Genomic DNA, 445,044 nt, shown 5'->3' with positions numbered 1-445,044 from the left:
CCAACTAACAGTCATTTATGTTAAGAGATATTTCCTCAGCCGGGTGCGGTGGCTCACGCCTATAATCCCAGCACTTTGGGAGACTGAGGCAGGTGGATCACGAGGTCAAGAGATCAAGACCATCCTGGTCAACAAGGTGAAACCCCGTCTCTACTAAAAATACAAAAATTAGCTGGGCATGGTGGTGTGCGCCTGTAGTCCCAGCTACTCAGGAGGCTGAGGCAGGAGAATTGCTTGAACCCAGGAGGCAGAGGTTTCGGTGAGCCGAGATCGTACCATTGCACTCCAGTCTGGGTAACAACAGTGAAACCCCGTCTCAAAAAAAAAAAAAGAAAAGAGACAGAGATATTTCCTTATCTGTAGCAATCACATTGTTTCCTATAGGTTTTAGGAATGTGAGCTAAAAAAACATGGCTTTTTAAAAAATAAGATGGGGTTTCACCATGTTGGTCAGGCTGGTCTTGAACTCCCAACCTCAGGTGATCTGCCCACCTTGGCCTTCGAAGTGCTTGGATTACAGGCGTGAGCCACCACGCCCGGCCAGGTTTATTTTTTGAAATGCTTATAAGTTATTAGCTTCGGGGGGATCCTCAGTTCCCCGACCTTTCTTTTCATCTCTTCCTGTTTCACTGGCTCCCTAGAGTCTGAATGATTAGGACTTTCTATCTTTTCCCCTTTTCCACAGCTGGAATGCCATACACTGGCCTGACATTTTGTTTCCCAGCACTTTGGTAGGCCGAGGCGGGTGGATCACGAGGTCAAGAGATCGAGACCATCCTGGTCAACATGGTGAAATCCCGTCTGTACTAAAAATACAAAAAATTAGCTGGGCACGGTGGCGCCTGTAATCACAGCTACTCAGGAGGCTGAGGCAGGAGAATTGCCTAAACCCAGGAGGTGGAGGTTGCAGTGAGCCGAGATCGTGCCATTGCACTCCAGCCTGGGTAAACAAGAGCGAAACTCCACCTCAAAATTAATAAATAAATAAACCTTTTGGGACTGAATTATAAACTTTACCTAATATAAACCAAAAATAAAATTCTAAGCCTTCGAATGTCTTAATGGACCACACCTCTCGGCCAGGGCATTCCCTTGAAATGCTAACCTGAGGCCGGGCGCGGTGGCTCACGCCTATAATCCCAGCACTTTGGGAGGCCGAGGCGGGTGGATCACCAGGTCAAGAGATCGAGACCATCTTGGTCAACGAGGTGAAACCCCGTCTCTACTAAAAATGCAAAAATCAGCTGGGCATGGTGGTGCGTGCCTGTAATCCCAGCTACTCGGGAGGCTGAGGCAGGAGAATTGCTTGAACCCAGAAGGCGGAGGTTGCAGTGAGCCGAGATCGTGCCATTGCACTCCAGTCTGGGTAACAACAGCGAAACTCCGTCTCAAAAAAAAAGAAATGCTAACCTGAAAAACTATTTCAGGCCACAATGGAAAGCGGGTGGGGGTCGGACAGACTTACACCTTGTTTCCTTTAGGAAGTACTGACATTTTTTTTTTTTTTTTGAGACGGAGTCTCTCTCTGTTGTCCAGACTGGAGTACAATGGTGCCATCTTGGCTCACTACAACCTCTGGCTCCTAGGTTCAAGAAATTCGCCTGCCTCAGCCTCCTGAGTAGCTAGGAATACAGGCCTGTGCCAACACTCCTGGCTAATTTTTGTATTTTTTTCTTTTTAGTAGAGACAGGGTTTCACCATATTGGCCAGGTTGATCTCCAACTCCTGAGCTCAAGTAGTCCGCCCACCTCAGCCTCCCAAAGTGCTGGGATTACAGGCGTGAGCCACCACGCCTGGCCTCTTTTCATTTTTAAAATTTTCATTATTGGCCAGGCGTGGTGGCTCACGCCTGTAATCCCAGCACTTTGGAGGCCAAGGCAGGCAGATCACCTGAGGTTGGGAGTTCAAGACCAGCCTGACCAACCAACATGGTGAAACCCCGTCTTAAAAAATAATAATAGCCCGGGCGTGGTGGCTCACACTTGTAATCTCAGCACTTTGGGAGGCTGAGGTGGGCGGATCGTGACCAGCCTGACCAATATTGTGAAACCCCATCTTGAAAATAATAATAATAATAAAACAATTTTCTTTTTTTTTTTTTGAGATGGAGTTTCACTCTTGTTACTCAGGCTGGAGTGCAATGGCACGATCTCGGCTCACGGCACCCTCCGCCTGGTGGGTTCAGGCAATTTTCTTGCCTCAGCCTCCTGAGGGATTACAGGCATACGCCACCATGTCCAGCTAATTTTTTGTATTTTTAGTAGAAACGGGGTTTCACCATGTTGATCAGGATGGTCTTGATCTCTTGACCTCGCGATCCACTCACCTCGGACTCCCAAAGTGCTGGGATTACAGGCTTGAGCCACCGTGCCTGGCCTTTTTTTTTTTTTTTTTTTTCATTTTTACCAGGCTAGTCTCAAACTCCTAAATTCAAGCAATCCACCCGCTTCAGCCTCCCAAAGTGCTGAGATTATAGACGTGTGCCACCGCACCTAACTTTACATTTCTTTCTTTTCTTTTTTTTTTTTTTTTGAGGCGACATTTCGCTCTTATTACCCAGGCTGGAGTGCAATGGCATAATCTCGGCTCACCGCAACCTCCACCTCCTGGGTTCAGGCAATTCTCCTGCCTCAGCTTCCTGAGTAGCTGGGATTACAGGCACGCGCCACCATGTCCAGCTAATTTTTTGTATTTTTAGTAGAGACGGGGTTTCACCATGTTGACCAGGATGGTCTCGATCTCTTGACCTCGTGATCCACCCGCCTCGGCCTCCCAAAGTGCTGGGATTACAGGCTTGAGCCACCGCGCCCGGCCTCTTTCTTTTCTTTTTAATTGAGACGGAGTTTCTCTCTTGTTACCCAGGCTGGAGCGATCTCGGCTCACCGCAACCTCCACCTCCTGGGTTCAGGCAATTCTGCCTCAGCCTCCTGAGTAGCTGGGATTACAGGCACGCGCCACCATGCCCAGCCAATTTTTTTTTGTATTTTTAGTAGAGACGGGGTTTCACCATGTCGACCAGGATGGTCTCGATGTCTTGACCTCATGATCCACCCACCTCAGCCTCCCAAAGTGCTGGGATTAGAGGCGTGAGCCACTGCACCCGGCTCTTTTCTTCTTTCTTTCTTTCTTTCCCTCTTTCTTTCTCCTTCCTTCCTTCTTCTTTCCTTCTTTCTTCCTTCCTTTGCTTCTTTCTTTCTTGTTTTTTTTTTTTTTTTGAGACAGAGTCTCAGTCTGTCACTCAGACTGGAATGCAGTGGCACAATCTTGGCTCACTGCAACCTCTGCCTCCTGGGCTCAAGTGATCCTCCCACCTCAGTCTCCTGAGTAGCTGGAACTACAAGTGCATGTACCATGCTTAGCTAATTTGTAAATATTTTGTAGAGACGAGGTCCCATTATATTGTTGGGGCTGGTCTCAAACTCCTGGGCTCAAGGGATCCTCCCACCTCAGCCTCCTTAAGCTCTGGGATGACAGACGGGAACCACTGTGTCCAGCCCTTTTTTTTTTTTTTTTAAGCTTTTGAAATATAGCAAGTAAATTGCTTCAAAATTAGATATATGAGTTGCAGTATATTTCTATGAGACAGGCTGTTCTAAACCTTTCAGGAGCAAAGTGCTGGGAATTGTAGAAACTGGAGTTGAACAGAATTTGTCCTTACTAGATGAGGGGTCATGGGAACATGACGGTAAGAAACATGACATAAGGCAAAAGACGGGAGTTTCCTTTATTTATTTATTTTTTGTGTGTGATGGAGTTTCACTCTATAGCTAGGCTGGAGTGCAGTGGCACAATCTTGGCTCACTGTAACCTTCGCCTCCCGGGTTCAAGAGATTTTCCTGCCTCAACCTCCCGAGTAGCTGGGACTACAGGCACACACCACCACTCCCAGCTAATTTTTGTATTTTTAGTAGAGATGGGTTTTCACCGTGTTGGCCAGGATGGTCTCCATCTCTTGACCTTGTGATCTGCCTGCCTTGGCCTCCCAAAGTGCTGGCATTACAGGCATGAGCCTCCGTGTCCGGCCAGGAGTTTCCTTTTTGACAAAAAAGCCCTTTGCTTACGCTCGACTCATGCGATGAGTATGAAAGAGGCAGGATGTGACCTTAATTCAACAAACATCCACTGAACACCTGCAAGGAAGGACACTGCTAGGATGGGGTAATAATGCGTTACACCTGGCCTCTGGCCACTAGGAGGTCACCACTTGGCATATTCTTTGCTGCAGAGCATATGCCTGACTCATGGTCAAGACTCATGTTTACTGAACAGATTAACATCCATGTCTAAAAACTTTGGAAGAGCTGTAAAGCTGCAACACTAAAGACCCAGAGTGAAGCCCATTAAAGTTCCCATTATGAGACGATTTGAAGAGTGGAGGAATGTCTAGTAAATCAGAAGGTGGTAACAAGGAGTAGCAGTAAGAAACATCTTTGGGCCAGGTGTGGTGGTTCACACTTATAATCCTAGCACTTTGCTGTGGGTTGAAGTGGGCAGATCACTTGAGTCAAGGAGTTTGAAACCAGCCTGGCCAACATGGTGAAACCCGTCTCTACTAAAAGTACAAAAATTAGCCAGGCCAATTTTTTGGTGGTGCCTGTAATCTCAACACTTTGAGAGGCCAAGTTGGGCAGATAACTTGAGGTCAGGAGTTTGAGACCAGCCTGGCCAATTAAACTACAAAAATTAGCCGGGCATGGTGGCTCACGCCTATAATCCCAGCACTTTGGGAGGCTGAGGTGGGTGGATCACAAGGTCAAGAGATCAAGACCATCCTGGTCAACATGGTGAAACCCCGTCTCTACTAAAAATACAAAAATTAGCTGGGCATGGTGGTATGGGCCTGTAGTCCCAGCTACTCGGGAGGCTGAGGCAGGAGAATGCTTGAACCCAGGAGGCAGAAGTTGCGGTGAGCCGAGATCGTGCCATTGCACTCCAGTCTGGGTAACAAGAGCGAAACTCCGTCTCAAAAAATAATAATTAATTAATTAATTAACCAAGTATGGTGATGTGCACCTGTAATCCCAGCTACTCGGGAGGCAGAGGCACGACAACTGGTTGAGGCTGGGGTGATGGAGCTTGCAGCGAACCAAGATCACGCCAGTGCACTCCAGCCTGGGCGACTTGGTGAAACTCTGTCTAAAAAACAAAACAAAACAAAAAAAACCTTCTTTGTTCTGTAAATTATCACATAGATGGGATGTAGGAAGTCCTGGACACTCCAGATTCATCTAGGTGGCACAGGAAGAATGGAGAAATTCAAGACTAACTTTTGGGGTCTTTTTTTTTTTTTTTTTGAGACGGAGTTTCGCTCTTGTTACCCAGGCTGGAGTGCAATGGCGCGATCTCGGCTCACCGCTACCTCCGCCTCCTGGGTTCAGGCAATTCTCCTGCCTCAGCCTCCCGAGTAGCTGGGATTACAGGCATGCGCCACCATGCCCAGCTAATTTTTGTATTTTTAGTAGAGACGGGGTTTCACCATGTTGACCAGGATAGTCCGATCTCTTGATCTCATGATTCACCCGCCTTGGCCACCCAAAGTGCTGGGATTACAGGCGTGAGCCACCGCGCCCGGCATAACTTTGGGATCTTAACTGTCTCAACATGTTCTTCTAATGAACATTGCCTACTCCAGGGAAGACTGACAAATATGCCCCAAATATAAATGAAAGAGTTGCCGGGCTCTGTGGCTCATGCCTGTAATCCTAGCTCGTAGGGAGGCAGAGGCGGGAGGATAGCTTGAGCCCAGGAGTTGGAGACCTACCTGGGCAATATAGCAAGACCCCGTTCTCCACAAAAAGGAAAAAAAAAAAAAAAGGAAAAAAATAAAATAAAATAAATGAAGCAGTCTAAAAAAAAACTATATAAAATAGAAAACTTTTATGTATGAAAAAAGTTTTTTTTTTTTTTTTTGAGACGAAGTTTCGCTCTTGTTACTCAGGCTGGAGGGCAATGGCGCAATCTCGGCTCACCTCAAGCTTCGCCTCCTGGGTTCAGGCAATTCTCCCGCCTCAGCCTCCGGAGTAGCTGGGATTACAGGCACGCACCACCGTGCCCAGCTAATTTTTTTTTGTATTTTTAGTAGAGACGGGGTTTCACCATGTTGATCAGGATGGTCTCGATCTCTTGACCTGGCGATCCACCCGCCTCGGCCTCCCAAAGTGCTGAGATTACAGGCTTGAGCCACCGCGCCCGGCCAGAAGTTTTTACTTCTTTCTACAGAGACCAGGGATGTCTTTTATGCTCAGATGAATTCTTTATAATTGAAGAAGAAATGCCGAACATCTGAAAACGTCTTTGATCTCTTACATTTTTCTAAAAGCAGCACCCTCCCTTTTCCTTCTGCAATTTTGCAAAGTACTTCCATACACATTGTCCACCAGGAAGGCATCTCGTTATGTCTGATTCCATCAGAAAGCTGGGAACAGTGTCATTCCAATTCTCCCAGGCTTTGAGAACTATGCACCCATGTGGGAGTGAAATATACAAGCAGATCTCTCTCTGAACTCTGGGGCTCCTGGAGAGTGGTGTCATTGTGGTCACATGTTGTTTATTCTGAGCTCCTAGCCAGCCAGCTTCAATAAGCAATAACTCATTTACTGAAACATGTGAACAGTCCCAGCACCAAAGCAGCCAAATGGAAAGCCGCCTCGACCACATGCTCCAGAAGGTGTAATAAAGTCATGATTCTCCCTTTTGGCTTGGCAAAGGCAGTTGGGAAGATGCCCTCATGCTGACTTGGGAGCCCTCCTGGCTTCTGGGTTCTAGGTGGCTGCCACTGCTGTCTAGGCTAGCACTGCTAGAATCTTGGACTCCAGTAGAAACATACAGGAAATCACATTGCCAAACTTTTTTCCTTATAAAGACAGACGATCTATCCAGGAATTACCATCCTCTCAGTTCTCAAAGGGAGGGGCCATTGGTTAAGCCAGCAGGATACTGGGGAAAGGAATTTTAAAAGTTTATGGGCCGGGCGCGGTGGCTCAAGCCTGTAATCCCAGCACTTTGGGAGGCCGAGGCGGGTGGATCATGAGGTCAAGAGATCGAGACCATCCTGGTCAACATGGTGAAACCCCGTCTCAACTAAAAATACAAAAAACTAGCTGGGCATGGTGGCGCGTGCCTGTAGTCCCAGCTACTCAGGAACCTGAGGCAGGAGAATTGCCTGAACCCAGGAGGTGGAGGTTGCGGTGAGCCAAGATCGCGCCATTGCACTCTAGCCTGGGTAACACGAGCAAAACTCCGTGTCAAAAAAAAAAAGAGTTAGGTTTGTGCCCACCCAGGGACGCCTCCTCTAACTTTAGGACCGGGTGCGGTGGTTCATGTCTGTAATGCACTTTGGGAGGCTGAGGCGAGCAGATCATGAGGTTAAGAGATCGAGACCAACATAGTGAAACCTCATCCCTACTAAAATACAAAAATTAGCTGGACATGGTGGTGCACGCCTATAGTCCCAGCTATTCAAGAGGCTGAGGCAGGAGAATTGCTCAAACCTGGGAGGCGGAGGTTGCAGTGATCTGAGATCACGCCACTGCACTCCAGCCTGGTACCTGGCGACAGAGCAAGACTCTGTCTCAAGAAAAAAAAAGGAAACCTGAGATATGGAGGCCCCATCATCCTATTGGTCATTATCATCCCTCCACATGTTCTAAACAGAACAGTCTCTCTTCCTCAAACTTGTCCCCTTTATACGCCTGGCTTGGTAACGGGCATGCTGTCTTTTCAGTGGTTCTTTGGTTCCTTCTTCGCCTTTTAAAGTGCAGTGGTGCGATCTCAACTCACTGCTACCTCCACCTCCTGGGGTTCAAGTGATCTTCCCATCTCAACTCCCCAAGTAGCTCGAGCTACAGTAGTGTTCTGACCCACCCAGCTAATTTTTTGTATTTTTTTCTTTGAGACAGAGTTTCACTTTTGTTGCCCAGGCTGGAGTGCAAGGGTGCGATCTTGGCTCACTACAAACTCTGCCTCCCAGGTTTTCACAGTGTTGCCCAGGCTGGTGTCAAACTCCTGAGGTCGGGCTATCTGCCTACCTTAGCCTCCCAAAGTGCTGGGATTACAGGCATGAGCCACTATGCCTGGACTAGTAGCTATCTTTTTAAGGAATAGAATGGGAAGGCAGGTTTGCCCTAACCAATTCCCAGCTTGACTTTTCTCTTTGGCTTAGTGATTTTGGGGTCCCCCGATTTATTTTCCTTTCACCAGGCTTATGTTGTAGTGGGGCAAGCATCCCAAATGCAAGAAAACAGACAAATGTTGTGAATTAGGTCGGTACTTTAAGGAAACAAACAGAGAGTTAAGGCAGACTTACAGAGGACTCAGTGGAAAACCTGATCCTGCCTTTCTCCCCACCCTACACATAGCTCCCCCATTTGTTCTTTCCTGGCGTGTTAGGTTTTCTTCTGGTTAAAATATCTTTTGTCTCACTACTCCTACCTTGCCTACCTTGTCAATTCAAATACTACTCCCCTCAGAAAACTTTTTTTTTTTTTGAGACAGGGTCCCACTTTGTCACCTGGTCAACCAGGCTGGAGTGCAGTGGCACAATCTCAGCTCACTGCAACCTCTGCCTCCTGGGTTTAAGCAATCCTCATGCCTCAGCCTCCTGAGTAGCTGGGATTACAGATGCGCACCACCACGCCCAGTTAATTTGTGTATTTTTAGTAGAGACAGGGTTTTGCCATGTTGGGCCAGGCTGGTCTTGAACTCCTGGTGATAGGTGATCCTCCCACCTCACCCTCCTAAAAGTGCTGGGATTGGGCCGGGCGCAGTGGCTCACACCTGTAATCCCAGCACTTTGGGAGGCCGAGGCGGGTGGATCACCTGAGGTCAGGCGTTCGAGACCATCCTGACCAAGATGGAGAAACCCCATCTCTACAAATAAAAAAAATTAAAAGAAAAAAAAGTGCTTATAAGCATAAGCCACGGTGCCCAGCCCTATATTCACCCCTCTGGTGTAAGGTGCTGTGGAGAAGAGACAAAGTGGTCACTACAGATCTTTTCCCTCCAGGAACCCGCAGTCTTCTTAGAGATTTTATGCATATATGCAGATAATGATAATACAGAGTGAGGTGAGGGCCATAAGAAAGGAAGTGTGAAGAGACCATTGCTGAGGAGGAAAGATCAGAAAAGGGTTTCCTAGCCGGGTGCAGTGGCTCACCCCTGTAATTCCAGCACTTTGGGAGGTTGAGGCAGGTGGATCAATTGAGCTCAGGAGTTCGAGACCAGCCTGGCTAACATGCTGAAACCCTGTCTCTACTAAAAACAAAATACAAAAATTAGCTGGGCGTGGTGGCGCGGCCCTGTAGTCCCAGCTACTGGCGGGGAGTGGGGCAGCTGTGGTGGGAGGATTGCTTGAGCCTAGGAGGTGGAGGTTGCAGTCAGCTGTGGCCGTGACTGCACCACTGTACTCCAGCTTGTGCAACAGAGTGAAACCCTGTCTCAAACAAAACAAAATCTAAAACCCAAACTCAAGACTTTAAAATAGTTTGAAAAAGAAAAAAAGGACTGTAGAAATAGAAATTGCTTTTGTGCGGTGGCTTATACCTGTAATCCCAGCACTGTGGGAGGCCGAGGCAGATCAAGAGATCAGGAGTTCGAGACCAGCCTGACCAACATGGTGAAACCCCGTCTCTACTAAAATACAAAAAATTAGCTGGGTGTGGTGGCGCACGCCTGTAGTCCCAGCTACTCAGGAGGCTGAGAGAGGAGAATTGCTTGAACCTGGGAGGTGGAGGCTGCAGTGAGCCAAGATCGTGCCACTGCACTCCAGCCTGGGCAATAGTGAGACTCCATTTCAAAAAGAAAAAAAAAAAGAAAAAGAAATTGCTTTTACTCAAATGTGGTGGTATGTGCCTATAGTCCCAGCTACTCAGGAGGCTGAGGCAGGAGGATCACTTGAGCCCAGGAGTTGGAGTCTGGCCTGGGCAATGTGGGAGACTTAAAAAGAAAAAAACCTTACTTTTTTTTTGCTCTACATGTTCAGAGAAACTTTTCTAGTAACAAACTATAGAAATGATCCCTGAAAGTATAGTCTTAAAACCTTACTTTTTAATCATAATTACAGCAAACACCACTCTGGAAATCTGCCCACACGGATGGCTAAGAATAGAGCTGGCTTTTCCAACCCTGTGATACAGGCAAGTGTAAAGGCTGCTCATCTATTTAAATAGCAGAATTTGAGGTTGTGGCCTTGATTTTCTTTATCTTCCTTTCACTATCTATGAGCACAAGATGAAACAAGTATGTTGAAGCTTGGACTTTTACACTGATTTCTACAGAACCCGGTGGTTCAGAGCCAGAATACCTCGGCTGCCGGCTCTACTTCCTTGTTTCCCTTGACAAATTACTGCACCACCCTGCCTTAATTTCCTCATGGGGTTGTTAAGTACAATACATGTGAAACAGCCCTGAAAATAATGCCTGGTACAAAGCAAACAATCATTATCAAAAGTTGTAGTAATCCACTGTGCTTCCTGGTACAGGGCACGCCAGAGTTCCTGGGAGCTAATGTTGATTGCTGGTGTTCCGTGTGGTTGTTGTTTACAAAGAAATTACCACAGAGGGAACATGGAGATGGGAAAGGACCTTGTGCCATGAGCAGAATGAAGAGGTGTCTGAAGAAGCAACAACGCGAGGTTAGGCAGGAACATCTGGCAGCTCTCAGAGAGGTTTAGCAGTACTTACTCAAGTGCAAGAAGTGACTGTGAGGTGCACTAAAAAGTGAAAGGCAGCCGAGCATGGTGGCTCATGCCTGTAATCCCGGCACTTTGGGAGGCCAAGGCAGGCAGATCCCCTGAGGTCAGGAGTTCGAGACCAGCCTGGCCAACATGGAGAAACCCCGTCCTTACTAACAATACAAAATTAGCCAGGTGTTGTTGTGGGCTCCTGTAGTCCCAGCTACTCGGGAGGTTGATGCAGGAGAATCGCTTGAACCCGGGAGGCTGAGGTTGAGGTGAGCTGAGATCACACCATTGCACTCCAGCCTGAGCAACAAGAGTGAAACTCTGTCTCAAAAAAAAAAAAAAAAAAAAAAAAAAGTGAAAGGCAGAGAAAGCCCTGCTCTCCTTAGTCGTCTTGGCCTTCATCTTTTTTTTTTTTTTTTTTTTTTTTGGAGACATAGTCTCACTCTGTTGCCCAGACTGGAGTGCAGTGGCATGACCTTGGCTCACTGCAATCTCCGCCTCAAGGGTTCAAGCAATTCTCCTGCCTCAGCTTCCTGAGTAGCTGGGATTATAGGCACCCACCACCATGCTCAGCTAATTTTTTTGTATTTTTAGTAGAGATGGGGTTTCACCATGTTGGCCAGGCTGGTTTTGAACTCCTGACCTCAAGTGATCTGCCCACCTCAGCCCCTCAAAGGATTACAGGTATGAGCCACACGCCTGGCCGGCCTTCATCTTTCCAACTAATGAAAAGAAGCTGGGTGCTCGCTTCAGTAGCACATACTCCAAAACTGGAGCCATATACAGAAGATTAGCATGGCTTGGCTCCTGCGCAAGAATGACACTCAAATTCGTTAAGTGTTCTGTATTAAACAAACAAAAAGGCCAGGCACAGTGGCTCATGCCTGTAATCCCAGCATTTTGGGAGGCCGAGGTGGGTGACTCACCTGAGGTCAGGAATTTGAGACCAACCTGGCCAATTTGGGAAAACCCTGTCTCTACTAAAAGTCCAAAAATTAGCTGGGCATGGTGGTGGCATACCTCTGTAATCCCAGCTCCTCTGGGGGCTGAGGCAGGAAAATCACTTGAACCTAGGAGGCAGAGGTTGTAGTGAGCTGAGATCGCACCACTGCACTCCAGCCTGGGCAACAAGAGCAAAACTTAGTCTCAAAAAAACAAGTTAGGCCAGGCGCGGTGGCTCAAGCCTGTAATCCCAGCACTTTGGGAGGCCAAGGCGGGTGGATCACGAGGTCAAGAGATAGAGACCATCCTGGTCAACATGGTGAAACCCCGTCTCTACTAAAAAAAAAAAAAAAAAAAAAAATTAGCTGGGCATGGTGGCACGTGCCTGTAATCCCAGCTACTCAGGAGGCTGAGGCAGAATTGCCTGGACCCAGGAGGTGGAGGTTGCGGTGAGCCGAGATCGCACCATTGCACTCTAGCCTGGGTAACAAGAGCGAAACTCCGTCTCAAAAAAAAAAACAAAAAACAAGTTGAGGAAAACATGGCTCTCCAGGGACGTGAGGAGTCAGGATTCCGCACTGCTGCCAAGAGGAGTGATCTTGGGCTTTTTGTTTCCTCCACACAACATGGTGAGGAGCCAAAGGAAGACTGTGATCTAAGTCATTCCTGACCTTCAGGGAAAGGCGGGACCATCCCTGTTTTCAAATCCCTAACTGCCTCACTCCCCTAAAGCATTTTTTCCCCAACGGAAACAGACTGGAACATAATTAAGCAATGTTGATCACTGCTTCAGTCAAAAGTGGTCTGAAGGGAAAAGCTGCTCATGTTTTGTCCCCCAAGGGGGACAGATGGCCTCAAAGGAAAATGCCACATTTGGATTAGATTTGTGGTGGTGGTGGGAGGAGTGACCTGCCAAGGGCTCCTTGAATGAACAAAACTGTTCCTCAAAGGGCTTTGCGTGGAGGTCATCAAAGCAAGTTGCACAGAAAGATCCGCCTCCCTGGGAACTCTCAGAGATGGCTGACTGTTCACTTACACAGGTAGCTCAGGGGTCCCACTTGAAGTCAGTTGCCCAGAATAAGCCAGAGCCTGCCTGCCCCTCAAAAATTCAGGAGTGTGGTTTCCAATGCAAATAAAGGCTAAATTGTAGAAACAGTGCTGGAGTGTGTTCAAGCCCTCCCTCTGTCCTCTGAGTCATTTGGAAATGGTTAACAAACAGGTTGGACACCTGGGTTGATTACCCCTGAAGGGGATTTCCACACAAACCCTATACTGTAAAATCATCCTCTTGCCTTTCCAAAGCAATTCAGTTCCACCTTCTAGACCAAAGTGTGCCTTAAAGATTCCAAATGTCCTAAATCAGATCCCAGCCTTCCTAAATTAGAGCAGCAACTGCTGCTGACACAAAGAAACAAGGAGCCAAGCAACTTTGTGCTTAAAAAAAAAAAAAGTTTATTTTAAATTAAGAGGAACAGATGTCCAATGTTTCAAAAAGCCACAAAGTTGTGGATTTGGCTGACAAACCCTCTAAGCTGCATTTTATTTCTGTTCCCATAGAGTCAGCCAGCCACTTGCCACTGACTCACTTCTCTCTGGGCCACAGTTTGGGCCAATATCCTGACTACAGAATTAGAATCCAGATATCAAGTGAACCCAGGGTGCTTGGGTGGAGAGCAGGTGTTGAAAGCCATTTAAAACCACCCCTCTCCGGCTTTAATTTAGGAGTATCAACACCCACACAGCAAACTGCAAGGCTAGTGGGTCAAAGAGAATGAGCAAGCAGTTGGCACCTGCCAATCCCAGCACCACGCAATTCTAAAGGTAATGAGTAAGCAGCTGTCTCTACTAAACATCCAAAAATTAGCTGGATTGTATAATCCTTCTTAAGAGTACTGGTTAAATATGCAAATACATGTAGGTTATTTGCTGCAATTCAAAGCCTCACCCCCAGTGCAAACGCATTACCTCAGTTGAACTCTTGGCCTTGCTGGGAAGGGACAGGATGCGTAGCTCCTGTCCACAAGACACAAATGACTCAATTGCTTCTAAAGTACATGATGTGCTTTCTTTTCTTGTTGTCTTTGAGAATAAAGAAATAACTTTGGACACAAGGGTTTTTGTGTGTAGTATCTCCTTTATATTTTGTAAATACTGGAGAAGCTTCAAGCTTCAATAAATGTTAGAGATACAATGTAACCTGGTTTTCAAAAACTCCTGCTTAAATTTTTTGTAGCACCTCGAAAAATTGTGAATAAAATGAAGATGTTCTATTTTTTTTAACAGACATGAGACTCCCTTGTCTATTGAGGGGAAGACCTTGCACGCCATTAAAACAATTTTTTCATGTTTTATTACTCTCTCTATATATATAAAATAAAGATGGGGTTTCACCATGTTGGCCAGGCTGGTCTCAAACTCCTGACCTCAGGTGATCCGTGCACCTCAGCCTCTCAAAGTGCTGGGATTACAGGTGTGAGCCATCTCGCCCAGCTTTTTCATGGTTTAAAACCTATTCGCCCAGCAAATCTCACTGGGTTTTCTAGACGGACCTTCTTGTAACAAGTATGAAAAGCTGATACTCCCTTTTTTCCTCTTTGCTTTTCAGATTTTTTGGTATTTATATACATATATATATATATATACACATACATATATATATATATATATACATATATATATATATATATATGTATATATATATATATATATATATAGAGAGAGAGAGAGAGAGAGAGAGAGACAGGGTCTAATTGTGTCACCGAGGCTGGAGTGCAGTGACACAATCATGGCTCACTATAGCCTCAACTTCCCTGGGCTCAGGTGATCCTCCCACCTCAGCCTGGGACTACAGGCACATGCCGTCATGCTTGGCTTTTAAATATTTTGTAGAGAGGTCTCATTATATTGTCCAGGCTGGTCTCTAACTTCTGGGCTCAGGAGTGATTTCCCTGCCTTGGCCTCTCAAAGTGCTAGTATTATAGGAATGAGCAACTGTGATGATCAATATTCTTTATAATGAAAAAAAATCAGAAAATATCAATATTTTCAGATGGGAAAGTTAAACTTTTTTTGGTTTTCTTTTTTTTAAAATTTTTATTTTATTTATTTACTTATTTTTTAAAAGGACGGGGTTTCACCATGTTGGTCAGGCTGGTCTTGAACTCCCAACCTCAGGTGATCCGCCCACCTTGGCCTCCAAAGTGCTTGGATTACAGCTGTGAGCCACCACGCCTGGCCTGGCTTTAACTTCTTTAGTACAACTTTTTTTCACTTAACAAAAGTTTGACAGAGTATCTAAAATACAAGGGCACATATAGTAAGAAAGCATTTAAAAATATATCTTTGTTTCTGGAGGAGTGAATGCAATGTTGTGAAATTCTTCCATGTATATCAGATGCTCAGTTTTTTTTTTCTTTTTTCGTGAGACAGTCTTGCTCTGTTGCCAAGGCTGGAGTGCAGTGGTGCGATCTTGGCTCACTGCAACCTCTACTTCCTGGATTCAAGTGATTCTTCTGTCTCCTAAGTAGCAGGCATGTGCCACCAAGCCTAGGTAATTTTTGTATTTTTAGTAGAGATGGAGTTTCACCATGCTGGTCACAAACTCCTGACCTCAGGTGATCCGCTCACCTCAGCCTCCCAAAATGTTGGGATTATGGGCAGGAGCCACTGCGCCTGGCCTGTCTTTGATTGGGAATACCCAGCATGGTGACTCACGCCTATAATCCCAGCACTCTGGCAGGCCAAGGCAGGATCACTTGAGCCTAGGAGTTAAAGATTGGCCTGAGCGAAATATTGAGACCCTGTCTCTACAAAAAATTTAAAAATTAGCCAGGTATGGTGGTTTATGCTGGTCGTTACCAGGGAGACCAAGGTGAGAGAATTGCTTGAGCCTGGGAGATCAAGGCTGTAGAGAGCCGTGACTGTGCCACTGCACTCTGGCCTGGGTGACATGGCGAATACTCATCCCCCCTCCAAAAAAGTAACTTTTATTGCTGTACTTTTTATTTTCTTGTAGACAGGGCTCTTGCTATATTGCCCAGGATGGTATTGAACTCCTGGGCTCAAGGAATCCTCCTGCCTTGGCCTCTCAAAGTATTGGGATTATAAGTGTGAACCACCGCACCCAGCCTATATTTCAGTACTTTATATGTTAACAGATTTATTCTTTAGACAAACTGTCCTTCTATCTCTTCTATTTTTATAGATGAAAGAAACCTAGGCTCTTTTAAACTTTCTCAGGTCATGAACAATGTGGGAGAAACCCAAACCTTCATTAACATAGACTATTACACATGGGGGAAAACAGGTTTTGAAATAATATATGGAAAGGCTTTTTGACACCAAAAGGTTGGGCATCTCTATGAGTGTCTTACACATGGTTCAGGCTAAACAATCCATCTCAGTATATGAGCGCAACTAGTTATTTAGCTAGTGCATAATCTGTACTCAAATGAGTCACTGTTGAATGACTGGTGAAATGACAAAAGAACCTTATGCTGTCCTACTAAGGCTAGATAGCACAGAGCACTTTGGTGGCAGAGGCTGAGCTTGTGCAGGAGTTTCAGTAATTAACTAGTGCATCTAAGAAACTTCATGCTAGCATTCATAGGGAATGGAGAGGTGGCCACTATGTGAATGAAACTAAAAACCTTCCTTCCCAGACTCATACTTCAGATTACTCATACACAGAGAATATAGAAAACTATGGGAAAACCGGACATTGCACATTTTCATGTGACATTGTCTTTTTTTTTGAGATGGAGTCTCGCTCTGTCGCTCAGGCTGGAGTGCAGTAATGCAATCTTGGCTCACTGCAACCTCCACCTCCAGGGTTCAAGCGAGATTCTCCTGCGAACAGCTGGGACTACAGGCGCATACCACCATGCCCAGCTAATTTTTTTGTGTTTTTAGTAGAGACGGGGTTTCACCATGTTGTCCAGGCTGGTGGTCTCAAACTCCTGACCTCAGGTGATCTACCTGCCTTGGCCTACTAAAGTGTTGAGATAGGCCGGGTGTGGGGGCTCACGCCTGTAATCCAAGCATGTTGGAGGCCAAGGTAGGCAGATCACCTGAGGTCGGGAGTTCGAGACCAGCCTGACCAACATGGTGAAACCCCGTCTTTAAAAAAATAAATAAAGTGTTGAGATTACAGACGTGAGCAACTGTGCCTGGCCAACATTGTCTGTTGTAAGAGAGCTGTTCCTCAGCAATTCAGGGTATAAACTGCTGATGTGTTGCATTGCTTGACAGTCACCAAGTTGGAAAATGATAAAACCCTGCAGATATGTAAGGCACAAAATGAGAGATAGATACAAAGTAGAGATAGAATCCATCTGAGGCCCTCTTTTTATTTACAGTGATAACAAACCATCCACTTGCGAATTCTCTGGTCTCCCGTCAATTGGAATTAAGTAGGTACTGTGTATCTTTGGGTTCATGTAGTTGTCTCCACTTTGGTAGATACAAGAAAGGAAGACACGAACAGCTGAAAAAGAAGGTTATCACACCACTCCAGATGGAATCCAGCAGGAACCTCTGAGCATGCCACACCTGAACACTTACAAGAGGAAAGAAGGAAAGCTGCTCTTCATTTATTTTGAAAGCAAATTCATTGGAAAGACAGTGCAGAAACAGTCATCACAAGTCAGATGTATCAACTAGAACTTCAGCTTAGGAAACAAAGATTTTTGTGTCTTTTTAATAATACACCACCCTGAAATGAATTTGTCAATGAATCCCAAAGATTTGGTACAAATAGTACAATTCATATTTCCTTTCCTCTTTCCTTTCTTTAAACACCAACTAAAATACAGGTGAAAGAGATGAAACGCATTTCCCCATAAAATTCTCCCTCCATATGCTGCATTTATAGCATGAAAGACTCAAAGTGCCACTAGACAGATGGACCAGAGTTTCTGATCATAAACCATGATGCGGTAATGTTTGAATGAGAACATTGAATATGGATGGTCAGATGAAAGATACCAAAATGTCAGACAGCCCATCGACTGCTGTTGCCATGAGATTCAACAGTCAACATCAGTCTGATAAGCTACCTGACAAGGTGGTACAGCCATGGAGATGTCACGATGATGGTAGGCAAAACAAGCAGACATTCAGGCAGGATTAAAAAAAAAAGGCATTTCTGGCCTGTTGAGATCAAACCCCAATTCTATTCTATTCTGACACAAGGCTCAGTATCAATTTTCCTAAAGAAAAAAAATAAAACTGTTTATTTTCCTCTCAAGCAAAACAAACAAGTTCAACCAAAAACATCCCAATGGAAAAAAAATCATATTAAGAATAAAACACTTACAGAAAGGCAAGAAAACTGGGTTACATATACATTTGTGTCTGCTGAAACCAGAGTACATGCTAGAAAACACAGATATGAGTGTGTGTGTGTTTTAAGAAATGCATAGTATCTATCTCCATATCCTTTCATGTGCATGAGATATCTCTCCTCTCCTGTGTTCACAAACCAAGAAATCCCCAGGTAGGCCAATCCCAGAGATAACACTTAGCAGTATGTAGCAGCCCAGTTTCAGCATATCAAAACCTATTTTGGGGCTCTCTCATGCAAATAAATGAAGGCTTAAGAAATTCTTGATGCAGGTGGATTAGGCAAGACTGCCATTCAGCTGGTGTAAGCTAAAAGTAAAAAATAAAAAACGCTCGAGAAAACGGACACAATTTTGGAATGATCAAAGATGTCTTTATAAAGTTTTTTCAAGACTTCATTCTAAATATACAGAATAAAAAATGGTGTCAGCTCACTTGTAAGACACCAACCAGATTTTCCTTATACTGTCTCGAAATTTAAAGATCCATTTCCCCAGAGGGTGTGCAATGCATCATAAAATGGCCCTCTTTTGAGGGTGGGAGAGGGTTGGGCAGTATGGAATACTAAATTGAAACATGATAAACATGCAAGACTGTTATCCAGTCTAGGTAACTTATATACATTTTGATGACTTAGGAAAACAAAGCAATCATTTGTGACAAGCCTAAAAAGCTTGACATATTTCACATACTTAGGAACTTTTTCTGTGTGGTGGGAATTCTCCAATTGTATCTTGCGGGCCTTTTCAAAGTAACAAACAGAAGGCCAGTCTCTGTTGCAAAGTTTGCTGCTGCACATCACAGCCCACGCTAAGAAAACACAAGGTGGATTGGATTGAGGGTGGATACCTTACCTTAGGACACAAAGGAAAAAGTATGTCAGTGCAAAGTATGGACTAAATTGCTTTCAGGAAAAAAGTTTTAAAAATTGATGGAGGTTGGAAAAGGGAATTTTGCTTCCTGGCTTGGAGTCCTCCCAATTTAAGGCAGAACCCATCCACTCCAATTTCTGCAGTTTAAAACTTTCTCTGCTTATTTTGTTTTCTCCTCTGAGTTCAACCGCTGCTGGATTCGTTTGGCGTAACTTTGTGCCATGGAGTTAATAATGGATAGAATGAAGTAACACACCATCACAACTACCAACTTTTCAAACATCCAGGACAGCCAGTTTTCTCCCTGTTGAAATAAATGCAGAACAATGTGATGAAAAAGGCTTCATTAGTTCAGTAGTAAAAAGGGGATCATCTACTATGCGTTAAGGAAAATAATGAAAACTTGAAGTATGCAACTTACAAAGCCTAAACAATTAAAAATGAATAGTAAGCAACCTCAGCTATTCCAAAATCTCCATTCCTCTCCTTTTTACATCCAACTATCAAGATTTCACTTTGTCAGATGGAAAAATCAGTGTTGAATCATATAGTTTAGAATGGGGTGAGTGTGAGGTCTCTTCTACTTGGACCTAAGAATAAAGTGTTTTTTTTTTTTGGAGACGGAGTTTCGCTCTTGTTACCCAGGCTGGAGTGCAATGGCATAATCATGGCTCACTGCAACCTCTGCCTCCTAGGTTCAGGCAATTCTCCTGCCTCAGCCTCCTGAGTAGCTGGGATTACAGGCACATGCCACCATGCCCAGCTAATTTTTTGTCTTTTCAGTAGAGACAGGGTTTCACCATGTTGACTCGATCTCTTGACTTCGTGATCCACCCGCCTCAGCCTCCCAAAGTGCTGGGATTACAGGCGTGAGCCACGGCGCATGGCTGAGAATAAAGTCTTTGATTAAACTCAACTCTGAAGTTGTCATGCAGATACTTGTGAATAGTGTCAAGACAGTTAAATATTTTTGTTGCAGTAGAGGGAGCTGTTTTGAAAACATAAATGTATCTGTTTCTGATGTTATGTTTGGTCGACTGAGGGCAGATGAGAGCCACATGAAAAGTGCAAGGCCATTAAAAAAAATTTTGCTTCCGGCGGGGTGCAGTATCACACCTGTAATCCCAGCACTTTGGGCAGCAGAGGCGGGCTGGTCACCTGAAGTCAGGAGTTCAAGACCAACCTGGCTAACATGGTGAAACCCCGTTTCTACTAAAATACAAAAAATTACCCAGGCGTGGTACATGCCTGTCTAGCTACTTGGGAGGAGAATCACTTGAACCGGGGAGGCAGAGGTTGCAGTAAACAGAGATCACGCCATTGCACTCCAGCATGGGCAACAAGAGGGAAACTCCATCTCAAACAAACAAAAAACCTGTGCTTCCCGGGAGTTTCCCATTTCAGGTTATTGCTTACTCATCAGGTTATTGCTGACTTCTAGTCATTTCCCTTTGCCTCAAAATCATTTACAAAAAAGACAGTCTTAGTTTGTGGTTTTTTTTTGAGACGGAGTCTCACTTTGTCACCTAGGCTGGAGTGCAACAGCATGGTTTTGGCTCACTGCAACCTCTGCCTCCAGGGTTCAAGCGATTTTGCTGCCTCAGCCTCCCCAGTAGCTGGGACTACAGGTGCGTGCCACTGCAACCAGCTGATTTTTGATTTTTAGTAGAGACAGGGTTTCACTATGCTGGCCAGACTGGTCTTGAACTCCTGATCTCATGATCTGCCCGCCTTGGACTCCCAAAGTGCTGGGATTACAGGCGTGAGTCACCGTGCCTGGCCCAACAGTCTTAGTTTAAGTTTTACAGTTTAGCTATGATAAGAGCCTTGGTTTATTAAATAAATGATCATTTTCCCACAGGTGAAAAGAAAAATAGAATCAAAAACAAAGGGAGATATTCAAGTCACCTCAGTAAGTCTAACACTTTGTTATGCTGTAAATTTTAACTTTTTAGTCTACTTGGGAAGTCTATCTAATACATCATTTAAGATTAAGGCAACAATTCATTCTGTACAACAGAACCATTATTTTCCACTGGCTCCACCCTTGTTTTGGGGACACTTTCTGGTTTAAGACAAAGACATATTTCCCAGTAAAGCATACATAGAGACAGAAGCTCAACTTCTGTCAAGGAACACTGGCAAACCAACCTCACTTATTTGCCTAAAAATGTGAGAGCTATGAATATAATTTCAGCCTGAAACTTCCCAGAGGGGAGAAGAAGAAACCGGAATCAAGTCTCACCTGTGGTGTGCCCATTTCACTTTTGTGGTGAAGCTTCTGCCGTTGAGCCTCCAGATACTCCTGAAATGGCTTCTGCAGAGATGGACCTATGCCGGGGACAGCACTGGGAGCAGGGTACAGTAGCCCAAGGAAAAAGATACATTGGGGAAGGAAAGCAGGAAAAACATTAAAGAAAATGCACTTACCACCTGGATTCAAAAGGCAGGGAATTGGATAGGAAGAGGAATAAAATATAAACATCAGAGAACTGCTGAAATTCTGTGAGCTCTTTATGGTAAAAAAAAAAATATATATATATATATATATTCCTTCTAACAACTCCTTGAAAAGCAAGATCTCTCTCAGCAACATGTCTGGGAGAAACTAAGAGCTGTAAATCAGGAACAGCTTCTAGCAGAAGAGTTAGTCCTCAGAGTAAGGCCAGCTCAGCTGATACTGTACTCTGGTGTGGCACAAAGAATAAAATGAATGACTTCTGAGAAGTCCCACATTTATCACCACCAGTTCCTGTAAGAACTGGTTTGAACCGATTAATAAGGAAATGACTTATGCTTGTGTCATCCCTAGTTAAAAAAGAAACTGCCCGCCCTCTCTCTGACTTGTCCCCTCATCTCAGAAGGGGGCGGTCCTTTCTCAATCTAAGTCCTTATTAGGACAATCTGTGCGTCATCCTTATCCAAAAAGAATGCATTAGCAAACTTGGGAGGCACCTCCCACTAGTCAGAAGTCAGTGATTAACAAAGGAACAAAGAAGGAACTATGAACTTTGAATCATTTCATGGTTTATGGTACATGGTTTGCACAGAACTCCAGTGCATTAGTAACAACTTTTCCTAAAATGATTGGGATAGTGATCTTTGATAAATTTATGTACTCGGAGCTCCTTCTCACCCAGAATACAGGGAGGCAGTGCTGTTAAACCGGTTTGGCAGCTGGAGCTAACAGGCTCCTGTTTTAGACACGCTTGCAGGTGTTTTTAAAAAATGGTAGTTTGGGGCAACTTAGAAAAATCAAATATCTCTATTTTCTGTACCTTTTAGTTTCTTATCTGTCACATAGAGGTAAGAGGTAAATAAATTCAAACTATTTCTTAGAGTCAAAGAGATTCCAATATGTATTTGCAACAGTGCCTAATGCTCACCCTATTAAGTATACTGACTCTCAAATTCACTTGACTTCTTTTTTTTTTTTTGAGACAGAGTCTCGCTCTGTTGCCCAGGCTGGAGTGCAATGGTGCAATCTCAGCTCACTGCAACCTCCGCCTCCTAGGTTCAAGCGATTCTCCTGCCTTAGCCTCCTGAGTAGCTGGGATTACAGGCACCTGCCACAGCACTTAGCTAATTTTTGTATTTTTGTAGAGATGGGGTTTCACCATGTTGGCCAGGCTGGTGTTGAACTCCTGACCTCAAGTAATCCACCTCCCAAAGTGCTGGGATTATAGGCGTGAACCACTGAGCCCGGCCACACCTCACTTCTTTTGTGAGCCACTGCGCCCAGCCCTGACTTTTAAGTGGCCTTACATTAGGGAGGTAGACTAGTAATCTTTCCTTATGTTATAGGTGGGAGTGCAAATAGCTCATCCATTTAGACTAGAAATAAATGACATGAACGTAAAAAAAATGCCAGCAAAATATATGCACAAAAAGACTGACTTTGAAAACTGCAAATTTATAAGAACTTTCCTTTTCATAAATCAATTTTTTTACTTTAACAGTACTCTGATCGGGCTTGATGGCTCATGCTTGTAATCCCAGCACTTTGGGAGGCTGAGGTGTGCAGATCACCTGAGGTCAGGAGTTTGAGACCAGCCTGACCAGCATGGAAAAACTCCACCTCTACCAAAAATACAAAATTAGGCAGGTGCGGTGGTGCAGGCCTGTAATCCCAGCCACTGTGGAGGCTGAGGCAGGAGAATCCCTTGAACCCGGAAGGCAGAGGTTTCGGTGAGCCAAGATCACGCCATTACACTACAGCCTGGGTAACAGGAGTGAAACTCCAGCTCAAACAAAAACAAAAACCAAAAACAGTACTCTAAGTTGTTTTTTTAAACTACTAGGGATAGCCACAGTCAATCCATTTTTTAAGAGAAAATTCAGAACCAAGACCCAAATGTTAGAAAGATTATAATGTTTTCGTTGTTGCTTAGGGAAATGAGGGACTAGAAACAATCATTCTAGATTCTCTTCAAAATGATTTGAAAAGGTAACTAATTTGCCATTGTAAGTCCATTAAGAGATATACTTTATGGACCCATAAGAACAGTTTTCTTTCTTTTTTTTTTTTTTAAGACAGGGGTTTCACCATGTTGGTCAGGCTGGTCTTGAACTTCCGACCTCAGGTGATCTGCCCGCCTTGGCCTCCAAAGTGCTTGGATTACAGCCGTGAGCCACTATGCCCGGCCGTACCCATAATAATTAAAGAGATAGGGCTGGGTGAGGTGGCTCATGCCTATAATCCCAGCACTTTGGGAGGCTGAGGTGGGGGGGTCATCCTGGTCAACGAGGTGAAACCCCGTCTCTACTGAAAATAGAAAAAATTAGCTGGGCATAGTGGCACACGCCTGTAGTCCCAGCTACTCGGGAGGCTGAGGCAGGAGAATTGCTTGAACCCAGGAGGCGGAGGTTGCAGTGAACCGGGATCGTGCCATTGCACTCCAGCCTGGGTAACAAGAGTGAAACTTCGTCTCAAAAAAAAAAAAATAATAATACTTAAAGAGATATACTTTAGCTGATAGATACACTTTAGCTCCTAGAGTACATCACATGATGTGTATTCACATGATGTATGACTTATCTTGGGGATAATGCTGAGATTAATATACCAATTTGCTATGTTTTATAAACTTTGGGGAGTTTTTAGTGAGGTGGGGGATGTCTCTATGTAGGTTTCCATGAAAGACTAGGAAAACAGTTAAAAACAGAGGTGAAGTTTTATTATTTTTCTTTTTATATTTTGTAGAGATGGGGGTCTCGCTATATTGCCCAGGCTGGTCTCAAATTCCTGACCTCAAAAAGATCCTCCTACCTTGGTTTACCAAACTGTCATCAAAATTTTAGTTACTTCTGTTTTTCATCTCTCTACCTCTACAAACAATGGCTTAGGTTACTAATGCCTCAGCTTCAACAAAGTACTTTTATGCTATAATTTTCTTAATTATCACTAAATCTATTTTAGTAATGAACTCGATGAAAATAGAAATTACAGCTCATTCCTTTTTTTTTTTTTTTTTTGAGACAAAGTTTTACTCTTGTTGGAGTGCAATGGCATGATCTCAGCTCACAGCAACTTCAGCCTCCCGGGTTCAAGCAATTCTTCTGCCTCAGCCTCCCTAGTAGCTGGGATTAGAGGCATGGACCACCACACCTGGCTAATTTTGGACATTTAGTATAGAGGGGGTTTCATCATGTTGGTCAGCCTCGTCTCGAACCCTCGACCTCAGGTGATTCGTTCACCTTGGCCTTCCAAAGTGCTAGGATTACAGGTGTGAGCCCCCACACCTGGCCACAGCTCTCACTTTTTTTTTTTTCCCAAGATGGGGTTTCACCATGTTGGTCAGGCTCCCGACCTCAGGTGATCTGCCGGCCTTGGCCTCCAAAGTGCTTGGATTACAGGAGTGAGCCACCATGCCCGGCCAGCTCTCACTCTCAACATACATTTAAGGCAAACAATAATGCTAGCTCTAAATCTCATCCATCAAGTTATTTTCAAGCAGCAGACCAGAAGCAAGACTCCATTCTGACATTTAAGATTAATTTAGGCCAGGCGCGGTGGCTCACGCCTATAACCCCAGCACTTTGGGAGGCAGAGGCAGGTGGATCACGAGGTCGAGAGATCGAGACCAACCTGGTCAACAAGGTGAAACCCCGTCTCTACTAAAAATACAAAAATTAGCTGGGCATGGTGGTGCATGCCTGTAGTCCCAGCTACTCGGGAGGCTGAGGCAGGAGAATTGCTTGAACCCAGGAGGCGGAGGTTGCAGTGAGCCGAGATCGTGCCATTGCACTCCAGCCTGGGTAACAAGAGCAAAACTCTGTCTCAAAAAAAAAAAAAAAAAAAAAAAAATTAATTTAAAGTGCACATATGGGGTGGGGGTAATAACTTGCAACACAGTTCAAAGGTTTTCTATAGTTGGTTTAGGAAATACCCTAAATGCCATTCTCCCTAAGCCATTAAATTCAGAGCAACCCTGTGTACCTTGCTAAAGACTCCATAGTAAGTGAGTGAAGTCCTCCAACTTGCCCTTAGGCTCTGATTAAATTCAAATAGTTACAGGCTGGATAAGGTGGTCATGCTTGTAATCTTAGCACTTTGGGAGGCTGAAGCGGATGGATCATGAGGTCAGGAGTTTGAGATCAGCCTGGCCAACACAGTGAAAGCCTGTCTCTACTAAAAATACAAAAATTAGCTGGCCACGGTGGCGCATGCCTGTAGTGCAGTTACTTGGGAGCCTGAGGCAGGAGAACCGGGGAGGTGGAGGTTGTGGTGAGCTGAGATCATGCCACTGCACTCCAGCCTGGGCAACAGAGCAAGAATCCATCTTAAAAAAAAAGGGAGGGGGGTGGGAAAAAAAAAAAGAATTTCAGCCAGGCACAGTGGCTTGCGCCTGTAATCCCAGCACTTTGGAAGGCAGAGGTGGGTGGATCATCCCTGAAGTCAGAAGTTTGAGACCAGCCTGGCCAACATGGTGAAACCCCGTCTCTACTAAAATCACAAAAAAATTGGCAGGGCGTGGTGGTTTAACCCTGTAATCCCAGCACTTTGGGAGGCCAAGGCCTCCACTTTGGGATCACTTGAGGTCCGGAGTTCAAGAGCAGCCTGGCCAACGTGGTGAAACCCTGTCTCTACTAAAACTACAAAAATTAGCCAGGCATGGTGGCAGTCACCTATAATCCAAGCTATTTGGGAGGCTGAGGCAGGATAATCACTTAAACCCAGGAGGCGGAAGTTGCAGTGAGCCGAGATCATGCTTCTTCACTCCAGCCTGGGCAACAGAGTGAGACTCCATCTCCAAAAAAAAATTAGCCAGGCATGGTGGTGGGTGCCTGTAGTCCCACCTACCTGGGAGGCTGAGGCATGAGAATTGCTTGAACAGGGGAGGTGGAGGTTGCAGTGAGCCACTCACTGCACTCCATCCTATGTGACAAAAAAAAAAAAAGTCTATCTCATTTGCTTTTCCTTGCTGTGGACCTTCAACACAGTGGATAGAAAATTCTTAGTGTGTAGTTTCTTCATAGTTGTATTCCTGGCACAAACATAACAGCAAATATAAGATAAAAAAAAAAAATTTGGGCCGGGTACAGTGGCTCACGCCTATAATCCCAGCACTTTGGGAGGCCAAGGCAGGTGGATCACGAGGTCAACAGATTGAGACCATCCTGGTCAACAAGGTGAAACCCTGTCTCTACTAAAAATACAAAAATTAGCTGGGCATGGTGGTGCGCGCTTGTAGTCCCAGCTACTCGGGAGGCTGAGGCAGGAGAATTGCTTGAACCCAGAAGGCGGAGGTTGCGGTGAGCCGAGATCGTGCCACTGCACTGCAGTCCAGTCTGGGTAACAAGAGCGAAACTCTGTCTCAAAAAAAAAGAAAAAAAAAATTTTTTTTTCCACTGGGAGTGGTGCATGCTAATCTGGAGGCTGAGCAGGAGGCTCTCTTGAGCCCAGGAGTTGCGACGGAGGCTGTAGTGAGCTATAATCAGGCCTGTGAATAGCCACGGCATTCCAGCCTGCGTAAAATAGTGAGATCCTGTCTCTGAAACAGACAAACACATTTCCAACAAATGATGCGAATGGCAATTTTTACACTTTTGTTATTAACTTCTGTTAAAAAAAAAAAAACACCAAACATCAGGTAGGCAAATACAAGATTTTTTTTTTTTCTAATTAAAGAAAAAAACACAAACTTGAAACCTACTCAGAGCTCAAAATTGGTTTCATGGGTACAGTATTTTCCCATGCTTACATACCTATGAATCTGTTAAACAGACCTAAGACAACCTTCTTGGCAAGCTTAAATACTGTAAAAAGCAAAGCAAAACAAAACAAAACAAAATCCATTCAAAAGAACATTTGGGCAAAATTGTGCCAAAAGCCCTAGCCAATTTGCAAACAAAATCTATCATTTTTCTATGGTTTTTAATATATATGTTATTCTGTTTCTGGAAATTACTTATCTGACAAGAAATCTGTATTTTAGTCTGGTTGTGATTGAGATGGGTCATGCCTGCAAGCCCAGCACTTTGGGAGGCTCAGGCAGGAGGACCACTTGAGGCCAGGAGTTCAAGACCAGACTGGGCAACATAGTGAGACCCCTGTCTCTACAACAACTTAAAAAAGTAGCTGAGTGTGATGGCAAAGGCCTGTAGTCATATCTCTTTGAGAGGCTGAGATGGGAGGATCCTGTGAGCCTAGGAATACAAGGTTAAAGTAAGCTAGGATTGAACCACTGCACTCTAGCCTGGGATGGAAAAGCAAGGGCCTGTCTCTCTCTCAATACATCAATAGACTATATATGTATAATAAATAAATAAGATCTGAAATCTGGCCAGGCAGGGTAGAGTGGTTCATGCCAGTAATCCCAGCAGTTTGTGAGACTGAGGTGGGAGGACTGCTATAGTCTAAGAGTTGAAGACCAGCTTCGGTAACATAATGAGACCCTCATTTTCACACACACACAAAATTAACCAGGTGCACACCTGTAGTCCTAGTTACTCAAGAGGCTAAGGGGGGGAGGACAGCTTGAGTCCAGGAGGTTGAAGCTGTAGTGATATAAAATTATACCACTACACTCCAGCCTGGGCTACAAGGGAGAATCTGTCTCTTAAAAAACAAACAAAAAAGATTGATTCACCTTGTTGTTTTTATGAGGGTATATTTAAAGTCTAAGCAGTTGAAACCGCTAAGCCTAAGAATATTTACCAGCATTAATAAAGTAAATTTTTTATTTAATATAGGCTCTGCTTCTTTCTCAACCACTTTTTTGAGAATCTTAACATTAATGTGAGCATACAGGTTATATTTACCCTGCTGAAAAACATTCTGTCTGACATAAATTCTAGTAAGGAGGCTGTAGCCTTTTTACAAAAAGTAATAAGCCTTTTGTCTTAAAAAAAAGTCTGGGCACAACTTTTTTTTTTTTTTTTTTTTAACCTTTATTCCATTGTGCTTGGTTAATATCCCTCTGATAATCAATCAGAAAGTATAAAAACAATCTCTTGGCTGGGCGCAGTGGCTCATGCCTGTAATCCCAGCACTTTGGGAGGCTGAGGAAGGTGGATCACGAGGTCAAGAGATCGAGACTATCCTGGTCAACAAGGTGAAACCCTGTCTCTACTAAAAATACAAAAAATTAGCTGGGCATGGTGGTGCATGCCTGTAGTCCCAGCTACTCGGGAGGCTGAGGCAGGAGAATTGCTTGAACCCAGAAGGTGGAGGTTGCGGTGAGCCGAGATCATGCCATTGCACTTCAGTCTGGGTAACAACAGCGAAACTCTGTCTCAAAAAACAAAAACAAAAACAAAAAACTCAGGGTGCCAGATCCCTGAAAGCTTATAAATGAAAAAAAAAAAGAAAAAAAAAAAAAAGTTTTCAGGAGAAGATTCAGGTCAGGATACTATAAAAAAAAAGAAAAGGGTGCTGGGCTTGGTGACTCACCGTAATCCCAGCACTTTGGGAAGCTGAGGTGGGAAGATGGCTTGAGCCCCATGAGTTCAAGACCAGCCTGGGGAATATAGCACTAAGACCTCATCTCTACAAAAAATTTAAAATTTGGTCGGGTGAGGTGGCTCATGCCTGTAATCCCAGCACTTTGGGAGGCTGAGGAGGGTGGATCACTTGAGGTTGGAAGTTCGAGACCAGCCTGGCCAACATGGAGAAACCCTGTCTCTAGTAAAAAATACAAAATCAGCCGGTGGTGGATGCCTGTAATCCCAGCTACTCAGAAGGCTGAGACAGGAGAATCATTTGAACGCAGGAGGCGGAGGTTGCAGTGAGCCGAGATCGCACCAATGCACTCTAGCCTGGTCAACAAGAGCAAAACTCTGTCTCAAAAAAATAAATAAATAAAATTTGGCTGGGCAGGCTGGCATGTGCCAGGAGGTGGGAGGATTGCTTGAGCCTGGGAGGCAGAGGTTGCTCTAGTGTGGGCAACAGAGGTAGCTCCTGTCCCCTGCCTCCTCCCCTCCAAAACATCTGATAGCTCAACTTCAGAAGACTAAAAACCTGTGCCCAGAGTAATAAAATTTCATTATGTTCTAAATGAATTTAGAATTTTCTTGACTGAATCAGGACTACTGTACATACATCAATACATCACATTTATCCTCTGACCCCAGATAATTCTATCAATTGAGATTTGGCCCAGGAGCACAGGAGTAGATACCTATATAGAAAATGGTCCTGTTCTAACTGAAGCTAGCACTTCTGCTGGAGAGACTGAATTTTACATTTAAGGCACTAGTAGGATACATTTTCAGGAATGAAATTAAAGCCCTTTCCTACCCTATTCTCATTACAAGCTGATCTGTCATGTATACAAAAGAGGCAAACAGCGTGTGGGAGAAGTTGAGCAACAGGACAGCCTAGCAATTCCCTTTCTCAGTAACAGTCTTATAAATAATTCCCCATCTTCAGAAATGTGCACATTTTAGTCAAATGTTATAGAGTTAAAAATTTTCCTTCCTACCCACTAGGCAGTGATCTAAACAGGCTTAACGGTTAGTATTTTAATGAGTTGTCATTTCCTGTCTGATAAAGGTTCTCACAGTATTTAACCACCAGTTTCCCCAGGGACCAACCAATACTAGAACTCTATTCATAGTGACTCAGAATGGACCTCAGACTCTTGCCCTTATTCAAAAATGACAGATTACCCTCCACATGAAACTGTCTTTTCCTAGTAAGGTAGACTGCTCAGAAAAGGGTGGGGGAGTTTATCATGCAATCTTTCTGAAGAAGCCAAAGGCCATCGTGCTGACTCATTAATATTTATAGCCTTTCAGCCTCTTATTAATATGGGAATGAATGAATAGGTGCTAACTGAAAATCAACTCGTATTTAACCTAGTAAAAACAGGATCTAGTAATCCTGTGTGACTGGAATGAAAGTGTTATTATCGTTACTATTTAACTGAAGAGCATATGTGAATCTTTTGTTTCATTCTGTTTTGTTTTTGGAGATGGAGTCTGTAGCTATCACCCAGGCTGGGATGCAGTGGCGAAATTCCGGCTTCAAGCGATTCTCCTGCCTCAGCCCCCTGAGTAGCTGGGATTATAGGCGTGTGCCACTACACCCGGCTAGTTTTTGTATTTTTAGTAGAGATGGGGCTTCACCATGTTGGCCAGGCTGGTCTCAAACTCCTGACCTCAGGTGATCCAGCTGCCTTGACCTCCCAAAGTGCTGGGATTACAGGGATGAGCCACCATGCCGGGCTGAGTATACAAATCTTTGAAGCTGATACTATAAGAAAAAACTGGTAACTGATGTATTCTACTTGCTTTGGATCTGAAATGTGGTAGCCCCCTAATCATGTTTCTTTACATCCAGGATCTTGGAAGGGCACCCCAACATAAAATATATCCAGGATGAAAATCACACACTATACTAGACAATCTAGGGCTTTCTCATATACACAATTTTGGGCCAACAGTCTCTGGCACCTTCTAAAATTCATTGTGATTTAACACCAGGATTTGGGATTAAAACATCTTGAATTTCATTCACATCTGTGCCCTTTCAAATGATTAAAACCTCTTTTGTTCTTCAGTTAGCCCACTGAGGGAGGAGTGGTATTATGAACACAAGATACCATGGTTTCTTCCTGGCTGTGTAGAAGGAAGACCATACTTTATCCAAGTGTATTTTATCAGGTATAATGTTGCTACTGCCTTACAGCACATTTTATCACAAAAGAACTTCCAATTGCCCTTGCTTTTGGAGATTTAGAGTTGTTTTCTGTAAGAATCAGATTGGAGGTTAGACCTCCTTATAATTAGCAGCTTACTCTTTGAAATATATCACTAAAGAGAAGCTCTAGAAAACAAAACCTCGTTTCAGAATGCAGACTTGATCAGTGGGAGCCAAGTGGCCATTTATGTTGATGAATGTGACCAGAGCTAAAGGAGTGGTCTGTAAGAACTAGGTAAAACTGATTGGTTGCTAAAACAAAACTCTGTTAAAAATCAACTAATTTCATTTACAAAAAATGACAGACTGGTGGGAACTTTTATTTTTTTAAAAAGAGGTTGTGTCTCTTGCCTCTGCCTCCCAAGTAGCTGGAACTACAGGCAGATGCCACTGCACCTGGCCCCAGGGGCAGCTTTTTTTTTGGAACAGGATCTTGCTCTGTTGCTCATGAAAGAGTACAATGGCACAAACATGGCTCACTGCAGCCAGCCTTGACCTCCTGGGCTCAAGCAGTCTTCCTGCCTCAACTTTCCGAGTAGCTGGGGTCACAGTTGCTAATTTTTAAATTTTTTTGTAGAGATGGGGTCTTCCCATGTTGCTCAGGCTGGCCTCAAACTCCTGGGCTTAGGCAATCCTGCCTGAGCCTCCCAAAGTCCTGGGATTGCAGGTATGAGTGGGTCTGGTGGCAGCTTTTAAAAGTAACAGATCTGCACTGGCTTGAAGACTCACTTGAGTTCCAAAACTTAAAAATCAGGCCAGGTGTGGTGACTCACGCCTGGAGGCCAAGGTGGATGGATCACCTGAGGTCAGGAGTTCCAGACCAGCCTGGCCAACATGGTGAAACTCCATCTCTACTAAAAATATAAAAAAATTAGCTGGGTGTGGTGGCAGGCACCGGTAATCCCAGCTACTTGGGAAGCTGAGGCAGAAGAAATTGCTTGCATCCAGGTGGTAGAGGTTGCAGTGAGCCAAGATTGAGCACTGCACTCCAGCCTAGGTAAGAGTGAGGCTCCATCTCAAAAAATAAAAAAAAAAAAAAAAAAATCAGTAACTAGGATCTATATACCACAAAGTCAAGAATAAACAATAGTTAGCAGAATTTAAAGTTTAACGTGAGATGCACTGAGGATTATTGTTCTTGAGATCATTGAAAGGGGCATTATGGTGAGAGGATTAAAAAAAGTGACAGTAGCCAGGCATGGCGGCTCATGCCTATAATCCCAGCACTCTGAGAGGCTGAGGCGGGTAGATTACGATGTCTGTAGTTTGAGACCAGACTGGCCAACATGGTGAAACCCCGTCTCTACTAAAAATATAAAAATTAGCCAGGTGTGGCATGTGCCTGTAGTCCTAGCTACTAGGGAGGCTGAGACACAAGAATTGCTTGAACCTGGTAGATAAGAGGTTGCAGTGAGCTGAGATTGCATCACTGCACTCCAGCCTGGGCGACAGAGTGAGACTTTGTCTCAAAAAAGGTAAAAATAAATGAGTATGAATCCTCCCTAAAGAAAAAAGAAAAAAAAAAAAGTGATAGTATTGGCAGGACACAGTTGCTCATGCCTATAATCTCAGCATTTGGGGAGGCTGAGGCAGGATTGCTTGAGCCTAGGAGTTCAAAGTCAGCCTGAGCAACACAGCGAGACCCTGTCTCAACAAAGAAAAAAATGTGACAGTATTGACTGAAATTCAATCTCACTTAAAAAGAAGTCATGATCTCTGTCCTCAAGGAACTTGGCCTAGCTGCGCACAGGTGGATGCACGTGTGCACAGGAGAATGGACATGGAAAGAATTCATGCCACCTCCGTACCAAATTCACACAGCAGCTGTTTGAAACTGGTGCTCTAGTCTAAATCTCCAATTTCAGCAAATGACTTCACTGGCTTCCAGAGTGACCCCTCAGCGCCCCTCTTCTCTGCCTCAATGTGTCTTGGACTTGAGGGGGAGGAGATCTTGAAAAAAGAAAAGAAAAAAATATACCTTGGAATCTTCACTCCAGTTATTTTCAAGAAAGAACTGGTTCACGAGGATAATCGATCCACTCTAGATTGATCCTATCTCAATCATCTCTAATTTATATGAAATGCATATTTATGTAAAGCATCTGGCACAGTGGGTGCTTAATGAATGTTAGTTTCCTTCCCACATCCTTCCCTCTCTTCATGTGTATTTTCTATCTCTAGCATTTTACTAAAGTTTTTCCCTCACCCTAAAATACACACTGGTCCCTCCTATTTAATGAATGAATGAATTCATCTGGTCAACAAATATTTATAGAACAATTAAAATACATCAGGCATGACTTTGGCCTGACCTTTCCTCTAGCCCACAATTCCACGTAATCCAATATCATTGGGTTTTAATTGTCATCATGCTACTAAAATACACCATTATGGTCAATAGTAACTTCCAAATACAATGCGCCCATTTCTCATCTAGCAGTCTAACTCCAGAACTCCTGTTTTACCTTTATGCGATCTGTCAATAGCCATAACAAAAATATAGAAAGGTTAAGTGTCAAAAGAGAAGGATATATAAACTACCACGTACATGAAGAGAAAGGGGTTTTCCCAAATTGCAGAAAGAGATTATGTTAGACTGTATAACTGAGTCTTGGCAGCTGGGAAAGACTCAGTTAAGCCTTAAATTTTATCCTTTTGTCAGATAATACAAAATGTTGGTGTTCCATACTTCCATAACTTTTTCTGATTATTTTCAATGGTCAAAGTCAAAGTGAATCAAATACATGGACCATTTTCTACTTTAAAATGAAAGGACAGATTTTATTTCTGTAGAAGAAAAAGTCCAGGCCCACATAGCTCATTCTGACCACTTTCCATAGAGTGAGGAATAAGAAACAACATTCAGATTCAAGCACTTAATTACTCACTGGTTAAAATGATCTCTCTTGCCACAGGCAAGCCTGACTCTGAGGTCAAACATCAAGTTAACTCAGAAATAGGAGACAGCAAAGAAGAGCATGGAACATTCTGTATCTGGTAAAAAGTCCCTGCTGCAGCCAACACCATCCCCCAGCCCTCAAGTTCACTGACTGAATTATGGAAACTTTTCTTGTGTGGTAAAACTGGGGACTCTGTCTTCCAATAAGATGCTGGCAACATGACAATGAGCCAATGTTCTGCATATGGTTTGCTGAAAGTCATATGCTTAATGTTATTTTCTGGGAATTCTTATCCTCTATTTGGTGGGAATATGGGAACATGTCATTTTAATCATAACTTTAAAAGTTAGAATTGGTTATGCTCTTTAAGAAATATGTACCGGTCTCTCCCATTGGAAAGTCTAAAATTAAATAAAAATTAGTATTAAATGGTAATTAAAAAAAAAAAAAAGCTGGGCATGGTGGCTCACACCTGTAATCTAAACACTTTGGGAGGCTGAGGTGGGCAGATCACCTGAGGTCAGGAGTTTGAGATCAGCCTGGCCAACATGGTAAAACCCTGTCTCTACTAAAAACACAAAACTTAACTGGGTATGGTGGTGTGCATCTGTAATCCCAGCTACCTGGGAGGCTGAGGTTGTAGTGAGCCGAGATCACACCACTATACTCCAGCATGGGTAACAGACTCCATCTCAAAACAAAACAAAACAAAACAACCAGGCCTAGTGGCTTACACCTGTAATCCCAGTACTTTGGAAGGCTGAGGTGGGACGGATCACAAGGTCAGGAGTCTGAGATCAGCCTGGCCAAGATGGTGAAACCCCATCTCCACTAAAAATACAAAAATTAGCCGATGTGGTGGTAGGCGCCTATAATCCCAGCTACTCAAGAAGAGAATCACTTGAGGCAGGAGAATCACTTGAATCTTGGAGGTAGAGTTTGCAGTAAACTGAGATTGTACCACTGCACTACAGCCTGGGCAACAAAGCAAGAATCCATCTCAAAAAAAAAAAAAAAGGGGGGCCGGGCCTGGTGGCTCATGCCTGTAATCCCAGCACTTAGAAAGGCTGAGGGTGGCAGATCATGAAATCAAGAGACAGAGACCATCCTGGCCAACATGGTGAAATCCTGTCTCTACTAAAAATACAAAAAATTAGCTGGGCGTGGTGGCTCACACCTGTAGTCCCAGCTACTCGGGAGGCTGAGGGGGCAGAATTACTTGAACTGGGGAGGCAGAGGTTGCAGTGAACTAAGATTGACCACTGCACTCCCTCCAGCTTGGTGACAGAGCAAGACTTCCTCTAAAAAAAAAAAAAAAAAGATAACAAACATAATGCCTTTTGAGGTAGAAAGTTCCCTAGTTCTGGGCCGGGCGCGGTGGCTCACGAGGTCAAGAGATCGAGACCATCCTGGTCAATGTGGTGAAACCCCGTCTCTACTAAAATACAAAAATTAGCTGGGCATGGTGGCGCACACCTGTAATCCCAGCTACTCGGGAGGCTGAGGCAGGAGAATTGCTTGAACCCAGGAGACGGAGGTTGTGGTGAGCGGAGATCATGCCATTGCACTCCAGCCTGGGTAACAAGAGTGAAACTCCATCTCAAAAAAACAAAGTTCCCTAGTTCTTTGGTTCTGTCACCTGACTTTGGGTCTCACCATGTTGCCCAGGCTGGTCTTGAATTCCTGAGTTCAAGAGATCCATCTGTTTTGGCTCCCAAAGTGCTGGAATTACTGGTATGAGCCACCATGACCAGCCAAAATGATTTTTTTTTTTTTGAGATGGAATCTTGCTCTGTCATCCAGGCTGGAGTGCAGTGGCACAATCTTGGCTCACTGCAACCTCAGCCTCCTGGATTCAAGCAATTCTACCTTAGCCTCCTGAGTAGCTGGGACTACAGGCACCCACCACCACCCTTGGCTAACTTTTATAGTTTTAGTAGAGATGGGGTTTCACCATGTTGGCCAGGCCAGTCTTGAACTCCTGACCTCAGGTGATCCGCCTGCCACGGCCTCCAAAAGTGCTGGGATTACAGATGTGAGTCATCGTGCCTGGCCCCAGCCAAAAGATTTCTGATACCCTTTTAACGAAGTTAATAAAACTAAATACCTATCATACAGGGCTGCAATTAGAAGTAAACTTACAATAAATATTACAAAATATATAAAGTGCCTACTATATTAAAAAAATTTCTTTAAGAATTATTTGTGGCCAGGTGTAGTGGCTCACGCCTGTAATCCCAGCACTTTGGGAGGCCAAGGTGGGTGGGTCACCTGAGGTCAAGAGTTCTAGACCAACCTGACCAACATGGAGAAACCCTGTCTCCACGAAAAATACAAAAATTGGCCAGGCGTGGTGGTGCATGCCTGTAATTCCAGCTAATGGGGAGACTGAGGCAGGAGAATCATTTGAACCTGGGAGGTGGAGGTTGCAGTCTACTGAGATTGTGCCATTGCACTCCAGCCTGGGCAACAAGAGCAAGCCTCCATTTCAAAAAAAAAAAAAAAAAATTATTTGTATAATCTTTGATAAAAGCATTTTACTGATTGAGGAGTAAAGTAAGATGGATACTTTCTTTAAGGAGAGGTAGGCTTTCCCTAAATCTTGCCTGAGGGTACACAATATAGTCACCTAGAAGTCTAATTTTTCATCCATAGTCATAGTAACTTTTGAAAAATGACACTTTGAAAACAAAGGCGACATCAAACTTGAGACAAAAGGCATTTTAAAAATCTGCATGTTTTGGAATGTTAACTCATTGATATGAGTATGTTTCAACTAAGCTGTAAAAATATTTGGTTACAAGACATTTCACATTTTGACTGGAGTAGGAAAGTTTATCAGTGGCCACCTGAACTGGAGAAAAGTTACCCAGAGAAACAAGTTTGCAAGAACAGCAACTAGAAGTTAAATAACTGTTCTGTGGCAGAGTTCATAGTCAAATTTAGCTTTGTTTGTCCAAAAGTCTGTGCTCTTTTCATTATACCACTCCCAAGCTGTCTTTACTCATGGGATTCATGTTTTCTTTCTTTCTTTTTTGAAACAGAGTCTTACTCTGTTGCCCAGGCTGGAGTGTAGTGGCGTGATCTTGGCTCACTGCAAGCTCCGCCTCCTGGGTTCAGGCGATTCTCCTGCCTCAGCTTCCTGAGTAGCTGGGATTACAGGCACAAGCCACCAGGCCCAGCTAATTTTTTATATTTTTAGTAGAGACGGGGTTTCACCATGTTGGCCAGGATGGTCTCGATCTTTTGACCTCACGATCCACCCACCTCAGCCTCCCAAAGTGCTGGAATTACAGGCTTGAGCTACCATGCCTGGCCTTAATTTTATTTTAAATTTGAACTGCTGCTGACTTTTTTCATGCTTGTCTTTTGATTTTGTTGTCTACCACAAGTTATCACTCCTTTATTTGTGACTGCAAAGTTTTAAATGTCCTTCAAAAGACTGCATTCTGAATTTTACTAATTTAGTTTGATGATTTGCTATACCATTCAGGTCTGTTTTTTTTTTTTTTGGAGACAGAGTCTCACTCTGTCACTGAGGCCAGAGTGTAGTGGCACAATCTCTGTGAAGAAAGTGCTGTGAAGAAAGGCCCCTGGTAAAGATGGTATTAGGTCAAATCAGGGAAGCCTTTCTGAGAATGCAATGGCTAAAATGTAATGGACATTATTTAGGCCAGTGATTCTCAATGAGGATGGTAGGTTTGCTCCCCATGTGACATTTGGCAATGTCTGGAGACATTTGTGATTGTCATGACTGGGAAGTACTAGTAGTATGCACTGAGTAGAGAAGAAAGATGGTGCTACATCTCTTATAATGCACAGGACAGTTCCCCAGAACAAATAATTATCTGATCTAAAAAAAAGTCAATAGTGCCAAGGCTGAGATATCTTGAACTTGGTGAAGAGAAAAGTACAAGCAAAGACTGGTGGTGGAAGACTCAAATATGGACAAAGTGGTTTCAGAAGAGAAAACTAGAGGGGACACAGGGAAGGGCGGCTTATAAACCCTGTTAAGGAGTTTTGACTTTAAGAATGAAGGGAAAAACAAGTAAGTGAAGGGTTTAAAGAAGAGGAGGAGAAAGGGAGTTAAGACAGTGGTGATAATATGTCCAGATTAAAATTTCAAAAAGGTTACTGACTGCAATATGGTGAACAGACTGGAAGGGAGTGAAACTGGATATGGGTAGATGAAACAGGTAGCTAAGTAATTTAACTTCCTAGAAACTCCAAAGGCTGGGGAAACAGAAGGTACTAGTGGTGAGGATGTAGGAGTAGCTGAAAACTTCTTTCTATAAATGTTCTGTATAAAAAAAGAACAAAGAATGCATGGTGTTTATATGTACTGCACTCTGCAGTCTCAAGATAGAGTAGTAGTCTCTAAGCATAAATGAAATGTTTTCCTTACATTTAAAAAATAAGGGAAGGCCAGGTACAATGGCTCAGGCCTGTAATCCCAACATTTTAGGGAGGCTGAGGTAGGAGGACTACTTGAAATGAGGAATTTGAGAACAGCCTGGACAGCAAAGCGAGATCCCTGTCTCTAAAAAAACAAATAAATGAATAAAAAATAAAGGACAAGAATATTTTTTGTCTTTAAATGCGATATATGGTGCCATATAAAATACTTTATTTGTAAGGATTCAGGCAGCAAAAAACTAGAGTAAATTTAATTTTAAATATAAATTTTAGTGTATAAGTTATAATCCACGCTTATAAACTCAGGAATTAATGAAACTAATGACTGGCTCCACTAAGTATGTTCTCGAAAATATATGTTTTCCTTAGAGTAAAGTTAAACTAGCAAATATTAATAACTATTTTATTACAAAACACAGAAAAGAATAAATATACATATGATAAAAAAAAAACCAATAGTCACAAACTTGACACAGAGTAGCATTTTTTTTTAAATAGCAAAAATTTTCATAAATGTTTGTTCTGGAAGTGGCTGCTAAGATAAAGATTTACATTAAAACTAAAGAAAAGGCCCTTAAACGTGACACTTTTCCACTGTGGGGCAGTTGTACTACCGAATGAAAAAAAAAAATCTCTCCCATATGCTAATAAATTAAAAACTGAACAACTTTTGGTTTTATTGCAATTTAATATCTGATAGTGTTCATATTCCAGCTGAAAGTTAATCTGATTAATCAAACAAAGTGTATCTTTACTGTTTTATTAAACTGAACTCTACAATTTTTTAAGAATATCATTTAAATTTTATGTTAACTGGTCTTATTCACTTCTTAAAACTAAACCCAAAAATAAAATCTTTGGATAGTGTTTTTTTTTTTTTTTTTTTGACCTAATACACTTAAAAGTTTAGCCTTTTAAAATGGCCTAATTTGGCCGGGAGTGGTGGCTCACACCTGTAATCACAGCACTTTGGGAGGCCGAGGCAGGTGAATCACAAGGTCAGGAGTTCAAGACCACCCTGACCAACACGGCTAAACCCTATCTCTACTAAAAATACAAAAAATTAGCTGGGCATGGTGGCATATGCCTGTAATGCCAGCTACTTGGGAAGCTAAGGCAGGAGAACTGCTTGAACCTCAGAGGTGGAGGTTGCAGTGAGCTGAGATCATGCCATTACACTCCAGCCTCGGTGACAGAGCAAGACTCCATCTCAAAAAAAAAAATTACTTAATTTTTCTCTACTGAAATAATAGAGACCTGACATATTTTGTCAATATTATGCCATCTAACATGACTTACTTATGAAACACTAATTTTTTTTTTTTTGAGATGGAGTCTCACTCTGTCACCCAGGCTGGAGTGCAATGGCACAATCTTGGCTCACTGCAACTTCTGCCTCCCAGGTTCAAGCGATTCTCCTGCCTCATCCTCCTGAGTAGCTGGGACTACAGGCTCCTGCCACCACGGCTGGCTATGTTTTATAAAAAATACTATAATTTTATGTAAGATTTATATTTACATTAAATGCAACTGTGTATCTGGCATCCAGTTTGGCCAAAAATCACAGCATTGTACTAAAGCATCATTAAACTGTAATGATACACATATATCTTTTTTTTTTTTAAGACGGGGTTTCACCATGTTGGTCAGGCTGGTTTTGAACTCCTGACCTCAGGTGATCCGCCCGCCTTGGCCTCCAAAGGGCTCGGATTACAGGTGTGAGCCACCATGCCCAGCCACACATTTTATATGTATTTCTTTTATATAAAGAAAATTTATTTCTTTGGTGGGGCTACCCATTCAAACCCCAAAGCTTCTTTTAGACCCAGAATTACATGACTTGATACACGTTCGGCTTACAATTGAACAGGGATAATGTGAGCTTCATCCTTCCCTACTGTAGAACGAGAAAGTCGTCTTCATTTACTAATAACAGCAAGTTATTTTTGCTTCTCAAAAAATAAGGAGCTATGTCAAAAATTATATTTCAATTCAGTCTTGTACACATTTACTCCCAAACAGTAATTATATTAATATTAATCCTTAAAGAATTACTTACCCAATGAAAGCCACCATTTGCTCCACTATGTGCTTGCTGAATGTTATTATAACAAAAATTTTCTGTAAAGAAAACATCAGTTAAAATAAATTATTTAGTCATCAAAAAACCAACATAAATTCACAATTTTGGTAATTGTCTAAAGAGGTAAGATTGTGCCCCTAATTGCAATTTTTAAATTTCTTTGAAAATAAAAGATAACGTTTAATTCAAACGTTACCTACTTTTTTTTTTGAGATGGAGTCTCACTGTGTCACCCAGGGTGGAGTGCAGTGGCACAATCTCGGCTCACTGTAATCTCTGTTTTCCAGGGTTAAACGATTTTCCTACATCAGTCTTCCAAGTGGCTGGGTCAAGCGATTCTCCTACCTCAGCCTCCCGAGTAGCTGGGATTACAGATGTACACCACCATGCCTGGCTAATTTTTGTATTTTTTAGTAGAGACGGGGTTTCACCATAGTGGTCAGGCTGGTCTTGAACTCCTGACCTCATGATCCGCCCACCTTGGCCTCCCAAAGCGCTGAGATTATAGTCATGAGCCACTGTGCTCAGACCCCTACTTTGTATTTTAAAGATGTTTTTTCTTAAGCACAGCCTTAGTCTTACTAGGACTACATGACTATGTAAAACTATAGTCTTACATAACTATATTAGAGGGAAAATGTGGGTCATAGAACCCAAGACTGGGAGGGGATAGTGGACATTCATATATTCTAAGAATTTTGGAATTGCATATACAATTAAAATCATGGGCTCCCACATAGTCCCCACCAGTGAAATCAAAGCTGATTACCTCAAGGATAGGGGTCTGGGCTAAATATAATCCAGAAGATCAGGAAAAGACTGTATTTCTTTCATGAAAGGTTCTAATAAGAAGTACCAGGCTGGGCACAGTGGCTCACTCCTGTAACCCCAGCACTTTGGGAGGCTGAGGCAGACTGATTACAAGGTCAGGAGTCCGAGACCAGCCTGGTCAACATCGTGAAACCCCATCTCTACTAAAAATACAAAAATTAGCTGGGAATGTGGCACATGCCTGTAATCCCAGCTACTCAGGAAGCTGAGGCAGAAGAACTGTTTGAACCTGAGAGGCAGAGGTTGTGGTAAGCTGAGATTGCACCACTGCACTCTAGCCTGGGTGACAAGAGCAAGACTCTGTCAGGAAGGAAGGAGGGATGGCGGGAAGGAGGGAGGGAGGAAGGAAGGAAGGAAATAAGGAAAAAAGGAAGGAATGAAGGAAGGAAGGAACCATGAGGCTGGGCATGGTGGCTCATGCCTGTAATCCCAGCACTTTGGGAGATCAAGGGCAAAGGACTGTTTGAGCCCAGGAGTTTACGACTAGCCTGGTAGCCTGGGCAACATAGTGAGACCTTACAAGTAAAGTGAGACCTCACAAGTAAAGAAAATGTGAGGCCTTTAGGGGATAATGGGTAGCAAATATTTTCAACTCAGTTCAACAAATGTTAACATGAAGTTATTTTTATGGATACTATAAGAAATTGTTAATGGTTTTCAGAGAACACAAATCTGAGAACACTTCTTCAAAGCCTGGAAGAAGCTTACTCATTTTTCTACATATACTAAGAAGATGATAAGTACTACATATATATAATATAAATGCCATTAGCGGTAAAACAAAACAACATATGTTACAGAAATTCAGAGAAAGGAAAGGTCACATTTAGTTACATAATTATAGATTTCGGAAGGTGATATTTAAATTTAGCTTTAAATATGAATATATCTGGATTGTCTCTCCAAATTACTGATAAACTCATTGCTCTATTAAATACTGTCTGTTAAGCAATTACTTTAGCCTATGTAACTGAAGGGTAGGGGAAAAAAATAAGTAACAGTAGTCTTCTTTTTATCCACTCACTATGAATCTCAGGAAACTGGACAGGTTAGACTAATGTACATTATTTCTGGCAAGAAGACTAATAAGGCAATGGTATACAATTGGTGTGTAAATATTATGAAGCTAGCAAGGCAATTATTACAGGTAATTTTGGAAGAAAAGCAAGGGGTCTATACAAAAAAACAGTTATTTAGAGCTATACATCTTTTACTAATCAACAGAGCTAATGGTTTTGCCTTTCAGTGATTTCATCACCATGAGCTTTCCCTACCATCATTTCTTAACAATCAAAATAAGCCAATCCCTAAACAATTGCTCAATTTCTTTTTTTTTTTTTTTGAGACAGAGTTTCGCTCTTGTTACCCAGGCTGGAGTGCAATGGCGCAATCTCAACTCACCGCAACCTCCGCCTCCTGGGTTCAAGCAATTCTCCTGCTTCAGCCTCCCAAGTAGCTGGGACTACAGGCGCGCACCACCATGCCCAGCTAATTTTTGTATTTTTACTAGAGACGGGGTTTCACCTTGTTGACCAGGATGGTCTCGATCTCTTGACCTTGTGATCCACCCGCCTCGGCCTCCCAAAGTGCTGGGATTATAGGCGTGAGCCACCACACCCGGCCGCTCAATTTCAATGAAAACAGCAAAACAGGATTTTCTTTTTTGTATGTAACCGATTGAAAAGTCACTGTTCTGTGTAAGACATAAAATGTGTCACACATTTAAGAACATACGTCTCAGTCTTTCAGGCTGGAGGTCTGAGTGGGGATTCTACAAAATAAACAAAAGGCACAGACCACCTAAGAGTCCTCTTAACCACATGCATAGAATAAACAAAGGAAAAGGTAGAGGAACAGGAAAAAAGATATGGGAAGAAGGAACTAATTGTGCTAGAATGAATAAAGACAGAACCATCTAAAAAGAAGTCTTTCATTGGAAAGAAGAATCTTAGATTTAGTTATTAAATATTGAGTGCCTACAATCTACAGACGCTATTCTAGGCATTATAATACATCAGTGAACCAACAAACAAAAATCTCTATTCTCCTGGGAGTTTACAAAACTGTGTGTATGCTGGTGGGTGTGAAGGTAGAGGGATAATAAATGATACTGATGTATTTTAAGGGTACAATAAGTAAGTTATATGGTACATGAAATAACATAAATGAGTAGTATGTCACCTTTCTTCATTATTTGGGACAAAGGCAATGTCTCTAATGATACTACTTTAAATTTTTTTTTAAATTCCTGAAATCCTTGCTCATATAGCTGGGATTACAGGCATGTGCCATCACATGTGGCTAATTTTGTATTTTTTAGTAGAAACGGGTTTCTCCATTTTGGTCAGGCTGGTTTTGAACTCCTGACCTCAGGTGATCTGCCTGCCTTGGCCTCCCAAAGTGCTGGGATTACAGGTGTGAGCCACTGTTCCCAGCCCTAACACAAATTTTTAAATATTACAATGCTAGTTACTATAGTTAAGATTTAATGCCATACAGGATTTTTTCAAACAATAAACTATGGTGAATAATACAATTATTTTCAATGTATCTGAAAATATATTTTTATTTGATCTTTAGAATTGTTTCTAGAAGAGAGCTATCATTTAACTTTTTGGAGTTTTGGAGTCCTTAATACCTAAGGAACAATAACAGATTATCGTATTTCATTTCATAACAAGAACTTTGCTAGTAATTCATAAATTTTAGGTGTCCCTCTTTATACATATTATGCCATAAGTACCCTGTCTGTAGTGGTAAGATATGCAACTTATCAGACCTTTCATTTCAGAAAGATTCAAAACTAGTATATTTTTAAACATACTCAGATTGTTTCAATTTATGATAAGTTTTTTTGAGATGGAATCTCGCTCTGTTGCCCAGGCTAGAGTGCAGTGGCACGATCTCAGCTCACTGCAACCTCCGCCTCCCCGGTTCAACTGATTCTTCTGCCTCAGCCTCCAGAGTAGCTGGGCTACAGGTGCACACCACCATGCCTGGCTATTTTTGTATTTTAAGTAGAGACAGGGTTCACCATATTGGCCAGGCTGGTCTCGAACTCCTGACCTCATGATTGGCCTGCCTTGGCCTTCCAAAGTGCTGGGTTTACAGACGTGAGCCACTGCGCCCAGCCAATGATTAAACTTTTTATGGAATTTAAAGCATTTAGTGTGCGATATGGCTTAATTCTTATACTCCAGCATAGAGGAATTACTAAACCCATTCTGTAACTCTCAGAGATAGGGAGGTTAATAAGTAATAGTTGCTTAAAGAGTAAGTAAGAGCTGGAATTTGAACCCAACTCTTTTGACTTCAAGTTCAGTGTTCTTTCCATTCTTTGGCATTGCCTTAACTTTAATGTATTGATATGATTAAGGAAACGGAATTGTTTAATGACTGCTATTTATCAGGACCTGTGCAAGGTAATTTGCATTGGTTATCTCATGGCAGACAATCCTGAGAGGTAGTTATTATCCACATTTCATAGTTGAGGGAACTGTATTAGAGAAGGCAAAATACTTGCGTAAGGCCATAGAATTCAAACCAAGCTCTGTAAAGATAAAGCTGATTCCCTGTATCTATGTGGAAGCAAAAAAAGAAAAAGAAAAAGAAAGAAAGAAAGAAAGAAAGAAAGAAAGAAAGAAAGAAAGAAAGAAAGAAAGAAAGAAAGCTAAAACCCATTTATGTTTCTGAAAGGAAAGAATCTGAGTTCCTTCACTAAACTAAGACAGTGGGATATGTTTGCTATGTTCTATTGTATCATAATGACATACTTTGTAAAGGCATGTCACTTGATGTACATCCAGATGTAGCTTAGGGTAACAAACATTTCTCATTCCATGAGTAAACAATGTTAGTAATATAAACATTTTAACCATTCTGAAATAATAGGGGGAAAGTCACACACACCCACTGATTTTTCTCTACCCTAATAGTAAACCTGTCTCCTCATCAGCTTTTCTTTCTTCCCTTTTCCCTCAGCTTAAAATTAGACAATCTTCTTCAATAAATATTGCTATTTTTCAGGCATGGTGGCTCACGCCTATAGTCCCAGCACTTTGGGAGGCTGAGGCGGGCGGATCACCTGAGGTCAAGAGTTCAAGACCAACTTGACCAACATGGAGAAACCCCATCTCTACTGAAAATACAAAAATTGGCCAGGTGTGGTGGGGCATACATGTAATCCTAGCTACTCAAGAGGCTGAGGCAGGAGAATCGCTTGAACCCGGGAGGCGGAGGTTGTGGTAAGCCAAGACTGTGCCATTGCACTCCAGCCTGGGCAGTAAGAGCGAAAATTCCAACAACAAAACAAAACAAAACACAACACCCAAAACCTGTGTTCACTGACTGTATAAAATACTTAATCTAAATTGGAGGAAATACATTCCTTGAAGGAGGAAAAACATCCTTGAAATTCTGAGTGGTCATTATGGCAGGAGAGTAGAGGACAGACTCAATAAATAACCCAAATGCCAAAATCTAAGATTACAAACTGGACAGGTAGAAGCAGCTGAAGTTTTCCTGTTTCATTTTTTCCTTCAAAGAACCGGAAGTAGAGAGGTGTTACCTAGAAATTCTGGGGATAGACACACTTGTAATTATCATGGAATCATACAAGGGTAGAGAACTTCACTACTCTTTCCTCTCTTTTGGTTAATACCTCTCTTTGTTACAAACTACACTGATTTAAAATAAATTATTTCCAGGTTAATTTTTATTTCATTCTAGTGAGATTTGCCCGTAGAAGGAAATAATTCCTATTACAGTTCTAGAAGCACATATCCATTTCCCTTCATTTAAATTCTTAGCCTTTCTCTCCTCTCTATTCATACATGCGTGCATGCACACATACACACCCTCTGTCCTAACGATTTTGTTAAGAGTGGCTTTGAGGAGTAGCAGATTCTGACTTCTCTGACCACAACCCACATCTCCTCGCCTCTTCAGAGACCCTCTTCTTCCCCATTCTCCTCCCACACTAACATCTGGCTGTTTTTCAGTAAAGGATATGGGTGCCAAGAGAGAAACTGCTTCACATACTCTATATATATAGAGTATGTGAAAGAAAGTAAGAATTGGTGAAAGGCAATATTCTCTCAGTTTGTGGTTGGTAATAAAAATGATGTGCATCTTCCTGCACACAAACACTATTTTTGTTTGGTAAAAGTCCTGGATAAATAGTTTCACAGGGAAAAAAATAAAGAGAGAAAGGAAGGAAAGAAGGAAAAAAGGGAAGGAGAGAGGAAGAAGAAAAGAAAGAAAACGAGGGAGATCACTAACCTCCAAATGACATTCTATGCTTTATTATCTAAGTAAGCTACCAACCAAAAGAAACAGAAACAATAACTTAACAATTCACTCAGGAATGAGCATGTTTCATTGTCTTATAATGGGTTTATCATCATTAGGCAGCGAATCAGGGGGTATAATTACCTGAATATGCATTTTAATTATTGCTTTTCCAATTAGGGTTGCACCAAAGAAGGTCCAAAAAGGTACTAGAAAGTGTCCACATGTTATTCCAGCCAGATCAAATAGAGGATTTGGAATCTATAGAGAGAAAAGAAGGACTTCCATATTATAATCCAAAGAACAATTTAATTTTATCACCTATTGATATGTGATATTCTGCTTTCAGCCTGCTTCCACTGCAAAGTGACATATGGGTTCCTTGATCAGTACTGGATTGTTCAAAAGGAGGTTAGGCAAGTATTCTAATGTGTCTAGAAGCTGGGTCTCATATTCATCTTAGTGTTCAATCTGAAAACCAAGGTGTCCTTTTGCTTATATTACTCATGGCTGTGTGTGTGTGTGTGTGTGTGTGTGTGTACACACACATGCATGCAGTGCGCTTGCCCATCACATGAGAACTGGATGGATAAAATGAGTGGATTCTTGACTATTTGATGGCTGTTTTCTTTTTTTCTTTTGAGACGGAGTCTTGTTGTGTTGCCAGGTTGGAGTGAAGTGGCATGATCTCACTGCAATCTCTGCCTCCTGGGTTCAAGTGATTCTCTTGCCTCAGCCTCCTCAGTATCTGGGACTATAGATGCGTGCCACCATGCCTGGCTAATTTTTTTTTTTTTGTATTTTAGTAAAGATGGGGTTTCACCGTGTTGGCCAGGATGGTCTCAAACTCTTGACCTTGTGATCTGCCCCCCTTGGCCTCCCAAAGTGCTGGGTTTAGACAGGCCTGAGTCACTGTGCCTGGCCTTTGGTGGCTGTTTTTTTTTTTTGAGATGGAGTTTTTGCTCTTGTTACCCAGGCTGGAGTGCAATGGCGCGATCTTGGCTCACTGCCATCTCCGCCTCCTGGGTTCAGGCAATTCTCCTGCCTCAGCCTCCTGAGTAGCTGGGATTACAGGCACACGCCACTATGCCCAGCTAATTTTTTTGTATTTTTAGTAGAGATGGGGTTTCACCATGTTGACCTGGATGGTCTCGATCTGTTGACCTAGTGATCCACCTGCCTCGGCCTCCCTAAGAGCTGGGATTACAGGCTTGAGCCACTGTGCCCCGCCTGGTCGCTGTTTTATATGGTGAGGTATGAGTGAAAAAAAGAGCCTTAAGATTTTATCAGTAGTTAGGGTTCTAAAATCTTTAGACTGAAATGTGAATATTATCTGGTAAGCACTCATATCATTAGCAAATATTCTAACGAATTCCCAAATACATTTATGGGTAGATGTGCCGTTATTAACATAAAATATTAATAATTTGTATTTTATTTTATGAGATACCAAGGCTGAGGGCCGTGTGATAAAATTTAGAAAAAAGGTCAGTGTGAAAAATGAGAGCACACAGATTCAGATGTTTTGAATACTCAGTTCCAGACAAAGAAGTGATTTACAACAAATACCTTTTCCAAACATTTCCACAATTTAAGAATGCTAAAAGACATTTCATGTAAAAATGCAAAGGAACCACAAGCTGTTTTTGAGCACTTCCCCTATTCTTCTCCTACAGAAAGTACTCTGACCTTGTGGCTGATGGCTGAACCATTCATAAGTTAATTAATTTATATAATTTCATTTTGAACTCTGAAAGAAAAGTCTAGTTATTTAAAAAATTCTTGCTGGCTGGGTGCGGTGGCTCATACCTGTAATGCCAGCACTTTGGGAGGCTGAGGCAGGCAGAACACGAGGTCAAGAGATCGAGACCATCCTGGACAACATGGTGAAACCCTGTCTCTACTAAAAATACAAAAATTAGCTGGGTGTGGTGGTGGGCGCCTGTAATCCCAGCTACTTGAGAAGCTGAGGCAGGAGAATCGCTTGAACCCAGGAGGCGGAGGTTGCAGTGAGCTGAGATCGCGCCACTGCACTGCAGCCTGGGCGACAGAGTGACTTTGCCTCAAAAAAAAAAAAAAAAAAAGAAAAAAAAAAATTGTCACATATGATCTTTAAAAAAAGACATTAATAAATTAGAATTCAAGTATTCTTCAGTGGGTGAGGTGGCTCACGCCTATAATCCCAGCACTCTGGGAGGCCAAGGCGGGTAGACCACCTGAGGTCAGGACTTCTAGACCAGCCTGACCAACATAGAGAAACCTTGTCTCTACTAGAAATACAAAAAATTAGCCAGGAGTGGTGGTGCATGCCTGTAGTCCCAGTTACTCAGGAGGCTGAGGCACAAGAATTGCTTGAACCCAGGAGGCAGAGGTTGCAGTGCACTGTGATCGCACCATTGCACTCCAGCCTGGGCAACGAGAGTGAAACTGTCTCAAAAAGAAAAAAAAGAATTCAAATATTCCTTTGTTAGTAACATTTGAAGTCAATAAGTCATTTTTGTTTTTCTCATCCAAATTCAAACGTTTTATGATTATTTCATCTCTTACAACCAGGTAATAACAATATCGTTTACACAGTATTACATCTGCCATTTCCTTTTTTTTTGAGACAGAGTTTTGCTCATTGCCCAGGCTAGAGTGTAGTGGCAGGATCTTGGCTCACTGCAACCTCCAGCTTCCAGGTTCAAGTGATTCTCCTGCCTCAGCCTCCTGAGTAGTTGGGATTACAGGGTGTGTGCGCCACCAGGCCCAGCTAACTTTTGTGTTTTTAGTAGAGATAGGGTTTCAGAATTTTGGTCAGGCTGGTCTCAAACTCCTGACCTCATGATCCACCTGCCTTGGCTTCCCAAAGTTCTGGGATTACAGGTGTGAGCCACCATGCCCAGCCATACATATGCCATTTCTTATATTTGTTCATGTTACTCTCACAACTCAATGAGTTTAAACTTTTTTTCCCCCTTTTATCATAAGTTTCCAACTCATGCTGAAATGAAAATGAATTTAAAGTATTTAAGATATGTAGGCTGGGAGTGGTGGCTCACGCCTGTAATCCCAGGATTTTGGGAGGCTAAGGCAGGTGGATCATGTGAGGTCAGGAGTTTGAGACCAGCCTGGCCAACATGGTGAAACCCTGTCTCTACTAAAATTACAAAAATTAGCTGGGTGTAGTGGCACAAGACTGTAATCCCAGCTACTGGGGAGGCTGAGGCAGAAAAATTGCTTAAACCTGGGAGGAAGAGGATGCAGTGGGCCAAGATTGCACCACTGCACTCCAGCCTGGGCAACAGAGCAAGATTCTATCTCTAAAAAAAAAAAAAAAAAATGTTTAAGATATGTAAGTCATAGTAGCCATGGGCTAACATCACTTTAGACAGGTTTTAAATGAATTCTTCCTTGTAACTAATAATTCTCATTTAGTAAGTAGAATGGGCCAGGTGCAGTGGCTCATGCCTATAATCCCAGAACTTTGGGAGGCCCAAGAGTTTGAGACCAGCCTGGGCAACATGGTGAGACCCTATCTCCACTAAAAATAGAAAAATTAGCCTGGTGTGGGTGCGGGGGGGTGGGGTGGGGAGCAGGCCAGTAGTCCCAGCTACTAGGGAAGCTGAGGCAGGAGAATTGCTTGAAACCAGGAGATGGAGATTGCAGTGAACCAAGATCATGCTATTGCACTCCAGCCTGGGCAACTCCATTCCAAAAAAAAAAAAAGTTGAATGATTTACAAAATTACATACCCAATAAAAGTGATAGCATTTTTGTTCATTCAACTGAATCAAAATACAACACTACTATTTAGTAAAATTTCTGTTTTAATATAATTCACTTACTGAAGCACAGGCCAAAATTCCAAAAAATCCAACCTTCTGTACTAGGTTTTGAACTGCCAGTTTGGCCCGGGAGGCAAAGTCCTGTAAAAAGGCAAATTTAAACACATTAATGAAAAGTTGGAAAAGAAGGAAAGATGGTTCTTTCTAGAGGTTATTAAAGATCTTACAATCTGATGACATTAATGAGTAGGATGAACGATGAAAAAAAATTACAGTAGATTGTTCACTGGAGCACATGCAAGTAAAATACTGATAGACTATTACATCCTTAAAGTTAAACACCACATTTTAAGAATAAACCAAAACACTGTAACTTTAAATTTAGTATTCTCACTGGATATTCTAGGGATAAACAAAATATTGTAAACTAACCATGAACCAATTTGTCATTTTGGAAACACTGGCCTACAACATCTATCTTTTCCTCTCTTCTATAATTTGCCAGACTTCATATCTAGTTAATAGCAGGGTAGACAGCATAGGATTTTTCAAGATGGCCAATGTAGACATCTCTGCTGATCACTAGCCAGAAGTCGGAAAAAACAGTTATGTGGCAATAACTAAGGATTCATTATCCCAGAAGCAAAAGAACATCCTACATTTGCACAGCTTGTGCTAGTTTTCTAAAGTGTTCTCACCATGATTTTATTTGAGCCTTCAACAATCCTGGGGTGTAGGTAGAGTAGATATTATTATACCCAGTCTATAGGCCACAAAACTGCAGCCCAGAAAGGGCAAGTGCTCAAGATCATGTCACTTAGGGACAAAGACAGGACATGATTCAATATTCAGACTGTGAAATCAGTGCTTTTTATTTCACTATGTTACCTCCTCCCATGCTAAAACATGCATTCAGCTGGCTAGTTTATTTCCATAATTTTCTTTCAGCATGCTGATGCTACAAATATTTGACGCTAATTCTTTTCTGGTTTTGAAATGGTATATATTCGAATCCAAATTCCAATGAAAATAATTCATAAGATAAAAAAACGAGCTAATGTGTAAATGCTTTATTTTTAATTTTTGGTATGTGTGTAAATGCTTTATTAATAAGTCTTCACATCATAGAACCTCTGTCACTCTCTTTAGCCAAGTTTCTTTTTCTTTCTTTTTTTTTTGTGATACAGAGTTTCACTCTTGTTGCCCAGGCTGGAGTGCAATGGCATGATCTTAGCTCACCGCAACCTCTGCCTTCTGGGTTCAAGCAATTCTCCTGCCTCAGCCTCCCAAAGTGTAGGGATTACAGCTGTGAGCCACCGTGCCTGGCCTTTAGTTCAACTTCCTGAAAGACAATACAGAGAATCTAGAAGCTGGAAAGATCCATCATAGAGAGTAGAAACAAAGTTTAAAGCCAGAAAAGCAAACTGGCTGAAAAATATACTTTCCCAATTGGCACAAAATGTGTGTATGTATCCCCATTTACAAAAACGTTTTGACGAATAGTATTGTGTAGAATAGCCTTACCAAGTTACCACAATAGTTAATACTGAAATTAAAGCAAACAAACAAAAAACCTAACTCTACTTGTTGAAGATGATGAGAAAGTCAAATAAACTAAACCAATAAACTATATTTAAAAAGATATTAGGCCTGGCGCGGTGGCTCGCGCCTATAATCCCAGCACTTTGGGAACCGAGGCGGGTGGATCACGAGGTCAACAGATCGAGGCCATCCTAGTCAACATGGTGAAACCCCGTCTCTACTAAAAATACAAAAATTAGCTGGGCATGGTGGTGTGCGCCCGTAGTCCCAGCTACTCGGGAGGCTGAGGCAGGAGAATTGCTTGAACCCAGGAGGTTGCGGTGAGCCGAGATCGTGCCATTGCACTCCAGTCTGGGTAACAACAGCGAAACTCCGTCTTTTAAATAAAATAAAATAAAATAAAATAAAATAAAATAAAAAGATATTATCAGTCAATATAAACACTTCCAAATACATAGGCCCTCAAAGTTAATCATTAGCTCAATTCTACAACAAAATTTTACAATGTTTTTTTTTTGAGATAGAGTCTTGCTCTGTTGCCAGGCGCCAAGCTGGAGTGCAGTGGCGCGCTCGGGTCACCACAACCCTGCCTACCAGATTCAAGCAATTCTCCTGCCTCAGCCTCCCGAGTAGCTGGGACTACAGGCGTGTGCCGCCACGCCCAGCTAATTTTTGTATTTTTTTTTAGTAGAGACGGGGTTTCACCATGTTGGCCAGGATGCTCTCGACCTGTTGACCTCGTGATCCACCCGCCTCAGCCTCCTAAAGTGCTGGGATTACAGGAGTGAGCCACTGCGCCCGGCCACAATTTTATAGTTTATTTATAACGACTGAACTACTGCAGCAAAGGCAAAGGGTATTTTCTATTTTTATTTAGATTTCTAGCTAAATAAAGGTTAGAAATCTGTATTTTTTTGGCCAGGCGCGGTGGCTCACACCTGTAATCCAAGCACTTTGGGAGCCTGAGGCGGGTGGATCACAAGGTCAAGAGATAGAGATTGGTCAACATGGTGAAACCCCGTCCTTACTAAACATACAAAAAAATTAGCTGGGCATGGTGGTGCGTGCCTGTAATCCCAGCTACTCGGGAGGCTGAGGCAGAAGAATTGCCTGAACCCAGGAGGCGGAGGTTGCGGTGAGCCGAGATCGCGCCATTGCACTCCAGCCTGGGTAACAAGAGCGAAACTCCGTCTCAAAAAAAGAAAAAGAAAAAAAAAAAAGAAATCTGTATTTTTTTCTTAGCATCTATTGCATTAAGTGTGAATACTGAGTTTTATTGATTTAAAACCAGTTAAGAACATATAATCAAATTAGTTTTCCTAAATAGCTTATTAAAACAAATATTTGTATTTTGTTTATTATATTTTATTATTTACTGCTCCTCCTTTTCACTAAGCCTATCCTTCTGCAAAATCCATTTATTTTTAATAATTTACACAATTAGTCCCCAAATTACTAAGTTTACAATCGATTTGAAGCACTAAATGAAAACTGGTAAAGAGAAATGTTTTAATTGTCTAGTATCAACAGGTACTATTAAATTATAAACTAGTTGTGAAACGTTAATTACTATAGCACAAAAATTAAATATATAAAATCAGAAAAATGCCTTCCTTTACAGCCCTTAAAATTTTTATAGCAAGTCCACTTTTAATGAGAGGGAAGACTATATTCAATTACTAAGAAAAGGTAAACAACAAAAAAAGCATATAAGTTTTATTTTAAAGACAACACAATTTTTATAAATTTTCCAAGTCAGATATACTTGGGAATATTTTTTTAAATCAGTGTTAATGTCATCTTTACTAGAAACAATTATAAAAAATTAGTTTTTCTACATTAAATGGTATAGACAAGATCAACAGGTATTATATTTAGGAGGTCTGGTGTACTATTTTCATTTACATTAATTTCCTTTTAAGACTGCCAAAGAGCATTATCTTAATTTTAAGGCTTTAGAATTTTCTATTTATTTAAGCCAAGTGACTAAGATTGTGCCATCATTTCAAACTGACAGCATTTTTCTTCTCTATAGATACATATACACACATACAAACTTACACAGGAAAAGAGATATAATTATACTAACTGGTTTATGTTAAGACAAAATGATTAAACATTATGCAGATCACCTAATAATACACAAAGATATTTAAGACTACAGAAGATCAAGAAAATATGGTTTAAAAAACACCTTGAAAAAGAGGTCAAAACACAGTGATCATTAGTAACAAAGAGGAATAACAAGTAAGGAGCCACTTTTCCCTTTTAGGGAAGAGTATCTTTGCTTAACAGCAGTTAGGCCAGAACTAAAAACAGGCTTCTTGTTCTTTCAGATGCCTGGGTGCTCCTCATTAGTTATCCTTAAGGGAGCTTCAATAATCTTCATTTGAGCAAAAAGAGTTAATCTAATCAACATGTGAAGCCGAAACTTCCTTTTACATTTTTTATTTTTTAAATTTGAAGCTGGCATGTATTATAAGGAAAACAAGTAAACTGCCTTTTTAACAGAGAGCTTTACTTTTTAAAAAGAGTGAAAGTCATCTATTGAAAAAGTATTTCACAAATTTTATTATGTATTTAACACGCACAGTGACCATGCTAGTTTCAGTTCCCATAATTTTTTTCCAGGTCTTTCGAAATATTCTCAGAATTTATATTACATTACATAGCAAATAATCTGCAAACATTTACTGAAATTATATTAATATCAAGTCTACACAGTTGTTTTCATTACAAGAAGATAAACATTAGCATAATAAGCAGTTTGATGGAGTATTTCCTTGATTTTTTTCCTTGCCAGTGTAATGAAAACAAACCCAGGAAAGCACTCTATTGGTATTTTACAATAGTAAAATAAATGATGTTTAGATTTCATAAACACAAACATATTTTATTGTTTCCTATTTTTTGCAGTTTTAGTAGAGACAGGTTTCACCATGTTGCCCAGGCTGGTGTCAAACTGCCGCCTTGGACTCCCAACCTGCTGGAATTGTTGGTGGATATTAGAGTCCTGGGCTCAATGATCCTCCTGCCTCAGCCTACTGAGTAGCTTAGGACCACAGGCACAAGGTACCACACCTGGATAATTTTTAAAATTTTTGTAGAGACATGTCTTTTTTTTTTTTTTTTTTTGAGACGGAGTTTCGCTCTTGTTACCCAGGCTGGAGTGCAATGGCACGATCTCAGCTCACTGCAACCTCCGCCTCCTGGGTTCAAGCAATTCTCCTGCCTCAGCTTCCCGAGTAGCTGGGACTACAGGCGCGCACCACCATGCCCAGCTAATTTTTGTATTTTTAGTAGAGACGGGGTTTCACCTTGTTGACCAGGATGATCTCAATCTCTTGACCTCGTGATCCACCCGTCTCGCCCTCCCAAAGTGCTGGGATTATAGGCGTGAGCCACCGTGCCCGGCCGTGAAGTATATTTTTAAGTCACACATTATTTGTTATTGAATTATAACATAATAAAGTCATGGGATAAAGACTGTGGTTAGAAAATAAATTCTAGAATTACCAAAAAAGTAGGGATATTGTTGAAACAAAGTGATTGTAAAAGTAAGAAAGTAGTTAATAAATTTTAAATTACTACCCATAAGATTTTGTATAACAAAATGCACACTCATTTAAGAACAAAAAGAGATCAGAACTGAGTTGTGTAACTACTCCTGAAAATGAAACATTTTAACATCCAGCTGATGGTTTACGCAGTTAGATAAAGCCAACTGTAAAATCAGAGATGATCACTGGTATTTCTATATATATACATCAGAAATTATGGTAAAACTCTATATAATACTGCAAGTAGAATATATCGTATGAACACATTTCATAAAAGCAAAGACATTTTATTCTGAAAATAACTTAGAAATTTAGAAGTTTTAAGACACTATATATAAAACATGCAATATAAACATAAGATCTCATATCTATTAAAATCAATGTAGGCATACCTAAAAACTACCAGAAGCAAAGAAGGATTTGACTGTTCTTTGAAACAGTAAGAAACATTTATTTTGGCAACTAGCTAAATTTATTACATACTGAAAAACTAGATGTAACTAAAAATCTGAAAACAAAATTCAGTTTGGGTTCCTGTTTATATTTTCTTTTTTTTTTTTTTTTGAGACAGAGTTTTGCTCTTGTTACCCAGGCTGGAGTGCACTACGCCATCTCGGCTCACTGCAACCTCCGCCTCCTGGGTTCAGGCAATTCTCCTGCCTCAGCCTCCTGAGTAGCTGGGATTACAGGCACGCGCCACCATGCCCAGCTAATTTTTTGTAATTTTAGTAGAGATGGGGTTTCACCATGTTGACCAGGATGGTCTCGATCTCTTGACCTCGTGATCCACCTGCCTCGGCCTCCCAAAGTGCTGGGATTAAAGGCGTGAGCCACTGCGCCCGGCGTTCCTGTTTATACTCTTATGTTTATATATATTATCTAGGGCAGTTTCATTAAATTAAAATGTGGTGTAAAAATTTAGTTGGTAACAAATTACATCTTGCTTTTTAATGAACAGAATAAAATGGTGAGACCTCAAAAGCAATGGAAGTAAATACTGTTTCATGAAACATTTATTCTAGTTACACACAAATCGGCTCTGGGTTGCTAAGTACAGTGCATTTTGTATTGCTGGCTACAGTTTAAAAAAAGAAGCAAAAAAGTCATTGATCTAGAGGCAACTGTGCCTGTAGTAGGTCTCATGATACTTTCTCCAAATTACTCCTTTCAAAAATTATGTGAGAACTGATCAATACAATTTTTTTTCACTTATACACACAGGAAACATGTAATACACTGTGAACACCACATATTTCAGAGTGTTGTGCCAAAATGGGAAGCTATCAACCATTTCTGGGTCAAGATCAGGATTAAATGGATTTCTTGACATATAGATGCATTTCTGTTACTGAATTTAGGTGGGCAGGGTGCAGGAGAGAATAGTACAAGTATTTTTTTAAACTAAGGCATAACATACACAGTAAAGCATACAAATCTAAATATACATCTTAATGGAAATTTACAACATACCCATGTAACCACCACTGAGATACAGATATAGAACATTACCACAACTCCAAAAATGCTCCTGGTGGCACTCCTAGTAATTACTCCCCCCAAAATAACCACTAACATTGGCTTCTATTACCACAGACTTAGCTTTTCCTATTTTTGAACTTTATTCTTAAAATTTATCATATTTTATTTTATTTTTTTGAGATGGAGTTTTGCTCTTGTTGCCCAGGCTGGAGTTCAATGGCATAATCTTGGTTCGCTGCAACCTCCTCCTCCCAGGGTCAAGTGATTCCCCTGCCTCAGCCTCCCAAGTAGCTGGGACTACAGACCTGTGCCACCATGTCCAGCTAATTTTTGTATTTTTTTAATAGAGACAGGGTTTCACCATGTTGGTCAGGCTGGTCTCGAACTCCTGACCCCAGGTGATCTGCCTTCCTCGACCTCTCAAAATCCTGCGGTTACAGGCGTGAACCACCGTACCTGGCCTGAACTTTATATAAAGAAATCATACACTATGTCCTCTTTTATGTCTGGCTTCTTTAGCTTAACATTATATGATGTCCAGGTCATTTATTCATGCTGTTGCATGTAGCAGTAATCAATTTGTTGCTGATGCTGCATATTATTCCCCTGTATAGCTATATCACAATTAATTTATTCTATTGTTGGTGGACATTAGAGTTGCTTCCAGTTTTGAGCTATTATTTAAAAAATCTTTCTTTTTTCTTTTTTAAGCTATCTCCCACAGTAAGAAAATTTTGAGTTACTATAAATAATGCTATGAACATTCTTGTACACGTCTTTTGGTATAACTTTCTGGTGAGTAAAGACTTACAAATGGAATTGCTGGATCATACAGTATGTGTATGTTTAACTGTAGTAGACAGTGCCAGTTTCCAAAAGTGACTGTAAATCAAATTATTCTTTTTTTTTTTTTTTTTTTTTTTAGAGATGGGTTTTTTTTTTTGGGGGGGTGGGGAGGAAGGCAGGAAGGGAGGGAAGAAGGACGGTAGGGAGGAAGGAAGGGATGAAGGAAGGAAGGAAGGGAGGAAGCTGGGAGGGAGGGAGGGAGGGAAGGGAAGGAAGGAAATCAAGCAATGAGAGAGACATTGCGGACCTGGATCTAGAGGTTTACAAGTTGATTTCTTTTTTTTTGAGAGAAGGAAAGAAAAAAAAAAAAGTAAAGGAGAGGAAGAAAGAGGAAGAAAAAGAGGGAGAGTAAATGGAAATATTGCTTTATTTTGAAAAAAATTGGGTATTAATAATGGCCAATCAATGTTTCATTTAAACTTATGGGTAGGTGTGATGTGGTATTGACAAGAATGTATATTTTGTGTATTTGAAGTGGAGAGCTCTATAATTATTTATTAAGTTTACTTGTTCCAGATTTGAGTTCGAGTCTTTGATATCCTTATTAATTTTCTGTCTCATTGAATCTAAGTCTCCTATCTGGGTGTTAGGATCGTTAGCTCTTGTTGTTGCATTGATCCTTTTACCACTGTATCTTTGTTGCTTTAAAATCTATTTTATCCGATACGAGAATTGCAACTCCTGCTTTTTATTTATTTATTGTTTATTTTTGCTCTCCATTTGGTTGGTAAATCTTTCTCCATCCGTTTGTTTTGAGTCTTTGTGTATCCTTGCATGTGAAACGGGTCTGGATGTAACATGCCATTGGGTTTTGGCTGTGTCTCTTGATTGGGGGATTTAGTCAATTTATATTTAGGGTTACTGCCATTTGATGTTGACTGGCTGTTTTATCCATTCGTTGGTATAAATTCTTCTTTATGTTCGTGCTCTTTAATTTTTGGTGTATTTTTAGAAAGGCTAATACTGGTTGTTTCTTTCTGTGTGTAATGCCTCTTTCAGAAGCTCTTGTAAAGCAGACCTGGTGGTAATAAAATCTCTGAGTTCTTGCTTGTTCATAAAAGATTTTATTTTTCCTTCAGTTGTGAAGCTTAGTTTGGCTGGATATGAAATTCTGGGCTGAAGGTTCTGTTCTTTGAGGATGTTGAATATTGGCCCCCACTCTCTTCTGGCTTGTAGAGTTTCTGCCGAGAGATCTGCTGTAAGTCTGATAGGCTTGCCTTTGTGGGTAACATGACCTTTCTCTCTGGCTGCCCTTAGTATTTTCTCCTTCGTTTCAACCCTGGTGAATCTAACGATTATGTGCCTTGGGGTTGCTCTTCTTGAGGAATATCTTTGTGGTGTTCTCTGTATTACCTGGGGTTGAATGTTGACCTGCTTTGCTAGTTTAGGAAAATTTTCCTGAATAATACCCTGAAGGGTATTTTCCAGCTTGGATTCATTCTCTCCGTCGCATTCAGGTACACCTGTCAAACGTAAATTTGGTCTTTTCACATAGTCCCACATTTCTTGGAGACTTTGCTCATTCCTTTTTATCCTTTTTTCTCTAATCTTTTCTTCACGTTTTATTTCATTAAGTTGGACTTTGACCTCTGATATCTCTTCTTCTGCTTGAACAATTCGAGTGTTTAAACGTGTGCATACTTCTCGGAGTTCCTGTATTGTATTCTTCAGTTCCATTAATTCACTCATACTCCTCTCTAAGTTGTCTATTCTCAATAGGATTTCATCAAACCTTTTTTCAAAGTTCCTAGTTTCTTTACGTTGGGCTACAACATGTTCTTTTAACTCACCGAAGTTTGTTATTATCCATTCCTTGAAGAGTGATTCTGTCATCAGGATGCGCTCGTTCTCCATCAAGCCTTGTTCCATTGTTGATGTGGAACTGTGATCATCTTTAGAGGGAGAGGCGTTCTGACTTTGAGTATTCTCAGCTTTTTTACGCTGGTTTCTTCCCGTCATTGTAAATTTATCCTCCTGTCGTCTTTGAAATTACCAACTTTCAGATTAGGTCTCTTGAGTGGGCGTCCGGGTTGTTAGTTCCCAGGGCCAGAGCAGCGGCGTTAAAACTGATGGTGCTTTTCTGCCCAGGAGTCTCCTGTCGGGCTTCCTTCTTGTGTCCGTAGTAGGCGACTTTGCCTTCCCAGGGCTCCAAACCGCGGTCAGAAGGGGAACCCGTCCCGTTTACTCTGCGCCGAGCGCTGCCGCGGCGAGGTGCCATCACTGCCGCTGTGCCGGGCTCTGGTATTGTGCTGGGGGCCCGTGCGGGTCCTCCAAATGTGTTTACTCTGCTCCGAGAGCTGCCGCGCCGAGGTGCGGGCGGAACCGCTGCGCGGCCACGAGAGTCACGCTGGCGACCCGTGTGTTTCCTCCACTGGGGGATCTTCTGCTCCGTGAGCAACCAGACTTTGTCTGAAAGTGTGGCGTCCTCTAGTTCTCCGCGCCTTCCCTGAGAGCTGCAATCTCGGGATGTTAGCGATCGGCCATCTTGGATCGTTCAACACCAAATCAAATTATTCTTAATATTGCTTCCATTCAGCCAACTGATTAACAACTCTCAATTGAAAAAAAATCTAAACAATTTTCCTTTTGTACAGATGGTTCTAAAGAGTGTGTTTGTGGGAATTAGCATGAGGACTGAATAATTTCAAGCAAGAAAACAAAGAATGAATAGCTTTAAATATTTTAAATGCTAAGTTTTAGAAAAACAACTTATAACATTTCAAAGTTTCTTCCAATTTCCTTAAAAATAAGACAGAAAGGAAAACAGAGATAACTGCTTAGAAAAAAGTGTACTTTTGCTCACACACAAGTTGGGAAGACAAAACCTTTTTCAGGAATTAGAATTCTTATTTAATAGCAATTAAATTTAACTGAATACCTGATGACTAGTATGTGCAAGGTAATAAAGAATCCAAAGATGAGAACATAGTGATTCTTTCATACATTCGTTCAGTATATGTTTAACTACATACCAGTGTTTGCTACATGCCAAATATTATTGTAGGAGCTGAGAATACAACACTAAATCACACTGATAACAATCTGGAACCTCATGGAGTTTGTATTCTAGCAGGAGGAAGCAAAAACTAAATAGGGGCTAAAAGAGGTGGCTCACGCCTGTAATCTCAGTACTTTGGAAGGCCTAGGCGGGGGGATCACCTGAGGTCAGGAGTTTGAGACCAGCCTGGCCAACATGGTGAAATCCCATCTCTACTAAAAATAAAAGATCAGTCAGGTATGGTGGCATGTGCCTGTAGTCCCAGCTACTTAGGAGGCTGAGGCAGGAGAATTGCTTGAACCAGAGTCAGAGGTTGCAGTGAGCAGAGATCGTGTCACTGCACTCCAGCCTGGGTGACAGAGTGAGACTCCATCTCAAAAAAACAAAACAAAACAAAAACTAAGTAAGACAGTCAGGGAAGGCCTAAGAGAAAAGGTGATCCAAAACATCAAAATTCTCAAGGAGGTGAGAGAGTAGGTCATGCTGACAATCTATGGGAAGAGAGTTCCAGCAAGTTTTTTCCCCTTGGGAAATAAATAATCTAGGGTATCTGTATGGAAGCAGAGGGTGAAGTAAAAAGGGAAGATGAAAGAAGGATGAATGAAACCTACAAAGCAAGGGAAGAGCAAAAACATGAAAGATAAAAAGTGCCATAAAAAGAAACAATAGCTGAAAACCACCAGCAATTCTATGGTTTCCCGTGATACAAAAATGACACAGCGTTGGTAACATTAAATCTTTTAGCATCTCTGAATCACAGTTCATCTTTTCTGTAAAATAATAATAATATCTATCACTATAAACAAACTCATTATGGGACAAAATTGTTTAGAATGAAGTTATGCTGCTAGTAAATGTCAAGACAAAACACCTGATACCCAATGAAGTAAAATATCATGCCTGACTTATTTTATCTCCTCAGTCAGACCTTATGATGAGCACAATTACTAGTGCAATCTTACAATAAAAATAAGAAATTTTTGTTTTGTTTTACATTTATCATTTTAAACACACACACACACACACAAACATTTTTTGAGATGGAGTCTCTCTCTGTCACCCAGGCTGGAGTGCAGTGGCGCTATCTTGGCTCACTGCAACCTCCACCTCCCAGGTCAAGTGATTCTCAGGTTCAAGGGACTACAGGTGCATGCCACCACACCTGGCTAATTTTTTGTATTTTTAATAGAGACGGGGTTTCACTTCACCATGTTAACCAGGCTGGTCTTGATCTCCTGACCTCATGATCCACCCACCTTGGCCTCCCAAAGTGCTGGGGTTACAGGCATCAGCCACTATGCCTGGCCTTATTTTTATAATTTTTAAAATTTAAAAATTATAATCATAATGTAGAGAGAAGGTTTCACCGTGTTGCCCAGGCTGGTCTTGAAAACTCCTGAGCTCAAGTGATCATTTGGGAGGGTTGGCCTCCCAGAGTGTTGGATTAGAGGCATGAGCCACTGTGCCTGATCATTGTTTTTAATTTAAAAAACAAAAAAGAAACATGTTCATATCAAAGAAGTAAGGGGGCTGTAAAATGGAATGGAGAGAAAGAAGAAAAATATATCAAGAATAAAAAATTGGCCGAGCGTGGTGGCCCACGCATGTAGCACTTTGGAAGGCCGAGGCGGGCAGATCACAAGGTCAGGAGTTTGAGATCAGCCTGACTAACATGGTGAAACCCTGTCTCTACTAAAAATACAAACATTAGCTGGGTGTGGTAGCCCTTGCCTGTAATCCCAGCTACTCAGGAGGCTGACGTAGGAGAATTGCTTGAACCCAGGAGGTTGAGGTTGCAGTGAGCCGAGATTGCGCCACTGCACTCCTACCTGGGAGACAGAGAGAGACTCTGTCTCAAAAAACAAAAAAAAAAACAAAAAAGAATAAAAAAAATTATTGGCCAGGTTCAGTGGCTCATGCCTGTAATCCCAGTACTTTGGGAGGCTGAGACAGGTGGATCACTTGAGGTCAGGAACTCAAGACCAGCCTGACCAACATGGAGAAACCCCTTCTCTACTAAAAATAGAAAATTTAGCCAGTGTGGTGGCTCACGCCTGCAATCCCAGCACTTTGGGAGGCCGAGGCGGGTGGATCACGAGGTCAAGAGATCGAGACCATCCTGGTCAACACGGTGAAACCCCGTCTCTACTAAAAACACAAAAAATTAGCTGGGCACGGTGGCGCATGCCTGTAATCCCAGCTACTCAGGAGGCTGAGGCAGGAGAATTGCCTGAACCCAGGAGGCGGAGGTTGCGGTGAGCCGAGATCTCGCCATTGCACTCCAGCCTGGGTAACAAGAGTGAAACTCCGTCTCAAAAAAAAGAAAGAAAAAAAAAATAGGAAACTTAGCCAGATATGGTGGCACATGCCTATAATCCCACCTACTCAGGAGGCTGAGGCAGGGAGAATCACTTGAACCTGGGGGGCAGAGGTTGTGAGCCAAGATCATGCCACTGCACTCTAGCCTGGGCAACAGAGTGAGACTCCATCTCAAAAAAAGGAAAAAAAAATAGAGAGGCCCGGGGTGTCTCAGTATGTTGCCCAGACTGGTCTTGAACTCCTAGGCTCAAGTGATCCTCCCACCTGAGCCTCCCAAAGTGCTGGGATTACAGGCATGAGCCACCATGCCCAGCCACTCATCTGATAATTATTTAGATCAAACTGAAATTAAAAAAAAAAAAGTAGATGATAATCTGTTATGTGTAAAACATGACAATAATACTAGTCAGTGGCAAAAAAAAAGAAAAAAGTCAAAATAGTTAAGATAACTTGACTTAAATATCCAAAGCTATGAAAACTAAGTCTGTATGGAATTCACAAAACTGTCAGAGACAGGAAACTTAAGAGACTGAAAACAAAGGATAAGATAAATGGGAACTCCTCTCTATTATGGGAAATGTCAACAGTGACATCCTTTTCTGAGGTAGAACCAATCTTTTTTGTTTTGTTTTGTTTTATTTTGACAAAGGGTCTTACTCTGCTGTCCAGCTGGAGTACAGTGATGCCATCATAGCTCACTGCAGCCTTGACCTCTCAGGCTCAAATGATCCTCCTTCCTCAGCCTCCCAAGTAACTGGGACTATATGTGAAAGCCACCATGCCTGATAAATTTTTTAATGTTTTCTTTTTAGAGATGGGATCTCACTGTGATGCCCAGTTTGGCCTCAAACTACTGGGCTTAGTCAAGCAATCCTCCTACCTCAGTATCCCAAAGTGTTGGGATTATAAGCATGAGCCACCAAAACCGGCCAACAGAACCAATCTTAACAAATTTATAAATGGCCCTGGAAAAAGAAATGGGGAGTTTAAGTTTCAAATCTACAGTTGGTGGGCAGATCACTTGAGGTCAGGAGTTTGAGACTAGGCTGGCCAACATGGTGAAACCCCGTTTCTACTAAAAATACAAAATTAGTTAGGCATGGTGGCACGTGCCTGTCATCCCAGGGAGGCTGAGGCAGGAGAATCACTTGAACCAGGAGGTAGAGAAGTGAACACTCCAGCCTGGGTGACACAGTGAGACTCCATCTCAAAAAAAAAAAAAAAAAAAAAAAAAGGGAACTGTGAGCAATCTTAAATTGTTTATTAAAAATGTCAGCAAAATGCATTGCTAAACAGGCCCATGATTTTAGAAATATGAAAAATGAGTACAGTTATGTGGCAACTGCCTCTGGAAAATCATGTGCAGTTGTGATTTTCATCATGTGCAGTTATGATTTCATGTTAGGAAAAATATAAATGAATTAGATAAAGATCCACGGAAAAAACTGAGATTTGGGGGCTGTTGGATGTAAAAAGTAAACAATTACATTCTCTAGAAAGGCTGAAGAGGATGGCAGGGCGCCGTGGCTCATGTCTGTAATCCCAGCACTTTGGGAGGCTGAGGTGGGCAGATCACCTAAGGTCAGGAGATGGAAACCATCCTGGCTAAGAGGGTGTAATCTCATCCCTACTAAAAATACAAAAAATTAGCCAGGACTGGTGGCATGTGCCTGTAGTCCCAGCTACTTGGGAGGCTGAGACAGGAGAATTGCTTGAGCCTGGGAGGCGGGGGTTGCAGTGAGCGGAGATCAAGCCACTGCACTCCAGCCTGGGTGACAGAGTAAGACTCTGTCTCAAAAAAAAAAAAAAGGCAGGCTGAAGAGGGAGCTAAGTGAAATCTATGAAGCTATAAAAAATATGAGAAAAAATGAGAAGTGTTTGACAAATTTTACAATATTAGAATAATTGACTACAAACTTTGACTTTTTTTTTCTTTTTTTGAGACAGAGCCCTGCTATCTTGCCCAGGCTGGGGTGCAGTGGCGTGACCTTGGGTCACTGCAACCTCTGCCCCCTGGGTTCAAGCGATTCTCCTGCCTCAGCCTCCGAGTAGCAGGGATTACAGGCATGTGCCACTACTGCCTGGCTGGTTTTCGCATTTTTAGTAGAGACAGGGTTTCACCATGTTGGTCAGGCTGGTCTCGAACTCCTGACCTCAAGTGATCTGCCCACCTCAGCCTCCCAAAGTGCTGGGATTAGAGGCGTGAGCTACCATGCATGGCCAAACTTAGTAACTTAGAGGTAAATTCAAAACAAAATGGAAGCACTGCTGTACATAATAAGCTATAAACTTACTGAGTCTTTACTACAAGTACAAATTTCTAAAAATACAAATTTTTAGAAATTTAGATAAGTTCATAGATGCAGACCTATGTCACGGAATGGGGCAAAGAAGTCTAAAGTATAGGCCAGGTGCAATGGCTCATTCCTATAATCCCAGCATGATTGGAGGCCGAGATGGGTGGATCACGAGGTCAAGGGTTCGAGATCGGTCTGGCCAATATAGTGAAATTCCATTTCTAATAATAGAAAAATTAGCTGGGCATGGTGGTGCATGCCTGTTGACCCAGCTACTCAGAAGGGTGAGGCAGGAGAATCGCTTGAACTTGGGAGGCAGAGGTTGTGGTGAGCTGAGATCCTGCCATTGCACTCCAGGCTGGGCAATAGAGTGAGAATCTGTCTCAAAAAAAAAAAGAAGTCTAAATTATAACCCTACTTTTGAGGGGAGTACTGAATGAATTATCATGCCCATTTCCTTAGATTTCTTCATAGGGCCTTAGTTTAAAAGCATGATAGTCTGATAGTTATTTTGAAGTTGTAACACCCAAGATAGCCAAAATGGAAAGGAGACTCTATTGAAGGAAATCTCCTTAAATACTAAACAAGAAAGAACTGCAGATGGGGGCGGGTCAGGGTGGTTCACACCTGTAATCCCAGCACTTTGGGAGTGCTGAGGCAGGTACGTCACCTGAGGTCAAGAGATCCAGATCAGCCTGGCTAACATGGTGAAACCTCTTCTCTACTAAAAACACACAAAAAATTTGTTGGACATGGTGGCGTGTGCCTGTATTCCCAGCTATTTGGGAGGCTGAGGCAGAATTGCTTGAATCTGGGAGATGGAGGCTGCAGTAAGCTGAGATCAATCGCACCATTGCACTCCAGCCTAGGTGACAGGAGACTCCATTTCAAAAAACAAAAAACAAAAAAACCCCAAAAAACCAAAAAAGAAGAAAAGAACTGCAGATTGATCATGACAAACCAAACATTTTGGCTAATTAGAAAGAAAGGCATCTTTGCAATAGGACATGAGCATAATAGCTATTCTGCTGTCCAAGTCTTCCTTTAAACTCTGTGGGCCAGTACCCATTAAAGCAGTCAGCGGTTATAACAGGGTGGGTTTGTATTTAGCATGTTACTGATTTACAAGCTCATAAGCAAAAATAAAGAAGTGTAAGTAGTCTGTTGGTTCAAGTTTCAATAAAAGGGGCCTTTTTTTTTTTTATGAGACGTAATCTCACTGTGTTGCTCAGGCTGGAGTACAGTGGCACCATCTCAGCTCACTGCAACCTCTGCCCCCCAGGTTCAAGTGATTCTTCTGACTCAGCCTCCCAAGTAAATGGGACTACAGGCACATGCCACCACGCCTAGTGAATTTGTGTATTTTTAGTACAGACAGGGTTTCACCATATTGGCCTAGCTGACCTCGAACTCCTGACCTTGTGATCTGCCAGCCTTGGCCTCCCAAAGTGCTTGGATTACGGGTGTGAGCCACCGAGGCTGGCCAAAAGGGGCCTTTCTAAAGGCATTTTACAAAAGGTGTTTTAAACACAAACCTGAAACAAAGCAAAACAAAACTTGAGTCTAACAAAGGCAACCTAATGCTTACCCAGTGCTTTTTCCCCCATATCTGCAAACAGGTGTGAAAGTGAAAAGAACAAAGCAGACGTAACACAAAGCTAGCGTGCTTCCTTGCTTGCTTTCTCCCTGCCTCCTTTCTTCCCTCCCTCCCTTCCTTCCTTTTTCTTTCTTTCTTTCTTTTGTAGTCTCGCTCTGTTGCCCAGGCTGGAGTGCAGTGACGTGATCTCAGCTCACTGCAACTTCTGTCTCTGGGTTCAAGTGATTCTCTTACCTCACACTCAGCCTCCCAAGTAGCCTGGACTACAGGCGCTCCTCAGCACGCCCAGCTAATTTTTTTGTAGTTTTAGTAGAATCGCAGTTTTGACATATTGACCAGGCTAGTCTGGAACTCTTGACCTCAGGTGTTCTGCCTATTTTGGCCTCCCAAAGTGCTGGGATTACAGGTGTGAGCCACCATGCCCACTATTTATAACTTTTTTTTTTTTTTTGAGATGGAGTCTCGCTCTGTCGCCCAGGCTGGAGTGCAGTGGCGTGAGCTCGGCTCACTGCAACCTCAAGCAAATGCCTGGTAATTTTTGTATTTTTAGTAGAGACAGGGTTTCATCAGATTGGCCAGGCTTGTCTCGAACTCCTGACCTTGTGATCCACCTGCCTCAGCTTCCCAAAGTGTTGGGATTACAGGTGTGTGCCACTGTGCCTGGCCCAAACTATTTTCTACTCCAATGTGCAAAGCAACCAAACAAGAAAAACCTTAAATATTTATTCTGTCCTTGCTAATAATTAGGCTGTATTAACCTCTTATTTTCATTTCAAAATCATCTGGTTTCATTGAGAATCACTTTGTCATCAAAACAACTTTTTTTTTTAAATTTTAGTTTGATGACTGAGAGGTAGACAGCATGGCTAGAACATATACAATTTTAAACTTCATTATTCTATATTTTTTCCTGTGAGGAATAACTAGCTTCAACATCTTCTAGAATGTTTTTCCTATTTTGCTACAAAAGTGCAAGCAGAATAAAAGTAATTTTTAGGAGGTTGGGTTTAAAAGTTTTCACTAAATTTATTTTATTTTTGAGACGAAGTCTCACTCTGTCGCCAGGCTGGAGTGCAGTGGCAGAATCTTGGCTCACTGCAATCTCCACCTCCTGAGTAGCTGGGATTACAGGCACACACCACCATGCCTGGCTAATTTTTTGTATTTTGGTAGAGATGGGGTTTCACCATGTTGCCCAGAATGGTCTCAATCTCCTGACCTCGTGATCTGCCTGCCTCAGCCTCCCAAAGTACTAGGATTAAGGGCATGAGCCACCACTCCCGGCCAAATTTATTTTTCAAATGAGTAAGTCTAGCTAAAGGTGACAAGGATAAATACAGAAATGCACATGTAAAAAGAAATGAATTTGGGAATGTATGGTGAGAAGACAAGTTTCTCACTGGCCATTCATTTACAGGCTTGCAACACATTGCAACTATCTTTCCTATTTGATAATTAGATAATTTCCTATTTGACAGTTTGTTGATAATTGGGAATAAGTTAAAGAAACAGAAGAAACCGAAAGGGAGAAAGTTTAAAGTCTGTGAGTGAGGTGGCAAAACAGTTCAAAGTAAAGTAAATGCTTCCCGAGAAAGCAAATAAAAGGAGGCATGAAGAATTCCACTGTAAATCAAGTTAAGTGTGCTTAGATATCACAACTACATTACTCTAAGTGCTACCTTTTCTTGATGAACAAACTGCAAGTAACCTTTAGTCCCCAAACCTAACTAACTGTGCAAATTGTCTAAATATCCTGTAACAGAATTGATCAAGGCCACTTAAAACTGCTTAATTTTGATGGTACCTTGTGATAAAATCAGAGCCAACTGTGAAAGACTATCTATCAGGCCCGCCTTTTCAAAAACTAAACGTTATTGGGTGTGGTTGGTTGATTCTGAAAGGAGAAACTACCGTAATAACTGGTAGCTTTGACAACGCCTTTAATGATAAAGAAATGTGTTTTACATGCGTCTCTCATGTTCACTATGGTAAAGTTTATCAGTTTAACTCTTTGCAAACAAGCAAGAGATCCTGCAAACAGAAAGCTTTTCTGTGGAACTCCTGAAGCAACACAAACCATAACAGTTACTGCAAAGCTTAATGCAAACCCTCTAGAGTCCACGTTGACAAATTCTTTAACAAGCCCTGTGGTTACAGGGAAGCTGGTTTCACTCTGACTCACTCCTGCTCAAACAGTTTACTGGAAATGAAGGGGAGGGGGAATTTTCAGAGAAGTCATGTGATGGCCAGACAAACCACAACCAGTAAAGGTTCAACAGAGTCAAAAACAGGTCCCAGCAACAACTGACACCCAGAGTGTTCAAATGATATTAAAGTGTATGAAAATGTGTCCTGTTTGGTTTCAGATAATCTGTACCATAAACTCTTTCATGAATCTGTATATGTAAAGGAAAAACTTCACAACAGGAAAAACCGGCAGGCATTGACATGGTGTAGGCAACTGCAACTGCAAACACTTGATAGGAAAATGTGCTTAAAAGAGAATAGCCTTAGTGGAATGTCAAAGCACTTTCGTGAGTATATCTTATCAGCTGCTTTCCATAGTCTTTAAACTCAAATGATCAAACACATACTCTATCATTATCAAAAGAATCCTTCACTTTGGCTGGTCTGAGTGCAGTGGTATTTACAACTAATTGATTACAACCAGTTACAGATTTCTTTGTTCCTTCTCTACTCCCACTGCTTCACTTGACTAGCCTTAAAAAAAAAAATTCAAAACAAAACAATAAAATAAAAAGAATCCTATACTTTGAAATGGATGTTCACTAGATAAATGTCTATTTTATTGTTCTGCATTAAAAAAAGGCATTGGCCATAAGAATGAAAACTACCTGATAAACTTTTTTTTTTGTTTTGTATTTTCACTAGTAAAATAATGTAAATAACTGGAAATGTCTGAATAGGGCAAAGATCCTATTAAGCTAAAAAATACGTTTTTTTTCAGCCTTAAAGAAATTTAATACAAATTAGTAAGGTAAAAGATACTAGCATTAAAAATTAATTTGGGGATTTAGCTTCAATATACAGAGTAGGTAGCAATTATTAATTACTTTAATTACTGTAGTCCTAAATATAACCTAAAAATGTTCCCTTAAAATAAGATTAAATGCAGAAACTATAAAATAGCCTTGGGGGAAATATTCAACCTAAAATGGTCTGCAGACTCATGAATGATGCTCAATAGAAAGACAAGCTAATCAATATAAAAATAGGGGAAAAAACTGACATTCTGTTTTTGTTTTTGTTTTTTTTTTTGAGGTGGAATTCACTCTGTTGCCCAGGGTGGAGTGCAGTGGTGCCATCTAAGCTCACTGCAACCTCCGCCTCTTGGGTTCAAGTGGTTCTCGTGCCTCAGCCTCCTGACTAGGTGGGATTACATGTGCCTGCCAACATGTCCAGCTAATTTTTGTATTTTTAGTAGATACAAGTTTTCACCATGTTGGCCATGGTCTCGAACCCTTGACTGCAAATGATCCACCTGCCTTGGCCTCCCAAAGTGCTAGGATTACAGGCATGAGCCACCATGCCTGGCCCCAATATTCTTTGAAAAGGCAAAGTTTTAAGACTTTTATATTTCTGACTAAATTTTAAAGTTCCTATTCTGATAGCAATAAGCAGCAGCAAATCTCACATAGTCAGCAACCTAACACTAAGAAAGAATCCAAGTAGCAGGTCATTAAAACAGATGGCATTTAGGAAAGTAAACTTATTCAAAACATATTCTTGTAAGTAAATATGTACAACAACATTTCTACTCTATTGTGTAAGGTTTAAATACAAAAATACCACAACCACTCCTAGACTCCTATTCTCCATTACTTTAGCAATACTGGCTGCCCTAAGTTTTCAGGATACATCATGCAAATAAGTTCTTTTATTTTAAAAATTCTTTTATTCCTAATGTATCTTTAAATTTTCTTTTTGATTAAACAGCTTATAAAATAAACAAATTATCACAAGAATCTTCATTTGTTTCTAAAGTACAGAATTTTACAAAAGTTATTTTACTCAATGTGAATTAAAATTTGCAAGTCATTTAACTTGGTGTCTATTATATTATCTTCAGATGACAACTGCTCTCAGATGACTATTAAAGATGCAAAACAGCTAAATCTTCCTTTGTAAAATCACAGGTGTTCAACTGCATTTTACACTTTGCAGCAAAATAAGGCTGAATATTAATGGATGCTGAATATTAATGAATATTAATATAATGTAATGCTATACTTTTTCTTCATTGCTATTTCATCATCTATTCAAAGTATCTACTGAATGAGTAGTAATATGTGCAAGAGTAGGCAGGCATTGTTGAAAATAAACACATTTTTAAGGCCTCTTGTTAAGGAGTTTACAGACTCTGGCAAGATAAGAAAAGTCCATAAATAGTTTCAAAAGAAGGTAGAATGTGTTAAGTGACACTAGAAAGACATAGCTGGGATGTAATATTCAGAGACAATCTGAGAATAGTGAAGGGGGTGAGGTAGGGGTAGGAAGGGAATAAAAAAATACTTCACAAAGAAGTACATAAATTGAAAGGTAAGAAAACTGAAAAAGTAGACATGCAGATGGGAAGAAATGACACACTAAGCAAAGTTATGAAAAAGAACAATACCCCATAGTGGTGGAGGAAAAAGTTAAATTATTCCAAATGATCAGACCAGTAATATTTAAACTCAAAAACTTCAAAGTTCTTTAATTAAAAGAAATCTCTCTTTCTCTCTCTCTCTCTTCTCTCTCTCTTCTCTCTCTCTCTCTCTCACACACACACACACACAATTTTTGATGGTCAACGGGTATTCTAGCAGTTCCTTTTATTTTTTTTTTTTAGAAGGAGTTTCGTTCCTGTTGCCCAGGCTGGAGTGCAATAGCGTGATCTCGGCTCACTGAAACCTCCGCCTCCTGGATTCAAGCAATTTTCCTGCCTCAACCTCCTGAGTTGCTGGGATTACAGGCATGTGCCACTTTGTCCAGCTAATCTTTGTATTTTTACAAAATTTACAAAATACAGGGTTTCTCCATGTTGGTCAGGCTGCTCTTGAACTCCCAACCTCAGGTGATTACCTGCATTGGCCTTCCAAAGTGCTGGGATTACAGGCATGAGCCACCATGCCCAGCCTATTCTAGTAGTTTCTTAAAGTTCAACTTGAAAATCATCAATGCAGAGGATAAAAAACTGTCACAGGGAAATTAGAATGAGTTGTAGGTTGGGGCCAAGTAAAGAAGAAAACTGGGTTAAATAGTTTAGACTTCACTGCAGCCATCAGATTTTTGAGTAGCAACGTTCCATAAGTAGAGATATTTTTCAGAAAATTATTTTTGTTACTTTGTGTGGGACAAGATTGGGAGGAAAAAACTAGTGAAGAATAGACCTACTAGGAAGCCACTGGCAATATTCAGGTAAGGGCTGATAAAGGCCTGAACCAGTAGTGGGAAGGTAGAAGAGAGGGCATATAAGATACTATGGAGATAGAATCAACAGGCCTTAAATAATTAATTAATTACTGGATATGGGAGGAAAGGAGGAAGTCAGATGACTCAGATTTTGACCCAAAGCAATTGTAAGGATGCTGATAGCATTAACAGAAAACAGGAACAAAGAAGGAAAAGAAGATCATAAAGAGAATAATTAAACCTTGCATAAAATAGTCCACAAAGCACATAAACAACTATTCTAGACCTAACTTTTATAAATGATGCTAAAATTGCTCAAGGTCGGAGGAAGCTACATTCAGTCATGTCTACCTCTCACAGGCATCTAGTGAAAACATGATAGAAAGCCAAGAGCAAAAGCAAGTCAGCTTAGTGGAAAACTACTACCTAATCTCAACACTATACTCACAAAAATAAAGCAGGTATCAGAAGAAATCAGAATACAAATAAATGCTTTAATTGTCTTTTTTTTTCCTCCTTAAAACATTCATAGTACGACATCCAACCATTAGTCAAGACTGGAATTTAAGCAAATAAAATTGTTTCCTAACAACAATTTCTTAGTAAAATCACATACACCCTTTAACCTAGTTAGAGAGTACATGGCAAAACAATGAGAGCCAAAGGGTTTTTTTTTAATATACTTTTTTGGCTGATAAACTTATTCTACTGAAGAGCTTTACCTTCAAGAATAAAAAAACCTATTTTCTAACTCATTCTCATGCAATCTAAAAATTTTAATTTCCACTCATAGTTACTGATTGATTTTACTTAATTTGCTGTTTCAGCTACAGTTGATCCAACTTTTCCACATTGTATTGCTTCTATCAAATAGGAGGTTTTACCATATACATGTTATCTATGAGGGGATCTCAGCAACAAAGTCAGATACACTTTAAATCTTCGCTAAACTGATTACTGTAAGGATTTGTAAATCATAACCAATAAGACACGACTAAAAAGATGCCAGTAAAGTTATAGCTTGGCAAATAAATAAGAACCTAGTATCTTTTTTATTTACCATTTCTAACTATTTACAAAAATATAATAGGAAAAAAGGCCGGGCGCGGTGGCTCAAGCCTGTAATCCCAGCACTTTGGGAGGCTGAGGAGGGTGGATCACGAGGTCAAGAGATCGAGACCATCCTGGTCAACATGGTGAAACCCCGTCTCTACTAAAAATACAAAAAATTAGCTGGGCATAGTGGCGCGTGCCTGTAATCCCAGTACTCAGGAGGCTGAGGCAGGAGAATTGCCTGAACCCAGGAGGTGGAGGTTGCGGTGAGCTGAGATCGCGCCACTGCACTCCAGCCTGGGTGACAAGAGCGAAACTCTGTCTGAAAAAAAAAAAAAAAGGAAAAAAGATCCAAATTAGAACAATAAAATTAACAACAAAACGAACACATTAAAATCACTTGGAAAATAGTGTTGGAACAATATACAATTAGTTACTTACCTAAGGAAAAAAGACTCCTACATCATATCACATGTAAAGATATTTTCACAAAGACTTAAACATAACATAATAAAACCACAAACGTACTGAAAGAAAATATAGGCCAGGCACAGTGGCTCACGCCTGTAATCCCAGCACTTTGGGAGGCCGAAGCTGGCAGATTGCTTAAGGTTGCAAGTTCAAAACCAGCCTGGCTAACATGGTAAAACCCTATCTCTACTGAAAATACAAAAATTAGACCAGGTGAGGTGGCTCACGCCTATAATCTCAGCACTTTGGGAGGCTGAGGTGGGTGGATCATCTGAGGTAGGTAGTTCGAGATCAGCCTGACCAACATGGAGAAACCCCATCTCTACTAAAAATACTAAATTTGCTGGCATGGTGGCGAATGCCTATAATCCCAGCTACTCAGGGCTGAGCCGGAGAACCGTTTGGACCCAGGAGGTGGAGGTTACAGTAAGCTGAGATTGTGCCACTGCACTCCAGCATAGGTGACAGAGTGAGACTGGATCTCAAAAAACCAAAAAGGAAAGAAAACATACCTAGCAAATGACATGGAAAAACTACTAGGAATAAGGAAAAATATTGGCAGCATATGACTAAGAGCATCTTCTTGAATATGTAAACCAGTAAGAAAATGAAAACTACACTATAAAAAATAGATATATGCACCAGTTAGATGAACATTTTATTTTCTTCTTTTTTTATTTGTATTTTCAGCATTTCCTTATAATAAACATACTTTGTAATAAGAAAAAAACTTGTTACAGCAAAGATGTGAAAAATATTTGATAGTGTGGAAAAATGTTCACATTTTTATATTCAAATCAAGTCACAAAACAACAAACAAAATAGAACTTCACTCTTAGATATATAAATACGTTTAGAGAAAAGACTGAAGGGCACTCACCAATTTTCTACGATAAGATGTATCACTTCGAAATTAAAAAAAATTTATAATAGTATCAGTATCACATGTCTATGATATTATGAAAAAGAAATTTGTGACTAAAATTTATGGTATGATTCTAGTTTTTATAAAAAGTTATATATGCAAAGAAAGTCTTCTCCCTACACTGGGGAGAAGCTATGTGAGTTTTCACTTTTTACTTTATAATACTTCTGGAATGTAAGAATCTTATTGCTGAAAGCATTTGTATAAGTAAAAAACATGCAGACCTGTAAAAAATAGAGAGGCAAAGGGCCCAAGACGAATTCATTATTGAAAGCATTAAAAATCTTCTCTTTGCTAAGTCATAGCAAGAAACTTTCCTTTGAACAAGAAGTAAAACATCAGTACTCTCTCAGATAATTTATAACATGGAAAACTAGCAACAGTCTCTTTCCACCTGTTCTCCCTCACCCCTTCAACTGCAAAACAACTATAAACAAATAAATGAAAATTAAAAATCTGATACAACTTGTCTGAAACTGGGAAAAGGTATTTAAGGAAAATTATACCCATGTCTACTGAAATCTAAAATAAGACACAAAATTGATGGAAAACTGGTGAAAAAAAAAATCACAAAAAAGAATAAAGAGAAGAAAAATGAGGCTGGGCACAGTGGCTCATGCCTGTAACCCCAGCACTTTGGAGGTCGAGTTGGGTGAATCACCTGAGGTCAGCAGTTTGAGACCAGCCTGGCCAACACGGTGAAACCCCATCTCTACTAAAAATAGAAAAAATTAGCCAGGTGTGGTGGCTCACACCTGTAATCCCAGCACTTCAGGAGGCTGAGGTGGGCGGATCACGAGGTCAGGAGTTTGAAATTACCCAGGCCAACATAGTGAAACCCCGTCTCTACTAAAAAAATATAAAAAATTAGTTGAGGGTGGTGGTGGGTGCCTGTAATCCCAGCTACTGGGGAGGCTGAGGCAAGAAAATCACTTGAACCCAGGAGGTGGATGTTGCAGTGAGCTGAGATTGTGCCACTGCACTCCAGCCTGGGTGACAGTGCTAGACCCAGTCTCAAAAAAAAGAAAAAAAGAAAAATCAAATCAAAGCAAATATAGAAGAAAAAAACTAGATCTTCACTTTTTATTGCATTAACCTAGATGAAAATATTGCTACATTATGCTATGGTAAGCACAGCACTACTACCACGCCTGGCTAATGTTTTGTATTTTTGGTACAGACAGGGTATCACCATGTCGGTCAGGCTGGTCTTGAACTCCTGACCTCAAGTTATCTGCCTGCCTTTGTCTTCCAATGCGCTGGAATTACAGGCATGGGTCACTGCACCCGGCAAGAGTATATGATTTCTGACAAGGAACATGAAACAGTATGTGCACATTTTGCTTACTTGATTTTTCAATAAAAATAAGCAAATATGAAATTAGGGACTAAGAAATATATAGTTTATCCTAAAATAGTGATTATAATTATTGGCTTTACAAGATTAAAATAGCCAAACCTCATAACCAACATAAATACTATGTGCAGTCTAGTTTCCACAACTCAAAGAAAAAGTGGAATTAGAGAAGATTCCCACAAAAAGTAATCAGGGACATAAGAGATCAAAGAAAAAGGTCATTAACACAATAGTAGAGAGATAAAGATTGAGAAATGGTCGAAGACTTCAAGAGCTCAAATTATGTGGCTAAGATAAAGAATTCATCAAATTCTAGAATTGAGCTTTTAGATGGGAATAAACTTATAAAATTCATTATTTAAAATTCTAAAATCAGGCTGCGCATGGTGGCTCACGCCTACAATCCCAGCACTTTGGGAGGCGGCGAGTGGATCACCTGAGGTGAGTGGGTCACCCTTGGTGGCGCATGCCTGTAATCCCAGCTACTCAGGAGCCTGAGGCAGAAGAATCACTTGAACCCAGGAGGCAGAAGTTGTGGTGAGCCGAGACTGCAGCACTGCACTCAAGCCTGGGCAACAAGAGGGCAACTCCATCTCAAAAAAAAAAAAATCTAAAATCGAAACCCTGCAAAGAATGAAATAAGTACTCTAGTCTGATATTCTAGCCCACGTAGGGAGTGCTATGAATGGAATCCTTGAGAGATATCACACAGAGACAAAGCACTCATTGTACTCTGTGAGCAATATGAATGACTTTTCTTAGTTTAAACCACTAAATATTGGGGTGATTTGTTACTAGTAATAGAGAACTGGAATACTCCTTGTCCTAAAAATAACCCCCAAAACATAGAAAACAGAAACGAGAACTCAATCTTTCATGAAGTTAGCATTCATAAATGAAGACAGGACAAATAGAAGAAAAGATTATATCTGAGAACATACAGGGGAGGGACACGGAAGAGAAGCAAAACGATTTGTCCCACAGAACTCCAGAAGAGCTCTTCAGCAGAATTGCCAGAAAAGGCTGGCTTAGGGCTGAAAAACAAGGATGTTGCATAAGAATTAGACTCCTAGGTCCCATCCCTACTTAGTACAGCAAGGCAACTCACTTACTCATATCAGTAGGAGACATAGTCTCTAGACAAAAGTGAATGTTTTGGGCTCAGGACATAATTGTGCTTGTGTTACTGCTGGTATTCACAGATGAAACATAAAGTGAGTTAAGCCACAGTCCACATACTAAATTGAGATCTCTAACCACTCTTCCCCAGCCTAGCTTTAGTATGTCAGCAGCAAGGCTGACACAGACGTTCCTTGACTTACAATAGGTGACATCTCATAACCCCATCATAGTTGAATATATCATAAATCAAAAAAAGCATTGAATACATCTAACCTACCAAACATCATAGCTTAGCCTAGCCTACCTTAGACATGCTTAGAAGACTTATATTAGCCTATAGTTGGGCAAAATTACAGTATACTGCAGAGTATAAATGTATAACCTCATGATCACCTGGCTGACTGAGAGTGTGGCTCACTGCTGTTACTTGGCATTGTGTGAGTGTATGGTACCACATATCGCTAGCTTGGGAAAAGATCAAAATCCAAAATTCAGCCTATGGCTTCTACTGAATGTGTATCACTTTCATACATACCATTGTAAATGTGAAAAATCGTAAGTCAAACCATTGTAAGTCAGGGACTGTCTGTATTGCCTAGGCAAGAAATTGAAGAATTCATCATAGAGAAACTGAACTATCCCAAGAAAAGATCAATAGACACTGATATATGGAGGTTCTCAGTAAATATTAAGCCTGGATGCCACTTGACTGTATAATAGGGAACCCTCACCATCACTATACCTGGCCTCTACACAAATAGCTTCCATTTAGCTTTTAAGGACCTAATTCTTTTTGTGGAGCCAGAGTCTCACTCTGTTGCTCAGGCTAGAGTGCAGTGACATGATCTAGACTCACTGAAACCTGTCTCCCAGGCTCAAGCAATTCTCCTACCTCAGCCAAGTAGCTGGGATTACAGGTGCGCGCCACCATGCCCAGCTAATTTTTGTATTTTTAGTAGAGATAGGGTTTCAACATGTTGGCCAGGCTGGTCTCGAACTCCTGACCTCAGGTGATCTGCCTGCCTCAGCCTTCGAAAGTGCTGGAATTACAGGCATGAGCCACCTCACACAGCTATTACCTGCCTTATTCTTATATAAACAGACAAATAAGCATTATCAGGCTTTGAGAAAAGCCCTGAACTCCAAATTGAACAAACAGAAAAGCCTGAAAAATACACACAAATTGCTTTTCAAAAATAAATATGTAATAGGGCCGGGCGCGGTGGCTCAAGCCTGTATGTAATCCCAGCACTTTGGGAGGCGAAGGCGGGTGGATCACGAGGTCAAGAGATCGAGACCATCCTGGTCAACATGGTGAAACCCCGTCTCTACTAAAAATACAAAAAATTAGCTGGGCATGGTGGCGCATGCCTGTAATCCCAGCTACTCAGGAGGCTGAGGCAGAAGAATTGCCTGAACCCAGGAGGCGGAGGTTGCGGTGAGCCGAGATCGCGGCATTGCACTCCAGCCTGGGTAACAAGAGCGAAACTCCGTCTCAAAAAAAAAAAAAAAAAAGAAAGAAATTGATATAATGGCTGGGTGTGGTGGCTCACGTCTGTAATCCAAGCACTTTGGAGGCCAAGGCAGGCAGATCACCTGAGGTTGGGAGTTCAAGACCAGCCTGACTAACATGGTGAAACCCTGTCTTAAAAAAAATAATAACAAAATAAAAAAAAGAAATTGATATAATTTTACATGTGTTACCAAGTGGAAAGTGGTATCAAGAGGTGTTTTTACAGAGCTGTTGGAGGGGAGAGAAGGCAAGCCAGACATTTAAAGAGACAATGCTAATTTGAAAATGTTAATTCCAAGAAAATAAGCTTTAAAAAACAAAGGAGAAATAATCATAGTACGTTAGTTGACTTAAGAGAGAACAACTCTCATATCCATTTGGAATCCAAGTAATAGCATAAAAATTTATATCTGCAAGCCACCTTATACTTATTCCATTTCAACTTGCCGATTTCACATAGATGAAAAAAGAATTTTAGGAGTGTTAAACGACATACATTAGTTAGTGCCATCACTCAAAGAACTATCAGTTATCACAAGTCTCACCCATCTACTACTGTGGACAGACTGGTTTCAGTAATCAGAATATACCAGTAATTGCTAGCATTCTGAGTTTTGGTTCTACCTATAAGTATGTGAAATTTGGGAAGTAACAACTAGATGTACAGTTTTCTATAAAGCTAGAAGAATGGTACCTTTCCAAACTCCTTCAGAGTTAACACAAGGGTCCTATTAGATACTGGATTTTTAAAATGCTAAAAATATTTTTTAAAGTTTATATTTGTAATAATTACTAATATTAATGTAAACATTATGTCATGAGAAGCATAATATTTGGTTGGTGGATAAAGCAAAGCAGATACCAGGGCAACGTGCCTCTTTCCATGCAGGGCAGATGCTCATGGCTCATTTGTTTTATATTTGGCTATTCTAAATTCATATTTGAAAGTTTTGTATTTAATTAAAAACTATAACCATACTTGGTTGAATTCTACTTCATAATGCCCTCTTTTTTTTTTGAGGTGGGGTCTTGCTCTGTTGTCCAGGGTAGAGTGCAGTAGTGCAAATGCAGCCTCGACCTTCTGGGCTCAAGCAATGCTCCTGTGTTAGCCTTCCAAGTAGCAGAGACTACAGAAATGCACCACCCAACGCAGCTAATTTTTTGTTTTTTTGTAGAGGTGAGATCTTGCCATGTTGCCCAGGATGGTCTTGAATTTCTGGCCTCAAGCAATCCTCCTGCCTCAGCCTCCCAAATTCTAGGTAATAATGCATTTTTTAAAAGCCTATCTGACTTGAAGATGAAGACTTAGGAATTTTCCCGAGAACAAAACACTCTGTAGAGATAACTGAGATAGAGGCTGATATACAGATTGTGATTAGGTTAAAAAAAAAGTCTCAGCCAATCATGTTATCACTTGCCTAGGCCTAGTATTTAGTACTTTTCTTTCCTGAAAGTTTAACTTGCCCATCTTGAGATTAACTTGCCCATTGTCTAGAATACTCCAGAGTAAAAAGTCACTAATCTGACTGAGGCAAAGGCAAGTCTGAACAGCTGAATAGTCTGAATTGTTAAATTTTATTCAAAAAGAAAGTTTAGTCAGTTGTGGTGGCTCAATCCTGTAATCCCAGCACTTTGGGAGGCCAAAGCGGGAGGACTGCTTGAGCCCTGGAGTTTGAGGCCAGCCTGGGCAACATAGCAAGACCCTGTCGCTACAAAAAATAGAAATTAGCTGATCTTAGTGGTACATACCTGTAGTTTGAGCTACTTGTGAGGTTGAGGCTGGAGGATAATAACTTTTTTTTTTTTTTAGAGGGAGTTTTGCTCTTGTTGTCTAGGCTGGAGTGCAATGACTGGCATAATCTTGGCTCACTGCAACCTCTGCCTCCCGAGTTCAAGTAATTCTCCTGTCTCAGCCTCCCGAGTGGCTGGGAATACAGGCATGCACCACCACACCTGAGTAATTTTTGTCTTTTTAGTAGTGACTAGGTTTCACCATGTTGGGCAGGCTGGTCTCGAACTCCTCACCTTAGATGATCCGCCTGCCTCAGCATTCCAAAGTGCTGGGATTACAGGCATTAGGCACCGCACCTGGCCAACTTTTTGTTTTTTGATAGTCCCACTCTGTTGCCCAGGCTGGAGTGCAGTGGCATGATCATGTCTCACTGCAATCTTTGCCTCCCAGGCTCAAATGATCCTCTCACCTCAGCCTCCCAAGTAGCTGGGACTACAAGCATGCGCCCCTGGGCCCAGCTAAGCTTTTAAAAATGTTTTTTGTAGAGACAAGGTCTCACTATTGCCCAGGCTGATCTCAAACTCCTGGGCTCAATTGATCTGCCCACCTCAGGCTCTCAAAGTGCTGGGATTACAGGCATGAGCTACCATGCCCCGCTGGAGCCTAAGAATTTGAGGCTGAAGTAAGATAAAACTGTATCACTGCACTCCAGGTTGGATGACAGAGTGAGACCCTGAATCAAAACAACAACAACAACAACAACAAAAAGGAAGAAACAAGCAAAGAAAGAAAAAAAAGCTTCTACTATTACTATTGTCAAATATACTACTACACATTGCTTACTAGTTGAAAGTTTTAGTAACTACTTGAGAATTAGATATAATTCATGTATTCCCCTAGCAAACATTTCAGCAGCTCTGCACACTATGTGGAGTACAGAATGAAGTTGCTTTCAAGGGAGGAAAGGGCCACTATAGAATAGACATATAATGCCTTTTTTTTTTTTTTGGAGACGGGGTCTGTTGCTTAGGCCAGAGCACAGTGGCATGATCCTAGCTCACTTGCAGCCTCAAAGTCCTGGACTTATGCAGTCTTCCTGTCTTGGGTTCTTAAACAATTCAGAAGTTCTATTATTTTGGACTCAGGGCCTGGTCCATCTATTTGTCTCCCTTACTTATTCAGCAGTCAGCTTAGTAATACCTCCAAGCAAATAATGGAAAAAGTAAGTTTCAGCTCCTTAACATCATTGGCAACAGTAATTTATCCTGGTTTCTGACAAGGTGTTTTAGTCTAGTAAGAGTTGTCTTACTGCATTTTTCAATAATTTCTATTTTAAATCAAGATTATATTTTTATATTTTGACCTTTCTAAATATTCTATCTCAAGTCATATTTCTTTTTTTTTTTCCTTTAGTAATTTTCTTCTTCAGAGTAACTATTAACAATTTTACCTTAATAGCCTCTTTAGGAATAAGTAAAGTGTTCTATTTTCTACCCCCATCGTTCTTACTTGTGCAGACTCTGCATGTTCCAGCATCTCTTCAAATTCCTGATACTCTTCATCATCTGGCTCAGCACCTGAGAGGCGAGCTGCTCTGGCCATGAAATATGGAGGCAACTCTCCAATTGCTGTACCAATACCCTAGGTGAAAAACCAAAATACTTACAATGAGGTTCTGTTTTCAACACAATGACACTTAATAGATCAAACCTATACTCTTCTGTAACACCAGAAGCATTTTGAGATGCAACATATTGAGGGAAAGCATACGCGACACAATCAAAATAATAAGAGTTTGAATCCTGGCTCTAATTCTGACCTATCTGATGCTTTATGTGTATTATCTAATACACATAAAACCCTTAAGACAAGTTAGGCACAGTGGCACGCACCTGTAGTCATAGATACTCAGGATTCTGAGACAGGAAGATCACCTGAGCACGGGAGTTTGAGGCTAGCCTGGGCAACATTGTGAGATTTCTGTCTATTAAAAAAAAAAATATTGAGACAATATCTGGCGCATTGTAGACATTAAGTAAATTTTAGTTTTCTAGAATCACTACTTAGAGTCTGTTAATTTTGTCACTTGCTGCCTCCTTTTTGAGATTCAAATTATCTTGTAGTAAGAATTCACCAGTGGCGGGGTATGGTGGCTTATGCCTGCAATCCCCACACTTTGGGAGGCCGAGGTGGGTGGAACACAAGATCAAGAGATTGAGATCATCCTGGCCAACATGGTGAAACTCCGTCTCTACTAAAAGTACAAATATTAGCTGGGCATGGTGGTGTGCACCTGTAGTCCCAGATACTCAGGAGGCTGAGGCAGGAGAATCGTTTGAACTCAGGATGAGGAGGTTGCAGTGAGCCGAGACCATGCCACTGTACTCCTGCCTGGTGATAGTGAGACTACATCTCCAGAAAAAAAAAAATTCACCAGTATAATAAATGTTAGATAAAAATTCTCTAGGAAATCTTCTAGAATTTCAGTAGTTGCTTTAATTTAAATACAACGTTTCTTCTGCTAAAACCTTTAACCAATTGTGGTCAGGAAGCCCTTTGAAAACTAAACATTAGGATGAATAAGTTTTTTTCTTTTTTTGACCTGTAGTCTCGCTCTGTTGCCCAGGCTGGAGTGCAGTGGCGTGATCTCAGTTCACTGCAACCTCCGCTTCCCGGGTTCAATCTCCTGCCTCAGCGTCCCGAGTAGCTGGGACTACAGGCGCCCGCCACCAAGCCACAATCATAGCTCACTGCAGCCTCAACCTCCCAGGCACAAGTGATCCTCCCACCTCAGCTTCCTGAATAGCTCGAACTATAGGCCTATGCTACCGTGCTCAACTAGTATTTTTCTTTTCCTTGAGACAGACTCTCACTTTGTTAACCAGGCTGGAGTGCAGTGGTGTGATCTCGGCTCACTGGAACCTCTGCTGTCTGGGTTCAAGCGATTCTCCTGCCTCAGCTTCCCCAGTAGCTGGGATTACAGGCACCTACCACTGCGCTTGGCTAATTTTTGTATTTTTTTTAGTAGAGGTGGGTTCCACCATCTTGGTCAGGCTGGTCTCGAACTCCTGACTTCTGATCCACCCACACTAACCTCCCAAAGTGCTGGGATTACAGGAGTGAGCCACTGCGCCTGGCTGTTCAGCTAGTTTAAAAAAAAAAATTTGTGGAGACCAGGTCTTGCTATGTTGCCAGGGCTGGTCTCGAACTCTTGGGCTCAAGTGATCCTCCCGCCTTGGGCTCTCAAAGTGCTGGGATTGTAGGTGTGAGCCATTGTGCCCGGCCAGGATTCCTGTTTTCTCTCTCTTTTTTTTTTTTAAAAAAAAAAAAAAAAGATGAGGTCGGCCAGGTGCAGTGGCTCATGCCTGTAATCCCACCACTTTGGGAGGCCGAGGTGGGCAGATCACCTGAGGTCAGGAGTTCAAGACCAGCCTGATCAACATAAAGAAACCCCGTCTCTACTAACAATACAAAATTTGCCAGGCATGGTGGCGCATGCCTGTAGTCCCAGCTATTCGGGAGGCTGAGGCTGGAAAATCGCTTGAACCCGGAAGGCAGAGGTTGCAGTGAGCCAAGATAGCATTACTGCATTCCAGCCTGGGCGACAGAGCAAGACTCTGTCAAAAAAAAAAAAATTGGTATAATAAAGATCAACTATCTATCCTTTTCTGATATAAACTATATCTCAGGGTAGCTAAATTACTGACAAGGAAAAGTTTTCCTTGCGGTTGCTAATGCCTGTCATCCCAGCATTTTGGGAGGCCGAGACAGGTAGATCACAAGGTTAGGAGTTCAAGACTGCCTGGCCAACATGGTGAAATCCCATCTCTACTAAAAATACAAAAATTAGTGGGGCCTGGTGGCATGTGCCTGTAATCCCAACTACTCAGGAGGCTTAGGCAGGAGAATCACTTGAACCCAGGAAGGCGGAGGTTGCAGTGAGCCAAGATCGCGCCAAGATCGCCCCACTGCACTCCAGCCTGGGCAACAGAGCAAGACTCCATCTCAACAACAACAACAAAAAGTATTATTTCAGGCCTGGTATAGTGGCTCATGCCTATAATACCAGGAGTTCAAGACCGGCCTGGGCAACAGAGGAAAACCCTCCATCTACAAAAAATTAGCTTGGCATGGTAGCTTGTGTTTTTAGTCCCAGCTATTCATGAGGCTGAGGTGGGAGGATTGATTGAGCCTGGGAGGTCAAGGCTGCAGTGAGCTGTGACTGTGCCACTGCACTCCAGCCTGGTGACAGAGTGAGACCCTGTCTCCCGTTAATAAGTAAAAAAATAAAGTAAAATAAAAGTGTAACTGGGATACTAATATTTTATAACGTCTAATAAAATAATGGACTTATATAATTAAAAAAATCATCCATGGTGCTAATATCACAAAAAGGAAGGACAAATAAACATTGTATCTCATGACAGAAATATACAAGGCTATGAAGTATACTCCTATTTACAAAAAAACACAATTTATCAACTCAAAGGAAACAGAAGGAACAGAACAACATGTTTGAATTACACTAATTAGAATTTAATCAGTAAAATTCAGACCGTTAGAAACTATTTGACAATTTCTTTAGCTTAAATTTGAGAAGAAATAAATATAATCAGAAAAATTTGAACACTAATTGGATAACGAATTTTAAGAGACTAATAAAATTTCTTTTAGGTGTGATAATGGTTTTTAGGCCCCAAGGCTGATATATTTACAGATGATGTGTGACATGCTATCTGGGATCTTCTTCAAGATAATTGAGAAGAGAATGAGAAAGGGTATACAATATTAACTATTAGTTAATATTAGCTGAAGTTGAGTGAAAGTATATGAAATTCATTTTACAATTCTCCGCACTTTTGAAAAATTTTCCACAGAAAAAAGTAGGACAGAAGTGTAACATTTTACTCAAAACATGAACATGAACTTCTACTAAGTTCAAATGCAAATTTCAAATGAAATCACTTGAACACAGGAGGCAGAGGTTGCAGTGAGCTAAGATCATGCCACTGCACTCCAGCCTGGGCGACAGAGTGAGACTATGTCTCAAAAAAAAAAAAAAAAAAAAAAATTGTTTCTTTATGGAACTCTTTCCTGAATTTCAGATGACAGCAAATTCTAGTGCTATACCATAGATTTCACCCTCACAGCACTAATCACAGTTTGTATTTATATATACATTTTTCCATAATTTTTACCCCCGCCCCCTGTAGAATATAATGCTCAATAAGGGTAGAGACTTTTAAGTTCTGTTCACCCTGAGCCCCTGGTGCTTAGATGCTTAATAACTATTTGTGGAATTCAAAAATGAAAAGATAATTTGAGAAATCTTGCACTGGTGAAAGAGCTAAATTGTAGAAGTTCAAAAAGATGCCAAACACATTATAAGAGGTGCCTTACTGATAAAAAAAAAAATCTGGCCGGGCCCAGTGGCGCATGCCTGTAATCCCAACACTTTGGAAGGCCAAGGCAGGCAGATCACGAGGTCAAGAGATTGAGACCATCCTGGCCAACATGGTGAAACCCCGTCTCGACTAAAAATACAAAAAATTAGCCGAGCATGGTGGTGCCTGCCTGTAGTCCCAGCTACTCGGGAGGCTGAGGCAGGAGAACTGCTTGAAACTGGAAAACAGAAATTGCAGTGAGTCAGGATCGTGCCAATGCACTCCAGCCTGGCGACAGAGTGAGACTCAGTCTCAAAAGAAAAACTAATAATTTGTTTTAAGTGCTCCAAAGAACTATGTGAACAAGGTGAAACTCAGAGTGAGCTTCTTTAAAACAACTACGTATATTAATTATTTTGCTGATTCAATATAATAATAGTGAAGTTTGTAAAGATGCAATCCTGCCACTTTGACCTTCAGAGTAGCTGAGACTACAGGCTAGGCACATGCCATTTCCAGCTAATTAAGAAAATTTTTTGTAGAGATGGGTATCACTATATTGTAGAGGCTGGTGTCTTCGATGCATTTTGAATTAATTCTTATATATGTTATAAGGTAAGGGTCCAACTTCATTCATTTGCATGTGGATATTCAGTTTTCCTAGCACCATTTTTTTTTTCTTTGAGACAGAGTCTTGCTTTGTTACCCAGGCTGGAGTGCAATGACACAATCTCAGCTCACTGCAACCTCCACCTCCTGGGTTCAAGCCATTCTCCTGCCTCAGCATCCCAAGTAGCTGCAATTACAGATGCCCACCACCATGCCCAGCTAATTTTTGTATTTTTAGTAGAGACAGGGTTTCGTCATGTTGGCCAGGCTGGTCTCAAACTCCTGACCTCAGATGATCCACCTGCCTTGGCCTCCCAAAGTGCTGGGAATACAGGCGTGAGCCACTATACCCGGTCCCTAGCACCATTTGTTGAAGACTGTGCTTGTAAATGTTGAGAACAATATTAACAAATTTAAACATAACTTGGTGTGTGCTATATTTCTGATATGACAAGACAGTTACAAAGAAGGAAAGAAGAGCACACATTTGACCTATTATCAGTACACTCCTATACTACGTCTAAAACTTTTAAAAAAATTAATTAATTTATTTCTTTGAGATGGAGTCTCGGTCTGTTGCACAGGCTGAAGTACAGAGGTGCAATCTTGGCTCATTGCAACCCATGCCTCCCAGGTTCAAGTGATTCTCCTGCCTCAGGCTCCCAAGTCGCTGAGAATACAGGTGTGAGCCACCATGCCCAGCTAATTTTTTGTATTTTTAGTAGAGATGGGGTTTCACCATGTTGGCCATGCTGGTCTCAAACCCCTGACCTCAAGTGATCCACCCACCTCGGTCTCCCAAAGTGCCAGGATTACAGGAGTTAGTAGCCACGATGCCCAGCCCTACGTGCAAAACTTAATGCTGATTACTGTGATGCTAATACATTTAAGGTATATTTTATCTTTTTAGGATTCTAAATATTATTTGGGGAAGAAAGCCACCATACCAGCCAAGTTAACTAATTGAAAGCATGTATGAAGCCAGACCTAATAAGCCTACAGACAATATACACTACAGAAATTTGTAAGAAGCAGTTATCACGGCCAGCTGAGACAGCAGTTTTCATTTGTTGGCCTTAACAAATGTAAATAATTTTTGAAAGAACAAAAGTATAATATTAAGAAAAAAAGGACAAAATGATATACAAAGCTCCTCTTCTAGTATGTTCCAAGTACCTTCTGTTATTCGAACATTTTTTTCATCAAAAGACTAATGCTGTCAAATTTATAAAGCATATGCAACTAGTATAATAAATTTGTTTCCAGAGTTTATAAAAGAGCAACAGGAAACAAGACAATTTTTCCTGTCTTTCATATTCAACAAATTCAATGCTATGGTATTTCCTTTATAAATCTGTTAAAGCAAAACATAATTGCTAACACTTACTGTGTTTCAAAACTCTGCTGCTTCTGAGGGTATAGTATTCACGCTAATTTTAGTGAGTTAAGATTTGTAAATGATATGTTCCATCATAATCTTTCCTAAGAAATTGTTAGTGGGAAAAAAATTACAGGAACATAACAAATCCAAATGAGTTAAAAAAATAACTCAAATGGCAACAGAAGTCTTTAACCTCAATAATGGATTATTCCTCAATAATGGATACCTGTATAAATTTGGGCATATAGCAAAAAGGAAAAAAAATTTGTGTGGATTAGAATCCACCCACCACTGAACATGCTGTCTAAAAAATTCTGTAAAATAAACTTAAGAAAACCATAAAAAGAATAACTGGAACAACTGAAAGTAAAATTGCCATATACAATCATACAGCCTGATACTTTAACTATATTAAGGTTTGGTTTATATTAAGAAATATTTGACCTTACTTTAGTTAGCATATAATAACTCAGAAATGAAATGAGTCCTCTAAGAACACAGTATTTTGTTGTTTTTGAGATGGAGTCAGGCTCTGTTGCCCAGGCTAGAGGGCAGTGGTGGGTCTCGGCTCACTGCAAACCCCTACCTACTGGGTTCAAATGATTCTCAACACAGTATTTTGTTGTTGAGATGGAGTCTTGCTCCGTTGCCCAGGCTGGAGGGCAGTGATGGGTCTCAGCTCACTGCAAACCCCTACCTCCTGGGTTCAAATGATTCTTAAATGATTACAAGTCCATGCCACCACGGCTGGCTAATTTGTGTATTTTTTGTAGAGGTGGGGTTTCAACATGTTGACCAGGCTGGTCTCAAACTCCTGGCCTCCAGTGATCTGCCTGCCTTGGCCACTCAAAGTGCTGAGATTACAGGGATAAGCCACCATACCTAGCCAGAACACAGAATTTTAATCTAAAAGTAAACATGCACTCGCTTCAGCAGCACAGATACTAAAAAATTGGAATGATACAGAGAACATTAGTATGGCCCCTGCACAAGGATGACACGCAAATTCGTGAAGGGTACAATAAAGAAAAAAAAAAAGGAAGACATATGACATTTACCAATCTAATATTTACATATAACTATATATTACCAATCTAATACTTATATTTTATATAACTCTTAGATAAGTTCTAAGAGTTTATCAGGTATAGATACACTGGAAGAAGGCCAGGCGTGATGACTCTTGTTTATAATCTCAGCATTTTGGGAGGCTGAGGGGGATGGGGGTCAATTGAGGTCAGGTGTTCGAGACCAGCCTGGCCAGCATGGTGAAACCCCATCTCTACTAAAAACACAAAAAAATTAGCCGGGCGTGGTGGTGCATGCCTGTACTCCCAGCTACTTGGGAGGCTGAGGCAGGAGAATGGCTTGAACCTGGGAGGTGGAGGTTGCAATGAGTCAAGATCATCCACTGCACTCCAGCCTGGGCAACAGAGCAAGACTCCATCTCAAAGAAAGAAAATGAAAAGAAATACTGGAACAAATTTTATAATGTAGTATACAGTTGATCCTTGAACAACATGGATCTGAACTGAGCCAGAGCAAGTTACTAAGTTTTGGGGAAGTCAGAAGTTATATGTGGATTTCCTACTGCACAGGGGGGCTGGCACCCCTAACCCATACATTGTTGAAGGCTCAACTGTAGTTCCATCATCTGTACTCCCTTTCCCTGCTGTAGTCTACTTGGTCTCAGTTGCTTTCTGATACATACGGTCCATGCCTTTCTTCTCAAGATCATTCATGAATAGGAGATGCTCTAAAAGGTTTCTTTTGCCTTGGAAGTAGGTAGCTGGTTACTTACTGAATCATTTACTGATAAGGAATATGTTTAGATTCCATTTCAATAAAGTACAACACACTATCAAGATGATGAGGTTATTTTTAAACAAGTATGAAAATGCATATCTTACCCACATGCAGGCTTCAATCCTAACTTTTGAGATGATACTCCACAAAGAAATGGTTCCTTCAGGGCCCTCTTCATCTGGACAAATAATCTGATCAGGATAGGGTGGTTCAGGGAAATTAACTGAATTGCATTCATAAGCAGCTAATGTAACTGAGGCTATATGTGGACCCTATAAAACAAATACAAGAAACTTCTGATGAGAACTATTAAAAGATTATCAATACACATGCTATTTTAATAGTATATTAATTACTGTATTTTATAAGAGAAAATCTTAGCTTTCGATAACGAAATAATTGTAAATAATTTCAAGATGCAGTTAGTAATATGAAGAAAATAATCTTTTCCAGAATCTCTTCCTGGTTGACTTGAAAAAAAAATCATATTTATTGAGGTATAATTTACACATAATGAATTACTTGTTTGAGGTCTACATTTCAATTAGCTTTGACAAATACATTCAGTCATATGACCACACCAATCAAGATATAGAATATTTCTATTACTGCAAAAATGATCCCTTGGCTAGGAATGGCAGCTCATGCCTGTAATCCCAGCACTTCGGGAGGCTGAGGAAGGAGGACTGCTTGAAGCCAGGAGTTCAAGACCAGACTGGGCTACAAAGCAAGATCTCATCTCTACAAAAAATTTAAAAATTAGCCATGCACTGTGACATGTGCCTGTAGTCCCAGCTACTTGGGAGGCAGAGGCAGAAGGATCGCTTGAGTCTAGGTGTTGGAGGCTTTAGTGAGCTGTGATTGTGCCATTGCACTCCAATCTGGAAAATGGAACAAGGCCCCATTCCTTACCAAAAAAAAAATCCCTTGGGTTCCTCTGTGGCCAATTCCCTCCCTCAAGTTCTAGTCCCTGGCAACCACTGATCTAATTACCTGCTTGACTTTTATTTATCTATATTTCTCATTTGTTAGAATATTATTCCTTTTATTAACAAAACTTCCGGAGCCACTGTTCTTTTAGGCACAATTTGAGAATATCACTTTATGTCCTTACTTAGAAATAGCTGGTGAAGTACCACCTCACGTAACCTTTCACAGTGAGATCATAAAGCAAAAATATAACTGTGACACCAGTATCAATGAATTTTACACAATGGTTCCCAACACCACAAGATGAGGTGTCTGCATATTACGGATTTGGTTGAAACGTAGGTTCCTGGGTCCCTTAAGCATAGGTTGACAGATGCCCTCTAGCATACAGTTACTGGTAATCATCAGCTATATGAAGAGAAATACTTTAGTTGTAGAATAAAATTACTTACACACGAGATTTTATTACTAACTATATTGTGCATTTCTGAATATTTCTGAATCTGAAGGTTTCTATTAAAGATTTCTCTGGCCAGGCATGGTGGCTCATGCCTGTAATCCAAGCACTTTGGAGGCCAAGGCGGGTGGATCACCTGAGGTCAGGAGTTCAAGACCAGCCTGACCAACATGGGGAAACGTCTTATTAAAAAAAAAAAAAAAAAAAAATTTCTCCAATAGTTTTTCATAAATGAGTTAGCCCCAAAGAAAAGTAAGTGGGCTATGTATATAAGAAAGCATTTTGAGAAAACATGATGAAAGAATTTGTAGTTCAAAGTACCTAAAATCTAGTGATAAAAATAAAATGAAAACATTCTACTATCAAGACAAAATTTTGTTTTATGTTAATATAAAATACAAAATTGTTCACACATCTGTGATGTTTCTCTCTAAACAGAATAGGCATTTTCTGTTAATAACTAAAAAATGAAATCCTTAGCAATGAATCAGTTAATTATTAGTTTTTTCTGGATCAAAAAACCTATGTGAAATTTTGGTCTTTCTTCCTCTTTTGGGGAACTTTTAATTCTTGGAAATGAGGAAATATTAAAGTTTTTAAATAATTATAGAAGATTTTGAAGAGAATGCTTTGATTACTTAGGTTTTTGAAAACTTATCATTAATAATGAAATCTATAATTGCTTCTTTAAACACTATGTGCACACAAGAGATTTCACAGTTAGGGGGAAAAAGAATTATTTTGTGATACTACGAAAAAGCCCCAAAGTGTGTGATATTCAGAATGACTGTATAATTCATGAAACATTCCTCCCCATACAATTACAGCTATCAGATGCAATTAAGAAAAAAAAAAAAAGAAACCACCTTTAACTTTTACCTTTACTGTTAGAAAATACAAGAGACTTATGAATGCCAGTAAGTGAAAAAGAAGAAAATTTAAGAATTTGTCCATGCCGTCCCCATGTAACTGTCCTCTTTGGCTATAGGTACAGTCTACAGGTAAACTTAGAAATGAATTTCAAGTGAACAAAAATAAAACTTCCCTGGGTGCTAAAATAATGAGATTTCTGGGATATACAGGAAAGAAAAGCTATACTTACATTCCAGAAAGGTAAAAAATGTATTCTAACAGATTACATACATTATCTAATAAAACAAAAGTTCTTCATAGTTTTTAGTGATTCTGAAAAGGGAAATTTTCAACAATCTGATTTGAGAATTCTTTTTTCTAAAGAAGTCTGTTCATTCACTCAATTGAACTGACATATATTTTCCATAACCACACTAATAAGTCATGATTACTTAGCTTTTGAGGCAGATGTGGTGGTTCCCAGACAAAATGAACATTAACAACTGTTTCTTGTCCTTTGTTCATTCTCAAGAGCCTGTCTCAGCATATACCTTGACATTTTAGTTTATATTATACTAAGTGATAGGAAACCTCACAAGTTCTATTCAACATTATAGCTAAATAGTTACATATAATTCAAACTACTTTTAAAGTATATTTTCTAAAAAGTACAAGTCACATTACAATGTAGCAAATATGAATCACATTTTTAACCACACTAAACAAAGAAACAAAAGGGTAAAGACTCAAACAGTTACAGTATTATTTCAAAAGCCTAACTGGATAAAACCCACCACAGGGTATAAAATCTATACATTTACTGAGCAGCAGGTTCCAGCTCTCATGGGAGCATGGGTTAGGGATCCTGGTGTATGAGTGAAGGTTTTCTGCCTCACGGCCGGATGAAGTAATGAATACTAGACTTTAATATCTTTTTTTATTTTTATTTTATTTATGTATTATTATTTAATTTAAAAATAGAGTTGGGGTTTCACCATGTTGGCCAAGCTGGTCTCGAACTCCTGGCCTTGTGATCCACCCACCTCAGCCTCCCAAAGTGCTGGCATTACAGGTGTGAGCCACTGTGCCCAGCCTAGACTTTTATTTCTATAGCAAACAATTAGAAAACTGGACAAAATATGTGGAACAATTCTTTTTAGACACTGTACTACAGGGCTTTGATTACTGAGAGAGGGGATAAAAATGAAGAAACCATACATTGACTCTGGCTTCTTGTCTGTAGACACATTCCACGTCTGCCAAAAATTCCAGGGTCAAAAGAGGAAGAGCCCAAACAAAGCATGTTGTTCCTGCTGAGTTGAAAATGAGATTGTGGTTCAGGAGTTCAGGATTCAGGGAGGCTGAGGCTGAGGCAGTCAGAATTTATGAGTCAGTATACCAGAAAAGAGAAAGCTACAGAGAGAGAAAGAACTCTAGAAATCTGAACAGGGGTCTTCTACAGACTATGGCACACAAAGCTGCATTGCATGTTAAGGTGAGACCACAAGTCCAGGCAAAGAACTACTGGGAAAAAAATAATTACTGGGGATTTGTAAACTGACCAATTTCCAGAGTTCACACAGGCCTGGGAAAAATTTGTGATCAACAAGCTAGAGTAGAGAGATTCAGCATTCAACCCAGAAAGGTCAGGCCTTCGTAGGTAAGAACTTTCCTTCTGGTCCTAGAGTGAAAGCTACTCTAGTCTGACCCTAACAGGATTTATAACAAGACTTAAAAGATCGCTGGGCACGGTGGCTCACGCCTGTAATCCCAGCACTTTAGGAGGCCGAGGCGGGTGGATCACGAGGTCAAGAGAATGAGACCATCCTGGCCAACATGGTGAAACCCGTCTCTACTAAATACAAAAAAAATTAGCTGGGCATGGTGGCGCATGCCTGTAATCCCAGCTACTTGGGAGGCTGAGACAGGAGAGTAGTTTGAACCCAGGAGGCAGAGGTTGCGGTGAGTCAAGAATGCGCCATTGCACTCCAGCCTGGGCAACAAGAGCGAAACTCCGTCTCAAAAAAAAAAAACAACCAAACTAAATACCAAAGATCAAGCTGAGGCTGATGCCCTTTTCAGCCTCAGCCTGCACCCAGCTGAACTAAAAAAAAAAAAGAAAGATCAAGCTGATCCATATGTAACTTAATTGTCTCCCCTCAACCTGCCTACACATCAATGTTCTATAGAGGAAGACAACAAAATCCATACAACCAACAATTTATTTTTTATTTATTTTTTTATTTTGAGACTGAGTTTCGCTCTTGTTACCCAGGCTGGAGTGCAATGGCGCAATCTCGGCTCACCGCAATCTCCGCCTCCTGGGTTCAGGCAATTCTCCTGCCTCAGCCTCCTGAGTAGCTGGGATTACAGGCACGCGCCACCATGCCCAGCTAATTTTTTGTATTTCTAGTAGAGACGGGGTTTCACCATGTTGACCAGGATGGTCTCGATCTCTTGACCTCATGATCCACCTGCCTCAGCTTCCCAAAGTGCTGGGATTACAGGCTTGAGCCACCGCACCCGGCCTACAACCAACAATTTAACACTATATATCTAGCATTCAATTAAAAATTACTAGCACTCAATATAACATTAGTAGACATGTGAAGAAGCAAAATATAACTCAGAACCCAAAGAAATACTGCCTAATATTGCTCCAGATTTGATGAAAAAATATCAACCCACAGATTGAAGAAACAACAAATCCAGTCAGGATGAACACAAGAAAATAAAACACATAGGCTGGGCACGGTGGCTTACTCCTGTAATCCCAGCACTTTGGGAAGCTGAGGCAGACGGATCACGAGGTCAGGAGATTGAGACCATCCTGGCCAACATGGTGAAACCCCATCTCTACTAAAAATTGCAGTGAGCTGAGATTGTGCCACTGCACTCCAGCCTGGGCGACAGAGTAAGACTCCATCTTTTTTTTTTGGAGATGGAGTCTTGCCCTGTCGCCCAGGCTGGAGTGCAGTGGCACAATCTTGGCTCATTGCAAACTCTGCCTCCTGGGTTCAAGCGATTCTCCTGCCTCAACCTCCCCAATAGCTGGGATTACAGGCGCCTGGCACCACGCCCACTAATTTTTGTATTTTTAATAGAGACAGAGTTTCACTGTATTGGCCAGGCTGTTCTCAAACTCCAGACCTCAAGTGATCTGCCTGTCTGGGCCTCTCAAAGTGCTGAGATTATAAGCATGAGTCACTGTGCCCGGCTGAGACTCCATCTTTAAAAAAGAAGAAAAAAAAAAAAAAAAAAAAAGAAGAAAAGAAAACATATACTCAAACTGCTAAAAATCATCACAGTCATATCATATTGAAATTGCTGTAACTCAGTAAGAGACAAAATCTTAAAAACAATGAGAGGAGATAAAAAACAACACATCTACAGGGGAAAAAAGGTCAGACTTTTCATCAGAAATGATGTAAACCAAAAGATATCAGAATTACTTCTTTAAAGTGTTGAAGAAAAAAAAAGACTGAATCTGAGACGTAGGGAAAATATATTTTAAAAATACATATTTCAAAACAGTACTGTGGGTTTATGACATATGAGGAAGCAAAATGTATGAGAAGTAAAATGTATGACAACTAAAGCATAAATAATAAATTATGGGAGGAGGAAAATGAAGAACACTATTATAAGGTTGTTATATTATAGACAAAATGAGAAAATAATACTTGACTGTTCACTTTGTAAGTTAAGGGAGCATACTGCAAACCTTAGGACCAACCACTAAATTTTTTTTCTTTTTTTTTTGAGAAAGGGTCCCATCGTGTTCCCCAGGCTGGAGGGCAGTCGTGCAATCACAGCTCACTGGAGCCTTGACTGCCCAGGCTCATGTGATTCTTTCTACCTCACCCTCCTGAGTCGCCGGGACCACAGGCATGTATCACTACACCACTAAAAATTTTAAAAGAAGTATAACAAACAAGCAAATAAATTCAGTATCAAAAAATAAAAAAATAAAATTAAAAAAGCTCAGTCCAAAAGAAGGCAGAGAAAAAATAAAAAATAAAAAAATAGATATGACAAAGAGTTTGAAGGTAGACTTAAACCCAATCATATTAATAACTACATTAACTGCAAATGGACCAAACATATGAATTCAGGCAGGGACTGTCAGACAGTATATGCTGTCTATAAGAAATCCACTTTAAATATTAAGACCCAGAAAAGAAAGAGTAAAGAGAAGAGAAAAAAAAAAAAAAAGAGAAAAGAAAAACCATTTAAAAAATCCGTAAGAAGGATAAAGTAGCTAAATTAATATTAGACAAAGTAGATTTAAGGACAGAGAATATTAACAGAGATTCACAGGAACATTTCATAATGACAAAAGGGCTAATTCTCAGGAAGTCAGACCAATTCTTAATGTGTATACACACCCAATAACAGAGTGTGAAACGACATATAGCAAAAACGGACAGAACTAAACAGAGAAATAAACACATCCCCAATTATAGCTGGAAATTTTGATTTCACTTTATTTATTTTGAGACTGAGTCTCACTCTGTTGTCCAGGCTGGAATGCAATGATATGATTGATCTCAGCTCACTGCAACCTCTGCCTCCCAGGTTCAAGCGATTCTCCTGCCCCAGCCTCCTGAGAGGCTGTGGTTACAGGCACCTGCTATCATGCCCAGCTAATTTTTGTATTTTTGGTAGAGACGTGGCTTCACCATGTTGATTAGCTGGTCTCAAACTCCTGACCTCAGGTGATCCACCTGCCTCAGCCTCGCAAAGCACTGTGATTACAGGTGTAAGCCACTGTGTCCAACTTGTTTGTTTTATGAGACAGGGTCTTGCTCTGTCACCCAGTCTGGACTGCAGTGGCATGATTATGGCTCACTGCAGTCTGACCCCCTCAGGCTCAGGCGATCTTCCTGTCTCAGCCTCCTGAGTAGCTGGGACCACAGGTGCAAGATGCCACACCCAACTTTTTTTTTTTTTTTTTGAGACAGGGTCTCTCATTCCATTACCCAAACTTGTAATGCAGTGGCAAGATCTTGGCTCACTGCAGCCTCAACCACTTGAATTCAAATGATCCTCCCACCTCAGCCTCCTGGGTAGCTGGGACTACAGGTGTGTACCACCATGTCTGGCTAAGTTTTTGTACTTTCTGTAGAGATGGGGTTTTGCCTGTTGGTCTCTAACTCCTGAGCTCAAGTGATCTACTCACCACAGTCTCTCAAAGTGCTGGGATTACAGATGTAAGCCAGAGTGCCCAGCCCAGCTAATTTTTTTTTTTTTTTTTTTTGGTAGAGACAGGTCTCCCTATGTTGCTTAAACTCTTGGGCTCATGGGGTTCTCCCACCGAGGCCTCCCAAAATGCTGGGATCACTAGTGTGAGCTGCCACACCTGGCTCCAGCTAATTTTTCTATGTTTTAATAGATACAGGATCTGTCTATGTTGTTCAGGCTAGTCTCAAACTTGGTTCAAGGAATCCTCCTGCCTTGACCTCCCAAAGCACTGGGATTAGAAGTAAGCCACCACGCCTGGCACATACATTGCTGAAAACTTCAACATTTATATTTCATTAATTGATAGAACAACTACATTGATAATTGTATGGGCACAGAAGACTTGAATAATATAGAAAATCCCACATTGATAGAACAACTACATTGATAATTGTATGGGCACAGAAGACTTAAATAATATAGAAAATCCCACCCAATAAGGGCCAAATATATATTCAAGTACACAAGGAACATTTGTGAAGACAGACCATATGCTGTGCTATAAAATGAGTTTGAATGCATTTAAAGGATGTGACTTGTGGCAAGGTAAACATCAATATAGGGAGTATTTCTTAAAGTGGCAAATAGGCCAGGCAGGGTGGCTCACGGCGGTATTCTCAGCACTTTGGAAGGCTGAGGCAGGAAAATCACTGGAGCCCAGGAGTTTGAGACCAGCCTGGGCAACATGGCAAGACCCTATTTCTTAAAAAAAAAAAAAAAAAAAAAAAAGCTGGGTCTGGTGGTGTGCATCTGTAATCCCTGTTATTTGGGAGGCTGAAATGAATGAAAGGACTGCTTGAGTCTGGGAGGTCAAAGTTGCTGTGAGCTGAGATTGTGTCACTGCACTCCAGTCTGGGCGACAGAATGAGACTGTCTTAAAAAATAAAAAAGTTGCAAATAAAGGTCTTTTTTGGTAACTCAGGATAGTTATTCTAGATGAAGTCAAATCAACAAGATAGCTCTGTTATTTATGACTTATTGGACATCTGGATTTGCTTCATTTCAAAGTTCCATATATCTACTCTGATGAGCAGTATTACATTATATTTTCCAAAGATTGGTAATGGAATAATTTTGCCTGGTCCAGGATAAAAGATGTAGTGTTTGGCTAGGCAAGAGTATGTCTGGGTGACAGCAAATCGTTCTTAGATCAAAGGGTAAGATTTCTAATAAGAGCAGATGTAGGTATTTGTGGAAAAAGATATTTTATCTTTTTAAAACTCTTTTTAGCTTAAAAAGTTACATTTCCATGATTTACATTCTTTCGTGAGTTTTAGTGATCAGAAAAAACCGAGCTGAGATAATTCTATGTAATCAATTATTACTCTAGCTTCAGGAATAATAATATACTACTAGTTCAGGAATAATAATATACTACTAGTTCTTCTAATTAAGAGAAACTTAGAATTAAAAAAAAAAAATTGTCAGCTGGGCACAGTGGCTCACACCTGTAATCCCAGCACTTTGGGAGGCCGAGGCGGGTGGATCACGAGGTCAAGAGATTGAGACCATCCTGGCCAACATGGTGAAACCCCATCTCTACTAAAAATACAAAAACTAGCTGGGCGTGGTGGCACACGCCTGTAATCCCAGCTACTTGGGAGGCTGAGGCAGGAGAACTGCTTGAACCCAGGAGGTGAAGGTTGCAGTGAGCCCAGATTGTGCCACTGTACTCCAGCCTGGCGCCTGGTAACAGAATGAGACACTGTCTCAAAAAAAAAAAAAATTGTCCTAGAGGGGCAAAATTATATAAAACCATATATATATCTCTCTCCATCCTCATCTGGTAGTGAAGAGCTTTAAGTAGTTTTCTGACAATAATGTAGTATCTGTGTAAACCCAGAGAAATAAATCCTTGTACCACAAACACTAATTAGGGTCACAGTAAGAAAGGGGTGAATAATATATTCATACTTTAATTTGTGAAAAAATCATATTAGTAAAATGATAAACAAGTATACACGCTGATGCTTACTTTTAAGTAAGTAAACAATTTTCTGGATTTTGAATTTTTCAAGTTCTTTGGATTTATACTATAGCAGCTCATGATTTACTATAATTATACCTTCTTCATACACTTTGTAGCATTTAAAGGACTGAAAAGGTTATATTCATGTCTATGTTTTATCAAGAAAAACAGTATACCATCCAAAAGACCACAGACAGAATACTGTTGGGTTTACTTTAGGGTCCTTTCTTACAGAGACATCTTTTAAAAACGAAAGACCTAAAAATGGTCGTATTAGTTAATTATTAGCCTAATTTAGGCAAGTATATTTATCAACCAAGATGAAGAATACAACACATTGAGAGTACAGTATGTGTGTTGTGTGTGTGTATGAGTATTTTTAAGGAAGACAAGCAGACAAAAGAGACAGACATTCTTCCACTCTAGACGGCTCCCTTAGAACTGATAAAACATTCCTAAAGACTAGAGTTGTTTGCACAACATCTGTAATGTCAATTCATAGCCTAATCCATCATCTATACACAGAAGTCAAGTGAGATCCCAAAGGCAAAATTTCCAATTAGTTTTGTCTGGAAAGTTTAGGGCAAAGGTAATAAAATCAAGAATCCTGTTCTGATTCACTGGGAAAACATTTATTTGTCACACTTCTTCACTAAGGAACAAAAGCAGTCAGTGGTTAGTCTGGAATGTGATTCATTAGGAATATCTGGGTGATAAATAAACAAAAAAAGATGACAAATGGTTGTTTGTATGACTTGCAAAACCTTTGTTTTCTTTCAGAGGACTTCAGAAACCCTTTTGCAAACACAGGAATTCTTCTCAGAATTTTTTTAATCATTGTTTTTCTCATTTGAGTCAGAAAACACAGTTATAGTCTACAGCAAATAATTCTAGAAGGCTAGAGTATAAAATGTCGATTCCCAATGGGCACTGACAAGTTTAACCAGTGTTTATATTCTTTTTGTGAAGAAGGTCCCAAGTTATGCCTCTGGTCTCTCTTCACAAAATGCAGTCCAGGCTGGGAACAGTGTCTCATGCCTATAATCTTAACACTTAGAGAGGCCGAGGCAGGAGGATCACTTGAGCCCAGGAGTTCAAGACCAGCCTGAACAACACAGTGAGATCCCATCTCTACTAAGAAAAAATATTAGCCCAGTGTGGTGGCATATCCCTGTAGTCCCAGTTACTTGGGAGGCTGAGATGGGATGATCACTCGAGTCCAGTAGTTCAAGGTTGCAATGAGCTATGATCATGCCACTGCACTCCAGCCTGAGCAACAGAACAAGACCCTGTCTCAAAACAAAAAACAAAAAACAAAACCAAAAACCAAAGAAACACACTGTGAAAAAGCAGTAACCTGGGCATGCATTAATGTAGATTTCAGTTTTCTAAATCTGTTGGTAAATTACTGTCAGTAACTTCTACTTCCTCTCCTTTGTTTAACACAAAACCTAATAATGCCTGTTACCCAGGTCATAGGTAGAAATATGAGATTATACTAAAAAAGTACAAGTATAAAATTGCTGGCCAAAACAAAATAAATATAAACTGTATAGTATCAGTTCATGCTCCAAGTTATAAATTCTGCCTTTGAAACTATTTTTATTATATTGAATTAATCCATGTTAAAAGGCATGTTTGCTTGGGCATGGTGGCTCATGCTTATAATCCCAGTACTTTGGGAGGCCCAGGTGGGTGGATCACTCTAGGTCAGGCGTTCAAGACCAGCCTGGCCAACATGGTGAAACCCTGTGTCTATTAAAAATACAAAAACTTAGCCAGGTGTGGTGGCGTGTAATCCCAACTATTCAGGAGGCTGAGGCAGGAGAATCGCTTGAACCCAAGAGATGGAGGTTGCAGGGAGTCCAGGTCGCGTCATTGTACTCCAGCCTGGGCGACAGAGTGAGTCACCATCTCTCTCTCTCACACACACACACACAAAGCATTTTCACCTTTGTTCTCTAGACCCAAGCAACTTTTGATCATACAGTTGACTTAAGTTTCAGGTGAAATGGGCTATTTATTTATGAGACAGCTGTTAAAAAAAAAAGTGGGGCTAGTATAAATTGTTTAAAATGTATGTCTGACAACAAACTTAAGCTAAACTAAATCTTCTTGGCTTCAATTTACACACACATTAATAAACTTAAGGGCAGGAAATTACCCAGTCTGTGCATACCCCCTCTGCTTGGCAAAAACCCAGCCGAATGTCCTGAAGACCTTGGTTTCTTCTTTTGATGTGGTGATGCTCAGCAGAGTTAATATATGAGTCATTCCTTAGGGAATGATGGGGAGAAGAGCTTTCATGCCCTCATCAAACAAAAGGCAAATAAATTTTTTTCTAAGAAGGGTCTGTTGGTCTTCCTGAAACAGCACTGAGTCACTGCATACTTACAGCCATAGTTATGAGGGTCTGGTAGCAAGTCATACCAGAGCCTTAACTTCTGGCAATTCCTTCCTTTTTTTGTCTTAAAAGGAGGATAGACAAGTGAACAATAAAGCAATATTCAGAAGTCAAGCTGAATTGATAGGGAAGAAGCTGGTTAACATTTTTTTAAAGAATGATTCCACTTCATGGTATTAACAACTACTACAATATTTCACTTACTGAAACTATATCACTATTTTATTTCAACCCATATCAATGTAGTTTTCCAAATAACATTTACTTTCAGCAACAGTCAACAGTTAAAAAGTATCAGAATGTCTATACCTAAGGAAAAAACAGCTTTTTAAAAAGTGTAAAATAAATTCCTTGACATCTACAGGTAAAAAAGAAAAAGAAGTGTAGCACTTTTTCCTTAGGGTGCCATATACAGACAGTGTCATGAGTATGAGATGGCAGATTTTTAAAATGTATATATTTTTTGTTTTTCTTTGTGCATTGACCTGTACTTAGAGATAAATGTACAATTTTAACACAATTTTTAGTAATGAAATAATCCCAAACTTTAAAGCAGAAACAGGCTGCTGAGTCTTACATAGGGGCACATATCTCACAACTTTATTTATATTTAATTTATAACAAAGAGTCAGGTATTTTTTTCTATAAAAATGGTTCTATTAAACAAATGGCTGACATATCATTCAAAGGATAATACCTTGATGTTACAGCTTCTAATAAAACCTGATCTATTCTACAATATAAATGAGTAGTTCCCCGACTTTTCTACTTTCAAGTGAAAGTAGAACTCTAACACTTAAAACATGAGAAAATCCCTCCTACTTAAATCTTCAATTGTGAGGAAATCCAATGGTTAAAATATATGGCAAACAGAAAAATCATAAAATATACTCAGCCTTCTACTCAGAGCCAAATATTTGGGTATCTTTTAAAATTATAAAATGATTGTTGATAGATTTTCTTTTCTTTACAGTTCTTTGTCTAGAAGTTGGGCTTGATTGAAAGGGGTACAGGGCTTTGTGAAACCTTTTGCCAGGAAACTGCTCCACCTAGTGTCAAAAGCTGTACATACATCACATTATATAAAAGAATAAACTGTAGCTGATGGACTTCTCTCCTTGTTATTATTAAGAACAGCCCTTCCCAGCACTTTGGGAGGCCGAGGTGGGTGGATCACGAGGTCAAGAGATCGAGACCATCCTGGCCAACATGGTGAAACCCCGTCAGTAAAGATACAAAAAAATTAGCTGGGCGTGGTGGCGCGTGCCTGTAGTCCCAGCTACTGGAGAGGCTGAGGCAGGAGAATTGCTTGAACCCGGGAGGCGGAGGTTGCAGTAAGCCAAGGTTGCGCCACTGCACTCCAGCCTGGCGCCTGGTGACGGAGTGAGACTCTGTCTCAAAAAAAAAAAGAAAAAAAAGAACAGCCTTTATAAATCCTGAATGTTACATAGAGTTTACAAATGGCTCTTTAATCGTCTTGTCTTATACCTTGATGAATCATAATAATGTACATGCATGTAGGGAGCATGTCCAGAATACATTTCTCATACTCAAGTACCAAAGTTCCTATTTTTGTTAACCTGGTTATTTACAGAATTATGAATCACATTTCTCTGTTAGTGGGAAATAATTACAAGGTGGCTGCTGAAATAACCCAATCACTTCTCCTAATTGTGTACAACCTAACTTTTTTTTTTCTTGAGACGGAGTCTCACTCTGTTGCACAGGCTAGAGTGCAGTGGCGCAATCACAGCCTCCTTGGTCCAAGCGATTCTCTAACCTCAGCCTCAAGCTCCACCTGAATAGCTGGGAGTACAGGAGCATGCCACCACACCTGGCTAATTAAAAAAATATATTTTTGTAGAGACCAGGTCCCACTAGGTTGCCCAGGTTGGTGTGGTCTTGAACTTCTGGCCTCAAGTGATCCTCCTGCCTTGGCCTCCCAAAGTGCTGGGAATGCAGGTGTGAGCCACTGAACCTGGCCTAAACATTTCAGAAATAAATTTTATTGGGCATAATTGAGGCTTACAATATGATGTTATAGTATACATGTAGACAACAAAATGATTATACTGTAGTAAAGCAAATTAATCATAAAGCATATCCATCATCTTACATAGCTACTTTTAAAAAAATAACAGCTAAAACTCTACCTTACAAAGATCCCTAATCCATTATAATTTTACAACTATGGTACCTTAGATCTTTAGACCTGTTCATCCTACATATGACATCTAAACTTCATCTGCAAGTTACCTATTCCTCAAAATGTTGCAATGTTGTAAAATCCGGTATTTAAGAGGAATTGAGCATACCAATGGTTACATGAAACTGGAAACAAATCTCGCTGTCATCAGACAGCTCGTTTAGAAAAAATTCTTCTGCTTCTCTTCATAAAAAGTGGTTTCTTTCCTCTTAATGGTTTTTTAAATACAACTCAAACCTATGCACAACTATATTGTTTTCTAAAGCATCATGTTAATCAAGGAGAGACAGATGATAGTATTTATTTGGCAAATGTATGAACCAAATACACAGACACCATATAAGAATCCTTAGAAGACAGCTAGCTCTCATTAAGGTTTCCAGGCACAATATGTCTCTTCTGGTATACTATTGCCATTCAATGAGTTAGAACAGGGGTTAAAAAGCTATAAACTGCAGACCAAATCCAGCCTGCTGTTTTTATAAATAAAGTTTTACTGAAAAACAGCCATATTCATTCATTTATGTACTGTCTATGACTGCTTTCTCATTACAATGACAGATCTGAGTAGTTGCACAGAGACTGAATAGCCCATGATGTGTAAATAGCTACGGATCTGCCCTTTACAGAAAAAGTGAGGCTTGGCACAGTGGCTCAAGCCTGTAATATCAGCACTTTAGGAGGCTGGGGCGAGAGGATTGCTTGAGCCCAGGAGTTTGAGACCAGCCCGGGCAACATGGAGAGACCCCATTTCTACCCCTAAAAAAAAAATATCTGGGCGTAATGGTGCACACCTATAGTCCCAGCTACTTGGAAGGCTGAGGTGGGAGGATATCTTGAGCCCAGGAGATTAAGACTATAGTGGGCCATATTTGTGCCACTGCACTCCAGCCTTGTCTCAAATAAGAAAAGGAGAGAAAAGAAAAGGAAAAAGAGAAAGTATGCCCTCTAGCCCTGGGTTAGACTTTTTTTTTAGATGGAGTTTTGCTCTTGTCACCCAGACTGGAGTGCAGTGGTACAACCTCCGCCTCCTGGGTTCAGGCGATTCCTCTGCCTCAGCCTCTCAAGTAGCTGGGATTACAGGCATGTACCACTATATCTGGCTAATTTTTGCAATCTTTTTTTTTTTTTTTGAGACGGAATTTTGCTCTCGTTGCCCAGGCTGAAGTGCAATGGCACAATCTCCACTCACTGCAACCTTCGCCTCCTGGGTTCAAGTGATTATCTTGCCTCAGCCTCCCAAGTAGCTAGGATTACAGGCATGCGCCACAACGCTCAGCTCATTTTTGTATTTTTAGTAGAGATGGGGTTTCACCATGTTGGCCAGGCTGGTCTCAAACTCCTGACCTCAGGTGATTCACCAGCCTCGGCCTCCCAAAATACTGGGATCACAAGCGTGAGTCACCACGCCCGGTCTAGAGCATTATTAAGGTAGAAATTTTGACTCATAAAATCAGGGTGCATAGAGATGAACCAAAGTGGTCAACTGCAGCTATGTTCTCTTTATGCAGACATTAACTTGCTATTCTTACTCTGGATAGAATTTCCACCATATTAGAGAGTAAATAAGCATTCCTGGATTGCTTATGTATTGGATCTTCTGAAAGGAAACCTGAATGGTTGCTAGGACTAAAATAAATCTGTCAATGGATTCTGGGGAACTAATATGCAAAAAGAGTGCTTAAAAGGTGCTATCTTGGAAAAATCTGCCAGCCACAGAAGTTTTTTGCACCTAATCTACACATAAACTCAAATAAGATAAATGAATGAAATTTGTAACTTGCACTACTTGCCAGGCAAAATTTGTTCAAGGTAGATATCAAATAAATGAACAAAAAATATACCTGCATAATAACTAAAAACAGAGGAAGTGCAGTTTACAAATGCTATTAATTTCTAATTTATTTAATATTCTTTATCTCAAAGTACAATATACCTCACTATGAAGATAAACCAGAGACATAAGCATATTAGTATATGCTGGAAAAGAAAGATTTCAAAAATCACTCATTGTGGGCCAGGCTCAGTGGCTCAAGCCTATAATCCCAGCACTTTGGAAGGCTGAGATGGGCGGATTACGAGGTCAGGAGTTTGAGACCAGTCTAGCCAACATGGCGAAACCCCATCTTTACTAAAAATACAAAAAATTAGCTCGGCATAGTGACATGTGCCTGTAAGCCCAGCTTCTGCAGAGGCTGAGGCAGGAGAATCACTTGAACCTGGGAGGTAGAGGTTGCAGCAAGCAGAGATTGTGCCATTGTACTCCAGCCTGGGCGACAGGGCAAGAATCTGTCTCAAAAAAAAAAAAGAAAAACCTTTTTTTTAAAATTACTCATTGTGGGCCAGTCCTGGTGGCTCTCATTTGTAATCCCAGCACTTTGGGAGGCCGAGGCAGGTGGATCATCTGAGGTCAGAAGTTCAAGCCCAGCCTGGCCAACATGGTGAAACCTCGTTTGCCTCTACTAAAAATACAAAAATTAGCTGGGTGTGGTGGCTCATGCCTGTAATTCCCGCTACTTGGGAGGCTGAGGCAGGAGAATCACTTGAACCCAGGGGGTGGAGGTTGCAGTGAGATCACACCACTGCACTCCAGCCTGGGCAACAAGATCGAGAAACTACATTAAAAAAAAAAAATTACTGTGTGCCTTTTTTTGTCTAAAATTAAGTAAACTGAATGCAAAGAGCATAATAAAATGCTCTTTGCAGAATAAGAAGTAGATGCACTTTTATTTGCTGGAGAAATAAAGAGATGTACTAATATTTAAAACTATTACGCAAATTAGGAAAAGCTTTATATAGTTTAGGTCATTTTGCATCAATGGCTACAAATAAGACTTAGATGTTAGGAATAGACTATTTTGCCAAAGAAGAAGTCCAATTACTCTGTCTGTCTTTCCTCTTATAGGCTTTGCAAAGATTCTGTTTTACATTACATTACAGTAGAGGTAACATAAAACAGAACAATTGTATTTTCCTCCAGACAAGTTTGCCTCTAGTGGGTAGATGGGCTGGGCCACTTACAGTTCTAAGCAGATAACAAGATTATTTAAACTTGAGGTCCAGCACAGTGGCTCATGCCTGTAACTACAGCACTTTGGGAGGCTGAGGTGGGCGGATCACCCGAGGTCAGGAATTCGAGACCAGCCTGCCAACATGGTGAAACCCCTTCTCTACTAAAAATACAAAAACTAGCCAGGCATGCTAGTGCATGCTTGTAATCCCAGCTACTTGGGAGACTGAGGCCTGAGAATCACTTGAACCCGGGAGGTGGAGGTTCCAGTGAGCTGAGATTGCACCATTACACTCCAGCTTGGGTGACAAAGCGAGACTCTGTCTTAAAAAAAAAAAAAGAAAAAACAGTAAGATTATTTAAATTTGAGCTTCAGTATCTATGAAGGTTGATTTAGATCTAGTTCATCATTTCTTTTAAAGTGTGGTCCTTTAGATTTCCAATTCAAAGTCTGCAGGTTTATCAGGGCCTATCCTTGGCCAGTCTCTCTTCTTTGGGTTTCCTGTGTAACTTAGATATTGGTCTTGTAATTCTTTTACTCTCTTTTAACTGTATGATACCTTTAAACATATATTTAAAAATTTACCTACTCTTTTAAGAAACGTTCGTATTAGAGAGTTGGTCCAAATTGCCTAGTCATCATTTGTTGTAAATGAAATATCAGTGGTTTTCAATCATGCTATGACATAACACTATACTGAAATCAGTTGTAGGAAATGTTCTGTATAATTTGTTAAGACTAACTAAAGCATGTAAGTTGAAAATTATTACATTTCAAAAATAAATCAGGGTAAGAATAGCAATATTGCTAATTATAATAGTGGCAATGATTTACCGAATATATTTACTAGGTACTGAGCTGAATATTGTACAAGTTACTTCATTAGTTCTCAAAACAGTCTTAAGAGATGGGTGCTATTATTATCACTCCCATTTACAGTTGAATGACTGAGGTTTAAAAGTTAAGAAATTTGATGGGCCAGGCAAGGTGACTCACGCCTGTAATTCCAGCACTTTGGGAGGCTGAGGTGGGCAGATCATGAGGTCAGGAATTTGAGACCAGCCTGGCCAACATAGTGAAACCCTATGTCTACTAAAAATACAAAAATTAGCTGGGCATGGTGGCAAGTGCCTGTAGTCCCAGCTACTTGGGAGGCTGAGGCAGGAGAATTGCTTGAACCTGGGAGGTGGAGGTTGAAGTGAGCCAAGACTGATCGTGCCACTGCACTTCAGCTTGGGCAACAGAGTGAGACTTTGCCTCAAAAAAAAAAAGAAACTTGCCAAATATCACACATCTAGTAATACTGTACTAGACATTCAAACCTAGTTGGTTTACTCTGAAGAGGCCCTATTTCCTATCACAGGAATGAAAGATTTTACTCTCATAACAAAATTGGTTTCAATCACTTGCATATTATTGAATATCAAAGATTGGACTTAAAGTTAGTATGTTTGTTATTACATCTGACACTGGGCATACCATAGGAGTTCCGACCTGCATGTAAATATGTATATCACAATGAAAGAAGAAAAGTCTGACTCTTAATTTTTTAGATAGAGGGTCTCGTTCTATACACCCCCACACCTAGCTAATTAATTTTTTTTTTTTTCAAAGAAATGGGGTCTTGGCTGGGCGCTGGGGCTCACATCTGTAATCCTAGCACTTTGGGAGGCCAAAGTGGGTGGATCACTTGAGGTCAGGAGTTCAAGACCAGCCTGGCTAACGTGGTAAAACCTGTCTCAAGTAAAAATACAAAAATTAGCCGGGCAGAAGTGACTCAAGCCTGTAATCCCAGCTACTTGGGAAGCTAAAGCAGGAGAATCACTTGAGCCTGGGAGGCAGAGGCTGTGGTGAGCCGAGATCGTGTCACTGCACTCCAGCCTGGATGACAGAATAAGACTCCATCTCAAAAAAACAAAACAACAGCCAGGCGTGGTGGCTCACGCCTGTAATCCAAGCACTTTGGAGGCCAAGACGGGCAGATCACCTGAAGTCGGGAGTTCAAGACCAGCCTGACCAACATGGTGAAACCCCGACTTTTTATATTTAAAAAAATAAAAACCAAAACAACAACGACAACAACAACAACAACAACAAATGGGGTCTTGCTATGTTGCCCAGGCTGGTCTTAAATTCCTCTCACCTCAAGTGATCCCCCTGCCTCCATCTCCCAATGTACTGGGATTACAGGTATAAGCTGGCCAGAAAGGCAATTAACTACAGAACTAGCTAATGAATGAATGTGAGAAACTATTAAGAAACGTCACTTTAGGCTGGGTGCAGTGGCCCACGCCTGTAATCCCAGTACTTTAGGAGGCTGAGGAGGGCAAATTACAAGGTCAGGAGTTTGGGACCAGTCTGGCCAACATGGTAAAACCCCATCTCTACTAAAAATACAAAAAAAAAAAAAAGAAAAAATTAGCAGGGCGTAGTGGCAGGTGCCTGTAATCCCAGCTACTAAGGAGGCTGAGGCAGGAGAATTGCTTCAACCTGGGAGGCAGAGGTTGCAGTGAGCTGAGATTGCGCCACTGCACTCCAGCCTGGGCAACAGGCATTCGGTCTCAAAAAAAAAAAAAGCAACATCATTTTTACTTACATGTGTAAACTGGTTTTAGGTAGGCAGACATACAGGTAAATAATAGAACATGTCTCCTTGTTTCGTAGTGCCATTTGATGGTTTGGTTTTTGGGTGAAGTTGCTCTACACACATATATTTATCCAGACTAGAAAATGCAAATATAATACTATATTGGCTGTATTAGCAATGCCACCTAGTGGCAGCCAAATATAGATATGTTACTAAAAAGTTCTAGAAGAATGGTTCTTAACATTTCAGTCTTTGGAGAATCTGAAGAATACTACAGGTTCTTTGTTGCTAGAAAAAAAAGCTTATTTACAATGATACATAACAAATATAGTGCTCTGGGAAATTAACAGGCCTCCTGAAATCCACTTTTTTTTTTTTTTGAGATGGAGTCTCACTCTGTTACCCAGGGCTGACCTAGTGATCCACCTGCCTTGGCCTCCCAAAGTCCTGGGATTACAGTTGTGAGTCACTGTGCCCAGCCTTAACCTACTTTTTAACTATTAAAATTAATAGAACAAACCAAATAACCTAGTAGGCCAACCATCTCTCCTTAAGCCAAGGGCAGATAGAATTTATTTACTTTCCCTTCATCTCCTCCTTTCTGGCTAGCAACCACTATTCTTGCATAAACAGTATTTTAACTTGTCCCTTTGGGTTAGGTACTTGGTCTCTGCAAATTACTTGATTTACACTTTACTAACTTTTACTTATAACATTTAAAGAAGTGATGAGGACTTCCAAGACATCTTAATTTCAAGTTACAACCTTTCAATTTTATCCACCTGGCCAACACGGCAAAATCCCGTGTCTGCTAAAAATACAAAAATTAGCTGAGTGTGGTGGTGCATGCCTATAATTCTAGCTGCTTGAGAGGCTGAGGCACTAGAATAGCTTGAACCCAGGAGGTGGTGGCTGAAGTGAGCCAAGATCGCACCATCGCACTCCAGCCTGGGTGTCAGAGTGAGACGCTGTCTCAATAAATAAATAAAAATATAAAGATAAATGCAATTGTTTACTAATAAGCTTAAGACAAATTCTCCATTTTAAAGCCAAACACACAGGTATGTAATGTTTTAAGAAATTCAGTAAGTCTTTTAGATGACTATTTAGTATAAAACCAATTATAATTTACTAAATGATACTTAAAAAAAAAATACCTTCCAGACTCTAGGAATCATTCACTCTAAATACAAATTTCAAAAAACCTAATTCAAAAATTTTGCCTATTCAGAAACAAATTTCTTATTTCACTTTCAAGCTATGATTTCCAGTAAAGAGATTCATAATGAAGAATGAATTACATTTTTTATCTCTGTTAAAATTGGTTTTTCACCACAAATTATTGTCAAAAGGAGGCCCATATTTCTCACCAGACTACTCTCCCAACATAATCATTTATTCTCTTTATTAAGGGTTAGTTATATGGGTATATGGCAGAGGTGCCTGTTTCCTCAGCACATAGCAGAACATGAGAAGGTCATATTTCCCTAAGTGAGGGTTATATTAAGACTGGAAAATGAAAGTAGGTGTAATTAGGACATCCTAAACACAACTGCATTTCCCACATATAAAAGAAAAGAAATGGTCACCAATAAGCATAAAACTCTGTTGATCACTAATCAACAAGAAAATGGTAAATGCTTAAAAAAACTAACCAGAGATTATTTGCAATTGTTACTATTAAGTAAAAACATGGATCAAATTTTGAAACCTTTGACTTTGCTTTGCTTCTAGTTTCTCTGCCAAAGTTCACAAGTAAATAGTTTATGCTTATTAATTAAAGTGTTTACACTAGTTACACTACTGGTTACTGACTGGAGGACTAAGTGAGATAATTCACTTAAAGTGATGATCACAGAGCCTACCACCTAGTAAGCATTCAAAAAATGTTTGCTGTCTATCAGTCAGGATAGGCTAGATTATGATGTTATAACAAACAACCCAAAGATCTCAAGCAATATCTATCACTTCTGCTCACATTTCATTGATCAAAGCAAATAATATGGCTGGAGTTCAGTAAGGTCAGGATACAAAATCTTCCCACAGGAATAAATACCACAGACTTGGTACTCCCTCAACTTGGTAAATAATATCTGCAAAAAATCTACAGCTAACATTATATTTAAGGGTAAGAAACTAGAGGCTTTCCCATTAAGGTTGGGAACAAGGCAGGATAGCCCTTTCATGACTCCTCTTCAACATTACAGTGAAAACCTAACCAATGCAACAAGACAAGAAAGGAAATAACCGGTATACGGATTGGGAAGGTAGAAAGAAAACTGTCTTTGTTCACAGATGACATAATTATCTATGTAGAAAATCCTAGGGAATCATCAAAAAAAGTCTTACTATTAAGCAATTACAGCAAGGTTGAAGAATAAAAGGTTAGTAAACAACCTTAAACAAGCCAAGTTTTTTCTATATTTAGTAATTAATACTTATTATCTATCAGTAGAACTTTTGGGTATTTACTCCAATGAATTGAAAACTCATTCCACAAAAAATTTGCACACAAATGTTTATAGCAGTTTTTTAAAAAAATAATTGCCAAACATGGGAACAAACAAGATATCCTTCATTAAATGAATGGATAAATGAACTGTGGTGGTACATCACACAGTGGAATATTACTAAATAATGATGAAAAGCAATGAGGTATCAAGCTGGAAAAAGACAAGGAAAAACCTTAAATGTGTATTGCAAAGTGAAAGAGGTCCGCCAGAAAAGGATTATACCCCATAATTCCAACTATAGTGCCTTCTAGAAAAGGCGAAATTATAGAAACAGTAAAAAGATCAGTGGTTGCAAAAGACTTGGGGGCAGGTGAGGAAGTGGAAAAAACAGGTGAAGCACAGTAAGAGACAGTAAAACTATTCTGTATGATACTATAGGTATATGCATGACATTATGCATTTGTCAAAACCCATAGATCTGTACAACACACAAAGGGTAAATCCCATAAACTATGGGTTTTAGTTAATGTATCAATATTGGTTCCTCAATTGTAACAAATAAATTACACTAATGCAAGATGTTAATAATAGGGAAAACTGAGTGGTGGGGAAAGGTGTATGGCAGTGGTCCCCAACTTTTTGGCACCAGGAACCAGTTTTGTGGAAGACAATTTTTCCACATACCTGAAGTGGGGGATGGTTTTGGGATGAAACTATTCCACCTCAGATTATCAGGCATTAGATTCTCATGAGCATGCAACCAAGATCCCTTGTATATAGTTCACAATAAGGTTCGAGATCCTATGAGAATCTGATGCTGCGAATGATGTAGCAGGAGCTGGAACTCAGGCAGTAATTCGAGTGGCTGCAAATACAGATGAAGCTTCACTTGCTTGCTAGTGTACTGCTCACCTTCTGCTGTGCAGCCTGGTTCCTAACAGGCCATGGACCAGTACCGGTCTGTAGCCTGGGGATAAGGGAGCCCTGGTGTATTGGAACCCTTTCTCTTTTCTGCTCAATTTTTCTGTAAACCTAACACTACACTAAACAATAAAGCCTATTATTATTATTTTTGTTTTTGAGACAAGGTCTCACTCTGTTACCCAGGCTAAAGTGCAGTAGTATAAAAGCTCACTGTGACTTGACCTTCTAGGCTCAAGCAATCCTCCCTTCTTAGCCTCCCAAGGAGCTAGGACCACAGGCACATGCCACCACACCCAGCTAATTTATTTATCTTTTATTTATTTATGTGTTTTATAGAAACGGCATCTTGCTAGGTCTGGTCTTGAGCCCCTGGTCTTAAGTGATCCTCCTGCCTTGGCCTCCCAAAGCACTGAGAGTATAGAAATGAGCCACTGTGCCCAGCTCTAATAATTTTTTTGTTTGTTTTATATGTGTTCTCAGTCCCTTATAAATTTCTCTTCTCTTTCCATTTAACCACGGGCACCAGCAACCTACCTGAATAAAGTAAAGATCTCATTTAACTTGCAGCATAATTACAGTATACCTTTAAATTTTTCTTTTCACATACTTATAAATATGAATAAGTGAACATATAACTGTTTTCTATATAGTTAATCGCATCAAAATCTACTCAGTTTCCCAAATAAAAAACCAATAATTACACAGAAAAATGTTCCATGATCTCATTTATACAGAGAAATGAAAGGAGATGTAGATCAAAGGATACAAAGTAGGAAACATTCGGGCGGAACAAGTCAAAAGATCTAATGTACTGTTATATATATTGTGAGGATTATAGTTAATAATAATGTATTGCATTCAGTTTTTGCTAAACTAGATTATAGCTGTTCTTGCCACAGGGAGTAAAAATGGGCAACTATGTGAGATAAAGAATATGTTAATTTTTTTCCACAATAGTAACCATTTTATACTATATGTATCTTTGTATCTAAGAACATCATGTTATATGCCTTAAATACACATAAAATATATTAAAAACTAAAACAAAAAGAAATCCAAGAGTTATCTTTGATTTCTTCTTCCTCTATATCAAGGTACCACACTCTTGGTTGTACTTCTAAAATTTCTCTCTAATTTGTCCTTTTTCACCCTAAGTGCTATTGCCATTCCAGGCAATCTTTTAAAACATCAATCTATACCATCTTTTGTCTTCACTTTGCTTGACTTCTCTCTACAAGTTCTTTTAGCTATCCGTTCTTCCTATTACCTCCTGGGAAGCTAGTGTGTCTCATAAGGATTAACCTAACTGCTCCTCTTCTCTCCCACCTTCAATCTATCTCCCACACTACAGCCAGGATTATATATTCATAAATTGCAGATCCGGCTGTTTTACATATACTTAATTTTAGGGCATTTAAAATAATTTTTTTTTTTTTTTTGAGACAAGCGCTCACTTTGTCACCCATGCTGAAGTGCATGGTGCAATCATAGCTCACTGTAGTCTCTATCTCCTGGGCTCAAGCGATCCTCTCACTTCAGCCTTCCAAGTAGCTGAGACTAACAGGTCCCACACTACCACACCCAGCTAATTTTTGTATTTTTTTGTAGAGATGTATTGCCCAGGCTGGACTCGAACTCCTAGGCTCATGTGATCTGCCTGCCTTGGCTTCTCAAAATGTTGGAATTATAGGCTTGAGCCATAATTTGAATCTCTTCAGACATTTAGCATAATCTGCTATGTGGGTTGCTTTTCAGATGCTTCCAATTAATTAAATGCTGCAAATGAGTTTCTTAAGCTAGTTTTCCCAAGGAATATGAGGACAGAGACTAACAGGATACAGAAAAGTATCCTGTAACCTGTAATTCCTTCTTTTCCTCTCTCCCTCAACCTCTACTAATAAATGTAGTATTATCTACTACGAATGCAGTTGTTAGAAAACAGTGATATGGGTTACTTCCCTAGGATTTATGTCCCTGTTTTGAGTTAAATCAGCAAGCAAACATGAACATGACTCTAACGTTCCAAGTTTTAAACTCCCATAAACATGGAGAAATGATATATGGTAGTGATGAATTTTATTCAGCAATGAGTATTACTCGATACCCTTTCACCTGTTTTTCCCTAATGAAGATCAAACTGCTTTCAAATATGGAATTGTTCTCAATTTATTATCTAGGAACAGGAACAGAGTGAACAAGCAAGGCACATGGGGCACAAAATTTAATGGGGTACTTACTCATCTACTCTGTATCTATCTGCATGACCCTAGCAGTACCTATTTATATTTTGTGCCCTTAGTGTCCAACTCAACCTCTCCCTAGTTCTAGCTCTGACATTATTCTAATATATTTTTGAATGTTCAAAGGAAAACTGATCTTCATTTTCTCTTATTTCAACTAGTAAAAGAATATTTTTCAGAAGGGGCACTTTTTATACTTTGCTTGAAAGGGCTCAAGAAAGCATTTAGTTCTACATGTTAATACTCCACCAGTGACATTCAGTAAGAATACCAAAATAAGTATGCAAGTGTGTATATGATGTTAGAGGATATAAAGGAAGACATCATTTCTCACATAGAATTTTGTACATTTAAGTTGACTTCATCTACTAAAATAACAATTGCGTAAGCAATTACATCTAGAAGGAAAAAAAAATTCCAGGTAAACCAATTTAAATAAACAACCTTATTTGCTTAACTGGGGTTTTCTCTTGACTTTTAAAATCCTAAACCTCAACGGAAAAACAAAACAGAATTCCAAGTCCAATTTAAAGCAATGATTGGAGGATCAGAATGCTTACAAAACACAAAAGCAATTAAAACAAATCTTAGAGTTTTAACTTCTGAAGTAAAAGCACCAAAAAAGATAGGAAATCCCATTTTTGCTTATTAAAAGAAAGTTATTCTTACCAGATAAAGCAGAAAGGTGTGCAGCCCTGTTCCAAGCCCAACAGAAGACAAAATTCCTAAGCCTATCCAGTAGGCATACAGAAGAAATTGTTTCTCTATACGTTGCACATACTGAAAAAAAGGGATGAGGTGAAAACATGAATTCTTTATACAGAAATGTGGTATTTAGAAACTGTCATCAAAATTAAATAAACCAACTACAATAAGTTTCAAATAGGAAAAAAATAATAAGATAAAAAACCCACTGAAGAGGCCTAATTTCTTTAATATACAATGGCAAAGATGACAAAAAAATTCATCTAACCAGAATAAAGGACTTGTTTCTAAACCTTTAATAAAAGTCTTTTTTCTAAACATTTAAAGTCCTGCTCTTTACAAGACACAGGAAAAAGCAAATTACAAATAAGATAATTTTGAGGATAATTTTAGATATATTTAAAATAAATACATTTAGAACTATAAAAACTTCTCTGTGATTGGCAGTAAACTGTTTTAAAATACCATTCTAGAACCATTTCCTGTTAAAATATATTAATGTTTGCTATTTTAACAAAATAGGTTAACAAAGCATCCTCTATTCCCATCAGTAATATTGTACTTGTGGACTATAAGCAAATGAACCTGTCTTTTTCTTTTTTATTGTTTTAAATTTTATTAATTTTTTTAGAGATGGGGTCTCACTATGTTGCCCAGGCTGGAGTGCAGTGGCTATTCACAGGCCTGATCCCACTACTGATCAGCATGGGAGTTTTGACCTGCTCCGTTTTCAACCTGGGCTGGTTCACCAGTCCTTAGGCAACCTGGAGGTTGCCCCTGCTCCCGGGACATCACCATACTGATGCCGAACTTAGTGCGGACACCTGATCAGCATAGTGCACTACAGCCCAGAACTCCTGGGCTCAAGAGATCCTCCCACCTCAGCCTTTGGAGTAGCTGGGACTACAGTCACGTGCCACTGTCCCTGGCAAATCTGTCTTTTTATACAAATAAAACTTAATCATCAACTTCAGATGAGAGGCCTATCTATCTGGATGGATCATAAAAGTATGTTAGAGAAAACAAGAAAACTTTAGAAGTGATTAACGAATTCATGCTACTGTAACTGAAAACCTTCAAGAAAGTCACATTTAAATCTTTGGAGGTAGGTCCAGGCAGAGTGGCCTGTAATCCCAGCATTTTTGGAGGCCAAGGCAGGGAGATCACCTGAGGTCAGGAGTTTGAGACCAGCCTGGCCAACATGGTGAAACCCCTTCTTTACTAAAAATACAAAAACATTAGCTGGGTGTGGTAGCACATGCCTGTAGTCCCAGCTACTTGGGAGGCTGAGGCAGGAGAATCACTTGAACACAGGAGGCAGAGGGTGCAGTGAGCTGAGATTGCACCACTTCACTTCAGTCTGGGTGAAAGAGTGAGACTCCGTCTTAAAAAAAAATTTTGAAGGTAAAATGAATCACATATACCAAATATAAATGCTCAGCAGCCATAAAACATCACAAGAATATTTTTAGTGTATGCCCTTAAAAGTAAAACATTTGACATACTAGCTACGAGATAATGTTGAGGGTAGAAATTCTATAAAACCCACATCTGTCCCATTTGAAACTGGGATTAGAGAACTAGGGAATGTGCAAGACTAGAAACAGAATTGCTCAACCTCTCACCTGTTGATGTGCTCCTTCAACATAATACGTAGCTGTAAGCACAGCAAGCAGCAGTAAAAAAGACACCACAATGCTTTGACGATGCCATAATCTTAAAAACAAATTAAAAAAAAAATAAAGAAATATCCCACAGTCTCACTTTTAGGGTTCATCATTCTCAAAACAATTTCTTGTTGAAGCAGTTAGGTTATCCAGCTCAGCTGGGCTGAGCTATTTTCCTTAAACATCATAGCCTCTTGGAGGAGCAGAAGGGGGTCAAGAGAAGATACACAGGCATAGAACCCAAGTTCTTATCATAAACCCCATTGTACCCTTCCCTTACCCAAAGCCTGATCTTATTAAACCTCAACTTGTAATATGGAGAAGCATTATAATAGAAAGAGCACTGGCCTTCAAGTCAGAGGACCTGGGTCAGAAACCCTTCATGTTGCACTTTGGGCCAGACACTTAACCAATCTGATTCTGTTTGTTGTTTTTAAAATCTTTATTTACTTACTATTATTATTAGTTTTTCTTTTCAGAGTCAGGGTCATGCTCTGTCACCCAGGCTGGAGTGCAGTGGTGTGATCTCAGCTCACTGCAACTTCCACCTCCTGAGTTTAAGTGATTCTCCTGACTCTGGCCCCTGAGTAGCTGGAATTACAGGCATATACCACCATGACCAGCTACCTTTTTATTTTTTTGAGACAGAGTCTTGCTCTGTCACCCAGGCTGGAGTGTAGCGTTATGATCTCAGTTTACCTCCGCCTCCCGGGTTCAAGCGATTCTCCTGCCTCAGCCTCCCGAGTAGCTGGGATTACAGGCGCCCACCACCACGCCCGGCTAATTTTTGTATTTTTACTGGAGATGGGGTTTCACCGTGTTGGCCAGGCTGGTCTCAACCAGCTTGCCTCTGCCTCCCAAAGTGCTGGGATATAGGTGAGAGCCACTGTACCTGGCCAAATACATGGCTAATTTTTGTGTATATATATATTTGAGACAGAGTCTTAATCTGTCACCCCAGGCTTGAGTGCAGTGGTGCAATCTCAGCTCACTGCAACCTCCACCTCCTGGATTCAAGTGGTTCTCCTGTCTCAGCCTCCTGAGTAGCTGGGACTACAGGCACACATCACCACGCCCAGCGAATTTTTGTATTTTTAGTAGAGAGGGGGTTTTATGATGTTGGCCAGGATGTCTTGATCTCCTGACCTCGTGATCCACTGGCCTTGGCCTCCCAAAGTGCTGGGATTACAGGCTTGAGCCACTGTGCCTGGTCTAAAATGTTTATAATGATAAATTTGTTTTAGCTTCTTTATGGAGATGCCTAAGGATCAAAATCAGCTGAAAATGTTACAAAGTACTTGATAAACTCTTAGTACAATAAAAATGTAAGATAATAGTACAGGTAACTTGGAAGTTCGTGACAGAAGATAAAGCATGTAAAAGTTCAACTTGTTCTTTATGGTACTTGAAACAGGACTTACAAGTACTAAATTTAAAGATAGAACACATTTCCATGGCAGAGTGCTTTTTCATTGGCTCAAACTATTAGTAAAACTGCCACGTATGCTGAACCTTGTCCTGCTACAGAATCAGTGTATCTAAAGTACACAGGCCTGATTTCTCCTTATGGTAAAATCAGGAGAGAAAATATAAATCATATTTTTCAGTGTTCTCCATTGCAGATTCGACATGAAAACACAGTGGACAACTGTGATAATCTAGTAAGCAACAGCAAATAGCAATATGTTTCCCTAATCTATTTTTCTTCAACCTAAACAAAGGAGAATAAATATATTTGCATGATAATATTCTAAATGTAATTAATCCATTTTGATGGAGCAGAGGGCAGAAAGTAAGAAATTATTGAGGATTTTTAAAATTAAGAAGTGAAGTTTATTTAAAAAGTAGTAGGAGAAGACTCTTTACTTTGAGGTCCATTCCTTCAAGATTACAAGGGTTTCCAGAGAAAAATACTGCAAGGTAATGAGTGGCTGTCTCCACAGGACAATATTCTGCCTTTCTTCCCGCTCCTTCCTCTTCTTTTCATTCATTGAAGAGGGGTCTGAAAAACAACAGTGCAGAGATTAAAACAGAATTTCTAACATTTATGTTTACTCTCTTCAATCACTTTACATAAAAAGAGTTTTGCTTATCTCCCAAGTAACAACTAACAGTAAGTCTAGAGTCTTGTGAAAACGGCAACTAATACCTGTGGAGGTCAAGGCAGGCAGATCACTTGAGGTGTCAGGAGTTCAAGACCAGCCTGGCCAACATGGTGAAACCCCGTCTCTACTAATAATACAAAAATTAGCTGGGCATGGTGGTACACACCTGTAATCCCAGCTACTTTGGAGGCTGAAGCACAAGAACCCCTTGAACCGAGAGGCAGAGAATGGAGATTGCACCACTGCACTCCAGTTTAGGTGATAGAGAAAGACTGTCTCAAAAAAAAAAAAAAAAAAAAAAAAAAGGGCACCTAGTCCAAACTCAACATCGAAAGATGAATGACAGTAGTTCCCCCTTATCCACAGTTTCAGTAACCCACGGTCAACTATAATATGAAAATATTAAATGAAAAATTCTGATAAGTAATTCATAAGTTTTATTGTTTTAAATTTAATTTTTATTTTTTTAAGAGAGAGGGTCTCCATTCTGTTGCCCAGGCTGGAATGCAGTGGCATGATCACAGCTCACTTTAAACTACAACTCCTGGGCTCAAGTGATCCTCCCACCTCAGCCTCCCAAGTAGCTAGGACTACAGGTATGCACCACTGCACACCTTTTTGTTTTTTATAGAGATGGAGTCTCACTACGTTGCCTAGGCTTAACTGAAACTCCTGGCATCAAATGATTCTCCTACTTTGGCCTCCCAAAGTGCTGGAATTATAGGCATGAGCTACTGCAGCCAAGGCCCTAAGTTTTATGTCATATGCTGTTCTGAGTAGTGTGATAAAATCTCGCCAGTTCTGCGCCATCCAGCCCAAGACCTGTTTTAGTACATCTACACTGTATATGTTACCCCATTACTATATACAGAACAACATAGTGTTTTTCCATATATCCACTGGGGGTAATGGAATGTATCCTCATGGATAAGGGGGGACTACTATATTATAGTTGCTATTTCTTAGTCAGTGTTACCTAGAGAACAATTGAGACAAAAAGAGAAAATGCTTACTCTTTGCCAACTCCCTGCTTTGACAAACATCAGAACCTTTTGTAGAGGGTGTCCTAAAGAAATGGTACTGAAAATCCAGTAGATCAATTTGGGATAGAGTTATAGATTTTGGGGAAATTACTGAAATAAGTCTAAATTGGTCCACCTTCTATGAAGGTCATTCTATCAACCTAGTGTCATATTACAGAACAAAGTGGTTTAGATCTCAAAATACTGAGGCAAGCCAGTTGTTTCCAATCATGGCTCTCCCTTCTACTAATCATGTGATCTTGGGCAAGTTAGTTAATACTTTTGTGCCTCAGTTTTCTCTTCTGTAAAATGGGGATAACAATAGTACATACTTTTCAGGGTCATTGTAAGGATTAAATGAGTTCATATATGTAAAGTTCTCAGAAGAGTTTAACACTTAGTAAGTGTCCAATAATAGCTATAATTGTCATCATCTATTGAAATTACAAAATGCTTTTGTTTGTTTTTTTTTTGCAACAGGTTTCATTCTGTCGCCCAGGCTGGAGTGCAGTGGCAGCATGATCTCAGCTCACTGCAACCTCCACCTCCCTCGTTAAAGCGGTTCTCCTGCCTCAGCCTCCCAAGTAGCTGAGATCACAGGTGTCTGCCACCACACCTGGCTAGTTTTTTTTTTTTTTTTTTTTGTATTTTTAGTAGCGATGGGGCTTCATCATGTTGGCTACGCTGGTTTCAAACCCCTGACCTCAAGTGATCTGCCCACCTTGGCCTCCCAAAGTGCTGGGATTACAGGTGTGAGCCACTGTACCTGAGACAAAATGCATATACACTGTAAACCGGTAATTCCTTTTCTAGGAATGATTAGGTATAAGGTGAAATGACTTGCACAACTTTATTCACTGAAGCATTATTTGTACTAACAAAAAATAATAACTTTAATATTACCAATAGAGGACAGAACAGTGATTAAAGTATAGCACACTCATATAATGGAATGAATAATAATAAGCAGCCATAATAAAGAATACTTTTTTTTTTGAGACAGGTTCTCCCTCTGTTGCCCAGGCTGGAGTGCAGTAGCATGATCATAGTTCATTGCAGACTTGTGGGCTCACACAATCTTCTTACCTCAGTCTTTTGAGTAGCTAGCTAGAACTACAGGTGCATATGATCACGACCAGCAAATTTTTAAAATTTTTTTTGTAGAAATCAGGTTTCTCTGTGTTGCCCTGGCTAGTCTCAAACTCCCGGGCTCAAGCAATCCTGTCTTGGCCTCCCCAAATAGTTGGGATCAAAGGCATGAATTACGACACCCAGCCTAAGAATAAGTTTTTCCTGTACAATTATAGCACAATCTCGAAAATATTAAATAAAAAACACACTGTACAAAAGAGTAAGTATGACATGCTAACGTTAATTTTAAATTCCAATGGGGTGAGCAGTAGAGGAAGAATATACAAATGTATGTGCTTGCTAAAAGGAAAGAAAAAAATAGCACACAAAAGCTCCTAATGGGAAGACACTATGATGAATGCCATGCCCATCTCCAAATCCTAAAACATTTGGTGAAATTGCCAAGTTTAATGACAATCAAAGTAACCCGAAAGACAGATCACTGCTGGAAAATGTCCTCTGCAAGGCAATATGGTAATCAAAACAAACAAATGATAACTACTATTTCAGATAGCTTGCACTTCCTCTAAAAGAAGAGAATTTCTGTGATAATATCACACTAGAGTATTACTTGTAATCTGTTTGAGATGTCAAACAACTCAGAAACTAAAAAAAACAGTATGATTACTAGAAAAGAAAAACTTTTTTTTCATTTTCCTTTAAGGGCATGAAGAAAGTTTCTACTTAAATCATTCATATTAATAAAAGTCATCATTTTCAGGACAACTCTATAAACAAGAGTCAAATATACTGAAATTTACCACAAATTCCAATTTGGTTAAAATAAAAGTTTATCTCAAGCTATAATTTTAAAATCAATTTAAAAATAATATTCACATTCTAAGTTTTTTGATAACTGATAAAGAACAGTGCAATAAATTTATAATCTACTTCTAGCGTTACAAAATAGCACAATAAAATTGAACATGGGGCAAAGCCAAATAAACACTGACCATACCATAAGATTAACAAGTAATAATCTTGTACTTAGAACACTGCTTAATTGTGGCCAGGTTGCTTCTGCCATCACTATGAAAAATCACCTTACAGGCCCTGACCCATAATTTAATTTACTAAGAAGATATTAATATAAGATTAAAAATATAAGAAGTAATACTTCTCTATTTTATTCCAATGAAAAGTATATAATTTAAACCCGTAGCTTTCCTCCCTCCAAACCATCAAAATTTACCTGTGAAATTTCCATTATGTTGTTCCTTGTTCATTGCTACACGCCTCTGGTCACAATTTTTTCCATTCTCTGCCATTTCATAGATCAGTAAATCTTGAGGAGCTAATACAGCAAAATAAAATCCAGCAATACATTACAAACTTCTGCTGTGTAGCCATGATTGAATAAAACTGAATACAGGAATAACATCACAGTAATAACTGACACAATATGTGTTTATATGTTTTTCTTTTATAAACAAAATTTGAACAATTTGTATAGATATTCTAATACAAACAGTAAAAATATAAAAGCCATTTAGCTGTAAATATTTTCCTAGTAGTTATTTCAGAGATTTTCCAGATTAAAATTTGGAGGTAATTTGTCCACAGAAGGAGGATATTAAACACTAGCACCGCCAAATGTTAACACACTATAAAGTCTAACATCCTTCTAATTTACAATTTAATATCATAGCACTATGTACTCAAAATTAATCTTATCATTTCTTTTTTCTTTTCTTTCTTTTTTTTTTTTTTTGAGAGGGAGTCTCATTCTGTTGCTCAGGCTGGAGTGTAGTGGTACAACCTTGGCTCACTGCAACCTCCGCCTCCCAAGTAGCTGGAATTACAGGTGTATGCCACCACGGCCAGCTGATTTTTGTATTTTTAGTAGAGACAGGTTTTCACCATATTGCCCAGGCTGGTCTCAAACTCCTGACCTTGTGATCCACCTGCCTCGGCCTCCCAAAATGCTGGGATTACAGGCATGAGCCACTGTGCCCAGCCCATTTTTATTTTTTTACCATTTCTTTCATATTCCCTTCACATTAGTCAGATAAAAATAGAATATACTAAGAAAGATGTTGCAAATGTTGATACATAAATCTAAGATCACAGACCAGTTTTATTTAGAAAACAACTCTACTGAATAAAATGATATGGGCAAAGAAAATACAAATTTGAAATGTTTAAGATAGTTAAATGTACTTCATACTACACTTATCAGTGCTTTTACTTCAAGTCACTGTAATACAACATATAAACTGTGCTGACATAATTGTCCTACACAAACACCAGATTGCCTGTGACTGTATCACTCTTCAGGTGTTATTAAAGCAAAACTTTCTACTCAAAAAGCACATCACTTCAATAAAGGCTAAAATGCTGAGTCCTTAATACAATATTGAAACTTGCCCAGACTCATAAAAAGACAACTCGGGCCAGGTGTGGTGGCACATGCCTATAATCCCAGCGCTTTGGGAGACCAAGGTGGGATGATTGCTTGAGGTCAGGAGTTTGAGGCCAGGCTGGGCTACACAGTGACATCCCATCTCTACATAAGATAAATAAATTAGCCAAGAGTGGTGGCCCATGCCTGTAGTTCTGTTGCTCAGGAGGCTGAGGTGGGAGGATTGCTTGGGGTCAGGGGTTCAGTCAAGGATACAGTGAGCTATGATTATGCCACTGCACTACAGCCTGGGCAAGAGGGAGACCCTGCTTAAAAAAAAAAAAAAGGCTGGGCATGGTGGCTCATGCGTGTAATCCCAGCACTTTGGGAGGCCGAGGCAGGTGGATCACCTGAGGTTGGGAGTTCGAGACCAGCCTGACCAACAAGAAGAAACCCCATCTCCACTAAAAGTACAAAATAGCCAGGCGTGGTACACATGCCTGTAATCCCAGCTATTTGGAAGGCTGAGGCAGGAGAATCACTTGAACCTGAGAGGCGGAGGTCGCGGCGAACCGAGATCGGGCCACTGAACTCCAGCCTCAAGACAAAGCAAGACTTTGTCTCAAAAAAAAAAAAGAGAAATACAAGAAATTTCCTATTAAATATATATTCTTAAAGAAAATAAAAATAAATACAATCCACAGGAGAAAGTAATTACAAATCACATATGTTTCATAAGAAGCTTGTATCTATATTTTTTGAGACAGAGTTTCATTTTTGTTGCCCAGGCTGGAGTACAACGGCATGATCTTGGCTCACTGCAACCTGTGCCTTCTGGGTTCAAGTGATTCTCCTGCCTCAGCCTCCTGAGTTGCTGGGATTACAGGCATGCACCACCATGCCCAGCTAATTTTGTATTTTTAGTAGAAACAGCGTTTCTCCATGTTGTTCAGGCTGGTCTCAAATTCCTGACCTCAGGTGATCTGCCTGCCTTGGCCTTCCAAAGTGCTGAGATTACAGGTGTGAGCCACTGCACCCGGCCAGAAGCTTGTATCTAGACTGTAAACTCTTACAACTCAGTAATAAAAAGCAAATAATCCAATTAATAAACAGAGGAACTGCACAGATACTTCTCCAAAGATATACAAATTGCTAATAAGCACATAAAAAGATGTCTAACATCTTTAGCTCTCAAGGAAGTGCAAATTAAACCACAATGAGATACAATCTCATACCTATTATGATAGTTTTATAACTATCCTAATAAATAGATTAAAAACTATCCTAATAAATAGTAAGTGCTGGTGAGGATGTGGAGAAATCAGAACCCTCATACACTGCTGGTGGGAAAGCAAAATAGTCCAGTGGCTTTGGAAAACAATCTGTCAGTTCCTCAAAAGAGAAAATATAAGCTGGAGTACAGTAGTGTGGTCTCAGCTCACTGTAACCTTCGCTTCCCGAGTTCAAGCGATTCTCCTGCCTCAACCTCCCTAGTAGCTGGGATTACAGGTGCCTGCCACTGCACCTGGCTAATTTTTTGTATTTTTAGTAGAGATGGGGTTTCACCATGTTGGTCAGGCTGTTGTTGAACTCCTGACCTCGTGATCCACCCCTTGGCCTCTCAAAGTGCCGGGATTATAGGTGTGAGCCATGGCACCTGGCCTGTAACCCAAATGTCAACTGATGAATGGATATAGGAAATATGGTATATGTTATATATAACAATGAAGTACTACTCAGCCATAAAAAGAAATGTAGTAGTAATAAATGCTACTGCATCAATGGACTTTGAAGATATGCTAAGTGAAAGGAGTCAGTCACAAAAGACTGCATGTTATGATTCCAATTTATATGAAATGCCCAGAATATGCATATCCATAATAACGAAAGTAAAGTAGCAGATTAGCTGGAGAAAAATGGGGAGTGGCTGCCAATAACTTGTCAGTTTCTTTCTGGGTTGATGATAATGTTCTCAAATTGTTTTGATAGTTGCACAGATGTGAATATACTGTTTAAATGGGTGAATTATATGGTACGTGAACTATGTTTCAATAAAGCTGTTTAAGAACAGTCACCAGCAGGAACTATCAAAACTTGCAAATATTCATACAAATATATTCATAGGAAACATACATTATGAACATATATAATATATTCATAGAAAAAGAATGGTATACTGTTCTACAAATCTCATTCATTCATTCATTCATTCATTCATGCTACCCAGGCTGGTCTCAAACTCCTGGCCTCAAGCAATCCTCCTGTCCCAGTTTCCCAAAGTGGTGGGATTACAGGCATAAGCCACTATCCAGGTTTCTCTATATTTAATAGAGGACCCAAGAGTATTAGGAGTATTCTCATGGCTAAGTGGCTCAAATTTTTCTATTTTATGAGCAAATTCAGTGACAGTTTAGAATTAAAAGTCAGATATAGGAGTTAGGGGGTTATATTATTAAGAAAGAAAACTCATGAAATCACTTTATACGGTGCTTATATAAGGTTTGTTTACCTATTCGCTCAACAAATATTAACTGAACACTCTGTATGTGCCAAAAGTCATGCTACAATTATATTTAGCTGATCAGAATATGATATGGTCATGGGTTGGTCCAATCTTCCTATAGTTTATCTGATGCTAATTTATCCCTTGACTAAACTCTATTGTAACTATTTTCAAAATGTATGCCTCATAAAGGAAAACAAGTGAAAGACTTTAAATCATTGCTGAATAAGCAAATAAACATATCAAGAAATCAAATATAGGTTTCTATTAGTATAGACAGCCTTAAGTAGATAATCATAAAATTTAAAATCTGAAAAATCTGGATTTGATCCCAGATTTGCCCCTAACTAGTTGTATGATCTTAAGCAAAGTTTCACTTTCTTTAGGCTTTGATATTTTTCAGATTCACAAAATGAGGACAATAATTGCCACTTTCAATCAAATGACTGATGTGTAGATGAAAAAAATCTATGCATGCATATATACGTTGTTGATATACATGCATGTGTGACTACAAATGCCAATACATCAAAAGGGTAGGAGGTAGTAAACCTACAAAATGCCTAAACTAGAAAAACAACTTCACAGCACATGCCTCATTGTTACCATATCAGTGATGCCACTGTTGTTCATTCAGCTCTCATTTATAAAGTTCTGGGGTCTCCCATGGGCACTGAGGATACAAATATGAATAGGATAAAGAGATCCCTGATCTCAAGAGGATCACAGTCTGGTAAAGAAGCCAAATGAACACAAATCAATTATAACAGAATGGGATGAAATAGGTATTTTAATAAAATTAGATGAAAAGACAATGTTTTAGTCAAGTGTTAAGAATCTAACAGAATTGGGTTTACTCACGCTTCACAAGTAACTACTCTATGAACTTAGAGAAGTTTGTAAATCTCTCTATACATCAGTTTTCCTTAATTTGTAAAATAGAGATAACATAACATGACACACATCAGAGGGTTGAGGATTAAACAAGGTAATGTATGTAAAATGCTAACATATTGCCTCACCTTTCATATGACCTCAATAAATACTAGCTATGATGAAGACCATCAAGAAGAAAGTACTATGAGAGCTCAGAGGACAACTTATCAGACGAGTTCATAGAAGGTGAAAGTTTGACTCTGCAAACTTAAGTCATACTTGTGGGAAGATTCTGCCAAAAGACAATGTTGCCCAAGCAATTACAAAACAACAACAGAAACCAAAGATGCTAGAGCTTCACAATAGGTTTACAAAATGGAAGTCTATTTCACAAATCTGAATTTTATTAATTAAAAAAATCAACTGAGGATGTTTGAAATTGAACCATAAAAAAAAAGTTAATGATTTTCCACCTGCCAGTCATTTAACTTGAAGCTATACTTAAGTTCTGCAAATACTTAAAACTACGTGGGTTTGGCCAGGCACGGTGGCTCAGCCTGTAATCCCAGCACTTTGGGAGGCTGAGGTAGGTGAATCATCTGAGGTCAGAAGTTTGAGGCCAGCCTGGCCAACATGGTGAAACCCTGTCTCTATTAAAAATACATAAATTAGCTGGGTATGGTGTCTCGTGCCTGTAATCCCAGCTACTCAGGAGGCTGAGGCAGGAGAATGGCTTGAACCCAGGAGAGGCAGAAGTTGCAGCGAGCCGAGATCATGCCACTGTGCTCCAGCCTGGGCAACAGAGCAGGACTCCATCACAAAAACAAAAACAAAACAAGCAAACAAACAACCTATGTGAGAACATATTCAGCCAAATCCTATAGGCAATATCTTTTAAAGATATTTAAATATTTAAGGATATCTAAATACATAACAAATATTTACATATAAGATATTTAAGGATATTTAAGATATTTTAAAGCCAGCCATTCATCTATATCACAGTAAGCAAAATTTATTTAATTTGTAATGAAAAGATAAACAGGACACAAAAGGGTTTGCATTACAAGTAACTTTCTAAAACCTTTCCCCTACAAAACACTGACAATTGAATTCATTTGCCCCTATTTACTCTTTCCCATAGGGTCATCTTCAAAAGATAAAGAGTTTTACCCAAAACATTTTGGGTCTATGAGTTCATACTCATAACAATGGGATTGCACAATTATTTGAAGGTTTTGTTTTTAAGCCATTGCATCAGTGATTTTCATTTGAGCAAATAATGTGTTCTTAAACAATGTGCTAAAAAAGAACAGCATACTGACATTTCCTTCCCCAAAATTCTCCCTAGAAAACACAAAATAATAGTCTGAAATTTTGTTTTATAATAAATTACCCAGGGAACAAAGTTATTTTCATCAGTCTACTTTTTCACAAACAAAATAAATTTGTAGTTTAAAAAACAACTTTTCATTCCCAAAAGAAGGAACTATAGCATAAAGCCAAACAAGAAAGCCACTGAGTTTCTAAACAGTTAAGCTTATAAAAGCATCAACCCTCCCCAACTTTTTTTTTTTTTTTTTTTGCATTTTGACCATTTAGGATGGTTAAAACTATCCTAAGTATGAAACAACCAAACTAGAAAAACCACGCACTAGTGTTCTAAATAGTTAAGCTTATAAAAGCTTCAAAGCTTTTCTGCATTTTGACCATTTTGTAAAGGATTTTATATTTTTCCTTGCCTTTCAAAATTCCCTTGAAAACATCCTCAATTACTTTGCCTTTTCTTCCCCCAATCATACATACTGTAAAACTTTGTAAAACTGCAATGCCTCTGGAATCACCTGCATTCTTATGATCTAAGTAGCTGAACATAACTCAAGAAAATCATACAGTTACACAGGCAGTTCAAATTCTTTTTTTTTTTTTGAGATAGAGTCTCGCTTTGTTGCCCAGGCAGGAGTGCAGTGGCACAAGCTCGGCTCACTGCAACCTCTACCTCCTGGGTTCAAGTGATTCTTCTGCCTTAGCCTCCGGAGTAGCTGGGACTACAGGCATGTGCCACTACACCTGGCTAATTGTTGCATTTTTAGTAGAGACGAGGTTTCATCATATCGGCCAGGCTGATCTCGAACTCCTGACCTTGTGATCCACCTGCCTTGGCCTCCCGAAGTGCCGGGATTACAGGCATGAGCCACCTTTCCCAGCCTCAAATTCTTAATTCAACAAATATATATCAACTGACTACTATGTGCCAGTTATTATTATTATTATTATTAAGACAGAGTCTCGCTGTGGTCACTCAAACTGGAGTGCAGCGGCTCACTGCAACTTCCACCTCCTGGGTTCAAGCGATTCTCCTGCCTCAGCCTCCCAAGTAGCTGGGACTACAGATGCCTGCCACCATGCCCAACTAATTTTTGTATTTTTAGTAGAGATGGGTTTTCACTATGCTGGCCAGACTGGTCTTGAACTCCTGATCTGCCTGTCTTGGCCTCCCAAAGTACTGGGATTCCAGGCATGGGCCACTGCGCACAGCCTGTTTTCATTTTTAAGACAGTCTCACTCTTAATTCCGCAGACTGGAATGCAATAGCACAATATTGGCTCACTGCACCCTTCGCCTCCTGGGTTCAAATGATCCTCCTGTCTCAGCATCCCAAGTAGCTGGGACTACAGGTGTGCACCACCATGATAGGCTAATTTTTATATTTTTTGTAGAGATATAGTTTCGCCATGTTGGTCAGGCTGGTCTCAAACTCCTAGGCTCAAGTGATCTGCCCATCTCAGCCTCCCAAAGTGCTGGGATTACAGGTGTGAGCTTCTTCACCCTGTCCAATTATTAAGATGCCAAATCTCAAAACTAAAATTGATGACTCCTATTAATAAACATTTTTTTTTATTCTGACAACTATTTCATTCTTTGTTCTCACTCCCAAAACATTTTACCCTCCTTTCTCCTCTCTTATTTTCAACATTGACTTTTTTTTTGAGACAGGGTCTCACTCTGTCCCCCAGCCTGGAGTGCAATGATGTGATCATGGCTTACTGCACCCTCGACCACCTGGGCTCAGGTGATCCTCCCATCTCAGCCTCCCAAGCAGCTAGGACTACAGGTACATGCCACCATGTCCGGCTAATTTTTGTATTTTTTGTAGAGTCTGGGCCACCATGTTGCCCAGGCTGGTTTTGAACTCCTGGGCTCAAGTGATCTGCCCACCTCGGCCTACCAAAGTGCTGGGATTACAGGCATGAACCGTGTCCAGCCCTGTTTCATTTTTTTAAATAACAAAAGTAGTGAGAGAATTCACCAATCCCTCTACTACTAAGCCTACTAAAATATTCATACCTCCACCCATGTTAGCAATCGTTCTCTCTTTATGACACTGCAATGTCCGCAGTGTCCTCTACTTAACAAAGGCCATTACGTCAATATATGTATCATTCCCTTCCTCCTTCTCAGGGACTTTGGTCTTTCTGTTCTCACTGTGTACTCAATCTTTACCCCTTTATTCTCACCAGAAAATAAGTATTCAGTATTTCCCATTTTTCACTCCTTCTTCATAAACGGTTCTCAAAAGAGTTGCCTACATACACACAGTCTCCACTTACACATCACCAAATTTCTGCTCGATCCATTATGATATGACTTGTGCCCCGACAAGTAAAAATAAGTTGCTTTTGTCAAGATTGCCAATGACCTCCATTTGCCAAATCCAAAGGACACATCTTACTGAACCTCTTACCTTCACTGAACACAAGTATCCACTCCCTATTTCTTGAAATACTCTTGTTTTTCTATTTCTCGACAGCTCCCCCTGCTCTACTTCCTGGGGTTCTTCAAAGCCTGGTCCTAGATTCCTTTTTCTGTTCCCTTTATACATTTTCCCTAATGATGTCATCTATTCACTCAGCCTTAAATACCCTCTACTTACTGACAATTCTTTCTTTCAAAGGCAAAATAATGTTGCAATAGTGCTTAAAGAAAGTGCTTTATAAATATGCTGTAAGAATAATTAGAATCACAGAAGAAACCTTAGAGAGTATCAAGCCTATTCTACTACTTATTCACAGACAAACATCTCAGAGGTAAGTGACTTATATAATATCACAAAACAAGGTAGTGAGAAACCTGGAAGCAGGACCCAGATACAACGGTGATCTTAGGAGTACACTGACCTATTGGGAAGACAATTCCACCCTGCAAACTAAATTTAAAATTATTTTTCTGAGATTTTTGAAAGGGACAACCTCAATCTAGGAAAGTTAGGTAATATAAGAGCTGGCCCCAAAATGTGATTAGGAGTTAAAGACTCAATCTTTTCTCTTTTCTTTTCTTTTTTTTTTTTTTTTTGAGGCAGTCTTGCTCTGTTGCCCAGGCTGGAATGCAGTGGTGCAATCATGGCTCACGGCAACCTCTGCCTCCCAGGTTCAAGACATTCTCCTGTCTCAGCCTTCCCAGTAGCTGGGATTACAGACACCAGCCACCATGCTTGGTAAATTATTTGTATTTTTAGTAGAGACAGGGTTTCACCATGTTGGCCAGGCTAGTCTTGAACTCCTGACCTCAGGCAATCTGCTTGCTAGCCTCAGCCTCCTAAGTGTTGGGATTATGGGCATAAGCCACTGTGCCTGGCCTAAGACTCAAATCTAATCAAATTGGGAGTACAGGTTGCTGTAAGTTTTTGTTTTTATCAGAAAGAAGTGGTACAGAATGCTGTAAGTTTTTTATGTTACACTGGGGGGCATTATTAGGCTGGGCTCATAACCATAAAATTTTAACTAAACTACCTGAAAAAAAGTAATTTAAGAGGATTGGTTTTATGATAAAAGAAAAGTTCAACAAGACTAAACGGCAAATCTATCTCTAGCACAGTGCAGCAGAAGTTACTAAGGCTATGTCTTCTATCTACCAGGGCACAAAGCATTATGATTATCAAGGCCTTTGATCATCTTGCCTTCCACCTTTGAGTTCATGCTCCCAAATAATATTTTGATTATAATCTGGCTTCTCATGCAGATTAGCTATAAGAGAATATGCTTGTAATGGGCTGAACTGTGCCCCCACCAAATTCATATGGTGAAGTCCTAACACTCACGTGACTATAATTTGGAGATACTACCTTTAAGAAGGTAATTAAGGTTAAATGAAGTAATAAGGCTGGTACCCTAATAGGGACTCAGTCCTTATTGGAAGAAGCACCAGACTCTTCTACCTAGACACACAGGAAAGACTATGTAAGGACACAGAGAGAAGGTAGCTGTCTGTAAGCCAGGAAGAGAGTCCTTACCAGAAATCAACCCTGCTTGATCGAGGCACCTTGATCTTGGACTTCCAGCCTACAAAACTGGGAGAAAAAATTTTCTGTTGTTTAAGCCATCCAGCCTCTGGTATTCTGTTATGACACCCTAGCAGAGCAATACAAAGATGATTAGTATAAATAAGGGTATCCAGATTGCAGAATAGTTTAGTTTATTTTGTTTTGCTTTGTTTTGTTTTTGTAGAGACAGATTCTGTTACCCAGAGTGATCTTCTGGGTAACAAGTGATCCTCCTGTCTCGGTCTCTCAAAATGCTGGGATTACAGGTGTGAGCCACCTTGCCTATCTAGACTACCTTTCATCCAGAAAAACCTGATGTATTTTATTGCATATGTCTTCAAACTGCAACAGTGACTAATCCAGCATTAACATACCCTGTTTATCTTACTCATTATATGACCCATTTTATAGGGAAAAAGGGAAACTTGGTGCTTGAAAGCTGCCAATAGGTCCTGACTACAAGTTACATGACTTCAGATTAAGTAATCGGCATTTGAGCATATTTGTAAAATATCTGCATCCTTATTATTATTTTTTGAGATGGAGATTTGCTCTTGTTACCCAGGCTGGAGTGCAATGGTGTGATCTTGGCTCACTGCAACCTCCGCCTCAAGCCTCCCAAGTAGTTGGAATTACAGGTGCATGGCACCATGCCAGACTAATTTTTGTATTTTTAGTAGAGACAGGGTTTCACCATGTTAGCCAGCCTGGTCTTAAACTCTTGACCTCAGGTGATCTGCCTGCCTTGACCTCTTAAAGTGCTGGGATTACAGGAGTAATCCACAGTGCCCAGCCCCATTCCTATTTTTATGTCATCCTTAAATGTGTTTGTTTTGCTTTGGGGAACTCTCAGGAATTTAGCTCCTCTACTTTAATTTTTTTTTTAGAAGGAATTTTGTCTTGTTGCCCAGGCTAGAGTGCAATAGCGCAATCTCAGCTCACTGCAACCTCTCCTCCTGGGTTCAAATGATTCTCTAGTCTCAGCCTCCCAAGTAGCTGGGATTACAAGCATGTGCCATCATGCCCTGATAATTTTTTGTATTTAGTAGAGAAGGGGTTTCACCATGTTGGTCAAGCTGGTCTAGAACTCCTGACCTCAAGTGATCCACCTGCCTCAGCCTCCCAAAGTGCTTGGATTACAGGTGAGAACCACCACACCTGGCCAAGATAAATTATATAAAAGTGCACTACACAGTGACTTGCACATAGCAGTCACTTAATGTTAGTTTCTCCCTGCTCTTTAAATGCAGTATCATACCCATCAATCTACATGCCTCTTGAATGTCACACTTTTCCAAAAAACCATGGTAAATATTGCCCTGAGTATTCACTTAAAGGTACCTGCTTTCCATATTAGTATGCTATACAAAAGCCTATGTAACTGGTTTCCATACCCTACATAACAGAAACAGCCACAGATTTAGAACAATCTTAGTTTATGTTGTATAACAATGAATAATTCTTCATCATCTAAACATCTTAAAATGTACTACAAGGACAACCTTTTTTTTTTTTGAGACAGAGTTTCGCTCTTGTTACCCAGGCTGGAGTGCAATGGCGCGATCTCGGCTCACTGCAACCTCCGCCTCCTGGGTTCAGGCAATTCTCCTGCCTCAGCCTCCTGAGTAGCTGGGATTATAGGCATGCGCCACCATGCCCAGCTAATTTTTTTGTATTTTTAGTAGAGATGGGGTTTCACCATTTTGACCAGGATGGTCTCGATCTTGACTTCGTGATCCACCTGCCTCGGCCTCCCAAAGTGCTGGGATTACAGGCTTGAGCCACCGCACCCGGCCCTACAAGGACAATCTGCCAAAAATTATTATGACGTAAAAGGGTTCTAGTCTATCCACATAGCTAAAGTAAGATGAAATAATCATTTTTAGAGAGAGCCACTTTTCAAAATTCAATAAAGTAGCAATAATTTTTGAAATCTGTGATGATACAATGTCAGTAAGATTCCTAGATGTAGGAGTAAATCAAAGTATTACTAGTCTGTTTAAAATACTGAAATATCCTCAAACAGAAATCTGACACATATTCTTGACCTTCAATGGTATCTACTTTGCGCTGAGTGCATGTATGTTAGTTTTCTTTGTAAAAATGAGGTTGCTGAAAGAAATATTATAGGTCCGTGGATGGGGTTGAGAAGACAGAAACCGGGTAGAAACATAACTCAAATATCAAATAATTTTCATTGTAAACACTTATCTAGATACAAGAAATACATTAAAGGAGTGTAACAGACCTTAAATACAGCTGAGGCATTTAAAACTGAGTTAACATTAAATGTGGGGTTATTTGTTTCCTGCAGAAGTGCTTAGAAAGCACTGCAAAAATAGCTCACAAAGGTTCTTTGTAGGCTGTATATCCAGTGCTAAGACTATAATACTCCATTCATCTTAAACATTAGCCACACTTGTAATACAAAAACAATGTGCAAGTAAATTACTGAGAGTTCCCCAAAGCAAAACAAAAACCATTTATGGATGACATGATAAAAGCATCTCCCCAAGTAATATGAGAGTTACTGGAAAAGTTAACAAAGTAGAAAAGGAAAAGAAATTGAGAGCAACAAAGCCATTGATTTTTATTTTCTTGGCAACATCATTCCAAAATAAAACATATTTCTTTTTGTTAAAAAAAATCATCTATCCAAATGAATTCTACTTTCTCAAAAAAAAAAAAAAATTATGTCAGTGTGCTCAATAAAACACATTGTTCTCACAAGGCACAAAAAGACAGCCAAAAAGTATTACACTTCTCAGTAATGTTTCTTGCTTTCAGAAGTATCTATTTTTTAAAATTTGTTTTGTGACAGGTCTTCCTGTGTCACACAGGCCAGAGTGCAGTAGCACAATCACAGCTCACCACATCCTGGAACTCTTTGGGCTCAAGCAATGCTTCAGCCTCAACCTCCAGAAGTATCTATTTTTAATTGGATTAGACTACTCCAAATTAGCTGTAGATTTCCCTAAAACTGTTAAGATTAAGGAATTGTGATTTACGCTTAGAAACAAAATAAATAATCTGAGTAATGTATCTTGACAAATGAGGCTTTGATACAGTTTTCCACTTGTGCAGGGGTATAAAGCCAAAGATAATTGAAATAAAATGCACAGGCTGGGCATGGTGGCTCACACCTGTAATCCCAGCACTTTGGGAGGCCGAGGCGGGTGGATCGCCAGGTCAGGTGTTTGAGACCAGCCTGGCTAACATGGTAAAACCCCGTCTCTATTTAAAATACAAAAATTGGCTGGGTGAGGTGGTGGGTGCCTGTAATCCCAGCTACTCGGGAGACTGAGGCAGGAGAATTGCTTGAATCTGGGAGGTGGAGGTTGCAGTGAGCCAAGATCATGCCATTGCACTCCAGTGTGGGTGAAAGAGTGAGACTCTGTCTCAAAAAAAAAAAAAGCACAATATCAGAGTAACTACCATATCATCTGACACTCTAAATCAGATAACAGTATCTATCACGTGGTTATGCCAGTTAAATAACATGTACTCTGAAAATTCATAACGATGTGAATGGGAATATATGAAAAAAATGTATTGACTCTTTTTCAACTTTTTTTTTTTTTTTTTTTTTTTGAGATGGAGTCTTGCTCTGTCGCCCAGGCTGGAGTGCAGTGGTGCTACCTCGGCTCATTGCAACCTCCGCCACCCACGTTCAAGTGATTCTCCTTCCTCAGCCTCCCCAGTAGCTGAGATTACAGGCGCCTGCCACTGTGCCTGGCTAATTTGTGTATTTTTAGTAGATACGGGGTTTCACCATGTTGGCCAGGCTCTTCTTGAACTCTTGATCTTGTGATCCACCTACCTTGGCCTCCCAAAGTGCTGGGACTACAAGTGTGAGTCACCGTGCCCAGCAAATTTTTTCCAACTTTCTAAGGTCTTTGGGAGGACTGGGCATGATGGTTCACATCCATAATAATCCCACCATTTTGAGAGGCTGAGGCAGGAGGATACTTTGAGGCCAAGAAGTCCAGACCAGCCTGGGAAACACAGTGATACCCCATCTCTTAAAACAAAAAGCAATTAGCCAGGTATGGTGGTATGTGCCTGTAGTCCCAGCTACTTGGGAGGCTGAAGCCAGAGGACTGTCTGAGTCCAAGAGTTTGAGCCTGCAGTGAGCTATGATTGTGCCACTGCACCCCAACTTGGGTGACAGAATAAGACTGTGTTGAAAGAAAAGAAAGGAGTGAAGGCAAGGAGGGAACGAAGAAAGGAACGAAGTCAGTCAGTCTTGGGGAACTGACAAATCATAACCCCAAATTAGGATACAATTTAAAAGCATTCAGAATCTCCATAAAATCTCTCAATAATGGATCAGCAGGTTATGAGGGTATGTGTTTCTGGTCTAAAATGTTCCTTAACGTGGCCGGGTGTGGGGGTTCACACCTGTAATCTCAGCACTTTGGAAGGCTGAGGCAGGTGGATCACAAGGTCAGGAGTTTAAGACCAGCCTGGCCAAGATGGTGAAAACCTGTCTCTACTAAAAATACAAAAAATTAGCCAGGCATGGTGGTGGGTGCCTGTAATCCCAGTTACTTGGTACTCAGGAGGCTGAGGCAGAGAATTGCTTGAACCTGGGAGGCACAGGTTGCAGTGAGTCGAGATCTCACCACTGCACTCTAGCCTGGGCAACAGAGTGAGACTCATCTCAAAAAAAAATTCCTCAACTTAAATCTAGCAATGTATAAAATGCATTCAACTCATCGCAGGTTTCTATTTGTTGAAAAATTAGAAACTGCACTGGGTCTAATTTTTTTCCTCCTTTTAAAACAAAATCTTGCTCTGTCACCTAGACTGGAGTACAGTAGTGCCATTTTGGCTCACTGAAACCTCTACCTCCCAGGTTCAAGGGATTCTCCTGTCTCAGCCTCCATCCAGAGTAGCTGGGATTACAGGCACATGCCACTGTACCCAGCTAATTTTTGTATCTTTAGTAGAGACAGGCTTTCTCTATGTTGGCTAGGCTGGTATCAAACCCCTGACCTCAGGTGATCCACTGCCTTGGCCTCCAAGTGCTGGGATTATAGGCGTGGCCACTGAGCCAGAGGTGGGAGGTAGGAGGATTGTTTGAGGCTAAGAGTTCGAGACTAGCCTAGCCAACGCTGTGGAACCCTCTCTACTAAAAATACAAAAATTAACTGTGACTGGTGGTGCAGGCCTATAGTCCCAGGTCCTTGGGAAGCTGAGGAATGAGAATCACTTGAGCCTGGGAGGAAGAGGTTGCAGTGAGCTGAGGCGGTACCACTGCACTCCAGCCAGGGTGATAAAGCAAGAGTGTGACCATTTTCTATTAATCTATTTCTAAATGTTCATGCAGTTTTTCATAACCAATGCAATCTTAGCAAAACATTTTCATCAAAAAGATGGGGGCCTAAGAATAAGGTTAAGAATTAAGATAATGAGGGCTGGGTGTGGTGGCTCATTCCTGTAATCTCAGCACTTTGGGAGGCCAAGGTGGGCGATCACAAGGTCAGGAGTTCAAGACCAACCTGGCCAACATAGTGAAACCCTGTCTCTACTAAAAATACAAAAATTAGCCAGGTGTGGTGGCTCATACCTATAGTCCCAGCTACTCAGGAGGCTGAGGCAGGAGAATCGCTTGAACCTGGGAGGAGGAGGTTGCAGTGAGCCGAGCCTGAGCCATTGCATTCCAGTGTGGGTGACAGAGTGAGACTCTGTCTCAAAAAAAAAAAAAAAAAAAAGTAATACCAGACTAGAGTTGGGAGATTTGGTTAACTGTGAGACCTTGGCATGCCTGATTCTCTTTCCTCATTCAATTATTGTGCAGCACATGGAGTAAATGAATGCCATAATTTCCTTTCTAATAGTAAAAAAATTCCAACTAGCACTAGGGTACAGTTTTGGATGTAGGTAATGACAACTACTTATGTATACTGATTTATAGTTTAAAAATAAGTTAACAAACATAATGCTAACAACCATCTTTAAGGGACAGTTATTTTTATCCTTGTTTTTTACAAATGAGAGATCAAGTGCTCCAAGGGCTCCAAATAGCAACTCTGCAGCACATAAATGTCAGAGTAGTTCAACCTCACTTTCCCAAGTCCAAATTCAATAGTTCTTCTACTGCACATAACAGTCTAGTGAGAGGATTTTCAGTGGTCACAAAGGAATTTCAGAGTCACACACATATGCACATAAGATGAAAAAATAGTCCCAGAAGTTTGGCTTGTCCTAGTGTTCTCAAATGCTCCCCATTACTAGAATTAACAGAACACCCATCCCTATTGATTCTTAATAGTTAAACTGACCAGTATCTATGAAACTCCCTACTTTACTGTCCCCAAATACCTGGGGCATTTACACTTGTATAACTGGGGTGAAAATACTCTCACTGGACTGTGATGTACAGTAGAATAGAAGAACTATTGAATTTGGACTTGGAAAAGTCTGACCGAACACCTGCTCTGACATTTATATCCTCTATTCTTTCTATTCTAAAGTAACAGCCCTGTAGGAACACTGAACTTTATCATGAGCCGCACTTAACGATTAAGCCAACAAACAAGTCTAAAAAAATTGCTAAGAATGGACATTATAAATGACATTCTCTGATAAGCCAGAAATTATGTCAACCTTTAGTACCAAAAAAAAAAAAAAAAAAAGAAAGAAAGAAAGAAAGAAAGGAAGAAAGCAAGCAAGCAAGAAAGAAAACGTTTCTAGGTAGTTAGAAGTTAATGCACACAGTCCTAAATAACATAGCTCAAAATAAAGGAAATTTTTAAATGCTCAGAACTACCAGAACAAAGTGAATTTAGCAAGGTCACAAGATAAAAGATCAAAACAAATACTTCCTACTATACACTTAGAATAAAAATTGGACTATTACATACTTGAAATAATTTTTTAAAATTTCAGATTCAATAACATTTGAAAATATATTTAGAGACAAATTTAACAAAATACAAGTAACTCTACTCTAAAAAAGAAATAAAGAAAATAAATTATACAGAACCTAAATAAATGATTAGCATATTTTGTTGATTATTTGGAAGACTCAACATTGTTACTATGTCAATTTACCCTGATATGGTTTGGCTCTCTGTCCCCACCTAAATTGTAATCCCGATCCGGGGAGGGAGGTGATTGGATCAGAGGGGTGGTTTCCCCCATGCTTTTCTCATGATAATGAGTGAGTTCTCAGGAGATCTGATGGTGATGTATTTGACAGTTCCTCCTTCACATACTCCTCTCTCTTCTGCCTTGTGAAGAAGGTTCCTGCTTCCCCTTCCACCATGATTGTAACTTTCCCGAGGCCTTCTCAGCCATACAGAACTGTGAGTCAATTAAACCACTTTCCTTTATAAATTACCCAGTCTCAGGCAGCATCTTTATAGCAGTTTGAAAATGGACTAATACAGCCCCCAAAGTGATGTATGGCCTTAATGAAGATTAATCAAATTCAAACAAGCTTTATAAAAAAAGCAATTCAGGCTGGGCGTGGTGGTTCACACCTGTAATCCCAGCACTTTGGGAGGCCTAGGTGGGTAGATCACTTGAGGTCAGGAGCTTGAGATCAGCCAGGCCAATATGGTGAAATCCCATCTCTACTAAAAATACAAAAATTAGCCAGGTGTGGTGGTGCACATCTGTAATCCCAGGTACTTGGGAGGCTAAAACAGGAGAATCACCTGAACCCGGGAGGCAGAGGTTGCATTGAGCCAAGATCACGCTACTGCACTCCATTCTAGCCTAGGTGACAGAGCGAGACTCCATCTCAAAAAAAAAAGCAATTCAAATTTTTATACAAATGCAAAAAAATTTAAAGTAGCCAAAACAATTTGGATACAAGAACAAGACTGAAGGATTTGCACTAACTGATTTCAACATTACTAAATAGTAATCATGACAGTGTGGTATTGGTAAAAGGATAGTCAGAAATGGATGGAAAAGAAGAGAATACAGAAATAGACCAGGCACAGTGGTTCATGCTTGCAATCCCAGCACTTTGGTAGGCCAAGGTGAGAGGATCACTTGAGTCCAGGAGATCATGACCAGCCTGGGCAACATGACAAGACCCCATCCCTACCAAAAAATTTCAAAAATTACTCCTGTGTGGTGGCATGCATCACGTGGTATCTGTGGTCCTGAATCCTGCGTGGGTGACAGAGATCCCGGCTCAAAGTCCGCCCCACCCCCACACAAAAAAAGCAAGAACAACTTTCACGTTAAAATTTTATATATATATATCTCTATCTGAAAAAGTAAAAAACCTTGTTCCCCACTCTCCCTGCTAGATGTAACCACTTTTATTAAGTCTGTGTATCCGACCTTTCTTTTTTCAAACATTCCTTCTGTTATAGTTTGTGTCTCCTCTAAAACTCATGTTAAAGTTTAACCCCTGGGCATGGTGGCTCACGCCTATAATCCCAACATTTTGGGAGGTCTAGGCTGGGGCAGTGGCTCATGCCTGTAATCCCAGCACTTTGGGAGGCTGAGGCGGGCGGATCACCTGAGGTCAGGAGTTTGAGACCAGCCTGACCAACATGGAAAAATCCCTGGTCTCTACTAAAAATACAAAATTAGCCGAACCTGACCAACATGGAAAAACCCCTGGTCTCTACTAAAAACAAAATTAGCTGAGCCTGACCAACATGGAAAAACCCCTGGTCTCTACTAAAAATACAAAATTAGCCGGGCGTGGTGGCGCATCCCTGTAATTCCAGCTACTCAGGAGGCTGAGGCAGGAAAATCACTTGAACCTGGGAGGCAGAGGTTGTGGTTAGCCGAGACTGCACTCCAGCCTGGTAACAAGAGTGAAACTCCGTCTCAAAAAAAAAAAAAATTAACCCCTTATGTGGCAGTATAGAGAGGCAGGCCTTTAAGAGGTGATTGGGTCATGGAGGCTCTGCCACTGGTTGCTTTCTAAGCAGAGAAGCAAAGAACCGAGCTTGCACACTCAGCTCCTTCTGTATGTGATATTCTTGGCACTCTGCAGAGTCCCACCAGCAAGAAGGCCCTCACCCAAAGTGGCCACTCGATCTTGAACTTTTCAGCCTCCACAACTATAAAAAATAAATTCCTTTTCTTTATACATTACCCAGTTTCAAGTGTTCTGGTATAAGCAACAGAAAACAGATTAAAACACCTTTTTTTTCCTCCCGTTTTGAGGTTGGAGTTCAGTGGCATGATCTTGGCTCACTGCAACCTCTGCCTCCCAGGTTCAAGTGATGCCCCTGCCTCTGCCTCCCGAGCAGCAGGGATTATAGGTGCCCACCACCACGTCCAGCTAATTTTTGTATTTTTAGTAGAGACGGGGGTTCACCATGTTGGCCAGGCTAGTCTTGAACTCTTGACTGCAAGTGATCTGCCCACCTTGGGCTCTCAAAGTGTTGGGATTACAGGTGTGAGCCACCATGCCCGGCCCCAAGACACCTTCTTAGTCTCCTTTGCCAGATCTTTCTTTTTTTTTTAAGAAAAACAAACAAACAAACAAACTAGAGACAGGGTTCACCATGTTGTCCATGTTGGTCTCAAACTCCTGGACTCAAGCAATCCACCCACCCCAGCCTTCCAAAATTCTGGGATTACAGGCGTGAGGCACTGTGCCCAACCCAGATCTTTCTTCTACCTGACCTCAGCCCTCTCCTCTTCCTATCTCCCCAAGTGACTCATCTGGTCCATGGTTTAGTTTAAAATAGTATCCCATATTTGAATTTCTGTTTTTAACCTCTAGATTTATGTATGTAAGTGAGTGACTTGGATGATTCTTAAGTATCTCAAAATTAACATGTCCTTTTCTCCCTACACCTACCCACCTTCTTGTAACAAACAAACCTGGTCTTCTCCAAACCTCCCTTCTCCCAGTACCTGGCACAACCACCTACCCAGTCACTAAATCCAGAAGCTTAGTCATCCCCGACTCTTCCCTTTTCCTTACCACTCATTTAATCTAAGACCAAGTCCTATACCAAATAAATATATTTGGTATCCACACACTGCTGTCTGTCTAGTTTGCTACCCTTCTAGTCCAGACCATCTTCATCTTCTACTTGAATTACTGCAGGGGACTCTCAACTTCTCTCTCCATTTCTATTCTTGCACCATTCACACAACAGCATCCTTCACACAACAGCAACAATGAACTTCTTATAAATCCTATTACTCCTCTACTTAAAGTTGTAGAACGATTTCCTACTGCATTCAAAATCAGATCCAGACAAATTCCCTTGGCCTACAAAGTTCTACATGACCTGGATCCTGCATATATTTCCCATATCATCCCATGTCAATGTATTCCAAGCCTATCATGCTTTGGCCTCCAAGAAGCATATATCCACCTTAACTCTCTCTTAGGCCCTCATCTGCTGCACTCCTAACAATTCTTGTTTCCCATTATTTTCCCCAGAACTTGGTGTAAGGCCTGGGATACAAGATGTTTGTTCACTGACTGGATAATGAACAGATAAGGTAACAGATGTCACTGGAAAATGATCTTTTGTGCTAAAATATATCATTAAACATCAAAAGTTTCAAGTGTCAAATTCTGTGTTATGGCTTACACAGAGAATGTAATCTGTTAATACCAAAAGGTTAACAGAATGGCCCAAAAGAATGCCTCATTAGGTTAAGAATCTCACATATGTTGTAAATATACACAAAATGAAATGTATACTCAGATATTTATTTACTGGAACTTCATTAATAATGAGCAAACAAAAATTAAGTAAGCAGCAACATAAGGATATGCTTTTAGAAAAGGGCTGGGAAAGAGTTCTTGGCAATAGCTTAGGGGGAGGCATGATGATAATGATCACAATCATGGTAAACTATATGCTACAGACACTGTTCTAAATGCTTTATTTAAACCTATTCATGTGATCCTAACAATCAAGGTATTGACTTCATTACTAGGAGGAAACTGAGACAGCAAGAAGTAACTAATTCAAGGGTTGCACAGTACTAGAGCTGGAATTTGAAAAAAAGCAGTCTAGCTTTATAGCTCGGCAGTCTAGCTTTATAGCTCTGGCTTTTAACACTGCCTACCTACTCCTTCCAGATAATCTACAAAGGACAAAGTTATCATCTAAAACTCAAGGACAAGAGAAAATACTCCCATGAACTAACAAAAAGATTAAGTAGTTCAAGAATACTAACAAACTCTTCAGGAACTATAGGTATACTAGCTGGGATACAATTACTCAATGGATTGCCCTTGCTTAATTTAAATATACCTTAAACTTGTATCACCTTTTATCTGACACAGAAAATTACCTCCTGTTCAAATTTCCTTGATTCTGCAAACCAAGGAGCATATTTCAAAATAAGCTTTGTATGAGAGTCTACATAATACCTAACCTCAGTCTAGCAAACTCTATCCAAAGTTGCTTTGCCATACAAAATAAGGAATTTGAGTGAATATGGTCTTAAAAATTTACTACTCCCCAAAATATTTGCAATGCTTTGTGAAAGCAGATTAACAATTTACAAAACCACAACAAAGTTATCACTTCCATTTGTCCGGTTTATTAGGATTCTCCAATCTAGAGTTCATTTTCACACCAAAATGGAATCCACACCAGGGGCTCTTGAGCAAAAATAGGAATGATAGTAGCATTTAGCACTATCATCTCTGAGAAAGACTAAAGAGACTAAAAAGTTTGTGAAATCAATGGAACCAAAAAAAGAGCACTCAACAATACAAAGAAGTAATTCTTCTACAATGACTATTTACTCAGAATAAAGTAACTAGAGAAATGGCTCTCTATATAATAAATAATTAACAGAACAAAATATTAAAATTACAAACAGCTTGGAGAGTTTGTTTTGAAGGAGTCTTGCTCTGTCACCAGGCTGGAGTGCAGTAGCACGATCTGCAACCTCCTCCTCCGGGGTTTAAGCAATTCTCTTGCCTCCGTCTCCCCAGTAGCTGGGACTACAGTTGCAAGCCGCCATGCCCAGCTAAGTTTTTGTATTTTTTTTTTTTTTTAAGTTTTTGTATTTTTATAAGTAGAGACGGGGTTTCACCGTGTTGCCCAGACTGGTTGCAAACCCCTGAGGCTCTGGCAATCCGCCCACCGTGGCCTCCCAAAGTGCTAGGATTACAGGTGTGAGCCACAGCGCCCGGCCATTTTGTTTGTTTGTTTGTTGAATGGAGTCTCCCTCTGTTGCCCAGGCTGGAGTGTTGTGGTGCAATCTCGGCTCACTGCAACTGGTTCAAGCGATTCTCGTGCCTCAGCCTTCCGAGGAGCTGGGATTACAGGGGTCCACCACCATGCCTGGCTAATTTTTTCTATTTTTTGTAGAGATGGGTTTCACCATGTTAGAAAGGCTGGTCTCAATTCCTGACCTCAGGTGATTTGCCTGCCTCAGCCTCCAAAAGTGCTGGATTACAGCGGTGAGCCACGTCCCCGGCCAGTTCTCTCCTACTCTTTAGCAACGACATTCACAGTAGACATGTACTACAAGGCTCCTCTGTCATTTCCACTGGCCAGAAAGAAGATAACTCATCACGTGATAGTCATGAAACATGAACTGAGACAAACTACTCTGAAGAATATAACTGATTTTCTTTCCTTAAGCTATTACACTTCAGATCTAGCCAAGCACAGTTTTCGCTATGCTACAATTTATAAGACTAAACTAGCTAAAGAGAAAAAAAGTTTGTAAATAAAATTTGTGTGTCTATGTGTGTTTGTGGATAGATCCCTTTAATAATTAAGAGTAATCATTTTCATGTGAACCAGGAAATATGACCAAACCATAATGAGATGCCTGGATACAATCTTGTTAGAACAAACACCTGAGACCTTACAGTTCATGTTCTAGCACTACCTAAGCCAGATGACCTCAGGCAAGCCAGTTACTAATTGCCGATCGTTTCTGACCCTTAATTTTCTCCTCTGTTAAATAAGAATCTACCTATACTTTCACAGAAGTTCCTTTTAATTCTAAATATTGGTTTCAATGAAATAATGAGGTTTCTTACTTAATGTAAGTAAGGTAGGACTACTTCTAACCCTAACTATACAAAAGCAAAAAAAAAATTTCAGCTTTGTCTGCACTTGGAAATTCTCAAGTGACAATACATGATGACCAAAAAGGATCAGATTTAAACTCCCAAATGCAAAACTATACTCATTTTCCAGGCATTTATTTATTAACCAAGGTGACTAATTCAATGCATCATAGTATCAAACTACTCTTTGCTAACTTTACTGTGTTCAAAAGTAGGGCAAAGATCATCGCAGAAAAGTATGTGATAATATTTTCAGATAATGATGCAAAGCAACAGTATTCTGCACTGACATAGCTCCAGTTCTAACAGTAAAGTGATATTATATTTTCACTTATGTAATAATTTCATGTTTACGATCTCATTTAATCTTTGTGACAGCCATATGAAAGAAAGTGAGCAGAATTTTTATCAACACAATCTAGACCAGCTCAGAATGTTAGGCAACCTGTCAGCCATTACTTAACAAGTATTAGAGCCCAGGCTTCAATACATCTTCTGATTTAAAGTTTAATAATCACCAAAATCCTAAAAAATGGTGATTCAAGCCAAAAGTGAGAAGTTGAAGTGAGCAAAACTGGATAATCAGTCCTTCAATTGAACATAAGGAATATAAGATCAGATTTGGCAGTTATATAATCAAGAAGCAAATTTGCCGAATGTTAAGCAAATTTACCGAACATTAAACTAATGATACATCTAACTATTATAACTCCATATCTCAAATCTTGTCACCTTGTTTGAAAGTCAAGTGTGAACAAATTTTCAAACTCAAAATAAGAACAACCTGTAAACTGACAAACTGATTAAACTAGCTATCGGTAAATTGCTAAAAGACATCAAAACAAGGCCAGGCGAAGTGGCTCACGCCTATAAACCCAGCACTTTGGGAGGCTGAGGCGGGTAGATCACGATGTCAAGAGATCAAGACCATCCTGGTCAACAAGGTGAAACCCCGTCTCTACTAAAAATACAAAAATTAGCTGGGCATGGTGGTGCGCGCCTGTAGTCCCAGCTACTCAGGAGGCTGAGGCAGAGAATTGCTTGAACCCAGAAGGCGGAGGTTGCGGTGAGCCGAGACCGTGCCATTGCACTCCAGTCTGGGTAACAAGAGCGAAACTCCGTCTCAAAAAAAAGGACATCAAAACAAGGCTCTATGTATATTTTCTTCTGGAAGGTGACTGACAGAAATTAAACTGTATTAATCAATTGTAATCAAGTAGGACATATCCCTCAAAGGAAAAAATAACCTTAAGTGCTTTAAGATAATGTAGGCAAAGTAGTAAAATATAAAATTTCTACTTGAGAGAGTCACTTCATACCTATACAAATCAGTCACATTTGCTAAGTACCACCATCTCTCTTCACAGTAAAAACATGCTACAATGCATACAATGATGCCTAGTAAGTACGTTTCTTCCTTTCATCATCTACGCTAAGAACACACAACTAAAATCAGAGCTAATGACAATATAATTAATAGGTAGTAGCAACTGGAATATTCAGTTCTCTATCATGACAACACTAGAAACACTTGTACAAGCTTCTCCAAATTATCAATGCAATCTGTCCACAAAATCTCTGACAAGCCCCAAAGGAGAAATGAAAGACGTTAAAATTAGGATAAGGAGCCATGCTGCCAAAACACATCAACCGTGGCCACTCTACGTGTATTACTAGATTTTTGCATGGAGTTGCAGGTAAATAAAAGATGGTTGTGTAAAATCTTCTGGAGGTCATAAGTAATCTAGCAGTGTGACGACACAGGGCCACATATGGTTTCTGGAATTTTAGAGATTAAGTCGACCTTTACGTTTTACTGCAATACCAACACTGTAATAAAATACAGGGGTCGGGGGTCAGGGATTTGGAAAGACAGACAACTCTTTTTTCATGAAAGCAGTGCAAGATCTGAGAAGTTCCTCTCCAAAGGTTCTGCGGAGCGAAGGCCCATTCCCTTGGCTACCCTGTACCACCAGCGCTTTAGATGGCATTTGCAAGCCTGGATTTCGTTTAGGGGCGAATACATCTAACATCATGCGCTAGAGTTTCGGGAGAGCAAAAACCAAACTGACAGATCCTGAGAAACAGCTCAGTCATCAGCAGGGAAGACCTTCTCCACTTACTACAAGGTCCCGGACATCCCGGGACTAGGAGGTTCTCCAAAGAAGCCTAGTAAGGCTTTCAAGTCGGCAGAGAGGAGAACGAACAGTCGAGAGTCCGGTGTCTGGGTTCGAAGTCCGGGTGACCAACCATGAGGTGTCCCAAATAACCTGGCTACCACCAGGGTGAGACATCCAGAGTCAGCAGCGTCCTATAACACTGCTGGAAGTCGGAATCACAGTGCCCCAGATCCGTAATTCCTAAGCAGGAGAGCTCCGGAAGAAGCCAAGCCCTGAGGACAGCCACAAGCTTCGGTCCCCATTTCCCCGAGTTAGTTTACCTACCCACTCCGACCCCGGCTTCTCCGGATCCTGGAAGCGGCTCCTGGACTGACTCTCACACCCGTCGCTGGGATCCGGCCAACCGGAAGCCGGTTACGTCACTTCCTGTCCTGTCCCCCGCTTTGCCCCCGGAGACCGCCTCCAGAAGAGAAAAGTTCCTCCCTCCTTTTGGCGAGCTCGGTTGATCCTCGCGGGATTTCAGTTCGGCTCTTAGTGCGGCCCTGTGGGTGTGGCAAGAGGAAGAATGACTGCTCGCTTTGTGATTCTTGTTCCGGAACTTGTTACCCAGGAACCCCGGAAGAGGTAGCTCGGGCGATAGAAACGTGTTCGCTGCCCAGAAGAAGGGAAGGCGCGAGTGAGGAAAGGAGGTACTGTAGGTAGGTCGGCTCCTTACAGGGCGAAGGAAACCAGTATCATCCATTCTCTCTACAGTTGGAACGTTTCTTTTCACCTCATTTTATTACCCACCTTCTTCATTTTCTCCTTTATAAACTGCCTTCCCCCCAGGGGCCGCTGAGCCCCTCTGTCCCTGTTCTGCGAACCGTCCTATGGAAGAAAGGAGCAGGCTGCTGGGGAGGGAAGGACTCAGAATTTATAGTTCCCAGCAGAGCCTACATGCAGGCAATAGCGATGCGCTCTCTCCGAAATTAATGACATAGCGAGCAGGCCTCACACTCTCAGCTGGGCACTTAGGAATTCCCCCAACGTTTCAAGCTGTCGAGCTCTGCGTGGAAAGAAAAGGTTTCTAAGAATATAATCGAAAATTTGGGTCTGGGCGCAGAGGCTCACGCCTGTAATTCCAGCACTTTGGGAAGCGGATGTGGGCGGATCACCTGAGGTCAGGGGTTCGAGACCAGCCTGTCCAACATGGCGAAAACCCATCTCTACTAACAATACAAAAATTAGCCGGGCGTGGTGGCGCGTGCCTGTAATCGCAGCTACTCGGGAGGCTGAGGCAGGAGAATCACTTGAATTCTGGAGGCGGAGGTTGCGGTGAGCCGAGATGGGGCCACTGCACTCCAGCCTAGAGGACAGAGTGAAACTTCATCTCAGCGAAAAAAAAAAAAAGAAAAGAAAATTTTGGTCCCTTTATCACACAAAGAGATTGCCTAGAGAGGTACTTAATCCTTACTAACATATCCCAAGCACTGTACTAGATTCTGGGAATATGCTATGCAGGGCAAGTGAGGCAGTGGCTTAAGGGTCAGAGAAGATTTGGGAATTTTTTTTTTAAGGTTGGAAACTGCATACCGGGTGCAGTGGCTTATGCCTGTAATCCCAGCACTTTGGGAGGCCGAGACAGGATTACTTGAGCCCAGAAGTTTGAGACCAGTGTGGGCCACATAGTGAGACCCCTGTCTCTTAAAAGAAGGAAGGAAAGAAATAGGATTAACAGGTGGAGTAATGGGATCAAGAGAACTACTGAGATGAGTTTACTCAGGCAGGGGAATTAGAAGGCACCAAGAGGAAGATTTTATAGGATGTACTTACTTTGTTGTGCTGTCATTGCCCAGAATTATTTATGAGACAAAGAATGGTTGTTTTACCTTAGCCTCAAGCACTGGGCTTATTGATACGCTTTATAGTAAGTGTACAGAAAAGAGACAGATGTTCTTTTAGAGGAATTAGATGATAAATCTGATCAGGTTAATATGAGATTAGAACATCCTAAAGAACAAAAATAGGTGTTAATTTTAGCATTTTTTTTTTTTTTGAGATGGCTTTTGCTCTGTTGCTCAGGCTAGAGTGCAGTGGCATAAAATCTCGGCTCACTGCAACCTCCACCTTCCCAGTCAGGCTGTTCTCCTGCCTCATCCTCCCAAGTAGCTGGGATTACAGGTGCTCACCACTGCACCTGGCTAATTTTTATATTTTTAGTAGAGACGGGCTGTCACCATTTTGGCCAGGCTGGTCTCGAACTCCTGACCTCATGATCCACCTGCCTCAGCCTCCCAAAGTGCTAGGAAAACAGGCGCCTGGCCAGTTTTAGCATTATTATGATTAGACACTCCATTGAGATATGGGACATAAGCATTAAATAAACTTGGTAATTTTTGGAACTTTTGATGTTCTCTGTTTTTGATCTTACTGGTGTATGTTTTTTTGTTTTTTTGGAGACAGGGTCTTTCCTCATTGCCCAGCCTGGAGTGCAGTGGCACAATCATGACTCACTGCAACCTCCACCTCCCAGCCGGAGGTGTCCTCCCACCTCAGCCCCTTGAGTAGCTGGGAGTATGGTCATGTGCCAACACATCTGGCTAATTATTTGAATTTTTTTACAGAGACAAAGTCTCACTGTGTTGCCCAGTTTGGTCTCAAACTGGGCTCCAGAGATGCTGTTGCCTCTACCTCAAGCAACTCTTTGAGGTGAGGAGTTCCAGACCAGTCTGGACAACATAGCAAGACCAAGTCCATAAAAAAAAATTTAAAAAACAATTAGCAGGGCGTTGTGGTATGTGTCTGTAGTCCCAGCTACTTGGAAGGCTGAGGTGGGAGAACGGCTTGAGCCCAGGAGTTTGATGCTGTAGAGAGCTGTGATGAGGCCATTGCACTCTAGCCTGGGTGACAGAGGGAGACCCCTTCTCTTCATTTTTTTATTATTTTTTTAAGAGATGGGGTTTCACCATATTGGCCAGGCTGGTCTTGAACTCCTGACCTCGTGATCCACCCACCTCAGCCTCCCAAAGTGCTGGGATCGGACGTGAGCCACCGCACCCGGCTGACCCCTTCTCTTTAAAAAGAAAAAAAGAAAAAAGGCAGCTTCTCTGTTTGAGCCTCATGTTTCTCATCTTTAAAATTTGGCTGATATATCTTCCTTTTTATTCATAGCAACAATAAATGAGGTAATGGATAATATAAAGGATTTAGTATGTTATCCAGCACATAATACCTTCTCTATGTAGAACAGTTCCTTCTCCAGATAGTACCTGAATCTACTATATGGGATATTTGGTTACTTTGCAACCTCGAGATTATTTCAGAGAATCCTAATTGTTAATATAGAGAGGTTAATATCCCTTTTTAGAAATAATTGAATATTTGTTCAGTTTGGAGTCTGGTTGTTAGATTATCAAAGAAAAGTCCTGCTAATATGTAAGCATTAAATAGAAACTTGGCCAGGCGTGGTGGCTCATGCCTGTAAATCCCAGCACTTTGGGAGGCTGAGGAGGGTGGATCACTTGAAGTCAGTTGTTCGAGACCAGCCTGGCCAACATTGTGAAAACCCGTCTTTACTAAAAATACAGAAATTAGCTGTGTGTAATGGCGTGTGCATGTAATCTCAGCTATTTGGGAAGCTGAAGCAGGAGAATCACTTGAACCTGGAGACAGAGATTGCAGTGAGCTGAGATGGCACCACTGCACCTCCAGCCTGGGTGATAGAGTGAGATGCCATCTCGAAAAAAAAAGAAACAAAGGAAAATGGCTGGGTGCAGTGGCTGGCTCACGCCTGTAACCCCAGCACTTTGGGAGGCCGAGGTGGGTGGATCACAAGGTCAGGAGATCGAGACCATCCTGGCTAACACAATGAAACCCTGTCTCCACTAAAAAAAAATTAGACGGGTGTGGTAGTCCCACCTGTAGTTCCAGCTACTCGGGAGGCTGAGGCTGGAGAATTGCTTGAACCCAGGAGGCGAAGGTTGCAGTGAGCCAAGATAACGCCACTGCACTCCAGCCTGGGCAAAAAAAGAAGTAGCAGGGCATGATGGCATGGACCTGTAATGCCAGCTACTTGGGAGGCTGAGGCAGGGGAATTGCTTGAACCAGGGAGGTAGAGGTTGCAGCGAGATCACGCCACTGCACGCCAGCTTGGGTGATGGAGTGAGACTGTCTCAAAAAACAAAAACAAAGACGGAGTGATAGATGTGCTATGAGATAATGTGGGTTTTCAAAACTTTTTCTATTAGGAACTCTCTCTCTTTGTTGCTTTGTCTTTTTTGGGGTTTGGGGTTTGGGGTCTGTAAAGGCACCAGAACCATAAAGTACTATGTCTGTGCAGCCCTGTCACCGTATTTAGGCACTTGAGCAGGAGAATACTGAAACTAGGTGCTCTACAGCTTACCCTATGTGACCCGCATACTTCTGGCCACTCCATGTCAGTCTCCTTTGATTCCTAATGTTCATTTCCTCAGGATTATGTTTTAGTTCTTTATTCTACATACTTGTCCAAGTAGCCTCATACTCTTTCATCTCTTCAATAACTTTATATGGTAAGGTCTCTCAAATCTGTATTTCCAGCCCAGATGTTTCTGACTTTAAACTGATATGTCCTAGGCCATTCTCTCCTTTAAGCTGATATATCCTTTTTTTCCCTCCTTCTTTCTAGGTATCTCTGAGATGTCTTTTGTTCAAAACAAAACTAATTCATTATCTTTTCCATTCAAACCTGGTATTTCACCAAAATTCTCTATTTGTTCAAATCTAAGTATCATTAACTTCTCCCTTTCTTTTATCACCAGACTTCCCATCAGTCACTAAATCTGACAGTTATGCCTTAGCCACTGTTTTTCTTTCCCATTCTCACTCCTGTTGTCTAAATGATCATCATCTCATCTGGACTGTTGGGAGAGGCATAATATAGTAATGTGAAGAACAAGGGTGGCTGGGTGTGGTGGCTCACGCTTGTAACCCCAGAACTTTGGGAGGCCGAGGTGGGTGGATCACAAGGTCAGGAGATCGAGACCATCCTGGCTAACACAATGAAACCCTGTCTCCACTAAAAAAAAAAAAATTAGATGGGTGTGGTAGCATGTGCCTGTAGTCCCAGCTACTCGGGAGGCTGAGGCTGGAGAATTGCTTGAACCCAGGAGGTGAAGGTTGCAGTGAGCCAAGATAACGCCACTGCACTCCAGCCTGGGCAACAAAGCGAGGCTACATCTCCAAATAAAAAAAAAAAGAACAAAGGCTTGGCAGGGTGTGGTGGCTTGGCTCATGCCTGTAATTCCAGCACTTTGGGAGGCTGAGGCAGGTGGATCCCTGAGGTCAGGAGTTTGAGACCAGCCTGGCCAACATGGTGAAAGGCCATCTCTACTAAAAATATAGAAAATTAGGCAGGCATGGTGGCAGGTGCCTATAATCTCGGCTGCTTGGGAGGTGGAGGCAGGAGAATGACTTGAACCTGTGAGGCGGAGGTTCCTGTGATGGAGCCATTGCACATAGCGTAGGCAGTAAGATCAAGACTCCATCTCAAAAAAAAAAGGGTGGGGGGTGGCGCTTTGGATTGAGATGGCCGCTTGTGAGCTGGGTGAATTTAGACAAGTTATTTTCCATATCTGAAAAATGGGGGTCATAATTATGTACAGATGCTTCTCAATTTAGGGTGGGGTTATATCCTGATAAACCCATCACAAATTGAAAATACTGTAAATTGAGAGCCAGGCACAGTGGTTCATGCCTGTAATTCCAGCTACCTGGGAGGCTGAGGTGACCAAAGTTCAAGACCATCCTGCAACATAATGAAACTCTTGTCTCAAAAAAATTTTTTTAATAAGCTGGGTATGGTGGTGTGTGCTTACAATTCCAGCTACTGGGGAGGTTGAGGTGGAAAGATTGCTTCAGCTCAGGAGTTTGAGGCTGCAGTGAGCTATGATCACACCACTGTACTCCAGCCTGTGCAAGAGTGAAACCCTTTCTTAGAAAAAGAAATAACAAAAGTTGGAAATTAATTTAATACATGTACCCTACCAAACATCGTAGCTTAGCCTAGCCTACCTTAAACATGCTCAGAACAATTTATTAGTGTCCATTAGGGCAAAATCATCTAATATAAGGCCTACAAGTGTTGAATATCTCATGTAATTCATTGAATACTGTACTGAAGGTGAAAAACAATGTTTGTGTGGGACTTAAAGTTTCTACTGAATGTGTATTGCTTTTGAACCATTATAAAGCCAAAAAACTTAAGTGAACCTACAGTAAGTCCATGACCAACTTTATTAACCTTGAAGTGCTGTTGGGAGCATTAAAAAAGACAATTCCTGTAGTGTTTACTAAGCGTATAGCAAAACTTCATAACTGTTAATTGTTATTAATTATAGCAGCCTCTGAAATGATCTCCCTGTATCTACTGCCAACATCCAGTTCATTCTTTACCTTGAAGGCCCAAGTATATTTTAGACCAGGGATCCCTGTGGCCTGTTAGGAACTGGGCTACATAGCAGGAGGTGAGCCGGGGACAAGTGAGTGAAGTTTCATCTGTATTTACAGCCGCTTCCCATTGCTCGAATTGCCTCCTGAGCGCCATCTCCTGTCAGATTAGCAGCAGCATTAGATTCTCATAGGAGTGTGAACCCTATTGTGAACTGCCTATGCAAGGGATCTAAGTTGTGCACTTATGAGAATCTAATGTTCTGTCACTGACGATCTGTCACTGCCTCCCGTCTCACCCCCAATGAGACTGTCGAACACCTTTTTATTACATTTACTACTCATCTATGAACAGCTGACAGTGGCCTGTATTCATCACTGTATCAGCTTAACAAGGTGCATGGCTGGCATATAGCATTTGTTTTATTGAACCTAACTTCTCTTGGTCTGAATTTCTTCATTTTTGATGTGGCAGTAATCCTCGCTTCTCAGTGTTATGTGGATCAGATAACACAATACATGTCAAAGTATTGTGGAAACTTTGAGCTATAGAAACACAGTTTTAAAACAATGAAAGAAATTCAAAATTAGAATTGGACCATTTCAAAACCATTGCCAAAGTATAAGCTTCATTAGAGAAAAGACTTTCTGCTTTATGCACTCCTGTATCACCTGGACCCTAGAACAGATTCAGTCAGTATTTGTGGAAGGGAAGCAGTATATCATAAAAGAACTTAGAAAGTAGAAAGTAGTCACAATTATATTTCAGATGCCTATTCTTACGGCTATGCTCTGGGCTTTGTTTCTCTTTATAATTGTTCATCTCCAAAATCAAAACCCCATGAACCTCTCTAAGTCTTAACAGCTTACTTTCATCACACCTGTTCTTCAACAGCATGTCTAGGTAAATAGCATCCATCACTTCGTTGTCCATAAATCAGTCTTTGATAATACAGGTTGCTTTTTCCTCAGGTAGGCCAAAAGAGAAAAAAATAATAAAACAGGTTGCATGGTCTGGCATGTCAAACATTCTCGCCCTCATCCTAAATTTCCTTGTACCATTGTGTCTTGGTGCTTGAGCCTGGCAAAATTTAAACCCGGGTACATCCAACTACCCATTCTAGTAGGAGGGGAAGGTGAAGGATGAGTGTGGATGGAGGTTAGTTTGTATGTTTGGAGGAAGCGATTAGTAGTTTTAGCCTTTTTTAGCTCCTAACTAGTACTGGAGAAAATCACAAATAGTATATTGCGATTAAAAAGTCATCATTAATCTTTTTCCTTTTTTAATTTAATTTTATTTTTTATTAAGTTATCATTAATCTTAATCATGCTTTCAACATTCCTCTGCCGTCCTACCATATTTTGCCACACCTTTTATTTCAGCCTTTCTCTTCATTTTAACTTCTGTCTGAGCTCCTTCCCTCGAGGGAATGCCTTCCTGCCTTCAAATCCAGGGACCTACCTGATTTAAAACTCAAGGAAGGGTGCCCCTTTCCAAGACCAAATTCCTTTGTAAAGGCCATCTCTATCTTGAGCATTTACCTACCTTTCCTCTGGCTCCATCCCATTAACATTTAAATATGCTCTTCCTTTCTTTTTAGGAGGAAAAAACCCTACTTTTCTCTGTGTTGCCTTGTATCCATTTCTTTTTCTTTTTGCTCTATCTCTTGACCCCACCTCAAACTAATTTCTACCCCCTCAAAGACAAAACCCCTTTTATGTTAAAATTAGTGGAAAGAATGTTAATATAATGTCCTAACTTTAACATAAAGAAGAATAAAAAGGAGATTCGTAAGTACTTCATTGGCTGTCATCTGTGCTGTGCCAATCATGCACTGCATGATTCCAAGGGCACCACTTTACATTACAAATATAGTGCATTGCAAATATAGTGGCCCCACGTTTAGAAATGCTTAGATAATACTCCACTCAAAAAAGAAACTGATGGTTGCTTGCAGCTTTACATAGAAGCACTGTGAATCCGCAGCCTCATTTGTAGACTGATACAGGTATTCGTGATGCAAATATTATGAACAGCTTTGCCGAAGTAGGAGGATTTTCTAAAATAATAAAGGATGACATTCCTTTGTTTTATGATAGTTACACTTCCAGAAAATTCAGTATGGACAGTTTCCGACTTAGGATTTTTCAACTTTACAATGGTATGAAAGCGATACCCATTCAGTAGAAACTGTACTTGGAGTTTTGCATTTTGGTCTTTTTCTGGCCTAGTGATAACGTGGTACAGTACACTTTTGTGATGCTGGGCAGCAGCAGTGAGCCACAGCTCGCAGTCACCCATGTGATCACGAGGGTAAACAACCCATCCTCTACATTATACTTTGTTGCCAGCTTTTTTGGATATTGTGTTTTGTGTTTTCACATTCCATCATGTCTACAAAATGTCCATCAGTGTCTTCTGTTCCTGGTGAAGAAGAGGAAGGCAATTACTCTTGAAATGAAACTCAAGATAATTGCCCAGCAAGAAGGCGACAAGCCAGTAATGGCTATTGCATGTGAGTTAGGACTTTTGCAATCCACAATTTCAACCATCTTAAAGGATAAGAAACGAATCAGTGATGCAGCGAAATCATCAGCATCAATTAAGTCACTGTCATCACAAAGAAAAGAGCTGGGCTGATTGATGATATGGAAAAATTACTTGTTATATGGATGGAAGACCAGCTATAGAAGCATATACCACTTAGCGTACTGTTGATCCAGGCTAAGGCAAGAAGTCTTTTTAATATGCTAAAAGACCATGCCAGTGATCCTACATATACACAAATGTTTAAAGCAAGTCATGGATGGTTCCAGCGCTTCAAAAGGCGTCATAATTTTCACAATGTGAAGGTCGGTGGTGAGGCAGCACATTAAGAAACAGCTACATAGAATAATTGTGGCTGAAGATCTTTGCAATTAGGAGCTTATTGAACTGGAGGAAGAAAGAAGTAAAGGAATTAAGGCAGTGGAAAATGAAACCCACGGCACCTAGAAAGTTCACAGCAAAGAAACTGGCAGAGGCATTTGCTGCTATCAACAGTGGCCTGCAGATGTTAGAAGAAATGGATGTCAATTATGAGAGATTTGCTACAGCTGACAGGCAGATATAGGATGCTCTTGCTTACTACAGAGAGATATATAATGAAAAGAAGAAACAAGCTGTACAGTTACAACTTGGTATCTTCCTGAAGAACAACACTGTGCTTGCTAAACCATCAACTAATGTTGATGTCCCAGTGCCTTCTACCACCTATTCTCGATGTTCATCAGAAGAGAGAGAAATTGAGGACCGTATTGCTACAGCATCCCCATCATCCAGCAATTCTATTTCAGTGCTTCAAATATTTTTCAGGACCACTGTGCTTTCAAGCTGTGTACAATAATGGTGAGTACCCAAACATTGTTTTCTGCTTTCAGTACAGTATTCAACAAATTACAGGAGCTACTTAACACTTTATTATAAAATAGCCTGTGTTAGATGATTTTCGTCTAGCTGTGGGCTGACATAAGTGTTCTGAGCACATTTAAGGTAGGCTAGGCTAAGTCATGTTCTATATGTCTATTAAATACATTGTTGGCTTACGATATATTCAGTTAATTGGGTTACTTGGGATGTAATCCCATGGTAAATTGAGGGGCACGTGTACATAGTAAAACTATGCAAAAAATATTTCGTGTTCTTATGTAAAATGATGTTGGGGAGTTTTCATCTCAGATATTAAGTTCTTGAGCTGCACTAATGTCCAATGGGACAACTCTTCATTTTGTAAGATTTTTAGCATCCTTGCTCAGGCTTAGTAAATGTCAGTAGCACACCTCACTCCAGGCCTGTTAATGTGACAGTGATGAGGGTAACTTCTTTGAAACCATCTCCATCGAGAACCACTGCATTGTGAAAACACCGATTAGCACTGTTTTCCAGGAAAGGGGTGAGTTACTTTTGGTTTCTTTAAATCTTTTAGGCATCTTGCTAAAACGGAACATTTCCATAAGACTAAGGGAAGACTAAGGAATAGTTTTTGAACTTGATGCAACTTTTATATCTAGATGTGAAATGATCTAAACTGCTTCATGTGGTTGCTTGAATTTTTTCTAGTACACTGGTGGTGGGGCAAGGGGTGTTGGAAAGAGGGTGCAGGCATAAGATCCAAGATATGTTTTGCCTTTTTTCTGGATGACCTCATTGGGTTAAGTGTATAGTCAAAATGTTTCTCTGATAAGCCTAAGTTGTTACTGCTGGATAGTGATAACTGCTTTCCTTTCCCTTAAGATGCCCTTCAAATCCTTGGTTATGGAATATTTGGCTCATCCCAGTGCACTCAGCTTGGCTGTTGGAGTTGCTTGTGGCATATGCCTGGGCTGGAGCCTCCGAGTACGCTTTGGGATGTTCCCCAAAAGCAGGATGAGCAAGATACACACAGAGACTGAAACTGAAGCAAGCATCTTGGGAGAAAGTGGGGAGTACAAGATGATTCTTGTGGTTCGAAATGACTTAAAGATGGGAAAAGGGAAAGTGGCTGCCCAATGCTCTCATGCTGCTGTTTCAGCCTACAAGCAGATTCAAAGAAGAAATCCTGAAGTGCTCAAACAGTGGGAATACTGTGGCCAGCCTAAGGTGGTGGTCAAAGCTCCTGATGAAGAAACCCTGATTGCATTATTGACCCATGCGAAAATGCTGGGATTGACTGTAAGTTTAATCCAAGATGCTGGACGTACTCAAATTGCACCAGGCTCTCAAACTGTCCTAGGAATTGGGCCAGGACCAGCAGACCTAATTGACAAAGTCACTGGTCACCTAAAACTTTACTAGGTGGACTTTGATATGATGACAGCCCCTCCATCACAAGTGATTGAAGCCTGTCAAATTCTGACAAAAGCTGAATTTCTTCTCCCAACTTAAAAATGTTCTTGAGATGAAAATAAAACCTATTCCCATGTTCTGTGCTTGGCAGTTAGAGTTGTCATCTTGAGCTTAAAAACAGTACTGTTGGTTAAGTGGTCTTGGTGGTTCAAGTGACAGGCTGAAACAGATATTTAAGATGAGAGAAACAGGTCATGAAAAAAATTGGATTATAAGGGAGGAAAGCGAGGTAGCCCTTCCCCGAGACTTTGCTGCTGTCCCGCTAGAGGTCGAGGTTCAAGGGTATTCCCACTAGAGGCAAGCTGCAGTTTGTTCCCCTGCTGTTGCTTCTTGGATGATTGATAGCCTACTTTATTAATAGATCATGGCCACCCTCAATGAAGTCCAATAGTTTATAACCTGTTTGCATTTTTGTCTCAAGGTTGAGGTTTTATAGCATTGATATACTGTACAGCGTTTCATGTTCACCTTCCCTGACCCATACTGGCTAAAGGTTATCAGCAGTCATTCTAAATCACTGCCTATTGAAATTTCTCACTTTCCCTTTCTTGTAACAGTGAAGCCACTGATCCTTGTGGAATAATCTTTTGGACCTTGCAGATGGAAATGGGTGGGCCCAGGTAAGAATTTATAGCAACTGTAAAGTGAATGTAGTTTGTCATCCCTGCTAGTTTTTTTCCTAGAACTTAAAGAATCAGACAATTAAGGGTGCCTTTTTCCCCCTTAATCTTTAGATACAGTTGTACAATCCTAATTTCAATGTTATAACAGTTACTCAGAATATGAGGCAGAGGGTTCCAAGTTCCCAAGCCACATTGTCATCTTGTTAGAGACTGTTTGTCTTTTCATTAGAGATGGGGTTTCACCATGTTGGTCAGGCTGGTCTCGAACTTCTAACCTCCTGATCCGCCTGCCTCAGCCTCCCAAAGTGCTGGGATTACAGGCGTGAGCCACTGCTCCCAGCCTGAAACTGTTTTTGTTTAAAGCCTTCTTTTAGGAGGATACTGACAGTAGTTTCTAAAATCAGTATATCCCTGAGAACTGTAATGATGCCAGGGAGAATTTTGGTAATGGGCCCATTTTATAGTGGCTCCAACTCTCTGTCATTAACTACAATATAAGCAGCATTATAGCACAATCTCAAGGTCTCAGGTCATTAGTGGAATACTGTGGGCGGAACACTAAAGACAGTCTTGAAAGTTCTAATATTTGATCCATTTTATACACTTCACACAGGCATATGACAGCATAGAAGAAATTATAACTGTGAATGATGCCACAGTAGCAACTATTTCTAAACAAACAGAATATTTACTGGCTCCAAAAGTGATGCAACAAAATGCAATGGTTAGGACTGAGTTGAACCCAATGCTAATTGCATGATTCTGGCTCAGGTGATTTCTGAGGTTTGCCTCAGATAGACTGATGGCTCCAAATTCAGACAGTGGCATTCCCAACAGGATGGCATGGGGTGGCTGAGTAACTGATAAATCATGGCATATCTACTAAGAGGAATACTATGAAAATTCTGGTAATTGTGGATATGTGCTTATTTTCTAGTTCATCTGTACTTAGTATTTTATAGGACTCATAATCTTATAGTTCTCAAAGTATACTCTGTAGAACCCATGGGGTCTCCACAGAGTCAAAAATGTTTTCATAATTCTATTATTTTCTTTTTCCCTGTGTTGATATTTGCACTAATGGTGCAAAAGCAGTGGTGGGGAAAACTGATGGCACCTCCCACAAATCAAAGCAGGGGTACCACTGTATTCTTCACCAACCTGCACTTTAACAGTTTCACTTAATGTCCTGAATGAAACTAAACAGAACAGGATGACACACTCTCATTCTGTCACCTAGACTGGAGTGTAGTGGTGTGATCTCGGTTTACTGCAACCTTTGCCTCCCAGCTTCAAGTGATTCTCCTGCCTCAGCCTCCCGAGTAGCTAGGATTACAGGCATGTGCCACCATGACCAGCTAATTTTGTATTTTCAGTAGAGACAGGGTTTCTCCATGTTGGTCAGGCTGGTCTTGAATTCCCGACCTTAGGTGATCCACCCGCCTTGGCTTTCCGAAGTGCTGGGATTATAGGTGTGAGCCACCGTGCCTGGTCACAGCTGGGTGTGCACCACCACACCTGTTTGATTTTTGTATTTTTAGTAGAGATGGGGTTTCACCATGTTAGGTCTCCCAAAGTGCTGGGATTACAGGCTGGGATTACCGCACCAGGTGGAACAGGGATTTTAAGTTTTTAAAAACTTATGTGGAGCTTATGATAGGTAATTTGCCTAAGAGAGTTGTAAAGCAATGCAAGACTTGGCAAGGGGCTATGTGTAACTATTGAGAATTAAGGGAGAGTGAAATGAACTTTAAGTACATTCTCAGTCATAAGCAAGAGCTGGATTCACACAATTTTTCAAAAGATCAACTTGGGCACCTTTATAATTCATTATGAGAAAAAGCATGTTAACTACATGTTTAAATATATTTTATTTCAAGTTAATATAACAGCCATGGTTTGTTCATTTAAGTGAAATGCTTAGATAAAAACCTCAAGTGTCACTTGGTTAAAATACTGGAGATAGATTAAATGTAACCCACTATAGTAGTGACTGGTTCTTTAGACTATTGCATATACCTTATTAATGAACTACAGGAATGCACATTGATAGAATTCACAATGTCTTCTCATTCCTCTTCCTTTCATGCTTCCCTGTAATGCCTTAGTATCCAATCTAAAACTATAAAAACTACTATTCTTTTGGTTTGAGTGGTAATTAAAACTTCAATTCTATGTTATTTCCACAGTCCAGTAATTTATTTTAAATTTGAGTAATTTCAAATTCCACAAACAAAACTGAAGAACAGCAATATTTTGTTTGAATTTCTCTCTTCTGTACACTCAGTGATCTAAAACACCACAATATCCAACATACAGAAACCTCAGGGAAGGGTTAGTAAACACACACAAGATTGGAATCATGGTGCTCTTTGCTCCTGAATGGAATGGTCCCACAGAAAAAGCACAGGATACAGCACAACATAAGGGCACCTGTTACATATGAAGTGAGCAAAACATACTAGCATTTTCTATATGCATAATGGGGAAACCTGCATAGGTTAGAGGGCCTTTTATGCTCATTTAAAAATCAGGCAAGTTGTCTGTAACATTTTTCAAATTATCTGGAGAGCACTGCAATCCAATGTAGGATATGCTGATTGATTAGTGTTGTCTTTGTTGGCACTGACAGTCTTGCCAGTATTTTTGCTTTAGCTTTTCTCTGAATAAAACAGATTTAAATGCATTTAGACAATACATATTTGTAAGCTGTTTACATACACTAAATTTAAGAGATTCAATATTAGAGTTTCTTTGTTTCTTTAAACACTACAGAGTGCAAATCGGGTTCTTCACAACAGACTGAATATTAAGCAGTTCTTTTAAAGAATGAGGGGGAAGAAAAAAACCCCAAGTGAATAAAACATTGAAACTATTCCCCTCCGAAAATAAATTCTAAAATGATGTGGAATGTGAAATAAGGTTTTAACATAGGTGATCCAAAGTTTATAGTTAGAAACAAAAAAGGAGTCCTTCATGAAATAAAGGTTACAAGAACACGTTGCCTGTTTCCCCCATTATAAACAGAAGTGGGTAGAGACGATGTTTCAGTACGAAAATAGGTGGCTACAGGATCAGCTTTTCATCTCACATGCTGTACCCGAAGCCAGGCTGTGGCTGTCCATACGGTGGTGCAGTATAACCATAACCAAAAGGTGCCTGGGGAGGGACGGCAACACTGGGTCCTGCTGTCAGCATCAACTGGGGCTGACCTAAAGTAGAAGAAAACAAACAGAGCAGAGGGCAGGGGCAAGGAGGCAGGACAAATTGTTAGCATTTAAAACACTGCAATCTCCTTCACTCTAGCAACATAATCTCAACCTCGAATTCAGATGAGTTGTATGGGGGTCACATTTGGCATTGTGACAAATTGTCACAATTTTGGCATGACAGGCTTACTCAAAGTTCCTACCTAAAAGGCCAATAAACAGCGCAGGGCCAAAGGCCAGAACTACTTATGCCTGAACACAACATGCCTGATGCTCTATGCTTGACACATACCTAACATGCACATTATATTTCATGACACAATAAAATCAGCACAAGAAAACTTAAGTTTATTAAATGAATTTTTTTTTCTTTTAAAGACAGAATCTTTCCCTCTTGCCCAGGATGGAGTGTAGTGGTGCAGTCTCAACTCACTGCAACCTCTGCCGCCTGGGTTCAAGCAATTCTCGTGCCTCAGCCTCTCAAGTAGCTGGGATTACAGGTATGCACCACTATGCCCAGCTAATTTTTGTATTTTTAATAGAAATGGGTTTTTTGCCACATTGGCCAGGCTGGTCTCAAACTCCTGGCCTAATTATCAGCCCACCTTGGCCTCCCAAAGTGCTAGGATTATAGGCATGAGCCACCATGCTTGGCTTATCTGACGTTTTTAACAAAACTGAACTTTTAGAGTTAGATTTTTGATTTTAACATGTCTAAATGGCAATGAAACAAATTATTTCTAGAAGTTTCAGTACTAATTTAGAGACAGCAATTAAAAATAAGACACATTCAGGATGGGCGCAGTGGCTCACACCTGTAATCCATCACTCTGGGAGGCCAAGGAGGGCGGACCAGCCTGGCCAATGTGGTGAAACCCTGTCTCTAACTAAAAAATACAAAAAAAAAAAAACCCCCATGACCAGGCATGGTGGCATGGGCCTGTAATCCCAGCTACTCAGGAGGCTGAAGCAGAAGAATCGCTTGAACCTGGGAGACGGAGGTTGCAGGAGCTGAGATTGCACCACTGCCCTCCAGCTTGGGTGACTCCAGGGGTAGGGGGGAGCACATTCAGATATTCTTTAGGTATGAAATACATTAGAACATACACCCTCTATCGAATAATATGTTGACACTCTTTCTTTCTTTCTTAAGAAGTTTAAATAGTTGTTGACCATATGCAGAAAACATGACCTGTAGAGGACCTGGCTTAGAGAGCAAAAAACAAGTAATATCTCTCTCTACCCCTACAAAGTAAGTATTCTTAACCTCCTACTACAGTGTAAAAACCTAGATCAAGATTTCTCCTAACACAAGGGACTTCACGTCTTTCCTTTTTGTGGATAACAACCAAAGCTGTCTGTAGCAAACAAATTATTTTTGGAAACCAGTTTTTAAAAAGTCATCCCTAATCTTGATACTGACATCTACTTGAAATTCCAACCCAATTTTTAACTACCCATGAAAATACCCTGAAGGCAAGCCAAATTCAGCAGTTAACCCCCATGTATTACACCCACCATTTCTTGTTCCTACTGTGTTGCCTATCTCTTTCGCCTGTAAGGATTTGAATTGTTTCCTATCTTAAATAACATGTCAAACATCTTGCTCCCATCTCTAAGAACCCACTTTACTTTTATCAAAACTATCCTGTCCTCTAAATTCCTAAGGCACCTTTTGAGTACAGTAAAAAGGAGATAAAACCATAATAAATATCTATATTATTATTTGTGTCAGTAGCCTGAGATATAATGGTCATATTTTTATGTTCCCTCACGTGGTTATTGTGCTTCTGTCTATACTGTTGAAAGTGACTGTTCAAGAATCTGTTCACCAGCTCTATAATGGAAAGGGGCAGTAATTCAGACATACAGGTTTAAGACATGAAATTATCTTAAATGTTCACTTGAGAATCTGAAGATCCTATCTCTCTGGAAAGTTCTCAAGTGGAAATTCTACCCAGCTCTCTGGCCCAGTTAGAATTTAAAATGAGGATGTATTCTTTATGTAAAGCATACTAAAGACAACCTTGGGATCTTCTGTTACCTTTTGCTCTTTTGAAAATAGAATTCATCAATATTTCTTTTTCAGTGATTTATGAGCAGGTAACGAATGAGGGACCAGATGACAGGAAAGATTCATGTTACAATCTTAAATGACTGTTTTTTGAGTTTTCTTGTATTTAAGATTATTTTAGTAAATAACATCAACACACCTGCTTTACAACTGTTCTCAGAAAAAAATAAGACAGTAGAAAGGAGTTATTTCTTAGCAAGACTTTTGCACTTAAGCTTGTTGTATTCTATCTTGAGATACAGTCTCTAAAGAATTAAATACTTGTCTAATGAATTTTTGAGGTTACAGAGAGAGATTACCATAAACAATGGGTTGTGTCTCTGTAGCTTGTTCTTCTTCTTTTCTCAGTGATTCTGAAGCATCTAATTTATCCACCTGGAGAAAAACACATCATGTTAATTAGCACCCCAAAAGTATTATAAACCTAGGTTTATGGCAGAAAGTGGAAAAGCCTTAGTATGTTAAATTCTGTCAAAATAAAACAGACTAAAAAGAACATTCTCAGGCCCCCTCAAATTCAATGGCAATGTTCATACTTCAGTCAAGGTGGTTTTCAGCACTGTCATTATAAACCCTCAGGAAGGAGGGATTTATAAATGCCATAAAAGCTCACGCCAGACTAAAACTGGGCATGCTAGGATGCAGCCTGAGGGAGGGAGAAAATGAGAAGGAAACACTTTTCAAATGAAGTTTAAAACTGATCAGAGATAATAATGAACTCATGGTCTGGCAATACTTCCCTCCCCAAAGGAAATGGTATTCAAAAAAGTGAAATGAGCCTAGTGATTGGACAAGTACTTGTGCAGAATAAGCTATTTTTTTTTGCCAATTGTGTACAGCTTCTGCTGATACTGGTTATAGCTGAACCTGAAGTTTGATTCAAGTGGCTCCATATTCAATCTTTTTTTATAAAGAAAGGCTGCAAGTTTTAATACTATGTGGGCTCTGTTATCTAAGAAGTAATCAGGAAAGCCTGACTTTGTCCCAAAAAGGTTTGCTTTTAATTAAGCCAAATAAGTAAATGGCTATTATATGCTAGCTACCCTAAATCAAAGTGGATAGTGTCAGACAGAAGTAACTCTGTAGAGCAGTCCAAATGCATTAGTGAAAGAAGGAATTAGAATGCCTAGATCCTTCCACTAACTGTTGTGTGACCTTGGCAAACCATTGCACTGGCCCTCAAATTTCCTTCTCTATATAATGAGAAGGTTGAACAAAATGATCTGCAGTGTTTCTTCTAGGGCTTACATGACTTGATTCTGTAATTCCGTAATGACTTAGAAGTGACATTACAACCCTGGGATTAGGGAAATCTTCAATATTCAAATTCCATTGTCTTTTACACTATATTTGTCTTTGAATATTTAAAAGCCGGTCTCTCAACCAAAGCCTTATATTTGGTTTATCATTGTACCTAAGTAAAACTAAATTTCAAATCTCAATGTCATCTATTAGTGGTGTTTTTCAAGGTCATAAATGTGCTGAATGAGATGGGGGGAATGCTTTATGAATGTTCACTGCATATTCTTCAAAAAGGCAAATAGTGAAAAATCACTCAAAAAAAAGGTTGAGGACTTTAGTGGAAAAGTTTGTAAAAACCAGTTCCTAAAAAGATTAAGGCAATACCTTATTTCTATTCGAAACTGTTAAAAAAAGTATCTTTCAGTCTTCACGTAGGCCATAACAAGGCACTGTTTTATATTTAATTGTTTCATATTAAATATCATAAATACGAGTCTGATCCATCTTTGTTAAGGAACTGAAGGTTTGAGAAAAGTAAGCCTAAGTAGGCTATAGGCTCCTTCAGATGAAATGTGGTTTTTCTAGCCTAGGAAGATGGATTAATTTACTTTTGTACACTATTATCCTATTCTGTAGTCTAAATGATCTGTTACAAATTATCCTAATATTAAATTAAAGACTATTATGTAGTATAAGTACCATATGACATAAATACCCATTTTTTGGCATCCAAACTTACAACAAAAATTATTAGTTATAAAACTTAAAGCACAGCTCTGTGCCATCAAGGGTCAGATGGGGCTTTGCTAACTAACCAGTATTCAAGAATGAGCTACAGAAGTTATAAAGAAAAATACATGGATGCCTGTACATTAGTAACTTCAAAGGAAAAGAAGAAAAATAAAACAACCAAAAAGCCACCACTGTGTAATACATTTCCAGACTTTCAAGGAAAATAATCTGAAGTGAACATGTGTTTAAAAGTTAAGGTCTGAATCAGATGTTGAACACAGAAGTCCTATTAGAAAACACATGGAAGACTTAGAAGAGCTAGCAATATCACAGTGCCCCAGCATAGATGTAGAAAGTTTGGGGATGGGGGAAAATTCTAAAGGAATAGCATCAAGCTCAGCAATAAATTTTGATTCTTCTATATAATGGGACAGCCTCTGGCACCGGGACATTCAATTTTTGTTTCCACTGATCCAATTTAGATTGCTCAAAAAAAAAAAAAAAAGCAGAGAAGGCTTTTAAGAACACAAGCTTTTGTTAAAAGCTGTAACAAAAGTTTCTGATCCTTGGATTTAAAAAGAAAAACTACAGGTAAGCATGTCAATGAATTCAGTTCCATCTGCACTACTGAAAATTCACTAAAATGTAAAAGGCTTTTCCACAAAGACTGCAATATGCTGCAGAGGAAAAGTAACATGCAGTCAGTTATTTTGGTGTATGTGTGCATGAAAAAAAGGCAAAAGTACTGAAGCAAGAAGTGAGATCTGAAGATGACTTGCTATACAGGCTCTCAAGAAACACACACAGCCCACAGCAATGCTATAAGAGTTTCAAAAATAGTATGATGTAATTGCAATGACTGTTGTACATGCTTCATTTAAAACAATGCATAACACTGCAGTTCAATTACCTGTTTTTCACACACACGCTTTCTAACTGCCTTGCTTACTAGCTGCTGAAGGGTCTCACACACAATGCATTTTACTCAGGTTTGCCCTAAGTTCCAGTGGTGACTCCAGTTTGGTTCAACATAATCCCAAGGCATTGTCCCCCACCCAAATCTTTTAAATTTGTTTCAATTCTCCTTTACCTTCCCACCCTTTTCTAACCATAATTTGATAACAGATATAAGAAGTTTGTTTCATTTATACTGGGATGGAGACAAGCCAATGAAGGAAGCAGCAACCAAAAGGTGCCTGAATTTGACCTCCTTGGGCAAGCCAACTGATAAACAGGAGAGCAAATTTTAGCTAGCTTCAGAAGTATGCCTTAATACAGAAAATAGAAGTTAATACTTTGTTAGAAATAATTCATGTTGCTTAGCAACAATTATAGCAAGCTTGACTCTCGTGATTAAAAAGGTTTTGATTCTTCTTAATGGACTAGCACCATAAGAACCGGACACCTGGAGAAACATGAGGAAAGTCTCTTCGGAAGCAGCTAGTATCTCTTGTGTCTACTTTCAGCAAAAAATTAGTAAGAATCAAGAGATCAGAAACTGGATCACAGTCCTTCAATACAAAAAAAAAAAAAAAATCCCCAAAAAGCCTTTTAGGGCATATATATACATATATAAATTCAACAACTGTCAGGCAAGCTCACAAAGTAAAACCAGAGGCTGTTTTAATTTACTTTAAGTATTATCATAGTCCTATTATGGTCCAGATACCCTGACAGGGAAGATAAATTTCCTGTTACTTTGGAATTAATATGGAAACTCACCATACTCAGTTTTTAATAATATATTTAAGAGAGACTGTGAACCAACTACTGATTAGCCTCCTGCCCTTCCTAAAGCCTATTAGCCGATTAGTAGCAAACATCTATTAATGTCCTACAGCTCTATTAAAGTTATGTTTCAAGGGACTTGCAGAGGCTTTAGTGAAAATTTATTGGGGGGAAAAAGCAGCAGCAGCAGTGTAGAAAAGGAAGGAAAAAAATCATGCAAATTCCTTAGACTTAGTCCTCCAGACTTAAAGATGGAAAAGAATCAACTTTCACCTTTTCCTTTATTGCATCAACCTGCAAAGGAATTCAGAAGGTGCAGCTTAGAAAAAAAATCAAATTCCATATTGAGCATAAAAAGGTAGAATCAGCAACAAAGGTTTAGGGAAGAAACATCTAACCACTAAAAAGGTATGAGAGAAGTGAAAATAAAGGGCATACTGGAAGCAAAATTTAGAATTGTAACTTCAAAGCTTACTGCAGAAAAATTTATGCTACAGTACGAAAGAAAGCAGCTTAATCGCTAGTAAAATTTACAGCACTTAGGTTAACAGCAGCTTAGAGACAGGTCTTACAAGTTGGCATTATGTTTAAGAAGCTATGCTCATCTATGGCTAAGATAAGGCAACATGTTTTTTCTTTTACGCTGGATACAGAAAATGTTAATTCTTTAAGAACTTTAAACAGACACAATGGTATCCTGAGGAAAAATTCAGTATAGTAGAGGTTGTTGGTATTGCTTTTTTCCCCTCTTAGGCAGGCTGAAGGGATCAGATGTGAGACTCTGATTTTAAGCATGTTTTTTGCTTGACGAAAAGGATCCTCTAAAACCATTTAAAAATGTTCTACAGAGAGAAAGCTAGTAAGTGCTGAAGATAGGGTGAGTAAAAAATATTCTAACATCAAAAAGGGACACTAAAATGAACAGTGAATTTTATAAAGACATTATACCCCCAGCTTGTTTAATGTGTTCACCTATTATATTTTTAAATCAGGGGTTAAACTATCAAAAAAAATTGTGAAGATTAACAGGACGTTAAGAATATACAAGCAGCTTCCCCAGGGGAAATAGGCATGGACATCATTAAAAGTCAAGAACCAACCAAATAAAAGGGAATCTAGAATACTAGTTATGAAATTTGAGTAAAAAACTGATTTTGAGAAAGATGCTATCCTGAAATAAAATGTATCAAATATTTCTTTTAAAAAAAACCCAAAATACCGATTTTCACCTTCATGAATACACTGTGGGTTAACAGCTACATTTGAGGTCCCTTTCCAATCAGTGTCTTTTGTCAGCTATTAAAAAAATTTTTCAAAAGAACAGGAATATTTTATGATTGACTAAATGACTGACTTCTAGAGAAAAAAACATTAAAAAAATTAACGTGCATGTAGAATTTTACATATCTGCAAGAAAACTAGTTCTGAATACACTTAGAAGAGTGATTACCTTTGTCAAGTATTCCTTCATGACCTGGATAAAATAGGGCATGGCAAAATCCATGATATTGTGCCTCCATGCAGTTTCTAGGACGACATCTGGCCTTAAAAGATCGTAACAGGTAAACAGGCAAGCTCCAAAGCACTCTCTTTTTTCTTCCTGCAAAAACCACTGCAGGAGTTCTTCAGCTAACTCGGTATCTTTAGATTCAGAAGCATACTGCATTGCATCCTATTCAAAGAAAATCGTGAAAGTCAAAAAACATTAGACCCAACATACTGAATTAGTAAACCAAGAAAAACAATAGAAACTTTCCAATATAAATCTGGTTTGCAAGGGGGGAAAAAAGCCTCCTAGTTATATCATTCAAATTAAAATTTCGAAAGAACAGATAAGCTAAAGGCCCTTTTTCCCCCAAACAAGTTTGGCCTTAACATAAGACAGCCCTTAAAAGTCAGTTCTCATATTCACAAAACCAATACTTTTATTTATAGAACATAATCTCTTGTAACACCCATTCTAGGCCCGGTTTAACAGCCCCAGCCCCACAACTTTATCAACCTTGTAAAGGCTGTCTTTCTTGCACAGTTCTACACTCTGTTTCCAGCGATTGTTGCCTTTGAAGAGGTAAGCAGCAATTCTCCTGAACTCAATGAGTTCATGTTTTTCCAAACGCTGAGCAAGCGAGATATTGTCAAAGTTGTCATAAGCATCTATTGATGTTCGCAGAGCCTTTAAAAAAAAAAAGAAGCATCCAAATGCCAGATCAGTATTTTGTTCAACATTATATTCTGTCCTTGATCAAAGACCTCCTTAGATGGTAACATGTAATATGACACTTAGATTCAAGCATCAAAAGGTAAGTTTCTTAATTCTATGACAATAAAGTCCTCAAAGGTAAAGATTTCCTAAAGATACCATTTTCTCCAAGATTTTCAGTATCAAGGACTAACAATGGCTATGAAATTGACAAGATTTCTAATTTGGAGGGTAAGATTTTTTTTTGAGAAGGAGTCTCACTCTCAGGCTGGAGTGCAGTGGGGCGAGCTTGGCTCATTGCAATCTCCGCCTCGCAGGTTCAAGCAATTCTCCTGCCTCAGCCTCAGCCTCCGGAGTAGCTGGGACTACAGGCATGCACCACCATGCCTGGCTGATTTTTTTGTATTTTTAATAAAGACCAGGTTTCACTGTGGTAGTCAGGCTGGCTTGAACCCCTGACCTCGTGATCCACGTGCCTTGGCCTCCCAAAGTGCTGGGATTACAGGCATGGAGGGCAAGATTTTATGCTCTAGAGAAACTTCTGATAAAACCCAGCATGGCAGCAGTACAGATCTGCATGCGTTGAGCCTCAAAGAAAATTGAGAGAAAAAAGAGCAAGTAGCTTAACCTTAACTCTACTTGACTTTTGCTTATATGAAATCCTTCAAAAGAGAAAGTTTATACAAACACTAATAAAACATTAGGCAAGAAAAGCAGTGAATAAATGCAGTTAATACCAAGTAAGTTTTATGAATTAAGTGATCAAAGACATTTTTGACTCTACCTATAATCTAGATGTTAGAGATAAAGTAATCATTTTTCAAAAGCAGTATTTTGAGCAAATATTTGAGCAAAAGCAGTATTTTGAGCAAAATTGCTCGGAAAAGCAATTTCTGAGCAAAATTCTGAAAACTTGGTACTTAATTAGAAGAAGGAAGATTTATCAATACTGAAACCTTACTAAACTTAGATCCTAGGGTATGCAAGCACCTACTGTTTACAATCCTAAATGATAATGGCTTTTTTAAAAAACGGGAAAACATAACTTTATGTGTCTTGAGAATACGTGCAAGAATCAAAAGGTTTTACCTGATAATCTTCTTCTGTAATAAAAAGGTTGTTGAGTGATTCATTCACAGATTTGTTGTTATGGTTCTGAACTGAACGTAAATATGGTTTCACCAGTGGTAGCTGTTTAACCTTTAAAATAAAGAGTTACAAATACAGCACATTTTTGAAGTCCCAGGGACAAAAGTTATCCAAATATGTCCTAATTCCTTGCTATGAAACTTTGGTTTAAAATTACTACTTTACCTTGCTGAAATAATTGACTGCACGAGTGTGATCCAGCCGTGGAGACAGCACCATCAGCAAATCATTTAACAACAGAGGCTTGAATTCTAAGTAGAACTGTATTGCTCTGTAGTATAGTTCCACATTGGCAACCTACAATGGGAAAATTCATACATAAGTCAGTTACTTCCTAATGAGCTTTCTCCTTCTGAATCCTTTATCTTCTGAAGAAAGTACACACCTTGGTAATGATATCTTTGAATTGCCCTTCTTTCCAGGCATCAGTTGGATGATTCATCATGGTAATTATGGCATTATCATATTCTTCATACTTGTCATACAAAAACACCAGTTCTGCCCAAAGATGAGCTTGTTCTGCAGCTCTTAGCACCTGCATAATAAGCAAGTCTTTAGATATAAGTCTAGCTAACAGCGTTAAAAAGAAATATTTTTAAGTATTAGTTTTAACTACACAGTTGCTTTACTGTGTTATAATGACTGGTTACCTTGGGAATATTCACTCTAGACCAGAACAGCTCCAGGTGCTCCCTCATTTTCTGAGGCTTAAATTTAGAGTACAGAATGGCTAATTCGGTAAACATTCCCATGTGAGCTCGCTCAAGTCCCAGTGCTGCTTCCAGCATCGTAATCAGCTCTTCAAAATATCCACGATCCTGAACAAGAGAAATGGGCAGTTAAAGGCAAGAATATCTGTGGTAAAAGATCTGAGTCATATAAAAGTCTCTAGTTAATTACCTGATAGTAGTTGATAAGTTCTTCTAATTCATCTGCATGTACAACAATATGAAGTCCGCACATCTGAGCAAGGCGGAATTCTTTCCCATCTACACAGGCGAAGCAGACCTAGAATAAACATTTCCTTTCTGTGAACTCAAATGTAAACATGGCTACTTACTTAAACTAATATTTAAAGAGCAGTTCTTTAATGCTTCCCTCAAACTTGGGTTTAGGTTACCTCTTTCCATGTTCGAGTACTGTTAGCTTTCCTAGCTCCATCAACAGCTGCCTGATATTCACCCAGGTGAACGAGGGTAGATGCCAAACGTCCAAAATTGGAAACATTATTGTACAACAGCTTAGCAGCATCATACATTTTTTCATCATAACAACGGTCACCAACCTGGGGAAATAAAAAGGTAATCCACATTCAATAAGACGTTAGTGTGAGCTTAATCCTCTTTACAAATTCACACCTTCACACTGAGAAATAATTTGTTTTCCTATAGATTTTTCCTTGGAATTCTTCAGTTATATTTTGATCCTATCAAGCTAATCAAGTAGGTCAACTATTTTTTCTTAAATCTGAAAAGGAAACCCACTTGTTGGATATGAGCGTTATTTGGTCCATTGATAAATTCTTCTAACTCTGCAAGGCGGTTTGTTTTAGCCAGCGCAAATATCAATTCTGTCTCCACGTAGGACTCTCGAGCCTTCTTACGGGCCATCTGCAGGTACTTCACCAGTTCTTCCCAGTTTCCTAAGTATAGAAAAAGAAAAAATATATCCAAACACTAACATCCTAGTTTATCTTTTCACCCAAGTAAATGAAAATGGCTATTAATTTCCTTTTCAAGGAAACATTATGGAGAATGACAAATGTAAACTGCAATATTTCACCTCTGTATTGTCACAGACCAAATGAATAAATGAATTCTCTTTTTCCTTAAAGTTATAAGATTAGAGCACTATCAGGATTTTATGAGACTTCAAAAACAGAAAATTCGTCTTCCCTACTTGTAAGTTTTATGAACTTACAAATTCACAAAACACAGCCTCTTTTTATCTGGACTAAGATGATGAAAACTACAAGTTTTCACAAAAAACCATGCAGTATCCAACTCTTCTACAATTTAGAATGGGTATCTTAACATTTAGCTTAATCATTTTATGAAGTCTCAGTACATAAGGTAAGAAGTCATACCACTAGTATTGGCAGCCTGAACAACTTCCATGTAGGAGGAAGGATCATCTGCTTTGATGTAAGAATCAATGGCTTCTTTCACCATTCCTTTCTGCAACTGGGCTTTTGCAAGTTGACTCCAGACCGCAGGTTCATTGCAACGTTCAGCAAACTCATATGCCCGATCCAAGTTTCCAATATGTTCAATTAAGACCTAAGTACCCAAGTTTGAAATTAGGGTCAGAGTAAAATCAATCTTACCCAGAGCAATTACACTGAAGCTGTTAGCATTTTATTGCTCTTCTATTGCCATAGCAACCAATTATGCCCACCCTCATAGGACAGTGCATATACTGAATGAATAGAAGGCATTACATTTAGTAATTTGATTTAGGTAATCTGAAGATTTACCTGAACTGCTGAAGTATTGACATCGAATTTCCGGAAAATGGCAAATGCTTCTTCAAACAGTTCATTACTGATGGCGATATTGGCAATATCTGGGGCATCATAATTATCCAAGCGATTAATATACTCCATAACACGTGTACGGTCAGCCTTAATTGCAGTGAGGATAAGGAGGTTTTGCAGATTCCTTTAAGAAAAAACGGAATATTTTAAATGCAATACTTTAAAAGTTTATCAGATATAAAAAATAACTACTGTGACTAATCGAGGGGTTTTTGTCTCAAGAGGTAGAGTGAGAGGAGGGGGGTATATTAGAAGAGGGAGAATTCGGGCAACTTTTTCTGATCTTTTTGTTCCTTCCCAAAACTGATGGACATAATTAAAGACTGATTATAAATAGCCAATGGATCCCTCTGAAAGCATACCTGTGTTCACTGAATACAGAGTTATCGAGGACAATTTTCTCCAGCAGTTCAATGAGTTCATTAGGAAGGTCTGCAGTCATGAAAGCCTTGACAGTTACTGACACTTCTTCAGGGTCTTGAGTCTCAGACAAAGCTGTTTGTACAACCTACAGAGCATATATGGGACATAAGTACTGAGAACCAGGTTGATTTTTAAGTAAGAGTAAGTTGGCCCCTCATTAGAAAACTTGAAATAGGCAAAGAAAAGAATGAAGTAGGAAAAGACATTTAAATTTACACACAAAGGTCTTTCTACACAAATCTATACAATATGTATAATTTTACTGTTGAAAAATGAATTATATAATTTCTATATTTTCCCTGATTAAAACTTTATCCAAATTAGCAATCATCATTATCACTTTAATGGCTACACATAATTCAAAATTCAACTACACCGATGTAGAATTATACTATCAGTAATTCTTCTGAATTTGGCTATTTGCATGGTTTTCTAGATGCTGCAATAATTTCTGCCCCCTTCCTCCCCACATCCCAAACCTTCCCCCAGGAAGCTTTGTAACTACTTGGGAATGTTCCTTAGAAATGCTTCCTAGGAAAGGAATGAAATATTAATAGCCTTCAACCTATTCTTTTCCAAAATGTTTTATTTATACTTAGGAGAAGATTAAGAATCATTATAACAACTCTCCAATTTTTAGAGCTTTTAAAATATGTTTTCAATTTTATTTAGCTATAAAACCACATCTCATTTGCAGTTCTATACGTATTAGTAAGATGTAACACTGACCCACATGGTTCTTTTGTATTTTCTCTTATCAATCCTTATCCTTTGCTGACTTATCTTTGTCTTGAAAGTTTCCAATCAATTTAGCCATTTCTTACAAGTTAATAATAGCAATCCTTAATGTTTAGTTTATTTTCCTTTTAAACTATGATGAACTAAGAGTTTTATATAATTAAGTCAAGTCTTTTGGGATGTATTTTATTTTTCTTAATGTGTATAATATAAACACATTTATACTTACATAAATTCACATTTATTTGTATATAATGAATGTAAATTGAATCTATAAATTTTAATTTTCTTCTACATTTTATTGCTTTCTTTCATAAATATGATCCATTAGAGTACATGATGAGGGAAAGTTTATCAGACATTAAAAAAACCACATTAAAAAATCCATTTGAGCATATCATGAGGGAAAAGTTTATCAGACAGCAGTTTATCAGAAAGGATTGCATTCATAGTTTAAAATGTGTAATTTTTACTGATGGCCATAAACACATTTGCCAATGTTACCTGGTCAATTAGGGGTCTCCTGTAAGGATTGCTTTCCAGCAGCACGCTGCCCCACAATTCTGGATCCTTTCGACGTACCAGGTAGCGAGACAGACTTTTGAAGAGGGAATTCTCATTGCAAACCTAAAGAAGATATGACAGATCAATTTCAAGGTAAAAAGTAAAAGACTTTTTTAGCATTTTAAAGGTTATTTCCTATCCTTTAAACTCTGCTTATTATTGATATTGGATTGATTTTTGGACTTTGATTCATGTACTAGTAATGCACTGTTTTAATTATCGAGGCTTTGGGCCAGGCATGGTGGCTCATGCCTGTAATTCCAGCACTTTGGGAGGCTGAGGTGGGTGGATCATGAGGTCAAGAGATTGAGACCATCCCCACCAACATGGTGAAACCCCATCTCTACTGGAAATACAAAAATTAACTGGGTGTGGTGGCATGCACCTGTAATCCCAGCTACTTGGGAGGCTGAGGCAGTAGAATCACTTCAATCTGGGACTTGGAGGTTGCAGGGAGCCGAGATCGTGCTGCTGCATTCTAGCCTGGCAACAGAGTGAAACTCGGTCTCAAAAAAAAAAAATTACGGAGGCTTTGTAATATATACTTCAACATCTGGTAGGAGTAGGCCACCTTTACAGTTTTCAGTGTTTTCCTAGCTGTTCTGTTTATTTTTCCACGTGTATATGCACATTTGTGTACATAAGTGAGCATATATATGTACATAAATGTATCTATTTTCTAGAAGCAAACACACAAGCTCAGATCTTGATTTCTTCTATCTTCAAAAAAAATTTTTTTAAAGAGAGTCTTGCTCTGTTGTACAGGTTGGAGTGCAGTGTTGTGAACATAGCTCACTGCAAACTTGACCCCCTGGGCTCAAGTGATCCTCCCACCTCAGCCTTCTGGGTATAGCTGGGAACCAAGTGCATGGCACCTCCCCCAGCTAATTAGGTAATTTTTTGTAGAGATAGGGGCTTGCTATGTATGTTGCCCAGGCTGATTTCAAACTCGTAGGCTCAAGTGATCCTCCTGCCTCAGCCTCCAAAAGTGCTGGGATTATAGGAGTGAGCCACTCACCTGGCCCAGATCTCACATGCCCCAGTAAAAGGTGCCTTAGAGAAATGACTGATTTTGTACCTTCCAGGGCTGCAGAAGGTACAAAATAAGCTTGGTGTATTGTGTGCCAGAAAATAAATTAGTGCTCAAAGAACAATGAACTCATGATACAAAGACATACTGAAGAGGTTCTCACCAGCCCAAACTGGCACAATTTGAACATCAAAATAAATAACAATGAATTATAGACCACTGAATAAAATCCATTAGTTCATTAATGCATGAGTGCTAAATGACAAATGTGGAGAAACTGCTGGAGTTGGAAAAAGTTTCATTTTGCAAACAACACATTAAAAATGGTTTCCACAAGAATCAATAGATGCTATATTAAAGGAAGGGCTAAGAGGATATTTGCATGGTCTTAAGTGTCTACTCACAGCCTGTTTAATATCTGTAAGGGGGTAATAATTATACAATGAAGAAATATTACAACTTGATAAAACCTGACAAAGGGGACAAATGAACATCGTGTTTTTCCAGATAAAATACCCATGGGAAAAACAAACCACCACTGAAGCAGTATTCTGGGTGCAAACATAATCTAAATCTAATCATCAGGAACCCTCAGAGGAACTCAAAGTGATACACATTCTATTTTTTAAAGAGACTTTACGTTTAAATGAAATATAGAGAACAGGCAAATCTACAGAGACAAGAGTATAGTCTGGTGGTTGCCTGGGGCTGGGAGGAGGGGGTATGTGGAAAAACTGCTTAATGAATACAGGGTTTCCTTTTGAAGTGATAAAAACTGGGAACTAGATAAAGGTGATTCTATAACATTGTGAATGTACTGAATGCCACTGAATTGTTCACTTTAAAATGGTTAATTTGATGTCGCCTTAAATTTTACCTATATAAAACAGTTACAAGTAGAAAAAGCAACTATTGTTTACAAAGATCTCAGTGTCATAAAAAACAAAAGACTGAAGAACCATTCCAGAGTAACGGAGACTAAAGAAACATGAAAACTACATGCCATATATGACCTTAGACTAGAAGGGAAAAAACTGCTACAAAGGGCATCATTGGTTAATTGACAAAACTAGAATATAACAGATTTTTAAAGGTATCCTATCAATGTCAAACTGACTGAAGCTGGTATCTTTAATGTAGTTAATGAAAGAGAAAATCCTTATTCTTAGGCCACACACTCTGAAGGGGTATAAAGCCATGATGCATTCAACTTATTCCCACATGGTTAAAAAATTCTATGTTTCTGTATACAGATATGTATGAATGGTGTCTGTGTGTGTGCCTGCGTGTAAATGTGAGAACACAAATGATAAAGCTAGTGGAGTTAAAACATTAACAGGTCAATCAAAATAAAGGGTATGTAGACTTTATCCACTATTTGGGCACTTTCAGATTCACAATTTCCAAATAAAGTTTTAAGAAAGCACCCACCATCCCCAAATGTCCCATATTATCTAAAATCACCCTGAAACTCTCATATAACAGGTTTTTAAAAATGCAGCCTTCTTTTTACATATTCAGCCAGCAGTACTCACATTAATAAGTTCCAGATCACACTGACCACGTTCATAAGCAACGCAGGCCAGATGTGGATCTCTCTTCTCACAATACTTTCCAACAACGCGACTGTCATAGTAGGGATTTTCACGAAGAAATCTCTCCGGGTTGTTATTACTGTCTATGTAGATTTTGGCTAAGGCATTGTGAGTAGCAGGCTCTTCACAGCCCTCATGAATTCTGGCCTCTAGCCAAGGCAGAAGTAGTTTCAATCTAGGAAAAAGGGAAAAAAACCTCACACACACATACTATATTATGTACTCTTGACATGCAAACTATGTGGATACCTTATGGTCTATAATGTGCTTTCAGATACTTTTTTTTCCCTTCCCCCTGAGTATTGCTGCATTGCCCAGGCTGAAGTGCAGTGGCTATTCAGTCACAATCACTGTGCACTACAGCCTTGGGTTCAAATGATCTTAGTACCTCAGTCTCCTGAGTAGCTGGCACTACAGGTATACGCCACTGTGCCTGGCTTTATATTAATTTTAATATACAACGATCCTATTACAAATTGGGAAATTAAGACTTGAAAGATGACTGAGTTGCCCAAGAAGAAAAAGAAGGCATATAAGACTATTTTCACTCTCCGAGATTTATCTGCTATATGATATACCTACCTGCTTATATCTGAATAAAAGTGTAGAGATTCACACAGTGTCCTTTCTTTATAACACACAAACTATCTTGACTTTGGAACATTTTGTTTATAGATAGGATGGGGATGTGATATTACATAGGCCAGATTATCTGAGAGTTCTTTCAGCTCTTAACACAATTAACATATAGCATTACCTGCAGCCAAACCCTAAATACATACTGGCAATAAAATCTGGTAGCTTTAGAAGCTCTGGATTTAGTAGTTGTAGCCATCAAGGAGCAGTTTTGCTATACTATGGCTTGTTTTGATAGTTCTGATGACCATCCCTCCTTTTATTTTTAATTTTATTTTTATTTTAAAGACAGGGTCTTATGTTGCTCAAGGTGGAGTGCAGTGGGGCTCAAGTGATCCTCTTGCCTCAGCCTCCCCAGAAGCTGGGACTACAGGCACATGTCACTACACCTGGCCCAAGCCTCTTTTACTGATGATTTAAACATTAACAGCAGCCAAAGAAAAAGCATTATTCTGTTATTTCGGCTATCAAATTCATATAGTTATTATAACACTCCCCTTAGGGAGAAGATACTTAATTTTAATAAATAGAGGGAAAAATCCAGCTCCTCTAAACGTGTGCAACCCAATATGTGCCATGTCAACTTAAAGAATAAAAATTAGCTAAGGCATGTGTAGACTAGTGACTTAGATGTGAACCTAGCTTTTCAGAATATAATTTGTCACTTAAAGACTAAATTATCGAACTGTAACTGCCATTTGCTTGGAATATGCAGTAAGATTCTTTTCAGGTAATAGATTTAAGACTCAACTGAACCTCTTTTTAAACGTTAAATTGTTATGACATAAAATCACTTGAAACTAGGCTCAAACCTTTAAGTCAGTATTAACTGTATATTACCCTTAAATGCAAAATTTTTCCATGTTTGAAACATTCTATTTGAAGCATTGATTGTGGGGAAAAAAAAAACATTCTAATATAAATTGTAAGAATATAATCAGTAGGTCACCTATACCAACTCAGGTTAAAATTAAATCCCACAGGCTTTCTTAATTTCTTCTCATATAAACAGCGGAACTTTCCACGAGCATATCACCTCATCAACCTCATTTATGAGGTACTTCCTAAACACTAGTTCCTCAGAATGTTCCAGCTAAAAAAAGACTTCACAGTCTGTGAGTTTTAGAAGCGCTTACACTATATTCTATTGGAAATATATATTATCATATTAAGGTACTATAAACTAAACGTCAGTTTAACTCAAGAGTTGCACAGGGAACTTTTGCCTCACTCTTGAACAAACACCACACTATTTGTTTTTTTTAATCAGCTTTCTCAGGTTGAAAATACCACATTATTTAATCAGTAAAGAATTAGTTGTTAAATATATTGTTATCACACCTAACTAAAAAGGAGACTTACTACATAGTTTATATTAAAAACATATAAAGTCAAACCACATAGCTGTAATTATAAACATGCCAAAAAAATGATCAACCAGGTTAACAGATTTCCTATGACAGCTATAATGTTTCAGAAAACAGACTTTTTTTCTGGCGCTATCAGCTAGTTTATCACCTCTACGTTTGGTGTCTTCAGGAAATTATTCTCCATGTTATTGAGTAGCTTTGGAACAAATGACTACCTGTATTTTTATTACCATGCTAAGAGAGACTAACTTATCGCCGTTAAAATGGTACTACACCTGTTTCTTTTTTCAACTTCAGCAACAAGTTCATCAGTGGAGAATTGACCTCTTACAACCAGAATCAAGTTTTTTATGACATCTTCAGAACAGTCAACATCAAGTAATCCTCCAATAACCACAGGAAGTCGGCTTGGATTCACCTGTGGTTAAAAAAAAAAGAAGAATGTCATTATGTTAATAAGAAAAGCAAAGAAGAATTAAAAAAAACATTTATGTGGTCTTGGGGTTGCTCTACTTGAGGAATATCTTTGTGGTGTTCTCTGTATTACCTGGAGTTGAGTATTGTCCTGCCTTACTAGGTTAGGAAAGTTTTCCTGAATAATATCCTGAAGAATATTTTCCAGCTTGGATTCATTCTTTTCATGGCATTCAGGTACACCTATCAAACGTAAATTAGGTCTTTTCACATAGTCCCATTTTTCTTGGAGACTTTGCTCATTCCTTTTTACTTTTTCTTCTCTAATCTTGTCTTCTCGTTTCACTTCATAAAGTTGGTCTTTGACCTCTGATATCCTTTCTTCTGCTTGATCAATTTGAGTGTTAAAACCTGTGCATACTTTGCGGCATTCTTGTATTCTTCAGTTCCATTAATTCACTTACATTCCTCTCTAAATTGTCTATTCTTGTTAGGATTTTGTCAAACTTTTTTTCAAGGTTCTTAGTTTCTTTCTTTTTTTTTTTGAGACAGAGTTTCGCTCTTGTTACCCAGGCTGGAGTGCAATGGCATGATCTCGGCTCACTGCAAGCTCTGCCTCCTGGGTTCAGCCAAGTCTCCTGCCTCAGCCTCCCGAGTAGCTGGGATTACAGGCACGCGCCACCATGCCCAGCTAATTTTTTGTATTTTCAGTAGAGACGGGGTTTCACCATGTTGACCAGGATGGTCTCGATCTCTTGACCTCGTGATCCACCCGCCTTGGCCTCCCAAAGTGCTGGGATTATAGGCTTGAGCCACGGCGCCCAGCCAGTTCTTAGTTTATTTACATTGGGCTACAACATGTTCTTTTAACTCACAGAAGTTTCTTATTATCCACCTTCTGAAGCCTAATTCTGTTACTGGAACGCGCTCGTTCTCCATCAGGCCTTGTTCCCTTGTTGATGAGGAACTGTGATCCTCTGTAGAGGGAGAGGCATTCTGATTTTGAGTATTCTCAGCCTTTTTATGCTGGTTTCTTCCCGTCATTGTAAATTTATCCACCTGTCGTCTTTGTAATTACCCACTTTCAAATTAGGTCTCCGAGTGGACATCCAACTTGTTAATTCCCAGCGCTGAAATCTGAGCAATCCACTGTGCTGGTTAAAACAGTGGCATCAAGATTCTCTGTGTTTTTCTGCCCGGGAGTCTCCCGTCTGGCTTCCCTCCTGAATCCTTTCTTCAATCAGCTGAATGGGCGACTCTGCCTTCATGGAGCTCCAAACATCAACCAAAAGTGGACCCAGTCCCGTTTACTCTGCACTGAGAACAGCCGCACCGGCCACAAGAGTCGCACTGGCGACCTGTGGGGCTCCTCCGCTGGGAATCTTCTGGTCGGTGAGCAACAAAAATTTGTCTGAAAGTGTGGCGTCCTCTCATTCTCTGCGCTTTCACTGGGAGCTACAAGCCTGAGCTGCTAGTGATCGGCCATCTTGGATCTCTCTCCTAGAACTTCTACACTGATACCTCAGGGCCTATCAGGTTAGTAGGGCCCTAGGCCACCCAACTTTTTCAACAATATCAGTTCTACTCCTCTATTTTACACACTTGGCATGCATATTTTTTTTCCCTTCCCTGAATCAGCTTGCTAGGAAAGCATGTAAAATTTTAATCCAAGGAAGGATTCTGCTTGGGAAAAAATTATTAAAAGTAGCTGGGCATGGTAGTATGCACCTGCAGTCCCAGATACTTGGGAGGCTAAGGCAGGAGAATTACTTGAGCCCAGGAGTTTAAAGTTAGAATGGGCTGATTGTGCCATTGTATTCCAGGATGGTGACAGAGCAAGACCCTGTCTCAAAACAAACAAAACTCACATTAAAAGCTGCAGACCACTCTTATTGAGCACAGAGTTTCAAAAGGATTTTCAGAATATGAGAAATAAAATCAATAGTAAGATTATACCTTTAAATTACCTACGTATTACTTACCTTCTGTACATATATCTCTATATACTTTTGAAGATTATTTCTATATAAATAAAGCACCAAATCATGGACAAAGTCAAATCGATCACACACAATGATAAGTGGTAGCTGATCTGTTAGTTTTGCTTCCTGAAAAAAAAAAAAACAAAAGGAAGTTTTAATTTTCTCCCTCTTTCAGGTATCAAATCTATGTAAAATATGAGACTCTGTTCTACACTGACAAGAGAGGCTCACACAAACATGGCTCTTCTGTTAAAGAAAGAAATGTCCTAATAGTTGAGTGTGTACATCCCAGTTTCAGTAAAATTTTACTAAGCAATATTTATTCACACAGCAAGATATCAGGTCTTTTTGGTCTTTCCCATATACAACCTTTACCAAAAAACAAGAGTAACAAATTAAGATACTTGAGCCAGCAGTGGCTCTCAGATGATAAATTTACCACACTGGGACTTTCATTAATAGTAACACTTCAACCGTATTTGAAATCAACTTTATAGTCACATTGTCAAAAATATGGCATAAATTGCTCACATTTGTTTCAAACTAATGATTTTCTATCCCTCCCCAAATCCAGTCTATATGATCAGCCTCTAATACTCTATTATAACAAAGCCTGCAAGGAGCAGCATAATGGTGATCACATGTGGCCATAAGAAAAAGGCCAAAAAAAACCCAGCATTTAAAGAAAAGACATCTTTAAATTGCCAACTGCTTTTACCATTACAGATACCAAACTACAATCCTACTTATAGATTGACACAGAAGATGTTATAGACAAGGTAAGTAAAACCTGTACTGGGCATTTACCTGATACATGTCCTGTTACATTCCACAGACATAAGGTACAGCACAAAAAACAACAGTTTCCATCAGGAATTCATTTATACACAGTGAAACATTCCTCAATAAATGATTCCTCTAACAGTCTATTAGGGAAATAGAATTAAGCAGGGTAGAACTTTCCCCAATGATAGCCACTAAGAACATTATTTTCAAGGTTAGAATAAAATGGCTCCTGAGCCTAGGGGATATTAGTTGTTCAATTATAAATAACACAAAGACTACTCTATGAAGTGTTCCAAAGAACACCAAAGTAAATCTTAATTTTAATTTAGCCATCCTAAATTAGAAAATAATGTCTGTAAAGCTGCAGATTTTCCACATTAAGGACGGTCTAAAGCAAGTATTGTTTAACACCATGGAAACTCTGCACTAATAGCTGTTTTGATCATTTCTAGAATCTGTCTGTATCGATATAAACATTTTAGTATGTCATGTTTTTCCTACTAAAAGAACATCAAAGTATGGATCAACACACTAGTCATCTTACACACATATAAAATATTGTGTACTTTATCACGTACAAATCTATTATTACTCTGTTTTCATGAATAGGTGTTTAAACTTCTGTGGCAAATAACTCCACTTGTGTGAAATACTAACTGTATTCCAAAAGAAAATTTCAGATTTAAAAAGTAGACAAAATCTAGGTTATTTTCTTGATTGCTAAAGTTTGCACATGATTTTATACATGGTAGAAATGTTATTAACACTTTTAAAATATTAAAAATTTTAATATTTACTAAATATTAAAGTATTAAAAAATTACTAAATGTTTAATTAACCCCCAGTTATAATGGTTAAAGATTTTAAGGTCAAATTTGAAATTACATTAACATAGTCAGAGGTTTTCTTTAACATATATTTGTTCATTTGACAAATATTTATGAATACCTAAGTATCAGACTCTGTTCTTAGGTACTGGAGATACAGCAGGGAACAAAGGAAGCAAAGTCCATTCTCTTAAGGAACTTACATTCTAGTGGACGGAGATGTCTCACAGTGGTGTTAAAAAGAAAAGCAAAATGGGGTAGGAATGGGTTCTATTTTACACAGGGCAACCTGAGACATCCTCTCTTACAACACTCAATCAGAAACCCAAAGAAGGTAAAGGAGGTCATGAGAAAGTAGTAGTGCAAGGCACAAGCAAAGGCTCTTGGGCAGACAGGGTTGGGGGAGTTCCAGGAATAGCAAGCAGGCCAGTGTGGTTGAAGCTAAACCAGGAAGGAAAGAAAGAAAGGTAGAAAATAAGATCAAAGGTAGCAAGGTGCAGATCATGGGTCTGATGAACAGTTACATGCTTTCTACAGAGAGCTTACAGTTTACAAACTTAGGGCATGAGCCAAATGATGCGAATGACACAATTTTACTCTGCTCACAGGGAACCTTAAAGGAGAAGTTATGTTCTATCAATCTCTTTATTCCTGGTGGCTAACACACAATTGGCACTCAAATAGTCAAGATCGGAGTCAGAGGATTTTTCTTATGACATAGAGTTTACATACAACACCAGTAAATTATCATGTAACTAGTACCTCTAAAATTAAGTTTAAGAACAGTGATAAGAGGCATTGTAACTATGTACTACAGGTTAACAAAGAATCTAATACGTTCATTCTCAACACTGGCATCAGAGGATGAATGATAGTTGCATCTCAGTACTGAGCTCCCATCTCAAATTATGTAAAAATAAGATACTAAAATCTACCTCTAATCCTGGCTGGCAGTAAATTCCTACAAAAAGTCAGGTACAACTCGAAATCAAAGAAATACTTGCCTAACAGAAATCCCGTTTAGGCTCACTCCACCTTTTTCCCAAGGCTTATCACTTATCAGTAATAGTTACTGCCTAAACATCTATAGCATACAGGTACTTGGTAAACAAACATAGCCTATGGTTGAAGAAACTGAGGCTGAGGTACATTCATTAACTTGCCTGAGGTAACAGCTAGACGTATACTGAATGAACAAACAATAGCTAAGTAGAATTTGAAACAGGTCTGACTGACACTAAAAGCTCATAATCCACATCCACATCCCTACTGTATCAGGCTTGCACCTAATTCACAAGATGGAGGGGAAATCTTCATCTGATGAGATCCCATGGGCTATACAAACCTAAGGCAGTATCATCATGGTACCCAGAGGATTCTTTATTTCTTTGCTAGAGGATTTATTTAAAACTCACAAATGTTATAATCAAATAATAGTTAATTTCATTTGCCTTTCATGCATATAACTCAAATATTAAAATCCAAAGCTAAGGAAGTTATGTTTAAGCATAAAAGCTGAGGACTCAATAAAAACAAAAAGAAATCATGTAAGAATCTGGTAGTATTAACACAGTAACAGAAAACCAAATACTCTATGTTCCTACTAGTAAGTGGGAGCTAAATGATGAGAACACATGGACACAAAGAGGAACAACACACACTGGGCCTACTGAAGGGTGGAAGGTGGGAGGAGGGAAATGATCAAGAAAAATAACTAATGGGTGGTAGGTTTAATACCTGGGTGACAAAACAATCTGTACAGCAAATCCCCATGACATAAGTTTACCTACGTAACAAACCTGCCCATGCACCCCTGAACTTAAAAGCTCAAAAACAACAAAAAAACCCAACACCCCCTGCCCCCAAAGAATCTAGTAGTAGTTTTTTTCTTTTTTAAGAAAACAATAATGATACTCAAAAGAAGGAAGTGAATCAGTAGTATGGGTACGTTAGCCAAGCATAGAGTATCAAATCTTTCTCATTTGGAGGGGTTTTTCAACACCGGAAAGTTTTGGTCTAAACATATCATACTAGCTAGGTTATCCAGAATATTCTTGATGGCCAAGACTTTATAAAGCTATACTTTTTTGAAAAGTGTATCTTTTAATCTAACATATACAGCAATTTCAACATTTTGACTACTCCATTACACTAAAACCCCTAAGGGTTTTGCTATTTAATCTAGAGCCCAGGTAGTAAATTCTTCAAAAGAACTATCTGCCAATGCAATCACAGGCACAAATGATGAGTTTGGGAGCAGAAAAAGCCCACTTTTTGTACTGTATTCTACAATAAACATTTTGGTTTCACTTGTAATTTAAAATTCTTCTAAAACAAAAAATACTTCAGAACTTTCTCTAAAGTCTCAGGAATCATTTTATATATATGTAATATATATATATATTGATTATATATAACAATCATTTTATATATATATTATACATATAAAACACACGTATACTAGACTGAGAGAGAGCAGTAATCTAAGTGTTCTTTAGTTTTCCTGGTCTTTTACAGATAGCTTTCAACTTTAAAGCTTTATTTCCCTCACAAAGTAACTGATAGTTACAAGAATAAAGCTAAAGCTAAGTTAAACATTAAACAAAATTAACTGCCCTTAGGGATCTTCTAGAGTTCAGAATCTCTCAATCATTACTCATCCCTGCATCACAGGTGGTCCTTACTTCTCTATAACTGATTTCATGTGTCACAAAGCTAAGCTTTTTTTTGTTTGATCTTACCTTTAATTTATGAATTACATATGAATAATAATATTTTCATTTCTAGAGTTGGGCAAACTTGATGAAAGGTAAACCTATATATTTCTTGACAACTGATCCCTTTGTCTACAATAGAGCCTCCTCAAAATGATATGAAGGGCAAGCTGATGTTAATATTCAAAAGCCTAAATGATTCTAAAACGACATTGAAAGTATAAATCACTTTTCAAAATTTTTCTGTCCAAAATTAAAGGAAATTCCTTTGAAATAGTGCTTTTTTTCCTTCTGTTAAAGAGATGGTCATTCTTACTCACCAATTTCCTTCTGTATTTCAAAGGAAACCACAGAGCATTATGTTTGGAAGAAATAATCCAACACAACTTAAAGAATGCTAAGAATTTCACATTTAGGGAAAAAATATTTATGAACTACAACCAAACCCCTGTAGAACTGCTGATCTGGAATCCAACTGGAAAACACGTTACTCAAAACCACTTACCTTAAGAAAATTCTTGACTCGCTCAGGATCATAGCAGTTGCTTTCTCTACAGATTCTTTCTACTTCTTTGATTTGCCCAGTCTTGCAAGCTGCCTGAATATATTTAAAGTGCACATCTGGGTCCTGACTAAAGTTAACAATGGATCCCAGAAAATAAAAGAGACCTTAAAAGAAACAAGTAATTACAATTAAGCATAGGCACATTTTTGAGAATGACTGAAAAATATTTATGCAATTAAAAAACTGTTATATTGAGTACTCCCAAATATAAACTGGTTGCTTAAAAAGCTCAATAAAAATACTAATTTTTCCATTGATCAGATCAGTAAAATGGATTTGCACTTTAATCCTAAAGAACGGACAATTCAACCCAATGTTTCCTTTTTTCTTTTTATTGAGACAGGACTCTGTTACCCAGGCTGGGGTACAGTGGCATGATCATAGCTCACTGCAGCCTCAAAGTCCTGGGCTCAAGCAATCCTCCTGCCTCAACCTCTTGAGTAGCTAGACAGGTACATGCCACGATGCTAGGCTAATTTTTAAGAAATTTGGTAAAGATGGGGTCTTGCTATGTCTTGAGTTTGTGGCCTCAAGCAATCCTCCTGCCTCAGCCTCTCAAAGCACTGGGATTATTAAAGGCATAAACCACTGTGCCCTTATCTGGAAAATTTTAAATGAAGACCCCAATACATGGTGTTTTTCAATATGTAGTTGATAGGAAACATACAAAATAATTTGGGAAGAATTTAGTGCAGTATTTTTCAGAAGGACTTTCTGCAATGATGAAAATTTTACCTTTGCCCTCCAATATAAAGCCACTAACCACATGTGGCTATTAAGCACTTGAAATGTGGCTAGAGTGACTGAGTAACTAAATATTAAATTTTATATTTTAATAACTTTAAATGGCAATAGCTACTACATATGGCTAGTGTCTACTGTACTAAACAGTGTAAATTTAGTGCAGAGTTAACATTTTTGAAACTGGGAAAATGAAGAAAACTAGTAGAATCTCTTACCCCTTCTCAATAGAGCACTACTACTAAAAAGAGGAGAGAAAGGTAACTGGGGACCAGAACTTAGTCACCCAACAGTGATTATGTTAGTACCCTGTACAGCAGTGGTTCTCAACTGAGGTGATTTTCCTCACAGGTGACATTTGACAATGTCTGAAGACATTTTTGGTTGTCACAACTGGAGCTGATGGGCTCAGTTTCTAGTGGGCAGAAACCAGGAATGCTGCTAAATATTCTACAAGTATGGGAATACCTCTCTACAATGATTGTTTAGCCTTAAATGTCTACTTAGTTCTAAGGTTGAGAAATCCTGCTAATGACAAACCACAAAATGCCCTTGGCTAGAATCACCTGCCATTATAAGACTCAGATATATAAGCATAAAATGTTATTAAACCTGATCATTAGTACAGATTGAGTATCCCTTATCCAAATGCTTGGGACCAGACATGTTTCAGATTTTTGAACTTTGGAATATTCACATTATGTTTACCTGATCAACATCTCTAATCTGAAAATCCAATTTCTGAAATGCTCCAACAAGCATTTCCTTTGAACTCAAAAAGTTTTGAACTTTGATGCATTTTGGATTTTCAGATTAGGGACACTCAACCTGTATTTTCACTTTTTACAATTTAAACATCACTACATATTTTTCTCTTAAAATTCTACCTTTAATTCATCTATAAAATATCCAAACAGATGGTCTTGTTCACTGCATATCCTTAGGATCCAATATAAAAGGGCCTTGATGACATTATTATTATTATTATTATTTTTCCCTGAAACAGAGTCTCACTCCGTCGCTAGGCTGGAATGCAGTGGCGCAATCTTGGCTCACTGCAACCTCCGACTCCCAGGTTCAAGCAACTCTCCTGCCTCAGCCTCCAGAGTAGCTGGGATTATAGGCACGTACCACCACGCCCAGCTAATTTTTATATTTTTAGTAGAGATGGGGTTTCACCATGTTGGCCAGGATGGTCTCGATCTCCTGACCTTGTGATCTGCCTACCTCGGCCTCCCAAAGTGCTGGGATTACAGGCATGAGACACCACGCCTGGCAACATTTACTGAATAACAAAACTTAAAAAATTAAAATGTCCCATAGAACCAAATTTTTAGAAAGACAAAATTTCCAATAGCCTGATCATAAGCATACCTCTTCTTGGCTATCTTAAGTACTTTTTACAAACTCAAAAACTCCTAATTACCTTCAAAACTCTTGAAAGATTCAAAAAGTTCAATCAGAGACTGAGTTGACAGTTGTTCATGATATTTAGAAGCCACCTGAACACAGATCTGCAGATTCTGACGAATATTGGCAGACAGCATGGCTCTGAGACATTCTAGAGAGTCTTCTACTGATAAGGAACCAAAGTAATTCACTAACCACTACAAGACAAAATAAATGAATGAATGAATAAATGAAACAATGTTGAAACTCATGGAGGTATGAAATTATTAATATTTAGTACTACAAACACATTTTCAGTGTGCCTATTAATCACAACTAACACCATCTATTAGGTAAGAAACTAAAATACCTCAGGGTTAAGAAGATGGGTGTGAACCACTGCACGTTTTATATCATATAAATCAGTGAAGTGTTCTAATGCACGCTGCAGTAAGCCAGCCTTTTCACACAGCTGAGCGATATGAGCCCGGTCATAATGCGTGAACATCTGATTGCCTAGAATAGCATCTGCAACCTGTAAAACCACAAATAAGGTAAGTTTATTGTCCATCCCATTTATATGAGTAATTCAATATCCATATTACATATTAAGGTTTAATAGTGAACTGATAAAAGAAAGTACAAAAGAATATATAATAGCTAAATTTTCTTGTATAAGGAGTAGGCATCTCAGTAGCTTTGAATAACAATCTGAGATGCTCTGCACAATTATTAAAGCAATATTGGAAACATGCCTAAAAAACATTAGAACACATACTTGAGGCGCATGCATAAGGTTCATCTCAAGTAACCGCGTCTGTAAAGGACCTTCAGATGGGCGATTATTCTTCAGTGCATCAAGCAAGAATGCGGTACATTGCTGAATTAGATTGTATTCCATAAAGACATCTACAATCTGCAAAAAAAGAGATAAAAGAAATTGTTTAAAGATACTATGGAAAGTATGTAGACAAAATTATGCACAAACTCTTTCTTTACCTGAGAATTTATTTGGACACTATAAATGCTTTAAGAACAAATTTTGTCTTCTAGAGAACATAGTTACTTTGAGTTCTGATAAAAACAACTAAAATATTTCAAGATATTACATACTAGCAGAATAGAATCAAACAGATAGACCTTTATTTTTACGAACTTTTGAAAAACAATAACATAAACAATATGAAGAACTCTGAATTGGAAGACTCACACTTCCGGTATGCATCTCTTCCCTCTCCCCACACTTAGGAGCAACCACTATCCTGTTTTATCACCCCCATGTATTTTTTTTTTTTTAATAACTATTTTTCTATTTATTTGAAGCACAGTAAAAAAAGAAAAATTGGTACACTTTGGAAATTCAGTGGCACAAGGTACACTGCCATAACTTGAAGGACATTATACAGTAAAAAAAGAAAAAATAAGGAAGTAAGAAAAAAAATTATCCTGTTTCAAACAACTGCATTACATAATTTTACCTGCCCAAACAGACCATTTACAAATATTAGGTCAATAAACTACTAACATCCATAAAAAGATAGCTTTCTTACTAAAATGTCAGAATTTAAAAGATTGGTATCTAAACAAAAGACAAAACAAACTGGAATGAAAGCCTAGATATCACATCTAAAATCGGGGTTTTTCTGTTTGGGCCTTCGTACTCTTCTCTCCCTCTACCATATCCTGCTGGAGTTCCAGGCCCCATTCCTCTAGGACCCTGTCCACCCACAGGCCCCGCACCTCCTTGCCCAAAGTGCTCAGTACGCATGTCACTTCCTATCATGGAACCACTCATGGTTGCTGGTGGAACTCCAGGATTAGCTTCATAACCTATGCCACCACCACCACCTAGAGGTGGAAATTTCTGGCCTCCTGAACCATAGGGATCTCCCATGTTCATTGCTCCTCCGCCACCCATTCTCATGTCTCTTTCTCTTGGATCCATGTAGCCCATTCGGCTATAACTTTCCTCTCTTTGGCGCCTCATTTGTTCTTTCATCTCACGCTGACGAATCATCATCTCTTCCTCTCTTCTATGTAGTTCCTCCTCTTGCCTCAATTGCATTTCTTTACGTTTCTGCATTTCTTGATTATGAAGTTCTTCCATGCGTCTTAATTCTTCCTGTTGTCTCATCAGATCTTGGTGCAAAAGATTTGCCTATGTTCATGATAGGCATCTTCCATTTCACTTTCCAATTTGTCTTTTGCATCCTTCATATTTTTTTCATTTGTTCTCTTTGCTGTTTTTCCATTTCATCCAACGACTTCCATCGCTGAGAATATTCGTACTCAAATGTGCCATGCTGGGCAAAACGAGGAGTTTCTCCTTTTGATACATCGGATTCTTCTGCGCAAGTTTTTCAGGAAGACCATCTTCATCAGCTAGCTGTTCAAGTGGTTCCACGATGACTGGACGAGGAGTTGTTGTCAGCAAGAAAACATCTTCACTGCATCGTTCAAATGCCTTTCTTGCTGCTGGTTTAGAAGCAAATTCAACAATGCCTTTCCCTGTAGATCTTCCACGATCATCCACTATTACAACAGCCCTTTCAATAGGACCAAACTGGCTGAAGGCTTCTTCCAACAGTTCACTGGAAACGTAAGGTGAAAGATTATGAACAAAAAGGGCAGCAGCATGTGTGGCAAAGCGAACTCGAAGCTGTCTACCTCTCATGGGCGTATCATCGAGCTCAGCTTTGGCAATTTCAGCCAAAGCTCTGGATTCAGGCTTAATAAATCCGAATCCTTTGCCTTTGTTGATTAAATCTTTTCCAGGTTCTCCATATTTAACAAATAGTCTTCTGAATTCATCTTCCGTGATATCAGCAGGTAGATTCCCAACAAATAACCGACATCACTGTGTGTAAGTTTTCTCTCCAGGCCTCCTCAAGAGAGAGAAGTTGGCTTTAAAACCCCTCCGAGTCCGAGATTTTCTCCTTGCTGCGGCCGCTGGGCCCAACGGGCGGGGGGCCACTGGTAGTGCTGCTGGTGGTAGGGCGGGTGGTGCTGGTGGCCCCCGCGACGCTCACCGCCGCCTCGTTGCGGCGGCTTCAGGTGGCCTCCAGGAGTGCTTAGGCCCGGACCGCCACCTGGCTTTGGCCCACCAGGCATTTTGCCGCCTTTGGGACCGCCCGGGCCTGGGCCCTGCTTAGTCCCCGGACCTGGGCCCGGCCCGTCGCGGGAGGAGGCGGCGAGCCTCCTGCCTGAGGAGGCGTGGTAGGGACCCCAGTGCTTGGCGGGGTGGGTGGCGGCGTCCGGGGAGGGGCCGAGGTGACCGCGGTCAGCGGGGTCCGGGTCGGGCCTGGCCCGGACCCTGGCTGGGTCCCCGAGGTCAGCGGAGTGGTGGGCGGGGCCGAGCTGGAGGCTGGCGGCGCGCTGCCTACTCCGGGAGCAGGACCGGGTACCTGAGCAACAATGGGCTTGCAAGAGTCCTGCGGCGGTGGCAGCGGCTGCTGCTGCTGCTGTGGCGGTTGCTGCTGCTGTTGGTGTGGAGGCGGTGGTGGGATCGGAGGCTTGGGGCCGCTCTGGCCCGGGCCAGGACCCATGGGGCCGCGGTTCTGATTGAAGCCCATGCTGGGCGGCGGGGAACAGAAGTTGTGGAGGCCTCCGCGGCCGTCGCCTCCTCAGCGCCTGTGGAAACCACCACCACCACCGCCGTGACTCTGGAACCGATCCCGAGACATGTCTGTGGTCAAGGGGCGGTGGAGGCAGAAGTGAAGAAGACGCTCAGGAAACGTGGAGGCCACCTTGCTTCTCACAAAATGGCGGATGACACAGGCCGTATTTTTCATATTTTTAACATACACATCTCTAAATAAGTTGTTTTGTGTGTTTTAAAATTACATGCAGACGGTTTCAGACTGTCCATTCTTTTGTAACTTGCTTTTTTTTCTTGCAAGACATTTGAAGTTTATCCATATAGAATGACAAAGCTGTAATTTTTACAAACTGTAAGTTTTCTCTTTTTTTTCTTCTGGAGAGAGTCTCACTCTGTCACCCAGGGTGGAGTGCAATGGTACGACCACAGCTCACTGCAGCCTCGACCTCCTAGGTTGAAGCTCTCCATCCACTTCAGCCATCTGGTTGGGACCACAGGCATGTGCCACTATACCCAGCTGACGTTTTCTTTTTTTTTTTTTTTTTTGAGACGGAGTTTCACTCTTGTTACCCAGGCTGGAGTGCAATGGCGCGATCTTGGCTCACGGCAACCTCCTCCTCCTGGGTTCAGGCAATTCTCCTGCCTCAGCCTCCCGAGTAGCTGGGATTACAGTCATGCGCTACCATGCCCAGCTAATTTTTTTTTGTATTTTTAGTAGAGACGGGGTTTCACCATGTTGACCAGGATGGTCTCGATCTATTGACCTCGTGATCCACCCACCTCGGCCTCCCAAAGTGCTGAAATTACAGGCGTGAGCCACCGCGCCCGGCCGACTTTTACATTTTTTATAGCGACAAGGTCTCAGAATGTTGTCCAGACTGGTCTCGAACTCTTGGCCTCAAGCAATCATCCCAAAGTATGGGGATTACAGGCGTGAATCACCACGGCTGGTCCCCATTCTCCGTTTCAATCAGCTTCTACAAAATATATTTTAATGCCATTACCTGTGTGATGTCAGCAAGAGGTTCTTCATCTTGAACTAACATTTGAGCAAACTGCTGTCCCTGATCTGGACTGATTCGCATTACATTTCTCAGCAGAAATATCCAATCTGGAGTGTATCCAACCTATAAACAAAGAAAGACTTAGGTGCTGCTGCTATGTATCAATTTTATAGCATTTAAAGACTTTTTCTACTTCTTGCTAATATAGAACTACTGGTGAAAGCACAAATTCATTTTCAATTTAAGGTGCGCAATTAGACCTTGGTGATGATATATTTGAAAAAAGACCTGTCAGTTTTTATAATTGGCTTATCCATTTTCTTTTTTCTTTTTTTTTTTTTGGGACAGTGTCTTGCTTTGTCATGCAAGCTGGAGTGCAGAGGTGCAATCTCGGTTCACTGAAACCTCTGCCCCCTGGGATCAAGTGATCCTCCCACCTTCACCTCCTGAGTAGCTAGGACCACAGGCACACACCACCATGCCCGGCTTTTTTTTTTTTTTTTTTTTTTTTTTTTTTTGTATTTTTAATAAAGACAGGGTTTCACCATATTGCCCAGGCTGGTCATCTCAAAATCCTGAGCTCAAGTGATCTGCCGGCCTTGGCCTCCCAAAGTGCTGGGATTACAGGCGTAAGCCACCACACCTAGCCTGGCTTATCCATTTTCAATGAATGACTATTTGAAAAGTTTGTTCTAACATGTTAAATATGGCCCTGCTTTCTTAAATTCTGATAAGCCATGCAAGAGTAATTGTCTTCATTTAACAAGTATGAATTTGATATGAGGGGTAAGAGAATTTTTATACATTTTGAAGCAAATGAAAGAAAATTCACTATTAAAGTAAACAAGAGTTAATATAGGCTAATTTCTCTGTCAGTTTCAATAATTCATGCTGAGAATTTGTTTAACTGAACTCACTTTTTTAGCATATAAAACAATCTTCTGGACTTGACCTGTTTCTGCAAAGCACTGAATGACTTTATTTGGGACATTAGCCCTTAGGTACACACTAAGTGCCAATGTAGGGTCCACAGATTTCACAAGATCACCCAGTTCTTCAGAACATTCCAGCTGTCCAAGGGAAAAAAAGATTGTTTAGTGATCCATGAACTGTTTTAGAAATAAGCAGTTGACACTATGTCCACTATAAATAATAACTAGTATGAGAGGTACTTAGTTTTACAGAATATATTATAAATATTCAGGGGTTGTGGTTGGTGAACTCTTAATCTTGTAGTCACAGTAATGTCTCAGTTGAATTCTCCACAAATCCTACTTAAAGATAAAAAGATTGCATTTGGATACATACTATAAACTACCTTGTTAGGAATTTAAGTACTTTAAAGCAGAATCTTATACTTCTTGTACTTCTAACTATGAAGAATATTCAGGTATCAGACTCACATCACATGGCCCCGATTTTTCAAAAACAAAAAGCAACTTTTAATGTAATGCTATCAAATGAAAATTTGACACTGAAGAAGCCAGATGAGGTTTACCATAAAGACAGTTATTGAACTCAGAGTATAACCTATATCTCTGAAAGATCTAAGTTCCATCTGCTTGACTTAGATTTAAGCTTATAGGGCAGTAAGGACACTCTTTAAGAATTTTTAGGTAGTGGACAAGCAGATACTCTTGTCTGTGTTATTCAATCTGCCTTACTCATGCAGCTGCCCAATTTGGAAATTCATTTCCGTAGAGTTCTGGTTTACATATTAAAGTTGATTTTCTACTTTGGAGACTAGCTCTTATAAATGATATTTACTCCTGAAAATAAAAAATTGAACTGAACATGCTAATTAATAAATAGTTAATGTCTCTTTTATTAAACCAAAAATGGTCCCATATGACTGTTCACAGAAAAGGTTAATGATACCTAAAGAGCTTTCACCCTGTTACATAGGTCAAATCAATTACCTTGGCTGTACTCACCCTCCCTTATCTTTTTAAAAAATATTATGTATTTATTTCTTTGTTTTTTATTTATTTTATTTTATTTTTTTATGTATTTATTTAATAGGGTCTTGCTGTGTTGTCTAGGCTGGTCTTAAATTCCTGGCATCAAGTGATACTTTTGCCTCAGCCTCCTAAAGTAGTGGAATTACCGGTGTGAGCCACCAAACTCAGCCCTGCCTTATCTTAATCAATTAGGATGGACCTCAGATACTCGATAGTGTGGCTACTCCAGCAGAGACTCCTGTCCAAGCACCCCAAATCTAATGTACTATTCTCTAGTATCTTACAAAATTGTCAAATGCTGGGTCTAGAAACAAGGACTTAGAATTAATAATATAAAAACTGTACTAACATATACTAATGCTGAAAGAATAATAACTAAATGTTATTCACTATTCAGAGTACTTTAAGCAATACTATCTCAGTTTTTGACAATGGTAATTCCATACTACAACTTTGAGGAGAAAGGCCTTTTTTTTATGGTGGTGTGAAAAGAATTAACACTAATAGACAGTTGAAACTTGTTATCTTACAAACAAACAAAATCCTTTGTCTGTTTCTCAGTCACTATTCCACATAAAGAATAAGGTGCTCAGGAAAACGTACTACCATTATATGCTCTGTGTAAAGAGAAATATTGAATAAGTACTGAGTGAATATAAAAGGCATGGAGAAGACCTACTGTAAAGAAAGCTAGTTAACATTTAGAATAGGTTCATATTTAAATAAACTTCAAGAAATCAAGTTAAATATTTTTTCCATGTAACACTAACATTCTGTGAAATCACTGGGAGACAGTATCTTATTGCTATTAGATAGTTGTGCTGCCTTATTAAGATCCATTTTTTTTTTTTTTAAGATTGAGTCTCGCTCTATCGCCCAGGCTGGAGTGCAGTGGTGCAGTATCAGCTCACTGCAACCTCCACCTTTTGGGATCAAGTGATTCTCCTGCCTCAGCCTCCTAAGTAGCTGGGATTACAGGCACCCACCATGATGTCCGGCTAATTTTTATATTTTTAGTAAAGGCGAGGTTTCACCATGTTGGCCAGGCGAGTCTCAAACTCCTGACCTTAAGTGTTCCCCCAACCTCAGATCCCAAAGTTCTAGAATTATAGGCATGAGCCACCACGCCAAGCCAGATCCAACATTTTATATAACATTTTCCTTGTCTACCCAAACATGTTTACCAGCAGCAAATATGGTAAGTTTGATGATACTTTAGAAATTCTAAAAGAAAACATGAAACTTGTATGGGTAGAACTAATGTGCATCTAAAGTGTGGAATGTGGTAGATAAGAGTACATTCCTATGTCCAAATGAGTCACATATATTGACAAATATGATGGATACTGAGGTTAAGTATCTCATACTAAGCTTTCTAAAAGCAAAAGGATAGCAGTTGACTTCCAGGTTATTTTAAACACCAAGCAAGAATCCTGGACCATTTAAAAACTTAAACAAAAGAAAGATATCTAACCTCGATATCCATTAAATACATATGTATTTTCAAAAGGAAATAAGTGACCCAATCTTATACAATGTATGTTTTTGTTCTGTTTCTACAAGCAGTAATGGAGACATTTCTGGTGCAGACTAAATGATTTTAACTTGCTAACATCATATTTAATGCAATTAAAACAAGATTATGTCAACACAATTTAACGTACCTTATCTTCTTTTAACCATTTCTCCAAAAGCTGTTTTCGCCCTTGCTGAAGTACAGGCCTACAAAGCTCTAAGGATTCATATTTGTTGAGCTGTCCCTGGTCCAAAAGGATACCAAAATACTGAAGTAGAGGAGAAGTTTGACCTGGCTGGGCTGGAACACTCTGGAACCGACGGATAGTGTCTGGAGTACGAAGAATTCCCTTTAAGGAGGAGAAATGTTAAAAACTCTTCAAAAGTGATCCAAACATCACACTAATTGCCCTGTAGAGATCAATGTTAGGTCAGTCTTAAAGGAATGAGTCTATCTATTCACATCAAGCTATCAAGTTTCAAATCTTCACCATCTGGAGCAAATATTTAGTCACTATCTTTCATATCTCTGGTTCAATGTTATAAGATTATCCAGAATAAAAAATATATCAACTTAATTGCAATGTCAATGTGTAAGAGAATAATTATAATCCTAAAATAGTTATAGCTAGGTAGTATCCTAAGTTCATATTAAGTACAACTTTCATAATATTGGTCAGGAATGTAAGGTGTTAATTCAGTCCACCATAAACTAACATCAAAAGTGATGAGAATAAATTCAGACTAATTTTGATAGCTCTATTCACCATAAAATTGGACAGGATTTATTTCATGTCCAACTTATCAGTAACTATCATTTACGAAGTCAAACAGTATTATACCAAATAACTAAACATTATTACATCTATGTAAAGCAAAGGCTTGTTAGACCTACATATCCTTCTAACAATAATCTAATAAAAACTAATCAAATCCAGAGAAAATTAACCAAATCTAGAGGCAATGACAAGACATTCTACTAAAGGAAAATGTAACCCAAATGTAACCTAAAAACAGTTTCTCTGTAGAAAGCTGGTTCCTTTTCTAGCAATGTATGAAACAGAATATTAACACTAGATTAATGTCATTGACAACTTCATTTTCTTAACTCTTTACCTTTGGTGCATTAGCAGCCACCTTTGCTGCCTCTGAGTAATTTCCCTGGGCAAAAAGAGCATTAAATTTCCGGGCAAAAAGTTCTTCAGCACCAGCTAAGTTGTTACGTACAGCCATTCTCAGAGCCAAATCAGGATTTTGTAGAACATTGGTGATGTAAGGAATTATGTTTTCTTCTTCCACACACACTGACAAAACCTGCAATTTAAAGAATAAAATATAGCTGCAGTGCGTTCATTTGGATACAAATTATACCAAATCTGTTTAGAACAAATTAATACTGTATTACAAAGGTAATGAAATTGTTAATGCTGCCATTAAAAAATAATAAAAGAAAGGAAGGAAGGAAAGGAAGACAAGGGAAAAGAAATTAATTCAAAGACAAATGTCATAGGGTGCTAGGCCATTATGGGGTTCCTAAAATATGGCCATCCTATAATCTGAATAACTTCTTACTTCATTGTCCAAACTAACTGCTTTGATACCATCTCTTAATTCTTAATACAGTCAGTATCAAAGATTAAGATTCCCACTTAATTGAGCTCTGAAAGACAACTCCACATATTTAAAACTTCTTGCCAGGCCTGATGGCTCATGCCTGTAATCCCAGCACTTTGGGAGGCCAAGGCAGGTGGATTACGAGGTCAGGAGTTCGAGACCAGCCTGACCAACATGGCAAAATCCCATCTCTACTAAAAAAACATACAAAAATTAGCCAGGTATTGTGGCATGTGTCTGTAATCCTAGCTACTCAGGACACTGAGGCAGGAGAATTGCTTGAACCGGGAGGCAGAGGTTGCAGTGAGCCAAGATCGTGCCATTGCACTCTAGTCTGGGCAACAGAGCGAGATTCCGTCTCAAAGAAACAAAAAAAAAACTTCTCGAGGACTTCAATCTTGATAACCTACAGAAAAATGACATGGAAGAAGTTATGACATCTAAATGACCTCTAGGGTTCACTTAGAAGTTATTTAAGGTACACTCCTTTTAATTTTAGGATTTTTATTTGCAAGAATTTTTTTCAGTAATTTTCATTAATTACATTTTCATTCCTGGAGACCAAATTATATACTCAATGAAGGGAGGGACCACTGAATCATTAAGCACTCATCATAATGCAAGGAACATGGTAGGTGCTTAAAAAAAAATACAATTATCAGCAAAGGACAATTTCTAATTGCTTGTTTGAAAAGGTGCCTACCCTCAAACCTCATTAACACTCAATGCCACAGAATACTTTCTGGCTTGCCCCAAAAGCTGAACTATTGTCAACTGCCATAGAGAAAGGGAGTCCTTCTCCACCCATCCATCCCTTTCTCCACTGCAGAACTAGTTATACGCCCTAGCTGATAAACTACTCAGATTACCCCTAACAGCATTTCTCAACCTAATATAATTGTATAATTCTCAGTCACTGTTCCACATGAGGGAAGGGGGCTTGTCTTTGTTTAATTGTATTACTAGCAATATGCAATTAGTGTGGCATAAAACAAATTTGTTGAATAAATGAACATAGGAAATTTCTGTCCCCAAATCAACAAGAATTAAAAAATACTTGAGAACTCAGTGAACCAAATATATAGGTAACAGTCTGCCCTGCCTGTTCTACTACTCCTTTCAAGGAAAATGAAGAAATTTTAACCTCTAATATTTTATTTCTGTTGGTCCGACCTCCATCCTCAAGGCTTATTTAAAGGAAGTAATAATTACTTTCTCTATAGTTATTTGCATTCCTGAGCCCCAACCTTAACTCAAATCTCACCTCCTATAAAGAATGAAAAAGATCAACAGAAAATCCAGTTCCAACTACATTTTCTAAAGCTTCCTATTGATTGCTGCCTTAGGTTTCCCCAAATATTGAATCCACAGTTTCACCCTTTTCATACTTAAAGATTATTATAGCAGACTTCTAGCAAACAATATTTAATAAGATCTACTGCAGGGAACAGAAAAGGTTCCAATGTCTTCTAAAGTACTCAGTTCTATCAAATTCAGAATTTAAGCCAGATGTTGACTATAACATCACTTTAATTGAATTTGCTTTTTCAATGCATAGAAGCCACATACTCATTCCTTCAGGGGATATGCCAAGTTAGTAGACTTTAGCAGAAGAGTAGAAGAAAGGCCTGAGGTCCTAAGGTTACTGTAAACACTAAACACTCATCTCTTTACTCAAAGCAGATGGCACATAAAATGTGGGAGGGAAGGGAAAGTAACAATCAACAAGTTCCTAGAATCAGGGTTATGAATACCAAGAATGTATCGTGAAATTATTCAAGACACTTTAGGTCAAGCGTTATCTTAAAACATCAGCACAACAGCAGAAACAAAAAGGGGCCAGGCATGGTGGCTCATGCCTGTAATCGTAGCACTTTAGGAAGCCGAGGTAGGAGGATCACTTGAGCCTAGAAGTTCAAGACCAGTCTGGGCAACACAGTAAGACCCTGTCTCTTTAAAAGAAAAAAAAATTCATAATTATTAAATTATCACTAATCTAGTTCAGCAAAAAAGGCCAATATATTCTTGATTTTTTTTTTTTTTTTTTTGAGACAGAGTCTTGTTCTGTCACCCAGCCTGGAGTACAGCGGCACAATCTCGGCTCATTGCAACCTCTGCCTCCCAGGTTCAAGCAATTCTCTTGCCTCAGACTCCCAATTAGCTGGGATTACAGGCATGCATCACCATAGCCAGCTAATTTTTTGTATTTTTAGTAGAGATGGGGATTCACCATGTTGCCCAGGCTGGTCTCGAATTCCTGAGCTCAGGCAATCTGCCCATGTTGGCCTCCCAAAGTGCTAGGATTACAGGCATGAGCCACCACACCGGGCCTTATTCTTCCTTTTTTGTTTTTTGGAGACAGAATCTGGCTCTGTTGCCCAGGCTGGAGTGCAGTGGTGCAATCTTGGTTCACTGCAACCTGCGCCACCTGGGTTCAAGTGATTCCCCTGCCTCAGTCTCCTGAGGAACTGGGACTACCGGAGTGTACCACCATGCCTGGCTCACAATGCCCAGCTCATGTTTTTTTTGTATTTTTAGTAGAGACGGGGTTACATTATGTTAGCCAGGATGGTCTCATCTCCTGACCTCATGATTCACCTGCCTCAGCCTCCCAAAGTGCTGGGATTACAGGCGAGAACCACTCTGCCCGGCCTATTCTTGATTTTTCTGAGAGACATTAACAACTGAATACCTGAAAGCTACTGAATTTTTAAAACTGCTTTTGTCACAAACAGTGACTGGTGCTAGAAATACAATTTACTAAAGACAATCTCTTTTTCTAATGAAGAATTATGACTGCAACAGCTAAGCAAACAATTTTAGTAAGTATGGTAAGTGTTAAGAGGAGGGTACCATAAGTTCTAGGAGCATAAAGCAGAAGCACCTAACCAGGTCTGGAGTTAAGGTGGAGCATGGGTAGGTAGGGATGGACTCTCTTTCCGTATATGAAGGAATTGTCTCTTCATATACATAACATCTTCAAATATTAATTGAATCAAGGAGAAACAAAACCTATCTACTTCCTTTGTTCATTATCTGGAAAACATGCTAATTTGGAGGAAACAAGTAAAAGGCAAGACTAGTACAATATTAAGTTTTAAAATTTTTAGCCATTTTTCAGAAAATTAAGATACCTCCTGGTAAAATATTCTTATTAATATTAAAGTAGGCTGGGCCCAGTGGTTCACGCTGTAATCCCAGCCCTTTGGGAGGCCAAGGCAGGCAGATCACGAGGTTAGGAGTTTGAGACCAGCCTGGCCAACATGGTGAAACCCCATCTCTACTAAAAATACAAAAATTAGCCAGGTGTGGTGGTGGGCACCTGTAATCCCAGCTACTTGGTAGGCTGAGGCAGGAGAATTGCTTGAACTCAGGAGGCAGAGGTTGCAGTGAGCTGAGACTGAGCCACTGCACTCCAGCCTGGGTAATGGAGCAAGACTCCATTTGGGGGTGGAGGGGATTAAAATGACAAAGAACCACTTGCTAGATGGTGTGAAGAGGTTTTTCAAAGTTTATAAATTTAGAACAGATAATATTTCCCTATCAAACTGATTAACTTTCCAGGCATCCCACAAGAGGTACTAAAACGTATCACTTTCTAATATGAAATAGTTAGTAATGCTTAATTAAGGAGCTAGGAAAAGGGATGTAAATAGAGTTCTTATCCCTGTAGCTGATAATTGCTCTGCCTTGGAGATAACAGAAAACCCCTTAAGAAGAATATGAGTCTGTCAAATATAACCCTAAATTGTTTCTTTCCATGGAGAATAACTTCTTTTGACAGTAAAGCATATATGCAGTCTGAGATGGCAATACACCAGTTTCTCTCTCTGAGACAGGATTAAAGCGAGACTCTGTATTCATACATATCTCTATTTTTTTTTTTTGAGATGGAGTTTCACTTGTTACCCAGGCTGGAGTGCAATGGCACCATCTCTGTTCACCGCAACCTCCGCCTCCTGGATTCAAGCAATTCTCCTGCCTCAGCCTCCTGAGTAGCTGGGATTACAGGCACATGCCACCATGCCCAGCTAATTTTTTGTATTTTTAGTAGAGACGGGGTTTCACCATGTTGACCAGGATGGTATCCATATCTTGACCTCGTGATCCACCCGCCTCGGCCTCCCAAAGTGCTGGGATTACAGGCTTGAGCCACCACGCCTGGCCACACATCTCTATTTTTAGGTATATATTATTTTCTTTTTTATAAGCTTACATCATGCTTTGATACATATTATTCTCTAATACCCAAAGTTACCATTTACTTTTTGGAAACAAACTAACAGTAATGTGTTATTTTATTTTCTATTTTATTACGTTGGGGGGAATTTCTCTTTTAAAGTACAGGATTGTTCCCAAATGATCAGGTTATTTTATTTTATTGCTTAAGTTTCAAGACTTCCTTACCTGTCCCTTTCTGTTTACACCAATTATTCCAGCTGTGGCTTCATGAGGTGCAGTAACAAAAATTGTTTCTCCACTGATTCTATTCATGTAGATGCAGGTACCAGTCTCAAGATCATAGAGGTGGATATAACCATATTTGGTTATCAAGAATACCACATCATGCTTTTCACTGATCTGTACAAAGAAAATCAACACTTTAGTAAAATAATGAATCTACAAACGGAAAATAAAAACATTCAGTCTAATTCCATTTTAGAGATGGTAAAATTCTAAAACAAGAGGCTTATTTGAAAAATTAAAAGCTAATATTTAAAGTTTCCTTCATTTTTACAGCACATTTAAATATGGATATCCCAAGCTTTTACATTAAACCTAAGAATATGAATGAAATTGATAAAAGGAAAGTCAATTCAAAACTCAGGATAGCACAGTTATTACAGGCATACCTCATTTTACTGCACTTTGCAGTTCAGATGAATCTTTACAAATGGAAGATTTATGGCAACCTGCATCCAGCAAGCCTACTGGCACTATTTTCCAACAGTATGTGCTCTCTTCAGTGTCTCTGTGTCACATTTTCATTAATTATTACAGTATTTCAAACCTTTTAATTATTATATATGTTATGTTGATCTGTGACCAGTGATCTTTGATGTTACTACTGTAATTATTTTAGGGTGCTATGAATCACACCCACATAAGACAGCAAACTTAACCAATAAATATTATGTGTGTTCCGCATGTTTTCACTCACAGGCGGGTGATGAACAATGAGAACACTTAGGCACAGGGAAGGGAACAACACTTACAGGGCTAGGTGGGGGGTGGAGGGGAGGGGAGGGACTTAGGGGTGGGGTAGAGTGAGGGTGAGGAGGATGGGGAGGGATAACAACGGGAGAAATGCCTGATGTAGGTGATGGGTGTAGGTGAATGGAGACAGCAAACCATCATGGCATGTATGTACCTATGCAACAATCCTGCAGGATGCAGGATGCGTACATGTACCCTAGAGCCCAAAGTACAAAAAAGAAAATTGTGTGTGTTCTGACTGCTCCACCAACCAGCTGTTATCCCATTTTTTCCCCTTTTCTCAGGCCTCCGTATTCTCTGAAACACAGCAATAATGAAATTAGGCCTATTAATAACCCTACAATTGCCTCTACGTGTTCTAGCTCTCATTTTAAATCAAAAGCTAGAATTGATTTTATGTTTAGTGAGAAAGACATGTCCAAAGCCAAGATAGGCTGAACGGTGGGCCTTTTGACTTAGCTAAGTTGTGAATACAAAGGAAAAGTTCTTGAAGGAAATTCAAAGTACTACTCCAGTGAACACTCAAATGATAAGAAAACTTAATAGCTTTCTTGCTGCTATGGAGAAAAGTGCACTGGTACAGTAGCTTACACATGTAATCCCAGTCTCATTTTCTTACATCTAAGGAAATTACCACAAATTCAAACTCTAGGTACTTGTCATATTGAGGTAATGTTTTGCAGCCAAAGAGAAAACTATTATACTTTTGAATTTATGTAACTATCTAAATGTGTAGTTTTTTTCTCTTTTAAAATGTTATAGGCTGGGTGCAGTGGCTCATGCCAGTAATCCTAGCACTTTGGGAAGCCAAGGTGGGCGGACTGCCTGAGTTAGGAGTTCGAGACCAGCCTGGGCAACATGGCAAAACCCCGTCTCCACTTAAATACAAAAGAAATTGGCTGGGCGCGGTGGCTCACGCCTGTAATCCTAGCACTTTGGGAGGCCAAGGTGGGTGGATCACCTGAGGTCAGGAGTTCAAGATCAGCCTGTAGTCCCAACTACTTGGGAGGGTAAGGCAGGAGAATTGCTTGAACCTGGAAGGTGGAGGTTGCAGTGAGCCAAGATGGCACCACTGCACTCCAGACTGGGTGACAGAGTGAGACTCTGTCTCTTAAAAAAAAGTTATACATGGCTGGGCGTGGTGGCTCATGCCTGTAATCTCAGCACTTTGGGAGGCTGAGGCAAGTGGATCACTTGAGGTCAGGAGTTTGATATCAGCCTGACCAACATGGTAAAACCCTGTCTCTCTACTAAAAATACAAAAAAAAAAAAAAATATATATATCCAGGCGTGGTGATGCATTCCTGTAATCACAGCTACACAGGAAGCTGAGGCACAAGAATTGCTTGAACCTGGGAGGTGGAGGTTGCAGTGAGCCGAGATTGCACCACTACATTCCAGCTCGGGTGACAGAGCAAGACCCTGTCTCAAATAAAAATGTTATACACTAGCCAGGTGCAGTGGTATGTGTCTGTAGTCCCAGCTACACAGGAGGCTGAAGCAGAAGGATCACTTAGGGCCAGGAGTTTAAGACCAGCCTGGGCTGGCGTGGTGGCTCATGCTCATAATCCCAGCACTTTGGGAGGCCGAGGTGGGCAGACCATTTGAGGTCAGGAGTTCCAGAGCAGCCTGACCAACACAGTGAAACCCTATCTGTAATAAAAATACAAAAATTAGCTGGTTGTGGTGGCAGGCACCTATAGTCCCAGCTACGCAGGAGGCTGAGGCATGATAATCTTTTGAACCCAGGAGGCAGAGATTGCAGTGAGCCGAGATTGTGCCACTGCATTCCAGTCTGGGCAATAGATTTAGTCTCAAAAAAGAAAAGAAAGGAAAAGAAAAGGACCAGCATGGGCACACAGTGAGACATTATCTCTAAAAAATTTTTTAAATACACAGGTGTAGCAACATGTGCCTATAGTCCTATCTACTCTTAGCTACTCTGGAGGCTGAGGCAAGAGGATGAATTGAGCCCAGGAGTTTAAATTCAAGGCTGCAGTGAGCTATGATCATACCACCGCATTCCAGCCTGGGCAACAGAGGGAGACTCTGTCTCTTAAAAAAAAAAGAAAAGAAAAGAAAGAAGGGATGGCGGGAGGGAAGAAAGGAAAGAAAAAAGAAAAGGAAAGAAAGGAAAGGAAAGAAGAAAGGAAGGAAGGAAGGGGGAGAGAGAGAGACAAAGAGAGATCAAACCAGCTACAACATTCTCTTAAGCCAAAGCTTAATCTAGTGCAAGGCCCTAGCTCTCCTCAATTCTGCCAAGGCTCAGAGAGGTGAGAAAGCAACAGAAGAAAAATTTGAATGTAGCAGAAGTTGGTTGGTAAGGTTTAAGGAAAGGTTTAAGGAGGTTTTATGTCATCTCTATAACATAAAAGTACATAGTGAAATAGCAAGTACTGATGTAGAAGCTGCAGCAAGTTATATAGAAGATCTAGGTAAGATCATTGAAGGTGGCCACACTAAACAACAGATTTTCAATGTGGAAGAAACAGTCTTCTATGGGAGGATGATGCCATCTAGGACTTTTACATCTATAGAGATGTCAATGCGTGGCTTTAAAGGATAGGCTGACTCTCTTATTAGGAACTAATGATGCTGGTGACTTTAAGTTGAAGTCAATGCTCATTTGCTATTCCAAAAATCCTAGAACACTCAAGAAATTATGCTAAATCTACTTTGCCCGGGCTATAGAAATGGAACACCAAAGCCCTGATGACAGCACATCTGTTTACAGCATTGTTTATGAAATATTTTATGCCTACTGTTGAGACCTACTGCTCAGAAAAAAAAAAAGATTCCCTTTGAAATATTGCTGCTCATCAACAATGCACAGTCACTGAAGAGCTCTGATGGAGATATACAAGGATATTAATATTGCTTTCATGCCTGCTAAGACAACATCCATTCTGAAGCCTATGAACCAAAGAAGTAATTTTGACTTACAAGTCTTCTTATTTAAGAAATATATTTCATAAGACCACAGCTGCCATTGATAGTGATTCATCTGATAGATCTGGGCAAAGTAAATTTAAGTGAATCTGGAAAGGATTTACCACAGTAAATTTAAGTAATGGTGAATCTGGAAAGGATTCATCATTCTAGATGTCATTAAGAACATTCATGATTCATGGGAAGTCAAAATATCAACATTAAAAGAAATTTGGAAGAAGCTGATTCCAACCTTCAAAGATGATAGAGGGAGGGGTTCAAGACTAAAGTGGAGCAAATAACTGTAGATGTGGTGGAAATAGCAAGAAAACTACAATTGAAATGGAGCCTAAAAGTATGACTGAATTACTATAATCTCATAGTAAAGGAGCTGCTTCTTCAGGATGGGCAAAGAAAAGTAGTTTCTTGAGATGCAATCTACTCCTCGTGAAGGTGCTGTGAACACTGCTGAATTACAACAATGGATTTAAATTATTAAAGAAACTTAGCTAATAAAGCAGTGGCAGGGTTTGAAAGAATTGACTCCAATTTTGAAAGATCTAATCTGGGTAAAATGCTACCAAATGGCATTGCATAGAGAAATCTTTTGCAAAATAGTCAATTAATGCAGCAAACTTCTTTGATGTCTTATTTGAAGAAACTAGCACAGCCACCTCAACCTTCAGCAACCACCACTCTGATTCGGCAGCCACTGACATTGACACAAGACTCTCCACAAGCAAAAAGATCACAACTTGCTAAAGGCTCAAATAATCATTAATATTTTTTAGCAATAAAGTATTTTTAAATTACAGTATGTATACTGTTTTTCTAGACAATGCTATTTCATACTTTACAGTAGACTACCGTATAGGGTAAATATAACTTTTATCTGCACTGGGAAACCAAAGAACTCTTATGACTCACTTTCCTGTGATATTTACTTTATTGTGGTGGTCTGGAACCAAATCTCATAATATGTTCAAGGTATGCCTGTATATGAAAGGCCAAGGTATTATTTTACAAAGCTTCACTAATACACTCTATAAGAGTATTCTTTTAAGCATCACTTAAATTATATCTACCGTGAATACTCTTTGGGTTAATTTCTTTTAAGAGGAGAGATTTTTAAAAAGTCATTTATTTTGCTTAAAATACCTGCATTGCAACAGGAAAATCATTTTGTGCTTCCGGAGGAAAGAAAACATCCACTGCCTTCTTTGGAAAGGGCTGGTTCCCCGTAGGTGGTGTGCCAACTTCAATAATATGTAACTGTTCAAAAGAAAATAAAAATGTATATAAACCTACACATTAGCAGTTGATCAAGGAAGCTTTATTTACAGCCCCCAAAAGGAAACAACCAACATGTTCCATAAGAGATCAATGTTAAATGGTTTTGGTTACATCCATACCATGGAATACTTGGTAATAAAAAGGAAAAAAACTTCCACGAACTATATGGTGATTGAAAAAAAAGAAGCCAATCTTAAAAGGTCATATACTGTATGATACCATTTATGTAACATTCCTGAAGTGACAAAATTATAGAGATGGAGAATAAATTAGTGGTTGCCAGGAGCTGGGGATGGTGTGAGAAAGGGGGAGTGGGTGTGACTCTACAGTCATAAGGGAAATCACTGTGGTGATAAAATAGTTATCTATTCATAACAAAATGGCACAGAATCATACAATTGTACCAATGTCAATTTCCTGGTTTTCTACTGTACTACAGCTGTGTAAGATGTAGCCATTGGGAGAAACTGGGTAAAGAACACAGGGGACTATTCTGTACTGTCTTTGCAGCTTCCTATGAAGCTGTGAAATGACTTTCATGTTATTTCAAGATAAATATGTTTTTAAAAATCAGATGATACTCAGGAGGCTGAGGCAGGAGAATCGCTTGAATCTGGAGATGGAGGTTGCAGGGAACTGGGATCACACCACTGCCCTCCAGCCTGGGCGACTCGGCGAGACTCCATCTCAAAAAAAGTCAGCTGAATATCTGAAATAATCAGACCTCAAATAATCTACCTGAAATAAATGATATAGAAGGGTAATACAATACCTACAATGGTATTTTTCTCCTAGCTTTCAATTTTAGTTTAGGATTTCCAAATAGAAATCTAACCTCAGTTGTTAAATTCTTCTCTACCTATATATATATATGCTAAAGCAAAAGGAATATATATCTAATTTGAGTTGTCTTTCTAATCACAAACATCCCACAAATTAGATGAGAGCATTTTGGTTTAAAATATCCAATGCTGCACATAAGCCGGGCAAGAGAAAAGTAAATAATCTCAATGAGAAAGTACTATATATTTTTCTTAGCCTTGTCAGAAACGAACTCAGACAAAAAATAATTCAGTTTCCAAGACAAACACCATATGAATGTTACGGGGTCTCATCCTTCATCAGGATGACTAGCCATACTGAAAAAAATTGATATCTTCCTTCAAAAGCCATGGCAGACAGGATATACCACCATATATTAAATAACAGGCTCAAGAACCTATAAACAGGTTTTCAGATATAGTTTAAAATGACATTGAAACTTTTTTCTAGTAGAACTTTTCAATAAATGTCTTGGCCTTATTTTATTTTATTTTTTTCTTGTTTTGAGACAGAGTTAAATTCTTGTTGCCCAGGCTGGAGTGCAATGTCACGATCTCAGTTCATTGCAACCTCCACCTCCCAGGTACAAGCTATTCTCCTGTCTCAGCCTCCCAAGTAGCTTGGATTACAGGCATGTGCCACCAAGCCCAGCTAATTTTTTTGTATTCAGTAGAGATGGAGTTTCACCATATTAGTCAGGTTGGTTGCGAACTCCTGACCTCAGGTGATCCACCTGCCTTGGCCTCCCAAAGTGCTGGGATTATAGGTGTTAGCGACCGCATCCAGCCTGGTCTTACGCTTTAAGGATAATATCTAATTTCTAAAACTACATGTTTTTTTCTGTTTAAATTCCATCAATTCAGATCTAAATATCAGTGCTTTCTACCCTTGTCACATTAAGTATTGGTAGCATTATTCCTCAATTCAGGGACTATTGTGAAATTTTAAGCAGATTTATATCTCCTCGATTATTGTTTCCTCTCTGCTGATAGGCTACAGATGATCATATTTTAAGCAATCTCTATCTCAATTTTCAAAAACTGCTTAGTTACCAAGAGAAAGAGACACACGTCCTAACAAAGGTGAAGTTCAAATTTTTTGGTCTGCCTAGAATCTAAACCCCTTCCTAATGGAACAACAAGAGGGAGGACACTCTTTACAAGTTTGTTGGTGGTAGAACCGGCCTTCTGTTTTAGAAGCACCAAATAATTATTTCCAAACCTCTCAGACGTAAAATGTGGGCAACTGACCTTGCCTATAACTGAACTTTGAATAGGGAGCTAGAAACATAAAGGTATTAGGATTTCAGAGATTTTACTCTGGTAGTAGAAATAGTAGTCAAATCAAATTTCCAAGCATCCAGCAATGAAATTATGGATTCAGAAGTGTCCTGAGAGTTGTGTGAAATGGTTGTGGGCTAGGATCTTGACCACTGCCCATTTTCCATTATTTCTCCTCATTTCCCAATCTTGGTTGTACAGCTTCCCCAGCTGCTGTAAACTATCCAATATCCTTCACTAAACAGCCCATGCTCTAATCAACCAGACCTTGTTTCTATTACCTGCAACTAAGAAGTCTAATATACAAAGTATTACAATTTGTTCAGGTGATTCCAACTTGTGGCCATGGTTGAAAACCTCTAACTTAAGGCAATGTTATTCAACTGTAGTTTACATTACCTCTATATCAAGCCATATAAAGTATTTAAAATGCAGATTATATTGGGAAACCAAGGCGGGAAGGTCACTTGGGGCCCAGAAGTTTGAGACCAGCCTGGGGAATATAGTGAGGCCCTCTCTCTACAAAAATAAAAAAAATTGCCAGGCATGGTGGCATGTGCCTGTAGTCTCTCTCAGCTACTCAGGAGGCTGAGACAGACGGATCACTTGAGCCTGGAAGGTAAGGGCTGCCATGAGTGAGCCCATGAGTGCGCCACTGCACTTAAGCCTGGGCAAACAGAGTGACACACTGTCTCAAAAAACAAAAAATAACAAAAAAAATTATGTGCACCACTTACTAAATCAAACTCTCTAGATGTACAGCATATAAAAATGTACACTCTAGCAATCAAAATGAAGAACATAAACAGCCAACAGAAAAAGCTGTGAAAGAACATTATTCATTTTAGACAAGTATCACTAGATGCAAAATTTGAACAAATTAAGTCACTACAAATGTGAATACTAAAAATAAGTAGGAAAGGAGAAGGCTATTTTGAAATTAGATGACTGATTTGTGGCAAAAAGCCAAATACAAGTTCTCATTAAAATAATTACCAAAGCTAAAACTTACCTTCCCTCCAGCTTGGCCCCGGACTGCAAAACAAAATAACGTTGATTCTTCTGCATTTCCTTCCATCTTAAACTGTGCAAAGCTAGCTGCATGTCCTTCAATGGGCTGAGATACTTTCCGATCTACAGAATATAGCTGCATAGCTCCCACCACACGATTTTGCTACAAAAGATCAAAGAGAATAATGTTTGGAGACCCATAAACCAAAAACTCTCCGATTCATCAAGTAATGAAATAATTAGAATGCTCTGTCATCTTTAGCAGGATTTGTAATTATTTGTTACTTTTGTCTTTCAACTTAAAATCAGCCCCAAACATTATCTTGTTAAAATTTAACATAAATGTTTAAAATGTGCCTCATATACTCCATAATAAATGGAGTATATGAGGCAGTAAATACTCCATAATAAATCCCAAATCATTCTTACAGAAACTCAATTTCTACTCAATCTCCACAGAAGAGCTAAAAATGCTTGAGAAGAGTATTCTGAAATTATATGTCAGTGTAGCAAAGGAGGGAGGAAGGAAGAAAGGGAGGGAGGCAGGGAGGGAGGAAGAAGGGATGAGAGGGAGGAAAGAAAAAGAGAAAAAAAGTTTTTCAAATAAGTGAAATTCAACAGGACTGAATACACAAAGACCTAATCTCAAAACTGCATTCTGGGCACAACAGTTCTCTAAACCTCTTCTTTATAAAAAACAAAATAACCAAACAACAACAACAACAACTAGTTAAAATGTTACCTGTGCAGATATACCAGTTAGAAGTAACCACTTTTGTTTTGCATCTGTACGATAATTGATAATCTGGCACCCTGCAAGGCTAGAATGGCGATCGAACATTTTCACTGGCTGAGACTCTCCTTCCATACTCCAGTGATAAACTGCATTATCCGTAACAAGAGCAACCGTATTCAAAGAGATCCATTTCCAAAAGGTGACATCATCAGTCATAGTATGAGCCTTCATTTTACTTTTCATTTCAATGTTAAAAATCTGAAGAGTCTTCCCAGCTAAAAACAAAATCAAGAATGATAAATCATTTAAAAAGTAAAGTTTAGAATAAATACCTACCTAGACTAGCTCTGTAACTTCCAAACAAAACTAGTTCTATCACGAGACTAATAACTACAGGAGTTGCATCAATATAGCAGCAACCATTAAAGGGGTAACAGTTAAGACTAAGCAAACAATCTACATCTACATTTTAAGCAAAAACTATATCACCTCTAATAAACACATTTTAAACATACAGAATGACTTCCATGAAATTCTAAATCCCAACTGGGATCTAATGAATAGTTTTCTTAACAACTGAAAACAAAGCTGTCACCTTCATACTTGTAATTAAGTATGCTTACTTTACAAATAAACTTAGTTGCATGTACACAAGACAAAACAACTCTGATAACAAACACATGGGGAAAATGTACTTTTTAAAGGCAGTCATCTCTTATATGACTAAATCTTGTGGAAACTGCTTTTTAAAAAGAAGATCTGCTTCAATTCTGTTTTGTTGCCACTAGCACATGAGAGAAGTGCATGCTACGTTTAACTGGTTTAAGGTAACAAAGGGAAGGTAGAGGTGCTGAAGGAAAGGAGAGGGGGAGACAAAGGAAGAGGATAGTTTCAGATGCTATTAATATACTGGAGATAAAAACAAAGTTCAAGCTTCATCCAATTAAGAAAGCAAGCATTTAGTTAAAAAAAGGGTGAAATTTAACTGAGTGTTAACAGTCCACTGAGTCAGATGCAAAGGCTTATAATTTGAAATCCATCAGTTCAAAATGTGATTTAGTATAAATTAAGAGAGGCCAAAGACCACAACTATCACTAGGCTGTCAAGATTAGTCTTTAGAAACTAAGAAAAACCTGAGCCACAGAGAATCTGGCTCCCGAAGGACCAAAATCTTAAGATTGGGGTGCTGGGGGGACACAGGGGGGAGCAAAACATACAGCTTTTATACTACAACCCTCCTTACCACATGTGCAAAAATTTCTTTCATAAAATGAAGAATGTTATTCCCATCCCACACAGTATGTAAACCACAACCAGACTTGAAGAATTGTGAGAGTTACAGTCCTGTTTATAAAAAGAAGCCAAAGGGTTCAAAACTGGCTTCGGAGGGAAGCAGTATTTTGGAATGACTTACTTTCCTTTGCTGCCTTTCCCAACCCCCAGATTATTAGGGGTTGGAGTATATATAAATGGGGTGGTTTGGGAAGGGGGACAAGGGATGACAGCTTGACCCCATAGTGCAGACATATAGGCACAAATCTGTAATGCTATTGTACAGTGCTCTGAAAATCTTTTCAATTTATTCTTTTTATAGAACAGGACAATAACTAATACAATCTAATTTAAGATAACTCACCATCTGCACACATAAGAAAGCGTTAAGAAATGTGATAAGATAACAACAATATTAAAAATAGAAAAGAATTTTGGCAAAATTAAAATGATGGCCTTTTAATAGAGAGGTATGGGAATTGCTAAAGACCTGAATTTAAATTCTTTAAAGAGTGTGAAGGAAGCTTAATACCCTAAATAGAAGTAATAGAAGTAAAACACTTACTGTCACAAAACATCTGGTCCTGAGTGAAAGCTGGACCATTTTTCCTCGAGATAAAATCAGCTTCTATCTTAGATATGTGATAGTGACTTATTTGTTTGAATATGCTTGTCCTACCCAACACTGTTTACTCTCCAACTAGTATTATTACTACATACAAAGTTTAAATCATATAGAAAGGTCAAAGTTCAGCACCTCTAACAGCCACGAATTTATCAAGAAATTACTGGGAACTTGAACTTTTCTTCCTTCAATCGAAATGAAAAACAAAGCAAAAAAAAAAAAAAGGCAATCAAATGCCTCAAGAGTCAGTTTGTCACCGAGCCCTCTTAAGAACATCTGTTTTAAAGGGTCAATTAGTCTCATTCTGAAGTTCAAAGGAATATAGGCTCCCTGACAGTCTAAGAGTCATTGAACTCTGTTTAGACTAAGCTGCACGGTTCTCTGCTGTTGACAGTTAAAAAGTTAGTCTGAACAAACTCAAATACCATTTACTTAAGAGCTTTAATACCCTCCTATAAACAAACACACTTTTAATAATTACTGTAAATTCAAGCCATTTCTAGAACCCAATTAAGTGAAAAACAAGCCTGAAGTGTAAGAAAGGCACAGAATCAAAGGCAAGTGTATCATCATAACAAGATTCTGCAATGTTTAGGTGCTAATATTAGTAAAGTATGTTCTATTCCAGAATATGAATCACTAATTTGTTTCCTCTGTAGAAAGATAAGTTTAGTGCAGTCTTATATCAGATACAAAATTTAAATGCATTTATTCTAAAAATCATTCTAAGTCAATCTACGTTAAGACATTTCACAGAAACATCACAAGTAAAAGTCATTAAAGTGGTTTAAATCAAGTTCAGTATTAGCAGATCTATTTTCTTTAACCAAATTTAATCAATATACTTAAAAGGTAAACTCTAGTTATTGTACTTGCATAAATACATAGGAAGAGTTGGCTGGGCACAGTGGCTCACGCCTATAATCCCAGCACTTTGGGAGGCCGATGCAAGTGGATCACAAGGTCAGGAGTTCAAGACCAGCCTGGCCACCATAGTGAAACCCTGTCTCTACTAAAAATACAAAAGAATTAGCCAGGCATGGTAGCAGGGAGCTACAGCCTTCCAGCTACTAGGGAGGCTGAGGCAAGAGAATCACTTAAACCTGGAAGGCCAAGGTTGCAGTAAGCTGAGATTGAGTCACTGTACTCCAGCCTGGGCAACAAAAGTGAAACTCTGTCTTAAAAGAAAAAAAAATACCACACAGGAAGAGTTTTAAGAAAAACTCACAATCTTTTATACCTTTCAGTGCAATTACTTTGCTAGCTGGATTCATGATGGCACTGTCTGCTGAAATTGGTCTTCGAATTGGATTACTTGGGTCGTTCATATCAATGATTACCACCTGGGCCTGCTCTCCTACTTTTTCTCTAATGCAGATGAATTTGTCAGACTCCATAGTCAGGGTACTGAAGCCAATGTTTGCTGGGTTGATACCCAGGTTCTGGAGCTAGAAAAAATAGTAATAATAAACCATGTTACCAAGTGGTTTCGAAAGACTTGACATTCATATGTGTTCATCACACAAATCCTCACTTAACAGTAATGCTTCAAGGTCACCATAACATCTATATTATCTTAAAGTGAGACAATTCATAGCCAAGTACTGGACCTTCTTTTCTTCAAACATGACATTCAACTGTTTCAACTAAGAAGTAGAACAAATACAGATGGAGTTACAGGAAAAAGCAACATCTGCAAGCTAGCATTTATGGTTCAAGGGGTTTGAGGTAATTAAGTTTCTGAATTTATTTTAAGACCTTGGAACTACTGGACCTGTCCTCTTATCCCCCTTAACATGTAGTAGTTACTTGTTCATACTTTAAGAATCTGAAAAATAAAGTTACAAGCATAAAAAGATTGAAAATGTCACAGAGTTTTTGATCTAAATAAAGGAACTTGAATAGCAAGAGCAAACACATTCTAATTCTGTGCAAAAAGTGCCAAAACAAAGTTATGTGAGAGGGATCTTGTCAAAGACTATATAACTAAAGCAATGTGTTCAAAGGAGGCAGGTTTGAGAATTCTCAAAAGAAAGAGCGTGTGATAAAGCACAAAGATGTAAAAGCGTGGTTGGCTACGGGAACTACAAGTACTTTTTATAACACTATAGTCTAAGATCGGCTTGAGGAAGCACAGAATTAAGGTTAGAGAGATAAGCAATGGCCAGACTGACAAGCTAAAACATACCACAGGAAGAATCCTGAGTTTATTCTACAGGCAAAAGGAGCTACTTAAGGATTTTAACAATGAAAATAATGGAATTAGATTTGCTTTGTGCACTCAGAAAATACTAAAATATTATGCTAAACAAATATAGTGGATCTAAAGATGGTAGGTCTCTGCAAGCCAACTAAGTATGTAAGAACAAAAGTCACTTGTTACTGGCAGGAAATCTCTACCAGAGTGGGTCATTAATACTCTGGGTGACTAACTGGTGTAACATATTAAGTTCTACTAAAACAAATTACATGAAGGCTTTATTTTATTAGCCTTGGCCAGACTAGTTTTATCCCTTTCCTCCAAGGGTCATAAATTCACATGGTACAAAACACACACACACAATATTCACATGGTAAAAAATACACACACATTCACATGGTACAACACACACACACGCACAGAAGAAAAAGCATGGAAAAGACAAACCAAGACTTTCTGTCATCCTTGTCCTCTAGCAATACAGTTTCCCTCCCCAGACACCAACACTGTCACTATTATGGACTAAATCAGCCAAGTTAACTGTATTTTATTTAAATTCTTTAGTCAAACTCTTCTGCCAATAGTGTTTAAATGTAACCAGCCCAGGCTCTGAATAAGATATATCGTAAGACTACAAGACTACATTTTACTTTCTCTTCACTATTCTACCTCAATGACCGCTGGCACTGAGTTATAAATGTTATAACTCAGTTATAAAGTATAGTTACAATAACTCAGTCACTGAATATAGGGGCAAGGAGTCAAACAACTGTCTAACCATTAATACAAACATCATAATAAAGTAGAAGATTAACCTGCTTTACAAGCTCAAGTATATGCTGTAACGCAAGGCAAATACACTAGCTTTAAAGTATGTAACGTATAATGTATTTGGTTATAGTAAAACGTTATAAACCATTAATTTTAACTTCTTCCTGACTTTAACTTTTTTTTTGAGACAGGGTCTCACATCTATTTTTCTAAGTAAAGAGTCCTTAGATATGTTTAATTGATAATTAGCCTTTCTGATAATTGGAGAAAATATTCCAGTGGGCCTATAAAGTTCATAGTTATATACCTAAAAGCAAGAAATTATCTCCTAAGCTACCCCGTAAGAATTCTATGTTTCGAAGTCTCTACCAAACCTTCACCTCAGGCACTGAGTTTCACCTGTCACAGTTTAAGTCCCACAGTGTTTGAGGAAGTCAGAGTAAAAATAGTGTTAGTCAAATAGTGAAATTAAAATCAAAACCACAAAAGGATGCAAACCAGAGATACTACTAACTGAACCCCAAATGATTCTAACAGATTCCTTCTCACCCTTCAACTTCAGAGGTAGGTGGAAGATGACTTTAAGAAAACACTATCAGAAAATAAAGAGGAGGAAAAAAGGAAAGTCAAACAACCTGTGTTTCTAATTCCTTGCTAGATCCCCAGAAAAAAGCACTAAGAAAAACATGCTGTATCAGTTAGCAATGACCTTCAGCCTCAGGGTGTTTTACTTGTAGAAAAAAACCAAAGATTTGGTCTGGCAACTTGGCTCACACCTATAAATCCCAGCACAGACGAGAGGATCACTTGAGCCCAGGAGTTTGAGACCAGCCTGGGCAACATAGCAAGACCCCATCTCTGTAAAAATTTAAAAAAAATAAGTATATAAAAGATATGGCTTTAAAGGGACAGAACTGCCTGCAACCCTCATCTATGTAATCCTTATATTACTTTCTCATTAAACACATGCTACTAAGAGAGCTATGCATATATATTTTTGATCTCCTTCAGGAATGTACTAGTACTACTAGTCAAAATACTCCATGTTAAATAGACATAAATCCTTTATTTAAAAAATGCAAAATTAAGCAGCAGGCAAGTGACAAAACTTTTTTCCTTTTTCAGCCAGAGTCTTCTCTGTCGCCAAGCTGGAGTGCAGTGGTGCAATCTCGATCTCAGCTCACTGCTACTTCTGCCTCCCGGGGTTCAAGCAATTCTCCTGCCTCAGCCTAATATTGTGCCTGGCCATATCAAACTCTTAATGGCACATGTTTAAACATATTAAAAAGCACACTTAAGTGATGACAATTTACATAACTGAACAGGACCCTGCTCCTTACTAAAAAGCCTTCCTACTTGTTAGGAAAAAAAGATAGGAACTTTGACCGGGTATGGTGGCTCATGCCTGTAATCCCAGCATTTGGGAGGCCAAGGTGGGCAGATCATGAGGTCAGGAGATCGATACCATCCTGGCTAAAAGGGTGAAACCACATCTCTACTAAAAACACAAAAATTAGCTGGGTATGGTGGGGCCCACCTGTAATCCCAGCTACTCAGGAGGCTGAGGCAGGAGAATCACTTTAACCCTGGGAGGTGGAGGTTATAGTGAGCTGAGATCGAGATTGTGCCACTGCACTCCAGCCTGGGGCAACAGAGTGTGTCTCTGTCTCAAAAAAAAAAAAAAAAAAAAAAAAAAGACAGGAACTTCAAGTGACCCATTCCTATTGGCTAACAAGGTTAAATTTGCTTCCACCTCTTCAAATAAGGTAGGTAAGATTTTTTTCTTACTGGTGTTCCTTTCGAATGAGAATGCCCAGAACACTCAGTAATTCTTCCCATATTTTCCTGTGACATATTCAAAAGAGAAATATGCCAAAACAAACAATAATAGGACAAGCCACTACCATTAATTCCAAGTCTGGATCCCTTACAGTAGGATCATATAGCAGGGTTGCCATACTATATAACTATGTCTAGTAATATCAATATAGATGAAAACTTTTAAAATGCAACATATTCTAAAACAGGTTTAATTTTCAAAACAGCACATATTAACCATAAAGTATTCTCAGGCAATTATAAAGGTGTGAGGGTATATAAGTTATACCACATAAACTGAATTATATTTTTATACTTTCTTTATTCAGACAGGGTCTCATTTTGTTGCCCAGACTGGAGTGTACTATCACTGCAGCCTTGACCTCCCAGGCTCAAGTGATCGTCCTACCTCAACCTCCTCAGTACTTGAGACCACAGGTGCCACCATGCCTGGCTAATTTTTTTTTTTTTTTAAGAGACAGGGTCTCCTTATGTTTCCCAGGACTCCTGCGTTTAAGCAATCCTCCCACCTTGACCTCCAAGTGTTAGGATTACAGGTATGAGCCACTGTCCCCAGCCAGAAACTGAATTATAGACTACGGAACTAACCTTGGATAAAGTCAAAGGACATACACAACATTTGCTATAAACTTGCAGCTGCTGGGCGTGGTGGCTCACGCCTGTAATCCTAGCACTTTGGGAGGCCGAGGTGGGTGAATCACCTGAGGTCAGGAGTTCAAGACCAGCCTGGCCATTGTGGTGAAACCCCATCTTTAAAAAAAAAATTTTTTTTTAATAAAAAATAAAAAAATAAACTTGCAGCTATTTTCGGAGGATGTATCTGAAATGCATGTAGTTTATCTGGATACACAGAGTACCCAAACTACAGCTACATTTTATTATCCTCTCAATCTGCAAAATGCCATTGCTATTGAAGCTTGAGATATTCTATTTTAAGATAGGCTTGGAAATTCCTATGATAAAGTTTTTTTTTTTAACTTAAAAGAATTTTTATTTTGCTGTTATAAGAATATGGAGTCAGGCCCGGCGCGGTGGCTCACGCCTATAATCCCAGCACTTTGGGAGGCCAAGGCGGGTGGATCACGAGGTCAACAGATCAAGACCATCCTGGTCAACAAGGTGAAACCCCGTCTCTACTAAAAATACAAAAATTAGCTGGGCATGGTGGTGCGCGACTGTAGTCCCAGCTACTCGGGAGGCTGAGGCAGAAGAATTGCTTGAACCCAGAAGGCGAGGTTGCGGTGAGCCGAGGTCGCGCCATTGCACTTCAGCCTGGGTAACAACAGCGAAACTCCAACTCAAAAAAAAAAAAAAAAAAAAGGATATGGAGTCAATAAACTAGGGTTCAAAAGAGGGTTTTTTTTTTAAAGTTATGTGCATACAGTAAAACACTAAAATCTTACGAAAGGTTATACTATGAAAAGTCACCCATCCCATCATTCCAGTAATACCCTTCTCCCCCAAGCAATTAGAGATACTTTTGCATCTCAGAGCTATCCTGTAGCATATGAAAGTATGTATTTCCTCCTTCCTTTTCCAAAAGAATGGCACAAGACACAAAAGTATACAAATAAACTTCTTCTTTTTATAGAAAAGCACCCAAACTGTATAACTCATTTGGTTTCCAGATTAGATTTTGGTCTACAAGTGGCACTACTTTAGAACTTGACAATTAAACCTGGATCTAAAAAGGTAATTAAAGAAATTTATTCCCTATTTATTCTTTAAAACTCTGAAGTACCATGGAATTACATGTTACAAATGATTTTAAAATGATTCCTTTCCCTGGCATCTCCTTCCTTCTCCATTCCAACTTCCATTGACATGGGGGAGATAGGGAGTAAAAGCTGGGCTTCTGTTTTTGTAATGAGAAAATAGTATTTTGGCTTCCCCATAATCTAGAGCAGGGGTCCCCAATCGCAGGCCACAGACCCGTATCCATCCATTGCTTGTTAGGAACTGGACCACACAGTAGGAGGTAGGCAGCAGATAAACGGGCAACAACCACTGAGTTCCACCTCCTGTCATTTCAGCCGCAGCATTAGATTCTCATAGGAGTGGAAACTGTGCAAGCAAGGGATCTATGTGAACTGTGCAAACGAGGGATGGAGGCTGCATACTCCTTATGAGAATCTAACTAATGCCTGATAATCTGAGGTGAAAGTTTCATATGAAACCACCACACACTCCCACCCCCAACCAGTGGAAAAACCATCTTCCACAAAACTGGTCCCTGGTGCCAAAAAGATTGCGGACCACTGATCTAGAGAACATAGGCTATGTTTTATGTTTCCTCATATGAAACATCTGAGATGACAGTATCTATCTCTGAGGTGTGAAGATTTAATGAATGCAAAGAACAATGCCTGACATCTAAGAGTGCAACAGGTATTGCTTTTTTTCCTTTTTTTAAAGAGATAGGGAGGCCAGGCATGGTGGCTCAAGCCTGTAATCCCAGCACTTTGGGAGGCCAAGGCGGGTGGATCACGAGGTCAAGAGATCGAGACCATCCTGGTCAACATGGTGAAACCCCATCTCTACTAAAAATACAAAAAATTAGCTGGGCATGGTGGCGCGTGCCTATAATCCCAGGTGCTCTTGAGGCTGAGGCAGGAGGCGGAGGTTGCGGTGAGCCGAGGTCACGCCATTGCACTTCAGCCTGGGTAACAAGAGCGAAACTCTGTCTTGGGTGGGGGTGGGTGGGGGGATGGGAAGAGATAGGGTCTCACTCTGTCACCCAAGCTGGAGTGCAGTGGTGTGATCATAGCTCACTGTATTCTTAAACTCCTGGGATCGAGCAGTCCAGAGCTCACTAATATTAACTATTAATACATACAACTTATCAGTACGTTATGACAGCTCAAGGTTAGCATTTTTGCATTTGCATTTTATTATCTTCTTAATTCAGCTCTCCATAGGTTGGCTGAAACTCGGTGTGAATTTCTTTTAACTACTGATAATAGATTAGTGGTCTCTGGGTGCTTAACTGACTCAGACACTATTAAATGCTTTTTTTTTTTTAAAGTTTGTTTTTGTGGGGGAAGTGAAGAGAAAAGGAAATTACACTTTAGGACTTCCAATTCTTTTTTTTTTCTGATATAGGGTCTTACTCTGTGGCCCAGGGTGGAATGCAGTAGCATGATCATGGCTCACTACAGCCTCAACCTCCCCGGCTCAGGCAATCCTCTTACTTTAGTCTTCCAAATAAATGGGACCACCCATACACCACCATGCACAGCTGACTGTTATTTTTTTGGAGAGACAGGTCTCACTTTGTTTCCCAGGCTGGTCTCCAACTCCTGGGCTTAAGGGATCCTCCTGTCTCAGCCTCGCAAAGTGCTGGGATTACAGGCGTGAGCCACAATGCCCAGCCAAGACTTCCAATTCTGCTCTTTACTTTGCCTAACTTGTACAAGCCAGAATCTTCAAAACCATGTAACAGGTTCATGCTAAGTAAACCTATTGAATTTTAATTTTAGGAGCATTGTACAACAGTACTACTAAGGCTTTCTAACAAACTTGGCAAATGTATTTTCAACATCTTTATTAGGGAAGCAAGCTCCTGGGCACACTGATGCAAACAGATGGCATAAAGTCAGTATTATCAAAAACTATTTTTACTCAAGAGCTCAAGACTAAGAAAAAGTAAAATGGAAAGCAGGTATAGTGTTTCTCTTCTCTACGTGCACAAGAATTGAAGCCCCTGGTTCAAAGCTACACACACACACATACCTACACTACACCTTTCCAAATCCAGTTTCCCAGTGTTTCCTAATCTGCCCATGCTCCACAATTCTAAGCTGACTTATCCAATTAAACTTTAAGCTCCTCAAATAAAAGAACTTCCCTAAAGAATAAAAGCCTCTTCTATCTCTGTTCTTTAAAATGCCTAACTGAAGTTAGAGAGTCCAGAATCTCCTTACATGGAAAGACAACATTGTATGTATAGCATGAATTACTTTTCAGAACAATTATAGATTAAAAGAGACTTTCAGACCAGATACAGTGGCTCATACCTATAATCCCAACATTTAGAGAGGCCAAGGTGGGAGGATCACTTGAGCCCAGGAGCTCCACACCAGCCCCAGCAACATAGTGAGATCCGGTCTCTACAAAAAATACAAAAATTAGCCCGGCATGGAAGCAGGCACCTGTGGTCATGAGGCAGGGGAATAGGGTCTGGAGGCAGGGAACCTAAAGACCATTCACACTGACTTCCTAGAACTTAATCAATAGGTAAACCCCACCCTTCCATGACCAAATAAGGAAAGGATCAAAAGCTATTCCCTTTGCAACTCCACCTTTCCACTGTATCGCATATAAAAAGTGGAAAGTACCTGACTGGTCATGAGCCAAGTCTTCATTTGTATAGGGTGCAACTTTCTAACTTCACTTTAGCCTCTGATTGGTGGCCTCCCAAAACCAATCAGACTGGTTACAGGCCAATCCTTCACTTACATAGGGTGTAACTAAGTAACCAATGGTCAACCTCTAGAGGATATTTAAACCCCAAAAAATTTTGTAACCAGGGCTCTTGGGCCACTTGCTCAAGCCTACTCCCACCCTGTGGAGTGTACCTTCATTTCAATAAATCTATTCTTTCGTTGTTTCATTTTTTTGTTGCTTTGTGTGTTTTGCCCAATTCTTTACTCAAAGTAACAAGAACATGGATGACTTGCAGTCAAGACCCTCCCCTCCCAGTCAAAAATACTCAGGAGGGAGGCTGAAGTGGGAGGATCACTTGAGCCCAGGAGGTAAAGACTGCAGTGGGCTGGGATCACACCACTACACTCCAGCCTGGGCAACAGAGTAAGACCCCATCTCAAAATAAATAAGTAAATAAAAATAAAAGATTTACAAATTCCAGAAGTCCACATTAACATAATAAATACATTAATAATAATAATTTTAAAAGCTGCTCCTTAAGAAAGCTAACTTTAAAATAATGAAGGTTCTCTATTCTCATTACTGGAGATAGTAAAAAAAAAAAAAAATCATGAAGGAGGCTAGGCACAGTGTCTCACACCTATAATCCCAGAACTTTTGGAGGCCAAGGCAAGCAGATCCCTTGAGGTCAGGAGTTTGGGACCAGCCTTGCCAACATGGTAAAGCCATGTCTCTACTAAAAATACAAAAGTTAGGCAGGCAGTGTGGTGGTGGGCACCTATAACCCTAGCTACTTGGGAGGCTGAGTGAAGTGCTTGAACCTGGGAGATGGAGGTTGCAGTGAGCTGAGATCATGCCAAGGCACTCCAGCCTGGGCGACAGGCTTAAGGCTCCATGTCAAACACCTCCCCCCAAAAATTGAATTGTTAAAATGTCATTATTTGGCAATTATAATAATTGATTCAAGAAAAAAATCAACAATGGATAACTAATGGTTGCAATTTTTTGGGAGGTTGAGGCGGGTGGATTACTTGAGGCCAGGAGTTCAAGACCAGCCTGGCCAACATGGTGAAACCCTGTCTCTACTAAAAAAAAAAAAAAAAAAAAAAAAAACAAGTTAGCTGGGCATGGTGGTGGGCACCTGTAATCCCAGCTACTCAGGAGACTGAGGCAGGAGAATTGCTTCAACTTGGGAGGCAGACGCTGCAGTGAGCCAAGATCGTGGCAACAAGAGGGAAAACACTATCTCAAAAAATAAATAAATAAATAAGGAAAATGTCCTTATTTTCTAAAGATGCAAGTTGAAGTATTTACAGGTGAAATTATGATAGCCTTAATTTCTTTAAAATATTTAAGCAAGGCTGGGGCGCAGTGGCTCAAGCCTGTAATCCCAGCACTTTGGGAGGCCGAGGCGGGTGGATCACAAGGTCAAGAGATCGAGACCATCCTGGTCAAAATGGTGAAACCCTGTCTCTACTAAAGATACAAAAAATTAGCTGGGCATGGTGGCGTGTGCCTGTAATCCCAGCTACTCAGGAGGCTGAGGCAGGAGAATGGCCTGAACCCAGGAGGCAGAGGTTGTGGTGAGCCAAGATCGTGCCATTGCACTCCAGCCTGGGTAACAAAAGCGAAACTCCGTCTCAAAAATAAATAAATAAAATAAAATGTTTAAGCAAAACAAACAAAAGCAAATACAGGACTGGGCATGGTGGTTCACACCTGTAATCCCAGTACTTTGGAGGTGGGGAGGATGGCTTGATGTCAGAAGTTCAAGACCAGCCTTGGCAACAGAGCAAGACTGTCTCAAAAACAAACACACACATCAGCAATGAGACTCAGAAATCTACATTGAATGCTCATCAGTTTTTAATGGTTTAAACTTTATTTTTCCTATCTTGGTTTTGAAAATATGCTACATTTGATTGTAAACATGGGAAACAGAAAGGGAAAAAAAAAGTATCTATCCTTACTTGAGAGGAAGCAAAGCACTCCTAGGTGCTATATGAAAGGTTAAGGTGACTTAACACACATCAAACAATTAGTGTGGGAGCACAGAGCACTCCATTATTTGATGAACTTCTAGTTCTGGAACTATGGTATCATGATACGGATTGTTCTTAAATAGGCTGGTTTTGGACATCATGCTACTATTGTATACTCAAACCTTACCTGGGCCAATTTGCTTTGTCCATATGCTCCTAAAGACAGAATAGGAAAACCTTGATATATCAAGGAATCAGGAAACCTAGTGGTGCTGCATGAGCATCTTAACAGAATATATTAGTGATTAAGCTATGAAAATATTGTTGAGAGAACTAAATAGGTCATGGTCTTATTAATATATTTAATTCAATGCCCTTCATTAAGAAGGGCAGAAAATGCTAGCTTAAGACATACAACCAAATAAAACCATAATTTTTTCAAGGCCCAATTCTTTTTTTTTTTTGAGACGGAGTTTTGCTCTTGTTACCCAGACTGGGGTGCAATGGCCCGATCTCGGCTCACCGCAACCTCCGCCTCCTGGGTTCAAGCAATTCTCCTGCCTCAGCCTCCTGAGTAGCTGAGATTATAGGCACACGCCACCATGCCCAGCTAATTTTTTAATATTTTTAGTAGAGACGGGGTTTCACCTTGTTGACCAGAATGGTCTCGATCTCTTGACCTCGTGACCCACCCGTCTCGGCCTCCCAAAGCGCTGGGATTACAGGCTTGAGCCACCGCGCCAGGCAAAGCCCAATTCTTAAACTACATAAGGACAACTCTCCATTAGCACCAATGTGCACTCTCAGCCATCTGTTTGTGCCTATAGACATCACATATCTAAAGGAGTAATTGGTTTGCTTTGAGCCTACTAATTTCAACCAGCAGTTCTCACATCTGATCAGTTAAGAATACACTCATTGGAAATTGGCTTCTCTATAAGTACACCAAAGAGTTTGTTTCCTAATGAATGACTCAAACTTGTAACTCATTTACCAGCTGTATCAGCTGAAAATCAAAATGCATGAAAACTTGTGTTTATGACAGCATTACTAAGGACTTATGTTTCACAATCAGTGCTTGGCCTCACACTTTCCAGATCCTCCTTGTTTCATCTGAATAGGGATAATGTAAAGGAAGTATGTACGAGCTCCTGTATTTCAGATGGAGCTATTTTATGACTGTTCTATACATGGTTTCCATTATCTTTTCTGCAAATGAATCTTGTATCTTACTAAGGACTTTAGAAGTATTAGCAGCATAGAGTTAGTAGGTCAACAATTTGAGAGACCTGCTGATATCTGTATGTCATTCTGATACCATTAATCTCTCAATACAGATATTTTAACTCAATGCTAAAGATTTGGTTGACTTTCTAACCCAAGTATTTCACTAAGCATCATTTCCTTTAAAAGCTCCTGAACATCCTCTACCTTCTCTGGTATCAATCACAGTGAATAAAGACGCTGACAGCAGTCACTTCATTGAGCCCTTCCTGAAAACTAGCAGAATGTAAAATAAAAACTGCAGTTGCTGTATTCTACAGGAAATAAGAAATGCTGAGAATGCGGCATTCCTTTAGTTCTTCCATCAACAGGATACCAGCCACTGTTTTCTGTAGGCTCCACAGATTTCAAGCAACAAATAAAACATCCCTTTAACCCTTGCTGTCCCCACATTTAAACATACAGTTTTTTTTTCTACTCCATGTTAGCCTTTGAAAGAATCACTGTTTCTTAGAATTTTTGATTCTGGTCACAAACTGCAAATTTTAAGCAATATATTCAGGAAGGAACCACAGTTGGGGAGAGGTTATAAGACTATTAGCTTTGGTAAACTACAAGGAGACTCACAGACAAATAATTTTTCCTACTTGTAATCAACTGCTAATTGGAAATTTTCAAAAACTTTAAATTTAACTCATTCTTAAAAAATACTCCAATAATGAGATGATATCAGATCAATTAGCCAATGTTAACCAAGCTGCAGGGAAATACAGGGGTTTTTATGCCCTAAATCTTGGAGACGGATATGTCTTACCAAGATTATGGCCCTGTGTAAATGCCATTCAGCAGCACAAAACCACGAAACGCTACTACCATAGCTACCTTCAATGGCAGAGGTGAGAAGTTGTGCAGAATATATCCAAACTTGCCTTTCGAAGAATCAGAAAAGGGGTTTACTTTGAGAGTTCAAGGCTGGGCACAGTGGCTCATGCCTATAATCCCAGCACTTTTGGAGGCCCAGGTTGGAGGACCTCTTGAGCCCAGGTGTTTGAGACCAACCTGGGCAACATGGCAAGACCCTGTCCCTACAAAAAAATAAAAAACTGGCCAGGCATGGTGGTGTGTGCCTGTAGTCCTAACTAGTTGGCAGACTGAGGCGGGAAGGTCGTTTGAGTCCAGGAGGTAGAGGCTCCAGTGAGCTGTGACTGCACCACTGCACTCCAACAGCCTGGGTAACAGAGCAAAAGCCCGTCTCAAAAAATATATGTTATAATACTTATTGCTGATTCAACATAAAGGATGATGTAAAGAATATAACCAAGCAGACATTAAAGGTTTGGTTTCCTGATATGAATATTCAAGCTATAAAGATCCTCAAGAAACTTCACTCTATGACACAACTTCCCAGCGACTTCACAAAATGAACATTTAAGTGGGAGTCTGGTGTTACATTCCATCAACCTCATCGCCATTGCACATAATGATGTATCTCTCCATACTGAGAGATCTGCCAGGAAATTAGACATTATGCTCTTTCCCATATTATTCTACTTAGATCAATCATTTAAACCACACTCAGCCTACCAGGTACTACAAGTCCTAAGACCAGAAGCATTTTATTTTACAGTTGAGTCACTGAAGTATTTTCTTTCTTTCTTTGAGACAGAATCTTGCTCTGTTGCCCAGGCTGGAGTACAACAGCACAATCTTGGCTCACTGCAACCTCTGCCTCCCAAGTTCAAGTCATTCTCCTGTCTCAGCCACCTGAGTAGCTGTGATTACAGGCATGTGCCACCACGCCCGGCTAATTTTGTATTTTTTTTTTTTTTTTTTTTTAGTAGAGAAGGAGTTTCACCATGTTGGTCAGGCTGGTCTTAAACTCCTGACCTCAAGTGTTCTGCCAGCCTCAGCCTCCCAAAGTGCTGGGATTACAGGCGTGAGCCATTGTGCCCGGCCTGGAGTATTTTTCTGTGAACTTAAATGCCACAATTACCATTTTCTTTTTCTTTTCTTTTTTTTTTTGAGACAGAGTTTTGCTCTTGTTGCCCAGGCTGGAATGCAATGGCGTGATCTCGGCTCACTACAACCTCCACCTCCCAGATTCAAGCGATTCTCCTGCCTCAGCCTCCCAAGTAGCTGGGATTACAGGCATGCACCACCACACCCAGCTAATTTTTGTATTTTTAGTAGAGACGGGGTTTCACCATGTTGGCCAGGCTAGTCTCCAACCACTGACCTCTGGTGATCCGCCTGCTTTGGCCTCCCCAAAGTGCTGGGATTACAGGCGTGAGCCACCATGCCCAGCCACAAATACCATTTTCAAATGAGTGAATGAAATAACAATCGGCATGAAGACTTACAGGTTATCTCAAAATGATTTAATATTAACAAATTCAGGGACTTCAAAATGACATTAAAATGATTAAACCACCATGACTTGCTTTCAGTTATTACATATTGATCATCTATTATTTAGCAACAATGCAAACTCAGTATTTTAAGTACATTTTTTGTGTGAAATTGTCCCCTTGGCTTATTTTGTGCTAAGACTGTTACCTTGTCATTACTAGTGAGAAAACACAGGTTTCAGGCTCAGAGGCTCTTGGGGGGTTCAAATTGTGACTCATGTCTTCTAAAAAAAAAGTGAAGACACTTTTCATCTCAAAATCTAGACATTCCTTCACTATCTAAAATTCAGGGTTAAAAATTAAGGTTACTTTGATTTTTTGGGGTCAGGGAGAGGATGTGTCCTGGATACTTATAGTTTGGGGGATTTTTGTTTGTTTGTTCCTTGAGACAGAGTCTCACTCAGTTGCAAAGGCTGGCATGCAGTGGCACGATCTCAGTTTACGGCAACCTCTGGTTCATGGGTTCAACCAATTATTGTACCTTGGCCTCCTCAGTTTTATTTCGTTTTTTAAAATTCATGTTATTACAACTTCCTCAGGCCTGTTCCAAACACTAAATCTGTTTAATTTTGCTTCTTTCTTTCTATTTTTTCTGGTGTGCGTCTGTGGGCTGGTCTGATGACCCCAGGTTGGTAGGCAGATCTCTTCATGGAGGGAGCACAAAAACAGGGATGCGGATTTGGTCTCCTGTAGGAGTTCCCTTGTCCCAGGTTTCAGCACCAAATGTTAAAATGTGTGCTTTTAATGAAGAGACTCTCCAAACAGGCTTTGTGTGAGCAACATGGCTGTTTATTCACCTGGGTGCAGGTGGGCTAAGGCCGAAAAGGGCATTAGCCTAATTTTGCTTCTTTCAAATTACAAAAGATTTCTTTCATTGAAAAGAGCTTCCATTTCAATTATTTTGGCTTCTAAAATTCTTAAATTTGTAACCTATTCTGTTATACATACACCACTTTTACTTAACTCTGGGATTTACTTTTGATTTAATTTTTTTTTTTTTTTTTTTTTTTGAGACAGGGTCTCACTCTGTTGGCTAGATTTGAGTGCAGTGGCACGACTTCAGCCTACTGCAGCCTTGACTTCCCAGGTCAGGTGATCCACCCACCTCAGCCTCCCAAGTAGATGGAACTACAGGCGCATACCACCACACCTGGCTAATTTTTGTATTTTTTGTAGAGAGAAGGTTTTGCCAGGCTGCCCAGGTTAGTCTCGAACACCTGGGCTGAAGCAATCCACCTACCTTGCCCTCCCAAAGTGCTGGGAATACAGGCGTGACCCACTGCGCCTGGCCTGAATTCAAAAATCTTAAAAAAAAAATAAAAATAAATCAAGGCCAGGTGTGGTGGCTTATGCCTGTAATCCCAGCACTTTGGGAGGCCAAGGAGGGTTGATCATGAGGTCAAGAGACCGAGACCATCCTGGCCGACACAGTGAAACCCTGTCTCTATTAAAATACAAAAATTAACTGGGCATGGTGACGCATGCCTGTAATCCCAGCTACGTGGGAGGCTGAGGCAGGAGAATCACTTGAACCCGGGAGGCAGAAGTTGCACTGAGCTGAGATCATGCCACTTGCACTCCAGCCTAGGCAACAGAGTAAGACTCTGTCTCAAAAAAAAAAAAAGAAGAAAGAAAGGAAAGAAAGGAAGGAAGGAAGGAAGGAAGGAAAGAAAAGAAAGGAAGAAAGAAAGAAGAGAAAGAAAGAAGCCCCTAATGGACTGCTTTTCAAGGGATAAATTCTGCTTATAATATCCGACAGTTTCAACTGTGAGGCCATACATAGGAGAATTTTAGATGTGTAAAATTTGTCTCTCACTAATCCAGTTGATTTCAAGCCTACAGTGGCCTCTGCCAAACAGCATTCTGGCGTTCAAAACAGAAGCAACTGTGAGAGGACACAATACTATGAAGATTCAGTAAGGCTTTTAATAAGGAAACTGTTTCCTGAGGATATTTATGGTAAAAAAAAAAAAAAAAAAGAAGAAATCTATTGCCTTAGATTTTCATAGTTTAATATGTCCAAATATAGAGTATTGCAGAAAGTGGAGAAAGAGATGGGTTTTGTAAACCATGTTCTCTCTACTCATTTTTTTTCACCTCATTATTCATACTTAAATGATGAGATCTATCCAAAGCCAACTGTTTGCCAAGCAGAGCAAATATACTGACAGTCTTTGGCTTCAGTCTGTCCACTAGTGGTTTTTGTTTTGTTGTTGTTTTTTTTTTTTTGAGACAGAGTTTCGCTCTCGTTACCCAAGCTAAAGTGCAATGGCGCGATCTCGGCTCACCACAACCTCCGCCTCCTGGGTTCAGGCAATTCTCCTGCCTCAGCCTCCTGAGTAGCCGGGATTACAGGCATGCGCCACCGTGCCCAGCTAATTTTTTGTATTTTTAGTAGAGACGGGGTTTCACTATGTTGACCAGGATTGTCTCGATCTCTTGACCTCGTGATCCACCCAACTCAGCCTCCCAGAGTGCTGGGATTACAGGCTTAAGCCACCGCGACCGGCGGTTTTTTTTTTTTTTTTTTTAAGACACCTTTCTCAGATGAGCAGTTAATCAGAAATAAATGCAAGTTGGCCAGGTGCAGTGGCTCACACCTGTAATCCCAGCACTTTGAGAAGCTGAGGTGAATGAATCATTTCAGGTCAAGAGTATGAGACCAGCCTGGCCAACATGGTGAAATCCCATCTCTACTAAAAATACAAAAAAAAAAAAAAAATTAGCCAGGCATGGTGGCGGGCACCTGTAGTCTCAGTTACTCGGGAAGCTGAGGCAGGAGAATTGCTTGAATCTGGGAGGCAAAATTGCAGTGAGCCGATAACGCACCATGGTATTCCAGCCTGGGCGGCAGAGTCAACTCCCAATCCAATTCCCATTATTTCATCTACTATGACTCCTAGTTTCAACCTAGGGTCATGGACCCCCAGTGTGTATTACTGAGGAACTCCAGAAATCGACTGGATGTAGAAAATAATTAGAGTCTGATGTAACTTCAAGATCTTGGCTTCAATAACTGGGTAGATGGTAGTTTTTCTCCTACAGTATGGCACATATATTCAACTCAGGTGGACCAAGGGCAATTCTTCCAGGGTAGAGGGGAAGAACTAATATTCAAGTGCCTGTAATGGGTTAAGGGCTAAATATTACACTATAACTAAAAATACAGACTATAGTCTAACTTTAAAATTTCCAGGAAGTATTGTTTTAATAAATGAGGAAGTTTCCACCTAGATTTCAGAGGAAGAAAAAAGAAAAAAATAAATAAATGAGGAAGTTGAGACGAACTAAAAATCTGACATAATCAAATAGATAAGCCCAGATGAAACATCTGAGACATTTTCCAGAATGGCACACTGCAGAGTTTAAATTTTTTAACATGACAAAATACGGTCTTAATGGATCTGGTTCCTATTCTTTCAGAAATAATCTTTAAAACCGCCTTACTTTAGAACTGAAACAAAATCCTTATTTACCTAAGGAATAGGAACAAGAAGTATTAACAGTACTGACAGTCTGCCTCTGAAGCGTAAACCTACAAGTTTGTAACCATTTTCCCTTCTACCATGATGCTACTCAAAATGGGCAAATATATTCCATTCTCACCTTCCTTTCCTATCTCCTTCATGGGCCATTGCCTTCCTTGAGTTCAACCTCCTATTTCTTGGTATGAACACAAAAACAAGAATTTATAGTAAAATAGAAAGCAGAAGTTTCCTGCTTTCACAAGTGGCTTCAGACTGGAACATATTCATTCTTTTCAAGTAAGAAAAAGTCTATAGAAAAGTATGACAAGTTCAGCCGTATGAGATGGATGCAGATAATCCTGGTTACAAGTTAACCCAATCCAAATCATTCTGCAGAATTTTCCAATAGAAAATTGGATAAAGTCCTTAAAAAAGATATAGTTAAATAATTGTTCAAGGCATGAAGTCAGATGTTAATTTGGTATCTTCTACTTTTCTCATAATATAAATTCAAATGATACAGACCATTTACCAAACAAGGCAGTGAGCCAAATGAAAGAACAAGTATTAAGAGTCTGACTGCTCGCTAGCTGTGTGACTCTAAAAGTTACCTGGTGTGAAAGTCAATTTCCCAATCTTTACAATAAGGCTAACCCGACTTAGGTAAAAGGGTTTTCTTGGTAATTAAATAATAAACATCACATATTTAATACAATTTTTGGTACACAGTAGGTGCTCAAACATCTATAATGGCCAATATACTTTGATTTTATGGATTAGATTTCAGGACAATTAAGATTTGAATAGTTATTTCCGCAAAAATAGGACAAGGCTGGGTGTCTCACACTTGCAATTCCAGCCCTTGGGAGGCTGAGGCAGGAAGATTGCTTGAGCCCAGGATTTCAACATCATCCTGGAAAACATGACAAATTCCTGACTCTACAAAAAAATACAAAAATTAACCGGGTTTGGAGGCTCATGCCTGTAGTATCAGCTACCTTGAGGGCTGAGTTAGGAAGATCACCTAAGCCTGGGGAGGTCAAGGCTACAGTGAGCCTTGATCATGCCACTGCACTCAACAGGGTAAGACCCTGTCTCAAAAAAAAAAAAAAAAAAAAAAAAAAAAAAAAAAAAAGTTAGGACAAAATCCTTAAATTATGTTTTAATTTAAGGAAATAATACAAAAGAAGAGACTCACAAAATAAAAGTCTGACAGATGGGTTTTGCATAATACATTTAGGTCCAAGCTTTCAGCCATCTCTTGAGTTAAGAGCATCAGCCACAGGCACTTGACCAAGAAGGGAAAAAAAGACACCCAGAGCTACAAACTTTCCTATGGCTCAGAAGACCAGTTTATTTACTGAAGTGGTTTTGGCACGGCATATATGTACATGAACTTAGAGAAACAGCATTATTCTAATACACAGGACTAAAACATCAGCTATGAACCAACTATTCATCTAAGTGAGAATATTCACTTCAACACTACTACCTTAAAAAAGGACACATAAAATAACTCTAACAAAGGCCTGACTGGTATTCCATATGGGTATTTTATCTGATACGATTAAGTTTTTTTTCAAATACATCTGATCAAGGAACCCTAATTTAAAATGTACAAGTGGCACACAGTAAGACTCATGGAATATAATAAAAGGTTTATTTAAATTTTTCTTTTTTGGGGCAGTTTCAGAGTGTAATCAACTCTGTTTCACGTCGGTATTTCTATTAAATTGTGCACTATCTCAAATGTTCAAATATATAAAAGATCCACAATCAAGTAGACAACATCAGTAGTTGGAATGACAAGTGGGCACCCTTTGCCAACTAATCAGTGGAAGCCTGAAAGCAAGGAGTAGTCCATCTTGTTTACCACCTTGTCCCTAGAGTCTAACACAGTTCCCGATATGAAGTATTCAAATCTTAGGTAAATACACTAACCCCAAATACTTACACCCCATAAAATGCTGGATCTGCAAATGAATACTGTGTCATTGGTCGAGATACTTGAAGAAAACGTACTGGACAAAAATTATTTAGCCAATAATTAATGCTCCTAAAAGTGTTACGTAAGTACTTTCACATATATGACCTCAGATCCTCATAATAACTTTGTGAGATAGTATGCCTATTTCCCAGAGAAAAAGCAGCAAGAGGTTAGACTTAACCTGTGTTGCCCAATATGGTAACCATAAGACACAACCCACATATGATACCGAGTACTTGAAATGTAGTACCCAAAGTTTAATTAAAATTAAATGATTAAAAAATCCAGTAAGTGATTCAATTACTGGAAAACTTAAGTATGTTTGGGATCACTGAAGTATTGCATATCTCCTTTTTTTTTTTTTTTCATTTTTATTTGTTTATTTAATATAGAGACAAAGTCTCACTCTGTTGCCCAGGCTGGTCTCGAATTCCTGGGCTCAAGCAATGCTCCTACCTTGGCTCCCAAAGTGCTGAGTTTACAGGCATGAGCCACCTCCCCCAGCCCAAAATCTGACTTTCTAACTGTAAATTTTATGAACTCTAAATACTGACTAGTTATTTCCAACGAAAATAGGGTTTGAATTGATATCTGCTCTAAGTATAAAACACACATGGCTAGGCGCGGTGACACATGCCTATAATTCCAGCACTTTGGGAGGCAGAGATGGGCCTCCTGAGGTTAGGAGTTTGAGACCAGTCGGGGCAACATGGTCAAACCTCATCTCTACTAAAAATACAAAAAATCAGCCAGATGAGGTGGCAGGCACCTGTAATCTAATCCCAGCTATTCAGCAGGCTGAAGCAGGAAAATCACTTGAACCCACGGGTCAGTGGTGGCAGCGAGCTGAGATCATGCCATTGCACTCCAGGTTGGGTGACAAGAGTGAGTCTCTGTGCCTCCCCCTGGCAACCAAAAAAAAAAAAGAAAAAAGAAATACACACTAGGCTGGGTGCAGTGGCTCATGCCTGTAATCCCAGCACTTTGAGAGACCGAGGCAGGTGAATCATGAGGTCAGGAGTTCAAGACCAGCTTGGCCAACATGGTGAAACTCCTGTCTCTACTAAAAATATAAAAAATTGGCCAAGAGTGGTGGTGCGCGCTTGTAATCCCAGCTACTACTCTGGAGGCTAAGGCAGGAGAACTGCTTGAGCCCAGGAGGCAGAGGTTGTGGTGAGCAGAGATCACCCATGCCACTGCACTCCAGCCTGGGTGACAGAGGAAGACTCCCTCCCTCTCTCTCTCTCTCTCTCTTACACACACACACACACACACACACACACACACACAAACACAGACAAATTAATTGCTTTTATCTGTTTTTTCACTTTTAACGTGGCTGCTAGAAAATGCAAAAATATGTGAGGCCACGGGCGGCGGCTCACGCTTATAATCCCAGTACTTTGGGAGGCCAAGGTGGGCAGATTATTTGAGGTCAGGAGTTGGAGATAAGCCTGGTCAACATGGTAAAGCCTTGTCTCTACTAAAAATACAAAAATTAGCCAGGCATGGTGGCAGGTGCCTATAATCCCAGCTATTCAGGAGGCTGAGGCAGAAGAATTACTTGACTCTGGAAGTTGCGGTGAGTTGAGATCACACCACTGCACTCTAGTCTGTGTGACAAAGTAAGACTGCCTTTAAAAAAAAAAACAACAGTATGTGGCTCATATTTTTCTATTGGAAACACTGGTTTCAACAACCCCTAAAGCCCTGTTCTACTATACCACATCATTAATCTATAAACAAGTAGAGAGAACTCAATTCTCTGGGTCTAAGTTCTCTTTTTAAGGCTAACTATTCAATTTCTTTGAAATACTTTGTGTCAGAAGACCCAGGCACACATCTCATTTGGACAGCATTCCCACTACTTTTGAGTCTCACTTTTTAGAAAGCTGTCTGGAGGACTGAATGAAGACCTGAAAATACCTAACCAAATTTACAGCAGTAATAAGGTCTCAAGTCTGCTTCTAGTCATTGTTCATTACCACCACTTTCCAAGACAGTATTCAGTTAAAACTTCTGAACAATGAGTGTTTTAATTTTATCTAATGAAATACATATACATGAGTGGTAAGCTAAATCTTCAAACTTACAAAGCACATCAGCATGGCCTGTAATTGTGCAGTCTAATATTGTAGTCAATTGTCACATGTGGCTATTTACATTTAAATTAATTAAAAAGAAACTGAAGCACAAATTTAGTTCCTGAGTCACATCAGCCACATTTCAAGTGCTCAATATCCCTATGTAGTTAGTAGACAGTTCCATCATTGAAGAAAGTTCTATTGGACAATAACTCTCAAAGAGAAAAAGCCACAACAGTAACAATGACAGAGAAAACATCTTGTTAAAAATAATTCAAATAACATATAGAGTTAAACATATGCATGGAAGAAACAATTTTGCAAAGAAGCTGAGGACTCAATGTAAATGGAACCTTTTAAAAGCAAGGTACAAGTTCCAATTATGGTCAGAAACAATTGTTCAAGAGCAACTACCAAGGTTCCTGAAATGTGAATTTTCCTAAATACTCAAATGAAAATGATTGTGTTCTACATACACACCATTCTGTGCCTTATTCCTAATCAGAGTGAAAGCACTTTCACTAAAGTTAACCACACCACTTTAAGCTAAGTAAACTGACCATTAAGAAAATTCTGAAGAATATGATACATTTTAAACTTAGAAGTTATTCCCAGGAGACTGCAGCATAATTCCAGGAAGTATACCTCTTCCAGACAGTACAACTAAGCATGTAGTAAATCCTAGTACTTAGCATTGCTTTCTATTTGCAACCCAAAATAACTATAGCAGGAATCCCTAACATTTGACTCAACGAAACATTCCATGCCTGCTTTTATGGATCAAAGGGCAAAGAATAGGTTAGGGTGATTTTTAATTGGAGACTCAAGGAGTCTAGAAATACAAAAGAATGTTTCAGGTGGCCTAAAGATACTTAATGTGCCAAAAAATTGAGAATTACAGGCAATAATTTATATATGTAGCCTAGGATTTTTAAGAAACTGCAATTCCAACAATATCTTGCTCAAATAGGCATTCATTTATTAACTGCTATCCATCTAGAAAAAAAGAAATATTCATAAATTAAAATTCATTTACTATCAGTCCACTGATGATGACAGATCCTTCAACTGGACAATGTAGTTAAAGGGTATAAAAATAAGTTCATTTACAGTTTCATAAGCTAACTCTATACTCATACTTAAGTTCCTCATTTCTTGTTTCCAGTTTTTATCTTACGTGTTTCAGAAAGTTTTCTGCATCTTAGCAAACAGGTAGAAGCTCAGAGGTCAGAGACCAAAGACACCAATCAAAATAATCCTTATTAGTTCGGCTTGGGGGTTCACACCTACTATCCCAGCACTTTCGGGGGGCAGAGGCAAAGGATTGCTTGAGCCCAGGAGATTAGCCTGGGCAACATGGTGAAGCCCAATCTCTACAAAAAATACAAAAATTAGCCAGGTGTGGTGGCTCATGTCTGTAGTCCCAGCTACTCAGGATGCTGAGGTGGGAGGACGGCTTGAGTCCTGGAGGTTAAGGCTGCAGTGAGCTGTGATGGCACCACTGACCTCTAGCATGGAAGACAGAGCAAAAACCCTGCCTCTTCAAAAAACAAAAACCTTCTAAGTTTTAAAAAGGGAGGAGATAATGATATGAAGTCAGGACATACATTATCATGGAAGAGGCTGCGGTTATTGGGCTCTGCAATTAATCAGCTGGAGCACACAGTCACATTAGTTAAGCAAGCTTAAGTTTAGGCATGACATAGCAATCCAAAAAACAGACTGAATTTTTCAATTTACAAATCTGCTTTATATTCAAAATCTTCAAATTATTTGAGAAGAAAATGGCTTTGCTCAAGTATCTGCAGAAACTTTGAACCAGTTAGAAAACAGATGTATTAAATTTGTCTTCGATAACTGACGAGGTTGGGTTCCAATCTTTGGGATCATTTAACAATTCTTGTCTCCTCTTTAAAAGAAATGAAAAGCTATTACTCGAACCACCACAAGATTTAGTAGTGAGCTATACATCTGCCGTGGAAAATAAACAGCAGCTGTACTTGATTCTCTGTGTGTGGTTTATAAACATTTGTCTGCAGAAAGATATTTCAGATGCACATTAGTATGAAAATAAGCCCATGTTTTCCTTTCACACTTAAGAACAGCACCTTCTCAACTCTCCACATTCATTTGCCACCCCAATTTAACAGAGGTAACCACGGCAATTAAACTAGAATTGATCAGAAAAACATGTCCATTTTTGTCACTGAACATTTTTTTTCTTCTTTTTTAACCTGGCAACTTTCATTTAAGTCACTGAACATTTTCAACCTTCTGCAAAAGTTTTTTTATTGCCAAGGTATATTCCATTACTTCAGATGAGTTATTTGAAAATTATGACTAAAGAAAGTGCATTATTTAACTCATTTTATGGGTAAAGACTTATTATTCTTTACATTTCAAGCCTTAAAGGAAAATAATTCCTTGCTAGTGCAAATATGGTAATACCTGCAAAGAAATATGAAATTACGTTACTTATAGCTTGAATTATTAAACCCTTTTATTAACAAGAATCCTTTATGCATGTTATGCCAATGGGGGAAATGTAAATAAAAATGGTCTTCAATGGTAAAGTGTCTAACAGGTCACCGGTATTAGTGTCATGCCAAACCACCGCATTCTCTGTTATGATGGAATTAGCCCTTCAGACCATTGAGCTGAGGCAGGCTTCTTTAAGAGGATATTTGGGAAGAGAGCAAATTAATAGGAATAAGTTATTTTAGCTACAGTAAAAATCAGGATTGGTGACACCGGAAAATCAAAAGCTCTGAAGAGGTTTAAATTCAGTGAAGCCTTCCAATGGTCACCTGCCTAGGCCGGCAACTGGCATGCTGCCAGATGAGACAATAATATGTTGCCTCCAGGATAAGGAACCATGGGGAAGAACTCTAGAACTTACTAAAGGGAAGCCAGTTACAGACAAAATAACCCTGCAAGTCTCAGAGCAGCTGTGCTCTGTCCCCAGGGCTCTGTTCAATTCCATATGATCCTGAGGAAGATATCAAAACTACCTGCTACTACTAGAGAAGACTAGAAGATAACCTCTGCGTAACTTTCCCACCTTCTAGAACCAGAGAGGGGTTAAGAGCCACAACATCCCCAGAGAAATAAAAAAGTGGGGGAAGGGAGGCGAGTTTCCCTAGGGATCTTGACCCCACACACTCTGAGATTGACAACGTTCTGAGAAACGCGTTCCCCCATTCTACCCTCGTTCCGTTCTTTCAGTGACCTTCTGTCCCTACTGCCTCAGGGAAGGCAAGAGACAAACCAACGCCTCACCAACCCTCAACCCTCACCACCGGAGAAGGTGCCTTTCTCAGTTGAGAGCCGCAGAGGGAGGAAAAAAAAAAAGGTTGCTCCTCCCCAACCCACCCGCCCCACAACTCCTGGGTGCAGACACGATGAGGAAAAGAGGAAAGCAATAGAAGGTGACAGCCCTGCACTGGCCCAGGGGATGATAAGAATCCTTGCTCTGATAGAAACAAGGGAGAATCCCCCCTCCCACTCCCCTACCCAAATGAATGAACTAAATAAAATGGGGAGGGGAGAGTTAGTAGGCGCAGTACCGGCCATCCAGGAAGCAAGATCGAGAGGCCTTTGGATCCAGGCCTGGCCTTGCAGCCCTTTGCTCCCCAACTCCCGTCCTTTCCATCCAAGCCCCACATCATTTAACCTTTTAAGCTTTCTAAGATACTGCCCCCTCCTCCATCTACCCCAAACACCGATAACCTCCCCCCCCCACCCTTCCAGCTCCAATACTGCTCAGGCCCAGACTCCAGCTTCTTCCATCCTTCCTACCACCTTCTCCACAGCCCTCACCAGCCCGGGCCCGGCCGCACCTGGAGATGCTCCTGAAAACGAATTGGCAGAATCTGGGCCATGGCGCTGTCGGGGGGTATGGTCTCCTCCTGTCACTGGGACTGCGGGGCAGTGGCTGCCCGGGCTCTCCAAGGGAGAGGAGGAGAAGGGGAGGGGGAAGGCTGGGCTCAGCAGGATCCTCTCCGGGGACGCAGGAAACTGGCAGGCGGACGAAAGAGCTCGGGTCGGGGGCGGAGGCTCCAGGGGCCAAGAGAGCCGCAATGGCGGAACCGGGCGCAGCGCAGACTCCGGAAACGGCTGAGCCCTGCGGATGGATCCCAGCGACAGAACTCCGCCCAGTCGCCTCACTCTCCTCCGCCTTATGTACCCTTCCGAGGAGCGGCGCGCGGCGGGCGCAGGAATTCGCGGCGCAGTGCGCCCAAACCCTCGCGTCCTGACGCATATGGGAAAACAGAGGAACCAGAGGGACTACTTTTTAGACTCATAATTTTCGCCAATCTTCTTTTTCTCCCCCCACCGCGGCTTTTTTTTTCATTTTGCCACATCATGCGACTCGGAGCGACCAACGTCACTTCCGTGGGTGCTTTAGGTCCCACCCACGTACTTCCATGTGCACGTGATGCTGATGGGGAAGGGTCGGCTGATTGCTGCCAGAATGGAGAGTGCGTTCCAAGGAAATGCAAGGTCTTCAGGGAGTGAGGTGGCTGTTGGGCCACTTTGAGGAATAGCGGGTGCCGCTTCCTTCCCCTGAGGCCCTTGCCTGTTTCGACTGAGCCCTTTACAGGAGGACATGGCGGGAGCATACGGGTGCAGCCTCCCGCCCTCTCCGTGACTCAGGGAAACGGCCTCGCCGCAGAGTGCTCCCTCGGCAGCTGCCTGCAGCACTCCTCCCCCGCCAGGCTTCAGAGTGGTGGTTTCCTACAGCCTAGGGAGGAGCCCTGAAACGGGGTTTAACATCCTCCCTGCCCTCGCACGCGCCCTTCTGACGGTTGGCGAACCTGATGCGCGGATTCTAACTAGAACCAGCACTCTCTTCGGGTGTTAGATAATTAGCTCAAAGGACAGCGAAGGCCATTTATGATGCCTCTCAAGCTGGCCTTATAACAGCTTTTCTTAACGTTTTTTGCGGACATTTTGTCGGACATATGCCGGCCTAGCTCAGTGGTGAGTTTCGTTAAAGAATTCGAGTATCCGAACGTTAAGGAGGATTTTTTTTTTTTTTTTTTTTGCCACATCAAACTTATGTCTCTTTAGATAATTAGGTTAAAGATGGTTGGTAAAACCTGAAGGTTCCTGGAGGAAAGAGATGAACTATTAGCCGTGTTATTTCGGTGGGATCATCTCAACACAGGTTCCTCTAGGTTAGCAGTGTAGAAATGTGGCGCTTCAAAGCCGGAGCATCCAGTCAAAGAACATGAAGGTGTCAACGGCATTCACTGATCAATAACCACCTTCCAGCACTTCCATGCTAAAGTATAAGCCATAATAGTATTTCACAGTGGCACCAATAAAGGATAAAAGAAGTTGCTTCTGTGCCTTTTATCTTTATAAAGGTGATTTCTCCCCCCAGAAAGAAAAACTCAAGTCCACAGTAATTATATTTAGTGCCCTTTTCAGATAAAGGACGTAAAACCCTATTGGGAAGACGGTAATTTTGTGTTAAGCAGTCTTGGTTAGAGTGAGAAGTTCGCCAATCATTTTAGTTGCTTCTAGTGTTTTTCCCTTAACTGTCTCACATACTGAGCATGAGAGAAGACTGGCAGGTAAGAGGGCAGTCAGAGATTGTCCTACAAAGAAAAACCTTGCCACCATGTTGTAAGAGTGAATATTTATGCTTGCAAAATTTCTTTTTGTATCGTTAAGCTAAATACACGAAGATCCTCTGTGTTCTGCAACATTTGAAATGACCTTTCTAATGCCTAATAGTAACTGGTTTAAACCCTTTTTGGAAGTAGACAAATTCTAAATTAAAATTCTAAGGGAGTAATTGTTTTATTACAGTAATTCAATAGATTGATCAAGTTATATTTTCAGTCTCAGAATCTGGAGATAAAAGAGCTGTATCATGAATTGGCTGCCAAAATTTAATTTATTAATGTGTCTTGCATTTTCATACAGATCTTGTAACTTTAAGTACATTTAGAATCCCAAAAGCAGTTGATTTTAGCTATTTGGTGTGGAATATCTAACCAAGAAGTGCACTGAGGTTCTGTTAGTGACTGCTACGTTATCACACATAGAAATCTGATGAATACACTGTTTTGAGAAATAATTTAGGAAGAGGAAAAATAGATTTTGATATTCTGGATCATTTTGAAATGATCTTCAAATCAATCCAAAAATTTCCAAAAGGAAAAAAAAAAGTCAAGATGATAAACATTAAAAAAAAAAAACAAAAACAGCAAACCCTATGCCTTTTTAAAGATGAATAATTGGAGTAGGGTAATAGGTTTTTTTTAATGGGAGTCTGCTGTTCTTGCTGACAGTATAAAGGCAGTTTCACTGGTTTAGAAAGCCCAAAAGCTGAGGCCATGTTAACAGAGTATGTGAGGTATGTTCTTGCTAACAGTATAAAGGCAGTGTCACTGGTTTAAAAACTGCAAAGGCTGAGGCCCTGTTAAGAGTTACCTAAGCAATATCTGAATGGCACTGTTTTCACACATTACTTTAAGTTAGAGGGGAGAACAGATAACCTAACAGACCGGGAAGCAAATCCTAATACCCAGAATGTTTTTTTCTTTTTTTTCAGACAGTCTTGCTTTGTTGCCCAGGCTAGAGTACAGTGGCTTGATCTCAGCTCACTGCAATCTCTGCCTCCCAGGTTCAAGCAATTCTCCTGCCTCAGCCTCCCGAATAGCTGGGATTACAAGTTTGTGCCACCATGCCCGGCTAATTTTTGTATTTTTAGTAGAGATGAGGTTTCACTATGTTGGCCAGCCTGGTCTTGAACTCCTGACCTCGTGATCTGCCTGCCTTGGCCTCCCAAAGTGCTGGGATTACAGGGGTGAGCCACTGCACCTTTCTTCCAGAATGTTTTTTTTTTTTTTCAACGATGCAGTATGACAGTCTTTTTTTTTTGCCAATCAGTTTGAGCTTATAAGGTTGCTTAGGTTAGCCTTGAACTCATGACCTCGCCTTCGCAAGCGCCACGACCTCCGGCGGGAGCCACTTTGGACCCCAACATAGTCTTTTAAAAGATAATGCTATGAATGATCACCCTAGCTTTTGGTTTCAGAAAATGTTTTAGCAAGGTAGCCATGTTAATAAAATAAATGGTGAAGTTAAGGCTATTTTTGTCATAATGCTCATCAGCAGTTCGTCCCTATCATGAGTCATAGCAAGTGCCATTAGCAAAACTACATTGCTTGGTCTGTTATTTTGAGGAGTGCTAGTTTTTCAAAACCTATACAAGAAACCTGTATATTGTCACTAATTTTAATGTTATGCTAACAACTAGGATATATACATATAACCCTCAATGGAATGACACCTCAAAAAAAACCACAAAAAACCTCTTACTGTAGGATTTCTCTGTAGCTGTTCATCTTCAAGCAGCCCTGGCATTAATGCCCCTGCTTTTTAAAAACCTGATTTTTTAAAAACAGCTTGAGGCTGGGTGCGGTGGCTCAAGCCTGTAATCCCAGCACTTTGGGAGGCCAAGGCGGGTGGATCACGAGGTCAAGAATTCGAGACCATCCTGGTCAACATAGTGAAACCCCATCTCTACTAAAAATACAAAAAATTAGCTGGGCATGGTGTCGCGTGCCTGTAATCCCAGCTACTCAGGAGGCTGAGGCAGGAGAATTGCCTGAACCCAGGAGGTGGAGGTTGCGGTGAGCCGAGATCGCGCCATTGCGCTCCAGCCAGGGTAACAAGAGCGAAACTCCGTCTCAAAAAAAAAAAAACAGCTTGAATTTGCTGCATTGCAAAAGTCACAAAGGCATATCTCACATACTCAGAGATTAATTGTAAAGCAGAATTTTAATCCACTTTACCAAATGTTTACAATTCAGATTCTAATAAAGCCATAAAAGACATACTTTAGTATTATCCAAGTAAGATACCTGGTTTTGCCATTTGAACAGCAGCTTTGAAGCATCTCAACCCCCTGGGGCCATTGATATGAATCCCAGCAGGGTTAGACTGGCTAGGTCATTATCTTTTCATGCAAGATAAAGAACAGCCTATCAAATGTGAGTAAACAAATGCTCACTCTATTTTGACCCTGTGCAAGTCACTGACTATAGGCAAGGCTCCCCTCTCCAAAATGAAAAAATGAAAGCAGCATTTACAAAGCAACAAGATTTTTTTTCTTCCTTTTTTTGAGTCTTGCTCTTGTCATCCAAGCTAGAGTGCAATGGTATGATCTTGCCTCATTGCAACCTCTGCCTCCTGGGTTCAAGCAATTCTGCTTCAGCCTCCTGAGTACCTGGGATTACAGGCACCAGCCACCATACCTGGCAAATTTTTGTATTTTCAGTAGAGATGGGGTTTTCACTATGTTGGCTAGGCTGGTCTTGAACTCCTGACCTCAGGTGATCTGCCTGCCTCAGCCTCTCAAAGTGCTGGGATTACAGGCGTGAGCCACCACACCCAGCCCCGAAAGAACAAAATTTTAATGGCCTTTTAATTTTACTATGAAATGTACCCGACTTAAACTTTTTTTTTTTTTTGTAACATTCTTGGAGTATAGACTTATACTCTTGACATCATCCACTGGTAAGGCTTGTTTTAAACTTTTAAATAGATAGCAATAAGATCTATAGTGAATCTTTACTCTGTATCAGCATTGGGCATGTTCTAAGTGAAAAGCAAAGACTAACTGTGGGGATCCAATCAGGTCACAGTATATGGGGCCCACCCATGTTTTAGAAGGGTTAAATCAGATCCTGGCAGAGGAATGAAGTGGTTCATGATATTACCTTAAAAAGTCATCTCACAAAAATTGGTTAAGGCAGGGCCTGGTGGCTCACACCTGTAATCCCAGCACTTTGGGAGGCCAAGGCGGGTGGATCCCCTGAAGTCAGGAGTTTGAATTGAGAGCAGCTTGGCCAACATGGTGAAACCCTGTCTCTACTAAATATATAAAAATTAGCTGGGCATGTTGGCAGGCACCTGTCATCCCAGCTACTTGGGAGGCTGAGGCAGGAGAATCACTTGAACCTGGGAGGCAGAGGCTGCAGGGAGCCACTGAGATCACACCACTGTACTCCAGCCTAGGTGACAGAGCGAGACTCGGTCTCAAACAAACAAAAAAGCTTCTGGATGCCTTCAATATTTTTTGAAACTCTCTGCCTCCCCTATTTCCCTTTCAATTCTAGACAAATTAAAGGAAACTTTCTATTATACTTTTATATAGCACTTTTAAAAAAGGTGTTTATTAATAGTGGATTTTGTATTAGAGGAAGATCAGACAAATATGTCTTCATTTGCCGCTCTACAGTGTGCCACTGCACTTCAGCCTGGGCAACCGAGCAAGACTCCATCTCAAAAAAAAAAAGCTGGTTTACAAATAAATAGCAATTCACAGAACACTGTGGACAGAAAAATCCAGGAGTTTAACCCTGCTGATTAATAGGGAGACAGATGCCACGCCACAACATCTTCTGACAAAAGTCACAAGAAGCTTGAGAGCATCTATAGAATGAAGAGGCAGTGAGGGTGAAGTGTGGGAATAATTGTTATGGGCAATTGCTGTTTCTATATATAGAAATATAATGTACCATGGGTAACAATAAAATCTAGAACATTCTGTGTTCACCTCCTAGAGTTACTACTGTCTCCAGTTCAAAGCAAAGCATGACCCACAGATATGTTCCCTTGGGAATTTTAAAGTTTTGTCACACTCCAGGGATAGTTCTGCCAGTAGCAATGTACATCTACAGCCTTATTAATGGTAGTAAACTCTCACTTATTCACAACAGAATAGCTAAGGACTGACATTTGGTAAAGTTTTGGTTAACAATAAAGTGTAAAGGAATTATAATTAATTTCTTCAAACATTTTCCAGTACCTACAATGTAAAATTAAATACTCAATGTTAAATTATTTTGTAAAGCCTTTTTTGAAAAAAACAGTTGAAATAGGGAAAGCAATTCTGAACCTTAAAGGTCTCAGATTCATCAGTGAACAGTTGTTGTATAGTACTACTGCAAATGTAGCCTAATCTCAGTATGTACCAAACTTAGGATACACTAGGAATTACTTTTTTAAAATGCTATACCTCATCCTGTCATGACTATTAAAAGTGGATTACATGTAAATCAAACCAAATACCTGGTTATTTTCTTTTCCTGGTTGCTCATATTCCAAATAACTGAGTTTAATGTTGTACAGTATAGAACCAGACAACTACTGTTCATTCCATAAACTCCAATGATGAAAAGTATGCAGCATTCATATAAGCCTACCTTAGATTTATTAATATAAATTGTTTCTTTTCTGATCCAACCTTGTTAGCACCAAGAGTCATGAAAAAGTCTCCTTAGGTTAAGGAGACTTTTAAGTCTCTATTTAAGGAGAACCACTTCTCTAAGGAGAACCACTTAAATATGTGGTTCTCCATTATCCACAAGGGATATACTCCAAGACCTCTCCATAGGATGCCTGAAACCGCAGCCAATACTGAACCCTATATAGTATACACTATGGTTTTTCTATATATATATGCCTATGATAAAGTTTAACATATAAATTAGGCACAGCAGCTGGGCACCATGGCCCATACCTGTAATCCCAGCACTTTGGGAGGCCAAGGCGGGTGGATTACCTGAGGTCAGGAGTTGGAGACCAGCCTGACCAACATGGAGAAACCCTGTCTCTACTAATAAAGTAAAAAAAATTAGCTGGGCGTGGTAGTGTGCATCTGTAATCCCAGCTACTCGGGAGGCTGAGGCAGGAGAATCGCTTGAACCCAGAAGGCAAAGGTTGTGGTGAGCCAAGATCGCGCCATTGCACTCCACCTGGGCAACAAGAGTGAAACTCTGTCTCATAAATAAATAAATAAGGCACAGTAAGATATTAACAATAAAAACGGGACAATTAAAACAATGTACTATAATAAAAGTTATGTGACTGTTGTCTATCTCAAAATATATCATAGTCACCTATTTTTGGACACAGTTGAACATAAGTAACTGAAACATCAGAAAATGAAATCTCAGATAAGGAGGGACTACAATATAAAGCATTCTACATGCATCGTGAAAAGAAAAACTAACCTGATGAAGACAGCTCTTAGTCTATTTTGAGGAAGGCTTAACAATTCCATTTTTAAATTAATTTATTTTTTAAAAATGTTAATCTTTGCACAGAAGTGGTAAAAATTCCATTTTTTAAAAAGGGAACTAAATGAAGTAGCAGACAAGTATACAATGTCACATGATAAAAAGTAGATCCAAGTCCAATCTACTTTTAAATTTTTCTTTCTGTAGGAATGAGTGACAGTCAGATTATTCTCCATTTGACCTATTAGTGTTAACCCAAGATACAGACTGGGCATTGCAAAACCCTTCCCAAAAAATCCTTCTCAAAGTGACACCAGTATCTTTCCACTGTTTAGATCTGGTTCCTCTCTCCAACTACATAAATTCTGTTTCCCTTTTTGTTTCAGTCCAGGTCCTACTCTTCCCTCAAAAACTCAGCTTAAAATCCATTTACTGGCCAGGCACGGTGGCTCATGCCTATAATCCCAGCACTTTGGGAGGCCGAGGTGGGTGGATCGTTTGAGGTCAGAAGTTCAAGACCAGCCTGGCCAACGTGGTGAAACCATCTTTACTACAAATATAAAAATTAGCTGGGCGTGGTGGTGGGCAGTCCCAGCTACTTGGGAGGCTGAGGCAGAGAACTGGTTGAACACAGGAGGCGGAGATAGCAGTGAGCTGAGATGGCGCCACTGCACTCCAGCCTGGGTGACAGAGCGAGACTCCATCTCAAAAAAAAAAAAAATCGATCTACCTTAATTCTCGTGCTATCAAAGCATCTATTGATTACACTACCCATCTAATTTGAAGCCTAGGCTACGTTATAAATACATCCCATATACAAAGCACCAAACTAGATGCTGGGCTGCATTTTGCGTTCACTTATCTCATTTCCTATGTTTCAGCTGAGAACCAAGTAATAATATTAGGTGAGAAAAATATGTAGATTTTATCTGGCAAGGAATGTGACTGATCATTCTTTGAAAAATATTTTAACAGCTTCACAAGGGAATTTTATATTATTCATATATTAAGTTTAAAGGTACAGCTAACAAGTAATAAGGATTACTTTAAAAATCTTTGGGAGAATAAAGATTACTATTTAAATTTATTGATTCCTTGATATTATGCCCAGTCCTATCAACTACTACGAAGAAAAAGTAAAAGCCAGAAAAATAAGACATTTCATTAAGACATTGTCTTGCAAATGAAATGATCTTTTAAGTTACATTGGGAATGTAAAAAGTACATTCCCAATATTTTCTTTCTTTCTTTCTTTCTTTCTTTTTTTTTGAGATGGAGTTTTGCTTTCGTTACCCAGGCTGGAATGCAATGGCGCGATCTCAGCTCACTGCAACCTCCGCCTCCTGGGTTCAGGCAATTCTCCTGCCTCAGCCTCCTGAGTAGCTGGGATTACAGGCACACGCCACCATCCCCAGCTAATTTTTTTTTTGTATTTTTAGTATAGACGGGGTTTCACCATGTTGACCAGGATGGTCTCGATCTCTTGACCTCATGATCCACCTGCCTCGGCCTCCCAAAGTGCTGAGATTACACGTGTGAGCCACCATGCCCGGCCCATTCACAATATTTTCTAGACTCAAGTACAAGTGTAAAGAACTGAAATTGGCTGGGCGAAGTGGCTCACACCTATAATCTCAGCACTTTGGGAGACCAAGGCAGGCGGATCACTTGAGGTCAAAAGTTTTTGAGATCATCCTGGCCAACCTGGGAAACCCTGTCTTTACTAAAAATAAAAAAATTAGCTGGGTGTGGTGGCACATGCCTGTAATCCAGCTACTCAGGAAGCTGAGGCAGGAGAATCACTTGAACCTGGATGGCGAAGGTTGCAGTGAGCCAACATTGCGACACTGCACTCCAGCCTGGGCAAGAGTAAGACTCCAAAGAAAAAAACCCTGAAATTAAAACAATAATACAGTCACCCCTCAGTATCAGCTGGGGTTTGGTTCCAGAACTTCCCCCTGAGGATACCAAAATCTGGCTGATGCTTAAGTTTCTCATATAAAATGGGTAGTATCTGCATATAACCTATGTATATCATCCTGTATACTTTATATATCTAGATTACTTATAATACCTAATATAAAGTTATTATACTCTGTTGTTTTTTATATTATCTTTCATTATTGTATATTTTATTGGATTTTGTTTGGAATATTTTTAATCTGTGGTTGATTGAATCTGTGGGTGTGGAACCCCAGATACTGAGCCCCTGCATACAGGGGGCTGACTGTGTTTCCTGACATGTGAAATTCGAATTTCATTCTCCATAGTTTTATTGGAACACAGTGATATTCATTCATGTACTGTCTGTTGTTGTTTTCGTACTACAACATCAGAGTAACTGCAACAGAGATTATATGGCCAGAAAGCCTAAAATATTTACTATCTGGCTTATCAATTTCAAATCAGGTAATTTTTTTTTAAAACAGTCTGTTGCCAGGCTGGAGTGCAGTGGCACAATCTCGGCTCATGGCAACCTCTGCCTCCTGGGCTCAAGCATTTCTCCTGCCTCAGCCTCCTGAGTAGCTGGGATTGCAGGTGTGTGTCACCACTCCCAGTTAATTTTTCTATTTTTAGTAGAGATGAGGTTTCACCATGGTGGTCAGGCTGGTCTCAATCTCTTGTGACCTCGTGATCTGTCCACCTTGGCCTCCCAAAGTGCTGGGATTACAGGCATGAGACACCATGCCTGGCCCAAATCAGATAATTTTATTATTCCCTAGTTTGAACATATGAAAAAAGCATTAAATATCTAAATATGTAAATTAAGATAATAATGAGGCACCTTTTTGTCAATAATTAGAAGACTGAGGTAGTATGAGGTATAGTGACTGGTATTTTCATATATTGCTGGTTGGAATATGAACTGGTTCATCTGTCCTGCTAAATAGGAGTATACATCAAGAACTTCAAAAATCACTTTCACTGCGGTAAAATTCAACAGTAAGAACACATCACAATTTACTAATGTTTTTCCCTACTGATAGCTATATATATGTGCTGTTTTCAGATTTTTTCTTTTAGAAACAATGTTGTATTTCACATTGTAATGAATGCTGTATCTAAATTTTTTATGTATTTATCATCAGCAATTAATGTTAAATCTATAGGAGTCCAATTTTATAAGGCACAGTATACTGTATATAGTCTCAGAGTTCCTAGTCTAGAGAAACCCAGAAACCCCTAAGTCTAAATGTGGACTTACTGGATCCACCCTAAGTAATCAAAATTAGTATCACCAATAAGGGACAAATGCCATGTACCTCCAGATGTGATACCCTGTTCAAAACCACCTAAGTCTAGAGGTGGACTTACTAGGTATCAGGTTGTACACAGCTTCAACTTTACTAGATACTGCCAAAATGTTGTCTAACATAAGACCTGGCTGGGCATGGTGGCTCATGTCTGTAATCCCGGGATTTTGGTAGGCTATTTGAGCTCCGGAGTTGGAGACCCAGCCTGAGCAACATAGTGACACCTCATCTCTACAACAAATGAATTTTAAAACAATTAGCCGGGTGTGTTGACACACACCTGTACTCTCAGCTACTCAGGTGGCTAAGGTGGGAGGATTGCTTGAGCCTAGGAGATCAAGGAAGTAGTGAGCCATGATCATGCTGTACTCCAGACAGGGCAAAAGAGCTGTATGAAAAATAAATAAATTAATTAAACAAGAACAATTTATTCTTCATCACCAACACTTTTGAGGTATTAATTATTGCTAATATGATATAAATTAATGGCATCTCCCTAGTTACAAGTTAGGTTCATTGCCTTATTTATTGACCCTTCCTTCCTGTTCCCCCTTTTATAAAAGGACCGACCATGTCCTTTGCCCATTTTTCTATTATAACATTTGTCTTTGATTCTGTTTTGTTTCATTTAGTAACTTGAAGGTGTATTCACATTCTTTTAAGAACAAACTCCTCCATAAAAACCACCTTTCCTCCAAGGCTGCTTCCACATTCTTGCCTTAACTAATTCCAGCATTCCCTTGATACTATTACTCTCACAGTCTTCTCAACGCAAACCAAAAAACAGAAACTTCTTATCAGTATCAGTCACGATTATCCCAAAACTGTATTGATGTCCTTCCCTTCTAAAAAAATCTATAAAAGTATTCCAAATTCCATAGATTGGTTTACAAAGCTTTCTATAATCTGACCTCAACATTTTCAGCCAGCTACTCTGCTATATATATTCTATCCACCAAGTAAACTCAACTGTTTGCCACCATCTCAAGCACCCTCTGGGGTTTCTGTAAGTAATTATCTGTCTTGATCCATGCTCTTTTTTTTTTTTGAGACGGAGTTTCGCTCTTGTTACCCAGACTGGAGTGCAATGGCACGATCTTGGCTCACCGCAACCTCCGCCTCCTGAGTTCAAGCAATTCTCCCGCCTCAGCCTCCCGAGTAGTTGGGACTACAGGCACACACCACCATGCCCAGCTAATTTTTGTATTTTTAGTAGAGACGGGGTTTCACCTTGTTGACCAGGATGGTCTTGATCTCTTGACCTCGTGATCCACCCGCCTCAGCCTCCCAAAGTGCTGGGATTATAGGCGTGAGCCACCGTGCCCGGCCTTCGATCCATGCTCTTCTTAGCACCCACTCATTTATCAGACATTCATCCTTCAAGGAAAACCTTCTTCCTTACAATATGATACCAACAAATATCGAAAAGAATTAGAAAAAAAAATCACCATTTTGCAGCCATAAGAATAAAATGGATTCAGGCAAGAATAATCAATTGATGATAAATCCAAAATGTCACATTTTATAAGGAACAAAATATTTTATATAATGTCAAAGTATCTCTCCCTCAAATTATTTATGAATTATAAGGATAACTACATTGATATCATTTAAAAAGCACCCTTGTAAGTAATCAAAGTTAATACCATCAGTAAGGGGCATATGTCACGTACCTCCAGATGCAATACCCTGAAAGACACTATTCCTTATGCAGTATTCCAGTTAAAAATGCACAGCCATGAAGAAACATTGGAGAACATTCTATAAAGTAGCTAGCCTATATTATTCAAAAATGTTCATGTGTCAAAGAGAAGAACTGAGGATTTTTTCCAGATTAAAAGAGACTAAATACAATACATGATCCTAGACTAAATCTTGAACTAGAGAAAAATGCCATAAAGGACATTACTGAAAGAACTGATATAATTTGAGTGTGAGATGTAGATTCAGAATGTGTGCTTAATATTTACTAAACTAGAAGAGTTTTCATTCCAAGAATCCACACACACTCCTACCACATCTAAGGAAATGCCCTTATACAACACACCTGAGAAGAAAAAACGAACAGAATTAAATGATTAATATGTATTAATAACAGTGTCTAGAGCACTACAGATAAAAATTAACAAATTAAAACACTGGAGAGGTTCGGAGAAACTATCACTCACCTTTTCTTAGGGACAAATACATGAATTTGGGTCCTTGTGATTTTGATAAACATTTCAAATTTCTATTACTGAACATAAAACTAGATTCCAAAGGAAATAACTAGAAGAGTTTAGTTATATATAAAAAATTTAGATGCTTAACTTTTACACAAAATATCTAAAAACACACATTATACTGTCTTTTTGAATTTTAATGACACTAATAGCTTTATTTAACAAACACTGAGTGACTACTATGTGCAAAGCACTATGCCAGATGCATGAAAGATACAAAGATGAAAAGAGACATAGTCCCTGCCCACAAGGAGCGTATAATCTAGTGAGGGAGACAAATACACAAATAACTAGAATACAAGGCAGTAAACAAGAGTGGGCAAGTGCTGAGTGTGGCCTGAGTGTGATACTAACTAGCCTCAAGATTCCAATTTGAAACACAATGAAATAGTGTTGCCTGCTTTGAAAATCCCATCCCAAGTCTGGCATAATGGAAGTTAAATGGCCCTACCCAAGCAGCTGGAAATAACAGAGTAGGCCAGATGGAGGGGCTGTTTGAAAGCACTATCACACCTACATACATGGTGCTGATACAATTACGTAGGTATGGCTAAAAAAGAACTCTATATATGTATATATATATCATCTGTCCTTTGGTTAATGGCTATAGCTACTGTTTTAAACAATATACTTTTATATAAAAAGGAATTTGTATAATCCCAGAAAAATCAATTTAAGGATTAATATTAATTCAAGAAAGAATCCTGCCATAGGCAACTTTATTTACTAATTGATTAAGTCTTTTCTCTAAATATCTATAAAGCTCTGTAGCAATTAAACAGTTAGACATTTAAGTATTGCTGAGTAGAAACCTCTTATGTTCAGCCTTCTGAAAGAAATGGTCACATACCTGATAAGCACTATTCTAATAGCGACAAGAAGGCCTTAAAGAGATTTAAGGAAAATAATTTTTAATGCTTCAATGCAAATGGAGTACACGCTGATTAAATACAACTCAATGTTCTTTGAAAACATCTCAATGACAGCGTTTGATACCAGTTAAGGCCAGCAAAATTGCACTGAGGAAAATATTACATGTACTGTCTTTCATTGGTTTAATGTATCATTGCTTATGACTATGGCAACGCAATCTTTCCTTTGACAATTGCATTTATGGGAACTGATGAGCTTTGATTTATGAACTCTGATTTGCTTTTAGTTCATATGCCAATAACAAGTGCTGACCACTTCCTCTTGGTAGTGCTGTCTGAAATAACTGGCAAAGTAGAAGCACATTTCCTGGCTGCTTTTCCTACTTCCTGAATTGAAGGGTTCACCACCTTAGCCTGTTTCTTTCCGTGTATCACTGTGCTCCTGGGTCCTCTGCTGCTTTCTCTCAAGGAAACGAGCTCGTGCATCAGATATGGATTTGTCATCATTTCTTCTTTGCATTTTCTTTAGGACGTCTTTTGATATTCCATCTGAAAACATTACAAATTAATCCAATAAAACTTAGCTTTGAGATTCAGTACTGGAAGTGTTAAGTGAAAGAGAAGCCCTGATTTTTCAACATTAACAAAGTAAAAAGAATAATGAGAAAAATAAATTTTGCCCTTTCAAAAGCAATGTAGTCTATGGTTACAAAATTAAGAGCACCAAAGCCAACGTGTCAGAAAAACTGACTCTAATTCAGACACGTGGCACAGTGTTGTAACACTGTAATAAAATACCTAGTGGTTAACATTTCTAAAGACTTTTCTATGATTTCTTGGGCAAAACTCTTCACCATTCTATTTTCCAGTGACGTCAAATAAAGAAAATACGATATGCTTCATCATTCAACCTCAAAAAGCTTTACTTAAAAGAGTTTTGTGTGTGCGAGCTGATAATTAAACTTTCTGTCCTATTTCCATACCACAACTATGCCTCCCAACCAGGGTCCTAATATTTTGTAGAAAAAAACCCTTGGAAACAAAGGGGATTCTGAGTTAATAATGCATAAATCATAAATTCTATGGTTTTTTTTTTTTTTTTTTTAAAGAGACAGTGTCTCACTCCATCACCCCCAGGCGGGAGTACACTGGTGAAAACACAGTTTACTGCAGCCTCAAACTCCTGGGTTCATGTGATACTCCTGCTTCAGCCTCCCAAGTCACTTGGACTACAGGTGCACAACAACATGCCTGGCTAATTTTTTTTTTTTAAGAGATGGGGTCTCACCACATTGCCCAGGTTGGTCACAACATTTTTATAAAGAAAAATAGTAAAGCACTACTGGGAAGCACTATGGCATAGTGGTTAAGAGTAGAACAAATGATTTACTCACCCTTTAGCTGCCTTACATTTTCCTTATTTGTCCATCTCCTTCTTGCATCTTCTCTCACTTCACGTCGGGCCACACTGCTCAAATCATGTGCATTAAATTCATGCAACTTGGGTAACAAGTCTCTTACCCATTCGTAACGGATTGGGCATACAATTCTTGCGTAGACTTTGGTGGTAACCAATACCTCATGAAAAATGATCCATTCAAGTTTGGTTTCCTGTTCATGAAGCTATAAAACATTTCTTTTAAGGATGATAAACTCAATAACCTGCCCTATTTCACAGCAGACCAACCAAATAGTCCAAACCTTTCTCAATTAATTCCTGTCTTCTTCAAACAAGGGGCATAGGCCAACCAGTACCCTTATAGATCTATGTAATATAGATATATGCAAATTTAACCCCAAAGTGAAAAGTAGAAGACATACTTATATTACTTATTTCCACACCATTACAAATTTCTTCCCTTTATGAAAAAGAAAGCACTTACTGCTGAGGAAGGATGAATGTGAACTGGGCTTCCACGCCCATCCATTGTGCAAAATGTTCTCCCCACAGATCTGTAAACAGAAAAACAAAATGATAAAGACTAGAACAGTAAAAGAATGAAGTAAATTAAGCATTAAGTTCAGCAATGAACAACTGCAGTATGTTCTACTACAAAGAGCATTATAAGCAGAGGTTTACATTTATTCAATTGTTACTACAACCTCTCTACCAATTCATCTTAAATTAATTATTCAAGTTAAACAGTAACTACAATTAGGTATAAGTCACTACAATCAGGTATAAGCAATCAGTAGTAACATTAACAATAATCTATGAGCTTTGAGAGGCAGGAATTTTATTAAAAGGTCAAAACTGAAACTCAAATAAATTAGCTAGACTTTTCAAGATCACAGAGCTAATGCATGGTAAAACCATGTCCTAAATGGTTCTTCTCACTTAAATATGGTTTCTTTATGTTATATTACACTGCATCTCTTTTTAAAGAGATAGGTGATTTTTCACTATTCTTTTTTTTTTTTTTTTAAAGTTTAAGTTATTTATTTAAGCCATCTCCTGCCACAAGCAAAAGAATGGAAGATCAGTATACCAGTCATCATTTGATACAGGTAAAGAAGGTGAGCTTAAGGTCCCATATACTTTTTATGGTCCTTGTGCAGAGTAATGGTCCAAACCAGTGCTGTGATCCCTGGTGCCCAGGTAGTGGTCCAGATTCTCTTTATTCATCTTCGTAGCCAGTTGGAAGTGGATTCACATGAGAGTTATGGAATAGGGTTTGGTTACCATCTCCCCAGGGAAACGGCTTGGTCCTGATGCAGAGATGAGGGTAGGTGACGAACTCGGGTGTCTCATGCTCTTTTTGCAACGTCAGGTACACATTCAGCATGCTGACTCCCACCCCAGGGAGCGTGACGAAGAAGGTGAAGACCTTCTACATGAGAGCTGAACCTTCTCCGCTATGGGCAGCACTCGACATAGGCAGCCCCAGCTATGGGCGGGACCAACCCAGCAGCCAAGAAAGCCGAGAGGCAACAGCTGCCGCCATTGTCCACCTGGACCTCGCCTTTTCACTATTCTAAAACTTGACAATTAGTTCATCTATCATTTTTCCAATTCATGCCCTTAACATATTTTCTTCCACATTTCCCTATCTAAATGCCATTCCAAAAAACTTGTCAAAATACTAACCCTAGTTCATTTGTTATAATTTCCTGTAGTACTTTGTATATATATTCACAGTATAACCCACATCAAATTGCATTGCAATTATTCACTTACATATCTGTATCCTCCATTAGATTCAGGTATCATCAAGAATGATGCAAGGACTCATGTTACTCTACCTTTCTATCTTCAGTACCTGCCCAATTTGGCACACAGAGGGTAACCAAGACATATCATATTTTTAAAAGTGTAAAACAATCTAAATTTACAGAAAAGTTGCAAGTAAAAAAGTCTTTTTTACCTGAATCATTTGACAGTAAGCTGCCAACCTAATGTTCCATTATCCCCAAATACTTGAGTGTGCACTTCCTACAGTCAAGAACATTTTCCAACATGACTATAACTATCAAAACCAGGAAATTAACACTGATATGTTACTAACATCTTATCCTTAGACCCCACTGTCATTTCACCAAACGTCTTAATAATATTCTTTATAGCAAAAGGATGTAATTCAGAATCATATACTGCCTTTTTCTTTTCATGTCCCTTTGGTCTCCTTCATTCTGGAATAGTTCCTCTGTCTTTGTCTTTCATGATCTTGGCATCTTTAAAGATGTCAAGGCTAGTTACTGTGTGGTATGTCCCTCACAGAAATAATGCTGTGTTTTTCTCATTGTATCCTATCAGTAAGAACATGATTTCGATTTATTTCATTATGTTCACTTTCATGCTTGATTTTGGTAGCATATGCCAGGATTCTCCACTGTAAAGTTACTTTTTGCTTTTGTAATTAACAAAAATTTTATGGAGAGGTACCTGTAAACAATTCTATTTCTCATTAAGCTTTTAATTTACTCGTTTATTAATTTATACCATGACAGACACATGATTTCACATTTTATTAAGTACATAATAATCTACTACTATCATTACTTATTTTGACGCTTTAAAGTGTCTCATATTTGATCAGTTGGAGCCTCTTCATGCTGGCTCCTATGTTCTTCCGACGTGGTCTCAACCTTTATTAATCACTTCTGTGCTTGCTGGCAAAATAAGATGTTCTGGGCTCATCTTTCACTTTCCCAGCCCCGTTTCTCCAAAGAGCCCTGATTTCTTTAAGTGGCAGATGGATGTCCCAAGTCAAGATCTGGTTACTATGTTTACTCATTGTTATTGCAGTGAATAGAAGGACTGGGAGTTGCTGTTTCAGTCCCTCTCAGAAATAGCCCATGTATACATATAAATATTTGCATACATATAACTGCATTACATATATACACACTAACATCTATTTTTATTCCAGTGTCCGTCCATGCATCCATCTAAATTGAAACCCCTAACTTTATGATATACTGAAATTTCAATCCAGCAGCACAGAGATCATTCCCATTTTCTCACTTTCAGTATTTTTAATTCCCTTCACCATTATCACTCATAGTTACGTGACCAATTCCTCTGTATATAATGAATCTCCATCACCACCAATGTTATCCCTTTCTCTATAAAGATGCCTCCCAGCAGGGTGCGGTGGCTTGTGCCTGTAATCCCAGCACTTTGGGAGGCTGAGTCAGGTGGATCACTTGAGTCCGGGAGTTCAAGACCAGCTTGAGCAACATGGAGAAACCTCATCTCTATTAAAAATAAAAATTAACTGGGCGTGGTGGTGCATGCCTGTAATCCCAGCTACTGGGGAGGCTGAGGCAGGAAAATGGCTTGAACCCAGAAGTTGGAGGTTTCCAGTCTGGGCAACAAGAGCGAAACTCCGTCTCAAAAAAAAAAAAAAATGCCTTCCTCACTATACTCAGACTGATACCTCAAATCAAATAACCCCTTCCCCTTGCTCAAGCCCTAACATTCCATGCCAAGCTACCTTTTCTGAGGGATGCCATGCTCAACCTACCTGGCTTTCACACTATACAAAGGGCCACCCCTCTGCAAGAAAACTCTTGTTACTTGCCTTAAGCGAAGATAACCCATGCTGAACAGCCACCCTAAAAACACACCTCGTATCCTGCTTGAGCTCTAATACCATACACTGAGCCACTGCAGCTCTCCCTGGTCATTGTAATTGATGTCTTAATCATCAAAGAGCTTAAATCAAATCTTCAATGTTTATTATTAAATAGTCTAAAATTGTAGATAGTCAAATGCAGTATATATCTTGATCCATCTCTCAAGTCTTATTGCCTACCTTCGAGCTACATTTTTGAAATAGCCTGCACAGAGACATCTTCGTAGTACTTCATGTTTAGGGCCTTCAAAGGTCTCTCTTGGGAAATCACTTTGCTGTAAAAAGAATATATATAGAGTGGTAAATCTCATAGCAAAATTTGAAATAATCTTTTATTTTGAAAAATCCATATTTCTAAAGACTTCCGTTTCTGCCAAAGACAGAGTAAAAGGGACCACATTTGCCCTTCTATCTGAAAACAAAAAAAATGGACAAAATATATGAAATAATGATTTCCAAAACACTGTAATATCAGGCAATAAAGGACAGTGACTCCAGAGACAGGAAATAAATGCAGTAAGCCCAAAAACTGCCCCAACTTCAGCCTTGAGAGACTGCAGACCAAGGTACAGGGAAGTAAAACTCAGATGGAATCCAGAGAACTCCCTGGGTTAGGGAGACAAAGCTGGGAGTCCAGGAAGACCAAGGTGGCTAGAATTCACAGAACAAGAGTTCAGGAAAGAAGAGAACTGCGTAAAGACACAACTCCAGAGAGGTGCAAAGGGTCCTCCTCAAGTGTTCTGTGGAGTACTGATTAGCACATGAATCTGAGAAAACTACCAGCTCAAGAAAAGAACTTCTTAAAAGGATGTTTTCACAGGGCTAGTAATGGCGCCTGTTCCTATAAGCCACATGAGAATACTACGCTACAATAATTCAAGTGATTTTGGTAAGAGTACTCAGATGTGTCTTGCCTTAGTAGAGGGGAATAACTGGACCTGCACTGAGTGCTGCTCTGATCCCACCTACCAAATGATGTAAGCAAGACCCAAAAAGATCAAAACATTTCCAAGTAACTAGAACACAAAAATATCTAGCCCCCAACAAGGTGACATTCACAATGTTTAGCATCCACTGAAAAATTATCAGGTATGATGTAAAAAAGCAAAAAAATACAATCCATAAATGAGGACATCAATAAATTAAAATCAACTTACAACTGACACAGATTTAATATTCCATTATATAATTATTTGTATAGCTGGATTATGTATGTTCAAAAAGCAGAGATGTGAAAAGTAAAATGTAAAAATTTAAAGACTGAAATCCAACATCTAGAGATTAAAATACAGGGCCAGGCGTGGTGGCTCAAGCCTGTAATCCCAGCACTTTGGGAGGCCGAGGCGGGTGGATCATGAGGTCAACAGATCGAGACCATCCTGGTCAACATGGTGAAACCCCGTCTCTACTAAAAAATACAAAAAAGTAGCTGGGCATGGTGGCGCGTGCCTGTAATCCCAGCTACTCAGGAGGCTGAGGCAGGAGAACTGCCTGAACCCAGGAGGTGGGGGTTGCGGTGAGCCGAGATCATGCCATTGCACTCCAGCCTGGGTAACAAGAGTGAAACTCCGTCTTAAAAAAAAAAGAAAATACAACACCTGAGATGACAAATATACTAGATGGGATTCATGGCAGATTAAACACTTCAGGAAAAAAGATTAATGAACTTGAAGATAAGGCAAATAGAAAACATTAATAATGAAACAAAGAAAATATTAACAGTGGTTTCCAGAGGCTGGAGAAAGAAGAGAATGGGTAGGTTCTTTGGTTTTGATTTGAGTTAGGTTTTGTTTTGACAGGGTCTTACGCTGTCATCCACCCTGGAGACAAGTACTCAATAACAATGATAAGTTCTTAGAAATTGGAACGTTAAGCAAAATTTTTAAAGTAATTTTTTTCTTATCAATGTTAAAACAACGGTGAATAAAACAACATTTTTCTGAAATCAGGTTGTTACAAAAAAAAAAAAAAAAAAAAAAAAACATTTTTCTAGGACCTGCTATGTATCATTGTGCTTAAAGTCACCGTTTCCAAGATCCTACTGATGACGTTAAGTGAGGACTTACTGTATAATGACAGAAAGCAGATCAGTGATTACCCGGGTAAGTGGGGGAGGTTCTGGGAAGTGATACAAACAGATTATAAAAGGGAATGAGGCCAGGCACGGTGGCTCATGCGTGTAATCCCAGCACTCTGGGAGGCCGAGGTAGGTGAATCACTTGAGGTCAGGAGTTTTAGACCAGCCTGGCCAACATGGTGAAACCCCATCTTTACTAAAAATATAAAAATTAGCTGGGTGTGGTGATGCAAGCCTGTAATCCCAGCTACTTGGGAGGCTGAGGCAGGAGAATCGCTTGAACCTGGGAGGCAGAAGTTGCGGTTAGCTGAGATTAGGCCACCACATTCCAGCTTACGGGTCTGTGAGACTCCAACTCAAAAAAAAACAGGAAATGAGAAAATTGGTGGAAAAGCTGGATATATTCCATTATCTTGATAGTTGTTTTATGCAAATGTCAAAACTCATCAAAGTGTAAACATTAAATATATGTTGTTTATTGCACATCAATTATGTATCAGGAAAGCAATTTTTAAATATCTTCAATTCTGCAGATACAATTCTTTTATTACTACTAGGAATCTTTCATGGGGTTAGGGAGATGGCTATACATAGAAACAAATAGAAAGGAAGGTTGGTAGTGAAGAAAGGGTGGTAATGTACATCACTGAATATTCAGTATGAAATATATAGGTCCAAAATGCTACTCAAGAAAAAAAACCATTATGGCAATCACCTGTTTAAGCTTCCTGATTAGTTCTCGAAGTTGGGCTTCCACACGAAATGCAGAAAATAAGCACCTCCAGTGAATCCAGTGTTTTTGGCACCATGAAGCTGGAGCTCCACTGTAAAACAAAAACTCGTATCTTTAAAATGTCTTCTCTAAGTAAAAGACAATCTAACATTCTCATTTCTATTACAAAAGTATAAACCCATTACCAACCGTCAGTTCCTTTAGGAGACCTGTCAAAGTACTAAAGAAGTATTTTGGAAAATTTGAAAAAAACAATTAAATTAATGACTACATTAAAAAATAATTTGTGAATGGAATTCTTTACTTATATATGTGCATTAACAAATATGCAATCATTTTTTAATCTAGGCCACCTACATAGTAGCAAAATTCTATAAGGTCATTTTCAGGAAAGGTTTGAGGAGAAAAGAAGAGAATCAATATCATATACCAAATGCCTACTAAGCAACAGTCATCTGACATAGATAATTTCATGGAAATCCAAAATACCTTGAGGTCAATATCATCTTCACTGAATCTTAGTGTCACCAGCCACATAATAAGTATATATTGGAACTATACATCAAATTGACATTTTCTATACAAAGGACTACCTTACATACCTTGATTTGCATTGTTCAAAGATGACAGCTAAAGTTGCAAAGTCATTAAATCCTCCAGCTTTAGTTGCCAATTCTCGATGTCTCTGTTCTGCTTCCTTCTGGTACTCTGGATCAACTGAAAGAATTAGAGAGGCAATTCAGTTATACTATACATTAAGTGTCTACACTTTGTTTTCAGAAGCTCATTAAAATCTGCCTTTCCATTCCCTTGCACAAGGGTAACTATATCCTGACTTCTAATCCTACAGATGGGTTTTGCCCATTTGTTTTTCTTTTTGTTGTTTTTTGAGACAAAGTCTCACTCTTGTCACCCAGGCTGGAGTGCAGTGGTATGATCTCAGCTCACTACAACCTCTGCTGCCCAGGTTAAAGTAATTCTATTGTCTCAGCCTCCTGATTAGCTGGGATTTACAGGCGCCTGCCACCACACCTGGCTAATTTTTGTATTTTTAGTAGAGATGGGGTTTCGCCATCTTGGTCAGGCTGGTCTTGAATGCCTGACCTCATGATCCACCTGCCTCAGCCTCCCAAAGTGTTGGGATTACAGGTGTGAGCCACTGCACCCAGCCGGGTTTTGCCCATTTTTAACCTTTGTATAAATCAATCAAACAGTATGTACTTGATGAATCTGTTTTCTCTTGCTCAACATTATGTTTTTAAGATTTATCTGTTACTGACTTTGATACCACGCCCCCTACTCCATTTAGGACTGATGTACTCTCTGACTGCCCAAATTCCCCATATGGCACTTTACCCAGGGCTAACCATTTTTTTTTTTTTTTTGAGACAGGGTTTCGCTCTTGTTGTCCAGGCTGGAGTGCAATGGCACAATGTCGGCTAACCGCAACCTCCGCCTTCTGGTTTCACGTGATTTCTCCTGCCTCAGCCTCCTGAGTAGTTGGGATTACAAGTGCCCGGCTAATTTTTGTATTTTTAGTAGAGATGGGGTTTCACCATGTTGGCCAGGCTAGTCTTGAACTCCTGACCTTGTGATCGGCCCACCTCGGCCTCCTAAAGTGTTGGGATTACAGGCGTGAGCCACGCCTGGCCAACCCAGGGCTAATCTTTCAGAGTCCCATTTTTTCAAAACTGCATAGGGGTCCTTCCTTCAACCTAACATGTCACACCACAGTTCCTATTCCCTATACCTATCACAGCTAGATTTAGCAGAGGCACAATGTTGCCTGATTCCAGGGAGCAGCACTTACTATAGACTACAAGGTGAATCTGTAAAGCAGCAATTCCTGTTATCAGGAGGAAAGTAATTTGATTAAGTATAAAGTCTTCCATCCTATCCTTTAAGTAGCTTCCAACTATGTTACCTAGGTAGCAACTGAATGAAGCAGCTAGAGACAAAAGAGAATATTATTTATCTCAGACCATACAAATGACCCTGAAGAAGATATAAATTATTATTAATCTTCATTTCTTGAACTGCTGAGGGATACTTTTTTTTTTTTTGAGATAGAGTCTTGCTCTGTTGCCCAGGCTGGAATGCAGTGGCACAATCTTGGTTCACTGCAACAGCTACCTCCGAGGTTCAAGCACCTGTCCTGTCTCAGCCTCCCAAGTAGCTGGGATTACAGGCGCAAATCACCATGTCCAACTAATTTTTATATTTTTTAGTACAGACGGGGTTCTACTGTGTTGGCCAGGCTGACCTTGAACTCCTGACCTCAGGTGATCCACCCACTTCTACCTCCCAGAATGCTGGGATTATAGGCATGAGCCACCGCACCGGCCAGGGATACTAATTTTTAACCCAAAATATCTCATTTCAAGCACCTAACTGCCATCCCCCAGAAGATACTGTGCCAAAAGTCAAATTGCACTAGATTCCAGGATTGACCCCATCCTGGCTCTCAGAACTAAGAGACAAGCCTACCTAAGAATCAGTGCCTCCTGGAATCCCTAGAATCATGGCGTTTCCTGCTATAGTAATATTGAGTAGCTGGGCACAGTGGCTCACGCTTGAAAACCCAACACTTTGGGAGACTGAGGCGGGTAGACTGCTTGAGTCCAGAAGTTCAAGACAAGCCTGGGCAATACGGTGAAACCCTGCCTCTACTAAAAATAAAAAAATTAGCTGGACATGGTGGCAATATGCCCATAGTCCCAGCTACTTGGGAGGGGGCGCTGAGGTGGGAAGATCCCTTGGGCCCAAGGCCACAGTGAGCCAAGATTGTTCCACTGCACTCTAGTCCAGGTGACAAAAACCCTATCTCAAGGAAAGGGGAAGGGGAAGGGGAAGGAAAAGACAAAGGAAAAAGAAAAGGAAAGGAAAATGGAAATGAAAGGGAAAGGGAAAAAGGGAAAGGAAAAGGAAAAGAAAGGAAGACAGTAAGACTGTCTAGGAAGGAAGGAAAGAAGGAAGGGAAGGGAGGGGAGGGGAGGGGAGAGGAAAGAAAGCGGAGGGAAGGGGAGGGGAGGAAATGTAGAGCCCCAGCTGCCTGGGTCCCCTGCGTTGTGATACCTTAGAGAAGCTTCCAGTAACAGTTCAGTTTGTTTCTACCTCCAGATAACCCTAGAAATGTACAATTTGGCTGTAACCATGGCTCACCATCTCTTATTAAGATGTCAGAATTTTTTTTGTGCCAGGCATGGTGGCTCACACCTATAATCCTAACACTTTAGGAGGCCAAAGCAGGATGATTGCCTGAGCTCAAGAGTTTGAGACCGGCCTGGGCAACACGGTGAAACCCTGTCTCTACTAAAACACAAAAAATTAACCAGGCATGGTGGTATATGCCTGTAGTCCCAGCTAATTGGGAGGCTGAGGCAGGAGAACTGCTTGAACCCAGGAGATGAAGGGTTGCAGTGAGCTGAGATCGCACCACTGCAGCCTAGTCTGGGCAACAGAGCGAGACTCCGTTACCAAAAAGAATAAAGAATAACTTTGCAATAAAATCTAGTGAATTACAATTTTAAACTCAGTTCATATTCTGTGAAGATTAACTGTATAGTCAGTGTTGGATCTGTTTAGAGTGGTTATTTGCTCTAACTTTAAATATAATTTAGAGAGCATCTAGCTTCTCTGGCTCTTTTTCCCACATGGCTACCTTGTCTTTGTCTCTACCTTTCTGTCCACCCCTACCATTATTCTCAGAGTTAAAAGACAAAGCATATTTTCATTCCTGTCCCTACCTCTTCCCTCAAAATAACCTAATTAGTTAAAATTAAAACTGGCAAAAGTCCCACACCAAATTCAGGGTAGGTAAAGGAACATCTAAATGTATATTATGTAGTTTATCTTCTAACAAAATGACAGTTTCATTACCCATCTTCATTTTCTCATAGACTTGTCATTTTCTCCTGTTTATTAACTCTCCCCAAATGAGACTGAATTATCAGTTTACCTCATGCAAATAGGTAGATGCCAATAAGGCAAAACTATAAAGAAGAAATTGAAGCAGTAAAACAAGGCTACAGAAGCTGAACTTCTCCCTTGGGAAAGATAATGTAATACTTTTCTATACAGCAATCAATCAGAAAACAAAACTGTTATATAGAAAAGGCTTCAATAAAAACAGTTCTCAGAGTTGAGGCAGAGGAATAGGTTAAGCACCACATACACATGATGTATCCATTGTTTCTAAAAAATTACAATTAAAATATTTAAAATAAAAATATTAGAACCAACCCATGTAGTTATTTTACATTTGCTCCATTTTTAGGCAATACTATTTACAACCTAAAGAATATTTAACAGCCCTAACTCCACTGTCTGACTTCAAAAGCAATAGCTATAATAGCAGACAATCTATATACAGTTTACTATAGGAACAGAGAGAAATTACTACATATGATGAATCATCATTTTGATGTTTAAATGTTTAAAATCTTTTTTTTTTTTTTTCCCAGACAGGGTCTCACTCTGTTGCCCATGCTGGAGTACAGTGGTGTGAAAACAGCTGACTGCAGCTCAAATTCCTGGGTTCAAGCTGTCCTCTGCTTCTTAGCCTCCCAAAGTGCTGGATTACAAGTGTGAACCACCATGCCAGAACATGTTTAAAAAACCTTAATTTACTGTTCAGATCTTAAAATACTAGCCAGTTTACCAGTGATACGAATATAATAAACTAAATTAGGTGATCTACAATGACTAATACCCAAGCCAGAAAGGACTGCCTAACCGATTAAAAACTACAAATGCACTCAGAAGCAGGTGGAAAACCAATGCACATTTTGGGTGTAACAAGATCTCAAGAAATCACATGCTCAAAAACAAGCTGCATCTTGCAGCAGCTGAAGTTCTTAAAGACCCAAGTTTAGATGCCTAGGTCGTTTATATATCTAGCTAGAGTATTTCTTTAAGTATACATAAGAAGCTGGTAGCAGTTGTCTCTAGGAATCAGATCTGGGGACTTGTTTAGGAGGGACAAGTCTCAGTAGACTTGTCATTTTCTCCTGTAGTAACTATCCCCATATGAGACGAATTATTTTATTATAATTATAAAAGTAATTATTATTAATTACTTTTCATTTAACTACCTTTGTAGTGTTTGAATTTGACCCACATACATCCAGTTGACCCTTGAACAACACAGGGATTAGGGATGCCAACTCCCTTCCCTGACACAGTCAAAAATCCATGTATAACTTTTTACTCCTCCCAAAACTTAACTACTAATAGCCTTACTAATAACATAAACAGTTAATTAACACATAGTTTCTAAATTATATGTATTATATACTATATTCTTTTTTTTTTTTTTTTTTTGAGACGGAGTTTCGCTCTTGTTACCCAGGCTGGAGTGCAATGGCACAATTTCGGCTTACGCAACCTCCACCTCCTGGGTTCAGGCAATTCTCCTGCCTCAGCCTCCTGAGTAGCTGGGATTACAGGCAAGCGCCAGCGTGCCCAGCTAATTTTTTGTATTTTTAGTAGAGACGGGGTTTCACCACGTTGACCAGGATGGTCTTGATCTCTTGACCTTGTGATCCACCTGCCTCGGCCTCCCAGAGTGTTGGGATTACAGGCGTGAGCCACCACACCTGGCCTATATACTATATTCTTACAATAAACTAAAGAAAATGTTATTAAGAAAATAAGGAAAATACATTTATAGTACTGTATTGTATTTATCAATACTGTAAGTTTATATTATCTATTTACAAGATGAATCATCTTTCTGAAATAATGTGCAATTGTAGCTGCAGGCCTCAATTTATGATACGTATTAGGCAATTCAAGTTTTCCTTGTAATGTCAAGACTTTTCTCTGCTTCTCAGGCACACTTCCAATATCACTAGTAGTACTTAAAAAAATCCACAAATAGTAGTACTCAGTAGGGGTCCCATGGTATTATTCAAGGTCTGAAGTATTGCATTAAACATAATGAAAAACACCAGAGTACTATGAGAAATCACTTTTTTTTTTTTTTTTTTTTTTTGAGACAGAGTCTTGCTCTGTTGCCCAGGTTGGAGTGCAGTGGCATGATCTTGGCTCACTGCAATCTCCGCCTCCCAGGTTCAAGCAGTTCCCCTGTCTCAACCTCCAGAGTAGCTAGGCATGTGCCACCATGCCCAGCTAATTTTTGTATTTTTAGTAGAGATGGGGTTTCACCATGTTGGCGAGGCTGGTCTCAAATTCCTGACCTCAGGTGATCTGCCCGCCTTGGCCTCTCAAAGTGTTGGGATTACAGGCGTGAGCCACTGCTCCTGGCCGAGAGATTACTTTTTACTGCAACACAAAATTTACTGGAGAGAGGAACTGTACACGCAAAGATGATTAGCATAGTGTGGTGTTTTAAGCATATACAACATTTGAGCTCAGGGCAACAGTGACAGGAGCTGACTACAAAATTATTACAATATGTGCTACTGTACTACTTATAAATTAATTTTATGCAGTTCTTATTTTAACACAGTATCTTTACATTTGTTTATATGACTGGCACTATGCAGTCTGTGTTTGCATGCATTTTTGATAATTTTTAACATTTACCAGTATGTTTTATGGTAGTAACTTATAAAAGACTAGTATATACACATATGTTATGACATACTTAATTTTTTTAAATATTTCCAGGCTATGCAGTTCATCTGTGAGGTTTTTCAAATTGTCACAAATCTCTGAAAACTTTCCCAATATATTTATTGAAAAAACCCACAAATAAGTAACCTGCACAGTTCAAACTTATGTGTTCAAGGGTCAACTGTATTGGGAATGGTAGTGTGAGGAGTCGGGTGAAACTTCTTTTCTAGGGAAACATCTATTAAACTAGTCAAAATTACCAAAGACAATCATTCAAAGTCTCTGGAGATTGATTAAAATGCTTAACACAAGCCTAATCTACGGAATTCAGTAAGGACAATAGGAAGAATGCCCCACCCTCCACAGCTGTGTGTGTGTGGAAGAGCTATGCGAGAGCCTTCAGCGTAGCCTGAAACCAGCACCCTTTCCCTGACTCCTAAATCCTTCTACATAGGGAAGATCAAAGCCTAACAGCTACTGACAGCTTATGCAGTCCTCTATTCCCTACAGCTCTGTGTTGCAGAATTGTTCCCCGGGGTTCAGCAGCTCACTGGTAGTTCCCACTACTCCCAGTTTCCTAGATTTATTCCAGGTTTGTTTGTTTGCAGCCAGTGAACATCCAGACATTGCATCTCACAAGGCTCTGTGCTGAAGAAGATGCAGTGAGCCACAGCATCAGCTCCTACCTCCCTGTCCCCAAGCTTCTGCTATTTAGGGAGGACCCAAATAGAATAGCCGGTAAAGAACAGGCCCTCATTACCACCACTATGCCCTCCAGCTCCTGCTCCATTGCACAGAGATTATTTTCCGGGGATGATGAGGAAAGGATTATCAAAGACTGGCAATACTTTGCCCCTGCCAAGGTGCCCAACTTTATTTGGACCAAGACTACAGAGCAATTTATGCCCTGAGCGCTGTCAAAAACAACAGAGCCAGCAGCTAGCAATCAGTGGAGACTAACACCTTGGTGTGACACCAAGAGATAGACCAGCTAAAAACTGAACGGAGAGATCAGTGAAGGAAACAAAGAGAGACCTGCTAAAAGCATAGTCTTCCTGGTGTTCTACAAGACTGTTCTCATGCCCAAAGCTGTGCCTTCTGAGAAGTAAAAGAAGAGGGAATGTCTGAGCCTCTACTCCTTGGCCCAACACAGTACAAACTTGGTCAACTTCCTCAACCATAAAAGCAGTATCTGAACCACAAACACAGATTCAACAGTAGAAGGTGAAAACATCACTGGCTTAAAAGGCTTAGGTACAAATTCCACCAATCACTGACTGACCACTGGAGCTGACAAGGACAGGAAACAAAAAGAAAACTGCCCTAGAGGGGCTCAACAGTAGATGTGAGCTGGCAGAAGAAGGAATCCATGAATTAAAGTTTTTTTTTTAAATTTAGGACACGGGGCTGGGTGCAGTGGTTCAGCCCTGTAATCTCAACGCTTTGGGAGGCCAAGGCAGGTGGATCACCTGAGGTCAGTAGTTTGAGACCAGCCTGACCAACGTGGCGAAACCTCGTCTCTACTAAAAATACAAAAATTAGCTGGGTGGGTGGCAGGTGCCTGTAATCCCAGCTACTAGGGAGGCTGAGGTAAGATAATTACTTGAACCTAGAAGGTGGAGCTTGCAGTGAGCCAAATAGCATTACCGCACTCCAGGCTGGGTGACAGAGTGAGACTCTGTCTCAAAAATAAAAAGACATGGGGAAAATATTTTAACAGACACATCACAAAGGAAGACAGATAAATGGCCAATAAGCACAGAAAAAAGTGCTTAACATTATTAGTTATCAGGAAAATGCAAATTAAAACCACAAAGAGGTACATAATAGAATGTATAAAACAAAAATGATTGGCAAAACCAAATGTTGAGAATGATGTTTACTGCAAACTGTACTCTCAAACACTGCTGATGGAATTTTTAAATGGTACAACTATTTAGGGAAAAGGTTTGGCAGTTTCTTAAAGATGCACATACACCTACTCAATGGCACAGCAATTTTTTTCTTAGGCATTTACCTTATCTAAGAGAAATGAAAATATACACCTACAAAAGTTTTGTGCAAAAATGTTCAAAATAACTTTACTCAAAAATAGAACTAAACAAGAAACAATTCAAATGTCCATCAACAGGATAATGCACAACTGTATGTCCATAAAGTGGAAAACTAGTCAACAATAAAAAGAATAAAGTATTGATACATACAACAATATGAATAAATCTAACATACATTATGTTGACCAAAAGAAGCCAGACACAAGAAAGGACAGTGTATTATTCTTTTTATATGAAGTTTTGGGCTAGGATGGTGGTTCACATCTGTAATCCCAGCACTTTGGGAGGCTGAGGCCAACAAATCACCTGAGGTCAGGAGTTTAAGACCAGTCTGATCAACATGGTGAAACTCCGTCTCTATTAAGAATACAAAAATTAGCCAGGCGTGGTGGCACACGCCTGTAATCCCAGCTGTTTGGGAGACTGAGGCAGGAGAATTGCTTGAACCTTGGAGGCGGAGATTGCAGTGAGCCAAGACTGTGCCATTACACTCCAGCCTGGGCAACAAGAGTGAAACTCTGTAACAACAACAATAACAACAAAACTTGTTTATCCTTAGTCCTCTATCCTAGGGCAAAGGCACAGTAAACCCTCAGTAAATGCTCAGTGAATTACTGGCAATCTAAATAAATGAAGAGATATTTCATTAACATGGATAGGATAACAATACTGTCAAGATGTCATTTCTTTGCATTTTGATCTATCTTAATTAAAATACAATCCTAATTAAAATCGCAGCAAGTTATTTTGTGGATTTCAACAGACTGGTACTAAAGTTTATACGAAAAAGACCCGAAACAGCTAAACAATTTTGAAGAGGAAAACAAAACTTCTAGAGTTACTATAAAGCTCCAATAACCAGGACAGTGTAGTATTGGTGGAAGACTAGACATACAGATAAATGGAACAAGATACAGAGTCAAGAAACAGACCCATATAAGTATAGTCAACTGATATTTAACAAAGGAGCAAAGGCATTTCAACAGAAAAATGTTAGTATTTTAAACAAATAGTACCACAATTGTACATCCAAATACTAAAAGACAAAAGAGAAAAATCTAGATGACTCTGGGTACGACAATGACTTTTTTAGATACAACAAAAAAGACATGATCTATGAAAGAAATAATTGATAAGGTAGACTTAATCGAAAATAAAAACTTCTGCTCTGCAAAAGACAATGTCAAAACAATTAGAAGATAACCCACAGACTGGGAGAAAATATTTATAAAAGATGTATCTGTTAATGAACTATTTAAAATATGCAAAGACCTCTTAACAATAACCCAATTTAAAAAGACCTGAACAGATATTTCATCAAAAAAGGATAAACAGATGGTAAATAAGCAAATTAAAAGATGCTTAACATCTTCTGGCATCAGAGAACTATAAATTATAATAAAGAGGTACCACTATACATCAATTAGAATGGCCAAAATCCAAAACATTACTGCCCCCAGGATTTGAAGCAAAAGGAACTCTCAGATTCATTGCCAGTGGGAATGCAAAATGGCACAGCCACTTTGGAAGATAGTTTGGTAGTTTCTTACAAAACTAAACATATTCTTATATGATCCAGCAACGATTTGAAAACTATGTCTACAGAAAAACCTGTACATGGATATTTACAGCAGGTTTATTTGTAATTGCCAAAACATGAAAAAGCAACCAACATGTCCTTTAATAATGAGTGAATGAATGCATTCCATACAATGGAATGCTATTCAGCAATAAAAAAAAATGAGCTATCATACCATGAAAAGAAATGAGGGAAACTTAAATGCATATCGCTAAGTGAAAGAAGCCAACCTGAAAAGGTTATATACTGTATGCTTTCAACTATATGGCATTCTGGAAAAGGAAAAACTATGAAGAAAGTAAAGAGATCGTGGCCGGGCGCAGTGGCTCAAGCCTGTAATCCCAGCACTCTGGGAGGCCAAGGTGGGTGGATCAAAAGGTCAAGCGATCGAGACCACCCTGGTCAACATGGTGAAACCCCGTCTCTACTAAAAATACAAAAAATTAGCTGGGCATGGTGGCGTATGCCTGTAATCTCAGCTACTCAGGAGGCTGAGGCAGGAGAATTGCCTGAACCCAGGAGGCAGAGGTTGCGGTGGGCCGAGATCGTGCCATTGCACTCCAGCCTGGGTAACAAGAGCGAAACTCCATCTCAAAAAAAAAAAAGAAAGTAAAGAGATCAATGGGTTTGTAGGAAGGGATATAGGGGTTGCCAGGGGTATGAATGAAGGAAAGTAGGAGAGATGAATGAGCAAAGCACAAAGAATGTTTAAAGCAGTGAAATTACTCTGTATGATACTGTAATGGTACCTGTGTCATTAGGCATTTGTCAAAAACCATAGAATATACAACACAAAGAATGATCACTTTAGTTAATAATAATGTGTCAATATTGGCTCACCAACTGTAACTTGTATGTCATACAAATGAAAGATGTTAATAGGAGAAATTGCTGTGGGAGGTTGAGGGGATTAATGTGAACCCTCCGGACTTTTTACTAAATTTTTCTGTAAACTTACAAATGCTCTAAAAAATAAAGTCTATTCTTTTTAAAAAACACAACTCAAAATAAACATCTTACCAGGTCTAATGAAGACGTTTTCCACAGACAACATTGCTGCTATTGGAAGTAGTAGATCTTCACAATCCAAGGAAGCAGCTTTTATTACCGCACATGTCAGATGTGGAGGCAAAGGAAACTCCACCATAGACAAACCCAGTCTGGTCACATGGCCACTCCTTAATACAAAGAAAAGGTTTTTAAGTCTTTCTACAATGGGAGAGCATAAATATAAAATTCATCATTCAGAATAAATCAGAAAATATTACCTCAAACCACCTCCAGAAATTCAATACAATATAAGAAAACTAGGCCAGGCACGGTGGCTCACGCCTGTAATCCCAGCACTTTGGGAAGCTGAGGCAGGCAGATCACCTGAGGTCAAGGAGTTCAAGACCAGCCTGTCCAAAAGGGCAAAACCCCATTTCTACTAAAGCCACAAAAATTAGCTGGGTTTGGTGACATGAGCCTGTAGTCCCTGCTACTCAGGAGGCTGAGGCAGTTGAGTCACTTGAACCTAGGAGGCGGAGATTGCAGTGAGCTGAGATCACACCATTGCACTCTAGCCTGGGCAACAAGAGCAAAACTCCGTCTCAAAAAATAAATAAATAAAGAGGATGTCTCTGAAGACATGAGAGAATAATAATGTTATTTTTAAAATTTTAATTTTTTTTTTGGAGACAGGATCTTGCTCTGTCCCCCCAGACTGGAGTGCAATGACACGATCTCCTAAGCTCACTGCAACCCCAAAGCTCCCAAGCTCAAGAAATCTTCCTACCTCAGCTTCCCAAGTAGCTGGGACTACTGGCCTTTGCTGCCACAACCAGCTAATTTTTGTATTTTCAGTAGAGATGGGTTTTACTCTCTACCGAAAGTAATGAGTAGAGAGTAGATGGGTTTCCCAGGCTGGTCTCAAACAACTGGGCTCAAGCAATCCACCCACCTTGGCCTCCCAAAGTGCTCGAATTATAGGTGTGAGCCACCACACATTATGCTGAGAGCATCATAATTATTAATATCAAATCTTACCCCATTATACTAACATAAAAACAAGGACTCTGACTCTGTTATCATTTTTATGTATCCAGCATAATACTTGGCATTAAAATGTACTCAGAAATTACTTGCTAAACGATACCAATATCTAGTAAACAAAAGGGGTTTTATCATGTAGGTTTTCAATCAGAATTGTGATGAAAGACTAAGGACAATTTCTAACTTGAAGTAAAACAATCCATTCAATTTAAATGAATTATTTTCTACTGATTAAAAAAAGGTATTTAGAACCCTGTTTAAAAAGAGATCAATATCTGTTTTGGTTATGAATTTTTTTTTTACCTGTCAATAGCATCACACTGGTAAAGTTGTTTAAGAGCTTCCAAAATAAGTCTCTCATTAGGTGGATCCAAATAGGGAAACCTGTATATTTAAATAAGACATAAAGTAAGAGGCCATTCTTTGAACATGGTAGGATTTTATATAGATATGATAAACGTTCGTTAGAAGGTTTTATTTCTATTTTTCGAGTCATCTTTTTCTAAAAAAAAAAAAATTATATGATCATGATTAGCATTCAGCAAAAGAGGAAATAATTTTTTTTTTCAAAGCATCTTGATTTATTTTAGTATGAATTTGTATTGTATTTTTGCTGTTTTCTGATTATAAAATCAAAATTATATTCTCAATGCAGAAATGTGGAAATAACATAATGGTGTGACAAAGCAAAAAAATCCTACAACTTTAAGGCAAATACAGATAACACTTTAAAATATGCTTTTCCAGATCTTTTGTGATGAACTTCTACATAATTGAAATCTTATTACTTGTAATTTAATATGTTACATTTTCATTTTAAAAGGAGGATTCATAACAACTCTCCTATTTCATTCAAACTCCATGAACATTATTTTAACATCATGTCCCACTATATGGATTTGCTATAATTTCCCTAACCAGTCTCTAAATAATGAACATTTGGCTTGTTCTTATAACTTATGCTTTAAAAGACTGCTGTGTGTTTAAATCTTTGATCTCATTATATGTATATATTTTAAAAATCTAATCCTGAAGTAGAATTCATGGATCAATGGATATGAAGATACTTAAAACTCTGGAAACCTATTACTAAATTGCTATCCAGAAATAATTATATTGTAAATAATTTGTTTCTGAATCACACTCCTCTATTTCAAGAAGTGATTCTTTTAAACTCCCCTTAGCTAAAATACTCTCATCAGTCTCTCTACTTATCCTAATCCTGCCCCACCCATCCTACACAGCCAATGTCAAGTCTACTCTTTTTTGTAGTCCGTAATTTTTTTTCTAAACATTTACAGAAATAGTAGAGAACTATCAATTGAAAGTGGCTGAAAATTATAAATTGTTCAATAGTACCTCTTTTGTCTTTATTTTTTTGAGATGGAGTCTCGCTCGGTCACCCAGGCTGGAGTGCAGTGGCACAATCTCGGCTCACTGCCATCAGCCTCCCAGGTTGAAGCAATTCTCCTGACTCAGCCTCCTGAGTAGCTGGGACTACAGGCACCTGCCACCATGCCCAGCTAATTTTTGTATTTTTAGTAGAGACTGGGTTTCACCATGCTCGTCAGGCTGGTCTCAAACTCCTGACCTCAGGTGATCCACCCACCTCAGCTTCCCAAAGTGCTAGGATTACAAGAGTGACCACCACACCTGGCCAATCAAAATGCTTTTATATAAATGGGGAAGTATATTCAATTAATTTTGTATGTCATGTATGTGTACATGTGTATATACTTATTTTCTGCTGATTTAAGAATGAGTTGCAAATATAATTCCACTGCATGCTTAAAATATCTCAGCATGCATCTCCTGAAAATAAGGACATTCTCTTACATTACCATAATGTACTATTAATGAATATAATAAAATTAACAATAACATTCAAAAGGATAGCATAATCAAACATGATTTTAAAAATATTTTAAAAACAGGAAAAATAATTACTTGATCTGGGTTACTTTTCCACCTTAAATCTTGATATGAAAATCATCTACTCCAACTTCTCACCTTGAAAAAAATCCAATAAAAGACAAAAGTTCCAATCTCTTATACAAAATGTCCATTCCAGGACTGATAACTCTATTTAAAAATAAATAAACAAGGCCAAGGATGGTGGCTCATGCCTATAATTTCAGCACATTGGGAGGCCAAGGCAGGAGGATTTCTTGAGCTCAGGAGTTTGAGAACAGCCTGGACAACATGGCAAGACCCCATCTCTTATAAAAAGAAAAAATAATAAACAAAAGTCTCACACTGTTCTACTGCCAGCTTTCCTACAACTTGTACCAATAGGTCTTGGTAGCTTCTACAGCAAGAATTGGTAAACATTTTCTATAAAGGGTCAGACATACGGCTTGCAGGCCGTATGGTCTCTGTCACAACCACTCAACTATGCTATTACAATGAGAGCAGTCATATGTAAACAAATAGTTATGACTGCATTCTAACATTTTATTTACAAAAACAGTCAGTGAGATTAGACCATAGTTTGCCACCCTTGTGCTAGAGAAATACCAAACTAGTAGCTGCTTCTGCTATATAATAGTAAAAACTATTTATTCTAAAATACTGCAATTAATCCCCCCCCCTTGATTAACCAATTACCAATTCTGCCAAGCACTCCTTACAAGTTACTTGGTTTCTAAGAAACCTATCATACCAACACCAGGCACGATGGCTCAAGCCTGTAATCCCAGCACTTTGGGAGGCTGAGGCGGGTAGATCACGAGGTCAAGAGATCGAGACCATCCTGGTCAACATGGTGAAACCCTGTCTCTACTAAAAATACAAAAAATTAACTGGGCATGGTGGCGTATGCGTGTAATCCCAGCTACTCAGGAGGCTGAGGCAGGAGAATTGCCTGAACCCAGGAGGCAGAAGTTGTGGTGAGCCGAGACCGCACCATTGCACTCCAGCCTGGATAACAAGAGCGAAACTCCGTCTCAAAAAGAAAAAAAAGAAAAAGAAATATATAATACCATTCTCTAAAAACACTATAGTTTGTCAAACTCCTCATAAAACTTGATTATATCCAAAACTGATTTCCAAATGTTGAATGACCAACACATAACAGGAATGCTATAATTCCCCATCATCTAGTTTATGAATATAACCAAAGTCTATATAATTAATATAACCAAAGTCTATGCCATAGCTATAAACTCATATTAAGTTTGCAATGATCTGATAATTTCAGATCTTTACCACATATATTTGCTTATTGTACATCCTAAACACAGAATATAAGACACATCCTTTCAAATTTATACCCTGTTGATTTTTGCCCAAGGTTCTAACCTGTTAAAATCATCTTCAAGCTTGGTTTCAATTATCTATCTATTAGATATTAAGATACTTCCCAGAAAAATCTAATTGTGACGTCAATATTTTTATTCAATATCATTATTAAAAATGTTTATTAGGAAAGAGCTAAGTTCAGCACAATACCAGTAAAACCTTCATCTAGGCTACACTGAACAATTAATTAATAGTTTTTTAGACTGGGCTATTTGGCAACTATACTCAGCAGTACTGTCATCTACAGACTACTTTTTTATTCACAAAGGTATGAAATGCAGTACTGTTAAATATTGTGATGAAAATAAAAGACATTAGGTTAACTTTCAATAAATTCTTGTGGAGCACCCATTATGTGGATGACCCTGTCCTCAAACTGAAAAGGAAATGGCTTACAGTGACATATTTGGCCAGGCATGGTGGCACATGCATGCAATCCCAGCTACTCAGAAGGCTGAGACACGAGAATCACTTGAACCCAGGAGGCGGAGGTTGCAGTGAGTTGAGATTGTGCCACTTCATTCCAGCCTGGGTGACAGAGTGAGATCCTGCCTCAAAAAAAAAAAAAAACAAACAAACCCCAAACACAACAACAACAAAAAATGGCATATTCATTGTGAGCTTTTAAAATTCATACTCATTAATCATTAAATTTTATAAAACCATTTTTCAATAAACTGTACTGGAGTTTGCTAGCAATCAATGTCAAGCTTACCAGGCAGTTGTTACTAGACCCTGCCCTTTTTAATAAATAAAAAACGTCAAGACATTTGCCTTTCTCACAATTTTCTAAATAACCTATTCTGCATAATTTCTTTTTCTTTTTTTTTTTTTTTTTTTTTGAGACGGAGTTTCGCTCTTGTTACCCAGGCTGGAGTGCAATGGCGCGATCTCGGCTCACCGCAACCTCCGCCCCCTGGCTTCAGGCAATTCTCCTGCCTCAGCCTCCCGAGGAGCTGGGATTACAGGCACGTGCCACCATGCCCAGCTAATTTTTTGTAATTTTTAGTAGAGACGGGGTTTCACCATGTTGACCAGGATGGTCTCGATCTGTTGACCTTGTGATCCACCCGCCTCGGCCTCCCAAAGTGCTGGGATTACAGGCTTGAGCCACCGCGCCCGGCTCTGCATAATTTCTAATAGATGACCTACAAAGCCTCTGACACTAAATCTGCAAGTTCTTTTAGTACCATGGAAATACTGTCTAAATACTCAAGACAAAATCATTTATGGTGGTCGGGTTTTCTCTCATTATTTCCTAACCCATCTTAGTCATCAATTCCTTCTTATTCACTTGTTTCAGTTTTAAAAATCATTCTTCCTGATGGAAGAGAAAGGGAAAGCAAAATAATTGAGAAGCTCCATTTTCTTTCTGTCATCTATAAATACTATTCCATCTATCCCAAACACTGGGTCTACCACTCCTTATTCTATATACAACTTTTTTAAAAGGAAGTCTTTTTTTGTTTTTGTCTCTAGCATTTTGAAACAAAATTTTGCGATTTTTAGTACACTATGGGTTTTAAGACTTAAGATGGAAAAATAACTCAATGCAGATGATATTAAGTAATTATTGTTCCTATTCTTCTAATATGTACTCATTCTTAGTTAGAGGTTGCTCTGCTATCCTTTATATACTATGATTCAATGTCAAGCTTACTGAGCAGCTATTTCCAAAAACGGCCCTTTTTCCCAAATGAAAAAAATCAAGACATTATTTTAAAAGCTGGGTTCATCTGAAAGTTTTCGGTTTGATTATTCACATTTCTGTTGGTCAGTCAGTCAGTCAGTTAGTTATTCTGAGATGGAGTCTCGCTCTGTCACCCAGGGCGGAGTGCAGTGGTGTGATCTTGGTTCACTGCAATCTCCACCTCCTGGGTTCAAGCAATTCTTCTGCCTCAGCCTCCTGAGCAGCTGGGACTACAGGCACACACCACCACGCCTGGCTAATTTTTATATTTTTAGTAGAGACGAGGTTTCACCATATTGGCCAGGCTAATCTCAAACTCCTGACCTTGTGATCCACCTGCCTCAGCCTCCCAAAGTGCTGGGATTATAGGCGTGAGCCACCACACCCAGCTGAATTTCTTTAAATGGCTCTTTCCTTCTTTCTCATTGGTATAGTTTATTGATAGTCAGAATTTCATGTATTACATGCTTTTCTCTTTCTAGTGTCTATATAGTCTCATTCAGAAAATCTCTAGTCTAATGATAACTATCCAAAATATTTTGAAATTGGCAAATTGGCTTTCTGAGAGTATACAATGAGCATTTGTGTTTGGTTTATTTTGAGACAGTTTTGCTCTTGTCACTCAGGCTGGAGTGCAATGGAGCGATCTTAGCTCACTGCAACCTCCACCCTCCAGGTCCAAGCAATTCTCCTGCCTCAGCCCCCTGAGTAGCTGGAACTACAGATGAGCACCAAACATGCCCAGCTAATTTTGTATTTTTAGTGGAGATGGGGTTTCACCATGTTGGCCAGGATGGTCTTGAACTCCTGACCTCAGGTGATGCACTCACTTTGGCCTCCCAAAGTGCTGGGATTACAGGCATGAACCATAGCACCTGGCCTATAATACATACTTGGATGTACCTAATAATCACTTACTATGCATTTAAAGACTGCACAGTTACCATCCCCCAACATTCCTTAAAACTTTTCCCTTCTCAGGCAATTAAGACCAAAATAAAGAACAAGATACACTTTTTTCCATTACTTCCTCTACCATGTATGATATGAAATTTTTTTCTATCTACAACAATATTCTATCCTATACCAATCAATTATATAGTTTAACATTTGACTTATTTAACTATTCTAAAGGATAGAACTGTTCTTCTATCCTTTACTTCATGTGTCTGAACCGTTTCCCTGATATAACTTAAGCTTAGTGAAAGCAAAAAACTACAGAGATATACTGTCTTTCATGATGTATAGTATAATGCTGGCCATACAAAAAAAGCAAAAAAAAAACCAAAACCCTCCACTTTCTGACTGTATACCCTTTTATTTTTGAGACAGAGTCTCACGCTGTTGCCCAGGCTGGAGTGCAGTGGTGTGATCTGAGCACATTGCAGCCTCTGCCTCCTGGGTTCAAGTGATTCTTGTGCTTTGGCCTCCTGAGTAGCTGGAACTACAATTCTGTGCCACCATGCCCAGCTAATTTTCATATTTTTAGTAGTGACAGGGTTTTACCATGTTGGCCAGGCTGTTCTCAAACTCCTGGCCTCAAGGGATCTGCCCACCTTGGCCTCCCAAAGTGCTGGGATTACAGGCGTGAGCCACCGCACCCAGCTCCTTTCTTTTGAGACAGGAGTGTGGTGGTACAATCACAGCTCACTGCAACCTCTACATCCTAGGCTCCAGCGATCTTCCCATCTCAGCCTCCAAATATCTGGGACTCAAACATGCACCATATCATACTTTTTTTTTATTTTTGTAGAAATGAGGTATCACTATGTTGCCCAGGCTAGTCTCAAACTCCTGGGCTCAAGCAATCCTACCACCTTGGCCACCCAAAATGCTGAGATTACAGGCATGAGCCATTATGCCTAGCTCATTATATACCTTTCATTAGAAATAAACAGTAGTCATTAAGTGATCCAAATAAACATCAGCACAACCCCCCAACCCTGCCACTAAGCCAAGGTTAAACATAAACAAGAGATCCAACTAAAGCAATGCAAGGAAGTCTTTTTTGTTAGTTTAGTTTAAAAAGCATCCAGTATGAAAACCAACCTCTAAGAGGTTAGCCTCAACTCCCAAGGATGTATGAGTCAAATACTTCAAATAATTTTTGAGTCAGTAACTTGGCTCCACACTAAAAAATTTTTCATTTTTTTCTAGTTGTCTACATACCTTATGACATCGTGTATGGCAAGGCACTTTAAGGTCAGAACTACAGATGTCAAACTAGTTCTCTTAATTTCAGGGATCACATGGTCAGGCATACACTGGTTCCAAAAATCTTTACTGTAGATACGAAAGCACTTTCCTGAAGAAGTCCTGCCGGCTCGGCCACTTCGCTGTAATGCCTCGCTCCTACAGAAGGAAAAAAACCCAAAAAGTCCCCAGGATGTTCTGTGGGTTTCTCAGATAATTTACTTTCTCTCCTGCAACCAGCTAGAAATTACCTAATCAGGTGTTGTTTGAATAAAAAGATTTGACACAGAGACTTACTTTGAAATTGGAACCACCTCCAGGATGTCCAACCCTAATCTGGGGTTGTGATTTAACTGCTTCACGAAGCCACCATCTACCACGTATCTAAAAAGAATCAAAGCAATTTAAGTTTCTGGAAAATAAAAAAAGACTTGTTAATTTTTAACCACTTTGGTTTCTCCTTTCCTAGCAAACCAGCAAGTACACAATGCCTATTATGTTAAGTGAAAAACTTCAAAGTCAAGAAATCAGAACCCTCATATGTTGCTGCTGGGAAGGTAAAATGGTTCAGCCAAAGTGGAAAATTGTTTGGGAGGGGGTCCTCAAAAAGTTAAACACAAAATTACCATATGATCCAGCAATTCCATTTCTAAGTGTACACCCAAAAGAACTGAGAACAAGTACTCAAATACTTATAGATGGATGTTCATATCAGCACTATGAAAAACAGCCATAAAGTAAAAACACCTAAATGCCCATTAACCATTAATGGATGAAAGGATGAACAAACTGCTTTGCATATATGTATATAGTATAGATACACACACATACATAGACACACACAATGGAATACACACACACACACAAAGCAGTAGTATTTAGCCACAAAAAAGCATGAAGTACTGATACATGCTACAATGTGGATGAACCTCAAAAATATTATGCTAAGTGAAAGAAAGCAAACACAAAAGGCCACATATTCTATGATTCCATTTATATAAAATATCCAGAACAGAAAATACATACTGCTTCCTGCTGACACATCTAAAGAATTAAAAAGAATAAAAGAAAATACATAAAAACAAAAAGTAAGACCGGTAGTTGCCAGGGGCTGAGGTGGAGAGGGGAAATGTGGAGTACCTGCCTAATAGGTATGGGGTTTTACTTTCAGATTATAAAATATTTTAGAACTAAGTAGAAGCAGTGGTTGTACAATACTGTAAATGTACTAAGTACTACTTAATTGTTCATTTTTAAATGATTAATTTTATGTGAATTTTGTCTCAATTAAAAAAAATACAAACTTCAAAGTCAGCTCAGACCATTTTAACAGATTCAGAATCTAATTTCAACTAGCCCTTAATATGCCATTTTAAGCCAATTTAATGGTGAACAAGTCAGATAAGGAACCAAAGTAGGATAGCAGTAGCAAGACAACATTCTGAAACATGCTATTTAATGGCTTTTGCCTGTGCAGGAAACAGAAAATTACAGAGGTTAATTTACCCAGGAGAGCACGCTCTTAATCCCTTAGTGAAACCATTATTTTTAAAGTAACAGAGAAAAGCAAAGGAAATTAAGACTTCCTCTCAGACCTGGGTGATCATTTTACCCAGGAGAAACACGTAGGATCTTTGATATTCAGGTTCAGCCTTCCTGTGGCAGACAATCAGACTTTAAGACATAAAATACATTGAGTAAAAGATAAATATCCCAGTCTTAAAGAACTTCACATTAATTATCAGTCCAGACTTAAAATTTCCTAGTGTTTCCTTACTATATTTACTAAAAAATTTGCTAGCACTATTTATTACATCTAAAAAAGGTAAGGGACCTCAATCAGTTCATTTTCACAAAAAGATACAAAGTGAGAGACAGTATATCCAGATAAACAATGGATACATAAACTTGCACTACCAAATGAGGCTGCAAGAATCAGATCATCTAAGGTGTATGCTTGTAATGGGAGCACAGAAAAATAGGTTTAGCTTCCTATTTAGTGAAACTCATGAAGCATTATACACAATCTACATAATCTTAAATTTGGAAAGAGGAAGCTTCAAGTTGCCAAGTAATTAAAATGTGTGAACAGCCAAGTGCAGTGACACATGCCTGTAGTCCCAACTACCTAGGAGGCTGAGGTAGGAGGATCGCTTGATCCCCATTCAAGGCTGTAGGATGCTATGACTACGCACCTGTGAACAGCCATTAAACTCCAGCCTCAGCAACATAAGGAGACTCTTGTCTCTAAAACAAAAAGTGTGAATAGGAATACAGTATACACCTCCTATATCATTTCCTGCTCAAAGCAATCAATAATTACAAAATAGGTGATTACATGTTAAGAACATTAAAAAGTAGGAGAGAATGGAATTAGTGGAGGGCACAGAAAAGCAAACTCAGTAATATTTAGTAATGATAGGTTTCTTTGACTTTAAGAGAAATTTCAAAAGTTATACCTGATTCCATCTATTGTCAAAGATGTTGCAGAAATATTGGTGGATATGACACATTTTCTAATTCCAGGTGGAGGTGGCAAAAATATTCTCCTCTGTTGATCTAAAGTATATGTAAAAACAAAATACCAATTTACAACATGCATTTGTCAAACTCAAGTTTTGAAGAACTAAATTTTTCATTAAAAGTCATGTTTCTTTAACTCTTTAATTATCTTGAATTCAAAATATGATAGCAAAAACTATTTTTTCTTTACATTTCACTGTTAAGATTTCTAAATCCATGTAATCACACGTTATTACTGCTAAAACAAAACAAAAGAAACCAACAAAAACCTATAGTAGGCTGGGCTAGGTTCATTCCTGTAATCCCAGCACTCTGGGAAGCCAAGGAGGGCAGATCACTTGAGGCTGGAAGTTTGAGACCAGCCTGACCAAAATGGAGAAACCCTGTCTACTAAACATACAAAAATTATCCGTGCGTGGTAGTGCGTGCCTGTAATCCCAGCTACTCAGAGGCTGAGGCAGGAGAATCAAACCGGAGAGGTGGAGGTTGCAGTGAGCTGAGATGGCACCATTGCACTCCAGCCTGGGCAGCAAGAGCAAAACTCCATCTCAAAAAAACAAAAAACAAGAAAACCTACAGTAATGTCCTCTACTGCCCTTTGAAGATATGTAAAAACTGTGAGCTCCCTCTCCATTAAAAGTTAGGAGTTCGAGACCAGCCTGACCAACATGGTGAAACCCCCATCTCTACTACAAATACAAAATTAACCAGGCCTGGTGGCACGCACCTGTAATCCCTTCTCAGGAGGCTGAGGCAGGAGAATCGCTTGAACCCAGGAGGTGAAGGTTGCAGTGAGCTGAGATCGCACCACTGCACTCCAGCCTGGGCGACAGATCAAGACTCCGTCTCAAAAAAAAAAAAAAAAAAGGCATGTATGTACACGCACAAAAAATTTTCAAATAATTTTAAGGTATTCAGAGACTCTCTGAAGCTCATTCATGGACTCCAGATTAAGGACATCTCTCTCCTTAAAGAGTAATTAGCAAAGTGGTTTTTATTGTGCGTCTGCCTAATCCATGACTACTTCTTAAAAGAAGTCATATCACACTCATTACTACCACCCACAAATCCTAAAGAGTGGGCCCCAGCAGCTATGCTTACAGTGTGGTACCTTGTTCCTCCAACACAGTTTATGGCACCAGGGATAAGCATTTCCTCCAAGCTGAGCCAATTTGATTCTCTGGTGAATTTGAAATAAGGTGCAAGAGATATTCAGTTTGATTAAGCCAGTCTCTTGTGAAGAGAAAAAATGTGTGAACCACAGAGAAACAACTAATGTACGTGGAAAAGAGACAGCTAGCCTAAGGTGAAAAAAAAATGAATCAGCCATGACAGCTGACAAGAGGGTATTTCTAGGTTTCTGGCACTTTCCAGGCCTTAAGAGGCAGGACTGTGAAATAAGTAAAAAGATGGGTTGAGCCAGACTTGCTCTTCTGCTAGGTTCAGCAGAAAACAGGACAAGAGAGTTAAGAATGTTTGCAAGGAAATTATTACAATATGAGGGAAAGGAGTAAGTGAAGTCTGGTAAAGGACGAGTTTCAATGCATTCTGAAAATTGTTGAATTAGCAACAGTGAGTAAGTTGGCAGAAATAGGAAGTAATCATCAAGAGGGCAGATGTTTACAATGTCAGAAATCATGGTGATGACAAATACTAGGATGTAAGCATCTGAATGGGTGGCTGAGGTAGGATATGTCAGTGATATACAAAAATTAGGAGGAATCATTCCAAGGAATACACAAGTCAATCTATTGGAATATGAAAAGAAATTCTTAGCATTTCTATTCATATTTTTCATAGCATCCTTTTAAACCTTTTGTATGACTGCTTTTTTTTTTTTCTTCTGAAACAGAGTTTCGCTGTTGCTTAAGTCTCACTGTTGCTTGGCCCACCACAACCTCCACCTCCCCGGTTCAAGGGATCCTCCTGCCTCAGCCTCCCAAGTAGCTGGGACTACAGGTGTGTGCCAACACATCCAGGCAATTTTTTTATTTTTAGTAGAGATGGAGTTTCACCAGCTGGTCTTGAACTCCTGACCTCAAGTGATCCACCCACTTCAGCCTCCCAAAGTGCTGGGATTACAGACATGAGTCACCACACCTGGTCTGTTGCTATTTTATATGTATGAGTATAGCAATACATACATATACTTTAGCTAAATATTTTCTAAATGCATGACTGCCATTTGATTTCCATAAGATATGTTCATATTCATTTAGAAAATTCATTTTTTCTACATGAGCATCCTCAAGTTACTTTCTTTTCAGCAGCCAAGAAAATCTTTAAAAAATTAATTTTTAAAAAAGACGTTTTTTTTTTTTTTTAATTACAAAGATCTATGTATTTTCAATATATAAACCATTCCAAAGTTGAACTATAACAAGGGAGAAAATGAGTGGCACAGATGAGCAGTTTTAAAATCATGAAACTGGGCTGGGCGCAGTGGCTCACTGCCTGTAATCCCAGCACTTTGGAAGGCTGAGGTGGTCAGATCACATGAGGTCAGAAGTTCAATACAAGCCTGGCCAACATGGTGAAACCCCACCTCTACTAAAAATACAAAAATTAGCTGGGCCTGAGGATGCATGCTTGTAATCCCAGCTACTCGGGAGGCTGAGGCAGGAGAATTGCTCGAACCCAGGAGGTGGAGATTGCAGTGAGCCAAGATCATGTCACTGTACTCCAGCCTGGGTGAGAGAGACTCCATCTCAATGAATCAATCAATCAAATAAATCATGGGCCTAGGCCAACCATATCGGTGTATATATTTAAAAAATTAAAATCGCCTGGGTGCCGTGGCTCACACCTATAATCCCAGCACTTTGGGAGGCCAAAGAGGGTAGATCGCCTGAGGCCAGGAGTTTGTAACTAGCATGACCAACATATTGAAACCCTGTCTCTACTGAAAATACAAAAAAATTAGCTGAGCGTGGTGGCGGGTGCCTGTAATCCCAGCTACCCGGGAGGCTGAGGCAGGAGAATCATTTGAACCCGGGAGGCAGAGTTTGCGGTAAGCCAAGATCATGCCATCGCACTCCAGCCTGGGCAACAAGAGTGAGACTCTGTCTCAAAAAAAAAAAATTAAAAGTCAGAAAGCTCAAGTACTAGCTCAAAATTTACACACAGGCAAATTTTAAACAAAGTAATGTTGCTATTCTTTTAGATCACTCTGAAATTAATTTTTTAAGAAGAAATGCTAGAAAGGTCACTTATAAAAGGTATCTGTAGATAAGTTTTTATATAAATCCAAAAATAATTCTGAAAAACCTATTCCTTTCAGAGCTGAAGAATCTGGTGAAAATCATAAGTTCAAATTATTTTTTAGGTATTTCTTATATTTAGCTCATTTCCTCGAGATAGATAAAATAGGTAGTAGTTTACCTTATAGCTCAAATTATATGTTTATACATTTACTTATTACCTATTTACTCTGCTATTACACAATCCAGCTCCACAAGGACAGGCACATTTCCAATACATAGATCAATGCCAGGGTTATAGTAATTGTTCAATAATTAGTTGTAAAATAAATTGATAAATTTCTATTATATAACGGATACATTAAGATCCTTCTACCTTTAAAATCACACTTTATCCTAAAATTTTATATAAATCAGAAATGTCCTTTCTGAACACAGTTATCCATAATCAAGTCTGTTCTTCAATCAAATCTATTTCAGAAAGTCTCTAAGTTGTTTAGTCCTCAATTCAAGCAAAATTTCCAATTCACACCATTTTATTCACAATAATTAATTTAAAAGTCCTGGAACTGCTGTCACGGTCATTTCACATTTTACATTTCACCCACACATTTTACCACCATGTTCCACAGTCACACATACATGCCAGTATAACGTTTATAAAGGAATGGAAAAAAGTTAAATACTTATATTCCTAGAACAAGTACTCACTCTCTAGGAAAGAAAGGAGAAATACCTCATTAAGACACAGCAGTTCTCGGCCAGGGACGGTGGCTCACACCTGTAATTCTAGACTTTGGGAGGCCAAGGAGGGCGGATCATGAGGTCAGATGTTCGAGACCAGCCTGACCAACATGGTGAAACCTCATCTCTATTAAAAATACAAAAATTGGGTGTGGTGGTACATGCCTGTAATCCCAGCTACTCAGGAGGCTGAGGCAGGAGAATCACTTGAATAGGGGAGGTGGAGGTTGCAGTGAGCCAAGATCACACCACTGCACTCCAGCCTGAGTGATAGAGCAAGACCTAAGTCTCAAAAAAAAAAAAAAAATCCTGATAACCTCCATTCCTGATTTTCCTACCTATGAAAGATTATGATACTCCTTACCCCACCTATCCCAGGACCTAATAAAATACTAGGATATTATTAATAAGGAAGGAAAAAAATGTTCCAAAGTCTACCAAGAAGTAAAGATATTGAAGAAAGGCCCCTCAACACTCTAATGAAGTAATGTTCCTAAAAAAGATACATGTGATATATGTTAAAGCCAACTGAACCTTCCTCCTAGAATTCCGTATCTCTCATTTCCCCAAAAAAGAACCCAACACAGAAATATGTTTGTTTGTGTATATTTGAATAAAAGGAACGTAAAGCAATAAACTTTAAAACTGTCAAAGGGGGAAGAACAGCCTCTAGAACAGAACAAAGAAGTATACTGGTCAGCTCAAATTCTGCCCCACCCTGAGATGTCCTTTAGGTAAGTTAAAAATACCTCAAGAATTTTCACTAACACAGCTCAAAATCAAACTCCTGACACAGAAAAAGGCTTTAGATGCCAAGTAAATGTAGCTGAAAAAGATAATGGGACTAGAAGGAAACTAGAAAATATGGAAGACAGACTATTCAACATAAGAATAATTAGTGTCCCTGAAAACTGATAAATAGGATATAAGCTATATTTAAAGATATAACACAAGATAATTTCCCTGAAATAAAGAGTTAAATCTGCAGATCAAAAGAGCACATCAGAAATGTTCATCATCATGTATGTGGTTGTGATGGTTACACAGGCATACGCATTATCAAAATTTAATCAAATATATGCTTAAAACACATACTTCGTGTTTATAAATTGTATCTCAATGAAATTGATTTTTAAAAAGAACACATCAAATTACAGAAAATGTTAATATGAAACATTCAACAGACCAAAAAAACCTAATTGAAACTACTGAACTTTGAGGATAAAGATAGAAATTGTCAGGAAATCAGACAGAAAAGGCAAATCACTAACAAGGAAGGCAAAAAATAATAATCAGGCTGGCCTCAGACTTCTCTGCAGCAACATTCAACCAGAATATTCAAGCCAGAAGACAACTGAACAACGTCTACAAAGTTCTAAGCAAAAGAAAATGTGACCCAACCAAGATGTAGTTTAAGTATAAAGACAAAAGTCAGACCCTACCAAACATAAAAGAACTAATAAAAAAAATACAGCACTCATTGGCCCTTGTGTTTAAAAAAATTAACAAAATCCAGCCAATCTAAAATGAACAAAAAATTAATTTAGGAACAGGAGAACCATGGTAAAAGGATAGATGATGAAAACTGAATCAATCTGAATGACAGAAAAATAAGTAACCAAAATCAGAAGGGGAGTACATAGCAGGACATTTCATTTTTCAAATCAAGGAGTCAACATATAAAATCTTTCTTTTTGAGATGGCTTGCTCTGTTACCCAGGCTCACTGTAACCTCCACCTCCCAAGTTTAAGCAATTCTGCTTCAGACTCTCTAGTAGCTGGGACTATAGGTATGTGCCACACAGCCCAGCTAATTTTCATATTTACATAAATATATATATATATATAAAATATATATATATATATTTTTTTTTTAGTAGAGACAGGACTGTGCCATGTTGACCAGGCTGGTCTCAAACTCCTGGCCTCAAGAGATCCTCCCACCTCAGCCTCCCAAAGTACTGGGATTAAAGGTATGAGCATTCACACCTGGCCAACAGATAAAACCTCTAATAAAATACAGGAGTAAAAGCAGTAACTTCAACTGAATATTTTTCACCTTTTTAATCTTAAAAGCAATCTTTTATAAAATATTATCTCATGTGGTAAAAAAAGATTTACTTGAAGTTTAATAATTCCTTCAAGTAAAATCAAGTTAAAAGTAAATGCTTTTTTAAAAAGAAACTAATAGTATCATTTCACTTTTAGAAAGTACTTCTATAAACCTGTCTACCCACTTACGCTTCTGTTAATATATATGTACGCATACACACACAATGTTTGAATGTTTTCCTAAAATTAAATAGTTATTTCAGATGGAAAAACTTGAGGTGATTTCTTTTTACCTTTGTAATTCTGTACACTGTTTGAATTATTTATAATAAAATAGTATCATTTTTCCTCAAACAAGTAATGTTTCTTAAATAAGTGGAAGCAAATATGCTAAGATACCAACTGTGTTAATTCTGCACAGTGGGAACTGTTTTTCTGTACTTTTCTATACTTTTTAAGTTTTTGCAAAGGTAAAAAAGGAAAACACCATATAAAACATAATCCCGTTTTTTCCTTAAAAAAAATAAAACTAGGGCTGGGCACAGTGGCTCATGCCTATAATCCCAGCACTTAGGGAGGCTGAGGCAGGCGGATCACCTGAGGTCAGGAGTTCAAGACCAGCCTGACCAACATGGAGAAACCCCGTCTCTACTAAAAATACACAACTAACCAGGCATGGTGGTGTATGCCTGTCATCCCAGCTACCCAAGAGGCTGAGGCAGGAGAATGGCCTGAACCTGAGAGTTGGAGGTTGCAGTGAGCCGAGATCATGCCATTAGGAGTTGCCATTTGCTTGGATGAATGATCTGGGATGATATGATGCACAGACCAGAGAGCCCAGTGAGAAAACCCAGGATATCCAGCACCAAGGAGTGAGACTCAACCAGAAAGGCTCTTATAAATTATGTGTGGAAATGACAGGTGAGTCTTAGAAGCCAACCTCTCCAAAACAAAAAATTCTAAGAAAACAGCAAGCTAAGGATGAAACTTGAAGAATCAGTCATTTACTCCTGATGGGAAGACCAAGGAACAGGTAGCTGGCAACAGCCTCAGAGAAGGAGTATTCAGGTGAACTAGAGAATTACGTATTATCCCAGCGGACAGCATTTCAAGAAGGATACTATTATTTGTAACAGGAAATCAAAATATAAACAAATAGAAAAAAGCTGTGAGATTTGAGAAATAAGTTACTAGCAACCTTTATTAGTGTAAAAATCAAACTTCACTTAAATAGGATGCAATAGAAAATTCAGAACATTATTTTCAATGTGGCAGTAAGAATGAAATTACTTTGTATAGAAAAATATATGTGTATGTATATATTTAGTTAATGGTTAATAACAAAGCAAACATAATGGGTTTTGAATTAATCAGTTACAAAGTAAATTATGAAAGAGTCAATGAACAAAATCTCGAGAAACACTGAGAACCTTAAATATCCAACAATGATTCTAAGAATTTCCCTGAAGATGTAAAAATCTAAAATAGAGATCTATGCTAGAAAGTAAGGAGCTAATATCATTATAAAAGAGATTTCCAAAATACCACATCTATGGTTCTTTACTGATACATATATTAAAAAACTTTGTTAACATAGGGATAAGAATCACCCACTCAACAAAAGCTGTTAATACACATACACATAAAATATAAAAACATTCAAATGCCAATTCCAAGTTCAAAAAGGAGACTAAGGTTAATTTTCCTTTAGTTTTACAAGTTAAATTCCACAATAAAACAGTTTTACAAAACAAATTCTAAATCTCATTCAACAATATTTACTAGAACCAAAATGTCAACTCAAGAGTTTGCATTTGCTCTTGGAATTCACAAAAGAACAGGATCATTCTTGAAAAGCAGACGAAGCCATGGCTACTTAAAAGGAAAATTATCCACGGACGGGTGTGGTGGCTCACATCTGTAATCTCAGCACTTTGGGAGGCTGAGGCAGGCAGATCATGAGGTCAGAAGCTTGAGACCAGCCTGACCAACATGGCAAAACCGTGTCTCTACTAAAAAAAAAGTACAATAATTAGCCAGGTATGGTGCCAAGCTCCTGTAATCTCAGCTACTTGGGAGGCGGAGGCAGGAGAATCGCTTGAACCCAGGCGGCAGAGTTTGCAGTGAGCCAAGATCGTAAGATCGTGTCACTGCACTCCAGCCTGGGCAACAAGAGCAAGACTCTGTCTCGAAAAAAAAAAAGAAAAAAAGAAAAATGATCCACTGTATTTAGACTTAGACATACCCATATATATACAATTTCTAAAATTTTGTGGCAGTGGCAAATTAGGTTTGACTGACAGTAATACCAGCAAGAAACTGCTATCCTCATTTCAAAGAATTCTCACCAATATTTTTGTTTTGCTGGGAGAATCAATACTCTTAACAATACTAAGGGCGATAACTTACCTGTTGTCATAGATCCATAACATGGCAATATTAACAAGCCATCAAGGGTGGTATCTTGAACGTCATAATCGTAATCAACAGACTCTGCCATCTGAAAAAGTAACTCACAGCTTTTTTCAATTTCAAACTGGCCTAAAATGGGAAGAAAAAAATAACTTCAGCAACTGAACAGAAAAATTAATTTTAAGAAGAAAATGTCAAGATTAAAATTAATTTTGTCTAAAATTTACTGAAAATCTCTTATTTAATGTAAAGGAGATGAACACATAAGCTGTCCCATATTTCAACAATAAAATTCGAAGTAGAAGAAACATCAGTTTCTAAGGAACTTAAATCTCTAAAGGAATAAAAACATTTATCATCTTCAAGCTTTTCATCCTGTTAGCACAGTATTTGAGAAGACTCACTAAACTGTTAACACAGAAAACAAGCTAGTTCAGGTGCTGCTGCATTTGGGTAAAATACTTAAGTAATCTCCAAAAGGCAAAGACTGTTACAATCCCTACTTCTGACACTAGTACAAGGCAGAGAAAAAGGTAAACAGAGAAACTACTAATTCCTATTAGGTGTTTTCAAGTGCTGCTACTTGAAAAGTTATACCACTAGTCTGGGATTTAATTATTTTATTTTTAATCTCCAAAAATGCCACATGCTTGTCTATGACACATGGATTCTACAACTTATATATTGCTATCTATCACACAGTACAATGCCACCACCCAAAGAAGAAGCTGGTGAGATGTCCTTTGAAATAATATAGTTAACCCAGGTCTGTTTAGTCAGGTTACAGTTCTGTATAAGAGAAACCAATAAAAATAATATTTCACTACTTAACTTCTTCCTACTAAAAGGTCAGTGTATTTTACATATATTTACTAATGAGCTTGATGTCTTTGATATTTGACATGTGTGTGTGTGTATATATACACTATTATGTTTTTGACATAAAAATATATATACTATTATATCTCTGACACATATACATATATCCTTTGAAATAAATACATGTACTTCTCTTTAGCAGCTGGCTTACAATTTTTATTTATCTTTTACCTAAAGTTATTCAGATAATCAAAAAAAGCTAGGGCAACAGTTGAGAAGGGCACAGAATTCCCACCAGAGGTGGCACTCTATCTGGGTGCCACATTCCTTACTTACAAATAGTAAAGTATTTGTATTTTTTAACCTGATACTGAATTCTCACCAGTCAGAAAAACCAAGATGTCTCCAGCCATTTCATTCAAATGGATATCCATGGTCACTTTCACAATCTAAAGCAAGAAACACAGGCATAATATGCTACTGCAAATATGGTCATTTCCTTACCACCACTTCCCTTCCCCACAGAAAAATTAAATTTGGTTCTTAAAAATTCTAGGACCTGGCCGGGTGTGGTCGCTCACACCTGTAATCCCAGCACTTTGGGAGGCTGAGGTGGGTGAATCACGAGGTCAAGAGATTGAGACCATCCTGGCCAACATCATGAAACCCCATCTCCACTAAAATACAAAAATTAGCTGGGTGTGGTGGTGCGCACCTGTAGTCCCAGCTACTCGGGAGGCTGAGGCAGGAGAATTGCTTGAACCCAGGAGGTAGAGGTTGCAGTGAGCCGAGATTGTGCCACTGCACTCTAGCCTGGCGCCTGGCAACAAAGTGAGACTCTGTCTCAAAAAAAAAAAAAAAGAAAAGTTCTAGGACCTGTGAGGGCTGTCATTAAAAGAGTAGGGGGCTGGGCACGGTGGCTCACGCCTGTAATCCCAGCACTTTGGGAGGCCAAGGTGGGTGGATCACAAGGTCAAGAGATCGAGACCATCCTGGTCAACATGGTGAAACCTTGTCTCTACTAAAACTACAAAAAAAAAAAAAATTAGCTGGGCATGGTGGTGCGTGCCTGTAATCCCAGCTACTCTGGAGGCTGAGGCAGGAGAATTGCCTGAACCCAGGAGGCGGAGGTTGTGGTGAGCTGAGATTGCGCCATTGCACTCCAGCCTGGGTAACGAGAGCGAAACTCCGTCTCAAAAAAAATAAAATAAAATAAAAGAGTAGGGAACATATGAGTTATCAAACTACCCAATTAATAAGAATCACAGATATTAAAAAAAGACATTAAATGAATGCCAAGTAATACCGCTTGAATATATGCAGTATTTTCTCTGTCTCGTGGGCCAATCAAATTGCAGAATTTCTCTCTGACTGGATAAAGCCTTCCAGGTATATCAAATATCGGACAATTTCCAAAGAATGCAGAGAGCTTGGCTAATTCCATAGTTGCTGACATTACCACCACTTTTAAATGCTCCTTCCTATTAGGAGACTTCTCCTGAAATAGTTTCTTCAATAAACCAAATAAGATATCCTGAAAGAAAAGTAAAATTTCTATTAAGTCACAAGTATACCTAACAGCCAAACTACTTTAAATACACTGCTCTTCTAACCAAGGAATTCCTATTTTAATAGACTAAACTATAAGTAAGAGCCAGGTGCGGTGGCTCACACCTGTAATCCCAACACTTTGGGAGGCCAGGAGGTTGAGACCTGCCAAGGAAACAAAGCAAGACATTGTCTCTACAAAAAAATTTTCTTAAAAATCAGCCAGACATGGTGATGTGTCTGCAGCACTAGCAACTTGGGAGGCTGAGGCGGGAGGATCACTTGAGCCCAGGAGTTCAAGGGTGTAGTGAGCTATGATCATACCACTGCTCTCCAGCCTGGGTGACAGAACAAGACCCTATCTCTAAAAACTTAAATTAAAAAGTAAGAAGAGGCAACTCTATAGATAGTGAAAAGCTACCCAAACAAGTAAACTACTTGCTAATAAAAAAAACAATAAATTAAAATACTCACTGTAGTTAGAGTTCTTTCATGAGCTTCATCCAAAATAATGACACTGAATTTGGTAAGATTTGGATCTCCCAGAATATGTTTCAGTAAACATCCATCAGTCATATATTTGATTGCTGTCTCCTAACATTCAAACAGCAGAGTATAGCAACTTATAGTATCACAGAAATTCACCACTACTTCCCCAACTAAATTTTTCCTCAAAAGGTAAAAACATTAAGTGATCAAACTAATCTGACTAAATAAACAAAAGAGTTTACATAAAATAGTCTAACTTACATAGAAAAAATGATGGTAAGTTACAAAACATGCTATCTATAAAGAGAGAGGAACATATGACTCACTTGGGTATTCTTGGACAAAGCAACAAAAATCACCAATAAGGAGATACAATAAAGTCAGAGGAAAGTGGCAAGATGATGCAATGACATTAGGTGAGCAAGTTGTAGGAAATAACAGTAAAACGAGATGCATCTTTCTGCCTCAGCCCCTATTTTACAGGTTTCAGGGAAAACGAGAAAATGGTAGATGCATACTTTCCACCCACTCTCGCCTCTTCTCTACCCTACTGTCCCATTAAAGAATGTGTTACTGCCCAGGCACAGTGGCTCATGCCTGTAATCCTAGTACTTCAGGAGGCCGAGGCAGGCGGATCACATGAGGTTACGAGTTTGAGACCAGCCTGACCAACATGGAGAAATCTCTACTAAAAATATAAAATTAGCTGGCTGTGGTGGCACATGCCTGTAATCCCAGCTACTCGGGAGGCTGAAGCAGGAGAATCACTTGAACCCAGGAGGCAGAGGTTGTGGTGAGCCAAGATTGCACCACTGTACTCCAGCCTAGGCAACAAGAAAGAAACTCCATCTCAAAAAAAAAAACAAGCAAAAAAATGTGTTACTTAGGTCAGACACAGTGGCTCATCCCTGTAATCCCAGCACTTTGGGATACTGAGGCAGGCAGATAACTTGAGTCTAGGAGTTTGACACCAGTCTGGGCAACATAGCAAAACAGCCTAATAGAAATATTAAAATTAGCCAGGTAAGGTGGCACACACCTGTAGTCCCAGCTATTTGTGAGGCTGAGATGGAAGGACTGCTTGAGCCAGAGGCAGAGGTTGCAGTGAGCTGGGATAGTGTCACTGCACTCTAGCACGGGTGACTGAGCAAGACACTATCACCAAAATAATGAAAATGTGTTAGTCAACAAGCATTAAAACAGGGTGAGAAAAAGGTCCAAAGGCTAGGTGTAACAGCAATGACATCCATAAAACAAGGGAAAGAAGAAAAAAAAATCCCAAACAGTGACCACTACAAAGGCAAAGACAGTATTTTGGGGAGTCGTCTTGTGCCACATTTGATGGCCATTCCTATTAGGGAACATACATAAACCATGATTGTTTTGTAGCTGGGAAAGGATAAAGGATTCCTCGGGGAATGTAAATTATAATATTCACCATTAAAAAGAAACTATTTTAAATTTGTTGGTGCCATGAATGCTTAACACTTGCTGATTTTGTTAATTAAGTTAATTGATTTTGTTAATTCAGTTTTCCATTGACTTCAAGAATACAAACACACAAAATAAATGAACCTTGAAAACATGCTCAGTGAAATAAGAGAGAAACAAAGCACAAAATATTGTGTGATTCTACTTTCATGAGGCACCCAGAGTAGGCAAATTTGTAGAGACAGAAAGTAGAATAGAAGTTATGGCCAGGCATGGTGGCTCATGCCTGTAATCCCAGCACTTTGGGAGGCCAAGGTGGGTGGATCACGAAGTCAGGAGTTTGACACCAACCCGGCCAACATAGTGAAACTCCGTCTCTACGAAAAATACAAAAAGTTGGCTGTAATCCCAGCTACTTGTGAGGCTTAGCCAGGAGGATGGCTTGAACCCAGGAGGCGGAGGTTGCAGTGAGCCTAGATGGCACCACTGTACTCCAGCCCACGCGACAATGCAATAAACACTCCGTCTCAAAAAAAAGTTACCAGAGGCTAGGGGGAGGGAGAAATGGGGGGTTTAATCTATTGTTTAATGGAGTTTCTGTTTGGGATGATAAAAAAAAGTTCTGAACATAGAAATGGTAGTCGCTACCTAACATTGTGTACATACTTAATGGCACTGTATACCAAAATGGTAAAATGGTCAATTTTAAGTTATATATATATATATTTTACTACAATAAAAATTTTTTAAAACCTACAAGTCAAGAACCCTTACAGTTAAAATACATAAGTAAGAGAATCCTAAGAAAACAAACTGTCACTTATAAAACAATTAAGGAAGGTGAAAATGGGATGAATATCCGACACTTGAGAGCTAAAGCATTAACAATGGACAACAAAAATAAATTCTTTAGTATATATATTGAACTTTGAAGTTAAAAATCTTTCAGAACTGTCTCTACTCTTTTTGTTAAATTCATAATATTAGCTGGCCATGGAGGCATGCTCCTGTAGTCCCAGTTACTCAAGGGCCTAAGGCAGGAGGATCACTTGAGCCCAGAAGGTAGAGGCTACAGTGACCCATGATTGTGCCACTGCACTCAAGGCTAGGCGACAGAGTGAGACCCTGTCCCGATAAAGAAAAGAAACAGATATCAACAAGACTTTTGTACCTTAGAGCTGCAATCATCAAAACGAACTTGGTATCCTACTTTGGATCCCAAAGTGCATTTCATTTCTTCAGCTACTCTCTGAGCAACTGATATAGCAGCTACTTTTCGTGGTTGAGTTACACCAATCATACCATGTTGTGAAAACCCTATCAAAACCAGAGATAAAAAAAATAACATTAGCAATTGTTTATTCCTACTAGAGTTAAATTGTTTTTGACCAATCAATACAAAACTGCTTGAATGTTTCCAAAAGAATATTATCCTGCATATTAAAAACACACTGTGCTATCTTTGCACCATAGAAATTTAAATAATTTAAAATAACACATATTAATAACCATTCTATGTATGTGTATATATACACACACACATATCTGTGTGTGTGTGTGTGTGTGTGTGTATGTATAAATATCCAGGTTCAAGTGATTCTCCTGCCTCAGCCTCCCGAGTAGCTGGGATTACAGGCATGCGCCACCACGCCCAGCTAATTTTGTATTTTTTGTAGAGACAGAGTTTCTCCATGTTGGTCAGGTGGGTCTCGAACTCCCAATCTCATGTGATCCACCTGCCTCGGCCTCCCACAGTGCTGGGATTACAGGCATGAGCCACCACGCCCAGCCTCCATTCTAAATAGTACAGTAGTCCCTCCTTATCTTTGGTTTTGCTTTTCAAAGTTTCAGTTATCTACAGTCAAGTGAAGTCCAAAAATATTACAGCACTTTCAGAGACAGAGAGCCCACATTCACATAACTTTTACTATAGCATATTGTCATAAATGCTCTCTTTTATTGTTATTAATCTCTTACTGTGCCTAATTTATAAACTAAACTTTATCATAGTTATGTATGTATAGGAAAAAACATAGTATATACAGGGCCAATATATATTATTGGTGGTTTCAGGCATTGAGTGGTCTTAGAAGGCATCTCCTAATGATAAGAGGGAACTATTGCATATAAAATAGTGATATATCTTAATAGATGGCAACTTAGATATGAAGCATTAGAATAAGTTAATATATTTTTATTTGTTAATGCAAATCATATCCAATATAATACTGCTCTTTACAAACTTTGTGACAGAAAGTTCTATCATATTGAAAGGAATAACGCTTGTCAAAAGACAAAATTACAACAATTTAGTTAAAAAATCTTAATTGGCTTTTGTGATTCCAGAATCGGAATCACATCAACCTATTGTCTCATAAAACAGAATGAGTGTTCCAATGAGCTGAGCAAAGGAGGCTGATTGTATGGACAGAAAAGGGCTGAGGAAAGCAGAAACAGAAACAAAAAGCAGATTGCTCATTTCAAAGTTACTTTTCTTGTAAACGTTAAAGCAGAGGAAACTTCTTTATGCTGGCTAAAACTGTTCTGTTTTGGGATTTGGCTATTATATCTTTCTGCTCATTTCTGATTAGATGAAAAAATTTAGTTTCTAGACTTGGTGGCGTGGAACTTCAGCATGAGTAATTCCATTTTGATTTGGTCTGTTGAGTCTAGTGTAGGAGATCAGTCCAAATCAAAGGCCTCCTATAAATTTTACTTAACATATTTTAAAGGTAACTTGTCAGTTGGCTTGTACTGGCAAACTCAGGGAATAAATATTTCCCTGATAATGCTCTAGAGAAAGAATCAAGAAATACTAATGTCAGCAACAGGTATCAACATACTTCTTCCTCTCAAAATTATTTCAATATCCAATGGTTAATAGTCTACTGCTAGACAACCTTATTCTAAAAAAGGGAATTAATATCTAGATGTAATTCTCCTATTTGAGATTATTATGGTAATGAAAAACGGGAAAATTTTCTATACCAACTAATTTCTGAAACTGAAATAGACCATAAAGAAGCATAGGGGGAAGGGGGTGTGGCAAGAGAAGTGGGACTATAAAATAGTGGGCAATCATGCAATACAGATATTCTACTGGCCTTTAAAAAGAGGATATTTTAAAAATATTTCCAATATTTTCACAGAAAAAAATCACCTGCTTCATACAGATATTTTGGGAGTTGAGTTGTTTTACCACTTCCTGTATTTCCAGTAACAATAAGGAATGAATTGTCCCTCACAGCTTGAATTATCTTTTTTCTTTGTTTCTGAATAGGAAAAGTTGGAGTAGTTCCTCCCTCCTGGGACGTGCATCCTTTCTCTTCTGTAATAACAGAAAATTAAGTCAATTAAAAAGACTTGTAAAGATATCTCTGGAGGACTCAATTTCTCAGGGCTAAAAACAGAAAGACAATAGAATTTTAGCACTGGAAGGGATCATCCATGACTTCTCAGTTAAATCGCTCATGTACCATTTGTAAGTGAGGGTTTATAAGCCCAGAACAACTTTTTGGTGAAATCCAGCAACTTGAGCATTTGTTCATGCATAACTTAAAGTACTTTTCAAAGCAAGTATAGCTCAAGGCAACGTATACACATGCATACTTACACAGAAGCACAAAACCCAATTGTATTTAACAATAGACCAAAAACTGGAACACAGCAGAAAATTCTCAGCTGGATTAGAAGCCACCTGTGTTTGCTTCTGATTCATGGTTCAAGTTAGGTCCCTGTTCAGAGTGACTGATATCCCAGAAGGCCAAGTGGTGGGTAACCATGGAAACTGGCTCCTGGAAACTGGCTCCCTTCATACCGTACCCAAAGGCAGGCTGGCGGCCCAACGAAGGGGGGGAGGATGAATGGGTAGAGAACAAAGGGTTTATGAGCCTGTTTAAGAACAGAATGCATTTCGGACGCTGGGGTTCACTTTTTCGCCCCCCAATAAGGTTTTCGCCCAACTTGGATCTGGGACCGCCCCCCTCTAAGGCAAAGTGCTCATTGGACGCAAAGTTCGCCTCGGGCTTGGAAAGCTAGCGGAACGCCGCGGCTTCCTCACTACTCTTCTCAGCCTGCCACAGGCGTACTTTCATCCCCCCCAAAACCCCAACGCATTAACTCCCACTGGCTTCCGTACCGTCCCGCAGACCGCACCTCTATCGGCGATGCAAACAGCTGAGGGCCGCTCTTCCTGGAGGTCTCTTGACCGTTCACCCTCCTCCTGCCGCCTTGGCGCCCTGCCCGCGACAGCGGGAAACCGGGACATAGACCGGGCCCCGAGTGGAGGCGAGCACGTCCTCCGATCTGAAGAGATGGGAGGGGAAAGACGAGGACGCGCCCTGATGACGTAGAGCTGTTTACTTCCGCGCGTGCGACTTGTAGCAAGGGGAGGGGGAGCTGCTCGATGACGTACCACGGGGCGGCCGGACAGGGAGCTGAAGCTCCACCCCCAGGGGTTTCCCGCCAACTGCCACGTGCGCTTCGCCTTGAGCAGATGAGCCATCCTGAGGGCCCAAGGACCCTCTCTTGTTTCGCCTCTTCCGCGCCAAAGGGCGCGACGACACCTCTTTTCTCCGCCACAGTGGTTGCAGCAGCCTATCCTGCCTTCACACACCTGACATGATGTGACCCTCTGCGAAGAGCTGGAACCATCCCAGAGTGATGAGTTAGGCAACTCATTCTCACCTTTCCTGATCTGACATGACCTGTCCAAGGACACAGCTACTGAGTTGTGGAGCTGAAGTTTTAGTTATTTCCAAAACTTAGGTCACCTAGGCTGTTCATTTCCCTTATAGGACCCTGCATTTTAATTTATTTGCATGTTTCTTCTTCCACCCAGCTATATGGTAAGCCCCTGACAAGAGCTGGAATATTAAAACGTCACTAAATTCAGGGCCCAGCACAGTGTGATTCAAGGTGGACTGTCAATATTTGTTGATGTTGCTGAATGGAAGAATGAATAATTGATCTCTTTGGGAATTAAGCTCATTTTTGATAGAGGTGCACTCCTTGGAAACCACAGTAGCTGAAAAGTTCAACAGATACACAACAAGCAACTTTTTCAGAAAAGGTACTTTGGGGGCAGGTCTTTCTGTTCTAGAGCCTGCCAATTTTTAAATTAGTGTCAACTGTAACAAAGTGCAATGTGAAGAAGATTGTTTCTTGGACTTCTCAATCATTCCTGTTGTTAGAATTAACCAAACAGGACCAAAGAAGACAACTGAGAGCTGTCACTTCACCATCACCTAAAGACCCTACTGTCTGACCAGGCTGCAAAAGATGTACCATAAGACTGTTGGAACCCAAGATTTTTCTGTGCTCATTTAAAGTGAACTCATGACCGTGCATGGTGGCTCGTGCCTGTGATCCCTACACCTTGGGATGTGGGGTGGGTGGATCACTTGAGATCAGGAGTTTGAGACCAGCCTGGCCAATATGGTGAAACCCCATCTCTATTAAAAATAAAAATAAAAAAAAAATTAGCTGGCCATGGTGGCATGCACCTGTAATACCAGGTACTCGGGAGGCTGAAGTAGGTGAATTGCTTGAACCCAGGAGGCAGAGGATGCAGTGAGCCAAGACTGTGCTACTGCACTCCAGCCTGGGCAACAGAGTGAGACTACGTCTCAAAAAAATAAAGTGAACTCATACCAACTGCTTTTAAATGGGACCAATCAATGCTTCTTAAAGTGCAAGTTCATCAGATTTTGAATGATACCAAATAAAATGGAACTTTTTAACAACTTTATATCTCAAAACTTGGGTATGAGAAGAAGCGATCTGATAAATAGAACATTCCAGGTTTCTCTCACTCATTAGGGGTATCTCCCAGCCCTCTGGATTATGTTAGGAATTCAAAATATTATAGAAACAGAAACAAATTAAAGAGGCAAAAAATACATTTGTGGTACAAATAAGGTATTGATAATCTCAGTATTTCAGTATAGGGCATCTCTATTAGTGACATAATAAAGTCACTTTCTAAAAATCGTCATTTCAGACCAATGGTCATAATCACTTAGTTCATAGTAGTCAAATGTTTCCGATACAGTATACCCTTGAAAAATATAGGTTTGAATTTTGCAGATTTTCATCTGCCCCTGCTAAGCTGGAGATAGCAAGATCAATCCTTTGTCTTTCTCCTCCTCCTCTTCAGCCTACTGAAGAGGATGGAGACTTTTATGATGATCCACTTGCACTTAATGAATAGTAATATATTTTCTCTTCCTTATGATTTTCTTAATGTTTTCTTTTCTCTAACTTGCTTTATTGTAAGAATACAATGTATAAAACATATACAAAATATGCATTAATTAACCATTTATGTTATTGGTAAGGCTTCCAGGCAATAGTTGGCTCCTAATAGTTAAGCTCTGGGGAGTTGAGTAATACACAGATTTTGGCCTGACGCAGTGGCTCATGCCTGTTATCCTAGCACTTTGGGATGCCAAGGCAGGCAGATTGCCTGAGTTCAGGAGTACAAGATCAACCTGAGCAACATGGCAAAAACCCTGTCTCTCCTAAAAATACCAAAAAAAAAAAAAAAAATTAGCCAGGCATGGTGGTGCACATGTGTAGTCCCAGCTACTTGGGAGGCTGAGGCAAAAGAATCACTTGAGGTCGGGCGTGGTGGCTCACACCTGTAATCCTAGCACTTTGGGAGGCCAAGGTGGGTGGATCACCTGAGGTCAGGAGTTCAAAACCAGCCTGGCCATCATGGTGAAACATCTTTAAAAAAAAAAGAATCACTTGAACCTGGGAGACAGATGTTGCAGTGAGCTGAGATTGCACCACTGCACTCCAGCCTGGGCGACAGCAAGACTCTGTCTCTGGGAAAAAAATAAGAGTTATATGCAGATTTTTGACTATGCAAAAGGTTCGTGCCCTTACCCCCAACTTGTTCAAGTTTCAACTATAAATTATTTCCTTTATTTTTCACAGAAACTCAGAGTTCCGTTTCTGTGAAAACTATCCCTAATTTTGTGTTAGAAACTTGCTTATGGAGACAAAATGAAGAACTAAGAGGGCCAAGATTCAAAGCCACACTAATAACCACTAAACTGCATTGGGAGATGGAATTATCTAGATCTTGGTGCCAAAATAATGTATTTTCTTTCAATGTTTGTAACTCCAAACATTGGAAACCACGGTAGCTGAAAAGTTCAACAGATACACAGCATCTGAGGCAGGGAATCTTTTTCAGAAAGTGTACAAGAACTGACCCCATTCTTGTATGAAAACCACCTATTGAGAATATACAGTATCAAACCTGCAAGCCAAGAATGAAGAAAAATAAAAGTGAAAAACTCAAGTTATGTTTAACATGGTTCATTTTATATCCAAGGACATTTAAAGCATGTTACCATTAATAACCATGTGCTTGGGGCTATTCTAAATTAGAAGATGAACAATTATTTCCTACCCAGTGAGTTTACAAATTACAGTGACAAACAAAAGTCAAGTACAGAGTAAAAATAAAAAATACATGGGTTGAATCTGGAAGAAAAGTGAGTGTCCCCAACAACATTGAGTCTATTTCTTATCTTTGGGTTACATTAAAAACCTGAGGCCAGGCCTGTAATCCCAGGACTTTGGGAGCCTGAGGTGCCTAGATCACCTGAGGTCGGAAGTTTGAGAGTAGGCTGGCCAACATGGTGAAACCCCATCTCTACTAAAAATATGAAAAATTAGCCAGGAGTGGTTGCAGGCGCCTGTAATCTCAGCTACTCAGGAGGCTGAGGCAGGAGAATCACTTGAACCTGGGAGGCGGATGTTGCAGTGAGCCGAGATTGCACCATTTCACTCCAGCCTGGGCAACAGAGTGAGACTCTGTCTCAATTTAAAAAAAAGAAAAAGCACCTGAAAGAACTGGTATCTAAAGAAGTGTGAGAAGTCTGAATTGTACCCTGCTTCTATTGCTTTATAAGTAGTCTTTCAAAACATTCTAGAATCCAAGCAATCTGTTTCAAGGCATCAAAAAGAGATAGGAAAGAGGCTCAACATTAAAGATTTACAAAAATGGAGTAGAATTTTTTTATACTTACTTTTCTTTCTTTTTTTTTAATTGCATTTTAGGTTTTGGGGTATATGTGAAGAACATGCAAGATTGTTGCATAGGTACACACATGGCAGCGTGATTTACTGCCTTCCTCCCCTTCACCTATCTCTGGCATTTCTCACCATGCTATCTCTCCCCAACAGATTTACAAGAAAAAAACAGCCACCCCCCACTGTCCCTTCCCTATTCCCCCCAACAGACCCCAGTGTGTGATGCTCCCCTCCCTGTGTCCATGTGTTCTCATTGTTCAACACCCACCTATGAGTGAGAACATGTGGTATTTCATTTTCTGTTCTTGTGTCAGTTTGCTGAGAATGATGGTCTCCAGGTTCATCCATGTCCCTACAAAGGACACAAACTCATCGTTTTTGATGGCCGCATAATAATCCATGGTGTATATATGCTACATTTTCCCTGTCCAATCTATCATCGATGGGCATTTGGGTTGGTTCCAGGTCTTTGCTATTGTAAACAGTGCTGCAATGAACATTCGTGTGCATGTGTCCTTATAGTAGAATGATTTATAATCCTTTGGATATATACCCAGTAATGGGATTGCTGGGTCAAATGGAATTTCTATTTCTAGGTCCTTGAGGAATCGCCACACTGTCTTCCACAATGGTTGAACTAATTTACACTCCCACCAACACTGTAAAAGTGTTCCTATTTCTCCACATCTTCTCCAGCATCTGTTGTCTCCAGATTTTTTTAATGATTGCTGTTCTAACTGGCGTGAGATGGTATCTCAATGTAGTTTTGATTTGCATTTCTCTAATGACCAGTGATGATGAACATTTTTTCATATGTTTGTTGGCCTCATGTGTGTCTTCTTTTGTAAAGTGTCTGTTCATATCCTTCGCCCACTTTTGAATGGGCTTGTTTGTTTGATTCTTGTAAATCTGTTTTAGTTCTTTGTAAATTCTGGATAGGAATAGAATTTTTAAATCATCTTCAGAAAAGAAAGGAAAGTGTAGGACCACTGTTGTGATGGTTAAAAGGAGTAAGTAAAGCAAAAAAAAAAAAAAAAAGGAAAATGATTCAAAGATATTATTACAGTCACGACCAGAAAGTTTAAAATGTAGAAAAATGGTGATATGTACAAACCTAATTAATAACAGAACCTAATTGCTCACAGAAGGAGTGAGTCATTGTACCAAACTACATGGATTGTTAAAAAACTCATTAATTGGACCAAAACAAGACTTGTCTTGGTAAAGAGAAGCAGACAGAAGCCAGATTGTGAGTAAATGACAATTTGAGAGCAAACTGAAAATATAACTAATGCACTTGGAAATGGCTGGTTAGAATCAACTAGGGTAAATGAAAGTGTGAGAAAAGAATAACTGGAAAAAGATGCCACGACTATAGTGTATATGTGACGATTAAGAAAAGACTGTCAATGAAAGTATTGGGGCACGATTAGAAGATGTGTTCAGGAGTGTTGAAACAAAGATATTGATGAGGGAAAAATACCAAGTTGACATTTTGAGGAAGGATACAGGACTGGAGGGGAGAGAACAAACTTTTAGTCCAGATAGGTATGATAAACTTGCATTTGTGGTGGATTTGTATCCCAAAATGTGAATCTGATTGTTTCTCTGTATTTTCCTCCCCTTTTTCTATCTCACTGGTAACCCAAGGGCCTATCTTCCTCTTCAGCCCTCAACGAAGCAGAAACAAAAATTCAAAAACCCTGCTGACCTGATTGCCCAAACCAGAGCCTCTTGTGCATGCTCAAATTACTAGTTATTTCCTCTCTCAGATGGATAAGCCTGGGCATAGGGAGAGGGTGGAGAGTGGGTAGGATATACTGAGAAATGAAGTATTGACAGAAGGGATAAATAGCCCTCCTAGTGGACAGGAGAACTTTCATCAGAAAGTTCTAATGGGGCCAGGTATGGTGGTTCATGCTGGTAATCCCAACATGTTGGGAGGCCAAGGCAGGAGGATTGCTTGAGACCAGGAGTTTGAGACCCACCTGGGGAACATAGTGAGACCCCTATCTCAAGACTCATCTCTACAAAAACAAAAGTTAGCCAGGCATGGAGGTGCATGCCTGTATTCCCAGCTACTTGAGAGGCTGAGACAGGAGGATCACTTAAGCCCAGGAGGACAAGGCTGCAGTGAGCCGTGATGGTGCCACTGCATACCAGCCTGGGCGACAGAGCAAGACCCAGTTTCGGCAAAAGAAAATAAAGAGAAAAGAAAGAAAGAAGGAAAGAAAGAAAAAGAGAGAGAAAGAAAACAAAAGAACGAAGAAATATTGGTTCTAATGGAAGGAATTCAAGAAGATAAACCATTCTCAAGTGTGGACCATTCCCCTCTCCATTAAAAATAAATCAGAAGCAAACATCTATGACCAGTTTTTCATCTAGTAGTCCTGGATACATGTAGACCTTGAAAGACCGGGAGGGAAACTTCATTCCAGAGAGAATGTAAACACGAAGGAAAACTTCATTCCCTAAAATAGATGGAACTAGACAAAAAAATTTGGGAATTTTTCTGAGTCATTTGAGTAATTATCACAGAGCCAGTCACCAAACTGTCATTAAATCATTCATCAACAATATCGTTGGAGAGTTTAGTAGAGATTGAGACACTGCTAGTTGTCAATGAAAATTGTGCTTTACATGTATGCTTATAATATTTAATAAATGTGTAGAATTCCCCTTAATCTACTAGTAAAATGGGGCCTCTTCAAAGTGAAAGCTCAATGTTTACTCTAGCTTCCTATTTATTCATTCATGTGTTCATTCAGTCAATATTAGCATGTACAATTATTATACGCACCCTTTTTAGTAGCCATGCAGAGGCATAAAATATGTTTAAGACATGGTTATTACCTTCAATGAGATTACATGTAATCAAGGAGATAAAATATTTAGAGGAGGAAAAGTTAGCTAGAGTGATCAGCGAAGGCTTCTAGGAGTAAGTGACATTTGACTGAGTTTTGAAAGTTGCGGAGATTCCGGTAAATGCGAGGGAAAGATTCTAGATAGAGTGCATTTGACAAAGGCACTAATAAAGTGATCAGATATTATTAATTATGGATTATTGAGAAAGATGCATTATTAGTGTTCTGACTATGGTCTCTCTGTAAATCTTTCCGTGGCCTGAAGGTGGCAAGCTGGGTTTATTTGAGAAACTTCAGCATCAACATTATTTAAAAGAAAAATGAAACAGTACTATTTCTCTGAAAAAAAAAAAAAAAAAGCCAACAAACTTTCATTGACATTTAATTCATAAAATCAAAAATGAAACAGATTGAAACATAAATAAACATTTACTATGTGTCTTTAGTAGGACGTACTTTAAGGCACATAGATTTTGTATTGCAAGTGCTTTCCATTTTTTCATTTAAAAAATTTATTTATTTATTTATTTGTTTGTTTGTTTATTTATTGAGACAGAATCTCACTCTGTCGCCCAGGCTGGAGTGCAGTAGCAAGAGCTCAGCTTACTGCAACCTCTGTCTACCAGGTTGAAGCAGTTCTCCAATTCTCCTACCTCAGCCCCCTGAGTAGCTGAGATTATAGGCACCCACCACCACACCTAGCTAATTTTATACTTTTAGTAGCTATGGGATTTCACCATGCTCAGGCTGGTCTGGAACTCCTGACCTCAAGTGATCCACTTGCCTCAGCCTCCCAAAGTGCTGGGATTACAGGCATGAGCCACTATACCTGGCCTCGTTTTAATATCTTAATTTTTATTGTCCTTATTGATTTCTCAGTTATGATATAAATTTTTCATAGGAGAAAAAAAGGAGCTTACATATTTAGGTATTGTAAGAGAGAAAGAAAGAGAAAAGAAACGTGAAGAGCGGCTCAACAGTCAAAGACAGGTTTATTTTGGAGAATAAACCTGAGAGGGGCTTCTGGCCAATTTCAGTTGGGAGCACTCTCTCTTACAGACTATTTAAGGGTTCAGGGTGAGAGAACTTATCACAGGCTTGGAATGTTTCTGCGTAGGGGAGAAGTTTATTGTGAGGTTGGAATGTCTCTGGTCAGAGAGAAGATTATATTGGGGCTGACATCTCTCTAGTCAGGGAGGGTTTTATCTTATGATTAGAATTTGTGGTTTATGGTCATGCTGACCTTAGCCATTAGGCTGATGCCTTTTTGATTTAGGTGGTTTTTGATCAAGGGGAACTTTAGAATTGTGGTGTTTGTCCAAGATGGTGATGCTCCTGCTCTATCAAGTATTACCATTAAAATCTGTGAAAAGGGGCTGGGCATGGTGGTTCACACCTGTAATCTCAGCACTTTGGGAGGCCGAGGCGAGTGGATCATGAGGTCAGGTGTTCGAAACCAGCCTGACCAACATAGTGAAACCCTGTCTCTACTACAAATACAAAAAATTAGCTGGGCATGGTAGCAAGTGCCTGTAATCCCAACTACTTGGGAGGTTGAGGCAGGAGAACTGCTTGAACCTGTGAGCTGGAGGTTGCAGTGGGCTGAGATTGCACACTCTAGCCAGGCTCCATCTCAAAAAAACAAAAATCTATGAAAAGGCCAGGTGTGGTGGCTGACACCTATAATCCCAGCACCACTTTGGGAGGTTGAGGCAGGAGGATCATCTGAGGTAAGGAGTTCCAAACCATCCCGACCAATATGGTGAAACCCCATTTCTATTTTTAAAAAATACAAAAATTAGCTGGGCATGTGGCTCATGCCTGTAATCCCAGCTACTCGGGAGGTTGAAGCATGAGAATCACTTGAACCCTGGAGGGAGGCAGAGGTTGCAATGAGCCCAGATCTTGCCACTGCACTCCAACCTGGGCGACAGAGTGAGAGTTTCCAAATGTTATAGTTTTGTTATCCACACAATGGATGGGTTTGATCACTTAGCTGGTGACAGTCCAATGACCACAACCAAGGAAGATTTAACAAGAAGATTTTATTACTTACAAGTAAGGAGGATATTGGGGAGAATTCCCCAAAGCAGTGCCTTCCTAATCAAAGGTGACACCAAGGCTTTTATTAGGCGGGTTAACTGAGTCATCATATGTAGCGGTGGAGTAGAGGCAGATCAGGCCCAGTCTCCGATCATAACTCTACATATAAATGGAGAGTAAGTTCCTCCTGGGCGGAGTTTTTAGTATGCTAATGAGGAGAATTCTCCAAAGTTCATCTCCAACTAAGGCATCTCTGGTTCTAAATGGTTTTTGTTTTGCCATGGCTGGGCTTCTTCCTTGAACTTTTTTGAAACAACGAAACTCGAGGTGCAGCAGTTACATCTGGGTACATTTTTATAATGTGTTCTGGAAAAGGAAGACCCTGGAACTCTGGGTTACAGTTTTATGAGTTTTGTCAATTTTGACAAGTGTGTATGGTTGTGTAACTACCATCATAAATAGAACGGCCGGGCGCGGTGGCTCAAGCCTGTAATCCCAGCACTTTGGGGGGCCAAGGTGGGTGGATCACGAGGTCAAGCGATTGAGACCATCCTGGTCAACATGGTGAAACCCCGTCTCTACTAAAAAATACAAAAAATTAGCTGGGCACAGTGGCGCGTGCCTGTAATCCCAGCTACTCAGGAGGCTGAGGCAGGAGAATTGCCTGAACCCAGGAGGCAGAGGTTGCGGTGAGCCGAGATCGCGCCATTGCACTCCAGGCTGGGTAACAAGAGCGAAACTCTGTCTCAAAAAAAAAATAAATAAATAAAAAATAAATATAAATAGAGGATACAAAATGGTTTCATAACTTTAACAAATTCCCTTGTACCCCTTTATGGTCAACCCCTTCCTTTACCTCCAGGCCCTCAAAACCACTGATTTGTTTTCTGTCGCTATAGTTTAGCATCTCCCGAAATGTCATATGCATGAAATTGTATCGCATGTACTCTTTCTTTGGTCTGGCTTCTTTTATCTTCAGCATCATTGCTTTAAGATTCAACCATGTTGTAAATATCAATAGATTAATCCTCTTTATTATTAAGTGGCGTTCCTTTAATGGATGTACCACAATTATCAATTCAGTAATTGAGAGACATTTATGTTGTTTCCAGTTTTGGATGATTATGTGTAAATTCACTATAAACATTCACATACAGGTTTTTGAGTGACAAAAGTTTTCATTTCTCTTGGGTAAACACATAGGAGTGGAATTGATGGGTCAAATGATAAATATATGTTTATAAGAAACTGCCTGGCTGGGCGCGGTGGCTCACTCCTGTAATCCCATTACTTTGGGAGGCAGAGGCGGGCAGATCACGAGGTCAAGAGATCGAGACCATCCTGGCCAAAATGGTGAAACCTTGTCTCTACTAAAAATACAAAAATTAGCTGGGCATGGTGGTGGGCACCTGTAGTCCCAGCTACTCAGGACGCGGAGGCAGGAGAATCACTTGAACCCGGGACACAGAGGTTTTAGTGAGCCAAGATGGCACCACTGCCTTCCAGCCTGGCAACAGAGCAAGACTCCATCTCAAAAAGAAAAAAAAAAAAGAGAGAAAGAAAGAAAAGAAACTGCCAAACGATTTTTCCAAAGTGGCCGGACTGTTTTGCACTTCTACCAGCCATGTAGGAAAATTCCAGTTGCTCTGCATATTTGCTAGGACTTGGTATTGTCTGCTTGTTCATTTGTTTGAGCCACTCTAATAGGATATGATGGTATTGTTGTTTTTATTTTATTTATTTTTTTTTTTTGAGACGGAGTTTCGCTCTTGTTACCCACGCTGGAGTGCAATGGCGCGATCTCCGCTCACCGCAATCTCCGCCTCCTGGGTTCAGGCAATTCTCCCGCCTCAGCCTCCTGAGTAGCTGGGATTACAGGCACGCGCCACCATGCCCAGCTAATTTTTTGTATTTTCAGTAGAGACGGGGTTTCACCATGTTGACCAGGATGGTCTCGATCTCTTGACCTCGTGATCCACCCGCCTCGGCCTCCCAAAGTGCTGGGATTACAGGCTTGAGCCACCGCGCCCGGCCGATGGTAATGTTACAGGTAATTAGACAATCATGAGCAGGGCAGGAGACTGCTCTCCCCTCCCACCAGGAATGTCAGGAAATGGTTTGGCAATTATCATATTGCCTCTCTAAAAGTGATAAATTGGCAGCAGTGATATACTGGCATAATTAGACGGCATGCCATATTATAAAACTTAGAGAAATACCTAACTTTCAGTCCAAAAGGGAAAGATGTCATCATCACAATTTCTTCTTTCTTTTTGAGCATCCAGTTGTTAAGATTTGAGTAATTATCAGAAAGTCAGTCACCAAACAGTCATTAAATCATTCATTATCAATATGGTTGATGAGAGGCTGATAAATTGCCAGGGAGAGGTCATTTCCTGATGGTTCACACCTGCCACTCTAAAGCATTAGTTGAATGCATCCACCAAGAAGAAGCAACTTCCCAGGCATGCACATTAAGAAACAAAATTATGGACTATGACCTTCAGAGGCTCTCCACTGGAAAAAGGAAGAAAGCCTCAGATGAGCATGGTACAACCTCCTAAACACACTGTGCATGATCACCTCCCAAGCAGACAGAGGGCATTGTGCATGTGGGCAGCCCACCCTAAGGGAAATATGGGAAAGGAGTACAAGACGCCAGAAGCGAGCCAGTCTGTAAAGTTCTAGGATCAAGTTTAAATGTCACACTTGACCTTCTTTGTGCCCATTTGGGTCTCTTCCAAGTGTACTTTCCTTTTTTCCTGCTTTAAGCTTTTTAATAAACTTCCACTCCTGCTCTGGAACTTGCCTCGGTCTCTTTTTCTGCCTATGGCCCTCAGTCAAATTATTTGTTCTGAGGAGGTGAGAACTGAGGTTGCCACAGATCCGTATGGATTCAACACTGGTAACTTGGACTACCTTCCACTGATTACAGTAACTTATCATAGTTTTAATTTGCATACCTCTATGACAATATCAGACATGTTTTTATGAAAGGTATTGATTTGTAGTCCATATAACTTTTTTTGTAAAGTGTCTGTTCAAAACTTTTGCCCACTTGTATGTGTGTGGGAAGGATTGTTTATTATTTTACTGAGTTTTGAGAGCTCTTTATGCATTTTGAATACAAGTCCTTTGTCAGATACATGCTTTGTAAATACTTTGGATTAGTCTATGTCTTGTCTTTTAATGTTCTTGTGTCTTTCAAAGAGTTATTATTTTGACAAAGTTCAATTTATCAATTTTTTTCCTTTTATAAATTGTGATTTTGGTGTGGTATCTTAGAAATCTTTGCCTAATCTAATGTCACAAAGATATTTTCATATATTTTCTTATTTATTCCTTTATTTTTATTTATTTATTTATTTTTGAGACAGGATCTCTCTCTGTCTTCCAGGCTGGAAGGCAGTGGTGCGATCAGACCTCACTGAAGCCTCGAACTTCTGGGCTCGGTGAACCTCCCATTAAGCCTCCTGAGTAGTGGGACTGCAGGCATGTGCCATCATGCCCGGCTAATTTTTCTTTTTTTGTAGAGACTGTTTTTTTCCATGTTTCCTAGGCTGGTCTCAAACTCCTGGGCTCAATGAATCCTCCCACCTCAGCCTCAAAGTGCTGAGATTACAGGCATTAATCACGGCACCTGGCCAATGTTTTCTTCGAGTATTTTTACAGTTATAGAATCTTGCATTGAGATTTGCAATCCATTTTGAGTTGAGTTGATGTTTTTACATGGTGCAAGGTATGGGTCAAGGTACACACACACACAATTATTCTAACAACATTTTTTTTCATAGGTGAAAATTTTAGCCAGGGAAGGGACTTATGGTCTTAACATTTACAATTAAAATCTGAGGTAGGTCTTGTCTGAGAGTTTTTTCAACTTTTTTTGGTTGATATTTTTTTTAACTTCATTTTCCAAACATTATACCCTATTTAAAAGGAATAATCTGTGTCTTGGTTCTTTTTTTTTTTTTTGAGATGCTGTCTCACTCTATCGCCCAGGCTGGAGTGCGGTGGCACAATCTCAGCTAACTGCAACCCCCTGGGTTTTCTTTTTTTTGGTTTTTTTTTTTTTTTTTTTTTTTGAGACAGAGTGTCACTTTTGTTGCCCAGGCTGGAGTGCAGTGGTGCAATTTCGGCTCACTGCAACCTTCTCCTCCTGGGTTCAAGCGATTCTCCTGCCTCAGCCTCCTGAGTAGCTGGGATTACAGGCATGCACCATCATGTCTGGATAATCTTGTATTTTTAGTAGAGATAGGATTTCACCATGTTCGTCAGGCTGATCTCGAATTCCCAACCTCTGGTGATCTGCCCACCTCAGCCTCCCAAAATGCTACCACGTCCGGTAGTAGAGATAGGATTTCACCATGTTCGTCAGGCTGATCTCGAATTCCCAACCTCTGGTGATCTGCCCACCTCAGCCTCCCAAAATGCTACCACGTCCGGCTGTGTCTTTGTTCTTATCTCTTTCATTTTATTCCATTAGAAGTATCAGGATTTTGGCTGGGCATGGTGGCTCATGCCTGTAATCCCAGCACTTTGGGAGGCCGAGGTGGGCAGATCACAAGGTCAAGAGATCGAGAACATCCTGGCCAACATGGTGAAACCTCATCTCTACTAAAAATACAAAAATTAGCTAGGTGTGGTGGTGCACGCCTGTATTCCCAGCTACTCAGGAGGCTGAGGCAGAAGAATCACTTGAACCTGGTGGGTGGAGGTTGCAGTGAGCTGAGATGGCGCCACTGCACTCCAGCCTGGCCACAGCAAGACTCCACCTCAAAAAAAAAAGTATCAGGATTTTAAGACATTTTCAAATGACACCATCTCTGCACTATCTAGAATAACGCAATTTTAAACTGTAGAGACTGCCATCCTCATTTGTAGAGATGAAGAAACCAAGAGTTTAAGATGTTCAAAGACTTGCCCCAGGTCATACAGCATAGAGGCAGAACAAAATCCAGGGTACAGCTTCCCAGATCTCTAGGCTATTGCTCTTTTCACCAACTGTTTGTGGCTTTCTTATTGAATGTTTCACTAAATTTACTTCTATTTATTAAATATAGACAATTGCTTCAATAGTAGGCTTTTATCTAAAATTTCATTTTTGGTGCTTCCCTTCTAGTACATAAAGTTCAATAAAGCAAAATGAAGCTGAAATTTTTTTTTTTTTTTTTGAGATGGAGTCTCCCTCTGTTACCAGGCTGGAGTGCAGTGGCACGATCTTGGCTCACTGCACCCTCCGCCTGCCAGGTTCAAACAATTCTCCTACCTCAGCCTCCTGAGTAGCTGGGAGTACAGGCACATGCCACCATACCCAGCTACTTTTTGTATTTTTAGTAGAGACGGGGTTTTACCATGTTGGCCAGGATGGTCTCGATCTCCTGACCTTGTGATCAGCCTGCCTTGGCCTCCCAAAGTGCTAGAATTACAGGCATAAGCCACAGTGCCCGGCCTAAACTGAATTCTTACAAGATTAAGGTTTACCCAATGCCACTGGGTTTACAGTCTCATCATAAACTAAGTACACACACACCAAGTAAACAGTCTAGACACTAGGGATTACCAAAATGCTGAAATTTTAATTCATAATTCTAAGACTTCACACATATTTTTGTAGAAATGGGGGCTTGCTATGTTTCCCAGGCTAGTCTTGAACTCCTGGCCTCAAGCCATTCTCCTTCCTTGGCCTCCCAAAGCACTGGGATTAAATAGAGAAGTAAGCTACAACACCAGGCCAAAATAAACTATTTATTTAAACTAAAAAAGATAGTTGCCTAGAATTCACAAGTTTAATGTTCTCTTGGTTTTTTCCTCTCATTATAGAGCAAGGTGGAAATTGGGTCTCTGACAGAAATTAAAAAGCAGTATTTTCTTTGCATATTGGAATTAAATTATAATGTGGGTAAATGTTTGACCCCACTATAAACATTTTTGTAGGATTATTTTTCCACACTGTGTTTTATCTCCTGGTTTTAATATTTTTCTGCAATTTTCATGTGGGTACCCCTTTTGAAATTAATTGTAGTCCCCACTGTATTGATCAAGGAGCCACCAAAGGCAAATAACAGCTTTGTCCAGTCTGGAAATGGCAGGTATAAAGCATAAAGCAAGGGGCAGAAAGGGTAAGCATAGACCCAGTGCTTTGCAATCACAAGAAAGTGCCCATACAGCCATTCTGCCCTTTTTAATTTGCTCCTTCCCTCGGATCTAAATGCACTTACAATTAGGACCTCAGAAAACCATGTGCATCGTGACCAACATTACTCACCGCCCTGACCGTTCCCCTGGGTAACACAGAACATTTAATAGGCCTGTCCCAGCATCTGATAACAAAGGAAAAACACATGGCAGATCATGATAATGATTTTGGGTCTTTCTGTAATGATGAAAGAAAAACCTGATCCTGCATAATAATCATTTTGTTATTCATAGAACTTAAACAGCATTTCCTCATGAATTTTAATGTGCTATCCATTTTCTCATTACTTATCCCCACAATTCTTTGTGAGCCTTTGCAGAACATTATTCTCTTACCTCTTTCTTTCTTACAGTGATGTAATTATTCTGTCTAAACCATAAGACTTTAGTATGTTGCCTTTTCACTGCATTGGTCCTACAGTTCTGGTCTAGGTTGACATAAATAATTTGAAAAGATCAAGCTGTGCACTTATGATTTCTGCACTTTTGTTTCCTGTATATATGTTACTTAATTTTAAAGAGTTTACTTTTTAAAAATTAGCTGGATATCCTGTAATCATAAATTTGTGCCTTTTTAAAGAAATTACAATTGGTGGCAGTCATGAATCTTTTGTTTAGTTTCTAAAAGTTCAGGAAACATTTCCAATATTTTTTCTTCCTTATTCTTCTTTAGTGGGCATAATTCATATTGAAATTCAGTACCATATTATGTGTAAACAGAGTAATCTCAAAATTACATACAACTAGACTAGATTTTTAGCTATTTAAGGACACAAACTGAGTCTTACTTATCTTTGTATTCTATGAAGTATCTGTCTAGCTCAAGGACTTCTAAATAGAAGGCCTTCATAAATATTTGCTTAGAAAGTAAAAGTATCTTTTGCAGAAAACAAATCAGTGGCTGCCAGGGACTGAGGATAGAAGGGGAAAATTGCTTTCAAAGAGGTACAAGGGAACTTTTTACAGTGAGAGAAATAATCTACATATTGATTGTAATGTTGATTACATATGCATTTGTCAAAAATTGTACACTGAAAATTGGTGAATTTAATTAGATGTAAATTATATTTAATTACATGTAATTATACTTAATTTATACCTTAATAAAGCTGATTAAGGAAAAAATCTTGTGATGACATCATGATTTCCTTCTAGGAAATAACTAACAACAAATGCTATTAACAAATAACTACCTCATTCTTTTTTTTTTCTTTTTCTGAGACAGAGTTTCACTCATGTTGCCCAGGCTGGAGTGCAGTGGCACAATCTTGGCTCACTGTGACCTCTGCCTCCTGGGTTCAAACGATTCTCTTGTGAGCCTCCCAAGTAGCTGGGATTACAAGTGTGTGCCACCATGCCTGGCTAATTTTTTTTTGTATTTTCAGTAGAAACAAGGTTTCACTATGTTGGCCAGGCTGGTCTCAAACTCCTGACCTCGTGATCCACCTGCCTTGGCCTCCCAAAGTGCCAGGATTACAGGCGTGAGCCACCACACACAGCCCACATTCTTTACATGAACAAATAACCTTGTTTCAGATCAATCTTAAAAATTCTAAACTTCTTGATTGAATGACCAACAATTTATGAAATATTACTATGCTTCTGATCCCACACTAGATGATTCATTTATTTTATTATTATCATTATTATTTTTGAGACAGGGTCTCACTTTATCACCCAGTGCCATCTCAGCTCACTGCATCCTCAACCTCCCCAGCTCAAGCAATTCTCCTGCCCCAGCCTCCTGAGTAGCTGGGACTACAGGCACACACCACCATGCCCAGCTAATTTTTATAATTTTTGTAGAGACTGGGTTTTGCCATGTTGCCCAGGCTGGTCTTGAACTCTTTGGCTCAAGTGATCTGCCTACCTTGGCCTCCCAAAGTGCTGGGTTATAGGTGTAAGCCATCACACCCAGCTCTCTTTTCTTGTACCAATAAATGTTGTCAAATGATTATTATTTCTGATTTTTACAGGAATAACAATTTTACACTTAGGTCCTGAGAAGTTAGATAAACTTGTCTACGTCCAGATACTTCATTTAAAAATAAATCAGTACATGCATGAATATAGTTTCAAAGAGGCTAAACTAGCTGGGTGTGGTGGCTCTCCAGGTGACAGAGAGAGACCCTGTCTCTAAAAAACAAAAAACGAACAATGGAAAAACACTACAGCTACACTAAACACATATTTATGATTAGGAATTTTGAGGAGTCTGGTGATTTTGTCCAAAAAAGTGCCTATGGTAATAAAAATAAAAATTTAAATTCAGCAAATAGGTATTTACTTTGTGCCAGGACTGTATTAGATATTTCAAGGACTACAATGCTAAAGATATATAAAGTTTGCTTTCAAAGCCTAGACCACATTAGTCAGACATTTTGGCACATGCCTGTAGTCCCATCTACTTGGCAGGCTAAGGCAGGAGGATCCCTTGAGTCCAGGAGTTAGAGATCAGCCTGGGCAACATAGCAAGAGTCTGTCTCTTAAAAAAAAAAAATCATATGCCATATTAAATGGATATGAGATGTGCAAATAAATTGCAATATTACCAGACAAAGTGTAGGGCTAGAATAAGACTAGAATTAATTTGGGGCAGGGTGCAATGGCTCACACCTGTAATCCCAGCACATTAGGAGGCAGAGGCAGGTAGATCTCTTGAGGCCAGGAGTTCAAGACCAGCCTGGGCCATATAGATGTCTCTATTAAAAAAAAAAAAAAAAAAGAAGAAGAAGTAATTTTCCATTCAAGAAGGCTAAATTTGACTTTGGCTAAATTGACTAACCAGTTACGAAGAAAAATTTAGGAGACATTCAGGCTTAGATGTTTTTGTGATAATAGAAAAAAAAAGAAAGGCAAACACTTTTCTTCTTCTCTTGTTCTATTTTGGTTATTCCCATTATAAAGTGGATCTGACAAACAACCTGTGAGTATACATAGTTAAAGCAGTTGCTATTCCTTAGACTTCTACCCTGATACCTCCCTCATTCTGGTCTCTGCTTAAGTTTCCTTCCCAGAGAAGCCTTTCCTGATCATGGTACCTGAAGAGTATCTCGTCACTCTCTATGCTCTCTACTTTATTTTTCTTCTTATCATTGATAACTATGTGATATCATATATATATATATATATTCTTTTTTTTTTCTTTTGGAGATGGAGTCTCATTCTGTCACCCAGGCTGGAGTGCAGTGGCATGATCTCAGCTCACTGCAGCCTCTGCCTCCTAGGTTCAAGCAATCCTCCTACCTCAGCCTCCCGAGTAGCTGGGATTACAGGTGCGCACTACCACACCTGGGTAATTTTTGTATTTTGAGTAGAGATGGGGTTTCACCATGTTGGCCAGACTGGTCTCGAACTTCTGACCTCAAGTGATCTACCCGCTTTGGCCTCCCAAAGTGCTGAGATAACAGGTGTGAGCCACCGTACCTGACAAATATTAAGTATTTTTTAATTTATTGTTTGTTTCCTCCCATTGTTTTTAAGCTCCTTTCTGAAGGATTCATACGTCTTGTTCACTGTTGTGTCTCCTGCACTTAAATTAGTACTTGGCATCCTGTTGAATGAATCAATGAATTTTACAAAAGGGTCTTTCTGACCAAAACTCATCTCCAAGTCTTCCAGTCTTCATTTGAAGTTCTACCAGTTTTTCATTTTATGGTTATTTGACTTTTGGTACAGAAGTCTTTTTTGAAGTAGAAATACACTTTTTTGAAGCAAGGCACATGAAAGAAGATTTGAACCCTAAGACATGTTTGCGGTTTTATGTAATCTTTCTGAAGGTGAATTGTTTGAGAATACTTCCATCTTCTCTAGACTGCAGCCTGGGTTCCCTGGAAAACAGAGCCTGAGAAAATGCTCATAGAGCTCATTTTTATTTTATTGTATGTGTGGAGAGGTAGGAAGATGCGTACCATCTTAGAGAAGGAAGAATAAGGGCTATAACTTCTCAAAGAAACACAACTGATCAAATGGGAACATCTCTGGAATGGCTGTATGGGTCTCAGAATAATCTGTTGGAGGACAGAGAAAAAGAATTAAAAATTCATCTCCCATGAGTCATTACCTGACTTCTCCAGGAAGACACTGGGGAAGCCAGAGCCTGCATACGTTCAGTCATGAGAAACCAGGTTCTAGAAACTCCTACTGCAGTCCAGTCCTCACTCCCAAGAAGTTGCCTCTCCCTATTCCCTTGGTGATAATCCTGAATTCAGCTACCCTCTCTAATACCCCTCTGGCAAGGAAGAAAGCCAGGTGATGGAGATCCTGAGAGGAAGACAGAGCTAAGCAGATCAAGAAGGGCATTTATAAACACATCTTCTCCCCAAAAATTATTCAGGGCAATTATTTCTAGCAACTGAAGCCCAGCCACATGTGTGACATATGGTTACATGTAGACTATCTTCAAGTGCTCACTCTTCAGTGATATTTCTAGTATAAATTCCCTAATTCTACACCTCATTTCTTCCAAATGCCTACATTATCTTCCAAAGTCATAGGTTTGTTTTTGTTTTTTGACTTTGATAATTTTGTTCAGCAATTTGAAATGATGAAAAACCTATGCATGATAAAGTTACGCTTGAATATCCTTTCTTATCTCTATTTGGCATCATTAATTCATTCAACAAATATTTATTGAGCACCTACTATATTTTAGGTGCTATACTAAGTGCTAATACTACTACAGTGAATAAAACAAACATTCCTGGATCCCTGGAGCATACGTTTTAGTGAAGGGAATCACAATAAACAACGTAAACAAAATATGTATATTATGTTGGATGATTATAAGTGTTATGAAAAAAATAAAGGGCCCAGCACGGTGGCTCATGCCTGTAATCACAGCAGTTTGGGAGGCCGAGGCAGGTGGATCACCTGAGACCAGCCTGACATGGTGAAACCCCGTTTCCACTAAAAGCACAAAAAATTAGCTGGGCATGGTGGTGCACACCTGTAATTCCAGCTACTTGGGAGGCTGAGGTAGGAGAATCGCTTGAACCTGGAGGCAGAGGTGGCAGTGAGCCAAGATTGTGCCATTACACTCCAGCTTGGGCAACAAGAGCAAAATTCCATCTCAAAAAAAAAAAAGAGAGAGAGAGAGAGAGACAGAGATCAAGACCATCCTGGACAGCATGGTGAAACCACGTTTCTACTAATAATATAAAAATTAGCTGGGTGTGGTGGTGCACACCTATAGTCCCAGCTAGTAGGGACGCTGAGGCAGGAGGACAGCTTGAACCCGGGAGGCGGAGATTGCAGTGAGCCGAGATCGTGCCACTGCACTCCAGCCTGGCAACAGAGTGAGACTCCATCTAAAAAAAAAAAAAGAAAAGAAAAAAGAAGGATGGTTTTCTTTTTGATTTAATGATCTTTTGAAGAGACAATCTATGAAAGTCTTCAGGGGAGAGGAAGAAGATGTAAATGGGGCATTCAGGGAATGAAGTACTCTGTAGGATTAGAACTCTGAGTTAGGCCTGTGGCCAGGGAGTAAGGAAGCAGCATGGAAGATGTAGAGCCTTGTGGCTTCTCTGTGCAGGATACAACTTTCATAACCTTCTCTAAGCAAGTAATAGGCAAGACACATCACATAGAACAATGTATCTGTGTGAGATACAATTACCATTAACTCAGCTTTACTCCACAAACAGATTATAGGAAGCCAGACTACAGAGAGCTGGCTTCTATCAGTTGTATAGAAGGAACATACACATTTTTTCCTATATAACTGATGCAGCTGCCTGATAACTCCAAATTACTCTTCATGCTTACAACACGAGGTGTAAATATACAGAACTGGGGGTGAGATGCTGAGAAGCAACACTTAATTCTCCAAGATTTCCTGAAGTACATGCTGCACCAAGTTTTATGTTCCTTCTCTACAAATACTAGAAATGGAGCCATCATTTCCAAGCAGTGTACCTGAAACACCCTTTAACCATGAGAAGAACTTGGAAAACCTACAAAGAATCCATATCTTTGGTGACCAAGAGAGCTGAGGGGAAGAATTTTCATATGGTAAATACTAGGCTGCTCTTAGGTGGAGATGAAGGACTTTTCAGGGAATCAGACAGCAGATGTCAATCATTGATGACCTGTTTGATGTGGACATCTAGAAATGAGTATCTCCAAATAAGACATCACATAAGCTGGACAGATATTTGATCCCAGAATGGTAGAGCTGAATGGTCAAACTGGATGATTGATTCTCATGATGCCAGGGCTCAGAGTAAAGTTTGGAGTCCCAGAAGCAAAAAAGTACAAATATTAAAGTTTACTCTGTTAGACCACTGGGTAGATAATTAATTCATTTCCCAATGAAGGGTCTCATTTGTTCTTGTATTCAAATAATCTTAAGTGCTTACAAATTACCTGTGCCAGGTGCTTTGCTAGGTGTTCGAAAGATAAAGGTGAGCAGAAATTGACATGTATCTTATCCTTACAGAGTTTATAGTTATAACTATAACTCTAACAAGGGCAATTAAGAAAAGCTTGAGACAGTGCAGTGGCTCATGTCTGTAATCCTAGCACTTTGGGAGGCCAGGTCAGGGGAATCACTTGACCTCAGGAATTTGAGACCAGCCTAGGCAACATAATGAGAGTTCTCTATAAAAAATCTTTAAAAAATTGGTCAGACACGGGGTGCATGCTTGTAGTTCCAGATACTCAGGAGGCTGAGGTGTGAGGATTGCTGGAGCCCAGGAGATCAAGGCAGCAGTGGGCCATGATTTTACTCCTCCAACTCAGGCAATAGAGCGAGACCCTGTTGAGAGAGAGAGAGAGAGAGAGAGAGAGAGAGAGAGACACTAAGGATTCAAGGTTTTAAAAAGTTATTAGTGACTTTGATTTTTATTCAAGGGTCAGTTGGAAAACTATTACAGGTTTTTAAGTAGGAGATTTGAATTTTGAAGATCACTCTAGATGTTCATGGAGAGTAGATTGTAGATGGACAGGAGGAGTTCAGAGACACCATTCAGGAGGCTGTTGCAGCAGTTTCAGGCAAGAGGTAACAGTTGCTTTGACCACAGAAGTAAGCCACTTTCTTCCCTGAATAGCGGAATTGCTTTTGAAGTGAACTTTATAATCAGCATTGTTCTTCAGCCTCCATCTCTTTCTTACCACTCCCCCAACTACTTTTTTTCTTCTTGACCTCCGGGCTGGAGTGCAGTGGCGCGATCTTGCAACCTCCACTTCCTGGGTTCAAGTGATTCTCATGCCTCAGCCTCCCAAGTAGCTGGGACTATAGGCACATGCCATGCCCAGCTAATTTTTATATTTTTAGTGAGACAAGTTTTTGCCATGTTTAGCAGGCTGGTCTCAAACTCCTGGCCTCAAGCAATCTGTGGCCTCAGCCTCCCAAAGTGCTGGTATTACAGGCATGAGCCACCACGCCTGGCTCCCCATCTACTTTTAAAACCTGTTCACAAGGACATCCAGCCCTTATCACTGTGAGGTCACAGCCCCCAAAACACAGATTACTAATGGTTTTTAAATGTCTTTGCCTCCATTTTTTACTGATTCTAATAGATGCTCTCTACAAGCATCCCCGCATTCTCTGAGGTCATTTCAGGCTAATGAGTGAACAGTACTTTATCGCTCTAAATAAAATAATTGAGAGACTATAACATGATATGAGATACTTTGTAAGAACTTAAATAGAAGGTGTTGCTCCCTTTTCTGACAAATTCTTTAAGGAAAAATCCTGCTTTCTATTCAGTCATATAAATCATCTGCTTACTATGGACACTGTAAGACTGTAAGAACTGAGGTTGCAATGGTAAAAAAATAAAAATAAATAAGTAAATTTTTAAATAGCCCTTGCTCTCATAAAGCTTATATCCTAGAATGGGAGGAAATTATAATCAAATACATTAAGCACTATAAGGTATGAAGTACAGGAGACTAAGGAGACAGGATAACTATAGCAATATGCTATCCAGGATTAGATCCTAGAACAGAAAAGGGACATTATTGAAAAAAAGTTAGTGAAATCTGAATGAAGTTAATAGTATCATGACTATGTTCATAACTTAGTTTTGATCATGGTGCCATGGTTATGTAACATATTAACACTGGGGAAGCTGGATGAAGGGTACATGGAAACTCTGTGTACCCTCTTTGTAGCTCTTCTGTAAATCTAAAATCATTTCAAAATTAAAAATGTACTAGAAGGAAGAGAAGGAGAAGGGGAAGAAGAAAAGAAGAAGAGGAAGAAGAAAAGAAGAAGAAGAAAATAATAATAATAATACAGGATGATTTGGGAACCCTAGCAGGGTGCCCAATCTGGAGGTCAGGGAAGGCTTTCTGGGGAAGGGATGTTTAAGCTGAGACCTGAAGGACTAATAGAAATTAATCAGACAAGAGATATTGAAAGAGACATCCAGAAATAGAATGTAGAATGTTTACAGTGCCAGAAGCAAGAGAAAGCATGACAAATTATAGATATTAAATAAAATTAAGTATGGCTAGAGCTTAGAATAGGGTGGGGAATGGGAAGGAGAGGAGTGGTAGAAGATAAATCCAGAGCGGTAGGACACCAAGCACCTTAAAAATCACGTTGAGAGGCTGGGTGCGGTGGCTCACACCTGTAATCCCAGCACTTTGGAAGGCTGAGGTGGATGGATCACAGGGTCGGGAATTCAAGACCAGCCTGTCCAACATGGTGAAACCCTGTCTCTACTAGAAATGCAAAAATCAGGCCAGGTGCAGTGGCTCATGCCTGTAATCCCAGCACTTTGGGAGGCCAAGGTGTGTGGATCAGGAGTTTGGTCAGGAGTTTGGGACCAGCCTGACCAACATGGTGAAACACCATCTCCACTAAAAAAATACAAAATTAGCTGGGTGTGGTGGTAAGCACCTGTAATCCCAGCTACTCAGGAGGCTGAGGCAGGAGACTGACTTGAACCGAGTAGGCGGAGGTCACAATGAGCCCAGATTTCACCATTGCACTCCAGCCTGGGCAACAAGACTGAAACTTGAACTCTAAATAAATAAATAAATAGATAGATAGATTGATAGATAGATGATAGATAGATAGATAGATAGATAGATAGATAGATAGATAAGCTGGGCATGGTGGCCTGTAATCCCAGTTATTCAGGAGGCTGAGGCAGGAGAATTGCTTGAACCTGGGAGGTGCAGGTTACAGTGACCAGGAATCACCCCACTGCACTCCAGCCTGGGTGACAGCAAAACTCTGTCTCAAAAAATAAAAATCATGTTGAGAAGTTTAGATTCTAAATATAATTTCAAGAAGAAATAAAAATGACTAATAGGCCAGGTGCAGTGGCTCACGCCTGTAATCCCAGCACGTTGGGAGGCCAAGGTGGGCAGATCACGAGGTCAAGAGATCGAGACCATCCTGGCCAACATGGTGAAACCCTGTCTGTACTAAAAAAATCCAAAAATTAGCTGGGCATGGTGGCACATTCCTGTAGTCCCAGCTACTCAGGAGGCTGAGGCAGGAGAATTGCTTGAACAGAAGAGGCGGAGGTTGCAGTGAGCCGTGATCGCACCACTGCACTCCAGCCTGGCACCTGGCGACAGAGCGAGACTCTGTCTCAAAAAATTAAAATTAAAATTAAAAAATAAAAATAACATTTACCGCTTTGTGCAGTGGCAGTATCATAGCCAATGACGTTTTATCCGAGGTTCGATTATTGCTAATTGAAAACTTTTCCCAATACCCCACCATAACAATTTGAAATATAGTTGGCTTTGGCAGTTTTTGACAGTCTCTATGGAGACTGAACAAAAAAAAGAAAACAAAAACTTACAAAGAATTTTAATGACACAGATTATATATATACTGTATATATTATACGTAATATATATCTTACACATATATGTTATGTATATATATAATTAGTATGTGTGTGTGTGCCTCATCTGTAGACAGAACTGGCTGTGTAATTTGCAGAGCCCAGTACAAAGTAAAAATGCAGTTCAAAATTTTTAAGGATTTTAAGAAAGCAACAACAAATCTCAATTCAAGTGTGGGACCCTTCTGAATAGGGGCCCTGTGTGACTGCAAGGGTTGTCTGCCCTTGTATCTGGCCCTGTCTCTAGAAAAAAAGGTGTAAGAAAATATCCCAAAATATCAATAGGGATTATCTCTGGTTTGAGGATTACTGAAAATTTTTATTTCATGAATGTAAACATGTTTTCACAATAGACATCTCTTATAATCAGGAAAAAAAAGTTTGTATGTTTTTTTAAAAGCCCCAAGTTACACTAAAAGCAGCACTACAATGAATTACATTATATTTTGCTTTTAGGCTCTTTTAAATATCCCTTTTGGGCCACTGGGAATAACACATTCTATTTTTAAAGTTCCTATACTGTGTTTTTAAGTCACTGTAGAGAATAAAGCAGGATATGAAAATGAAATCAGCTCTTTGCTAAGTAAAAAAAAAAAAACAGCAAGCACAAACTGAACTACAAATAACACATTTCCATCTATTTTTGTCCCATATAGAATTAGCTATTTGGTTGGATGTTGAACATTTACTTGAATGTGTAGGGCTGAAAATTCCTTCTCCAGCATCCTTAGACTTATATTCATATAATTGGCAGCCCACACTGGCAAACAGAAGGCCTGCAAGAGGCCTACTGCATCCTCGTCCACGTCCAATCAAGGACTTAGCAATATATTTTTAAATTTTAATTTTTCTTTATTTGTTTTTGAGATGGAATCTTACTCTCTCACCCAGGCTGGAGTGCGGTGGTGCAATCTTGGCTAACTGTGACCTCCACTTCCTGGGCTCAAGTGATCCTCCCACTTCAGCCTCCTGAGTAGCTGGAAGTACAGGCACCCACCACCATGCTGGGCTAATTTTTGTATGTTTTTGTAGAGATGGGGTTTCACCATGTTGCCCAAGCTATTTTTTTTTTTTGAATGAAGAAAGGTTGCATCAGGAAGGCAATAAAAGACATCTTAAATAAGAGAGCATTAAGTGACTTAAAAAATCATACAGGTGGGCCAGGCATGGTGGCTCACACCTGGAATTCCAGCATTTTGGGAGGCCGAGGTGGGTGGATCACCTGAGGTCAGGAGTTTGAGACCAGCCTGGCCAAAATGGCAAAACCCTATCTCTACTAAAAATACAAAAATTAGCTGGGCGTGGTGGCAGGCACCTGTAATCCCAGGTACTAGGAAGGCTGAGGCAGGAGAATTGCTTGAACCCAGGGAGTGGAGGTTACAGTGAGTTGAGATTGTGCCACTGCACTCCAGCATGGGCAACAGAGCAAGACTCTGTGTGAAAAAAAAAATCAGCCAGGCATGGTGGCTCACACCTGTAATCCCAGCACTTTGGGAGGCCGAGGCAGGCAGGTCACCTGAGCTTGGGAGTTTGAGACTAGCCTGACCAACATGGAGAAACCCTGTCTTAAAAAAAATAATAATAATGCTGATGGTATCTGCAATGTGAGAAAGAAAAGAAACTTTTTATCTCAGAAATGCAAGCCCCACTTTAAACTATCAGGGCCAGAGCACTGAAGTGTGACAAGAGTCACATCTCGCTCCCCCTTGAACTAGATAATCACTTCAGGAAACTACTTGCTATGTGGCCTCTAGATTTACTGACCCTAAGTAGCTATAAATCAACCTAACAATGCCATATACTGGACACCATAACTCATACTCTACAAGTATGAGTTAATAATGATTCAGCTATGTATATTACCAATCATTAATCAATATTATTTCTGTAAACCAATGAAAATTCCTCATAAACAACTTTTGTAATCACCACCTCTCCTGATTCATTATTTTTTCTTTAAAAACTTAAGCCTCTCCTTTGTTCTCTGGAGCACTTCCCAAGGTAACCAGGAAGTGTTTCCAGGCTGCAGTCCTCAACCTTGGCCCAAATAAACTCTCTATATTAATTTTGCCTTAGTTTCTTTCTTTAGGTGGACAAATGCATTCTTTTTGAAGTTACCCAGAGAAGCCTTAACAAGTTTAGTTGTTAATGACATAACTAGCAAGTCTGGCACAAATGAAAGCCAAGGCAAATCATTTAATACTTTTAGTGCCCCCAAAAGGACAATCTGCTAGTTACACAGGATTGTCCCTGCAGACCTCTTGAATACACGTTTCATATTTTGGTGTATATATATATAAGCATACATATCTATATATAAGCATATATATATATATATATATACGCTTATAAATATGTTGTAATAACCAAGCGAGTTAGAAGGAAACATCACACTCTGAGTTCAAATTATGAGACCTTTATTCAGCCAGCGACCAAGAGTCAGCTAATGCTCAAAATCTCCAGGCCCCAAGGAAGTGCTTGATTTCCCTTTATACCTTGATTTAGGTAGGGGAGGAGGCAGCCTAGCTGAAGCAGAATTTTACAGAAGCAGAAAAAGCAAGTTAGTAGGAAGAGGCTAGTAACCAGGGGGCAGGAGGTTCCCAGGATTATTGGTTGCTAAGGGTATGTCCATACAAGCAGTAACGGGGGTAGCAGGGGAACTTTTCCATACAGTACTGGGAACAGTGTAACCGCATCCTGCTTGGCAAGTCTACCTGACTGGAGTGCAGTGGCACAACCACTTGGGAGGGTGAGGCGGGAGGATCTCCTGGGCCCAGTTAGTTGACGCTGCAGTGTGAACCACTCACCTGAGGGAGTGCAGCAGGGAGGGAGAGACTCAAGGGAGCTTTTCAGGTTTTCAGCTAAGATGGAGTCAGTTAGTCTAACCCAGGTTAGGTTATTATGATATACTTATAAGTTATACATATATGTATAAAACAAAACTTTCTATTGTTTTATTTCATTTTTTATATTCAGCCTCCGTAGAGACTGTCAAAAAATTGCCAGTGTCAACTATATTTCAAGTCGTCATGGCTGGGTATTGGGAAAAGTTTTCAATTACCAATAATCGCGCCTCAGATAAACCTCATTGGCTGCGATACTGCCACTGTGCAAAACTTATTGTTTTGTTTTTGAGATAGGGTCTTGCTCTGTCACCTTGATTGGAGTGCAGTGGCACAACCACTGCAGTTTCAACTAACTGGGCCCAGGTGATCCTCCCACCTCAGCCTCCCAAGTAGCTGGGACTACAGGCGCACACCACCATGCCGGTCTACTTTTTTTTTTTTTTTGGAGAGCTGGGGTTTTGCCATGTTGCCCAGGCTGGTCTCAAACTCCTGGGCTCAAGTGCGCTTCACCCACCTCAGCCTCCCAAAGTTCGGGATTATAGGAGTGACCTACCACAGCTAGTCTTTTTGGTATATTTCTACTGTTTTGCATTAAATGCACTACTGTTTTACACACTCAATTAATTCCCTGCCCCACCTTGTGTAATCTCAGACAGAAGAAATATGAAAAAGAAGAAGAAAAATGATTGGTTATTTGCCATCCTTTCCTCTCTGGTTAACAGAACATAACCATATTCTATTAGTTATGTATTCTGAAGAAAAGCTTTTCTTTAGAGTATTTACTGAGGAGGTAGAGATGTGAACTGAAGAACCCAAAAGGGGGCCACTTGTTCCACTTCAGAAAAGGGAAGATACCTACAGGGAAAGATAATGGGGAAAAAGAGGAGGAGGAAGAGAGGAAGCGTGAGGGTCAAAGACAGGGAGGAAGGCTGAACAGACTTGAGAGAAAGAAGACAGAGGCTGGGTGTGGTGGCTCACACCTGTAATCCCAGCACTTTGGGAGGTCAAGGCAGACAGAACACTTGAGTTCAGGAGTTTGAGACCAGCCTGGGCAACATGATGAAATCTGTCTCTACAACAAATACAAATATAACTGGGTGTGGTGGTGTGCTTCTGTGGTCCCAGCTACTCAGGAGGCTGAGGCAGGAGGATCGTTAAAGCCCAAGAGGCAGAGGTTGCAGTGAGCTGAGATTATGCCACTGTACTCCAGCCTGGGTAACAGAGCGAGAGTCCATCTCAGAGAGAGAGAGAGAGAGAGAGAGAGAGAGAGAGAGAGAGAGAGAGAGAGAGAGAGAGAGAGAGAGGAGAGACAGAGAAAGGTATGCAGCTCTCTCTCTAGAGGGAGAGAAATGCTTCAAGTAAGAATTGTTTTTGTCAGGTTTTTTCTTTTTTTTTTTTTGAGACAGAGCCTGGCTCTCTTGCCCAGGCTGGAGTGCAGTGGTGCAAACTTGGCCCACTGCAACCTCCATCTCCCGGGTACAAGTGATTCTCTTGCTTCAGTCTCTTAAGGAGCTGGGATTATAGGCATACACCACCACACCCAGCTAGTTATTACTATTATTATTTATTTTTATGCTTTTTTGTTTTTGAAAGCTCTGAAGTTATCTTCTTTGACTTCATTATTATTGTTATTATTTAGACAGAGTCTTGCTCTGTCACTAGTGGCATGATCTCGGCTCACTGCAATCTCCACCTCCCGAGTTCAAACAATTCTCCTGCCTCAGTCTCCCAAATAGTTGGGATTACAGGTATGCACCACAACACCTAGCTAATTTTTGTATTTTTAGTAGAGACAGGGTTTCACCATGTTAGCCAGGATGGTCTCAATCTCCTGACTTCATGATCTGCCCGCCTCAGCCTCCCAAAGTGCTGAGATTACAGATGTGAGCCACTGGGCCCAGCCTAATTTTTGTATTTTTAGTAGAGATGGGGTTTCACCATGTTGGTCAGGCTGGTCTCAAACTCCTGACTTCAGGTGATCTGCCCGCCTCGGCCTCCCAAAGTGCTGGGATTACAGGTGTGAGCCACTGTGCCTGGCCTCTGGTAAGAATTTAAAAGGTGCTGCTAGTGATATATTTCATAACTGCCTCTTCTGTCTCCATTGAAACCTTCAGTAAAAACATTCATTACTCTCCAGTGTTTTTGTAGTGGGATTTGCATTGTTTGGATGAGATGACATTTGAGAGTGGCCTTCCTAGGGAATCACAGAGGGCCGAGGAAGCTCAGTTACAATTACATTACAGGTCAGAAAGGGGAAAGGAAGGACTCCATTCTTTCATGTTTATTTGTCACAAAGAGGAGATGCACACTCATTTGTGTTTAAATTAATCTAGTCTACAAATGTACACACATTTAAATTTCATTCATTCACTTGTTACTCATCAACTTAATAAATATCACTGCGGCTCCTATCCAGGTACTGTGCTAAGTTTTTCCTAGGGATAAACATCAAGTAATACAAACCTGTTCCCTGTCCTATTGTAGCCTACAGTTTAATACTATATAGTCTAGTGTGAGGACAAGACCCTAAAGAAGTTATGAACAAATATAGCATGTAAAGATACTATAAGGTATTTTGTTGTTGTTATTTTTAAAAAAAGGTGAATCATTTTTAGATTAGTACAAAAGAATGCTTGTTTACGGTCACTGAACTCATTTAAATAGCCAGGTGATTGGTTTTCCCAGAACAAGTCCTAATTTAAAGTTCAGAAGAATTCCTTAAGTATTTTATCAGGAATGCAATCCTCTTCCCAGAAGGAGCTGTGAATTGCATTCCAAAAAATATTCCATCCCAGTCCAGGTTTGGAACAATTTTTCTCCTATTGAAATCTTAAAATGTATTTCTATGGCCGGGTGTGGTGGCTCATGCCTATAATCCAAGCACTTTGGAGGCCAAGGTGGGCGGATCACCTGAAGTTGGGAGTCCATTACCAACATGGTGAAACCCCATCTTTATTTAAAAAAAAAAAAAAAAAAATGTGCCAGGCATGGTGGCTCACGCTTGTAATCCAAGCACTTTGGAGGCCAAGGTGGGTGGATCACCTGAGGTCAGGAGTTCAAGACCAGCATGACCAATATGGTGAAACCCCGTCTTAAAAAAAAAAAATGTATTTTTACAAGATGATTCATTGTACTTCTTCGTCTCAATTTTTAGCAGCAAATACATTTCATTTTCTTATGTCAGTTCATATTTAAAATATAGTGATTGTTCCTTTCAGTTGTGAAACAAAGAAAGGGTTGAGATGGAAAATCACAGTGGAAGTCCTGGTTTAAATAGAAGGAACTGGGAAGACCTCTCTGAGGAGGTAAATTTGAGTTGTGGAAGTCATATTCAAATTCAGGTCTAAAGGGAGACAAAAAGCTACCTAAGTGAGTTGGTAAGGAAACATATTTTACAGGGAAACAGCTTATACAGAGGCCCTTAGGAACAGAAAGTGACTTTGAAGATGGTATTAGTTGAGGAAGCCAACATAGAAGGTTGGAATTGATGCAGAAAATTCAGAGATGGGTTCTGACTCGTCCATTCTGATGGGTTTTCTCTTCAAACCAATCCTTTGAGGTACAGTACTAAGAATAGTATGGGAAGAACTAGGATTAGGTGCTACTGCCAGAGGAAAGGGGATCAGAACCCAAGAAATGGGGAGGGGGAGGGAGTGACTCTCCTTAATATTTCCATATCCACAGACAGAAAGAAGACTTGTAGAAATAGACTCCCTGTGGGTCCACACTGCAACATCCTTGCCTGCTCTTCCTTCAGGGAAAGATGAGTGACTTACCTGATGATTGGTGACATCAGGACAAGCCATTAGAAGCAGGAAGCAGGAGCCATGCATTGAAATGGGGGCTTGCTCTCTGACATACGCTTGCTATGCTATATGCTATCTCCTCTGCGGTGCCAGGGTTTATGAAGCAGGTTTTGATCCTATGCACCACTGGCTTAAGGAGTGTCTTCCTGGCAGAGCCAACTCTCTTTAGGGATAGATTGGAAAGCCTCAATGTGAATGGAATTAGTGAAAGCCTTACTTTGGCTTTGGGCTTAAGTCACATTGCTACATTGCTTCAACACAAGTTACAAGGAAACCCTAGATCTGCTTTCAGAGGGGTGGATAGAGCTTGAAGGGAAAGGAAAAGAAGAGCTTAGTTCTCAGACCTGTAGTGGACAGATTTTGGTTAGATATGTAAATTTCTTTTTTCTTTCTTTCTTTCTTTTTTTTTTTTTAAGATGGAGTCTCACTCTGTTGCCCAGGCTGGAGTTCAGTGGTGTGATCTTGTCTCACTGCAACTTCTGCCTTCCAGGTTCAAACAATTTCCCTATCTCAGCCTCCTGAGTAGCTGGGACTATAGGTACATGCTGCCCTGCCTGGCTAATTTTTGCATTTTTAGTAGAAATGGGGTTACACCATATTGGTCAGGCTGGTGTCGAACTTCTGACCTCAGGTGATCTACCCCCCTTGGCCTCCCAGAGTGCTGGGAGGGATTACAGATGTGAGCCACTGTACCTGGCCAGATATGTGAATTTCTTGAATTACAGAGCTATATTAGTTGGGAATCTTCATTATAAGGACAAAAATTCAACTCAAAGTAGCTTAACTAAAGCAAAAAAAAAAAAAGTGGTTTATTGGCTCACGTACTGGGAAGGACAGGACTGTGTGGGTCATGACGTTCTGCCTGTTCTTTGTCATCTCTACTTGGCTTGACTTCATTCCCTGATTTCTTGGTGCCTTCAAGCTTTCTTCAGCGTGACTGTAAAGGTTGGGGAAGATAGCTCCAGTAGGCTCAGGCCTACATCATAGCCTAAGTACCTCAGCTTTTCTCCCCAAACACGACATGCACCTTGAATCCTAGGGAAGGTCTATGGATCAAATGGGCAAGAGTTAGTTCCCAAATGGTAAGGAGCACTCAATTATCAAAATAAGGGGAGGAAAAGGGCTGGGCACTGTGGCTCATGCCTGTAATCCCAGCACTTTGGGAGGCCAAGTGTTCAAGACCAGCCTGGCCAACATGGTAAAACTCCATCTCTACTAAAAACACAAAAATTAGCCAAGCATGTGGCATGCCCCTGTAATCCCAGATACTTGAGAGGCTGAGGCACAAGAATCACTTGAACCCAGGAGGCGGAGGTTGCAATGAGCTGAGATCATGCCACTGCACTCCAGCCTCTGTGACAGAGTGAGATTCTGTATCCAAAAAAAAGTGGGGCAGAGGGGTGGGAGGAGGAAAAGATGCTGAAGAGACAAAAGTGACAAAATTCAGAATAATAAAGGAAGTTTAGGATAAATTGTCTTAGGAGAGCAACACAAAAGAAGTATAAAAATTATACAATCTAGCTTGGCTTTACTCTCCCAGCACCCAATTAAAATACTCTTCCTAAAGAGTAATTGTTTCATGAAATGAAACCCAGGATATTGAGAAAATGCAGTATGGGAAATAATCTTGCTTTCCTCAGAGGTGTAGAGAAGGGCAAGAACTGGAAGTGAGTTCCTCCATCGAGGTAAAGTAGGCACGGAAAGGGACAGCGACAGGCACAGGTGCAGGTGGTAAATCTACCTTGGGCAGGTAGAGCAAGAGACGCTGGGTAGCAATCCAAGAAAAGTCAGCACCCACAGACTGGGCAACATGGAGAAACCCTGTCTCTACAAAAAATAGAAAAACTAGCCCGGTGTGGTGGTGCAGACCTGTGGTGCTAGCTACTCAAAAGGCTATAGTGGGAGGATCACCTGAACCCAGGAAGGTCAAGGCTTCAGTGAGCCGAGATCAAGTCACTGCACTGCTGTATGGGCATCAGAGTGAGACTCTGGCAAAAAAAAAAAAAAAAAAAAGGAAAAGAAAAAAAAGCGCAGACCCAGTGGCTGATGCCTGTAATTCCACCACTTTGGGAGGCCAAGGAGGGTGGATCACCTGAGGTCGGGAGTTTGAGACCAGTCTGGCCAACATGGCGAAACCCCGTCACTACTAAAAATACAAAAATTAGCTGGGCATGGCGGTGTGTGCCTGTAATCCCAGCTACTTGGGGAGTCTGAGGCAGGAGAATCCCTTGAACCCAGCAGGAAGAGGTTGTGGTGAGCCGAGACTGCGACACTGAACTCCAGCCTAGGTGACAGATCAAGATGCTGTCTTTAAAAAAAAAAAAGAGGAAGGAAGGAAGAAAAGAAAATTCAGCACCCATCATCTCAATACAAAGAAGATAGAATGTCTCAGATGGTAGATGTTAAGTGTTTCCCTGCATAGATCTCCAAATATGGGAAGTCATCTGTCAGATATTTAGGCTGAAGTTGTGGCACACACCTTCTGTCCTCAGGTATGCTAAGAATAGAGACTGGTAAGAACAAGGCAGGTCTCCAGGTCTAGAGAAAGTGTGGTTCTCAGCAGGTTTCTAAGTCAGGGATCCAGGCACAGGTAACAGACAGGGATGTAGTTACAAAAACGGGTTACCAGAAAGCCTGGTCTTGGAGACATGTGGGAAATACAGTTATTGGAGCATGTCAGAGCTAGTCTAGCAATGAGCATGACTTTGTGTGCCAAATCTCTGGATGACGGACATGAGTGCCCTCCTGAGGCTGAGATTTGTTTTAGGGGCTGGAAGGTTGGTGTCTGTTGGGAGATGACGGATTTGGAAGTAGAAAGTTAGGCAGGTTCTGACAGACACAAGGGAAGATTTTACTCTGCAAGTTGAATAGAACGTATTTTGATCAGATCAATCCCAAAGCTATAAAGTACAAAAAGGGAGATTTTTTAATAAATAAGAGGCCGGGCAGGATGGCTCACACTTGTAATCCCAGCACTTTGGGAGACTGAGGCAGGTGAATCAGTTGAGCCCAGGAGTTAGAGACCAGCCTAGGCAACATGGTGAAACCCTGTTTCTACCAAAAATACAAAAAATTAGGCAGGCATGGTGGTTTATGCTTGTAGTCCCAGCTGCTCTGGAGGCTGAAGTGGGAGGATCGCTTGAGCCTGGGAGGTCACGGCTGAGGTGAGCTGTGATCATGTGACTGCTCTCCAGCCTGGTCAACAGAGTGAGATCCTGTCTCAAAAAAAAAAAAGAGGAAGAGTCCACGTCTGATTTGAAACACCCAGAGCTGTGGGAGTATCATGACCAGAGCACATGAGGTACAATATTGGGGCACATTTGGATAAGGATAACTTGTATTATTGGTTTGTATTCATCTCCAAGATGTGCCTCTCACTGTGAAGTTCCATGGATAAAGATTTGGCTTCAGTTTCTATCTGGAAACTTGGCACCGTTTACTTACAAATTAAAAATACAAGTGAATCATTTACATATCTCCTAGAAACCAAAGAGTTTGTATGTTATACCTCAAGTAATTTGGATAATGCTGTGGGTTGAGTGTTTTTTTCTTTTTTAAATTCTAATTAAGCCATTCATCACTTCAAGGTGATAATTTTCTCAAGTATGCTCTTCTTAAAATGATTACATTTTATTTAGTATCTTATAATGTGAAGAATTTTGACTCTTTGGGAAAATCTCATGTAAGTGATCATCTGTTATTTTGAGGGGAGGAGGATGGGGAGGAGTCTTTTCTGATCTTCTTGTTTTGAAAGCTATCACCCTCCCACTCTATGGGATTTAGGTGGGTCAGATACATGGGTTTAAAACCAGAACATGCTTGATTCCCAACTTCTGTATCCTTTCTCTCCCCACAGATACCAGCCATCTGGCCCCTAAAACAAATCTCATCAGTTTATGAAGCAGGCAGTCCAATCGGAGTGCCTAATTCCCTCGAACACATAATTGGTCAAAGAGGGAGCAAGTGACATAATCTAAATTCTTTCCAGAGATAGATGCAAATGCTGGGAAAGCAAGAGTTGAATTGCTGGTCATGAGGAAAACGTAAGCCTGAGCTGTTTGCTGGCCATCTTTGCTTCCATATGGAGACAGCCTGCCTAGAAATGAAGCCACACAGAGAAAATAGAAGAGCAGCAAAGAGAAAGGTAAAAGGAGAGATCCCATGACAGGATTTGCACTCTAGATCCAGTCATGCTTGAAGCAGGACCCACCCCTTGGACTTCCCATTTCCAGGAGCCTATGCATTCTCTTTGTTGCTAAAACTAGATTGAGTTGAGTTTCTGTCACTTATAGTTGACAGAAAATATCAACAATTCAGCCACATGGAGCCTTGTGGCCCTACACTAACCCTGGTCACCGCATGAATACTGACCAGAGGTAAGCATTATTAGTTTCTGCTTTGCTGGAGGAACATTTGAGAATCTGTTCTGTGTTATGTAATTTTACTTTTTGCTTCCAATGTCTACTTGTTGCAATTGCATGCAGTAATGGAACACAAAATAGACTGAATAGTAAATGGGTTTCATTTTAATTTAGCACCAAAGAGTTAATATCAAGCCACAAAACTTTTGACATGAACTTGCTTTGCTAATCATTTTTGATGATAATATTTTGAAAGAATTTAGTTCATGTATGTGCTTGCAAATAAGGTATAATCTTGCAAGATATTCAAGATTGCTCTGTCATTGGGTGTGAATGAAATAGGTTTCACTGTATCACTGGGCATTTGAAAGAATGTGTAAAAAGCGCAGGATGACTCCTGACCAGTGTACGTTTCCAACTTTGCTATTTGAAAGTTCAAAGCCAGTCTGACTCTTGATCCTTAAATATTTGCTTTTTCTTCTCTCCAGAAGCTTTCAAGATCCCTTTGTCTCTGATGTTCTGAAGTTTCACAATCATGTGTGTTGGCACGAGTCTTTCCCCATTCTGTTCTGAGTGGATCCTTATGCTCTAGAAATTGATTTCTTGCAGAAATATTTATTGATGACCTACTGTGTGTCTGGTTCTATTCTAGGCAATGATCAAACATACAAAATCCTTGCCATGTAGGATTTCACATTATAGGTAGATATTGGACATTCTGTGGTGATCCAATCACTTCCTTATTTTTTTTCTCTTCAATTTCCATCTTCTTGTCTTTTTGTTCTTCTTTCTAAAAGTCTTTAATTTCATCTTCCAACACATTTATTAAAGGTTTTGCTCCTGCTATATGTTCAATTTCCAAGGGCTCCGTATTATTTCATAAGCACGTATCTTCCCTTTTCTCTCTGCAGATGTCTTTAACAGTTGTATTATTTATTTATTTTACTTCTTGCATTATCTCAATACCTCTACATTTTGTTGTCCTGGTTATTTGCTTTGGTCTCTATTTTTTAATGAGAAGAACTTTCTCACCTATTTATATTTAGGGGGATATAGAACTAAGAATGTACTGACAGCTCTGTCTGAGAGTATGGGACTTGTGATTTGGATTTCTTTAGTAAGGTGATTGGGCAAAACTTAAATTTCACTGAGGTATTCCTCCCTCCAAATTGTCTTATCTATAGTTAGTTGCCGGTGTTTACACATGATCTTCTAGCCTCAAGGTGGATTTACTGTAAAGTTTATTTTACTCAACCTGACACAGAATGTTTTAAATTTTTGTTGTTTTTTGAGACTGAGTATCTCTCTGTCATCTAGGCTGACATGTAGTGGCACAATCTTGACTCACTGCAACCTCTGCCTCCCAGATTCAAGCAATTCCCTTGCTTCAGCCTCCCAGACAGCTGGGATTACAGGCTCCCGCCATCATCCTGGACAATTTTTCTTTTTTTGTATTTTTAGTAGAGAAGGGGTTTTGCCATGTTGGCTAGGCTGGTCTTGAACTCCTGACCTCAGGTGATCAGCTTGCCTCGGCCTCCAAAAGTGCTGAGACTACAGGCGTGAGCCACTGTGCCCAGCCTTTAACTTTTTTATTCTACATAATGAAATCAAATTAGAGAGCAACTGCCTGGTACAATTTTTTTTTAACTTATATTTGTACCAGGCACAGTGGCTCATGCCTGTAATCCTAGCAGTTTGGGAGGCCAAGGTGGTCAACCACTCAAGGTCAGGAGTTTGAGATCAGCCTGGCCAACATGGCAAAACCCCATCTCTATTAGAAATACAAAAATTAGTCAGGTGTGATGGTGCACGCCAGTAATCCTAGCTACTTGGAAGGCTGAGGCAAGAGAATTTCTGGAACCCAGAAGGTAGAGGTTGCAGTAAACTGAGATCGTACCACTGAACTCCAGCCTGGGTGACAGAGCAAGACTCTGTCTTGAAAAAACAAACAAACAAACAAACACCACTTATATTTGGAGAATGAAAACAAAAACAAAAGTAGACTTTATTGCAGAGCTGCCCAACAGGTATGTTACAGACGAGTTATAAATGTTCTGAGGTATGGACCCCTTCCCTTAGGTCAATAAGGTGCAAGTACATGTGTAACAAGCAGTCTCTAGGAAAAAACCCTTGATGAGTAGCATTTGATAATTTTATCTTACTTTTGAGAGATAGGGTCTTACTATGTTGCCCAGACTGGCCTTGAACTCCTGGGCTCAAGTGATCCTCCTGCCTCAGCCTCCCAAAGTGCTGGGATTATAGGCGTGAGCCATGGGGCCCAGCCTGCCTTCGTTAATTGCTTTTTTTTTTCCATGGTGTAAGTACTCCTATCATGGACAATTTCAGACTACCAGCAAGCTGTCATTAAGTGCAGACTGGGGAAGATATGTGCACAGTTGGCTCTTGGGGGCTGGTAGGAGCTGGCTCCAGCACATTTCTGAACACTTAAACTTTGGGAGTGCTGGTGATGTCTCAGGTGCACAGTGCCTGCCCTGAGTTATTGCCTCTGTTGAGAGCAGTCTTGTCCATTTACCCCAATGTGCTGTTAAACTATTATCATACATATATATATATATATATATATATATATATGCACATGTGTATATGTATATATATACATATATTACACATATATATGCACATGTGCGTGTATATATATACATATATACACATATATATACCCACATGTGTATATGTATATATATACACATGCGCACACACCCACACAGCCACATATATATATATTGCATTTCATGACATGAGAAAGCTGGGAAGCCCTGTTTCACCGGATTTGGTTTTTGTTTTTTTTTTGAGAAGAAGTCTTGCTCTGTCACCCAGGCTGGAGTGCAGTGCCACAATCCGGCTCACTGCAACCTCCTTATCCTGGTTCAAGCAATTCTCCTGCCTCGGCCTCCTGAGTAGCTGGGATTACAAGGCATGTGCCATCATGCCCGGGTAGTTTTTGTATTTTTAGTAGAGACAGGGTTTTGCCATGTTGGCCTTTGCTGGTCTCGAACTCCTGACCTCAGGTGATCGATCCCCTTGGCCTCCCAAAGTGCTAGGATTATAGGTATAAGCCACCATGCCTGGCTGGATTTGTTTATTTCCAAAATGTTGTGTGATTGTATCTATCTCCACACATGCAACTCAATTCACTAAAATATATTAATATTTTATTATATTATAAGATGATATTACTTCTGTGACCATACAAGAAGTTTCTTGCTCTGTTATAATCTCCCCTACCAAAGTTTGCAAAAAACAATTCATATAAAATATTGGACAACCCTGGTTTTGTGGCTAAAACTTGAAACAATGGAGAAACAAATAAAACATTATCCTATCCTCAGAGAGCACACAGTCTAGGAAAAATGATCCCATTTGGAATGATACGAATACGTGTTAAGCTTAGTAGGTTTATTAATGTTAGGCAACAATAAATGAATGCTTAATGTTTTTCATTTTAACCTTTAAAAATTTTGGCATTTCTATCTATCTTTATTAAGTAATATACTTTAAAAAGTGGAGAGGAAAAATGTCTTTTACCTCATTGAATAAAAGAAAATAATTGAAACTTTAATTTTCATTTTAAAAGTAATTACATGCAGCGATAGCCTAATTTTCATGGCATGGTAGTTAACAGACACCTGCTTTTATTTTAAATGGAATTGCATTTTTAACAGAAACTATTCTCAGTGTTTGCTTTCATCTTCTAAATAGGAAAGCCAATTTGAGGGTTGAATATCTGGTGAGTTTCATGGAGCCAATTAAGATAATTCAGGTCAATAGAAAAAAATAATTTAATATGTTTCTCACTTAGCTAATTCATAAAGTTGACAATGACTCCTATCTACAATTGCTATTCCAAAAAAGTCCATGATATATTCAACCTTCTTCTTAGAGGAAAAACAGAATACTGTAAATTCTACTGAGAACTCATATTTTAAAACTTCATTAATTTTACACAATAAATTGAAGTGACTTTATGTAAATTTTGAGATATCAGCATTATAAAGATTTATTATGATGTTTCATTATAGCTATTCACCTCCTTACATTAAAAATAAATACCACAACAGTGTCTTTCAGGGAGTAGTTAAAACAAAAAGAAATACTTCACTAGATAGGATAAATACTAACAAGAGGTTGCTGCAGACCCTACAGTACAACTTTTTATAAATACAGATTTATTGGGATATTTTCCTTCTAGAAACAATTTTTATTTTATTTTTTATTTTTTGAGACAGTCTTGCTGTTGTCCAAGCTGGAGTGCAGTAGCACAGTTTCAGCTCACTACAGCCTCTGCTTTGTGGGTTCAGGTGATTCTGAGCCTCCCAATTACAGGTGCACGCCCTGTAACCACACCCAGCTAATTTTTCTGTTTTAGTAGACACGGGGGCTTCACCATGTTGGCCAGGCTGGTCTTGAACTCCTGACTTCAAGTGATCCACCTGCCTCAGCCTCCCAGAGTGCTGGGATTACAGGCGTGAGCCACTGCACCCGGCCTAGAAATGATTTTTTTTTTTTTTTTTTTGAGATGGAGTTTCGCTCTTGTTACCCAGGCTGGAGTGCAATGGCGTGATCTCTGCTCACCGCAACCTCCACCTCCTGGGTTCAGGCAATTCTCCTGCCTCAGCCTCCTGAGTAGCTGGGATTCTAGGCACGCGCCACCGTGCCCAGCTAATTTTTTGTATTTTTAGTAGAGACGGGGTTTCGCCATGTTGACCAGGATGGTCTCGATCTCTTGACCTCGTGATCCACCCGCCTCAGCCTCCCAAAGTGCTGGGATGACAGGCTTGAGCCACCACGCCCGGCCTCTAGAAATGATTTTTAAAGTAACACTTTGCTTTAATATGTGAGGGCTTATATATGGAAATTACATTTTAATGTTGAATTAATATTTTTACTGTGTATTTCATTTATAATTAGAATAATTATAATCGACATGATAATAATAGTAAGAAGTAATATTTATTGGGTGCTTAGTATATGCCAGATATTCTACATGATAATAGGAAGAAGTACTATTTATTGAGTACTTAGTATATGCCAGATATGCTTACAACCACTTTACACATATCTCTCAGTTAATCTTCATAACAACCCTCAGGTACTATTGTTATGTCCATTTTATAGATAAGAAACGAGGAGTGGTGGCGCTGGAATCCAACTCAGGCAGCTGAGCTTCAGAACCAGCCCTCTCGATGTGACTAAGTATCTCCAGGTGTGCAGCAGAGAGACTCTACAGAAATGAGGCAGGAGAATTGCCTGAACCCAGGAGGCGGAGGTTGCGGTGAGCCGAGATCGCGCCATTGCACTCCAGCCTGGGTAACGAGCAAAACTCCGTCTCAAAAAAAAAAAAAAGAAATAGCAGTCATCTTTCCTAACTTCCAGTGGTATCTATCAAGGTTCTTTGGTTGCAAGAAATAGAAACTAATTCTGACGACCCAAGCAGAAGAGAATTTACTGGAAGGATGTAGACAGCTTACAGAATTCATGGGAAGGCTGGAAAAACAGGATTTGACACAAGCTGGATTCAGGGCAGCTCTGGAAGGTCAGGGGCAAGAACCACAGAAAAGCTTACGGCACAGGTGGTCTGTGATGAATGATTTCAAACTTCTGTGTCTTTCTTTCCTTGGCTTAGAACATTGAGTTACAGGGAGGGTGTGTTCAACTGGCCTAGCTTGGACCAGTTGGATCAAAGAAGAGAGTGGGGCCCAAGAACCATCTCAGGACATTGTATCTGGCAAAGAAGAGGTTCTTGCTATGAGAGCCAGATGTCTGGGGTTTAATATTAGCTTTACATTTACATAATTGGGCCACATTGGTAATCTCTCTGTGGCTCAGTTTGTAGATTCGAACAATAGAGATAAGAAGAGTATTTATCCCTTAGGGGCATTTAAGAAACAAGTGAATACACACAAAACTCCTTTTTTTTTTTTTTTTAAAGCACAAGTTTATATAAAGGTTTAGTTTCAGAAGGCTCCAGAACCTAATCATGTAGTCCTCAACAAACACACTAAACTCCTAAAAGAGGGAATTGCACAAGAAATCCCAGCCTAAATGTTTACTTTGATTTTATTCAAAATTAAGAATTAACAGATATATTGACAATTAAATATAAAGAAAAGGCAAAACTGAATTTTTCCCTTCCTCCACTTCTCAATTAATTTTTAGGCCTTTTAATCAAAATAAAGATATGCCTCAGGAATATAAAAGTGCACTTAGAACATTTATCATATATATATATAATTTTTGAGACAGAGTCTTGCTCTGTTGCCCAGGCTGGAGCACAGTGGCGCCATCTCAGCTCACTGCAACCTCTGCCTTTCAGGTTCGAACAATTCTCCTGCCTCAGCCCCCTAAATAGCTGGGGTTACAGGTGCCTGCCACCATGCCTGGCTAGTTTTTTTTTTTTTTTTTTGTATTTTAGTAGAGATGGGGTTTTTCTATCTTAAGCAGGCTGCTTTTGACCTCCTGACCTCAGGTGATCCATCCGCCTCGACCTTCCAAAGTGCTGGGATTACTGGTAGGAGCCACCGCATCCAGCCAAAAAGATTCTTTTTTTTTTTTGAGACGGAGTTTCGCTCTTGTTACCCAGGCTGGAGTGCAATGGCGCGATCTCGGCTCACCGCAACCTCCGCCTCCTGGGTTCAAGCAATTCTCCTGCCTCAGCCTCCCGAGTAGCTGGGACTACAGGTGCACGCCATCATGCCCTGCTAATTTTTGTATTTTTAGTAGAGACGGCGTTTCACCATGTTGACCAGGATGGTCTCGATCTCTTGACCTCGTGATCCACCCGCCTGGGCCTCCCAAAGTGCTGGGATTATAGGCGTGAGCCACCGCGCCCGGCCGAATTAGTAGCATTCTTACATGCTCCTCATTATAATGAATAACCTAGAAAACAAGAAAAATGAATGCTTGTTCTTCTGATCTAAGTAGTTTAAATATCATTTTCTTCAAGACTGTTCAAGAGTAAGTGTTGTCCCAGTCTAGGTGAAGTGATCACAAATTACGGATAGGAAGAATCTAGATTTCAAGACTGTTAGTTGTGTCAACAACCATTTGCATCTGGAAGGTCAGCCTCAGTGGGTCAGTTGTAGCTGCCAGCTTGTGGAGCTACAACTGCACTGGGAAGCATTTGGAGGTCCCATTCAGGATCAGTGGGAAGGAGAGCCGTGATCAAGTTGTGATTTCTGCCAAGCTATGCAGGAAGAAGTGCCACATGAGTGCTCTGCTCTGCCATGTCTGCCGTGTCAAATGCTATGCATCTGACAGCTCATGGCCTACATTAGAACTGACAAAGGGAAGAATGAAATAAAAGTGGTGAAAATGTGTGCATGAGCCAAAACAAGAAGCATCTCAAGATAATAAGAAGGAAAAGCAATGAAGGGGTAGAAAATGGACAGAAAGACAGCCGGATGCAGTGGCTCACACTGTAATCCCAACACATTGGGAGGCGGAGGTGGGCAAATCTTTTGAGGTCAGGAGATCGAGACCAGCCTGACCAACATGGTGAAACCCTGTCTCTACTAAAAATACAACAGTTGGCCAGGTGTGGTTGTGCGCACCTGTGGTCCCAGCTACCTGGGAGGCAGAGGCAAGAGAATTGCTTGTACTCGGGAGGCAGAGGTTGCAGTGAGCTGAAATCATGCCACTGCACTCCAGCCTGGCCTGGGAGTGAGAATCTGTCTCAAAAAAAAAAAAAAATTAAGAGAGAGAGTGTGATTAAATTGTAAAGCAAAAGAAAAAAGTATGGCACAGGGGCTGGGGAGTTGTTCAGTTTTCCTGCCAATGGAGTAGTGGGCAAAAAAGTATATATATATATATATATACTTTTGAATATATATATATTATATACTTTATATATATAATTATATATAATACTTTTTATATATAATATATATAATTTATATATATTATATATATATTTTCTTTTTGAGATGGAGTCTCACCCAGGCTGGAGTGGATTGGTGCGATCTCAGCTCACTGCAACCTCTGCCTCACGGGTTCAAGCAATTCTCTTACTTCAGCCTCCCAAGTAGCTGGGATTACAGGCGTGCCCTACCACACCCAGCTAATTTTTGTATTTTTAGTAGAGATGGGGTTTCACCATGTTGGCCAGGCTGGTCTCGATCTCTTGACCTCGTGATCCGCCCTCCTTGGCCTCCCAAGTGCTAGGATTAGAGGCGTGACCCACTGCACCTGGCCGAAAAGTATATTCTTAGGTGCTATTATTTTTAAGGTATAGCTCTTTCCTTCTTAAAAAAGGAATCCATGTTTGTTGTAAATTTTCAGAAAATGCAGAAAAAATATTATCATCTAAAACCCAGCAGGTTTCTACAGGTCTCAATCTGCATGAGAAGGTTTCATGAGGAAGGGGGATGAAGGCAATAAGGAAACAGAGTGGTCAGGATGGGCACGACAGCATGGTGCTCCATCATGTTAAGGCTTGCCATCCAAAGGCTGCTAGGAAGGAATAAAATTAGGCTTTTAAACTTGCTATAGCAGACTGGGCACAGTGGCTCATGCTTGTACCAAAACTTTGGGAGGCTGAGGCAGGTGGATCACCTAACTAAGGTCATGAGTTTCAGACCAGCCTGGCTAACATGGCAAAACCCTATCTTTACTGAAAATACAAAAATTAGCTGGTTGTGGTGGCACATGCCTTTAATCCCAGCTACTTGGAAGACTGAGGCAGAAGAATCACTTAAACCTGGAAGGTTTTTAATTTGTGGTAGCTTTGATTATTTTTATAAAGAAAAAAAAAAAAGAATCTGGAAGGCAGAGGTTGCAGTGAGCTAAGATCATGTTGTTGCATTTCAGCCTGAGTGACAGAGTCAGACTTTGTTGCAAAACACACACACACCCCACAAAAAACAAAAACACTTAGCCTGGGCGTGGTGGCTCACGCCTGTAATCCCAACACTTTGGGAGGCCAAGTGGGTGGATCACCTGAGGTCAGGAGTTCAAGACCAGCCTGGTCAACATTGTGAAACCCCATCTCCACTAAAAATACAAAAATTAGCTGGTTGTGCTGCCAGATGCCTGTAGTCCCAGCAACTTGGGAGGCTGAGGCAGGAAAAATGCTTCAACTCCGGAGGTGGAGGTTGCATGAGCCAAGATCACACCACTGTACTCTATTATGGGCGACAGAGCCAGACTCTGCCTCAAAAATAAAATAAAATAAACTAGCTGTAGCGAGGGAGAATGCACACTTGGGAAATTGCTGGGTGTCTAGGTAAGAAAGAGTTGGGAACATTTTGTTATGGGATTTAGGCTTGTACTGGTCAATTTGGCAGGAAGCAAGGGCTTGCTTTAGATTGAGTCTTGGCAAGAAGCAGGGGTGATTTGATGACTGGGTATCTTCATTTTTACCTGGGAGGCTACAGTCACTGGTGTGACTGTCACAGGGTGAGTATTTGGTTATTTTTGTAATTGTTGAATGTCTTTGTCTGTGTTCATGTTCAGATTAAGTTGTAGTCTTGTTATTGTCTTGTTCCACCATGGTTACTGAGTGACCTTATCTGATTATCATTGTTACTCTGTGAAACCTGCTTATCTTGAGTGGAGGACGCTGCAGACTCGTTAGCTGCCAGCTGCAGGCTGTTAGGGCCCTCTTGTTGCTGTTTGATCACTTTCTCAATCAGTTATTAAACTTGGACAGAGACGTGCTTGTTTCCACATAGGACCTCATGAAACACAGGTTACAAAGTGTAACCTGTCACAAAGTGTAACCTGTCTGTCTTGATAACGTTTGCGGGATAAGGAAGAAAAGAAAAAGAAAACAAGAAAAGAAAAAACAAAGTGTAACCAAGAGTTCGGAAGAGGGATAGTTCCCCTGTTTCTGTCGAATTTCCATTCAATGACTTTGAGAGTTTGCTGTTTCAGGAATGTTCTGGGACTAATGGCAGCATCCTGTTTAAGGGCTGGAGTTGGGGGAAAGAGGGAGCTGCTGCCTTCTAGTGGCTGTCTAGAAAATTACATCAGTGACTGTTTCCCAGTTCATGCTTAGATTTCCTGGGAACCTCCTGGAACAGGCAAGGCAGAGCAGAAGGAAAGATTTGCCTGGGAATAAAAGGCAGCAACTTTTCAAATATTACTGTAACTATGACCCCATTAGTACTCTCAACTTGGTGAAGCCTGGAAAAAGGTGGATTATGTGACTAGTAGGTTTTTGATAATTCTATATAGTGTTGCTTTTATAATCAGAGAAGGTATCTGTTGAAGATAGAAGAATAAGAACTTAAACATTTGTGGCCAGGCACAGTGGCTCATGCCAGTGATCCCAGCACTTTTGGAAGCCAAGGTGGGAGGATTGCTTGAGGCTGGGAGTTTCAGACCAGCCTGGGCAACAAAGCAAAACCCCAGCTCTAAGGAAATTCTTTTTTAAAAAATTAGATGGATATGGTGGTGCATAGCTGTAGTCCTAGGTACTTGGTAGGCTGAGGCAGAAAGATCTCGTAAATCCAGGAGTTCAAGGCTGCAGTGAGCTATGATCATATCACTGGACTCCAGCCTGGATGACCAAGCAAGATCTTCTTGTCTCTCTAAAAAAGGACGATGCAACTTAGAAATACAGAATAATTAAACACAGAGGTTTAGAAAAGTTTTTTTTTTTGAGACGGAGTTTCGCTCTTGTTACCCAGGTTGGAGTACAATGGCGCCATCTCGGCTCACTGCCACCTCCGCCTCCTGGGTTCAGGCAATTCTCCTGCCTCAGCCTCCCGAGTAGCTGGGATTACAGGCACGCGCCACCATGCCCAGCTAATATTTTATATTTTTAGTAGAGACGGGTTTTCACCATGTTGACCAGGGTGGTCTCGATCTCTTGACCTCGTGATCCACCCGCCTCGGCCTCCCAAAGTGCTGGGATTACAGGCGTGAGCCACTGCACCCGGCCTAGAAAAGTTTTTAATATCAAGGGTCGCATAAATAAGGATTAAAATTTTACTTAAGTTGGAGAGGATGCTGAGAAATTGGAATCATCGTGCATTGCTGATGGCGATGTAAAAATGTCAAGCTGCTGTGCAAAACTATGTCAGTTCCTGAAAAAATTCAACATAGAATTACCATATGATCCAGCAATCTCACTTCTAGGTATATGCCCCCAAAAAATTGAGAGCAGGGATTCAAACAGATATTTGTACATCTATGTTCATGAAGGCATTGTTCACTGTCGCCAAAAGTGGAAATAATTAAAATGTCTATCGATGGATGAATGGATAAATAAAATGTGATATATCTATTCAATGGAATATTAGTCTGCCTTTTAAGAGGAAGACAATGCTGGTACATGCTATCACATGGATGAGTCTTGAAGACATTATGCTAAGTGAAATAAGCATAAGCAAAAGAACAAATATTGTATGAGTCCATTTATATGAGCTACGTAGACTGTAGCTACCTAGCACAGTCAAATTCACTGAGCTAGAAAGTCTTTAATGGTGTTTGTCAAGGGAGGGGGAGGGTAGAATAGGAAGCTATTGTTTAATGGGCATGGAGTTTCTATTTGGGAAAATGAAGAAAGTTCTGGAGATGGGTGGTTGTGACAGTTGCACAACAATGTAAGGGCACTTAATAACACTGAAATGTGGCCAGGTGCAGTGGCTTATGCCTGTAATTCCAGCACTTTGGGAGGCGGAGGCAGGCAGATCACAAGGCTGAAGATCGAGACCATCCTGGCCAACACAGTAAAACCTAGTCTGTACTGAAAATACAAAATTTAGTTAGGCATGGTGGTACAACTCTGTAGTCCCAGCTACTCGGGAGGCTGAGGCAGGAGAATCACTAGAACCCGGGAGGCAAAGGTTGCAGTGAGCTGAGATCACACCATTGCACTCCAGCCTGGGTGACAAGAGTGAGACTCCATCTCAAAAAAAAACAAAAAAAAACAAAAAACTGAAATGTACACTTACAAATGATTAATATGGTAAATTGTATGTTTTGTGTATTTTGCCGCAATTGAAAAAACCTGATTCTGAGCCCTAAGCCAAACCAATTGAGTTGGGGAGAACAAAGGGGAACAAGGGGCAGGGGCTGAGCGTGGGCTCAGGTAATCCTCCCATGCATAATGAAAGTAGAGAACCCCTCACCCAGATGATGTCTAAGATCCTGTTTTGCTTCAGCGGTCCATGATTCCAAGTAAAATGACCCAACAAGAAAAAATAAAGACTGCCAATATTTGCCCGTTTCACAAGTAGCAGCTTCCTTTGACAAACTGCCTGAATCCGAATGGAGGTACACTGCTTTCTTTCTAAGCTATTTTTTCTGCTTATTAATTTACTTCTTTTCCTAAAATGAATTGATCTTTTCCACAACGTTTCATTTGACAGATGCACAAGTTTCCATTCAAATAAGACGTTCATATGCAACAACAGATTCTAATATAAGTTGTTCTTATAGAGAGAGACTGCTGTATGTCTACATTCAGCAAGATGTTTCTTTGCCAAAGCCAATCTGTTTTGAAGCCTGGCATTTCTGTTTTACTTGTCACAAATATCCAAATATGCTTTTTTATCCAAGGCTTTATTTTAGAGTAATAATTTATAATAATTTTCTCTCTATAAATTATTTTAAAATAATCGATTAGTGAGCATTAAAAGCCCTGAGAAAGTTTTCAATAATGAAGATTTGAAGTGACATAATGGAAGAAAACATGGGTTATTTTTCCAGAAGTTTAATTGGTTTATAAAATAGTTGTTTTGAAATATTTCACTGTCCTGATGCAATAATCACAGAATGTTGAGAAAGTCTACAAAATCAGGGCTAAGTCAAATGAAAGATGAAATGGAAAATATTTTTAAATGTTTCATATCTAAAATGAGAGTGTTGATGCATGTGGAATAAAAAGTAATAGGGTTCTGGCAGGGCTCAGTGGCTCACGCCTATAATCCCAGCACTTTGGGAGGTCGAGGAGGACGGATCACTTGAGGTCAGGAGTTGGAGACCAGCATGACCAACATGGAGAAACCCTGTCTTTACTAAAAATCCAAAATTAGCCGGCCATGGTGGCGAAATGCCTGTAATCCCAGCTACCCGGAGGCTGAGGTAGGAGAATCACTTGAACCTGGGAGGCAGAGGTTGCTGTGAGTCGAGGTGGCGCCATGGCACTCCAGCCTGGGCAACAAGAGCAAAATTCCAACTAAAAAAAAAAAAAAAAAAGTAGTAGTTTTCTGTTCTTGATTTTTCAAATGTATGTAACATATTCACCTTCTAATGAGTTTTTTTCATTTCCTAATGAGTTTTGAGTAAAAATTATTCTCAGCAAAACAAGCTTAATTGAATTCAAGCTTCTAGAAGTCAATATTTTAAGATTTTTGCCTTTTTCTGTTAGAACTCTGACTTGAAAATTTCACTTAAAAACACATAAATTCTAAGTAAACAATGTGGCTGAAATGTGTTGTATCCCAACAATAGCTATGGAATTATTGAATCAATTTATACTAACAAAGGAACACATTTTTGTGCTTTTAAACCACATCAGATACTGGATTCAGACAAGGCATTTGTTCCTGATATCAGTTCAGAGCAGTCAAAAGTCTGATAATGAAATGTATGATTTATCTGCTTCCTGTCCTAGAAGGGAAAAAAGTATGGTTTCAAAGAATAAACATAGTATTCCCCCTCTCTCAATCTCTCTAACTCTTAAAAAAAAATTATTGAACATTTATGTGCCTTAGCTCACTCCTATGTATACAAAAAGAATATATCACATTATTTGACTTCAAAGAGCTCACAATGAAATGGAGGAAGCAGACAAACAATATGCAATAATGAGCATAAACAAATAAATATATAATATGCGTATGTAATATGGTTAAATGGCACATGGTATTTCAGACAGGAGAGAGGCATCTACACTGGGAAGAGAGAAAGGGAAGGAGGCAGAGACAGCTTCCCTGGAGCCGGGCCCATCTGAGCATGTATATCTTTGAACTCTAGAGAGTTCTTTATAATTTGTGATTAAAAAGCATCAAAACATACTTTTAATGTATTTTGGAGTTTCACTATTTTACATCTAAACATTTAGACCTGGTTTTGTATAGAAAGAATTTAGTCTTACAAAAACAAAGTAGAATATCCTCTTTGGTTTGAACAGAAAAGGTCTCAGGAAGGAAGCAACGTCTGCTCCAGTCTTTCTCGGCTGTTCCCTGCGAGGCGCACCTCTCTATCTGGTCTCTCTCGTGTTGATTCCCTTCACTAACATTAACCACAACTGTCTCCAGCAGTGGATCCAGTGCCCTTTTGCTGAGAACTGAGAAATAAGTCTCCTGTTCCTCCACGATACCCCACTGAGTCTTGTCTAAGGAAAATTAAAAAGGAATCAATTTCAGTAAATAGGCCAAGCACCATGGCTCACACCTGTAATCCCCACTTTGGAACACTGGGAGGGCAGATCACTTGAGCCCAGGAGTTCAAGACAAGCCTGGGTAACATGGTGAAACCCTGTTTCTACAAAAAATATAAAAATTAGCCAGGCATGGTGGTGCACACCTGTGGTCCTAGCTACTTGGGAGGCTGAAGTGGGAGGATCGTGTGAGCCCACAAGGTTGAGGCTGCAGTGAGCTGTGATTGCAACACTGCACTCCAGCCTGGGTGACAGAGAGACCCTGTCTCAAAAAAAAAGAAATCAGTAAATATAAATATAACAACATATTATAGTATATGATATATAAATATATTTAATACTAATGTATAAATAAATAAAATAATATATGGTATGAAAATACATAAAATAGAAATAAGAACCAAGGCAGTCTAAAAAGCATCTCTGTCAATCGGTATTTCTTCACATGGCATTCCAGAATTTTGGTAACCTGGCCCTCATTTTCTCTCCAGTCTTATCCCTTGCTATTTCCCTTTGTATATTTTGCCCTTCCACAGTGTCCGATTGCTCTCAGCATCCTAAATAGGTCAGCGCTTGCTCACACTTTCACACCTTGGAACACGAGGGTCCCCTGCTGGGGCGTGAAATAACTCCTGTTCCTGCACCTCCTCTTCAGCTGTCACCTTCTCTGTGAGGCCATCCTTAACTCCCCAGGCTGAGTAGACACCCCACCTTAGGTTTCTTGAGCATTTGCCAAACACCTTTACATCCTTGCTTCCCAGACTTTCCTGAATATACAACTCAACTATAGTGTTTGTTAAAAAATAGATTCTAGAAGCTCAGAATTTCCATGAGAGAAGTCTGGTAAGCTGCTTTTTAACAAGCAGCCCTGGGATTCCTATCTTCAGAAAAGTTTTGAAAACCCTGCTTTTTATCATGGCACTTCTCATATTGCATTACAACTATTTGAATTATTGGACTCTCAATAGCCTGTGACTGGCATCTGTTCATTATTGGATTCCCAGTCCCAATACAATGCCCAACTCACAAAAGGAAGCAAAATATGAATGAATGATAATTTGAATGTATATGTTTCATTTTTTCACTTTTATTTTGTTTTGAGACAGTTTCACTCTGTCACACAAGCTGGAGTGCAATGGCATGATCTCAGCTCACTACAACCTCTATCTCCCGAGTTCAAATGATTTTCATGCCTCAGCCTCCCGAGTAGTTGGGACTACAGGAATGCCCCACCATGTCCAGCTAATTTTTAGTAGAGATGGGGTTTCATGATATTCCCCAGGCTGGTCTCGAACTCCTGGGCTCAAACAATCCTCACACCTCAGCCTCGCAAAGTGCTGGGATTACAGATGTGAGCCACTGCACGCAGCAAGTTTCTCTAAACTATATTTGTTCCTCTTTCTTAGCACCTCAACTAGCTACTTCTTTTCCAGTATCCAGTTGCTCCACATTACCAAAAGCTCACCAGTGGTGGGATTAAGACTCAGTTTTCCTTGTATGAAGAGAATGTTAATGGTTCCTACTGCATGAGTTTTTCTGTGAGAAGTAAATGGAATAATATGTGTAAAACACTTAGCACAATGTCTAATATTAGGGAGTGCTAAATAAATGAGGTAATAAAAATGACAAAGACCAGTCAGACAGAGTCACTTGGGAGATGTCATTACCCTTGTAAAGCCGAAGTACAAAAAAGGAGCCCACAAAGTGATGCTTTAAGCCATCTTGAAGGATGTGCTGGAAGATTTAAAAACTCTTTCTGGCTGGGCACAGTGGCTCATGCCTGAAATCCAGCACTTTGGGAGGCCGAGATGGGCTGATCACTTGAGCCCAGGAGTTCAAGACCAGCCTGGGCAACATGGCAAAACCCTGTCTCCACTAAAAATACAAAAATTATCCAGGGAAGATGGTGCATGCCTGTAGTCCCAGCTACTTAGGAGGCTGAGGTGGGAGGATTGCTTGAGCCCAGGAAGTAGAGGTTGCAGTGGGCTATGATGGCATCACTGCCCTCCAGCCTGGGTGGCAGAGTGAGGCCCTGTCTCAAAAAATAAAAAGTACAAACCCTTTCTTCTGTTGCCAAATTTCAACATCCCTCCTGATTCAGTCTAGTATCAAGAGAGACAAGAAGCGTTGGCACACGAATACAAACTTTGTCCCTATCTAGAAAAGTTTGTTCTTGGAGATTTTCTCTAAATATTTGTCTTTCGAGTTCTTAGCATCTTCTAACGTTTAATACCTTCCCATAAACACTGATTTCCAAAGGATCAGAACTTTAATCACCGTCTGACATCACCCCACAGTGTCCGGCACCAATATGTCAATACCAGAATGTCATTGTCTTTTTTTTTTTAGATTGATAACTCAAGTATTCTTTTCTAATAAAGTTAATGCACACATCAGAACACGCCACGAAGATCTGGTACATATTTACAAGGCACCAACCCTTTCTCACCTTTAACGTGAATTCTGCAAATCAATGAAAAGCATGTCAAGATCTCCCCACCCCAGAATGTCGTTGTTTCTGTGCTGGGGGAAAGATGATGGCCAAGAATTCTGGGTCCAGAGAGAATGCAGGTTATTGACTCTGTTTAACAGAGTAAGAAATGCAAAATGACAGAAGGCTGCATTGTTGCTGAATCCTGGACAACAAAGAAGAAATATTAACCCAAGAGATTTGGCTGCATGCCCAGGCTGCTTAGGTGCTCATCCAGAATAGCTCTCAAGTCTGACCGGTAATCCCACCCACTTTTAACCTCCTCACTCAGCACAGTTTCCCACTGCTAAAGGTGGATCTGCTTGCATATATAATCTTTACCTACTTTAAACCAACAAGATCCTTTAGGAGCTTCCTAGTTAACCTTCTGAGGTTGACACTTGGATCACAACATATTTGTAGAGCCTTTCCAAGCCTTTGGCATGTGCTCCAGCCTACTCTGGTGCCTTCTGTAAGATTGAGATCAGACTGACGGAGGGGAAGAACTAGGCCTAGGGGGAGTCATCTCCCAAAAGTATATCTATCTATCTTAGGTCTTTAATGTAATGAGATTTGAAATATAGAATCTATAATAAGACACAAGGTACTTTTTGAAAGCCTGAAAGCTGCCCCGGCAGGATGGGTGACGCCTGTAATCCCAGTACTTTGGAAGGCCCAGGCAGGTGGATGGCTTGAGGTCAGGAGTTCAAGACCAGCCTGACCAACATGGCGAAACCCTGTTTCTACTAAAAATACAAAAATTAGCCGGGCATGGTGGCACATGCCTGTAATCCCAGCTACTTGGGAGGCTGAGGCAGGTGAGCTGAGATCATGCCATTGTACTCCAACCTAGGCAACAAGAATGAAACTGCATCTCAAAAAAAATAATAATAATACATAAATACTTAAAAATAAAATGCAATGGCTTTTAGGCTTTTTGTTTTGTTTTGTTTTTGAGACAAAGCCTCACTTTGTCACCCAGGCTGGAGTGTAGTGGCATGATCTCGGTTCACTGCAACCTCTGCCTCCCAGGTTTAAGCAATTCTCCTGCCTCATCTTCTCAAGTAGCTGGGACTGTAGGCATATGCCACCACGTCCAGCTAATTTTTGTATTTTTTTAACAGAGATGTGGTTTCACTGTATGTTGGCCAGTCTGGTCTCAAACTCCCGACCTCAAGTGATCCACCTGCCTCAGCCTCCCAAAGTGCTGGGATTACAGGCATGAGTCACCACACCCAGCCCATTCAAGCAATAGTTAAAGGAATATTTATTGAGCACTTATTATATGCCAGGTACTGTCCTAAACACTAGGAATGCAGTAGCAAATGAAACGGAATATCACAGAACATTGCAAAGCTTCCATAAGAATGAGAGGGGACAGAAAATAAGTAAATGTCAACAGGTAGCATATAAGATAGCAGTTAGAGTTAAAAGCGCCACATTGGGCCAGGTGCAGTGGCTCATGCCTGTAATCCCAGCACTTTGGGAGGCCAAGGAGGGCGGATCACGAGGTCAAGAGATTGAGATCATCCTGGCCAACATGGTGAAACCCTGTCTCTACTAAAAATACAAAAAAGTTAGCTGGGCTTGGTGGCTCAGGTGGTAATGCTCTCTCCTGGTTCTCCTGCCACTCACCTCCTGCTGTGCGGCCCTGTTCCTAACAGGCTGTAGACCAGTACTGGTCCATGGCCTAGCGGTTGAGGACACACGATTTAAAGGAAGAAAAAGGAATTTATTGGCTTGTGGAACTATCAAAGAACAAAATTTCAACAAATCAAGTTTAACGATCCAATTGGCTTTTGTTAATTGGGCAGCATCCCATCTACAAAATACAAAGGCATTCTGAGGAGCTAAGCAGAGGAGCTGGGTTTTACAGATAGAAGAGGCAGAAGAAAGCAGAAACAGGAACAAAAAGCAGTTTAGCTGTTTTAAAGTCACCTTTCTTATAGGGTTAAAGAAGAAGGGACTCCCTTATAAAGCCAGCTCACGTTGATGGGGCCCCTTTGGACTGGTCACTGTGAATCTTCCCTTTTTTTAGAAAACTGGTCCATTTCTAAGTTCAGTTTGACTACATAACAGCTAGCATGAGGGATTCCATTCTGGTTTGGTCTGATCTGTTGGAGCCTAGTGCAGGAGCTCAGTCCAAATCAATGCCCACCCCACCCCCATAAGTTTTACTTAACAGAACTAAAAAGCCAAGGAATAAACAGGCTTCAGGTATATCTGGAGTCAGGGGCTCAAATGATGTTATCAGGACTACTGTTCTTCTGCTGTCTCTGTTTTCCGTACCTCTGTCTGGCCTTACTCTCAGGCATACTTTCATTTGATGGGAGGAAGATTGTGACCAGTAGTGCCAGGTTATGATCTTACAGCTCCGGACAGAAAAAGAAAAAGCTTTTCATTGCCGTCAATATAAAGTTAAGTCCAGGTTCACACCTGTAATTCCAGCACTTTGAGAGGCCGAGACAGGTGAATCACCTGAGGTCAGGAGTTGAGACCAGCCTGGCCAGCATGGTGAAATCCTGTCTCTACTAAAAATACAAAAATTGACCAGGTGTGGTGGTGCATGCCTGTAATCCCAGCTACTCAGGAGGCTGAGGCAGGAGAAACACTTGAACTGGGAGGCAGAAGTTGCAGTGAGTCAAGATCGTACCACTGCACTCCAGCCTGGGCAACAGAGCAAGACTCAGTCTCAACAACAAAAAAAATCCCTACTCTCCCAGGATGTGGGATTTAACATACTGGCAAGGGTCCTAAGGGGATGGATGGTGCAGACATACTGCTAGGGTGGCTCTTCAAAGCATGGAGAAAGCAATGGTCCAAGCTGAGCAAAGTCAACATGTCAACATCACCCTGGAAGATGGTAGAGAAAGGAATATAGATGCAGAGGGAAGTGGGCATGTTGGAATAGATCTTTTCTGTGAGGTCAGAAGACCGCCCCCCCAGAGGATTACACTACACACATAGGCTCAGAGCTTATGCTTCATTTGCCAAGGCCGTCAGGAATACTCCAGGGAGGGGGTGCCAGCATCAGGGAGAAGTTCAGTGCTGGTGAGGACTGTGGGTAAGAGATGCTGTCACAGAGCTTGGCTCATTCATAGCAATGAGCATGGTGGGCTCATGAAGCAAGAGGCCAGGGGGCAGAATTTAACTACTAGAAGCCACAGGGTTGTAATGATAGTAATCACCAGCAAAGCAGAATGGCAGCCAAGAGAGCCTGATCCAAAGTGAGTTGTGGAGAGTATGATGTCCCAAAGGGCAAAATCGATGACCAGCCAATGGGGATGCTGCTTAATACACCAACAAAAGAAAGCAAGAATGAGGTAGGGCATGGTGTCTCCATGCCTGTAATCCCAGCACTTTGGGAGGCCGAGGCGGGCAGATCACCTGAGGTCAGGAGTCCAAGACCAGCCTGGCCAACATGGTGAAACCCTGTCTCTACCAAAAATACAAAAATTAGTCAGGCATGGTGGCAGATGCCTCTAATCCCAGCTACTTGGGAGGGTGAGGCAGGATAATTGCTTGAACCTGGGAGGAAGAGGTTGGCAGGATAATTGCTTGAATCCAGGAGGCAGAGGTTGCCGTGAGCCAAGATCACGCCACTGCACTCCAACCTGGGTGACAGAGCAAGACTCCATCTTGTAAATAAATAAATAAATAAGAAAGCAAGAATGGAAGAGCAGGAGGCTGCAAGAGGTCATCCTAATGAAATCTAATGGTTGGGAAAACAGCAAGAGTTCCATTTGAGCTATAAGATATGGCTCCTGCCCTGGCATTTTGAATTCTTTGTGTCCACGATTGAACAGGTAAGAAGAGTTGCTTTCTCTGCAACTCTTTCTCAGGGTAATTGGCCCTGATTAGCAGGAGGAGTTTGGGCTGCTGTTACAAGTAGGAGCAATGAAGAATATATAGAGAACTCAGGCTGTCCACTTGGGTGCTTTATGATCCCTGGCCCAACTCAGAACATATATGGATGAGTACCGCAACCCCAGCTTGAGGTAAGTACGGTTACCAGTGGCTTCATTCAGAAATGAAAGTTGTGTCACACCACTGGCCAGTCATTGAGACCACTAGGGATGATAGCTGAGGGGGAGTAAATTTGGAATGGATAGTGGAGAAGGGAGAGGATGAGTATCAGTTGCAATCCCAAGACCAACTACAGTGACAAGGGCTACAGTTCATCCCACTGATCTGCCTCTTTTAAGTTTCTCTGCAAGAAGAAAGGCACACTGGAACCCTGGAGGAGCTGTTTCCTAAACGGGAGGGGAGTTGCATGATGCACGGGATGAACTGTGGCAGTTGTGAAAACACAGCACTTGGCTCTCCAGTTGAGAAATAACTTCCATTCAGCTGCAAGGAGAATGGTTAGTTGACAGCCTCCAGCTGCAGCAGCTTCAGACCACCTCAGTTTTCAAGCTAAGGCCATATTCTTTCTGAACAGTTTCCAGATAATAACCAAACATAGTGCAAGTACTAGATGCTATTTCTGGCCAATGTGGATATCTTCCAAGTGGCAATGTTTGCTCTGGAGTTTCCCGCTGAGTTGGCAAAAACATTGTCAGGTGTGCGTTGTATTCTGCGGTGCTCCTGTTCAATCTTGTTTCTTCCCTAATTTTTTTTTTACAAGTGTCAGATTAATATCATGGCCCAGAGGCTTTATCTGTCCAAGCTGCTGATTCCCCTTTTTTCTTTAACAGGCATTTCACCTGAATCAACTGTTTGTGTGTTTGTGTTCTTTTTTTTTATTTTTTTTTTTGAGATGGAGTCTTGCTCTGTCACACAGGCTGGAGGGCAATGGCGTGATCTCTGTTCACCACAACCTCTGCCTCCTGGGTTCAAGTGATTCTCCCGCCTCACTCTCCCAAGTAGCTGGGATTACAGGTGCACGCCATCACACCCAGCTAATTTTTTGTATTTTTAGTAGAGACAGAGTGTCACCATGTTGGCCAGGCTGGTCTGGAACTCCTGACCTTGTGATTCGCCCACCTTGACCTCCCAAAGTGCTGGGATTACAGGCCTGAGCCACTGTGCCCAGCTAACTGTTTGTGTTCTTAACTCCATCTCCTCATCTGCTTCCTGGAAGACCCAACTGACACAGATGGCTACAAGAAATGATTTCCTGCCTACAAAACTTTAGACAAATAAACCCTCTAAGCTTCAGTTTTCTCCATGTAGAAGGACCATATTATTAACTCTCTCACTGGGTAGGTAGTTGGGAGGCTTATAAAATATTTTAGATTTTTATGAGAATTGAATAAGAGAATTCGTGTAAGATGTTTTGCAAACAACCTTGCACATAGTAAATTCAACAACTTGTTAGCTGTTATTCGAATGGAAGAGATAAAGCCTACTATGGGTGGGAACTTATTGGCTTTCTTTACTCCTGATGGATATGGCCATTTGCCTAGCTCTGGAGACGTATGATTTTTTTCCCCATTGCTATTAACATCTTTACCTTCAGTGAGAAAAGAAGTATTAGTTAGGCCAAACCAAGAAGATGAGAATAGACCTCAAGTACAAGCAATTGGAGTGGTTTTTAGAAATATATATTTTATATTTAAAAAATATACATACATGTATATATTTTTTGAGATAGGGTCTTGCTCTGTCTCCCAGGCTGGAGTGCAGTGGTGCAATCACAGCTCACTGCAGCCTCAAACTCCCAGGCTCAAGTGATCCTCCCAGCTGAGCCTCCCAAGTAGCTGGGACTACAAGTACATGCTGCCACGCCCAACTAATTTTTAAATTTTTGTAAAGACAGGGTCTTGCTATGTTGCCAGGGCTGGTCTTGAACTCCTAGGCTCAAGTGATCCTTCCACTATGGCCTCTCAAAATGGCTAGTGGAGAAGGGAGAGAATGAGTATTAGTTGTAATCCCAAGATCAACTGCAGTGAATTACAGGCATGAGCCACTGTGCTCAGTTTTATATATATATATATACACATATACACACACACACACATGTATTTTTAATTTGTTATTTTGGTTATATATTTTTAAATGATATAATAATGACAATGAAAATTTGAGATGAAAATTGAATTGTGATTATGTAACCAAATGATGTAAATTTACAATGTTAAAACAGGAAGAACACTATATATTTTCCATATCTGAAACCTCTATTACAAGATTGGGTAATTTATTCTTTTGCAATGAATTTTGATGTAGTATTCACAAGTCCATAACCAAGATATATTTTCGTTTTCAATAATATGTGGTTTCCTTTTTAAATCAAAACTTTTCATTTGATTTCATTCTCATGTATAAAAATGCACACATCACTTTGGGCTGAATTTTTGGCAAAGATAGTGAAATACCATTAGGAACTTTATCCAAATGCTTAGAAGAGCATAGCTCAGCAAAAAAAATATTTACCCATCTCGAGGCTGTAAACTGCCTGTGACAAGGTTTGTGCTGACTTTAAGTCACATCTGAAGTAAATTTGTGGTACAGGCATTTATTACTGCCTCTAGCAAGTCCTTCAGCTAGTGGAATTTTAAGACATGTAACCCGGAGGATTGACTTAATCATATTCTACATTTGATTGTAATGGAGAAACTAATCATTATACTGCACAAAACTATGAGATAGAAATAAACATCCTTTAGGAGAGAGGCTAAGCTTTTTATGTTTAATTTGGTAATTTTCTGACAACCACACCATTTTCTGCACCTGTTTTAAAAATTAATTTGGAAGAAATTTTCTTATCCTAGGTAGACAATTTGAAAAATGAAAAATTCTTACCCTGTGAAATTTTCACCCAGAGCATTTTGTTTAATTTTTCCAACAAGGACATCCCCCTCCCTTCAACTCAGATTAATGAATTAACAAGTTTGAATGCCCATGCTTTTACTGAAAAACAACCAACCAAAAACCATTCTTTTTTGTTATCTATGTTGGTCTGGCCAAGAATGAAAATACTGCTTTTTCTGTTTCTTGGAATATCATCCTAAATTTCTGTTTCAACCACTGTCCTAGCAACCTCCCTGAATGATCAGCTGAAGATAAAATCATAAAGACATACCTGGTTTGGAATAATAACCACATTTCCCCCACGCTTCTACTTTAAAAAGATGTTAAACCTTAACATCCTATAATCCATATATTCCATACCTAGTCATTAGTTGTTATTTCACAAAAGGAAAGTCACCAGCATGTCACTCATGTAATATTTCTTTCTGTTCCACTGCTCCTGCCTCCAACTGTTCAGAAGCTCTTCCTATCCCTGTCCTTCCTTTCAACATTGCACACATTTTCTTCTCGTGCTTAAAAATAAATGTCAAGTTCTTTATCTTTTGTTAAAGAGTCATTGCCTCTTTAACAAAGGTTAAAGGTTTCACAGCAGGAGCCTTCCTAGGAAGAGAGTTGGCTCACATTCCTGCTTAGAACGTAACCTGGGAATGACGGAAAAATAATTATAATCAATGTCAGAGAGCATATGGGTTTCTACCAAGAAGCCTGCCAAGTAAGACCTGCACTAATCCTTTCCATCCATTATCAGCCAGTTGACTCTAGCAGACAAATTCCTCATATTTGGATAACGGAAAGTCCAAATCTCACACATATTTCTCCCACATCTGAGAGGTTTCTGAGTGAAACCAGTGAATGCCTTGCATTTCTGGAATTTAGTTTCCATAAAACTACATTACTGTGTTTTCTTGTCTGTAAATGTGGGATTGCCTTATTTCTACTGTATCCTTTAATGTGGGTGACACCTTAAGGTTAGTACACACACAGTGAAAGAAATGAGGCCATTCTCATACGTACATTAAAAAGAATCACATTTTAAAAGCTTTGTGCTGATGTGTGTTTCAGCTGGATACACCCCAACAGTATGTGTCATTTTTTTAAAAGAGAAATTATGCTGAGTTAATTAAGTGGAAGCAGAAACACTTGGTGCATATCATTATGGAATAAGGTCCTGGGTGATTTAATTAAGATCTTTATTGTTACCAAGTGGCTTTCCAAGTATTTTCCCACTGAACTTATATTTTACTTTATCCTCCACCCTGCTTCTCTTCAGATATGTGCCAGATGGTATATAGTTCCTTTTCTTTCTTTCTTTCTTTTTTTTTGAGACAGTCTAGCTCTGTTGGCCAGGCTGGAGTGCAGTGGTTTGTTATCAGTTCACTGCAACCACCGTGTCTCGGGTTCAAGCAATTCTTGTGCCTCAGCCTCCTAAGGAGCTGGTATTACAGGCACATGGCACCAAGTCAAGCTAAATTTTGTATTTTTAGTAAAAACAGACAGGGTTTCACCATGTTGTCCAGGCTGCTCTCAAATTCCTGGCCTCAAGTAATCCACCTGTCTTGGCCTCCCGAAGTGCTGAGATTACAGGTGTGAGCTACCGTGCCCGGCTGGTACATAGTTCCTTTTAGGAGAGAATTTTCTCTCTGTAGAATCTCTGAATACAGGGAAACCAAACATGAATTTGAATTTTCCTTACAACCTCTGTGATTCAAAGATTAGAGCAACTTGCCTCTTTTCTACATAACGGAAAGATAAAATTCAGCCTGTCCTAAACCAACATTCTCTTATATTCTAAGCATCAGTAAATCAATAAACACAATAAATATATTGTATGCTTTCTTGTTAAAAAATGCAGAGTAGACAAAGCAGAGACACTGTAATTTAGAATAGATGATTCTTCCAATATTTAGAACACTTCAACCAAAGAGAAAAATGAACTGGAAATGAGGTTGCTGTTTGCTAGTGTGGCGCTCCCTTCACAGATCTACCACTCAACACAGATACAATAAACTGGGCAGCGGCCTGTCAGTCCTCTCTGCTCCAGTGGAAACATTCAGTATGGCTGTCCAGCTTTGAAGTCATGTTCTAAAACAAAGACTTTAAAAATCAAGTTGTATATTGATATTGTGACCCCACCCAGTCATATAACTTGGGCCCAGATCCCACTGCTAAACACCTGCTAACGTTATACTGTATTCTTTTTTTTTTTTTTTTAGGGAAAAAAAGAAAAAGAGGGAAAAAGGAATATTACTTCATTCCTAAAATGGGTTTCAATAATGGCCGATCAATATTTTGAGTGTTTAAAGTGGTTAATGCATATTTTATGTGTTTAAAATGGAGACCTCTATTGTGTTTATTTGTTCTGGCTCTGAGTTCAAGTCCTGGATATCGTTATCAATTTGTTGTCTCGTTGAATCTAAATCTCTTTATGTGTCTTATGTATCTGGGTGTTAAGATCTCTTATTGTTGCATTAATCCTTTTACCCTTGCATCCTTGTAGCTTTGAAATCTATTTTATTAAGTGTGAGAATTGCAACTCCTGCTTTTTATTTATTTATTTTTGCTCTTCATTTGGTTGGTGAGTTTTTTTTCCATCCCCTTGTTTTGAGTTTTTGTATATCTTTAGATATATCGTTAGATTTTGTGGATAATATATATTTTGCGTGTTTAAAATGGAGAGCTCTATTGAGTTTATTTGTTCTGGATCTTAGTTCCAGTCCCGGATATCATTATCAATTTTCTGTCTCGTTGAATCTAAATCTCATTATGGGTCTTATGTATCTGGGTGTTAAGATCTCTTATTATTACATTAATCCTTTTACCCTTGTATCCTTGTAGCTTTGAAATCTATTTTGTCAAATGTGAAAATTGCAACTCCTGCTTTTTATTTATTTATTTTTGCTCTCCATTTGGTTGGTACATTTTTTTTTTCCAACCCTTTATTTTGAGTCTATGTATATCTTTGGATATACCGTTAGATTTTGTCTGTATCTTTTAATTGGGAGATTTGGTCGATTTAAATTTAGGGTTGCTGCCGTTTGATATTAGCTGGCTATTTTGTCCTTTCGTTTATAAAAATTCTTCTTTATGTTAATGCTCTTTACTTTTTGGTGTATTTTTAGAAAGGGTCATACTGGTTGTTCCTTTCTGTGTATAATGCTTCTTTTAGAAGTTCTTGTAGAGCAGGCCTGGTGGTAATAAAATCTCTGAGTATTTGCTTGTTCCTGAAAGATTTTATTTTTCCTTCAAATGTAAAGCTTAAATTGGCAGGATATGATATTCTGGGCTGAAAGTTCTGTTGATTAAGTATATTGAATATTGGCCCCCATTCTCTTCTAGCTTGTAGGGTTTCCGTTGAGAGATCTGCTGTAAGCCTAATAGGCTTACCTTTATGGGTAACTTGATCTTTCTCTCTGGCTGCCCTTAATATTTTCTCCTTCGTTTCGATCTTGGTGAATCTAACGATTATGTGCCTTGGGGTTGGTCTACTTGAGGAATATCTTTGTGGTGTTCTCTGTATTGCCTGGGATTGAATAGTGTCCTGCTTTGCTAAATTAGGAAAATTTTCCTGGATAATGTCCTGGAGAGTATTTTCCAGCTTGAATTCATTCTCTCCGTCACATTCAGGTACACCAATCAAGCGTATAGTTGGTCTTTTCACATAGTCCCATATTGCTTGGAGACTTTGCTCATTCCTTTTTATCCTTTTTTCTCTATTCTTGTCTTGTTGTGTTGTTTCATTAAGTTGATCTTCGACCTCTGATACCCTTTCTTCTGCTTGATCCATTCGGCTGTTTAAGCTTGTACAAATTTCACTAAGTTCTCGTGTTGTATTTTTCAACTCCATAAGTTCATTTGTATTCCTCTCTATATTGTCTATTCTTTTCAACATTTCATCGAACCTTTTTTCCAAGTTCTTAGTTTCTTTACATTGGGTTAGAACAAGTTCCTTTAACTCCCAGAAGTTTCTTATCATCCACCTTTTAAAGCCTACTTCAGATAATGGAACACAGTCCTTTTCCATCAGGGCTTGTTCCGTTACTGATGAGTCCTTTTCCATCAGGGCTTGTTCGGTTGCTGATGAGTCCTTTTCCATCACGGCTTGTTCCGTTGCTGATGGGTTCTGATTTTGGGTATGCTCGGCCTTCTTAGGCTGTTTTTTTCCCTTCATTGTAGAGGAACCGCCTTTCTAATTAGTTTTCTGAGTCGACGTCCGACTTATTGATTCCCAGTGCTGGGATCCGAGCAACCCACTGTGGCGACCTAAATAGCAGCGATAAGACTGATGGTGCTCTTCTGCCCGGGAATCTCTGGTCTGGCTTCCCTCTTGAGTCCGCAACAAGCGGCTCTGACTTCCCGGAGCTCCAAACTCCAGTCAGTAGGGGAAGCAGTCCCGTTGGCTCTGCATGAAGAGCTGCTGCGCCTAGACGGCAAAACCGCTGCAGCGGCCACAAGAGTCGAGCTGGCGACCCGTGGGGCTCCTCCACTGGGAATTGGCTGATCGGTGAGTGACGAAAATTTTTCTAAAAGTGTGGCATCGTCTCGTTCTCTGGGCTTTCACTGGGAGCTACAGTCCTGAGCTGTTAGTGGTCGGCCATCTTGGATCGATCTCAACACCTGCTAACGTTATAAAGATGAAATGATTTTTGGTTAGGCACAGTGGCTCACACCCGTAATCCCAGCACTTTTGGAGGTTGAGGCAGGTGGATCACTTGAGCCTAGGAGTTTGAGACCAATGTGGGCAACATAGTGAAACCCTGTCTCTATTTAAAAAAAAAAAAAAAAAAAAAGAGGCTGAGCACGGTGGCTCAACCTGTAATCCTAGCACTTTGGGAGGCTGAGGCAGCTGGATCACTTGAGACCAGGAGTTTGAGACCAGCCTGGCCAACATGGTGAAACCCCATCTTTACTAAAAATGTAAAAATGAGCCAGGTATGGTAGTGGATGCCTGTAATCCCAGCTGCTTGGGAGGCTGAGGTAGGAGAATCGCTTGACTCCAGGAGGCAAAGGTTGTGGTCAGCCATGATCACACCATTGCACTCCAGCCTGGGTGACAGAGCAGGATTTTGTCTCAAAATAATAATAATAATAATAAAGAAAGAAAGCAAGTTATCTCTCTCAATGCTGCATTATCGGCTTTTAGGAAGACTTGTATTTTACTTCTATTGACTCCCACACCTCACCAGCATATATCTGTAAAACCAATGAAAACTTCAAGGTGACCAATACCCCTAAAATGCGCCTGGGTGCAATTCTGTATTTGTAGAGTAAAATAAGTCAGATATGGAGATTCTCACACAGCAACTGTTCAGAGGAGGATGAAAACTGGAACTCAAAGACTTAAAGCATTTTTAACTGAGAAAAAAAATTCTAGCTGTATCTCTGCAACTGGTTTGACAGAACCTAGAAATCAACTTTGCCAAATACTGATCTCAGGTATTTTGTGAGGATACTATGCATATCATCAAAAGCCTCCATAGTTTGATTGAGGCTGGTGGTGGCCAAATACAATTATTAAGTTTCCATTTTCATTAGTAGGCTGTGCTGTGCTTATTAAGAATAAAAACACTTCACCCACCCGTTCAGTATAAAGGCAGGCTCGAACACCCTAGTGAATTCTGTCCTCAAGTTTATTAGTAAGATGGTTATTTAGAAATCAAAATTGTTTTTCCATAAACCCAGTGGTATAAATGGTAGTTAAATTCCAAGCATAAATCCCAAATTGGATTGACTTCTAGGTCATGGGAGCAAAACCAAGCCTGAGTTCCAGCTGCTGAGAGTGAACACCTGTGCCAGTTCTTCTCCATTAATCACCTGTTCAGTACTCGGAAGGCCAGCTTCCTACAGACTGATTTGTTCACCTGGGCTTCCTTGCTGGCTGGCTTTCAGTTGGCTTCTGCCAAGAAGGGGCACAGACTAGAAATAGGAGAGTTTGAGAAGAGAGAAATAGGGTATTTCTTCATCTGTTCCTCTCCTGCTTAGCTGCCACCAACCTGGCAATGGCTATGTCCCTCCAAGTCTACATTTCTAACTGGGAAGCCTCTTCCACAACCCCAGCTCTTACTGGTCTCTGGGAATATGGTTCCCTCCCTTTGGCCCCCAGTCTTGAGGTTATAACAGCTCCTTGCTCTTGCTCCTCTCTGGTAACTGAACATCCTGTGTTGATTTTCTTAACCCTGTCCATGCCTCAGAGAATAATCTTTTCATTACAGTTTCTTCATTTGTACCACCTAAGGAGAATTTCATTCACCAAGACCCTGAGCAACTGGGCTCAGTGCCTCACACCTATAATCCCAACACTTTGGGAGGTGAAGTGGGTGGATCACTTGAGGTCAGGAGTTCAAGACTAGCTTGGCCAACATGGTGAAACTCCGTCTCTACTGAAAATACAAAAACTAGCCGGGTGTGGTGGCTTGCACCTGTAGTCCCAGCTACTTGGGAGGATGAGGCAGGAGAAACATTTGAACCCGGGAAGCAGAGGTTGCAGTGAGCTGAGATTGTGCCACTGCACTCTAGTCTGGGTGACAGAGTAAGACTCTGTCTCAAAATAATAATAATAAGAAGAAGAAGAAGATCCTGACCAAGAGAGTGAAGGAAGAAGAGGAAAAAATTATTTCACATTTCTTCCCTGAGGACGGAAATCCCTGATGAAATTTCAGGCAGGATAATTCATGGATCTAACAGGTATTAACATGTTCCTCTTATATGCCATTCATAATGAATAAAGTCGATCTAGTTCCTGCCCTCAACAATAAATACACACAAGTATAACCAAAATAGGTACATGTTTTGGGAAATCTTATGTAGGAAATAGGGTGCACTGATAGAGAGTCATTCATGGGGAGAGCAGTTTTGAATAGGGTGGTCCGGAAAGGCCTCGCTGAGGAGGTGACATTTAACTGAGACCTCAAGGTTGAGAAGGAAACATTTACCGTGCAAGGATCAGGCAAAGAGCAGGGAAAATGTGTTCCAGGCAGAAGGAGCTGAAAGTGTAAAGGCTTGGCGGTGGGAAAAGAGCTCTGTGGAAAAACCAGGACATATGGCAGCTGTTTGACTTGAGGAAATTAAAGACATATTTGCGGCTGGGTGCCGTGTAATCCCAGCACTTTGGGAGGCCGAGGTGGGTGGATCACAAACTCAAGAGATCCAGACCATCCTGGCCAACATGGTGAAACCCAGTCTCTACTAAAAATACAAAAATTAGCAGGGCATGATGGTGTGCACCTGTAATCCCAGCTACTCGGGAGGCTGAGGCAGGAGAATCCCTTGAACCAGGGAGTCGGAGGTTATAGTGAACCGAGATGGCATCATTGTACTCCAGCCTGGCGACAGTGAGACTCTGTCTAAAAAAAAAGAAAGAAAGAAAAAGAGACATATTTGCAAGCCACATGGAGAGTGGAAGAAAGACAAATGCGACTGCAGGAGGGGCCAGGTGGAGAGTGGGAGAGTCGCGGCTGTACAAGAGCTCAGAGAACGCAGGGCAGGACCTGTAGGCCAGGGTGAAGGTGATGGTTTTTATTCCAATTACAGCGGGAAGCCAAGAAGAGTTTTTAAAGAGCAGAGTCATACAATCTGGTTTATCTTTCTAAAAGATCACTCTTGCTGCTCTATGAAGAAGGACTAGGAAAGAAACAAGTAGAATCAGGGAGAAGAGTTCGAAGGCGATTAAAATAATCCAGGCGGAAGACCACTACGTTTTAGTCTGAAATGGTGGGAATGGTGGTGGAGAAGTGCTGACGTCTGCGAGTTTTATTTGGGAGACAGAGCCTCAGGACTTAGTAAGGAGTGGGCATGCCGGGAGGCAAGCGCAAGGGAAGAGTCAAGGAAGCCTTCCTGGTTGCTGGCTTGGGTCTCTGGCTGGAGGGTGACGCTGTTTATGGAGGGGTGAAAGACTAGGGGAAGAATACGGATGGAAAGATTGTCAAGACAACGTCCACGAGACATTCAGGGGAAGTGTCAGGCAGACAGACAGCTGCCTGAATCTGGAGCTCAGATGACAAGCTCGAGCTGGAGGATCCTTTTTCTATCTCTTAGTGGTCAAGTAGGCTTCTTGGGTGAACCCAGCTTACGCCAAAAGAGAACTCCACCAGGCCTGGGTGGACTTGATAAAACGCTACATGGGGCTTAGATGTGAAGCCCCACTTAGTAAAAAGTAGCCCTATACCCTGTTTTGTCATAAGCGCACATATTTTCTTTGAAGAAAAGGATTTTGCTAGTCGAAAACAAGATTTGAGAATTCCTAGGTCCCTGACTACATACCGTCATCATCTTGCCCTTAGAGCTCCAGGTTTAACATGACTTAATGGTACATTTAAAGAACAAGCCCCAGAGTCCAGTTGGAGTAACAGACAATAATGTCCTCATGGGGAGACATGGGCCCATAGTAAGAGATAAGGTGCCAAAGCTTTGCCTTCTGGTTGTCATGGCAACGGCAGCAAGAGCTCTGGAGGTGGGAAGGAGGACGAGGAGGAGAGAGGAGAAACCAGAAGCTGTGGTGGCTGTTAGTCTGCAGAAAATAATTCAAGACAGATATTTGCAAGCTGCATGGAGCACATGCCCTGTACATCCAGGTTAGTTGTAAGGATACAGTTTGTAAGCGGACAAAATTTGTTCATTTTAAGGATGAGAGATATACATAAAAGCTTTGTCAGACCAGGGGGCTAGGAGTACATCATGCATCTGTTTTATCCCTTGTACTCAGTGAACTGCCTGGGGCTCCATGTACTTGAATAAATGAGCAAATGAGTTCTCAAAAGAAGCGTCAGTACCCTGCTTATTTCATATGGGTTCTAAAATTGCTAGATGGATAGAGCCTTTGAATAAAGATTTTATTTTACATCAAAACCATATGCATATTGTGGTCAGTGATTACAGAGTGATAACCCTGAAAGGAAGACTAGCCCCACGACAAAAGCCCAAGTCTGTTGTGGGTGGGACTCAGGTCTAGTTCACTGAGATTGAAGCTGAAGGTTATTCACTAACCATGGATAGGATGTTATATAATTGTATACTTCCCATCAGGATCCAGTTTGTAATTTGTGATAGATTTTGGACTACATTCTTCTTCTTTTTTTTTTTTTTTTTTTTTTGAGACGGAGTCTCGCTCTGTTGCTGAGGCTGGAGTGCAGTGGGGTGATTTTGGCTTGCCGCAACCTCTGCCTCCTGGGTTCAAATGATTCTGCTGCCACAGCCTCCCACGTACCTGGGACTACGGTACAGGTGTGTGCCACTACACCCAGCTACTATTTTTTTTTTTTAATAGAGATGGAGTTTCACCATATTGGCCAAGCTGGTCTCGAAATCCTGGCCTCATGTGATCCTCCTGCCTCAGCCTCCCAAAGTGCTGGGATTACAGTGAGCCACTGCCCCCAGCCTGGACTAGATTGTTGAGGTGATTAAATATCATCTATACTGGGAATGTCACAAAGGCTGTGGAAGTAAGGAAAGGTGATAATATGATAAAGAATACAGAGAAGGCCAGGTACGGTGGCTCACGTCTGTAATCCCAGCACTTTGGAAGGCCAAGGCGGGTGCATCACCTGAGGTCAGGAGTTCGAGACCAGCCTAACCAACATGGTGAAACCCCATCTTTACTAAAAATACAAAAATTAGCCAGGTGTGTTCATGTGCGTCTGTAATCCCAGCTATTCAGGAAGCTAAGGCACAAGAATCGCTTGAACCCAGGAGGCAGAGGTTACAGTGAGTCGAGATTGGACCACTGCACTCTAGCCTGGGTGACAGAGCGAGACTCTGTCTCAAAAAAAAAAAAAAAAAAAAAAAAGACAAAAGGGATGGATTCCTGCCAACCCTAAAAACAAAAAGACTTGAGGAGTTCAACTTTGTTCAAGAGAGTTTAGTATATCGATATCCAGACATTTGAAAGGGAAAATCCCCAGTGCTGTGGACCCTTAGAGAGCCTATATAAAATATCCCTCAAGACCTTTCATCTATCTTTGCTCTAATTCTGTACTCACCAAGCAATCAATATTTTCATCACTAATTCTGCTTCCTTTATATGCTGGAGAGGATACCCTGAATAAAAACCATGCATATCTGATGATAGGAAAAGTACATTCCCCTCTCCAAATTGCACTGACAATAAAATTCAGACACTTTATCAAGGTCTCCCAGCCCTCCTGATTGGCCTTCAATGACCTCTGTGATCTCAGCTACTGTCACTCTCCTCCATGGCGCTAGGCTCTAGTCACCTGGACCTTCTTTCCATTCCTGCAATACCATAGACTTCCAGTTTCACCTGCCAGCCCTGTTCTTCCCCAGATATTTCCATGCTTGGTTACTTCTTACCTGCTCATCAGATCTCAGTTCAAATGTCACCTCCCTAGAGAGATCTTTGTGCCTATTGTAACAACCTTTCCACATTTTACCTCCCCTAATGGTCACTATCTATCCCTTAAGCCTCTTTTCTGTTTCATCAAATAATATCTTATTTGCGTACTTGCTTATTATCTGATTCTCCCCACTGAAATACAAGTCCAACACCGCTGTAGCCCCAGCACTTAGCACAGACAAAAGACTCAACAAATGCTTGTTTAATGAATGGAATGTGGGTAAGAATAAAGTATGAGTTACTTTAGATGAGAGAGAGGAGATACATCTAGAGAACACAGATGAGATAAACAGAACCTTCCCCTGTTCACACTGTGACTTTAACAACACACTACTTGTTGCAAATATAGCTCATGCATATAGCTTGTCTGTTTGTGTATGTCCCTTTACCCCTACTCTACTTTATTATAATTATTAAATTATTATTTTGATAGAGACAAGGTCTCTCTCTGCCAAGCAGGCTTGAGTGCAATGACATGATCATAGTCCACTGCAGCCTCAAACTCCTGGGCTCACGCCTGTAATTCCAACACTTTGGAAGGCCAAGATGGGTAGATCACCTGAGGTCAGGAGTTCAAGACCAGCCTGACCAACTAAAAATACAAAATTAGCTGGTTGTGATGGCACATGCCTGTTATCCTAGCTACTCAGTAGGCTAACAACACAGGAGAACTGCTTGATCCCAGGTGGCGTAGGTTACGGTGAGCCGAGTTTGCACCATTGCACTCCAGCCAGGGCAACAAGAGAGAAACTCCATCTAAAAAAAAATTAGACTCAACATTACTTAAATGTGCTCAAAAATCTTTTAATATAGATTATATCCCTTGCTCAAGGGATTCTCCTGCCTCGGCCTCCCAAGTAGCTGGGACTTCCAGTGTGCCCCAGAATTCCTGGGTAATTTTTAAATTTTTTGTTGTGTGGGGTCTCACTATGTTGCCCAGGCTGGTCTCAAACACCTGGCCTCAAGTGATCCTCCCACCTCAGCCTCCCAAATTGTTGGAATTACCGTGAGCCACTGTACCTGTTCACTTTCGACTGTGAACAACTTGGGCACCAGGACCATCTTGTTCATGTTGGCATTCCCATGACCAAATAAATGTCTATGGGACCCTTTAATGCCCTTCTGATGGAAATGGGAAGTTCAGATAAATTTTTGAGATTTTCTGTTGGGTGAGCTTGGCTTAACTGGCTGGACGAGAGCCTGCCAGAAAGAGCAGTTTCTACAAGAAAAAAGACAAAAGATGTCTATGGGTAGTGACAGCACCAAAAGATAGCCTAGCGTGGGTCCTTTAGCCCTTCCTCCTTGGTAATCTCCATCGGCATCCTCCAGATCTAAAAAGATTCCAGGCAATTAATTCCCTCAGGCTTCCCCCATTCTAACCATATTTCTGCCCTGAGTTTTCCTGCTTAAAAATATCAGAGCCTCACCTACCACCAGGGATAGAGTTAAAAAAATAAAAATAAAAATAAAGAAGGAAATTCCAGAGCCATCCCTGTACATAAAAGTTAGACAGAAACCGGGCGCGGTGGCTCACACCTGTAATCCCAGCACTTTGGGAGGCCGAGGAGGGTGGATCATGAAGCCAAGAAATCGAGAGCATCCTGGCCAACATGGCGAAACCCCGTCTCTACTAAAAATACAAAAATTAGCCGGGCGAGGTGGTGAGCGCCTGTAATCCCAGCTACTCGGGAGGCTGAGGCAGAAGGATCACTCCAACCCAGGGGATGGAGGTTGCAGTGAGTCGAGACTGTGCCACTGCACTCCAGCCTGGCGAAGAGCAAGACTCCGTCTCAGGAAAAAAAAAAAAAAAAAAGTTAGACAGAAAGAGCTCTCACTTGACCAAAGTCCAAAAAGGAACTTAGGAAGACAGACCAGCTGAAAATAAGAGTGCACAAAAGAGCACCGGTGAGAATCAGCCTTCAGCAAGGAGTGACTGGAAAGAACTGTTTACATTTCAAACGTGGCCAGCTGAGTAACATGAGAGCGAGCTTGTTATTTAGCTCAACTATATATAGTTTGCATCCTGGAATCCACTCATCCTGTATATAGTAGAATTGTATGCGTGCACTCGAACTGATTCTGTGTGCTGGACCGAAGAGTCCCTGTCGTGCCAGAAATGAAGAGAAAATGGAAATCTTCCATGGGCCTATGGGTATGTTCATTACCCATTACCGTTGCCATTTTCACAAATGTGTGACGGTGGCAGAAAGCTAATTGAGACCAGTCACGGAATAACAGGGTAGAAACTGGCCAAGGAATTCTTTGGTTTGAGGACTTCCCCTGGAAAGATGCCTCCTTTCCATCTATTCCTTGCAGAGTATTTAAAGATGGTATGGTCATCTATCAGAAATAATACATATTAAAAGAAGGTTTAAAGGTCCAAATAATAACGAGGTGTTATACCAAAACGACAACACAAAAATTTATTGTCTGGTATAACTCAACAAAATAGTTTATCAAGCTGCTCATCATTCCCTGGCTTATAACCTTCAGTTTTTGGAAATAAACAATTTTTTTGAACTTCTGCTTTTTCTTTATTAGAACAGCAATTTTTCTGACCTGTTTTGAAAAGTACAGTGTTCTCTGAATAGCCTATTTTAGGCCAAAAGAATTCTTATTTTAAATCAGGAGTCTCAACTCTCTTTTGAAAAGGTGTTTTTTTAGTTTAGGCACAGTGGCTCATGACTGTAATCCCAGTACTTTGAGAGACTGAGGCGGGTGGATTACTTGAGGCCAGGGGTTCAAGACCAGCTTGGCCAATGTGTTGAAACCCCCATCTCTACTAAAACACAAAAAGTAGCCAGGCATGGTGACTCATGCCTGTAGTCCTAGCTACTTGGGAGGCTGAGGCAGGAGGATTATTTGAGCCTCAGATGCAGAGGTTGCAGTGAGCCAAGATGGTGCCATTGTACTCCAGCTTGGGTGGCAGATTGAGACAGTGTCTCAAAAAAAAAAAAAAGAAAGAAAGAAAGAAAAAAGAAGCTGCTTTTTTTTCATCTCTCCAAGATTTGTGATGTCTGATAGGAATGAGGACTGAAAGTCAAATCAGTAAGGTATAAGGGAGTCTTGTTGAGATGGGGTCTCTCAAGAGTATTTTTTTTTTTTTTTTTGAGATAGAGTCTCACTCTGCCACTCAGGCTGGAGTGCAGTGGCTGTGATCTCGGCTCACTGCAACATCTGGCTCACTGCAACCTCTGCCTCCCCGGTTCAAGCAGTTCTCTTACCTCAGCCTTCTGAGTAGCTGAGATTACAGGCACCCATCACCACACCTGACTAATTTTTGCATTTTTAGTAGAGATGGGGTTTCGCCATATTGGCCAGGCTAATCTCGAACTCCTGACCTCAGGTGATCCACCCACCCTGGCCTCCCAAAGTGCTGGAATTACAGGTGTGAGCCACCTGTAATTTGTGCCCGGCCAAGAGTGGTGTTTTTACGTGACAGTATACCCCAGTTTCACTTTTCTACTATGTGCTTCAGATGAAGCCCATAGTGGGGCATGTAACCTAGACTAAGCCAATGATGGCATGCTGTCTTTGGTGACAGTGACTGATGAGATGGGCAAAGGATTCAAACTAGGCCAATCAAAGCCCATAAGACTCAATTCTGGAACTTTTATGGGAGCTATTAGAGGAAAAGTGCATCTTTCTTCCATAGTTGGTTGTCGTGATGTTGATAGTCTGTAGCTGCTGGTGACCACTGGCTGGGTCTAGAGCAGAACCAACTCTGAGGAAGCAGAGCTGTGGACTGGATCCTAGTGTTCCCTAGTTTAATTCCTGAGTCAAGCTGTGCCTGAAGGTGTAGGCCTGGACTTTTCAGTTTACCTCAATCAATTCCCTTTCTTTTTTAAATTTAATTCAATTTTATAGAGACAGGGTTTCACCATGTTGGTCAGTCTGGTCTTCAACTCCTGACTTCAGGTGATCCACCCACCTCGGCCTCCCAAAGTGCTGGGATTATAGGCTTGAGCCACCACCCCCGGCCTCAATTCCCTTTCTTTGCTTCAACCAGCTGGGGTTGAGTTTTCTGACACCTGCATCAGATGCATGTGGAGCTTGCAGGAAAATGTGATGCTTGAGGAGGAGAGGATTCAGTGGGTTGAGGATTCATGGAGCTGGTGGAAGTAATTGGCATGAGGGTCTACCAGGAAAGGCCTAGAGATAGCTCTATGGATCCCTGTCTACTGACTGAGGATCCTGAGCTTCCAAGTAATTTTTTAATTTAATTGTGTGTTTTATGATTCAGAAATCAAAACTAAATAGGAAGGTATACACAAATAGGTTCCATTCCTTCCTTTGCCCCTCTTTCCTCCATGGGTAACTGATGAGATGGGCAAAGGATTCAAACTGGGCCAATCAAAGCCCATAAGACTCAATTCTGGAACTTTTATGGGAGCTATTAGAGGAAAAGTGGATCTTATTTTTTGATCTGTTCTTCAGTGTTTATGCATATACAATAAAATATGAATATATTTTAAAAAGATATTATGCTTTGCTCTGTTCTACATGCATTTTGTTTCTTCAATATATGTTCATTCAAAGAGTACCCTTCCTTGAAACTCTATAGTGCCTTTGAATATTCCTGGTCACCTTCCACATGATATTTCAGTGGCTCAGAGCCTTATCTATAATGTCCTACCACTTCTCTGCTCTGTTACCCTGGAGACATGTTGGTTTAATACTTGAGAATCCTATTTCACTGGTGTCAGAGAATTACAATCAAGCAGCTAAAATATGGATCTGACTGTAAGTTAAAGAAAGAGAAACAAATTTAGAAAGTCTAACATGATGCAGATGCAGTTGCTGAAAGAAGAAAAAAAGAAATAATTAAAAAATAGAAAGTCTAATATAAATAATACCAACAGAGACTATTGCAAGGGAAAGGGAATTGCTAAGAAAATAAAAAAAAAAAAACTATGAAAAATCTAAATTTTTAGGCCAAAGAGAGATTAACATTGATGGACAGGTACATAGGCAAATATCCCAGAAAGAAGAGTATCGTAATTATTGCCACCAAATGATCTATGATTTTGAATGCAGTCAAAATTCAGTCCTCTTAATCGGGCAAAAATCTCTGATCAAAGCAGTACACGGGCCACATGCTGTTAACATTCACAGATGTCTTACTAACCCTTTCAACAGGCAGTGACTTAAACAAGGCTTAGATCAGGCCTGACAGCCTCAGAACTGAAAAAGTAGGATAATTCACTCAGGGCAATGTGAAAGAGAACATTTTCAAACCGTGCCTACACAGCAGAAGATCTAAAATTAGTCTTTTTCTAAAAAGTTATATTCAGCCTTTAGTATGGGAGAAATATCTAAAAATAGGAATTTCAATGAAATGATGGAGTGAAAATGAAAGGTAATCTGCAGATACACATAATTTCACTGCAGACAGACTTGATAATTCACCCTGTTCTGTTAGGCATTTGGCACTCGGATGGACTAAGCCCAGTGCTTGGCACGATCTGGTGCTGACTACATCTTTGTGGGTGAATGAACACATGAATGTCTCTGCATAATGTGTTCATCATTTTCCCATAATACGTAGGGGTAAACCACCATCTGCAGATGATAACTTCGTGTGTTTGGATTCTTATGCAAGGGCTTCTCAGCTGTATTTGATAGGAAAAACCTACTGTAAGAAAAGGAAATTGACACTAGATTTTATTTTTCTGGCCACATTTTTTTTCTTAGATTACAAAACTGTGTTACTGAGACCAGCTTGGCTGTAGAGTCCCCCACCCAGGCGGCGCTGAAGGCATTAAGAAGCAGACACCCAGATAGAACAGCAAAGTGGGACTATTGGGGGCCAACAGCCTTCCAAGCTGAGAGTCTCAGAGGGCCGACAGCATTCCAGGCTAAGGGGCTTGAGCAGACTCTGACCCATGTAGTTCTTCTCTCTGAACAGGTGATTATTATTAACAAACAGGTGTTCTGTGTTTCTTATAGAACCGAGATAAACTAGGTAGGCAGCTGGTGCCTGCTTACCATTGATCAAGGACAAACTAGAAAGTATTCTCCACGAGGGAGCCACGGGGGCAGGGTCACATACCCCGTGCTTTAACCCGTGTATGATATAGATATACTGTTTTGCTACTTTAGAATGCCCCAAGCAGTTTTCCGCTTGGGATGGGGCTGGCTAGGTTTCCTTGCCATCATTCTTCTTAGTAAACAATATAATTTTATCATACACTCAGCATTCCTCAATACTATGTATTGATACACCTAGGGGAGGTTGATGTTTTCTCTGGATTGGTTAGATTTTAAACGAGTTACATAAGGATATTTCTATTTTTATGGTCTCATGCAGGTCTTAATTAGAAGTAAATGAGTCAGGTATTATGTTCTTTTGTCCTTTAATAAATTAGTATTTATTGCTTACTTTTCTTTTGATCTTCTAAATTTTTTTTTTTTTTTTTTGAGATGGAGTTTTGCTCTGCTGCCAGGCTGGAGTGTAGTGATTCGATCTTGGCTCACCGCAACCTCCACCTCCAGGGTTCAAGCGATTCTCCTACTTCGGGTTCCCAATTAGCTGGGTTTACAAGTGTGTGCCACCATGCCTAGCTAATTTTTCTATTTTTAATAGAGATGGGGTTTCACCATGTTGGCCAGAATGGTCTCAATCTCCTGACTTCATGATCTGCCTGCCCCAGCCTCACAAAATGTTGGGATTACAGGCATGAGCCACCGTGCCCACCCAATCCTCTAAAATTCTAAATAGGGAATAAGAAAAGTCAGGAGAAAAACATTTTAAAATTTTTATAGAAGTATATTAGCGATTTGTGTTTTACCAAGCTACAAAACCCAAGAAGTAAAAATTTAAAGCAGACATTTTCAAAGAAAATAAGCCTTATAACAATATGCTATAGTTTCTTAAAACATAGCCTTAAAAATTAGGGTTAAAGTTTTACCTTTTTGGTCTGAAAAATGAAATATTTGTTCATTGTACAAATGATACTGTGAATGCATTTCCAGATGCTAGGATCTTGGGAACAATTGTTGAACATATTTTATTACATAATATGTGCTATTTTTAATTAAGATAGGTGGTTTATGCTATTGCCAAATTCCAATAACTTTATTTTGGGTGCAATAAGGCAATCAACTAACATTTATTTTGGAGCTAATGCTATTATTCTAAGAAAGCACATTTTACAAGGGATAATTCAGCATTAAACTTATTCCAGTCATAAATCCATAGACTCAAAATGTGATTTAGCTCATAGATTTACACTTGTAAAATAAGGTTTTAATTAAAAGTCAATAGATTATGTCTAAGCATCAGTGAATTTTTTTGCCCTTGGGCATACACCATTTCTATATTAAGTAGCCTGATAGAAAACACTTTACTTTCAAGGTTTTATTTCTTCACCAATACACCATGTGTGAAAAAATCCATTCTTGGCACAATATATTATACAATGGAGTTTGATTATTTACATATGCTTCTGCCATTTACAAAACCCATATTGTCCTCAGAAGGTAGTACAGAGTATATTAGGCTGTAGACTACAAACAACAGAAAAATAAGTTGGTCCACGATTTAAATAGACTAGAATGTGTAACTAAGGAACAAAGAAGACACTCCTTGTTTGTGGCTTTTTTAGAACGTAGTAAACAACTGTCTTTCAGGGATGGGCCACCAACCAAAAACTGGAACAGAACAAAATCTTAAGGAAGCTTGCAGAAGAGAAACTAGTGCATTAGATGAGCAATCCAAAGAGAACAGAGACAATGGAATGTGCAAGAAGATTTGGCCATGAGAAATCAGAACCTTATGTGGTCTTACCTAATCCAAGTCTGATTCTGTTATGATGCTGACCTGTCAATCTAAAAGCAAGTACCAGACCTAAAAACACATGGTCTAAAAACAAGTACAACTACAACAATTAAAATCTTCCACCCTATTTCCTCACTCTCTCTTTTTTTTTTTTTTGAGATGGAGTTTCACTCTTGTTGCCCAGGCTGGAGTGCAATGGAACGATCTCAGCTCACTACAACCTCCACCTCAAGTGATTCTCTTGCCTCAGCCTCTCGAGTAGCTGGGATTACAGGCACCTGCCACCATGCCCACCTAATTTTTTGTATTTTTAGTAGAGATGGGTTTCATGATGTTGGCCAGGCTGGTCTCGAACTCCTGACCTCAGGCAATCCACCCGCCTCAGCCTCTCAAAGTGCTGGGATTACAGTTGTGAGCCACCATGCCCAGCCTATTTCTTTTCTCCTAACGGCTAACTCTGCCTTTACTGAACTTCCATTCCATCATTCTTTGTTCATCAAGATCTTTGATTCACTTTTACTCTTTACTAATTGAATTGACAATGATGCTGTTACAAATATCAAATTATTCTTCATGAAATTATCTACTTTCTAATGACTAAATGTCATCATTAAATTCTAAATCCACTTCCCTCATAAAAATGTCTTTGTGGAATGAGTCATTTTTCTTTTACTGTTTCTTAGAGCTTCTTATCAGTCATAATTTAAAAAATAGTATCAGGGCACAGATCTGCTAGGTGTCAAAGCATTTTACTGGGGGCTTAAGTCTAATACTGCATTGTGCCCCTGTTGAATTTGTGTTAGGGCTCTTTGTACTGGACCTGAGGTTTTATGAAGTAGCCAATACGGGATTAATTTTTTTTTTTTTTTTTTTTTTGAGACGGAGTCTCTCCCTGTTGCCCAATGGCATGGTCTTGGCTCACTGCAGCCTCTGCCTCCTGAGTTCAAATGATTCTCCTGCCTCGGCTTTGCCAGTAGCGGGGATTACATGCGTCCGCCACCGTGCCCAGCTAACTTTTGTATTTTTGGTATTGACGGGGTTTCACTGCGTTGGCCAGGCTGGACTTGAACTCCTGACCTCATGATCTGCCCACCTTGGCCTTCCAAAGTGCTGGAATTACAGGCGTGAGACACTGCCCCCGGCCTGTGGGATTAAATTTAATTTAGGTTACGTTTTTTAGTCACTGGCTATCAAAATACATTTTCTTTATTATTTTCTTTCTTTTTTTGTGTGAGACAGGGTCTTTTTGTCCACGTTGGAGTGCAGTGGCATGATTCCAGCTCACAGCAACCTCCGCCTCCTAGGGTCAAGCAATTGTCCCTGCCTCAGCCTCTTGAGTAGCTGGGACTACAGGCTCACACCACCACACCCGGCTAATTTTTGTATTTTTAGTAGAGACGAGGTTTCACCACATTGGTCAGGCTGGTCTCAAACTCCTCATCTCAGGTGATCCAGCCACGTTGGCCTCCCAAAGTGCTGGTATTACAGGCATGAGCCAATGCACCTACCTTACTATGTGCATATCTCTGTACATTTCTAGAACATCATGGTTTTGCTGTCTGCTTTGTGGAATTTGCAACTCCTTTAATTATCCCAGAGAATTTTTTAAATCCTTAAAACAAGATTAAATCACTTACATTTAAAAATATAATGCATATATTTTAAACTAAATATATACATTATACCCTCTTTGTAGAGAGAAGGAATAACTCCAAACTAAATTCAAATAGATGCGGACATTTCTTTGCCCAAGATTCAGTGACTTACAACAGAGAACTCTTTGTATAGTTCTGATGGTAAAAGAGAAGTCTTAATGATCAATATTCCACAGAATTCTATCCAAACAACCTGTATTGAGTTGCCTTTTTTGGAATGTTGTTTCACAGTTTGGGGGGTGGGGGAAGAGGAAATGTGCAGAAATCAGCAATAGGAGAGAAAATAAATTCCTGTAATGTTAAGTTCATATACATGCACTCTAATGATTTAAACATTACCCAGCACATGTGCTGGTCAGCTCAGGTTGCTAAATAAATATAGGTCCCGGGAGATTAATAAGTATACCTGTCACCTTTGAAAAACTCTAGTTACAGGTCAGCCATTTCCTCTTCCTGTCCCTACCTCTCACTAAATGACTTCTGTTTTACATTATCCAGAGTGGTCAGGTCCAACTTAAGAAAGAACTTCTCATCAAGTTCTTAATGAGAAGAGTTTCAAACGCATTCTGCCTTCACAGTGAGCTTTCCGCGAACAGCCAGGACTAAAGGGTTGTTAAGCAAAGAGCTGTGTTTTCTTTATAGCCACTTCTTGCCCTGGGACTAAATCATATTTATTAAGGATACTAAATTGAGACAGGCTCCTTCATTAAAAAAAAAAAAAAAGATTAGGACAAATTCTGCAATTTTTTATAATAATTCAAACTAAAAGCAAATGAATGTTGTTTTTCAGCCATACAAAATAGAACAAGTATATATTTCATCTTATTTCTTTTTCAAGTTATTGCCAAAAAAAGACAGTTCTTTACACAAATCTATTTGGACTGAGTTCTTAGAGGTAAGAGAAAATGGACTAAGTACTTGTCTTGAGAGGAAGGAAGCTATGGACCCAAATCAAAGAGGGAACTGAGAGGGATTGGCCAAAATTTTACTCAGACTTGAAGGGGCTGTCCCTGATTTGAGATACTTTAGAATATGTACTTTAAAAAAATGTTCTGGTAGTGTTTACCTTTTATACTTTTCTTCTTTGAATCCCGGCACTCTCAAATCCAATTATTATTATTATTGTTATTTTTTGAGACAGAGTTTTGCTCTTGTCACCCAGGCTGGAGTGCAATGGTGTGGTCTTGGCTCACTGAGACCTCTGCCTCCCTTCAACCAATTCTCCTGTCTCAGCCCCCCAAATAGCTGGGATTACAGATGCCTGCCACCATGCCTGGCCAATTTTTGTATTTTTAGTAGAGATGGGGCTTCACCATGTTGGCCAGGCTGGTCTTGAACTCTTGACCTCAGGTGATCCTCCCGCCTCAGCTTCCCAAAGTGCAGAGATTACAGGTGTGAGCCACCAAGCCTGGCCTATTATTATTTTTTTAGTGACAGGATCTCGCTCTGTCACCCAGGCTAGAGTCCAGTGGCATGATCATGGCTCACTGCAGCCTTGACCTCCTAGGTTCAAGTGATCCTTCCACCTCAGCCTCTCAAGTAACTGGGACAACAAACGTGCATCACCATATTCTGCTAATTTTTATGTTTTTTTGTAGAGAGGGGTGGGGGGCATCTCACTATGTTGCCAAACTGGTCTTGAACTCCTGACCTCAAGTGATCCTCCCACCTTGGCCAATTATTATTTTTATTCTCACTCCTGCACAGGTATACCTGTCTCCCATTACCTTCCCTCCACCTCTCATAATATGTAGCTTCCTAGCTCTTCACTGATCTCTTCATTTTACCCTTCTTTCCTCTTTTTTTTTTTTTTTTTTGAGATAGAGTCTCACTCTGTCTCCCAGGCTGAGTGCAGTAGCACAATCTCAGCTCACTGCAACCTCTGCCTCCTGGGCTCAAGGGATTCTCCTGACTCAGCCTCCTGAGTAGCTAGGACTACAGGCGCCCGCTGCCACGCTTGGCTAATTTTTTTATTTTTAGTAGAGACGGGGTTTCACTATGTTAGCCAGGATGGTCTCGATCTCTTGATCTCGTGATCCACCCGCCTTGGCCTCCCAAGGTGCTGGGATTATAAGCCTGAGCCACCGCATCCGGCCAGAGTCTACTTTTAATTATTAATACTCTCTTTAAATGGTTTTTGTGTTTTCTGATTTTATTTTATTGTTCATTTATTCATTTACTCATTTATTTATTTTTTAGAGAAGAGGATCTTGCTTTCCTGCCAGGGCTGGAGTGCAGTGGCATGATCATAGCTCATTGCAGCCTTGAACTCCTGGGCTCAAGCAATCTTTCTGCCTTCTACTGCAGGCATAAGAAAACAAGTCTGGCTGATTTTTTGTAGAGATGGGATCTCGCTATGTTATCTAGGCTGGTCTCAAAATCCTGGCCTCTGGCAATCCTCCCTCCTCAGCTTCCAGAAGTACTGGGATGACAGGTATAAACCACCTTGCCTGGCCATTTCTAATTTTAGAAGTGAAAATGCACTTGCTTGCCAAAGGTTTAAGTTCTTTTGAACTTTAAAAATACATACATAGGTCAGGCACTGTAGCTCACACTTGTAATCCCAGAAGTTATAAACAAGAATTGCTTAATATGATCAAATATTTAGTTGGCATTTAAATTTTCAATGTCTCACAAATGTCATAATTTTATATTTGAGTCAGAATCAAAATAAGGCCCCCATATTGCAATTTGTCAATACGTCTTTAAAGTCTCTTTAAGGCTGGGTGCAGTGGCTCATGTCTATAATCCCAACATTTTAGGAGGCTGAGCGGGGAGGATCACTTGAGCCCAGAAATTTGAGACCAGCCTGGGTAACATAGTGACACCCTGTCTCTAAATACTAAAAAAGAAAAATTAGCTGGGCATGGTGGGCCTGTGGTCCCATCTACTTGGGAGGGTGAGGTGGGAGGACTGCTTGAGCGTAATAGGTCAAGGCTGCAATGAGCCATGATTTTACCACTAAACTCCAGCCTGAGTGACACAGTGAGACCTGTCTCAAAAAAATATATATATATATATTATAACTATACAGGCCAGGCACAATGATGCCTGTAGTCCCAGCACTTTGGGAGGCCAAGGCAGGAGGATCACTTGAACCCAGGAGTTTGAGACCAGCCTGGGCAACATAGGGAAACCCCCATCTCCTCAAGAAATACAAAAATTAGCTAGGCTTGGTGGTGCACGTCTGTAACCCCAGCTTACTCTGGAGACTGAGGCGGGAGGATCACTTGAGCCCAGGAAGTTGAGTGATTGGGTCATTGCATTCCAGCCTGGGTTACAGTGAGACCCTGTTTCACACGCACAAAAAAAGAATTACAAATGGTGTTATTTTAGGCTGGGTGTGATGGCTCATGCCTATAATCCCAGCACTTTGGGAGGCTGATGCTGAGGCAGGTGGATCACCTGAGGCCAGGAGTTCTAGACCAGCCTGGGCAACATGGTGAAACCTCATCTCTACTAAAAGTACAAAAATAAGCTGGGCATGGTGGCAGGTGCCTGTAATTCCAGCTACTCAGGAGGCTGAGGCAGGAGGATCATTTGAACCCTAGAGGTGGAGGTACCACTGTACACTAGCTTGGATGACACAGCGAGACTCTGTCTCAACAAAAAAAAAACTTGTGGATGGAAGAGTTTAATAAAGAGAAAAATTTTCTCATCTACAAGTTTCTTACTCAAGGATACAGTTAGAACACAAAAAGTTGAACAGCAGCATTAATGCTTGGTTTGTTCTCTTTAGTTTCCAACTGTTGAAACAGTGAGTTAGCAGATTACTCAAAAAAATCAAATAGGGATATACTTTGCAAAAAAAAATAAAAAAACTTTAGAAGGTATAGAGTTCAACATTGGTGTGTGGGTTTTTTGGGGGGGGCTGGGTGGGTTGGTTTTGTTGCTTACATTTTAATGATTCATAAAAATAAAAGGCTAGGAATTCCCAGACTGTCAGTTGTATGCAGCCCTTGAGAGCACTCTGCCCAGACAGAACAAAGGAAGGTTCTGGAAGAGTTCAAGGAAACTACATGTGTAAATATTTGTGAGACATTTTGATATGTAACTGACAGAGGTATTGAAATGCTCAGGAAAAAATTGGATGGGTTTGTGGGCAAATAGTCAAATGAAAAAACATGACTTTTTTTTTTTTTTTTTGAGACGGAGTTTCACTCTGTCACCCAGGCTAGAGTGCAGTTGCACAGTCTTGGCTCACTGCAACCCACGCCCCCCTGGGTTCAAGTGATTCTCCTGCCTCAGCCTCCCGAGTAGCTAGGATTATAGGTGCCGGCCACCACACCTAGCTAACTTTTGTAATTTTAGTAGAGACAGGGTTTCACCATGTTGGCCAGGCTGGTCTCGAACTCCTGACCTTGTGATATACTGGCCTCAACCTCCCAAAGTGCTGGGATTACAGGCGTGAGCCACCACACCCGGCCAACAATTTTTAATATAGCAAAAATTAAATATAGGAAATAAAAATTAAAATACAAAAAAGGATGTGTGGTTGAAAATGGAATACTATTTAATACTATTTGATTGGGTTGTCAACAATATTTGCTTGGCCATAATAATATAAACAGTGACTTTGGATATAACATAAAATGTCAATATGCTCAGGTGGAAAAGAGATATAAGATGTCAACATGCTTACATAGGGAAGGTGGGAGAAAGGGAAGTGAAAAAGGTGATATGGAAAAGGGAAACCCTCACCTATTATGGTGGGAAATCAATAGATTATACCTAAAATCAATCAGCTAAAAAGTTGAATAAAAGCATATTATTTAGAAAGTGGTTACATGTGTTAGAAGGAGCAGCTGAGAGTTGAGGTGACTGTCTTGACAGAGTAGAAGTATATAGGGATCAGTCAGGGAGCTGATTTTTTTTTTTATTAGAAATCTTAAGGCAGTGCTACTATTTCATACTATTATGTACAGTCATGCACTGCTTAATGATGGGGAGGTGTACTGACAAATGTGTCACTGGGTGATTTCAATATTGTGTGAACATCATAAAGTTTACTTACACAAACCTAGATGCTATAGCGCACTACACACATAAGCTCCTGGTATAGGTATATGGTATAGCCTATTGCCCCTAGGTTACTGTACTGAATACTGTAGGCAGTCATAACATAATGGTAAGTATTTGTGTATCTAAACATATCTAAACATGGAAAATGCAGTAAAAATACAATATTATCATCTTATGAGGCCACTGTCATATATATGGTTCCTCACTGCCCCAAAGCTCATTATACAACACATGACTGTACATGTATAAAAATGGAAATTACTCAGGAGGCTGAGGCAGGAGAATCTCTTGAACCTAGGAGGTGAAGATGGCAGTGAGCTGAGATTGCACCATTGCACTCCAGCCTGGGCAACAGAGGAAGACTCCGTCTCAAAAAAAAGAAAGGAAAAAAGAAATTAATTTAAAGGCTGGGCTCAGTGGCGTGAGCGGATCACTTAAGCAAAGGAGTTTGAGGCCAGCCTGGGCAGCATGGTGAAACCTCATCATTCCTAAACAAAGAATAGCTGGGTGTGGTGCATACCTGTAGTCCCAGCTACTTGGGAGGCTGAGGCAGGAGGATCAATTGAACCCAAGAGATTGAGTCTGTGGTGAACAGTGATCAAGCCACTGCACTCTGGCCTGGGCAACAGAATGAGACCCTGTCTCAAAAAGAAGAAGAAGAAGAAGAAGAAGAAGAAGAAAGAAGAAAGAAGAAGAAATAACCCTAAAATACAGGGCTACAATATCTGTGCAATGTGAAAAATGTAGAAAAAAGAGCGCTGCAAAGTAAAGATTACTCTAAGATCAGAAAAAACAGCACACAAATGTTTCAGCTTGTATTTTACATGTGGATTTAATGATAATCTAATTTCACCTGATGGACTTAACATTGGCTTCCTACTGCCTTAAAAACCAGGATCTTTTTTTTTCTACTTCTAGTGCATTCTCAATCACAATCACTAGCTTTCATTTATTATTCAAAGTCACTTCATTTTATAATCTCATTCTCTACCGTAAGCATGATTTCAAACTAAATCCTCTACTGGAAATGGCCTATCAATTGCATTGATCTCACTGGACTACCCCAGGCCATTAGAGAACAGTGATTAAGGACTTGGAACTCTGGAATCCAACAGACCTGGTTCTGTCCCCACTGGGCCACGTAGGGATTAGATGACCTTGGAAAATTTGCTGTCTATAATTGTCTCAATTTCTCTCATCATCTGTTCATGGGGATGGTAAGGCTATCTATCTCACAGGTTGGAGGATTAGAAGAGATAGCATCTGTAAACAGAGTAACTCTTCCAAATAAAAATGTGTTATTGAAGACCAGGCTGGCGTGCATTCAGAGGCACCTTTGCTAACTCTCATCTGGAGAAATTCAATGCAGTGTATTCCTGAGTAGGTGAACTAGAGAGGTTGGTTTACAGAATGCCTGTGAGGGACTAGCTCATGGTAGGCACTGGAGGTATTGAAGATGAATAAGACACATCTGCTGCCTTTAAGAGGCCCAAGTCTAGAGCAGGAAGCAGACAGGGACAACAGTCCCCCCACTTATTCATGGTTTTGTTTTCCCAAATTTTAGTTCCTCATGGTCAACAGGGGTCTGAAAATATTAAATGGAAAATTCCAGAAATAATGCATCAGAAGTTTTAAATTCTGTCACTCTGAGTAGCATGATGAAAGTTTGTGCTGTCCTGCCCTACCCCACCTGGGACATGAATCATCAGTTGGTCCAGCATATCCAGGCTGATATGCTCCCCACCCTGTTAGTCACTTAGTAGCCCTGTTGGTTATTGGTTATCAGATCAACTGTCATGATACCACAGTGCTTGTGTTCAAGTAATCTTTATTTTACTAATAATGGCCTCAAAGCACAAGTTAATTTGTGCAAGGGCATTTGGAAGGAGACTGTAAACTCTTCCCCTAGCACCACAAAGAGAACTCTTTTGTAAAGCAGATGTCCCTTCCCAACAATGGAACAAAGACATGAAATTTACCACCACAATAGCAGGGATAATGGTTGCAGTGGTGAATCTTGCAATGAGTAAGATCTGCTAAGCTCACCATATACTAAATCAAGTATCTCCCTGAGCACCATCCCACACTACGATGGGCACAGATGAGAACAGCACTGGGCTGGCCAAGCAAGACAAACACCAGGAATACAACCAAGCAGAAAGGTCTGATAGATGCCTAAGGAGCAAAGTAGTTTGTGTAATGAAGAATCAACCTGCCCCAAAGAGGTCTGGCCTTTGTCCTTGGCTACCAAGAGGTGATCTCTAGACCCCTGGAATGTCCTGCCTGATAGGACTGTTTTTGTTTGCCTGCAGGCTTTGGCCATTGGGTAGTCTAACAGTGTGACTTACAATGAAGACTTTGGGTCATGTCATATCAGTTCTGACTTCTGGAAAGGGCTAGATACCAAAATTCATTGTAATTAACTCCCATAAAGTCTGAACACCAAAGGCTTAGGTGACCTTTCTATGTTGGCAATACAGAAGGTCTCGTGACTTAGGATGGTTTGACTTAGATTTTTGACTTTATGATGGTTCAAAACTGTCACAATTTCTATGTAATATACAATATTCAATAAATCGCATGAGATATTCGCCACCTTATTACAAAATAGGCCTTACTATTTTAGATGATTTTGCCCAAATATAGGCTAACATAAGTGTTCTGAACACATTTACGGTAGGCTAGGCTAAGCTGTGATGTTTGGTAGGTTAGATGTATTAAATGCATTTTCAATTTACAATATTTTCTTTTTTGTTGTTGAGATGGAGTCTTGCTTCGTCACCCAGGCTGGAGTACAGTGGTACAATCTTGCTTCACTGCAACCTCCACCTCCTGGGTTCAAGCGATTCTCCTGCCTCAGCCTCCCAAGTAGCTGGAATTACAGATGCCCAGCTAATTTTTGTATTTTTAGTAGAGACAGGTTTCACCATGTTGGCCAGGCTGGTCTTGAACTTCCGATCTCCTGATCCGCCCGCCTCGACCTCCCAAAGTACTGGGGTTACAGGCGTGAGCCACCGCACCCAGCCGATTTACAATATTTTCAATGGGTTCATCAAGAGGTAATTCCATTGTAAGTCAAAGGGCATTTGTACTGTGTATGATCACACACCATGGTCAAGACTCCATGATTCCATTGGGAGATGATGAGCAGAAGCTCCTCAACTGGATATCGTTTGACATCTGCTCTTGCATCTCTTCCCTTGGCTGATTTTAGTTTATATTTCTTGCTATAATAAAACTGTAACTATAAGTATAGCACTTCCTGAGTTCTGTGAATCATTCTGAGGGTGGTTTTGAAACCCCCTGAGTTTGTAGCCAGATAGTCTGAAGTGAAGGTGGTCCTGGAAACCCACAAACTGTGGCTGGTGTGTGAAGTGAAGGCAGGCTCGCCGGGACTGTCTGCTCCAGCTCAACAGTTAACTGAACTCCAATGCAGCAGCTCAGCACAGCGCAGGGAGCTGCCAGAACAGAAGGACCACGTGGGAATGGAAGGTTCCTGTAGGTGAGTGTCAGACCCTGCTTAGCTCTCTACACTCTGCCGCGCCCTCTCCCCACACCTGTAACCACAGACTACCCACCTCAGCTGTAGCAGCACTTTCCTGCAGCTCCAAGTCTCAGAGACCAATGCTGGCCTTAGATTGCAGGCATTTAAGGAGTGCGGATCCAATGGTCTGGGACTTAAACCACCACCATGCTGGCTGGATACAGGGAGAAGAATGGGACAGGAGTTCAGGCTAACTCCTTCAGCAGTAGACAGACCTGGTATAGCAGTCAGAGTCTTACTAGAAAGACCATAAGTCGGCAGGGCATGGTGGCTCATGCCTGTAATCCCAGCACTTTGGGAGGTCAAGGCAGGTGGATCACAAGGTCAGGAGACCAAGACCAGCCTGGCCAACATGGTGAAACCCTGTCTCTAATAAAAATACAAAAATTAGCTGGGCATGGTGGTGTGTGCCTGTAGTCCCAGCTACTCGGGCGGCTGAGGCAGGAGAATTGCTTGGACCCAGGAGGTAGAGGTTGCAGTGAGCTGAGATAGCGCCACTGCACTCCATTCAGCCTGGCGACAGAGTGAGACTCCGTCTCAAAAAAAAAAAAAAAAAATGAGCGTAAGTCAAGGATGACTTATTATAAAGAGGCTTTCTACAAAAGAGAGGGTACTGGACAACCGCAAGGGATAGAGCAGTAGTGGCCCTAGATTCAGACACAGAGAAGGAAATAGAAGGAGAGAATTCTGTAGAGAAAGCCACTTTGTGTCACCATAAGCCAAAAGCACCCTCTCCTTCCTTCCCTCCTGTCTGTGAGACTCTCCACTAACAGCCCCAACTGGTGCCAGCAGAGAAAGGGAGGCTGTTGATGCAGCCCATGATGTCAGCCTTTGGGGTGGAGAAGGACAGCAAGCTCAGCTGGAGGGATAAATGGAAGCTTTTAAGCACCTGGGTTTCAAATCCTTGTTACCTACCAGCCGTGTGATCTTGAACATGTCCCATGAGTTCCTTCATCTATAAAACTGAAAGCTTTGGTAAGTAGGTAAGGGCCAAAGGACATAAGGCACATGAAGTACTTGCTGTAGCACCTGCTTCGTAGGGCGGGCTCAGTGTCCAGCAGGCAGTAGTAGTAACTGGGTTTGCTGTTCTGCCTCTTGCTCCATGCCCAGCTATGATAACTGGGTATGGCTTCCAACTTGCTCCTGAAATCCAGTTGCCTCCAGTAGCCCATTCTGATCATTGGATCCAGGTTATTTTCATTGTGCCAGAGGCCCCCTGTCTCGCTATTTGCTTAATCAGGGGGCCTTCTAGGAATCGCACCTTGCTGCTTGCTTGTAGGTAACCATGGAAACCGGCTGCCTTTGTCAGATAACTAAAGGCAAGCTGGTAACAGCCTGAATGATGATGGGGAGAGAGGCTGAGAACAAAGATTTTTATGAGTCACGTTAAGCAAAATCCATGCTCTAGACTTGAGGTTAAATATTTTCATCCCTCAAGGAGTTAGTACCCAGTTCTCCATTGGGAACCCTCTCCCTTAAGCCACTTGCACACAGGACACAGAGTATCCTCACTGTGCAAGGTGGAGTTGAAGGTCCCCATGCCACTCTGCCTGCCGATTTCCAATGGGCTCTGCATACCCATGAGCTCTGCTGGAGCCATTTTTATTGAAAAGCTTTCTGCATATCTGCCTCCTCTGAAGCCCAGGTTCAGGAAACCAGGATTAGATTGGCCAGAGGCAGACTAGAACAGGCCTACTGTTTCAGAGAAAAGAGGTGCATTTGTTTTCTAGGTCTGTTGTAAGAAAATACCACAAATTGGGTGTCTTCAACAATGGAAGTGTATTGTCTCACATTTTAGAGGCTGGAAGTCCAAAGTCAAGGTGTCAGCGGGGTTTGTTCCTTCAGAGAGCTGTGAGATGGCAACCGTTCCATGCCTCTCCCCTCGGTTCTGGTGGCTCGCTGGCAATCTTTGGCATTCCTCAGCATGTAGAAGCACCACCCTGATCTCACCTTCATTTTCACATGACATCCTCCCTGTGTGTGCATCTCTGTTTCTAAATTTCCCTTTTAAAAAAAAGTATCCTTTTGAGACTAGGTTATGAGACTGGCTAATTTTTGTATTTTTGGTAGAGTCAGGGTTTCACCATGTTGGCCAGGCTGGGCTCAAGTAATCCGCCCTCCTCAGCCTCCCAAAGTGCTGGGATTACAGGCATAAGCTACTGCATCTGGCTGGCCCAAATTTCCCTTCTTATAGGTACACCAGTCATACCAGATTAAAGCCCATCTGAATGACATCATCTTAACTACTTACATCTGTAACAAACCTGTTTGCAAATGAGATCACATTCTGGGGTACTGGGCCTTAGGTCTTCAACATAAGAATTTGAGGAAGACTCACAATTCAACCCATAATAAGGGAAAAAGAGGAGAAAGTCTACCCCATGACATTTATCCTGATTCTTAAATATTGACCCTTTTTGAATTTTTCACCCCTGTGCTACCTTGTTACCAGAAAGCCTCTGATATTCTACGTTGTGCCTTTTGCCCTGTGACCTCTAGTCCTGGCCCTCTACCTGTCGACTTTGGCAATCTAGTTCCATCTAGTTCCAGCACTTACTAGGAACTTGGTATCCTTTTCCTGCCAGTATTTGTTCTGCCAGCCAGAGGAGACTTCCTCCAAGTTGAGCATGTTCCTCTTAGAACTGGCCTTGCCTCCAGCTGGGCATGGTGGCTCGTGCCTGTAATCCTGGCACTTTGGGAGGCCGAGGCAGGTGGATCACCTGAGGTCAGGAGTTTGAGACTAGCCTGGCCAACATGGTGAAACCCCGTCTCTACTAAAAATACAAAAATTAGCTAGGCGTGGTGGCCGGCGCCTATAATCCTAGCTACTCAGGAGGCTGAGGCAGGAGAATCAACTGAAAGTGGGCGGGAAGGAGGGTTGTGCAGAGGTCGCAGTGAGCTGAGATCACACCACTTCACTTCAGCCTGGGCCAAAGAGTGAAACTCCATCTCAAAAAAAAAAAAAAAAAAAGAACAGGCCTTGCCTCACAGGGTGCAGCTAATCCAAGTCCTTGTTAGTTTAGCTCTGCCCCAACCTCTGCAGGTGGTGGGGCCAAACCCTAATAGAAGCCAGCAGGGTTTGAAGTACAGGGCTTGAAATGCTTGGAAGTAGGAATTTAGAGCCAGCCGGGCAGATTCAGAGCTGGGTGGAAGCAGGCTGCAACACAGAACAGGTGCAGGGTTAGAGTGCAACCTAGTGGATCTAAGGGTGTTTACTCTTGGTTCCATTTCTACTGCCCCTTATGTGGATGGCCCAGGCCCATGGGGCTGGACATGGCCATAGGCAGGTCTGCAGATGAGTCTCGCCCAGAATAAAGCAGGAACAGTCTGGGGATGGTTAGAAGACAAACTTTGCTCACTAAGCCTCCATTTCTGCATCCATAAAATAACACCTTTAACAAACTCATCCGATGGGATTTTTATGAGGATTCAATGAGTCGTTAATATATAGCCTGTTTTTCTTTTTAAAAAATTTTTTTTTAATTATTGGAGATGAGGTCTCACTTTGTCACCCAGGCTGGAGTGCAGTGGTGCCATCTTAGCTCACTACAACCTCTGGGTTCAAGTAATTCTCCCACCTGAGCCTCCCAAGTAGCCGGGATTACAGGCATGTTCCACCACGCCTGACTAATGTTTGTTTTTGCAGAAACGGGATTTTGCCATGTTGCCCAGGCTGGTCTTGAACTCTTGTACTCAATCCACCTGCCTCTGCCTCCCAAAGGGCTGGGGTTACAGGCATGAGCCACCGTGCCCAGCCAATATGTGGCCTTAACTCAGGGCCTGGTAACAAACTAAGCATTCAAAGCTGCGTGTAGTGGCTCATGCCTGTAGTCCCAGCTACTCAACTCAGGAGACTGAGGTGAAAGGATCTCTTGAGCCCAGGAGTTTGAGGATACAGAGAGCCATGGTTGCACCACTGCACTCCAACCTGGGCAACAGAGCAAGACTCTGTCTCTAAAAAGCAAAGTAAGTGTTCGGCACTCAGCATTTTACTGCCTCCACAGAGTTTCATTATATTGGCTATCAGGTAGTTTCTGGGTATGACAGACTAAAACTGCTGCTCCTTTCATACTGAAATAATGTAGCCAGACAAAATTAAACAGCCTCTTGGGAAAATGATGGCTCTTGTTTGGGTGAGTGTTCTTGGGTTATAACCATTGATCCAGGATAGGAGCTATCAATGTGCAGTCTACCTTAATTTTTTTTTTTTTTTTGAGAGGGAGTCTCATGCTGTCATCCAGGCTGGAGTGTAGTGTCACTGCAACCTCTGCCTCCCTGGTTCAAGCAATTCTCCTGCCTCAGCCTTCCAAGTAGCTGGGATTACAGGTGGGCACCACCACACCTGGCTAATTTTTATATTTTTAGTAGAAATGAGGTTTCACCGTGCTGGCCAGGCTGGTCTTGAACTCCTGACTTCAGGTTGTCCACCCGCCTCGGCTTCCCAAAGTGCTGGGATTACAGGCGTGAGCCACCATGCCTGGCCTACCTTAATATTTTAAGCACTTTCTTGCCATGTGTAGATATCTTTTCTTTCCTCCTCAAGGAAAGCGGGGATTCTGTGGGCTCCTGATATTTTTTTTTTTTTTTTGAGACAGAATTTCGCTCTTGTCACCCAGGCTGGAGTGCAATGGCGCAATCTCAGCTCACTGCAACCTCCACCTCCCAGATTCAAGCAATTCTCCTGCTTCAGCCTTCCAAGTAACTGAGGATTACAGGCACCTGCCACCATGCCCAGCTATTTTTTTTTTTTTTTTTAGTAGAGACAGGATTTCACCATGTTGGCCAGGCTGGTCCCGAACTCCTGACATCAGACGATCCACCTACCTCGGCCTCCCAAAGTGCTGGGATTACAGGTGTGAGCCACCGCACCCTGCCTTCCACTTTTTTTTTTTTTTTTTTGAGACAGTGTCTTGCTCTGTTGCCCAGGCTGGAAGACACTGGTGCAATTTCAGTTCACTGCAACCTCTGCATCCCAGGTTCAAGTGATTCTGATACCTCAGCCTCCCCAGTAGCTGAGACCACAGGCATGCATGCACCACTATGCCCAGCTAATTTTTGTATTTTTTGTAAAGATGGGGTTTCGCCATATTTCCTAGGCTGGCCTTGAACTCCTAGACTCAAATGATCCTTTTGTCTCAGCCTCTCAAAGTGCTGGTATTACAGGCATGAGCTACCATGCTCAGCCGGTTCCTGAGATTTTTAACACTGGGGTAGAACTAGGTCTGAGTGCTAACAATTATCCTTGCACTTCCAAAATTAGCTCAAAAATGCCCACACTCTTAAGAATAGGGTCAGGAGCACCCGATCATTTTGAAGAGATAATTTCCTCAGATGAGAAGCCACATAAGCAGTCATTATGTGCATCCCCTCCTGCCCCGTCTTAGAAGCCACGTATGATTTAATGTATTTTAGGAACTAAAGTTCAAAATGTGAATTTCTCGTGTAGAGAAAAAATCTGTGCGAAAGCACTTAGGAAAAGGCAAGGCAGTCAGATCAAATAATGTTCAAAGATCTGTCCTTGGCCTTCTTTTCTGATTTTCCTTGACAATGTCATTCAAACTCGAGCTTGTGATAGAGGATCATTCCCCTGCCTGTGGCAGCAGCCTCGCCCTATCTTGGAGAGCTGGGTTCCAAGTCTCTACTGCCCACTGGAGATCCACCTGTAACACTGTGAAATCAACATATCTCAGAGGGAAATGACCATTTCTCTGCTCTTCCAGCCAACACTGCCTCCTTGTCTTACCTGGGATCCCTACTTTCACTCATGACAATACCATACTATTGGTCATCTAGGGTTAAAACTGCTAAGTCCCTGATCCTTAACCTTTTATTTTTTTTCGACAAGATCTGCCTCTATCACCTAGGCTGGTGTGCAGTGGTACAGTCTCAGCTCACTGCAACCTCTACGTCCCGGGCTTAAGCCATCCTCCCATCTCAGCTTCCCAAGTAGCTGGGACTACAGATACATGCTACCACACCTGTCTAATTTTTGTATGTTTTGCAGAAATGGAGTTTCGACATTTTTCCCAGGCTGGCCTTGAACTTCTGAACTCAAACAATCCACCCACCTCAGCCTTCCAAAATGCTGGGATTACAAGTGCCAGCCACCATACCCAGCCTTCCTTAGCCTTTTTTGAAATCTCAGACACCTTTGAGGTTGGATGGGTGGTATGGACTCTCCCAAAGAAAAGAAGCATCACACAAATATTTGCTCAAAATTTCAGGAGGTCTTTAGGCTCCCCTAGTTAAGCAATCTTGATTACTCTCTTTTATTTCCTAATAATATCTGCTCAAAAATCTTCAGTGGCTTGCACTATCCATAAAATATGTCCATGTTTCTTTACTCAGGGCAGACCATGATCTGCTGCAGCTTCTCTTTCTAAATTAAATGGGTTAGGCTAGGCACCATGGCTCATGCCGGTAATCCCATCACTTTGGGAGGCCCAGGTTAGTGGATCATTTGAGGTCAGCAGTTTGAGACCAGCTTGGCCAACATGGTGAAACCCTGTCTCTACTAAAATTACAAAAATTCACTGAGCATGGTGGCGCATGCCTGTAATCCCAGCTACTGGGGAGACTGAGGCAGGAGAATCACCTGAAACCAGGAGGCAGAGGTTGCGGTGAGCTGCAATCACGCCATTGCACTCCAGCCTGGGCAACAGAGTGAGACTCTGCCTCAATAAATAAGATAAAATAAAATGGCTAACACATGCAAAACCCAGCAATGGCACCAGGTGAACTGTGGAAGTGTTAGCTGTTACTACTGTTGTGTCCTGTGTTTCGGCCCATCTAATGTCTCACTTGTCCCTTTACCTTTGCATGTCCTGTGTTTGCTCCCTCTGTGTCTTTTTATTCTCTCCCTGCCAATCATGTGTCCCAGTGTCCCTAAGTCTCCCAGCCTTCTCAGATCAATTTCCTTAACTTGAGCCCCCATTCAACTGGAAATTCAATCTCTTCTTCAATATTTCTGAACCCACCCAGGGCTATTTTCCAGAAGTAAGCATTCAGTATATGTTAGCTGGATGGTAAGTGGTCATCATGACCATCATAGCTAACCTGTGCCCAGTGCTTACTTCTGGGGCTTGTCTCCTCCTTCTCTGAATACCTGTCCTGGCTTTTTCTCCAGAGACTCTGGCTGTTGCATAGCTGTGGGAACCCCTCACTCCTTGTTACCACACACATGGACACAACTCCTTCTCTCCATCTCCCCAACTAATGCTGTGTTATTGTAGGTAACCTGGCAGCCAGAGTCATCTTTTTAAAATGTCATAAATCAGCTTGTCACTCATCTAATCAGAACCTTTTAATAGCTTCCCATCATACATAGAATAAAATCCAAATCTCTTCTTTAGCAACAAACCATACATCTTGTACCTAGGGAAGGATTTAGGCTTTGTGAGGCCTGGAAGTTACACAGTTTATGGAGGGAGGAGCCTCTTTACAAAAAAATAAAAGAATATTACAACTATTTTAATTTTTATTTATTAAAAAAAATTTTTTTTTCAAAGATGGGGTTTCACCATGATGGCCAGGCTGGTCTTGAACTCCTGACCTCACGTGATCCACCCACCTCGGCCTCCCAAAGTGCTAGGATTACAGGCATGAGCCACTGTGCCCGGCCAAAAAAAAAATTTTTTTTTTAAGACAGAGTCTCACTCTGTTGCCCAGGCTGGAGTGCAATGGCACAATCTCAGCTCACTAAAACCTCTGCCTCCTGGGTTCAAGTGATTCTCCTGCCTCAGCCTCCCAAGTAGCTGGGATTACAGGTCCACCATGCCCAGCTAATTTCTGTATTTTTAGTAGAGACAGGGTATGACCATTTTGGTCAGGCTGATCTCAAACTCCTGATCTCAGATGATCTGCCTGCCGCGGCCTCCCAAAGTGCTGAGATTACAGATGTGAGCCACCATGCCCGGCCCAAAATGAATATTTATCTGGACACAGTGGCTCACACCTGTAATCCTGGCACTTTGGGAGGCTGAGGGGGGAAGATTGCTTAAGCCTAGGAGTTTGAGACCAGTCTGGGCAATGCAGAGAGAGCCCGTCTCAAATAAAAAGCAAAGAAATTGGTCAAGTATAGTGGTATATCCCTATAGTCTCAGCAATTAAGGAGGCTAGGGCAGGAGGATCCCTTGAGCCTGAGAGATCTACAGTGCAGATCTCCCAGGCTGCAGTGAGCTATGATTGCACCACTGTATCCCAGCCTGGGCGACAGAGTAAGACTCTGTCTCAAAAAAAAAGAAAAGAAAATGGATATTTATTTAGCATCCAAGAAAAAAACCACAATAAATTTCAATTTTACAAAAACTTGCAAAAAATATCACCAAGTTTAGGAAAATAACTATAATTATATATATTTATTACTGTGTGTGTGTGTGTGTGTGTATATATATATATATATATATGTAATTTTTTTTTAATGAGACAGGGTCTCACTCTGTTGACCAGGCTGGTCTCGAACTCCTGGGCTCAAGCAATCCTCCCACCTCAGCCTACCAAAGTGCTGGGATTACAGGTGTGAGCCACTGCACCCAGCCCAAAATATATTTTTTATGAATTAACTTATTAACACAATATAATACTTTTTGCTACATTTTTTGGCTATATAGTCTTCATCTCTTCATATGACAATTTAAAATATCTTTTTTGTTTTTCATAGCTCACTGGAACCTCAAACTCTTGGGCTCAAGTGATCCTCTTGTCTCAGCCTCTTGAGTAGCTGGGACTACAGGTGTGTGCCACCATACCCAGCTAATTTATTTCATTTTACTTTTAGTAGAGATGAGGTCTCACTAGGTTACCCAAGGTGGTCTCAAACTTCTAGCTCAAGCAATCCTCCCACCTTGGCCTCCCAAAGTGATGGGAGGACAGGCAGGAGCCACCATGCCCAGCCTAAATTTCATTTTCTTAGGAAAGAGTAGAAAGATAATTCATCTGTCCTCCAGCATGGTTGCTTGAAATTTGTTTTTTGTTTGTTTGTTTGTTTCCGTTTTTGAGACAGAGTTTTGCTCTTGTTGCCCAGGCTGGAGTGCAATGGTGCCATCTTGGCTCACTGCAACCTCCACCCTGCAGGCTCAAGTGATTATCCTGCCTCAGCTTCCCTCAGCTGGGATTACAGGCATGCACCACCACGCCTGGCTAATTTTGTATTTTTAGTAGAGATGGAGTTTCTCCATGTTGGTCAGGCTGGTCTCAAACTCCCAACCTGAGGTGATCCGCCTGCCTTGGCCTCCCAAAGTCCTGGGTTTACAGGTGTGAGCCACTGTGCCTGGCTGAAATTTGTTTCTTATGATATTTTAAAAGAGTGTCTTTTAACTACATGACTCATTATTATGTAAAACTTTAGGACTGTTGTTAAAACCTCTATCCAAAATGAGCTGTAAGATTTTAGGGCATTTTATGTTTTCCTGTTAGGATTAATCTTAAGTATTCTTTGATTTGGCCATTATAAGTTTGTGTTAAAGTCTTTGTTTTAGCGGTGAATCCTCTTATAACCATTATAAGTTTGTGTTAAAGTCTTTGTTTTAGCGGTGAATCCTCAGTGTTATATGACTTTTACTGACGTCAGTATTTTGTGTCAAATCAGCAAGAACTCAAAATCTTTATCTTATGGGTTCCTATGTTCCCCTCATCTTCATTGATGGTATTATCCAGCAAGCTAGAAATTGATTTATAACCTCTACTCAAGTTTTGTCTCTTCCTCTTAATACTGCTACTTTCTGTAGAATCTGAAATTTTTGTTTTTAATTCATTTCTTGATGTCGGAGTATTTACTACTGATTTAATCACGTATCTTCATCACTTTTGTTTTATATTCTACTGATTTTTTCCACTCTGTCTTGTTTTCTTTTTTTAAGATGGAGTCTCACTCTGTCTCCCAGGCTGGAGTGCAGTGACATGATCTCGGCTCACTGCAACCTCCGCCTCCCAAGTTCAGGTGATTCTCCTGCCTCAGCCTCCTGAGTAGCTGGGATTACAGGCACATGCCACCACGCCCAGCTAATTTTGTATTTTTAGTAGAGACGGGGTTTCACCATGTTGGCCAGACTGGTCTCAAACTTCTGACAGCAGGTGATCCACCTGCCTCAGCCTCCCAAAGTGCTGAGATTGCTGTCATGAGCCACTGCGCCCAGCCTTCACCCTGTCTTATGGTGCTGATATTCTACAAATTTTTAATCTGAAATTTTTACAGTTCCTTAATAAATAAATAAATGTGAAATTTTCAAAGAAGGTACCCTTCTTATTCAAGTCAGAAGTCTGTAGCTTCTGACTTTTTGGTTGCCGTGTTACAAATACCATTTCATTTGCTTCATGGGTAAAAATCAATCTGGCTTTCCAGTGCCTGCTCCCAGCCTCCCCCATGACGTGATGCAGCCAGCTGGCCATCGGGTTCTTTGAACAAGCCAAACTTGTTCCAGCCCGGGGGCCTTTTCACTGACAAAGATCTTTCCCTAGAATGCTCTTTACTCCAGATCTTCACTTGCCTATCTGCTGATTAGTATTCAGACCTCCACATAAACGTCACCTCTTCAGAGAGGCCTTTCCTGGCCATCCTGTCTTAAGTAGCCATGAGTGCTATCCCTATCAACCTACTTGAAAGATTTACAATGCAATTATTGCTATATATCATCTGTTTATTTTTCTGTTTCCCTCACTATAATGTAAGGCCCTGAGAACAGAAACCTGATCAGTCTTTTTTTTTCTGAGATGGAGTCTTACTCTGTTACCCAGGCTGAAGTGCTGTGGAACAATCTTTGGCTCACTGCAACCTCCATCTCCTGGGTTCAGTCGATTCTCCTGCTGTGATTACAGGTGCATATCACCATGCCCTGCTAATTTTTGTATTTGTGGTAGAGACGGGGTTTCACCATGTTGGCCAGACCAGTCTCAAACTCCTGACCTTAAGTGATCCACTCCCAGAGTGCTGGGATTACAGGCATGAGCCACTGTGCCCGGCCTATTCTGGATAACGGAAGTGTTTAACAGGTACCGCCATTGCTGAAGTTGGCTGCCCGCTCCTGCCATGGGGAATTTAGTAACTGGCCCTCCCTTCTTGATCCACAATATATTACCCTTTGCTGACTTCTCTTTTCATAGAATTTCATTGCCTCCTTCCTCCTTCGAGTTCTAAGCCTACTGAACTTCTGTTCTGAGGCCTGCCCAAAGGACATGGGCCACAGTGCCCGGCCTATTTTGAATTTTTATTATTACTACTATTTTTAGAGACTGGGTCTCACTCTGTCACCCAAACTGGAGTCCAGTGACATGATCATAGCTCACTGCAGTCTCTAACTTCTGGGCTCAAGCGATCCTCCCACCTCAGCCTCCTAAGTAGCTGGGACTATAGGCATGCATCACCACACTGGGCTAACCCTGAATGAATAAGAAGGTTTCTGCCAGGTGAGGTGACTCATGCCTGAAATCCCAGCATTTTAGGAGGACAAGGCAGGCAGATCACCTGAGTTCTGGAATTCCAGACCAGCCCAACCAACTTGGAGAAACCCCGTCTCTACTAAAAATACAAAATTAGCTGGGCATGGTGGCGCATGAACCCAGGAGGCGGAGGCTGCAGTAAGCTGAGATAGTGCCACTGCCCTCCAGCCTGGGCAACAAGAGCAAAACTTCATCTAAAAAAATAAAAACAAAAAAAGGAAGTTTCTGTCATCCCAGGGGTCTCAGTTCAGTGGACAAGACAAAGACATACACAATGATAATTTGGTGCGATTAATATGTTTTGGGGGAGGACCCTGGGGGCATTTTGAGAGCAAAGACTCATTTAGACCTCACACAGACATTATAATCTTTTTTTTAATCTAAAATATTTTTTCTCTATTGTTTAACAGATGTATTGAAACATAATTTGCCTACCATACCATTACTCTTTCATTTAAAGTGTACAATTCAATTGTTTTTCTTATATTCACAGAGTTGTGCAACCAATACCACAATACATTTTAGAGCATTTTCTCACTCCCAAAAGAAACCCCATACCCATTAGCAGTCACACCCATTTTCTCCATTTCTCCCAGTCCCTGGAAACCACTAACCTACTTTCTGTCTCCATGGATTTGCCTATTCCGGACATTTCATACAAATGGAATGATACAATATTCTTTTGTGACTATCTTCTTTCACTTAGCATAATATTTCTAAGGTTCATCCATATTGTACCACCAGTATTCTATTTCTTTTTGTTGCCAAATAATATTCCATTGCGTGGATATGCTGCATTTTATGAATTCATTCACCAGCTGATGAATGTTTGAGTTATTTACAGTTTTTAGCTATTAAGAATAATGCATCTAAGGCCAGGCGTGGTGGCTCATGCCTGTAATCCAAGCACTTTGGAGGCCAAGGCTGGCGGATCACCTGAGGTCGGGAGTTCAAGACCAGCCTGACCAACATGGTGAAACCCCGTCTTAAAAAAAAAAAAAATTAAAAAATTTTAAAAAAAGAATAATGCATCTGATGTATCAAAAAAAATAATAAAATAATGCTGAAGCCAGGCACAATGGCTCATGCCTGTAATCCCAGCACTTTGGGAGGCTGAGACAGGAGGATTGCTTGAGTCCAGGAATTTGAGACCAGTCAGGGCAACATCGTGAGACACCATCTCTACAAAAAGTAAAAGATTAGTTGGGCTTGGGGCTGGGCACGGTGGCTCACACCTGTAATCCCGGCACTTTGGGAGGCTGAGGCGAGCAGATCACCTGAGGTCAGGGGTTCAAGACCAGCCTGACCAACATGGTGAAACCCCATCTCTATTTAAAATACAAAAATTAGCCACATGTGGTGGTGCACACCTGTAGTCCCAGCTACTCCGGAGGCTGAGGCAGGAGAGTCGCTTGTTTTTGGGAGGTGGAGGTTGCAGTGAGCCAGGATCGTGCCACTGCACTCCACCTGGGCAACACAGTGAGACTCTGTCTCAAAAAAAAATAATTAGCTTGGCTCAGTGACATGGGCCTTATTCTCAGCTACTTGGGAGGCTGAGGTGGGAGGATTGCTTGAACCCAGAAGGTCAGTCAGGACTGTAGTAAGCCATGATTTTACCACTGCACTCTGGCCTGGCCAATACAGCAAGACACTGTCTCAAATAAAAAATAATAATGCTGCTATGAACATTCATCTCAAGTATTTGTGTCAGCATGTTTTTATTGCTTTTTCAGGTATATACCTAGGAGTGGATGTGCTAGCTTATATGGTATGTTAGTTTGTATTGCTATAAAGGAACACCTGCAGCTGGGTAATTTATAAAGAAAAAGGGTTTATTTTGGCTCAAGGTTCTGCACGCTGTACAGGAAGCATGGCATCAGCTTCTGGCGAGGGCCTTGGGGAGCTTATGAGCATGGCAGGGGTGAAGGAGGAGCAGGCACATCATGCAGTGAGAGAATGAGCAAGGACTGGAAAGGTGCCATGCTCCCCCAAACCACCAGATCTTGAGTGAACTCATAGAGTGAGAACTTGCTTATTACCTCGAAAACAGTACCAAACCATTCTGGAGGATCTGCCCCCCATGACCCAAACACCTCCAACTAAGGAGGGCCCTCCAGTGACCTCCCAACATTGGAGGTCACATTTATTTGAGATGGAGTTTTGCTCTGTCACCACGCTGGAGTGCAATGGCGCAATCTCAGCTCTCTGCAACCTCTGCCTCCCAGGTTCAAGCGATTCTCCTGTCTCAGCCTCCCTAGTAGCTGGGATTACAGGTGTCCACCACCACACCCAGCTAATCTTTGTATTTTTAGGAGAGACGAGGTTTTACCATGTTGACCAGGCTGGCTTCGAACTTCTGACCTCAAGTGATCTGCCTACCATATGTATTTGTGTAATGTCCTTTTTATAGATGAGGAAATTAGGGCTCTTGGAAGCTAAATAATTTACTCAAAGTCACACAAGTGGCAACTGGCAGTTTTAAGGTGACCAACCCATCCCAGTTCACCCAGGACTGTCCCAGTTTTAACACTGAAAGTCCCATGTCCTGGGAAACCCCTTAGTCCTGGGCAAACCAGGACACCTGGTCACCCTAGTTGGGATTCAGTAGAAAGTGAAAGAGAAATCAGTATATTCCTAACTGGGATTCAGAATTGGTGTGCCTGCAATCCAACTGAAATGGCTTTGTGTGATTAAAAGGTGCAGAATTCTTTAGGTGAAACCAAACCAGCATATTCTACAATAATAGAAAATTTGGACATAATCTCAATATCCCTTAAATCAATCTCTGTGCTCCTTTCATTTATTTATCTAAGTCTCCACTTTAATATTTCCCAAATTGTCCACTAACTCCTACTTGACTGTTTTTCCCACAATTTACTTATTAGGTTCATTGTGTCTGTCTGTCTGTCTCTCCCCACTGGAATATAAGCTTCATAGGACCGGAGATCTCTATTTTGTTCATTCGAGTATCCTAATTGCCTAAAATCATGTCTAGCTTGTAGTAGGCCAGACTCAAATCATCTTTACTGAATAATGCTTATGTGACATCTAGAGTCTGTGTCAGGATGGCTAGCTAGTACATTTTAATATCTACTAGAATAACAGTTACAATAAAATTCCAAGGCATAGTATGAAGTTTCTCTTTTTGAAAAGTTTTAAACTTCCAAGTGAGCTGGAATAATAGTTCAATAAACATCCTAAACCTTTTACATGGTTTTACCAATCATTAACATTTCACCACATATTCTGCTATACACACACAGAGCCCTTTTTTTCTTTTTTGAGATGGAGTGCAGTCCCTGTTGCCCAGGCTGGAGTGCAGTGGTGTGATCTCAGCTCACTGCAACCTCTGCCTCCTGGGTTCTTCTGCCTCAGCCTCCCAGGTAGCTGGGATTACAGGTGTGCACCATCATGACTGGCTAATTTTTTGTTTCTTTAGTAGAGATGGGGTTTCACCATGTTGGCCAGGCTGGTCTCGAACTTCTGACCTTGTGATTCACCTGCCTCAGCCTCCCAAAGTGCTGGGATTATAGGCATGAGCCACCTTGCCTGGCTAGAGCACACTTTTTTAAAGGTAGGATGCAGCTGTCATGACACCTCACCCCTAAATATCTCATTATGGATCTCTAGGAAAAGGTCATTCTAGTAAATAACCACAATAACACTCACTACTATCCAACTAAAAAAATTAACATTAATTCAAGAAGACAATTTAACATACTATTGCCAATGATCTTAAATTGTCTTATCCAGCAGGCTTTCCCACTTCCATCAGAATCCGCTCAAGGTTTACATATGGTCTCTGGTTATCTCCCTGGTCTCTCTTCGTCTCAAAAAATCCCCACCTTTTGGTATTTTTCATGACATTGAACTTTTTAGAATCCAGGTAAGTTATCTTGCAGAGTTTTCCAGATTCTGAATTTCCTTGATTGTTCCCTTACGTTTATTTTCAGGTAAAACAATTCCAGCAGAATTCTCCATAGGGGGTTGTGTTTCTCTTAGCGCATTGTAACAGGAGACCATCCATTGTTTGACTATTAGTGATATCAAGTTTGCTTGGTTAAGAGGGTATCCACCAGATACATTTTCCCTTTGAATTTATTAATTTTTTTTAGATGGAGTCTCACTCTATTGCCCAGGCTGGAGTGCTGATGTACAGTGGCACAATCTTGGCTCACTGCAACCTCCACCTCCCTGGTCAAGCGATTCTCCTGCCTCAGCCTCCCAAGTAGCTGGGATTACAAGCATGCACCAGCACAGCTGCTAACTTTTGTCTTTTTAGTAGAGATGGGATTTCACCATTTTGGCCAGGCTGGTCTCGAACTCCTGACCTCAGGTGATCTGCCCACCTCAGCCTCCCAAAGTGCTGGGATTACAGGCGTGAGCCAACACACCCAGCCTGAATTTATTAATTGATCTGCCGGGTGCAACTTTGGAACCATGTAATTATCCTATTCTCCAATGTTGTTTCGGTGATTTTATCATCCATTGATGATAGCTAGACTGAATCAATTATTACATTGGCAGTTACAAACTCAAATTCTATCATTTGTCTGCATTTATTAGCTGGCATGCTTCTGACTCACTGTGAATTCATAGAGCTTTTACATTTCATTTAACATGTTATAATCCATTATTTTTTGATGTACAAAATACATCAAATTTTGTCCTAAATTTGGCAAGTGGGAGCTCCGGTGTTTGAAAGATCTTTGTAATAATCTAATATATATGTCACAAAACATGATGAGTTTAGAGGACATAAATCTCTAAAATACAAACGGGTGCAGTGGCTCACACCTATAATCTCAGCACTCTGGGAGGCCAAGGTGGGCAGATCACATGAGGTCAGGAGTTCAAGACCAGCCTGGGCAACATGGTGAAACCCTGTCTCTACTAAAAATACAAAATTTAGGCTGGGCACGGTTGCTCACACCTGTAATCCCAGCTACTTGTGAGGCTGAGGCAGGAGAATCGCTTGAACCTGGGACACAGATGTTGCAGTGAGCCGAGATCATGCCCCTGCACTCCAGCCTGGGTGACAGAGTGAGACTCCATCTCAAAAAAAGAAAAGAAAAAAAAATTACAAATATTAGCCGGGTGTGGTGGCGGTGCCTGTAATTCCAGCTATTTGAGAGGCTGAGGAAGGAGAATCACTTGAACCCATGAGGTGGAGGTTGCTGTGAGCCAGGATCATGACACCACACTCTAGCCTGGGCAACAGAATGAGATTCCATCTCAAAAAAAAATTTTTTAACTCTAAAATGTAGACTATAGTTATATATGTATAATTTATTTTCATTTATTTATTTTTTGAGACAGGGTCTCCTTCTGTCTTCCAGGTTGGAGTGCAGTGGCACCATCTTGACTCACTACAGCCTCCACCTCCTGGGCTCAAGCAATCCTCCCACCTCAGCCTCCCAAGTAACTGGGACTATAGGCACATACCACCATGCCAGGCTAATTTTGTATTTTTTGTAGAGACAGGGTTTCACTATGATGCCCAGGCTGGTCTTGAACTCCTAGGCTCAAGCAATCCTCCAGCCTTGACCTCCCAAAGTGCTGGGATTACAGGTAAGCCACCACGCCCAGCCCTATTTATACATTTTAAAACACATTTTGGATAGTTTGTTGGCAGAAGATGTTTGCTACCTAAAACAAGTTCATCTTGGCCACCCTCACAGAGTCCTATTTGTTTTTAAGCAACATTAGCTGCCAACATTGAAAAATAAGGTGACTTCACATAATAATCCAGGTTTCCAGATTCTCCTGAAAATTTGAAAGATCTACCAATGTGGGGACACAGTTTGGCTAGGCCCATAATCACTAGGGACTGGTTGCTGCTGCTTCCTTAGATGGAGTGAGTTCGCTCCTATTTACCACAGTCCCCACCACTCCCAACAGCCTCACCTCTGGCTGCCTCCATCCATGTACCATATGTGCATGGCCTTTCTATAGACTTGTATTCGAATCCTTACTCTAAGGGAGTATCATTTGCTACAAAGGCCCCTGAACTGCAACAGTAGCTGAAACCCATACATTTGCTTCATTTTCCAGCCTTGAAAACAGCCTGGTGCCTCTGAAGACAAAACAGGAAAGCATGACAATGCTTTTAAGATGATGACTTTCATTCCAGCTAAAAGGCAATTCATTCTCCCACCCCCTCTTTCCTTTTTCAAACAAGTCTGAGGACTTCACCCTCTTTCCTTTCCGCTATTCAGCTCCTTCCACCCACTCCATCTCCTGGTGATGTTTACCTTAAACCCTAGGGTGCTGTCTCTCCCCAGTTCCCTGCTTCCTTGCTGACCTTAAAAACAATCTTGGTCGTTTTTGTTTTTAGAGTTTCGCTGCGGCGAAACAGACAAGAAATAACAATACAGAGGAAATTATAAAGTTTAGAAGGCCTTGTAGATCTTCATCATAGTCCCTGATTCCCTTAAAGCGGTGACACCTGGAAGGGCACTCTTTTTAGTCTCTCCTATTAGACCCTCCTAATTGGTAGATGGAGAACAGAAAGCAAGATTCTACTCTGCCTTGATAGAAGAGAAACCACTAGGTGGCAGCACAGGGCGTGTCTTTTCAGGTCTTTCTACGTCAGGCAGGCGGATGTGAGGCACCACATTTTCTAGAAAGGGTTAACTTAGTACCATATCAGGGCAAGCATTTGGGCTGAGATGAGAGAATACAAGTTAGCCAAGAGGCTCCAGTCACATTGTGCTGTCAAGTAGCCAGCGGTGGAATCTTGTCTCTTTGCCTTTCTCCTGCTAAGTTGGTTAGTTGACATTTTAGGGCTGCTAGTAATCTTCCAGCCCAATATCTTGATCTTACAGATAAGTAAACCAAGGCCCTGAGAGGCTTGACTCTCCTCGGGTTTCGCTCTGTCACCCAGGCTGGGGTGCAGTGGTGCAGTCATAGCTCACTGCAGCCTTAAACTCCCAAGCTCAAGCAGTCCTCCCACCTCAGCCTCCTGAGTAGCTGGGACTATAGATGTGCACCACCAGGCCTGGCTAATTTGTTAATTTTTTTGTGAGATGCAGTGGGAGGGGTTTTGCCATGTTGCTCAGAGTGGTCTCAAACTCCTGGCCTCAAGTGATCTTCCCAGCTCAGCCTCCCCAGGTGTTAGGATTACAGGCGTAAGCCATGGCAGCTGGCCTTGACATTCCTCTTGTTGGCGTCATGTTAGGAGTCCAGCCAAGCGTCTTTCTGGTTTCATTAGTGCCAGCTTATCCTTCTGGTCCGTCCTTCCCAGTTAAAAAGCATTTATTGGCTAGGATCTTGCTTACAATTCCAACACTTTGGGAGGCTGAGGTGGGAGGATCACTTGAGCCCAGGTGGGCAAGTGAGACCAGCCTGGGTAACATAGCGAGACCCTGTCTCTATTTAAAAGAAAATAGAAAAACATTTATTGAAGCCTATCAATATGGATAAAGACTAATTTTCCTAGTTTCAGGGTGAAACTAAGAGGGAATTCTTTGCCTCTGATGAAGTGGGACTTTCCACAGGAAACAGACACTTACCCGGCACAGGAAAATAAAAGCTTTGTGTCTGCTTCCAGCTCCTTAACCCACCTGGGGGAAAAGCAAAGGGCCCTAGTCCAGAAGGGGGTGTTACAGCTGTCAGCATTCTATGCAGGCTAGAGCGTTTTCCCTTTTTATGGGGTCAGCTGGTATAACTGTAGCGCTTATCAAAAGTATCCTAGCATTACAGGGCTAGGCCATGCCTACCCAAAATAACTCATCAATCTTCTCAAATTACATTAGTGAAACTATTTGTATTCCTAGATTTAAACACAAATTCAAACAACTGCAGTATAACAAAAGCATGTCCTCAGGCTTCAATTAATTTAGGGGGCAGTCTAGTGATCAGAGAGGAAAAGTCTTATTGCAAGGTAGAATTTGCTTAAAGGGCTTGGACCTGAGAAGGAATGGTCCTAGGAAATACTACCAAAAGTCTTACTTGTTTATGTTGAAGCACTATTCTGGGAGTTACAGAGCCTTGCTACTCAAAAGTGTGTTCCTCCAACCAACAGCAAGACTTAGGTTGGCAATGTAGAATCTAGCCAGGCACGGTGATATACGCCTGCAGTCTCAGCTCCTTTGAGAAGCTGAGGTGGGAGGGTTGCTTGAGCCCAGGAGTTTGAGGTTGCGGTGAGCTATGACTGCACCACTGCACTCCAGCCTGGGCAACAGAGCAAAACTCGATTTTAAAAAAAAGAAAAGAAAGGAAGGAAGGGAAAGGGAGAAACAAAGAAAGAGAAGGGGCCGGGTGCAGTGACTCACACCTCTATTACCAGAACTTTGGGAGGTGGAGATGGGTGGATCACGAAGTCAGGAGTTTGAGACCAGCCTGACCAACGTAGTGAAACCCTCATCTGTAGTAAAAATACAAAAAAATTAGCTGGTCTGGTGGCGTGTGCCTGTAATCCCAGCTACTCAGGAGGCTGAGGCAGGAGAATCACTTGAACGCAGTAGGCAGAGGTTGTAGTGAGCCGAGATTGCATCACCACACTCCAGCCTTGGCGACAGAGTGAAAGAAAGAGAGGGGCGGCGGGGAGAGAGAGAGAAGAAGGAAGAGGGGAGGGAAGAGGAAGGGAAGGAAATAGAAGGAATGCGGAATCCCAGGCCCAACCCATTCCTACTAAATCAGTTCTGCATTCTAGTTAGAAGCTTTTAACATTAATAAGCATTTAATATGTAACATTAACAAGCATATAACATGTAACAGTAATAAGCATTTAATGTGCTTGTGGAAGTATAAGAACCACTGCTTTAGGATATCTAAGAAAAAAGGCCAAAAACAACAGCAAGCAAACAAACCATACCCTTAGGCCTGGCGTGGTGGCTCACACCTGTAATCCAAGCAATCTGGAGGCCAAGGTGGGCGGATCACCTGAGGTCAGGAGTTCAAGACCAGCCTGACCAACATGGTGAAACCCCATCTTTAAAAATAAAATAAAATAAACATAAAAACAAACCATACCCTTTCTCCTCCCAAACAGTCCCCACCTCAAGGAGCTTGTAGACAGGTTTAGGAACACAAACCACACATATGGAAATTGGCATGAAAACGATCAAGAAATATGTCATTAATGCCATGTGGGCTCCACCAGGACATGCAGGACACATACATTTGGAGAGGGTGCAAAAGAGTGATTACAGTTAAGAGGCTGGGTGCGGTGACTCATGCCTGTAATTGCAGCACTTTGGGAGGCTGAGGAGGGCAGATCACTTGAGGCCAGGAGTTTGAGACCAGCTTGATTAACATGGCAAAACCTCATCTCTACTGAAAATACAAAAATTAGGCAGGTGAGGCTGGACACGGTGACTCATACCTGAATCCCAGCACTTTAGGAGGCCAAGGCAGGTAGATCACGAAGTCAGGAGTTCAAGACCAGCCTGACCAACATGGTGAAACCCCGTCTCCACTAAAAAAAAATACAAAAATGGCTGGGTGCAGTGGCTCATGCCTGTAATCCCAGCACTTTGGGAGGCTGAGGTGGGCGGATCATGAGGTCAGGAGATTGAGACCATCCTGGCCAACATGGTGAAACCCCATCTCTACTAAAAATTAAAAAAAAAAAAAAATTAGCTGGGTGTGGTGGTGCATGCCTGTAGCCCCAGCTACTTGGGAGGCTGAGGCAGGAGAATTGCTTGAACCCAGGAGGTGGAGATTGCAGTGAGCCGAGATCATGCCACTGCACTACAGCCTGAGCAACAGTGCAAGACTCCGTCTCAAAAAAAAAAAAAAAAATTAGCCAGGCGTGGTGGCCTGCACCTGCAATCCCAGCTACTCAGGAGGCTGAGGCAGGAGAATCACTTAAACCCGGGAGGCGGAAGTTGCCTCTGGAGGCTGAATGAGCCCAGATTGTGCCAGTGCACTCCAGCCTGGGCGACAGAGTGAAACTCTGTCTCAAAAAAGAAATAAAATAAAATAGAATGTTTACAGTTAAGAGGGGTCAGTCTGGGCAGTCTTCCTACAGGTGGTGAGACTTCACTTGGCTCTGGAATAAGGTGATAAGCATGTATTAATGGGGAAGGAAAGGACAGAGAAGGGCATTCCAAGTGGACAGAGCAGGACAAATCTGGGAGGAGGCAAATTGTAAATTCTATACAGCGACCTACAAATACTTAATTCTTGTATGCATGTTTCCAGACTTTCATTAAATCCTTGCAGCTACACACACGTCACCTGTTAATGTGGCTGCACACACGTTATTTTGTCACGTTACATTTTAGACAGTGGTTCTTGTGGGACTTCTTCAGATGTGTTCACCAACATACAAACTCTTTTCTTTGGATTCCTACCAGCAGGTCTTCACCTCTTCCTCTCTTGTGTGCCTTCAGCTGTGTTTTCTGGCTCTTCTTTCTAATCCGGTAAAAGGAAATCCCTTACATGTGCATTCTCCTGAATTGCTAGCGCCTTTCTTAACAGTGGTGCAAATCTTCTCTGTAAAGCTCTTAGTCAGATCTCCTAAATGATTAGCCCAAATGCGTTTTCAGTTTCTAAAGTTAATCATCCTTGAGGGCCAAAGTTAACATGGAAATAGGGAACCTGCAGTAGTTCCTGCCTTGACACCCAGCTTTAGTTTGCAAAGCAAGAGTCATTCCACAGAGAAGATGAAATCAGAGTCTCAGCGTGTATTTCCCAAATGAGCTGGTGTGATTGTATCCTTCTCATCTTTGCACACATCTGGCAACCTAAAGAGTTGTCCCAGAGGTAAAATGTGGGATGAAGTGGAGAGTGTCAGAGCGGCCTCTGGGTGCCTGAGGGAAAAAGCACACAATCCCCATAGCTTCCTGAAGCAACACGAGGAAAGGAGATTCCAGATAATACCCTTTATATAATTTTTTTTTTTTTTTTTTTTTTACACGGAGTCTTGCTCTGTCGCCCAGGCTGGAGTGCAATGGTGCAGTCTTGGCTCACTGCAACCTCTGCCTCCTGGGTTCAAGTGATTCTCCTGCCTCAGCCTCCTGAGTAGCTGAGACTACAGGCACCCGCTACCACACCCGGTTAATTTTTTTGTATTTTTAGTAGAGATGGGGTTTCACCATATTGACCAAGCTGGTTTCAAACTCCTGAACTTGTGATCTCCCTGCCTCAGCTTCCCAAAGTGCTGGGATTAAGGCGTCAGCCTCCACGCCTGGCCTATATAATTCTTTAGAAGAGTTCACCCAGGCTAGTCACAGTGGCTCATGCCTGTAATCCCAGCACCTTTGGAGGCTGAAGTGAGAGGATTGCATAAGCCTAGTTCAACACCAACCTGAGCAACATAGGGAGACCCTGTCTCTATGTCCTACTGAAAGGTGGGAGCCACTCAAGTGTCCATTGATGGATGCATGAGAAACAAAATATGCTAGATACATATGGCAAAAAGTTTTGTTAATCAGCCAGGCATGGTGGCACACACCTGTGGTCCTAGCTACTCAGTAGGCTGAGGCAGGAAGATCGCTTGAGCCGGAAGACTGAGGCTGCAGTGATGCAGTGAGCCAGATCATGCTACATGGGTGACAGAGCAAGACCCTGTCTCAAAAAAAAAAAGAATAGTTCACCCAGAAGCTGCCAGAAGCTGAGAGCCTCTTCCCTTGTCTGAGCTCTGCTGTGGGTTGCTGAACTCAGCATGGAGCCCTGGGACTGCTGAGGTGGGGTATGCTTATCAGCTCCAGGGCCGCAGGTTCTTTGCCCAGCAACGCCCTAGCAAGGACAGTGTTGACTGCCCAACAGCAGCCAAGTGCTCATCTGTCAGAGCCTATCAGCAAGCAGCCTGTCACCAACACACCCGGAAAAAAATGATTTCTCTATTCACACAGATCATTTGGGTTGATAGGAATAGCATTGGGGAAGACAATGGTGTCACCCAATCAATACTTGTGTTGCACAAATTAAACTCTTGGCTCTGACTCTGAGTTTATATTCAGGAGGACACAACTCCCGGACGGAGACTAAATGCAACATTTTGCACCCAACAACAGCAAATTCTCTTTACTTAATGAGGAGTCAACTAGAGACTTGATATAGTAAAGAAAATCCATTGAGGCTCATGCCTGTAATCCCAGCACTTTGGGAGGCCGAGGTGGGCAGACCACTTGAGCTCAGGAGTTTGAGACCAGCCTGGGCAACATGGTAAAACCCTGCCTCTACTTACAAAAAAAAGTTATACACACACACACACACAGAGAGAGAGAGAGAATCCATTGAGAGCATCCATTAACTGTGAATTTTATGTTTGTTGTGGCATCTCTCTAGAAAATAACGCTGGTAAACTGGAAGAGGGGACCTGCATGCCCAGCATAAATGAAGACTTTTTTTTTTTTGAGACGGAGTTTTGCTCTTGTTGCCCAGGCTAGAATGCCGTGGCATGATCTCAGCTCACTGTAACCTCTGCCTCCAGGGTTCAAGTGATTCTCCCACCTCAGCCTCCTGAGTAGCTGGGATTACAGGCCCCTGCCACCACATCTGGCTTTTTTTTTTTAATTTTTAGTAGAGACAGGGTTTCACCATGTTGGCCAGGCTGGTCTTGAACTCCTGACCTCAAGAGATCTGCCTGCCTCGGCCTCTGCCTACAAATGAAGCTTTCTACACGCGTGTTTGTAACAGCATTACTCATAGTAGCCAAAAGGTGGGAGCCACTCAAGGTCCATTGATGGATGAATGGTAAACAAAATATGCTAGATACATACAGCAAAATATCCAGCTTCAAAAGGAAGAAAATTTTGACATATGCCACAACATGGATGAAACTTGACAACGTTATGCTAAGTGAAATAAGACAATCACAGAAAAGCGAGTCTAGTATGATTCCACTTCGATGAAGTATGTGGAGTAGTCAAGTTCATAGAGACAAAAAGTAGAATGAGGTTGACGGGCTGGAGGGAGCGGGTAATGGGGAGTTATTGTTTCATGTGTAGAGTTTCTGTTTGGGAAGATGAAAACACTCTAGAGGTGGAATGTAGTGATGGTTGCAAAACTGTGGGAATGTCTTTCATCCACTGAACTGTACATTTAAAAATGGTTAAAATAGTAAATGTATGTTATGTACATTTGGCCACAATAGGAAAAAAAAAAAAAAGAATGAATCTTTTACTCATCAGTCAGAGAGCAAGTCCTTTATTTAAATGGGATCACAGTACTGTGGGCTCTGTGGAGATTTCTTAGAAATGATCAGTAGAGTAGAGTGGGCTTAGCCCCTGACTGAGTGTGCTGTTGGACATAAATTAGTAATCATAGAGGCTGACAAACTGATTACTCATCAATCAGTCATGCAAAACAAAACACAGATTGCAACACAGTGCCCTAAGTTTTACCAACTAGGCAGTTTTCCTATCTTGTAGATCAGGGATTTTCAAACCTGAATGTGTATGGGAATCACCCAGGCATCTTGTTTAAAACGCAGATTCTGTATGTTTGGGGTGGGGCTTCAGATTTCTGTCTGTGTAACCAGTTCCCAGGGATGCTGATGCTACAGGTCCAGGGACCCAGTTTCAAGTAGCAAGAGTGTAGACCTCTCTGTAATTAAGATTCCTTTCCTTGCGTGTTTGGCAAGAAAAAAAGGGTGGGTTCCTGTCCACACCTTGGACGTAACAGTCTCCTCATTAAAATCAAACACATTAAAATCTCCAGATTTGGATGGAAAGAAAGTATGTGGGAAACAGGAATTGTTCCTGGATCCTCTCATTTTGTTACTTACCGACATCAAAAGTCAGGTTTCAGGGATCAGCTCTGTCTTTTCTCTGCCCCAAGCATAGACAAACTGTAAATAAATGTCTTGCACTTATCCTGTTTAGGTATAGACCAGATCAGCTGCAATTTCAGAGAGAAAGAGAGACAGAAAGAGAAGGAGGGAGATAAAGAAAGAGAGAGAGGGAGGGAGGGAGGGAGGGAGGGAGGGAGGCAGGAGAAACAGAATAGGAAATAAGAAAATATGAAAAGCAAAGGACTTCCTTTGAAGTCCTCTAACATAATCATTCAGCATCTCCTCCTTGCTTTTAGGCTCAAGCTCTGAATCCTTCTAAGGGCTTCCCGGGTCTGATGAGGTCCCTGCCCACTCAGCTCATCTCTGGCTCTTTCCCTCCTTGTACTCTGTGTTCAGCCATATTGAATCCTATTCTTTCTTATGTTTACAGTTGCTGTTTCCTTTATCTGGAAGCTTGTCCCCTCCTTGTAACCCCTGGCAAGTGTTGCCTCTTCTGGAAAGACTTCATGCCACTGCCCTCATTTGCTGCCCTCTGAGTTAGGTTGTCTTTCTCTGTCTTCATGTGCACGCAGCGCTTACCTCTGGCACAGCACTTCTCAGTATATTTCCATTGTATTCCCCTGTCTATGTCCCTCACTGAACTGTGAGCTCCTTGAGGGATGGAAAGATATCTTTTGTTCCTAGCATGGTGTCTCGAACATATGAGGTGCTCAATGTTGAAAGAATGGGCAAATGAAAATAACTGTAACATTGTATGACATTTAAAGAAGACATTGCTGATAGGGTGCTGGCTCACGCCCATAATCCCAATACTTTGGGAGGCTGAGGCAGGTGGATCACTTGAGGTCAGGAGTTCCAGACTAGCCTGGCCAATATAGCAAAACCCTGTGTCTTCTAAAAATACAAAAAAATTAGCTGGCCATGGTGGTGTGTGCCTGTAGTCCCAAGCTACTCAGGAGGCTGAGGCATGAGAATTGCTTGAACCTGGGAGGTGGAGGTTACAGTGAGCCAAAGCCATGTCCCTGCATTCCAGCCTGGGCAACAGAATGAGATGAAAAAAATAGAAAAGAAGATGATGACGACATTGCCCTCAGAATGACTTTTGTAAAGGCCAAATACATTGACACCAATTTCTGTTTTCCAGCAACTGCAACTAAACTCCCCTGTTCTGATAAATTATATTCCCCCAGCTTCCTCATTTTATAGTGCTTCTCCTGAAGACCAAATACAAAGAAATACACAAGGTGGTAGCAGTAGTTTTTAATGGAATTTGAGGAAAGCTAGACTCTCTTTTCATATTGTGCTGTTTTTATTGCTAATTTGACCCTAACATAACACTTTAAAATTGCAGTGTCTCCAGATCTGAGGTCTCTGGGCATCTAGCAGTCACTAGCAGTCTCCAAGTTGGTACATCTGTACATCTATCTATAGACTGTGGCACATGGACTGCCTGCTTTATACAAAGTACCATGCCAGGAGTTCCTACTGTCACAGGCTTTGCTCTTTAATGGGGAAATGTCACAAATGCTACACTAGAATTTTCACCAGCTCTGACCTACTTGACTGCCTCCTCTTTCTCTTATCTCCTGTGCCTTCTAAGGTGTTGGCCAGTGCTCCTGGCTTTTCTCTGGAGACCTCTTTTTACTTTCCTTTTCTGGCTCCTCTTTGATCAATCCATTTATGTTAGTGCTCTGTGGGGTCTGTGCTGGTGTCTCTTATCTTCTCACTTTCCAGCTGTACTTGGTGGGTGTGTGCCCTTTATGTCCATAGCCACGGCACCTATGTATTCTCAGCTCCATCTCCAGCCTGCAGCTCTCTCATTAACTCTAGGCAGAGATTTTCAATTGTCAGTGGGGCTTGTCCACTTGAATGTCATGTGAGCATCTTAAACACAGCATGTCATTATCCTGTCTTTATCTTTCCTCCTGTTCTTCTGTTCTCTACTGTGGTGAGTAATACCTTTGTTTCCTCAGTTGCATGGGCTAGTAGTGACCTCTAAGTCATTCTTTTTTTATTTTAATTTTTTTTGAGACAGGGTCCCACTCTGCCACCCAGGGTAGAATGCAGTGGCTCAATCATGGTGCACTGCAGCATCAACCCCCTGGGCTCAGGTGATCCTCCCACCTCAGCCTCCCATGTAGCTGGGACTCCAGGCACATGCCACCATGCCTGGCTAATTTTTTGCATTTTTTGTAGAGATGAGGTTTCAGCCATGTTTCCCAGGCTGGTCTTGAACTCATGGGCTTAAAGGACCCACCCACCTCAGCCTCCCAAAGTGCTGGAATTACAGGCATGAGCCACCGTGCCCAGCCCCAAGTCATTCTTAATGCCTTCTTTTCCTACATCATCTTCCTTCTAACCAGTAACCAAGCCTTGTTGATTTAGTCTCTCAGTTCTTCCTTGAACCCATTCTGTTCCCTCTTTTTCAATCATCAAGATGTCACTTCCCACCTAGATTATTGAAATAGCCTCCCTGTTGATTTCTTGGACTTCCCCACTACCACTTTTCCTTCAGACTGCTGCCAGATGTCATTCTAAATCCCAAACCTGATCTTGTCAATCATTTACTTAAAATTCTTCAATAAATCCTTTTGTCTATAAAGTTCAAAGCCCATAGCAAGTTCTACAAAGCTCTGTGTGACTTACCTTTTCAGCTTCCTCTGCTAACACTCTCCCTACATACCCAAAGATTCCCAGATACCAAACCACTTACCATTCCTCACACACCATTCTGGCTCCTCTTTCAGGGGCTTTCCAGCTACTCTGGAAATTCGGCCTAGGAACCTCCTGTTATTGTCAAGATATACTCAAATATTACCTCCTTTGTGAAGACTTTACCTCTAAGCACTCAGGGCATACTTCTATTACAGAACCTCTCATGTTAGAATTTTTTTTCTTTTAGAGACAAGATCTTGCTCTGTCACTCAGGCTAGAATGCAGCAGCACAATCATAGTGTACCACAACCTCCAACTCCTGGCCTCAAGTAATCCTCTCACCTTGACCTCCCAAAGTGCTGGAATTACATGTGGAAGCCACTGTGCTCAGGTTATACTTATTTTTTATATGCCTCCTCCCCTCCTAGACTGAGCTACAGAAACCACACAACACTTGGCACATATCAAGCCTTGCATCAATGTTCAATGAGTGAGTAACCAAATAATTGAATGAATAAATAACCGACTGTGATACAAGTTAGAATAAGAGCAGTAGGCGAGGTGCAAATAAACTGCTCCTATAGGGCATTCAGAGGATTGGGTCAGATTTCTTTGAGCAACCAAAAAAGACTTTGTATAATTGATTGCCATCTCTCCACTTAGCCCTGTATATTTGTTTATGATTCAACACAAAGTCAGCTCGTTCTATCCCAGGTATAGCCCACTTCTTCTCCAGCCTCCACCCAAATAATGAAACTAGTTTTCTCTTTTCTGTCTCTTGTATAATAGTAGATCTGTAGTTCATTTTAACCTTGCATATAATTTTTATAATAATTTACCTATTTATAGAGGGAGTTTCCTTCTTTATTCTAAAAAAGATGTAAGTGCCTGCCTCATAAACTGATTGTGTGTTTTTATTGTAGCTTCTAGTATAGAAGATGCTCAAAAAAATATTTGCTGATGAAGAAATAAAGGATTGCTCAGGCACCACTGGTATGTCAAGTTGCTCAGCAAGTACCTGTGCCTCTTAAGAACTGGCCAAGGGGCCGGGCGCGGTGGCTCAGCCTGTAATCCCAGCACTTTGGGAGGCTGAGGCAGGTGGATCATGAGGTCAAGAGATCGAGACCATCCTGGTCAACATGGTGAAACCCCGTCTCTACTAAAAACACAAAATTTAGCTGGGCATGGTGGCGCAGCCTGTAGTCCCAGCTACTCAGGAGGCTGAGGCAGAAGAATTGCTTGAACCCAGGAGGCGGAGGTTGCGGTGAGCCGAGATCACGCGATTGCACTACAGCCTGGGTAGCAAGAGCGAAACTCCGTATCAAAAAAAAAAAAAAAGAGAGAGATCGAGACCATCCTGGTCAACACGGTGAAACCCTGTCTCTACTAAAAATACAAAAAATTAGCTGGGCCTGGTGGCACATGCCTGTAATCCCAGCTACTCAGGAGGCTGAGGCAGGAGAATTGCCTGAACCCAGGAGGCGGAGGTTGTGGTGAGCCAAGATCGCACCATTGCACTCCAGCCTGGGTAACAAGAGCGAAACTCCATCTCAATTAAAAAAAAAAAAAAAAAAAAAAGAACTGGCCAAGGTCTTAGCTGGAGCACCCTCTCTACCCTGCATGTCTGACTGCATTTCTGTCCATCTTCAATCCATTTGGGTTATATGTTTTTTCACACAGGTCTGTTGAATTTAGAACACTGAAGGACTGTGTATCTTCATGGCTCACAGCTCCTGTTGTGCTGGCCTGACCCACTGTGGTTAATGTTTAGCCCCTAAATTACCAGCTGAATGTCCTTAAATCTGAAAGAATAATGAACACACGCCAACAGACAGCTTAGGTTTATTTGGTGACTTGCACCATGTGCTTTGTGAGTATCATCTCAGCCATCCTTTTAGATCTCTCTCAGGCACATGCTATCCTCTGTGGTGGCTCACGCCTCTAATCCCAGCCCTTTGGGAGGGAGAGGTGGGTGGATCACTTGAGGCCAGGAGTTCGAGACCAGCCTGGCCAACATAGCAAAACCCTATTTCTACTAAAAATACAAAAATTAGCTGGGCGTGGTGGCACACACCTGTAGTCCCAGCTACTCGGGAGGCTGAGGCAGGAGAATTGGTTGAACCCAGGAGGTGGAGGTTGCAATGAGCCCAGATTATACTACCGCACTCCAGCTTGGGCAACAGAGTGAGACTCCATCCCAAATAAATAAATAAATAAATAAATAAATAAATAAATAAATAAGGGAAAAGCGATCACACAGCACAAGAATACAACCCAAGGGCAACTACTGAGGGGCCAATCAAGAAGTAAAGTGTATCATGTATCAACCTCTGCAATGTGCCTGAGGGTCAGCTGTGTATGGGGGCCCACACAGAATTTGGAATCCAAATAAATCTCTGGATCCCCAGGCCTGTGTTTGACTCGCCAGGTAGTAATGAGATGTCTCCATTTTCTGCAGGCTGAATGCTTCCCTCAGAGCAGAAGTATAAGCTTATTTATTATTGTTTCCTTCTGTCATGAACAGTTATTGGTTGTGGCCCTTTCTCCCTTCCAAATCGGTGCCCAAATTTCTGGAAGTGGAAAGGGCCCAACTCTCCCATATTGGGGGGTGGGCCCCACTGGGTGTGAGCCAATCAGTGTCTTCTGTCCTGTGAGCTCATGATTTGTGCTGGTCTATAACCTGAGACGGCCTTGTCAGGGGGGACCTCCAGGGACTACTGGAACTTGGACTCTTGTCAGCCTGGTAAATGGTATGTCTTAGATCTGCTGCAGCCGTCGTGGAAAGCTTGAAGCTGCCAGGAGAGAGGGGTTCCAACATGTGGTGGCTAAAGAACGAATCCAACTCAGTGGAAGCAGAGCCAAGAAATGGATCCATGCCGTCTGAATCTTGGATCAGATTGTGCCTGGATCTCCAGGAAGACAATAAATTCCTGTATTACTCAAGCCTATTTGAGGTTGTTTTTTTTCACTTGAAACATTAAACTTTTAAACTGATACACCCTAGTTAGAGTATAAACTGTGTGACAGCGGAGATTGTGTCTCTTTTTTTTTTTTGAAACAGAGTTTCACTACTGTCACCCAGGCTGGAGTGCAGTGGTGTGATCCCAGCTCACTGCAACCTCTGCCTCCTAGGTTCAAAGCAATACTTGTGCCTCGGCCTCTCAAGTAGCTGGGACTACAGATGTGCACCACCACGCCCGGCTAATTTTTTATATTTTTGGTAGAGATGGGGTTTCACCACGTTGGCTAGGTTGGTCTCAAACTCCTGACCTCAAGCGATCTACCCACCTCCGCCTTCCAAAGCGCTGATATTACAGGCGTGAGCCACCACACCCAGCCCAAGACTGTTTCTTTTGATCACCTATGTGTCCCCTAGCGCATAGTAAGGATTCAATAAATAGCTTTTGAATGGATGCATTTTAGCCGCAAGGAACACCCATAAACTCCCTTTTACTCAGCTGACAGCTGAGGAATCTGGTGTTCTATAAGAAAGTGATGATGTGGATCTAGAAGTCGGACCTTACCCCAACACTGGGTTTGTCTAATCACAGCAAATCTCACAGTAAATATGTTGGGGTCTTTGAGGAGGCCTCCGAATAGCAGTCTGCTCCTTTCTCTGTGAATTTTGAATGGAATCAGAAGATAGCAGCAAGCTAGATGAGGACCAAAAATAACCTTTTCTACTGATAAAACTGACATTAGAGAATGTGGCTTATCATCAGACAAACAAGCTTCCTGATACTCAACTTCAGAATTAGACAGACTTGGTGGCTCAATGACAGCCAGCTGGGCTGGAATGGGTCTCCTCTTCCCACACTCGGGAGCAAAGTTTGCTCCCAAGAAGAAAAGAAGAGAGGAAAATATATGGCAGTTTCTCCTTCCAAACTCACCCGTCATATTAAACCACTCCTCCTTCTCAGGGAAGAGGGGGCAGGTGGAGAGAAGCCAAGGGTGTTATGCAATTTGGACTCCAAAGGAGTCCAGAAGAAAGAAAACAGTCTCCCTCACACACCACGTGCGCTTTGGTCAGGTCAATCGATTCTACTTTGTTTTCAGTCAAAATGGGTGATATTTCCAAGCGGTGGGATACGTTTGCCGCCTAAAATATAGAAGAGCCCACATAGAATAGCTCCATAGAATAACTCACACACACAGTATGAAGCTCCCCAAGGATTAGAGATCTTCATTTAAAATTATGCAAAATTCAAAAGAAGAAACAAGAATTCACGATGAAATTACACAATCAGGGGCACTAGGTGGCAATAAGCCTTTTGCTCTCTTACCATGCCCATCAAAGGCATTTCAGGAGCACTGAAAGCTCACACACTTCCCACGCCGACTGTCAGCTTCTTTCTGGATGATCTCAGAGCCACACAGTGCATTCTTAGTCACCAGGAGAACAGAACCAAAGTTTAACTCCTTGGTGGCACCAGGGGAAATGGCACTTTAAGTTGGATTCCAGGAAATCCAGGGAAACACTTGACATAGGAAGTCTGCGACCCCGTTCCCAGTTTCCCCGGTGTCAAGGCTGGGGCCGCGAGCATTGTTCAAAACAGTCAGCCTGCATTGTGTCTGTCTGCCACATGCTTTTGGTTTTACTCACCAGGGCACTTTTTCCTGTTTCTGTTTTTCAGAATTTTTTTGTTTTGCTTTTTTTTTTTTTTGGAGACAGAGTTTCACTCTTGTCGCCCAGGCTGGAATGCAGTGGCTCTCTACAACCTCCATCTACCGGGTTCAAGTGATTCTCCTGCCTCAGCCTCCTGAGTAGCTGGGATTACAGGTGCCTGTCACTATGCCAGGCTAATTTTTGTATTTTTGGTAATTCCTGACCTCAGGCAATCAGCCAACCTTGGCCTCCCAAAGTGCTGAGATTATAGGCACGAGCCACCGGGCCCAACTTGTTTTTCTTTTTAAGGTAAACATGTATCATCTAGGCTTCAAGAAACTTCCTTGAATAACCATTGTTTGTAGATTTGAAGTTTGGTGCACAAACTACCAGCAGAATTAGACAATCATAATCCCCCCACCGCCCCTCCGCCCGCCACCAGATTAGCCAAAAGTACATTTACATTTCAACATGGGTTTTCCTGAAAACTTGTATTGGAGCCTGGTGAGAACCAGGATGCCCTGAACCCAGCAGGGATCCTCTCTGTTCTTGCTGCCAGGACAAGTTTTGCTCTAATCCCAAGTAGCTTGCTATTTGCTGGAGGTCACTAGGCAGACTTTGCAGCCAGTCTTGGGAGAGAACCCAAGCTGACAAAGGAAAGCTCAAACGCAGCAGATTGAGACAATGGGTTTCCATCCTCTCTTCTCAAATGTAAAGCTATTTTCTCATCCATTACCTGCCCCTATTTTTACCATGAGAAGCTCTCCAATGCCACTTTAGCTATCGATAATTGGCAGTGAGTTTTGCAATTAACAGCTGCCCAGAATCAATTCCAAGGAGGCGCAACTGAAACCACTTTTAAAAAGGCAGAGTTGGGGGTTACTCGGCTGCCTATCTGACCTCCGATCCTTTTTCTTACCCCATACAAATTCATTTGCTGGAAGAATCTGAAACTTGAACCATGTACCTAAATGCCCAGTTCTGGGCACGGGGGTAGATATTTGAGAAATACTTCGATTGATTGATGTGTAGCCAGGGGAAGGGGTTGCTGTGTAATTCATAGTGAAGCATGGCTCTCCTGCTGACTCAAAACTCCTTTCTTATTTCAGGCCAAAGGCTCCAGAGACAGACTTGGGTAAGAAACCTGGCCTCAGGGAAAAGCAAATGAAGCCTGTTCATTCCCCAGAAGAGAAGCAAGAGAGAATTGCTCACCATGATGGGCGAATCTCAGCTTTGCTACTTCAACGTCCTCCTGAACAGCACCAGCAAGGGGCCTTCTGTGAGGCTGAACTTCCCACTGACCCATGCCTATTAGAGACACGGCCCCAAGCTTTGGGTACTTTCTCGCACCTTCTGCTTCAATGGTGGCAAGGAGGAAGCCAGTCCTTTCACCACGAGCTCCAAATGACTCCAGTGGTAAAGGCTGTGGGGCCTTCAATCACTCAAAAACCAGGAGGCATATTTTTAGAGACATGCTGTCATCTGGGCAGCCTTGAGAGGATGTCTTCTCTGTGTTCCCTCAGACCAGTGGGTTTGCAAGAAACCCTCCTAGGCCAGTAGCCTTAGAGGAAGTGCCTGCTAATTCAAGAGAAAGGGCAAGGGGGACAGCCAGCTGGAGCCTAGAGCTGCTCATGCTTCTGGAACCCTGGGCGGGTGCAGGCGGGAATTTACAGACCTGCCTTTCCCTCATTATTCCGCAGGAAGCTTCTTTAAATGAGCCTCAGCCCAGCAGCTATTGTGGGGCCTGGTGATTATAGCGGAGACCGAGATAACAGAACCGTAGAGATGCCACCTCTGTCTGGATACTGACCCCATGGTCCAGGAATCATCAACGGGGCCCGAGGGCAAATTTTGTTCTGTTTCCTCTGTGCGAAATGCCAGAATGCTCCTGCCTTGAAGAGGTTGACTCTGTTGTCAGCTGTGGGAAAAAACAGCCAGAGTTGCTATTTACACCCTGAACTGCAAGCTGGGTAAAAATAGCACTAGCAGCTTGGTCCGGCTTCAAACCCCACTGCAGAGAGATTATTTTTGGAAGAGAAGATTTTCCTCCCCACCCACAGATCTGAAAATGGTCACCTCCTCGCAAGAAAGGAGGAGAGGTGATCCCACGCAAAGGTGAAAACTACCCCCTTCCCACTTTCTCTGCCCAGGACAGCACATCGAGATAGACGAGAAATGCCCTTCCCTGACAGCAGGTTAGGCCCAGCACAGTCCTGCAGCTGACCTAGTTCAAGGTACAGTGAAAATTAATTAACTTTGACTCAGTGAGAGGGGGCAGCTTTCTGAATCTGGATGCTGGACCATCCTGTTGCTTGTTATAGCTAAAGGCAGAAAAGAGTTGACCAGAAGGGTACACAAGACCCCAAAACAATAGCCAGGAGGCTGACAATCAGGAAATTACTTTCCGGCCCTCCCTCTCCGGATAGGCCATGATACAGCTATAAAATGACGAACAAATTCCCAAAAGCCTGGTCTGGTCCTGCTTCTGCACTAAGAGCCCCTAGCAGCTGGGGGTTGAAAATTCTTCCCTCAGGTGCTTGCTAGCACTCAGGACCCAGCATCTGGAGTTTCAGAATCTCTTTCAGGTTCAGGAATTGATCCATATGACAATCAGTGGAAGAAAAGTCATTCCTTAACAGACCCTTTATTCTGTAAAAAAGATATTTTCTAGGTACATTTCAGTATGTAGATTATGCTATTTTATAACTCTAAAAAGATATACACATGTGGATAGTTCTTATCAGGTAAAACTATATTAAGACTGTGTGAAAAACAGCAGAGAAAAATACCAGATCCAGGGTGTCATGAAATTGTTCTAGAATCTGAAAGCACCCAGGCTGCCCAGAGCTGAAACCCAGAGGTGCTTAATAAGTATTTTTAGGGAGAAAGAGAAAACACCTCCCACATCCTACCTCCATTCGAACCTCCTTCCACAGAGATCCAGGAACCAAAATAAATCTTCCAGTTTGAGAAGACATACCTCAGCATCCCGACCCACCTGAAAGGCGAGAGGATGACACAGCGCTCCCCCAACCTCTCAGCACCCCCTACCCAACACACGCCCAGATCTTCACCACCCTGGCCTCAGTGTGAGCAGTGGGGTAGCGACAAAGTCAGGGACACCTGGGTCTGGGTGGAAGTGGCTCAGACGGGCAGGTGCCCGGGCACAGGGCAGTTCATCATGCCTGCCAGACTGACGTTTTAGTCCCGTCATCACCTGCTAGCTGTGTGACCAACTCGCTTCAACACCTTTTTGGAATCTGTTTTCCTTGCTAAGGGTTGATTCCACCCACCTGCTGGGGTTGGTGAGAATGAGCTGAAGCAGCATGTGTGAAAGCTGTGGCCGGTGGCTGCTGCAGAGGGAGGGATATTGTGCATCCAAGGACCGTCCTGTTTCTCTAGGGCATATCCTGGGCCAGATTCAGGGATCTGACCTGCTTCCAGCTGCCTGATGGGGAGCCTACCAGATGGCTAAAGTATGAACTCCCTGAGAAATGCATGACATTGACAGAAATTGCTAAAAAAGGTCCCTTTCCCCACAGCATGAGGCCCTTCTACACCCAGCCCTTCATTTACTGTGGCCCTTCACCCAGAATGAAAATGGCCACCTCCAAGGAGCCAGAAACAGAATCTCCCTATTTGGGTGTCTCTGCCAATGGGTTGTTTGGCCAGCTAAGGGCTGGATCAGCACTGGCTTCTCAGCTGAGGGAGGTCACAAAAGTGGAGTCCCAGTGCCCCTTTCCAAGTCTCATCTACTGATGACATCGGGAGGGAAGAGTTGCCGCTCTGCTGAGTCATAGCTATTTAAGCTGTCAGTACTCAGGGCTCGGAGACTCCCCAAGGACCTGGGAAAGACAACTCAAGATCCCTTTGATAGGGACTGCTCCGGGCTTCTATTTCCCAAGTTGAGAAATCCAGATAATGCTAACTCATGCCCAGGAACGAAGCGAGCTCAGGTCTCTCTCACTGACCACCTGCTGAGAATTATAGGCCAAGGTGGCCGGGCTCTCCCTTCCAGCCTAAGTCAGCTTCCTTCTGAGTCAGCTTTCTTCACCTCCCTATTAATAGCCACTGCTTTGGCTGACTCCATGCACAGTATGATTACAGTTTAATAATACATCTCAAACCAGGAAGCAGTCACCTTCCTGAAGCTGGGCTATGGATGCCCCCAGAGCAGAGGCCCCGTCCCAGAAAGTAGAGGCCAGGGCAGCTGCAGAGAGGTTGGGGAGACAAAGTAATTGGTCTGGAAGACAAGGCACTGCTTTAGGAGTTCTGTCTCACAGGGCAGGAGACATGGACACAGGCTAACTTTGATTTTATTCCCATAGATATTCTTGGGCGGGACTGAAGAAGTGTGGCTATCTTACCCAATTATGCAGACCCCTCAGCTCATTGGGAGCACCACTTCTAGGCCAACCTGGGGTTAGCCCCTACCAGCTTCACCTTTTCTCGGTCACAGTGTGACAAGGTGGCCTACTTAAAGAGGCTCAGATTGTCCGGATGGGATGCTGAGAACAGATTGGATCCCCAGCAAAAAAATATATTTTTACTCTACCTCTCTTCCTTCCCTCTGTTTTTCCCCAGGAAAAGCAAACAAGCTAAACACGCTTCAGCATTAGATCATACTGAGAAGCAATGAAGTCAGGCTTCCCTGTAATTTGTTCCAGCCTTCCCATGCCTTGTGGGCCTTGAATGGGCAGAACATACAGGCTTAGGAGCCAGACATCCTGTGTTCAAATTCTCACTTAGCCTCTGAGCTGAGAGGACTTAGTAAATTTATTCCACTTTTCTGAACCTCCATCTTCTTATGTATATATAAAAAGGATAATATATCCTGAAATGATCTGAATGTAAGTGAAATGAGATCGTTTTGGAAAGTATGCCAAATACTGTGCCTAAAGTATAGTAAGTGACCAATAAACTGTCCTAGTTTTCTTTTCAAAAAATAAAAGATGGAGCCTGGCGTGGTGGCTCACGCCTGTAATCTCAGCTACTCAGGAGGCTGAGGCAGGAGAATTTCCTGATCCTGGGAGGCGGAGGTTGCAGTGAGCCAAGATCATGCCACTGCACTTCAGCCTAGGCGACAGAGTGAGACTTCGTCTCAAAAATAAATAAATAAATAAATAAATAAAAGATGGGGAAATGTGAGGACAAGTCAAGACCATCCAAACCCATCACACCGGTGGGAAAACATGACCAGCATCTCCAAATGTGCAGGCCCATGATGTAAACGTCTCTGAGATGAGGGCTCATGACAACAAGCAGAACATTGTTCCCTCCTCCGGATTCATACCATTCAGAAATTCCAAAGAGTGGCCCAATCTGGACTGCAATGGGTTCTGCTGAAGCCAAAGTGAAGAGCCTCCTGGCTCCATTTATTTGCCCTAATAACAGTTCTCAGAAATCTCACAGTTCATAGGCTGGGTGTGGTGGCTCATGTCTGTAATCCCAGCACTTTGGGAGGCCAAGGAGGGCAGATCGCCTGAGGTTAGTTATTCAAGACCAGCCTGGCTAATATGGCGAAACACTGTCTCTACTAAAAATACAAAAGTTAGCTGGCTGTGGTAGCAGGCACCTGTAGTCCCAGCTACCGGGGAGGCCGAGGCAGGAGAATCGCTTGAACCTGGTGACACTGCACTCCAGCCTGGTGACAGAGCGAGACTCCATCTCAAGAAAAAAAAAAGTCCCACAATTCATAAACAAAGGATGACATGAAGAAAAAAACAGGCAAGCCAAGGATACAGAAGGGCACCCATGAGGCTGGTGCTTATCTATACTTCTAGGGTCCCCTTAAAAGAACGAGGTCAGCCAGGCCTCTGGGTGAACTTGCTGTCAGAAAGGCCAAAGGAGAAACACAATATCATGGGTGACCTGTTTTTCAACCTGCTGAGAAATAACCTGCCCCAGACACCTGATTATTAGATGACAAATAATGGTCTCTTTAGCCCAGTCCCAGCTGGCGTGCCTCAGCAGCCTGCAAGTCTGGAGGGGAGGGGGTGAAGTCAGACTTCGTTCTTGCCAAGCTCTCTTCCCTCTTGCTTGCCAAGAGCTCACATATATCTGATGGGAGCCAGCCAGCGCTGCTGGCAGCGCAAAGTGGGGCCAGCCCCAGCATGACCTCCCCCACCCAGCATTGCCCCCAGCTGACTAGGGGCTTCCGTGGCAGAGAGGAGAGAGCAGGGGCTGAATTGACCTGGGTTCATTTCCATAGAGGCAGCCCAGAATTCCCCTCCTGTCAGTAGGCAAGAGAGTTGGTCCTTGGGTCCTTCGTGTTAACTCTGACCTGGATTCTACCTACATGCAGATGTCGAGGAAAATGAGAACGCTGTCTTTTTTTTTGGAGATAGGGTCTCACTCTGTGTCGCCAGGCTGGAGTGCAGTGGTGTGAACACAGTTCACTGCAGCCTTGACCTCCCTGGGCTCAGGTGATCCTCCCACCTCAACCTCCTGAGTAACTGAGTCTACAAGAACATACCATCATGCCTGGATAATTTAAAAATTTTTTTTGTAGAGATGGGATTTTGCCACGTTACCCAGACTGGTTTCAAACTCCTGGTCTAAAGTGATCCTCATGCCTCAGCCTTTCAAAATGCTGAGATTACAGGCATGAGCCACCACATCTGGCCTGCACTGTCATTTACTTACACGCCACAAAGACTGCCCAATTTAAGGATCAGCTACCCTAACACCATTCACTCCTGCCATCACTTAGCAAGCAGTTTTTGAACATTTACCTTGTGCCAGCACTGTTCTAGGTTCTGAATGCACGTGGGTAAATAAAACAAGATGGTCTCTGCCCTAGGGGAAGAGCCAAAGAACATGAAAATTAATACATAAATGATTGCAAATTGTGAGCAATGCTATTGAGAGAAGTACTTGGAGAAAATAACAATGGTGACGGAAGGTGTCATTTAAATGAGAAGGTGAGGGAGGACCTCTCCCAGGAGGTGAAATTTAAGGACTTGGGATTTCCTCTTGCTGCTCAGCTAAAAGTTCTCTCATTGAAAGGCTCTGAGAAGAAGGAAAAGGTATTTCAGCCAGAGGTGCAGTAAAAAGCATTCTGGGGGGTCCGGCCTGGTGGCTCTCACACCTGTAATCTCAGCACTTTGGGAGGCTGAGGTGAGCGGATTGAGATCATTCTGGCCAACATGGTGAAAACTTGTCTGTACTAAAAATACAAAAAAAAAAAAAAAAAAAAAATGTAGCTGGGTGTGGTGGCTTGCACCTATAGTCCCTGCTACTCGGGAGGCTGAGGCAGGAGAAATCACTTGAACCTGGGAGGTGAAGGTTGCAGTGAGCCGAGATCGTGCCAGTGCACTCCAGCCTGGGAGACAGAGCAAAACTCCATCTCAAAAAAGAAAAAAACCTAATGTAGGTGACGGCGGGGATGGATGCAGAAAACCACCATGACATAGCATGTAACAGGATTGTTACTTATGTAACAATCCTGCACAATCTGCACATGTACCCCAGAGCTTAAAGTATATAAAAACAAAGCATTCTGGGGACTGGGCGCAGTGGCTCACCTCTGTAATCCTACCTAGCATTCTGGGAGACAGAGACAGGAGCATTGCTTGAACTCAGGAGTTTGAGACAAGCCTGGGCAACATGGCGACGCTCATCTCTACAAAAAAAAACAAAAATTAGCCTAGAGTGGTGGCATGCGCCTGTGGTCCCAGCTATTCAGGAGACTTGAGGAGGGAGGATCGCCTGAGCACAGGAGATTGAGGCTGCAGTGAGCTGGTATCACACCATTGCACTTTGGCCTGAGTGACAGAGTGAGACCCTGTTCCAAATAAACAGCATTCTGGAAGAAAAGCAGGGGCTACAGAACCCTTGTTCCAAGTTTCCTGTTGTGGATGCATTTACCCTTTCTGCCCCATGCCCAGTATCCATCCATCTGTCCTCCTTCCGAGGGCCTTTCTAGCACCTTGTCCTGTCCCCTAGCATGTTCTCTTTCCTGTGAGGACATTGCCCTTCCTTACACAGCCCAGAGACATCTGTCATGGACGTACTGCCTTTGAAAACACTTTTCTCCAGAGACCCTACAGTCCTGCCCTCGAATTTCTGCAAGTCAAATAGCTCTGATCTGCAGGAGATACAACTCACCATTCCTGCTGAGCAAGCAGGCTAATTACAGAATCTGCTTTCTATAACTCTTTATCTCAGGACTGCTTTCCCAAATTAGCATTACTAGGTGGCTATGAGGCCATCTGCCTGCTGAGTTAAGGAGTTGGCCTCTAGCCTGTTGTGAAACCAGCCCAGACATGGCAGCCAAACATACCTGGGATGAAACCTAGCTCCTTTTTTTTTGAGACAGTCTCACTCTGTCCCCAGGTGCAGTGATCTCGGCTCACTGCAACCTCAGCCTCCCGGGCTCAAGCGATTCTCCTGCTTCAGCCTCCCAAGTAGCTGGGATTACAAGCACCCACCACTATGCCCAGTTAATTTTTTGTATTTTTAGTAGAGACAGGGTTTCACCATGTTGGCCAGGCTGGTCTCGAACTCCTGCCCTTGTGATTCACCTGCCTCAGCCTCCTAAAGTGCTGTGATTACAGGCGTGAGCCACCTCACTCGTCCCCTAGCTCTGTGACGTTAGGCAAGTCACCAGGCTTCTCCCAGCCTCAGGTTACTTACATGCAAGATTAGGAGGAGGATAATACCTACTAGCCAGGAGGCGTGCAAGGTGGAGGAAGTCATAAGTACGCCACAAATGGGAATCTTTGTTATGACATCAACTATAAAACAATCTGAGTAGAATTTTGGCAGTGTCTTTTATGAAGGTGACGAATTGCTCCCTTAAGAATGGTGGCCAGGTTTCCATTGTCGAAACTATTTGGCCACAGGAGCTCTTTCATCTGGGGATTGCTAAGAACCAGGTGAAAGGGAACACTTCAGGACCTCGGAAAAGGCATGGCTCCCAGAATCCCAGATTGCTAAGAACTCAGAGAAAAGTCTAGTCCAAGTTTTTAACTATCAGGCAGGATTGAATTTAAATCTCAGATATGGGTAAGCATATTTCCAGAATTTAAAATGAAATAAAAAATAAATCTCAGACAGATGGAATTATTTTCCAATACATAGTTGAGCAGCCATCACAAATGCTGCCATGGCTGTAAATGCTCCTGTGATAATACACTTTATTGTAATTATTTCACTCAGTCATTTAATTCTCAATTCAAAAAACATATTTACAGCCGGGTGCTCATGCCTGTAATCCCAGCACTTTGGGAGGCTGAGGCAAGAGGATCATAAGTTCAGGAGTTTGAGACCAACCTGGCCAATATGGTGAAACCCTGTCTCTACTAAAAATTAAAAAAAAAAAATTAGCCAGGTGTGGTGGCAGGCACCTGTAGTCCCAGCTACTCAGGAGGCTGAGGCAGGAGAATCGCTAGAACCCACAAGGTAGAGGTTGCAGTGAGCCGAGATCATGTCACTGCATTCCAGCCTGAGTGACAGAGCAAGACTCCATCTCAAAAAAATAAAAAAAAACACATTTACGGAGCACCTACTATGAACCAAGTACTATTCAAGGCATGTGGGATATATAGGCAACAAAATAAGGTCTTATTCCTCGTGGAAACCACGTATATGTAGAGAAAAAGAAAGAAATTGGAAGAGAAAGAAAAAGGAAAGGGCACAGTGGCTCACTCCTACAATCCCAGCACTTTGGGAGACTGAGGTGGGCAGATCACTTCAGCCCAGGAGCCCGAGACCAGGCTGGGGAACATAGGTGAGACCCTGTCTCTGTGAAAAAGACAAAAATTAGCCAGGCATGGTTGTGCAAACCTGTAGTCCCAGCTACTCAGGAGGCTGAGATGGGAGGATCACCTGAGCTCAGGAGGTTGAGGTTGTAGTGAGCCAGGATTGTGGCACTGCACTGCAGCCTGGGTAAGAGAGTGAGATCCTGTCTAAAAAAAAAAAAGGAAGAAAGGAAGGAAATGGTGATAAGCGATATGAAGAAAATAAAACAAGGTAATAGAATAAAAGAGTGTATGGAGGAGGGAGGGGTGAAGTGGAGCTAGAAAGGGAGGATATTTGAGCAGAGACCTGGTGAGTGAGAAGGAGCCAGACATGAGATAATCCAAAGAAAATCCATCCTAAGTGAGGAGACCTCAGTACAAAGTCCCCGAGCAGAAACAGGCTTGATGTGTTCAAGGCACAGAAAGAATATCCATGTGCTTGTGGGTCGCAAGGCTGTGGGTGGCAGATGGAATATGTAGGACCTTGAAGACTTTGAGTTTTATTCTGATTGCAGAGGAGCAGCAAGGTCTGGTTTATACCTTGAAAAGCTCATTGTGGTTATTCTTTAGAAATGTACTATAAGGGGCATGAGCAGAAGTGAGGAGATCAGGTCAGGTAAGGAGGTTATTGCCAGAGTTCAAGCAAGACATATTGGCCTGAACTAGATTGTGGCATTGGAGATGATGAAAACCCGTCAGATTCGAAATCTCTTTTGGGGGTAGAGCTAACAGGACTTGCCTAGGGGTTAGACATGGGTGATGGGTGTTGACAGAGAGGAATCAAAGCTGACTTCTAGATTGTGAACCTAGTAAATTGGGAGTATGCAGTGCTGTTAAATGAGATGGAATTGTTGGGAGAGAGTATTCATTTCATGTCTTTCTCCTCCTCTAGAGAACCTGGAGCTAATCAGAAGTATCATTCATTACTTCCATGACTAAAAAGTACAATTTTTTTTTTTTTAAGATGGAGTTTCACTCTTTTGCCCAGGCTGCAATGCAGTGGCGTGATCTTGGCTCACTGCAACCTCTGCCTTCCAGTTCCAGGCGATTCTCCTGCCTCAGCCTCCTAAATAGCTGGGATTATAGGTGCACACCAACGCCCAGCTAATTTTTGTATTTTTAGTAGAGATGGGGTTTCACCATGTTGGCCAGGATGGTCTTGAACTCCTGACTTCGTGATCTGCCCGCCTCTGCCTCCCACTGTGTTTGGATTACAGGCATGAGCCACCGCGCCCGGCCCAAGTACAACAAATCTTAGTCATGGCCATCAGCTCACAATGTTCTTAGTAGGCGCTCTACTGGACCGAAGGCTTCTCCAGGAGTATGCCCTCAACCTAGTGCACATCCATGTGATGACCCAGGCCAGGAACCTGGAACCCAGCCTAGAGCCCCCACTTCCTCTCACTAAAGTATACAAACAGAAAAGTAACTGAACACTTCCTGTGCCAGACACTGCACTAAGCACATGGATCTCATTTGATTTTTGCCACAACCCTGTGCCATAGGCGCCATTATTATCCCCATTTAACTAATGGAGAGACTTAAGCTTCAGCAACTTGATCAAGTTCGCTGCTGGGAAGTGTTGGGTGGAGCCATAGCCTGTGAGTTAACTAAGCTACTGCCTCATGGTGAAACAAACCCTGACTCCCACGGGTCTGCCTTCCTTATCAGACTTTCATCTGTCTCTTTGTCTCTATCCCCACGGGCACTGCCCTGGGTTAGGCATTTCACCTTTTCTCACCTGCATCCTCCTCAATCATCTCCCTGCCTCCATCCAGCCTCTCTGCCTCTGTCTAGTCCTTCCTTCCATAACTGCCCAAGTGGAAATGTGATGCATATCTGATAATGCCATGCTTCTGCTCGGAAAATCGTCTTCCCCCACCCTGTAAGGAAGGAAACAAGCTTGAAATTCTTCAGTGGCTTCTTGTTGCCTATGAGTTAAAACCTAAAGACCTTACAAAGCCCTTCAAGACCTGGCACCAACCTCCTGTGTGGCCTCATTCTCTCTCCTGCTGTTTCCCTTGAACTCTGTGTTCCTGGCATACCAGACACGTGAAATCTCAGGTCTGATGACTGGGCCAGATGTCCTCTCTGCCGACAATGCCTCTTCCTTTTCTTCTTCTTTTTTTTCTGAAACAGAGTCTTGCTCTGTCACCCAGGCTGGAGTGCAGTAGTATGACCTCTGCTGACCTCCACCTCTCAGGTTCAAGCGATTTTCCCGCCTCAGCCTCCCAAGTAGCTGGGATTACAGTCATGCACCACCACGCCAAGCTAATCTTTGTATTTTTCATAGAGATGGGGTTTCACCATGCTGGCCAGGCTGGTCTCGAACTCCTGACCTCAAGTGATCCGCCTGCCTCGGCCTCTCAAAGTGCTGGGATTACGGGTATGAGCCACCACGCCCAGCCACCTCTTCCTTTTCTATTCTGTGCAACCCCTGTGCATATTCACACACACACACACACACACACACACACACACACAGCTTGTCTATTTGGTGATTCCCACAAATTATTTGAGACTCAGCTCTGAAGATGCCCTCTGGGCAGCCCTTCCTCACACTCATAATCAGATGTAGGCACCCCTTCCTCTGACACCACCCCTTCAGACCTCTGATGAAGCAAATTATTTTTTATTGTAATTTTCTCTTTACAAACTGTCTGTCTTAGAGAATATAAGGTCTGTGAGGGCAGGAACCATAGTTATGTTGTGACTGTTGCATACTCAGCATCTGTACATGCTCGTAAATATTTATTTTTATTTATTTATTTATTTGAGACAGAGTTTTGCTCTTGTTGCCCACGCTGAAGTGCAATGGTGTAATCTCTGCTCACTGCAACCTCTGCCTCCCGGATTCAAGCAATTCTCCTGCTTCAGCCTCTGGAGTAGCTGGGATTACAGGCATGTGCCACTATGCCTGGCTAATTTTTGTATTTTTAGTAGAGACAGGGTTTCACCATGTTGGCCAGCCTGGTCTCGAACTCCTGACCTTAGGTGATCCACCCGCCTTGGCCTCCCAAAGTGCTGGGATTACAGGCATGAGCCACTGCACCTGGCCTAATATTTGTTAAATGAATAAATAAATGTCTTTTTGAAATGAATTGATCTTCAAAGTAGATTCTGAAATCTGGAAAACACTTTGTCCTTACATTTTCCTTTTGTTGGACTTATTTCCCTGGGGATTTTTGCTGCAGTAGGGCTTGGGTTGGAGGTTGAATATATAGCAGCTAAGAATATAGACTCCAGGCTGGCTGTGGTGGTTCACATCTGTAATTCAGTGCTTTAGGAAGCTAAGGCAGGAGGATTGCTTGAGCCCAGGAGTTCGAGGCTGCAGTGAGCTATGATTGCACCACTGCAATCCAGCCTAGGCAACAGAAAAAAAAGAAAAAAAGAAGTCACCATGTCAGCCTCTGTTTTATTTATTGTAAAACTGAGTTTATAATAAGACCTACCTTAGAGGGTTAACGTGAAGGCTAATGAAAAAGTACATGTGGGCTGGGTGCAGTGGCTCACACCTGTAATCCTAGCACTTCAGGAGGTTAAGGTGGGCGGATCGCCCAAGCTTAGGAGTTGGGGACCTGCCTGGGCAACATGGTGAAAACCTATCTCTACAAAAATACAAAAACTAGCCAGGCGTGGTGGGGTGTGCCTGTAGTCCCAGCTACCTGGGAGACTGAGGCTCGAGAATTGCATGAATCTGGGAGGCGGAGGTTGCAGTGAGCTGGACTCACACCACTGCACTCCAGCCTGGGCGACAGAACGAGACTCTGTCTCCAACAACAAAAAAGTCCATGTGGAACATTTGGTGACTGGCACAGGGTGAGTGCTCAATACATATGAGCTATTATTAGTGGATCTTTTCCTGACAGCTTCTCTTGACCCCATTATGTCACCATCACTTTTTGAACCAAAGGTCTGGAGTCTGGTTCTCAAACATGGGCACTCAATTTTAGCAGGCTTTACATTTGCCGTCGTACTGGGTCACCCTGGATACTAGGCCTTGGGGGACATGGATCCAGATGGTGTCTGAAACTAGGAGTAGCCTTTTGCTTCTAAGTCATGATTTATTGCCTAGAAATGGAAAGTAAGCATTACCCACCAGTCAGCAGATTACCTGAATTCTTCAAAAGTCCCACCAGTCTGTTCCCTGCTGCCCCTCGCTCTTTCTCAAATTTGGCAAAACAGAGGTGACTGGTGATTGGTGCAGCAATTTCCCATTAGAGGAAAGGAAGTGGGACACACAGACCCTCAGGGTAAGCTGCAGAGTGTTTTGCTCCTTCCATTGGCTACACAGGGGTATACAAGAAAGCAACTCTGGGCTGGGCGCAGTGGTTCCACCTGTAATGCCAGCACTTTGGGAGGCCGAGGCAGGTGGATCATCAGGTCAGGAGATCGAGACCATGCTGGCCAACATGGTGAAACCCCATCTCTACTAAAACTACAAAAATTAGCTGGGCATGGTGGCACATGCCTGTAATCCCAGCTACTCGGGAGGCTGAGGCAGGAGAATTGCTTGAACCAGGGAGTCGGAGGATGCAGTGAGCCCAGATTGCGCCACTGCACTCCAGCCTGGAGACAGAACAAGACTCCATCTCAAAAAAAAAAAAAAATTCTGGGTAGACAGAGACCCCAGTGTGACAGTCCCATCCATGGCTGAAAGAAAGGCCTTTTTTTCTTTTTCTTTCTTTCTTTCTTTCTTTCTTTCTTTCTTTCTTTCTTTCTTTCTTTCTTTCTTTCTTTCTTTTCTTTTTCCTTCCTTCCTTCCTTCCTTCCTTCCTTCCTTCCTTCCTTCCTTCCTTCCTTCCTTCCTTCCTTTCTCTCTCTCTCTCTCTATCCTCTCTCTCTCTCTCTCTCTCTCTCTCTCTCTCTCTCTCTCTCTCTCTCTCTCTCTCTCTCTCTCTCTCTCTCTCTCTCTCTCTCTCTCTCTCTCTCTTTCTTTCTTTCTTTTTTTGAGACGTTTCGCTCTTGTTACCCAGGCTGGAGTGTAATGGCGCGATCTTGGCTCACCGCAACCTCTGCCTCCTAGGTTCAGGCAATTCTCTTGCCTCAGCCTCCTGAGTAGCTGGGATTACAGGCATGCGCCACCACGCCCAGCTAATTGTTTGATTTTTAGTAGAGATGGGGTTTCACCATTTTGACCAGGATGGTCTCAATCTCTTGACCTCGTGATCCACCCGCCTCGGCCTCCCAAAGAGGCCTTTCTTTCAATACTCAGGCAGAAGGAGGAGGTTGTAGTCTCCATCCAGGCTTAAGTTTTCTAGATGCCGAGGTAAGCAGCCTCTTTGAGAGGTCATAATTATCTCACTGGAGCCTTGAATTAAATAGCCAAAATTATAAATTGCGAGATTGGCCAGGCATGGTGGCTCACATCTGTAATCCCAGCACTTTGTGAGGCCAAGGTAGGTAGATGGCTTGAGTTCAAAAGTTCAAGTCCAGCCTGGGCAACATGTCAAGACCCGTCTCTACCCAAAATACAGAAAATTAGCCAGGTGTGGTGGTGCGCATCTGTGGTCTCAGCTACTCAGGAGGCTGAGGTGGGAGAATTGCTTAAGCCCGGGAAGCAGAGGTTGCAGTGAGCCAAAATTGTGCCACTGCACTCCAGTCTGAGTGAGACCCCCCATCTTAAAACAGACAGATAAATAAATAAATAGCAAATATGTATGCCAACAGAGTGAGGAGTGACATGATTTAAAGTAACAAAATGATTCCTCAATTAAATGACTCTTCTTGTCAAATGACTTTTTAGAGCCATTAAGAAATAACATAATTTTGGGCCAGGGGTGAGGTCTTCTTTTAAATATGCAATACTTCTTTTTTTTTTTGAGACACAGTTTTACTCTGTTGCCCAGGCTGGAGTGCAGTGGTGAAATCTCGGCTCACTACAACCTCAGCCTCCTGGGTTCAAGCAATTCTCATGCCTCAGCCTCCTGCGTAGCTGGGATTACAGGCATGCAACACCATGCTTGGCTAATTTTTGTATTTTAGCAGAGATGGGGTTTCTCCATGTTGGTCAGGCTGGTCTAGAATTCCCGGCCTCATGTGATCTGCCTACCTGGCCTCCCAAAGTGCTGGGATTATAGGCATGAGCAACCGCGCCTGGCCTAGTTTCTTATAAATTTAAACTTCCACCTTACCATATGACTCAGGAACTCCACTCATAGAAATTTATCCAGGAGTAATGAAAATATAGGCACAATATCCACAAAAACCTGTTCACAAATGTTTATAGCAGGTTTTTCAGAATAGCCAGAAACTGGAAAGCAAACAAATGTCCATCAATTGGTGAACATACGATGGCATCATCTGTACAGTGGAATACTATTCAGCAATGAAAGGAGCAACCTATTGACACACAACATTATGGATGAATCTCTAAAGCATTATGCTAAGTGGCAGAAGCCGGACTCAAAAAGCCTTGTATGGCATTCTGAAAAAGGCGAACTATAGGAACAGAAAACAGGATTGTCAGGGGCTGGGGCTGGAGGAGACAGGTGATTATGAAGGGGACACGAGGGAATTTTTTGAGGTAATGGAAATATTCTGTATCTTGACTGTGGCACATGACAGGTATACATGCCTGTGTACATTTGTCAGAACTTGTAAAACTGTACACTTTTATAATTATTTATTTATTCAAGCTGGAGTCTTGTTCTGTCACCAGGCTGGAGTGCAGTGGCACTATCTCAGCTCACTGCAACCTCTGCCTCCCAGGTTTAAGCAATTCTTCTGCCTCAGCCTCCCAAGTGGCTGGGACTGCAGGCACCCAGCTAATTTTTGAATATTTAGTAGAGACGGGTTTCACTATGTTGGCCAGGATGGTCTCGATCTCTTGACCTTGTGATCCGCCCATCTCATCCTCCCAAAGTGCTGGGATTACAGGTGTGAGCCGCCATGTCTGGCCTATAATTATTTATTTATTTAGAGAGCGGATCTCACTCCATCACCCAGGCTGGAGGGCAGTGGTGTGCAGCCTGGAACTTCTGGGCTCACGTGATCCTCTACCCTCAGCCTCCCCAGTAGCTAGGACTACAGGCATGAGCTACGATATCCAGCTGATATTTAAATTTTTGTTTTTTAATAGAGACAGGGTCTTGTTATGTTGCCCAAGCTGGTCTCAAACTCCTGGGCCTAAGCAGTCCTTACGCCTTGACCTCCCAAATTGTGGAATTACAGGTGGGAGCCACGGCACCCACCTCTTTTTCAAAGGTGAATTTTACTATGTGTAAATTATATCTGATTTGAAAAAACAAATGTGCATCTATCTCCCTGGCTTTTGAGTTTCATAATCCTAGGCCATCAAGGGTAAGAATAAAAAGACTCTCAGTAAGAGCAAAGTATTTGGGAGAAAACGCCATAAATGAAAGCCACGTTTCCCCACCTCCATCTCTCACTTGAAAGGAAGGGAAAGGGATTCCCTAGAGCAAAGGGAAGAACAAGGAATGAGAAAGATTAATGGGGCCTGGAGATGAAGACGCTGATCCTAAAGGGACCCCACCGAAAGGTCTGGAGTCCACGTTCACTGACTGCGTAGCCTCTGACTTCATGGGCTCATACATTGCTTGCATCCAGGCTGTACTTGTGAGGACTTCCTTTGGGCAACAGAGAGCACACGACCCCTAACCAGCCAGCTGGAGGGATTCTTGTTTGTGCTTCTAAGACTTTGCTCAGCTCCCTGTCCAACATAGCCTATGTGGAGAAATCTGCCTCTTTGCTACTCCCTGAGTAACTACTAATCACCCCATTCTTCCCATCACTTCTACTTAAGTTGGACTGATGGAACCACTCGAGGACCTTCCTTGCCCACCACAACACTGGTTGTAGAAAAAAAAATTTTTTTTAGACGGAGTCTCACTCAGCTGCCCAGGTTGCAATGCAATGGCTCATTCTCTGTTCACTGCAACCTCCACCTCTCAGGCTCAAGAAATTCTCCAGCCTCAGCCTCCAGAGTAGCTGGGATTACAGCTGCACACCACCATGTCTGGCTAATTTTTTTTTTTTATTTTTAGTAGAGTCAGGGTTTTACCATGTTGGCCAGGCTGGTCTCAAACTCCTGACCTCAGGTTATCTGCCCATCTTGGCCTCCCAAAGTGCTGGGATTATAGGCATGAGCCACTGTGCCTGGACTGTAACCCTTTTTTATACATGGGGCACTGAGTCTCAGAAGGTAGCTAATCTGGCCAGATGTGGTGGCTCATGCCTTTAACCCCAGTACTTTGGGAGACCAATGTGGGAGGATCATTTGAGGCCTGGGCAACATAGACTCCATCACTACAAAAATAAAAATGCAAAAAATTGGCTGGGTGTGGTGGTGCACATCTATAATCCCAGCTACTCAGGAGGCTGAGGCTGGAAAATTGCTTGAACCCGTGAGGCAGAGGTTGCAGTGAGTCGAGATCGTGCCACTGCACTCCAGCCTGGGTGACAGAGTGAGCCTCGGTCTCCAAAAAAAAATTAAACAAATAAAACAGGCATTCTCTTTTTTTTTTTTTTGAAAGATGGGGTTTCTCCATGATGGCCAGGCTGGTCTTGAACTCCTGACCTCAGGTGATCCATCCACTCCCAAAGTGCTAGGATTACAGGCATGAGCCACCACACTCAGCTTTTTCTTTTCTTTTTTTTTTTTTCAAAGAAGGCATTCTCATGTTGAGTTCTGCCTGCCTTGTCCCACTGCTTGCTTTTTCAAACAAGCCTTCCTCAGGCTTAACCTGGGTTTACCCAAGGCAAGAGGAAATGTCTGATGCACTGGACTCAGCAAGTCCATGCCAGTTACTTCTGGGAGAACGCTGATCTTTTCTTTGCAGGATGACTACCCACTCTCCCTTTAAACACAAACTCCCAAAGAGGTCCCTCCTACAGCCAGGGCTCCAGGAGGTCAGCGGCTCTCTTTACCCCCAGCCTCCTCTCTCAGATGGCTGAGAGTTCTTGCCAGTAAACTATTTCTTTTATAATATCATTGAGATCTAAAACGAAATGAAATCTGAACCTTGGGTATGTCTCGTCGCCATGGAAATGGCTTCAAGCCTGAGTGCCTCCAAGAGATATGGGTGCAGTTCTTCCAACTGCCCTGGAAATAAGTGACTGAGAACTGGGCAGTGCTGTAACAAGGTCCTGTTGAATTAGCAGCAGTTTTAATAATGACCACAACAGGCTCAACATAGGGTTAGGTCATTAGCAGCAGCAGTATCAACCTGTATTTTCAATTTTCAACAGTGTGCTGGCTTGGTCCAGAACCAGCCAAATGAATGACAGCGCAGATCATTCTGTTTGCATTGGGAACGGATGCTTTAAACTCTATTAAGATGGTGCAAAGAGCGTGGTAGGAAAAAAACATAAACACGAATACATTTTAAGAACATTCTGTGGAAGCATTTTCACTTCTGGGAATGGGAAACTAAAATTTCCCCAAGAGGCTTCATTATTAAAGCCATAAATAAAACATCCCTGATTCAACTGCTTGGATGCTTTGCTTACATGGCCTTGCTCTGGCAAAGTGGCTCAGAATTTGAGGCAGACATGTCCAGGGGAAGCTGGGGAGGCGAGTGGATTTGACAGCACTGGGCCTCCTCCTCTCCCGCACGTTGCCTGCACACCAGAGCAGAGTGCAGGGATAATGAATGCATTTTGCTGTATTGAAGAGCACCGGAGAGGGTTAGCAGAAAATTCAAGGATGATTTTTCCAGCTGATGTTCCCCTACCTTTCTTCTTTTCATAAACGTACACACTGTCCTCTAGAAGTAAAAGCAAGTAGTATAGTGCAAGGACCACTAGCTTGGTTGCCTAGCTGGCCTGGTTTCAAGTCCCAGGGTTGCTGCTTATCAGGCCCAGTAACCATGATTACTTAACTTCTCTGGGTGTTGGTCCCCTGTGTAGAGGTGGGCTTAGAGGGATGAGTGTTGAATCCTAAATATCCTATGTGCTCACAGTGTTCACCCTAGTGAGTTCCAATTAATCAGTAAAAAGACAAGTGACACTTGCCAAGACCCATCTGTGCTGGGCACTTTATGGTTATCATTGTATTTGACCTCACAATAATTTATGTGGTTGCTGGTATTCCCTAGTTACAGATGACGGAAACGAGACCTCGTAATTGCAGTGACTTTCTCTAAGTGGTGAGTGTGTAAACATGCAACCAGGACTCAATCTCCATCTGTCCAACTCCAAAGCCAAGGTTCTTTCCACATGACTCTGTTGCTTTCTGAGCTCATGAGCTCAGGATAAATCATTACTTTAATTGAAAATAAATATAACTCACCGGGCATGGTGGCTCATGCCTATAATCCCAGCACTTTGGGAGGCCAAGGCGGGTAGATCACCTGAGGTCTGGAGTTCGAGACCAGCCTGACCAGCATGGAGAAACCCCATCTCTACTAAAAATACAAAAAATTAGCCAGGCATGGTGGCGCATGCCTGTAATCCCAGCTAATTGGAAGGCTGAGGCAGAATTGCTTGAACCTGGGAGGCAGAGGTTGCAGTGAGCCGAGATCTTGCCACTGCCCTCCAGCCTGGGCAACAAGAGTGAAACTTTGTCTCAAAGAAAGAAAATAGAGAGAGAGAGAGAGAGAGAAGGAGGGAGAGAAAGAGACAGAGAGAGAGGCAGGGGGGCTGGGGGGATGAAGGTAAGAGAAAGAAAATAAATATAACTCAATAGTTCTCTAATAGTTTTCAACTAATTTGCTAATGGCTCAAAAGCTTTAGCTTCTCTAGCTATTCTGTCTCTTATTAAAATAATTTCTTATCATTGGGAATTATAGGTGCCTTACATGCAACATGAACTTTCAATTCTTGGCTTGTTCCAAGCTGCCCTGGAGAATTACCTCTGAATGGCTCCATAGAGATGTTGTCATATGTTTGAAAACCATAGTCATTTTCCCATGGGCAAGGGTTTGGATGTTTTTTATCTTTTACAATCATTCTGAGAAAGTGAAAGCAACATTTTTTTCCCCTCAAAATAAATATAAGGCTGGGCATGGTGGTGGCATGCCTGTAATCCCAGCACTTTGGGAAGCCAAGGCGGGTGGATCACTTGAGGCCAGGAGATCGAGACCAGCCTGGCCAATGTGGTGAAACCCTGTCTCTACTAAAAATACAAAAATTAGCCAGGAGAGGTGGCACAAGCCGGTAGTCAGTCCCAGCTACCTGGGAGGCTGAGATAAGAGGATCACATGAGCCTGGGAGGTGGAGGCTGCAGTGAGCCTTGATCATGCCACTGTACTCCTGCCTGGGTAACCAGAGTGAGAGATGCTGCCTCCGGAAAAAAAAAAAAAAAGAAAAATGCAAAAGCATAGTGCCACAATCAATAGGGCCGAACTCCTGTAAAGCTGAACTGCTGTAAAATAAAGGTATACATCCTTCAGTTCTAAGCTCTGTGTTTCCAATGCTTGAAAGGCCAGGATTTCCATTTTATGAAAGAAAAAAAAAAAGAATAAAACATGAGAGAACAAAATAGCCATGACATTTTGGGTGTGTGCTCAGATCTGCCAGGAAGTTTCCTTCTGGTAGATTTTCACGGCAGGCTGAGGCCACAGATAGGGTGTGGGCTTAACAGAATCAGAACAACAGTTAAAATCCTCACTCTGGCTGACGCCCTTTTTGGCCTCAGCCCATCTGCACCCAGGTGATAAAAATAAAAAATAAAAAATCCTCGCTCTTTCACAGACATGCTATTTATATTTCTTGAACCTCAGTTTCTTCTTCTGTAAAATGGGGGGATTGTGAGAACTAAACCAATAATGTGCATGAAGAGCAAGAATATTCTCTATCCCACTCTCAATTCAAAATAGACTTGTGCCATGTGTGATAACTATCATCTTCCTTTTTTTTTTTTTTTTTTTAAAGACGGGGTTTCACCATTTTGGTCTGGTCTTGAACTCCCGACCTCAGGTGATACGCCCACCTTGGCCTCCAAAGTGCTTGGATTACAGGCGTGAGCCACTACACCCGGCCCATCTTCCTTTTTTTTTTTTTGAGACAGAGTCTTGCTCTGTTGCCTAGGCTGGAGTGCAGTGGCGCAATCTCAGCTCATTGCAACCTCTGCATCCTGGGTTCAAGAGATTCTCCTATCTCAGCCTCCCGAATAGCTGGGATTACAGGCACTCACATCACCACACCCAGCTAATTTTTGTATTTTTAGTAGATATGGGGTTTCACCATGTTGTCCAGGATGGTCTTGATCTCTTGACCTTGTGACCTGCCTGCCTTGGCCTGCCAAAGTGCTGGGATTACAGGCGTGAGCCACCGCGCCCGGTCAACAATCATCTTCTTCTTGACTCCTTACTTTGGGCTGAACCCTGTCTACAGATTATCTGAGGGATATCAGTATTTCAGCTCAGTTGCTCACAAGCCATCAGATGAAAGGCTTTATGAGTAATTGCTTCAGCAGGCAGCAGTGCCCGTGAGGGTCCAGTGGTCCTGTGTGAGGGTCCTGGCTGATGTGGCTGGAGATTTGGCTGAAAGTGGGCGGGACTAATAACCCTTCATCCTCTCACACTGCAAAATTAGTACCACAGCTTTCTGCTCCCTTGGATTGGTTTCCCTACTAGACTAGGCATATAATAGATGTCCAAAACAATGCTTGTAGGATAAATAAATGCAAGTAAACGGAACCATTTACCTATGTAGGAAACATTTTATGCTTAACTTCTCTATCTCCTCTTAATGACATGCTTCAACAGATTTTTTTAAGTTGTTAATTCTCCACCATCATCCAATTCAAGGGCCATCAAGCATTTATTTGACACCTTTTTTTTGAGACAGAGGCTAGCTCTGCCTCCCAGGTTCAAGCAATTCTCCTGCCTCAGCCTCCCAAGTAGCTGGGATTTTTTTAAGTTGTTAATTCTCCACCATCATCCAATTCAAGGGCCATCAAGCATTTATTTGACACCTTTTTTTTGAGACAGAGGCTAGCTCTGCCTCCCAGGTTCAAGCAATTCTCCTGCCTCAGCCTCCCAAGTACAGGTGCCCGCCACTATGCCCAGCTAATTTCTGATGGTGTTTCACTGTGTTGGCTAGGCTAGTCTCAAACTCCTGACCTCATGGTCTGCCTGCCTCAGCCTCCCAGAGTGCTGGGATTACAAGAGTTAGCCACCACACCCAGCCTTCAGCACCTATTATTAATGTAGAGGGCCAAGGATTACATATGTAATCCATCAGAAAGTATTAAAAAACAACAAAGCCCAGTGTAAAAATATTGAGCTATGAAATGCATAATACTTTCCAGGTAGTGTTGACTTTTGTAGCTGTTTTGTTCATGTTAATTTTCTAAGTTGCATTCCCTGAGCTCTTATTAAACAGTCAAGGTGGGCAGACTGGGAAAGTGTCCTGTGAAGCATCATCAGAATTAATGTGGCAACATGCCAAAACCCCATTTCTACAAAAATTAGCTGGGTGTGGTGGTGTACGCCTGTGGTCCCAGCTACTTGGGAGGCTGAGGTGCGAAGACCACCTGAGCCTGGGAGGTTGAGGCTGCAGTGAGCAGAGATTGCACCACTGCACTCCACCCTGGGTGACAGAGCCGGACCCTGTCTTAAAGAAAAAAAAAGATTTAACAAGGCTAAAATTTGGAACATTGTTTAGTAATGAGAACTTGCAAAACCTC

General features: G+C 40.7%; 4 protein-coding genes, 1 long non-coding RNA gene, 4 other non-coding genes and 3 pseudogenes across 30 annotated transcripts; 4 read left to right on the top strand and 8 right to left on the bottom strand.

The window, feature by feature from the left end:
* Positions 1-9,953: 9,953 nt before the first annotated feature.
* Positions 9,954-10,031, bottom strand: LOC118154126 (small nucleolar RNA U3; annotated as a pseudogene).
* Positions 10,032-11,419: 1,388 nt separating this feature from the next.
* Positions 11,420-11,531, top strand: LOC118154290 (U6 spliceosomal RNA). Its single transcript, XR_004744167.3, has one exon. It is a non-coding gene; the product is annotated as a U6 spliceosomal RNA (small nuclear RNA).
* A 6,783-nt stretch (positions 11,532-18,314) lies between these two features.
* Positions 18,315-148,138, bottom strand: VMP1 (vacuole membrane protein 1). 6 transcript variants are annotated; one of them, XM_017972482.4, is made up of 13 exons: positions 148,058-148,138; positions 132,590-132,707; positions 122,772-122,873; positions 119,188-119,323; positions 117,280-117,370; positions 115,619-115,729; positions 89,777-89,944; positions 82,002-82,133; positions 50,327-50,407; positions 46,644-46,760; positions 40,356-40,417; positions 21,081-21,183; positions 18,315-19,139 (listed from the first exon to the last, which is right to left on the bottom strand). In XM_017972482.4, exons 3-13 carry the CDS (start codon positions 122,845-122,847, stop codon positions 18,996-18,998), a joined length of 1,221 nt encoding a protein of 406 aa, XP_017827971.1. In that variant the 5' UTR covers positions 122,848-122,873; positions 132,590-132,707; positions 148,058-148,138; the 3' UTR covers positions 18,315-18,995. The 6 variants fall into 6 exon arrangements, with proteins under 6 accessions (XP_017827971.1, XP_008995201.1, XP_078229808.1 ...); XM_008996953.5 differs by having other exon boundaries at positions 132,590-132,646; XM_078373682.1 differs by lacking the exon at positions 117,280-117,370.
* On the top strand, positions 88,790-88,895 carry LOC118154266 (U6 spliceosomal RNA). Its single transcript, XR_004744149.1, has one exon. It is a non-coding gene; the product is annotated as a U6 spliceosomal RNA (small nuclear RNA).
* Positions 148,139-148,350: 212 nt separating the features above from the next.
* Positions 148,351-159,085, top strand: PTRH2 (peptidyl-tRNA hydrolase 2). 4 transcript variants are annotated; one of them, XM_017972485.4, is made up of 3 exons: positions 148,351-148,431; positions 157,985-158,070; positions 158,412-159,085. In XM_017972485.4, the coding sequence occupies exon 3, from the start codon at positions 158,412-158,414 to the stop codon at positions 158,949-158,951; it is 540 nt and encodes a 179-aa protein (XP_017827974.1). In that variant the 5' UTR covers positions 148,351-148,431; positions 157,985-158,070; the 3' UTR covers positions 158,952-159,085. The 4 variants fall into 4 exon arrangements, with proteins under 4 accessions (XP_017827974.1, XP_008995203.1, XP_002748216.1 ...); XM_008996955.4 differs by having other exon boundaries at positions 157,968-158,070; XM_002748170.6 differs by lacking the exon at positions 157,985-158,070.
* Positions 159,086-161,802: 2,717 nt separating this feature from the next.
* CLTC (clathrin heavy chain) lies at positions 161,803-241,602 on the bottom strand. Of its 6 annotated transcripts, none has more exons than XM_008996958.6 (33): positions 241,334-241,602; positions 216,375-216,594; positions 213,255-213,523; positions 212,514-212,675; positions 209,265-209,378; positions 204,369-204,542; positions 199,464-199,661; positions 198,497-198,697; positions 195,789-195,941; positions 194,872-194,994; positions 191,048-191,185; positions 190,640-190,804; positions 190,307-190,487; positions 188,080-188,243; positions 183,248-183,373; positions 181,127-181,269; positions 178,786-179,020; positions 176,161-176,283; positions 174,858-175,003; positions 174,436-174,619; positions 174,046-174,238; positions 173,444-173,601; positions 173,080-173,244; positions 172,860-172,967; positions 172,610-172,777; positions 172,345-172,494; positions 172,125-172,256; positions 171,900-172,010; positions 170,613-170,783; positions 170,061-170,282; positions 168,884-168,904; positions 165,208-165,283; positions 161,803-162,837 (listed from the first exon to the last, which is right to left on the bottom strand). In XM_008996958.6, the coding sequence occupies exons 1-33, from the start codon at positions 241,373-241,375 to the stop codon at positions 162,713-162,715; spliced, it is 5,061 nt and encodes a 1,686-aa protein (XP_008995206.1). In that variant the 5' UTR covers positions 241,376-241,602; the 3' UTR covers positions 161,803-162,712. The 6 variants fall into 6 exon arrangements, with proteins under 6 accessions (XP_008995206.1, XP_008995207.1, XP_008995208.1 ...); XM_008996959.5 differs by having other exon boundaries at positions 216,387-216,594; XM_008996960.6 differs by lacking the exon at positions 168,884-168,904.
* LOC103793143 (splicing factor, proline- and glutamine-rich pseudogene) lies at positions 191,555-194,156 on the bottom strand (annotated as a pseudogene). The gene has a single exon (XR_620108.5). The product of XR_620108.5 is annotated as a splicing factor, proline- and glutamine-rich pseudogene (transcript).
* A 12,539-nt stretch (positions 241,603-254,141) lies between the features above and the next one.
* DHX40 (DEAH-box helicase 40) lies at positions 254,142-301,751 on the bottom strand. 8 transcript variants are annotated; one of them, XM_035300666.3, is made up of 18 exons: positions 301,561-301,751; positions 300,583-300,750; positions 298,594-298,739; positions 295,977-296,096; positions 295,261-295,488; positions 294,319-294,403; positions 293,133-293,264; positions 284,664-284,763; positions 282,502-282,588; positions 282,181-282,363; positions 275,325-275,405; positions 274,008-274,165; positions 263,378-263,492; positions 262,758-262,866; positions 260,146-260,240; positions 256,771-256,840; positions 256,282-256,510; positions 254,142-255,436 (listed from the first exon to the last, which is right to left on the bottom strand). In XM_035300666.3, exons 3-18 carry the CDS (start codon positions 298,720-298,722, stop codon positions 255,297-255,299), a joined length of 2,061 nt encoding a protein of 686 aa, XP_035156557.2. In that variant the 5' UTR covers positions 298,723-298,739; positions 300,583-300,750; positions 301,561-301,751; the 3' UTR covers positions 254,142-255,296. The 8 variants fall into 8 exon arrangements, with proteins under 8 accessions (XP_035156557.2, XP_078229802.1, XP_035156556.2 ...); XM_078373676.1 differs by having other exon boundaries at positions 294,337-294,403; XM_035300665.3 differs by having other exon boundaries at positions 301,578-301,751.
* Positions 257,297-257,778, bottom strand: LOC118153784 (cytochrome c oxidase subunit 6A1, mitochondrial pseudogene; annotated as a pseudogene).
* Positions 301,752-326,174: 24,423 nt separating the features above from the next.
* LOC118154151 (U4 spliceosomal RNA) lies at positions 326,175-326,316 on the top strand. The gene has a single exon (XR_004744048.2). It is a non-coding gene; the product is annotated as a U4 spliceosomal RNA (small nuclear RNA).
* A 3,051-nt stretch (positions 326,317-329,367) lies between these two features.
* Positions 329,368-329,509, bottom strand: LOC118154146 (U4 spliceosomal RNA). Its single transcript, XR_004744043.1, has one exon. It is a non-coding gene; the product is annotated as a U4 spliceosomal RNA (small nuclear RNA).
* Positions 329,510-409,423: 79,914 nt separating this feature from the next.
* LOC118153782 (uncharacterized) lies at positions 409,424-423,122 on the bottom strand. The gene is made up of 3 exons (XR_004743319.3): positions 422,920-423,122; positions 414,441-414,553; positions 409,424-411,519 (listed from the first exon to the last, which is right to left on the bottom strand). It is a non-coding gene; the product is annotated as an uncharacterized LOC118153782 (long non-coding RNA).
* Positions 423,123-445,044: the final 21,922 nt, after the last annotated feature.

The sequence above is a fragment of the Callithrix jacchus genome, chromosome 5, assembly GCF_049354715.1.
Source record: "Callithrix jacchus isolate 240 chromosome 5, calJac240_pri, whole genome shotgun sequence".
Lineage (NCBI taxonomy): Eukaryota > Metazoa > Chordata > Mammalia > Primates > Cebidae > Callithrix > Callithrix jacchus.
Note: the sequence above shows the minus strand (reverse complement) of the source record. Positions and strands in the feature narration are given on the sequence as shown.

Bases quoted from the DNA above. Each gene is read 5' to 3' on its own strand.
- VMP1 (XM_017972482.4), bottom strand. From the start codon at position 122,847: ATGGCAGAGAATGGAAAAAATTGTGACCAGAGGCGTGTAGCAATGAAC. The intron at 46,761-50,326 runs GTAAGTGAATTA...TTCTCTCTATAG, and splicing joins GAATTTTGGCCTGTGCTTCA to ATTCCAAATCCTCTATTTGA. The intron at 21,184-40,355 runs GTAAGTAATTCT...CCCTGCTCCCAG, and splicing joins CAAATGGTGGCTTTCATTGG to TGCTGTCCCCGGCATAGGTC.
- CLTC (XM_008996958.6), bottom strand. From the start codon at position 241,375: ATGGCCCAGATTCTGCCAATTCGTTTTCAGGAGCATCTCCAG. The intron at 194,995-195,788 runs GTGAGTTCAGTT...CTTTGTTTATAG, and splicing joins TTGTTTTATATGCTAAAAAA to GTTGGATACACTCCAGATTG. The intron at 172,257-172,344 runs GTGTGTACTTTC...TTCCCATTGTAG, and splicing joins TCAAAGATATCATTACCAAG to GTTGCCAATGTGGAACTATA.
- DHX40 (XM_035300665.3), bottom strand. From the start codon at position 301,689: ATGTCCCGGTTTCCCGCTGTCGCGGGCAGGGCGCCAAGGCGGCAGGAG. The intron at 295,489-295,976 runs GTGAGTATTTTA...CTTTTCTTTCAG, and splicing joins ATGAAAGAACTCTAACTACA to GATATCTTATTTGGTTTATT. The intron at 256,511-256,770 runs GTAAGTGCTTTC...AATGTTTTATAG, and splicing joins ACATTCATCCTTCCTCAGCA to CTTCATGAACAGGAAACCAA.